At 35.3% G+C, this 567,319-nt stretch overlaps 17 protein-coding genes and 2 long non-coding RNA genes across 31 annotated transcripts; 10 read left to right on the forward strand and 9 right to left on the reverse strand.

The window, feature by feature from the left end:
- Positions 1–22,182: 22,182 nt before the first annotated feature.
- Positions 22,183–219,681, forward strand: LOC111514018 (homeotic protein spalt-major). 4 transcript variants are annotated; one of them, XM_074171135.1, is made up of 9 exons: positions 22,183–22,631; positions 191,168–193,986; positions 195,473–195,746; positions 203,550–203,683; positions 208,380–208,529; positions 208,587–208,887; positions 215,186–215,337; positions 216,917–217,090; positions 217,839–219,681. In XM_074171135.1, exons 1-9 carry the CDS (start codon positions 22,526–22,528, stop codon positions 218,094–218,096), a joined length of 4,368 nt encoding a protein of 1,455 aa, XP_074027236.1. In that variant the 5' UTR covers positions 22,183–22,525; the 3' UTR covers positions 218,097–219,681. The 4 variants fall into 4 exon arrangements, 3 of the variants coding, with proteins under 3 accessions (XP_074027236.1, XP_074027237.1, XP_074027238.1); XR_012464528.1 differs by lacking the exon at positions 217,839–219,681 and having other exon boundaries at positions 215,241–215,337; positions 216,917–217,057; XM_074171136.1 differs by lacking the exon at positions 208,380–208,529.
- LOC141480741 (uncharacterized) lies at positions 122,922–183,064 on the reverse strand. The gene is made up of 2 exons (XR_012464529.1): positions 182,849–183,064; positions 122,922–123,192 (listed from the first exon to the last, which is right to left on the reverse strand). It is a non-coding gene; the product is annotated as an uncharacterized lncRNA (long non-coding RNA).
- Positions 219,682–221,056: 1,375 nt separating the features above from the next.
- LOC111514019 (uncharacterized) lies at positions 221,057–229,515 on the reverse strand. The gene is made up of 6 exons (XM_023170248.2): positions 229,050–229,515; positions 225,736–225,940; positions 222,997–223,116; positions 222,076–222,158; positions 221,853–221,992; positions 221,057–221,317 (listed from the first exon to the last, which is right to left on the reverse strand). Exons 1-6 carry the CDS (start codon positions 229,104–229,106, stop codon positions 221,200–221,202), a joined length of 723 nt encoding a protein of 240 aa, XP_023026016.2. The 5' UTR covers positions 229,107–229,515; the 3' UTR covers positions 221,057–221,199.
- Positions 229,516–234,914: 5,399 nt separating this feature from the next.
- On the forward strand, positions 234,915–327,753 carry Rab3GAP1 (RAB3 GTPase activating protein subunit 1). Its single transcript, XM_074171138.1, has 4 exons — positions 234,915–236,244; positions 238,880–239,073; positions 325,282–325,978; positions 327,054–327,753. The coding sequence occupies exons 1-4, from the start codon at positions 234,976–234,978 to the stop codon at positions 327,633–327,635; spliced, it is 2,742 nt and encodes a 913-aa protein (XP_074027239.1). The 5' UTR covers positions 234,915–234,975; the 3' UTR covers positions 327,636–327,753.
- Positions 240,332–320,024, reverse strand: haf (leucine-rich repeat and fibronectin type-III domain-containing protein hattifattener). The gene is made up of 7 exons (XM_074171139.1): positions 319,818–320,024; positions 276,079–276,367; positions 256,012–257,088; positions 255,259–255,954; positions 249,554–249,910; positions 246,834–247,056; positions 240,332–243,650 (listed from the first exon to the last, which is right to left on the reverse strand). The coding sequence occupies exons 3-7, from the start codon at positions 257,083–257,085 to the stop codon at positions 243,367–243,369; spliced, it is 2,634 nt and encodes an 877-aa protein (XP_074027240.1). The 5' UTR covers positions 257,086–257,088; positions 276,079–276,367; positions 319,818–320,024; the 3' UTR covers positions 240,332–243,366.
- LOC141480742 (uncharacterized) lies at positions 270,174–272,486 on the forward strand. Its single transcript, XM_074171140.1, has 2 exons — positions 270,174–270,606; positions 271,712–272,486. The coding sequence occupies exons 1-2, from the start codon at positions 270,423–270,425 to the stop codon at positions 272,347–272,349; spliced, it is 822 nt and encodes a 273-aa protein (XP_074027241.1). The 5' UTR covers positions 270,174–270,422; the 3' UTR covers positions 272,350–272,486.
- A 3,967-nt stretch (positions 327,754–331,720) lies between the features above and the next one.
- ome (dipeptidyl peptidase 4 omega) lies at positions 331,721–393,728 on the forward strand. 2 transcript variants are annotated; one of them, XM_074171142.1, is made up of 14 exons: positions 331,721–331,918; positions 361,798–362,014; positions 375,911–376,005; positions 376,070–376,144; positions 376,584–376,827; positions 380,300–380,469; positions 382,211–382,305; positions 382,358–382,487; positions 384,380–384,609; positions 386,450–386,857; positions 387,030–387,224; positions 390,404–390,564; positions 390,615–390,826; positions 392,022–393,728. In XM_074171142.1, exons 1-14 carry the CDS (start codon positions 331,799–331,801, stop codon positions 392,121–392,123), a joined length of 2,454 nt encoding a protein of 817 aa, XP_074027243.1. In that variant the 5' UTR covers positions 331,721–331,798; the 3' UTR covers positions 392,124–393,728. The 2 variants fall into 2 exon arrangements, with proteins under 2 accessions (XP_074027243.1, XP_074027244.1); XM_074171143.1 differs by lacking the exon at positions 331,721–331,918 and adding an exon at positions 341,239–341,479.
- Positions 393,729–394,862: 1,134 nt separating this feature from the next.
- LOC111508962 (lysine-specific demethylase 6A-like) lies at positions 394,863–398,322 on the reverse strand. 3 transcript variants are annotated; one of them, XM_074171144.1, is made up of 2 exons: positions 398,130–398,322; positions 394,863–396,999 (listed from the first exon to the last, which is right to left on the reverse strand). In XM_074171144.1, the coding sequence occupies exon 2, from the start codon at positions 396,981–396,983 to the stop codon at positions 394,932–394,934; it is 2,052 nt and encodes a 683-aa protein (XP_074027245.1). In that variant the 5' UTR covers positions 396,984–396,999; positions 398,130–398,322; the 3' UTR covers positions 394,863–394,931. The 3 variants fall into 3 exon arrangements, with proteins under 3 accessions (XP_074027245.1, XP_074027247.1, XP_074027246.1); XM_074171146.1 differs by lacking the exon at positions 398,130–398,322 and adding an exon at positions 397,701–398,082; XM_074171145.1 differs by lacking the exon at positions 398,130–398,322 and adding an exon at positions 397,603–398,082.
- A 416-nt stretch (positions 398,323–398,738) lies between these two features.
- On the forward strand, positions 398,739–413,544 carry LOC111508960 (uncharacterized protein C05D11.1). 2 transcript variants are annotated; one of them, XM_074171141.1, is made up of 13 exons: positions 398,739–398,858; positions 399,476–399,717; positions 400,137–400,346; positions 400,402–400,524; positions 401,072–401,329; positions 403,784–404,050; positions 405,100–405,525; positions 407,550–407,967; positions 412,011–412,254; positions 412,314–412,497; positions 412,818–413,119; positions 413,176–413,328; positions 413,380–413,544. In XM_074171141.1, the coding sequence occupies exons 1-13, from the start codon at positions 398,792–398,794 to the stop codon at positions 413,438–413,440; spliced, it is 2,955 nt and encodes a 984-aa protein (XP_074027242.1). In that variant the 5' UTR covers positions 398,739–398,791; the 3' UTR covers positions 413,441–413,544. The 2 variants fall into 2 exon arrangements, with proteins under 2 accessions (XP_074027242.1, XP_023020385.2); XM_023164617.2 differs by lacking the exon at positions 398,739–398,858 and adding an exon at positions 398,865–399,176.
- Positions 413,545–427,586: 14,042 nt separating this feature from the next.
- On the forward strand, positions 427,587–451,726 carry Fatp1 (Fatty acid transport protein 1). Of its 2 annotated transcripts, none has more exons than XM_023164623.2 (10): positions 427,587–427,798; positions 435,242–435,558; positions 439,971–440,121; positions 441,043–441,280; positions 443,908–444,145; positions 447,104–447,305; positions 448,882–449,074; positions 449,216–449,564; positions 450,013–450,257; positions 450,892–451,726. In XM_023164623.2, the coding sequence occupies exons 1-10, from the start codon at positions 427,751–427,753 to the stop codon at positions 451,047–451,049; spliced, it is 2,139 nt and encodes a 712-aa protein (XP_023020391.2). In that variant the 5' UTR covers positions 427,587–427,750; the 3' UTR covers positions 451,050–451,726. The 2 variants fall into 2 exon arrangements, with proteins under 2 accessions (XP_023020391.2, XP_074027249.1); XM_074171148.1 differs by lacking the exon at positions 427,587–427,798 and adding an exon at positions 433,304–433,384.
- A 239-nt stretch (positions 451,727–451,965) lies between these two features.
- eIF2A (eukaryotic translation initiation factor 2A) lies at positions 451,966–462,809 on the reverse strand. Its single transcript, XM_074171149.1, has 10 exons — positions 462,553–462,809; positions 462,352–462,496; positions 462,052–462,270; positions 461,794–461,997; positions 460,723–460,934; positions 460,416–460,661; positions 456,275–456,459; positions 456,042–456,213; positions 452,304–452,485; positions 451,966–452,207 (listed from the first exon to the last, which is right to left on the reverse strand). The coding sequence occupies exons 1-10, from the start codon at positions 462,572–462,574 to the stop codon at positions 452,082–452,084; spliced, it is 1,713 nt and encodes a 570-aa protein (XP_074027250.1). The 5' UTR covers positions 462,575–462,809; the 3' UTR covers positions 451,966–452,081.
- Positions 462,810–463,255: 446 nt separating this feature from the next.
- LOC111508964 (S-formylglutathione hydrolase) lies at positions 463,256–465,476 on the forward strand. 3 transcript variants are annotated; one of them, XM_074171152.1, is made up of 5 exons: positions 463,256–463,277; positions 463,810–464,015; positions 464,198–464,437; positions 464,951–465,173; positions 465,223–465,476. In XM_074171152.1, exons 1-5 carry the CDS (start codon positions 463,266–463,268, stop codon positions 465,409–465,411), a joined length of 870 nt encoding a protein of 289 aa, XP_074027253.1. In that variant the 5' UTR covers positions 463,256–463,265; the 3' UTR covers positions 465,412–465,476. The 3 variants fall into 3 exon arrangements, with proteins under 3 accessions (XP_074027253.1, XP_074027254.1, XP_074027252.1); XM_074171153.1 differs by lacking the exon at positions 463,256–463,277 and adding an exon at positions 463,310–463,564; XM_074171151.1 differs by lacking the exon at positions 463,256–463,277 and adding an exon at positions 463,645–463,759.
- Positions 465,477–465,648: 172 nt separating this feature from the next.
- Positions 465,649–479,478, reverse strand: rho-7 (rhomboid family intramembrane serine protease rho-7). Of its 2 annotated transcripts, XM_023164619.2 has the most exons (7): positions 479,308–479,478; positions 479,046–479,250; positions 475,972–476,359; positions 475,792–475,916; positions 466,003–466,104; positions 465,849–465,946; positions 465,649–465,791 (listed from the first exon to the last, which is right to left on the reverse strand). In XM_023164619.2, exons 1-7 carry the CDS (start codon positions 479,343–479,345, stop codon positions 465,701–465,703), a joined length of 1,047 nt encoding a protein of 348 aa, XP_023020387.2. In that variant the 5' UTR covers positions 479,346–479,478; the 3' UTR covers positions 465,649–465,700. The 2 variants fall into 2 exon arrangements, with proteins under 2 accessions (XP_023020387.2, XP_074027251.1); XM_074171150.1 differs by lacking the exon at positions 479,308–479,478 and having other exon boundaries at positions 475,972–476,352; positions 479,046–479,185.
- On the reverse strand, positions 466,111–472,494 carry LOC141480743 (uncharacterized). 2 transcript variants are annotated; one of them, XR_012464530.1, is made up of 3 exons: positions 471,863–472,494; positions 467,157–468,897; positions 466,111–467,095 (listed from the first exon to the last, which is right to left on the reverse strand). It is a non-coding gene; the product is annotated as an uncharacterized lncRNA (long non-coding RNA). The 2 variants fall into 2 exon arrangements; XR_012464531.1 differs by having other exon boundaries at positions 466,111–467,112.
- A 619-nt stretch (positions 479,479–480,097) lies between the features above and the next one.
- Positions 480,098–481,663, forward strand: LOC111508956 (microfibrillar-associated protein 1-like). The gene has a single exon (XM_074171154.1). The coding sequence runs from the start codon at positions 480,293–480,295 to the stop codon at positions 481,604–481,606; it is 1,314 nt and encodes a 437-aa protein (XP_074027255.1). The 5' UTR covers positions 480,098–480,292; the 3' UTR covers positions 481,607–481,663.
- Positions 481,664–484,381: 2,718 nt separating this feature from the next.
- On the forward strand, positions 484,382–486,164 carry LOC141480746 (microfibrillar-associated protein 1-like). Its single transcript, XM_074171158.1, has one exon. It carries the CDS (start codon positions 484,638–484,640, stop codon positions 485,961–485,963), a length of 1,326 nt encoding a protein of 441 aa, XP_074027259.1. The 5' UTR covers positions 484,382–484,637; the 3' UTR covers positions 485,964–486,164.
- A 2,713-nt stretch (positions 486,165–488,877) lies between these two features.
- Positions 488,878–502,132, reverse strand: dre4 (SPT16 homolog, facilitates chromatin remodeling subunit dre4). The gene is made up of 7 exons (XM_074171155.1): positions 500,639–502,132; positions 499,735–500,120; positions 499,271–499,580; positions 496,119–496,413; positions 492,480–492,796; positions 489,568–489,833; positions 488,878–489,468 (listed from the first exon to the last, which is right to left on the reverse strand). The coding sequence occupies exons 1-7, from the start codon at positions 502,006–502,008 to the stop codon at positions 489,032–489,034; spliced, it is 3,381 nt and encodes a 1,126-aa protein (XP_074027256.1). The 5' UTR covers positions 502,009–502,132; the 3' UTR covers positions 488,878–489,031.
- A 2,600-nt stretch (positions 502,133–504,732) lies between these two features.
- Snx21 (Sorting nexin 21) lies at positions 504,733–506,230 on the reverse strand. Its single transcript, XM_023164614.2, has 3 exons — positions 506,075–506,230; positions 505,542–505,990; positions 504,733–505,206 (listed from the first exon to the last, which is right to left on the reverse strand). The coding sequence occupies exons 1-3, from the start codon at positions 506,088–506,090 to the stop codon at positions 504,886–504,888; spliced, it is 786 nt and encodes a 261-aa protein (XP_023020382.2). The 5' UTR covers positions 506,091–506,230; the 3' UTR covers positions 504,733–504,885.
- Positions 506,231–508,413: 2,183 nt separating this feature from the next.
- On the forward strand, positions 508,414–510,628 carry LOC111508955 (mitochondrial nicotinamide adenine dinucleotide transporter SLC25A51). Its single transcript, XM_023164611.2, has 3 exons — positions 508,414–508,630; positions 508,684–508,820; positions 508,875–510,628. The coding sequence occupies exons 2-3, from the start codon at positions 508,698–508,700 to the stop codon at positions 509,595–509,597; spliced, it is 846 nt and encodes a 281-aa protein (XP_023020379.1). The 5' UTR covers positions 508,414–508,630; positions 508,684–508,697; the 3' UTR covers positions 509,598–510,628.
- Positions 510,629–567,319: the final 56,691 nt, after the last annotated feature.

The raw sequence follows: 567,319 nt of genomic DNA on the forward strand, positions 1-567,319 counted from the left end.
CTAACAAAACCTACCAGCTACCAGAACTAACCTTCCAATTTTTCTCTTCTCTACTTCCATCCACCGGTCCCGTCTGTTACGGCAAATCCTCGACATTTTACGAGCACCTCTGCCACTAAAAAGCAGCTCTGCTCTTTCAAACAGTCAATATTTATTGAAGAACATTAAGGTGGTCACCTTCATAGTGTCCATTCTTACACGTGAGGGAGCATTCCTCGTCTCTAGATTCGCACAAAATAAATAATTCATGGGGGGATGGTCGAGTGTGATATGAAAACTAGTTGTTCGGCATTTGTTTTTCGAGCCATTGTAGCGAAGAGTTATGTCGAGTATCAACACTGGAAGATCTCTAAACACACGTGTTTCAGATCGTCATAACAGCCAGATATGACGACGTCGGTTGGGCAAAAAGTTTTCCTTGTGCGAACATCGCCGCCTCTCCGGACTTGCATTCCCCGAATGTAGATATATGGCAGATGTATGGGACGCTTGTCTTATTTATGAGATTCTGGTCATCGAAATGGTACGCCGGGCACGAGAATGTTTGCGCTCAATCAAGGTTTGGAAGTGCAAATCGGGGAATGGAAATGTTAAGAACGCCTCGGCGTTTCAATCAGTTATTATTCCATGACCAAAGAAGACGCTGAAAAAAACATTTACTAACGATAGTTCCAATAAATACACTAAGAACTGATTCCCTGCATATCGGTACACTGAAACTACAAAATATCTTGTTGATATTGAAAGAATACCTTGATATCACCCATTTGACAACTGTGTATTATAGTTTAGTTCAGTCCCAACTTTCATACGGCATAATAGGATGGGGAGGAGTAAATGACACACACTTAAATTGCCTCAATATTGTACAAAGAAAAATTCTTAAAATCATCTTGGGCAAAGGAAGGATGTATCCAAGCGATAATTTATACAAAGAAAGTGGCATTTTCGATGTTAGACAACTCTATTGCCAAAAAATGTTGCAGAAAATATATAAAAATGAAATTAAAATAACACGCTCGGATCACCCATACAATACTAGGAGACAAAAACATAGTGTTGTGGTTCCGAAATGTATCAAAACAGTGGGACAGAGACACTGCAGCTATCTGGGTCCAAAAACTTGGGATTTACTACCTAAAACCATAAAAACTAGTCAAAACTACGTTAAGTTTAAGAAACAAGTGAAAAATTGGCTAAATAGTTATGACAGAGATATATTCCAAAAAATTATTTTACTGTAAAAAGTGCAAAAATTCAAACCTGTTATAATTCATAAGTTTTAACAAATTGTTTGTCATATTCAAAAGACAATGACATATATCTCTAATAAGAATCTAGATATGACTTTTTACCGACTGTGATATTTATCTCATGTGATACCTTGCATAAAACTGTTAACCATCTATTGGTGATATTTAGATAATTTGTAATGTGATATATGTATATTATGTTTCACTGAGACTTCAAACCGATCGTGTTATCACTTGATCTGGATGCGACGCTTTTACCGACTCGACTGTGATATATATCATGTAATATCTTGCATGAAACTGACAACCAATCATTGTGATATTTTAAATATTGTATTATGTGCTACATGAATGTTTTTTTTGTCATTTTTTTGAATCTTTTCTAGATGCTATATCACGCACAAGGAGCAATCTTGCGATTGTTTCTTCAGTGATGCCATTGTTTATTTATGCATCTCTCAAGCACTACTGATATACTCAATATTGTAATTTTTTGATAAATTAACATTATTATTATTATTATTATAATAACCATTCGTCAGTGTCGATTCACTTACTAACCTCTTTCACACATTCACGAACGTTGAAACATATTCAGTAATCATGAATGATAATATTGAAAAAAAAAGCAATAAATAATGGAAAAAATCGTGTTAGCTGTGAAACGTGGCGACGCATGCCTTGACGACGGGTCGCCATGCGCAAGCGACTGTGCGATTCTCTTCCTGCTGGTTCAGCGTTACGCTTTCTCTCGCCACACTGAGTTTGGATACACGGATATAGTGTATACAGTTGTGTTCATTACAGTATAAATAACCTGTGTTTTACTGAATGAATCATTTTTGAACAGCACTTCATTTCCATCGTAAGGCTAGTATACTAGCAGCAAGAGTAAAATATCTAAGTTATATAAAAAAAAGAACGCTAATTTTGCAAGAATTTTACACAAAGCTTCACCCTTTCTATAGACTTTTCGAATGATCTATGGATTTTTTTACACCCAAACTGATTTATAAGATGAATAAACTGATAGATATAATTCATTTAACATAGTTTACCATGAGATTATTTTTAGGTATTGCAGTACATTTGCTGTATATTCATTTTTCTGCTCTGGTGGTCGAGAAGAACTACATCAGGCTAATTAGCTTGTATGAGCCTGAGGGTGGGGAACTAATAGTTCCAATAAATTCGGCACTTTTCGTTCCCCACGGCGTAGGGTAACACCGGTGTCTCGTCAATACCGTAAGAGTGCCGTAGATTGAAATATAGCACTCTAAGGGTCGCGTTTTGTCAATGGATATAGGCCGAGACCGCATATGCTGGACATGCTGATAGCAAGTGCATTAGGGTCTCGGGCGCCTCGTGGCAGGCCCTGCACCTTGTGTCAGGAACCTCTTTACCCATCACGCGACTGCGGTAGACTAAGGTGTTGAAGATACCATCCTGGCAAGCCATGATGAACCCCTCAATTTCCAACTTCAGCCCAATCGACCTGAGGAAAGCAAAAGTCAGGCGCTTTGATAAGCTAAGGTCTCCAATGTAATTTAAGAAAATCCCATGCATTGGTTTATTCTTGTGTTTCCGCAGAAGCGAGGTGATCTCTGCAGTTATTATCTGAGCTTATTCTAAACGGCTTTAACTCGGTGACAGAGTTGTGGTCACCTCGTTCAATGTCGAAAACTAAGCCGAGTTCATCAGCTGTTCGGGCAGCTGCCCTGAAGAGAAATGCTCCAATTCCTGCTCTCTCATGGTCACGGACCATGCAGAGAAGGGGATCCGAACTCCTGACGACTTTACTAGCTGTATCCAGTACCATTCTGTCATGTAGACACTCCAAACTCAAAAGTACACGGCATCCCTTTTGTCGGGGGAAGTACAACCGTGGAACGGAAGATTTGGGATGCAAACTCCTATAAAGATGCATCATTTTTCGGGTCTTTACGTCGAATTGATACAGCTCTTCCCGAGTCCCCTTCACTACTCAAAACGAATAGAGTAAGATTGGAACTGCAGGCATATTTGTTGCAGCAACTTTGTTCTCCCCCGACAGTTCCGATGACCAGATCTGTCAAAGTTTGTGCTGATACTTGCCGCGGAAAGAGTTCTTCACTGCTGTTACCTCTTGTGAGTTGCGTTGTTCCACTCCGCGGTGAGTATACGTCTCTCCGGCATCCAGATGGTGTAGGATGCTTCCGTCTACCCATTAAAGACCATAATTATTATTTTTATCCTTTCGTCCTTGAATGATACATCAAATCTCGTCTCCAACACCAGTAGTGACACTTAAAAATTCTTACGAGTGCGGTCTGCTTATCCGCTGGCGACAAAACATCTAATATATTTATTGAGGCTGTCAGCAGTATTTGCAGCAACCAGTGGCAAGTACTGCGGACATGACTTTTTACCGGGTCGCGGATGCATCATAACACATGTCGCCACTCACCAGAGCGGAGCGCGTCGTGAATAACAAACGAACATCTAGAACGGGGCTCTAGATCCAGTAGCGAAATGCGTGGATTGTCTGTCTACGAGGAAGAAGAAGGCGATGATATACGGGGTCACAACAAATCATTGTACGTACGCTTCATCATTTAGTTTTACGTAGGGTACAAACTTTGATAGGACCTCGCTATTTTATGTCTCTCTTGTCCAATTGTAGCACTCGATGTTCTGACCAAAAGTGTCTAGAGCCCACCTCAATCGTATGACTATTTTTCGAGATACGGGGTGCTAAACTTGAGGTGTGTCCACCACTTTTTATAACATATTTTAAATACGGTACTCATCTTAGTTATTGCAGCTGAATATTAAATAATAAATTATTTTTATTAGCCAATCACCCCGGTAGCTGGTCGGGTTGACCAGCTACCGGGTGACCGGTGTTTTGTTCACTACAAATGATTATGGATACAAGATACCAAGGCGTTCAGAGGGTTGAAATGAATATCGCAATGTTCACAGATTTTATTCAAACTGCTGCACATAAAATTCAATGGTGATCGTAGCATAACATTTGTGCGTGATGCTTCGCAATAAAATTTCAGATTGTGTCGACCTTCACTTTTTGGTACTAAGAAATTGATCTCGGGTTAAAGAACCGTGCTGTCAATATTGTTGTTGAGTAATTTATGCAGGAATTTTATACCAAAGATAACTCTCCTATTTTCCAAAGAAGTCATCAAATCCTGTCAACAATATGTTATGATCGATGCCTCTCGTGGGGTATTGACCATCAACTTTAAGATATAAGTATTTTAGGAACTTCCTTTGTACGCTCTCAATTGATGTTTTTTGGTAGTCGGATGTTGGATGTCTTCATGAAGTAATTTTCCAAATCCCACTTCGATACCTCTCTCTACTTATCAGTGCAACTTTTGGTATGTTTCAGTATACACGAGCTGTTTCTGTTCATCATTTCATCTTATTCTTTTCATAAAATTTCTACAAACTTTGTTTGAAATATATATCATGAAAATACAACATAGTAGCTTCACCAACAGTGTCAGCGGAGATGAAATCGTGAGGTTTAGTTTATGAAATTACTATGGATTTTCATCAAGTAACGGCTGAATCAATTAGAACATCTTATTCTTATTTAAATAACTTTTCTTTCAGATCCACTTCCCAATCTTCGTACCCTGCATCTTTGGCCACGTGACCATAGATGCATAACATTACCATGATGAAGCCACAATGTCTGGTCACCCCTCCATTTATTTTTGTGAATGCATCTGGCAAACATTAGTGCTACCAACTTTTTTTCTCCTCACTTTTTCTAGGTGTTGGCTTCAGGTCAACCTGAGGTCTAGTACCACAGGAGTTTCTATTGACCTTAAAGTATAAGAGCTTCCCCTTATACTCCTCCCTTCCCATTCGATATTCTAAGGGTAACAACCCCTCTAGCTAGTGAACTACAATAATCAAAATCACTAATTTGTTTGTAGTGTCCAACTTGGAAATTAACTTGACCTCTCTGTTGGATTTTTCATGTACTGAAAGAAATTTATGGAGGGTATGAAGTTCTCAAGCTAATACTTTGTTTAATGAAGTGCGCATGTGTTCATATATGTATATATTACTGCATAATATCTCTTATATATAATGTCAAATACTAATCAAATACTAGCCTAACGATAGACTCTCCTGAGGACGAACCGATTTTGGTTGAGTGGAAGAACAATTTCTATCAAAGTTTCAATACAGAGTTTGTAATATTTTTGTTCTCAGTACGCCAATTTAATTGTTTTTTACTGATATATCTTGACTTGGGACCCGCTTTGGTTCCGCACGGGTGCAATGCTGGTACTGAATATAAATCCACCCACTGGAAATTCAAGGCCAAGAAGAAACAGAGGTGAAAAGATAATTTAGTATTATGGACGCGCATTTTTTCCCCGCAGCTGGTACCCTAGTTGGAATATTTAAAAATTATCTCCCTATTGCACATCTTGAACATAAAATGAACCTTTATACAACATTTCGGCCTCCAAAAATATAGCGGTACAGAGAAACAGTGATGCAGAGGTAATTTTCATATGTAAACGCATCCCCTTTATCTCCAATGAGGGGGGCTCAGTTGGATATTTGAAAACCCTTTCTTATTGCGCATGTTCAACATAAAACGAACCTACATATAAAATTTTAGCCGGCGAAAATATAGCGGTATGGAAAAACAGTGATGGACAGTTACTTTGTTTTATGAACTCCCCTTTTTTCTCCGCGGCTGGCTCCCCAGTTGAAATATTTGAGTGTATTTACTTGTCGCACAGCTACAACATGAAACGAACCTACACACAAAATTTCAGCCTCCAAGAAAGAAAGAAACTGTGATGAGAAGGTAATTTTTATACGGTGCATTTCTTCAATGTCCCCCCCCTTTATTTTTTGAAAGGGTACACTCAAAAAAATTCAATTTGGGATAATGAAATTAATGCATGAATACTTTATTTTGAAGTAAAACTGACAGATGAAACTTTCAAGATGGCGACTGGGCGCCGTCTGGAAAAAAAAATTAAATGGTAAGGGGAGGTCTTGTGACAAATCATTTTGAAGCTCATGACAAACACTTTACAACCCTGGGATATGAAGTCGATATCTTCACTTACTTTGAAATAGCGGATCAGTCAATAATTTCCTGAAGACAAACACATCAATATCGATATTTCTGAAAATATTCGTTTTTATCTGCCATATGGCAATTCCAACAAACCAATAAGGTATGTTGAGTTATTTTTTGTTTATAAAAACGACAAAAAATGTCAGTACCACAATAAATATCATTGTTCAGTTAGAATCTTGGGACTTCGTATATCTCAACAACATAGAGTTTGACACCAAATTTTCCAAATTATACTCCTTGTTCCTCAATCTATTTGACAAAGCAGTTCCACCTGTTTTACGAAAAATCAGCAACACCCACCTTCCTAAAGGCAAACCCTGGGTCAACAAGGAAATTATCAATGAAAGTATACTTCTTCGTGATGTTTTCAATCTGAACAGAAATTAATGTGATAAAATCGTTAATGTGCAGTACAAAATTATGTTGAAGAATCATAGAAAAAAATTGACCATTCAAAAAAAAAGTATTTCAGTAACAAATTTCTAGAAGCTGATAACAAATCTAAAGTTGCCTGGAATATAATTAAACAGAATACAACATCCAATAATATGAGCAATTGTTTTCTGAATTATTTTGTAACTGATGATGGAGCTCGAGTTCATGGTGGTCCTGTTATTCCTCAAGTCTTTAATGATCATTTCATTGACTCTGTAAATTCTCTAATCAATGATTCTGAACCTGCTGGTGAACATCATCACGATATAAAAACAAACTCTTTATTTCGTCAACCTTTAGACGAAACTGAACTTCTTGATATCATCAAGTCCATATCGTCTAAGAACTCTTGTGTCATTGATGAATTACCAGGTGGAGTATTGTTGTATATTGGTGAACTAATCATTGAACCACTTACATACCTACTTAATCTCTCTTTCCTTGAGGGTTCATTTCCCTCGTGTCTCAAACATGCTATTGTAGTTTCTGTTCACAAGAAAAATGATAAGCACTTAATCTCCAACTACAGAGGTATTGCATTGCTGTCTTCATTTTCAAAAATTTTCGACAGACTTGTATCCTTCTGTAAAAAGTATAACCTACTCGCTAAGAGCCGATATGGATTCCAATCTAGTTTATCCACCCAAGATGCTACTCTTTCTCTGGTCAATCATGTTTTATCCAAATTTGAAAATGGCGAAAAATCGATCAGTATTCTATTTGATTCGTTACGTGCATTTGATACAATCAACCATCATCTTCTCCTCGATAAACTTTATGATACTGGAATATAGATACTGTGATCTGGCTGGCAGATCACAATCTGTTAAGGTTAGGCTCAAATCTGGAATATATCATTCTGAAAATCGTAACAGATTAACAGGTGTTCCCCAAGGTAGTGTACTGGGTCCTGCCCTCTTTCTCTTATTCGTCAACGACATCTCTAATATTAATCAACAACATTGTACTGTACAGTTTGCTGATGATACGTCCCTTCTTGTGAAGGGTTATCTGACCAGGCTGATATTGCAGTTGCTAATATGCATAATTACTGCGCCAGAAACGGCCTCGTAATAAATAGCAATAAATCTAATACCATTGTTTTCTCGCTTAGAGAAATGGACTGCAGTATATTGGTTAGAGGTAATACTAAATCTATTGTGCAGAAAAAATCAGTAAAATTCTTAGGGTTGAACATTGACTCCCAATTATCCTGGAATGATCATATTGACTCTATTTCTATAAAATTATCCAAGCATTGTTCCGTTATTTGGAATTTCAGAAATTCTGTTCCCATAAATATTTTATTGAGCTACTACTCTGCCTATGTTCACTCAAGTCTAAATTATTGCTTAGTCTGTTACGGTAACAGCAGCAATTTGGATGATCTGCTGATTGCTCAATAAAAAGATACTGAGAACCGTGTGTTTTGTAAAATATGGTGATTCTTGTAAGCAGTTATTTACTGAGTTACAAATTTTAACTGTGATATCCATGTATATTTTAAATTGTGTCACTTACATTAAGAATCATCACCATGAGTTTCAGCAAAGGGATACTATCCGCATAGCTGCTGGTCACACTCTCAGGCAAAATTATACTCTGATAGTTCCTGTACACAAATCAACATCTGTATTAAACGGACCTCATGTTATGTCTATAAAAATATTTAATAAACTTGCAACATTCATTAAGAAAATTTTAAATCCCATCAATTTCAAAAATAGCGTTTGAAATATTCCCTACAAAAATTCCTTTTATTCACTTGATGAATATTTTCAAACTGATCTGGCTGCTTGACATCACGACTGTTTGCTTGTTACTATTCTACTGTTTATACTATGTTTGTTTTTTTAATTATTTTATATTATTATCTCCTACATCTACTATTGATTTATTTTGTTTATGTATGTTCCATTTTTTATCACTTGATATTTTTCAACTCCAATCTTTACTGTGTATATGACGATTTCCATGCTTGTAAGAAAGTCTCAGAAAAAATAAAGTATTCTATTAGTACTCATCTTAGACCTAAGAAGCACCTATATACCAAATTTCAGCTTCCTAGGACTCACCAGTACGGAGAAAAGAGACGAATGACCGAATGTTAAGTGTGTAATTTTCACATTTATAAAAAGGCAAAATCCCTTCGACGCGAAGTCTCTTCTATACTGTCTTTCAGATGAAAGCAGGGCTGTCATCATCAAGAAGTGCAGCCTATTAGCGGGCCCATTCGGTAAAACGATCGCTTATACGCACTCTTGACAGTTTGATTACGACTAGCGAATCGACCGCTTCACTTGTTACATCCATGTGTACGACTCGAAGCCACTTACTCTAACGACTTGGCCACGGGGACGATGCCGATGCCGAGAATTGTTTTTAGAACAAGATCAAGGACGGATGCGACCCACGGATGCGAATTTCCTTCGAGTCTGTGTCTCGTTGGACCAGGAGAACTGACCGTACGCATTTTGTTGTTGGCACGCGGTCGTGGAGAATAACTTTCACTGCAATTCGAGTTTTTGTCCTTTAATTCTATTAATTCTATACGTTTATTGGATGTTTTTGAACATGATGATGATGATGATGGAATCTTCATTCCAGATTTGATTCACCGATGACTCATCAGGGTGAATAGACCTCTGAAGAAGCCAGCCACTCGTGCTGACGAAACGTTAGGATGCAGTTCTGAACAACGACGGCCCTCAAACGCGAACGAAGATCGTAACACTGATTTTTGGATATTTTCATTACTATCATAAACCACATAACCTCCAATATCTTAGAATTAAAAGTCTCGACTGTCTCGAGTATTATGAATTATATGGAGCAAACTACAGTGGAAATGGAAGATAGTTCATGGAAGGGAATTATAGTCAACTAAACCTCGTACGAATAGTGAGTTCATACCATTTCTGGTATTAGCTCTATCCACATGAAAATTGTTTGCACTTCTAGTACAGTATTCGTGGACCTTATGATTAAACTTGATGAACTGTTTGAAATACGTTGGTATCAAACCTTTGACAATTTTAGGAATGAAGATCATTGCTAAGAAAGTCAACCTTTTGGTTACTGATTGCCACTGTAAATTCTCTAACATATGGGTATTGTGGTATATCTATTACATTTTAGGATTTATCTCATCCCACCATTTTGAAATTTCTGAAGAGAAGCTTTACTGTTTTTGTCTAATAGAAATAGTATTGTAGATCAATAATCAAAATGTGGTTTAATGATACTATTAAAAACGGTCAATCTTGCTTTCAAAGTTATCGGAGCAACTATTCTTGAGAAGAAAAAGAGTTTTTCAGAATTTTTTTTATGGATTAATATAAAGTGCTCCTAGTATGTTGAATTTTCATTCGATACAACCCCAAGGTACTTAAATTGTTTCACAATTTCTATTTCTTTTTTTTTATAATTAAAGTTATGTTATTTTTATCTATATTTTTTGTTCTATTGTAATTAGAAATGTTCATAGCTTTTGTGTATTGTACATTTGGTTTCAACTTATTACCTTTCAAGTATTTTTCAAGGTTAATTAAATTATCATTCATTTTTTGAACAGAGGTCTTCACACAATAACCACTAACCGCCAACAGAGTATCATGTGCATGAAGAATAATATATTCACAATAAACAGAGCAGTTGATGTCATTTATGTATAGTATAAATAGTACTGATCCAATTAGACTACCTTGTGGGACACCTATATTTATCTGTCTTGCAGTAGAAAAATGGGTATTTATTTTCACAATCTGTTTTCTGTCAGTCAGGTAGCTTTCCAACCATTTCAAAGCAGTTGATTTAATTCCATATGTTTTTGAATTCTGCACTGGAACACCTCTATCTATTGTTTCAAATGGTGGTTTCGGATCAATGAACACTGCCACGATGTAATTTCCTTTAATAATCAATTGGTTCTAACTAGTAACTATCAGTTGTAAAGCTGTTTCACAAGAATGTTTACTATGAAAACCTGACGTTGCTAATAATAATAGCGCTCATGAGCAATGTCGGAGGACAGTGGGACGCACATGGGGTGTTTCACCCCGTGTGGTCACCTGGATCTATACTGCAATAATAAGACCTGTGTTAACGTACGGAGCCATTGCATGGGGACCTAAATTTCTACAAGCAACGAATATACCATATGGTATATTCTTAGAATATATCCCCACGGTATATTTTGGAATATTCTATACAATGGAATTTTGAATTATCTTATAATAACGTATTCAAATGATTCAATATTATTAAAAACAAAAATATTTGAAGATCTTAATCGAATGCATAACCTAATATATATAACCCTGATAGTGTTAACCAGTTTTTGAACTCAACGCGAAGATTCTGGATGAATTGCTCCAACAGCAACTGTTGGAAACGACAAAAAAATTTGAATGGGCCAATAAATGAACCAATTGCATCAATAAATTGGTTAATTCTCATCCTATTTGTCTTTTTGTATTTGAAATTATTTAATTACAAAGCGAAAAATCCTGGAAACAGAGAAATGGGGAAGTGAAGAATTGGAGTAAACGTTTCTCATTGGTCAATTGAAGTGTAGCGCGCGACAGTCGAATAAGCTCTGTAAAAGCGGCTGTCCCTTAATGCATGGTACATTTGCGTTAAATTCGACATTTGATTCAACATGGCGGTTGACGTGGCAGGTTCGCATGTGTAATGCATGGTGTGTTGGTGTTATTATCAAAGTATAATTCTGTCACGTTCAGTGTACCATTTATAATTTGGGGTTGTCCAATTTGCAGTACAGCGAATAGCTTGATTTTGGATCTTCAAACAGAAGAGTTGCATATATTCAGTCTTCAAGAAAAGTAAGTAAAATGCAATAGTATCGATAGTAAAGTCATGGTGATTAACCTACTATACCTCATTTTAGGTTCGAGGAGAGTTGGTGTCTGGGATTTGTTGGTTTCACTAAGTACATGTTTGAACTAGAGTGATTTCAGCTGTGTATCTTCAATAGAGAAAAGTAAGTGAATGACACATTCTTTTGTATCATTTGTTTTCATAATTTTTATCACTCGTTTTCAAGATAGTATCAATTTGCCCAAAAGGAAACAGAGTGGTACCTGGTACAGGCAGGTGCGCCAAGGAACTGAAAACGTAATGAGTACTTTTCAACAAAACAATGCAAGTTGCTCTCCAAGTCATAAAATGTTGTAAATGTTCATGAGTAACCTATGCGAAAAATATCTATTTGATTTTTATTCCAGTTTTATTGTGCCACTTTCAAATAGTGATAATGAACGTTAATGTACATTTTGTTCCAGGTATTACTATTGAAACACTGGCTGATGCATTGTTGGACAAATATAAGGAAAACTATTCTGGTGAGCAAAGTTTGGATAACTTTAAGTAAGTGAAATTCATTGAAGAACTCATCATACCACTCATTTCAAATACTTCATTTGTGGGTTCATTTTTTTAAGTGAGAAACCTAACCTAACCTATTTCTTGATGTAATACACTTTTTCTTTTTCAATGAAATGATATATTTATTATTTTTTAATAAGTGCTGATGAATTCACAGAGTTGTTATTTTAGTATATTTTTTAGTATACATTTGTTTGAGAGTAGGAACATCCTAATTTGAATACATTTGTAATATTTGTAATATGACAGTATTCAGGAATATTTTATTCAGTGAATAAATATTTTGAATTAGATTTTTTATTTTTAATATTGGTTGAAACGTCAAATATTTCAGTGTATATTGTTTTTGAAATATATTTGTTTATGAATATTATGTGTTTTATTACTTGTGTGAATCTTGTATCAAAATGCAATATATACATGCCTAATAGCGGTTACTCGTCACATTCTTGGAATATTCCAAATATTCCTAGAATATTCATAAAATATATTTAAAGAATATTCTATGGTGTTTCCCTATTGTATATTCCTACAATAAACTAAGAATATCCTGAATATTTTATGAATATTCCTCAGGTTCTATTCCTGGAATATTCTTAATAGAATATACCTTACATATTCTAAGAATATTATAAGATATTCCAAGAATATTCCCAAAGAATATTCTTAAAATATATCAAAGGTTCGCCAGGAGCACTTCCAGGGAATATTCTCCAGAAGATATATATATATATATATATATATATATATATATATATATATATATATATATATATATATATATATATATATATATCCATGGCATATTCATAGCATAATACAATATCCTTAAATGTATATTCATGAAATATACCTGGAATATCTATTGCTATGTGGGGAAAAGAGATGGGATGGAATCAAAGGACGCAATAGTACCAGGATCACTCTGGGCGATCCTGGGAAGCTGGCGCCGAAGAAATATCTGGCGATGACCAGGAAAAATCTACGTATAACAGTAGGATGTGTGAACAGGAAGATGAGACTGTCAGGCATGTCCTATGCGAGTTATGTCCTACCGGAGTTATCGTCAATAAGAGAGTGTGTGTTCGGCGAGTCTTGGCCTACACCTGCCGATATAAAGGAGATGTCTCCCAGTTACCTGTCCACCTTCCTGGAAAGGACAGGATGGACCCAGGCTGACCTAGGAGGACAATTCCTCGGGAGGATGTACAATAGGTGACATATGACCTAAGTGCTGTAGGCCTACATTCACCCCCCCTTCTCTACTGATACAGAGATAAAGAACCTTAGCGGTTGATGCAACTTTCTTTAAATGAAAAAAAAACCTTGTTTTTGCTGTAGTTTATGAAAAGAATTATGACATTGAAACGGACAAAACAATGAAACGAGCCAATACTATCATCACGAACAAAACAACCATATCCTCCGTTCCAACCGTTACTTTTACCATTCTTCTATTACTTCTGCCTCCAAATAATCGTATCGCAATAACACCCAATCCAAATATGAAACTCGAATAAACGAACCCTTCCGCATCCCCTGGCATGGAACTAGCTCCCTGAGGACCCCGGGGGTCTGCATTGTACGAGCTTTGGAATCGTCACGGTCACACTTTCATGTTTACATAGCTATAAACGAGTGTTCAATATGCCCTTCGATGGTCAACATGTATTATGTAGTATCGATCACTTTCTTACTGTTTATACCGGCGTGAATAGGGTGGTGTCCGTTTTCCGGGATGAAAACTACGATGTACCTATTTACTCCATAAATTTTTGAATGAGAAGGAACTCGCAACTCCGTGGAAAGCGAATGGATGTCAGTTTAGACAAACAAGAAAAAGTAGTATTCTGTCGTAGTTCAACGCGGGAAATTACAAGGGGTATACCCCAAGGAACAGTAATGGGGCTAGTACTGTTCGTTGTGTATGCATAATTTGATATGCCGATGACACGGCAATTATATTTACAAAAAGTATATTATACGACTGAAATAATATACGGTTATGGATTGATAATAATCTACTCACTAGAACAAAACTAGATTTATGACATTCTTCTTCTCCGTCATGGAACAGCTTCTTAGCAGAAACATGGAAATTCATACTCAGGCTTTTTAAGAATACTTGCACTATTCCTGTTCAATTATTGTTACTGATGATTCAATCATTTTTAGTGATTTTTCCATGATGATTTTAAGAGTGGTGAGGGATTAACTTCTTGTTGGTCTTTCAATAGGAATTTCGATTGTTTATGTTCATTGATTTACATCTTGTTGAAGCTACATCTGTCAAATTAGTTGTCAATCATTCAGTCTGCCAAATCACCATGGACGAATATAACATTCAACAGTATGTGCATTTGAAAACATTGTTTTGTCAAAATAATGATGATAATAATGATAAATAGTCTTTATTTTACGTGGCAGAGCAAAGCGCTATTCTTCCACTCAACCACGTATGAAAAAAAAGGAACATTACAAAAAATGAATGGCAATTTCAGGACAATAATTAAATGAAATACAGATGTTTATGTTTGGATCACTGTTGGCTGAGCAATTCAGTTTTAAGTTTACTTTTAAATAGCGGTAGTGATGAATTTTTCAAAGATACACTGAATGAATTATACATTGTTACAGCATGATACGTGAAGGATTGTTCATTAGTGCAGTTATGATTCGGAATGTCAAAATTATTATTAAATCTAAGGTTTCTTGAGAGTATCTGATGTCTGTGAAGGAGGTTATTTACCAAATAAGTGGGTTGTTGAGTTTTCATCAGTTTGTGAATGAAACACGCGAAATGCAATTCTCTTCTGTTTTCCATTTTCAACCAATTTAGCTACAAGAGCCACACGAAAGCTGGCGCGAGTTACAGAATCTTGTTCAGTATTCGCTTTAGTAAACAAAGATTGCTGTGATTTGAGTCCGCGTCTCAAAGCTTCAAATTTTTCCTTCCGCAAACTTCCTGTATACTTGGAGTAACTTTGAAGATGTTTCGATTCATAGTGTCGTTTAATGTTTTAGTCTCTGAGAACAGCTATGGTTTCATTACAAATTAAACATAGCGCCTTATTACTGGACTCGATCACAAAATATTGAAAGTTCCATTTTTCTTGGAACATTCTGCATTCACTGTCGATATTTCGCTTCTTTTCCATACTAACAAATCACACATAAAAACAATAGTCAAATTAAAATACTCAATACAAAATAGACGGATGTTACTTTATTTCACAATAGACAGTTTCGCTTCCTTCGCCTTTCCTACGCAGACTAACTCGCAGTTGCGCCGCTAGCCTTTTTATATGCAATTAATACTGCCATCTCGAGGTGATCAGAATACACTAGCTAGAACCAGAACTTTCTCGAACCAACGCGGTAATTCCAAATATTTAATTACGCCTAATGCCACCTCACGGGTAGCTGAAAAAAATAGTACTCGCCACTAGATGTCGTTAAGTGTCACAATACACAATAATAATTGAAATGCAAAAAAAGCGTAAGTTTGCTTAGATCACGCATTTTGCGACTATCCTAGTCTAGAAATATACTTAAGGGCAGAAATTGGCCCTTGGAACAAACTGAAAAAATCATGATGACCCGAAGGCTTCAAAGTTTGGAAACCCCTTTATTAGACGATGGAAGTCCGAACTAGTGAAATTCCTTATGAAACATTGTCAATCACCTTCAAACAAACGTAATCCGGTAGAATTCATTTTTATGAAGTTGACTATCATGTTAATATCATCCATATTGATTTGATGGAATTTAAAAGTTAAATTTTCTTGAAATTGCGTTGTTTTGTAGAAGTTAAGAAGAGTATCCGGAGGTTCTGTTGCAATTTGAGTGACCAAAGTAATAAAGTGATTGTTTATTTCATACAGTTCTAAAAAATACTAGTAGATTACTGCGTGCTCTACAGGGATCATTCAGCGAAAACAACATTACAACAAAACAACGTAAATTCTCAAGAAATTCGTCACCAAAAAGTCCCCTACTATATCGACATCTCGTATAATAACCTCCGTCGAGCATACTCCCGTGACACAACAATGAGGGATTTTAATACTGCTCCCTCTGCAAGTTTTCCAATAAATCTGTCAAATCGGACAGCGAGACTGGATGCAAATGCGGGCGTATGATATTTGGATATCTTAGCATTTCTCCATTCTTTCGGCGGGCTTGTCTCGCGACAGATGGACGTTCTACGCGAATAAATGACCATCGGCATGCTCAAAGGTCGGACGGGCATCTCGATGACAGATACATAATATGCTTATGGAAATATTAATATCGCATCGAGAACATAAAAGAAGCATAAATCCGAGTTATCTATGACGTGTCCTCGATGCGCAACTGTTGCCAGACAGAGGCAGGGGCTTTGGCATCTGTGAATAATTGTGGATGATTTTATGGTGGTCGCGAAGGCATTGATTCAGAGTGAGAAAGGTAGAAATAAGATTTCCTACTAACTGAAATAGTGGTGAATGTCATAAGACTAGCGCTATACTATGTGTTAGGCCCGATACTCTTCAGCCCATCTAGTAGTTTACAAAACCGCAACACGTGTTTCGCACGTGTATTGACCCAAAATGTTAGTGATAATCGTGATCGAGTTGATGTGATATATACTGATTCTGCTAAAGCATTTGATCGACTTGGTCACATGATCCTTCTACAAAAACTCCATCAATTTGGTTTCCATATTTCAGCAGTACTTTTCATTAAATCCTACTTACTTCAACACGATTAGTTTGTATCTTATAAAGGTTATGATTCTTTTTATTGCAATCCTTCATTTGGAGTACCTCAGGGGTCGAATCTCGGACCACTTCTGTTCTTATTATTTATTAATGACCTCAGTATTTATGCCGATTGTAATAAGTTATCTTTTGCAGATGATTTAAAAATATATTTGCGTGCCGAAACTATCGAAGACTGTAATACATTGCAACGACAGTTAGAAAATATACAGACTTGGTGTGAAGTTAACAGACTATAACTCAATGCATCCAAATGTAAAATAGTGTCTTATGGTAGGAAAATGTCAGTCATCGAGTACAATTATCGAGTAGATACCATTTCACTGTCACGAAGTAACTCAATTAAAGATCTTGGTGTGTATTTTGATCAAAATTTGTCTTTTTCCAATCACATTAGATTGAAAGTAAGTGAAGCGTTATGAGTTTATGGCTTCATAGTTCACAATTGTAGATCTTTTTCAAACATATCTGCTCTATTTACTCTATATGTGGCCTTTGTAAGATCAAAATTAAAATATGGCTCTGTTCTATGGTCTCCATTCTACAATTGCTATAATAGATTACTTGAAAAAGTTCAACGTCGTTTCCCAAAGTCTATTTACTTCCAATCTTATATTATTTATCCTGTCTTATTAGTCAGTGGGATATGCTTGCAGATTGGCATAGCCCACTGACTAATAAGAAAGTTTTTCTTCCTTATTCAGAGGAATTGGGCAAACTACGGATATGCAGTTGGTTAGTACCTCGTCCACTAGATGGAGTGACATTTCGTGATGTTTTTTTTTCTTTCGTGTAATTCAATGTTTATATGAAAGTAGCTGTTTCAGGAGGAAATTCTTTCAGTTTGTGTCTGAAAGTTACTTCTTTACATGATCTACACATCCATGTATAGAGTTACTTATTTTCAAATTGATTACTTTTTTCCTTTCTCAGGAAGATTCCCTCATTCTTTTTTTTTATCAACATGGAGTAGTAGAAAGCCAAAAACTTTCTTTACCATAAAAATACAGATTCACATTAAATAAAAGTTCAAGTTAAAAGTATTCATTTAAAGAGAATAAACATTTCTCAACCAGGTATCCTTTGAGTTTTTTTTTAAGTACATTCATATTGTAAGCTTTTGATGGAGGAAGGTTAGTTGTTGAAAATCTTTGAGCCGATTCGAGCTGGAGCTTTATAGGAAATATTGCGTTTAGAGAGTGGTAATCGTAAATCATCCTTACGACGTGTATTGTATTCGTGGACATCGTTATTTATGGAAAACAAATCGTTTATATTTGAAAACTATTTGAAATCTATTTTCATTTACAATTTGTTAACGGCTCTTCGTATATTGTTTGTTTACTTTTTTCTCATATTCGTTAATACTGGTGTTATAGTCGAAGTAACCTTTATTGTGAATAATTGAAGCTATCGGCATCACAAAGGCGAAAAAAATCATTACAGAGAAATAATGCCGCTGCGAACTAGTCCACCGACTGAAGAATTGGCGGTTCGTATTGGATAATTTTTACTAACCGGGTTTTATGATTGGCTGAAAAGTCATAAAAATAAATTTAAAGTCATGTTACGGTGACGAAAAGAATGTGATAATGAGTATCGCCGTTGTATCGTCAATGTTCAGTTCAGAAACTGATCGCGATTTGAGTGTTGAAATTTGATATTGGTGCAGTTATAATTACTTAAAATTTTTGTTATTTGTTTAAAATGTGGCGTTCTTGGACAAGTACTAATAGTAATAACGAGTGTGATAACAACGCAGACTTTTTCCTGTGTAGTGATTCCAATAACGATGGTGAAAAGTGCAAAAAAGAGAAACCAGTGAAAAAGATTCGGATGCATTTGAATATTGAAACATAGAGAGTATGTTTCAATGAATATGAATCTATATTTCAAGTTTGGTTTCGAGGGAAACAAACTATTACAAGCAACATCAGATTTGATCGAAATTCCTTTCTCAACTGTACGTAAAGTAGTAAAAACAAACCTTATGAACGCAAGACGAGATGTGAAACGGGATTACCAAAACCTTTAGATGTTCATCTAATAAAATCATGAAGAAAAAATAACATATGCTGTTACAAAAGCTATGAGATTCCTACTACTGAAATCATAAGGAAGAAATTGAATACTTTCGGCCATAACGTGAGCTGCTGTAACAAAATTCTTCAAAATTGGATTAAATTAACTAGGATTTAGGTTTAAAAAAATAAACAAACGTCAAGCGGTTATGGAAAGCAGAAGAATAGTGGAATTGCGTGACAAATACTTAGAACAAATAACTAAATATAGACAAGAACAACACCAAATTTTCTATTTGGACAAAACTTAGTATGACATTCACGACACAGTTACGAAAGGGTGAACTGATGGTTCGAGGATGTGTACGCCTAACAAACCTGCAAACAAAGGATCGTGACTAATCATTGTGCATTCCAAATTCTTTGAAATTATGTGGAAAAAACTTGAGGACTGCAATGTATACTATCATCAGAACATGGAAGGTAATATTTTTAAGGAGTGGTTTGACAACACATTGATCCCAAATCTGGATGTGAATAGTGTAATAGTTCCTGATAACGCTTCCTATAATTCGCGACAGCTCATCAAAGTACCGAATAAAAATTCGAGGAAAGATGAAATACAAAGTTTTTTAACGGATAACATTTTGTATTCTGAAGATTACTATACCACAGAGGATACAGAGGATACAAAACTAATGCTTTCGATTCATTCATGGTGTTCTTAGGCGTTTGCCTATCACCCATAGATTAAAAGAAGTTGGATGGTTGAGTATGAAATTACGTAGAGAACTACACTGTTTCATTTTATATCATAAAATCATTGAGACCAAGGCACCATTTTACTTGTATAGGAAAATCGTATTTCGTACTGATGTTCATAATTTGAACATCCGTTCCGAGGGAACTATAACTCCACCCGTCCATAAAACTTCTATGTTTGAGCGTAGCTTTTCTTATAATATTTCAAAAGTATATAATGTCATACCGAAGGAACTGAAAAATATGAAGATTATGACATTTCGAAAACATATCAGAGAAGCCTCAAAATCCCCTACTGGTTGAAACCCCTGTCTCTCTGTCTCTCTCTCTCTCTCTCTCCCACTGGATTGAAATGTATGATTTTTTTTATATGTTTTTTTTTTCTCTGTTATTTTGAACATGCATGGTTTTTGTTCTAGATAATACTTACGGTCACTGATTAGAATATGGAACTCTTGTAAATGGTTGAGACTTTTTAGTGTTCTAGTTATATATGTGTATATGGGTATATATGTGTGTATATATATGTATATATATATATATGTATATATATATATATATATATATATATATATATATATATATATATATATATATATATATATATATATATATATATATATATATATATATATGTCGAAATTTCACAAAACATTAATTTGGAAGGATTGACAGATAGTTGACATGACATATGTCAGTGGTTCTAGTGATAAAAGCTGTTACCAACTTTGACTTGTAAAGAATTATTTTTGGAAATTTCTACCTGTGCAGCTTTTTTTAACGTGAATGTAGGATAATAACATTTGGATTAAAGTATGAAGTACATTATTCTATTAATGCTAGATTGGGTGAATTCATTGAAACATTGTTATATGGATTTTTATCTAACGTCAAAAGATAGGAATACATCTCACTAAGAAGATTAATATCTGTTTTTTTGTTGATGCAATTTTTATTTTCAGCAATGAAGGCCATTTCAAGAAAGGACCTTTTTGTTAGATGTGTTTCACTAGCTAAGACCTTAGAGGTATCAAAATTCATATGGTGGTCAAACTTATTGACATGTTCAGCTAGAGCACATCTTTCAGGATGGTGTCTACAATCGCTTTTGTGAGAAGTTATTCTGGAACTTAAAGTTCTTGACGTTTGACCAACATAGATTTTGTTGCACGATTGACATGGAATACTATATATTACATTTATTCGAGAAGTAATGAGGGGTTTATCTTTAACTCTGGTGTGTAAAGTTCTAATCGTGAGAACTGCTTTGGTGGCTATTTCAATATTAGGCAATTCATTGAAAATTCTAGAGAGTTTGGGGTGATCTCCTTAATGAAGGGTAAAGTACTATAAAAAACTGGAGTTGGAGCAATGTATTTATATAAGTATATATATATATATATATATATATATATATATATATATATATATATATATATATATATATATATATATATATATATTTTTATATTTCTTTTTTGTTCTCTCTTTTCACTGATGTATCTGCTGCTGAATAAAGATTATTATTATTTTTATTAAATACCAACTAGGGCATATACCAAAGTATATGGCCTTGAGAGTATTGCTGAAAAGTATGGACACGCTATACTGAGACTTCCCTCCTATTTTTGTGTTTTAAATCCCATCGAGATGATATGGGAAAAATTGAAACAAAGCATCAGGCGTAAAAATAATTTTTCAATATTTGATAAGGAGGTAATAGAGCTAGTTGAAGAAAAAGTGACTAATATTACCGAAGAAGACTGACAGAAAATGATTAAAAAAGTAATTTTAGTTGAAAAAGACTATATGGAGATTGGAAACTTCCATATTAATGGTGGAAATGAATTCATTATTGATTTAAATGACGACAGTGATAGTGAAACAGAGAATATGGAAGAGGAATTATCAGAAGCTTTCGAAGAAAGAGAGTGAAGTATTTATGAAGCGATCGATTCTATATACAAGTATATGAGTAAGTAGTATTGAGAAGTATTTCCAATCATCACTCTGTTATTTGAATCCCTACTTTCCCATTCATCTTTATAAACGAAGTATTTATTTTCTATATTATCTTTCTTTCATAGGTGAAATAAGGATATTTTTTAGATTTATTCGTCCCTGAATGAATATGCTTCAACTCGAAGAATTGTGATACTTGAACCAAAATCTCCGGCACTCGGAGTGCTAAACAGAAAAATCTCCCGAATAATCGGGCACCTCCTCCGCCAATTTGCGGTCAGTCCATCGGCGATAACCATCATCATCATCAAAAAATAATCGTCGATTTATGAATAGGCCTGAACCGTACGGCATCGGCGCATCGCCTCAATGACGGGATCCACCCCTCCCCGCACACAGGTATACTTCGAAGGCGGCGCTTACCGTGGCCGCCCGAGATAGTCACTTAGTCAAATGCCGATCGCTGAGTCGGACGATCGTCGATCCACCGCCGTCAATTGTCACGACGTCTGTCGCCCCAGCCACCTGGACAGGACGAATTTCGAAAGTCGTGCTTATCATCTGCGAGAGTTGTCGTTATCACCGCGCAAGGCGTGCGACGGCGATCTCTGCCGAAGACCGACGAGGGTGAGACGGACGCACCGCCCTTATCTGATCCCCCTCCACGGACGTAGGCGCTCGTTAGACAGCACCGCGACGCCGACGAGATCGTACGCTACCTGCACCAATCATAACTGATAACATGAGTGCGGCAAGTTAGTGTTGATTTTTTTTGTTGTGGACAGTGACTGTGCTGTGATTATGTCGCGAAGGAAGCAGGCTAGGCCGAGCAGGCTCCTGGAGGACGAAGACGCTCCTGCTGCTGCTGCTGCTGCGACGGGGTTTCCTGCTGCTGCGACCGCTAATGGTAAGTCAGCAGACTTACCATCTATTCCGTGCTGTGATCGAACAGATTCAGGCTCGTGACTGGGCGGGAATTCATCAAAAACCAGACCTTGCTTGGGGAATTCATCAATCAATTGTCGGGCAAAATTGGCTGAAGTTCATGTACAGGGCAGCCCAAAGGAAGACATCCAAACATTTTTTTCCAGATAGGACTCCTCAAGGCCTATCACAAGCTCCCCTTCTATGAATTTTTTCAATGTTCCTATGAGAATTTTCTCCGGATTGGCCTAAATGTTTTTCCATTTTCTTCAAGAGTTTTTTTCGTTCTTCTATTCGTGTTCTTTCATGTTTGAAGGAAACAATTTTCTAAACTTACAGTAAGTTAAAACAAGTTTCAGCGTTATTAAAGTGTCCACATTCGAACAAAGCAATTTTCAACTTCAAATTGAAAATCTTGAAAAAAATTGTCTTTATTGCCTCAATTTTGAAAACTGCGGAACCCTAAGCTTTCAAAATGAAACAAAAATACTGATAATTGATTAGCTGTCGTTCGCTGGAATTGACATTGAAGATTACAGAGAAAGAGATTTGTCGAGATAATTATTTGATTTTGAAATTTTATCATTGACTATTTTGATTTTGATTGTGACTTGAAATTAATCAGACGAATTATCGATAATGTGGGGGTTGAAACATCAAAAACTTTTGCTGTCTTTAGGAGAGTGGGTCGTATTTTAATAATCTCAACATATTTTCTAAGATATTTTTCCTCAGTTCCTAGGTACTTGCGAAGAACGACAGCTTTCTAAGCAGGAATACGATGAAAATCAAAGAAAAGGAAAAAACATGTTATGATATGAAATAATCGAATGGAATTTTGTGTTCGTTTTTTTTATACTTGTCATTGAAACTGAAAATCAAATTTGGAAATTCTATGGTAGTTCAATTGAATCTTTGCTCACATAATTCGTATCATCTGATGAATTAGCTTCGAGAATGGAAAAATAATTTCACAAGCAAAAATTCACCCCTCTTGCATACAATTTTTTCATATCGGAATATCTATTCTTAAAGATTTTCGTTTCACAGTTGAAAATTTTATTTTGTTTTATTCGAACATGAATTTCTCAATATCGATGGAAATTTTTGTGGCCTACTATTATTTATACGGTTCATAGAACAAAAAAACTACTGAAATAAACTCCTGTCGATAAAGATTGAAAGTTATTTAAGCCTATTCGGTCGAAAATTCTCATAGAAATAAGAAACGAAAACTTAAGTTATTCGTATAACTAACGTGGATGTGATTCTTCTGAAAAAAATTGGTTGTATTCCTTTGGGCCACCCTGTATATATATTTAGAAATAGGATAATGGGTTTTCAGTCAAATACAGCTCCATAAAATAATTAAACTAGCAAGTGAATTGAGTAATTGCTATTTTATAAACAATGATTATTGGATACAAATTTGACAGTGCTGTTCTATGCCAAACCTCCAAACTTATCCTAGGTACCTTTATAATATCATCTTAAAACTAACCTTAATTACAAGATAATTCGTAGAAATAAATTATTTGATTACAAACTATGAAAGTCAAAAATTCTGGAGTTGTGATAATTTTTTCTTTTTCCATTACAAATCTGATACTTTGTCAAAAAAAATAGAATCATAGAACGAAACAATTTACTTTCTTTTAATAAATTTCGAAAACTCTTTTCCAGAAAAATTCCTCAGTAAAATTATTTTCCCCACAAATAGTAGAACAAAACAGACACGTGATGATATAAGACAGTTTTCCTTAATCAAAGTAATTGGAAATTTAAAATCACGACCAAAAGATTCTACACCAGATTTCAAAAGATACAAATGTTGCTAAGTTTTTGGGAAAAAGAGGTTTCGTTTCTCCATTTCTCCATCTTTATACAAAATCTTCCAGAATATAGTCTGGTAAAATAATCTCTCACAAAAATGTTATAAAAGTGAATAAAAATTCCTCCGCAATCACGCAACATTTTTTTGAAACAGTGTACAAAGCAGATTTGATTAAACGAAAATTTTGCATTCAGAATAAAAAACATCCAAGGAGATTTCTCTGGAGCTGATGGAAATCAATGGAAATCCAAGTTGCATCGATAAAAAACAAATGTTGAACATTTCAGTGCGTTTCAGTTAGGTATTGGGTAAATACCAATTTTGTTGACCCGTATTAGATTGAAATAAAATCACGTTGTGTCACTAATCAGTTGGAGAAATTATGAAAAATATCGGATATGTTATCCGATATAAAATATCATTTACTCAATTTATTCATTTTAGAACCTTTCAACTATATTCAATACAAATATTTATATTACTTACTGTAAACATAAAGAATGGAGTTATTTGAAACTGCATCTGACTGAATTTATGTTTTTCCACTTACCAACTTCAGTCGTTATTCTTGAAACTATATGAATCTCTATAAATTATATTTATTCAGAATTTGAACGAAACACTTTAATGCTGATGTACAGTAATTGAAATTTTTTTCCCGAAATCTACAAAAGCAAGCTCATTTAAAACTCCCTGAACAGATGTACTAAATTAAACAATTACAAGAATGACTTTCAAAAATAGAAATGTAAGCATCAATGATTATTTATTTCTATTAATTGCACGATTAGGGGTATAAAAAGGATGAATCCAAAAAATATCCTCATTTTACGTATGGAAGATAGTGAGTAAACAATATATAAACGCTAAGTGCATTATTCTAGCAACGAATATGAGAAAAATTCAGAAAACAATATACCAGAAACCGATAACTAATTATAAATAAAAATAGATTTCATATAGTTTTCAAATTTAAGTAAAGGTAACCTCAGTTTTTCAATATCATTGCAATAACCATTGAAGGATCTGGCTATTCTGCAAAAAGGAATGTATTTACCTGAATTGATTTTTCTAAATGGGGTTGTAAAGAAATTATGGTTTCGCAAGTCTCCACAAGTTGTAGTTATTCAATGAAATTTTTGTTATCAACTTTGGAGAATCGACACGATTACTGAATATTCTGTGAAAAACATTTGACATTTTTCTCCTGTATGTAACAGATACCAGGGAATATTTTTTTAAAACTGAACGGAGGTTTGCATTGATTATAGAAATATCTGTTTTCCGGGGTAATTATTTGACAAATTTAATTTAAACACTTGCTCTGTTGGAAAATCGTATACTGTGGAGTCCAAACGACACATGCAAAGTTCAAACGACCATATATATAAGAGTAATATAGATTTAGCAGAGTTTTTGCGTTTCAGAAATGCCTTGTATTTCTGATAATGAATCCCAATAAACGATTACACATATTAACAGTTTCAACTATGTGAGATTTAAAAATAATTTTGAATTTCATAATTATGAAACAGACAAAAGGCAAAATGTTGTATTTTGATTCATGAATGAGCTTATAAATAATGCTTTGACCAATCATCGAAATTCAAGAACAATCAACTCCTGCAGGACGCTCCCGCTACGGCGGATTTTCCTGCTGCTAGCGGTAAGTCATCTGACTTACCATCTCTTTCGTGCTTTGATAAAACAGAGTTATGCTCACGATTAGGCGGGGATTTATCAAAAACCAGATGTAATGTAATACGCGAGATGACAGATAACATTCATATTACCGACAAATTCTACCAAGCCACCTGGGCAAGTTTTCTTCGGGTGGCATTAGTGTCTCTCGAAGAGGCATTATGGCGAACGTAATTAAATTAATGTCCAGTTCGAAGATTATCTTTTGCAAAAGACCGAAAATGTCAACTGAATTCGGCTGTAGGTTCAGGGATTTATCAATGAATCACTGCGGTCGATTTGAGTTTGACGAAAATTGGGTAGATTCAAAAACAAACACGATTTTTTGGAACCGTCATCTGCTCTTGATACGGAAAAATATCCTGCTGATGAGGGAAACAAAAATATTTTCATATATAGTCAGGAAAACATCGGAAAAACACAGACATGTTTGAAACTCACCAAGTGAAAGAATATATATTGAAAAATGAAAGTGCATCAGTATTGAATAGATGAATGGACAATAATTTGATTTTTATAATAATAATCAAAATTGCGGAATGAAATTTGTTATTGTGATGAAACAAAAAAGCTTCAGTTTTATGTTTCTTATTTATTCATTTCCATTTGGATTTGTTTACCATTCATCTAGGCTTTTTATATAGTATGAACTATTTTGAAAACCGTGTCAATTAATGAGACAATAAAAAGCAGTTGGACTAACATGCAATAGACGTATTCAATAAAAAAACGTTGCAGTCGAAAACTGAATTTGTGAAATAAAATTACATAAATTCAAATTACGTGATTTATATTCCAAATTCAATGTCATTTTTCATTATCAGAGTGTACTGAATGCTGAGTAGCTTGATGATATTGTTGGCATTGATTTGAGTTGTGGAATGAAAAAGACAAATCATCTAACTAATATAGCTCTAGAGATGTGTGGGTTTATGATATATGAATAAAGGGTGTATATTTCAAAACTCAGGATCATATTATTTTTCATTTTTTACTTCTTTGATTGACGTCTTGCTTATTTTGTGGTAATTTATGTTCACTGAGGATACACTATAAAAACACACTTTTGTCTATTTTCCAATCTAGTTTTATATTTGTTAAAACCATCGAGGAAAATAGACAAAAGTGTGTTTTTATAGTGGATCCTCAGTGATAATTTTTGATACTTTCCAAAACAGTAACATCAACCTGAACGAATATTCATAGTAGCAGTTAGTAAATGTATTGTTAAAAAGTTCTAACTTGTGGAGTTAATTCACTTCATTGGTAATCAGTTCTTCGAAATGAACCAATTACAAAAGTAACAAGTAAATGTTACAAAAAAGTGGTAAATATTCTTTCAAATTTGTTTCAAGCTGAAACCTTGAATTTCTGATAGATTTGAGATACTCGACAGGTGTGAATCAGGTAAAAGTAAAAGTTTTTCAGTAATGGTATTAATGTGTTGACTGTCTCGAGAAATATTTCATTCAACACATATCTGAGTGAAATTCCATGTTACGAATCTAAAGTAAATGGAACTTCAAAAGCCAGTCTCTATATACATACACAGTAGGTTTAATGGACTGACGCCTATCAGAAAACAACTACTCCCCTGGCTAATACCACGAAGGGCGTTGGATTATATCCGACAGGCATGTTACGAAAAAAAAAAATGGTATAATCAATCTAATTTTTTTTCAATAGAATTTATTGAGATCAAGCATATGACGAGGATATTGATAACAGAGTTTTCAAATTGAGAATTCTTTTCATTTTGCAAATGGATAATACGACGTTTTGAATGAAATATTTTACTGATATTACCAGAATTTTCCATGCAAACTGGAAAAATATTGGAAAATGCTCCTACATCTACTTCGACAACATGTAACAATTGCAAAGTGATGAAAATACGAAAATGTTATTCGCAGAAAAAAATCTGAAGACTGTTCATAAGAAAATTTTTTGCAGAATATTTCTATAATCGATGGAATACTATAATAGTATATTTTCATACATACATAACATGAGCTAGAAGAAATTATTCATGTGTCAAAGTAATTCTAGAAATCATTCAAAAATAATTAAATTGGTAGGAGAAATTGTAAAAATGGAAATATATGAAAAAGTTGGCAGAAAACATGAGCTGGAAGAAATTATTCACCTGTCAGCATAATTCTAGAAATCATTCAAAAATAACTCCACTAAACTCAATTATTTATCGTGACTGTTGGTTGTAATTTAGCTAACGACATAACCTCAAATTCACAAAACGGCTCTAAATTTGTGTTAGAGGAGTGTTAAATTAACGTCTCTCCCATCATCGTTCCATATGTCTTCCTTAACGCAAACCGCATTTTGCGATGATCAAATTCATAACCGAGGAGCAGTTGCTTTAGACAATTTCACGTTTTTCTCTGCCTCCATCGATCATATTCACCTGCAGTGGAAAAAAGTAAAGAATGCCACCGAGGTCGTCCACCTATTACCGAGGAAACATTAAAAATAAGAGCTATAATAAACTCACAGTAATTGAACGATATGAGTGACATAACCTTCCGACGGAACTGAGTGAAACCCACATCACGATCTTTTTCACAAGTGAATTATAAATATTATTGGCCTATAAATTGTGCGTAATTTGTTGTTATTACGGCAATTTCACGGAGTTTATTTGTGACGCGGACTCCGAAGAATTTGGAAAATTGAAATTCCTCATCGGCTGTCCGGTTCAAAAGGACCGACGCGATGGTGAGAAGAACCCGATGGAGCTTCAGCGCTGTAGACAATATGATTGATGAAAACCACTCAGACAGATATTTTTCTTCTGTATTTATCCCTATTATTTAGCATATTTCATTGGTTCCGAAAGGTGGCAGTCCTTTTTCGATTGTTATGCAGATATTCAACTATTCTTCGACAATGTCATCCAAAGGCAGTTGCAGATAGAGCAGATTGCCAGGGGCAACAAAGTTAAGGGGTCACAACCAAAAGTGGTTTTTATTTATCTGCTGCAAAAGCAGCACAATACCAGACCTTTCTTCGTATCGCTTCTCGCAAGTGACGCATGACTTCTAGATAATACTCTTTATTGACCGTACGACCATGTGGAAGAACTCCTGATGCACTAAGACTTCGTTACAGCTCCCTACTAAAATTATATTTAACCTCTACGTTAAATTATTCAGAGAGTTACTATTTGATACAGATATTTTATCATTCCACGCCCTCAATTTATGTTCTCTCTTAAATATTGTTTTACAACAAAATTCCTTTCAGTTCAATAATGAATATTTTTCACAGAATTCCGGTCTAGCTATGGGTAGTAGCAGAGATTTTCATAGCTGATTCAGAACATAACCTCTAAGCTTTTCCTTTATACAATCAGATATTGTTTTGGTACTTTTTGACGGTAATTATCAAGAAGTGAGCCTTCTTACAGACAACTCTCTTCCTTTTTTAGATTTATTGATCAACATTGATGTTTCCAAACTTGAATTTTCAATTTATAGAAAACCGTTTTCTTCTTGCAGCTTTTAATTCATTAGTCCATAGACAAATAGGTCATAATGACGGTTTTCCTGCTCATCTAATCATTAGAATCTATAACAAACACAGAACTAAATGTCTTAATCGTGGTTCAATCTCTACTAATACCTCCAATAAATATTGTTCCATTTTCTTTTTAGGTAAAGTTTCACATGATATTTCAAATATTCTCAGACGTTATTGTAATGATATTAATGTTTTATTTTATACTATGAATCCTATTTCCAAATTGTTAGTCAAAACTAAAGATAAAGTACCAATTTCTCACAAATCAGGCATTTACAGAATTTCGTGTTCACAACCAAGTTGTTCTGCTCAGTATGTCGGACAAAGTGGTAGAAAAATTAAAACAAGAGGTCTTGAACATGTTGAATTAATTGACTATTTTAGAAACCTACACTTACATGATTATAACACTAAAAGTTAATTCTCTAACCACATTCTTAATTACAACCATGGTTTTGATATTGACTCTGATCTAGATATTTTAAATGTCTGCCTAAAAGGAACCTTACGTAATTTACTAGAAATTTTTAAAATTAATTCTGCTATTAATAACCCCAATGTTATATCTCTTAACTTGACTTGACTGCCAAAAGTTTTTCAATTCTAATAGTTTCAAGTAAGTTTCTCCTTTCTTAATCTTCCATAAACCCTCATCTTTATAACAAGATGGCACGTATCGATGGTATGTGATCTGTTTTCTCAGAACACCAGTCGATTTGTATGGGTTGTCTCTCCTCTTGTTATGTTCCGTGTTTGTGGATCTCTAGTCACTGTTCCATGTCATCTCTAGTTTATTTCATGATATAATTTTGACAGTTGATTCTCCTTTCTCATTCAATTGATTTCTGATATTTTTTTTATAAGTCGTTTTCATGTACCGGTTGATTGTTTTGATGTTAATGAGTGGGTATCAAGACACCCATAGTTCAATTATTGAGAAATATGATGTGATAAATTTTTCCATTCTCTACCATAAAAAATAAAATAAAAAAAATCATTATTAATAATATGTCATTATGACCATTCTTTTCATTTACAACACGTGATAATTCGTTTTCTTTTCCATTATAAAATATAAAACAATTTCTTCTCCAGGTAAGTTCTTTATATTACAACTATTGTTACATTGTTCTTCCTTTTATTGTAGAAGTTTAAATATTAGCTGATGATGAACCTATATATGTTCAAAACATGTTCTAATTGATGGTTTTACCGCACTAACTTCTGATGGTGACATTAAATTGTGGGGACGACTTTGAGTTTCATTCCTCACAAATTATATTTAAGAAAATGTAACAAATGCAGTGCAAAATTTGGACATAGTTTTCAGTAAATTAAAGTTATTCGGCTAACAGAATCCCTGAGACAAGATACTTTCAGTACCAAAAGATATCTATCGAAAAACAACTATATTCTGACTTAATACCTTGACGGTTATTAGATTACAACTGAAAAAGCTTTAGGCAAGATAACCCACATATTAGCATCAGTGCCAGTTTCAAGTCGTAGGAATTCAGATAACTTAAAACACCTGTTAGGTGTTTTAAAATCTACATGAGAACATATTTCATAATATTTTATCGATAGTGCACGTCCAACATCAACTTCTGTCTCCGTTGAGATACGGAGAGAAATGAAACCATATTCAAGTGTTCCCAATACCAGTTTCTACTATTAATTTCTAGATAAAAGTAAATTCGTCTAATTAACTTTCAAAAATAAACATTCCAAACCATTTCCTAATGGCCAATTTAATCACATTTTATTTTCAATGCGTGATGTTAACGTTTCTGTTTATTTCATTTATTAAATAAACAAATTTCTCTGAAATACATGTTTACACGGGTTCGGTAACCTGGATTTCGTTCTCTATAACCTGGGTTAAGTTTCTGTTCGAGCTTTGTGGCGAGTGGGGTCAATCAAAGAAAGTGACAGTTGCAATTTGTAGATAATATTTGTTTTTGCTATGAATATCAGTATAGAAGTGTGAAATTACCGATGAATTCAACGAAGATTCATTTACCAGCAGAATGCATAACCAACTTTTTATTTTCTACCGGTGAATACTTCAATATTCGTCATATCGAGCGCTCCTCCTTTGCTTTGTGTCACATCGAATTCGAATCGAAATAATGTGGGCGATGTAAAGAAAACCTGTTCTCTTACACCGCATCTTTAATGGACACCAGTAAATCTGTCATTTTTATTAGATAAAATACTGACTGTCGGGCTGATAATGCTTCCATGTCAACAACGGAGGAAACATAAACAATGACAATTGTTGCTTGAAATTGTAACATCTGGGTTTGGAACTGTTATCAAACTGAACTTATTTTGCGAGGTTTTGAGTGGTAATGAATAACCCAGTTTTTCTCTAGCGGGGCCATAATATATCGAAAACTTTTTGAACATATCTGAGTACAAATTTGTTTCATTATATTTCGTTGAAAGTGAATTTAATTTTGATAAAACAAATTCAAAACATGATATAAAGAATCCAGATGAGTTGGGTACGAGTAGGCTTATTCACCAATGAAAAGGTTATACAGATTTGATCTGAATTGGAACTTCATAATGATTGTGCCTTGAGAATCAATTTTCACAATTTCTCTGCTAATTATTTGACCAACTGCTTCGGTTTTGTTCAAATTGAGAAATAAGTTATTTGCGGCAAATCCTTTTTCGCAAAAAAATAATTCATTCATGAATTCAAGTCATTCGTATACATGACAAACAGCACTGGGTCTAATATTGTTCCTTGAGGCACTCCAAAGTGAACGTTATTCGATAACCAAGCTGAGATCACATAATATTCCCAAACTGCCTGCCTTGTTTTAAGTCTTTTTTTAAACTTAGGTATATAGGCAGTTCGTCATATCCTGAACGTTTATAAATCAGTTTATTTATTATTTATTGCTCTTGATAAATGCCTTCTCCAGAATGTCCATATTTTTATGTGGCCACTCCAAAACTAGCAGGAAACATTTTTTATCTTTTTGGTTGAAATATTCACTTCTTCATTCAGCAGAAATTGAAATATGTATCAACAGGTTGATATCTTTAGCAGCTCCACAAATACCATCAAAATTGAACTGAGTTACATTATTTCCTAAAACATTTACTTTGAATATTCTATACTATTTCATCATTACATTGATTTATTTTTATACTATATATCATATTATTATTATTGTGCTATGTATATCTTTAGTTCAGTTTAAGATTTCACAAACTTTTTTTTTCATTTTTCTCCATGACAAATTTGTACTGTGATTTTTATCACTATATTATTGTATTGCGTTTTATATTGTATTATGTATTTATTGAATTTATCATCTTTAATTTAGTTAAGATTTTACAAATTATTTTTTATAACAAATTGTAATTGGGACTACCCGTTGAATAAATAAATAAATTTGGCAGTTTTCCAGATACGATTTGGGAAACGATTTCCAGAATAATTCGGGGTCATTCAGAAACTTTGATCAACCGAATTTTGGACTAAAAACATACATAAGCTCGCTTGCGAAGGAAAGGATGCTTTGTTTTGTTAAGAAATATATTTTATATCATGTCATCAACTCATAATCAAGAACGAATCTATGATTAGATGGAAAATATAAACCAACGTCTCCACTGAGTAGTATCGACTACTTTCCTAGCTAGTACCAAGAAGGACATTAGATTGATTACATCCGACGGACTTTCGCTTTGGGATATGAGTTTTCTTATTTTATGTTGGACCAGTAGCAGGAACAAATCAATAAATGGAATTAGGGGTTTTGTCCTCGTCTATTCGGGACAGATCTAACCTAGACGTTATTGCCAATCTAAAGAAATCAACTTGAAACGTTCAAGCCAGTTTCGAATATACCTACACAGTAGGATGAATGGACTGACGCCTATCAGAAAACAACTACTCTCCTGGCTAATACCACGAAGGGCGTTGGATTAAATCCGGCAGGCATCAGTGCAGGAAACTTCACAGAAAATTTCCTGCATATGCAGTTGGCAATACAACTAAAAGAGTCGACCTTCAATTTTGGAAACGGGCACACTTGCAGACCGGATTCGGGCTCATTAGCCACTCATCAGTGCAAGATAGTGGCCATCATCTACCTAAAGTTGGAGCGAAACAACAAAATGTTGTACTGGTTTTCGAGCCGTCTGTATATATGCGTATTGCATTTGTAGTATCTGACTCAGTGTTCTGTTTTATTTGTATTTTGTAGGGTTCATTAAATACAAACCTGGGTTCAATTGCATTCCTGGTTGCCTGCAGCAGAGAAAATAACGCGTAAAGAAAATCACAGAAGTTTGGTGATTTTTGAACAATTGTCCAAGAAAGGCGAATAAAAATATTGAAGATACAGTGCATGATGTACTACTATTGACGTACTAATACTCCACTGTGGAATTTTCTCCAAATAGTTTACAAAACACCTGTTTCAATATACAATAGCTTGGAACAATATCATGTTACTGGTGTATCGAGTATTGGCCAATATCATTTAGGTGTTAGGGTTTTTCCTTAATTTTCTCTTATTATTAGATATATTAGATATCTAGTTGGTTTCAGACGTCAGATTTAGTAACATTCCGTAAACTAGTATGAATTTTATCATCTCAGTATCATAGCTCAAAAACAATACGATGAAAACGAACTCCCTTTGAGCCATCAGTCATTTTCGTAGACCACCAATCCTCTCAAATAACTCAAGAAGAAAAAACGGCCAGCGAGGAATATTGTGTAGATAACAAAAAACGCAGGCGACTAGATCAAACCTGCCGCGTTTCAATTATGAACGTCAATATATCCAGAAATTGACAACAAATTATGGTCCTTTGTATGAGACCGATCGTTCATCATCAATTAAACAAGACGGCCACTTTTTATCAGACTCAAGGCATAAGCGGTTATGATATGATGCGAGCTACACGAGTAGCTGTCAAGCTGGCATTCTCACGAAGTCCTGGAGGTTTTTTGTGCACAGGTTTAGCATTTTCGGCTGTTATTAATATTGTTCAGGAGGCATTTCTGGAAATGAGACTAGATAGAGTTTCATTTTTACACATATTGATTGGTAACTATTGAGGTTTTAACGAAGTTGAATGTTCAATGAATTTAAAATGAATGAACTATGAAGTTGAGGCTCAATATTTCATATGCAAATTTCATTGACCGGGAAACCTACTGCTGAGGTTAGAAGTTTTGACAAAAAACATTTTCTAGTCGCAGCTAACATTTACTGGCTGATATCCACCTACAGATCAACAACGATATAACTGTTTTTATTAACACACTTTTATCAGCTTCACTTGTATATTTGTTCCTTACCGACTCCTTTGAACTCGATTTGGACTAACTTTAAACGGACAGATTTGTTTTGAACTCTCATTATCCTGAACAGGATCGCCAGGATTAAAAAATTCCGATTGGTCCGTTGGCCGAGTGGGTTAATGCGCAAGTCGTAATCGGCGCGAAGCAACGGCCTCACCAGGCATAAGGTCGAATCCTGTCCATGACTGGAAACAAATATTCGTTTTTTGTCAACAATTTCCGGGATTCGTGTCTTTCTAGGGTGGGAGCCGTTTTCCCGTTACCTGTTACTACCATGATATACATAAAATCCACCATCGACAGTTGATAAGGCAGACATTTAAATCACCTCAATACTCTAAAATTACCACAATTATCCAAGTAAACTTGGGTACGATCTAAGGAATCATAACACCTCAATAAGACACACATTAAAATAACTTCGAGGAGATTGTCATATGACTAAAAAAACACGCTTTATTAGCAACACAAACTAAAAAATGAAATATAATTAGAAACTAATTTAAGATTGTGTTCAACATCAATAATAAGTTCTATGACTTGATGTAACTAATAACTTTTGATAAGACTGAAATCAGAATAAATCTATTCACAAAAAATCACTTTTGTTGTGAAAGAGCATGGGGTGATAAATATCCATTGTTATAAATACTTGATTAGAAGCTGTTCGCCAGATTGGAGCCCATACATAAAAAAGAATCCTACACCGAGCCATCGGTAGACTAACACAAGTAGTGCAAATTACATGGACCTGACAAAGGCATTTGACTACATTTCACATGACATTTAACTCGAAAAACTTCAATATTATAATATTCACGAAGAATGTGTCAATTTGATAAATTCTTACCTAGAGAACTGAGTCCAGTTCATTCTCTTCCAAAACAAAAAATCTTCTCTATTCAATGTATAATATGGTGTCCCTCAAGGATCTGTTTTAGGACCGTTGTGTTTACGAATGACCTGCTCTATTCATCTCCACTGTCAAGAACAACTCAATTATACAAATTTTGACCTAATTTTAGTGACAATCAGACTTTTAGTGTAACTTTTCATCTCCTTTTCCAAGCTTTTTTGTACCTATTATTTTTGTGATTGTTTAGGTACAACTTAAAGTGACTTGTGTAAACACTGTTGTGTTCAAGCACCAGTGAAGAATTTGAATAATAAAAATGTAATTTGAAGCATCCTACGCTTTTTTGCAACATTTTTTATTATTTATATATTTTAATTTTTAGTTTGTGTTACTATCAAAGCGGGTTTTTTTTGTTTTCTCAGACTACTATTTATCTTTTTATTTTTTTACCTATTTCGTCCTCTTCAAAGTAGTCTTCCTCAGATAGCAATTTGGTTTTCATCTCCTCAATCGTCGCAAAACGCCGTCCTTTCGTGAGTCTTTTCAATCTTGGTAACAGGAAAAAGTCGCAGGGGGCAAACATAGCCCGCGGAATTTCAACCCTCACCTTATTTTTACAACAATCCACCAATGCCATTCAATCAATTCACCAATTCAACTCCAGAAATTTCATCAAAATTTTAATTACTCCACTGGCTTCAGCGGGTTTCGAAAAAATTATAAGTAAATGAAAGTAAAGCATATGCCTGTCTCATTTTCCATGATAACCTCCTGTCAGCTCGATTCGTTCAATCCAGTATCTTCCGCGGTAATGATCTCTTCCTCATTCTTTCTAGTCGCTCACCACCCATCCATTTCTTCAGATTTGGAAACAAAAAATTGTCGTGGGTGAGAACTCTAGAGAATATGTTGGATGAGGTAGCAGTTTATAGTCCAATTTATAAGTTTTTGCCATCGCAACCATTTATGTGTGCACCTGTTCTTGTTGAAACACTTTTTTTGGTCGAAGCAGTCGATTTTGCTTCGGATTTGCTTATGATCCTACCCTTCTCAAGAAAATCAATGTGAATGACACTGCATGTATCTCAAAAAACCACGGCCATGGCCTTGTTGGATGACATACCCAATTTGGTCTTCTTTGGTGCATGTTCACTCTTTCATACTCACTATTGCGTTTGCTCTTTGATATCCGTTGCATTGTGATGGATCCATGTTTTGTCCACGATTACAAAACTACGCAAACACCCCTTCAAAGTGGTAACACAGTTGAACTTATGGTGGAGTATCAGCAAACGCTTCACCCTTCTTGCGAATAGCTTTTTCATGTTCAAATATCCATGTATCCGGTCTGTTGAGATGCCTACACCCTCAGCCATCCCATGTACTCTGTTTCTTCGATCTTCCAATATTATTCCATGAATGTTGTGGCTATTTTTGGGCAACCTGAACATTTAGCATCACGTGTGCTGTTACACCTACAACCGAATTCGGTAAACCAATTTTCAACCATTGAAATTGATGGTGCAGAAATTCCGTAGTATTTATCAAGTCTTTATTTGGTTTCAGAGATGATTTTTTACTTATGGAGCACACGAAATTCACTTTTTCCTGGTTTCAATGGCTGTCAAACACAAACTGAAGCACACAGCTTGCTTAAAATTTGACAGAATCATATTATAAGATGGCAGTTGGTGGAAGCAGTGTAGCATTTAAAGTTACTGCGCGGGAAATTCAAAAAGTCACTGACTCATAAAACAGCTCTCGTATATTTTAATACACTACAGCTAAATTACGAGGCAAATGTACATAGTTATCGCTGACTGTCCATCAAAAATATCAAAGATTCTTCAAATAATCGAACAGAGGATGTCAGTTTCACTTGCGTACAACATCAATTCATCAAATCGAAAAGAATTCGTTCAGAGATCAAGCTAGTAACATTAAAATTCACAAAATTCAATTCAGCCCCATCGACTAAATGAATCGTGATGGAAATCCGCGTTATCTCTACCGGAATGAGGGATGTGCCCTGTCTGTGATTATTCCGACCATCCCGGGTCGCAAAAATCAAATTTCAAAGCTGCCAACCAACCGGTTGATTATTATTGCATATGCACAACGGGCCTGACCAGAAACGGGTACGGTATCAAAGGCGGCCTCGGCTCGTTTACCCCTTTTAAAAGCCCGTTTCTTTCGCTTGGCCTACCTCCGCAGACACCCCGTTTAATGAGATTATTATATGGAAGGGGTGGCTGCAAAATGGCGACTCGAACCCTTTATTAATTCGAACAAATTAAAACACGGACACCGTGATATTAATCTGGAATTTCGTTTGATAAGCTTTAACGATCTTATTGAGCGGTTGGCTGCCTGGGGAATGTTGTAGCTATTTCGATGGAGATGAACTTGATTAAAACGCAACAGTAGATGAAATATTGCGACTTGGAGGACGTGAAGAATTGTTTTGAATGTCTTTCCAAGATTGAGGTTTCAGAGCACTACATGTTTCAAATCTTTGAGAAATAAATACAGGATGTTCCTCAATGACATGTTGATAGTCTTTAAAAATATTGATAAAAAATCTCTATTTTCGACTATCCATCTATCTATAAACTTCATTTTCCTTCAAAAAATGTTTTTATTTGAAAATTGGCCTCCTGTGGCTTTCACGATATTCAGATCTTTTTTGGATTTGTATGTGAGATAAACTTCTGTGTTATATCTTTCCTTCATTTTCCCTAATTATAAATCCATATCCTCGAAAATTTCCAGATATAACAAGAGGTTGAAATTTCCAAATATTTTGTACTTTTCTTATACCCCTCGTATATTTATTACTCCATTTTGCAACACGGATGCCATGTCTGTTATTTTTCGAGTTATAATCCTTCTAAGACTTCCAAATTTTTACACGACATTCTTGGCTAGGCACTTTTACTTACTGAAAATAGATTTCCAATACTACTGTATGTTTCCATATTTCATACCTTTTAAGGAATATTTGATCTTCCAGAGATATAAAGGGTCTTCAAAGTTATTTCACGAGTATCTTCTATTCACACTATTTATTGATAATTACCTCAAATTGAATATTCATAAATGTTCTGTTGAATCAGATTGTAAAATATTTTGTAACGACTGAACCTGAATTTGATACTGAAAATGAAAATATCGATAGATGTACAGAGATAAACAACTTGGACATTTTTTTTATCATGAACTGTCACATTTTCAAAAGATTATTTCGCCAGCTAACAGATAATGCTAATTGTTGGTAAAACAAAGACATCAAAACAATATTACCAATATTTCGTGAATAATGACCAGTTTATCAATCTTTCGGTACGCGACACAAAAATGACAATGTGACAAAATCATACAATTTCTAGTCCAGTCATTTTAGGGGGTTTGCCTAGGAAAGTGGACATACCCAGCTGTAAATTTGTATATACTGTGTATTTTGGCATCATAAAAGTATTCTCAAAATTCACATATGATTCGACGGCCGCAACTTCAAAAATTGGGGGTGAAAAGTCAAAAAAACCGACTTTTTGCACGTTTTTTGCCAATATCTCGTTTCCAATGGGTTTTATGCTAATTGTATTAATCATCAATATTGTAGAGAATCAAATTCTCTACAACTTTTATTTCAAATATTTTTTCATACGCAGAATCGTTTTCGAGATAGAGGACAGCGCGAGCGCAGATTAAATATTATTTGGAATCAACTGATTGTCCCGATCGAAACCAGCTTATTCAAGGTTTATAAATTATTACTTAATAAATAATTATAAATAATTTTCATTTTTTATTAAGGCCATCAATAATGAGCGTTGCATTATTTTCATCGATATTAAACTTGATAAGTGACACATTGTCATACAGTGACGATTTCGTGGTTTTCCTCATACCATCATTATCAAATAGCGATGTTGGATACGGATTTATAAAAGTTATAAAAGAATTTCAGAGTTTAGAAATTTTAAACAAGATTCACTAAATTATTTTCTACTTAAAATGTAATTACCGTAAAAGAGAATACAATTAAAATGTAATTAAAGTATATCCCTAAATGACTTTTTGAAATACAGGAATGAATTGCATTATTGAATTCATAGATCGGTTCATTCATGAAAAAAATATTTAAATATAATATATTCGTTATTAAAAAATTAAAATCATTAATAATTATTTATTTATAAATTATTAATAAACCTTAAATGAGCTGATTTCGATCGGGACAACCAGTTGATTTCAAATAATATTTAATCTGCGCTCGCGCTGCCCTCTATCTCAAAAATGAGTCGACGTATGAAAAAATGTTTGAAACAAAAGTTGTAGAGAATTTAATTCTCTACAATATTGATAATAAATACAATTAGCATAAAACCCATAAAACGAGATATTCTCAAAAAACGTGCAAAAAGTCGGTTTTTTTTACTTTTGACCCCCAATTTTTAAAGTTGCGGACGTCGAATCATATGTGAATTTTGAAAATACTTTTATGATGCCAAAATACAAAGTTCATACAAATTTACAGCTGGGTATGTCAACTTTCCGAAATACAGGCCTAAATCGACCTAAAATGACTGGACAATTCTAGTTTTTATTCTTGTAACATGTGGTTTCGACAACTGCATAGGTGAAAAAACTTAATTGAACCCATTAAGACATAAAAAGTCATTGCAGTAGATCAGTTCCCAAAATGCAGTCGTAAATCAAATTTTACCAAACCGCCACCTGCTGCTGCAAATGTCACACCGAAAAATCTATAACCATCTACCAGAAACATTGTACTCTCTCCAATATTTATTAGTTTACTGACCTGACGTGTATCATACCGTGACGAATTCCAACCCAGCCGAAAATGTTTGTTTTTGTTGCATCCTATACCTTCGTCGAGAACCACAGAAAGTCGAGTAACGCTTTCCAAAAAAGTGATTCGATAAAAAGGAAATCACGCTCCATCGGGTACCGATATTCTCTAATAAATTTGTCACTCCGCAAAGCATAACCGAGAATCGGTACTTAGCGTTCAACAAAAGGATTTATGCTTATTAATAGAAACAATAAAATTTCGAATCGATTTCGTCTTGCGGCATATTATTCTATATTTTTTTGAGATCGTTAGTCATGAGTTAATGGGAATTTCCTTTGCGTTGTGTTGTAATCGTTCGAAAGTTGTGGTGGGAGACAGAGGCGTACTCAGCGCTCGAGTGTATCAGAAATTTCCTTGAAAAATTATGGACCTATGCCCCACAGGATTGAAAGTGGAAACGGCATAAGAATAAATAAAGAAGCTTGAAGAGAAATGCATTTTTCACAAAACTATTGAAATTGTTTTTGTTCAAACGATATATGTGATACCATTTCCTTTCCAGACTTTCCTGCACAATACAGACTATAGAAAAAAAACAAGAACCTGAACCACATCACCTTCACATCTCATAAAACTTTTTTGACACATTTTTTTGGCAATATTTTTTCAATGAACATTTTATATAACTATGTATTTGTTTTGTGGTGAGATTTTTCCATTTGATGATGATATATTTTCAGTATCCTATTAGAATCTTCATTTTTTCTTTGAATTTTCAAGTGTTAAATGTTAGGAATCACACGTTAAAAGGTTAGACCTCGTTAGTCCTTAGCTCGCACAAGTTTCTCAACTTCTGAGGGTTGTCGTTCGTATGGGGGCGACAGCTGATTAACGGAAAAACAGATTTGAACAGAACAGAAATGCACTTTGCCTCAACTCTTCGGAATTCAGAGTTTTCAATCAAAAAAATTTTGAAAAAATTTGTTTTAGATGAACACCCAGGGTATCAATTATGGGGATGGAGGTTTCTAAGGATCTCGGGTGCTATCAAAAAAATACAATCGCAGAGTTTTAGTGACTATAGTATGATAAATATGAGTAAGATAAGTTGACAAAATTACTTTTTCGTGTCTATCATTTTTCGAATGGCGACAAAATCAACATGCAATAGTATCGTTGGAAACAGAATAATTGGGCTAATATTGTTCAGATCAGTTAACAGGGGTTAGGTACTTAGGTTTTCTTCAAAATAAAATCGAGGATCATCTTAGTAATCTGCCTTTAGCAGATTTACGGCAATAGCAGAAAGGATCTTGATTACTTTATAGAGCATTTTACATCCTGAGACGAGTACGAGGAAGATCGCTAGAACTCTGGATATTTGTCATCAAATTGTTTGGCGTATTTTGGTTGATTTTTTGTTATACCCATACCATATTTCAAGAGTGCAGGCATTACTCCCCAGAGATTTTCCACAGCGTGTGAACTTCAGTCACACGCAGTTTGAGACACAAATTTTGTTCACAGACGAAGCAAATTTTTCTCGGAATGCCATTCAAAATTTCCATAACAATCTTGTGTGGGCTGAAGAAAATCCCCATGCAATAACCGAAACCCATTTCCAACACCAATTTTCGGTTAATGTATGGGCAGGAATTATAGGTGATCATCTAATAGGCCCATTTTTTCTACCAGGACGCCTTGATGGTCGTTCTTATTTACACTTTCTCGAAGAAGACTTACCTGGGTTATTGGAAGATGTGCCACTTGCGTTAAGGAATCGAATATGGTACATGCACGATGGCGCCCCTGCTCATTTCAGTGTAATTGTCCGAAGCCATTTAAATACAGTTTATCCTAATCGTTGGATAGGTCGCGGAGGACCTCAGCAATGGCCAGCAAGATCCCCCGATCTCAACAGTTTATATTTTTTTTTATGGGGTCACCCTAAAACTCTTGTGTATAAAACTCCCGTTAAAACTTTAGAAGATTTAAGAGAGCGAATAGTTGCCTCGTGTGAAACTATACGAAATACGCCGGGAATATTTGAACGGGTGCGTAATTCCATGCGTAGAAGGGCGGAAACATGCATACTAAGTGCAGGTGGCCACTTCCAACAATTTTTATAATCAGTTTTGGTATTATTACTAATTAACAAATTTGTGCTATTCGTTTAGACTTACTGTCACAAAATAAAATAAAACTCGTTTTTGTTTAAAATTAATTTTTTGCAGATTGTTTTCAAATATCATTAGGGAATTGGTAATGCGTAATGAAGCAATTTTTAGGTTCTCATTCATTTTAGAATTGATCTAATTTTTTAATTTGCATGCGTCGGACAAAGAAATACCAGAAGATCAAATTTTCTCAAAAATAAATGAGGATTTTAAAAAAGATTTTATTTTGAAAAGAAAGCATTGGCGTAGTACTTTTTTCCCAAAAAAATATTCACTGTTTGAAAAAATACAAATTTGTGTACATCAGAAAATGCGCCTTGAGGCATGGAACATATGTACCAACTATGCCAAAGATGTCTACAAAATTATCTCAGTTATTATTAAAAAACTGATTATTTTTGAAAACTTTGCCACCCTGTATCTCAAAAGTTAAGGCGTTTAGGACATACGTCCATAGGACGTTTTTTCCTTAAAATGGGTCTAAGAATTACCTCCTTAAATATTAGCATGTGTTTAAGGAACACCCTGTATAAAAACATCTCGCACAAATGTTCTAGAGAAATCTCCGATCCATACCATGTGTAAAGTGACAAATTCTGTTAGCGATAATTTAGATATATTTAGAATATTGTCAAATATAAAATCCCCCTAAAATAATTGTTTTGTCTCCTATAATAAATATTAAATGTGAAGTCTTTATAGTCACTTGTTTGTGATGTATTTATTATACTCTGTTATTTCCTGCTCTGTAATTGGGCTATGTCCTGTGGAGTATTGTATTACAAATAAATAAACTTTCAAACTACAATATTCTTCAGTAGAAGTATTTATGTGTACTTGTATTTACTTTATTCAGTCAATGAATTGTATCGTACCCTTTGGCACTGTACATACATTTTAATGCATTGTTTTATCACCCCTCACGTGCAAGAGTATTATTATTATTATTATATATTCCAACGAAAAAAAGTTATACACTTTCTGGCTCACCTCTGATACACGAATAAACTTTGAAAAAAAAAAACGTGAAAACTAATGAAAACTGTCCCCCAATCGAAAACATAGAGAGTCCTTTTAAAACAGCATCAACGTCCAGGCATTGCGAAACGTCAAAATATTTAGACTTGCGAATCTAAACAGGCCAGCCATGTATTATTGCCTTTTCATGCAAATACATGCACCTGGCCAGCCAAATAAACACAGTCCTCAAAGCCAACTACCTTTCCGAATCAATAGGAATAGACACGGCTGATTTGTGGCATAGTATTTACTAGGAAACCATTCATTCAGCAGTGCACTAGCACCAACAAAACAAGTTTAGTGGGTTTGAGACTCATATCCATAAAGTCGCGACCCGCCTGCATATTAAACGCAAAACTTTATCATTCTTTGAAAGAGAGCTGCAATAAATTCGTTGGCAAAACACAAAACCGAGCCGCAAAAAGCATAATCGGATACTGCAATATTTCTTTTTAACACGTAGACCTCTTAACGTTAATAAAATTAATAACTCCGATGAAATCTTAATATACTTTTTTGTGTTTTTCTTTCCTACACAATCTCACAGACGTTAATAATAGTCTCAGTCACACGAATTTATTGTCAGGAAAGAGTGTTGAGATGTTCTTCTCGCTTTATACAAGGTGATCACTTCCATCTAGTTTTTAGCTCCAGTATATCAGTTTCAAGTAATTATTTTACTCTGCCGCAGATTTCTCAACTGTCCTTTTGAACACCGAAACATTTTTTCTGGATCATCACTTGTGATTGGCTTGTTTTTCCTGTTAGGGTTATCAGAGATGCCATACTTTGAACAACAAGCGGTCTTGCTTAAATTGAAAACGTCGAAGAGTATTTTTGGGGAAGATTGTTTATGGATTTCTACTGCTCCCTCTTGTTACAAAAAAGTGTGGGAATCTTCTGAAGAAAGGAAGGAAGCAATCAGTTTTAAAACAAGTAACTCTATACATGTGTAGATCATGCAAACAAGTTACTTTCAGACACAACCTGGAAGAAAAAGCCCACCACAAACAGCTTCTTTTATATAAACATTCAAATACACGAAACAAATACTTTTATATGAACACTGAATTATACAAAAAAACGTTTTTCTACGGATGCCATACAATGTGCCACTACTCTCATTTCTTTCATACGTTCAAAACGAAAGATTTCTCACGAAGTGAGAAATATCCGTCATTAGAGTGAGAAATAATTTCTCACTGTTATCACGATAACCCAAGTCAGTTATGAATTGTTACATGCCTGATTGATATGACACGTTCTCCATGTTGACAACGCTACGCCGACGATTCGCGTGCAATATCCAAGTAGCCCATTGTCGTCGTTTCCATAACAATAACACCGAAGCACTGCATAAATATTGCTGTCAACTTACCCAACGAAAATAGTTTTATTGTTGATTATTTAAGTATATAGTATAGTATAGTTCAGATTTATTGAATATTGAATATAATGGAATACGAAGATTCAGAGTTGGAAAATACACCTCCAGAAATTGTTCGGAAAGCATAGATATTTGCTATTTGCCAAGCACATCCTGTAGTTTAGTCAATTTGGCCTGAATTTACCAATATTTCTCACACTTATCCTAGCAAATTCAAAAATAATGTGAATTTTAATTCTTTCGGTAAGTTTACGACATCATCATCCACAGCTACATAGAAATTGGTGGAGTTTGTTTCTTTTTTCATCCTGACAAAGTGCCAATCTTTAGTGTCGATACCTTTATTTTGATGTTGCAGACGTAACAGTATGGCATCGACCGGATCAGGGATAGAAAGCTGTGAATTTTTCGGAGAAGGTAATCGCTCCGGCTCAGTAACAAAAATATCACGATAGTAGAGCAGGTACTGCATTATTTAGCCAGTCTGCACTTTTCTGATCGTTACAGTCTACAACAAGGGTACCTCTCTGTCTAAGACAATTCAGAAACTGAAGGACAAACCCATCTAGAGGTAGTTCATCAACAATTTTGATTAACTACGTCTATAAATTATCTATCTGGTCGAAATCCAATACTTTCCAAGGATACTGCTTGTGTAGAACAACCATTTGAATCGCTGTTTTTCCAGGCCGCATCAGTCTGAATTGAGCACCTTCCCAAGGTGATGAAGTTTGAACAGACTTTTTCAGCCATGCTATGCTCTCTTGATTATTACAATCGATCACTAGAGCACTTTTTTTCTTGAAACACTTCAGAGGATACTGACTTGAAACTGCCATCATGAAAGTTGCGCCAGCTTTTTTCTTTTGTTTCCTTTTTTTGTTCTGCTGGTTAGTCGGTGGAGTACTGACATCTACAGAATTATTGGTTTTTCCTTGTCTCTCACGCATAAATGTTGGCTACCTTGGCCTCTTTCTTGGGGCCTTATTATTGAACCTTTTTGGTAGCTGTTTCCAATTTGAGGAGTTATGCTGATGTAAGTACTTTTCTGGTTTGACCAAAAGCCTCCCTGAAAAGATGTCGATGGTCATCGTCGTTTTAATCAGGCTGGAGCCTTGCTCCCTTACCCTTTGGGATGGTTTTCGTCAGAGGGACAAATGGGTCATGACTGATTCTTGATGGTGGCATGAAAGTCCTCAGACATCCATACCGTCCTTCGCGGTGTACCCCTACCTGGCTGAGGTGAGATGGATGAAGATATTATTCATCTGTTAACGGAGGACATAGAGGCCTCATTCGACAGAGTGTCGGGGGCTTCTATATCGAGAGGGGTCGTCTACAGCGTAATCTATAGCTTCCCTGACTAACGGATTGTCGTGAGTTTCAACGTAATCTAAAACTCGCCGATTCCTCGACTGGATGGACTGCTGAATGGAAGGCAGCTTCAAATCTCTGCGGATGGCTTCATTCCGCAAGAACCACGGAGCATTCACAATCATCCGTAGAATTTTATTTTGTATGGTCTCCAAGATGGAGATTGTCGACGCCGTTTGTCCCCAAAACGCCTGAAGCGTACATGATGACAGACTTGAACATCGTGTTATAGATCGTGATTTTATTCTTTAGGCTCAGCTTGGATTTTCTATTGATCAAAGGGTACAGGCTTGCCACCCGACCTTGGATCTTTGCCTTCACGCTTAACAGGTGCGTGTTCCAGGTGAGCCTACGGTCTATAAGAAGACCTAGGTACTTGACCCGCGTTTGCCTGTTAATCTCCCTTCCAGAGATTCTTACTTTTATAGCCGGAGAAGCTATCGTTCTTCCCATGGTTGTTGCCTGAGTTTTTTCCGGATTCAATCGGATTTTCCACTCGAGGTACCAGCGCTCGAGGTCGCCTAATGCACGATCCCGAGCTCTCGACCCATGGAAGATGAGAGGAGAGCCGTGTCATCGGCGTAGAGAGATGCCTTCACATGCTCGGACCTCGGAAGGTCGCTGGTGTAAAGGGAGTAAAGCGTGGGAGAGAGCACGGCCCCCTGTGGTACTCCAGTAAGGATCTCTCTGTTGTCAGACAGAGAGCCCTCTACTCTAACCTGCAATGTTCTGTCTTTCAGGAAAGACCCAATCCACCGGATCAGGCCCCGAGGCAGGTCGAACGCGATTAATTTGTGTAGAAGGCCTTCATGCCAAACACGGTCGAAAGCCTTCGAAATGTCTAATAAGACTAGGTGAACTTTTTTATTCCTGTTTAGCTCCGCGATGGTATTTTCGACCAGTCTCAGAGCCTGCAACTCAGTGGACTGAAAAGATGTGTTTGTTCTGTTTTATTGGTAATTGTAACTCATGTTGACTCCCACGAGTAGCTAGGGAAATAAAATGTCCGCCCCTGCAGAGCCCCGCGTGCAGAAGTAGGGGCTAACCTACAATGAAATACCCTGGTATTTCAAGGGTACACGATAACTTTCATTTTAGCATGGGGATTTTTTATCGAGGTTTGCATAAAATTTTCTATCATCAGCAAAGAGGGAGACGTTGATTTGTAAATGACTTACGAAATTGCTAACACATATATTGAAAGGGAGTAGGCCAATTGCTGATCCCCAGGGAACACCACTTACTGCTGGGTATGGTTTCGAAAGTAGCTCATCTATTACACTGAGTTTTACTCTACTCTTAATGATACTAGCATGGAATGCCATGTGCATAGATAGAGGGAGCATTGGTTTTGGCGTGGAAAAACTGTTTTCATTAGATTCACTTTCCCAAGGCCTAATTTGGTATTCAGTTCTCCCGCCCCGTATACCGCTAGTATATTACAATAATCGTTCGGAATATTGACAAGTTCGTTCCGAGAATGTAACATGTCTTCGAGACATGAGCGACAAGTTTGAATAAGTGTCAGTCGTCGGTGACGATGTGCGGCTGCACGGCTGCGAGTTGCCTTCCTAATATTAGTATTCCGAGGAGTTACATAGGGTATAACATACGGGCCCACCTGCGTCGGGCATTCGCCGTTAGTATCATATCGCGCCAGACGTCCTAATTACTTGTTTCACTTGTCATACGCGGTAGACGCAGTCATTTGTCGCGGACGCGACGTTTACTCATCCTTTTATTAATTAATATCGCGGGTATCCATCACGCGAGGCTCATTAACTGCGAAAGGACCGATTTACAACTCTTCTAGTAGTTATTCAGGCACTTCAACTTTTCTGCGTGCCGATTTATCACGGAGACTTCTTTTGACATTATTCTTCACAACGGTGCCGCTCATGTTGTGTTATTTTTATACGAGGGTTGCTTTTAATGCAACTGTAAGTTTCAGGAATCTGAATCTACGAAATGAAATTTCGCAAACCAAGACACTCTGGTTAGTTTTATTTCATTACCAAGAGAGTTATATTTCACTTATTACTCAGTATGATTCAATAGCTTTCGACTGTATCTCTCATGATATTCTTCCAGCATTATTATGCATTATTATTAAGGATTCCTTTGAGTTGAAATACATTCAAGGGTTCAGTCCTGGGGCCATGTAAGAATTATGGGGGAAGACAATTAAAAAACAATTTTCATCCACTTCCATATAAATGTTCGTGAGTTTCTGATAGATACATAGATAGATTCATTGAAGTTTTCGAATTGAAAATATGAAAAGTCAGTAAGGTATAAATATATAACTGAAATACAACAAAAGATAACAACATTTATGAACACAGGTTTATAAATTCGTGGGAGTACATTTTAGTGTAACTCAATATTGAAAAAAAGAGAAAAAAAAAAAATAAGTGTCACAGATATAAACGTATTTGTCTAAAATATATAGATATCAAAATATAATTGAAATGAATATATATTCTCGCATATATCATGTCTACATTTGTTAGGATTATAAAAATTATGATGGCTAATACCAATATATATCCTTCTTCTACGTTTGTTTGAAGGTGATTGACAATGTTTCATGATGAATTTCACTAGTTCGGACTTTTATTGTCTACTATATAAAATGATTTGAAATCCCTGAAACAACTAAAAAAGAAGAATTGAAAATGATTAGCTGAAAATAACAATTATATTAGGCCTTTTCTCAACAAGGATTCCTCAATTCCCGTGAGCGGGCGGGAACTCATGTTGATGACGTTGGTGGCTTCATAGTTATTCTGTTTTCGGTCTGTATTTGAGCATTGTTTCCTCACTAACTTCCCCCACTTTCTGTTGTGGGTATTTTCCATATCTTGGCGGATCTTTAAACGCGGACTGCGATTCCAAGAATTGCATTTACCAGATACCCTGTGAGTGCGGAAAATCCTATATTGGTGAAACTAAGAGGCTATTGAATGTTCGCATTGCCGAGCACAAGAAACACACACAGCGAGGGGAAACCAGCAAATCAGGAATAGCAGACCATGTTTGGACCCATCAACACAACATCGAGTGGTCCCAAGCTGAGATCTTGCACAGAGAGAAACATTGGTTTAGGAGAAAATTCAAGGAAGCCGCATACATGTTGTCTAACAACGTATTCAGCCAAGCCAGCGTAGAAATACGCAACATATGGAAAACCATCATCAAGCGAAAAATGGCCAACTCCCGCCAAAACGGTCATCTCCCACGAAACCAGTGAAGCGGAAAATGGAAAGCGGGGATAAGTGAAAGTACTCGAACGACCTATAAATAGTCATCTCTCGGAGGAATCAGTCTAGTCATCACCCGAAGACGATTGTAGATACTAACAATCGAAACGTCGTGAACTGACGTGACTTGGAATCTCTCCATTTTTTATTTTTACTTTCTTTTTTCATTTCTTTATTTTTATTTATTCAATTGTTCTATTTTTACTTGTATTTTATTTATTTCACTATTATTTCATTTCAGGTTTATTTTGGTTAATATAATTGTTATTTTCAGCTAATCATTTTCAATTCTTCTTTTTTAGTTGTTTCAGGGATTTCAAATCATTTTATATAGTAGACAATGGAAGTCCGAACTAATGAAATTTATCCTTCTTCTGTTTTCTGCAATCGTCATGAAGTTGCCACAAAAAATTCTTGCATCGAATACGGTTCCATGTCTGCCTTCTTCTCTGATTGTCAGTGGTAAATGATTGTATAGTTTGATGGCCATATAACGTGGATCTCTTTCTGTATTTCTTAGTCTATGTTTAGGAAAAACAAGGTGAATGTTTTTATGAATAATGAATTTATCTTTGTTGTCATAAACGAAAATAACACAAACATAAATATAGATCCCATATAAAGTGAGTAACCTATTACTTTTAAAAATTCCGCGACAGGAGTCTGTTATGTTCATGTATACATGTATACATGCATACTCTTTATTATACGTTTTTGCATGATGGAAATGCGTTTCAAGTTAGTGCTTCCACCCCAGAACATAACGTCGTATTTGAGGAAAGAATATACGGTTCCATAGTATGCTGTTTTTAGTGCAGCATTATTCAAGTGACTTCTCAAAATTCTAATTGCATAACATTTGCTAGCCAGTTTTTTTGCAAGATGCTCAATATGTACGTCAAAGTTTGATTTTTCATCTAGATAGACCCCTAAAATGTTTGTACATGATGAAAAATTCAACTTTCCAGAGCCCATGTTCACATACTCTGAAATAATGATGGAAGTATTAACTGTTCTGAAAACTGTACAATCAGTTTTGGCTGTATTCAAAAGAAGTTCATTTTGAATGAAACATGTTGAGGATGTAGAAACAACATTCAATACATCACTTTCCAAATTCATATGGCAGTCAAGAGGTAAAACAAGATTGGAATCAACAGCATAACTGACAGGTTTGGTGCTAGTATCAGTACGAATTCTCAATGTGAACTTGCTGTAAATATCTTTGGTAGCAGCACCAACTCAGCATATACTCAAGAGTATATTTATATATGAAGTAATACAAATTAAGAAATGACGAAAGAACAACAACAAAAATTAATTGTCGCTCCGGGGCGACTTGATTGATTCCACTGGCGCATATGCGGTTTCATCTACAGGAAAACCCGGAAAAACCTGCAGCACCACATTATCTGAAGATATTGATCTGCCAATGTCCTCTCTTTCATAGAATGAAATGCAGGGTGTCTCCAGAGGCTCCAATTAATTAAAGATATCACCAGATATCAACGTTAGAGCAACAATGACTGCATGACGATTATAATAGTGGTCTGCTAGATTGAATTGTTCATCTATTTCAAACGTAAGCACCAAACGTATGAGTTTGGTGCTTCCGTCAGAGGTTCAGTCATGTTTGAGGATCATCATTGGTATTATTAGATTGACTGGTGCCCAAGCTACGCTTGTTGTCTCACTCTAAAGGAACACCCAGGTACCATAGCGACATATTTTACTGAATACATTTCAGCACAAAATACTCTTCTCGGAAATCAGGACGCAGACCTACATCTTACTGAAATGGATCATCAGAACAATGGCTATTTTATCGGAAATTAATTTAACTGTTTTGTTTCACATTTCTGGAAAAAGTTAACCCAGTGCTCTCCTCAACATTAAACTAGTTTGTAGAATACCAGGATCACAAATTAGTATAATGACAAAACTGTACAATTCTGGAAAATCTCCTCAACTATATAATCTGCACTATTACAGGCAGGAGTAAAAACTCCTCATGCTGACAACACATACCGAAAAACAAATAGATTAATCTATTCAACACTAAACCATTCTCAGCCATGCTCTGTATGTAAGTTTGAATATCAGACTGTAGAAACTCATATAGTGGTTGCATTAATAATGATAGGAATTTATAAAAAAGGTTTAATAATAACTTGATTACTTGTCATTTTATACACCACAGTTCTTGGTGGAAATGAGTAAGTTTCAAGGTTGAAATGAAGTTCTCTTACCCCCCTCGTAACATCGACGTCAGTGCTTCTGCTCGAACATATTCCGAATATTTATGAGTTCTCCCGAACAGTCAAATAGGATTCCATAGTTTTTAATAGTTACATTTGGTTTATATCTCTCTGAAATTATGGTTGGAAGTTACAAGGTGTATGACAAGATGCATACCTGGATAAATGTTTCTTCTAAAAATAAAGTATTTATTTGGGTAAAACAGATCCACAGAACATGTGTGGTGGTGAATGTTTGTTGATAAAAATGTTTTGATTTGTTCTGTTATTTCCAATAGGTTTGAGTTAGAGAGTTCTGATGGATATGTTAACATTTAATGCCAGCTTCAACGGAATGTCGAGCAACAGCCAGGTATGATGACATTTTGATTGAAGTATGGTGGGTAATTTTGAATGAAAGCCGGAGTTTCCCAAATATTGAATTTTATTGGCTGTGTTGCCTGATTTATGTGATTTAAGTAATTTCAAATTTTCTTCAATTACATTTTTTCCGTTAATCAGCTACGTACCCCTACGAACGACAACCCTCAGAAGTCGAAACTTGTGCGAGGAAGAATACATTTCCTAAGTTTTCATCGGCCTCTATTTCATATAGGTATCTAACATATAAGTGACTTGACAATATTATGAATTATGTTTGAAATATGTGCATATGTTTAAAATATGTTTTTTCGTTAACCAGCCGTCGCACCCCTACGAACGACAACCCTCAGAAGTCGAAACTTGTTTTCTAATACTTTGAAATTTCAGATACTTTGAATTTTTTACTGAACAATTACTGTTGATGAATGTTTGATCAGTATTTTTTTCAATACTGGGAAAATATTTCGAAAATTGAATAGAACTAGCCAATACTTGATGAAAATCCATATTAAAAGTAATTAGTACAGTTTATTGTAATATTTTCACTATAGTTTTAAAATATTCAATTATTTTTTCGGTGAATGGTAGTATTTTTTCGTTCCTCCATTATTTTTTCGACTATCTTCTAAAAAAGATATAATTGGAGATTCAATAGGAAAAATTGAGTCATTTTTCATCACATGTATCTCAATAACAAACTCATGAAGGAAATTTTTTTTTTGCAAAACAAACATCGATTTTACGCCGTTGTAAAATCAATAGAATATCTGAGATAGCGGCATAAAATCAATAAGTGTGTATTTGAATATTACTGGAGCTTTTTTCCAACACCAAACCTTTGTTTTAACACCTCGACACGTGTTTCGATCACCAAGTGATCATCTTCAAGAGTATAGATATTTTTTGCAGTTTCTGAAACATTGAAATCTGCGGAGTATGAATCTTCCATCATCTGTTCTAGCAAAAAAACCTTTCATTCTTGTTGATTCACCAACCACATTCGATCGTCGAATATCTACTTGGAATGGGCGTTTGTTATTTGACGACAGTCCAACAGAAACTCATTACTCTGAAACAACACGAAATGGAATAATAAAACAAACTTCATTCTCTTCCATACGCAAAGTGTGGTCTATTATTTATTTAAATTTCCCATATTTGTTTGAACGGGGTGTTCAATATTTATTTGAATTGAAATGATTTGTATACTGAAGTCTCTCCAACGTCTATTTTCGATATCAAAGGCAACAAAAATTGAAGCAAAGGCGTAGGTGTCAGTATTTTCTAAGAGGTGATTCAAAAGAAAATAAAACCTCTCGATTTTTGTGAACATACTTGAAAGTAGTTTTTTTTGTGAAGGTTCACTAGAATAATAGAAAGAATAAGACAGGATGAAAACATTTGTTTTCTCATACGTTCATTATAGTTTGATAAAAGTTATTGTATTTTTGAAAATTTATAATTAATCTGATTACTTTGTTTATTTCCCAACAGTTTCCTATTCATAGAGCAAAAATTACCAATTCAATAATACACATTATAACACTATTTCATTCAGATACAAAAGGAAATGAATTTCGTATAAAAAAATGAAATAAAAATGTTCTAAAAATCATTAATAATCATCCACAACTGACAATTGTGCACAAGATTTATTTTTCATCTCGCATCTGCACATCAAATTAGCTGGTGATTTTAACAATAAATTGGTTGGAGCTCTTTTGCATAAAAAAGTTATATTATTTCTAGATGTTGATCTTGGTACAAGAAAATCTATTGCAGAAAGTAATTCCGGAGAATTAATTTTTAAGGACCCATATCCTAACTTTGACTTCACTAAGCTTAAATAAAGGGAAGTAAGTGATGAAATATTCTTGAAATTCCTACAATTTCTGACAATAAAACTGTAAGAGCGATAGGCAGAATTAACAACAAAATTAATGTAATTATTAAAAGTAAGTTGATGATCAAAATGGATACCTAGATTCGTGATAGTGTTAGTTCTATATAAGATTGTTTCATTGATACTATATTAAAATTGTATTGAATATGCTGGTAAATGATACAAATTTGGATTTGGAAATACTTGAATTGGGACGGTTTTTGTGGCACAGTCATTCAAAGTGTTCAACTACAACCTATTACAGCTATCTTTATCAATAAGAGAGGTTTATGACTTCAGAACATCTGCAAATAATAATCTATGTGTTGCTTAAATCATTAATGAAGGGTCAAAGAAGTAATGGTTCAAGAGTAGTTCCTTGAGGAACTCCATTTCAAAAGATGAATATAGATTTGATAGAAACCCATACCAGAAAGTTCATGAATGCGAATCGCATGACTTTTTTTATCGTGGAATAAAAACAGTTTTTTTTAAATATTGTTTATAACTTTTTCGAAACAAAACATATTCATATTTTTAATATTGACAGGAAGGGCATTATTTAATTTAAAATCATAGCAGTTTTTTTGTAATTTCATCAGCCTGAAACGTTGAGGTCTAATAAAATTGCTGTTACGTGTATCATGATTGTGTAAACTGGATTGCTTGGAAAACAAGGGGGCCTTTTTATGAATATCTAATAGACTTGAGTAAACATACAAAGAAGGCACCGACATAATTGCATGAGTGATAAATGATTCACGGCAAGAATCCCTGAAATCGAATCCACCAAGAATTCTCAGAGCTTTTTTCTGTTATATAAAAATGCATTGGGCATCACTAGAATTTCCCTAAAGTAGAATACCGTAATACCGTGATTTTTCCTTATTCATCATGAGTTTGTTGACACTGATACAGTGCTCCGCTTTGTCTTGTATTTCCATAGACTTATCAACAAGAGCTGAATAATTCATAGAAGAGTATATCAAGGATATATCGTCAGCAAATAGTACACTGTGACATGGCTTCATATAGTTGTAAAAATCATTGATGTAAATAACGAACAAAAGCGGGCCCAAAACCGATCCCTGCGGTACACCTAGGTCAATCGGCCTCAGCTCAGAAAATTCATTGTTATAAAAAACTCTCTGGAAACGATTATTCAGGTAAATTTTAATCAAATCCAAAGGAGTACCCCTTACACCATAAGTGTAAGGGGTACTCCCCTTACACTTATGGTGTAAGGGGAGTGCCCCTTACACGAGTAAAATGCTGTGTGAAACACAGTCAAAGGCCTTTGACAGGTCCAATAGTGTGATCCTCAAAACCTTCATGGTCTCGAGTCCCTCAACTATGCCTCTGACAACACTCATAGTAGCATCGGTGGTATGGAACAAGATCAATATTTTGTATAGTTTGTATAGCATCACCACCTCTTGATTCAACAATCATAACAAGGTCGAAACATTCTATAGTCTGACTGAAGTAGCTGATATCTCCCCAAAGAGGGAGGGCAATATCCTTTCTCGTTCCCAGAGGACGCCTATGGAACCCCTTCGAATCGATTTCTGTCAATGTGTCACAAGCAAAACAAAGTGAACACGCTAAGCGTATGCATTGTATAATTTACATAACCTTTTCATCCAAAGTGGCTTAAAAGGTATATTTTCTTTTATAGGGTAAACACACAAATGAAAAAGGTTTCATCGAGCATATGCGTTGAAAGAGGTTTTTCGTTCAGATTATAATGTTTTGTCTCGCGCCTTATTTTTAGATCCGGAATTGACTGAAAGATGTAGACAATGGAGTGTGCTAGCTCTAAATGCTTCTTTTAACAAATATGAGAGTCCGCGGCTAAAAATACTACTTAGTCGACTGCTTCGATGTAAATTATGTGTGAATGCGTTAGTGTCGGTTTTGCTCATAATCTTTTTTTTGAAATACTAATCAAGATTTATGAGTTTGAATTGTTGTCACGCAAATCGAGCAGTAGCTATTTATGTGTTGTGTCATATGATGGATGAGTTGCTTCTGAACTTTTCTTATTATCACCAACTGGAGCATGTGAAATCATATTCTTTGACAATATTTTGTAATTTCACAATTGAGAGTAACTGACCGAAAATTATTAGCTTTTCAAGTTTATTGGTAAATTTTCGTTATGTGGACACCCGGCGATTTTGAAAAAATGTTTGACTGTACTTACGTATTTTGATGCGTAGATTACGAATCCGAAAGAAAAAAGCGGCGCTCTCCCTTATTTAAAAAGTTACGGCCCTTCAAAGTTCAGAAAAGGGCAACTTTTCAGCCTTCTTTTTCACTAAATAAACTATTTAAAAACACAAGCATTTATTCACTAGGTCACCTTTACACCTTATTCCTCCTTCTTTAACACTTTTCACTTCAATAATCAACATTTTTCTTATAAAAAACTTAATTTAAAAACGAATACTTCTCCTGGTGACATTATTCTATTTTTAGTTTAGTTACTAGTGACATTTCAGAAAAAAGCGGTTGGTATTTGCCCCGTCGCCTACTATTTCAAATTCGTAATACACCACCAAAAACCAATTTACGATCTAAAGAATGAAGGTAAAAAACATTTGAATTACTTCAGGAATATGGACTACATCCATATCATTAACCTTAAAAACGTAAAATACAGTGATATGTAACCAAAAAGCAGCTCCGTACATTTTTTAACATTTTTATAAGAAAAATGTTGATTATTGAAGTGAAAAGTGTTAAATAAGGAGGAATAAGGTGTAAAGGTGACCTAGTGAATAAATGCTTGTGTTTTTAAATAGTTTATTTAGTGAAAAAGAAGGCTGAAAAGTTTCCATTTTCTTAAGTTTGAAGGGCCGTAACTTTTTAAATACGGGAGAGCGCCGCTTTTTTCTTTCGGATTCGTAATCTACGCATCAAAATACGTAACTACAGTCAAACATTTTTTCAAAATCGCCGGGTATCCACATAACGAAAATTTACCAGTTTATTTTTTAACTACAACTTGAAATTTCCAGCCGGTGATTTTTTAACCGGTTGGATTTTAGAAAATTGAAAGAAGAGCACAAAAAATTTGCAAAAGTGAATGAAATAATAATTTGGGGATATTAATGAATACCTGTATTTTACTCCTTGAAGACAATTTCATGTAAATATTGCTCGCAGCTACACCATAGATGCTCCATCTATGAGCTGTAATTCTGAAAATTTTTTTCCCGCATTTCGGCAGCTGTTCCAGGGCTGCAATTGTGGCAAGTATCAGTGAATTTGAGAAACTTATAAATTCGTATATGAAAAAAATTAGACATTAATGCTACATTCAGAAATTTTTTCAATGTATGACAGTATGCTTTAGACTTGACATGTCCTTTTATGACAATCAAATAATGACATGATACAATTCTATCGAGATAAAAAAGAAGCATGAAAAAAATATGTATGTGCAAGAGGAAATACTATCAGAACAAAATGTTTAGCCCAGAGAGTAAACAGGGTCAAAAAAAATAAATGTGGAAAACTGTGAGTGAAAAATATCCTCAAAAAATGTACATTAGACATAAATTGATAGGGGATGAATCCATTATAGCTAAAGAATTCGGCGAACATTATTCATCTGAAGTGCCAAATAGTTTGAAACAGTATTTTAAAGATGTCAACCTTCCGGGGACTATTGATCTTGTCAACAATTTGAATAGTTTTTATTTCAACCCTGTTGTTCAATCGGAAGTTTACAATGTTATTCTTGGACTCAAAAATAAAAATTCCACTGGCATGGACTGTCTCTCGACAAAAATAATCAAAGCCATTTTTGAGTATATCATCAACAAATCTGTGGAAGACGACATTTTCCCAGATATTTTGAAAGTAGGAAAAATTGTTCTTCTCTTGAAAAGAAATGATCCCGAAACATTATGTAATTAACAAATGTCAAAATGAATTTTGCCCCGGTAGATCGCGACGGAAAGTGCGACTACAGGCTTACTTGTAAAATTTCTATAGAGGAATTGACAAAGGAAAGTTTGTGGCCGCACTCTTCTTCGATTCATCAAAGGCTTATGATTCTATAAACTTCAATATACTGGCCAAGAAAATCAGTGCAATTGAAATTCGAGGTAAATTTCTATCTTGGAATATGTCTTACATGAAATTTCGAAAGATGTACGTAGAATGGGATAATGTAAACTCGAATACTTATGATTTGAAGTTGGACTTCCACAAGGCTCAGTCTTAGGACCATTAATGTTTTTACTATACATAAATGATTTACTACATCATATCGGCACTACTTCGATAGTTCTTCTTGCCGTTGATACTTCTATTTCCGCAGAAGACGACAGTCCTTTGGAACCTCGAGAAAAATTGAATGTAATAAGTCAAAATTCATCAAAGTGGTGCCAAAGAAATAGACTCATGATCAATGCAGAAAAAACAGTATTGGTACAGTTTTCTTCAAAAAAATCTGTTGAACATCCCATACACGTTATTATAAATAACACGAATATATACCCTTCATTTTCCGCGAAGTTTTTAGGAGTTCACATCGACCACTCATTGAACTGGCAATTTCAAGTCGACTACGTGAGTAGAAGACTCAATAGCCAGTTTCTATGCCTTGATGCAGCTTAAAAAAATACTAAGTGAAGAACAACTGTTAGATATTTACTATGCTCTTGTGAATTCTGTTCTATCTTATGTGGTCTTATGGCGAGACGCAACAAATATTAACAGGGTCTTTGTTGCTCAGAAACGAATAATTTGTACACTTCACAATCTACGTCATACTGATTCATGTAGACCTGTTTTCAAGCAAAGGAAGATATTAACAGTATACCTTCTCTATATTTATAACTGTCTGCTCTTTGTGAAAAAACGCGAACTCGAATAGAAACTAACTCCCTATATTATAATTACGCAACAAGGAACGGGAATTTAATCAAACTACAACAACATCGTACAAAATTATTCGAAAAGACGCCTTCTCTAGCAGTTTCCAACTATTTCAATTGCCTATCTTCCGGTTTAAAAATTGTAGCATCAATTTTAGTATTTAAACGGAGAATCAGAGAATATATCGTAGATGGTTGTTTTTACAATATTAATGAATATTTGGAATATCCACATTCGCCAATCAACAATTAATATAATTCTGGCATTACCTATTTCAGATATTATGTACATGTATAAACACTTTTGATTGTTTTTTTTAAACAAGCACTCTCATGTGTTAAATGTATGCATTTTGTAATACTGTTGTACTAATGTTCATATACATTTCATGTTTTTTACCATTGACGACTTCTATATCATTGTGAAGTAATCATTTCAAGGAATAAAGATATTGTATTGCATATTGTATATTATATTATATTGATGTGCATCCACAGCCGATGTCCTGGAATTCAAATGGAAAAGCGGGACAAGAGTGGTGTGGTCAGCAAAGCAATATATTGGATTTTTGATTTTTTTTTCAATAAGTTGTTGATATACATCAAAAATAGGATTGGAGACAATATGGATCCCTGGGAAACACCAGCGTTGATGGTAGGAGTATTCTCTGAACATTTTTATACTGTTATTACCCTTCTCTCTGGTTTAAACATTGTTTGCCCGTTTATTATCATTGATTTTATATCACATTTGAAATATATATCAACAGGAAATGTGTTATTAGATCTGCACCCGATAATATAGTTACATTGAGGTTATATATGCGACGTATGTTGTACCATTAAATCCAAGCAGACTGTATAAGTTTATTAATTGGAAATTATGGCCTATTTCACGGTGCGTGGAAAAGTAAAACGCGCTGAAAAGAATTATTAACGGCTTGTCCTGCGTCGTTCATTAATGTACAATAAAAATCAGACCTGACGTTATGGATATCAGTGGCAATAAATAATACGGCTATTATCATTCAGATAAAAACAGCGACATTTTAAAGTTAAATGGCCATTGAAACAAAAGTTACAAAACTTGACAAGTTTTTACACAACGTAATTTCGGTGGGCAGCGGATATTGTTCATTATCCGAATTTGAATAACTTGATAAAAATAACTGGTTGTAGGGCTTTCCGATAAAAATGTGTATTTCGTAGCGCGCTACTTTTCATAATTCATATATTTCTATTCAAAACATGTCATTGTGACTGCTTTAATATATTCAACTCATTTCAAGTATATACGCATCAAACGTCGTAAATTATATTAATTTTGTCAGTTTACACATATTTTCGATTAAGGTTATGGCGTAAACCGCATTCGAAATTTATGAATTTACGAAACATCAACGAAGAACAGCTGCTTTGCGAACCCAGTTTTGTTCACCCTCAAGAGATTAGTCGCAAATGTGTTCATAATATTGAATAAATATTCCGATTCCGGGGGCAAGTCTCTTTGTGTCGGGGATTAATTTTTTGTTCAATTCCAAATCAAATTGTTACATTCGGTTATACGGTAAAATATAACGGATGTTTTGACATGGAGAAAATGGTGTTCATCCTAGAGAAGTTTTGTTTCACATTCTTCATTAATGTTTTCTATATTGACATTGTTCAGTTTGTCAACATATATTAAGTTGTTTCAAAAGATTTGTCCGTTTTTTGTAGCTTCATATAGAAAACAGTCAGTACAAATTAAAGACAAAATAAGCACTCAACAAACAGTCACATGTGGAGTACCTCAAGGTACCGTCTTAGGACCCATTCTCTTCACTATTTATGTGAGTAAACTATTTACCCTGAAGTGTGGAGAAGAAATCTACCGCTTTGCTGATGATACAGTTGTGTTAAACAAAGATGATTTGGAAAGGTTTTGAAATGGTTCGACCAGAATTACCTATGACAAGACCAAGTTTATGCCATTTGCCATTTACCAAACAATTTACCTCAGTATTAAACGATTTTAATTCAAAGGAATGATACAGTTGAACTTATTCATTCCACAATTAGATTTGAACATTTGGGAATAATATCGTTAATACTCTAAAGAGCATGCTCCCAAAATTCAAATATTTGGTGAAAATTTTTAATACTCACCAAATGAAGGTTCTGTACCACGCATTAATAGAATCAAGTTTACAATATGATATACTGGGGTGGGGAGGCATAGCTGATATCCACCTGAAAAAAATTGAAATTTTGCAAAAAAGATTCCTTAAAATAATATTCAAGAGACCGTATAGGTTTCCTACAGACGAATTAAATAGGGTGTAACTAAATAAGTGTAAAACATTCAAGGAGGTCATTCCTCATCGAAAAAAAGATAGGATCTTGTATATAAAGAAATTTCATTGGAGCATCCCTTGTTAAGATACAGCTCCTTAAAGGGGGTACATGAAATTTGTATAACAATTTTTTTCACGAGCAAGAAAAAAGTTACAATATTGAAATTGACCTGACGTTTTGTACTACCAACAAGACACTAAGCCAGAAATTCATTTGGTTTACCCCACGGTTGTAAGGGGTGGAAAACGCAACCCCTAAAATTTATTTCCAATGTAACTTTTTGTTTACCGTTTATAAATTTATTTCCGATAGCCTGTGTCATTCTAAGCAGAAAATGTCTCTTGGGTTTTTTGCCCAAAATAAACCAGTTCGCATCAAAAAAATATTTTAGGAGCAACAACAAAGATACATATGTCATATATATGTCAGATATGTCATGTCGCTGGAATGGGGAATGTTCCTCCTGACGAAAATCAATTAGTTTTCATGAAAGAGCTCTAAAACAACGCATTTTGAACTTATCATTTCAACCTTTTTCTTTAAAAATTATTTTAATACTCAAAAAAGAATGAAAGAATGAAATAATGCATTCAACATTTAAAGGGATTCGTTTCTATTTCACCATTTGGCAACATCGGTTATAGCTAATAAAGGACAATGAATCTGTTACCTGTATGAGACAAACAAAGATGACATATTTCAGAGGCATGCTGTTCTGCTTACTTATGTTTCGAGTTCCGAGACATTCTGTGCACCTAACCTATCTTCCTCTATATAAATAAATAACAAAACAACTGTTGTTTATGTGGCTTGTGGAGCTGGTATTGAACTAAAATTTATATTTTGCCTTAATGGTAGATTTATTAAGATAATTTTCCCTTTTTAAAGTACAATATCTATGTACGTATAAACTATTTCAACTTGATATATTATATGCAAGGTGAAATATTTTTAGGAATGGCAGGTAAAGTTCTAGGCGCTGTTGTCAATATGTGAATTAAAAACAAATCCCTTTAAAAATTAAAACCCAACATTTGAAACATTAATTTAAACACTTTTCGAAGTGAATATAAAATAATACATGGACAGATAGATTTCTCGCCTCTATTGTCTCAAATCTTGTGTTGTCTATTCAGAAATATAAGGAATTTCATGACGAATCAACAACTACTTTCTTTATATCAATCACAGGTTACATCCAGGCTGAGATATGGCATATGCATATGGGGTAACTCTACATTGTCATCTGAAGTATTCATAGTACAGAAACGGATTTTGCGAATACTGGCTGGAGTTAACAGCACTTTTTCTTGTAGGAGTTTATTTAGGCAGTTCAGGGATATGCCTCTTACAAGTCTTTATATTTTTGAATTACCTTTATATACTTTTGAAAATAAAGATAAGTATCTACTGAACTCAAATGTCCATAAGGTGAATACGAGGCAAAAATCAAATTTTCATATTCAAAAGTTCAAAATTTCATCAGACTCGCCATCTGTGATGGGGAAAATAATTTTTAATAAGCTGCCAAAATACATAAAGGGGGCACGCTCCGTTGAGGAATTCAGTAGAGAATTGAGAAGGTTTTGAATTCAAGAATGTTTTTATAATTTGGCCGAGTTTTTTCTTTTTCAATTTATAACGATTGTAAATGTATTTTTACGATTGATAATTTTTTACTTATGACCTGTTGTTACTTATGATCTAATTTATGTATACTTATTTTATTAATAATTTATATGTATTAATTTATATACACATATATGTACATTTATAGTGCGTGTGCTCATGATTTTATGTGTGAAATTTGACGATTCCTATACATGTATATGCCTAATGGAAAATAAAGATTATTATTATTATTTTTTTATATTATTTTTATTATTATAAATGTTATTCAGTGTATCGCGTATTTCATCTAGATACTGTAGCACATTTCATATTCCGGTTTCCAACACACTGCATCATTTTCTTTTTCCCATAACTACTATATCTTACAAGAGCGGGAGTTCTTTCAACAACAGGTCATTCGACCAATTATGTTTTAGCGATAGAAATACCAACAGCACTGGATCAAAGGCGGTGTTGCTTTAATATGTGTCCTTGACTATTAGATGAAATAACTATTTATTTATGTAATATGAAGATGTATTCATTCAAAGTAACTATATCTAGAAGTGTTAATAAAGTTCCTAGTGTAGATGTATTTTTTCTAACGTTCACGCAACTCAAAAAAGAGCTCCTGGATTCCATCCACAAAAGAGCCACTAACATCACTTGCGACCTTGTTAGTCTGGAACATCGAATAAAGGTTGCAGATTTGTTTCTCTTCTATAGATACTTTCACGGGAAGTGTTCAAGTAACTTGGCACATTTGATTCCACCAAGAGCGGTAAATATCACAAATACTCGACGGACTGTGGCTGTTAACCGTTTTGAAAATCAACTCAGTACACCCCGAACTTCACTGTTTGAGAACTCTTTCATTTTAATCATTCAATTTATTCTCCAGCGCATTAATGATTTTTCTGTGGTGCTTATCTCCTTAAAAAACTATGTTCCCTTCGCTAAAGACCACTAGTCACTCCCTTATGTCCCATCCACGGAACCTAATGCCCTAAAAGCTGGTGACATATGCATCGTGACAAGATAGTTCCTGATAAGATCTCCTGATCCGGAGTGCAGCTGGCTATTGTGTTATCCCAAATTTAAAGTAACATTAAATATATCAGATATAGACCATTTATTATGGCTTATGGGAAGTCCCTCCGTTCTCTTCGAGCTTAAAATATGACGTACCCGTAGATGACTAATTGGTTTTTCATTCGGTGCCGAAGTTTGGATGCAGATGGTGTTTGTTTATGATTAATTGTGTGTGATATTCGATAGCGCGGGTGATTTGATGGTTGTGTATTATGTTAATTTGTCTTTGTGGGAGGAAGATGGATTTTCGGCTGGTGCTGGTGCTTTTCCGAAGGAAACAAAATTCTGCCGCGATTTTAACTCACATTCAATTTGTTTTGATTATTTCTCTGAAGTGCATTTTTTAAATAAGGTTTTCATCAACTCACTATCACCTTATAAGGTCAAAATAATTTTTATCATTGATTTTCTATTGCACTACAGCATGGAAGGCAAAAAAATATTATTTTTTTTTTTATAAACACTGATCCACATTCTATAGATACACAGTGTTGCAGTTTTAGTCTCAAGAATTTTGGAGAAAAGGCTCCTTGAAGGTTTTGTTTCACGCAACAATATAGTTTTTCTTTGTCGTCTTGGTATAATAAGAAAATATTAGTGTGCCGGTTTCCTAGTTATTTTTGGAATGATTTTTGCTACACTGAGTCATATTAACTATTCATAACGTCTGGCTTTATCTTAACTACCCTGTATATAACAGTTTCTTACCAGAAGATATTTACTTGGGTAAATACAATTTCAAACCATGATTGCTCTATTTGCCCCTTCGGCATCGAACTGCAGTGACAACAGTTATATATACTATATCGCTTCCCAAAACCAATATTGTATGTATACAGGCATCATTTGAGAAGGATAATATTCGACAGAGTTCAGAATCGGACTCGAAATGAATGGTCTCCTAATAAACAATTGTTTTTATGTATGTACAGTTTAAATATCAAAATTTCTTGACAATTCAAACTAGAGTTCATTTAAATAAATCAGTTTTAGTTGACAGAATAAACCAGAAGTATCAACATATTTTATAAAGAACAGCAATATGTACTATCAACACCATAAAAACAAACACATTAAATTGTAGAAGAGGTCAGAAAGTACGTGTAGTCGATCATGTAATGTATTAATTTTGTGAAATAATATAATATTATGACGTGTGTATAAATACAGTGTTGTTTATTTTAATGCTGATATATTTCTAATGAGCCACAAAGATAATTTTCTGCTCTACACTGCAGTTTTGAACTTCTCCTCTTGGATGCTATTCTATTTCACACAATAAAGACCATTATTATTATTATTCAAACGAATTTTTATTGAAATCATCAACAGAAAACTATCATAGACATGGTTGTGACAGTAAACTCCATTTTGCAGTCAATGCAGACTCTTGCACAAATTCTCAATGAAAATACATATGCCAAACGTCAATACTGGTGAAAGCTCGAATTATATCGCACAATAGTGATTGTAGACTTTTCATAGCGACCGTGTAAGGTCACACTTCAAACCCCATGAAAATTTTAGCCAATACTCCAATAATATCCACATAACTATGATTCAGTGAAATGTCTAGACCATATATTGAGAATGAGACAAGAGTTTCAATTTTTCCATATTATATATAACTTAGTCACACAAATTTATGAACACTTAGATTAAAAACGACCAGGCCTGGGAGTATTTATCAATTTGGCCAAGTTCTTCGATACCACAAGTCATGAAAAATTACTGTCGAAATTAAATAATCTTGCTATCAGAGGTCTGGCAAATGATCTAATCAGAAACTACTTCAATGAAAAAGTACAAATGGTTAAAATTGACGGTGTACTGAGCGACCCTTTGGAAATTAAATACGGAGTTCCCCAGGGCACTGTTTTAGGGCCAATCCTATTTATATTATGTTTGAATGATATGTTATCCATTGATATTTCTGGAAAAGTGGACTCATATCATATCATATCATATGTATCAATTTGTAAATGTACAAAATACTGGTTGAGTGGAAGAGTAGCGTAAGCTAAACTCCGCCAGTATAAATAAAGATTTTTTTTTTTTCACCGTAGTGTGCGCTGGTCAGGCCCTATCCCCCGAAGCCCCGATACATTCGGGAGGGCGCGCCAGCATAATCAACCAATGACCACTCCCCACACCGTGGGGTAAGTGATCATTGGGTCCGAGAATCATGTGCCCTGAGCAAACGCAGTTAGCCAAGAATGACAGCCTTCTGCATCTGTGCGGCTAAGATTTCTGCCTTAGTGCGGCAAGCCGGTATGACTTTGAGATTCGAGAGTAGAGAAGACATCATTCCACCAAGGACTCCAATAATCAGAACGATCATCTTGACAGAGTGATCTGGATAGAGTCTGCGGAGTTCGAAGAGAAAATTTCGATATTTCATTCGTTTTTCCTCCTCTTTTCTGACGATATTCGTCTCGCCAGGAGCTGAAAACTCCACGACAAATATCGTTTTGGTCTGGTGGTCGAGAAGGACTACATCAGGCTTATTAGCTTGTATGAGCCTGAGGGTGGGGAACGAATAGTTCCAATAATTTCGGCATTTCTAGTTCCCCACAACGAATTCAATATCCCCGGAGCGTAGGGCAACACTGGTGTCTCATCAATACCGTAAGAGTGCCGTAGATGGTAATATAGCACTCTTAGAGCCGCGTTATGTCGATGGATATAGGCCGAGACCGCATATGCGGTTATTATTATTATTATTATATGCTGATGATACAGTACTAAAAATTCATGGAACAACCTGGGAAGATCTGGTAATATATCATACAAAAAATGATATTGACACTATAGTAAAGTGTCTTGATGATAGTTTACTGACAATAAATATTGATAAAGCATCTTACATTTCATTTTGTAGTAACAGTCATGATTTTCCCAATGCACAAAACATCAATATGCATTTAATTAGCAGAAATAAAAACATATCATCATGTACACGTTTAGATTTTATATTCAATGTGTCTATTTTGTTGCATACTAAAAATATAATTCATCACTTTTAGGAAAAAATTATATCGATATTGTTAATACTATTCAAAAATATAAGCACTGAAATGTTTTGCCCGAGTAACTCAAAATACATTATATCTTCAAAGAAAAGAGTTTCCATATTGATGTTTCGCAGACAAGTGTTCCAAAGTTTCACAAAGTGAATCATCAATACCTATGTTTCCTCTGATAAAAATTCAATAATAAGCCTCGTTTTAACAAATATCTCCTTGTATCTATATCAATCGCCATTTTTTTTCAATCGTATGTTTTTATAAATACATGTAATTTGGTGATTAATAAACTACTACTACTACTACATATTTTCAGCATATCGTTAATGAATTGATTTGTACTCTGATTATAAAAGAACAGATGTTTAGAATATTGAAACAAAGAGTTTTTGTTATTGAATATTTGTATGAAAAAATATTTCATCCAGCTGGCGCGCTTTCATGAATTGCAAACACTCTTACATAACAATTTTTATTCATTTCGTGAGTAATATACTTTGATCTACATAAAAACAATCTAGTTAATATGTAGTTATATATACCCGTCAACTCTAGAAATACAGTTTTTTGAGAAAACAGTTTTGATAATAAACTAATATCTTTGTTGTTGAAACTGAAAAATATCGCTAAATCAATGCAGGGCCAAAATATTTCTTACATGAACATTCCCTTCAAAATACAAAAATTCTGCCAACCCTCTCTTAATCAAAAGTCTCCATTCCTCCCAGTCAAACGTCGAACATAAAATAGCTGGATGAATGCAAACTTTTTTCAATATATCTCCCATCATCTACTATAACATGTTTACATTAGTGCAATGTCATCAAACCAGACAAAAAAGAATTCTATATCGAGGCCCATTCAAGCTCTTCGTTCCGTGAAATCGACCGTGTATGGGGGCTGGGGCCCTTGCACCACATTAGGCGCTTGTCATATTGTTTACATTATCTCCATATTGTAGTTCTACCGGTCCGATAAAGATGTCACAGTTGCCCCTCTAAGTCCTTTCAGCGCCGATAAAAAATCATTCGAGGGGCTAATTTTCAATGTAGAGCAGATTTGCTAGAGGAGAATTCAATTATGTCTTACGTTGCCGCAGGATTAGTTTGAATTTTGGGTTGATGGGGAACATTTGGTAGATTATTGAAACACGTAACCTAAATATACAGGGTTCTTTTACAAATTCTTGTCTTGAATTCACCTTCGATTTATTCAGCATAGATTTATAATTGTTTTTGCATCAGAAGTATCCGCTGCAATGTATTATAACTTCCTTCCGAATTCCAAAATTCTTTCTCCAGAAACAACTGAATGGGACCATGTACAATGATTTTGTATTCACCCTGTATATCTCAGGAAAGATTTGCACCACGAAAATTTCATTTCTTTACGTATCGAAGAAGCCAAGAAGGGTAATATCCCGGGGCACCTTTTTATAAAAATTCCTCCTATGGCAATTTCCAACCCTTCTTCCACTAAGGGTGCATATTATGCCGTCAGACATCCAGGGGCGTTTTGTAATAAAATATCATATTTACCAAGTTAACATTGGTTCGCCACCTCATAGCGACGCACCGACCGTCGCGACGCTCGCAGAGGCGTCTCGACGACGTCACTTTCTGTTAACCGCCGAATCGAAAGCAGTACGTTTTAATTTAATGGACCCGCCGAACCGGAATTCTACACTGACTTTGGTGGTCGCTTTTCGGAATTAGTAAACTAAATGGAGACGATAGAATACTAATTCGGGCGCTGGGCCTTTTTTAAAAAAATGCTTCACTCGAATGGGGAAGCTGAAATGTGATTTAGTCGTTGACAGAAGTTGAAGTTGAATACAGGGTGTTGCGTCGAGAGCCTGTGAATCACTCAAAAAATTGGTGGGTAGTTATTCCAAAATCTTTGTTGATAATGTTTATTACAACCAACTATTTATCTAAAGTAGTAACAAAAAACCACAAAATTGGTGTTGCTCAAAAATAACAAAGTTCCAGCTGAATGAAAAGGAAATTTATCTGAAAAAACTTTTAGGTTGAGTACCTATTTCTTATTTCCTTATTTCCTGAAATATTCTCAAATGAAATTTGAAGGACTTTCTGTTAGATAAATGTCAGTATTCACTTTGAGAATACTTTTAGGTTTACATTTTTATTGTAATAAAGGACGATTCCTATACTGATTATTGTCAGTCTCTTGGGCAAATAAATGTATTTTATTTTTTTATTTATTTTATTCTCAGCTTAATGCATTGATATGAGAACATAACATCAATTCTCAGATCGAAGCAATTGCATTTCCTGAATGACGATAAATTCCAACAAGAAAATTTGTTGGAGGGTACAATTATAGAAGACATGGTGGTGGAATATACAGGGTGTGAAAGCCATATGGAATAAATCCATTATTTCGGTTACTGTACATATTAAAAAAAATCCCGAAACACGTCAAATGTAAATTATTATTTGACATTTTCAACATAAAAATGCCATCCCTACCTTCAACCCCCTTAAAATGACAGGTACGACCCCCAATTTTTTAAATAGATAGATAGATAGATAGATAGATAGATTTTATTCAACTACTTTACAATATGTTTGTTTGTAGCACTTCAAAAAAGAAAGTCCAATAATTTTTTTTTACATAAAATTTGACAGCAAATACAGTAAAAACAGGAATTCAAGAATTGAGTTACAATATAAATTATCACAGCAGAGATGCGGCAATGCGTTTGGCTCGGCAATGCGCAATGTAATCCTCAACAGTGTAAAAACAATATTTCAGGAGATACTTTTAAGTATTTTTCGAAGGCATTAATACTCAATTTTTTTCTATTTGATGGCAATGTGTTAAAAAGCTCAAAGTTCAGTGAGTTCGACTGTGAAATATTTAGTCGAAAGCGGCTGCTTCGGATAACATGAGCATTGTGAGTGTTGTAGCTGTGTACATCCGAATTTCTCGGCAACACCGACTGACTTCTATGAATTTCAATTAAAGTGTGAAATAAAAACAAACATGGTAAAGACATACTTTTCAATTTTTTTTTAAAAATCTTGACAGTGATCTCTGAAACCAATTCCGGCAAGTACCCTTATTGCCTTCTTCTGCATTTTAAAAATTGTTATCACATGGGTGGAATTACCCCAGAGAATAGAGCCATAGCTAATGTGCGAGTGAAACAGTGAAAAATACGTGGTTTTAAGAGTTGTAAAATTAGTTATTGTTTTCAATTGTCATAAAATGAATAAGGAACTAGATAGTTTTTTAACTAATTGATCAATATGTGTCTGCCAGTTTAGTATGTGGTCCAGCACTAATCCAAGCAGTTTTACGCTTATTGTTTCATGATTAACAGTTGAATGGTTATTTGCTGATATTTGCATTATTTGTGTTTTATTATTATTCAATTCTAATTTGTTTGCTGCAAACCATTCCTTTGCCTTATTAGTAGCACAAGTCAGTGAAGCATCCAAGTTTACGTTGTCTTCCTCAGAAATAATAAACGTTGAGTCGTCTGCAAAGAGAACTGACCTATAAGGTGACATAAAGCAGCTGAGGTTATTAATATAAATGATAAAAAGGAGGGGGGCCAAAACCGAACCTTGGGGTATCCCATGACTAACAATCTGACAGTCCGATGTTTTACCGTTCGCATTGTTTTCTATTGATTTTAAATGAAGAGAAAATGGGTGAAAAACTAGAGGCAAGATTGCTGCGCCCTTTCACAGAAACTTCTGTCAACTATTGACAGGAGAAACTTGGCTAAATCTGTGAAATATCTATGGGAGACATCCTAGAATAGAAAACTTCTTCATGAGAGTGTGTGTGTACCATTATTTTCCATATATAAGTGAGGAAATGTTCAAATTTACAAACATTCAGGTATAAACTTCTGATCTGTATAGATTCTCCTTCGTCCACACATCAAAATCGATTCCACGTGTCTCGAACATACGTGCAATGATGATGAGTTGGTATTCATGATGAAATTCGTCGATAAACGATTCCTATGTTATGGCTATTCAAAAAACCCGCAATGTTTGTTTCTACGATAATTAATAGTACCATCACCTCTGTGCGATGGAAATTAATTCGTACATAAATTTTTATTAGAAACTGAGGGAACTTTTTACGAACGTCTGTTCGGAATTTATAATGAGTCGATGTCATTCTGTCGCGTATGAACATAGGACAATTATTAAACTGAATTTGTCGTTGTGATTCCAATCACATACTCGGAAAGCGCATGATTATCGGAATACGGGTATCGATAACATAGTTCCCATCGGAAGAATGGTATCACCCAGTGGGTTGGCCAGAATTTCATTGATTTATTCTGCTAGGTACATCGTAACGGTCTTAGTGATATAGTAATAGTAATAATGATTATAATCTTTGTCGAAATGGTTTAGACTTTCGCGGCTGAGGTTATCAGTGTCACTGTTTTTCGAGTTTGAAAGCCGTGGATTTTTGGAATTTCTTCCTGACGTTTCGCTGGCACGAGTGGCTAGCTTCTTCAGAGGTTTAACCAACATGGCTGTCCGATGACAAACGCTTATTGTTTCATGATTAACAGTTGAATGGTTATTTGCTGATATTTGCATTATTTGTGTTTTATTATTATTCAATTCTAATTTGTTTGCTGCAAACCATTCCTTTGCCTTATTAGTAGCACAAGTCAGTGAAGCATCCAAGTTTACGTTGTCTTCCTCAGAAATAATAAACGTTGAGTCGTCTGCAAAGAGAACTGACCTATAAGGTGACATAAAGCAGCTGAGGTTATTAATATAAATGATAAAAAGGAGGGGGGCCAAAACCGAACCTTGGGGTATCCCATGACTAACAATCTGACAGTCCGATGTTTTACCGTTCGCATTGTTTTCTATTGAAAAGATAAGAACTAATAAGTTTCGACGGAATTCCTCTATCACCATAATAGTTTAGTTTTTCCAAGATAATGTCATGTGACACACAGTCAAAAGCTTTCGAAAGATTGCACAGCATTATAGCCGTACGATTGCCTTTTTCAAGTGATTTTACAACGTTACCGACAACATTAAGAACTGCCTGTACTGTTGAGCGAGAGTTTCAGAATAGGAAGTATAGGCTTGTGATATATTGTTTGAAAGGTCTCTTCATTCTCTATTCAAAAATGTTGTCGCTTTCAAGTTACCGAAATTCGATAAAATACACTCAAAACCATAGCAATGTTCTTTTTAGATGGCATCCGTTGAAAAACTGTAAATAATTTCCGTGGCAACGTTAGTTCAAAACTCCTTGTCAACTTGACAACAGTAGTTGTCAATATTTCAATTTAAGTTCAAAGTTCGTCAACTTCAAGTCTGACAAATGGTTAGATTACCAGAAATGCATAAAATAACAGTTTTTCAAATGATTGGTTACGGAGATAAAACCTGAACACAACAGGTTCGCCTATTTCATGAGAAATTTCCTAATTTACCGCCTATACCTCAAGGAACAATAAGCAAAACAGAGAAGTAGTTTCGCGAGCTTGGTCATGTGGGGCAGATAAAGAAAGCAGCTGCCAATGCAATGAATTATGAACTCATATTAGATGTGACCCTTGAGTTTGAGGAAAACCCACATACATGGAGTAGACAGGCATCCACTACATTCAATGAGAGAGAGAGAGAGAGAGAGAGAGAGAGAGAGAGAGAGAGAGACTATACTTTATTGTCATAATATTGATCTTGTGGACAAAGTTTCACTTCATTTATAATGCAATTGTATGTGACAACAGAGTGCATTTATTTTCACTCATACACAAAATCAGTCGTACAGGATACTGGTGAATATCACATCGATAGTAAACATATTGAAAGAAAATAAAATGCATTCCTATCAAATGATACCTACTCAGGAGCTCATGAAAGAAGATTTTAATAAAAGAACTTATTTTGGTGAGCAAATGATGGACATGTTGGATAACAATATCATCCAATCAGCGGCAATACCTTGACCTTGACACAACATTTCTCAATCGGTGGATAGGGAGAGGAGGATCGATTGAATGGCCAGCGCTATCACCTGATCTTTCATCATTGGATTTTTTTTTATGGGGATATGTAAAGAGCAATATGTACAAAACTAAAAGCCTCCTTCCGATATGAATGACTTAAAAAAACGAATAACTCTTGCGATTAGGTCGGTCACGCCTGATATGTAAAATAATGTTAGAAGACAGTTTTATTTGAGATTAGAATGTTGTCAAGACGTTCGCTCGCGGTGAACATTTTGAACATCGGTGAACGTTTTCGAGTGTATTTTATCGAATTTCGGTAACCACATTATTTCAATTTATTTTACCTTAATTGTTGCAATAAACTTGAAACGATCACATTTGTTAATAAAACGTTGGAGAATGTCAAATTATAATTCACATTTGACGTGTTTCGAGATTTTTCCTGAATATTAACCGTTACCGAAATAATGAATTTATTCCATTTGGCTTTTTTCACACTGTATGAACAGGGTAAGTAAACGACTAAACTAGTATTTTTCAACAATAGCCGACCTACTTGATGCGACTAGATGCATGACATGTACGTCGCGTATTCCTTTTGATTTCAATGAAATTGCAGTACGTAGAGTCATGTTTCGATTCGAATGTGAACTGTCCCATTATATTAATAAGTTTCGAAGTAATCGGTTGTACTCAAACACATCATTCAAACGAATTGACTTTGTAGAAATCCTCAAATGTAGCGATATTATGTCTAGAATGAAGGGTTTGAGTGGGAATCTTGGAAGTGCTCCTCCACAACAAAGTTGCAAACGAAACATCGATTGTTTTTCCTAAACAATAATGCTCAAATCAAGAGCAACGTCAATAATTCGCTAATATACCTAACATATGCTTCTCATATTTCTTCAAATAAATGGGGGAACAAGCACCTCTCAACAGAAAGTGAATGATATTTATTTCAAATTTCATCTCGTGCCTTCTGAACCAATTCAGAGATTTAATAAGATACCATATGGCCGTTTACACCCGTCTTGGTTTACAAAATCAAGCTTTCACAAACTTTGAGCAATCAACATCCCCCTATTCTATAGATAAACTGATCGAAACCAAACGCAGACTATACCTACAAAATAAGTATCAGAAAATTAAATACTTTGAAATGAAAGAATAGAATTGTAAATTTAAAAAAATATGCAGAAGCAAGTTGTTCAAGAATAAAATTGTTTGGCAATCTCGAATTAAAATTGATTTTGCTTCAAAACATTCAAAACATTTTAAAAACCGTCAGCTTAGGGGATACTGTTATTCGTATGAAAATCGTTTTTCATTTAATAACCACTTCAGTAACTCACAATAAAACTTTTGTAGAGCAATTCAATTTTTTGTAATCACCACGTAGAAAATTGTTCTTAGAGCAGTTGTTTTTTTCTAATACGTCCGTCCCTGTTTGACTTCTGTAGGTAAAAGATTCAAATGAAACTAAACAAACCAACTTCACCAAATTAAAACCTCAAAATGAAAAATCTCACGATAACATCGTTATATACAAAAATTAGGAGATAAATGGTTTTCAAAATTATGCATTTTAATGATTGTAACTAAAGAACAAATGCTGTTTTTGGAAAAATTATTGACAAGGGAAAGGTTAAACCTTATTTTTCGAAATAGTATCCAGATATGCAAAATATAAATAATTTTTGACTTCATGAGTAACAACATCTTATATATCTCAACGTGCCCAATGTTAAGGGAAAAAATACTTAACTTTTACAAAATATATACTCATATATACACATTTACACGCATATATACACATAGACATATACTTAGTGATATAAGTGATACTTTAAATATGTAGAGTATATATTGTTCGAATTGCTGGTTTTTGCATGGTGAAGATAGAATTAGAATCAAGAGAAGAGCCCCAAAAACGTGTTAGTTCTGATGGCAGAGGTAACTCCACTAATTTTTTTGTTGGATATGATCAACCGGTCCCCAAAATTTCGAAGTGTTCGAATTATTTATTGATGCAGCTTTCACGAATATTTCAATATTTTGGTTTGTTTCTCATAGTTGCGGAACCTTGAGGAACCCCTCTTCCTACATTTCCTTGCATTTCTTAAACACGTTCTGAATTGGTGAAATTGGTAATTTCATTATTAGGTTCATGGGTATGGATCTAGGTGGAGTAATTATTCAACATTTTGGCGCCAAAATACTCGGATAGTTGAGAAGTTTTGATTTAATTAGTGGTTCACTTCAATCGTCATCAATATCGGTTCAATAGGAACCGACAGAATAAAAAAAAACTTCACGCAAAAATAGTAACTGCAATCTATTGAGTTTTGCACATAGATATGTCGCACCTTCTGAAAAATTGTAGTTATACTGTAGCTTTCCAATGAAATTTTAAATTTCCCTGTACACATGGAGGTTTTCTCTCCACTTGAGCCTAGCAAGACTTTGCGATCGATCAGTAGAATACCAATTCAGAATTATATCGGTCAATAAAAGTCAGAATTTCTCATTTTTCATCTCATAACACAGATTTTCCAAATGAAAGTCTTCAACCATTTCAAAATCCACTCTCCATTCGCTTCCTCTTATATCAGAAGAACTCAACAAATAATTATCTTGTCTTGATATTGCTTTAGGGGCAACACGAAGTTGGTAATATGGTTTATTTACTTGATGTATAAGTATCTGTATCTGTATCTTTCAGTTGTGTCGGCACTGAAACAATATGTAACATTGAGTATCATCAAAGGTATTTTGTATAACTTTGGCGGAAAATACACGTTGCAGGGGCTATAGACACTTTCTATAATTCATGTTTTTGAATGTTCTAACATTTTTGGAGTGAACTTTATGCAAAAAAAAGGAAAAAGAGTTTTTTAATGAATTTGAAGTATCATCCTGACGAGTTGAAAAAAACTTTTGTCTGGTTTCTTACATCTGATCACTTTTTCTCCGATTCTCATGACCTAATTCTCAACAGAAATATCCCCCAGTCGATTTCGGTCCTCGTCTATATCTTCATATATCCAATGGAGCGGAACCCATTGCAACTCGAGTCTCTTGGAAATTTTGATTAAAATTATCAGAAGCAATCATAAAAGGAACAGTTGCCGCTCGAGATTGGATGACATTCACACAAATAAATATATAACGGGTTTGTTGAAGTATGAAATATATATTCACTGTTCCGGTTGATTTCGATCGTCGGAAGTTATCAGGGAGATTCACGAGAAATTTAATGGGTTTTTCTTCAAAAAACTAATGAAATGAACGAATTTGGAAATCAATATATTTCGTGGTTAAGAGCAGAGGTTAACAGAAAATATGTCAACTCATTTGAGTTCTATACTCATTTTGTTCAGTGAATGTCCGTTATGAAAGTATATATGTGTGAAGTGCTTCATTCACGCCGGTATCCAGGCCGGAGTGGAATAGCAACGTGAAGGGAACCATGTGTGTGAAAAAAGAAATCAAAGGGTTTTCCGAAGAGGGAGGCAAACTTGAAAAATTTCATGATTTTAAATGAAGAGAAAATGGGTGAAAAACTAGAGGCAAGATTGCTGCGCCCTTTCACAGAAACTTCTGTCAACTATTGACAGGAGAAACTTGGCTAAATCTGTGAAATATCTATGGGAGACATCCTAGAATAGAAAACTTCTTCATGAGAGTGTGTGTGTACCATTATTTTCCATATATAAGTGAGGAAATGTTCAAATTTACAAACATTCAGGTATAAACTTCTGATCTGTATAGATTCTCCTTCGTCCACACATCAAAATCGATTCCACGTGTCTCGAACATACGTGCAATGATGATGAGTTGGTATTCATGATGAAATTCGTCGATAAACGATTCCTATGTTATGGCTATTCAAAAAACCCGCAATGTTTGTTTCTACGATAATTAATAGTACCATCACCTCTGTGCGATGGAAATTAATTCGTACATAAATTTTTATTAGAAACTGAGGGAACTTTTTACGAACGTCTGTTCGGAATTTATAATGAGTCGATGTCATTCTGTCGCGTATGAACATAGGACAATTATTAAACTGAATTTGTCGTTGTGATTCCAATCACATACTCGGAAAGCGCATGATTATCGGAATACGGGTATCGATAACATAGTTCCCATCGGAAGAATGGTATCACCCAGTGGGTTGGCCAGAATTTCATTGATTTATTCTGCTAGGTACATCGTAACGGTCTTAGTGATATAGTAATAGTAATAATGATTATAATCTTTGTCGAAATGGTTTAGACTTTCGCGGCTGAGGTTATCAGTGTCACTGTTTTTCGAGTTTGAAAGCCGTGGATTTTTGGAATTTCTTCCTGACGTTTCGCTGGCACGAGTGGCTAGCTTCTTCAGAGGTTTAACCAACATGGCTGTCCGATGACAAACTTTTTGGCTTCCTAAAGCGTATTTATGCCTTGTCAGGTAATCAGTTATATTTGTACCTGGACTTGTACCTGTACTTGTACCTGGACTTGTACCTGGACTTATACCTGGACTTGTACCTGGGCTTGTACCTGTACTTGAACCTGAAACATTAATAATCTTGCCACCTGTCGTCATTTTGTTCGTTATTCTTGAATTCCTTAAAATGGGGTTCCATTCAATTGAGGTTCACCACTTCTTCTTTTCTGTTGAAATTCTCCGTGTGTTTATGGATCTCTATTGCTTCTTGTACCAGTCGGCTATGGTGTCCCTGGTTGGGGGTAATTAGTTCTGTGTTTTCAAACAAAATTATGTGGTCTCCTTCACTAAGTGAAGGTTCAAGTACAGGTTCAAGTACAGGTACAAGTACAGGTACAAGTCCACGTACAAATACAACTGATTACCTGACAAGGCATAAATACGCTTTACGAAGCCAAAAAATTTGTCATCGGACAACAAGTCATGATGGTTAAACCTCTGAACAAACTAGCCACTCAAGCCAGCGAAACGTCAGGAAGAAATTCCAAAAATCCACGGCTTTCAAACTTGAAAAACAGTGACACTGATAATAATCCTTATTCATTCCTTCCAGATCACATATAACATGAAATAGAATACTTCACGGATAGTGACATGATGGGCACATTAAAAATCAAAAAAATTGATATACCATTACGTAACAGATCTCTTCATTCCGCATCAAGAAACTATTTGTTACTGTAATCACCATTTTCTACACCAAAACTACCTATAATAATACACTCATATCTCATAATGTGTTTCATAATGAGATCCATAATGAAATAGATTTTTTAACGATACATATTTTTAATCAGTAGAAACCCTATGACGTTTGTCATAGATTTCTATCTAACTGTTTCATTTGTCAAAATCACTAAGCATTTTTTTTATTAAAACAACGATAAAAATAAAATAAAAACAACAATAAAAATTAATTGGTGCTCCGGGGCGACTTCATTGATTTCAGTGGCGCATTTGCTTTTTCAGCTGCAGGAAAACCCGGAAAAACCTGCAGCACCACATTATCTGAAGATCTTGATCTAACAATGTCGTCTCTCTCATAAAACAAAATGTAGGGTGTCTCTAGAGGCTCCAATAAATTCAATGCATCGCCAGAACACTTCGTGACACGACTATCGTCAAACTTAAACCAGTCCGTTTCTTCTTTGACCAAGGCGTAATAATGACCACATTCAACGCCAGAACCACAGTGAACAATGACTGCATGAATATTATAATAGTGGTCTGTTAGGTCGAAATGTTCATCTATTTCGAACCTTCCAAAGAGTTTCTTGCTTCCGTTAGAGGTTGAGTCTTGTTTGAAAATCATCAGTGTTATTATTAGATTGACTGGAGCCTCAGCTATAATTGTTTCCTTATAACAGTGAGTTAGTTTGGCGCATGTTTGACAATATAGTCGATCATCATCTGTTAAAAATTCCATTTTCAGATGATTTAACAATAAGCTTTGCACGGACTGGTTATTAGTCGTATTAGGAAAAGCTAGATGAAGTTCCAGAAATTCACATAAGTTTTCAGTACTTCTTGAACATTTACCACAAAGTAAACAAGCATTAAATTTTCATAGAATATAGCTGAACTTCCATAATTATATTATCAAAATGTGTGATATCAGCGATATAAAAGAATTACTATTCCACTCCTCCATACATCCGTATCTGTATCTGTAGAGTAATTGGGGTGAGTGTAGGCCTACAACACTGTGTTTTGATCTCATGAAATTTGATGAATTGGAAACAATCTCAATGATATTATCAGTGATTTCATGTCAGTTTGGCCAAGTTTCCAACTATATCATAGATTCTCTACAAATTTTTGGGAATTGCATATACTTCAAGGTGAAATATGCAACTTCGGCTTGTTTCAATTTTGATATGTCGAAGAGTTATTTTTTAGGGCCTGAACTTGAAGTTATAATTTTCAAGTTTATCATATATTTCTAGCATAGATATTTTTAAATAATAATTTCTTTTTCAGGTAAGTCCACATCTACTCTTTAAAGTGGTTGGTAAGTCTGCCAAATTATTTCACTGCCCTAATCGAAAATAAAAAATATTTAAATTCAAACCGAGTTGTGGCCTGTTTATGAAATTATAACATTCTTATTCTTTGAAAGACATTTTCTTGTAGAGAACTCAATACTTCCTAATGTTTTCATAGGTATACAACTATCCACAATTTTTCTTCAGTGGTCAACGTTTCAAAAAACATAATTTTCTGTTTTCAAAACCTAAACAACCTAAAATTCACTATAAAAATTTCGCCTCAATTTGACATACGTCAGAAGAATTAAATGTCCGGATGGCATATGCGATAGTTTACATGAATAAATATAGTAGATGCTTTTGAGAATTCAGGTTCATATTTTCGTTTTCAACCTCTCTCCTTAGTAAGGGCAACCAGGTACGATCCATTTTCCCAGAGCTACTCGAAATATTAATTGTTTTATTAAGTTCTACTGCTGAACGTTGTCTGGTGATATGTTATTTGACAATTCTCAAACAATGTTAATTATCTACAAGCGAACGTCCTCAACATTCATCCCCTGTACATCAGGATACAATTCCAATAACCAAAAAACGGATTGCATAAAAGTACCCCTGTGCATTTCATTGTTTGCTCATCTTTGGCATTCCATATTTCATTTCTATGGCTCATCCCTGATCCCCTGACAAAAAGCCTTCATTGCGGCTTTGTCATCTTTATTGTCGCAAAATATCGAGTTTGCTGAGGAACAGTTGACAAAACGAATGAAACCAACAAGGCGTAACGGGGTTGTATACTCGAGGACGTATAGATTTCGTACTTACATAAGATTTCGAGGATGCTCCTATTTACAAATGATAAAATCTCAATGGGACAAAGCCGGTGTGTACTTAAGATGCGTTTTGGAATTATTAGTGTCATTCGAGCTTTTGTTGATGAGCCGCATCTACGAGGGGTATCGGATTTCTAGAGGCTCATGTCAATTCGACCGGATAATTGTCGATCCTATTAGAAAAAGACAAACAGGTGTGGCGTCTATGTGTGTAATACAATCAACAACTTTGTCTAAGAAGTAGCGGAAATTGGTCAATAAATCACAAAATGTGTATCATTTGTTGAAGTTTATTGTATTAACTTTAATACGCCAACCATCAGAATATTTTTCAATTGCATTTTTTGGAATCGACTGCTGTATAGTCGAAGTAACCGATATAGTAATTCTTAAAGCTATCGGCGAACTCAAAGGCCAAAAATCTAATACAAAGAAATGAGAGTTCGTTCGTTTTGGAAAATTTTTACTAACCGTGTTTTATGATTGGCTGAAGAGTCATAAAATTAAATATGATGTCATGTTACGGTTACCAATAGACTGTGAGTATGGTTAGAAGAGTCGTGTTGTCAATGTTCAGTTCAGGAAGTGATCGCGATTTGAGTGTTGAAATTCGATATTGGTGAAGTTATAATTACTTAAAATTGTTCTTATTTGTTCAAAATGTGGCGTCCTTGGACAAGTACTAATAGTAATAACGAGTGTGATAAAAACGCAGACTTTTTCCCGTGTAGTGATTCTAATAGCGCTGGTGAACAATGCGAAAAAGAGATACCAGTGAATACGATTTTGATGATTTGGATATTGAAACACATAGAGTATGTTTCAATGAATATAAGAATCAACATCTCAAGTTTGGTTCCGAGGGAAAAAAACAATTACAAGCAACATCAGATTTGACCGAAACTGTACGTAAAATAGTCAAAAACAAACCTTATGAACGCAAGACGCGATTTAATGCGGGATTACCAAAATGTTTAGATTACCACCTAATAAAATTATTAAAAAAACAATAAACGACTGTAACAAAAGCAATGAGATTCCTACAATTGAAATCATAAGGAAGAAATTGAACACTTCCGGCCATAACGTGAGCTGCTGTGACAAAACTCTTCAGAATTGGATAAAGGATTTAGATTCAAAATAATAAACAAACGTCAAGCAGTTATGGAAAGCAGAAGAATAGTGGAATTGCGTAACAAATACTTAGAACAAATAACTAAATATAGACAAGAACAACGGCAAATTTTCTATTCGGACGAAACTTGGTATGACACTCACGACACAGTTACGAAAGAGTGGACTGATGGTTCGAGAATGTGTACGCCTAGCATGCCTCCAAACAAGGGATCGCGACTAATCATTGTGCATCGCGGAGGAAGTGAAGAATGGGTTCCGAATTCTTTGAAATTATGTGGGAAAAAACTGCAATGTTGACTATCATAAGAACATGGAAGCTAATAATTTGAGGAATGGTTTGAAAACACATTTATCCCAAATTTGGATGCGAGTGTCATAGTTCTCGACAACGCTTCCTATCAGTCGCGACAGCTCATCAAAGTACCGAATGAACATTCGAGGAAAGATGAAATACAAAGGTTTTTAATGGATAACAGTTTTGAAGATACCTATACCTACCAAAAACCAACTACTTGAAGTTTTATAGACAAAAACATTTGAAAAAGTGTATGCCCTTAAGAGTATTGCTGAAAAGTATGGACACACCATTTTAAGACTACCCCCTATTTTTGTGTTTTCAATCCCATTGAGTAGATTTGGAGAAAATTGAAACAAAGCATCAGACGTAAAAATAATTTTACAAAATTTGGTAGCAAGGTGATAGAGCTAGTTAAAGAAGAAGTATCTTCTTTAACTAGGTAATATTACCGAAGAAGACTGGCAGAAAAGCATAAAAAAAGTAAGTTTAGTTGAAAAAGAGATTGGGCACTTCTATATCAATGGTGAAAATGAATTCATTATTGATTTAAATGACGACAGTGATAGTGAAACGGAGAATATGGAAGAGGAATTATCAAAAGCTCTCGAAGAAAGTTAGTGAACTGTTTTTGAAACGATCGATTGTTTATATATGTCTGTAAGTAGTTAGGTTAGGTAAGGTCACAAGTGAGTTGGTCTATTCAACCCTCCACCGCAATCTGCAAGGGTTTATTGTGGTTCACACCTGTTCAAGTGCGAGTAAGTTTTATTCAGAAGTATTTTCAAGAGTTCAAGAGTTGTGTCACTCTGTTATTTGAATCCCTACTTTCCCACTCATCTATATAAACGAAATATTGTTATGGTGATTCTTATATTATCAGAAATGATTATGGAATAACAAAATCAGTTAGCTTCCTAACTATTTTATTACAGGAGAACTGCTGGAAGGTACGCTGCACTATATCGTTTACTTGGACTATACTAGCTGCGATTTCTCTTTTATGTCACCTTCCGATGGAAAACGGGTGTCTCGAAGTTTTGGAAAAAAATTCGAGCAGAGCCATATCAGGTGAATACGGTGGCTGTTCCATAAGCCTTGTTGAGTTTTTGGCCATAAATTCATTCAAATGACAGCCTTTTGGGATGGTGCAAAATTTATGAGTTTTCTTCTCACATATCTGGTCGTTCTCAACTTCTGGAGAGAATTCCGAGTGCACCGCATTGCGGTTATATACAAAAACCTTCACTCGTAATATTTCTGCCATTTTTTAAAGAAAATTAAAGGGTTCTAATGAGCCAATTTTAGTTATACTTTTTAAATGTATAATGAATTACTCTGTTCTATTCAACTTCACCGACTCGAATTATCTGTGAAGGCCAAATGAATCAAGATTAAAATATCCGTTTCATTCAAAGAAATCCTCGTCTACTCTCGACCTAAAAATCATTATTCAATCGCAGAGAAGGAATATCAAGGAATTATCAAGATGAGATAACTGGAAATGCGTTTATTGAATTGAAAAGTTTCATCAAACAGAAATATATAATTTCGGGGAATTCATTCCAGATTTTCCGTTTCAAGCCGATTTGATCTTAATGCAATTTACACAGTTTCATTAAAGCCTGAAGAGATTCTTTCGCAAATATACTTATCATTGATTGATCTCGATTCGCGGATTGCCTTCACAGGAAAAATGGATGTAAACTCTTATGATCATCGATTCCTCATGAAAATATCTCCTCTCTCTTCAACCCTTACGAAATGGAAACTGCCTTCCCAAAATCATCAATGTTTTCATATTGTTTGCTTATTATTATTGGGAATTCAGGTATTTTGCCAAATACATGCTAGTCGATGCCAGATTAAAATGGTATGTGATAATAATAGAAATAATGAAAGACTGGGCAAGTTGAAATCTCTGTTTTTGAATATTTAAAATTCTGTCGATGATGCATTTTTCGATTTTTTATTATTTTCATATAATCAAGAACAGTGAAGAAATCCGGGTATTCTTTTATGATTTCGAAAAATCCAACTTGACTCATCTTAACAAATATTAATTTAACTATTGTGTTTTATGTTCAATTCATGTATGAGTACAGACAATATAGAACGTCCTGTAATTTTATTTATTTTTCTAATCTGATAGCTATCTATATAGGCATATGAAAAATCCCAAATACTTTACCAAAAAACCAAAACAAATATGGTAATGGCTAAGCTCTAGAAAATTAGATGATACAATTTATTTCATCCTGAAATTGATAGAAATAAGTAGAAAAAACCGAAAGCACCGTATCCGTTCAAAAGGAATTACGAATATATTCCTCATAAATTATTTTTCATTTTTTTTATTACTTGACTCAAAGTTCTGGAAAGCTACCGAAAATATTCAACGAAAGTCATTTTTGTGGAGGAAAAATCAGTTTTTTATCGACCTTTTTTGGGTATTTATTACCTTCCACAATCTGAAAAATATAAAAATTATAATGGAGAACTTTATACAAGTGTAGAAGGGCAAACTTTTTAGTTTACCCCGAAAAATCTTCTAATTATCAGTAACTTGTCGTATTTAACAATTTTGCCTATCAAAAAAATTATTAAGATTTTTCTTTGTGAAAAATACTTTGATTTTTACGCAGTAACTTATCGGGGTAAACTTAAAAGTTTGCCCTTTTACACTTGTATAAAGTTTTCCATTATAATTTTTATATTCTTCAGATTGTGGAAGGTAGCAAACACCCAAAAAAGGTCTACCGAAATTATTATTACTCTTTGTTTTCATTGTCAACTCTACATGAGAAATAAATACTGTCAAAAATTCATGTATAAGTATGCAAAGTATCTATTGAAATGTTCTATTTTAGAATCACTCTTTAAAAATAAAATCGGTCTGAAGAATATTTGAGTTGCAATGGAACTAAACTCGTGTTTAGATGAATTGGAAATTCATCCATAATTTCCTGAATTTATGTTGAGCATGAGAATAACAAAAACAAATATTGTGGACAAAGAGGACTCAGTAAATTATTGCTGATTAGGCATAGCGTTCAACAATGCCTTATTATTTCAACGATTCATTAACTTGAGGGATATGATAGCGATAAATCTAGCGTGCTTGAGAATATAAAACAGAAAGTTAGTGGAAACTAGCTGCAAAGCACACTGTTCTGCTCAATAATATTGCTTACAGTCACGAAATTATCTTGTTCTATAACGCCTCTTTATTGGCCCCCAAGTTTATTTATACACGAATTCTAACAGCATATTTGAAGCATTGAGGTTTTTTTAACGTTCCTATGAAAATCTTCAAAAAAAACTTATTTTTAGCTGTTCATAATGATAATAGAAAATGTCTGGTCAGTACTTGACCAGTTCACGAAAAATTAAAAGAAATATACTTTTTGTATATACAGTATGACCCATTTTTAATGGACACACGCCCCTAAAATTTGAAGTTGTAAATCGATTTTAATAATTACCAGAATAAAGTACTGAAAAGTCTACCTTGGGACAAAATTTGAAATTTTTATAAAAGTTTCAGGACATAGGTACTACGATATTTTTTCTTACTCGAAAATCGGGATTTTTCATTAACGATTTTTTTATTAAAAAAACACTACGCCACTGGATTCAGAGTGCCTCTACATAAGTGTGACCAAAATTTCATGAAAAAATATTCATTATTAACAACTCGACAACTCAAAAATTCGAAAACTCACACAGCTAACAGTCACAATATATTTTTTTTATGATTTCAACAATAAAGTGCCGCCAGATGAGAAAAAAACAAATAGCGTAAATATTTTTAATGAAAATAACGGAATTACATTAACACAATTCAACTAACAATGAAGCAAACAATTTTAATAAACGTAGCTAATAACTAATTATTGAAATGTTTCGATTCAGTGCAACAATTAATTCTAACTCATATTCTAGTATCCTCTACTAATCCACCACGTATTTCGATACATGTGTCGTAGCGCTTACGAATGTTTCTGATTACGTTCCTTAGTTCTTGAGGGCTAATATCTGCACATACCTGTCGAATTCTTGCACAAAGTTCATTTCTATCTCTTGAGCGGTTTTTGTAAACCTTTTATGTGAGAAGTCCCTAGAGAAAAAAGTCCAAAACTGTAAGGTCTGGAGATCTAGGTGGCCACTCTATAAACGGACTACCACGGCCTATCCATCGGTTTGGAAAATGTTCGTTGAGCCATTGCCTCACAACTCTGGCATAATGAACTGAACAACCATCTAACTGGACAATTGAATTTGATCGTTCACTGATTGGCAGCTCGTGAATAGCATCCCAAAACTCTGTGATTAAAAATTCTAGAAACCTCTGCGCATTAATGTTTTCCTCAAAAAAGAAAGAACCAATAATTCGTTCGTTCAATATCCCACATCAGACGTTGATTTTTTGGGAATACTGGCTTTTACAGTTTATTACCAGTTAGGATTATCCGCTGCCCAATAGCGACAATTTTGTAATGACACTACTCCATTTGTAGTGAAAGTGACTTCGTCGGTATATAATATATTTTTTAGGAAATTTCTATTGTTTAAATATTCCCCTTGGGCCCAAAAACAATATTCCAGGCGTCTTGCTTCGTCGCCTTTTTGAAGTGTGTGTAAAAATGTTGGCTCGAAAGGTTAAATATTCTTCGTCTTGAGACATTTCCGAATAGTTTCTCGTGGAATATTCAAATCTAAAGTGGCATTCCTTATACTGGCATTAGGATTATTTCCGAAATAATCTAAAATGATTTGATTATTCCTGTCACTCCTGTTTCGTCTTTGTACAGGATTACTTTTTTTACATCATTTTTGATACTGCACCAGTTTCATTGAATATTTCATTTATTTTATTTACCGTACCCCAGCTAATACGAGGACGATCTGGATGTCTCTCATTAAATACTCTATAAACCTCTCTAGCACTTCTAACGTCATCTCCCGAAAGACGTACAATTTCAATTTTCTCTCTTACGCTCAATCTTGCAGCCATGACACAAAATAATTCGAAGAAGGTGAATATTGTTGACAATAGTACACTTAAATCTTCCACAAGTGTCAAACTGGAATATCATTTCCATGGCAACTAAGATTTAAATTGAAATATTAGGTTTTAGTTTTAGTTAATTTGCGTGAAAACTTGAATGTAATTTCGTTATTTTCATTAAAAATATTTACGCTATTTGTTTTTTTATATGGCGGCACTTGTTGTTGAAATTATTAAAAAAATATTCTCATGGCTATATTTGTTGATATAGGGTGTTTTTTGTAACTGTTGGCTGTGTGAGTTTTCGAATTTTTGAGTTGTCATAATTTTGTTAATAATGAATATTTTCCCATGAAATTTTGGTCACACCTGTTTAGAGGCACTCTGAATCCAGTGGCGTAGTGATTTTTTCAATAAAAAAACCCTATTTTCAACTAAGAAAAAATATCGTAGTATGCCCTGAAACTTTAATAAACGTTTCAAATTTTGTCCCAAGGTAGACTTTTTAGTACTTGACATTTAAAAAAAAATTATTAAAATCGGCTTACAACTTCAAATTTTAGGGGGGTGTTTCCATTAAAAATGGATTTTTATAAATGAATTTACAAATTCTGGAAAATAAAAAATATTCGGAAGTTTGATAGTCGAAGAATTCTAATCATCAAACAAAGAGTCCATGTAAAGAGACTTCTCAAAGTCTTTACGTTATCGAGGAGCTCATTATATGCATTCAGGTCTTTGTAAAAAACGAATTTTGGGACGTTTATGTCATAACTCCTGATGTAAAAAAATTATTTACTATTTTTATATTGCAGTTGTAGTGTATTTAAGTAGTGTATCTCTTGATTTCATTTTATAAGCGGAACTGAGAGCTCAAGAAATAAATAATAATAAACCATCATTTCGAAAAATTCAACCTAAATCTTTCAAGGCTTATAATTCATATAGGTTGGAATCATTTTTATGTAGTACTTTTTGTAATGTAATGATTTTATGTAATGATAGTTCTCCTGCTTGAATATTGCATCAAAGACGAGCCTTTGTTCACTGTCGACCACAAGGCTCCATTCTGAAATAGCAGTCCCAATAAAATATATTTTCTTTTATTTTTAGCATCAGGTTTATAATTTTATAATCTCGTTTGCGATTCTCGACCTTTTTTGAATGCCAGTCAATTAGCGAAGAATAAGAACAGAGCAAGCATTTTATGGTCCGAATATGATAATTCGGGACCTTGAAATACCACCAACTACAATATTTTGATAAATAAGGTACACGCATCCATGACAGGTAGCTTAATAGGTCCACCAATGGCAACATCTAATGGAGAGTCAGGGGCGGACCGAGACCATAATTATAACTATTCGATAGTCAAGTAATTGACTTATTTGACGAGAGGAATAACCCCCATACTACTCGAAACTGTCAAAATAATCATTCTCTATGCAAGAAGTCATCACTTTCAATTGTCATTTCTTCATCTATTCAAAAACTGAAAGCATTTTTCTTTATATAAGACGAAATGCATTACTTTTATCTTCAGTCCAAGAAATCCACTGAAATCCAAGTAATCCACGTGTTAGGAAACACACGTGAAAGGGTAAGACCACGTTAATCCTTAGCTCGCACAAGTTTCGACTTCTGTGGGTTGTCGTTAGTAGGGTTGCGACAGTTGGTTAACGGAAAAACAGATTTTAAACAGATTTAAACAGAATCTATAATACCGATGAGGTAGAAATATGCGACCTTGATGGACACCTAGAGAGAGCTCATTATGTGGAATACTTAGACAATGAGAATACACAGACTTATCCAAGCCTTTCGGCAAGGTCAAAAAGTCAAGTCCTCTCTTAGATTGACTGAATATTCATGCATTCAACTGTATACGGTTCCTCAAAATCTATGTTCAAATGCCTAAAGAAGTAGATGTTCCTCTGTTACCTCTGTTATTCAACATTATCATAAATAATATCCATCTTTCATGTGGTCACTCTAAGTTTCTGTAATTTGCTGACAACTTGAAGTGAGAACACGGTGTACCAAAATTCTCTAACCGATAAATTTTTTATTGAATTGGTAGATCGCTCTGCCGTTATTCACATGGATATAAATGTTGCAAAATTATTTGCTACTTGCTTACCTACTAAATTGATAACTCTCGTATTCGAAAAGTCCCGAGGGAAGTCCCGACTCTCAAAATTAAAGGTGTATATTTGGATTCTTAGCCCATATTTCAAATATCGTTTTAAAAATCCTCACAATATTGAGATATTATTCTTCTCATTAGTCAGACCTCATTTCTGTCTATAGTTGTCTCCAATTCATAAAAAGGTATATCAAAAAATTGAGAGTATACATCAACTTCAAAAATTGGCAAAATGAATTTAACTACGGAAGTTTGAGAAGAAACAAATTCCAAAATATATAAAATCATGCACTATCTTTACTCGTATCCTAAGTTCATCAATAATATATATAATATGTATGTTCCACAAAGACAAAGGCGTTAGATGAATTCCTTTCATATTTCTCATTTAAGATTTGATTCAGCATGTTGACGGATTCATTCTTTGAGGAGCTGGACTTTTTTTGCGAATATCAAGGACTTTGGATTTATATTGAATATTATCTTGTCTCAGTTAAGAGAATGTGATATGCTGTTAGTAATTGATTCAATAGCTGTATATTTCAAGTGAATGCGTGTATAATAATGGACAGAAAAGTCATTTGCCCCACCCTTCTATTTTGAATGACATGATGTTCGGTGAACATTTCAGATAGTCGACAGTAAACATGGTTCCAAAAGTTTCTAAGTCCACCCCTGTCAAATACATCATCATTGTAGCTGCATTTTTCGTTCAATGCATACAATCTGTGTATTCCATCTTGGAAGAAATTCTGTTATGGCGAACGGTAATGTCACAACTCAATTTGAATCGGATATTGGAAAAATATAGTCATTACTTGATTTCTTTCGCAATTTTGTTTTAACAAGTAATATATTTTATGACAGGTAAATACCGTGAATGTTCTTGCTCAACAAATTGTGTATTTATCTCAGGGAATTTACATTTAAACTCGCCTAATATGAAAGTTTTATTGCTCGTTCGTTCCATTTTTGCTAAATATTTTCTACAAACGAGGCAGTTGACGTACACATGTAGAAACGGAATATTATTGGTTTCATTAGCGATGACGTCTGCCGGTGAAAATGTTATCAAAAGAAGAACATAACATTAATAATAACATCACATAAGGATGAAGTTACATCCTGATAATGAACAATTTCAGCAAAGCTTTCACTTCATTCTGTATTATACAGGGCTTTTCATGATGAGCGTTAATTAGCCGTTTCTGACAAACCATTCAACGGATCAACCTGAAAATTTCACAGTATGCATAAATCAATATGACCTACACGCCTAAAATATTTCAGACGAAGCGGCGTTGTCGCTTCTACTATAAAGTAGCGGCTTCTTTGATTTTTCAAATGGAACACCCCATATATAATATCACATTATGATTCATTATCACTTTGTCAACAAATTCATATACTATTTCCCTATACCTATCTATTACCGTTTAGAGGATATAAATTAATTTCGATATTTTTTTTACCAAACATGAACTTTTATAAATGCTGATAATCTTGAACTCTCTTGCACTAAAACGATCAAATTTTAAATGGAGTGGAGTGATACTATGAGGATCTTCACTCCGAGTCATAATTTCATTTGCCTCATACAGGGTCTTCAAAAAATGCAGATACTTTGATCTCATGAAAAAATGAGTGGAACTCAATTTTTTCAAATGGAACACCCTGTATATTTCAACATTTTTGAGCTCTACATCCAATTTTAGATTAACTTGGTTTAGATAATACTATTTCTATTTTGAACCGTTTTCGAGATAAACTGTTTCAAACGGAAACTGACGTGGTTTTTAGTAGAAGCGTCAACGCTGATTCGTCTAAAATATTACAGGCGTGTAGGTTATATTGACTTATGCATACTGTGGAATTTTCAGGTTAATCCGTTGAATAGTTTGCCAGAAACGGCTAATTAATGCTCATCATGGAAAGCCCTGTATTATAACGGTATTCTTTGATTCAAATCCCTCACATACCCACATAGTTCGATCCTTAGGCCTATCCTGAACTTAATTCACACTTTCGAATGGTCAACTGTTTATGTTTTTTGTCCCTAATGTTTATGCATTATGAAGGAAACAATCATTATAGGGGATTTGTGTCACGTTGTTCATGTTTCGAAAAATCATGCCTTGGATGTCGATACTTCCAAATGTTCTATGATAGAATTTTGAAAAAGGGTAACAGGGTGGAAAATGGATGACCCCAACATGAAAGCGGATGACACTGTGTTGACAGTCGTGAATAAGGCGAAAAATTCAGGGATGTTCATCAATGACAAGTTCAAATTCAAAATGAAATGTTCATTTTCAAGTATTTGATACTATTCACCTTCAACTAATGAGGCGTAGTCTATCACTGTTTTTTTTAACATAAATGAGCAAAAAAGAATCCAAAGAGTTCAAAATTTTTGTTGGAGATTTTCGTCCGACATTAAAAAAGATCAACAAATTCTCGGACACTTGAAAAATGTCTGACAGGCGCATAACATTTCACAAAACTAATATTATGTACAAAACTATCCATATTTTCAGGCAAAAATATTTTTAGCTCTTTTCATATTCAAACTGATATCTGAGTCTCAACTCTATATTTGAAAAAATATTGTGTATGCTATGTTATCGCGATTATTACTATTATATTCTTTTTGATGTTTTGTAAGTTGCAAGAGTGAAAATTGACTCTGTCCAATCTCGCACTCTATCGACCAACTTGAGTTCATTCATATTTTTATTAAAAACATATTTTTGTTATTATTATTATTGATTTATTAGGCATTTCAGTGTAGTTAACACATGGAGAAGCTTTTGAATTATTGTTTGGATTATTTGGACAGTCAATGGTTTTCGAATGTTGACGTTTCGCCTTACTTCAGATAACCTTATCAAGATGTCACTGAATCTGTTTCTTCATGAGGTGCAGATATCATTTTTTACTGTCGCTACCAATAATTTGATTATTGACAATGTTTTATTCTTTTTTGTGGTTTTTCCACATTTTTAAAGCAATAGTTTGATGATAATAACAAGTAGTAGGTAGCTGATTCTGAACCAATACGAAATTGATAGCTTGGGGGTTTTTCCAATTTACGTCTTAGTCAAATATAACAGGTAACTTATTTCAGCAGATACAGAACGGTCCAAGAACTGTTCCCTGGGTCACTCTTTTTCATTATGCCTCCGATTGTTGAATAACTTTCTATGAAAACTTTCTGAACCCAACATTTTCATCGAATGCTTTGGAAAGACCCACGAAAAAACAGCGAACGTCTCTCATATCATCATCGACCCTATAAAAAAATGTTCATTTCCATTTCACCCCTGATCCGACAAAAGTTCGTCACATTGGAATATCATTTGTTAGTATAATAAGCATAAACAATGCCGTAGAAGAAGAGAGACACGCCATAAATTGTATAAAAATCTTCGTTCTTATTCGGATTTGTTGAGTAAACAGAAAGGCAGTTATGAATGTCATTTCCTGTGGCCTGTCATAAAAACTGTGAAATATTTTCCAGCATTCGCTTATCATTTGGTCGGGAAGAGATCGCGTGTTGCGGTTAAACCGTTTCCGCTGGCGGGTTTTTGAGCGTTTTAATAGAATTCGACCCGTATTTGTATTATTCCTTGAGTTATGGACAAAAAAATCGCCTGGCGCCGAATTGAAAAGAAGCGTGCCAATCCGCATTCTCAACATCGCTCATCTGTTCGCAGTTCGCTCGAATAACAAGTTAAATAAAGGGTATGACGAATTTTGGATCGCAGGAAGTGAATAAGAAATGGAGAAAAGCGAATCAAACATTCTGTCAGTCCATTATGTCATTGAAGGTATAATTTTGCAGCACCAAAAAGTTGACCCCCTATCGAGGGTTTCTTTCAACTTAGGGGTTGATTACAGCCCTTTCAGTGATGAAAAATGGCTCATTGGAAATGAGCCCGGAAATAAATATACTAATCTAAAGAAATGAACTTTAAACGTTCAATCCAGTCTCGGATATACCTACACGGTAGGTTGAATGGACTGACGCCTATCTGAAAACAACTTCTCCCCTGGCTAATACCACGAAAGCCGTTGGATTATATCCGGCAGGTGTCAGTGCAGGAATTTTCACAGAAAATTTCGTGCACATGCAATGGAGAATGTTCCTCAATTTGGGTTATTACAGCAAATGCAAGTTTGAACAAAATGAAGTTGAGTTTAATTCATGAGTTTTTCAAATTCACTTCGATAAGTATTCAGATTGATGTTTCAAATGTTGGGTTTTAATTTTTAAAGGGATTTGTTTCTAATTCACATAATGGCAACAGCGTCTATATCAAGTTGAAATGAGTTATACCTACCTAGATATTCTACTTTAAAAAAGAAAAATTATCTTTATAAATCAACAATTCAGGCAAAATATATATTATAGTTCAAAACCACCTCCACCAGCCACATAAACGACAGTTGTTTTGTTATTTATTTATATAGAGGAAGATAGGTTAGGTGCACAAAATTTCATATGTCACAGACTGTCTCGGAACTCGGAACATAGGTAAACAGAGCAGCACGCCTCTGAAATATGTCATCTTTGTCTCATACAGGTAACAGATTCATTGTCCTTTATTAGCTATAACCGATGTTGCCAAATGGTGGAATAGAAACGAATCCCTTTAAATGTTGAATGCATTATTCCATTTCTTTTTAAGTATTTAAATAATTTTTTGAAGAAAAAGGTTGAAATGATAAGTTTAAAATGCGTTATTTTAGAGTTCTTTTATGAAAACTGCTTGATTTTCGTCAGGAGCTACATTCCCCATTGGCAATACAACTGAAAGAATCGACCTTCAATTTTGCAACGGGCACACTTGCAGACCAGTTACTGCCAGTTTTCAAGCATAGCTTAGTAACTAATAAGAAAGTTTTTCTTCCTCATTCAAAGGAATCGGGCAAATTTCGGATATGCAGTTGGTTATTATCTCGTCCACTAGATGGAGTGACAGTTTGTTGTTCGCTCTGAAAGAATTCCGATTTTCAATTTTGGAATTAAGGTCGATGATGGCCACTATCTTGCACTGATGAGTGGCTAATGAGCCCGAAACCGGTCTGCAAGTGTGCCGTTCCAAAATTGAAGGTCGACTTTTTCAGCTGTATTGCCAATTGCATATGTAGGAAATTTTCTGTGAAGATTCCTGCACTGACGCCTATCGGATATAATCCAACGCCCTTCCTGGTATTAGCCAGGGGAGTAGTTGTTTTCTGATAGGCGTCAGTCCATTCAACTTACTGTGTAGGTATATTCGAGACTGGCTTGAACGTTTAAAGTTCATTTCTTTAGATTTGTTTTCTGCCAGTTTTCAAGCATAGCCCACTGACTAATAAGAAAAAAAAATAAATATACTGATTGATTCTTAGCAACCTCTGTTCTGCCATGTTTTTCTCAAATTCCATATACTTTTCGACTGATTCGCGGATAAAAGTGTCAATATTTCAACCAGTAATGCAATATTTTCAGATGGCTTTTGCCTCTATCTCATATCTGGCGTAAATATCGGAAAAAAGGTCATGAAGTTACGAACTCCATCCATTTTTCAGACCTGAAACTATTTCTAGTCATGAACCTAGCACGATTTCCATCAAGAATAGCTGTTTATTTTTAATGTAATACTAATTTCGATGCTTGTAATGACAAAAACCAATGCAGTTCTGCTATCTTCTTTGAAAAGTACAAGTGATGAATGATTTACATTCCATGCTGCGGAACAAAAGATGCATTAATATTACAGCACAGTTGTTGGAAAGCTGGAATCCATCTAATGGACAAGTTAACTGTGAACAAGTAACCAAACTGGTATCCAAATAAACAGGATCCGTTGTGAATGAAAATCCCAAACGAAATAATGAAAAATGGAGCTGTACAAGCTGCTGTCCTGAACGACGTTAGTATTAATGCTACGTTGAGTATCAAGCAATCATAAGCCGTGAGAGCTACAATTTTATGGTAGTTTGAATGCCACTCACAAAATCACCGGCAAAAATATTGAAAAACAGAGGATCAATCACAAATTCCTGGGAAACAACAAGTTGTTGTCAATTATTCAATTTCTTTGAATAATTTTGCCTCTTCAGTTGTCTTGTAGTGTAGCTTTCTTAACAAAGCGTTCTCCAGACTTCAAATATCAGGATATGAAGATATGTATTATTTGACATCAGTACGAGAAAAAACTCTTCAAAATTGTTACAAATGAGCAAGTCTTCACAATGTCATGGCGAAGTTACGGTTTTAAAGTTATTGTTTCATTTGAAGTACTCATTTATTGCCTCTTCAGATTTGGAGAGGTGGCAAATGTATGCAATTTTTTTCATTATAATGATAATTTACAATTTTTTCTGACATTTGATCCAACTGCATAATTAAACCCAAAACACAGCTAAGAGAGTTATATCTATGAAATGTTTACGTGTATCTCTTACTGCACGACAGATCGCCATTACTACGGACTGATTAGCTTAATTTGTAATTGGATTCCGGAATTAAACCACTCTGTGCATGACTGAGTTCGTTCAAAGCGCTATCTAGGGACACTTTGTATAACATGAGAACTGCTGATTCAGCAATTTTACCTGGAATCGCTATATTGGGTTGGGCCAAAGGTGGGTTTATTTTCCAATAATCGACACAGCAAAATCCATCAGCAATTTGAAAAAACTTGATTCACTTTGTTTCCTAATACAAAGTAATCTTTGTACGTACAGTTTGAAGCATATCTAATTAATCATCCAATTGATTGATCACTTTTTATATATTTTTGTTTTTTTATGGAACCTGTATCATTTGAATTGTGACGTGATAGTTCGACCAAAACTGTGGAACAAGGATTAATTGATCAAACCGAATTCAAACCCGTTTTGAATTAATCAAAGTCACAAATAACATATTCCTCAATATCAAGTTCGTGCATTTTGTTAAATTCACTGTAACAAAGTCAACGAGTTTGCTGCTCAATTTATTACCGAAACTTGATACTGTCTACGTTGATGTCTCAATTGGAATCGGTTTGGAACTAGTTTTTGAAAATGGTGATATATTATTTTTGGGTTATTTTTAAAAAACACTGTTAGAAAAATATCAATATCAGATCGTAAGATCTTTGGTCGTAATATACTAGTTTTCAAGTAAGCTCTAGGCTTTCCATAACTTCGAAAGTTTCGAAATTATCTACAGTTCTGGAGGAAAAAAATTACAAAAATCTGAGTGAAAGAATCCCTCAAAATTTCTGAACTCCACAATCATCATTCTAAATTATACAAAATTCTTACTAAATCAACATTAATTGATGAATTAATCTAGTCATTGAACACTATTAGTTATTCCAATGAACTTTCTTTTCACTTATAGAGATCAAAAACGAATTTATAGAAATTGTAAGGACCATTAGCAATTTTGTGGATCCAAAAATAAAATATATATTCAGTCACTATGTTAAAATCCACCCCGTATATCCATGAACAAAAATGATTTCGTGAGATTTTCACTGAACAGTTCATGAAAAGACAACACGTTTCACTATACAATTGCATCTTCAGCCGTCTTCGATAGTAAATTACTCATTTCTATTGCTACTTTACATCCATATCATTACTAGTGATTTTATGGTCGGTAATTATTATGTTACGAGGGATGACTGAATGAAAAATGACTGTAATTTTTTATAACGTGATTGATTTTTGATGAAAATTTTCGGTATTTGTGTTAAAACGAGTCGACTGCGGTTCGTCACCGAACTAGGAACTATTCATAGCCGATACTCGTGTAGTTAATTACTTAATGGAAAGCAGTGAAAGCACTTTTCCATATGGAAAATATCCCAATCGGAATCGGGCTCGACATAGTTTTTCCGTTAAATATTCATTTAGCCGCAACGAATTTTCGGTTTGCAGTCCGGCAGATCGATAATATCCATTTTACAGTTGTAAATTTCGCATGATATTTCATTCGGTATGAAGAATGAATTGACGTTATTGCGAATGCATGTCAAACATGTGTTAATTTCATTTTATTACCATGATTTATAGGTCTATAAAACCAAATTTGCGTACAGGCGCTATTGCTTCATGTACGTCGATTATGTGTGCAAAAATCGAGCATTCAGAGTAGGAAGCGTTATGGCCCTGTAAGTGAAAACTAGGAAAATAGTCTTTGTTGTATATTTTCGTTTCCAGATGGGCATATTCACACCTAGTTTCCATAATTGTTACTTCAACCCCTTAGCAAAGGCAGCTTTCTGTATAGACCTTCACTAATGTTGTTGTTTCTTCAATTTTCGTATTTCGGATGACCAAAAAATCAATGTGAGTTAAATCGGGTGATATTGGTGGTCATTTCTTTGCACCTCTCAGCCCAACTGATTCACTAAGAAACGTTCCGTAAAAAAGTAAGGTACAGGTGATGGGAAACGACCAACGCTACTATGAAAAAAATCCGATATATCAGCAAAACGGGGCTGAAACACAGCTCAAGACATCATCCTTTTTCATAATTTCTGCAACATTCGATGTTATTCTCCAACAGGTTTAAGTGAGTATTCCCATTTTAATTTTACGATAAGAAAAATGTACCGTTTCATCAGTTCGGACTTCCATTGTATAATATAATATAAATTGATTTGAAATTCCTGAAAGAATCTGTGAAAAATTAAAAAGATTAACCAAAAAAATAACAACTTTAATGAAGAAAAAAGTGAAATTACAAAGAAATAAGATACAAGCAACAACCAAACAATATAAAATTAAATTAATAATACAAGCTGAAAATAAAAAAATTAAAAATATTATTACCAAAAAATGAAAATTAAAAGATTCCAAACCAAGTTACGTCACGACGTTTCGATTGTTAGTATCCACAATCGTCTTCGGGTGATAACTGGACTTATTCCTCCGAGATCTGACTATTTATAGGTCATTCGAGTGCTTTCATCTATCTCCTCATCCTTCTCTCCGCTTCTTTGGTTTTAGTGGGAGATGACCGTTTGGTGGGAGTTGGTTGTTTTTCGCTCGATTAGAGGTTTCCATATGCTACGTATCTCTTGGCAAGCTTGGTTAAATGCGTTGTTGGACAACATATACGCGGCTTCTTTGAATTTTCTCCCAAACCAGTGTTCCTCCTTGTGGATGATTTCAGCTTGAGTCCACTTGATGTTATGTTGATGAGTCCAAACATGCTATTCTATTCCGAATTTGCTGGTTTCTCCTCGCTGTGTGTGTTTCTTGTGCTCAGCAATGCGAACTTTCAATGGCCTCTTAGTTTCACCGATGCATGATTCTCCGCACTCGCAGGGTTTCCGGTAAATGCAATTCTTGGAATCGCAGTCCGCGTTTGGTGGCCTGGTTTTCGTGAGGCTGCTACGGATAGTGTTACCGGATCTGAAGTAGGTCCTGATGTTATACTTGGACCCAAACCTTCTTATCCTTTCCGATAATCCTCTGATGTAAGGAAGTACAAGTACTGGTTGTGGCGGCTTCTATTCCTTGTGGAGCTCTTGCTGTCTTCTAGCTGAAGCCTGTTCTACCATCACTCTGGAGTAACCATTCCGTTGAAGGTCATTTTTGATGATGCCTAGTTCCATTTCGGGACCTTCCTTTGTTAACAGAGCCCGAAAGCATGGTTTAGTAGAGTCTCCTGGTTCAGATACTGTCCTGTGTGAGTGGGTTTTCGATATACAGGTGTTTTGCATCCAGTGTCGGTCCTCTTCACCAATACGTTTAAGAAAGGCACTTCGTTGTGGACTTCCTTCTCCATTGTGAAAGTGATGGAAGGCCTTACGTTGTTGATGTGCTTCAGGAAAGTGTCTAGTTCTGCATTCCCATGGTTCCATATTATGAAGGTGTCGTCTACGTATCTCAACCACACTCGGGGCTTCTTGTGGGCTTCTTCAGTGGACACAGTTTCAAACCACCTTCAAACAAAAAAGTGCCAGTTCTATGCTCACCAAAATATCTATCTGAACGTATGATTTCTGAGGAGATTGAATAGTAGATACCTAAATTCATATCGAACTAGTAACGACATTGAGAAACGATGAAATTTGAGAAGCAAACATTTAAAACGGGATTGGGAGTTTTTTATTATTGTTTCGGATATCATTACACAAAATTATATAGGACTTTCCTTCAATCCTTTATTGATTTCATATGGTTGCTGATTCATTATATTTGTATGTGCAGTGATCTGCTATACTCTCGTTACATCAGATAGTTTTGAGGTACTCAATAGTAACTTTTACTTCCTCTTTGCTCAAAAAATTTCAATGTTCTGTTTTTTATTTGTCACCGAAGCAGTTTTCCGAAATGGTCCTACTAATCGAAGATGTAACCACGTGTCTTTCTGCATGCAGTTTACTGATCAAAGTTACCGTTGCTCTTGCAAAGATTGTTTGTGAAATATATTCAATAGTTTCCACTCTCTCCAGAATAGAATAAACCGTTTGTCATCCAATGAAAAGAAAAGGAAATACAGATATAATGAACTATTCTCGCCAACCATTTTCCTGGAGAGAAAGTCCAATTTCAATTGATGTTTGTTGGTTTAAAAACAACAAGTACTGGACCTACAAGCAAAAACCTACTTGTAGGTCCAGTAAAATCTTGAAATTCAATTACTTGCTGTGGCGTAGTTCAAAATCAAGAAACAAAGCGCCAAATAAAGTCAATGTCCTCCCAAAAACAATATCACATAAAAATATAGGGGTTGATACTACTCCTGCTAAGGAGATGTGCCTCCAAAAAGTATAGGTTTTTCTTTTTTACATACAAAGCTTTAAACGTTACCGGCCTGTATTTGATGGGCCACCCTGTATACTCAGATCGCAGGCTTGGATTATCCGCCTCTTTGAACCGCCAGCCGCAGTCATTTGCTCGCCTTTCTAGAGCAAATCCTTCTACCGTAACGACGTGATTTTTTCCTTAAAGGCATACTGCTTGCTGACTTGTTGTGAACATAAACCCTTCTATGATCGAAATTGATTACCATTCGAATGGCTGATCATGTCGTTCATTTTTATTGGTCGAATCGAGGAAATTACAATTCGCTCACTAATGGATCCATGGCTATTTGGTTCGCATGAAATTTGGCTCGAATTAGAAATTACCTTGAAATAATGTATTGTTAATCATACAGATGACAACCCAGTTTAACTATGGGGGTTTACATCAATAATGATAATAATCGTCATTTCCATAGACTTGAAAATACAAGTAATAGAGTTGTCAATTGAATTATATAATAATAATAGTAGTAGTGATAAAGTTTATTCATTCTGCCAATTTAAATGATTTATTAAAGACTAGTACTATGTTGCTGTATCGCTGCTGTTTCAATGTTTTGACATAATCAGAATCAACGAACTCAGGCGTGCGCAGCGTTATAGAACAGTGCTTTAAAAAATTGTTCTACAGCGCCATCTAGTGGCGTGTTACAGAAAAATTGATAGCCTAAATACCTTCTCTATGAAAAATTACTTATACATGTCAAGTTTCATCACGATTGGTTGAGCGATGTAGAAGTTTATCACTTACCAACAACCAACCAACCAACCAACAAACATCCATTTTTATATATTAGATTCATGTATGAATAAACAAAAAATCACAGAAGCTCTAAACGTGCTTGTTAGTGATAAAATAATACTAGAGAGAATATCGAGTGTGCATGATACAAATCAAAAATGGAACAATTCGTGGACACAACACTCCAAAAAAGGGGCAAACCGTGGACACGTGTTTCTGACTATTGGCCTCATCAGGGCGGTGCAGCCAAGTGTAAAGATGGGCAACATATGTTGCCCATGAAAGCAGGAAACAACACATACGCACGGAGTCAACAACAGGAGCCAACGGCACATTTGTGGAGTGTTATGTCCACGAATTGTTTCATTTTTGATTTGTATCATGCACACTCGATAAAATCTCTATCTGTATTTATATCCTGAACCCAGATATCACGAGGTAGCTATAGCTGCCTACGTGGTCATGTTAGATGTAGCCTTGGAATTCTAGGTCTTCTAACTGGAACCACAAATGTGCGGTTGGCTCCTGTTGTTGACTCCGTGCGTTTGTATTGTTTCCTACTTTCGGCAAAGAAGTGTGGCCCATCTTTAGACTTGGCTGCACCGCGCTGATGAGGCCAATAGCCAGAAACACGTGTCCTATATAAGGTTACATACTAGCGAGTATTGAATGAGAGGAGAGATGAAAGAGTATTAAAAAGTATTCATCATTCGAGTCGACCAACAATGACGCGAAAATTTTTCCGGGGTTCTTTATGTATGAAAGATTTCAGTATTTTTTAAAGCGATGTGGATTCATAATCCATTTGATTTAATGTGTAGGGGTGTTGTATATTTCTGGGATATTAGTTTTTGCATTTGTGGTGTGGTGTGGTTGATTTCGTTGACGTGTATCATATTCATGTGTAGGTAATTCAAATCTTTGTTTTTGGTGGTAATACATATTTATTTTCAGGAAAAAGAGTTGGTAGACGTCAAATACATGACATCCCGCCTATAGATAATTTTTGAAAACCGTCTTTGAAGGACTGCTATAGGATATAAATGAGTTTTTAGGGCACCACCCCATGCTGATAAGTCATATCGAAGATGGCTCTCTACAAGGGCCATAATACAGTGTTTTTACTTGCTTTAGTGGTAGTGAAGATGCCAGGACTTTAAACTTGTGAAGAATAAATCTCAACATGGGCATAGAGACTGGATATGAATGTTCTACTTCAGATGCCTATCTATGTGTACTCCCAAATATTTGATAACGAACTGTTCTGTTGGAGTGTTAACTGTATTTTTTTCGAAGTTAGGGGAAGTTGTCCTATTGCAGCAAAATGGTAGGAAGTGTGTTTCATCAACAATAATTATGAGTAATTTATGATTCAGCCCTTGCCAGATTATATGAAAGTCTGATGCAACTATGTCCCTTTGTAAAAAATGGCTGTATCATCAGCGAAACCTAGGATATCTCCCCTAGCCTTCATTAAAAACATACCGTTCACGTAAATATGAAAGATAAGCGGTCCCAGAATTGTCCCTTGAGGTAGTCCATACTGAATAGTGCTGGAATTGCTGCAGTTGTCGTCTATCTACACGAAATGCTGTCTGTACTGTAGATGAGATTTGAATAATTTCAAACTATTACTTCTGACACCAATGAGTTGTAGTGTTTCAAGCAGTCCACGAAAACACATAAGCATGGTTTACTTTCCTCCATGGACTCAGATACCTTTTGAATTAATTTTAATATGGCATCTTCAGTTGATTTTTGTTTTCTGATACTCATATGTCATATAAAAATATTTCCAACAGTTAGGATAGCTCTCAAAGCTCAACGCCAAACTTGTACACGTTGTTCACGTTATACCTATACCTGCACGTATGAATAAAACATACTGTATATTGATCTGCCCTGAAACGTTCATGTCCGTAAACTGAAAATTATAAACCTGGTGCGAATATCGCTTTTGCCGTCACAATGGGGTTGTATATCAACTATTTTTAGCGCTCTTATGTGTAGACTAATGTACCGGCATTAACGGCATTAAGTAATAGTCTTCTATGTTCCTAACTCATCAATTACTAGATATAGAAAGCAGTGCATTTATCTGTTCTGGATCTAGAAACCCCGCTCCTAAAATGCCCGCATTTTATTACCCTTGATTTTATCTGATATTCAGTTCAGCGTGGGTTATTTTTGACGTAATGAATAAATCTTTTTCTCTAATTAATGTCTATTTCCAGAATATACTGTTTTTATAATTAGAATCGGAGGGACTTTGTCGAAATGTATTTTTGTTTGTTTTTGGTGCGACATGAGAATATTTTTCTGTTAGTGCATCAATTTCTTCAGGTGTTTTGTCGATTTTATTGAACGACGATTGAAATATACAGGGTTGTTTGATGAACCTGTACAATACTTGATGGAAACGAATTAAAAAAACTTCGTGTCAGAAATGACGGAGTTGAAGTTGCAGTTTTAGGACATGTACAAATGGATAATCGACAATCCATCAGACACGTAGATAGAGCGTCTGGTGTATCAGCTACTATTGTTTTTCGGATTTCATCATTTCAAAATAAGGCTAGTTCAGGAATTAAACGAAGATGATCCTGATCGTCGACTTCACTTTTGTGAGATGTTCAGTGAGAAATTGACCTATAACCCGAACCTATTATGCAATACAGAGGTAATAGAGGGACAAAAAACCTTTCAAATGATGTATCACTCGACCCCCTATGCCACTGAAAAAAATAGGGATGTTAGTCCACCTAGCGATATAAATTGACGTGTTCTTTGAAATTTTCGATCACACGTCTGTTTGTGACTTACAGGGGGGCGAGTTTTCGTTGGACCGCCCTGTATATGAATAGATATATAAAAATTGAAGTCGTCAACAAAAAAATAATGACGTTTACAAATCTCCAGCTGGTCAAATCCATGTTCAAAGTTTTTTGTGAATTCATAACCAGTCTAAGAAGTCTAGTCATGCCCGATCGTTTAGCCGTAGTAAATGACGCTGGAGGAATATCAAGTTGTCAATTTGTTTTGTGCATCTCGTCTATGTTCTTTCGCGAATATAACATCATTAAAATAATCCGGGACGTCAAGACTGCTTTTAAGATACTAATGAAGTCAGCAGATGCCTCGATGTTCTTAAAATGATGACAGTTGACGATAAATTATAGACGCGTCTCAGAAATCGATACATGAAATAACTGAAAATTCCTCTTCTTCTGCTCACTTGCTCGAGATAAACTGGTTGTAATCCTCGGACCGTATAATCGTTGTTATTAATAGCATACCGATGTCTTTTAGTGTGAGTTTGTGATATATCGCTAGATAATGGAGAACTATGTTCAGTTTTGAAGTAGCTGTTAAATGTTGCAAATTTGTTCAAAATCATATTTCTTCTTCCCTCAACTATTCAATTATTTCTGCTAAATATTGCAAATGATTGTAAAAACGTCAATTTCATATGTTTGGATGTCAAATAACATGCATAATCAGCTTTTGATATACCTTGTATCTCTAGGTTTCGCTGATCCCAAAAACTCAACTCATTCATTGTGCTACAAATTGTATCGTTCACGCATTTACTTTGTCTTCTGAAATTATTATAGTCGTGTTTTCGGCATACATGTTTATATGAGCATTTATGATAAACTGAAGCCAATTATCTACATACAACAAATGAAGGTGGCCCCAAAACCGATTTTTGTGGCAGCCCCAGTGGAAATTCATTGGGTCTTTAAACGGGAACCTTCGATCTCCGACAATTGAAACGGTCATCTTGTTGAAGTTACATCTGTCTGCTGTCTGTGGGAGTGTGCAAGAGAATCTGAGACAGTTGATTTCGCGTCGCTCTTAATAACTCAGCTTTTCGGAGACCACAACTTGGCGAATTTGGCGTCGTGACTTGGGCCTGCACTCGTACAGAAGTCAAAAGACCTAGGAACTGAAGGTAAAACCCATTCATGGAATGGGTATTTGCTGAATGGGCTTTGGAGCAATTAGCAACTGACGCTAATTTTCATCGAAAAATCATCTTCATCTTCTTCTTCCGAATACTACTACATTAATATACAATTGATCGCTTCAACAACAACTTTCTTCGAAAGCTTCTGATAATTCCTCTTCCATATTCTATGTTTCACTATCACTGTCGTTCCCCAAATCAACTGATGGGATTGAAAACACAAAAGTAGGGGGGAAATTTCAGTATGGTGTGTCCATACTTTTCAGCAATACTCTCAAGGGCATACACTTTTTCAAATGTTTTTGTCTGTAAAACTTCAAGTAGTTTGTTTTTGGTATAGTTATCTTCAAAATACAAATAGATATCCATAAAAAAAACTTTCTATTTCATCTTTCCTCGAATTTTCATTCGATACTTTGATGAGCTGTCGCCAATGAAATGAAGCGTTGTCAAGAACTATTCGCCTCCAAATTGGGGATGAATATGTTTTCAAACCATTCCTCAAAAATACTAGCTTTCATGCTAGTATTTTTCATATGATAATCAACATTACAGTCCTCAAGATTTTTCCAACCAATTTCAAAGAATTCGGAACCCATCCTTTACTTGCTCCGCAATGCACAATGATTAGTCGCGATCCTTTGTTTGCAGGCATGTTAGACGTACACATTCTCGAACCATCAGTCCACCCTTTCGTAACTGTGACGTGAGTGTCATACCAAGTTTTGTCCAAATAGAAAATTTGCCGTTGTTCTTGTCTATATTTATAATCCAAATCTGATTTAAATAAACTAAAGCTACAAATAACTCCAGAATTTCACAAATATCTTCTTAGCAGTGTTGTAACATCCGCTTCTGAAAATTAATTCCAGAAGGAAAATAAACCGGCATCCCAAAAACTCTTTTTCCTGTCCAGCAGAAGTTAAATATTTATTTGGAAAATATTATCTTCCAACTTCGCATGTGTAATAACTGTATTTGAATGAACAACATAATTAAAACGTGAAAATAATCAAACATATTATGACACATAATCCCGTTATTTACTGCCATCAAAACAAACAGTGGCTATTATTAGAAGTTATTATAAAAACTGAAACAGATTTGAATTGGACGTTACGAACGAATCCATTTCAGAGGGGAAAATTATATATTTAATTATCGAAATTTGTTGGTTTTTGATTCTAAATCATTGCTTATGCTCATTGGATTTCTGTAATGCTTGTGTTTTGTCCTTAAAAAAATAACACATGGACTGAAGAGTCATGGACCTAAGAAGAAACGCATTTTTTTTTCCAAAATTGATTTTATTCATCACCGTATCCTCCATCAAGAGTCACAGAAAATCAGTGGTTCAACAATCCAAATTACAAGACTGATAACCTTGAAAATTTCAAATTAACCTCATTACCAATTCCTTACGTTGCTATTAACAACTCAAGTAATGTTACCCCTATCTCATAAATAACGAAAATCTGTATCTTAATGATATTCATCAAGATACAGGCAGTAAATTCGATATGAGCACATTGCTGAGTGGTGTTGGAAAAAATCACATGTTAATCTACATCGAACTTGTTCACAATCCGTTGATCCCTGCAAAGTATATTTTCCGTTGAAACCAATTAAAACAAATATTTTAATTTTATTACAATGGCAGTGTGAAGAAACAAGCTGTATATGTTTTGGTCTGTTAATTCCCATTTCATTAATTGAAATGTTTGCCGTATTTGAAAAGCGTTTTCTCTCGTTCGAGGATCATCCCATATTTGTTAGTGGCAGGAAACTGAAAAATTTGCATTAGATGGAAAAGAAAGAGCTTTGCCGTCTGCGAACCATTTTTGTGTAAACACTTTATTTGAATTAGCACGATTAATTAGTGTAGAGCTGTTGATTGCGTCAACTGTGAGAGTCGTAAACATGTTCGTTGGTCAACACTTCGATTAGTACGGGTTTTTCGATTAGTAGTGCTAGGTTTGGAAAACAAGAATTTCAGAACAGTTGGTTTTTTGATATGCTGTCATTCTTGCTCTTTCGAATAGAACCCGGACCCGGACAATTTTTTATTGTCAGGCATGTTTATTGGTTTTAATTATGTGCCATACGCGAGTTTTTATTTTTTTTAAATAAAAAATTAAAAGTATTTTTGAATGTCTGTAATTTTTATATTATGTTCTTTGAACATAAAATGATCTAAAATTAATTTGCCAGACGTTAATTCGACTGTCTTACATCAAATTATTTTTCCTGTGACATACCTAATTAATTTATCTTCCACTGAAGGGAAATTTTCAAGTATAATAAAAGTGGGTAAAGTTGTTCCCATCCGTAAAAAGAGAAATCGTGACATCATCTCTAACTATAGACCAATAACGATACCATCTATATTTTCAAAAATTTTAGAATAGTTATTTTTAGACCGCCTCTCATGTTTTCTTGATTCTAAGAGAAAAATCTCGGAAAATCAGCTTCAGACCGAGAAAAGCAACCACATCTGCAGTATAACCCTTCTATAGCGAAAAAACGCGCCCTATTTATGCTGGCAACTGCCCTGTTGGGATATTTCGTGATCTCAGCAGGACATTTGAATGTGTGGATCATAATATTTTGATAAATACCATTATGGTGTAAAAGATAATTACATGGATCACACGCTTTTTACAAAATCTCAAACAGTATGTATGTTTGAGAAATGAACAATGCAATGAATTTAGGGTTACAGATTCTACATTAGCTTATATCAACGTATGTGTTCCACAGGGTTCTATAATAGGTCCTGTGTTATTTCTACTATATATTATTAATATTGAAAAACCATGTGAAAATGTTCATGTTACAATCTATGCAGATGATATCTCTGTACTTGTGTCAGATCATTCTGATGAAATGCTCGGAACCGTCAAAAAATTTGTACAAAACCCGATCTCACTGTAAATGATGAACCAGTTTCCAAATCTGCCACCCATATCAAGTTTTTAGGCATGTGCATTGATGTACATCTCGACTGGAAAGTACATTGTTCGGGTCTGATATCAGCGCTTCATTCGCAGTGCTATCTTCAGAAAAATTTGAGAACGGTACTTTCGCATTCTCAATTGCTGATGGTATATTACGGGCAAGTGGAGAGTCGTATGCGCTATGGTGTTTGTTTCTGGGGATGGTCAACGACGTCTCAGGAAGTTTTCATCGCACAAAAAAAAACCATCAGGTGCATCATGAATGTGCCTAGTACCGAGAGCTGTAAAAGCTTCTTCAGCAAATATGTATATATAAATCCTTTATTTAGTCAAAGACTAATAAATTATACATACAAGTGATTAACAATTTTAAAGAAATCGATACAATCTATAATATAAAATCTTAACACTTCCATCGTAATATATTTCTCTATATTTTCAAGAATAGAGATAGTCCAAGTGAATACTCGTTCTCAAAATCACTTTCATATACCAATTTGTAAAAATAGAGTACATTTCTGCTCTCCTGCTAATGATGGCTTACGTGCATTTTATAAATTGCCAAGTGAATTGAAAAACTGCTCTTCGTTATTGACTTTCAAAAAGTAACTGACAAAATCACTTGTTACAAGATGTTTTTATTCAACAGATGAATCATTTTCAGAAGATATCTCATAAGAATATTGTCAATAATGTTTCTGTTATATTTAACATTTTTATATGTTTTTATATATTTTCAACGGCGAGTCTTTGTATTCCAAAGCTCTAAATGTGATATTGTTAAATCTACCTTGTATGTTTCTCCTAGACTTGAATATTCCAATTCAATATTCTGTCTCTTGGGAAATAAATCATTATTATTATTATCATCAACACTTTTTCTTTCCGTGTCTAAAATAAATGCTATTTATTTGAGCCTATAGAACTCCATATTTTGAATCCAACGTACTTTGGTGTTCTGTAGATTGCCGATATGTTATTTTCAACACTAGTGAAACACTACTATTATTTTCATGTTTCAGACTTGGGTTTAGGTTTATTATTGCAAAATAAAAATGTATAGAAGTATTATACATGACTATCTCCTGAATCAAATAAATACTACTACTGCTACTAGCACTAAAGGTCTTGAATCAGCGTTTTGGAACTTAGCAATGACTTTATCGATGTTAATTTTTAATCCTCGAAAAAGTTATGTATTATGTATTCAACATATTTATCGGCATACCTAACAACTGTTGACTGTCAGTGTCAAAATCGGTATAATTTCCTTATAAATAACAACCCAAACTGCGAGTCATCACATAAATTAAAAGTGCTGGTTAACGTAGAATTTGTGGCTCCGGGTCCGCTTTAATTTCATTAAATTTCCAAAGTATCAATATCCGAACAGGTGTTCCCTCCGGAAACGTTCGCGGGGGAGGAGAGGATGCCAGTATTTGTAAGTATTCAAATGAAGTGTCTGCCCTGGCAGCTGATATTCTCTTTCGTTTAGACAGGTGACAATTGAATATTGTTCTAATGCACGGGCAGAAAGATGGGCAATCATTCTTCTTGGAAGTGTAACCGATACCGGGAATGTGCAGCTTATCAGTTGTATAAACTAATTAGCACACGTTATTGAATGAGAAAACAATATTTCAAACCGAGTGTCCCAACAGCTGACTTTGGCTTGTTCCTCATTCTGTTTTGTTCTGATATGGTCCGTTCGTATTAGTCAAAATTAGGTAAATATCTCGGAATTTGAGATATCCAGCTATGTGATCAAAAACTTTAGTACTGAAGATGTTTATCATACCCTAAAAAAGTTAAAGCCCAAATTTGCTGCGAGACCTGTTCCTGCTGAGGCACATCATCGTGCCTCAGCTCTGGTTAAACCAATAACAACTGTGATCAATATAAGCCTGAAAACATCAACTGTACCATCAATATGGAAAATGTTGAAAGTCTGCCCAATTTTCAAAAAAGGAGATAAAAGTGAGATGAAAAATTACAGACCAATTTCTATCAATGCAACTTTTGTGAAGTGTTTGAGATGATTCTTCAGTGACAATCTACTGTAATGTTAGCAACATTATCAGCCCAAATCAACACGGTTTCATAAAAAGACTCAACCATCACCAATCTTGTAACTATCACTCAATGTATTGCGGAGGGTATTGATTGTCACTCTGAGACTGATGTAAACACTGACTTTTTTAAAGCGTTCGACAGACTTGACCATAGTATTCTGCTCAACTAGCTCTCTTCAAATCGTATTTTTACATCCATGAGAAGTACGTCCAACTCAATGGCGTCAAGTCTGTCGAATATGTAGCAACATCTGGTGTACCACAAGGATCAAATCTAGGACCCCTACTGTTCAATATGTTCATTAATGATATAGGAGCTGATATTGATGTCAATTTCCTTTTACACACAGATGACTTGAAACTCTATCACAATATAAAATGTTCTGATGATAATGAACGTCTCGCCCTGAATTTAAATCGTGTCGCTACATGGTATAGGAAGAATAATATATCTCTCAACATATCTAAATGTAATCTAATCCACTGAAAACGAATCTGACATTACACAACTACGTCATAAACAATCAAGTTCTGGAGCATCCTCACATTCAATTATCTAGGTGATACTTTTGATTAATTCCTCTCTTTCAATAAACATATTGGCATTACTCTGACAGCTGCTTATCGCATGTAGAGATTCTCAATTAGAAATACAAAAGATTTCGAAAAAGCTTCAACATTGAAATTACTTTGTTTCGCTTTTGTTCGATCTAGGCTGGAATATGCATCTGTTGTGTGGAGTCCCTACTACTATTAGGTTCATATAAATGAACTATACTAAAACCAATAATGATTGAGAGTAGAAGTAAGCCCAGTTGACAGCAAATCGGGGGCGTGCTTATTAATTTTTCAGAGGGTTAAGTATGAAAGAAAAATTCTTAGTACAATTATATAAAATATTCATACACATTTTTTATTTATTTCATTAAAACTTTGCAATATCGTAATTTACCTAATCGTTGTAGTCATTAGGTGGGCCTTATGAAAACGGAGTAATAATCGTGGTAATTATAGTAGGTACCAAATAAATTAACAATATTAATAAAAAACACAATATATAACTTTTTTTCGCTATTGGCTTGCAGCAATTGATAAGTGAACTCTTTATAACTATTCTCAAGCTTTCGAGTAACTTAAACTCATCGTCAGGGGTACTAGAAAATAAAAATTACAAATTTTTGATAATAGAATATAATATAAATGTAAATGTACAAATTTTCGTCTAATCTTCAACCTCAGATTCGTCACTGTTGCTACCGCTATCATCAGAATGAATTATGATTGGTTCAATATTGGGTTCAATACGGTTGTCTACGTCCCACATTTTTTGCTTCTCTTTTAAAACATGCTGCATGCATTTCTTCCAGTCTTCTGCAGAAACAGTTCGAATAGCTTCTTGTAGGTAATGTTGCACGTCCACTAATTTAAATGCTCTGTTTTCTCGTGCCACATATCCTTTTACTTGCGCCCACATTAATTCTATTGGGTTTAATTCGCAGTGGTATGGTGGTAACCTTAAAACTGTAATTCCACGACTTAACGGCATTTCATCCACTGCGAATTTTTTATATTTGTCTGTGTGCAATTTTCTTAGCTGAAGTAGTTCTGCCTTGAATTGCTGCTTTTTTCCATGATTGTTTCGGTAATGGTTCTAAATGCCGACTATGGTATGGGGCATTGTCTATGACGATGACAGACCCAGGTTCCACAAGTTGAATGATGCCTTCAAACCATTTTTCAAACACCTCCGCATTCATCTTTTCATGATAGTCGCCTGTTTTCTTAGATTTAAATATTAATTCACCATTTGGTAAAAATCCACTGTCGCTTCCTATATGCGTAACTATCAGACGACTACCTTTTCCAGATGGCTGTTTTGACCCAACTGACAAACCTTCAATAAAGGCTTATCGTGCACTAATATATTACCATCCTGCCATACTTTTTTTGACCGTATGTCCTTGGTTAACCCATGTCTCGTCCATGAAGTACAATTTTTTTTGAGCTTCCGAAATTCGTCAATTTTTCTTAGATAGTTTCTTCTCCATGCTATTATTTCTTGACGTTCAATGAGAATGCTTTTCCTGTCAACTTTTCCGTACGTAAATTTCATTTCGTGTACAAGTTTCCTAAAAGTTTTTTACCCATTTTTGGGACCAATTCATGATCGCTAAGTGCCTCCAGAACTGTTTGTAGGGTGGGCAGCTCATTTCTGAAAAATAAACTGTGAATAGTTCTGCGTATACTGGTTTTGCCTTCTTCATCAACTGTGATTTTTTTTCGTCCACTACTAGTTTTTGACGTTTGTACGTCCCCATGAATTTCTGCTTCTCTCAGTATTTTGTAAATCGATGATTTTGGTACACCGGTATAATCAGAGCACATATCAACTAATTTATCTTTTGTAATTGTGGAACTTAATGATGTAGAAATGCCCGGTTGGTTATTCGGAGGTACACACGTAGAATTACAGCACATATGCACAAAGTCATCTTTTGGTGGCTGATGATCTCTTTCAAGACAGTGAAATACTCGCAGTACAATTTGTTTTTCTCTTACTGACCGAGACTCCGACCGTTTTACCTTTTTCGACGTGGAAGGCCCGACCATGTCTCGCATTTTTAGAGTAGTTTGAGAACGGTGTAGAAATATAATTATGTAACGCTTAAACACTTATTAGCACTATTATTTTCACCAATTGTTATCACAACACGTCGATTGCTGACTAACTTAACTGTAAAACGTACAATTCACGCTGTATAATTCACAAACCAATGATACGCTCATGGCTGCAAGTACATTAGTGAGGACTGCAACGATGAGATGGAAGTTACGGTAAAGTGACAAAGACAGAAATATCGTTGCGTACAGCGTTGCCACTAGTTGTAATAAATATCTAACACTATACAGAAAATAATGAATTTTAACTGATCAGTAATCAGGAAATGTATAAGTATTACTCATTACAAGCTCATTACTGATTTTTGTCATAAATAATACCTTTTAATCGTACTAGTATTGTGTATTATCTATAATTTGCCACAACCTACAACTCTACTGCTTACTATATTTTGATTCTGCTATAAACTGGTAACGTAAAATTTAGATATGACAACGCGCTTTACTCTCAATCATTATTGGTTTTACTATAGAAGCCCTACAGAGGCGCTTCGTAAAATATATGTCTTTCAAACTTGAAGACCCGTATCCTACTGTAGGAATACCCTATTAATTGCTTGTAACTCGCAATTTTTGTAGTCTCGAGATAAGGCGTAACTATTATTAATTTATTTTTCTATTCAAGGTTATAAACAATATCATTACCTGCTCTCAATTGTTACAGATGTTGAATTTTTGAGTTCGTAGACGGTCATCTAGGAATAGTGTCACCTTTGATCTCAACATTCCACGAACAAATATAATGAAGAAAATCCCCAATTGATACAATGTGCGATACCTCTAATTCTGCTAGTCGTGTCCTAAATATATTCAACTGCCAGATTATACAAATCAAAAGAAATTTCTTAGCTGACAGTTCTGTTTTTAATTTTTTTTAATAGGTTCAAAAATGATATTATGTAAGTGTATATTTGTAAGTGCCATTGTTTCTCCTTAGTCAATAATTGGGTTCATCCTGTAGAATAGTGCATGAAATAAATAAATAAATAAATAAATGAACTGATATGGACTTGTCTATCGACATCCTAAAAGTTCGAGCATCATATAAGGTCAGCCGGTAGTCCCGGTCAAAAACACACCATATAAAGTTCAATAATTATTGATACATGCTAACTGATAAATATTGCAAATTTCACCACCAAACAAGCCAGAGATGATGTGGATGTACTAATTATTGAAACCGCAATTGAAGAATTGAAACCTGAGAAAACTGCAGTTTTAATAGGAAAAGATATTGATTTATTTGTCATTTTAATTGGCCGTATACTATCTCATCAACAAAACGTTTTCCTTGAAAAATTCGGCAAAAGGAATGTAGCGATATAATCTTTCAAAAGTTTTGATAAATATCATCGTTCAAAAAAACACATTTTGTTCCTGCACGCACTAAGAAGTTGTGATACGACTTCTGCCCTTTTCAAAGACAGAAAATTGACAACGAGTATTTGAGGAACTGCCAAATTTGAATCGACTTGCAGAAGCATTTGAAGAAGAAAAGTGTCCGGTTCGAAGATGACATCTGAGAACTGAATTCAAAACTTGTTGGTAGTCTATGCTCCAAAATCTGTGGCCAATATCGATAATTTTCATTGTGTACAATACGTCAAGTCTACAAAAGTGAATAAACCTGTGCAGTTATCAAATATTCCACCAACAAGTGCAGCAGCTCACCAACATTTCAATTATGTCTATAACCAAGTTCAAACTTGGTTAGAGTATGTTTGGAACCCCAGGCATGGGGTTGGACAATGCGTTACGAATTCCTGGAACCTATTACGACAATTTAAGCAACTGCTCCAGAGGAATTGCCCTACACACTATTCTGCAACTGCAAGAGTGGTTGTGGTTCAAGATGTGAATGCAGGAAGTCGGGGTTACTGTGCTCTTTAGCTTGTAGCCAGTGTAATGGGCAAACTTGTCTCTATGCTCAACCACATCAGAGCGATATCAATGAAGACAGAACGTTTGACCCCGAAATCATGGAACCTGGACACAAATGTCTTTGAAGACAGTAAATATGAGGATTTTGAAATACTACAGTAGTTGGCAGATGAAAATCAAGAAGAAGAAGATAATTACAACTGTCATTTGGAGTTCTTGTAGTTTTTATAATTTTTTTCATTCCAACAGTCATGAATGTATCCAGTAATTTTCATTACTACACCAAAGTTACCAAACAGTGCTTCACAAATAAATGTATGGACTATTTTTTAATAAAAACATCACTTAAGACTCTCTTTCTTTCTATTTTGCTTATCTATTGAAGAAGTTATTAATATAAATTACATTAGAATTGAAATCTGATTATTTAGTATTTTCCTTAACAATTATCTGTAAGTACACAGACAGGTAAGTATTATTGAATAAAGTCAACAGTGAATATGCATAAAACTCACGGAAAATATGACAATCTGTTACATATAAGAAATATGCATGAATTTTGACCAGCTAATTTATACATTTCATTCGAAAAATCCATCGAAGGCATTGAAGACATCTTGGTTATAAATTTCAATACCATCCTCCCTGCGTATTCAGTTGTATTTTTAGTTGTGTAGAAATCGAAAGTGATACCTTGAAACTGTTTAAGTTGATGAGGATGAACGCCAAGTGGTCCGCGCGTGAGTTTATGGCTTGAACCAACAGTTTCTAGTGATCGTTTCTGTATCAAGAATATTGAGATGTACCCCAACACTGTGTACCAAATAATAAGATAAGTGGCCCGCGCGTGAGTTTATGGCTTGAACCAACAGTTTCTAGTGATCGTTTCTGTATCAAAAATATTGAGATGTACCCCAACACTGTGTACCAAATAATAAGATTCTACGGAATCGAGCGTAAATTTTCTGTTGTATTCCTGCTACGAATGTACTTTTGTACGTATCGTTGTTGAATAAACTTATATCATCCACTACAGCAACTTTGTGGATCTCCAGTTTCTCTTCTCTTCATCTTTCTCCCTCTCTCTATTCTCAATAATTCAATCAATCTTGGGAAGTAGGTTCTTTACATTAGTCCCACGGTCTCCAATACGAGCATAAATACTGACTTCGTGATTTGCATTTCAAGAAAAAATAGAGAAACAAATTGCGATTCCGTGCTTCTGAATATCCGCAGGAAAATATTCGAATGGTTCTTCGATTACCATCGTCATTAGAAAATTGATTTGATTGGCAAAGGGTTCATTTTGATACTTTGTCATAGATAATTTCAGTTCCTCTTGCAAACAGTTATTCGTTTTGTAGAAACTTTAAAGTCATTTCATCCTGTGTTTGCATGAATTGGTAACCACCTGTCATCGTGCAATAATCATTCTGAAGTAGGAGTTACTCAGGGTTCGGTCCCAGATCCTTTTACTCTTTATCAAAGATATTGCGAAGATCTGTAAAGGCTGAATTTTTGTTTACGCTGATGACAAATCAGTTATTGTATCAGATAGATGTGAATTATGTATACGTCAGACATGTAATAAAATTTCCTCTAATAGATCTGGGATTCGTTAATATGACACAAGGATAAAAAAGCAACTGAGTATACCCTTTTCTAGGTTAAGTCCAAAGTGAGTGGATCTATTCGACCCTCCACTGCAACCCGCAAGGGTTTATTGGGCGCTCGACCAAATAAACTCAGCTTCTTAACGAAGCCGATTAGTTTGTATGATGAGTGGTGTTTCAGGTCAAATGGTAAGAGTACGGCTGTGCCGAACTCTAAAAACCTGATTAGGTCCCCAGCGGGGCAGGCACAAAGTATATGCTCTGCTGTTCCATTATTAATGAGATAGTCTGATAGTCATAGTGCAAGATTTCCACCTCGATACCCGCGACAACCTTCCCATATGAGGGTTTTGCACGTCAGCTACACCTGACGATGTCTTAGATTCGACTGTGCAGGGCTTTTTTGGTGAATCATCATTTGAGCGCAAACGTTTGCTACCCTGCTCATAGGGGGGTTTGTTCCTCCATCTGAGACAGATTCTGCGTACGCCACTCAAGAATTTGGTGCAAGTCGTCTCCTCAAGAGACGACTCAGTCGTTTCCTGGCTGGACCACCAAACCTTTATTTAGGTTCAGATATGGTTCCGTAGAGAAAGCAGATATGCTCAGCGTCATTCATCCTCTCAACAGGGATACACACACCTTAGGATTAAGCCATCGTTGGGATGCCATTCAGTTAGGGAATAACATAACCACAAGTGATTCTGTCATTCCCGTATCCAGTGGGGCTACGCCAAAAACAGCATTCACAATGGTTCAGGCAGTGAAAGATGAACAAGGATAGCCAACACGCCACCCTTCTAGGGGTCAGATAACTGAAGAATGTCCTAGTTCTTTGGTTCCTTTATTATTTGACAAGTTATCAGACTATGTAAGAAAAACTTGAAGCTCAACACTATATTTTTAAATCCACTGCAATTCGTCTGTTATTTACATGTTATACAATTAACCGAGTTTTATCATATATTATTTATTGTTCACTTCTACTGTTTACCATTACCATAAATGAAAGACTACTCAGGCACTATAATGAGTATCTACTTGTAAATTTACTGTGTTTTGTCTGTTATACAGGGTGTAACATAAGTACGTTTAAATATTCAAGTGACGTATTCCTGAGACAATTTTGAAAAAGAAAGTCTATATGAATTTGTCTATGTGAATTTGCTCAATGGCTTCAAAGAAAAGTCGAACAATATCCGCAAATTTTATCGAAAATCCTCTTCACAAATGAGGCTAATTTTTCAAGAAATGGTATCATGAACTTCCATAACAACCACTTCTTTGCGGAAGATAACCCACATGCGATAACGCAAACTCATTTCCAAGACAGATTATCTTTCAATGTATGGGTAGGCATGATTGAGGATTATTTAATTGGGCCCTATTTTTTTTCTTTTGCGTTTGAATGGAGATGCTTACCTACATTTTTTGGAACACGAGCTTCCCCAATTTATGAAATATGTTCCCGTTGGTCTCCGAAATCACTCTTGGTTTATGCACGATGGAGTTCCTGCTCATTTTAGTGTGATAGCAAGAAATTTTTTAGACGTAGCATATCACCAACGATGGATAGGAAGACGAGGCACTGAGCATTGGCCCCCGAGGTCACCGGACCTCAATCCCGTCGATTTTGTCTTTTGGCGACACCTAAAATCACTAGTTTATGCTAGCTCCATTGAAAACAAAGAAATGTTGAAAGATCGCATCATATCTTGCTGCGAAACAAAAAGAAACACTCCGGGCATTTTTCAACGGGTGCGGATTTCTTTGATGAGGAGAGCAGAAGCTTGTATTAGTGTTGGAGTCCGTCACTTTGAACAGTTGTTGTGATAGTTGTTTCGTTCAATTTTTATATGTTTATTTTCCTAATAAATAACATAGTCCTTCCCCGAATTGTTTTTTTACAAACTCCGAAATGTAGCACTTTCTAATTGAATAATTGAACCTGACACATTTTTTTAATTTGGATTGAATAAGCAGTTTGATAATGCTCAGTTTAGAAGAAGTCTGTACGGGTGAAACACCTGTATGGTTTACCTGTATGGTATATCTATGTAGCATAAATAGCGTTAGCTTCTCGTTAGTTTCTAGTATTAATCTTCCTCTTGAAGATGATCACTTGGTGATCGAAACACGTGTCGCGGTGTTAAAAATAACGATTTGGTGTTGGGAAAAAACTCCGGTAATATTTATCATGTACTGTTTACTGTTTTTCTTTACCTTACATATCGATGCTGTTTTAAGAACGTACGATTGTTGTAAATCAGTTGATGTACTCTTTCATATGTTGAAAAAAACGTGGCCACCCTATAACCATCCCCCAAATGGCCATCCCCAACATTGTCGTCACTCAAATACGTGGACAGCAAGTCCTTTGTTTCCAAATTACCATTTGGAATGCACCATACCTCTGCCTGAGCAACATATGTCGGACATCGTAGGTTCACTGATCGAATTAACTGTCTCATTAAGCAGAATCAATAATGCTCGCCGAGGCCCTTTTTATGACAAATGTCAAACGAGCCATGTGGCGCGCACTAAAATCGCCTCGTGACAATAAAAAATATTTTACAGTTGTCGAACACCACAATGATATCGCTTGTTTTCTGTCATAATATTTACGCGCGTTCAGATTTGATAACTTGTAGTGAAAAGACTCGTGAAAAGCTACAGTGGAAACGGGCAATAAACACACTTCATTAACTGCTTATTTATTTATTCGACATATTAAAATATAACGAATCGATGTTGTTTTATAATCTCCGAGGATTTGTGAAGTATGGTCGCCATATGCTGACGTTTGCAGTGAAGATGAGATTATTTTCATGTTTCCGCTATTAAAAAGCGAGTCATTCGAATAGTTGTGAGGTGGAGAATCAAAAAATAGTGAATGTATCCAGTCACACGACCTTTGGCCTTCTAATAAATCATATGTAGAGATTGACACCATTAAGTTAATGCTCATGAGAGTTTTCAGTAGTTTTGTCTGCAATGTCTTGCAGTGTGATCCAGCAAATATGCAATTTTAAGGTCCCTCAAGGGTCAGTTCTTAGGCCATTATTGTTTTCAACATTTTGGAACTACAGGTGGTTGACAAACCGACTTTGCATGTTCACAGATAAGAATAAAAAATTATGGTTTATTTTATTTATAGTTACTAAGCTTATTGAAACTATCAAGAACAAAATACTATTGAAAAACAATCGAAATTCAGTCTTTGAGTGAAGTATAATTTCCTCCTCAATCTAAATAAAGACTTGAATGAATAAAATATTTGTACTAATTTGAATAGGACGTTAACGTTGATTTTCCTATGACCTACTCTAGTTTCAATCGCAATATTACGGTTTGGTACGAAAACTACCACTTTAGAACTCAAAATTTCAAGAAAGAGTCGAAATTTTGATTTTGATTTCGAGATTTCAACTTTAATCTCGATGGTTCGAAATTATGACTTTAATTTTCGAAATTTCGATTTAAAACTCGAAATTACTAATTAGAAATCCGAAATTTCAACTTTGCATTCGAAATTTTGACCTAAATTTTGAAATTACGACTTTCAATTCTGAATTTCGTCTTAAATCTTGAAATCGCGATATTACGACTTTGAAATCGATATTTCGACTTTTATCTCGATTTATTGACCTCAAATTCAAAATTTTTTCTTTAATCTCGAAATTACGACTTGGAACTCGAAATTTCGACTTAAATTTCGAAATTACGACTTTCAATTCTGATTTTTTTTTTCAATCTCGATATAAAAAATTTTAAATCTATATTTCGACAATAAACTTGAAATTTCGACTTTAATCTCAAAATCTTTAGTCTCGATATTGTGACTTTGAAATCGAAATTATGACATTCAATTCTAAATTTTGAAATTATGACTTTGAAATCGACTTTGAGCTCGGAGCTCAGAATCAAATATCGAAATTACGACTCTGAATTCTGAATTTTGTCTTTAATTTCGAAATTACGACTTTGAAATCGAAATTTCGACTTGGAACTCGAACTCGATTTCGACTTCAATCTGAAAATCTTATTTTCAATCTCGATATTATGACTTTAAAATCAATATTTTGACTTCGAAATCAAAATTTCGACTTTGAACTCGAAATTTCCACTCAAATATGGAAATTACGACTTTCAATTGTAAATTTCGTCTTCAATCTCAATTTTTAAACTTTGAAATCAAAATTTTGCCTTTAAACTCGAAACGTTGACTCAAATATCGAAATTACGACTCAAAATCCCGTCTTTAATCTCGATATTACGACCTTGAAATCGAAATTTCGACCCAAATATCGAAATTACGACTTTCAGTTCTAAATTTCGTCTTCACTCTCGATATCACGTCTTTGAAATCGAAATTCTGCTTTTGTACTCAAAATTTCGACTTCATTATCGAAAATACGCCTTTAGATTCTGAATTTCGTCTTTAATCTCGATATTACGACTTTGAAATCTATATCTGTACTTTGAAATTGAAATTCTGACTATTTTTTCATAATGTCGTCTTCAGTCTCGATATTATGACCTTGAAATCGAAATTTCGACCCAAATATCGAAATTACGACTTTCAATTCTGAATTTCGTCTTCAATCTCGATATTACGACATTGAAATCGAAATTTTGCTTTTGAACTCAAAATTTTGACTTTAATATCGAAATTACGACTTTTAGATTTTAAATTTCATCTTTAATCTCGAAATTACGATTGTGAAATCGAAATTTCGACATTGAACTCGAAATGTTGACTTGAATATCGAAATAACGACTTCAGATTCTAAATTTCGTCTTTAATCTCGAAATTTCGAGTTTGAAATCGAAATTTTGACTTGGAACTCGAAATTTTTACTTGAATGTCAAAGTCTCGTCTTTAATCTCCATATTACACAAAACTTTGAAATCGATATTCCGACTTTTATCTCGAAATTACCACTTTGAATTCAAAATCTCAACGTCCATCTCGAAATTACGACTCTGAACCCGAAATTTCGAATTTGAAGTCGTAATTTCGACTTTACTCCCGATAATTTGACTTTTATTTCGAAATTACGACTTTTAATTTGAAATTACGACCTTAAATTCGAAAGTACGACTTTAAATTCGAAATTTCGACCTTAACTAGAAATTTCGAGTTTGAAGTCGAAATTTCATGAAGGAATTTAAAATTCAGTGACATGAAAAAATTGGGTGGGTACTTTTTCCCACTCTCTCACACCAACCAGATTGGCATCATCAAAAGATAATCTAGCTTGAACAATTATTTCTTCTATCATCTGATTATCTCTCACTCTATCCCACACACAGATAATATGCGAGCATTGACACAGTCTCTATCAAGAAATCCTTCAAAAATAATCGCTAACCATTACAGGAAGGTCACTGCCACGTATCACCGTTTATTTCTGATTTCGGGTGAACTGCTACCTGTTTCAGAATCGGAATACATCAAGAAATTTGCATGAGGATGGAAGGAACAATAGTATAATAACCTAGTGAAAAGATCAAAATCAATAAGATGGTCTGAAAAGGGCCGAGAGCCAGTCTCACGACGTGAACTCTGCGATATTCAGATCCAGAAGGTTTAAAACATATACTAATTGGACGTACGTCAGTTATAAGGCTGCATACAACTTTTTATGTCTTCTATTCTGATTCATATTGTATCAAATAAATAACGTTGAGCATTTTGTTGATTTCATGCTGTCGTGGACTTTCGATAAAACTGTACTGACAGCGAGAAACCATTCAGAGAACTGGGATAGCTATCAAACATTTCTGTAATGGTATTGACGTTCATCTCAGCTTCGAAATAGTTGCAGCAATTGTGAAAAACGACGTATTTGGTGATATTTCAGAAAATCTGTTTATGATTTTGAATTCTGAGATTATTATTTCTGTGAGGTAGTTTGAAAAATACAATTCTGAGATGAACAAACAGTTGAAAATGAAGGACTGTCACTTACGGTGTACCACAGGGTTCGGTGCTTGGGCCCTTATTATTTACTATATATACAAATAGTTTTATGGCATTACCATCTGATGGTAAACTCATCAGTTTTGCAGATGATATGGCAATAATCTACAAGGGAAAAACATGGACAGATTTAAAAACGACAACCGTACAAGTTGTTCAAATACAATAAACTACCAGTCAATACTCAAAAAACATATTATTTGCCTTTCACATCTTACCCAAATCACCTTTCAAAGTTGGGAACCCTAGACATTGGAGACAACTCTCGTATAGAGAAAAAATCACTTGACATATTCAGGAATAATAATTGATACACATGAGATCGAGCAGGTGAAAAATAAATTAAGAGGTCTACTCACGAAATTCAAGTATTTAATGGAATTCTTGAATATGAAAAACTTAAAAAAACTGTACTATGCACTTGTGCAATCTAAGGTTTCTTACCGAATCTTAGGTTGGGGAGGTGTAACAGAAAATATTATACATAATTTGAGTATCATACAAAAATGGATTCTGAGAATAATTTTGAAGAAGAACATAAGATATCCCAGTGACAAGCTATTAGCAGAGACCAATGTTCTTGATACAAGACAAATATTCTGTATATTCAAATGTATATCCGTAAAAATATAATTCCAACTGGAATTTTCAAACCAGTGGACCAACCTTCCATGATGATTTGTCTTCTACTTTTGGAAGACGGTATTACCCTCATTGACCAACAAAAAAAATGTATTTACCCAGTGTTGTGGCTCTCTTGTTTTCTCGTGAACAGTTTCTTCTCCATTCTACAATCTCTGATTCTTCTATTAACATGCTCTTTCTATCTTGTTTTCTAAAAGTGAAGTTCGGCTCTTGTAATATCTTCCATAATGTAGTTCTCCTTATATCAGGAAAAAAACTGTCTTCACGAATAACTGACAAAACTTTATTCAATGTAGGTATTTCGTTATTTATGAAAAACGAGTGTACTGTTTTTCTAACAAGATTCTTGACTTCTTCGCTGTACTGCTGTAGTCTCTCTCATTTCTGGACATACTTTAGTTAATAATTTGAAGAGAGTTGAGTATTCCATCAATATTTATCTCATTGTTTCGGAAATCAATTTCCGCCACCGTCATCAGAATTAGGAAATCAACTATCTCGTTCGTTTCTTTTTTCAAAATTTGTATTCCATCTTCTAATCTGTAGGATATATGTCAAAGGAGATTTAGAATATTAAATATGTGAGAGAATGAACATCGAGATGAGATCATAAATAGCTATGATCAAAGTTATCAAAACGCGTATTGTAATTCTGTAGCGACCTTCCAGTGCCAACAATATTTGAAAACAAATTATTGGAAGCCAAATGAAATAAACACCCACGAAATTTTGTTTATTGATTCCTCAGAATTCAATTCTGATTCCATCTTTGCCAATCCGAAAGGAGCGTAACAATTTTTTTGTGGGAAAACTTATTTAATTGAATTGTGTCTCCAAGCGGGACATTTCGGTTTCAGAAATCGCAAATTCGTGACATTAATATCAAGATCTGGAAATGGGATTCGTGAATATCGACTCTGTATGTCCCGGAGATTATATCACACGTCAGGATATCGAATTTATGGCATCCATATTATATGGGCACCTGTACAATAGCGGTAGCTTACGGAAGATATTGATTGTTATTGAAAGGGAATTCAATGACGTCTAATATATATTGACAGTTTCACGATAACTTTAAGATCATGTGTACTCATTCAAACATTACGTTCCACTGAAGTCTTCAGTGCATATTTTTGTTATTGAATAAACTAACCTAAGGATTGTCAAGGTATCACCTTTCAACGTGTGATTCCTAGCAAATATGAGTTCTTTACAAGAGAATGGGGGTCTTTGTAGCTTTCTGTAACTCCTTTTTTCAGTATGATAGTGATGATATACGATTCAAAGTGCAATAACACCGTTTCAAAATAAGCTAGATTTTGTAACTGATTGTTTCACAAAAACATCCACCACTCAAAACTTTGATAAAGTGATATACACCACTTTCATTCTAACCAGTTCAAATATTCAAAAGAGGTGTGAAATTAATGAAGTAGAGAACAATTATGAGTCTAATTCTGTACAGATATGAAATTTTTTGAAACTGATATGATTCTCATAAGGACAACCTAATGAAAATCATCTACACAACAGATCAAAAAAAAATTCAAAAGTATATTTTGAGACCGTTTATCTATTTGTTAGTACTGAATGATTAAAAAATATAATAACCACATAGCGTACACCTTTTTCTGAGTTTTTCAATGATTTTACCCTAGTGAGATAACCGTTTATATGTATTTGAACATTGTCATATGTATTTTTTCCAAATATTGAGAAAAGAATGTTGAACCATCAAGATAGATAGCAACTTCAGTGTTATTGTTTTGAAACGATTCATAGGACTCCTTTAAAGTAATAATGAAAACCAGTAGATGCAATGAAGTGACATGGATGTGGAACATCCATGTCACTTCATTGATATATTCGTCTCCATTATCAATTCAAAGTACAAGTGTCTCGTTTGGCAATCGATACAAAATTATTACATTATTCCTAAAATCAAACATTGAGAGTTGTAGACATTTTCTCGAGAAAAGCACGTTCAAAGTGTTTGGGAAGATTATGAACATTGAAGTAGTCATGATTATTGCAGGCATGATGAATCCTTAGAAGTTTTTAAAACAGTCAGTAGACTGAATTGCATGTACTCTTAATACAGTGTTCTTCTTCATTTGTAAGGCTGTTTCAAAATATACACAAAAAAAAATTAATGGCTCAATAAATGTTCGAATTGAAGTCCATCCATTTCGAGACATTTTTGAACTCGGTTTTTTATATTATTTATTGCCTTTAATACACGTATTTGCTGCATTGTTGCGAAATCATTCAAAATACTCAATCTGGAGTCTTTCACATTTTCTATCTCTCTGCCAGCGTAAATCCTATTTTTCAATGTCTCCCATAGAAAATAGTCCAAAATATTAAGATCTGGTGATCTTGCAGGCCATCTTATTGGCCCATTATTTGTCTCGAAATGGAAGGACTCCAATTCGAACATTTATTGCGCCATTAATTTTTTCATGTATATGAATTACTTCATTTCAATTTTCATTGCAATTATGCTGTTCGTTTCGGATGATATAATTGCTATCATTTCTTTTTCTGCTCATAAAAATACATATAATATAATTTTGTTTGTAGATATGTTTCAGATAATCATAAATGATTTTCTTATTCGAAGTTAATTGTAGAAAACGCTCAGAGCAATGGAAATATGAAAAAATATGAATAGGTACCTAAAAATGAAAAAAACAACTCTCTAAAAACTCTACGGTACATAGGGAGACGTGAAAATTGCTATTGCGTTTTTATTCAACTCAGTCAACCAATTTCCAGGGCCGTAATTTAAAAGGGAATAATTCACCCAAATATAATCAAATATTACCGAAGCATCCGGAAATATAAATTAAAATTTAATTTCTCAGTATAAAGTGAACGTCTACGATCTAAAAACTACAACAAAAAATACAGCTTCGTATTTAAAAATTCAAAGTCCCAAGTCAGATGACACCCTATATAAAAGATTCATGAACATATTCTGATAGCTCACATCAAGTGCCAACAACAAAACGTGGACAGATTTTCAATATGTCTGCGAATAAAAAAGATATAGGCAAAAAAATAATTTGTGATTTTTGGTTTTTCATGTATATCTCCGGAACCAAAAGAGCTATATTTGATTTTTTCACATCATTGAATAGGTCTCTAAAATAGGCAACTTTGCCATAATTTAACCGACACTTTATCTATTATCGTTCACGAGATCCCCATGTACAGAAACGAATTTTAATAGCCCTGTATATAATATAGTACAATTTCTTTTAGAATAAAGTTTTTATTTTTGTTTCAGGTAAGTGACTTGGGCTATAATCTTGATAACTTCCCCGATAAGATTAACCGTAAGTTAATGGTAAGTTACAGTTTTTTTTTCAATTTTCTCAGAGATTTCCTCATTCGTTATTTTCAGCTACTCGAAAGGATGTGTGAGGAAATCAATTTTATAGAATTCACTTCCACTTGATTCGTGATCATTGATCACTTTCTATGATCATTTTTCAGTCTAGTCGATTAGCTAAAACCTTTCAGGCTGCACATTTTTTATTCTTTCCCCTAAAAATATAACGTGTAATTTGTAATTCCGTCGAAAACATTCAAATATACTGAAAAATCTAAGCCATTTGCCAGCTTTGCATTTGACAGTTAGAACCTCCGATTCACGGTTGTGCAGTGTTGCCAATTGTCTCACCACGGATAGTAACTCAAGATGACTGTGATATTGCCTCACCCTCGTATCTATCTATGATATGTCAAAAATGTCCAGCTACTGAAGATACATCTTTCTACAGTTACTCAAATATCATTAATGAAATTCAGCTTTTATAGTATAGGTACAGTTACAGTTTATTAAAGTTTGGGGTTTGAGCCAAAATTTTTCACACTTTTGCTACTTATTATCTGCCAAAGGGCTGGCCTTTCATGGGCTTTTGCATTCTTAGGCCTGATGCTCGATATATTTTGAAAAAGATATGGCTGTTTCGAAACTATTTGCCGGGATTGTGAGCCGTGATCTGCAAGTTATAATTCCTGACGTTTCGTTTAACAGAGCAGGCATAAAAATATGCAGAACATAGTCAAAAACTAAAAAAATGGCCTTGGCACATTCGTGGAAAAGCAAGTTCTTTGAACAAAACATTTTATTGAAAACGATGCAGGTGACTTTTGCAATTGAGACATTTATGCGTAATGGTAACAATAAAAAAGACACTCTAAACCGAAAGTAAATCCGTTTCACATAACCCATTAGTTTTTCAACTGAGAAAAGTGAAACTTGTGAACTGCAGGAACATAAAACTCGAACCCTTTCGTCTTTTGTATCGCACTAATTTCAATTTTACACCTGTTTCTTATGGCGACCTAACTTTTATTGCCATTCGCTGTGCTCTTTTGTTGGTTTTTTCGTGTTATTCAAGGGTTGGGGAATTCGAAACATGAAAATGTACTCCTTTTCCTCGCTACACAAAAGGGTTGTAAATTGTGAACGTCAAGTTTTTGTATGAACCGAATTGGAGCAATTCTTCGTGGCTACAGGAAACTATTAATATTCATGTCGGGAGTTCTGGTCGAATTCTTTGCTTTAGAATAATTGTTTGAAGAATTTCCAGTTTGAGAATTCGAGGAACGAGGTGCGAATTATACAGGAAGGGTAAAAATGATGACTATTGTTATGAAATATTTATTACATACAAATAATTCTTCTATTCGGATGTTTCAAAAAATATTTCATCAATTTTAGTAACCATAATTCTGCGTTTTGAAACAACCTGTATATATTTTCAAAGTTTGTGGAATGTAAAATATAAAAAATATTTTGTAATCCAGTATCAACGAAACAATATTAGAAAAGTTGATTTCTGAAAATTATTTTCGAAGAAAACATGATATATTTGAAAACTAAAACTCTTATATATCACCAGTTATTTAAAAATTTATAACTGCGAGTCTCTCATGTAGCAAATATATACACAGTATTTCTATATTGTCATGAGTTATAGTTCTTGTTTCAAATTAATTTGAATCGAAAATGAAAAAACAAGAATTATTTGGTGTATGCCAAACACAGGATAGGCAAATTGATGGAACTGTTTTCCATATTCTCATAATTTCGATGTCACCCTCGAAATTTTCATAAACTTATGAAATCTACAAATTATCACTCAAAGGCCAAAAAATCTGTCCAACAATGAAAATTTCTTTAAAAATGTTCGAACACCACTATCACACTGTATAATTGCATCACCATCATTTCAAATATCGATTATGTCATACTGAGTTTTGTAAATACTGCCTGAATCTAATGACGTAGCAGTGATTTAATGAATTTTCTGAACATTCATTTGATTTTTTTAATTGTAATTCTTTAAATAATTGGAAAGCTTCAACATCTTAAGCGATCATCAGTATGGCATTCGGAAACAACAGGTGACCTTCTATCATACGTCTTCGGGTGATGACTGGACTGATTCCTCCGAGAGATGACTATTTTATAGGTCGTTGAAATACTTTCACTTTCTCTACTTTCCATTTTCCGCTTCACTGATTCCGTGAGAGATGACCGTTTTGGCGGGAGTTGGTCATTTTTCGTTTGATGATGGGTTTCCATATGTTTCGTATGTATGCGGCTTCCTTAAATTTTCTCCTGAACCAATGTTCCTCTCTGTGCAAGATCTCAGCTTGGGACCACTCGATGTTGTGTTGATGGGTCCAAACATGGTCTGCTATTCCTGATTTGCTGGTTTCTCCTCGCTGTGTATGCTTCTTGTGCTCGGCAATGCGAACATTCAATGGCCTCTTAGTTTCACCAATATAGGATTTTCCGCACTCACAGGGTATCCGGTAAATGCAATTCTTGGAATCGCAGTTCGCGTTTGGGGGCCTGGTTTTCGTGAGGCTGCTACGGATAGTGTTACCAGATCTGAAACAGGTTCTAATGTTGTACTTGGAACCAATTCTTCTTATCCTCTCCGATAATCCTCTGATGTAGGGAAGTGCAAGCACTGGTTGTGACGGCTTCTCTTCCTTGCGAGGCTCCTGCTGTCTTTTAGCCAAAGTCTTTTCTACCACCGCTTTGGAGTATCCATTCCGCTGAAGATCATTTTTGATGATGTCTAGTTCCTTCTCGAGACCTTCCTTTGTATTACAGAGCCCAAAAGCACGGTCTAATAGAGTCTTGATGATTCCTCTTTTTGTCGATTGATGGTGGTTGGATTCGTGGTTCAGATACTGTCCCGTATGAGTGGGTTTTCGGTATACAGATGTTTCCCACTTAGTGTCGGTCCTCTTTACCAAAACGTCTAAGAATGGCAATTCATTGTGGATTTCCTTCTCCATTGTGAAAGTGATGGAAGGTCTCACGCTGTTGATGTGTTTCAGAAAGGCGTCTAGTTCAGTATTCCCATGGTTCCATATTATGAAGGTGTCGTCAACATATCTCAACCAGACTCGAGGTTTCTTGTGGGCTTCTTCAATGGCCAGAGTTTCAAACCACTCCATATATATGTTGGCTATGACTGGTGAAAGTGGCGATCCCATTGACAGTCCCTCATCTTGTGTAAAGAATCCTTCCTTCAGTTGGAAATAACAGTTTCGTACACAGCATCCTAGTAATTCCATAATTACTTCTATAGGTAGATTCGTTCTCTCTTTCAGGTTCCCGTCTTCGGATAGCTTTCTCTGTATGATTTGGAGTGCTTCTTCGACCGGAACGTTGGTGTAAAGGCTTTCCACGTCGAAACTAATTAGTTGATCTTCCTGTGTAACCTCAATTGACCCTAGTAGTTCGACAAAATGCCTTGAATTCTTCACAAAAGACGATGTTTTCCCTTGTAATGGTTGTATTAAGGGAAGTAAAAATCTAGACAAGTTTTGAGTAGTTTTGTTTATTTCAATTCTCCTTAAACCACATCAATATGCCTGTGCTACACAACTCAATTCACCAGCTTTCCAGTGTCCATCCAGAAATCACGCGTTCCACAATCAAGGAATATAATCCTCTTTATCTCAATGTCTTTTGTAGACTGGTAACAGTGCCACCGTCTATCTGATAGTTTCACTAATTAGCAGGGAATGGTTTGCTGAGTACACTGCGTTAGAAAAACGTTTACCAAGAATTGCAGATCTTATTAAACCGCTCGTCTGTAATGCCTTATTTGTAGCAGATTAAAAGTTTGTAATTGTAAATGCTTCTAATTGATTCAGACAATCCCGCAAGTGAATTGCAAGATAATGCAATCAGCTTGCTTTGTTCGGGCTCTCGTTGCTAACTATATCATTATTTTTATGGTGGAGGTATTTTGAAATGACCTTTATGGTCCGACCAGTGCTTGATATCAATAATAATAATGATAATATTCGCGGTAGCAATCCAACCAGGGAGAAGCAATGAAAATGTATAGCGGCTAGAGCTATAAACATCGAGGAACTCGTGTAGCTAACACCGTGTTGGTACAGTAAGTGGAGAAATTATTCACACAAAAATACATATACAATACAATAGTCAGGTACGATTGAAATACAATTTAATACATTGACTACGAAAAGCACTGAACTCTATTTTTTCTGGGTTTTTTTCTGCTGTTGGACTTATTGTTCTCTTCGACCAAAACTAGTCATTATAATTGACGAAAATAATCTATTAAGCTGGGAAAGTAGCATACAAAACCAAGATCGGTTTATCAACGAACATGAAACAAAACTCTGTATACTGGACTTGATGTGACTACAAAAGTTTATAAACTATATACAGTGGTGAATTACAAAGTAATTGTGTCTTTCAGTCCGTTTGTCGTTCGTATCAGTTACAGGTACACATCATTTTGATTTTTTCGGTATTATCTCAGAGGTTATTTTTTTTCACATTTTCATAAAAGTGACGATATTCAGAAGCCTCTGGACTAACATCATTACTAGTGTAATACATTTGTAATGACCACCACAGTGGTCATATACGAGTAAATTACAATTTAGATTCCGAAATCCAGGAAAACAATATCATTGTTTTCGAAAAACTGCAGTACTTCATATATTTTCAAAACTATTTTAAATTTGGCAATAAACTTCATGATTTCCAAATTTTTTAAACACAGGTTTGACATAATTTGTGCAGGAAAATGCTTGAAAAGATCATGTACGAAAAAGAAATGACTCAACAATATTCAAATTATTATACTTCACTCTGTAATAATGAATGTTTTCTTATGTGATGAATTTTATATTCAACGTTTTGTTTTTGATATCCCTACGTAAGCAATTTCTCTCCAAAATATCATTTGGGCTGTATAAATTGACAGTCAAGTTCATTCTATAATGTATTCGAAAACACGCCGATATTCATTGATACATAAATTAAATAGTGTCATGTTGAACAAAATAATGAGAGACAATTTTTTCCGAATATGTCAATGAAACATAATGAGCTATATATTGGTCAAACCGGCAGAACATCCAGGAATAGCATCCAGGAACATCATATGAGCTATGAAAATAAGAAAACAAGTTGGCAACAAATCAAAGCATAATTTAGAAGATCCAACGGAGATTTTGAAGTTTTACATTTAGAAAATGAAGGTTTGAAGCTGAATCATTCGGAAACATTGGTAATTATTAAACTTAAAAGTTTTCTTAACTCCGATTGAATATTAATTATATTTTGCAAAATAGATGACTTATGATACGCCTGCATTCAATTTCAGAAAATCGTAAGTTCTGTTCATGTTCAATTGAATTATACGGATTACAGGGTCTGTAATGGATCCTTGGAGACCACCATGAGTGACAGTTAATGAATATCTTCTGATATCAGTCATATGACCATACTTCTTACAAGCCCTATAAATAAAGGTTCTGGTATTTTTTAATGAATAATTCAGTGTTGAAGAAATTTGAAACTTGACTTCTTTCTTTCTGTTCACATCTCTATCAGTATAGGTACGACGAATAATCAACACATCGCATACAAAGTTCACGAAGGTAATAATGAATGAAAGTAATAAAAGCACCTGTAACCAAGTATATCCGAAACCTCGTAAATCCCGCATTGACAAGGTAAATACCACTAAAAGACACCATAAATATCCAAAATAAATCGAACCATTTGATATATGTTTTAATTAGAGGAGAGATCTCCTGGGCAAGGCCGTCTGTATTATTATATCAAAAAGATGTGACCGTATTAGTGATTGGGAGGGTATACATGGCAAGTATATGAGCTATAAAATTTGCCGCGCCTTGATATGCCCTCATGTTTGATAGATTAAAATGTTCCAGTCGCTTCGGAGGTAGATAATACTTTTATGAGGACAGTGGCAGTCACTTCCAATCAAATTACGTTTCTGCAAATAATCGAATGGTCACAATCGATAGCTGAACCTACAAAAGTACTGGGGTCAAGAACTATTTTCATTATATTGAATGGGGTATATTTTTAGAAGGGATTATTTTTTGGCTTTCTCCCTTCCTTCGAAAGTTTCCTACACTTTTTGTATAAAGATGGAGAAGTAGAAAGCCAGAACCTATTTTTAATAAATAATGCAGGCGACAAATAATCGTCTTTAGCGATCAGTTACGTTAAACACTAATTTAATGAAAGGTTTCAAAAGGATATCTTTTGCAAACAGAGTACTCCACTACTACTACAAATTATTAATATTGACGAGCATTTGTGTATGGCATTTTAAAAATATAATACTGCAATTGCCCCCATAGCTAAGTGCATAATGGGATATCTACTTGAAATTCTTGCTAAAATTCTTATAAAAATGTTAAAAAATGTACGGAGCTGCTTTTTGCTTAAATATCACTGTATTTTACGTTTTTAAAGTTAATGATATGTTGGTACGACTGATGCAGTCAATATTCCTGAAGTAATTCAAATGTTTTTTGTCTTCATTCTTTAGCTCGTGAGTTGGTTTTTGGCACTTTTCTTAAAATTACAACAAATGTACTGAGCTTTTTTCTTCGGTATTTTCATAATCCGCTTTCTATTGCATCTATACCATAAAGTGTCATAATTTAATTTGCACTCTTCATTGCAATTAGTACAACGTATTGTTGCTGCAAACACTCCTACTTGAACCAAATATAGAATTAAATTATTTCTTACTTTCACTAAATTATGAATTTCGTTCAAATTCATTTTGTATTTTTCTCTCACGTCAAACTAAAAATTCAAATCTAACCTAACCTAACCTAACCTAACTTTGTGAAAAAATCCATTATATTTGTTATATTTCACCATGGGCATATGACATATATAAATGTCAAGAAAATGTTAATTAACTTGCTAATCCATATACATTTATATCTGATCATGAAGAATTCCGGAAGGCTGTAAAATATTTATTTCTGAATTACGCTTACCACACACACACGAAATCAATGAAGACAATCTGTAAATATTGAAACTTCAGCATTACTGTTGTTGATCTGTAAATTCAACTAGTTCAGTTTGATGATGAGTTTCAAGATGCAACTGTATTCCACCTTTAAAAATTTCCGTAATTGTTATTGTCAATAATTTTTTCTATTTATATAAGAATGACCCAACTTTGTCAGAAAAAAAACTGTTTATTGGACAATGACTCTCTGACTATCTCACTTCGAATGTATTTATTGATTAAAATTCTACAGACTCCCTCGTTATCAACTAGAAGATGATCAGCCATTTCTAGTTCAATCTCAATATTTTCATCGATATTCATTTGAATAAAATTTTGTGCTGCACGCCTCTGAATCCTTTCAGTGGTCAATTTTCGCACCCACGTGAGTGAACTTGATAGTTCCCCGGGAATTATTGCATGTGTGAAATCGGGCACTTATAAATGACATATCTAATTTCATACACGCTAAAACACTAAATGCAGACACACAAACATGAGTTTCATACCGTTCCCCTGAGAGGAAACGCGACAGCCTCAACCTGAGTTCCGTTGTTAATAGCTCACGACGCGACGTTTTGGACTTGACATGACATTTTGCGGTCCTTCTAAACAAAGTAAAGTTGGATACTTTTCCATTTTCTGTTATCAAATTGATATAATCTTCCAATAATTGTTCTACTGGTATCCTCTGAGTATATATTTTTTGAGTCGGAATAAAAATATTCAGGAGTCTGTGACTTTATCGTATCTCAGAGATAAAATCAAGGGATGTTAAATCTGGTGGTATTGCATGCTATGAAATAAGTTCCTCCCGATCTTTTGACACATTTTCTGATTGATTTTGCCGTTACTTTATGAAGATCCATAGTAATTTCATAAACTTCACCTAACGATTTGATCGCCACAAAGTTTGTGAAACTTTCAAGAAATAAATATCAACTGGTTTGTTTGAAGGTGATTGACAATGTTTCGTGATGAATTTCACTAGTTCGGACTTCCATTGTCTACTATATAAAATGATTTGAAATCCCTGAAACAAGTAAAAAGGAATAATTAAAAAAAGAATAGCTGAAGATAACAATTATATTAAGCAAACAATAAACCTGAAATGAAATGATAGTGAAATAACCTACAAGTAAAAATATAATAATTGAATATCCCGAAGACGATTGTAGATACCAACAATCGAAACGTTGTGAACTAACGTGACTTGGAATCTCTACACTTTTTTATTATTTTCTTTTTTCATTCCCTCAATTTTTATTTATTCAATTATTATATTTTTACTTGTAGGTTATTTCACTATCATTTCATCTCAGGTTTATTGTTTGCTTAATATAATTGTTATCTTCAGCTATTCTTTTTTAAATTATTCCTTTTTACTTGTTTCAGGGATTTCAAATCATTTTATATAGTAGACAATGGAAGTCCGAACTAGTGAAATATCAACTGGTTCTCAAAATCTACAGAACTGTATATGCTCGAATTTGCCAATTTTTTGAATTAAAAACACGCTATTTTTCAAATATCAGTTGAGAATGCTCTTGAAAATTGAACTTTGGAAAAACCTTGATAAAATGCACATTGATGTTTAGTTTGTATAATTGAAGAATAATCATAAATTTGTAAATAATCTCAGCAATTCATAATAAATTTCCCAACATAACTACCCATTCTTTCTGCGTTTTCCGTTTAAGCTTTGAAACATTGTTTAGTATCCCAATAGCCGGAAATGTCATTTTTGAAAACAAAAAATCAACAGTTCTTATAGTGTTCCACAAGGTTTTGTCCTAGGCCCACTCTTATTCTCAATTTACATCGATGATTGAACCTGTGTCAGAATCCAAGGTGATTTGACTTCATTTCCTAATTATATCAAAATGTTATTGCATACATTAAGTAATCATGAATTATGAAACTATGCAGCTACTAAAAGTAGCATCAGATTATTGTGGACTCAAATCTGTTGAGCCTCAATTCTTCTGAAACCAAAATTTGAGTCCTATCGCTACCAAATCTCAGAGGTACATCTATGAAATATCCTTCTTAATAGTCTGTTCTATGCAGTTACCTTGGAATAATCATTGATGATAAATTCGGTAAATACATGAATATTCCATAATCCAAGGTCACTTAGGTGTTAGAGTTTGGATCCTCAGTAGTAACCATGGTTTTATTACTCACTTTTGGCGACCCATCCCCAATATGCCAATTGTTTTTGATATGGGCCTATTATTTCTCTAACAAAATTTCTACATTTGTTATTTTTGAAATATGAGCTTTACTTGAGAATGATAATGATAGTTACTGTGTTTTATTTTCGATACTCTGTTTTTATATTTGTTACTAACACATAAATTCATTTGCGACATGTATTAACCCATTTCCTCCAATGTATTATTTGACAATGAAGTGAATTTTGAATCGAATTGAAACACAAACACGGTATGAGTGGCGTAAAACTCTGGTTCAAGAGGTCTAGAAGTTTTACTAAAAGTGCAATACGCATATATACAGACGGCTCAAAAACCAAAGAAGGCTCAGGTTGTGGAGTATACTTCAGATCACTGAGCCTCAAGAACAAGTGAGGAATGAAAAAAAAACCAGCGTGGTCCAAACAGAACTAGCTGGTATCTAAATGGCCGTAGAAGAAATAACCAGGAAAGGAATTTCTGGCGAAAACATAACAATCTGCACTGATAGCAGACAAGCCCTATTAGCTTGGATGAGACAATGTGTTACCTCAGGGCTAGTACTAGAGTGCCACCAAGATTTAGCCAAAGCTTCGGTAGATAATAGTAGGATTTCTGTCTGACCACTGTCAACTAAGGAAACACCTCCACAATATGGGGCTAGTGGACACACCTCTATGCAGGATGTGTGAACAGAAAGATGATATTATCAGGCATGTCTTATGCGAATGTCCGAGTCAATAAGAGACTGTATGTTTGGAGAGTCTTGTCCTGCACCTGCCGATATAAAGTAGATGTCTCCCAGAGACCTGTCCACCATCCTGAAAAGGACAGGATGGACGATGACCTAGGAGGAGAACTCCTTGGGAGGATGTAAATAAAAATCTGATCTATGAAGTCACCCTCAAAAATCCCAAAATTTGTTAAAGTAACACATGTGGCGTACCACAAGTACCCTTCTTCGCTCCCAAGTCGCATCGCACGACCTTCAAAAAGAGAGAATAGTGCTCGAAACACTTTCGATCTGGCTGCGTTAATTACTCGCAATAAATATGCAGTAAAACATGAAGAAGATTGACGTGCGGCACATAATTCGCCATAAAAACGAAGAAAGAGCACCTCTGAATATCGCGATCGAAGCGCATTCGTCACACTAAAGGGTGCAATCTATATGCAAATGACAGCAGCATGTCATTGACTGCTGGTTAAGAGGTTAAGTTGGCAACGATAATCGCCGACCGAGTCGCTCGTAAGAAACAATTGAAAATACTCCATTTGGACCGTGCCGAATCGGCGGTTTACGACCGACCTAATGAGACGATTTGCTGCTACCATCTGGGAATGGAGGGTAATGGGTTCGGTACTCTCGGCTGGAACCATTACCTGCCCGTATTACCATTAACGATGTACTTGTGAATTTCGAGATCTCGGTAGTGTCTGCATATTGTTCACAAAAAGATTTCGATGATGGAACAATTTCTATAAATATATTTCAGTTCATTCATAGTTTTTGCACATCATTGCACCACTAGATAAGCCTGGATTATCCCAAGGTGGTTTCAGAAGTGAAAGACATACTTGGTTGAGTTATTGCAAGGTCTGGAATTGAAATTTTCATTCAATTATGGTTTCTGCACATACTTCTTTCATAATTCTAACATCAGTTCAGCTTAGATTATCATTAGGTGGCTTCAGAAGTGGAACGCACACTTGGTTCAAATATTAACCGGTCTAAAGTCATAATTTTGATTCAATCATGATTTTTGCACATTATTATTTCCTTATTCACCAATTAGTTCAGCCTGGATTATCTCAAGTATTACTCACACTTGGTTGAGTTATTTCAAGGTCTCGAGTTATAATTTCGGTTGTCATAGATTTTGCACATCATTCTTCAATAATTCACCCTCATTAGTCTGGATCATTCCATGGTAGTTTCAGAAGTGGAAGTCACACTTGTTTTGTTATTTTGGTTCAGTCATGGTTTTTGCACGTCATTGCACCACTAGATTATCCTGGATTCTCCCGAAGTGGTTTCATAAGTGAAATACACACTTGGTTGAGTTATTGCAAGGTCTGGAATTGTAATTTTCATTCAATTAAGGTTTCTGCACATAATTCTTTCATAATTTTATCATCAGTTCAGCTTGGATTACCTTAGGTGGTTTCAGAGGTGGAACGCATATGACTTTTTGCACATTTTTCTTTCATAATTCACCCATTAGTTCAGCCTGGATTATGCTAAGTATAAGTCACACTTGGTTGAGTTATTTGGAGGTCTCAAGTTATAATTTTGGTCAGTCATAGATTTTGCATATCATTATTTAATAATTTATCCTTTAGACTAGCCTGTATATTCCCGAGGTGTTTTTATAAGTGGAAAACCACACATTATTGAGTTATTTGTAGGATTCAAGTTATAATTTTGGTTCAGTTATGGTTTTTGCACATCATTCTTCCATAATCCACCCGTTAGTTCAGCCTGGATTATCCTGAGGCGATTTCAGAAGCGAAAATCACACTTGGTCCAAATATTGAATGGTTTTTAGTCATAATCTTGATTCAATTTGATTCAATTATGGTTTTTGCACATTATTCGTTCATAATTCACCCATCAGATCAGCCTGGATTATCTCAAGGCCGTTTCAGGAGTGAAAGACATACTTTGTTGAGTTATTTGAAAGTTTCAAGTTATTATTTTGGTTCAGTAATGGTTTTTGCACATCATTATTTCATAATATCACTATTAGATTAGCCTGGATCACCCTGAGGCGGTTCCTGAAGTGAATGGCACACTTGATTGAGTTATTTAAACGTCTCAAGTTATAATTTTGACACTATCAGGGTTTTGGCACATCATTCTTTTTTAATTCACCCATAAGATTAGCCTGAATCAACACGAGATGTTTTCAAATGGGAAATCTTACTTGGTACTTATTGACAAGTCTCAACTTGGTTGGTTCAGTCATGGTTTTTGCACATCATTCTTCCGTAATTCACCCATTAGATTAGCCCGGATCATTCCAATGAACAAGGATCATTTATTTTTGTTTTTGACACTCCACTTGATCTGTCTGCTCAAAGTGAAAACGTTGTTAAACAAAATATTAGACATATGCTTTATATGGCATTGTATTGAAAATTTTCATGTATCATAGATTTGATGTTTGACGAAGAAATATGTTTAAACCTCAACATTTAATCATCTATAATAACGAAGGCATTCCGAAGTTTCATCAATAACCGAGAATTGCCCTGTAAGTAGCGAAATAGGACAACTTAATACAATAACAATGACCCACACGGGGTCAGCTTCCTCACGTTCATTACCCGTAACTAAAATCTAATCTTTTGTGCGAAAATCGGGGGTGGCCAAGGGCACGTGCGTCCGATGTCCATCTAGGTAGGCCTCGGACACATGTCGGCCAGCTGCACTTTCGTCGCCCACGCGCGACCTTTTCAATCAAGTTCTCCTTGCCGGCTAATTTACTTCCACTTCAGCGAACTACCCCGAATATTTCACACATCTGGGTGTAATATTTTCGCAGGGAATTATCATTCTCGGGTGAATAGTTCTCCGATTTCGTGCCGCATGCCACGAAAACGGCTCCGCTAATTGCCAACGGCCGAAACGTTTGGTTTGGCGCATGCTAAACGGCTCGAATAGGCTCTTAAATCCTTTGGGCTAGACCGTAAACTTGAACGTCAACAGGTTCAATAGTTTTCAGGCAACGTACTCTGTAATCTCTGCATTTTGTCCATTTCCTTGAAGTTTGCAATAGTTTTTTTTTAAAAGACATCAAACGAATCCTGCCAAAGCAAACAGCATTCGTTTCTCCACTTTTCGAAAAACTTGATTTCTTCTGTATCTGTCTGTCCGGTACAAATGTTGCATTCCACCTCATTTATATGTGATAAAGTTTGTAAAAAAAAGTATTTATTCAATCGTAACATCTAGAAATAGTTCTTTTCTATGATATTCAAATATCATAGGATCTTTCAGTCAGTTCATTGTTAAAATTCAGCATTTTTATATTGAACTGAGTGCAAAACAACCACTCTCTCTCATCGTCTTCTAACGAGCATCTACTGGCAGGACTATAACGAAATTCGAAAGTCTCTTCCTACATTCAACTGATTGTTTATGAAGAGCATTACTTCCAAAAACTACCTGATAACGAGTGTTTTTTTTAATGTTCTATCTTTCATTATCCTTCGTTTGAAGGTGATTGAAAATGTTTTTTGACGAATTTTATTAGTTCGGAATTCCATTGTCTGATATTATATAAAATGATTTGAAATCCCTTAAAGAACTAAAAGAGACGAATTAAAAATTAAAGAAAAAGAATAAAAAAGGATAGCTGAAAAAAAAACAATTATATCAAGCAAAAACCCTGAAATGAAATAATACTGAAATAAAATAATACTGCACTTATCTCTGCTTTCCTTTTTCCGTTTCACTGGTTTAGTGGAAGACGACCGTTTGGCGGAAGTTGGCCATTTTTCGCCTGATTATAGGTTTCCATATGTTGTGTATCTCTACGCTAGCTTGGCTGAATACATTGTTGGATAACATGTATGCGGCTTCTTTGAGTTTCCTCCTAAACTAATGTTCCTCTTTGTGTATGATTCCAGCTTGGAACCAATCGATGTTTTGTTGATGGGTCCAAACATTCTCTGCTATTCCTGATTTGCTGGTTTCCCCTCCCGGTGTGTGTTTCTTGCAATCTTGGAATCTCAGTTTTCGTTTGGTGGCCTAGTTTTCGTAAGGCTGCTACGGATACTGTTTCCGGATCTGAAGCAGGTTCTGATGTTGTACTTGGATCCCATTCTTCGTATATTTTCCAATAATCCTCTGATGTAGGGAAGTGCAAGACTGGTTGTGACGGCTACTCTTCCTTTCGGGGCTCCTGCTGTCTTCTAGCCAAAGTCTGTTCCACCATTGCTTTGGAGTAGCCATTTCGTTGAAGATCATTGTTGATGATGTCTAGTTCCTTCTCGAGACCTTCCTTCGTATTACAAAGTCCGAAAGCACGGTCTAATAGAGTTTTGATGATTCCTCTTTTAGTTGATTGATGGTGGTTGGATTCGTAGTTCAGATATTGTCCTGTGCGAGTGGGTTTTCGGTTTACAGATGTTTCCCACTTAGTATCGGTCCTCTTCACCAATACTTCTGAGAATGGCAATTCGTTGTAGGCTTCTTTCTCCATTGTGAAAGTGATGGAAGGTCTTACGCTATTGATGTGTTTCAAGAAGGCGTCTAGTTCAGTATTCCCATGGTTCCATATTATGAAGGTGTCATCAACGTATCTCAACCAGACACGAGGTTTCTTGTAGGCTTTTTTTCTCATCATCCTATTGTTTCAGAACGATGGCTGACTCACAAAATATACAGATATTATATAGAGTGTTTCGATACGCGCTTCCTATCTATTTTAAACAAAACACACTGTGTGAGATATCAAATTTTTTTACCCATTTGGACGACCTATTGATGCCATTATTTGGGGAATATAACATTGTTTGAACGTCACGGCTTCTCTAGGTAGAGAGCATCTGAAACATCCAATTTTTCATGACTCCGGCGCTTTAGTTAGTGGCTTATTCGCATATGCCTGCGACTCAAGAAAATCTCACAAGAAAAAGTCTAGCGGGGTCAAATCGAGTGATTTAGTTGAAGCTACATGTCGTTGTTGTCCAGATCATCTATTTCAGGTCAAAAGAAGTTGGTAATAATCGACCTATAGTGCTCGCCGTTGACAGTGATAGCCTCGTCAATGTAATTCTCAAAGAAATATGCACCTATGATGCCGCCAGCCCAAAATCCACATTAAACATGCACGATGCATTGGGTGCTCTCGTACCTCATGTGGATTGGTACCGTCCCAAATTCGACAATTTCGTCCGTTCGCGTGCCTATTCTCATCCAGAAATGGGCCTCATCGCCCATAAATTAAGGTCTGTTACTAACTGCTTCAGAGCCCATTCAGCAAACACGTCGTCATCTATTGTCGTTTACCTAAAATTCCTGGTGTCAGATGAATTTTGTACGGGTGCAGCGATGGATGCTATCAACTGTCAAATTTCTGAAGTCCCTGTTGGTAAACCCTGTATATTGTTACAGCCATCACATCCCAAGTAATCGAAAATTATTCAACAAGGTTCTCAATTCAACAAGACGATTCAGTTCGATTGCAAGTCCTTCTCCGGTAATTTTCATCGAATGTCCTTCTCGCTGGCAGTAGCCGTACACGCAGTTGTGTGTCCGCCGTGTACGCCTCGTACAAATAGGTGATGCCTAGCGTTATCTGGTCGCGGCGAGCAAGGATTTATTTATCAGCTAGAAGAGTATGCTGCTCTATGCCGAGGCACGCTATCGCGACTTGTTAAATGCGGACATTACAATGCGGAGGATCGTTATCCCGCACCGTTCCATCGATACCACCGATTCTACATCAACATTATTGCTGAATCGTGAAGAGTCGCGTTGTGTCCGCTGCCCACGCGGTCGGCTCGCTCGGCCGGTGTCGCTTGTCGCTTTTTTCATTACGCTCGATTTCAAATTTTGACCGGTGGTGGCGAGAAATTGACAACGAATCCTTGCGGTTGCACCAAATGGAGGAAGTTGAAAAACTGTTAATAATGGTCCGTAATATTACAATTTCACTACTCATAGTATTGCAGCCAGTTGAATTTTGTTTTACCGTGAAAAGTAATCACTGAGTAGTACTAGCTAATCTCTTCTCAGAGTATATTCCTTCGCAATTACGAAATGTTACCTGTTCTAGATTAGTAAGCTAATAAAAGCTATTAAAAGCAATGATGACTTGACATCAAGTGATTTTAAATGCTTAGATGCTTCTTCTGTCATCAACACCATATTTGCAAAAAAAACAATTACACTCAGGCACCCTGAAGAGGGAAGGCTGCAATATCATAACTAACTCGTCTCTGAAGTAGTAGGATGCCTTCTACTCCGAAAGAAATCCATCAATGTTTTCGAAATCCCACAGCTAAAACATATCGTTAACCACAAATCTATAAAGAAGGGGTGAAACAGTTGAAAAATATCAAATGGCACGCAGGAGTTGTCTATTGAAAACCTAATGAATTATCTGTAATCCCATTTTATGGAGGATTTCCCACTTGAACAAATGATATCTGATCTAACGTATTCTAAACATATCTGATCTGTAATAAACCAGGCAAATGTCAATATTCCACTATCGTACATACAAGGACATTTCAGAATCTGCCTCTACTTCACTTCTACGTAAAGGTCATTATGATTCATATGAATGCCATTCGGCTTCAGTAATGAACCAGCAACATTTCAAATATTGATGGGAGCAATCTATAAGCCATAAAGTCCAAAATGGCGATGATTCTTCTGCAAGAATGCCTAAGAACCTAAAAGACATGAAATTATTTCTGTTACTCAATTTACAAAAAACTTTTCTGTTAACAACTGATATTGAAGCCGTGTTATCACAAGATTCAACAATCAACTAGGCTGTAGATACACTCAATTCTACAGAATTGACATATCCAAAATTGAAGTGTGAATTATTGGTATTAGTTCAGACAAAAACAACATTTTGACACAATTCAGATACACTGCCTTCAAATTTACTTCTAGTTTCCATTAACTAGGAAGATATTTCTAAAAATTGCGTATACGTTGAAGAAAGTTATTACGAATTTGCAAAAATGCCTTTTGGGCTCAAGAAAGCTAAACCAACCTTCCAAATGGAAATGGGATTGCCTGATTCCATTAGAAACCTTTTCCAGAAAAGAAAATTTTACTTCAGTTGACCTTTTAGTATTGGATAACATGATTCTATCATAAATGAAGGAATATCTTCACTAATATTGGCAAAAAGACATATAACCTATTTTTTTCACATCATGAGAAGCTTTCACAAATCTCTATGTTTTTGAGCACAGTAATAACAATTCATTCAACAGAACAACTCAAATCATATTCGAGGAATACGCATTTCCAACTTCCCTACCACGAATCTACTTTTCCCAGTCGTCACCCCATATGACCGACACCCCAGGGAGTTACCTTGCGAATATGGGGTTGAGTTCTTGACCTACACCGCCGCAACATCATCTCCAACACGTTGTATAAATAGCATCAAGTTGGCTCGAATATATCGCTTACCTGGTTATTTTTAAATCGCCAAACTTTGTAGAAACACAAGTCGCGTGTCCTTGACCGATACATTGTGATCTTTCTATCGCCGATAGAAGGCGGTTTGTTTTCATCCTGCCAAGAGCATCGATAGTAGATTCATTAGTCAGTGCCATGACTTTTCCTGTGCTTCAGAGACGAACAGGTTGCTAGTGATAGTGGGAAAAGTTGTGATAACAGCAAATAACTACTACATTGGAGGAGACATCACACTTAGCACAGTTTGCTTATTGATATTATCGACATAAATGAAAGTAAAACATGTGTGAAACTGAATAATTCTGAAACTGGAACATTTATAATGAATTACTCAATTTGCACATCGTTAGAATTTTCAAAATCGTATGTCAATTGGTATATAATTTGATATCATACTTGGGAGACTGAATTTTCATGAGAAATGTGATAGAAACGGACGGTATTTGACGAAAATCCATAACCTATTCAGAAAAACTTCATCGCGAGATTTCCACTGAAAAGTTTCATAAAAATGCAACACATGTTTTGCTATACAACAGCTTCATCTCCTCCTTCTTTCAGATGATATCTACGTGTGTCCACTTCGACTTCTTCAATGTTAATATATTGTTTCAATATCCAAGGAAACAGAACGAACTGAATTGATGAATGGTAGATTTTTCAAATAGTATTTACTCTTTCAATTTCTTCTCTCAGACAATGTCAAATTAAGCTAGTTTTTTTCTGAAAAATGTGCCCCTCGCCGATCATATTTGAAGGTTTACCTAAAGCAGTTTTTCTATTACTTCTTTAAGTCTCTAAATATGAATATGTTGAAGGATGTAGTCCGTGTAGACAAATCATCGTCTATTTTGAATTCCCAGTAGGATAATATCCAATTTCTGTTTGATAAGTTGATTTGGCACTTTTGAGTCCAAAAGGTTTTCTTGCAAAGTGGTATTCTTCAAACAGGCAGTTTTTAGAAAGTTCTTTCTAGTTGATGGTGAATAGAAGTAGATCTGATGCTAGCATATCTAAATTCTATGCAAAAATTTTTCTAAACCACTGCCAATATTTCACATTCCAAGACAGTTTGGAAACGCAACAAAATAGTAGCTAATAAATTCCAACTCTTTTTTTGAAATGTTGTTATATTCCGACTTTCAATTTCAATTTATTTATTCAATTCAGGTAATTGGAAATACATTTTTACATTTTCATTTTGTTCAATATTTTTTATATTTTGTTTAATATTATTCCTTCAGTGATAGTTTCAGTTAGGCAACTTAATGCATATCTTCTGAAAGTTATTTTTTGAAGGATCATATTCCTATTCTAACAATATATCGTGGAGCAGAGATACGATGAGTTGTTCATAGAATGTGTCCAATTTACTTGTTTTATACACATCTCAGGCTTTCATAATGCTTGGATATGAGAGGAGTGGAACAATTGATAAAATAATGTTGCTGTTTGAAACATTGAACACCTCTGGGTGTTCGGGAATTTTGTAGCAAAAATTTTTGACAATTCGTTTGAGACCACATTATGCAACGATGAATGTAAAGAGATCTTACATTGAATATTTGTGTTTCTCTATACAAAATATTGGTAGAGTAGTTTCTGTTTTTCTTCAGAACTATGTTTGAAATTGTGTTTTGTGCACTTTGTAAAGTTTGATTGTTGAATTAAAAATGACTCCCCAAGAGAGAATGCAGTATCTTATAAATGATTCTAACATAAAAGTATAAAGTATTAGAAGTATAAAGGGTTATTACATTTTTTGTTTAATATATCTCGAAGAGTGTAGAGTCTATTTATGAGTAATCTCACCCTTTTTGTGACATAAGTAATATGTTCGTGCCATCTACGGTAATTGTCAATAAGGACTCCAAGGTATTTGATAGAATCAGTTCCATATGCCAGAATGCCATATATTTAGTTTTCTATATGTTCAGGCTTAACAGATGATGCCGTTTTCAGCAGTATGGTAAGCTTGGTGCCAAGATTTCTCTGTAAAAACTAAAACCGTATCATCAGCATAGCAAACAAGATGTCCTTGAAAATCTTGAATCCTAGCTAAGTTGTTGATGAACACTAGGAACAGTATTGGACCCAGTACTGTCCCCTGTGGCACACCAACAGTGATATTAAGTGATTCACGTACTGCATCTCCAACTTTAACTTTCTGCGATCTGTTGGAGAGATAATTTACTATCAGATCCAGTGCCTGTCCTCTTATACCGTAGTTCTGGAGTTTCTCAATTAGTACATTATGTGATATTGTATCAAAGGCCTTCGCTATATCTAAAAATATTGCTAGGCATTTGGAAGATCTATCCATGTCGGTAATAATTTCATGAAGGAGGTCATTCATAAAAATTTCGATACTGGAATTTTCAATAAATCCAAATTGTCTATCGTTAATAATGTTATTTTTCTCAAAAAATGAGATTAGTCTTTTTTTAAAAGATTGTTCAGATAGTTTTGCAAAATTATTAATTTGAGATCTTGGTCTGTAATTATGTAGTAAACTAGGGTTACCTGATTTGAAAATAGGTGTAACTATGGACTCTTTCCATTGCTGTGGAATACTACCTTTGAATACAAAATTCTGTTGAAGTTCACCGTTGAATTTGCAAATTCCGACTGAATATTCGTAATTTGGTGAATTTTATTTTCTAGAAAATGTGCAACCTCTCTAACTCTTTCTACTACAGCATTGTATTGTACTGATGCAATAAATAGAATCGTCAAAAATATGTTTTGTACCTCTAATATAAAAGTTTGGATTAGGTAACTACTCTCATGATATTTCTACACTTTCCGTTTTTCTTATGGATAGTTATTTTCTCTTATTCTATTATAGTTTGAACAGCAAACGGGTAGACGCCCAATTTTCCGAATAAATTATTATTAGTGATAGTGGCGAATTTGTCTAGCTCAGGATGTTTGTTTTCAACAAATATTATGATCAACTATGAGGTGAGGGTAAGCACTCATAAAAATTCTGTTTCCAGTTTCGATCAATACAGCCACTTAGCGGTACAATCCTCTAGAGCGAGTAAATCGCGAAGTTTACGATAAAACCGCACGAAACAGAAGAATGTTACAGATCCTTTATCAGCAGGCATCGCCTTCAACGCTCTGGGACCTGCTCGTATCAAGCGCTCATCAGATAAAGACAATGGAAGACTACTCCTCGCCGTCCGCATAAATATCGAGACGTTCGCTAAGGTGTCAGATCTGCTTCGAATAAAAAATCTGACTGATGATATGTTCACGACGGACAAGACCCAATATGTAGCCGGGGATATATGGGAGTTGTACATCGTTACTCCACGTATCTACTTACAACCTGCTGCTGCACCTCGTATTTCAATTTTAATTAAGCGAATTCGATCATTAACCCGAGTGGTTTTGTTGATGAGGCAGCGCCGATTACCTTGAGGCTAGACCTACCAAGGCCTTCTGAGTATTTAGATGTTCAGTCTAGTTGCGTTGTATGGGGAGAGCCAAAGAAATTTTCTCGAATGAGAAAAATAATTGGAGAAATGAAACTGTATGGAAATTCATGTATTAAGTTGAGAAGGAAATATACTCACTTGACCTTCAAACCTTTCCAAGTCTCACCTCAAAACTATTATACAGTGTGACCCATTTTTAATGGAAACACCCCCCTAAAATTTGAAGTACTGAAAGTACTGTCAAGTACTGAAAGGTCTACCTTGGGACAAAATTTGAAATGTTTATTAAAGTTTCAGGGCATACTACGATATTTTTTCTTAGTCGAAAATCAGGATTTTTTTATTAGCGATTTTTTTTATTGAAAAAATCACTACGCCACTGGATCCAGAGTGTCTCTAAACAGGTGTGACGAAAATTTCATGGAAAAATATTCATTATTATGACAACTCAAAAATTCGAAAACTCACACAGCTAACAGTTACAAAAAACACCCTATATCAACAGATATAGCCATGAGAATATTTTTTTATGATTTCAACAATAAAGTGCCGCCAGATAAAAAGAAACAAATAGCGTAAATATTTTTAATGAAAATAACAGAATTACATTCACACAATTCAACTAACAATGAAGCAAAAAATTTTATTAAACGTAACTAATAACTAATTATTGAAATGTTTCGATTCAGTGCAACAATTAATTCTAACTCATATTCTAGTAGCCTCTACTAATCCACCACGTATTTCGATACATGTGTCGTAGCGCTTACGAATGTTTCCGATTACGTTCTTTAGTTCTTGAGGGCTAATATCTGCACATACCTGTCGAATTCTTGCACAAAGTTCATTTCTATCTCTTGAGCGGTTTTTGTAAACCTTTTGTGTGAGAAAAAAGTCCAAAACTGTGAGGTCTGGAGATCTGGGTGGCCACTCTATAAACGGACTACCACGGCCTATCCATCGGTTTGGAAAATGTTCATTAAGCCATTGCCTCACAGCTCTGGCATAATGAACTGAACACCCATCTAACTGGACAATAAAATTTGATCGTTCATTGATTGGCAGCTCGTGAATAGCATCCCGAAACTCTGTGTTTGAAAATTCTAGAAACCTCTGCGCATTAATGTTTTCCTCAAAATAGAAAAGACCAATAATTCGTTCGTTCAATATCCCACACCAGACGTTGATTTTTTGGGAATACTGGCTTTTACAGTTTATTACCCTGTTAGGATTATCCGCTGCTAAATAGCGACAATTCTGTGATGACACTACTCTATTTGTAGTGAAAGTGGCTTCGTCGGTATATAAAATATTTTTTAGGAAATTTCTATTGTTCAAATATTTCCCTTGGGACCATAAACAATATTCCAGGCGTCTTGCTTCGTCGCCTTCTTGAAGTGTGTGTAAAAATTTTGGCTTGAAAGGTTTAATTTTCTTCGCCTTGAGACATCTCCGAATAGTTTCTCGTGGAATATTCAAATCTAAAGTGGCATTCCTTATACTGGCATTAGGATTATTTCCGAAATAATCTAAAATGATTTGATCATTCCTGTCATTCCTGTTTCGTCTTTGTACAGGATTACTTTTTAACATCATTTTTGATACTGCACCAGTTTCATTGAATATTTTATTAATTTCATTTACCGTACCGCAGCTAATACGAGGACGATCTGGATGTCTCTCATTAAATACTCTACAAACCTCTCTAGCACTTCTAACGTCATCTCCCGAAAGGCGTACAATTTCAATTTTCTCTCTTACGCTCAATCTTGCAGCCATGACACAAAATAATTTGAAGAACTGTAAGGTGAATATTGTTGACAATAGTACACTTAGATCTTTCACAAGTGTCAAACTGTTATATCATTTCCATGGTAACTAAGATTTAAATTTTTTATTAAAATTTATTTATTTATTATTTAAATTGAAATATTAGGTCTTAGTTTTAGTTAATTTGCGTGAAAACTTGATTGTAATTCCGTTATTTTCATTAAAAATATTTATGCTCTTTTTTTTTCATCTGGCGGCACTTCATTGTTGAAATCATAAACAGAATATTCTCATGCCTTTATCTGTTGATATAGAGTGTTTTTTGTGACTGTTAGCTGTGTGAGTTTTCGAATTTTTGAGTTGTCATAACTTTGTTAATAATGAATATTTTTTCATGAAATTTTGGTCACACCTGTTAAGAGGTACTCTGAATCCAGTGGCGTAGTGATTTTTTCAATAACCAAGCTGGTTCTCAGAGCATTGGCATTTCAAACTTACCTTTTTCAAGGACAAAACACAATCATCACAAGAAAATCCTTGAGGCCTGCTGAGAGCGGTGTCTGTGCGGAAATGGCGATTCACATTGGATTTAAATCGCTGGAGACTGAATCCATTTGGAGAAGCGTCCTCAGTTTATTTCACCACGTTACATAATGAAATGTTTGTGGTAAGTCGAAAAATAGTATGAAAATAATTTGTCAAACAATCAAAATATCATAAAAACAAACGAGAAACACAAATACAAAAATATAAAAACAAAAATTGAGTATGTATGTTGACATTATAAACATGTAAAATGATTCACGTATTCTTCAACAGAATAGAAGCAAAAACTCAAAAAAATTCAGACGTCGTATCACAGCCAGTTATTGCGTGTTAAAAATAGTACATGAATATTTTTAGTTAAATTACAACTTCAGAGATGTATATACGTGGCATACTTTTACAACTTTTTGTCGTATCTCAGAAACGGTTGCTCTAAGAAAAAAAAGTTTCGATACATTATTTGTACAGAATTCTATGATCTTTAAATTTTATTTTATGATAAAACTTACCATTTTCCTGAAAATCGCGAAAAACCCATTTTTTCGAGATTTTTGACCTTTGACCTCGAATACATTTTTTCCAGGCATCGCAATCATTCGGAATTTTAAAATCTTATTTTTTAACTATGTTTTGAACAATTACACGCATTTGCAGCTTGTTGTAAATTTATGTACCTTCACTCTTATTTTTGTCTAATTTGACCGGACTAATAGTTTCATCTTTCTCAAGTTTTTCTATATTTCTTGTTATTTTCTTCTGTCAGTTTTATTTTTAGGTTACGTTAGGTTAGGTTATCTTTTTAAATTAATAATTGAAAATTATTAATTTTTGTTAAAGTGAAATATATTTTAACATTTGTTGCAATTCTATAAAGCATATTTTAAATTTTCAAAACTTCATCGTATGTAATATTTTTTAAAAATTGATAACCCCAGCCAATCATTAAAATATAGTTCTCATATTGACACTTATTTAATGGCATAAATGCGAGCCAAGCCGGCAAGCGAAACCGCGAATAAAAGCTAGTTCTCTTATATTGGGTCTCTAGAAAATAACAAAAAAGAAAATATTTCGAACTATTGGGTCCAGCTTCGATCTCCACCACATTTGATAGCTCTCATATTGGAAAGCAATCAACTATCTTGTAATGAACAGACTCAATACGACGTCAATGTATTTCATCGAATATATACCATTCCGCTGGAATAAATAATTATCCATTTAATTGGAATCCAACAAAGTCGTCGTTGACATCATTGAAGAAATTACATAAAACAAACCCATTGAAACATTCCCGGGATTATCTGTCGACTGCATCTGTGGAAACGTTCTCGAAATACAAAAAAATCGATCGATAAAATCTCGCATTAACATGCGCGGTCAAGTGGAGTTACAACCAGTTAATGAACTGTTATGAAAGCTAGAAACAAATGAACGGTGACGAAAATTTTCCAATTGGTACCTTCATCGGTTTTATGGTACGAAGACGGTGATTGTTTGAAAGTCGGAGAAACGTTTTGACAGCTGACAAAAGTTTTCATGGCTTGCCTATACAGTGAGTGCATTTCTTTAATGTTCCCCCTCTTTTATTTTTTTGAACGGGTCAACTAAAAAAATTGAAATTTGTAATAGTGAAATTATTGCATAAATACTTCATTTTGAAGAGAAATTGACAGATGAAACTTTTAAGATGGCGGCTTGTGGCACATGTTTTTGAAGCTTTTGACAAATGCTTCACAACCCTAAAATATGAAGTCAATATCTTCAACTACTACAAAATGGCGGAACTTTCAATAATTACCTGTAACCAATAAATAGAGGTCTTACACTATGATTTCCCAATATTCCTGCAGAAACGTTAATTTTTTCTGGATATTGGGTATGGGTTCCCAGGAAAACATGAGGGTTGATGTCACTACAATAACGGCAATATTTTCTGTGGACATTGCCGTTTAAAATAATGTATATTAGTCACTAAAACAAATTTTGTGGAGATAGGTAAGATTCCCTGCAATGGTTTCCGTCATGATTTCGCAGAATTCTGTTCTTCGATCAGGGTCATCTTTAGTTATTTGGTGTACCATTTCAATTTTGTATGGATACCTTTTCCTCTTCAAAAGTCTCCACACAGTAGAAGGAGACATTGCGGAACGTTAAATGTTCCGCCATTTTGTACAAGGTGGAGATAATGACTTCATATTATAGGATTGTGAAGTATTCATCAGGAGCTTCAAAATGATGGTCATAAGACCCCCTCTCCATTAAATGTTTTTCCCAGATGGCCCCCAGTAGCCATCTTGAAAGTTTTATCTGTCAATTTCACTTCCAAATGAAGTATTCATTTATTATTTTTACTATCACAAATTTCAATGTTTTGAGTTGATCCGTTCAAAAAATAAAAAGGAGGGGGTATTAGAGAAACGCTGCTGCTAGGCTACTTATGAGTATAATATAAGTTTTAATAATAATGTTTACTTTCACAAAATTCGACTGAACTATGTTTTTTGAATTCACTTCGATGAGATAAAATTTGTTTCTGTCTCATGAGCAATGTTTATGTCATATGCTAAGTTTTTTAAATGTTGTAACAGTGCCTGACGTGCCATAAATTTACATTGCATTTAAAATGGTCGATAAATGTCTCCCACTATGTTCAAAATCATTGATATAAAACTATTTGATATCTCCAGCCGTTTCGGAGATATTGCATCTGAAAGTTTTTTATAAAATGCCAGAAAAGGATTTTCCTATTTACCGATTCAGCTCCAAGTCTAATAGCATTTTCTACGTCACTATTTCACCGACTGGTGTAAATTTCGAGTCAGTGTCTTATTTGCTACGTGAGATAATGGGGAAAATCCCAACGCACACGACAGGATTTTTTACAAAAATGTCATTTTTCGCTTCTGTTCATTTTTTCCACGGCAATTAGTAGTCTACATCATTAAGTTCAGTCATTGGAATAGTCTACCAAATAATACAATCAATCCACCCATATATGGCCTCCAGAGATTTCAAATTAGATTTAAGAAATTTTCATCTGAAACTCAGTGATCTATTTTATTATTAATCTTATCATACCATGCCTTGATTACAGTAGAACGGATTATTTTATAATAATGCTATTATAAAACCGCAACGATTTTTTGAGGTTAAGTGGAAGAGCAGTCAATAACGATTTACCGTTATAAAAATTGAACTTCGCCTTTTGTTTCCAACTTATTCATATTTTTGTCCATACGTTCATCAACTGTTGAACCTTATTAGTTGTAAACAATAAAGACATTTATTATTATTATTATTATAATTATCACATTACTAACAACTACAATCCACTATCATTCACCTAGAAAAATTGCCTCTGCAATCGAATCCACTCGGAAGAAATCGATCTGCGGCAATAACGACGAGTCCCCGTAGCGCAGCATTGCAACTATATGTATATTAACTTGACACAACTACTTTATGTGAGCGGTCAATGAAGAATGCGATTTCTCATTGGCTTGCTCTTCGAGTTATGATGAGGTGAGATTGGTTATACCTGGGTGAAGCACCGCCTCCTCAGGTTATGCATGTCCCGGTTATAACTTGCTTTATTATCTTACCTTTTAGGTATACCGAGCGTAGTTGACGTTATACGCGGAATACGCATTGGCGAATTGTTTCGCGAGGCTTCCTTGCAAGGGTTTTTCTTTTCAAGACGTGTTTTATATTTTCAGTGCAGTTGAAAGCTGAGAATTGTTAGTCAATGTTGAATATAAAACATTGGAATAACGTCTCTACTTGTTTGGTTGTGGTCAAAATCAATTTCAAACGAATATTCAATCAAAGCAATATCAGAAACCTGTTGTTGACTTGAACTGAACTGAGTATACTTCAGGGTCCAAAAAAAAATAATTTATTATTGACAAAGCTTATTAGAAAAATATGGTATGTATAGCACTTGAAAGAATGAAAGAAAAAGAAAAATTTTAAAACACAAATATCCAGAAACACAATTTGAACAAAAATAAGTTCACATGAAAAAAGCGATTTATTTTCAACAGGAGTACCCAGTTACAGGAAATAGTATTATTACAGAGTATATGTGAAATAAATATTAAAAATAATGCAATATAGAAATGTATAAAAGTAAATGCTAAAACAAAGTATATATAAAATATTCGTATATTTACGTAGAACTCCAAAAGAGTAATGAAGAACTGAGTATATGACATAAAAAGTTACAAATCATGCAATGTAGCAGCACTGACACTAATGTTATTTATAGTATTATTAAAAGTGATTGTCGATACATGATACCAAGGCGTTCAGAGAGTCAAAATGAATATCGCAATGTTCACAGATTTTATTGGAGCTACTGCACATAAAATTCAGTGGTGATCGTAGCATTACATTTGTGCGTGATGCTTCGCAATAGAATTTCAGATTGTGTCGACCTCCACTTCTTATTGGTACTAAGAAATTGATCTATGGTAAAAGAACCGTACTGTCAATATTGTTGTTTAGTAATTTATGTAGGAATTTGGTACCAAGGATAACTCTCCTATTTTCCAAAGAAGTCACATCAAATCGTGTCAACAAAATGTTATGATCGATGTATCTCGTGGGGTATTTATTATCCATCAACTTTTAGATATAAGTATTTTAGGAACTTCTTCTGCACGCTTTCAATTGATGTTTTTTCGTAGTCGTAAACTGGATTCAATAACACAGAGCCATACTCTAACTTAGATCTGGCATATGCAAAATCTAGCAATTTTGAAGTTTTTGCCATTTCTGTAAATGAATCCAAACATCCTATTTGCATCAGCAGTCATATTACTTATATGTGTTGTAAATGTTAATTTACTGTCGTATGTTATACCAAGATATTTTATCTCATGTACTCGGTTGATTGTTGTATTGTTGATTGAATAATCGTACGTTAAATTTCGTTTTTTTTTTGTTGTAAATAATATTATTTTACATTTGGATAGGTTCAGTTGTAGACGATTATTATTACACCAAATTTTGATCCAAAGGTCCAAGATTAGAACCTTGTGGTACCCCAAATGTAACTACGTACTGAGCCGATTCGAAAGATTCATATTCGACGAATTGTTTTGTTTTCTGTTAACTAGATATGATTCAATTAGAGTAAGCAGTTGGTTATAGAGTTGGTTATAGAGAAATAACTTTTTGGAAATGGGAGTACATAACATTTTGCACACATATCTCGAAGAGTTTAGAAAAGTTACATAAAATTGAAATTGCCCTGTAGTTTGTGATAGGTATAGCTAAAGTCGCCTTTTTTTAATATCGGACAGATTGTAGCCGTTTTCCACTGCTCAGGGAAGGCACAAGTTGATAAAATTAAGTTGAATATGCCTATTAGAGGTATAGAGAGAACGTCCATGCAGTTAAGTAGATCAAATATAACAATATAAAATAAGATTGAACGTATGAGTTTGACAAAGTTTGTTGGAAAAATAGTTTGTACGATGTTCATTTTTGTCCATTTATATTATGTCTTCTTCGAAAGTAGTCCCCATCAGATACGATACATTTGAGCCAGCGTTAGCTCAATAGTCGCTAGTCGCCATCCTTCCATGGGTCTCTCCAATCTTAGTAGCACGAAAAAGTCGCCTGAGGCAAAATCTGGTGAATACGGTGGCTGTGGAAAAATACCAACAAGCAATGCCAAGGGAGCAGGTTGATAATCGTGATGCAAAAGCCATTAATTGTTTTTCCACCATACAGGACCATACCGGACGTTATTTTCGTATTGCTTCTCGCAAGCAGCACATAATTTCAAGATAATACTTCTTATTGGCCGTGTGACCATGCAGCAAAAACTCCTGAAGCACTTCGCCACAGTGATCGAAGAAAGCAGTGAGCAAAACCTTGACCTTTGATCGAACTTGGCATGTATTTTAGTCTTGGCTCTCCTACACTCCTCCATTGGGATGATTGGACTTTGGTTTAGATGTCATAACCATGTACCCATGATTGGTCACCAGTTATAACGGTATCCATATGATTTAATGGGTTCAGAAGGTCAGACTGTCAACCAGGCTTACTATTTGTCAGTTTTGGCAACACTGCGAGAACGAGTTCGTAAGAAACGGCCCGCGCTGTGAAAGAACTACTCGTGGATTTTACACCGGGATAACGCACCTGCCCATAACGCACTCCAGTGCTCAAACAAGCGCCGTACTCGCCAGATTTGGCACCATGCGATTTTTTTTGTTTCCGGAGATAAAGTCTGCTTCGAAAGGGACTCGATTTTAGTCGATGGAAAGGGTAAAGCTGAAAACGACAGAGCTGCTAAAGGCCCTCACCAAAAAAAACTTCCAGCACTGTTTCGATCAATAGAAAAAACGTATGGACAGGTGTAGCGTGGGAAGGGGAGTATATTGAAGGGGAGCATTAGAATGTAGAATAATTTTTTTATAATAAAACCCTTTTTCGTAACCAGTCTCGTTAATTAATAGCCGGTCCTCGTACATTCGAAACGAGTGTAGGTATCAACTTGAAAAAACTACCTAATGAAGGTACATAGCCCGGGAAATTTAAACATTTTCCTGATTTTTTAAACAGCCCACTGTAGTTATCATAAACAAATAGCAAAATTAATTAAACATACTGTAGCCGAAACAAGATAAAAATAACTTAGATATATAATTCGGTAACGATAAAAATACGGAAAACCAGTTTGGAACTTAAATTGTATGTCTTGCATGGAGTTTTAATTTGTGAATAATGGAAAAAAAACAAAACATACAGAAGTACTTATATCTCAAGAGTTTCATGGACAACAAATGAATACGAGTATACAGCAGACATTAGATTTCGAACAAAAATGTTACTGCTTACAAAAAATTATAACTCTTCACAGTGCATTAGGAAGAAAAAATTCAAAAATTCAATTGAAAATAGTAGTAGTAGTAGTAAAAGGTAAAGAAAGGATAATAATCTTATCCGGTTTGTTTGAAGGTGATTGACAATGTTTCGTGATGAATTTCACTAGTTCGGACTTCCATTGTCTATTATATAAAATGATTTGAAATCCCTGAAACAAGTAAAAAAGAATGATTAAAAAAGAATAGTTGAAAATAACAATTATATTAAGCAACAATAAACCTGAAATGAAATGATAGTAAAATAACCTACAAGTAAAATTATAATAATTGAATAAATAAATAAAAATTAAAGGAATGCAAAAAAGAAAATAATAAAAATAAAAAAGTGTAGAGATTCCAAGTCACGTTAGTTCACGACGTTTCGATTGTTGGTATCTACAATCGTCTTCGGGTGATGACTGGACTGATTCCTCCGAGAGATGACTATTTTATAGGTCGTTGAAATACTTTCACTTTCTCTACTTTCCATTTTCCGCTTCACTGATTCCGTGAGAGATGACCGATTTGGCGGGAGTTGGTCATTTCTCGTTTGATGATGGGTTTCCATATGTTTCGTATATCTACGCTGGCCTGACTGAATACGTTGTTGGACAACATGTATGCGGCTTCCTTAAATTTTCTCCTGAACCAATGTTCCTCTCTGTGCAAGATCTCAGCTTGGGACCACTCGATGTTGTGTTGATGGGTCCAAACATGGTCTGCTATTCCTGATTTGCTGGTTTCTCCTCGCTGTGTGTGCTTCTTGTGCTCGGCAATGCGAATATTCAATGGCCTCTTAGTTTCACCAATATAGGATTTTCCGCACTCACAGGGTATCCGGTAAATGCAATTCTTGGAATCGCAGTCCGCGTTTGGGGGCCTGGTTTTCGTGAGGCTGCTACGGATAGTGTTACCGGATCTGAAACAGGTTCTAATGTTGTACTTGGAACCAATTCTTCTTATCCTCTCCGATAATCCTCTAATGTAGGGAAGTGCAAGCACTGGTTGTGACGGCTTCTCTTCCTTGCGAGGCTCCTGCTGTCTTTTGGCCAAAGTCTTTTCTACCATCGCTTTGGAGTATCCATTCCGCTGAAGATCATTTTTGATGATGTCTAGTTCCTTCTCGAGACCTTCCTTTGTATTACAAAGCCCAAAAGCACGGTCTAATAGAGTCTTGATGATTCCTCTTTTTGTCGATTGATGGTGGTTGGATTCGTGGTTCAGATACTGTCCCGTATGAGTGGGTTTTCGGTATACAGATGTTTCCCACTTAGTGTCGGTCCTCTTCACCAAAACGTCTAAGAATGGCAATTCATTGTGGATTTCCTTCTCCATTGTGAAAGTGATGGAAGGTCTCACGCTGTTGATGTGTTTCAGAAAGGCGTCTAGTTCAGTATTCCCATGGTTCCATATTATGAAGGTGTCGTCAACATATCTCAACCAGACTCGGGGTTTCTTGTGGGCTTCTTCAATGGCCAGAGTTTCAAACCACTCCATATATATGTTGGCTATGACTGGTGAAAGTGGCGATCCCATTGGCAGTCCCTCATCTTGTGTAAAGAATTCGTCCTTCAGTTGGAAATAACAGTTTCGCACACAGCATCCTAGTAATTCCATAATTACTTCTATAGGTAGATTCGTTCTCTCTTTCAGGTTCCCGTCTTCGGATAGCTTTCTCTGTATGATTTGGAGTGCTTCTTCGACCGGAACGTTGGTGTAAAGGCTTTCCACGTCGAAACTAATTAGTTGATCTTCCTGTGTGACTTCAATTGACCCTAGTAGTTCGACAAAATGTCTTGAATTCTTCACAAAAGACGATGTTTTCCCTTGTAATGGTTGTATTAAGGGAAGTAAAAATCTAGACAAGTTTTGAGTAGCCGAATCTCTGGAGCTGATGATCGGTCTAAGCGGAACGTCCTTCTTGTGGATTTTGGGTAGACCATACAAGTGAGGGGGCTTACTGTGGTGCGGTGTTAGGCATGATCTTTCCTTGTCCGAAAAATAGACTTGGTGTTTTTTCAAAATCTGGTACAACTTCCTTTCGATTGATGCAGTTGGGTCCCGTACGATCTTTGTGTATCGTCCCTTCTGCAGAACCTCTTCGATCTTCTGTTCGTAGAGAACGGTATCCATTACCACAGTAGCGTTTCCTTTATCTGCAGGTAGGATCTTAATGGTGTTGTCTCTACGTAGGCCGTTCAGAGCTCTACGTTCTTCCTTGCTGATGTTAGATGTTGGAACTGGTTCTCGATCCAACTGTTCTCTAATTTTCCATCTGAACTCTTCTGCCTCGGTCTGGTCAATGAGGGAACTGGTGGATTCCACTGCAGTAATTATCTCCAAAGTGGGCACAGATGTTGGCGTAATGGCAAAATTCAGGCCTTTCCTCAACAAGGATTCCTCTATTCCCGTGAGCGGGCGGGAACTCATGTTGATGACGTTGGTGGCTTCATGGTTGTCCTGTTTTGGGTCTGTATTTGGGCATTGTTTCCTCACTAATTTCCCCCACTTTCTGTTGTGGGTATTCTCCATGTCTTGGCGGATCTTCAAGCACGTCCTTTCAATCTTGGCAAAGATTGGTCCATGATCATCTTCCAATGTCTCTCTTCTTATTTCTTCGAATCGTTCTGTGGCATCCTGCAGCAAAGTTGACCTCTTCCAACGGTGATAATTGATTTGAGACCTTATCAGTGCTCGGCTGGCGCGTTCCAATATGCGTTTAGCTCTCTCTCCTGGGATTGGCGATTTCAGTAGAAAACCTTTGGGGATGATGTTATTGTCTCTGGCTCTGCACAGAAAACTGAGGTGAGTTTCTTCCTTTGTAAGCTTGACCATAGTCTTCTCATATCCTCGGAATAAGTCGCTGGTTCCGGGTCCGTACCGGGTATTCAACGTTTGTTTGAAGGTGATTGACAATGTTTCGTGATGAATTTCACTAGTTCGGACTTCCATTGTCTATTATATAAAATGATTTGAAATCCCTGAAACAAGTAAAAAAGAATGATTAAAAAAGAATAGTTGAAAATAACAATTATATTAAGCAACAATAAACCTGAAATGAAATGATAGTAAAATAACCTACAAGTAAAAATATAATAATTGAATAAATAAATAAAAATTAAAGGAATGCAAAAAAGAAAATAATAAAAATAAAAAAGTGTAGAGATTCCAAGTCACGTTAGTTCACGACGTTTCGATTGTTGGTATCTACAATCGTCTTCGGGTGATGACTGGACTGATTCCTCCGAGAGATGACTATTTTATAGGTCGTTGAAATACTTTCACTTTCTCTACTTTCCATTTTCCGCTTCACTGATTCCGTGAGAGATGACCGATTTGGCGGGAGTTGGTCATTTCTCGTTTGATGATGGGTTTCCATATGTTTCGTATATCTACGCTGGCCTGACTGAATACGTTGTTGGACAACATGTATGCGGCTTCCTTAAATTTTCTCCTGAACCAATGTTCCTCTCTGTGCAAGATCTCAGCTTGGGACCACTCGATGTTGTGTTGATGGGTCCAAACATGGTCTGCTATTCCTGATTTGCTGGTTTCTCCTCGCTGTGTGTGCTTCTTGTGCTCGGCAATGCGAATATTCAATGGCCTCTTAGTTTCACCAATATAGGATTTTCCGCACTCACAGGGTATCCGGTAAATGCAATTCTTGGAATCGCAGTCCGCGTTTGGGGGCCTGGTTTTCGTGAGGCTGCTACGGATAGTGTTACCGGATCTGAAACAGGTTCTAATGTTGTACTTGGAACCAATTCTTCTTATCCTCTCCGATAATCCTCTAATGTAGGGAAGTGCAAGCACTGGTTGTGACGGCTTCTCTTCCTTGCGAGGCTCCTGCTGTCTTTTGGCCAAAGTCTTTTCTACCATCGCTTTGGAGTATCCATTCCGCTGAAGATCATTTTTGATGATGTCTAGTTCCTTCTCGAGACCTTCCTTTGTATTACAAAGCCCAAAAGCACGGTCTAATAGAGTCTTGATGATTCCTCTTTTTGTCGATTGATGGTGGTTGGATTCGTGGTTCAGATACTGTCCCGTATGAGTGGGTTTTCGGTATACAGATGTTTCCCACTTAGTGTCAATCACCTTCAAACAAACGTTGAATACCCGGTACGGACCCGGAACCAGCGACTTATTCCGAGGATATGAGAAGACTATGGTCAAGCTTACAAAGGAAGAAACTCACCTCAGTTTTCTGTGCAGAGCCAGAGACAATAACATCATCCCCAAAGGTTTTCTACTGAAATCGCCAATCCCAGGAGAGAGAGCTAAACGCATATTGGAACGCGCCAGCCGAGCACTGATAAGGTCTCAAATCAATTATCACCGTTGGAAGAGGTCAACTTTGCTGCAGGATGCCACAGAACGATTCGAAGAAATAAGAAGAGAGACATTGGAAGATGATCATGGACCAATCTTTGCCAAGATTGAAAGGACGTGCTTGAAGATCCGCCAAGACATGGAGAATACCCACAACAGAAAGTGGGGGAAATTAGTGAGGAAACAATGCCCAAATACAGACCCAAAACAGGACAACCATGAAGCCACCAACGTCATCAACATGAGTTCCCGCCCGCTCACGGGAATAGAGGAATCCTTGTTGAGGAAAGGCCTGAATTTTGCCATTACGCCAACATCTGTGCCCACTTTGGAGATAATTACTGCAGTGGAATCCACCAGTTCCCTCATTGACCAGACCGAGGCAGAAGAGTTCAGATGGAAAATTAGAGAACAGTTGGATCGAGAACCAGTTCCAACATCTAACATCAGCAAGGAAGAACGTAGAGCTCTGAACGGCCTACGTAGAGACAACACCATTAAGATCCTACCTGCAGATAAAGGAAACGCTACTGTGGTAATGGATACCGTTCTCTACGAACAGAAGATCGAAGAGGTTCTGCAGAAGGGACGATACACAAAGATCGTACGGGACCCAACTGCATCAATCGAAAGGAAGTTGTACCAGATTTTGAAAAAACACCAAGTCTATTTTTCGGACAAGGAAAGATCATGCCTAACACCGCACCACAGTAAGCCCCCTCACTTGTATGGTCTACCCAAAATCCACAAGAAGGACGTTCCGCTTAGACCGATCATCAGCTCCAGAGATTCGGCTACTCAAAACTTGTCTAGATTTTTACTTCCCTTAATACAACCATTACAAGGGAAAACATCGTCTTTTGTGAAGAATTCAAGACATTTTGTCGAACTACTAGGGTCAATTGAAGTCACACAGGAAGATCAACTAATTAGTTTCGACGTGGAAAGCCTTTACACCAACGTTCCGGTCGAAGAAGCACTCCAAATCATACAGAGAAAGCTATCCGAAGACGGGAACCTGAAAGAGAGAACGAATCTACCTATAGAAGTAATTATGGAATTACTAGGATGCTGTGTGCGAAACTGTTATTTCCAACTGAAGGACGAATTCTTTACACAAGATGAGGGACTGCCAATGGGATCGCCACTTTCACCAGTCATAGCCAACATATATATGGAGTGGTTTGAAACTCTGGCCATTGAAGAAGCCCACAAGAAACCCCGAGTCTGGTTGAGATATGTTGACGACACCTTCATAATATGGAACCATGGGAATACTGAACTAGACGCCTTTCTGAAACACATCAACAGCGTGAGACCTTCCATCACTTTCACAATGGAGAAGGAAATCCACAATGAATTGCCATTCTTAGACGTTTTGGTGAAGAGGACCGACACTAAGTGGGAAACATCTGTATACCGAAAACCCACTCATACGGGACAGTATCTGAACCACGAATCCAACCACCATCAATCGACAAAAAGAGGAATCATCAAGACTCTATTAGACCGTGCTTTTGGGCTTTGTAATACAAAGGAAGGTCTCGAGAAGGAACTAGACATCATCAAAAATGATCTTCAGCGGAATGGATACTCCAAAGCGATGGTAGAAAAGACTTTGGCCAAAAGACAGCAGGAGCCTCGCAAGGAAGAGAAGCCGTCACAACCAGTGCTTGCACTTCCCTACATTAGAGGATTATCGGAGAGGATAAGAAGAATTGGTTCCAAGTACAACATTAGAACCTGTTTCAGATCCGGTAACACTATCCGTAGCAGCCTCACGAAAACCAGGCCCCCAAACGCGGACTGCGATTCCAAGAATTGCATTTACCGGATACCCTGTGAGTGCGGAAAATCCTATATTGGTGAAACTAAGAGGCCATTGAATATTCGCATTGCCGAGCACAAGAAGCACACACAGCGAGGAGAAACCAGCAAATCAGGAATAGCAGACCATGTTTGGACCCATCAACACAACATCGAGTGGTCCCAAGCTGAGATCTTGCACAGAGAGGAACATTGGTTCAGGAGAAAATTTAAGGAAGCCGCATACATGTTGTCCAACAACGTATTCAGTCAGGCCAGCGTAGATATACGAAACATATGGAAACCCATCATCAAACGAGAAATGACCAACTCCCGCCAAATCGGTCATCTCTCACGGAATCAGTGAAGCGGAAAATGGAAAGTAGAGAAAGTGAAAGTATTTCAACGACCTATAAAATAGTCATCTCTCGGAGGAATCAGTCCAGTCATCACCCGAAGACGATTGTAGATACCAACAATCGAAACGTCGTGAACTAACGTGACTTGGAATCTCTACACTTTTTTATTTTTATTATTTTCTTTTTTGCATTCCTTTAATTTTTATTTATTTATTCAATTATTATATTTTTACTTGTAGGTTATTTTACTATCATTTCATTTCAGGTTTATTGTTGCTTAATATAATTGTTATTTTCAACTATTCTTTTTTAATCATTCTTTTTTACTTGTTTCAGGGATTTCAAATCATTTTATATAATAGACAATGGAAGTCCGAACTAGTGAAATTCAATCTTATCCGGTATATTACTTATTAATCAAAAACAATGTACTTATATACTGGAACATATCTTAATCATTTTGTTATCCTGTTTTATTGAGCGACCGAAGAAGGTCCTCGAACTTCCAAAGAAACGGAACGATTATTATTTTATGAGAGTTATAACTATTAGTGGAAGACAACTTGTTTTCATTCACCGGGCCATAAAATCTATATCCAAACCAGTGAAAATAAATTATTCGAAATTATTATTCTTCCCAAGCACGCTGATCTTGATTTATGATATTTTATTATTTTGTTGGTTAGTATCAGTATCGTGGGATTCCAAAACGATGGATTCTGGGAAAACTTTATATGATGCACGAGTTTCGAAGTGAGGCGTCCAAAAAGGGAAGTTGAAAATAATACTTTCATCATACAGTCACTACAGGAAAACTAAGATAGGTACCTTCCACGAATAGAAAATATTATAACCTTTCCCATAAATGGAATAGAAAACAATAGTATTTTCTTCTGAAAAAGTTCACTGAAAACGTTGCAAAAAATAATATTTGTTACTCAGACTGAAACATACTTTATAACTGAAACTTAATATTTCGAAAATTTGTTCAATCAATGACCTATTTATTTTGTAGAAATTCTATTTGAATTGAAGGGGTTATATTTTTTAGGAGTGATTAATTTTTGTGAAAAAAGTTTTTGGCTTTCTACTACGGAATAAGCTTATTCCGTGACATTGAAAAATCTTAATTGAAGTGTGTGTATTTTCTATAATGTTATCCAATTTGGTACTAAAGAGCCTTGGGGCAAGTGTCTTAAGGCGAAACATCGGTGTATACCAGTGAGGATGACAGTGTTCCATGTAAGTGCAAATTGTTACCATTCATTTAAAGTAGAACTCATGTGAATGATATCTGATTTTTATTCCACAACGAATATTTGAAATACAAACTGAGTAGAGAAAAGTATCTTCTGTATAATTCAGTGTTCATATAGAAGTATTTGTTTCGAAAGAATTTTTTCTTTCGTATAATTCAATGTTTATATGAAAGTAGCTGTTTCAGGAGGACTTTCTTTCAGTTTGTGTCTGAAAGTTACTTCTTTGCATGATCTACACATCCATGTATAGAGTTGCTTTCTTCCTTTCTTTGGAAGACTACCTCATTCTTCTTTTTTTTGTATCAAGATGGAGTAGTAGAAAGCCAAAAATGTTTTTTCTAATTTCTACTAGGTAGTTTAGGTATCATTTGTTGCTACCGGTTTCGGTTTATTAGACCATTTTGAAAAATCAGTAGAAATTAGAGAAAAGTTATTTTCTTCATTCTATATTCAATTTCGAAAATCAATATATGAATTATTCTAAAAGTAATGTGCAAAATACCATATCCTTCATTTAGAATTTTAGAAAGTCAGAGACATGTTCCCAGATTGTAAGCAATGTCTCAGAATATACACTATTTTAATGATATTTTGAACCCAAACAGTGTTAATTTTTTTTTGTATTGGCCTAAGGCAATTGTAAATGTTGTAACCTGAAGAGTTTTCTTGAATTTTTCACACCTCATTCGTTTCTATGCCCATGAACGGTCGGTCGGTCGATAGCCAAGCGGTTCGGCATGGGTGCTTTGTTCACTCACTCGAATTGACTGCCGTGTTGGTCGGTGGTTCAAGCCCTAGTCTGAACGATCGATCTTCACTTGCTATCGTCCAACCCGTGTTAGGAATCACACGTTAAAAGGTAAGACCTCGTTAATCCTTAGCTCGCACAAGTTTCGACTTCTGAGGGTTGTCGTTCGTAGGGGTGCGACAGCTGGTTAACGGAAAAACAGATTTTGAACAAATTTTTTGAACATCTTTTTTGGTTAGTGAGTTTGATCTCTTATGTATTCTAACCAAGACATATAAAATTAATTAATCACCCGAAGACGATTGTAGATACTAACAATCGAAACGTCGTGAACTAACGTGATTAATATAATTGTTATTTTCAGCTATTCATTTTCAATTCTTCTTTTTTAGTTGTTTCAGGGATTGCAAATCATTTTATATAGTAGACAATGGAGGTGCGAACTAGTGAAATTCATATAAAATTAACTTCGTCGTACTCAATACCGGCAGATTTAATTTAAAAGGCAACATAAAAACATTTGAAAAGTTTTATAAAAATTATTGTACATATTGTAGTTCCTAGCTAATTTATGCAGGACCTGCAGACTATGATGATATTGATATTGTATTAACACGAAACAGCCTGTAATGGAAATATATCTCTTTACAAATGATACATCATTTTTATTATTATTGTTTTTGCATTCCTTCAAAAATAATCAAATACGACTGCGAAAACACCAAAAGATGGATACATACCATCGTGACTAATGCTATTCGATTTCCATTCCTTATTTGGCGTAGCCATTGTTATCGACCGCGTTACATTTATATTTACACAAGAACATTGCTTTGTTATAGGGAATTTATTAGATTATTCAAATAAAATACAACACACCGGACTCTGCACTGGGGTAAAATATATTTTGTCCACCACAATTGTGATTATTTCAGGTAGAATCGCCCGGAATCTTCAGGTGGTGGACATGATTTATTTTACAAAAGTAATTTTATTATTTTTCTTTCTTAAAAGAATGAGACTGTCAAATTTGTTATGTTTAAAACGCACCTCACAGGCTAATAACATTAATACATAGATACGTACTCTGTAGATATACGACGTTTTGAAGTTTTGGAAATTCTAATTCGGAAACGAGAAATCTTTGATTTCATCAACGTTTTGGGAATTCATAAAAGAGAAAAGAATGAACTTTCAGTACATTATTCAGTATGAAAACGCTACTGTTTTAGCGAAACATGTCGTGTCATCAAAAGTGACATTTTTAATGGTTGTCAAAAGTATTAAAAGATTATATTAACAAAGTAGTGTATTAAAAATATTTTTAACAAGATTTTTTTTCGACCAAATAGCCAAAACATAATTATTCAATTTTCAAGGATGTACATACAATATATATGGATACAATTCAATTCTGTTACAAATGTATTATATACATCAATTACATTATTATTATTATTTACGAAAAGTACAATTAGAACAACTACTGATATCAATACTTAGCGATGTTGACGAGCCTTGTAATATATTTGAACTATCTGAGTTGACAATTTCATGGGCATTATCATTTAATTCTTGAAGTGAAGAGGATGATGCTGTAGGTAATGCTGGAGCTAGCTGTTGGGATTATTCTTTCAGCAATAGCATTTTGATATGAAACAGATTGATCGGTGTAACCCTCAGCTACAGTTGTAGATTTCCATCCTCCGTGCTTCTTAATATCCGTTATATTTGCTCCTGATTCTGCTAGCAAAGAAGCAGAAGACCTTCTGAAACAGTGACCTGTATATTCCTTTGGTTCCAGGAGGTTCAGAAACTCAGCAATGGTAGAGGGCATTTTCCCAAACGTGTTTATACCAACTGGGTTGACACTCCATTTATAATTTGAGTATTTCAGAAAAAAGTTGATAATTGATAACAGAAGGGCGTAATGCAAGGCATGTATTGAAATAGTCAATGTTTTTTCCAACAATGCAAAAGAACAAGCTATTTTCGTTTTTTTATTTGAAATTTGAACAATCAATGATGTACCCATTAATTTAATGGGCCTATAACTTTCATTTTTCCGTTTCAAGAATGCTATCACTTCGAAATATTTGCTTGTGTTAACACCATTTTTAACAAGCCCACTTTATCATTGAAATGAAATTGAAAATAATATGAAAATATAGTTAACTGACAAGAGATGTCAACATGTGTTTTTATAGAAATATTAATTTAATCTATTTTATTATGAAAACAGGGCATTTGTACAAAAAATGTATGTTTGCTTGTATGCTTGTTCGTTTTCTCTCATAAAATAAAACCGTACTTTTAACACTCATATCATAAATAATTATTTCAAAACTAAAGTTTGTGGAAAACAAACCGTTAAGTGTGAAGTTTGAAAATGTCCGTATAGGACGAACGTGTAGTAAAAAACATAGAAAGTTTTCAATTCACTTTTCTTCAGAAAAACCTACTCTATGTGTATTTAAACTATCAAATGTGAAATAGTTGTGAAAAGCAAGAGGATTTTCAACGAAAAAATCTGGTTTTGAAACGAACTGACCATTTTTCGAGACGGAAGAATCCTCGGTTTTTTAAGGTGTTCTCAACTGAAACCAACCCTGTGGAAATGTGTTGTCGGATGATCTGAGTTATATGGCAAGTACCTGGCAGCATACAACTAAGCAAGGCCTTTCAATATGCAAGAAAAATAAATCTCCGGGTCTCTGCTCTCTGCCTCAGCATCCTTTTATAATTAGTGGTTTTTAAACAATGCCCATATCTTTTCTCCTTCTCTCTTTAATCTGTGCAACGCCATGCTGGGGCAGTTGTCGCCATACTTTTGTTTTAATTTAATAGTCTGGTATTTTTACATTTTATTTTCGCTTGTTGAGTTTTTCCTCGGACCGCGCTTTTTAATGATGGCTTGTACAGTTCATGATATTATGTACCTATTGGGCAAATTTACGCACTAGCAACTTCTTTGCACATACAGTGCTTTTCTTTAATGCCCCCCCCTTTTTATTTTTTGAACCGGTCAACTCAAAAAATTGAAATTTGAGATAATGAAATTAATGCATAAGTGAAATTGACAGATGAACCTTTCAATTTGGCGCCATCTGGGACAAAAATTAAATAGAAAGGGGGTCTTGTGATACATCATTTTGAAGCTCCTGAGGAATATGGCGTGCAAAACCTCACTTCTTGTAACTGGTGCTAAGAAAAAGGAGTTTTTTGATTTGGGAATACCTCGAAGAAAGTTCATTGCATGGTGATTCGTCTGCGGTAAAGAATTTATTATTTCTTCTGCAATACCACTAAAGTGAAAGTTGAATTGATCAGGACTTATATAGTCCGTTCATAATTTGTTGATAGCTCACTGCAAGTTTGACCCTCATTAGAGAACTGAAATACAGAGAGGACAGCTAATATGATATAATAACAAAAACCAAACTAAAACTGGCAGTTTAAGATGTTTTCGACTAACCCACCTTGTATCTGAAGAAATACAATACAGCTATAAAACTTTTTTTCCGATTATGTAGGTATTTTGAGTGGAAATGAGTGACCAGTGTCGTAGAGTATATGATTAAAACATTAGTTACTTTAAATAAATAAATATATTAATATTCTTAAACTGTAGGTACTGTAAACTGTATTTTTATTTTAAAAAAATTTCTTTATTTCATTCAAAAATAATAAGTTACTTGCAATTTGTAAAAGATACATTTATTTAATTAATACCTATTTTTAAATGATATAAACTACGATTACTTACAAAACTATTCAAATTCAAAATAAACAGGATCATCTTCGGAATCTGAGTCGTCTTGCAGGTTAATAATTAGCGGTTGTGTCTCTACAGTCGCATCAATTATATTGTCAAGATCCCACATTTTTTGTTCTTCTTCTATTGCATGTCTTACTGCATCTCGCCAATTTTGTTCTGTAATATGTTGTAAAGACTCGTATAACAATTCACGTACAGCTTGTATTTTATATGACGTATTTTTTCTAGCCACATAGCTTTTCATTTGTGCCCAAATGAGTTCAATTGGATTTAATTCGCAGTGGTAGGGTGGAAGTCTAAGGACTGTGATGTTTCGTCTTTCCGCCATTTTGTCAACTACGTATTTCTTGAACTTAGATTTGTGTTGCCGGGCAATTTTTAAAAGTTCTGCTTTAACCATTCCATCTTCGTAAGGCAGGGACTTATTCCGCAGCCAGTCAATGATATCCTGTTTCTTCCACGCAGTCGTTGGAAGTCTTTCAACTAGTCGTGAATGATAAGGTGCATTATCTAATACTATAATTGAGTTTGGTAGTATATGTTCAATCATCTGCTCAAAATACTCTTCGAAAACATCAGCAGTCATCTCCTCGTGATAGTCTTTTGTGCTTTTGGATTCAAATTCCAACAAACCATGCTTAGCAAATCCTTTTTCACTGCCAATGTGAGAAACTATTAATCTACTGCCTTTACCAGAGGGTGGGGAAATACCAGTAGACCAACCTTCCATAAAGGCTTGCCTGGAGCTTGATATATTTTTATCTGTCCAAATTTTTGTGAGAGTATGACCTGCGTTTACCCACGTTTCGTCCTGATAGTAAATTGGCCTTCCTTCAGCCCGAAATGTTCGTATAGATCTTAGATACTTTCTTCTCCAACATATTATCTCTTCCCGGTCAATCAAAAGTGATTTTCGGTCTGATTTCTCCCACCGGAAATTTAATTCTTTTAAAACTTGCCACAATTCGGTTCGTCCGACATGAGGCAAATCCTGGTCGTCTCTAACTTCTTGTAAAATTTTGTTTAAGTTGGGTATTTCTTTTTTGTAAAAAAATTCGTGAATTTTCCTTCGAATACCATTTTTGGCAAATTCATCAATTTCAATAGGTTTTCTCCCCCTCTTTAAGTATTCGTTTGTATTTGGGTTAGCTATACCTTTTTTTTTCTCCACACAGTAGAAGGAGACGCCTCACAAACATTCACGACGGAATAAGTAGACTGTTTAGAATTTACTGCCATCTTTTTTGTTATGTACACTATCGGTAGTTGTGAATTTGGACACAAATTCTCTCAAATATTTTCTACAAATAGGACGATTCAGAAACCGTTCATTGGAAAACCTTTCGGTCTCGTGAAAGTTACGCGTCGCAACGTAAATAAAACAATTTTTTCTTTTATTGGACGACAATTGACCATTTTAGAGATTGTTGACGTGGTACCTTCCTACTTGTAAAACCGGAAACTAAATGAAAATATTCTAATTGAACAATGATGTTCATTGTCGTACTTGTACATTTTTTCTCGTTTTTATATAAAAAAAAAATAACACAACAAACGTATCGGGTTGTTGGAATTGCCATATGGCAAATAAAAAGGAATATTTCTAGAAATATAGATATTATTGTGTTTGTCTTCAGGAAATTATTGAATGTTCCGCCATTTTGTAGTAGGTGAACATATTAACTTCATATTCTAGGGTTGTGAAGTATTCATCAGGAGCTTCAAAATGATGTGTAACAAGACCCCCCTTTCCATTTTCTTTTCCAGATGACGCCCAGTCGCCATCTTGAAAATTTCATCTGTCAATTTCACTTCAAAATAAAGTATTCATGCATTGATTTCATTATCCCAAATTCCTATTTTGTGAGTTGGCCCGTTCAAGAATGAAAGGAAGGGGGACATTAAAGAAATGCACTGCATAAAAGAACATTAATTTTGTTGTTATATTGTTTCTTGAATAATTTATAGTACATTTTCATCATCCATCGCACGTACAATTTAGTTGGTAAGCTTCAAAAAATCGTACAATAATTTGCGAGTTCATAATCTCAGCCGAAACGTTTACATTCAAAAAATAAGGTGAATTTAAAATTTTCTCAAAAAATATTCATTTGTTCCATCAATTTCTATTACCTCCCCTTCTTACGGTGTTGCTGCTTGGCCAAGTGGCTTGTACCACTTGCATAAACATTTTTCTGGCTAGGAGTACAATCACCATATGCCACTGTCATCATTCCAAGTGTTTTTCAACACTTAATTCCATTCTTTACACAAAACGTGATGCAAAGTCTTTGATTCATTTTTTAATAGCAGAAAATCGCATAACAAGGAAAAAGTTCTAACTTTCATACCTCTCACCAACAAACTAAACATGCTAAGCGGCTGAAACTGTAAACATATATTCGAGACGGGTATACCAACATAGAGAAAATGAAAAATTGCTAATCGAATATACCTACGTAGCCCGCAAAATTTAATTTGCGGACTACGTACTTCTTGGACATATGTTTCATTAGTTATTTTATATAAAAGTTCATTTTGTCTGCGTTTTTCTACTATTTTGACCTTCGCCAAACAATCTTTCATTGTAAACGATGTAAAATGTTACCTATTTGCTTTTAAGTTGGATATATTAACCACAATTAAAACGACAGCATTCAATTTACTGAATGATTAATTGAGCTGGACATGTTAATATGCAAATTGAATATGCACCGATAACATACAACATAGAGTTGTTTGTGAAAAAAATGACTAGGTATATCTAAATGAATAAGCAAACATTCCATATCCACCTCCAAGATTATAACGCTCAATATTTCAGGCTACCATCTTATCTGCTTAATTGCTTTCCAATAGCAACACGGCGTCCAATCGAATATGGAAAACAAAGTGAATCAATGGGAATTGAAATATTGACCTTGAAGAACCAGTCTCTGTCTCGTTTATAAAACGGAAGGTTTGGGGAAATAAATGAAAACATGTCTCCTCATTAAAACAAACAGTGCTGCGGTGGGTCACAGCCGTTTTATTGTGCTAGGCCGACTTATTTTTAATCCGGGATTTATTTTCGTAGCGACAACGTACTTTCGGGGGTTTCGAGAAATCTCTTTCGGGTGTTATGAGTGACGTGACTAGTTTTGGAAAGAGCAGTTTTAACATTTTTCTCAAATGAAATTTCTTGTGCACTGAGAAAACGGTTAATATGCTATCAAAAGTTTTCAATAATATTCCACAAATATCTGGTTCAAATATGGCTGAAATGATATGATTTAAATGAAATAAATCTATAAATTGATAATGAAAACATTGAAATTGTATCATGTATCAAATATCTTGAATTCCAGTTAGATTTTTAAAAAGATTTTTTAAAAAAAGATTTTTCGCTGCATGGCAGGGGTGTCTAGCTCTCGTTCATGTAGACTTGTAGACAATTGTTTCCAAACTTAGGTATATCGACAACACCATGTGTTTATATATATATATATATATATATATATATATATATATATATATATATATATATATATATATATATATATATATAGGGCTTTTCATGATGAGCGTTAATTAGCCGTTTCTGACAAACTATTCAACGGATCAACCTGAAAATTTCACAGTATAATCAATATGACCTACACGCATAAAATATTTTAGACGAAGCGGCGTTGTTGCTTCTACTATAAAGTAGCGGCTTCTTTGAATTTTCAAATGAAACACCCCGTATATAATATCATATTATGATTCATTATCACTTTGTCAACAAATTCATATACTATTTCCCTATACCTATCTATTACCGTTTAGAAGATATAAATTAATTTCGGTATTTTTTTTACCAAACATGAACTTTTATAATGCTGATAATCTTGAACTCTCTTGCACTAAAACGATCAAATTTGAAATGGAGTGGAGTGATACTATGAGGATCTTCACTCCGAGTCATATTTTCATTTGCCTCATACAGGGTCTTCAAAAAATGCAGATACTTTGATCTCATGACAAAATGAGTGGAACTCAATGTTTTCAAATGGAACACCCTGTATATTTCAACATTTTTGAGCTCTACATCCAATTTTAGAATAACTTTGTTCAGATAATACTATTTCTATTTTGAACCGTTTTCGAGATGAACTGTTTCAAACGGAAACTGACGTAGTTTTCTTGCTCGTTTTTTTGAATTCATCACTTATTTTGGATATTCAACTTTTTTTTTTATACTTAGTAATATTTCTTTTTGATCCATTTTTTTAACTGTCTCAGATCAGTCAATTTGAAATTGGTATGTACCTACCTTAGGAAAAGTTACAATTTGTATACATTGAGGTATTGGTCTCTAACGTACAACAGTACACATTAATATTTTTTAATAGTGTGCTTCAGAAAAATAAATAAACCAATCATTTAACGTCAGACTTTCGTTGGTGGTTTTGACTGATTGTGAGAGCTACCAATTATAATAGAATAATGTCAAGATTAGGTTACAGTAATGAAGATTTCTTGAATTTAATAATAATTTATGGTGAGTGCAATAGAATTGCAAGTAGAACATGCCGAGTATTTCATGAAAGATATCCACAACTTCCGAATCCGAATAATAATGTGATAAATCGACTATTAAAAAACTGTAGGTTGGATGGAACCTTCCGTCCAAAAATCATTCGTAAGAAGACTAAAGTGGATGATGATGACAATGGTATAACAGTTTTGGGATACTTTCATGCATTTCCAAATGCTTCTCTGCACGAGGCTGAAAGGGAGATAGGTATACCCTACGTGACAATTTGTCGAATTCCTAATAAGCATAAATGGCATCCCTATAAGTTCTACTGTGTCCAACATTTGAAAGAGACCGATTTACCTCGTAGAGTGGAATTCTTTGAATGGTTACTTGTCAAGACTCAAGAGGATGAACATTTCCTTGACAATATCATATGGACAGATGAGGCCAAGTTCACAAAAAATGGAGTGTTCAATAGACACAACAGTCATTATTGGGCGCCAGAAAATCCCCATGTTGTCCGCCAAAGGGATTTTCAAGAAAGATGGCAATTCAATGTATTTTGTGCCATAAAGAATGGGTCAATTTTTTATATCGAGTTTTATGATGATAATTGAAGGAATGGAATTCAAATGATTTTAAATAATAGACCAGGAAGAGAACGTGTAGGGTACCAAATGGATGGTGCTTCACCCCATAATTCTCATTCAGTCAGCGAAGCTTCAACCGAAATCTTCGAAGACAGATGGATTGGTAATAATAGAGCTTTTTGTTGGCCTCCTAGAACACCAGATGGCAATCCATTAGATTATTTCGTGTGGGGTTCCATTAAAAATATGGTTTACTCTACTCCAATAACAACAATGGAAAATATGAAATCGAGAGTTACAACTGCTTTCAATAGTTTGACTCCAGACTTGATCAAAAGTGCTACACATGACAATCTTTTGAAGAGATTATATGTTTGTTTAAGTAGAGGTGGAGATGTGTTTGAACATATTCTGAAATACACTGACGATTAAATTAACTCATTAATATATGGGTTTATTATTTTCAGTTCGTGTTTCAGCGTTAATAAAACTATTGTTTGAAGAGAAGTTGCATTCGATGGTTGAGGAGTATTTTAATAATTATTTTTTCATTATATTATCTGTGACTAATTGAGAAACATCAAACGAAATCTGTTTTATAAAAATGAGTGATGAACAAGGAAACCATGTCAATTTCCGTTTGAAACAGTTTATCTCGAAAATGGTTCAAAATAGAAATAGTATTATTTGAACGAAGTTAATCTAAAATTGGATGTACAGCTCAAAAATGTTGAAATATACAGGGTGTTCCATTTGAAAAAATTGAGTTCCACTCATTTTTTCATGAGATCAAAGTATCTGCATTTTTTGAAGACCCTGTATGAGGCAAATAAAAATATGACTCGGAGTGAAGATCCTTATAGTATCACTCCACTCCATTTTAAATTTGATCGTTTTAGTGCAAGAGAGTTCAAGATTATCAGCATTTATAAAAGTTCATGTTTGGTAAAAAAAATATCGAAATTAATTTATATCTTGTAAACGGTAATAGATAGGTATAGGGAAATACTATATGAATTTTTTGACAAAGTGATAATAAATCATAATATGATATTATATACGGGGTGTTCCATTTGAAAAATCAAAGAAACCGCTACTTTATAGTAGAAGCGACAACGCCGCTTCGTCTAAAATATTTTAGGCGTATAGGTCATATTGACTTATGCATACTGTGGAATTTTCAGGGTGATCCGTTGAATAGTTTGCCAGAAACGGCTAATTAACGCTCATCATGAAAAGCCCTGTATATATGAAGCATGTATGTATGTTTTCCGAAACAAAAATAAATTCACACTTAATGATAACGTGCACAATTATCATACGAGAAAGGCATGGGAGCTAGATCATTCAATAACCTTCCACCTCAAATAAAAGGAAAGAAAAGTTTACATGTCTTCAAAATTATTGAAACAGTTTCTGTTGGAAAACTGTTACTATTCAGTTGCTGACTATCCCAATGAACGTATGTATTTTTACATATTTTTATTGGTGTAGTGTTATAACAACTTTCAATGCTATTTTTAGGATTGTCAATTAAGAAAGAATGAAGGAGTTTCATGAAGGACCTATAGAAGCTGAGGCACGTCCTTGGATTTCCACAAAGCCCTGTTCGCTAGGAATAATTTTCAGTCACAGAATTCTCGCTCATCGTCCGCCGAGTTTGAGGTAGACTACGTATTTCCTTTCTTCAATTTCACCGCAACAAATTGTCCCCAGAACTTCTTTTGTGCCACTTGAATGCGACGCAATGTAATGTGAGATGTTTATCCTTACCTGGCCGCGTAGGCAACTCTCCAAGCTCATAATGCGGGCCGATATCAAGACAAACAACATCTATATTTATGTCATTGTAATGTCATCGTCGGATGCATTGTGTCCTAAATATGGACCGGATTATATGCTTCATTGGCGTGGCATATCGGTGAAATGAATGGGCTCCTTGCGGATCACTAGGTGCAAGTGTCCTTTGGAATGTATACCTGTCGTCTTTGTCAAAACACTCGGTTTTCTTTTTGAGCAATTATCCGTATTTGTGCGCAATGAATTTTCGAACGATTTAAACTGGTCTTGAAATGTCTTTTCGAATTCAAGAAACACTGTATGTCCTACTATGTTACTGTAGTACACTAGAATTATCTTCTAGTGAAATAATGTCAGTTCCATGTTTGGCTAAAGCTGATTCGTCGGTGTGTCCGGGTCGATAATGTCTCTTGTGTTCAAAGAGACAGATACCTACACTCCTTTTCGTGGTTCCAATAGAGACCTACCCACAGCTACAAGGAATCCAGTATATGCAGGGTGTTGCTGAAGGTCCTCTGGGGTTCTTAAGTGATATTACACTTCGTCTGATAGTTTTTGTTGGCCTAGATGTTGGTTTCACGTCGTGTTTCTCTAAGAACCAGCCTAGCTATGGCTCCAATTCTCCTTTGCTGTACCCATTTCCTGTGAAAACATTTTCAAGGAGATTGAGTTCCTCAGGTAGACTCTCAGGTTCGCAGATTTGTCGTGCTCTCTCAACTAACGTTTCAATCACCACTCTCTCTTGTTGTGGCTAGTGGTTAGAGTTTTTGTTCAGGTATCTGCCTGTGTATGTTGGTTTCCGGTACACTTTGTGACCCAATGCACCATTTCCACGTCTAATCACAAGAACATTCAAGAAGGCTATAGCGTTCCTTGGGCTTCCCGTTCCTTTGCGAATTAGAGTTTTGGGTCAAGAGAGTTTAGATATAATAGAAAATCGTTTAGTATATCTCCAACATAACAATATGACTTCTTGGCCGCTTGTTCTAAGGCCCATTTTTCGAGAATTTCCATGAAAAAGTATGCCACCGCTGGACATTACGGTTCCATCTGTTTGTTCGTAAAAACATCCTACTAGAAATAAGTTTATGAAAAACAATGGGCTGGGAATACCTTGCTAGTTAGACGTATCGTGTCCTTGATTGGAACCATCATGTATAAGGAGACCAAGTTAGGTTAGTTTAGGTCCAAAGTGAGCGGGTCTATTCGACCCTCCACCGCAACCCGCAAGGGTTTATTGGGGCTCACACCGATTCACACTCAACCAAATAAACCCAGCTGCTCAACGAGGCCGATTAGTTTTGTATGGTGAGTGGTCTTTTAGGTCAGATGGTAAGAGAACGGCTCTGTCGAACTCTAAAAACCATAGTCAAGGTGCAAGATTCCCACCTTGATACCCGCGACAACCTTTCCATATGAGGGTTTTTGCACGTCAGCTACAGCTGAAGCTGCTGAATCCCATCCAGCAGCTTCAGGTTATGCTGCTGGATCCCATCCGCCTGAATAGAGACGCGAATATCACTTGCAACCTTGATAGTCTGGAACATCGATATTATCACGGGAAGTGTTCAAGGGACTTGGTATATTTGAGGATCCAGAGAAGTGATTTCGAATCGGGGTGCAGTAACCAGGTTCACTTCAATGCCACAAATACCCAGGCATCGGTTTTCTTCAAGAATATAAATGTCTCCGAACCGGATATAATAATATCAAGTCAGACAATTCCGCTTTCAGTTGCGATAAGTTTGTTGGGGGTTAAAATGGACACCAAAATGGCACAATCATGTCGCTGGAATTGCAGAGACTGCTTCTCAAAAGCTTGGGACGCTGTTCCGAACCAGAAAACTGGTCACACCTCAGCAACTATTGATGCTTCATAAAGCTCAGATCAGACCTTCTTTGGATCATTGTTCTCATGTATGGACCTCTGCCCCCAGGTTGGAGACTTGTCTCTCTTCTATACAGATACTTTCACGGGAGGTGTTCGAGTGACTGGGCCCTTTTGATTCCACCGAGAGCGGTACATATCAGAAAATCAAGTAGTGAATTTATTAAATTTGGAGTGCCTCACGGATCTATACTTGGACCCTTATTATTTTGCATATACACTTGTGATCTAGTTTCTGTTTTAAAACATTGCAATTCACATATGTATGCGGATGACACTCAACTATATCTATAATTTAACCCTAATGACGTTGCTACTGCTAATCAAAAATTGAATGAAGATCTAACTCGTCTTATTTCAGCATCTGAAGCCCATAACCTCAAAATTAATTCAAACAAAACTAATCTGCTTGTTTTTGGTACTAATCGTAGCTTGGTGGAAAGACATATCGATATTGTTATTGGTGATACAGCCACGAACGTAGCAAAAAATTTAGGTATCGAAATGGACGTGAATTTAAAGTTTACAAAATATGTCACAAAATGTGTTCAAAGAAGTAACATGAGTTTAAAAATGCTTTATCGTCATCGTCATTTATTATCAATAAGTTTGAAAATAAAATTAACGAATGCGCTTGTGTTGAGTCATTTTGCATATTGTGATGTTGTGTATGGTTCATGCCTGGATAAAAAAGACATTTTAAGAATTGAGAGACTTCAAAAATCATGTCTTATGTATATATATGGTATTAGAAAATATGACAGAATTTCATATAAACTTAAGAAAAACCAATTGGTTAACTACGGAAAATAGACGTGTTTCACACTCGGCTACCCTCTTTCATAAAATATTGATTAACAAATGTCCATCATATTTGTATAACAAAATAAGATTTCGTAGCGATGTACACACTCTAACTTTGAGGTTTGAAAGGTTACTTTCTCCTCCGCCCCATCGAACCACTCTATATCGACGATCCTTCAGTTATAATACATATAGTTTGTATAAGAATGTTCCACAAAAATATAAAGTTAGTAAAGTTTCTTCATTTAAGTGCTGTTACAAAAAATATCTCATCGCTGCTCAATCAGAAAGCCATTGGTTTCATAAATTTTATACTTCTGAAAAATGTTCAGTAATAACATTTAACATGTTTTCTCTCCCTCTTCCCTCTGTCTCCCTCCTCTTTTTTTTTCTCTTCTTTTTTCTTTGTTTTTTCTCTTGTTTAGTTTTCTTTTCTTCAAGTCTAGAACTTAGATCAACAGTACCCTTCCGATAAATATGAATATTTATTGTATTTATATGTAATAAGGAACTATGAATAAATATTATTATTATTATTCTTATTAATAAATACGCGACGGACTGTGGCTGTACATCGTTTTGAGGTTCAACTCAGTTCACTTCGAAGTTCACTCTTCAATCACTATTTCATTTGGAGAACTGCGTTTATTTGGAATAAACTCTCAGAGAAAGTTTTTCCGAATGGATTTAATCTGCAGCGATTCAAATCCAAAGTTAGTCGCTACTTTCGCACAAGCACGGCTCTTAGAGAGCATTAAGGATTTTTCTGTGGTGCTTGTGTTTTGTCCTTAAAAGAAAGAGTTGAGGGTTTTACAACTTGTTCCTCTACAAGCAAATTTGACGTAACTTTGGGTTTTTGTTAGTAATTCTCTCCCTGGCTCCTTTTCCCTGCATATTGTCCACATTAAACTCCTTTGTCCCCATCTATGAGTCCATAATCCTCCGAGCAATTTCCAGCCGACGTCGTCACAAAAGCATATCCGTGTAGAACAATCCGGAAAGAGATTGAAAGGCATACCCTTCGATTGTCCGTGCGTCATTTCATTACAGAGAGACACCCTCTCGATACCAGCATATTGGGTCATCTTTGACTTCGGATCGTAAATCATCGAATTGCGGGGGAGTAATTCCGTTTAATAGATCTAGCAGGCGCGGTCACTTGCACAACTGTCACATAACGATTGTCGATTATTTTAAACCGTTATCGGTTTGATTGTAGAGATGAGGGTCCCCTCTGAACATCTGCTACTCTGATGCGCATTACCTGGATAATTTCATGGAGTAATTTTAAATACATATATCATTGGATGTACGTCGATCCATTGTCAAAGCTGGTTTCAATTTAGGCAATAAAATTATTGAAACTTTTGGGCAACATATGGTTTATACATAAAAATACTTTCACATTTCCGCATTTCGTTCATAGTTGTTTTTCGTCATCAACATTTTCTATATTATTATATTATCATATGGTTATTGACTTGTGATTTGTTTATGAGAAACAAGTTCTTCTACTTATCATTCACCTTCTAGTTCTCATGCAACTTTTTTAGTACATTTCGAGGATGTTTGCGAGAAGCTTGTGTCATTTAACAATCGTTTTATTCCGGTAGGTGATTTTATTTTAAACTTATTAGAAGAAAATTTCTATACAGAAAAAATCAAGAATATTTTCACAACCTATGGTATAAATCAAACATTAACTGAGCCTACTAGAAAGACACTAGATACGCAGTCATTAATAGATTTGGTTTTGACTAATAACGATAATATAGTTTGAAATGTTCATTTAATGCCAAAAATCACTGACCACTCGATTATTTCTATCAATTTCTTCTTTAGTCAATCTAACAAAGAAAGCTCAATAAGAAGATACAGAAATCTTTTTGAGAATAATTTGAGTATAACTAAGAGTAAGCTTGTAATTAGTCTTTAAACTCTATAGATGTTGATTTACTTTATGAAGAATTTCTCGAAAAATGTTAAAATATTGTCAATAGTGTTTCTCCTATACAAATAAGTAAGTTCAAAAACAATATTCCTTGGTTTGATACTGCAGTTTCTACCAAAATTAAAAAACGGGATGGAGCTTAAAAAAAATTGGTGACTACGGTGGGAGTGAAAATTTAAAAATAACCAGATGGGAAAATTTCAACAAAATTGAGAAACGATGTAGTTAACTCATTGAAAATAAAGAAAGTTCAGTATTATCATAACAAAATAGACAGATACAAGAATAATTCTCATTTGATGTGGAAAACCTTAAAAACCCTAACCTAATCCAATTTGAAAATAAAGGAGTAGTAAGTACTAAAATGGTGAACCTGACATGGCCAAAACTTTCAACCTATACTTTGTGAACAGTATCCAACATATAGTCCAAGGTATTGAGAATTCCGAACCATGGTTCAATTTGGATAATAATTTATATTTGCCCTTCAGCACCTTCAGATTGATTACCTTAAGAGATTTGAATGATATAATTGGGTCATTAGATACTAAATGGACTATCCATGAAATCTTGAATACTTGTTAAAGCAAGTATTTGAAACAGCTGGTCATGCAATCCTCAATTTATTCAATACATCGCTCCAGAATGGTCAATTGCTTGAATTACCATTATTAATAAGTACCATTATAACCATACCTAAAGTTACAAACACTATAAAAGCAAGTGAATTTAGACCTATTAATATCTTACCGCCAATAGAGAAGGTTTTAGAAATAGCAGTATATAATCAATTATTAGAGTTTATTGACTAAAATCAAATCATGTTTATCAATCAATCTGGTTTTCGAAAAAAACATTCTTGTGAAACATCACTACAGTTATCATTAACTAAATCTACTAATGAAACAGATTGAGGTAAATATGTTGTAGCTGTCTGTTTAGATTTCAAAATGGCCTCTGAAACGATTGATAGAAGTATTTTGCTTCAGAAGCTGAGAAGATATGGGATTGAAGGAATGGTTTATGAATGGATAAGTAATTATCCATTAGGAAACAGAGAGTACGTGTGAACGATTATTTCCCTTCATATATAACAAATCACACTGGAGTGCCACAAGGTAATGTGCTTGGTCCCCTATTATTCATTCTATATCTGAATGATATTCAATTATTCACAGACTGTGAGTTCATCAACTTATTTGCAGATGATATCTTATTGGCCTGTACTGGAGTAAATTTAGAAGAAACTGTTGGCAGAATGAATAAAGTTCTAGAGAAAGTAGGAAAATATCATCTGAAAATCAATAAAATGAAATTTACCTTAAAAAAAAAACAGAAGCAATGATAAATACTACTAAATTCAAATATAATCAAATAAATACAAACAACATAAATATAAAAATTGAAGATGAACGTATAGAAATAGTAACAACAATAGTGAAGTATTTGGGATTTCAACTTGATAGTTGCTTATCAATCGTCGACCACTTCAAATATTGTGAAAAAAAAAAATTGCAAAAAAATTATATTTTTTCTCAACAGATACAAAAATTATGGTAAATAAATGAATAATTTGATTCAGATCAATCATGTAGCCAGTTAATTTTATTTATTTTTTTTTACTCTGAAGGAAGTTAGTATTGCTATTATTATTATTATAACCTAACAATTAGATAAAATGTGGTTGTGAATACCAAGCTTCTAATTCTTTAAAAAAGTAAATATTTTTTGAACCAATAGTTTGATCAGTGGAAGTAAGAAATGTTCTATTGAAATTGGCATCTAGATGCCTATAAATAAACATATTAATTTTATGAATAACGATGATGGATCAATACCTGATAGTATACTATATAGCTTGTTAAAATAATATTATAATTATTAGATTTACCTGACTATCACATAAGGAGACATTGTGAAATTAAATTAAGACACTTGACACGCAGGTACCTAGAAGTATAAAATAATGGTATAAATAAGGATAACTTTGTAAATAGGATTGGTTTGATCTCCCTCGTGAAGATGATCACTTGGTGATCGAAACACGTGTCGAGGTGTTAAAATAAGGGTTTGGTGTTGGGAAAAAACTCCAGTAATAGGTATTAACTACTACACTAAAGTTTCCAAACATTGCATCACAAAAACTATTTATTATCTATTATTATTAATACCACTTCACCATCTTCATACAAAAATTGTGTGAATCTTCCAAAGAAAAAAAGGAAGCAATCCATTTCCACAATCAATTGCATGAAGATAAAGAAGTTGAAAGCCAAAACTTTTCTTTCCCAAAAAGCGGTCACTCCTAAAAATATAATGCTTTGAATTCGGTTAGAAATCGGTTTTTTATAGAGTTAAGAGCAGGGTTTATATATCATTTCATGATTGTCACGTGAAAAAAAATTATAAAAAGTGTCCATAAATCAGAATTATCCGATTAGAAATTACTTCCTGGTCTGAAATTTTCTTATTTACAACGTGAACGAACGTACCTATACTCGACAAAAAAAACATTTAAATCAGCTAACTCTGAATACAAAATTTCATTGAGATACGTATTTCTGATAAAAGCAACTAAAATAGGTTCACCATAATTCACCATTCCACTACTTCCTGTATGTACATAAAATATGAAATTACTGTTCTATTCTTGTTACCCGGCGCGTAAACAAAAAATCGTAATTTTCAGTCGCGTGCTCTTAATGGGGTGAAAAAAACACCTAAAAAGCACCCCTTACAATAATAGCGGAGTAATTTAACTGAGGAAGCGTATTTTAAATATTAGCCAGAAAGGCACATATGACAACAGGCTGTTTTCAGCTTTGTGGAAACGGAAGCAGATCTCTCGACTCGTGCTCCGTTTTAGCCCATTTGTCTGTCACACAACCCCTCTCGATAAACATATTTATATGATCCCATTTCGGGTAAAAATCCACGTGCTCAGACATTAGGCATAGCCTTCTATTTATGACGACTGGTTAAATTACCTTGACATCAACAAAGCCTATGCGTCGCCCGAAATAGCTACGCATTTCTGGGTTCACTCGTTTTTCACTAAACGGGGGAATTTCAGGATATCGTTTAATCTCTGGAAGCTGGAATTCATCTCGTGTGATGCTACGAGAGTCGAAACAGAAGTTGGGTAGTCTTCAAAAATACGTAACTGCTTGAAAAAGTTTGATTCAATAGGCTGTGTCGGAAAAAAAAATATTCAATGACATTGTTGATATGCTCAAAAGACCAATCCTTCAAATCGTCCCTCTTCTCCTACATAATCAATTACTACAGCAGATACTTTCTTTCGGATTGAATGTACAATTCATTTATCACCTTACTGTCAAAAATGAACTCTGGGTATACAAAAAAAAGTGGGAGTCTTCCAAAGAAACGAATAAAGCAATTGATTTCAGAATAAACTCAGTTTGTGTCTGAAAGTTACTTCTTTGCCACGGTTTTTGATGTCCAAACATTTGCACCTCTCTACAGTTTGTACAGTTCAACAACGTATCTTCCGCAGGGCTCGATTTTGGGACCAATCCTTTCCGTGTTATTTGTTAATGACGTTTCTCGGTATATCGGATATTCTAAATTTCTCCTATATGCCGATGATCTCAAGCTATTTAGAAGAATCGAAAGCGAAAAACATTCTGATATGCTTCAAGATGATCTCAATGATCTACCTACTTACTTTTCAGTATCTGACGTATGTCTCAACGAAGCTGAATGCAAAATAATGAGTTTAACATGAAAGAAGTCGCCTACTATCCAGGACTTCTTTAAACATACCAATTTACAGAGAATCAATGAGATGAAAGATCTCATGATCATGTTTACTGGTGTGTTCAGTTTCTCTCGGCACACTGAATACTTAGTATCTGAACGTTATAGAAAATTGAGCTTTGTCTTAAGATCTAGCCGTGAATTCAATCACGATACTTGTTTGTTACTCTTTAACTCCATTGTTCGTTCTAAGCTGAAATATGGTTGTGTCATTTGTGTCATTTTTATATTCTGATACTATAGAAAAAGCCCAGAAACGATTATTAAGAACACTCTTTTTCAGAAAACACAATGTCTGGCCTTTATTTATATCGTATTCTATTACAAGAATTTAATATGCAACCATTGAAAGACCGCCGTGAGTCCTCGGAAATGATTTTTGTTTTTAACATTCTTAGAAAACTGAAAGTACCTGAAATTCTCTATACTATTGATTTTATTGTACCTGACGTCAGAATGAGAAGAAGAGACAATCTATTTCGTGTCTCAAACAATTTGTCTCCTCTTCAACAATGTCTCAAAACAGTTAACAAAATGGCGAGGAACTGTGAACTGGATATATTCAGTATTACAGAGAGACAACTCCTTTGAATGCTCAAATGTGTCTGATTCTTTTTACGGTTATTTTATTATTTATTGTTTTATATTGTAATATTTTATATCGATTTCAACTGTATCAATGGTAGGTACTCAATGAATATTATTTGTAAGGAACCTTAAAAAAAACTGTACATCATGTAACTGGAAACCATTCTGTTTGTTGTTCAGTATGAATGAATTTCTATTCTCTATGGACAGATTTTCGAAGTAGATCAATCAACTGAAACATTTTGTTGTTTTCCTTAAAAAATTATTTGAAACAATTCGAAAATGTAGTTAGTTATACTTCAAGAACATACTTTCAACCCAATAAAAGTAATGTTTCTGCTGGTCGCTTCATCACCCAGTTTCTATTATACGGATTATATTTTCGCACCTTCGCTATTTTCTCTAGAATTCTAAATACATATTCAGAAATAAACAGGTAACTTGCTCATTGATGTACAAGGCCGTATTCGCCTCATTTGGAATAGAACTAATAGTTTATTCAGAATATATGCTTTTGACATCATTATCTACAGAAAAAATATCCGAAAATTTTTTATTTGCAATATTGCTCCATTTCGAAGTTAAAGATTGAAATTTTCGCCAACATATCTATTCAAAAACATCATAGGACAATGTTTGTAGAAAGTCTCATCTTCTACATGGCTACATTTATGAATTTCACCAGAATTTTTTTTCATTTCTATATATTTCAGTGAACATTTTGAAGGAAAGAGCCTAAACATTTGTATTTACGTATTAACGCTCCTCAACATGTTAACCTAACCTCAAAAATCCAATGTACTGCAAATTCTTATGAATATATTAATGAATATTCTTTACTTTTTGAGGCAACTTGAAGACACCCTAAATGAACATGACACATGGAATAAAAGAGCTTCTGTAACACAAACATGAGGAGATCTATGCAGTCTCATGTATAAGTACTTCATCAGAAATTACTGTAATTAAATATAGGTAGTTTAAAAAACTAAAAAACACGATTTTAAAGAACATCGAACTAAAAAGTTAATTTTTTTTAAATTAAGATTAAAACAATCACTTTTTAGTTTGATGTTTTTTTAAATCGTGTTTTTTAGTCTTTTTAAACTATATTAATTTTATCTAAACTTTGACCGTATATTTGTTTGAAGGTGGTTGACAATGTTTCGTTTTATTTCATGTTCGTACTTCCATTGTCTAATATAATATAAATTGATTTGAAATCCCTGAAAAAAATAGAAATATTAACCGGAAATAACAATTTTATTAAACAAAAACTGAAATTACAAGGAAATAACATACAAGCTACAACCAAAAAATTAAAAATTCAAATATTAATGAAAGCTGAAAATTAAAAAATATTATTAACAAAAAATGAAAAATTAAATTAAAAGATTCCAAACCAAGTTACGTCACGTAACGTTACGTTACATACATGACGTAACTTGGTTTGGAATCTTTTAATTTCATTTTTCATTTTTTGTTAATAATATTTTTTAATTTTCAGCTTTTATTATTACTTCAATTTTTTATTATTTGGTTGTAACTTGTATGTTATTTCCTTGTGATTTCAGTTTTTGTTCAATAAAATTGTTATTTTCGGTTATTATTTTTATTTTTTTCAGGGATTTCAAATCAATTTATATTATTTTAGACAATGGAAGTTCGAACTGATGAAATACGACCGTATATTGTTTAGCAAAATAACCATTGACATTTTTTGATTCCGGAGAGGGGGCCTGTAAAGTGAGTTCGAATTATATCAAAGAGGTTATGTACAGCGCCATCTGCCCGCGAATAGATATCCAGCTTGAGAGTTACAAACAAACATACATACATACATACAGGTGAAGCCAATAAAAGCGTGTTAAAAACGATTACAAGGTGGATATTAGTGACTCATTTTTTTTTAAATGACAACAAAAACTGGATTTTGAGACAAGTCTTTTAAAAAAAGAAAATAAGCAATAGGTGTGTTTTACTATATAATAGCTTTTTCAGACGAGTTCGGTTGAAAGAGTTATTGCATCGGAAAATACGTGACGGTGTTTTGTAAACAGATCAGTGAAAATCTCACCAAAGTGTTACTTTGTTATCACATATTTTCATCAAGTATTGGCCAGTTCTGCCACACAGAGTTATCCCGATTACAGAGTCGAAATCACTTTCTACTCCATTTTCAGTGCCTCCTCCTATAATTTCAAAGCAGGTAACTTCCAAATTTCAATTTAAATTTCTTTGAAAATATTGAAATGACCTCCACATTCAAAGAACTACTTGCGTAGTCTTTCATTCTTTCCGGCAAAGTTCTACTGGTTTGACCGATATAAAGTTTTAGACAATAGATAGTTGTCATGAAACAAATAATATCTGCTTACGTCTTACAGATGATGACGCTTGGTAGACTGTTTTAATGTTCCAGGAAAAGTATAACGCCTCTCGTAGGTATATGTTCGAAAATCACTTAGTTGATTGCTGACTTCAAAATACCGTATTCCACCATGAACATGAACATGGCGATTTAAAATCTTCGAGTCGATGATTTTTCGATAAACTTCTGTTCATGTACCTGTTACACATTTGAATATTTACAATCGAGGAACAACAATGTAAATGAACGATTCATAGTGGGTGTACCGAGCTTGCATGTACCGTATCGGGATAATTTTGCACGCGTTTGCCCTCAGCAGTGTTTCGTTCTTTACTTCACCAGATGGACGTCAGGTTATTGTTTCTGAGGAATTTGGGTGCAGCCGAAGCCTGATTTCTTACTGATGATTAGGTAGAATTTTTGAATATGCTAATTGCCGTGTACAGCTTGAATACAGGGGCGTGACGAGAGGTGAAAATGGTTCAGATATTGTGCTATCCTAACTTCATAATTATCAACAGTAACAAATCAAAATATAGGAGTCGTTGTGTCTTCAATGAAATAGCAGAAGAGAAATACCCCTTTGAGGTATAAAAAGAGGGTTGTAGACAATATGGCTCTCTGGGGAACACCAGCGAGAGCATGTTCATAAAAATTTGGATTCATGTTCTATCTCTCCCTTACCTACTTGAAATTGACCGTATGGTAAGTTTTTTCCTAATACCTTTTGACTAATAAACGTAAAATGAAATCAAAACTGAAAAGATATGTGAACCAAAATTATAGCAATCTGAAAACCATATACGAACTCGAATAGTGAGAAATACGAAATACAATAAATAACCATATTGTCTCTTCCTCACAATCAATTAAACTTTGTTTTTTCCTTCTTTCTACTCATCACACAATATGTGAATAATAATGTAATCCAGGTTGATGACCTCAACACAATCATTGCTTAGGTAGCTCAGCATGGGCTCACAATTTCCAGTTTTGGTTAGTTCTTTCCTTTTTTTCTTCCTGTTCTTCGTCTCACTACCAAGTTATGTAGTTTGAATTCATATTGTAGATTATGCTTACCTGAATAAAATTTACTTACTTATTCGCAAGTATAAATGTAATTTCTTAACCAAACAACATAAGTTTTGAAGCGGTTTCTCACGATTAACTTAAAAAGACGGTATATAGTTTCCCGAAAAAATAATTCTCAGTGAATTGAAAGTCAATGAAAAAATAAAAAGTATGATTTCTTTTATGGTGCCTACTGTCTGTAAATTCAATACAAACGAAATGATGAATAGCTTGTTGAAATCCTATTCATCAACCGCCATCATGTTTTGCAACAAAACCATTCCATAAACTTTAGGTCATTGAAATTACTTAAATATATCAAGAACAACAGGCATCTATATGTCTATGAGGGCTTAGAAATAAGTCTTGTAATTTACCCTAGAAGTTTGACCAGTTTGAAGAACTCCATTTAAAAAAAAGACCTTGAAACGAAACTGGATTGAAAAATTATTTCACAAAAATGAAACTCCGGCAATAAATTACGAAATAGTCCTTAAAACAACATATTTCAGTAATAAAATAATTATTCTTGATAGGAATTCAAGAAAAACTGTTTTTATTATAATTTCATTGAATTTTTTGTACTGTTTTTTGGATTCAAATACTCTAAGTTCAATCAGGAATTGAAATTGAACTCCTTTTGAGTGAAGAAACTGATAACCCAGCATGTCAAAAGTAGGTATACTTTGTCTTTAGAATCAACAATAGTTACTTTTGCCATATATGGCATTGATTTTAAACTTATAACTGATTAACGGAAAAACAGATTTTAAACAGATTTATAATCTTGATAATGGATGACATTTTTTCTGAGCTCAACAGAAACACAGATTTCTTACTGAAATGAGCGTCGAGAATAGTGTTCCAATCCTGTTGTGTGGAAAAATATTTCATTGGGTTTATCATGAGCCAGAAATGCTGATTCTAACTCCAAAACTTGAACAGCCCAATATAATACCGCATGCAATATCGAACGCAATGTAGGTATTCCGTGAATTCAATTTTATACAAAGCAATTCGTATTTAGAAGAAGCGGTCGACGACTTATTTCAACCGAATAAAACATCGAGCTCGCTATTGCAATCGATTGGCCTCGTATTTCTCTGTTGCGGCTTCGAAACGTTCAAAATAGATCGGGATCGAACTCCGGCAGGGTTATATTTTCTGTGCCAAGTTCTTCAACCCATATAGCGTTGGGAAATCATCAAATTGGAGTTGATTCACTTTTTTTTCAAATACGCCAACGTTAGATCGAATCTTTCCAAGGGATGTCCGTTGTAAGTTGTGGTATTAGCCAGGAAAGTAGATGTTTTCTGGCAGAATTGGTAGATTCCAGCAATTTCGGATGTGCGATGTAAATTATTATTCATAAAAGCACAATATCTTCACAAGTTAGATGTAGCAACTAAAAACTATCTGTTTTTGGCAAAAACCTAACTGTATAATAGTAGAACAAAGCCTAGAGGAGAACTTACCTGTTACGTGAATTTCGATCGAGGAATTCCTGATGTAGGTACTGATTTCCATAGAATTTTCATTCTAGGCCTAGGACTGATGTTTCCAAAATCAGATGATGAACGACAGTAGTATCGAATTTTCCGAATTTTCAACTTTTGAATGTAGGTATCCAGGCAGTTCACTAGGAGATTTTCACTATGAAAGGCTTTTATTAAACTGAGACACATTTTTCCATATAAAATAGGTTTTTGTTCAGGAATAAACACATTTTTTCGTTGCCATATTCTTGTTGTTAACAATTTCAATATGTTACCTTATTTAATAATAATGAAATTTAAACTCTGGTAAAATTGCAAGTTACACAGGAATATGTTTGAAATCTTCTTTTTCCGCACTTATTTACCCCCTTTTCTGCCTACGTCCCTGAGGGTCACACTGTACACTTTTCATATTAAATTGCCGCGAATATAATATCGTTATTCTTCCATTTCCGCGAAACTGGATAACACCGCCGATGTGAAGGGTTTCGATGCAATAAAGAAACTCGATATCGAAGCCCTTAATGCGATTGAAACTTCCTGCCGTACATAGTATAAATGAAATATGATTATAATGTCGCTGTCTGACACTGAGAATGAAAACTGTCAAATGATTTGCCAGAGAAGCGTCTGCAGATAGCAGTCTCTAGGCTTGAATACATCGCGATATTATTGAGAGAAGAGATTTCACAAAGTCGTCATAGAACAAGATAGTAACGCTTCATCAGGAAATAGCATATGAAACTCGTCACTTATTATAAACTACCTATAGTTTCATAATATACTATTATATGACTGGTTTTAGAATATTTGTCCATGAATTTTAATCTTCAATAGCATTCCAATCCAATTGTTTTCAAGATTTTTGTTTATGAATTGCAATTTTTATGGCATTCAACAACATTCAAATTGAAAAATAAACATTTCTTGACATTTTTCAATAAATTGCCATACTGACAAACGTTTTTTTGATGCCAACGATAAAAACGTAAGTTTTTAAGTTCGTAATTCACATGAATAACAGCTCTTCGTTGTACATCAGTAAACGATATTTTCACTCCATACAATAGAAAACTCATCATGAACTCATTTCATTTGTTATTTTTCTGTAACAGTTTGACATTTGACAGTGATATCCAGCTAGAATTTTGTAACAGACTAATTGAAATTTAACAAATTACAAATTTTTCTACCTCATTAGTGTGCCCATGTTATTGATATTGATTTATAGTCAACATTCAGCTCTTTCATGTGGAAAAACCATAAAAGCAATCTCTAATCAAAAACCGAGCCACAAATTAACCTTCAAATCGTATCTATCCCCTTTCATCTATAATCATTTCGGTCTTTCAAAACACCTCCACTTCCCATAAAATCCCCTTGACTCGCGCTACGAAAGAAACAAAACGTCTACGCAGGAAAAAGTGACAGCTCGTTACGTTCAGCGTCATTTTAATAAATTACATCGGATTCGAGTAAAACACGAATCGATATCAATTAATTCGACATGATAGTTTCGAAGTAGCGTATCAAATTCAACCGGTTAGCAATAACGAGGCTTCTCGGCCTTCAATAAGTAATAAGTATAAGCACGAACAATCAATACCAGTCTAGAGTACGGCGCACCAATGTATCCACTTGTCTGAACAAAGAAGCATCGAATGTACTCCTCCGTTATGCGTTATGATATGGAATATGGGCGTATCAAGGGCGGAGATTACAACGACGTTCAACAAGTGTGTTTTATTTATGAAATTAGACACCGCCCAGCTGTCATAACCGAGACCCTGGCTGGCTCTTGCCCGACACTTTATCATCTCCGCGCCTGCTCTCAGCTCCCTCCCCACCACTTTCATATTTCGCTTAATAATATCTCGACCTATGCCACTCGCTCCGCTCCCTCGCCCGACAGTTATTACACGCGATGTACTCGGCAGAGCAGACGTACCTGCTCTTGCGTTTCTTTTCTCAGTTGGCTCACGATAGTGTTTTGTTCGCAGATGGCCGTGGTTCCGACGCACCGCAGGACTTGCCGGAGGTGCTCATGTGTCAGCGGTGCCGAGAGCAGTTCACCGAGGCCCAGGACTACGTCGCGCACAAGGCAGAGTGCGACAAGAAGGCTATCAAGCACGGCGATCCCGCGCATTCCGACCCCGAGGACATGGTTGTGTCAGAGGAAGACGACGACGAGGACGAAACAAGCGGTAAGAGCATAGAGCGCTTGCGTAAGCACCGTCAGGACGCCGCGAACAACAACAATAGCGATAATTCCGCGGACGAAAACGGACAGAGAATGGGATTTCCGTTTCCCGTTCCCGCCGCCCCTGGACACGTCACTCTGGAAGCGCTGCAGAACACCAAAGTCGCCGTGGCTCAGTTCGCGGCTACCGCCATGGCCAACAACACCGACAACGAGGTTGCTTTACAAGAATTGGCAGTGCTGCAGTCTACTCTCTTCACCCTGCAACACCAGCAAGTGTTACAGCTGCAACTCATCAATCAGCTCCAGCACCAGCTACAAATCGACAGAACGAAAGAGGACGAGGAAGTTTGTCCCAACTCGCCGCCTCCATCGGAGAACGAGGCGGAGATCACTCCAGTGGAATCTTCTCCTGTGGCCCAGGTCACTCAAGAATCTCGGGAACCAACTCCAGTGCCGTTACCACCACCGGCAGTTCAGCCTATCGCGCCGCCAGTGGCAGAGCCTGAAGTCTCCGTGCCCCAGTGTCTACCCCCGCAGATACCGCCCCCAATGTGCTCCATATCCTCCTCGTTAGCGTCGACTATAATCACGCACAACGATGAGCAACTCTGCGAAGAACCCAATACCCTGGAAATGCTCCAGAAACGGGCACAAGAAGTATTGGACAATGCGAGCCAGGGCTTGCTGGCAACTAATTTGGCAGACGAGCTTGCGTTTAGGAAAAGCAAAGGCTCCATGTCGCCTTACGACTCCAAAGGGCGCAACGAACCATTTTTCAAACACCGCTGCAGGTACTGTGGAAAAGTCTTTGGGTCAGACTCTGCCCTACAAATACATATCCGTTCTCACACCGGGGAGCGCCCCTACAAATGCAACGTCTGCGGTAGCCGGTTTACCACGAAAGGAAACCTCAAGGTGCATTTCCAGAGACACAGCCAGAAATTCCCGCATATCAAAATGAATCCTAACCCGGTACCAGAGCATTTAGACAAGTATCATCCCCCGTTGCTGGCACAGCTCGGACAGCAGTCATCTCTGTCGCCAGTAGGGCCTCAGCATGGACCTCATCTAGGGTTTCCGGGAGGGCATCCTTTTCCGCCATCGCCTCTACCGCTGTTTAGACCTGCAGGTCCGCCTCCACCAGAATTAATCAACAGCAGGCTCCAAGCGTCGCCGCATAGGCTACTGGACCCTACGTCCAGACTATTCCCTGCACACCATCCTCTGTTCCTCAAGCGGGAGGAGCAGGAAATCCCAGCGGATCTCAGCAAACCACAAAGATCTCCAACACCTGTTGAGGACAAGAGCCAACTGGAGCAAGAAGTTGGCGAGAAGAGAGAAAGGCTCGACTCCACTGGAGAGCAAGCAGCTGCGATAAATACTCCCCAACTGACGCCAAAGCAGGAGCCTATTTTGACTGACAACGAGACTGAGATCGAGCAGGAGAGGTATCCCTCGCCGATACCCTACGACGACTGCAGCAACAGTAGCAAGTACAGCAACGAGGACCTCTCGGAGCACAGAAGCCCAGTTGAAGAGGCCGGCGAAAACATGCAGGATGAGCCCGAGAACCTGTCGAACAGAAGTAACTCCATGACAGTTCCTTTGAGTATATCGACAGGACAGAGACTGCCGGCCAATTTTTCTTTCGCTAACGCTTCGTCGCCTCCAAGCAGCACATCCTCTGGCAGCCTAGGACCTTTCCCCAGCACTCATTTGCCAGACATCACGAAGGATCCTTCGATATACACTAATCTTTTGCCGAGACCCGGCAGCAACGACAACTCCTGGGAGAGCCTCATTGAAGTCACCAAAACCTCCGAGACTAGCAAACTGCAGCAGCTAGTGGACAATATAGAGCACAAGCTGTCGGACCCGAACCAGTGCGTGATTTGTCATCGAGTGCTTTCTTGCAAGAGCGCCTTGCAAATGCACTATAGAACCCATACAGGGGAGCGACCGTTCAAGTGTAAGATTTGTGGGAGAGCTTTTACGACAAAAGGGAATTTAAAAACGCACATGGGCGTGCACAGGGCGAAGCCACCAATGAGGGTGCTCCACCAATGTCCAGTGTGTCACAAGAAGTTCACAAACGCTTTGGTGCTTCAGCAACACATTCGCCTACACACGGGCGAACCCACTGATCTCACTCCGGAACAAATCCAAGCAGCGGAAATCAAGGACTTTCCTTCTCCAGGTGGATTTCCGAGTCTGTCCAATTCCATGCATCCGTTTCTCGGTCAGGGATTCTCCGTTCCGGGTCTTTCGCCTTTGGGGCACTCCGGCATGAACATGAACAGGGATATCAAGTCTGAGCACGGTAGTATGGACGATGACGATGATGATGACGATGATATGATGTCAACGTCGGAACACCAGAATATGCCCCCTTTCTCTAGCTCCCCCCCAGAGATGCACAGCAGGTCTATGCCTCCAGTGAGCACAATGGCGTCCCAGTTTGGCATGGGGGGTTTGAGCTGCTCCGCTGAAGATCTTTGTTCCAACAGGACGACTCCTCCTCCTATGCAGAACGGGGAGAAGTCGCCTAGTCAGTCAGGGGTCACTAGCCCTGGAAGTTCGGAGTTGCGACCATCACCAAATCAGACACCAGTCCAGGTAAGAATTTTCTCTAATCTTCCATTCCTCCAGCACTTAGGTTATATTTTTGTTCCGTTAAACCTTGGGTCTAGTTCAGTAGTTTTCATTCGTTAGTTGGAAAAAACATACAGCAGTCTTTAAAGTTTTGTCACGCCTTAAAACTTATATTGAATCCCCAACTTCTTAGCCTGATTGTCAACTCTTGAGATAGTTTGTATATTTTTCAATATATTAGATGTTCTTGAAAACATATTCTTATGATTTTTGCTTTCTAAAACATTTCAAAAAGTTTTTTAACAGTTTAGTTATGTGAAACTGAGTTAAAAAAGTTACTGAATTTAGAAAGTTACTTGAATATACATATACATGAAAGCAATAATTAGTTTCCATAGTTTCAAAGATTTGTAATTTCCACGTTAAATCTAAATAAAAAGTTGGTGCGTCCAGATACTCTGGATGCATCTCTCAATTTTATACTTTTCACGAGCTGCTTATCATTAAAAAATATTATTTCATTCTAAATCAGTATTATAATTTCTCTTACTTTCATATTGTTTTCATTTGTAACAGTTTCTTCTAAATCTCCGTGTCTGCTGTTGTAAGAATCTTATTTTCACACTAATTTCCCAGCATCATTTTTCACTCATAAATGTTCACTGTTCTTGTCCTCCGTTTTTTAAGGCCATCAGTTGGTTGCTTTTGATGTTGTAAAGGGTACTGCTAATATTGGTACCAACAGTTTTTCAGACCTTGTTTTAGTAACCTTACCTACCATTTGGTATTTTTGCACTATCTCTAAAATATAGTAAACAAATTGCAGTAAGATTTTGTTTCCTGAGATTTTCAAATTGATTTCTTTGGGATGTTTGGATTATCGTCACATCCGTCACTTTTCATTGTAAAATACCTAACCATTGCGAAAAGCATCAGGATCTTTGATTTTCAGTTGGAAGAAAAGAGTCTATTGACGTTCACTTTCTGTGGAAATACTGTAGTACAAAGACTAAAAATACCTTTGAGGCAATGAATATTGAAGAATTTCAAAACATTTTTTTTGTGGCCATAACATAACATAACATAAAAGCTAGCCCATTTATCTATATTGTGGACAATTGTGTATTGAAAATTATGAAAACTTATGGGAGCAAAGAATTTAGTGTTTTATTCTAATAATGATTCCAAGAAAACTATCAAAGAAACCAGCCAATCAATTGAAATTTTCAAAGTCTTTTTCCTCCAATCAGATTTAGTTCCATATCATCCCTTAAATTTTTTTCAAGAAACGAAATCAACCAGCCGTAGTCCACAATCTAACATTCCAAGAAAATCTCAAGAAGTAATCCTTCCTTCCTTTCCTTGGAAGATTCCCTCATCCTTGTTTTTTGTATCAAGATGGAGTAGTAGAAAGCCAAAAACTTTCTTTCCCAATAATATTTTCAGATTGATGTAAACAAATTCACACAATTTTCTTTCAATTATTATCTTGGACAAATTCCTTTTCCAGATTCCTCGACCTCCATCTTCACAGCAAGCCAGCAGTCCTACTCCTTCGGATAACTCGATGGGAGCATTAGATTTAACGCCAAGAAGTCAGCCTTCCATAACGAGTCCGGGGCCTACCAACCCCAATGGCCATCTCTTTCCCTCGTTTGGGCTTTTGTCTTCTGGCGGACAGTCGCCGTTGATGTCCTCAGCTTTGTCATCGCTGACGTCTTCTGTTCTCACTTCGACTTCGTTCAGTCCATTGAGGCTGGCAGTTGGTCCAATTGGAAGTTTGGGTAAGTTCTGATTTGTATATGTTGAGAAACAGACTGGGAAAGATTGAAACGTTAGATTCACAAAATACAAAATATTACTAAGTATTACTTGTTAGTTTTTCAATGTCTATACATCAATATGTATTTTCGATACTTTACAATACTGTACAACACTAAACGTCACAAATATTTTCAATACTTTTTGATATACAGTGTTGTGAAGTTGTGAACCGATTTTAATATTTTTTTTTGAAATGTCAAGTACTAAAAGGTCTACCTTGGGACAAAATTTTAAATGTTTATTAAAGTTTCAGTGCATACTACGATATTTTTTCTTAGTCGAAAATAGGAATTTTTTATTAGCGATTTTTTTATTGGAAAAATCACTACGCCACTGGATTTAGAGTGCCTCTAAACAGGTGTGACCAAAATTTCATGATAAAATATTCATTATTAACAAAGTTATGACAACTCAAAAATTCGAAAAATTCGAAATTCGAGAATATTTTTTTTATGATTTCAACAATAAAGTGCCGCCAGATGAAAAAAACAAATAGCGTGAATACTTTTAATGAAAATAACGGAATTACATTCAAGTTTTCACGCAAATTAACTAAAACTAAGACCTAATATTTCAATTTAAATCTTAGTTGCCATGGAAATGATATTACAGTTTGACAATTGTGAAAGATTTAAGTGTACTATTGTCAACAATATTCACCTTACAATTCTTCGAATTATTTTGTGTCATGGCGGCAAGATTGAGCGTAAGAGAGAAAATTGAAATTGTACGCCTTTCGGGAGATGACGTTAGAAGTGCTAGAGAGGTTTGTAGAGTATTTAATGAGAGACATACAGATCGTCCTCGTATTAGCTGCGGTACGGTAAATAAAATAAATAAAATATTCAATGACACTGGTGCAGTATCAAAAATGATGTTGAAAAGTGAGACGAAACAGGAATGACAGGAATGATCAAATCATTTTAGATTATTTCGGAAATAATCTTAATGCCAGTATAAGGAATGCCACTTTAAATTTGAATATTCCACGAGAAACTATTCGGAGATGTCTCAAGGCGAAGAATATTAAACTTTTCAAGCCAAAAATTTTACACACACTTCAAGAAGGCGACGAAGCAAGACGCCTGGAATATTGTTTATGGGCCCAAGGGGAATATTTAAACAATAGAAATTTCCTAAAAAATATTTTATATACCGACGAAACCACTTTCACTACAAATGGAGTAGTGTCATCACAGAATTGTCGCTATTGGGCAGCGGATAATCCTAACTGGGTAATAAACTGTAAAAGCCAGTACTCCCAACAAATCAACGTCTGGTGTGAGATATTGAACGAACGAATTTTTTTGAGGAAAACATCAATGCGCAGAGGTTTCTAGAATTTTTAAACACAGAGTTTTGGGATGCTATTCACGAGCTGCCAATCAATGAACGATCAAATTTAATTGTCCAGTTAGATGGGTGTTCAGTTCATTATGCCAGAGCTGTGAGGTAATGGCTTAACGAACATTTTCCAAACCGGTGGATAAGCCGTGGTAGTCCGTTTATAGAGTGGCCACCCAGATCTCCAGACCTCACAGTTTTGGACTTTTTTCTCTGGGGACTTCTCACACAAAAGGTTTACAAAAACCGCTCAAGAGATAGAAATGAACTTTGTGCAAGAATTCGACAGGTATGTGCAGATATTAGCCCTCAAGAACTAAGAAACGTAATCAGAAACATTCGTAAGCGCTACGACACATGTATCGAAATACGTGGTGGATTAGTAAAGGCTACTAGAATATGAGTTAGAATCAATTGTTGTCTGAAAAGAATCATTTCAATAATTAGCTATTATTTACGTCTATTAAAATTTTTTGCTTCATTGTTAGTTGAATTGTGTGAATGTAATTCCGTTGTTTTCATTAAAAATATTTACGCGATTTGTTTTTTCTCATCTGGCGGCTCTTTATTGTTGAAATCATTAAAAAAATGATATATTGTGACTGTTAGCTGTGTGAGTTTTCAAATTTTTGAGTTGTCATAACTTTGTTAATAATGAATATTTTTTCATGAAATTTTGGTCACACCTGTTTAGAGGCACTCTAAATCCAGTGGCGTAGTGATTTTTCCAATAAAAAAATCGCTAATAAAAAATCTCAATTTTCGACTAAGAAAAAATATCGTAGTATGCCCTGAAACTTTAATAAACATTCCAAATTTGGCCCCAAGGTAGACCTTTTTAGTACTTGACATTTAAAAAAAAATTATTAAAATCGATTTACAACTTCAAATTTTAGGAGGGTGTTTCCATTAAAAATGGGTCACTTTGTATGTAAAAGTATTTTGAATACTTTATGATGTATCCAATGTAGTTTATATTTAGATCATTTCTTCATTCATTATTATCTAATGGATTTCAAAATCAGCAGAAACAAATCTTAAACTTTAAATAAGTCCCACAACGACTTTTTTCTTATTGATTGATTCATAGATTTGTTGAACAAATTTGAGTGTTGCTGTTTCCGTTGAATGATTTTTTCGAAAGCCATAATTTCACAATTTGTATTACTTTCTTTTTCTATTCGTTTCTATAATTGAAAATTTCAATAAAAAATAGAATAAACAATAATTTATTATTCCAAAAATACATGAATAGAAAATAACTCCCGTATATATTATTTTTATAAATATTAAGTATTTGAAACTGATCCCAATTCTTCTAGGTATCATTTTCATAAATGTCTCGAGATATGTGATATCTATAACACCAATTTGGGATAAACATTCAGTTATAATCCCTAAAATATATAAATAGAAAATTACTCATGTAGATATTATTTCCATAAATGTCATTTGAAAATGATCACAATTTTTCTAGGTATTATTTTCATAAAAAACATCAATTTTGAAAGAACATTCATTTATAATCCCAAATATAAATGAATAGAAAATATCCCCTGTAGATATTATTTTTATAAATGTCATATTTTTTCTAGGTTCTTCAAGGTATTGTTTTCATACATATCAACAGATAAGTTATATTTCCTAAAACCTCAGTTTAGTATGAAAATTAAGTTATTATACCAAAAACTTATGAATAGAAAATACCTCCCGTAGATATTATTATATTATGTTTTTTCAAAAACAACACCTCACGATTTGATCTACACAAACTTTATTTGAAAAAATATAATAACAACATGTTTCGCTAGCACAGTAGCTTTCTCAATTGATTATATATATGTCATTTCAAACTAATCTTTAGATCTCCTATTTCCCAAATGATCTTAAAGAACAATTAATTCAGGACAGTCTCAACCTCCTACACAGTAGGTTAATGGACTGACACCTATCAGAAAACAACTACTCGCCTGGCTAATACCACGAAGGGCGTTGGATTATATCCGACAGGTGTCAGTGCAGGATTCTTCACTGAAGTTATTCCTGCATATGATTTCCGATATTTGAAAATCGAATTCCTTCAGAGTATCATTCTTCGAATTAGGCTAAAGCAGACAATAAACAACAGGTTTGTCATCGCCTCAACCGCATATCCGAATTTTGCCCATAATTATTTGCACGGTTTCATTCTTAATCACCCCCGAATGATTATGAATTCATGGTATTTCATTAATTTGTTTCACGAATGTAAAAATAGAGATATCCGGTATGATAATCATGAAAGTCCCTGTTATGCAAAATAAATTGAAATATACTGAATACTTTTTCATTTGATTAATGTTTCTTCAAATCCTCGAAGCAGTTTTGGTATGTCCTTGAGCTTTCTCAGTGATTCGGTTTCTATCTCCTCAATGGTCGCAAAACGTCCTTTCATAGGTCTCTTCAATCTTGTAAACAGAAAAAAGTCGTAGAAAGGCAAATCTGGTGGATATGGTGGCTGATGTATGCCCAAAAAATCACGAGCAAGCAATGACGAGTGAGCAGGAGTTCCCTTCAAAAAACTTTCACTAAAAAATACTCCAAAACTCCTGAATTTTTTACTCAATCCCTGAATCACTCTATATGATAATATTGTTTTGCTTCCCAAATATGTTCTTATGATGTACTGTTTAGAACCTTTGGTGTAATAATGAATATTATTGGAGTTCTTTCCCACCACCAAACCGTTATTTCTAACAGCTATTTATGCTGAAAATGTTAAAAATAACGATTTGCTGTTGGGAAAAAACTCCAGTAATATCCAATATATGTTAGTGATATTTTCTTTCCACTGTATAAAAAACGCGTCACAGATTCGACCTACCCCAGAGCCAAACACTTTGTTTACGTTCAACAAACTGAATTCTTTGGTTTTTAACTGTCATCGTCCAAAAGTGATTTGTTGACACGCGATAAATTATTTAGAAATATTCTCTGCGAATTCAAAACAAAAATAAACGATGCATCCAAACAACATCAGGCTGTTATATTTCGAACAACTGTCCCAGAAAAAAAATATCCTTAATGGACCTATCTTTATGACCCGCATTTCACTAAACAACATTTATTCCGATGACTGGCCATAACATAAAGAACCTCGACCATATATACAGTGCTCGCCAAAAAGTTTTGCAACGTATGGAAAAATGTTTCGTTGTTGATTTCATGAAAATTTGTGTTTTAACTAAAATTGTTCAAGTTTAAGAGGAAGATTGAACTTCCTCTTGAAGATGATCACTTGGTGATCGAAACACGTATCGAGGTGTTAAAAATAACCATTTGGTGTTGGGAAAAAACTCCAGTAATATTCATTCTCACAAATGATTTATTCATGTTATGTTTAGTTTGCTCAACAAAAACCAATAATTATGGAATAATTCAATTAAGCAGTTTCAAAGAAAATATTCAAAAATATTTACAGTTTTGAATTGAGTGGAAGTAGAAGGAGTATAAATCAGCTAACAACAGAAGTCAGCATATCCAACAAAGAAAGGAAATTAAAAAAATAACTCTTTTTTTTCAGTATAGATATCTCCAGTCATAAATTTCACTTTTCTCCTGGTCATAAATAATATGTTTTAACGTCATATCAATATATCCTCCGTATACGTTAAAAAAAATTAATTTGACTAAGGTTTAATGAAAGAGCAAGTTATGATTGCGTTACTCAAATGACAAGATCAAAACCTGAATTATATCTTTTGACAAACATGTTTCGGATATCCTTTAGTTTTTTTTTTCGTCTTTATAGAAAATTTATTTTTTACCTTAAACTGAGTAACATGAAACTCAACATTGAAAATAATTTCAACCTCAAGTCCAGATGACTTCTTCCTCTTTTGATTTTGTTCACTAACCTGAGGTGGTGCAACTACTTTTTCCTCATCTTCATACTCTTCATCGTCATCTTCTGATTCTTCTTCCTTGTCATCCTGATGACGAAGAAGAAAGATTTGTCTATCAATACAAATTTATTTGAATTCAGTAATAAAGCCTTCGAAGTTTTAGATAATAAAACTCAATTAGACGTTGCTTTCACTGATTTTCTTAAAGCTTTTGATCAGGTTCGTCATGATATTCTGATAGAAAAGCTTAGTAAATATGGAATTTCAAGAAACTTTCTAGAACTAACGAAAAATTATCTTCAAAATCGGGTTTTCATTGTCAAACATAATGGAAAAATTTCAAATAAATTTCCAGCTAGGTCAGGTATACCACAAGGATCAAATCTAGGTCCACTTTTATTCATAATTTCCATCAATGATTTACCATCAACCCTGAAATACTTGGACTGTCTTCTTTTTGCTGATGATTTGAAACTCTTTAAATCAGTGAAAACACTCCGAGACTGTACATATCTGCAAAGGGATATAAATAACATCTTAGATTGGAGTTTGAAGAATAAATTATACTTCAATCTCAATAAATGTTCAGTCATCTCAATAACTCGCATAAAGGAGCCAATCATATTTAGTTATGAGACTGATGGTGTGGTTCTTGAAAGAAAAACTGATACTAAAGATCTTGGATTGAGGTATAATACACAATTCTCATTTGCTGATCATATACGAGATATTATGAAATCTGGTAGTCGAATGTTGGGTTTTGTAATCAGACAAACTTCTTCATTCTCTAATATAGACATTATTAAATTACTTTATTTTTCGTTAGTAAGACCGAAATTGGAGTTTGCTTCTATTATTTGGATTGCGGAGTACGAAACCTATATGAAAGAACTAGAGAAAATTCAGAACAAATTCTTGAGGTATCTATTTTTTAAGCGACATCACAGGTGGCCAAACTATAACTCAACAAAGTCTTTGGACCTACGACATGAATTTAAAATATTATCTTTAGAACAGCGACGCCAATTATCAGCAATGATATTCATGCATGAACTCTTGAATAACAACATTGATTCTTCAGAAATTCTCAGTATGTTACCATTTCACGTACCTCCTCGTCGCACCCGATTTTCGCTCATGTTCAATATTCCAACCGTAAGTACCGCAACGAAAGCACCACTAATATCCTTACTAAAGTTAGTCAATAGTTTAAATATATCAATAGATCTTGATTGGACACTTTCCCAATCAGCATTCCGCCAAAAAATTTTAGAAAATATGTTAAATTTACCTATTTAAGCAGTATTTCCCTCTACAATTCTGGTACATATTTTATTATTTTTATATATTCATAAGTATTTCAAGGATTATATGAACTTTAATTTTTTATCCATGTAATTAGGCTGTAATAGCTTGTGTGGATAATTAATAAATAAATAAATCCTCCTCCTTGTTGGACTATAACATTTGAGTTTTCATTCTTGACTCACTTCTTTGTTGACCACCACTTCTTCAGTTGCGGTATTGGCAGCAGCCTTTTTTCTCCGTTGGCGTCTCTTAGATACTTTCCCTTTGGCGTTGCGCTGTTTCTATGGAGGTGGGGGCGGTTGCTCTCCCGTTGCTATCCTCTGTTGTCTCCTCAAACATTTCATTCTGCGCAGAGCGCTTTTCGAGGGCTCTGACCTCAGCTGGATCAGCTTTAGTTTAGCTTGGATGTTCCTGTCAACTTCCTTTTGCTCTTGAGCAGTTTTCTGTTTCTAAAGGGTCTGAACTTTCTTAGGCGTCTGCACATTTTCCAATTTAGGCTTCTTCGGCGATTCCTTTTTGCCGCCGAAGCTTTTCCTTATATTGGAGATTTTAGGTTCTACGTCAGTCATTTTTAAAATTTACTTTTGAAAGCCGCTATTCAAAAACGTGAATTATCTGTATTATTCATGATAGAATCAATAAAATTAAAAAGATTAGCTGAAAAATAACAATTATACTATTATATTAAGCGAAAAAAAACTGGAATTATAATGAAATAAAATACAAGCAACAATTGATAGTTGAACAGTTAATAAGAAACGCCTAATATAATTGTTGTTTTACAGCTAATCTTTTTAATTTTAACGTTTTATATCATACTAGGCAGAGATTTTGCTGTATCGCTGCTGTTTCAATGTTTTGACTGAATCAGAATCAACGAACTTAGGCTTGCGCAGCGTTTTAGACGATTACTTTCAAAAAAAATGTTCCATAGCGCCATCTAGTGGTGTCTAGTAGTCTCTATGAAAAATTACTTATACATGTCAAGTTTCATCACGATCGGTTGAGTAAGTTTATCACTTACCAACCAACAAACATCCATTTTTATATATATGATTAGACAATGGAAGTCTGAACTAATGAAATGCACCATGAAATCATGCCAGCCACATTCAAACAAACCAGTTATCATTATTATTACATTAGGGTTGCATTCTTCTCGTCTAGCTTCGTATATTGAACCCCGGTGTAAACGACCTGTTCGCTGACTCTGTTTTGTTTTCACAGGCCGCGGCAACACCACCTGCAACCTCTGCTTCAAGACCTTCGCCTGCCATTCAGCTCTCGAAATCCACTACAGGAGTCACACCAAAGAGCGCCCCTTCAAGTGCACCGTTTGCGACAGGGGATTCTCCACGAAGGTACGTGTCATATCTGATGCATGTGATTGAATCGTCCCGCCTATTTTTATCCGCACAATAGAGCTGGCGACATCTCGAATTAACCGTTGGCTACTGGCCAACCGTGAGTTATGTCGAATGTCTAAGTGGTCTATTTCGGAGCGGGATCTTTTTTCGAGTCGAAGACCATTTTTTGGAATGTCATAATTCTTGACTTCGATGCCTTTTTGGTTTGACAGATATTCGGGGTATGGGCGGTGATGGAAATACAAGAGAGCAAAAATTACATTCCAACAGGGGAAGTTCTATACTCAAGATATTGATGTGTTCAATATGCGACTTTGCCATCTTTATTTGCAAAGATTTTTAGCCACCTACCACAATGTTTTCCAATTTTTCGACAAAAAATCACGATATATTCAGAAACCTATTTGTCGACTTCATTACTTCATTATCTGGCTCGCTCAAATTATCCAAACTTTTGGCAAGCATTTGGTACAGAACTTCCTTCATTTTCGTTACTCCATTTACGCATTAGTTTCTTCATCTGTCAACATACCACCTTTTAAACCATTTCAAATTCATGCAAACTTTTGGCAAGCATTTGGTCAAGAACTTCCTTTATTTTCGTTACTGAAGAAATACATTACGTATTAGTTTCTTCATCTGTCAACATACCACCTATTAGACTATTCAAATTCATCCATTTGGTGCAGAACTTCCTTCATTTTTGTTACTGAAGAAATACATCACGTATCAGTTTATTTTTCTGTTAACATACCATCTTTTAAACCATTTCAAATTCATCCAAACTTTTGCCATTCTTCATCTGTCAACATACCATCTTCTAGACCATTTCAAATCTTTGCAAACTTTTGGCAAGCATTTGGTACAGAACTTCCTTCATTTTCGTTACTTCATTTACGTATTAGTTTCTTCATCTGTCAACATACCACCTTTTAAACCATTTCAAATCTATCCAAACTTTTGGCAAGCATTTGGTACAGAACTTCCTTTATTTTCGTTACTGAAAAAATACATTACGTATCAGTTTCTCCTTCTGTCAACATACCACCTTTTAAACCATATCAAATTCATTCAAACTCTTGTCAAGCATTTGATACAGAACTTCCTTCATTTTCGTTACTGAAGAAATACATTACGTATCACTTTCTTCTCCCGTCAACATACCACTTTTTGGCGTAATTCCAATGACATTGACTAAAGTTTCCCAAGTTTCTGACAAGAATCTTGAGGAACACTTCTAAATGCATCACCTGGACCAGAACTGCAACACTCTCCTCAATACAGAAAGTACTGATGGTATGCGTATTTTTATTTTTCTGCCTATCCTGTATTCTTCAACTTTCTTCTGGAGTAACTGTCCAGAATTGTTTTTGATTGTTCCATATCTTGATATTTCCAGTATTAAGTCTTTCCATGATTCATTTTTGTAATCATTCCAGCATTGTGGTTAACTATCTCCACAATTTCTTTTTCAGTCCCACACATCGGCACTCAACAGTCTGCTCTGTGGAGCAGATTAGTGAGCAGTACGTTTCCATAGTTCAGTCTACTTGAGAGATGCTAAATGAAGCTACCAATCTTTTGCTTTGCCAACGTATCAAATATTTCATTGCAATCCACTCCGCTTTATTATGTCGTAACTCTTTGGCACTCTTTTCAGAGCTGACAAAACGCGAGTTCAGCTCTTTATAGACTTCTGGTGTGAACTTTCTGATTTAGTTTTGAATACATGTCCTTCAAGAAATACCGACCCTCGACAAAATAATGGAAGCTTTGAAAGAAGTTCAAAGCATGTCTCCAATAATAGTCGGAAAGAAATTATGGAAAACTTTAAAGCAATCACATTTCAACTGGGAAAAACAATACAGGAAATTGCTCTCAATCTAAAATTATTTGCTGGAGAAAGCAATACCTAAGGCAGGTAAGAGAGTTTCGACGTCAGAATATAAAGATGTATTATCAAGCGGAAGTTTACGCTATTGAATTGTGTACAGAGAGATTGGAAGAATCCAAACTCATACACAAGTCAATAAAAATATTCCGCCCGCTGGAGCGGAATCAGGTTTTTGGAGTTCCGCAGAATCGCACTTTTACCATCTGACCTGAAAGACCGCTCACCATACAAACTAATAGGCTTCGTTAAGAAGCTGGGTTCATTTGTCCGAGTGTGAATAGGTCACAATAAACCCTTACGGGTTGCGGTGGAGGTTCGAATAGACACACTCATTTTGGAACTAACCTAACCTAACCTACAGGAGAAAGAGAACAAACAGAAGACCTGCACACAGCTTTGGAGAAATTGATTGAAACGATGATTTCGGTGTGGTATTGGTTGTATTTGTACAGACTCAGCCGGACTATCACTGTAGACAAAATATCTCAATACGTCAAGACTGCTTAAAAGATGCAGAGACTATAATAAAGAAATTGACCACTAGTGAAAACCCAAATGAATGAGTACTTCGACCAAGCCACTGAAGATGACTGCCGCAGTTGCAGTCGAAACGTTTGGAGATTGTAACCAAAGAACACCACGGCAAAATCCGGAAACTCACCAAAACATCAAATGCTTCATGTTTGCAGTAAACGAACGCTTTAAAGATGTGGTTTACAACCAGTCTACATGGCCCAGACGCATGACTTTTGAACGATTTGATTTTCAAAAATATCATCGATACCAAAAACATCAGGATTTTCAAATACTGACAACACTTCCTTTGTTAAAGGAAAGAAAATTAGTCCCATTCATCACAATCTTCAATAAATGACCACAGACACTTAAATTGTTACAGAGTCTGAAAAAATTCAAAACAGGTGTCAAAGAGATTCTGATCAAGTAAGAACCTCATTCACTCCAAGAATATCTAGATAGTTTTCAAACCTTTATGTGCGAATTGTGTGACGTCGTTTCATTTTATTTTTTTTTTAAATGTAGAGTATTCTCTGAAATATATTACTGTTATTATTGTTTGAATGTGGTTGACAATGTTTCGTGGTGTATTTCATCAGTTCGGACTTCCATTATCTAATATAATATAAATTGATTTGAAATCCCTAAAAAAAATCAAAAAGATTAACCGAAAATAACTATTTCATTAGACAAAAAACTGTAATTACAAAGAAATAACATACAAGCAACAACCCAACTTATACTTGTACTTCCCTACATCAGAGGATTATCGGAAAGGATAAGAAGGATTGGGTCCAAGTATAACATCAGGACCTGCTTCAGATCTGGAAACTCTATCCGCAGCAGCCTCACGAAAACCAGGCCACCAAACGCGGACTGCGATTCCAAGAATTGCATTTACCGGATACCCTGCGAGTGCGGAGAATCATACATCGGTGAAACTAAGAGGCCATTGAAAGTTCGCATTGCTGAGCACAAGAAACACACACAGCGAGGAGAAACCAGCGAATCCGGAATAGCAGAGCATGTTTGGACTCATCAACATAACATCAAGTGTGCTCAAGCTGAAATCATCCACAAAGAGGAGCACTGATTTAGGAGAACATTCAAAGAAGCCGCGTTTAAGTTGTCCAACAACGCATTTAGTCAAGCTAGCGCAGAGATACGTAACATATGGAAACTTCTAATCAAGCGGAAAATGACCAACTCCCGCCAAACGGTCATCTCCCGCTAAAAACTAATAAAGCGGAGAGAGGGAAGAGGGGATAGGTGAAAGCACTCGAATGACCTATAAATAGTCAGATCTCGGAGGAATAAGTCCAGTTTTCACTCGAAGATGATTGTGGATACTAACAATCGAAACGTCGTGATATAACTTGGTTTGGAATCTTTTAAATTTTCATTTTTCATTTTTGTTAATGATATTTTTTTATTTTTTCAGCTTTTATTATCATTTCGATTTTTTATTTTTTTCTGGCTGTTTCTTGTATGTTATTTCTTTGTAATTACAGTTTTTTGTTTAATAAAATTGTTTATTTCGGTTAATCTTTTTGATTTTTTTTTCAGGGATTTCAAATCAATTTATATTATATTGGACAATGGAAGTACGAACTGATGAAATACACTGTTATTATTATTTTTTTTACCGAAGTTTGCGCTGGTCAGGCCTATCCCACGAAGCTCTGATACATTCGGCTCTGTAGTCAACAAGATGGCACAGAAACGATACGTCATTATTCTGCGTCTGTCCCCTCATCATTGCGATATCTTCTCAAACAACCATACCTATTCATTATTATGAAACTATTTCGAATCAAAATGTTATAACAATATTGATTTTGTGTAAATGAACAAGCATAGTTATTAGTTTTAAGATGTATTTTTATTAGATACCCATACGTACGCCATTGCAGGTAGAAAACGACCCGAACGTTCATGAAATAATTTGTTCGGGACTAATTTGCGATACAAAAAAGGGTGGACCGGTAAAGTATCATTAACCCGCTGTAAGCGTTTGGCAGTTATAGTTAGCATTTATCACTCTTTGCTATCAATAAACAGGGCATACAAAACCTCAGTCCTTTCAACGCAAAACCATTGAAGACAATTGAGGATCAAGAATTATGACAAGCAACTTGTTACTTCAATTGTCAATATCTTTCAAGCGTGGCTCCCCGTTTGTATCCCGACTCCTGCCAACCCCTGTAGTTGACCCGATCTAAACCGCTTTTATTACAAAAAATTTCCTCTACCCATAGTTGACATGTGTGTGTATTTCAGGACGGTTGTGTGTGCACGCAGAGGCGTATCCAGGACGAAGTGGAACCTTGGAGGGCGCGAAAACGAAAGGCTGCCCTTCGCAAGTCCATTCCCTCCGTATTTCCCTTACCGATGACGCCTGGATACGCCTCAAGTTGGATGCAATCGGCGGTAAGCTCCGCCAAAAAATCTGGCATATAAAAACCGTTCAACTCTCTCTTGTTGCAGGGTAACATGAAGCAGCACATGCTGACGCACAAGATCCGCGACATGCCCCAGCACATGTTCGATAACAAGCCCCCCTCGCTGAGCGGGGATGATTCCACTCCGTTGCCGCCTAGTCTGCCACAGAGGGAGGCCTCCAGCTGCGAGGGGGAGGCTCAGCAGATGCCTCAGCAGCTGGCGCAGCCCGCGCAGGTTCTCCCTTCTGCGCAGCCTCCACCGCAGCAGCCGAAGCCGGATCTGGAACCGCAACCAATCAAAAGAGAACCGACAGAGACTGAACTGCCAATGGCAAAGCGTCCCCCAAGTGAGTTTCTTTCGCCAGGTTTATTTTTTTGCGAAAAAATCAATCGTTCAGCGAGTTAATTGGCACAGAGAATGAACATTTTCCGAACTTCATTCAATAATTTCTGGTATGAAATGCATAAGGAACACATTTGGACCAACGTTGTTCATCATATTCATTATTTGATTTCTTAAAGATGTTGAAAATCGTTAAGGATTTCTAAAATTGAATCTAGATGGCATAGTGTCTGTAGGTTTTGATGTGGATTTTGAAATGAGTCTAGATATCGTTATGATTATTTTCCCAAATCATAAAGCTGATAATAAAACTTAAGGCTAGGACATTTTCATAGTTTTTTTACAGCGATTCTTCCCAAAGAAGATGAATCTGACAGCCACGAAATCAACATCTAGATGTAATTTTTCTTGAATCATACGTGACTTTTGGAATCAAATATTCAAATATGATTGTGACTAAATATTTAAACTTTGCATAAATGCTTCTACAGGTTCAAGTTGATATTATGATTATGACAGTGACTAAACTCTAACTCTACTGATTATGAAAATCAAATAAAACCCACCAGTACAATATGAATGTACACAAGAGACCGAAATGAATGATCCTTTAATTCAAATTCCACCTTGAAAAACAACAATTTATATATGATATTCAGAAATCTCGATATATTTATCGAAATTCATTGGTAACTAGGGTTGCCTTTTATATTTCGGGATTAAAGAACAAAAACAAATATTAATAATCGAAAATCACTGTAATGTTTTTCAAAATATTCCCCATGAAGATCTATACACTTTTGCATGCCTTTGAACCGATTGTCGAAGCACTTTTGCCACTCTGATTGAGGTATCTCCAAAACATGCATTCTGAAAGCAGCAACCGCTTCTTAAGGTGTCGAAAAACGTTGACCTCTCAGTTTGTTTTCTACGTGCGGGAATAAAGAAAAGTTATTCGGTGCCAAGTCAGGACTATACGGCGGATGACTCATCAAATCGATGTTTTGGTTGCTCAAAAATGCAGTTGTTTGAGCCGATGTGTGAGAGCTCGCATTGTCGTGGTGAAGAGTGATCCGTCTTCGGCGGTTGGTTTTCCAGATTTCTTGGAAGACAACTGGCAAACAAATGGTTGTGTACCACTCAGAATTGACTGATCTGCGTTGTTCTAGTATGGTTGCGACATCTTCAGTTTTTCCTAAAAAACAGGCGACCATTTGCTTGGAAGTGCTTCGTAACAACTTTTGTTGGATTTGGCTCATCGTGAAACACCCATACAGTCGACTGCTGTTTACTTTCGGGCTCATACGCGTAAATCCACGATTCATCACCTGCCACGATATCATAGACGTGTTTCGAAGCACCGCGATCGTATTTTTTGGGCATTTCTTTTGACCTATCGACACGAGCTTTTTTTGAGCGATTGACAAATTGTGTGGGATCCAACGCGAACACATTTTTTGACAGTCAAATGTTTATGCAATATTGAATGTATGCTGGTCCCACTAATGCTTAAGGTTGTCTCAATCTCACGATAGGTCACATGACAATCTTGCAATATCAGTTCGCGCACAGCATCAACGGTTTCCGGAACAGCAACTGATTTTGGACGACTTTCACGAAATTCGTCTTGGAGTGAATTACGAACACGATTGAATTCACCATACCATCGATAAACACTGGTCCTTAAAGGAGCTTCATCGCCAAAAATTGAATTAAGTTCATCCATGCACTGTTGCTGAGTTAATCCACGTCGAAAATTGTGAAAAATATTCGCACGAAAATGTTCACGATTTAATTCCATTTTTGGGCCGAGATGAATCTTTTGAGTTACTGTAAACAACATAAATAGCGCGCGTATTTGTAAATTGTAAATGTATTTGTAAATGTTCTGAGTACGTATAATCTCAAAAATGTCCAACTTTACGATTGAGCTGTCAGTGGCCAGATTGCAACACTAAGGTTGCCAAATCCCGAAACATAAAAGGCAACCTATCGTATAATATGAAATTTTCAATTTGAATGAAAACTTTCTTTTGAATAGCAGCAATTTCATTGAAATAGAGAAGAATATACGACGTACTCTGCGGTCTCATGTCAAGGCACGATAGATTTTAACAATGAAATCATATTTGGGAAAGAAAGTTTTTGGCTTTCCACCACTCCATCTTGATACAAAAAAAGGGATGAGGGAATCTTCCAAAGAAAGGAAGAAAGTAATCAATTTGAAAATAAGTAACTCTATACATGGATGCGTAGATCATGCAAAGAAGTAACTTTCAGACACAAACTGAAAGAAATTCCTCCTGAAACAACTACTTTCATTTAAACATTGAATTACACGAAAGAAAAAATTCTTTCGAAACAAATACTTCTATATGAACACTGAATTATACAGAAGATACTTTTCTCTACTCAGTTTGTGTTTCAAATATTCGTTGTGGAATAAAAATCAGATATCATTCACATGAGTTCTACTTTAAATGAATGGTAACAATTTGCACTTACATGGAACACTGTCATCCTCACTGGTATACATCGATGTTTCGCCTTAAGACACTTGCCCTGAGGCTCTTCAGTACCAAATTGGATAACATTATAGAAAATACACACACTTCATTCATGAATTATGATTTTTAATGTCAAAAACGTTCTTTCCCAAAAATTAATCACTCCTAAAAATATAACCCCTTCAATTGAAATCACATTATCATCCACAATCGAAAACATACAAAACAAAAGTATCTATAGAATAAACAACTCCGAATAATTTTTTTTGGTATGATATTTTTGTGATATGAGAATAAGATCTGTTGAATTTTCAAAGCATCAAAACAAAGAAGGATTAGTTGGTTCATTACCTCGTTCTTGCTTTTTCATAAGTTTACCAATAGATACATTGTATTCTTGCTTCCTTTCTTTCCTGAAAAAATACTAAAGAATGCACGTTCTAATCTGAAACACAAGTCATGAGAATTCTGCCAAACTCTATATTCAATACTTCCATTTCACCATCATTTTCATTATATCATAACATTCGTTGTTCACCTGAATTGTATACGTATACGATGGTATGTCAGACCTGCGATCAAATCGTCTCTCGTCTCTCATTATAAAATCTGATCGCGATTCAACATTAATAATAGTAAATGAATCCGTCCAATATGCATTCGAGCTATTTGTGTCACTCTCTGTGCCAAATATCTGATTTACTGAACTGTGTTTCATCACATTTTTATTTAGAGTTCGTTCATTATCATGTGTACGAAAATTGATACTGATTGAAAGCTGGTGGAAGTAAATAAAAGTTTAGTGTTTCGGCTCAATGCAGTTCTGGTCTCATATTTGGTTAAAACCAGAAGATGTCAACTTTTGTCTTCATTTATTTTTAAACACTATTTTCTTATGGAAGTCAATAATTCATTATAGCTGAAAAATGATGGCAAATACATTCAAGATATGAATCAGGCTAAACTGAGACAGCATAGTTCTGGTTGTAGTTTTTAGTTGCCTTCTTCAAAGTTGGAACTGTTTTATTTCTCTTGTATCAACTCATATTCAGTTTTTATCAAATCGAATTGAGACTTACCCAATTCAACTAAATTTCTACCGCAATTGATACTGGCCTCCAGAAACTTCAGGTCCTTGGAGAGCCTCTGTCTTGTATATATTTATCCTGGCAGGATTGATACTATGAGTTTCCTGAATATCAAATGGAGAGATCGACTTCCTAGATATGCTTTGGCAGCTGACGTTCATATTGGGTTTCTCATTCTTTCCAACAGATCGTTCATGTATGGGGATATAGATCCCCGAGGAACACAATGGATGATCTAATAGACGATACTTGTGAAAGCTGAAAGACTTGAACGAAAAACATTATATATGGCGGAATTATCAGATGATAATTATAACAAGTTCAACATAGAGAAAGGGGCTTGACATAAGCCTTTTCAAATCGATCGTGGACACCAAGTGGACAGAGATATTACCTCCACAAATTCTTGGTGGAAAGATACAATTATAGGTGGAGATCAAATAACTAGGCTTGACAAAAGAACTCAGACAGATCTGGAGCAAGCATTCAGACAGGATTAGAAGGAAAGGCTAAGGTCGTACAGCTGTTGACCAGAAGCATTTATGGAAAAACATAGAGGTTGAAACCAGATATGTTTTATAGGTGCTTGAACCCATAGTAACATAGTCTTCTTTAGTTCGATGGGCAAAGAAGAAACAAGCGACAGCTATCAATAAACTGAGCAGGGTGCAAATAACTTGATTTCAACGGAATGGCAAAGGATATCAACATTATTAAAACTTGGCTACCAGACCTCAGTTGCTCCCCAGGTGGAACTGAGCAAGCAATATTGATTTGTGACCCCAACAGCCAGACTGCACAGACCAATCACAGACAATGAGAAAACTGATGATTGTGTTGTAAAGATCATCAAGTTCATATACGAGTTAGCTGTGAGGACACCAGAATATACGATGAGGGGTTAGATCAGACACACAAATAATGAGTATGGAAACACTATGGAAAAACATTTCAAAGGGACCGTTTGAGAAAAAAATGGATTGCTTTGACATTAATTTATTATGAATAATCATAATATCAGTAATAATCATTTGGAGGACATCTGAACAAATTAGGAATGCTTAACGGTAATCCGAGCTACAGGCAATGTAGCTGGGATTGCCGTTGTAATTGTTAAGCACTGGATTGATGGGCAACCCAAATTATGTCTATAGAAAAATATGATGAACAACCGACAGAGGATATATATATAACCTAGTACATGAAACAAGATTGTTCAATTAAGTGTCATGAAAGGAAGGAATTAAAAAAAGCACAAATCAGATCAAAAAACTAAGCATTTCACCATTTTCCTCCAAAACTATTTGGGAACTTGGCAGGTGTTTTTGTAGAACCTCCACAACATCTATCTTGGTCGCTATCTCGGTCGCTCTGATTAATGATAGAATATGTAAGAAGAGCTATCGCTGTTGAAAGAAGTAGAATTACCTCCATCGAAGAGATATTACCAAAATCGAAATGATAATAGCTCAGAAGCATTTTTTATTCCTAATTCCTCCTCAAAGAGGTTAATTGTTGCAATGCAATAAGTTGAAGCAGAGCTCAAAAACAAATCATTCGTGATCAAGACAAAACAACGCTCTTTTGACTGCCGTTGGTCTATTAGTGGTGCCAACACTACTGATGAGACAAAGCTAGCTGCCAAAGCTAGCTACCAAAGCTAGCTACCAAAATCGAAATGATAATAGCTCAGAAGCATTTTTTATTCCTAATTCCTCCTCAAAGAGGTTAATTGTTGCAATGCAATAAGTTGAAGCAGAGCTCAAGAACAAATCATTCGTGATTCAAGACAAAACAACGCTCTTTTGACTGGCCGTTGGTCTATTAGTGGTGCCAGCACTACTGATGAGACAAAGCTAGCTGCCAAAGCTAGCTACCAAAGCTAGCTACCAAAATCGAAATGATAATAGCTCAGAAGCATTTTTTATTCCTAATTCCTCCTCAAAGAGGTTAATTGTTGCAATGCAATAAGTTGAAGCAGAGCTCAAGAACAAATCATTCGTGATCAAGACAAAACAACGCTCTTTTGACTGCCGTTGGTCTATTAGTGGTGCCAACACTACTGAGGAGACAAAGCTAGCTGCCAAAGCTAGCTACCAAAGCTAGCTACCAAAATCGAAATGATAATAGCTCAGAAGCATTTTTTATTCCTAATTCCTCCTCAAAGAGGTTAATTGTTGCAATGCAATAAGTTGAAGCAGAGCTCAAGAACAAATCATTCGTGATCAAGACAAAACAACGCTCTTTTGACTGCCGTTGGTCTATTAGTGGTGCCAGCACTACTGATGAGACAAAGCTAGCTGCTGGTGTTGAATGACGAATGCTCTATTTTTAGACTCTGGTGTCAATCAACCAATTAGATCTATGATTGTATCAAAGTTTCATAAATAATGTACTGTGTATATCCATCCACATATCAAGTTTTACATTCATGTTCATTATTTATAATTTTATATCGAAGCTTCAGTAGTTACCATTGAGATGGTAGCTATGAATTGAAGGCTACTACAGACATGATTTTTGTTTCCACTCTTTCAATCAGTACATCAAAAAAGTAACTCTGGATAAACCCCATATCATTCAATTGTCTCTCATTCTGTACATAATAAATCGTCAAGCGCAGCAATACTTTTAACAATATTGTCGCTTGCACTAACTTAGCTACAGGTTGTGGGCTAATGCGTGCGTATGTGTGTGTGTTTTGCAGGCTTACAATCAAGTAAGCATTTGTGCCACGTGTGCAATAAGAACTTCTCCTCCAGCTCGGCCTTGCAGATCCACATGAGGACCCACACGGGGGACAAGCCATTCCGGTGCACCGTCTGTCAGAAGGCCTTCACGACTAAGGGCAACCTCAAGGTACGTTTGTAGGGCCCGTCGCCGCTTCGCTTCACTAACGCTGTAATTAATTTTATGTGAGGGATTGCCGTGCGCTATGCATCGCTTGAGTGTAGTAGTTATTCTGGTGTAAATACACCGAAACCTTCATATTTTCGTAAAATTCGCTAAAAAACCGAACGAAATCAATAACAGCATGAAAATATAAATGGGGAAAGAAGAGAATGTGCTTTTTACGGAAAAAATAAAGGTGATCCAAGCTACGGGAAAATAGTTTATCATGATTTACACCAAAAGTAAACTTTCTATTGAGGAAACTTGATAAAAAAATTTGTAGGAAGTTCTACAACTTTTGTATGAACCTATTTTTCACTTAACACGAAACTCTTTTACAAAAATAATTTGCTTTTGACGATATTTGGTAGATACTCAAATTTTTGTTTCCCTGTCATGCTATGATTACTTCAAATCAAAATATGGAATTGTATTTCAATATTGAAACTAAAATATTACCTTATATTCGACCTAAAATATGCATGTTGGGAAAACTGTTTTCAGTATCAACATTCCACCAGTATACAAAAAATGTCATTCAACAGGTTAGAACATGTCAGAACTAATAATCCGTTGAGTATATCTCCTGTTCTGATGTTTTTTATAACAAAATATCAGCACTACTATACATACTTACCCATAGATGGATTAACAAATACCTAACCACCTAAAAGTCAAAATGTTCTCATCTATTTATTATATTTTCCATACGCTACTGCAAGAGACAGATTGAGGCAAAAACGTCAGTCATATCAGAGAATTTAGTGCCTACTATTGAAATTATAGTATAGTCAAATCGTTTATTTTCAACATAAAATTACAACTTTTAAATGAGTCATACACAGCCGAAAGTTCAGTTAAACTAGGTGATTTATCTTTTGAAGTAATAGTTCACTTATCTTCTTCTTTCTTTTTATTTATTGGCCTCAGCAACCACGACTATACGGCCATAGTTGACGTGTACTCCAACCATTGGTTTTGATACGTCAACTGTCAATCTTGAGTCATTTGTCAGTTCTGAGACATTAATAGTCGAACGTTCCTCAAAATTCAACAAAATGTTGGTAATGATAATAGTACTTATTGAAATCAATTTAAAAAGTATTGACATTTTTACAAAACTCGATTGAACAAACCTTCACCTCTATTTTTTTATTTCAATTTGGGAAAGTCGGGGCAATGGATGTTAATTTTTTTGTGAGATTTTTTCCTGCAAAATATAAATTACATTGAACATATTTGTAGCTCAGTCTAAAGAAGCGCATAATTACTTGCAACGGGTAAATATTCCAGGATGTTGAGATCAGGTGTTCGAGGTGGACACTTTATAAGATCATGGTATTTACGTTTGATACAGGTTAAAACCCAATGGATAATATCGGATTTTGTAGAATGCCTTCTTCATCATCAGAATGTAACCTTTCAGGAGTCTTTAATTTAATGCTCACTCTATAAGCCAAATGCAATTCGCACGTCAATCTCATCTAGTAGTTCATAGAACGGCCAGTGTTGTTTTGGGATGTTTTTAATATATTTTTCTCTGCAGGTACATATGGGAACACATATGTGGAGCAACGGGGCGTCCCGTCGAGGACGTCGAATGTCTCTCGATCTGCCCCCCATTCCCATGACCCCCAAGGATTCCGAATTTCTACAACGGAGACCCGATCTCTTCTACCCGTACCTTCCGGCTCCATTCCTTAATGGAATGCAACAAAAGGTAAGGAAAACATAGAGTTTCGCTTAAATTGTTAGTCAATTAGCTCAAAGAACAATTGGAAATTAGGTATCCATTCATCAATCAGCACTAATAGGCAGTTCCACAGGGAATAGTACTAGGGCCCTACCCTTCAATATATTATCAGTTTTAGAAAAGCCGAGGATGGTTCAGTTATTTTTGTTGCTGCTATTAGAATGTTGTTGCTATTAGAAAAATCAATAGATAAATAGATGGGAATCTATTCATATTCTGCTATAGAGGAGGTTATTGATTTTTAGAAAAACGATGTAACTAATTTTTAAATAATATTAGTTGTCAGTTGTTAATAGTATAAAGGTCAGCAATTTAAGTTTCCCTCCAAAATGTGACCTGAATATATATCATAATATATCACTCCTTCTTCCACAGTTTCTCTATTTCTGATGTGATTGCAAAGTATCAATTGTGAAAGTGACGAAGACGAGAAAAATGTTATTATTAAGTCTAGGTTATGTAGAAAAAAACACTGGGGACATCAAAATTGTGCAAAAGTAGTAGATATTTTTGGACCGAAAAAAAAACTTGAGGTTATGTTATTATTTAGGATTCATCAAAAGAGGGTCAATTTTCTATAGTTTGTATTTATTTCTGTAGTCATAAATAATATATAAAACTTATTTTTTGCTGCTTATGTCTTGTAACTTGTGCATTGTGTCACGGCCTTAATGATTTATTGAAATCAACACTAACGCCATCTATCAATTTACAGCTGAACGAGATATCCATGGTCCAGACAAACCAGAACGGTCTGTCTACTGCCGGCAAGTACGGCGGCCTCCTAGGCTTCGGCTACCCACCACCAGAGGCTCTACGATCTCAGGCGAATTCTCCCGAACGCGGCGAGAGACCGCCAAGTCACGAACCCGACACCCGCGGTCTGTGGGACCTGCATTTCGAGAGGAAGAGCGCTGCAGACGCCTCCAGGGAAGACCTCCTGCCAGCCACAAGGGAAGGCTTGGCCGCCTGAGAGTCGCAGCACGGCTGCGATGTTCCTATTTACTAGTCTAAGAACGGCAAGGTGTTTCGCCCATGTCGGAATTTAAGCCACGGGAGGTGGGTGTCGCGGAAGGGTGAAAGGCGTTTTTCACTCTCCAGGAGGAATATGTTTCATATCCTCGCTTGAAGCTCATTGAAAATTATATTCATAGTAAAGGCCAGTACAAAGGTCAGCGTGAACGTATTATTTTTTGAATGAATATGTAGTTATCTACAGATCTAAAAATTACTTTCTGACTTTTTTGTTGAACTTGTCATAAAATATCAAAATATTGTATTGTGATTTTTTAAAGATATACCGGTTTGTCAGAATTATTCATTTATTTGCATCAATGTCTGTCACCAGTTTTTCAAAAAATCACGTTTATATTTCAATTTTACTGGCAATACTGATGAATTTTTATGATGATCTCAGAAAGATCAATTGTGATCTTTGAATATACGTATTAATGTCAATATGTTTGAAAATACATGGAAACAACTGAAAAAAAATTACAGTTTGAGTATGCTACCATTAATTTTCAGTTCTTACAACGGCGCCTCAACCCATGTATTTCAAATCTAATCTGTAACTAATCCAAATTCTCGAGGAAATTTCAACTGTTTTCCGAACTTCTCGAAACACCTTGTATAGAACGGATCGGGGCAATGATGCATACTGTGATAAAGCAGCCGTCAGCTGCATAAGCTGCAAGAAGCTGCAGTGTAATTAAAATTATTTAAACAAACTTTTATCGATAGGACCCTGTATTATATAGTAGAGTGTACGAAATCTGTACGAAATGTATGATAATGGTGAATACTCTGATAGTTGCGTTCTAGTTTACGTTTTATATATCATATCTCAATAAATATAATCAAAATCGTTTAATATTCAATTTCTCCAAGATGAATTCTCAAAATCATATATTTTGTATGTTCGTTTTGATGTGTTGATATCTTGTGTCCAATGGACGCCGCGGCGATGCCAGTATTTAGCTTTACACCCTGTATATACGACTAGGTAATGAAGGATCACTGTACTGTTATAGATGTTGTCCATTTTTATTTAGCATGTAAATAATTCACTGTGTACCATAAGACTGTTTTTCTTTCCTCGATGTATGCTTATTCTGTCCGTCTGTCCCAGTACAAACTACCCTCGTACACAGGGTCTGTCAAAAATCGTGGCTCTTTCACACCCAAAACAAATTGTACATATATATTTATAGCTGTGTGTGTGTTGGGTGTTTTTTAATATCCCTTGTATATCAAAAAATGCTTTTTTTCACAAAAAGCAAACATTTCCAGTACTTACTTTTGACCCTGTATACGAAGAGCTGAGAATCACTAGACCCCGCGTGGTCCCCACATACGTATCTTGACTTCAAAAGACAGAATATTATTTTAAAGTAAGAAATATTGTGTAAATGTAAGTAATTTGGAAGTTTTTTTTTATTATCAATGTACAAATAATTTTAACTGGTCACGTTTATCGAAACTATGTCTGTATTTATAAATCCGTGCAGCCAGTTAACTCTGTTTAATTATAAAATATAAATATTTATCACATACGACTCGATTGGTTTATTTACGATAACCTTCCTGGTTTTCAGTCATCCGGAATTCTGGAATTGAATAATCAACTCATCTGAAAGAAATACTATTCTCTGAATTTAAATCGAAAATAGTTGTGGAAATTACTAGCTCTGGAAAATAACGCCTGTGGGATATAATTCAATATACGGCGAGGTATTAGCAGGGGAAATCTTAGTTTTGTGACAGACATTTCTGAGAGCCTACTGTATAGGTAGTTGGAGCCGTAATGAGGACAGCCTCTGTTTTATCTGGTACTATATCTAGCCATGAGCTATATTTGCTGTATTAGCCAGATTTTCTTCACCTTCGGCAACCACGACAACATCAATGTCATCTGCGAACTCCTGTTGATTGTTGCATTTCAAGTAGATCATCATAGAGCACATTCCATAATATAAGTTATGTAGGATCCTGGTGCTCCGATATTCTATCTCTTACTAATAACTTCAACCATAATCTTGATTGTAATTTCATTCAGGTAAGAACTCTACTACAAGCTTGATTTTGAATTCGTTTGAATTTTTTTTTATTTGCCTGGCAGAACTCTTCACAGTTGGAATATTCTCTGCTTTGTGATTATCAAAATTCCTAATTAAATTACCACTACGTGTTCTACATGTAAAGCCAGGCACAGAAAAGGGACTCTTCAAAATTTCATTTTTCACACACAGAATCGGTTTGAGTTCAGAACCCAGGCAATGTTACAACATTCACACAGAGGGCGCCTACCGATCCTAGCGAACGTGGGTAAATACCCTTGTTTGTACCTCACTTCACGGTAATCATCATGACCGAATAAAAGAAGAAGAATACTTGACATAGTCACAGTTCACCTAACCGTGAAATAGAAAATATGAACAAAAACAATTAATATGGAATTCAAATAGCTGTCAGAATTTTTCCAACCTGAATAAAATCAAGATGAATTCCGCCTGTCAGAATTTTGGCTGTGATTTGTGGAGCACAGCAGTGGAATGCTCAGAGGAATCCTACATCTGAGAAAATAATTTGTTTGTTACTATCTACAACTCAACATTGACAAAAAAAGGTTTTCTTCATGTTCAGATTGCTCCAGTTTAAAATGAATAGTGGAAAAATTAAATGTTACAATATTATGAACACACCTAAGGCAGGTATTTATGACTTATTCCCACACATAGCTCGAAGTGTTTTCGATAAGGAAGTCAAGGATTAAGAGCAAATAGAACAGAATATGATTACTGAAAAATGATGAAGAAATTCTAATGTTGAGGAAAATAGAAATAATTTATTGGGCTAGATATTCTTTAGTTACTAAAAACTGATTGCTAAAGTAAAAGGTGAAGTACATAGTCAAAACATTGTAGAATAATAAACGGTTTCATAATACTATATTTCAAAAAATCAACTGTTTCAAGAAAGTAAATTCAAATAGAAATCCAGAATATCGAATAATAATTAAATAAAGGTGACATATTCAACCAAATGAACATTGATTCATATTTTTCCCACCTAATTCACTGAAATGAACTAAGTTTGTTGAGTTGTACCATGAGATACTGGAAGAATCCCATAATTGCAAATGAGAAGCTCAAAGGAAACCATCCCGCCCTTATCCATGCCCAGAATGTCAATCTGAAAAAAAGTCACATTATCAGTACCTAATCATGCAGTGTTTAAATGCATAAAATTTGTTCATATCGACAGATTTGATCTGCTTGAAAGGGGATGAAACTGTTTCCATCAACATTCAACTGCCATGTTGCAAAAAGAAAGATAGGTTCATTTCCAACCCTCTTTTTAAGCGCGTCATGAAGCTACGATGGTGAACTCTACATAGTTTACAAAATCGTGACACGTGTTCCATTATCTATCTTGTGAAATATAAATATGCACAAAAACCATATCACAAAGTATTATTTGAATGAGTTATATTAGATTTCAATCAAGTATCGTTCAAGTGTAATATAAAAAATACTCTTTGATTTATAAGTTTAAAATTCACACAAAAATTGAGCAACATTCAACATGAACGCGTCTAAGGAAGCCATTGTAGCGAAACACGTGGAGCGGTTTTGTAAACTGCTCATTAAAAACGTCACAATAAATTGTTATTTGAATCCATTGCAGGAATTTCAATCCATTGGTGATGCAGAAGGATATTACATACTCATAATTTTTTGATGGTTCAGAGAAGGGTACTGTTTCAATTATTCCTACTTCAGAAATGTAAACATTGCTAAGTAGCTTATCGTTGACGTCCGTTTTCATATGCTCAATTTTGTGAACAATTTCTTCTCCTTTGAGTACCTGAAAATGAGAATAGTTTTAGAAAAAGAAACAGTTCCTAGAAAAAGTTCTAGAAATTACCACATCTAGATTGTTCTTTATACCTTTCCAAAAATGACGTTTTTTCCATCTAACCACGGGGTAGCCATAGTAGTAATGAAAAATTGACAACCATTTGTGTTTGGCCCTGAGAAACCAGAAACAGTTTTATATTCATTATTTTTTTTGGAAAAAGTGAATTCGAAAAATGTTTAAGAAGAATAGAACACACAATGTAAATAGTATTTACAGTAAAGACATGCACGCCCGAAGAAGCCTATGTATGGCGAAACACGTGTTGCGTTTTTGTAAAACTATTTAGTAAAATATCTCGCAATAAAGTGTTTTTAAATACGTTATTTACATGAATGGTGGGCACTTGTTTTTGCCTTTCATGAAAATCTATTGACTGAGTTTTTTTCTGCATTTAGATGCAATGAATTCATGCAGAACCAGTCATAGAGTTCAGAAAGAACTTCACGTATCATCCGCATACAATATCTAATGTGTGGATGGGTTCGCTCCAAACAATGTCATTTATATATAATAGGAACAATATTGGGCCCACTACTGATCCTTGAGGAACAACTACACTGGTGTCAAGATTATTCGAATTACAGGTGGTCACTGTTTTCTCAGTTACCTCTGGAATACTAATGTAGTGACAACGTGAGTGCTGATAAAATTTAATCCATTCCAGGGCAAGTCTTTTAACAACAATTTTGATTAAACTAGTTATGAGGGTGGTATGGTTGATGCAGTCAGAAGCACCGCAGAGATCACAAAAGATCCTTACCAAGTCAGTCAGAAAGGAGTGGATGGAACTGCTTGTAGATTTGTTTTTTGGAATTCATGCGGGTTGTCGATCATTGAATAGCTTCAAGAGAGAATTCAGCCTCCTTGAATAGGCATTTTCAAATATTTAATATTTAATTTAATTTAATTATGGGACTTAAGTTAACAGTGTTTCAAATCAATACTCCTACCTTTATTTGCCATAACCAGAAGTCCAGGGGAGTCGTGTTTGATAGTAAAATTCTCATCTTTGAAGTAATCTCCATAAATACTGACGGATCCAGTTCCGTCATTGTTAACAATGTCACCTCCTGAAAATACACCATTAGAATAATCAATGTCCACATTTCGTGTTACAGAATAAAGATACAGCAGTTTATACTGAATTTCCTCTCGTCAATAGATCTTCAGATATTCTAATAATCAATATTGCTCCAGATGTACTCAGGATCCAATACCAGACAGCGCTATTTCAAACCACAGGGGTCTCATCAGTGGTGCTAGGCGGTACCACTCAACTGTCCCAAAAAAGACAAGATAATGGAGTCTCCTCCAACGAAAACTCCATCTAAGAGATCGACAAAAGGCTAAATCATCAAATATCAAAGATAGACAATCCTCCACACGGTGATCACTTGCGGCTGGATCACACGTATATCTAGTTCCCGTGGATTGGGCTGCCTATCAGGCACGTCCCCAGGTGGCGGATGGGGGAACGGTCAGGGGGCTGGAGGCCCTGTCCGGGAAGCCAATGTGGTCCGGACGTGGTCGCCGAACTCCTGGTCAGTGGCAGAAGTAAGTAGGTGAGGGAAACTAAAACTCCCCAAAAGCCTTTGCAAAACATGGCACCCAAGCTAAGGTGTAAGTAATCGTGCCGACAGCTGAATGACACACATGAATTAAACAACAGAAAAAACAAAAACCAATCCCGAGGCTAAGACGGTGGCTGGGGATGAACAGAAATGTCCACCCTAATCTACCGCTTAGAATGAGGCTGGACATAGCATATCACCTCCAACAGCAAGGATAATTCTTGCGGCGAGCGCCAAGAGCTCCACCTTGAACAAAGGCAAGAAACCGGCTGCCCCTGCAGCAAAGCTTCCACACTTGTGCACCTCCACGGAGGGAACCCCAAGAAGGTTGAAGACACTGCGCAACGACAGTAATATCGCTGCACCCTCCAAAACCTTCGCGGAGCTCACGTTTGCCAAAGAGAGTGTGTGTCGGCAAGTCTTGGCCTACACCTGCCAACATAAAGGAGATGTGTCCTAGTGACCTAGGAGAATAACTCCTCTGGAGGATGTACAATGGGTCACATGTGGCCTCTCTACTCTACAGATACCAGAGAGAAGTATATCTAGTTGCCTTACAACGAAAGCTACAGTAGAAGACATAAGATGAATTTTGTTCGGCGGTCGATTTCAGAGCTTCGAATTTGCTACTGACTGCCTTGCGGAGCCTCGATTATCATTAATCAACAAATGAAGGAAACACTATGACAAAAAATATGTAGATATATATGATCTGGTAAAGTCGCAATCGAGTGTATAATGTGCATGCCGCTAAAATTCAGAAATGTATACCAGTACAATTAAGAGAGTTTATATGGTATGGGAGCTCTCTATCTCCCATCAATGAATAAAGCTTCGGTATCAGAAGCGCGTGCTCTCGAAAATAAAATGGCTGCAAGTTTCGTCCTCTAGTAGATACTGTTGTGACAAATCTGAAGCCACCCCTGACCGATATGTCGGCCAGCGAACAAACACATGACATCACCGCAAAAGGAATGCAGTCGGCAACCGCCGGTTAAACTCTAGTTGAGTACCGAAACTACTACAGAATTCTAGAACGATCGTTACCGATATACAAGGCCGGCTTCTCGTCCCAAGAGGGCAGTTGAGTTCAAAAAGTGAATCGAGCGGTTAAACAACAACAATTCAAATAGTGGAAATAAATTAAGTGTTAAGTGTTGTGAATAAATTAGTTTGTGATAGTGAAATAATGTTAGAAATAAATTTGTTTAAGACAGTTAATTCTTTAATTTGTTACAACTGGTGTCAGAAGTGGGATTTGTGAAATAAATATGTGGGCGCCCGGTGGACAATCTTTGTATTGCGGTGTAATTGACTATAAAACTTATTTGTTCGCGCAGAGAGACTAGTGAAGTCATGTGTTTGTTCGCTGGCCGACATATCGATCAGGGGCTGCTTCAGATTTGTTACAATACTATAAGAGAACATTCCAAAACACCACGCATCATTTTGGAATGTTGTGAAATGTTCAGAAAGAGCTGAAACGTTTGCCTAACATCAGGAAACATTCCAAATCAGTGTAGAATGTGAGGCATGCTTTTGAAGATATGTGGGCTGAACGTTTGTAGAATAGTCCGGAATACTCTAGATTATTTGACAGCAATCCATAATATTCCAAAATATTCCGGCAACCCGAAAAGTTCTAAAATGTTGTAGAATGTTTGGGAATAGTCGAATTTGCATCATATTTTGTGTCAAAATGGAGTTGAGTACTCAAAAACACTTGAAATGTTGACAGTGGCATATGGTGATTGTATGGCCCAGTACATCAAGAACCAATGAAAATGTTAAGACATTTAGGAAAATCACAATGGAGGATATTGGCATATTGTTTGGCTCATGTCATGTGATTTTTTCGTAAATTTTTGCCATGAAGCGTGTCACAGAGAAGTTCGTTCCAAAATTGCTCAATTTTGACCCAAAAAACTGTCACATGAGCATCGCTCAGGAATTGTTGAGTGACGTCAACGGTGATCCAGATTTGCTCAAGAGGGGCATAGCTGGTCATAGCTATATGGTTTTGACTTAGTGTATTTGTCATTACGTTTTCTCGTAACACAACTTCTAGAAGAGCTAGAATAAATGTGAATACTACTATATATGTAAAAAGCTTCCCACCTTGGATCATCACTCTTGATATGGCCGTATGAAACTTGGTGCCCACATATGATCTTCCACTGATTCCTTTCAGAGCTATGGTTTTGAAGTTCTCACATGTATCTGGTGCTACTTCTCCAAACAACCCCAGTATGATCCTTCCCAGCATTTGGTTATCTTTTCGAACATCAAAGTATATTCGATCTGTGACTTTGTATTCAGAAGACTGAAAAATTTTGATTTTTGATGAGTTTTGAAAAAAAATTACAGAAAAAACTGGTAGGCAGCAAATGCTTATACAAATGCAGAAAAAATATTCACTAAAAATGGATATTCGAGAAAAATAAGTAAGAAAAAGAAATGGGAACAGAAGCTGTGAAAATGGCGGAACGAAATTCAAATTGTCTGGTGATTTCGATAAGAGGGAATAGAAAAAATGGAAGGTATTATAAAGGTTAAAGAAGTATGTGGCAGACATACATAGCCGCTTTTTAATCTATTGTTGACAGATTAATTTGCAGGTAGTTGTTCCACTAGTTAATTACCAAAAAATCAATCAGGATAATCATAATTTAACAAACAAAGTCCACATCGGACCAAAAAACTTTAGGTAAATAAACAGCTAACCCTTGTCTTTAGATATATGATGGAATCGGCCGATACTTGATGAAAATCCATAACTAACGTATTCCAAAAACACTTTATTGTGAGATTTTCACTAAATTGTTTTACAAAAACGCAACACGTGTTTCGCCATACAATGGCTTCATCTGGCGTGTCTTTCAACTAATTCTACACATTCAATACTAAATATATATATAGTTTATGGAGTACCTGAAATCAAAGTACCTGTAAACGAAGTACCTGAATTTTAAGTAGCTGATATTTTACCTGAGTTTCTAACAAATTAAATTACCTGCACTTATGTTCCATTTTCACATTTGAAAAAATATATTCAGTAACGGAGAGTTATTGAGTTCTAATTGATCATTCAGTAAATTACCCGAATTCCTGAATCTATTGATTTCTAAACATTCTAGAAGATTAAGTTTCAAACTCTTTTCTTCTAAATGTAACACCTCGTACTCATGATTGAACTCATGTCCTTCTGCTAAAAAATGGTTTGCAAATGTGGAATTGGTCTTTCTATTTACAAAACTACTCCTATGTTCTTTAATTCGTTGGAAAGATGTTCTTCCTGTTTAGCCAATATACAGTTTTGGACAAGAGCCACAAGTCAGCTTATATACTCCTGATCTATCCGACACCAAAGTTTTGTCCTTATTGTTTTTGTCTTTAGATTCAGTATCAATTTGCTTTTCCTGAAGATGCTAACCTTGTTCACGAAACGCGCGTCGAGTGCAAAAATATCAGTTTGGTGTTAGGGTAATTGATCTCTAGAAAAAGTTTTCAAAAATCGGTTTGCAAAACCACTCACTACCTCACCTAACCCTACGAACACACGGCACTTATAAAGAAATATTGTGAAACGGACAAAAAATTAGTATTCAGCCAGTCCAGCTAGCCGAGGCTTCATTCCTCAACTACATTTGATAGCACATTTACTAACTATCTGGGCGACTAGGGGCCACAGGCAAGAAATGTTTATGACTGTACTCTTATTTTTATTGCCGTTCCAATTGGGAATGAATAGACTACACTCCCCGTGATTTTAAACTAGTTGAAGCAACATCAAAACTTCACTTCTATGGGAAACGAAGGTTTTGACTTTCCACTTCTCCATCTTCACACAAAAAATTTTGTAATCTTCCACATAACGGAAGAAAGCAAATAATTCCAAAAAAAAAACTCTTTACAAAGATGTATAAGACCAAAGATGTAAATTTCAAACACAAACAGTAAACAACTACTTTGATATGAACTTTTAATTACACCATTTCGTTTTCCATATTTCTCTCACGACATATTGATTTAAAATACAAATGGAAATGACAATGAGAGAAATAATATCGAACAATATGGGAGTACCTCAAGGCTCTGTCCTAGATCTTGTTCTACCCATCAAAATTGGAGGAACAGTTGACCAAATTTCTGGCTGGTTTTCAGCAAAAATAAAAAACTGACTAAAGATGAAAAGAATAAGTGCAGCATTTCATGATTGAAGCAATCACTGGATCTGCTTTTTTCAAGTAGTTTGAACTAGATGAGAATTAATCATCTCACCGGAAGTACGATATTAGTAGGTTTTGTATGGGATAATTCGGAAGTGCTTATTCTCCGTCTCAATATAAGAGGTGTAGTTTATGAAATCAATATCAGATGTCTATTCAATAATGAGAAATACGTCATACGTATCAACAGATTACGTCAAGATATGTTGATAGGTTGATACGTTAAGAATAGTACTTCGACCACGCCATTGAAGATGACTGCCGCAGTTGTAGTTGAAACGTTTCGAGATTGTAATCTTCCTCTTGATGATGTTCACTTGGTGATTGAAACACGTGTCGAGGTCTTGAAAATAACGGTTTGGTGTTGGGATAAACAACAAGGCATTGATCTAATAATAATAGCAAATGAATAGTAACAGCTGGCAATGGTGATATGAATAAGTATTTAAGATACTAGAAGTCCATTTAATATCCACATATGGTTCAAACAGTACGTCTATAAAGTTTATGTTGTCAAAAGTTTTAGTCCAATATTTGTCACTTCGTTGTACAATTTATCGCCAAATTGAGCCCCTCAGCGCTCAAAAATAAATATCCATCGGCTGTTGAAACTGGTGTCCTATTGATATCCATAGAATATTCAGTGGACATTCCTTGTTCAGTGTCAAAGGCCATCCACTGAATATCCATAAAGTCCATTTCGGATGTTCAATTGACATCCAATGGATGTCCATTTGTTTTCTTGGTTGTCCTAAAATGATTAGTTCCTATCTTCAACATGCTTGACCGGTTCATCATAACTTGACTTTCTAAAAGGACAATTGAATACATAATGGAGTTCAAAAAAATTGCTGAGCGGTAAATCCACCCGCTGTTTTGTCCCACATTCATACCGCGAAGCAGGCGTTTATGATAATAGGCGTATGAAACAATCAACATACAGAAAGAGCCGCCTCATTGAAAATCGCCAAGAAAAATCGCTTGCTTTTTTCTCCTGCCCGACGCGTTTGACATTAGCATTTATATTAGCATCTATTTTTATTTCTAAATACATTCTGCCATCTAAATATAACTACATCATTTGCTTTTGTTTCGAACAGCAATTAATCTTGATAATTGGAAATTAAATTTATAGGGCTGCCTCACCATAATTTCGAACATAAAACTGGTCGTATAACTATAATGCAAATGCGTTTTACTTACCGAGGCCCAGCAAGTCATCAGAAGTGTTGCAAGAACCCACGAATACATTTCTTCCATTGAAAATACAACGACGATTAACTGAGGAGGCCAGTTCTACTATTTTTCGCATTGATTTTCCCAGGACACTAATTAAATTAGAGCACAGGGTGATATCGAGTGCAACAGGATGTTCACGAACTAGTGAGGTTTCACTTGATCTTGGAATTTGATCATTTAACAGTTGAGCTAACATAGAAACAAGTTTTTTTGAAGTGGAAGTAAGTTCCAGATCTACCTCCTCTTCACTTTTTTCTAGAGAAAGAGGCTAGATGGACGGCATAAAGACTTGTTCACTTTGCACAAATCAATTTAATGCAGAGTGCAACACTCTGTTGGTTGACACTGGAAGTCACAGCATTCTGGGAATGACCTCTGGTTTTATGTCTTCAACTGTCAACTACGAACTGCCTTATAAAGTACTATTCCCGAGTAGAGAGGACTGGATCCAAAATCAAATCAAATCAAAATATACTTTAATGTCCAAGAATAACAATTCTCATGACAAAGCATACAGTCACCATGATAAATAACATCACAAATATACAGTTAGCAAGGAGATCATAAATACACATAAATTCACACTTACAATAAACGGACATAATTGCATATACAAAAGCAACAAGATTTACACCACTAAGCCAAATAACATTGAACAACAAAACTACTATGTGTCAATTAAATGAATAAAGTAACATGCCGGAAAAACAAAAAGAAAAAATGTTTAGATTTTGTACATGAAATTACAAGGACTACCTCTAAATATATGAAGAATTAGGCATACGTTATATGACCGCCGCCAAAGATAGAGATCTCAGCAAAAAGAATCCTGAAAGTATTCTTCCAGGGTATAGTAGACCCTCCCAACTATGAGCATTTTTACAGATTTTCTGAACTTGACTTCGCTTTTGATGACACGCAAGGTTAGGGGAAGGTGATTGAAAATTTTCTTGCCCTCAAAAATTAGAGAGTTGCGAATTAAGGTTGAGGATGGAATTGGAAGCGAGATCAAGTGAGAGGAGCCAGTGTTATAGGTTGACTCAGAAGTAATTATAGCTTGGTATTTCTTGTGCATGAGGCAAGCCATTTCCAAAGTGTAGATACAAACCAATGTCAGAACTCCATGTTGCATAAACAAGGGACGACAGGATTCATGGTAATCAGAACTACATAGGTATCTAATTGCCCTTTTTTGGAGAGAGAATACTCTTTGAAATAAATAATGAGCACAAGCGCCCCAGAAGCAGATTCCATAACGAAGATGAGATTCTATTAGTGCGTAGTATACGTTCTTCGCTATACCCAAATTCAACTCATTAGCAACGACACGAACCGCAAAGCAACCTGAAGCTAATCGATTGCTTAGTTTTGTGATATGGTTACCAAACTTCAATTTATTATCAATCAGAAGTCCCAGAAGTTTATTATCCGTAGAAATGGAGATTTGTTCCTTGTCCAAATAAACATCATCTAAGTCGCCCTTGAATGTTATGATATTTGTTTTGCTTATATTGAAAGTTAGAAAATTGGAATCACACCAATTCTTAACTTTTTCTATATCTATGCTGATGTGGTAGTTAAGCTCTGAAGAGCTTTTGTTGTGCCATAGAATCGATGTATCATCTGCAAAAATAGTAATTTCACCATTGATATCTAAGTTGGCGAGGTCGTTAATATAAATGAGAAATAGAGTCGGGCCCAAAACTGATCTTTAAGGAAGGGAGAAGGAAATATTAAGAGCAGATAGTTGTTGGTTCACAGATGGATTAAAAACACCTTTCAAATCTGATGTAGGTGTTTTTAGTCACAGACCCAAGACAGAGATCAACCTGCCTAGGAACCTATGCGACTCTATTTCTAACGAAAATTTACGCTATTGAATTGGAAGAATCCAACCTCATACACAAGTCAATAAAAATGCTTAAGTCATAAAGACTATATGTCGTGTCTTACCAGGAAAGGAAGGATGGTGTAGGAAGTAAGGTTGAATCTGGTTTGTTCAAGTGAATTCACAAGGCACCCGCAAACTACTTTTAATCGGCGGTCATTCAAGTTCAATATAGTCTGCGAGGATCCCGCATTTTGAAAGTTGAATTGAAGAAACACTAAAACGACTTACCGAAATATTTTTCAGTTCCGATCCGTCATAGCGCCCCGTCCGAATAATTAAATCAAAAACAAACGCAGTCGTACAGTAACGAAGACCAACTGGAGGCTAGCCTCCTCTAACGCTATAATTTTTGCAACTAAAATTACAAATCGGGACGTATGTCCCTGGCTGGATCGGTCTCGCGGAGTTTGTGTTTTTAAAGCGGTCAGAGGTTGGGCCCCCTTGCAACGTATCAACGTATGGCATTTATTATTTAGGGTTGATGGTTTCTTCGTTATTCGTTCGTGGGCGGTGCGTTTGAGGTTTGTTGATGCAGGATACAGTGTGGTACGTACTACGTAGTGAGTGATAGTTTTTTTTTCGGGAATATTATGTATTGATATTAAAAATTAATGATAAAATAATGATACTCAAGCATTTTTAGAAAAAATGCGATGAATAGCCTCAAATTTTATGGGTAGGCTAAGCCTCCCTTGCCTCCTCTGACGAGCCGCCGCTGGAACAACGTCTCAATTGGTAGCAAGTTGCCAAAAAAAACTCTCCTCGATAGGAAGACTCAACAAATTGTCTCTGGTCTGGATTCCTGGCCATACTGGCTTGGAAGGCAACGAAGCTGCCGACACCCTTGCAAATAAGAGTGCTGCAAACAGCTTCATCGGACCAGAACCTGTCATTGGCATCGCTTTGGGCTTTGCCAAACCAACTTTGAACACCTGGATGGCAAAAAGATTTATGGATTTCTGGCAGAATCTTCCAGGATTGGCTCACTCCAAATTCGTTTATTCATCATTCGAAGCTTGATACCAAAACAGATGTTGGACTACAGTAGGCCTGACAGGCCTTCTTACAGGTCACCATCATATGCACTATCATATGCACTATCACTATCATATGCAGAGAATGATGAAACAGCAGAGCATATACTTTGTGCCTGCCCCGCTGGGGACCGAATCAGGTTTTTAGAGTTCGGCAGAGCCGTACTCTTACCATCTTACCTGAAAGATCACTCACCAGTCAAACTAATCAGCTTCGTTAAGAAAGCTGGGTTTATTTAGTCGAGGGTGAATAGATGTGAGCCACAATAAACCCTTATGGGTTGCGGTGGAGGGTCAAATGGACTCACTCGCTTTAGAACTAACCTACGTTGGAGAATGCGCGACGAGAGCGTTACGAAAAATGTGATCGAGCAAGGCGAACGGAAGTTGAGTGGGAGGTATAAGTTAGTGAAGATACAACGAGAGTTACGTTTTGTATATTACTGTAGGTGCAAGAGAGAGAGGTGCGAGCACATATTTACGGTCGTCTAGGCTATGAAGAATTAGGAGGAAACTATCATACGTTGCCACTAATTTTAGCAGGAGGTTTCAATGTTAATTTCGCGTCCGGAGATGGACAACTTTCGATAAACTTTCTACAAGATGAATTAGAACTACAAATGAATGATTTTCATTCGTAAACATAATATATGTATCTTATTTCTCATACCATAAGTATATTGTCTCGGTCTTACAGTCAACCACAGTAATCACTGTCGTATTCGTTAATGAAAATAAAAAATAAAAATAAAAAATCTATTCATAAATGTTAATTTATCAATGAAAACCTATAATAAATTTGAATATTTGTAGAAAATTCATATATGTGTTAATACATGTGTTTATATTATACATATTTTATTCAATATAGTCGTCTTTGAGGGCGATTCAACGATTATACCGGTCATACAACTTTTCGATATCATTTTTATAGTACGATATGTGTTTAGGCCCAAAGTATGCTTCAGTTTCGACGAGTACCTCGTAATCGGAGCTGAATTGCTTTTTAGCTAGCGTTATGTTGAGGCCTGGGTACAGAAAAAAGTCGCTGGTGCCAGGTCTGGAAAGTACGGTGGATGCGGAAGCAATTTGAAGCCCAATTCATGCAATTTTGTCATTGGTTTGTGTCACGTACATTCTATTAATGAAAAAGCAATTTTTTTTCTTCTAATGGGGCCGTTTTTCCGCGATTTCGTCTTTCAAACTCTCCAATAACGCAATGTAATAGTCGCTGTTTATGGTTTTTCCCTTTTCAAGATAGCTGATGAATATTATACCGTGCGCATCGCAAAATACTGTATATTTCATTATTGAAAAAGAAATATGTATTACTTTAAGGAAAGTTAACAGACGCATGAAGTCATCAATAATATTGCAAAAATCATCAACACGATTCCAATGTTTACGCCCTTAGGCAGATATCAAAGTAGGCATTATTAAAAACATCCAGACTTGCTGAGACGTGATTGAACCAAAGTTCAATTAAATTAAATTTCGAGGAAATCTCAAAAGAATCTTCATACCTTTAGGTTGGACTTTCAAGGTCGTACGCTTTTATTGGAACTTTCTCCGCATTATTTAAATTTTTATGTCAGAATTTTTAAAAATGTAGATCGAAAAAATTTGGTAGTTATCAATTTCCTAAGATAGACATTTTTTACTTATTTTTATTATTTTTTATTTATTCTTTGAAGTGTTCAGAAATCTCTGTTGTTCATTGTTTTAGAAACAAAATTTTAAAAATCATATGTCAAAAAATTTAGTGATCAACTTGCCTCCGATTGTTTCTCCTAGAGACGCTCCTATTAAAGCTACAATATTTTTGGTGGATTAAAAAAAAATAATTTTTAAAATTGTCGATAACAAATTCTTTAGTAGAATAACATTCCTGCAGAAATTTCGGAGAATACATAAATCTTTGAGAAGTTGGTATTTCTTCCATTGTAAAATTGTGTTTTCTTCGACTATATTTCTGTTTGAAATCCATATGTCAGGTAAATAATATAAACTTCATTGATGCTATACAAATGGAGTTGAAGAAGTTTGCCTAACAAAAAAAGACTTTTGTCCTGAGAAACATGTTGCATACGAACCATAACCCACCTACCTAGTTTAGAATCACTTCCTCCAAGAAACAACAGGTCATAAATTTAGATTTTCTCCTTTGCATTATTCACATTCAATTCGTTTTATTATCGTTACTTCACCTGATATGTTTCAATGTCCTCCTTGTTCTCTGGTTTTGATGCCTCCAGATTTTTGCTTGGAGATAATTGAACAATTAAGCATCAGCAATAGATGTATGAGAAATGAGGCAATACAGCAGTTATCTATTTTATTATAAAGTCCTGAGCATAATTCACTAAAAAACTAAAGTAGGTACAGTGAAAAATGTTATAATTTTTCAGTTTCATCCAGCTTTCTGGAATGAGGAATCAATTGATTATTCTAACCTGATAAATTTAAGTGCCAGAAAAGTGTGAAAACAGTACTGCACTTCTTTTCGAATGATGAAACAAATTAAGAAAAAAAAACAAATTCACAGATTCTTTTGAATATTGGTATATGCTGTGCCATCTAATAGTCAAATTTTTAACTACCTCTAGTGATACAAGCAACCATCCTAAATGTCGTGCTTTCAATACTTTTGTCAATAATAGATGGCACTACAAAGTTTTTGTTCAAGATTTGAAATAAAGCCACTGCAACATTACTTCCTTATTAGTTATATAATAAATATCATTGTTCCTCATTTTGTTATATATTGTCATTATTGGCGGCAGTTTAAAATAATGAAACTCACGCTGTCACCTGTTGTATAAATTATGAAACAGAAAGTTTGTCATGAATTCCAGTTAATTTACAGTTGTCGCTTTTATCCCGACAGAAGGCATTTGATTTCAAGCGACAAAAACATAAACAGCTGTTTTTGTTTCTCAGTTGTCAATTGTGAAATCAAACAAAAATGAACGAGGAAATAGACGAAAGCGATTTTTACCATCAAGATTTCACCACAGCCTCGCAATGGGAAATATTTATGGCGCGTATGGAGGAAATTATAAACCAATGGAAACATGAAGATTCTAAAACTGATGCCCCAAAAGAAACTCCGAATACATGGACCATTAGATCCCAAAAACTGCGATTCGTAGATGTTGAGTTTTGTCTTCTCTCAATCAGGAAATCTTTAGAAACTACAGAAAACTCAGAAAGCTCGGAAAGACATACAGAAGACAGTGAAAAACCACCGGAATTGTCTTCGGCCTTCAAGCATGATTTCGAATTGTACCACGAAAGCTTGGATTTTGAACACTCCTGTCTGCATACCTGGTACGGCGTGAATGACTATATAGTATTGGCTCCCAGAACTGTCGAAATAACCTGCCCGAGCAAAATAAAAATCCTAGTGAGCTCCGCTTATATTGTAGCCAACAATTTGAAGTGTGCTAAACCAATATTCGTACAAATCAGAGAAAAGTGGCAGAGGTGTTACCTGGGTGTATACGAGAACGAAGAATTTAGGATCAATTATGAAATGGCGCACCTGAAGATCATGCCGTTTCGTTCCAGATATCTCGGAGGGTTGATGCAGATGTTCAAGGAGAAATTAATGCCGCCTATGGGTTGGCACAGTCTTGTGTCTCTACAACATACTTATGCTCTTCAGGATTTCGGGAGATTTTACTGGAAGCAGGACCAGATGTCAGGTGACACATTCGATATCGAAACAGTTTTCATCTTACCTTTTGGAGTAACTGTTGATCCGGTGAATACTTTGTTTCTCAAAACAACTTGGAACCATCGGTCTTCGAGAAGTCTTGTGGATGAAGAAAACCATACCCATTTCGTAGCCACGAGTGCGGACAAATGGTCCTGCATGGTCAAAATGACTAAAGAACCAACTTGCCTCCTGGAGGGTGCCCTCTGCGAGTTCTTGCATATCCTTGGTAATCATTCCACCGTTTACAATGTCTTGGGAGATTTTGTGACACCGCCCACTGTAGAGAATAACCCCCTCGATGTTTTAACGGAGCCTGCCATACCAACTATTTCTGCTTTACTCACACGGGCTGCTAGACGATCTTTGTCAAAAAATAAACGAAGCAGTCCTCCTATTTCAGAGTCGGTTCTTGTGTCGTTACTGTACTTTTTATTTCCTGATGCTGATGAAAACTCCAATTTTCCATATAATATTGAAGAAGATAAAGAGTTGTCTGAAGGAAATCTCTCACATGTGAGTACATAACTGACATTCTTCTAGAGTAGAGTAGAGTACTTCATTTGACTATTTTGCATTTATGGCAAGTACAGAAACACTACAAAATAAGTAGAATTGGAATTTCTGGTTAATCACCTTCCACCAGAAAAAATAATGTATTCTGTTATGGTGTGGTGAAGAGTTTTTCAGTAGATGAAGGTAGAAAGTATAGGTTAATTAAAAGCATAAATGTAAAATAAATTTAATGAATTTCACATGTTGAAGATACCGCTGTCGATTGTGTTGGAGAAAAATTTATACAGATAGATAGATGATCTTTATTATTTAAAATGATAGATTACAATTTATAGTGTCAATACAATAACTCCTATAGTATACACTCATTAAAAAAAGGAACATCATAAAATATGAGCTGAAAATGAAGAAAACATTAACACAATATTGAATTGAAATATATCTGCTAATGTCCTAGAAATATAAACACTAAAATATAGGCAAAAACTTTCTCTTCAATACTGTAGAGGCTTCTTCTCGCCAGGAGACTTTCTCAATTGCTTTTGGTCTTTGAAAACAGTTATTCAGTTATACAATTGCTCCATTACTGTAGAAACAGGTAGTGGAAGAAAAATGTTCTTATCTTGATGAGTATTCTTTAGTTTGTTAATATTCTCAAATTCCTTCCCATATTTATGAAACGGCTTGAATGTTTCCAAAAGTATTGTTTCAAAAAAATGTCAGTATTTTATTATTTTTTAGGATTGGTCCACATGAATCTAGAAAATGTTGTAGTGCATCTTACCTCTTATAGACTAACTCATTTGAGTTCATAAGAGGTTTGAAATAACAAATCCTAATACTTTAATAGGTCATCAAAAATATTTGTTATTATTCAGGACCATGACATACAGTGTTACCAACGTCATGGATACAAGTTTACTTTATTGCCTACTTTTCTCAGGGCCCATGTTTCAAAAAATGTCAGGATCTTATTAATTTCAAAGATTGGTCCACCTGAATCTTAGATTTGTTGTCTTTCTCATCCTGTTTTGGACTAACTCATTTAAATTCATAATAGATTTGATTTAACAAAACCCAATACTTCAGAAGGCCATCATAAACTTATTTGTTATTATTCAGGACAATGACATACAGTGTTACCAACGTCATGGATACAAGTTTACTTTAATACCTACTTTTCTCAGGGCCCATGTTTCAAAAAATGTCAGGATCTTATTAATTTCAAAGATTGGTCCACCTGAATCTTAGATTTGTTGTCTTTCTCATCCTGTTTTGGACTAACTCATTTAAACTCATAAGAGATTTGATTTAACAAAACCCAATACTTCAGAAGGCCATCATAAACTTATTTGTTATTATTCAGGACAATGACATACAGTGTCACCAACGTCATGGATACAAGTTTACTTTAAAACCTACTTTTCTCAGGACTCATCTTTCAAAAAATGTCGGGATCTATTTATTTTTGAAGATTGGTTAACCTGAATCTTAGATTTTTAGTATTTCTCATCCTCTTTTAGACTAACTCATTGACCTTCACAAGAGACTTGATTTAACAAACTCAATATTTTGGAAGGCCATCATATACTATTTGTTATTATTCGGGACAGTGACATGCAGTTTTACCAACGTCATGGATACAAGTTTACTTTAATACCTACTTTTCTCAGGACTCGTCTTTCAGAAAATGTCGGGATCTCTTAATTTTTGAAGATTGGTTAACCTGAATCTTAGATTTGTAGTCTTTCTCATCCTCTTTTAGACTAACTCGTTGACCTTCATAAGAGATTTGATTTAACAAAACTCAATACTTCAGAAGGCCATCATAAACTTATTTGTTATTATTCAGGACAATGACATGCAGTGTTACCAACGTCATGGATACAAGTTTACTTTAATACCTATTTTTCTCAGGACTCGTCTGTCAAAAAATGACGGGATCTATTTATTTTTGAAGATTGGTTAACCTGAATCTTAGATTTTTAGTCTTTCTCATCCTCTTTTAGACTAACTCATTGACCTTCATAAGAGATTTGATTTAACAAAACTCAATACTTTGGAAGGCCATCATAAACTATTTGTTATTATTCGAGACAGTGACATGCAGTTTTACCAACGTCATAGATACAAGTTTACTTTAATACCTACTTTTCTCAGGGCTCGTGTTTCAAATAATTCATGAGAGATTTGATGTAACAAAACCCAATACTTTTATGTACACAGGATATATTTCATCATTACTGTAGTAACCATGATTCATTTCATGCAAAATGATATTTGATTGAATAATGGATTTGGATGTTTTGCCGATTATGTATTTTTCTGCAGTTAGAACCTCTGTGAATTTTTCCAAAATTTTTGTTGCTGTCATTTTTCCAAAGAAACATTCGCCATATCTTTATTATTGTTTTATTAAAGTGGATCATCAGTAATACCAGTAACAAATTTCTTGGCCTAACAATCACATTTATACCTTACTCTTATTTTGTTAATACCATGAGAAATACCTTTATGGCTACTGCTACCAATGGTGGTAATATTTGCTTCTTGTGCTTGTAATACATCTGATACATACTCCGTCTTAGTTCATCTCCCCACCGTCACTATAAAATGGCATCGTTTTTTTTTTCAGAAAATATTCCAGAACCTTGAAGAAGAGTTCAAAAGCTTCAAAACGTGCGGAAAAGACTCTCTAATCTGGCGACTGTCGATTGTTTTGACACACTCCCTCCAATCTCTTGGAGGCCTAAAAGCGTTCGCCCATATTTGGTATGAATTTGTTCAGGAAATGCGATATCGATGGGACAAATGTATGCCAATACCAGGGTGAGTGAAAGAATATATGTACTTTTTTGTGATTTTTTTTGCATGAGGCATATGTTCGAAAAGGATGAATGTCTAGTCCAAATCCAAAAGTGCAATTGCTCAGTTATTGAATAATATCTGTGATAGCTTAGACAAGGGTAATGAAACTTTGGTATTGCTGTCTTCCTTCTTTTGGAGGAACCCTGCACGTTTTTGTATAAACATGGAGCAGTCAAAACCAAGCAGCTCATTTTCTAAAAACTCTTCGAATAATTTACCCCTTCCAGTTCAACTCTGGTGTTTTTCTAAAACTCAGCAAGGCTTTTCATACTTCTTCATAAACTAGAAATTAAGGAGAATATCCTGGTGATAATTTGAGACAATATCTAAATGAGTATAGAAACTTCACTGTTCAATTGGTGCTCCACAGAGATCCATATTTGGCCCGCTTTTGTTTGTAATATATGTCAGTGATTTTGTACAACATGTATGCTGATTTTACTTTGCTAATTAGGAACAACCAGCACGGTCAAGTCAACAAGAATAAAACCTATGGAGGTTTTACCAACGCAATAAATTCAAGAGAATTGAAACTTTCTCTTTTCTTCATTATGATTTCCTACCACGTAGTAAGGGCTACATCCATCAATTTATTGGAGTGAATTCAATCCTTTCTCTTTGTAATATTAATTTAGATATTCAAAATCCATATATTTCATACTTGTTTGTAATATCTAATAGACCAATTGGTTTATAGAAAAATTAGGACTAGTATAAAGTACCCCGAAGTCAATTGGAATGGCATAAAAACTAAATAGATACCGAACGTCGGCAATTTCTTTGTATGGCATGGGCGGCGTGAGCCTAATACGAAGACTAATCATTATTTTCATGTGGGAGGGTTATATGGTATTTTCTAGTAAATGTATCAGATTGAAGGCTTCGGATTGAATTCTTATAGACTATACTGATTCAATTTTTTCAAATTATTATGGATCTTCATCAAGTAACAGCCAAATCAATCAGAAAACTGATTAAATTTATTGGAAAATAAATTTAAGAGGGTTTGGAAGTCAATTTTATAACTTGCACATAGGCTTGCTTTAAAACAAAGACTTCGTTACTTATTTTTGGATCCTCATCATGATATGATTTTTCAAAAATATACGAGTGTTACGAATTTTATTAGTATATATACATAAAATTGTTCAAATCGTTAATAAATTATTCAACGTTGACACCGAAAAATTAATCATTGTAATAGAAAACAAAAACAAAATTTGACAGATTGATTTTTATTTCCAAGTAGTCATTTCAGTATAAAAATATTTACAAATGTCTTATAGGAATAAATATTTACTCTAATGTGCGAGATTAACAATATACTGCAATTTTTTTCAAAAAATATATTTAATTATTCATCTATTATCATCTATAATAATGTAATATACTGTGTGATCACAGATACCTAAAGACAAATATGTACAGAACTGTTGAGTCTTTGAACAAACTTTTCTTACATCTAAATTCAGCTAGATCAATTGGCCACATGTTTAATATATTTTGAGCCACGTTGAAATGATCATATTTGATTTCCTACATATCAGATTTTCGGAAAAATGGCCCCTAATTGAGCATTTCCAACTAAAGTAGAGAAAATCTGACATCATTAAAGAGCAATGTGATTACATAGACCAATTGCTAGACCTCAATTCCACCCAGAAAGGGAGGATACTCCTACGCTAGGATACTCAGGTATTCGAAATCAGAAATATTTATCAAAGTCTTGAATTAATCAGAAAGTTGGTTCTTCCACCGGTGTTTTGCCAGAACATTCACATTGAGGTATGTGAAAAGATGAACAATTGCTTTAATTTTCATTGAAATTACCATCAAAAAATTCATTCATCATTCTACAGGAAAGTTCTCAAAAGCTTTTTTCTTGAGATATACAACTGAGAAAATTTTTGGTGAGGCAGATTCCCCACCAAAAGAGAGTACAACGTAACAACGTAAAAATTTGAGTCCACTGGTTCAATAAATGATCGACCAACACCCTTACGTCGATGAAACGCAAGATCTGCCGAAAACATCGCCGCTGTTTGTGAGAGTGTGCAGGAAAATCCGAAGCAGTCGATTTCGTGTCGCTCTCAAAAACTTGGTCTTTCGTAGACCACAACTTGGCGAATTTTGCGTCGTGACTTGGGCCTGCACGCGTACAAAATTCAACTGACCCAGGAACTGAAGGTAAACGACCATAGGCAAAGACTTATCCTCTCTGGGCTCTGGAGCAGTTGGTCACTGACTCTAATTTTCATCGTAAAATCGTCTTCAACGATGAGGCCCATTTCTGGATGAATGCGTACGCGAACAAACAGAATTACCGAGTGAGACCCTTTATTATTCTATTGTGGTCTTATAGCTTGATTTATGAATGAACGCCGAATAATGATCAATGAATATAAGATTTCTCGTTTTTATGCTTGAGGTTCCATGTCTACAACTGCAATATACATTATCAAAACATCCGCTGTTGCTTGGGAATTGATATTCAACAGCTTCCCTCAAAAGAACCGACTTTCTGGAAACTCTGAGAAAAACTCTTTCATCAGAGTCCGATTTGTAACCTTTTCCGACTCCAAAAGTAATGGGCTTGTTTCATGATTTTTGGTTTTACAGTTCACTTGGTAGTAATTTCAAATTGAAAAATAGTGTACTTTGTTTCAGCTCTCTAAATAGCGTTGTTTTCCCGTAATTAATTATTAAAAATCGGATTTTCTAGGCCCATGACGTCACAGGCCCAGTCCCGCTTCTTGTTCGATGAACCAATAGGAACAATACAAATAATGAACATTGCCAAATTGTAAAATCACGGAGGGTATAAACAGTTTCTGATTTATACGTTATACAAAGTGACATCACACTCACTTCTGACGACTAAATCTAAGAAGAAAGTGTAAGAAATGCATTGGAAAGGAGAATTAATTATACATGGGACCATGAGATCCAAATAACATAAAACTCAATAAAAACATTATTTTTGAAATATTTCCGGCAGTAGACATTTTCAGTGTCGTTGCTTTTCGAGTTTGAAAGCCGTGGGTTTTGGGAATTTCTTCCTGACGTTTCGCTGGCGCGAGTGGCTAGCTTCTTCAGAGGTTTAACCATCATGGCTTGCTGTCCGATGACTACCCTTTTAGGCTTCCTAAGGGTATTTATGCCTTTTCAGGTAATCAGTTGTATTTGTACCTTGACTTGTACCTGTATTCGTACCTGCGCTTGAACCTGGAACATTAACAATCTTGCTGCCTGTTGTCCTGTTCGTTATTCTCGAATTCTTTAGAATGGGGTTCCATATTTAATTGAGGTTCACCGCTTCTTCTGTTCTGTTAAAATTATCTGTGTGTTTGTGGATGTCTATTGCCTCCCGTACCAGTCGGCTATGGTATCCGTGGTTGGTATCCCTAATTGCCCCCAACCAGGGGGCAATTAGGGATACCAATTGCCCCCAAACAGGGGGCAATTAGAGTTACCACAGCTTTCAAACTCGAAAAGCAACGACACTGAAAACCTCAGCCGTGAAAGTCCAAACCATTTTGTCAGTAGACATTTTCTGTTGATATCACAGAAATTTTAATAATGGAAGTGTATATGAATCCGTTAACGTTTAAATTCATGAAAAAACTCTCCATATGAAATAAAATGTACTCCAAAATCATGATTCTAAATAGAATTCAACGAGCTATATTTTTAAATAGTTCTTGAAGGCTCATGAACCCCAATAAAACAAATCAATTATGCATTCATGCCACCCACCAAAAATAAGAAAGTCAGCGTTATATATTAGCCATACTCCCACCCAGTCAGCTATCTCTCTTGAATGTATGAGCCAATGTACTCTCTCTAATGTTTCATACCTTCGTATTTTTGGTAAAATAATTGACACTTGGCAACACCGCTGTAGACGCGATCAATTTTATTGGACAACAGACACGCGGCAAATTTAAACTCTTGCTTCTCGAATTTTCCCTTTTTCTGCAAATATAAAGAGGTATTGGGACAGATTAGGCTCGATAAGTATAATATACCTCCAACTCGATCAGTCTATAAGCAAACCAGTATCATTTTCAATAGCATGAAACAAGTCCATTGATGAATGATCCCACTACGTTTTAATCTATCTAAAATTGGCCTAGTACCATAGTTTCACATCACTCTTCAATGCTTTAAGCTTCTACTAACAACTTCACCAAATCCTAGTGATTCCGCACACACTCATCAAAACAAAAACCTCTTCCCCATCCTCAGAAACTTCTACAGAGGCACTAAACCGTTCCTGGTCGTCGGATTCCTCGCCATGTATATGTCCATGTCGTGATCCGTCCAGTTGTCGGAATTGTCGCAGTAATTGTTTAGGGTGTGGGTAGACCCAGCGGTGCTGTATCTGCTGCTGGGTCGCTGGTGATCTCGCGATCTTGACCTGGGCCTCGAGCGCCTGCTCGAGGACATGACGGAGTGAGGGGGCGGCACGTGGTGGGGCGCTCTAGCGGGCATCCTGTCGGGCGACAGGGCTAGGGATTGACGGGACTGGCGAAGATCTGAAAGAAGTATTCATTTATTTGGATGTAGTGTCATGAGCTGAGTCACTATAAGCAAAATGTCAAGCTCAACAGAAAAATCTCTAAAAACCTACATTAGTTTGAGTCCGTGCGCGACTTGTTTTATGTTTATGCAAGAATGTGTTTACAACAGGTTTTTATTCTTTCTTCTGCCATAAATCTGCTACACAATTTCAGACAAGCTCAGGAAATAACAAGGCGAAATCAAGCTTGTGGGCGAAGTTGCAGTTTGGGTTGAATGAAAATCAAGCTTGTAGTAGAGGTTCTAACCAATTCTAATTGAAATCAAGTTTCTGATTGAAGAAATTAAATTGGTAAGAAATTAAAACCAAAATTGTTTCCCAAAAGCAAAGACAGTCCTTGAACATCTGGCTAGAATATCGGAGCACCTAGATCCTCTATATAACTGATGATTGCCGGAATCCTGGATCCCATATCGGAGGAGTAGAAAAAAATCGTTGATTCCTTGATGGTTCTTGGAAATAGGATTACGATCAGTAGTTTCAATGCATTAAGCCTTGGGGTAAGACCCTATATTTTGTCACGGATCAGATTGATAATCATTCCTATCGAGGAGACGGATGAGAAGTACGTAACATTTAGTATTTTTTGGAATAGTTGACGCTCTGATACTAGTATTGTTTTCCATTGAAACAAGCAGGGAAAACTCCTGACGTGTTTCAACAGGTTGCAATGCATATTTCATCAGTTCGGACTTCCATTGTCTAATATAATATAAATTGATTTGAAATCCTTGAAAAAATTAAAAAGATTAACCGACAATAACAATTTTATTAAACAAAAAAACTGAGATTACAAAGAAATAACATACAAGCAACAACCATACAACATACAAGCGAGAACCAGTTCCAACTTCTAACGTCAGCAATGAAGAACGAAGAGCCCTGAACGGGCTACGTAGAGACAACACCATCAAGATCTTACCTGCAGATAAAGGAAACGCTACTGTTGTGATGGATACTGATCTCTACGAACAGAAGATCGAAGAGGTGCTTCAGAAAGGAAAATACACGAAGATCGTAAGAGACTCTACTGCATCAATTGAAAGGAAGTTGTACCAGACTTTGAAGAAACACCAAGTCTATTTTTCGGGAAAAGAAAGATCATCGCTAACACTGCACCACAGTAAGCCCCCTCACTTGTATGGACTGAAAAGGATGTTTCGCTCAGACCGATCATTAGCTCCAGAGATTCAGCCACTCAGAACTTGTCCAGATTTTTATTATCAATAATTAAACCATTGCAAGGTAAAACATCATCTTTTGTGAAAAATTCAAGGCATTTCGTTGTACAACTAGGGAAAATCGAAGTCAAAGAACAGGATCAACTGATCAGTTTCGACGTGGAAAACCTCTACACCAACGTTCCTGGCGAAGAAGCACTTCAAATCATACTGAAGAAGCTATCTGAAGATGGGGACCTGAAAGATAGGACAAACTTACCGATACAAGTAATCATGGAATTACTAGGATGCTGTGTATGAAACTGCTACTTCCAACTGAAGGACGAATTCTTTACGCAAGATGAGGGACTGCCAATGGGATCGCCACTTTCACCGGTTATAGCTAATATATATATGGAGTGGTTTGAAACTCTGGCCATTGAAGAAGCCCACGAGAAGTCCCGAGTCTGGTTGAGATACGTAGACGACACCTTCATAATATGGAACCATGGGAATGCAGAACTAGACACTTTCCTGAAGCACATCAACAACGTAAGTCCTTCTATCACTTTCACAATGGAGAAGGAAGTCCACAACGAATTGCCTTTCTCAGACGTATTGGTGAAAAAAACCCACTCACACAGGACTGTATCTCAACCAGAAATCCAACCACTATCAATCGACTAAGAGAGGAATCATCAAGACTCTACTAGACCGTGCCTTCGGGCTCTGTAATACAAAGGAAGGTCTCAAAAAGGAACTAGGCAAGATCAAAAATGACCTCCAACGGAATGGTTACTTCAGAGTGATGGTACCAGGCTTTAGCTAGAAGACAGCAAGAGCTCCACAAGGAAGAGAAGCCGTCACAACCAGTACTTGTACTTCCCTACATCAGAGGATTATCGGAAAGTATGAGAAGGTTTGGATCCAAGTATAACACCAGGACCTCCTTCAGATCTGGGAACACTATCCGTAGCAGCCTCACGAAAACCAGGCCACCAAACGCGGACTACGATTCCAAGAATTGCATTTACCGGATACCCTGCGAGGGCGGGGAATCATACATTGGTGAAACTAAAAGGCTATTGAAAGTTCGCATTGCTGAGCACAAGAAACACACAGCGAGAAGAAACCTGCAAATCTGGAATAGCAGAGCATGTTTGGACTCATCAACATAATATCAAGTGGGCTCAAGCTGAAATCATCCACAAAGAGGAACACTGGTTTAGGAGAAAATTCTAAGAAGCCGCGTATATGTTGCCCAACAACGCATTTTGTCAAGCTAGCGTAGAGATGCGTAACATATGGAAACCTCTAATCAAGCGAAAAAACAACTAACTCCCGCCAAACGGTCATCTCCCGCTAAAACCAATGAAGCGGAGGGAGGGAAGAGGGGATAGGTGAAAGCACTCGAATGACCGATAAATAGTCGAATCTCGGAAGAATAAGTCCAGTTGTCACCCGAAGACGATTGTGGATACTAACAATCGAAACGTCGTATAGTAAGTTGGTTTGGAATCTTTTAATTTTTATTTTTCACTTTTTAATTTTTTAATTTTCAGTTTTTATTTATATTTTAATTTTGATTTTTTTATTGTTGCTTGTATGTTATTTCTTTGTAATTTAAGTTTTTTCGTCTAATAAAATAGTTATTTTCGATTAATCTTTTTTTTTTCAGAGATTTCACATCAATTTATATTATATTAGACAATGAGAGTCCGCTCTGATGAAATACGCCACGAAACATTGTCAACCACCTTCAAACAAAGGTTGTAATGCATTTTCTCATGAACTTGCTGCTTTTGAGAACTCTTCCAATGTAATTCTTCCACCACTATCATAGCCTATAATGAATGAACATACACCAAAACTGGATTCTCTCCAACTCATTTGTCCATAAGGATTTTTTGAATCTAAATTCGGTGAACGAAGTGTTTTCCGGTTATTCTGGTGTTGATATCGTTCATATAAAAACTCACCTTGTCTAGATGCCAGAAGGTTATTCGGGAAAGCAGCTGAAGTCAGATATCTTCCAGATTGATTAGAGAAGCTATGCTGTGATTGTCCGTCTGCCACGGAACGTGGTTTGTTGCCTTTTGCTCCGAAACCTGTTCGCATTTCGTCCAAAGATGGAGGTTGATCCACCGTATACATCCTGGGTCTCTGACTGTGGGCGCTATAGGCAGATACTTGGTCCCAGTCCTTTGAAAATATAAAATTATCACGGAATAATGAGTAGGCGAGATTTGAACTTTAATGTTCATAGATGCGGAAACATACATAGAAAATCCCAGAAAAAAAATAGTTCTTGGAAACAAAGAAACCAAAAAATGATTCAGTGTTTTCAATTTATTATATTTGTCCAAAAAGAAAGTTCGTGTTTAGTATCAAACATGTCCAGGAAGAGTGTAAATCAGCTTGGTCCTGATGAAAGGTATTTTTAAAATTGCTCAAGATCAGTTTATCTTCAACATACTCTTCTTTCAAAGAGGTGAAAATGAAATAGAACTGAGAGAGGTTTAAATGTATAAATGTGTTTGAACACCTCTGGGACAGTAAAAACAACTCCAATGACATGGCATTGTGATGAGAGCAGATGTGCCTAATTGGGTGACATACATTCATATAGATTTTGCAAGGATTGGATGAATCTTCTTTTGAAATTATTCAACGGTGAATCGAATACTAGGTGAGTGAAGTTTTATTAAACAAAAATCCTAATCTCTCATGTTCTCATTCATCATATTAGTACTTGATTTTATCTGTATCTGTAGAGTAGTATCCTCCTCCCGAGGAGTTGTCCTCTTAGGCCATCTCCATCCTGTCTTTTCCAGGAAGATGGACAGGTTACTGAGAGACATCCCCTTTATATCGGCAGGTGTAGGCCAAGACTCGCCGAACACACACTCTATTATTGATAATAACTTCGGGCACTCGCATAGGACATGCCTGACAGTTTCATCTTCCTGTTCACACATCCTGCATAGAGGTGTGACCACTAGCCCTATATTATGGAGGTGTTTCCTTAGTTGACAGTGACCAGTCAGAAATCCTTCTGTTAGATTTTTCCCGGTCATCGCCAAATATTTCTTTGGCGCAGCTTCTCAGAGTCGCCCAAGGTGAACCTGGCAAGATTGCATTTCACAAATCTACTATCCGAGAATGTTTATAAGTCAGACCTTGTCCAACGAAGGCTTCCCAATGATTCGAATCATGAGGATTTTTTTTGGACTGCATAAAGGACTATTTTTTATATTCATGACAGAATACTTTGTTAGGTTCTTCACGCTCCCAGATCTCATGACCAACCTTTCCACGTCTGGTTTGGTATACCTAATCAGGTAAACCTAAGACGATTTATTATTTGAACTTGAAGATTCATTTGATGAGTTTGTGAAGTGAGCTTGGTTCTCATCCCGATAGTTTTTGTTCTTATTCTCAGATGGAAATTCAAGTAATGACACCGCCAACGCGGGGCAGGGGGGGCAGTTGCCCCCCCTAGAGATCAAATGTAGCTAGTCGCAAAGCGACCAGAGTGCGAGCAATTGACTTCCTCACCTAGTGATAAATATTGCATCGCATGACAACGTAAATAAGTTTACAAGGTTTAATGTATATTGTAGAAAGTTTCGAAATATTCAGAATAACATTATCCGTTTTTAAAATCGCCGCCATTATCATCAGATTTGCCATTAAACAGTGTAAAAATATGTAGGTAGGAGGTAAGTATGGTGTGCGTGTGTTGTGTGCAACGGTAGTTTTGTATAATTTGTATGCGGCATACCCAAAGTAGAAGTTATTGTTACGAACATACAATTTTAATCGGTTTTGTGGACAATGCCATCTGTAAGCGTAAGCCTACAGTTGAATAAATCGACTACAATCCTTGTAAAACCTAGTATTGCTACTCGGCGCTAGATGGCGTCTGTTCAATGAACTCTCTGGAATTTGGTAGCAGTTTCTAGACCGGGTAGAATGTTACAGTTGTTGATGTCCTAAAAGAAACAAATTCCTTCTTTCCCGAAACGGAAAAAACATTGAAAATGTTGATCGATTTACCATGCACGACCTATACAGTTGAGCGATCCTTTAGCAGCCTCAGAAGACTGAAAAGATGGCTAAGAAGCACCATGGCAGAAGATCGCCTTAATGGTCTGGCAATGATGAGTGTACAAACAGCTGTAATAAATAAAAAGCGAAAAAGTTTTAATGATAAAGTGGTTGAAAGTTTTGCAGAAAATCCCCGCAGGTTATGTTTTAATTAAATATTATTTTTGTTAAAATAAATAATTATTACTGTGTTTAAAAGTTTGATTTAGTTATTGTGCTGTCGAGGGCTTGTGAAGTTTTAAACGTTGATATCAGAACCGTTCTTATTACAATCGTCAACGAGGCAAAGACTTTCAAAATGTAACGCTTCATGCTTTCGACTGTACCAGGCGTTCATTATTTTCATCCTCCATAGTATTGCCCCATTGCCCCCCTTAGTTGAAGCTGGCGACGCCCTTGGATTCAAGTCAATGTGGAAATTTTCGTGGTGAATATTTTTTCCCGATTTGTAAAGCTTCACCATGTAAAATCAAGGGAGCTGTCAACAGTTTTCTCTATTGACAGAGTCCTTCACATTCAGTAGCGGACCAATAGATCCCAATAGTCATGATTTTTCATGAAATGGAACTCAAAAAATATCATTCCTTACCTTACTGGTGTTGAAGGCATTCAGAGCAGCCAAAGAAGACAGCGGCTCTCCTGGACTGGCAGGCAGACCGGTGCAGCAGTTGACTGGCAATCCCGCAATCGGCATGCCGTGCTTCATCCCGAGTTTCTGTTGGTGCATCTCGTGCAGCTTCCTGGTGCGCCTCCTGGAGGCGGCTATGAAGACGATGACGGCGACGACGATGGTGCCGCAGATCGCCGCGCTGGCCGCTATCGTGATCTTGTCCATGTTGGACGAGACCGAAGAGACGGTGCGGACTTCGCGGCATTGCGTGAAAGGCACCGTTTCCGGAGTGACGTTGATTTCCTCCAGGGAGACAACGCACACTATGATGCATTCCTGAAACGAACGAATGGTCTGTGTAAGTTTAGGGTAGTAATGAAAATAATATATTGTTTTCCCTAGAGATTGTCAGTTGGACAGCTATGATGATAGAAATTCTCTTCGCAGAACACAATTGAGCCTTTTTGATTTTTTTTACTTTTTTTTATACCTTGGGAGCTGTCTGACTTGTTCCTTTGTCCAAGTGTCCAGAAAACATGGCAGCGTCTTGGGCTTATTGCGTTTATTCTACCATCTAATCATGACATCCATTCCATCAGTCTCGTTCCCTGTACTAGTTTGTACAGGTTCCGTGTTAGATGTTCGTCATATTCTTCTGGGCGTAATTTTGTACGTCCATATATTGCCTGCCTCCTGTGATTCAGTGCCTCACATTCGCATAAGATGTGTAGAGCTGTTTCTATCCCTTCGTTGCATAATCTGCAGCTGAGGTCTCTGTTGTACAGCCCTATTTTATTCAGGTGTCCTCTAAGCGGACAATGACCGGTTAGTAACCCTGTAATTATTCTTAGCCGATCCCTACTATATTGAAGTAGTTCTTCGGTTCTTTCCTCGAACGGTTCTCTAATGAAGGATCTACTGTGTTTGTTGCCAGGTTCTTTTGTCCAGTACTCTGTGTGATTCTTATTGGTCCATGTCCTAATCTGGTTTCGTACCAATGATTCTGGTACCCCCAGAGCTGGTTCAGGACCTATATATGAAGTGTGATTATTCATCAGCTTCATCATTACCTGTGATTCCTGAATGCCCTGGCACCCAGTACAAAGTTAATGTGTTTCTGTTTGCAAGTTCATTCAGTTCTTCATGGCATTCCCAGACCAGTTTTGATGTCAGAGCCTCTAGTGCGCCTTTGCTGTCTGTAAAAATATTGATCCGCTTATTTCTTTGCGGTCTCAATTTAATAAGCCTTGCACACGGCAAGATAGCTACACTTCCGCCTGAAAGACGGATGTGTGTAGTCCTAGCGGATAGCTGTAGTTTATATTTATAACCGCTCGGTATATTCCAGCTCCCGTTCCATGTTTGGTCCTCAATCCATCTGTATACCAGGTGTTTTTTCCAAACATGTTTTCGAGATGACTAATGGTCTTCCACTCTTCACGCTTATGATTTTGACCGTGAAGTTTGTGTTGAAGGTGTACTTCGGAGTCATGTAGTCCGTGCACATATTCAATATGTGCTCCTCCACATGTTCCTAAATTTCTGTTAGATCCGATTTTTTGTAGTTCGGTGAGTTTTCCAGTCTGAATTGGTCCATCCTGGCCTCCCCCATTATCACAAAGTGTATAGGAGGTAGATTCAGGAGTGTCTCTAATGCAGCTGTAGGGGTAGTTCTCATTGCTTCCGTCATTCCCAAACATGCAAGTCTTTGCACCTTGCCTAGTTTGTTGATGGCGGCGCCTGCTTGATCTTTGGCCACCAGACCAGAGATGCGTATGTTATCAAGGGTTTAACCATCATCGTGTATAGCCAATATACCATGTCTGGTTTTAGCCCCCATGTTTTTCCATAGGTGCGTCTGGCGAGCATCAGTGCTACTTTCGCTTTCCTCTTTATCCTGTCCAAGTGTTGATTCCAGGTCAGTTTGGAATCTAGGATTACTCCCAGATATTTAACCTCCCCCAACACTTGTATTTCTTCAATTCGAAGTTTTATAGGTCCGAGACCCTCCGTTTTAGTCCTCTTGGTGAATGCTACTATGGTCGATTTGGATGGGCTTATGTTAAGCCCTTCTTCCTCGGTCCATCTTGTTATAATATTCAGGGCCTGCTACATGCATCCCTTTACTACATTATTGTATTTACCCTGGACTGAGATGACTAAGTCGTCTGCATAGCCCAGTGCTTTATACCCATTATGGTCCAAGAGACATAGTAGCTCGTCCATTACAAGGTTCCATAACAGAGGGGATAGAACCCCCCCCGGGGGCAGCCCCTTTGCTATCCGTGCCACGACTGTTTCCCACATAATGGTTGTATATACCAATCTTCCCCTAAGCATGCAGTCTATCCACCTACAGCTTGTCTTGTCGATCCCTCTTCTCCTCGACATGTTTTTCACTTACTTGACTACTGACTCACTTAGAGCCCTTACATCATCGCCTCAAGGCGCTCTAAAAGCGGTGCCTGTGCGAAAGTAACGAATCATTGGATTTGAATCGCTGGAGATCAAATTGGACTACACATTTACTACATTTGGACTGCATCGTTTGGATTCCTTTGTTGGACTTCAATGTTTCGGCTACATTTCGATATTGTTTGGACTACATTTCGTCATTGTTTGGACTACATATTCACCACATTTGGCCAGGACTACATGTTTTCATATGTCGAAGATTCTTAGTGAATCAACCGTCAGAACTATTTTCAGTACTATTTTCAGAAGATCAACTTTATAACCCCGATCTCAGAACAGTAAAGTTGCTGCTACTAAGAATAAACATATATCCAGTTCCTCAAAAAAAAAAAAAAAAACAGAATAATGTTGGTTCGGACAACATTTTTTTATTAGTTCGGTTTGGACTACATTGCTGTGGACTACATTGCTGTGGACCACATTGCTGTGGACTACATTGCTGTGGACTACATAGTTTGGATTCCATTGTTTGGACTTCAATGTTTGAACGACATTTCGACATTGTTTGGACTACATATTTACTATGTTTGGTTAGAACATCTTTTCATATGTCGTGAATCAGAAGAAAAATATTATTTTGTAAAGTCAGTACTATTTTCAGAAATATTCAACTCTATAACCCCGATCTCGGAACGGTCAATTTTTATTGGTGACATAAATTCATTATATAAATGCTCAAAACGCTGTTAATCAGAATTAACATATATCCAGTTCTCCCAAAAAAACAGAATGATGTTGGTTCGAACAACATTTTTTTCATGTGTTCGGTTTGGACTACATTGCTGTAGACTACATGGTTTGGATTCCATTTGGACTACATTTCGACATTGTTTGGACTACATATTCACTACATTTGGTTAGGACATGTTTTTATTTGTCGAAGACTCAATGAAACGAAAAAGAAATATATTTTGTAAAGTCAGTACTATTTTCAGAAATATTTCACTCTATAACCCCGATCTCAAAAAAATTTAGTTTAATCATGATATCTAATCAGTAAATTAACACTTATCTACAACGCCGCTAATAGAGTTGAATATATATTTAATGGGGATGGTTCCTCCTATCGAAAATCAAGTAGTTTTCATAAAAGAGCTCTAAAACAACGCATTTTAAACTTATCATTTCAACCTTTTTCTTAAAAAATTATTTAAATACTTAAAAAAGAGAAATGAAATAATGCATTCAACATTTAAAGGGATTCGTTTCTATTTCACCATTTGGCAACATCGGTTATAGCTGATAAAGGACAATGAATCTTTTACCTGTATGAGACAAACAAAGATGACATATTTCAGAGGCGTGCTGTTGTGCTGTTCTGTTTACTTATGTTCCGAGTTCCGAGACATTCTGTGACATATGACATTTTGTGCACCTAACCTATCTTCCTCTATATAAATAAATAACAAAACAACTGTTGTTTATGTGGCTTGTGGAGGTGGTATTGAACTATAATTTATATTTTGCCTTAATTGTTGATTTATAAAGATAATTTCCTTTTTTTAAAGTAAAATATCTAGGTACGTATAAATTATTTCAATTATTTCTAGGCGCTGTTGCCAATATATGAATTAGAAACAAATCCATTTAAAAATGAAAACCCAACATTTGAAACATCAATTTGAATACTTTTCGAAGTGAATTTGAAAAACTCATGAATTGAACTCAATTTTATTTTGTTCAAACTTGCATTTGGTGTAATAACCCAAATGGAGGAACATTCCCCATTCTTTGAAAAACGAAAAAAAAATTGTTCGGGCAACATTTCTTCCTGTGTTTGGTTTGGACTACATTGCCTTGGGCTCCATCATATGGACTATATTGTTTGGACTACATTTCGACATTGTTTGTACTACATATTCACTACATTTGGTTAGATAACACGTCATATGTCGAAGACTCTCAGTGAATAGAAAGAAAAATATTATTTTGTAAAGTCAGTACTATTTTCAGAAATATTTCACTCTATAGCCCCTATCTCAAAAAATGAAGTTTAATAATGATGACATCGATTCAATCAATTAATACCTCTAATAGGATTTAACATATATTTCGATTCTTTGATAAACGAAGAAAAATTTGTTTTGGACAACATTTTTTATGTGTTTGGTTTGGGCTACATTGCCTTGGACTACATCGTTTGAATTACATTGTTTGGACTATATTGTTTGGGCTACATATTCACTACATTTGGTTAGTGAATTGAAAAAAATGTAAAGTTAGTATAATTTTCAGACCCCGATCTCATCAATATAAAGTTTCAACGTGATGACATCGATACATTAAATTAACACTTATAACGATGCTAATAAAACATACCGAAAAACGAGACAAATTTTGGTTTGGACTACATTTTTTTCTATGTTAATGACTCTCAAAGGTTTTAAATTTATCCAACTTCAAAACACCAGTATTTTAATGACATTATGTTCTGAATGTTCTCACCAGTTTATTCAAATTGTAATTCTATAAACTATTTAATAAAATATTCCAGGAAACTGTTCAAAGACCGACTCAACCCATTCATTTGAAATAGTTTCGCAAATAGAAACCTCACATATCCCCAGGCTAGAATGCAGATTGTGTAATACCATTTTCACCTGCATTCGGTGAAATGTTGGGCGAATCGCTATAGGAAACGTTTTGCAAGGTAGATAAAACCGCTAATATCAGTGAATTAACCGCGATACAAATAAGAAACTGTTACCTGACAGTACCTGTACTTTCAGTACGACCACAATTAAAGAGCGATCTCCCCACGCAAACAAACGAATACACGCACGCTAATGCTCGCCTTCCAAGCTTTCGATGGCATTGAAATCTGGAGCATAACGCCGCAGGCACGACGGCAATCGACCTCGACGGACGTCTTCTAGCATCCTCCTCGTTTCGCTTTCTCAGGCAAAGTACCAGTAAATCTAATGTACAATGATTTTCTAATTGAGTATACCTGTCAAAAAGGTGTGAGATTTCGTTTCATCATTAGTAAATAGTTTAGATGGGCTAACGTCATAAGTTAACACACTAATATCAAATTCATGTAATTATTAGTCAACACTAACCTTCAAATGACACGTGTACAAATTTCACAGCTCTCGGGTTATAAGTTCGTGTGATAGATACATAGAACCATCTTCAGACGAGTTTTCTGAAAGGCTAAACCTCTTGTAGCCATGTTTCCAACAACAATAATATGAAAATTATCTCACCTGCGATGGCACGTTCTTGATCTTGAACTCCCTCTCGCTGGCTTCTAACGGGGGCCCTTGCTTGAAACTCTTGTCTCCAAAAAGCCTGTAAACCACCCTGAACCCAAGGATGTTCGCCGTCTCCGATCCCCACTGGATAATCACCGAATTATCCTGCCTGAAGGCGTTCCTCACCAACACCTCCCTGGTGTCGTCGGCCTTGTTCCTCTGAGGAAAACCAATCACCATGGATGGTTTCTGACTGTTCTTCCACGCTGGAAGCGCTGCTTTCGTTTTCGGCTTCGTAGTAGCTGCTTTGACTGTTGTTGACGTGCTGGTGGAAGTCACTTTAGTCGTTGTGGATGATACCGATGTTGTAGTGGTCACCGTGGAACTCTTGGAAGACGGCACTCTGGTTGTTGTAGATGGTTTCTGGTTAGGGGCCACTAAGTCGTCCAGATCTGCGTTCACTACTGTGGCGACACCGACGGGTTGCTTGTTGGAGGCGTCGGCGGCTGGTTCCACGCTGGCGATAGTGGTTGTTGTGGTGGTGGAGGTGCTAGTGGATGGCGATGTTTCTTTCTGCGTACATGACAACTCCTCTGGTTGGATGCTGTAGAAACCTCGATCGCGGAATCTGGGGGGACTCCCGCAGAATTGGGGGTTGCGTTCTCTGCTCGTTACTTGCAGGTCGCCGTTTTTTATCCAGTTTATAACCTAGAAATAGAAATGGTTGAATTGTAATGGAAGAGGAAATGCTGATGGATAACTTACCCACGCCAATCGACAGTCGCAGTGCATAAACCTCCCTCCGAGACTGAGTCCCCTCAGAGTGCTATTCAGATGCGACAACGCTTCGAAGGGTATGGTCGCCAAGGGATTACCATCCAGAGCTAGGAGAGTAATCGAGGGATTCCCCCGAAACGCGTCGACCGGCAGCTCAGTCAACAAATTGAAACCAATGTCCAGTACTCTGAGCTCTGACAGAGCACTAAGAGCTGCCGTGGGAAAGTCCGGGAGCAGGTTATTCAGCAGACTGAGCGAGCTTAACGTTTTCTTCACCCCCTCAAATGCATTGGCATTGAGGGTTTGGATGAGATTTCTCTCCAAGTTCAAGGCAGTCAACGAGCTCAGCCCTTGGAAAGTAGCGTCCTCGTTTTTCCCCGGCAGTTCTCTCAAACTATTCTGCGACAGGTCCAAAAAGGCCAGGGTCCTCATTCCCTGGACTGCTTTCGGTACATCCTTCTGTTTCGTACCTTTGAGGTTCAGGTTCTTCAAGCAGCCCTCCAGGCCCCGCAAAGACCCGTCTTCGAGCGTGACGTTATTGTCGGAAAGTTTGAGGGTGGCCAGTTTCCCCAAGGTCTCGAACGCCCCCGCCGGCACCGAACTGATTCTGTTGTGGGAGAGGTCCAACAGAGCTAGAGTCGCCAGTCTCCTGAGGCTGTTCACAGGCACCTCGTTGAGCTCGTTGTCCTGCAGGTTGAGGTTCTTCAGGGTGCGCTCTTGCCCTGCGAAGGCGTCATCGTGAACTTTTTTTATCTTGCAGCCGGAGAGCTGGACATTCTGCACGTGGAGGTTGACTAAGATGTTGTTTCGGAGTTCCCCAACAGTCGAGTTGTTTACGTAGAGAAGGTCCAGAGGGGTGGATGTCGCGTATTTGTTCAAGGCGCCCAGGAGGGTTTGCCAGTTTACGATGTCGCATTGTACGGATAGTTCGTGTCCTAGGTTGTAGGAGCAGATGCAGGCCGAGAGAAGTTCTGGGATTTCTCGCTGCCAAGGGCACTGGGCTGCGGTAAGGGAGAGCAGCGCTGCTGACAGCAGCAGGCTGGTGATGGATCGGTTCTTCATCACCTGAAATGAAAATAAAATGATATCAGTATTGATGAGAAATAAATAGCATTCATGAAGAATACTTTAACAATGAATGCGAGTTTTCATTTGAGGTATGTGGAGTCACGCTTTTCAACAAAATTATGAAGGAATCATTCAACGTAGATGAAAATGTGTGATGAAATTCAAGTGCACAAACCTAATATACAGTGCGTACATAAATAGTGCCCCACCCAGTCTTGACTTTTGAACGGAACAAGTTATAAAGGTCTGACGAAAATAACGTGAAAAAGTAGTAGTTTCATAATAGTTGTATGGATCAAACGAATGATATACAGTGCTAGTCAAAAGTCCCCTCCCCCCCTCGTATCTTTTGAACGGGTATACTTATAATAATGAAATTTGGAAGGTGGAAATAAACGGATGTAGGCTTCTTAACTGGTCATAACAGGTGACGCAATAGTCATAAATGACGTCACAAGGCCACTGTGACCAAAAATTTTAAATGGGACCCTATGGCAAGTGACAGCTCGTTTGAAAGGTATTGAAAATACCTATTCAGTCATACCAATTTTGTTTGGGTTTCGGCTGATTTTGATTGATAAATTGAAGAAATACGAAAATTATAGTTTCGCATTTAATTAATAAAGCGGAAATTGCATCCTATTGCTAAACTCTTGTCGTACTCGTCCCCGTGTGTCAGCGGAAATTGCCCTACATTCTTCAACAATTCGTTGTTTCAGAATGGCAATACTGTCAGGTGCTGTAGCGTAAACCTTAGATTTCAAGTACCCCCATAGAAAAAAATCTAATGGTGTAAGGTCCGGTGACCGAGCTGGCCATTCGATCGAACCTCGTCGTCCAATCCATCTACCACGATATTCTTCATCTAGGTAACGTCTTACTGCACCGTAATAGTGTGCAGGAGCACCATCTTGTTGAAACGTTATTTCCAAGTTGTCGAATTCATCTGGATTATCTTCTAGAATTTCAAGAATTAACGCCTCAATATCAGTTTGTAACATCTCCAGATACAATTCACCGGTTAAGTTAGCATTGAGAAAAAGAGGCCCAACTATGTGGTTTCCCAAAATACCTGCCCAAACATTTACTTTTTCTGGAAATTGAGTATGTTTTTCACGAAAGATGTGAGGATTTGTGTCACTCCAATACCTCACATTTTGAGTGTTAACATTTCCATTGAGAAAGAAAGTACTTTCGTCACTAAAACAAATTGTCTGTATGTAGCCTGGTTGTTGGTTCATTTTATCGGACATAGTTTCACAGAATTTTAGTCTTCGGTCGGGGTCATCATCTGAAAGTTGGTGCACCATTTTTAATTTGTATGGATGAAATTTGTTTTTAGCCAATACCCTATGTACTGTCCTTTGACTGACTTCACAGATAGACGCAACTTGGGCTGTGGAAGAAGTAGGGTTCACTACCATTTCTCCAAGTATGTCAATTTTTTTGTCATCACTAATTGTTGGTCGACCAGATCGTTTGGCATCTTGAACACTACCTGATGCTTCAAACTTCCGAAGAAGCTCCCTCAAATAAACCCTCGATATAGGGCGATCGTGGTACCTCTCATTAAACAGTCGTTCCGCTGCATGGAAATTGTTTCTACATTCACCAATTATTAAGATAGCTGCTACTTTGTCGGCTACAGTACGTACCATTTTGCCTATGTAAACACTTAAACGTCTCGTTAAACAATAGCTTAGGTAAATTTTCAAGGTATAAACACTTTTGACAAGTAGATAATTCAAACACGTCAACCTTTTTGACAATGAACCAGAGGCGTACTTTAAAATCTTTATTAATTAAATGCAAAACAATAATTTTCGTATTTCTTCAATTTATCAATCAAAATCAGCCGAAACCCAAACAAAATTGGTATGACTGAATAGGTATTTTCAATACCTTTCAAACGAGCTGTCACTTGCCAGAGGGTCCCATTTAAAATTTTTGGTCACAGTGGCCTTGTGACGTCATTTATGACTATTGCGTCACCTGTTATGACCAGTTAAGAAGCCTACATCCGTTTATTTCCACCCTCCAAATTTCATTATTATAAGTATACCCGTTCCAAAGATACGAGGGGGGGAGGGGACTTTTGACTAGCACTGTATATTATAGTTTGGGATGAAATGTATTCTAAAGTCAGTTCATTTCATTAAATGTCACCATGAGTCTTCAGAGGAAATGGGTACACTGAATGAGAATTCGGGAGGGTCATATGACCCAAAAGAGAGAGCGCCAAAGTAACCCCAGCTAGGCTGGTAATATAAGCTAGGTTTAAGGAAAAAATATATGAAATAAAATAAAAAAATCGTAAAAATAATGAATTACAATCTTTTTACAGTCTTTTTAAATGTTTCCAAAGGAGAATTAAAAAATTATAAATATTCATTGTATGTATTTGCAAGTCTCAAAATTCTACCTATTCTACGGCCATAGTTGGTGCGACAAAAGAGTACTTTGAAGATTTCCGAATTTCTTGTTCTTGGATTCACATTTAAAGTTAAAAGTTCCACAAGTTCCGGGGAATTAATGCTACCATTGATTATTTCATGAATTAGTGTATAAGGTCTGCTTCTAATCTTCTATGAGCCAGAGTATTCGAGTTAAGAATGTCCAATATAATTTTATAGTCATATTCACCAATATGATATCCCAGTTTATATGCAGAGTACCTTAAAAACTTATTTTGAACACTTTCAAGCATATCAATATCCACATGATATGGAGGGCACCAAATTGTGGAATTGTATTCGATTATTGATCTAACAATTGAACAATATATGATTTTTATTGAAGTGAGAGATAATTCATTTGCAGATCTGAGAATGAAACCTAACATTTTTAACGCTTTAGAAGAAATATTTGCAATATGGGGTTTAAATGACATTTTTGAGTCTAGAGTGATTCCTAAATCTCTGATTGTGTTTGTTGTTTTCAGTTCTGATTGATTGATTTTGTATGGCCAGTTAATAGGATTTTCGTTTCGGAAAAAAGTAAATTTTTGACATTCGTCTATATTTAATTGCAGTAGATTCATATCACACCAGCGAACAAAGTTAGATAAATCGTACTGCAATAATTTTGTATCAGTTGAGTCATGAATAACTTTAAACATCTTCAGGTCATCAGCAAACAAAAGAAATTCACTATGAAGAATAGCATCTTTCAAGTCATTGACAAATAAGTTGAAAAGCAATGGCCCTAAATGAGAACCCTGTTGTACACCCGATGAAACTGTGATTGAGGAAGATTGAGTTACCATATTTTACAAATTGTACTCTGCAGGCTAGATAATTTTCAATCCATTTCAGAATGTTTTCTTGAATACCCAAAGCGTTTAGTTTATGCAACAACAAATTGTGGTTTACTCGGTCAAATGCCTTTGAAAAATCTGTGCAAATAAAATCCACCTGGTGTCTATTTTCGAAGGCGTTTATTATACGGTGTTGATAAATTAGCAGATTTGTGCTGGTAGATCTACCACTACTGAATCCATGTTGTTGATTAATGATTATATGTCTACAATTCCATGTTAGTTTTTTTGTAATTAGGCTGTCTAACAATTTGGGTAATTTTGATTGATTACAGACTGCTCGATAATTTTTTATATCATTATGTGATCCACTTTTATAAATAGGTTTCAAAAAACTGTTTTTCCAATAATCTGGAAAGATCGACGATTTCAAGGAAATATTGAATGTCATATGAATTGGTTTGACCAGGGTAAAAATACATTTCAGGCCAATATTTAGTGAAACCAATATTTAGTTCAACATAAACAAACAAACAACAAAGTCCAAGGTCAGCTAATGACCCCAGAGAACCTATAGCAACGTTTTGCGACAATTGAGGAGATAAAAACCGAATTACTGAGAGAACTTGCTTCCATTATTTTGTTTGCGGAGTACAAAACCAAGAGAATATTCAGAATAAATTTTTAAAGCATTTATTTTTCAAGCGATATCACAAGTGGCCAAACTATAACCCAAAGAGGTCTTTGGATCTACGACATAAATTCAAAATATCATCTTTAGAACGGCAACGCCAATTATCTTCAATGATATTCAGTTACAAACTCTTGAATGACAACATATTCCGTGATTTATTTTATTACGAACGATGAACGTTTCACCCTTTATTTCAATTGTAAGTTGAATATATGTTATACTAGTACTATGTTGCTGTATCGCTGCTGTTCCAATGTTATGACAGAATCAGAATCAATGAACTTAGGCGTGTGCAGCGTTATAGATTTTATTGTTCTTCAGAATACAGAAAACATTCAGGTCAAATTTTTCTTGAAAACCCATTTCTTTTGTAATATGAGGATTATGATCAGCCCAAAGATGTTTATTCCTTCTATTGAAAATACCATCCCTCGTAAATTTTGATTCGTCGCTCCAAATCATTTTTGACAAAAATTTCCGATCTTCCTGTGTATGAATCAAAAGGGATTCACAAAAATGCATTCTACTTTCGAAGTCTTCTGCTTTTAGAGCTTGAACTTCGGTAAATTTATACGGATGCATTCCGTGATTTTTCAAAATTCGTTGTACTGAAGCATGTAATACACCTAAATCTTTTTCTGCACTGCGAATGGAAGCTTCTGGATATGCATAAAAATATGCCAAAACGTTAACAGTATTGTCCTTATTTGAAGTAACAGGTTTTGGTAATGTTGAAGGCGCTTTTAACATGGAGCCATAGTCAAGGAAATTATTTTGTAATCTTATAAACTTCCTCTCGTTCATTGGTGTTGATTCAGGATACATTTGGTTGAATTTTCTACAAGTTCTGGCAATGATTTGATCACACTGTCCGTGTATAATAAATAATTTCATAAGAACTTCGTTTGAATAATAAATATTTGCATTCATTTTTGGCGATTTTTTGAAACACCGTCAATAACCATTTATCAATTACTTATAAAAGTCAACAAACTGTCATAAGCTTGATATTTCCACGGCTACTTAGAAATCAAATTCTTTAAAAATTATTTTTTGTACAACTGTTATTGAAAATCTCTTTGATAGAAGAAACACTTCAATCAGAACACCTACCAAAAAATCATTTAGAAATGTTCACACATGCAGTTCGTGCTATTGGTAATATTAAATCCCTGTGAAGTTACTGACGATGACGAAGTAGTATTCAGTCCAACTGTAGAAAGTCCTTCATGACTAACCAATAATCCTCCTTAAAATAACGTGAGTTGGCGTATGTAGTTGTAACATATGCCTGGTAATCCAAAGATCGTGTGTTCAAATCCCATGGACCCTATAATTTTTTTTATTATCAGCAGTAACGTTATACAAAAAAATTTGTATGTACATTTGTTAGAAGTGATTTTATTTTGCTCGTGACTTTGCTCCACTTGCTGACGCTCGTTTTGCAATAATCCCCACTCACAAAATAAAATGCCACTTTCAACACTTGTAGGTAAAACGTGAATAACTATTTTTCCACAAAAACGGTTTTATTAAGAAAACTTGACGATTTAGGTATAGGGACATGTATATCATCTTGAAGCATTTTTCACCATCTTTCAATTTATCGAGTAATAAACAGGGGGTTTCATTTGAAAAAATGAACTTTCGACTACTTTTATGCACAATGGAAATAATAGTAATTTTAGCACGCCTTGTATGATATGGAGTCGATTTCTTGGTGTTATTTGAATATTTCGAGTTTGTCCAAACTATCATCAAAGTATTAACTTTTCATGAATTGAGAGTACCTACTGATGTACTTCAATTTCAATTAAGGCTATGTTTTGGACCATATATATTTAGCACAATTTATTTTTTATCTCGAAAACAGATAGAGATAGGTATAGGACACTATCAACAAAAAAGTATTAAAGTACTAGAGAGATTCCAAAAATGTATTAATATACGGGGTGTTCCATTTAAAAAAATATAATTGCTAGGACTTTTTGATAGAAGTAACAACGCCGCAATGCTGAAAATATTTTAGATCGATAGAACAGGTAAGGAAATGTGAGAGGTGAAATTTTCAGAAAAATAATGCTTTGCGTTTTCCAGAAACGTCTAACCTACCATCGACCGTGCGTCACGCTGTATATTAATAAATCTTGACTGGATTCTTTCCCAATCAGTATTCCGCAAAAAAAAATGGAGCATATGTAAGACTTACCTATTCAAGTATTATTTCCTGTTCAGTTCTGGTAATTATTATGTTATTTTACTCCATATTTTTATACATATATCAAAGATTATATGAACTTCTATTTTTTTTATCCATGTGATTAGGCTGTACTAGTTTTTATGGATCATAAATAAATAAATAAATTATATCTGAGGGGGATTACTTTAGAGGGGACAATATAGAAATTGATGAATAAATTTATATTTTTCGAGACCTCGTATTTCAGCAATACCAATTGAGCAACCAGCAATAGATAAAACCACCCGTCCTACGGACGATAAAATTCTGAGGTCTTGCATTACTAACATCATGTGGATTTGAAGATCGTAATTAAAAGTTATTTACATTTGAGCAAATCGTTCATTCCACTAATCTTGCAGAAAATATTTCTACCAGTGAAGCATAACATTGTGGCGACAACCAATTCTGTTACATGATACTTCACTTTTTTCCTTCTCGGAGGAACTTCAAGCGACCCAAGCGATATTTATTTACAAATCGTCAAATGAATTTAATGACATTACGCCAATTTTTGAGGTAGATGAACCGTTTTCTCTAATTGATCAAAGTGGCACGGCTATTCCGGTTTAATGGTTCCCAATTTGTCGGTCGATATGATGTAATTCGCGGATTGAAAGGAATAAATTTCCGTCACGCGTCTTCCATAGCGACTCCATTTGCCGTTAGACGATGCCTTATCTGCGATTAGTACCGCTACTGCTAGTAGTACTTTTGATATATATTATGTAGTTCAGTGGTCTCTGTCTGTATGATCTTCCACCTGTTCTTGTTCGACTTTAATAATGGGACGATTTATGTATACGGGTAATAAAGTGTTTAGCTTTTGCAGTTACTGGTTGATTAAGAAGTTTTGTCCACTTTGATGTCATGTGTTTTTTAGCTCCATATCTCAATAAATATTTATTATAATTTATATTATACAATTCAGTTCATTTATTTTATTACCTGTATGTTATTGTGATTTCTTCTCGAATAACTGTGAATATCCGAGTTTTTCTTGATGTTTTTAATGTTGTTATGAACGTATACTAATATTTTCAATAAATAAATTCCCAGTACAGTAAGTATTTTATTTTCTTTAAAGATTGATCTACACGATTTTCGATAATCTAGATTGAAAATCAGTCGTATAATTCTCTATTGATTAATGAATACACGACTACATTCCGTTGCTTGTCCCCATGGTGGGACAACAATAAACAACCAAAATGGCGGAAACTGATGTACAGCTGGTAAAAGCTGGCTCTTTTATCAGTGATTCAAATTTAAAAAAAAGCAGTTCAAGTGCTGCCAATCAAAAAGCACCGCGATCGTATTTTTTGAGCATTTCCTTCCAATCGACACGAGCTTCTTTTTGAGCGATTGACAAATTGTGTGGGATCCAACTCGAACAAATTTTTTTGACAGTCAAATTTTTATGCAATATTGCATGTATGCTGGTCCCACTAATGCTTACGGTTGTCTCAATCTCACGATAGTTCACATGACGAACGTGCAATATCAGTTCAAGCACAGCATCAATGGTTTTCGTTTCTCTAACCGTCCCTCGTAACCGTCGTCCACGTGCGGCCGAGATCATCAAAAAACCTATTTCGCTAAACTGACCAAACTCATGATTTCAATGCTGGGATATTGATGTGCCCTTTACCTACATCCTGGGCGGTTTTCAGCTATGTGACAAATATATCTGACTTTGCGTCTTTTTAAAACGCGTCGATGAATTCTGTTTATACAAACAGTCTCTCGGTCTTGCCATGATGTTACATTGTATGAGACACAGAACCGGCGTTAGAAAAAATTATGAGTTAAAGAAATCTGTCTGTTTCCGAAGTTAGGATGTATATTAACATACATGGCTTTTACTAGGCATCACAACGCTTTGGTTCAATTTGAATTTGTAGAGGAAAATTAGCAAAAAATTGATCGCTTGATGATATCAAATAGTAATGAGCTCTAAAGAGGCATCAGGAGATGATCTATACTACTATCACTGTAGTATCAACTTTTACGTCTTCATAAAATTAATTGACCAAGAAAGAATAATAGCATGAAGTTTTCTAACACTATTACATTTAGTAGGTAATAATCTGGGATTCGATATTGCAAATCGTATTGGATAACAATTCAAATTGTTCGGCAATTGCAGCGGAACGCCAAACTGTAACATCCGTGGGAAAATATATAATTATGTGAAAATTAAAGATATGGAACATACCGAAGAAATCAGCATTTCTGCTAATAACGTGTTAAGTATATATGCTGTTTCACAATTGTCACAGTTTCGCCACAAGTACTTCTGAAGAATTACTCAATGGGAAATTTTTTGAATGGTTTTTCTAGTTTGTTTTTGCGGGATGAAGAAACACGGCATGTCATTGTTGTGCTCAGTAGTTTTTCTGCATCTCCTAAATGCGAAATCAACTCCTGAATGCGAAATACAGATTGGTCACCTATTGAAGAATTTGATGAAGTTGAAGATGCTCATTCTGAATTTTATACAATGTTTTTTCAGATCATGTTTCTGTTTTGAACAAAAAATTCGCAAACATCCTTCATGGTGAGAACTATTTCTGAACTTATTAAGAAAAAAATGCATTTCAAACGAATTATAAAACCTTACATAGTCAAATCAAACGTAGACACTGCTCGCGCTGCCGTCATCCAAACAATGAAGATCCGACTAAGTTTTAGTCTTTCGTCAACTCTAAAAAAACATGTCTGGACTTCGGCCAATATGACTTACCCTAACCCTAACAACCTTGGATCTTCCAATGAATTTAATAATTACGCGAATATTTGTCATAACAACTAACGCTGAAAATAAAACAATAAATGCATCAGAGAGACTCAAGAGCAAATTGACTGACTTAGACAACATACAGCTTGGAAAATCTTACTGTGTCTGTGAATATTGGATGCGCAGTGTATCAACTGGCGGAGTGGGGCGAGAGCTCATCAACATCGAGGAAGTCGTGTAGTGAATTCGTGTTAATGCAGTAAGTGGAGAAATTATTCTGTGTGGTCAACTGTGAGTCATTTGCTGTCTCCTAAAGTACCTTTGAACAGTAAACTGTTTTCAGTTTTCAGTGAACAAAGGAGATAAATTGTAAACAGCGTATTCAGATTTACGCAACCGGAAGCAACGGCAGATAGAATAAGGATTCCTCTTGCGAAGGTGAGAAGCATTTGTCGAACAATCTCAAACTGTTTTTTTTATTTTTTGTCCAAACTAGCCATGGTATGTTCTAATCGTTTCTGAAAGCTATGTACATACAACTTATGGAGTCAGTGACATGGTCTAACCGACGGTCTTGGCGAGTTCTTTACGTTTATGGTGTCGGTTAATTATTCTGGTAAGATTTATGGTCTTCTAGATTGATGGTTATTTGTAAATTTGCATTCTTCTTGTTTGATTTTCAATGGTGGCTATTAGAAGCGTTGATTTTTATCACTTGTTGGGTATTCAAAGATTGAGGATTGTCGTAGTTCAATTGTTCTTCTCTTATGGAATATACAGAATTCCCCCAAACCATTTTTTCTTTCTTATTGATATAAAGATATACCGTACAGTTTTCCAAAGTCTTCTTGAAAATAGTTTTCCTTCATGAAAGAGGGTTTTCTAAAAACGAGACATTTGATTTAACTGAGCCTTCTGATATCATTTGAATATTCCTGAACTTACTTCAAAGAATGCCGTGTCAATGTATAACGAGATCACATCAAAGCTCAAAAATATGTCTCTAGGACCTAACCTCACATATTTTCGATGAAGTGTTCCGAGCCTTCAACACGATGGTTCCGAGTCTTCAACACGATGGTTCTGAGTCTTCAAAACGATGGTTCCGATGAAGGACACGATACGACTAAGCGGAGAAGCATTCACAACTAGTCCACGTGGACTGTACTTGGCGGTTCGTATTGAATAATTTTTACTAATCGAGATTTATAATTGGCTGAAGTGTCATAAAATTAAATTTGAAGTCATGTTACGGTGACGAATAGAAATCGTGAATGCGGGGATGGTTATCGCCGTCGTGTTCAGCTCAGCAACTGATGCCGATTTGAGTGTTGAAATTCGATATTGGCGCAGTTATAATTACTTACAATAGTCAAAAACAAACCTTATGATGTGATACAGGATTACCAAAACCTTTAGATGTTCATCTAATAAAATCATTGAGAAAAATAATATTCGACTGTTACAAAAACAATGAGATTCTTACAACTGACATGTCAGAATTTCTATCGCAGTAGTAGACGAAACGTCAGGTATAAAAACCTGCAGATCACGGTAAAAAGACCAGAAATTAGCTTATTAGACACCACTAGCGAAATGTTACAAAACATAATGAATCAATGAGGACCTACAATGATCCTAATGTGATTTCTACTTTTATTGTTCAAAATGAGGTAAAGGATATCATTATAATTAATATTAAGTAATTTCTGGCGTATTGAGATTTGGTGAATTACATTTATTGTTGATAGATCATCCGTCGCTGTGTTTTGATCAACTGAATATAGAACTCTCATTTACAATCGAATGTTGCAAGTGTTTATTAATTATAGCAGGTTTTTCGTAACGAATTCCTTTCGCAATAGTTGTCTATTGAAATATTTCTATGAGAAAGGATTCGATCGTGTAGGTTGATGTATCGACGTAGTTTGATTGTTTCGAAATATAGGTGCGAGAAAAATATGTAACAGAAAATTATTAAGACACGCAGATGTCACGAACTAGATGATAAAACTGGTTTTTGGAATGTTCACGTTCTATTTTTTGTGGTTATCCTTCTCGACGGGTTGTCGACTACTTTGAATATTTTTTTAATCGTGTAAATCATGCAAATAAACAAAACTGTCCGTTACTGGAGTGTTCATGAATGAGAGAATCAGAGAGACATAACCGACAATTTATCTTTAGAAGAAAATCTATTACATTTTCAACAGGAAGGGGCACCATCTCATTATGAAGTCCCAGTTAGACAATGGTTAGATAATAATTCTGCTAATCAATGGATTTAAGAAAGAAGTCCCATTGAATGGCCTCCCAGACCCACGGACCTATCTCCTCTTGATTTATTTTTTTGGGGCAACCTGAAATCCGTTGTTTTTAAGACGCAACTTGACTCATTAGACCAACTGAAGGAAAGATTGATCCAAGAGTGCCGAGCTATTTACATAGACACATTTGCCAGTGTACGTCAAGAGTTTGAAAATCGACTTTATTATTGTCTTGAAAAGAATGGAAATTATTTTGAACATTTCTTAAATCAATAATAGGAAATACAATTTAAAGTTTGCTCTTGGAATCACACGTTAAAAGGTAAGACCTCGTTAGTCCTTAGCTCGCACAAGTTTCGACTTCTGAGGGTTGTCGTTCGTAGGGGTGCAACAGCTGGTTAACGGAAAAATAGGTTTCAAACAAATAATTATTTATCAAGAGCTTTTAGATGAGTTATCACAATGAACGATTCGTTCTGGCCAGTCTTTCCTTAACTACACAGTAATTTCATGGACTGGCATCTATTAGAAAATAACTACTCCCCTGGCTAATGTTACGAAGGGCGTAGGATTATATATGTCAGGTGTCAGTGCAGAATTCTTCAATGAAGTTACTCCTGCATATGCTATTAGCAACACGACTGCCGCAATAAATTTTCAATTATTGTAACGGGCACACTTGCAGACCAGTTTCGGACTATTTGGCCTCTCGTCAGTGCAGTGTCCTCGTCTACAGGTAGAGGGGGCGATGACAAATATGTTTCTTGTCATTCGCTTCAGCTTTGTTCCAGGTATGATAGATACTCTGCAGAATTTTATTTTTAATTATGGGTATTAGCCAAGAGAGTAGTCCATGATCCTTCTGTGCAGACAAGGGATGACTGGCCTTAACGAATTGTTCATTTAGATAATTTGTTGAATTTAGTACAAAACTACTGATAAGGTAATATTGCTAAAGATCTGTCCTAGCCATTGTCCAGAATGTGACTTTCACACATCACATCATAGGTTGAAGTCTAAGCCACTGATCAATTACGTTTCTGATGCAGTGTTTTTTTATTTCCAAATATTGCGAGTACGTTGTATTTTTTTTATAAGTATGCTCAGGTATATGTGTTTGCATATATTGACACGTATGCCCGTATTTCATTTATTTTACACATACACTGCGGTCCATATGTATGGAATAAATTCATTTTTTGCGTTATTATGTACTATGTGAAAAAAACCTGAAACAGGTCGATTTTTATTCTTAAATTGACAATTTACAGTATGAAAATATTATCGCCCTCCAGCACCCCTTTTGAGTTATAAGCACCCCCTCGAAAATTTTAAATAGCAAAGGGGGTCGTGTGGCACCTTGTTGGAAAGGGATTTCAGTCCTCTGTTCAGCAATTTGAAGTTTTTTTAGTTTGATGCTATCATAATTGAGAAAATCGATTTTTAGGATGTGAAATTTTGATAATGTCTTTAGGTATCACAAAACTTTACGTAGAATGAAGATAATAATGCCACATAATATTTAGAATGTATTTTTCAATGTACTTTACAATTAAAGTAAATTTTCAAAATGACCACCATCAACTTTTTGACAATAACCGAGGCGATTTTGGAATTCTCGTACAACATTTTGTATGACCTCGGCGGTTATTTTGTTAATTTCTTCCGTTATCCTAACTTTTAAATCAGCAATTCTGTTTGGTCTATTAAAATATACTTCAGATTTCAAATAACCCCATAAGAAGTAATCGAGAGGAGTCAAATCGGGGGATCTAGCCGGCCATTCGATCGTGCCACGTCTTCCAATCCACCTATTGGGAAAAACCTCGTTTAAATAATTTCTAACTGTACGTGCAAAATGCGGTGGAGCTCCGTATTGTTGGTAGTAAATGGCCGTTTTCACACTAGCCGACACACCACCGACACGATATCGGCCCGACATCGGCCCGACAACACTGGAGTAAACATAGCATTTAATACAAGGGAGCGCTTTCAGACTAGACGAAATGTCGGCGTCGGGTCGGTATCGGTGCCGCCATGTCGGCGGGCACCACCTGCCCCACTACTATCGGCCCGATAATTTAGCCACCGGTTGTTAGTTGTTTGTTCGTTCTTCGTTCTGAAGTGTTTTTAAAATGAGTGTATTTAAGTATGACATAGTAACTCTGATTGAATTAGTCGAATCAAAGCCTTGTTTATGGGATAAAAGTGATGAGGGAAACAAAAATAAAATTCTTCGTCAAAGGAGCTGGAAGGAAATATTTGAATACCTAGAAGATGGATATGACACATTAAATACGGAAGAAAAGAAAAAAGTCGGTAAGTACGTACAATTTTTAATGTACCTTTTTAGTTTAGTACATTATGTACATTGTTGGTTAAGAATCCTATTAGTTCATAATAGCCTTAGATTTTTGATAACTGCCAAGGTAACTTGCCTTCATCACTCACAAAATAGTTGGCAAAAGTTGTGCGAACACCTCTCCCGGTTTTTCCTGTTTCCTTCGTCTTCCTGGTTAGGTTTTGGAATTGAGTTCCTGGAACTATCATTTCGTCATCATGTCCTCCCACGTCTCTCGACCGAACTATATTGTGTAAAACCACACAAGCTTTGACAATATTTTTGGAAAACTGTTTAGAAACATTTAAAGGTCTATGGAAGATCCTCCATTTGTTGCTGAGGATGCCAAATGCACACTCAACATACCTGCGAGCTCGGTGTAGTCTGTAATTGAAAACACGTTGCTTAACACTCATATTATTACTTGAAAACTCCTTCAAGATGTGTTCGTGAATAGCAAACGCACTGTCACCAAGAAAAACATGTGGCACTTTTATATCTTTTGGGGGAAGACCCTTCGACGGAGGAATGTCTAGTTCTCCAAGACTTAACTTTCTCCAAAATTCTGTACATTGTAGAATGGAAGAGTCACAATCCTTACCATATGCACCGATATCAACATAGACAAACTTGTAGTTAGCATCTACAATAGCTAACAGTACTATGGAATAAAACTTTTTATAGTTAAAATGCACTGATCCAGCATGAGGAAAATTTTGTATCCGAATGTGCTTGCCGTCTATCGCGCCTAGGCACATTGGAAAATTTGCTTTTCTTTTAAACTCGTCTGCGACTTCTTCCCAGTCTTGCCGTTTCATTTCTTTTAGGTATTCGCCACAAAATATGTCCCATATTTTACTGCATACAATATTAATTATATTGCTTAATGTAGAAATGCCAATCCTAAATGTGTAATGCAAATCTGTCAATGTGTTTCCTGATGCCAGATACCTGTAACAATAAATGTAACTATAATACAGGTATAAATACGGTAAATTATTACAGAACTAGTTGTTACCCGCAGCTTGAAAAACAAAACAGTTGTTTGATAAGCATAACACTACAAAATGATTCTTGTTTCAGGCGATGTCATAATGAAGAAATGGGAAAACATAAGGGATGCTTTCATACGTTCTCAAAAGACAAAAAGTGGACAAGCTGCAAAAAAGAGTTATATGTACGCCGAACACTTGCAATACCTACTGAAATCAATCCAAAAAGATGACACCATAAACAACTTGACTCAGGCTGTGCAACCAGAAGATGAAAGTGATACACAAATTCAACCTCTATCTCCCTCAGAAACCGAGGTAAATGATCATGCGATTCTTCCAAATGATTCACAAGTAATATGTGCTAACGTATCTATTAACCAAAAGAAGAAAGTAAATAGACCTCCTGGAAAAAACTTGAAAAGACGGGAACCTGACTTCATTGAGCAAGAAATTCTATCTGAAATTAAAAAGCCTGCACATGTACCTACTGATCACGAGTTAATGCTGCTCTCGTTTAAGCCATACATACGTGACTTTAACGAATCTGAATTACTTGATCTTCATATGGAATTTCTGGGGGCTATTAAATCTATAAAAGACAAACGATCACGTCCAAGCTCAGCTGCTCTTTCCACTTTTAACTATCCAAGCACCCACGACTTTGTTTCATCTGGTAATTCCGTCTACCTCCGAAATGATGAAATGGGAAGTTCTGCTTGGCCTTAAACCTAAGCTGATACTCAAATATTGATATTACCATAGATTAAGAAATACAGTACCATTGTAGCAATGTAATAAGTATAGGTAACTTTTTTTGGGAATTTTTGTAATCTGAAAGCATAAATTAAGTTTTCATCAAATAAGATGTTGAACTAATATTTACAATCCACTTACCTTAATGTTACTGACAACATTTCTTCAGGTGGTATTGCCATTCGGAATTTGGTGTCTTCTTTCTTGATAGAATCACGCAAGTTCACAACTAAGTAATCAAATGTAGCATTACTCATTCGGAAAAAATTAAAAAACTTTTTTTCCTCCGAAGCTAATTTCTCAAATAGAGTGTAGAATGCGCCTTCTACATACCGAACTTTAATGATCGGGTGGACCCAATACTTCCTCATGTATTTCCGCCTCTTAGATCTTAAATGCAACAAATATAACAAATACAAACGTCTGTCAGCCATTTTTTCACGTTTATAAAACACAGAGCTGCTACGTCGAATTACTGCCACCGACTGTCTGTCTGATGTGAAAGCACATCCGATTTTATCAGGTCGGCATCAAATCGGGTAGGTGTCGGGTCGGTGTCGGGTCGGGGTCGTGTCGGCTAGTGTGAAAACGGCCAATAGTTCGATTTATCTCAGGAAAATGTATTTGTAATGTAGGCACTAAAAAGTTTATTAAAAAATCCAGATAAACCTCACCATTAACAGTGCCCTCAAAAAAATAAGGGCCAATAATTTTATTGTTATTGATACCAGCCCAAACGTTAACTTTTTTAGGATATTGAGTGTGAGTCGCACACATCCAGTGAGGATTTTCTCTGCTCCAATATCTACAGTTATGTCTGTTAACTGTTTCGTTTAAATGAAACGTCGCTTCATCAGAAAACACTATTTTCTTTATGAACTGCAAATCTGCGTGTATTCTGTCCATCATCAATTCACAGAATTTAACTCATTTAACTCCTGAACCAACTGAACTTTGTAAGGATGGTATTTTTCTTTATGCAAAACTCTCAAAATAGATGATTTACTTATATCATTATCGGCGGCAAGTTCTCTAGTTGTCTTATGCGGATTTTCCTCAATCTCTAGAAGTACATCTAACTTTTTTTCATCAGTAAATTTAACATTTCTACCTGGTTTTCCAATATTTTTTACATGTCCAGTTTCACGAAACTTTTTTTCAATTTTGTTAACTGTAGACTGCGACACGTGTTGACCACGTTATTTATTATTACAAATTTCACAAACAAGCCATACTTAAATTTAATACTGACGTCTTTTAGTAACTTTAAATACCTAAATGACAGCAGCCTACTAGATTCAGATAAATTGTTTATTTGGCTTTTTGTCTAATATTTTAGTATCTTCAAAGATTTTTTCCAGGATTCAAGGTTAGTAAGGAGCGTGTTACAGGGATGGTCTGTTTAATAGATCAAGTTATTGTCAAGAAGTGAATAATGGTGGTCATTTTGAACATTTAATTTTATTGTAAACATTAATTTCATCAGTTATGATTGCACCAATTTCAAAAAACTTTATATTGCTGAACAGAGGACTGAAAACCCTTTCCAACAAGGTGCCACACGACCCCCTTTGCTATTTGAAATTTTCGAGCGGGTACTTATAATTCAGAAGGGGTGCTGGAGGGGGGGTAATATTTTCATACTGTAAATTGTCAATTTAAGAATAAAAATCGACCTATTCCAGGTTTTTTTCACAAGTACATAATAACGCTAAAAATTAATTTATTCCATACATATGGACCGCACCGTATATTTGTTTGTGTTCTATTTTTTCCTATGCCCACATACAGGTTGCGTATATGTTTTCAATATTTCTATGCTGGTTGTCAGAGGTCAGGTTTAAAAACAGACCATTTTCTCATGTTTGTTTTTGTTTGACGAATAAAAACCATTATTATTAATATTGTTATTATTAACATTCTATTAATATTGTAAAGACTAAGTTTCGTCTCAATTATTTAGAGGAAACACAAATATAGCAGTCGGGAAAAAAAGTTTTGCAAACCTATTTCATTGTATTTAAATTTTTATTTCAAGGGAAACTTAAAACTACTCTATAGTTTTTTAATAAGTGGGAAGCTACTTCGATTGAAAAATTGAACAATGATATGTTTGAGACGGAGTCACAATAAATTATAATAATTATCAACACACATTGTTGTAAATAGAATCTCAAAAGCAATTCAATCGGTCTTTAGTATGTTAATGAAATCTTCAAGGTTATGTTAACCTGAGCGTACGGCATTTTTCACTTTGTTTTTGAATGAGTAGGCGTGTTCGGCGGGCTCCAACGCTAAACAGGTGAATACCATTCATTTTTTTAAATATACAGGGTGGGCCATCGAAAACTTAACATGCAAATCCGAAAAAACGCTCAGACAGGTCGATTTTTATTGGGAGGGGGGCAGTTTTTTTCCCCATTTATAGCGCCGTCACTTCAACCCCGGAGCAGAGGGGTGAACAAATTTTGTTTTTAACATTTGCTTCAGTGATATATGTTCTTTTTTTCTGAATTGCACAGTTAATCGCCATAATTGTCGCCATGGGGCTGATTCAAATCCTCACATTTTTCATGAAGTGCATACTCAACGTACACAAAAATTAAATGTATGGGCTGGAATTTTTGGTGACCTTATTGTTGGCCCATTGTTTGTAGAAGGCAATTTAACCGGATAAATGTATCTGGAGCTTCTGGAAGATACTATTAATCCCCTTCTCACTGATATTATTGAAAATGACCACAATTATCGGGAGGATCTGTTAATATTTCAACAAGATGGGGCTCCTCCGCACTATGCTCTGACTGTTCGGCATTATTCAAATCAGACTTTTATGGATCACTGGATTGGGAGGCGGGGCACTATCGAATGGCCACCACGATCACCAGACCTTTCGCCGTTAGATTTCCATCTGTGGGGTCATATACTCCTGCTGCATCACTCGAAGATTAACGGCAACGAATCACAAATGAATGTCGCCAAAACACTCCAGACATGCTCCACAATGTTCGAGAACGTTTCCAGCAGAATCTCTATCATTGCATGGAAGCTGGAGGTACCCATTTTGGGCATATGCTAACATGAGAATAAAGTACGTAACTTCAACTCTGAATTCAATATTGTTCTTCCAAATTTAAAAAAATGTAAACCGTTGTTTAGAGAATCCGAAGATATTTCAAACGATGTGCGACTCGCCCCCAGTTCCATATTAAAATTCCAAGGGTTATTCACCCCTCTGCTCCGGGGTTGAAGTGACGACGCTGTAAATGGGGAAAAAAAACTGTCTTCCTCCCAATGAAAATCGACCTGTCTGAGAGTTTTTTAGGATTTGCAAGTAGTACCCAAAACCTCCATGTCAAGTTGTTGATGGCCCACCCTGTATGAGATTATATTCACAGAGTGGTAAGTTAAACATCAAATAATCGATTGTGAAAGACTATAATAAATTATGTCGAACTTTTGAGTCCATTGAAAAACATGATTTATAAATTTGTTTGGGGGCTTCAAAGCTCTTCGCTTGATCCTCGATTCACTTCAAATGAGAACAGATGACAGTCAAGTTTTGAAACTGTCACCGCAAACAGCTGATTAAACAGGGCACAAAACCTATCCTTGGTAACACTGTCCCAAATTTCAGGCATAGACGCCGTGCTATACCCTCAAATATGAAGATTATCAAAAAATTAACAACGAGGTACTCACCGATCAACTACAGAAGAAGCTCTTAACCATAATCCAATCAGCGTTTTTAACATTCACCATCCCACTTTGCACTATCACGACTATTATTACACCGAAAGGTCATAAGTGTGCACTTTTTTCTTCTTCCTCGTCTTGGATGCGTCCTCCGGTTCGTCTCCGGGTCACACGACGGTGCTCGCACGTCTTCTTCGCCGTGAAGAAGAGCCGACTCCGTGTAGCTTCGGGTGCTAGGCGTGAACTGCTGGTCGCGAGGTCGGCATCGGCGGCTTTAGTCGCCTACGATGGTTATCTGAAAGAGAGGGAAGATTGTTAGTGTTGGAACAGCGCAATGAGTTGAGGGTTACGAATTCTACATTAGCAGATATCAACATAGGTGTTCCACAGGGTTCAATTTTGGGCCTTGTGTTATTTCTGCTACACAGGCCATTTTTTGCATCATGTGGCAATTCTACACCGTAACAGATACGAAGACGATTAAATGGGAAAAATGGTAACTGTCATCGGCAACCATACGATGATCGAAGAAAATTTACGGGGACTCTCGCCCTTCTCGAGTTGTACGGGGAAAACCAATAATGCTGTTTTTCGTTTTTTTCGAATGGAATTGTTATTTCGAAGAATATCAAAAAATTGAAAAGGAAATTGTACTATGACGATGTAATAATAAATATTCGATAAAATAAATTGATGGATGTAGCCGTTACTACGTGGTAGGAAATCATAATGAAGAAAAGAGAAATTCAACTTTCTATGTTGTCTACCACTCTTATTTGTATTTATTTTTATTTGTATTTGTAACTAACGTTACTGCAGTTTCGTCCTATAAGGACATTTTCAATTAATCACGAAATTACATATAAAAGGTTTGTCAAAACGAGTCTTATTATTGAATTTTTATCAGAGAAAACATAGCAAGCAAGAGTCCAAACAGGGTGGGTCACTTTCAGAAGGGGTGTATTTTAGGGTGATTCCCTCAGTCCCCTTCTATTCTGCATCTCACTATTCCCATTATCCGTTGCGCTCAGAAACACTCGAGGGTATAACTGTGGCACCCCCGGAAACCGGAGGCACATCTGTTTATATGGATGATCTTAAACTTTATGCCTCTGGAGAGAAGGATCTCCATCAGTCCATGAGGGTGGTGGAAGAGTACACGCATGCTATCGGTATGAAATTCGGTATAGACAATTGTGCAATGGTCCATCTCGAAAGAGGACGATGCGGGGACTACGGAGAGTATGTGCAGCTCGTAGATGGAAGCATCCTACACCATATGGATGCCGGAGAGACGTATACTTACCTCAGGGTGGAACAACGCCACTCACAAGAGGTAGCAGCAGTGAAAAACTTTCTCCGCGGCAAGTATCAGCACAAACTTCGACAGATCTGGTTATCGGAACTGTCGGGGAAGAACAAAGTTGCTGCAACAAATACAGAGTGGTCCAACGAAAAGTATGCACCTTGCTTTTCTCCTTTTTTTATAACTTAACGCAAAAATGCTCGGACAGGTCAATTCTGCTTTTGAAGGGGACACATTTTAGATGTATTTTTCTACCTGTGCCTTCAACCCCCTAGCGAGGGTGAGTAACAACCCTAAAATTTTAAATGGAAAGTGGGGTCGAGTGATATATCATTTAAAAGGGCACAAAATTATCTTTCCAATGATACCTAATTTGTTGTATTTCACTCAAACATGTAGGTATTATGAAGAAAAACAACTACAATCCAGTACTTTTAAATGTGTAATTGACTTAGTAGAATCCTACTTCAGCAAGTGCTGAAAATGTGACCCATTTGCTTCCATACAATAATACATATTTTGTTCAAATCTATTCCTAACATTCTGTAGCAAATCAGGTGTTATACTTCTGCACTCTGCTGTAATTCGTTGGCGAAGATCTTCTATGGACTCGGGCTGCGTAGCAAAACATTAATTTTTCAAGTGTCCCCAAAGGAAATAGTCTAAAGGCGATAAATCAGGTGACCTGGCAGGCCATTCGATGGGGCCTCTCCTTCCAATCCACCGTCCAGGAAACCGGTCATCTAAATACTCTATTACTGGAGCAACATAATGAGGAGGTGCTCCATCTTGCTGGAAATGAAGCCGATCATCATTATGATTTTGGTCATTTTCAATTATTTCTGTTATGAGAGGATCAATTGTATCTTCAAGCATGTTCAGGTAGACCTCACTAGTTAAATTCCCAGGAATAAAAAGTGGCCCTACGATATGACTACCTAATATGCCACACCAGACATTGATTTTTTGAGGGTGTGGGTTACTGTCATCCCAGTAACGGCAATTATGCCTATTCACAGCTCCATTGAAAAAAATGTACTCTCATCGGAAAAACACGTGTTGAATGATAGGTGCGGATCATCAATTAGTAGCTGGCTCAGTTGTTCACAAAATTGCAGCCTTCTATCAGGATCATCTTCATTGAGTTCCTGTACTAATTTAATTTTGTACAGATGAAATTTATAGGCTTTTAATATCCGTATTATGGACGAACGGGAGACACCTGAGGCTGCAGCAAGCTGACGGGTACTTTGAGTATGATCCAATTCAACATGTCCCAAAACAGCGACTTCCACTGCTTCATTTCTGATCGATTTCCGTGGCTGGTGTTTCACATTACAGACAGATCCGGTATCGACAAACTTTTGGACTAACTTGGCAACGTACGAATCATTCACATTTTTCCCGGGATGACTGTTATTAAAGAGGCGAGCAGTAAGTCTAGCACAACTATTATGTTAATAATAAAGTTTAACAATTTCAACTTGTTCAGGAATGGAATAAACCATTTTTACAGTAATGTTGAAATCATTTCAAAAGCAACCTAACTGAATCAATGAACTTTTGCTTAAATTCTTTTTGTACACTTATCTGCTGTTGTTATTTGAACCAAAAAACGCACCACAGAAATTGAGGAATGTAGTAATGATAAAAATGCCGTTTTTTTTCCGCATTTTCATTAACACCAAAAATATCGAGTAAATGTTCTTGCTTTTTTTATAACTATAAGTAAATACAACAAATTAGGTATCACTGGAAAGAGAATTTTGTGCTCTTTCAAATGATATATCACTCGACTCCACTTTTCATTGAAAATTTTAGGGTTGTTACTTACCCTTGCTAGGGGGTTGAAGGCACAGGTAGAAAAATACATCTAAAATGTGTCCCCCTCAAAAGCAAAATTGACCTGTCCGAGCATTTTTGCGTTAAGTTACAAAAAAAGAAGGAAAGCAAGGTGCATACTTTTCGTTGGACCACTCGATATGCTTGCCGTTCCAATCTTACTCTACTCGTTTGGAGTAGTGAAGTGGACTCGGGAGGAGCTGTATCAACTCGACGTAAAGACCCGAAAAATGATGCATCTCTTTAAGAGTTTGCATCCCAAATCGTCCGTTCCACGGTCGTACTTCCCTCGACAACAAGAAGGCCGTGGACTTTTGAGTTTGGAGTGTCTACATGACAGAATGGTACTGGATACAGCCTGTAAAGTCGTCAGGAGTTCGGATCCCCTTCTCTGCATGGTCCGTGACCATGAGAGAGCAGGAATTGGAGCATTTCTCCTTAGGGCAGCTGCCTGAGCAGCTGATGAACTCGGTATAGTTTTCGACACTGAACGAGGTGACCACAACTCTGTCACCAAGTTGGAACCTGTTGAGCAAAAAGCTCAGATAAAAGGCGCAGAGATACCTTAGAGATTTGTGACATGAAGGTTAACAATTCATTTTCGGTGATCAATGTCAGTTCAAGAAATGATGTGATAGAATCATTCACGTTATTACTGTAAAATTGTTCCAAATTTGGGTTAACCTTATTACACCGTTGTTGCGAAGCAATAAAAAAATCATTCATGTTGTTAGGATCATATAAATGGGAGGGAAGATTCAATATAGGTTTTTCATTGTGAATATTGAGTTATAAACCTGAAAACATTATGTTTAAATAATGAACTTTTTTCAAGTAGGTTGATCATGATCAGTTTCAATATTTCAACTTGACATTATACAATAATATTTTTACCCAGCCTTCCGAATACTCACATAAAATTCAAATAAATAGTTCCAAAAGACGTATTTGCATAAATTAATATTAAATCAAATGTCTCGTGAATTGGTAGAGTTGTTGAATAGTTTGAAAAAAAAAATTTAAACAATTCAATACGTTGGCATTGAACGGTGTTTTTCAATTTGATTCGTTTAACCGAATCGAATCGAAATAATATGAACGAATTTCTTTAGTCTCATTTCTCTTCATTGCTTACTTTTGTTTTTCATTAATACTGACTTCGATGACGAATGAAGAAAAATTCGATGGGAATAGTGTTACAATTGAAAGTACCCTTTTTTCTCTCGAGAAAGTCTGCCGAAGGAATAAATTGCTGAATAATTAGAATAATGACAATTCAGTGAGTGGATTTCATTGTATCGGGTTTGAAGAATTCGGAATTAGTTGTCGAATCATTTGAATAAAAAATGCTGTGTGAAACGGATTTGTCCGTTTACATTTTATGGTGACCATGAATTATCGCAGTGAAATTCATTAAACTCATTAGTAAGTTAAGCAGTTCAACAAATATAAGTAGTCAATACTGTATTCATCTCGTACACAAATATTATTGGTGATGAGTTCATTTTTCATAAACCGTTTTATGGTTTCCACTCCTTCAGTGACATATAAAAAAATCTAAAAGTATCAATAGAAACATTTGAATTAACTATTTCTCGTATAACTACAACTTGGGTTGCAAATTTTTCACGAATTGCAATAAAATATTTCTTATATAATTCATGGACGTATAAAAGATAGGTCAGATTTGAATCTTACAGAAGTTTTGCGTTAGGTAGAAACAAGTGGTTCATTTGTGGATGATCCACTAATTTTCATCAGAACTTTGACTTGTTGTTTTTCCATCATTCTTTGAAAGTTTGCCACTCTTTAAATAGAAAACAAAAAATGTTTTCATTTCGAAACAGTTTTTCATAAACGTAATTCGTATGACTGCGTTCAAAGTAAACTAATTGAATTGATCGTCGAAGTTCTGCCTCGTCCACCATACTCCCCAGAGCTCTAGCCAACCGACTAGCATATTTTCAAGCACTTCGATAACTTTCTCACCGGTTGAACCTTCGCCAATCAGGTCCAGACAGAAACGGCCTTCGTCGACTTTATCGAATCCTGAGCACAACCTAATGAAAATGTTATTTGTGAAATTATTCGAACAGAATACCACAAGACCAGCATTATAAAACCACGAGTCGATGTTAAAAAAAATTGACGTTAATCTGATCCAGTGGTATTCGTAAAGAGTATTTTCTAAAATATTCCCAGCTAAATTGTCGATATAAGAGACGAGTTGAATCAATTTTTTTTTAATAATTATTCATTATTCATAAATTTCGTTCGCTCCAAATGCCTGTTCATAATTTGTTATGAGCTATATAGGTTATGAACTATATATATATATATATATATATATATATATATATATATATATATATATATATATATATATATATATATATACAAAAACTTCAAAAACTCTTCATAAACTTTCTTGGAAAGCTTCTGATAATTCCTCTTCCATATTATCTGTTTCACTATCACTGTCGTCATTTGAATCAATAATGAATTTATTTCCACCATTAATATGTTCAATCACCATATAGTCTTTTTCAACTAAAATTACTTTTTTAATTTTTTTCTGCCAGTCTTCTTCGGTAATATTAGATACTTCTTCTTCAACTAGCTCTATTACCTTCTTATCAAATTTTGGAAAATTATTTTTACGCCTGATGCTGATGCAATTTTCCCCAAATAACTCGATGGGATCGAAAACACAAAAATAGGAGGGAAGCCTCAGTATGGTGTGTCCATACTTTTCAGCAATAATCTCAAGGGCATACACTTTTCCAAATGTTTTGGTCTGTAAAACTTCAAGTAGTTGGTTTTTGGTATAGTTATCTGCAAAATATAAATTGTTATCCATTAACAAACTTTGTATTTCATCTTTTCTCGAGTTTTTATTCGGTAGTTTGATGAGCTGTCGCGAATGATAGAAAGCGTTGTCAAGAACTATTACACTATTCGCATCCAAATTTGGGATCAATGTGTTTTCAAACCATTCTTCGAAAATATTACCTTCCATGTTCTTATGATAGTCAACATTGCAGTCTTCGAGTTTTTTTCCACATAATTTCAAAGAATTCGGAACCCATCCTTCACTTCCTCCGCAATGCACAATGATTATTCGCGATCCTGAGTTTGCTGGCATGTTAGGCGTACACATTCTCGAACCATCAGTCCATCCTTTCGTAACAGTGTCGTGAGTGTCGTACCAAGTTTCGGCCAAATAAAAAATTTGTCGTTGTTCTTGTCTATATTTAGTTATTTGTTCTAAGAATTTGTTACGCAATTCCACTATTCTTCTGCTTTCCATAACTGCTTGACGGTTTGTTTATTATTTCAAATCGAAATCCTAGTTTCTTTATCCAATTCTGAAGAGTTTTGTTACAGCAGCTCCCGTTATGGCCGGAAGTATTCAATTTCTTCCTTATGATTTCAGTTTTAGAAATCTCATTGCTTTTGTAACAGTCGTATATCCTTTTTTTCAATGATTTTGTTAGATGAACATCTAAAGGTTTTGGTAATCTCGTATCACATCGCGTCTTGCCTTCATAAGGTTTGTTTCTTTTTTTTTTGTCTATTTTACGTACAATTGAGAAAGGAGTTTCGGTAAAATCTGATGTTTCCCTCGAAACCAAACTTGATATGTAGATTCTTTTATACATTGAAACATATTCTCTGTGTTTCAATATTCAAATGAATCCTCTTGAACTTTCATGATATTCTACTTATGAGTTTGTGAGTTATTGTGCTAAGAGTTATACTACTTTTGTTATTTTCAAACCACAAAAACAGCATGATAATTCATTAAATATTTTATAACGACGTAAAAGTGGAAAAAAAGAAAATGTTTTTTCTTAAAAACTCATCTCTCCCAGAAAATATTCCTTTTTCAATATTCTTCTATATTTTCACTGTTATTAGAATGACTCGTTTATGAAATCGTTAAGTGAACAAGGGTCAGATGGACATTATTACCTCTCAGATAATAACAATTACGTAAATCATCTCATCGGCTATATTGTGGGATAATTTCTCCACAACTTGCATTGTAGACAAGTTTCAGTAGTTTTATCAGATTCCTAGTTCTGTTAATACTGTTATTAACAAAGCGTGCGGTAATAAATCGTGGGAAATTACAATATAGGTTGCACTGAAGAAACAATCGAAATTTTGTTTAATTATATAATTTGCATCTTGAATCATTTGCACGAAATTCTAGGGTATTTCAAAAGTATGCAAGATTTTTTTCGTAATACATACAAAAATCCCAGTTGTATGTATACACATGCAAATTTCATCCTGTTCAGTAAATCGACTTACCCTTTTTGCAGCCAGTACATCAAGCATTACATTACCTGACACCGTAATGTTGTTGTTTTCCAAAGACCGACGGCCATCAAACCCGAAAAACTGTGACACTGAAAACCTCGGCTGTGAAAGCCTTAACCATTTTCCCAGCACGGGAATTAGTATGATCTGCGTAGGCTACCATGTGAAAATTAGTGAGGCTTTGGAGGCAGTTTATCGAATTATAGGCATATACTAAAAGTAATAAGAGTCCTAGTATGGAACCTCGAGGAACGCTTGACCTAGTGGTGACTGGTTGACTGGTTATTTATGGCTACTATTTAGGTTCTTCCCAGCGACTTACGAATGTTATCGAGAGAAACCTATTAATAAATGGAGTTTTCATCCACCGGCAATTAGAAACGTACTGTATGAACGAACAACAACAAAAACATGTGCTAAATGAAATCAAACCAATATATACTGCGAATTTCCACTTCTTGATAGGTTTGCCATCATCACATTGGCGAAAGAGCAACACAACAGCGCGATCTCTATCCTACGTAATTCAGCTAGCAATAGCAAGAAAATTAATAAATATGCGAGTTACAATATCCGGCTCGAAGGATCAAACTTGTCGCGAATATATTAATAATATGTTTGAATGGACTATATTCAATGAGAAGTTTTTGGTTCATTGTGTATATAAATCGATATGACAATTCCGGGGTGAAAAATATGGCCAACCAGTCTGTAGGTGACACTAAGAAGTGCACAGAAATTCATTAGATCACATAAATGTTCAAGTTTATTGTGCCTAAGAGTGAAAGGATGGTTGACACGGAGAAAGAATGGTGGAACGTGGAGCAGGAAAGCACCCGCCCTCGTAAGAAGAAAGAGGAGAGAGGCTCGGAGCTCAAGAGACAAGGAAGATAGAAGAAGCAAGGCTGATTTCAGAAGAGAAAGGAATAAGTATGAAAAAATGGCAGGGAATGCAAGAAATACTTGGTTGAGGGATACAGTGAAGCGGATCCAGGATGAAAATCCATTGGACCCTCTCTATCGACTCCTCAATAATGTCCAATGTCGCAATGGAGGATGGAACTTCACCGAGGGGAAGGAAGACATCAGTGGGTTTCTGCTAAACATGTACTTCCCCAAGGACGGTCGCTTGAGCGTCACACCGACCAGGCAATGGTTGGGGCAGAGAGGACAAGAGGAATGGGAAGAGTATCAGCCGGCTTTTTCGATTGGGGAGCTACGCGCAGTAGTGAAGCAGCTTCTTGACGGAAAGGCGATTGATGTGGATAGGGTCCCATGAATTTTTTCGAAAGGTGACGGAATGGAAGGGCGAATGTATGGTGAAACTTTTCAACGCCTGTTCGGGAAGAAGGCATTTCCCGAGAGTGTGGAAGCGAACAAAGGTTGTATGGAAACCATAAAAGGACGGAAATCCCCGGCCTATCAGCTTGCTGACGGGTATAAGACGGATATTAGACAGGCTTTTCGATGGTAGGATTCAAGTCTGGTGCGAAAGGGAATTGAAATTCTCTCCTAACCATTTTGGTCCAGAGGAGGAATGGTTACCGTAATGGCTGTAGAAAAAATGGTGAAGAAGATAAGAGATAATAAAAGAGAAAGGAGACATAGTTTGGTTGTGACGTTGGACCTGTCAAATGTCTTCAATACCGCGTTGGCACTATCAGTTGAGGGGTGTAAAACAGGAAATGCGGGAAAATGTAGACAAACCATGTATGGGCTGTGGGGTAGGTTTTGAAACGGTGAACAGGACTCTAGTCTGGGACTGACACTATGGCATGGTTTCAGCAAATCAGTACCTCCTATCTAAAAGTTGTTCAAAACTCGCTGCTCAATTTAAAACTTCTGCCTTTCGTTCTTTTGAAAGGAAAACTAGTACACTTTTTCCAATGCAGGTCTCTTAAAATTGCTTCCCTTTCTATTTGAAGGATATTATTCGTTGACACTTACCTGAAACATTGGAATGCAGCAAATAAAAGTTAACGGGAACTTATGACCTCATCGTCACCATCTGCATTTCGTATTCTACGCGGTTGACACACGATAACAATAATAATAGTCATAACAGCTTCGCCGTCCATTCTCTCCATTGAACTATCAGTATTGGAAAAGCAAGTGGAAAACGTGACTGGGTAAGGTCAAGGTTCGAAGTCGTGTGTTTCGCATTGCAGACAACAGAACGTTGCAGGTTTTATGCGAGGAGGCTCGAGAAATATCTATTTGTGCAATGCCCACGAGCAGGTTTACCTTGAGAGATTCTTTTCTTCGGATGTGGTTGATAAACAGTTAGCGAGGAATTTCACGTAATGAACGGCCAGCCTCTGTACGACCTACTAAGATCGTTGAATATTGCTGCAATTTGTCGGTTGTGTGATCAAAGGTGTATATTGTAATTGGCATTTTGGAACAGAATGCCATCAAGGTGCATACACGATTTGATACGTTTCATATAAATTTTTTGAATACATTGAATCACTCGTGATGCATCCGAATGCTCTGCCACAATTTTATGTGATCTCATTAAGGCATTCGGATAACTATGGCATAAGGGACAAACCACTAAGTTGGATATCGAGTTTTTATTAGATAGAAAACAAGTATTATCACTGAAACGCTGCACCATAAACAATGTTTGTAGGCTTACCACAGGAATCAATGATAAGCCCAGTCTTCTTGATCATTTACCTCAGCGGTATAGTTAATATCACTAATGGCTATGTCAAATATTCGAAACTCACCTACCCGGTGACTGAATACGTCGAATGTAGGACGAAATATGGATCGGAAATTATGAAAGTACTCAACAGACTCAAATACAGTGTCACACATAAAGTCCGCATCAAATGGGATTTTTTTTGTTCATCTCTTCAAGCAACTTTTGATATCTCCATTAGGTTGTGCTTTAAAAATGATGCCAAATGACATGCATATGACCGATCAAGTGATTTTTCTTCTCTGTCCAATTTGACATTTTTTACAAAAAATGTTCAGAAAACCAGTTATTGCTCGAAATTTCGAAAATCGGTAAAGAGAAAAGATGATTGTTTTTTCATTTTTCACCCATATACCAATTTTTAGCTATCTAGTACAAATTTAGTTTTTTTACAGTTTTCCGACAATTTGACATTTGCCGATTTCTCAAATTTAGCCAAACCTCAACAAGTTAGTGCTTTATGCCTAACTTATCTTTCCAACGCATTTTTATTACCAATTGCAATTCTAAATAAAACTTATTTCGCAAAAATTTAAAACACCAAAAAAATTATGCCAAAAATGATGCAAAGTTGATACAGTTTTTAAAAACAGATAAATATTTCACTTTATTTCTACTTTTTGCGAAATAGCTTGATACATAAGCATAATTAAAAAACAATATCAATGAAAAGTCAATAATTTATTCTTTACTGCACTTTTCGAACAGTCAAACTTTGATTCACTAATTACGAAAAATTACAACGAAATTAAACTAAGAGTACTGTGGAAACAATTGAAGTGAACTGAATAAGCAAAATATTTTATTGTCATATGACATTTGTTGAATAACTCAAAATAGTGTTTTTCAGTTTTAGATTCAAAATAGTTTAATCGTTGTCTAGTGTGTTGTTAAAAATGCTGAATCTTCAAGAGAAAATTGAAATCGTTTTAATATGCGGCGAGAATACCGGTCACCGACAAGTAGCTGATATTTTCAATGCCAGACATCCTGCAAGAAATATTCATCAGTCAACAGTTAGTAGGATAATAGCTAAGTTTAAATCTACTGGCTCGGTTGAGAGTAATTCGAAAAACTAAATTTGTACTAGAGAGCTAAAAATTAGTATATGGGTAAAAATGAAATAACAATCATCTTTTCTCTTTACCGATTTTCGAAATTTCGAGCAATAACTGCTTTTCTGAACATTTTTTGGAAAAAATGTCAAATTGGACAGGGAAGAAAAATCACTTGATCGGTCATATGCATGTCATTTGCCATCATTTTTAAAGCACAACCTAATGGAGATATCAAAAGTTGCTTGAAGATATGAACAAAAAAAAATCCCATTTGATGCGGACTTTATGTGTGACACTGTATATTCAAAAGAAAGTTCAATACACTTGACTTATCAATCACATATCAATGACAGTAACTTGACAACTTGTTAGAGAGAATACAATGTGTACAAAAAAAGTTTAACAAATTCAGAAAAAACTATCTGCGACAGACTATGTCGCATATAATCCTAAAAATTACACAGGCCCATATCATTCGACGTTATTTGCTGATAATGGTGGAAATATCACAAATTTGAAGATATCAAGGTGATACATTGCCAACCAGCTTCAGTGAGAGCCACAAAACTTTTTTCCCAAAATTATTAGGTAGCTGGCGTCAAGCAAATAGATCGTGTTAATTTGGATTTCAGATCGTCATCCTCACCATGACTTCCGGTGGAAACCGACCGCTCTTATCTTCAAACAAAGCCTACAAAACAGTTTAATCAAATGTCTGAAAGGTAAACAGTAGTAGTCTAGTTCACTAAACTATTTCACATACTTTCAATTCGCCTCCATCGAAAATAATTATTATTCGAAACGTAATTTCACACAGAGTAATTTTTCGATTTGAGCCAACAACAATCTTAGTTAAACTGAGATTTTAAGAGTTATAAACAATTCAGTTTGAAGAAGAAAGAGGTATTCGTTTTTTGAAAATTATGTTATTGAAAAAAATCCTTCAAGAGCGGAAAATTTGCTGAGAATAAAAAATCCGTGCACAAACAGCTTGGCCGATTCAGTCACGTCAACAAAACAAAGTTAACCCGTTAAATATGATTATTGAAGAATGAAAAAATTAGATACTTGGTGAAAAGTTGAATGAACAATACTGAACTTCCAGAAGAATCTCTCAATTAGGCTGAAAATTTACATAGCTTAATAACGTGGCAGGAGATCATCAAGAAAAATGCACTGTTCATGAGAAAATTAATTTTTTTTTTGAATCTGATAACTAGATAATAAAATAATGATTTTGAAAAATCGTTTTCCAAGAATTTTCTCTTATTTACTGTACTTATTTTTGTCAGTAAATATTATTATTGAAGAACCTTTTTTTTTTCAAAAAAATTTTTATAAACCAATTAATTTTCACACCTTATTTTTGTGCATAGTAAAAAATCATGTGTTTTCTTGGAATGAAGAATATTGTAATTAAAAATAGAAAAACCATTTTTTAATTATTTTTTATTATTCTACAAATATAAAGTGTGGAAATTTATTTGTTTATAACGAATTGTTTTTCGAATAATCAAATGAAGAATTAGTTTTTTCAAAATATAAGAGAGCACTTGTTTTGAAAAATGCTACTTCAGTGTTGTTTATATTTACGGGAAATAGTAAACAGTTTATAAATAAAGTCTATTTTTTCATTCATTAATTGATTATCAGATTCCCAAAAAAATTGATAAACAATGCATTTATCTATAACAAAAATAGAACGAAAAGTTTAAAAAATGCCTATTAATGTAGCTTTTATCAAAAAACCAACCATTTGCAGCATTAGAAACAACAAATTTCTCAATGAATTATTTATGCTATTATTTTTCAAACCTTCAACTTGTAGAAAATTATTAACAAGACCATAATTCTGATATGTACCGCTCTTGGTGGACTCAACTGTGCCAAATCACTTGAACACCTCCAATGAAAGCAGAGAGACAAATTAAACGGTGGTATCAAACGATGCCATATTTTCTTCCATGATTGTAGATTTAAACTGCACTAAAGCGCGTGCTCGACTGAACCATGTGCACAGTCTACACTACAGTCTACACTTCGAGTCGCGCGCCACGTCGCATCGCGCCTTCAGTTAAAAGCGCGCGTCGCATTTGTGCACAGAGATGGAAACGCGCGACTGAAAACGCGCGGTGGAAACGCGTGACTGAAAACGCGCGATACAATTCTCTCATATGTGCGTAAATTCAATATTCGCGCTTCAGTTTCGGGAGGCGGATAATTCTTTAGAAAGCTTCAGGTTCTTTATAAATCATGCATATTTGGAATCCCTGCAATAATGACTAAATTGTATGTATCTTCTTGAGTTATTTTATCACTAAGGATGAAATTACAAATCGAATGAAGGCGAACTCAAATTATTTTAAATGGCGCTTGTGAACCAGACTATAGTAGACAATCACGACCAAGATTATTCGTTTACTTTCCACTCAACGTGGGTCCGTAAATTACAGGCACGTCCGTCGAATCCTGTCTTCCAAGAATTCTTACTTGTACGTCGAGTATATTGCCCTCTTCGTACACCACGATTTTCCATCATCATCTCGTCTGATCGTTCGTTCTTCATACAGGGAGCAAGTTTTCAGATCTAGATGGGCGGTTTATTGAACTCTTTTTACGTGCATGATATTCGAGAAATCGCAGCGCACAAACAAAATGAAAAGAAAGTAATTACGTTGAAAGTGAGAAACAAAAAGTTGATACGCCGTTGCACTTTGAAGAAACCCGTGTATATGGTAATGAGATATTGTTTCGATGATGAATTCATTGGAACGACATGTTTCAATTTTGAGCATCAGCTTTCTACTGAGGGACAGAATGGCCACATATTTTTATTAGGTTTTTTTTGAAAAATCCGGCTGTAATCTCAAAATTTTGAAATCAAAATCGAAATTTCGGGATTACAGTCGAAATTTCAAGTCTCAAGTCAAAATTTCGAAATTAAAGTCGCAATTTCGAATATTATCTCCTTATTTGCGAAGAAGAACCCAAATAGTAATAATAAACAACACCACCACTCACCATCAAGTCGGACGTTCCGCAAGGTTCCATACTGGGACCCTTATTATTTGTAGTATATGCCAGTGACTTGATAAACTACCTCCACATCCTCACTAATTTTCATAGCCTACGCAGATGATGCTAATTTCCTTGTTGGGGATCGAAATTAATTAAACCTCACAAAAAAATACGCTGGCATTGGTTTTTTTCAAAAAGATAATGTCTCCGAACCGGATATAATAATGTCAGGATAGACAATTCCGCTTTCTATTTCAATAAGTTTGTTGGGGGTTAAAATGGACACCAATATATATTGGCACAATCATGTCGCTGGAATTGCAAGAGCTGCTTCTCAAAAACACTGGAACACTGTTCCGAACCAGAAAACTGTACACACCTGACCAACTTTAGATGCTTTATAAAGCCCAGATGAGACCTTCTTTGGAGTATTGTTCTCATGTATGAAGCTCCGCCGCCATCCGCCATCCATGTTTTATAGGTATATTTCACTTGTACTGATTTAAAAAGATAGCATCTTTTGTGATGTCATACACGATATTCCACTTGAAAAACTGTCCAGATACGAAATCTTTCGTTTTTCTCTGAAATTGATATCAAGTTTAACAATAATCGTTAATAATATATTCAACCGAATGATAATTTTTCCGATAAGGTCGACTTTGAAATTGGTGTTCCTCAGGGCTCAGTCCTTGGCCCCTTTTCATTTTTGTATTGTATTGTATTGGCGGACTTGATTTACCAACATCATTCGCGCTATACCCAAATGATAAGTCCTAAGCTGTCTCGAGTGAAGATCAATTTGTGCTGAAAGATAATTATGAATTATCTATAACAAACATGAATCAATGGTTTGGCGCTAATTGTGTGTATATGAATCCAGAAAAAACACAATGTTTCTCGTGTAGGATACAGTTAGGTTAGGTTAGGTCAAAAGTGAGTGGGTCTCTTCGATCCTCCACCGCAACCCGCAAGGGTTTATTGTGGCTCACACCTGTTCTCACTCGATCATATTAACCCAGCTTCTAAACGAAGCGGATGAGTTTGTATCGTGAGTGGTCTTTTAGGTCAGATGGTAAAGGTACGGCTCTGCCGAACTCTAAAATACCTGATTCGGTCCCCAGCGGGTCAGGTAGTCGGATAGTCAAGGTGCAACATTCCTACCTTGATACCCGCCACAACCTTCCCATATTAGGGTTTTTGTACGTCAGCTACACCTGACGATGCCTTAGATTCAACCGTGCAGGGCTTTTTTGCCTCTGGTTTTGGTGAATCATCATTTTAGCGCAAACGTTAGCTAACCTGCTCATGGGGAGACAGATTCTGCGTACGTGCTCAAAAATTTGGTGCAAGGCGGTTTCATAAGGTGCCCCGAATTTGAGGAGACGACTCAGTGGGGTACAGATATGCTCCTCAAACAATTCTATGCCCAGGCATCTAGTAAAATTTGCTTCTGGGGTTTATTTTCTTCAGGGAAAGATTGATTTTGCCCTAAAAAGGTATTCAGATATGTGTTGGGACTCAAAAATAGACAGACATGTGGGAATACATTCAAAGATCTATGGATTTTAAGGAATATCAAAAAGTTCAGGGTTATACCAGACCTTCATAATGTGAATACTAGACAGGAAGATATACTAGAAGTACCTTCTTGTCGAACAAATGATTATTTTTCATTTGTCATGTTATGTTTTCATTTGTTCATTTGCGAATGTGTTCATGTTTGTATGTGTGTTATTTACTCAATTCTTCAGCTTTAAGAAACAAGAACTGATGTGAGAAGTGACAATTCCTATACAATATTGTGTTGCCTCGAAGGAAATAAAGATTATTATTCTTTTAACTGAACACTGGCTCAAAAACTATATACCAAACTATAACGTTATTTCGAAATATAGTAGAAAAACAGCAACTCATGGCGGAACTTTGATATTGGGAAAAACCTCTTTAAATGATAAATTACATTTTACCAATATCACCAAATTTGATTATATACTACAAGAAAAAGCATTCGAATTTTCCATAAGTTTCAGTAAGAAAACCAATTTACAAGCATTTACAGGTCACCGTTATTAGACCCTCATATTCTTATAAACGAATTGGAGTCAATTTTGAACGATTTTCCTATGAAATGCAAAATAATATTAACAGGTGATTTCAATATCAATTTCAATGATAAAGAGAGTTATATCACACAGTTACTAATTAACCTCTTGACTGCTTTTGATTTGACAGTGCATATGCAGTAACTTAGATTCAAATCAAGTCACATGTTCGACTGTATCTGCAGGTCTTTCTGACCATGAGGCTGTTTCCTGCACAATAGGTAACATTGATTCAAAATGCAAAAGTGAAAAATATAAATATGGTAAGCTATATACTTTATCCAACTATGATAGGTTCTATTTGAAATGTCAGCAAACGAATTGGGAATCACCTACAACATTAAAAGAAATATTTCAAGTTTTCTACAATAAACTTCTTGAAATCTTCAATTATACTTTTCCAATTCGAAAGATTAAAAACAAACATAGGAAACAATGGCTCACAAAAGGATTAAAGAATTCTGCAAGAAATATGAGATATCTGCATTATATCAGAAAATATACAAATACAGATTCTTTCCATAACTACTACAATATGTACAGATCAGTATATCGAAAGTTGATAAAGTTAGCAAAGGAAAATTATTATAAAAATCGCATTGACAGTTCCACCAACAAATCAAAGGAGAGTTGGAAGATAGTAAATGATCTTGTAGGAAAAAAACCCAAAAAGAAAGTAGATTTGGAGTTGAATCCGAACACATTGAATGAGTATTATACTTCAGTTTCAGATGAATTGACCAAAATATACCCGTAGCTTACGATCCACTAATAAATCTAGCAAACTTCAATGGTAATGAAAACCTAATCTTGTATGACACTAATATTGATGAATTGAAAGAAACTTCACATACAATTGAAAATAAAACCGCAACAGGATTTGATGACATTTCTGTTAGGATCTTTGAAAATCTTCCAGATAAATGGATCCTTCAAAGAAGGCATATTTCCACAGTTTTTCAAAACATCAATTGTCATACCGATCTATAAAGGAGGTGAAGTGAGCTCTCCTAGGAATTTTAGGCCCATTTCACTCATTCCTACGTTAGCCAAAATCATCGAAAGACTCGTTAAGAAGAGAATGTTTGACTTTTTGCAGGCGTGTAATATATTGAGCATCAAACAGTTTGAATTTCAGTGCAATAAGAACACAAATGATACAATGATGTGATTTATCGAAAGCTTTTGACTGTGTGAATCATGAGATACTGCTGCGAAAGCTTCACCATTACGGATTTAGAAATAAGGCACATTCATGGTTTTCGACATATTTATGTGGCCGCACACAAGTAGTAAAAACAAAAACAATGTCAAGCTTACGTAATATACAATGTGGTGTTCCGCAAGGATCAGTCTTAGGTCCAATTTTGTTTTTACTATATGTCAATGACTTGACGATGCTTGACATTTCAGGAAGTTTCACACTATTTGCCGATGATACCATCATACTATGGCATAAAGATAAGGAAGCCGATCTTCAAAAGGTCATCAATTCAGATATAATAAAGGTTAAAGAGTGGTGCGACTCAAACCGTTTATCATTCAATATATTAAAAACGAAGATAGTGTCCTTCAAATGCGTAGTATCTGATATTTCTATCAACCACCAGATCATTGAAAACAGTGTGTTTTCTAAATTTTTAAGACTATACATTCACAACGGTCTCAAATTTAATGAACATGTCAAAAACCGGAATGAAAAATAGTCCTCTGGTTGTTATGCTGTAAAAATTGCTGCAAACGAACTAGGTTATACAATCGCAAAGTCAGTATACTACTCCTTGATAGAGTCACATTTGCGATATGGTATCCCATTCTGAGGAGTGTGCAGTGGAAATGTTCTTCAAAGTGTTTTTGTTTTACAAAAAAGAGCCCTGAGATACCTCTGTAAATTAAAATTTCGCGATTCATGTAGAGTTCACTTCAAGCAACATAACCTTTTCACGGTAGTGTGTATATTTATACTTGAAACAGTGTGTCTCATTTATGAACATAAACAAAATTCCATTACAGATAGTAGATATGCCACCCGCCAAAGTAACCATATCAAACTTTCTTTACCATATTCCACTCTAGTTAAGGACTCCATTTTATATAACGGCTGCAAGATGTACAACCACCTTCTAAATTATATCAAAAATATACAGTCCAACACTGGCTTCAGAAAAGCTGTAAAAAGAGTTCTGTCCGATAGAACCTATTATAGTTTGGAAGAATATTATGCGGATATAATAGACTAATAATAAATATACCAAAACTTTACATTTTGATATCATATACCTATTATTGTTTGTTATACTTTAAATTTCAAATGAGTGACTGATTGCTTTTCAATAATTCAATTTTATAAAGTAGTGACAACGTATACTATGTATACTAAGTAAATAATTATTTAAATGTTATTCATTTAATTTATTTTATTTATACAGGCTTTGTCAACAAGATGTTATTCTTTGATAATAAAGCATATTTTGATTAATTGATCGATTCAAATGTAATGTGTCCTCGTATTGAAAATCTTCAGCCGTTCTACTTTTCAAGCTGATGAAGCAGCGTAAACTGATATACGAGTAACTCAAATAGGTCTATGGTCTCGGTTTGGCTGTGGAATAACTCAAAACATAAAAATGTCTGTCAGACACACCTAGAAACCGTGACTTTCAGCATGCAGCATACCTTCTTCGTCAAAAATCCAAGGCAGCACCTCGTTATGGTACTTCTTCCGAAAGCACTAATCATCGGTAACGGATGATTGATGCTGGCAGGAATTAGACCATTACGGGAATATTTGATTAATGGCGGCATGGCGTTTTAAAAGATATGGAGGCACCACTAGAATATAGAGCGATAAAATACTTTGAATAATTCTTGGATCTGGGTGAATTTTAACTGAAGCGAAAGTTTCGATTTTCATTGACCTAGTCGTGGTAGCGTTGATTATTTATAAGTAATCGCTGCCTAAGAGAATTCATTGTGTACGTTTCAATCGTATACAACGTAGTATTTATTTTTCTTTTACTGCTTAATTTCAGAAAGGGTCCAGTAGGCCCTTCGCACGATCGCTCCGACAAAACACAAGCACTAGAGGAACATCCTTGAGGCGCTCTGAGAGCGGTGCCGGTGTTCTCCAAATGAAAGAGTTCTTAAACAGTGAATTTCGAGGTGTACTGAGTTGAACCTCAAAACGATGAGCAGCCACAGTAAAGGCACGCTCGAAGAAGCCATTGTATGGCGAAACACGTGTTGCGTTTTTGTAAAATCGTTTACTGAAAATCTCACAATATAGTCTAATCAACAAGTTCAAAAACATGAAAAATAGAGATAAAGGTCCTAAAAATATGAGCGATAGCTCATTCGATTCGGAATCACCTCTAGAAAAATGTTTTTGAAGGATTTTGGTGCAGGTAAACAAAATGAGAAAAAAAAAATGATATTTAGTTTTTTGTTAATAACTCAAAAAATATTAATATTTAAGCAATTTTGAAAAAATCTCGTTGATGAGGAGGAAATTTCCCATAAAAAAGTCCTGACTCACGAAACTCTATCTCCATTATTTATAATTTTAATTTGACGTTGAAAATATTTTCAACGTCAAATTAAAATTATAAATAATGGAGATAGAGTTTCGAAAGTCGGGACTTTTTTATCAGAAATTTCCTCCTCTTCAACAAGCAACATTTTTTGAGTTATTGACGAAAAACTAAATACCATTTTTTTTAATCTTATTTTGTTAACAATTGCAATTTTTTACCTGCACCAAAATCTTTCAAAAACATTCTTCTAGAGGTGATTCCGAATCGAATGAGCTATCGCTCATATTTTTAGGACCTTTATCTCTATTTTTCATGTTTTGAACTTGTTGATTAGACTAATAAAGAGTTTTTTGAATACATTAGTTATGGATTTTCATCAAGTATCTTCCAATTCCATCATATAATTCATCATCAATTTCAATACATATTTAGCTGAAAAAAATTGAACAATCAGTTCAGTTTTTTTCTATATTTGACTTGAATGAATTCTAATAACGAATAGGATACGGATACAACAATCTTCTATACAAATCAATAATTAACGATTCTCTTAATTATTTATCGGGATAATTACGATCATAAAGATTCCTGAGAAATGTATAACAAGGGCAACAACGAAACGGAACAAAAATGAGAACGAAGAAATTCAACGATACGGTGAAATTCTTGATTGTGCGAATGTAATCGCTTCTGTACATGTGACGATCGTCCAACTACTTTGTGATTTATAGTTTCGTATGGATGACGGAAGACTACGTTTTTAAAACTACCAAGAAAGATTGTCTTTGTCAAATTTTTCGTAATTGAATGAATATTTGTCACTCGAAATCAATATAAATAATTGTTTTCACACATAAGGTTTTTGGTGAGTGTGGAATCTAACCACTTGTGTTTACTAGCATTAAGATGAAAGGAAATTGGTTCCAAATCTCATCACAGATGTGATGAACAGAGGTGTTTGTCTGGAATGGTTAGAATCATTTATTAGATGTCGTTCTCAGTATGTGAGTCTGAAATATCATCAAAATAATATAATTCGTAATGTTACATCTGCCAATATCGATATTAATATAGGTGTTCCACAAGGTTCTTTTTTGGGCCCAGTTCTTTTCATTTTGTACATAATTGAAATCTCAAAGTGCTTTCCGGATATTGAGATGACTATTTATGCAGACGATACTTCTCTACTGATTTCCAACAGAAATCAAATAGAAATCTGTGAAACTGCTCTGTGCCAACTAACTTCTTGGTTCAATCAAATCACTATTTATTTTAATGCAGACAAAACTAACCTTGTGAAATTCCATAGTCATCAGAGGGAATTGGTTGATGTAGATATACTTTTAAATAACACACCTCTGCCTATAAATGACAGCTGTAAATTCTTAGGACTATTCGTTGACTCACATTTAGATTGGAAAGAACATTGCAAGGTCCTGATTTCCAAACTTTCATCTCTCCACTATATGTTCAGAAATCTCAAAGTTGTTTTGACACAGCAACAATTAATAAACTTATACTATGCACAAGTGGAAAGTCGACTGAGGTATGGTATTTGCCTATGGGGAGACTCTACACTGTCGAATAACGTCCTCGTATCACAGAAAAAATTCATTAGGTGTATTGCTGGAGTGTAAAAAGACTATTCTTGTCGAGAAATCTTCAAAAGATTTGAAATTCTGACCTGTACAGGCCTCTACGTATTTGAAGTCTGTATTTTTGTGTTCAAAAATAGGGATTTTTTCTCATAAATAACGATTTCCACGAATACAAGACACGTCGTAAGGATGATTTACGATTACCAATATTTCCTACAAAGCTCCAGCTCGAATCGGCGCAAGATTTTCAACAACTTACCTTCCTCCATTAAAAGCTTAAAACATGAACGTACTTTTAAAAAAAACTCAAAGAATACCTGGTTGAGAAATGTCTATACTCTTTAAATTAATACTTTCAACTTGAATTTTTATTTAATGTGAATCTGTATTTTTATTAAGTCAATATTCTGTGTATTATGTATATGTGAACATGTCTTGATTGATTTGATTTGAGTGAGTTATCATACCAATGTGAGTTATCATACATATCAAACACTATTAAAAATGTATAATCCGAATATATTGCCAAAAACCTTTTTTGGCACGTCATTAGAAGATGGAAGAAACAATACTGGACCTAATACCGATCCCCAAGGAACACCCATGCAACGCCTCACTTGTAAAGACCCACTGACCGTCATGTATTTATATGGCGAAACTATAAGCGAATTTATCGACCATTATTACAATTTCTAATTGTATATCTGTTCGACTAAAAACAATTATCTGAGCAAAAGGAAACACAATATAAACACACTGACTCGAAGCAGTGCAATGATACAACACCAATACGATATTTTCACCAACTTAATTTGTTTTTTACGTAACTATTTCATCGTTCCGTTTCTTCATCAAATGTTTATCGAATTTGCCAATCGAGTCATTAACGCATTCCATATCTTCTGATGAACCTGTTTTTTGCCGCTCCAATATATCATCAAAGAAAACTGATTATTACGATTATTTTTTAAGGAGTTGTGAAACTAATTTTATTGAAAAAAAAAGGGTGTGTTGCTTGAACAAAGTCGTCGAGTCGATTTTTCAAATTTCAAATTTTATTGGATCCATTCTTCTATATACATATATTTGCGAAGATTAAAGAAACTGAATATACAGGGTATAACATAAGTACGTTGAAATATTTAAGTGACGTATGCCTGTCCGCTTCGTTTCGGAGATTGAAAGTTGGAACTGAATTCTTTTGTTCGTTTTTTTAATAATAATTTTTACAAAAAATAGTCTAGTTCACATGTACTTTTTTTGTAACATTTTTCAGCCCTGTCCAAAAATTACGATCACGATCTGTATTTTTGCCTAGCAAGTTTAAGGAAAGGTCCGAAAACGCGCCGATAAAAATTACAAAAGTTATAAACAATCAAGTGAAAAAAATGGGGCTTTAGTTTTTTCTCAATATCTCGGAAAATTTTCAAAATTTTGGAAATTTGAAAAAAGAATGAATTTGAGTAAAAAAGTCCCGAGTCCCGAAACTGTATCTCGATTATTTATAATTTTTATAGAGCCCTGAAAATAGAGCCAAAAGCGGGTAGTCTGGCTTCCGCGCGCCTTTCGTCACTCTGACATAAAAACAAAAAAAAATTATTTAAACATATTAAATGTAAATACTAAGGAATGAAAAAATTCATGTAATGTTGGGATACATCAATAAACAATAATCCGCAGTCAAAAAATTTTTATCCCAATTTTAACGTTAATTATAAATTTGTTGATTGATAACTTTTTCTGAATTGAAAGTTAATATAGAAATCCTTATAATTATTAAACTAAAACCTTGTCATTTTTTTCCTTTGGTGAAGTTATCTTTAATAGGCAAAAAAATAGATTACCGTTGCGAAAATTAAAAAAAAATTGTTATTTTCTATTTTTTTATTGACAATTGAAAATTATAATTTTATAAAAAATACATTACAATTTTTTTTCTATTGTTTAAATGTCTCATGGCTAAAAACTAATTAATAATTTTTTTTAATTTTTTACAGCTATTGTTAATAAATTTATTATAAACAAATACATTGTTTATAAGCAATTCGAATTTTTTTTTGCATTATGTTGATGGAAAAAAAATCATAATTTTTAGAAAAAAAATAGTTTCTTAAAAAAATTTCTTTGTTGCTAAAAAATGCGTTTGTTAATTAACAATCGTTTTTTGCAACTAAATATTAAAATTAAGGAACCGTTTTTTTTTAAATCATAAATTCTATTGTTCTTTAAGGTTTTAAAAAAACTTTTTTTTATTCTTTTTTTAATTGTTCATTTAAAAAAAATTGTTATAAACAATTTTTTTTAATACTTCGTTCTATAATAAAAGTAACTATGTGTTTTTTTAATTTATTCTATTTTTTATAAAATAAAATAAAGTTAAATATATATAAAATTAATATAATATAAAATTTTCCGAGATATTAAGAAAAAAGTAAAGCCCCATTTTTTTCACTTAATTGTTTATAACTTTTGTAATTTTTATCGGCGCGTTTTCGGACCTTTCCTTGAACTTTCTAGGCAAAAATACAAATCGAGTGACACCTTGGTCGTATTTTGGACAGGGCTGAAAAATTTTACAAAAAAAAGTATATGTGAACTAGACTAGATGAAAAATGACGTTTTTTGTTGTCATTTGCTTTTCTTAAATGAAAATTACATTTTTATTAGAATTTTTGCTATTGAAAACAAACCAAAACGCATTTTCTGTATGATGAAAAGCGTTTTTTTCTTAAATTTCTCGTCGTCGAACCTAACCCAACAAGTTACCAACCTGACCTTGTCCAACCCAACGCCCAAGTCCATCCACCCCAAATGAGCTAATCCAACAAATCAACCCAATCTCAAAGTCCACCCCTAATTGGCCCAACCCAACTAAGGAGTGAAAAATTTTTGAATCCGAAAAATCCGGAAAAACACTTTTTCCGACTAATTGGACCCTCAGCAATCGTTTGCAATACCATGCCGAAACAGAGAATAGATTTACTCTTACCGAAAATAAAAAAAAAACGTAATCGTGTGAAAAATCCCGTCCACCCAATCGACCCGTGATTCCGTGTAAGCGAAAACAATTCCAGCTATTCCGGTCGACGAATTCCTAACCTCAAATCAAAAGTATAACTCAAAAGTGGGTTAGGAAGGGCATGCGCGGTCCGAATAAAAAACAGGTGAACGTCTCAATAGTCGCAAACGCTGATTAGTATTCGGTAAGATTCTCTCCGCTGGCCCCAGGTTAGTGACCTGTGCCCATAGGCGGGGACCGACCAACAGCGATCTTCTTTGACTGACACGAATCGCCTTGAAAAATATTTGTGATATGATTCATTCATGAGTTTGATGACAATGTATCGTTTTTTTCTTGTGTGTGTGTAGGGTTTGTTGGGATACTAAATTTGCATAAAAAAGAGGTTATCTTTCTCATATTGAGGTTCACTTTCAACCACGAAGCCAATTATCAATTAATCTTCAATTATTTCGGTATCAGTTTAAAAAAAAATATGTTGAAATCTGTTTTTCCGTTAACCAGCCCGACGACAACCCTCAGAAACTTATGCGAACTAAGGATTAACGAAGTATCAACCATTTTCGTTGAATCGTTAAAAAATAAATGACTAAATCCACTGAATTGTATTTGACGTGAATCATAGATGGCTTGCAATTGTTTCAAAACACTGATATGGCATCTTATTCAACGTCCACTCAAATTTTGGCCCCCCTATTTGAATACATTTTGAAGTGGTCGACTTACACTAATCCAAGACGAGGATTTGAGGACCCTGGTAGAGACTAACCATCACAAATGGTGCATGAGATGGAGGAAGAACTGGGCGTCAGTTCCCATGCGCTTTTTGATGGTTTGAAACGTACTGAAGAGGTCAAAATGTTTGAAAAGTGGGTGCCCCACGATTTGAATGATCGACAGAAATTATCACATTTCAGGTCTGTTCTTCTTTGCTTTTGCGCAACCAAAACCATCAGTTCTTGGATCAGATCCTCACGCGCGGTGAAAAGTGGATCCTCTACGACAACAGAAGACGTTTGGACACAAAAGAGGTCCGATCCTGCTCGACGACAACGCCCATCCGCACGTTTCACAAATCACCGTCTGAAAATCAAACGAATTGTGCTTCTAAGTTCTGCCTCATCCACTATATTCCCTCACACCTATCGCCAACCGAATATCATCTTCTCAAGAACTTCGGCAACGTTCTTACGGTAGAACCTTTGGCAATCAGGATAAGACAAAAACGGCCTTCGTCGATTTCATCGAATCCCAAGCACACAATTTTCATGCTGACTGAATAAATCGCACCTGCGTTATGTTGGCAACAGTTATAAATTTTGTGGAAGATAAGTTGATGAAAATTCATTTTCACAGAGCCCTGAAGAAGTCAATTAAGTTCGAAACATTGGCAATAACATAATTGGTTTTTTAGAAAAAGTTAATCCTGTTACCCAACTAACCCTTCTTGAAAAATAATGTTTTTGATATTGATATCTATTACTTTTAGTAATAGATATCAATTTACAATCAATTTATCAAAAACCTATTTCATGAAGTTTTTTTTATAAGGGGACAAAAACTAAATAAGTCTAAAGTACAGCATTGTTCACATTATGAGAGATTTATTTAGATTGACCCGATTGTTACTTTACAAAAATAGGGAAAAAATCAAAATCATCATATAATAATAATAATAACATTTATTATGCATAAAAATGCATTTATACATAAAAGAAAAAGGGTAAGCCAAAGGTTATCTTCCACCCCTCTTAAAAATTATACAGTGAGTGTAAAAAAATAATTATAAAAATACTTATTTACTATCATTACAATGAAAAAATAGTAGATCATATAGTTGCTAATAACTCTTGATATTCTTAACATCATTTTGGTCAATTCAACTCATTGTACTACCATACATTGAATTTCAAATTTTTTAAATTAGCACTGAGCAGTGAGCATCTGTGATTTTATTTCATTCTCAAATTGATGAATATTATGATTTAAAAGGGATAAAATTTCATTCTGATAAAAAGGGGCTACATGAGAAAAACATCCTTGAAATTTGGAAGTACGGTGCCTAGGTATGTTGAATATGTATGTCAGAATGCCTGCTTAATAAACTATATAAATAACTAGGTGTTTTAGTTTGAAGCAACTTGACCAAAAATAAATTTATCAAATATTGGACTCATTTTTAACATAAATGGTGTGACATGTTCATCATTTTGTATACGTAACGTAACTTTTGCTTGTTATATTGCGGCAAAAAATTGTAATACACCGAACAATACTCGATATGGGGGTAAATAAGAGTTTTAACTAACCTGAGTTTCATTTCTTCTGATAACTGATACTTGAATTTATATAGCGATTTGAGTCTGAAAAATGATACTTTGAAAATGTTTGTCACATGGTCATAGAAAGACAAAGAGCTATCAATGGTTACGCCAAGATTTTTAGCACCCAGTCCATGTCTGCGTTATCGAGAGTGAGCCTAAAGTTACACTGATTTTCTACTATTTGTCTTTCAGACCCTACGCATGAGGCCAAAGTTTTATTCGGATTGCGTTTATATTGGCCACGCAACTTTCTGTATCGGTGTTATGAGAGAAGACAAATATAACTGTATATCATCTGCGTATAGATGTACTTGACAATGTGATAAGAAAGCGGGGTAATCAAAAATAAACACTGAAAACATCAAGGGTCATAAAATACTTCCCTGCGGTACACCTGAGATTGTTTCTTTTAGGGATGACCATGAGTAATCATCCAGTGTGACCCTCTGTGATCGGCCTGTGAGATAGCTGGTCATCCATTTAAGAGAAATGTCATCGAATCCTATAAACTTGAGCTTGCTGATGAGTAAATCGAAATTAACTAAATCGAAAACTTTACTTTGATCAAGCAGTACTAAAATGGTGACTTTTGATTGATCTCTGAATCTCGCAAGATCGTCGATTACTTTCAAGAGGGCAGCCTGTGTTCCGTGTTTTTTGCTGAACTCAGCAAGCTTTTTCTTCAAGAAAAGCTCTCATTTGACGGGAAACATTTTTCTCGAATATTTTAGAGAATGAGGGCAGAATGCTGCTAGGGCGTAGGTCACTGAACGTGGTAGGTGCATTCTTTTTCGGAATTGGAATTATATTAGCAACCTTCTAAACATCTGGAAAGATACCCTGTCTGAAGGACTAGTTGAAAATATGTTTAACTTCATCAATACAGTGTGGTATCAGCAGCTGAAAATTTGCAATTGTACTTTGAAAAACATTTTCGAAGCATTTTTCGAGAAATAACAACCATTTGGGAATTCTTTTGTAGGGAAAAATAAAATTTGACAGATAATGAGAAACATGTGAATACATTTTTTTTGGATCTTTTTCCATCTCGTTAGAAGCAGAGATTGTTGCCAAGGTTAAATTCGAAAAACTGAAGTGTTACCAATAAAAGAAAATATATCAGAATAAATAAAAGTGGCTTTCAAAGGCAAAAGAAGCTATATCAATATTCCTACGTAATTCAGTAGAATTACGTTGTCGGATACACAATATTCAATATAGCGAAAAACAATTTTTTTATATTGAAATATCTCAAAAACCTGAACATACTAATTCAACAGAATTCGAATTCGAGCTAGAGTTTACTGCTTTGTAAAGTAGGAAGTAACAGATTGAAATTGCATTGCAAAATCAAAGTCTAAATGAAAGATTAAACTGAAAACTCCGGCTTAGAATAAATCCAATACAAGCACTAGCACTAATGTCCACAAATGCAGTACTATTTTCAACGCACGTTTCACAAACCAAGTTGACATCCTTAGGAGATGAAGTCTAAATAGTTTGTGAAAGGTGATGACTACAATGTATCCCTTCATTATTGAGAAACTGGGTATCGTACCTCTTGCAGAGGTACGATATGAATAATGCGATTCGTGTATTCAATAATAATGTTCAATTCATGTTCTGAAACATTATAGAATGTTTGCCTTGAGCTCACATAAAAACATAATAATAATAATGGCATTTAACGAACCATTGAAATGAAAACATGAGTCTGCATCCTGCATTTTCTTGATGAATTAATTGCTGTTTATTGTCGCTTTCACTTGACATCCGTAAAAACACCGTTAATGGTAAATGAATATTGAATCGTTTACGCTTGGAATTGTATTTCAATCAAAATCTAGAGCTGCTACAGACTTCGCTTTTCGAAATATACCGTTTTCTAAACTAATTAATCGCTGCTTGGAAAGTTGTAATCAAAAAAATTAATAGACAGTTTTCTGAACTTCATGAATAAAACAAATCGTATTAACAATATTAGCTTAGTGACTTCAAATGAGAAGTTTTTTTTCATATATTAAGAGGATTCAAATGCTGTTTTAAAACACTGAAATAAAGATTTGGACAAAATACATCGTCTGAAAAAATGTTGGTTGGGTAACAGGATCAATTTTTTCTCGAAAAAATCAATGGTTTTTATGCCGACGTTTCGAATTTAATAAAAATTTTCTTCAGGACTATGTGAAAATGAATTTTCATCAACATATCTCCCAGAAAACTTATAACTGTCGCCAACATAACGCAAGTCGATTGATTCAGTCAGTATAAAAATTGCTTGCTCGGAATTCGATGAAGTCGACGAAAGCCGTTTTTATCTGATCCTAATTGGCAAAGGTTCTACCTAAGAACGTTGTCAAAGTGCTTGAATAGATGATATTCGGTTGGCGAGAGGTCTGGGAAGTATGGTAGGTGAGGTAGAACTTTGACGCTCAATTCGTTCCATTTTCGGTCTGTGTTTTGGGGAACATGCGGACGGGCGTCGTCGTGGAGCAGGTCGAACGAGAAAAAACTCACCTTTCTCAATCCCCCACTTAGAATCAACAAAAAAATCAATTATGTATGACAGCAAAAAGATATATAACAATTTGCCGCCCTGTTTGAGAGAAATCTCCATACACCATATTTTACGAAAAAAGATCAGAAAAATACCTTTGCATGAATCCTATTATACCCTACAGGAGTTTTACGATAATGCTAACTTTCTTGTATTGTGATAAATTGTTGTATGTACTGGAATACTATTTACACATTTAATTATACACATTTTCTCTTTAGATTATAATAAGGTACGTTAATGCTCACTTTTTGTGTTGTGAACATTTTTGTATTTGTCAACTTGTGTTATGTAGAATACTTTTTGTCAAGATGAATTTCTCTAGTTCGGACTTCCATTATCTAATATATGAAATTATTTGAAATCTCTAAGACACCTAAAAGAGAAGAATTAACACACAGAAAGATCAACTAACTAGTTTCGACGTGGAAAGCCTTCACACCAACGTTCTGGTCGAAGAAGCACTCCAAATCATACAGAGAAAGCTATCCAAAGACGGGAACCTGAAAGAGAGAACGAATCTACCTATAGAAGTAATTATGGAATTACTAGGATGCTGTGTACGAAACTGTTATTTCCAACTGAAAGAGGAATTCTTTACACCAGATGAGGGACTGTCAATGGGATCGCCACTTTCACCAGTCATAGCCAACATATATATGGAGTGGTTTGAAACTTTGGCCATTGAAGAAGCCCACAAGAAACCTCGAGTCTGGTTGAGATATGTTGACGACACCTTCATAATATGGAACCATGGAAATACTGAACTAGACGCCTTCCTGAAACACATCAACAGCATGAGACCTTCCATCAATTTCACAATGGAGAAGGAAATCCACAACGAATTGCCATTCTTAGACGTTTTGGTGAAGAGGACTAAGTGGGAAACATCAGTAGATATACCGAAAGCTCACTCACACGGGACAGTATCTGAACCAGAAATCCAATCACCATTAATCGATTAATAGAGGAATCATCAAGACTCTATTAGATCATGCTTTCGGGCCCTGTAATACGAAGGAAGGTCTCGAGAAGGAACTAGACGTCATCAAAAATGATTTTCAACGGAATGGCTACTCCAAAGCGATGGTAGAGAAGACTTTGGCTAAAAGACAGCAGGAAGGAAGAGAAGCCGTCACAATCAGTGCTTCCACTTCCCTACATCAGAGGATTATCGGAGAGGATAAGATGAATTGGTTCCGAATACAACATAAGAACCTGCTTCAGATCCGGTAACACTATCCGTAGCAGTCTCACGAAAACCAGGCCACCAAACGCGGACTGCGATTCCAAGAATTGCATTTACCGGATACCCTGTGAGTGCGGAAAATCCTATATTGGTGAAACTAAGAGGCAATTGAATGTTCGCATTGCCAAGCACAAGAAACACACACATCGAGGGGAAAATAGCAAATCAGGAATAGCAGATCATATTTGGACCCATCAACACAACATCGAGTGATCCCAAGCTGAGATCATGCACAGAGAGGAACATTGATTTAGGAGAAAATTCAAGGAAGCCGCATACATTTTGTCCAACAACGTATTCAGCTAAGCTAGCGTAGAGATACGCAACGTATGGAAACCCATCATCAAGCGAATGGAAAGCGGGGATAAGTGAAAGTACTCGAACGACCCATAAATAGTCATCTCTCGGAGGAATCAGTCCAGTCATCACCCGAAGACGATTGTAGATACCAACAATCGAAACGTCGTGAACTAACGTGGCTTGGAATCTCTCAACTTTGTATTTTCATTTTCTTTTTTCATTTCTTTATTTTTATTTAATTTTTGTTCAATTGTTCTATTTTTACATGTATTTTATTTCACTGTTATTTCATTTCAGGTTTTGCTTAATATAATTTTTATTTTCAGCTATTCTTTAATTCTTCTCTTTTAATTCTTCTCTTTCAGGTGTCTCAGGGATTTCAAATCATTTTATATATTAGACAATGGAAGTCCGAACTAGTCAAATTCATCATAAAACACTGTCAATCACCTTCAAACAAACTTTTTGTCAAATTAAATTATGTACCCACTTTAGCTTATAGAAAGCTTTGTTAATGAGAATATCTTTTCTTGGACTATTGATTGATTAATTGATTGGTTGATTGTGTGTAAACAACTCATGGATTCTGAATCACGATAATGAACCTCCTTACTCGTTACTGCTTGTTTGTAATTTTTCGACCAAAAACAAAACCGTAATCGTGTATCAGCCACCGTATTAACCAGATTTGGTCCCCTGCGAATTTTTTCTGTTCCCAAGATTGAAGATACCCATGAAATGACGGCGTTTTGCGGTGATTGAGGAGATGAAAGCCAAATCGCTGAGGGAGCTCAAGTACAAGGAGCTCGAAACTGTTCTGGAATGTTCCATAATGTTCTGGGATGTTACGAGATGTTTTTGAACGTTCCAGACCATCGTTGAACATTCGACAACATTTGAGGATGTTTGGAAATATTCTGGACTGTTTTGGAATGCTTTCGAATACTCCTAAAAGTTCTATACTGTTCTAGAACTTTCTAGAGGGCGAATCGCCCTTCAGATACAAACAGAAACCTTCTTCATGAACAAGCTGATGTGATATTATGAAGGAAAAATGTGAATTTACATGTAATTAATAAGCTTATCGTGTATTTTTCAATAATCATCCGAGTATGAGTGTGTCACGAGTACCAAAGTAAGTGGTTTTCTGTAATGATTCGTGTATCTGCAATGGCGGACAGTTATTTTTACTGTATGGTTGGGCATATCGCACTTCTCAGACTGGCATTGTATGAACCGTCATCAATTTATCATCGAGTACTGTATATTTTCTGTTCCGTTCCTCGGCCAGGCTAACCAAATGGCGTTTAGAATAATTTCAGTACCAGATCGAAGTAATTCGGCTTGATTTTGACACATGGACGGCCAGATGAGAATTGGCAGATGTGTAGTCGATTAAAAAAAAACAATACACTTGGAAAACAAAGTGAAACATGAAAAAATTTGTTGATCCAACAACATTTCGTAAATTTCATCTCTGATCAGAGAATCAGTCTAGTAATATCTTCAATAATGGATATCAGTGACATTTCATTATGAAATTTTCACTGAACAGCTTACTGACCATGCTTGATCAGTATGAACATGGCTGGGGAATTATTGCATAGTGAAACACGTGTTGGGGCTTTGTAAACTCTTCAACAAAAATATCATGATAAATCTTCATCAAGTATGGGTCATTTCCATCACATATATTAAGTAATAAAACTGCAATTCAAGAGAAAAGTCATATATTTCCACTTTTCCACTTCCACGTGTTTCGCTAAATAATAGCGTAAATAATATTCAAAACGGAAAAATGTCTTTTCAAAAATGTATTTATTTCACAAAAGTACAATGAGAGACGACTTTCTCTTGCTGTTCTCATGGAAACATGATCCTACCGACTGCGCCAGGGCAATATACACGGAGCAAAAAATCTCTTTAAAAATATATATATTTCATAATAGTAGAATGTACCTACAAGTACAAGTTGAAATGATGTGCATCGCCTCGCAAGTCCAGATGAGGGTTTCTTGGAAAAGCGCTGTCAGCAGATCGCGTTTCCATGAGAAGAGCAAACGGTGAGAACAGTCGTTTCATAATTACTGCCTTCGCAAGTTAAAAAATGACGGGCTAATTTTAATCTGGAAGGAGGGAGGATTTATGGAACGACCGCTCCCACGGTTTGCTGTTCTTATGGAAACAAGATCCTACCGACTGCGCCAGTTGAATACACGGAACGGAAAATTGTCTTTTCGAAAATGTATCTATTTCATAAAAGTATAATGTACAAGTACAAGTTTATTACTAATTCTAGTGATGGTCAAATCTAGAAAACTGTATTCACTTTCATCTCAGTCGTGAATTCAATCGAAGGGTGGATGGAATTAACAAATTCGATATACTTACCCAGCTGCCGACCTATACTAGTAAAACAGACTAAGATATCATCTGTTTCAAAAATCAACAACATTGACATATGTCACATTTCAAAACTCCTCCAACATCTGTTAGGAATCACACGTTGAAAGGTATGACCTCCTTAGTCCTTAGCTCGCAGAAGTGTCGACTTCTGAGGGTTGTCGTTCGTAGGGGTGCGACACCTGGTTAACGGAAAAACAGAAACAGAACAGACAGAGTTCTTTGGAGTAAGTTTGAAAATAAATCGAATCGAAGAAAAAACTGCAATTTACATTTGATTTTTTTAAATCTGAAGATTTCTGTACGAACTCTAGATCTTCCTTGACAAGCAGAATTATTGAATACGCCAAGTTACTGATGAATAGAACATTTTTCGTTGTGAGTAATACTTATCGGGGTGATACAAAAAGTTTGCCATTTCTATAGCCATAAACAGTTTTTTGAAAGGTAAAAAAGAGCGAGAGAAAACTTTGATTTCCTTATCAAAAAATTACTTTCGATCATTACGATAATGTTGTAATTAATAAATCAAAAACAAAAGCTGCAGTAAATTCTAAATTGCAGGAACAAGTTGGAGAAACGAAAAATCACATGAAGTATTCGATTAAACGGAAAAATTGGTCGATACTGAAAAAAATTAAATGCAATTGAGACGATAATATTTCAAGTGCCTGAGAAAGAAACGACAATTCTAGTGGTTCATGAATTATTTTATTCAGTAACGGCGGCTTCTTGATACGGACCTGTTGCGGTACCAAAGTGGGTCAACATATCAGCTCAATTACCTAACTCGTGTCGCTTTTTCTTCTCATTTTTACATTCAATATATTACCTTTCCGTCAGGTACGTTTAATAAGGAATACGCACTTGTAACCAAATCATGAGACCAATTATTTCCTACACCTGTGGATTCATTATCAAATTAGTTTCGTATCATTAATGCTTGCTAGTTCGTCTAATTGCTTTCTCAATTTTTCCGAGAAGAAAGTGTAAATTTACACGACTTTCGACAAAGTTTTAGCGAATCTCTGCTGCGGATAGTCTCATTTTTTGTCCAGTTTTTACATGCAACAGCATGTAAGAACCCTTTAAATTTTACTACAAAACTTAACTACAAAGATGTTTTATCTTGTTACAGAACTATTACAAATTTCATGCACATTGAAATAGTCTTAATTCACCATAAATGAGCCAATTGTTCTTTGTGAATTTTTTTGTTTGATAACTCAACTCATGTCGTGTTGCTTCCAACGTAATCTCTCATTTATTATGTGCATACACCGTTTTGTGCTTTATTTAAATGTACTGGAGACAATCGTTATTTTTTAACCATTCTTCCATAAAATTTTTTTTTGTTCAATGTTTGGAATAAATACTACATTTTTCACTTTTAAACCGGCAACTCAATTATGTATACCTATGGCATGGGTACTTGAAGATGATTCATTACTCCGCTGCTAGAGGAAATAACAATTATAATTGGAGGTGTTGGAAATCGATTAGTCTCATTAATATTGGGAACCCCAAATAAAACGTTATCCCAAATAAATAATATAAGATTATAATTTCCTTCCCTCTTTACTTTTATTCTGAATTATAAGTAGAATTGTTGAAAGAGGTATTGGAACACACTGAACGGTATATCACCTTCTATATCCTCTTATGTTGCCCAAAGCTGTTTTTCTGTAGATTTAGCTATTTTTACCCTTCATCTAGTTGGAATTTCTTCTATTTTAGATGCTATCAATTTTATTACAACAGTAATGAATATACTAGTATTTTTGTTTCTGGTGTATTATGGTGTATCCAAGTTTCATCTACAGTAATTATTCGGCGCAAATAATGTGAGTTACGAGGTTGCCTTTTATATTTCGGGATTAGAGAACAAAAACAAATATTGATCATCAAAAATATTCAAAATATTCCCCATGAAGGTCTATACACTTTTGCATGCAATATTTTTAATGAAAATAACGGAATCACATTCAAGTTTTCACGCAAATTAACTAAAACTAAGACCTAATATTTCAATTTAAATCTTAGTTACCATGGAAATGATATTACAGTTTGACACTTGTGAAAGATTTAAGTGTACTATTGTCAACAATATTCACCCTACAGTTCTTCGAATTATTTTGTGTCATGGCTGCAAGATTGAGCGTAAGAGAGAAAATTGAAATTGTACGCCTTTCGGGAGATGACTTTAGAAGTGCTAGAGAGGTTTGTAGAGTATTTAATGAGAGACATCCAGATCGTCCTCGTATTAGCTGCGGTACGGTAAATAAAATAAATAAAATATTCAATGAAACTGGTGCAGTATCAAAAATGATGTTAAAAAGTAATCCTGTACCAAGACGAAACAGGAATGACAGGAATGATCAAATCATTTTAGATTATTTCGGAATTAATCCTAATGCCAGTATAAGGAATGCCACTTTAGATTTGAATATTCCACGAGAAACTATTCGGAGATGTCTCAAGGCGAAGAATATTAAACTTTTCAAGCCAAAATTTTTACACACACTTCAAGAAGGCGACGAAGCAAGACGCCTGGAATATTGTTTATGGGCCCAAAGGGAATATTTAAACAATAGAAATTTCCTAAAAAATATTTTGTAATGAACGATCAAATTTAATTGTCCAGTTAGATGGGTGTTCAGTTCCTTATGCCAGAGCTGTGAGGCAATGGCTTAACGAACATTTTCCAAACCGATGGATAGACCGTGGTAGTCCGTTTATAGAGTGGCCACCCAGATCTCCAGACCTCACAGTTTTGGACTTTTTTCCCTGGGGACTTCTCACACAAAAGGTTTACAAAAACCGCTCAAGAGATAGAAATGAATTTTGTGCAAGAATTCGACAGGTATGTGCAGATATTAGCCCACAAGAACTAAGGAACGTAATCAGAAACATTCGTAAGCGCTACGACACATGTATCGAAATACGTGGTGGATTAGCAGAGGCTACTAGAATATGAGTTAGAATTAATTGTTGCACTGAATCGAAACATTTCAATAATTAGTTATTAGTTACGTTTATTAAAATTTTTTGCTTCATTGTTAGTTGAATTGTGTGAATGTAATTCCGTTATTTTCATTAAAAATATTTACGCTATTTGTTTTTTTTTCATCTGGCGACACTTTATTGTTGAAATCATAAAAAAATATATATATTGTGACTGTTAGCTGTGTGAGTTTTCGAATTTTTGAGTTGTCATAACTTTGTTAATAATGAATATTTTTCCATGAAATTTTGATCATACCTATTTAGAGGCACTCTGAATCCAGTGGCGTAGTGTTTTTTCAATAAAAAAATCGGTAATAAAAAATTCCGATTTTCGACTAAGAAAAAAATATCGTAGTATGCCCTGAAACTTTAATAAACATTTCAAATTTTGTCCCAAAGAAGACCTTTTAGTACTTGATATTTAAAAAAAAAATTATTAAAATCGATTTACAACTTCAAATTTTAGGGGGATGTTTCCATTAAAAATGGTTCACACTCTATATATGTATTTTATTTTCCATGTGACGTATCCTATATCATTTTGTGATCTTGAAGGATTCAATAAACATTATTATTATTATTATTATTTTAATTGATCGCAAAAGTGAATGCTTCATTTTTCGACCCAACACTTATTTTGATTTGCAATAATTTCACATATTATTAGTCAAGAAAGAAGAAAAAAGGATCGTTTGGAACCCTAGGTGTAATTTATGCTATAATAGCTTATTTTCATGATTCAAATTAATTCATCTCATTAACATTAGTAATGCCCACTCGGCTTTAATTGACTCCCAATTTACGGTATTTCGGTTAAATAGGACGTAACAGGTTTTAATCTGAGAATGCTACTCACTTCTAAACCCATTGTATACTTTTTCTTCGGGTCAAATAAACAGGTAATCAATTTTGGTGCTGTTATTTTGGAATATAATTAGTATGAAGATTTTTAATATGGGAAGATTTGTGTAATAAGTTTTGGTAATTCGTAGCTTTTGATCGCTATCGCAGTAGCCTTGAACGTGCCGAAACCCGGTCAGTATCACTAATTTATTTATAAAGTCTACCGTTTGATTTCAGTCGAATTTTACTCTTCTCTGAACTACAAAAATAAGTCAAGGGGTGAAACATACCCTCCATCATGATCAAAAAACAGTATGGGAGCTCACAAGTTTTTCTTGAACTCGCGCAGGGTTTTTATTATTATCGTTCACGCAGCTATAATTTTATGTTGGTGCTTTCAAAAACTAAAATTATTTGGAAATAATTATTATTTTCTTTTATGTACGTATCTTTCCTCTATACAATCTTCATATATAAATATATATATATATATATATATATATATATATATATATATATATATATATATATATATATATAACCAACAAAACGTGGCAGATACTAAACTGGACATATAACGTCAATGGTTAGCAGTTTCTTTCAATGAGATATTTTTTCAATTGCCTTTTGAATATGCAGATATTCATTGAGTCCTTAATAGAAACATCTAGCTTATTATATAGTTTGGGTCCAAGGTATAGGTGACTCTTCTGATAGAGAGAGGTTCGGTGAGGATTCGCTATCAGCAACCCTCTAGGTGTAGTTGCGTACGGGTGGTCTTGTTGGTTTGCCCTTAATTTTTCTCTATTGTTATAAACGTAGAGACACATCTCATATATAATCAGACAATGGTTGCATAATACAGATTCAGGAGAACCTCTCTTCCACAATGATTGGACATAAATCTCAGTGCATAACAGTTCTTTCGTAGTTTATCACATAGTGAATCTATGTGAGGATTTCAACTGAGCTTATGATCTAGAATTAGACCTAGCATTTCTGTTTCTAGGTTGCATGTCACCTCTAATTGGCTATCTTCAGTTTCGGTGGTGTTCTGCATTGAGAATTTCAGTAATGCTGTTTTGCTGATATTTAGTGCTAAATGATTTTCATCAGCTCATTTCATTATTTTCTCATATATGAATTCTGTTGTTTCTGCAAGTGCTAATGTATTACAATCAGTGACCAGAACATTTGTATCGTCTGCATATGCAACTATATGTACCTTCGAAAGACTATTTAGGTATTGTATCAAGTCCTTCGCATAAATAAGAAAAAGAAGTGGTCCGAGTATAGACCCCTGTGGAACTCCTTGCTTGCAGGCCAAGGACTGACTATGAACACCTTGGATTATCACTGTTTGTGACCTGTTTCCTAGATAGGACCACATCCAATCTTGGGCAACTCCACGAACTCCATGGCGATGCATTTTCTGGATTAGTACCTAGTGATCAACACAGTCAAATAAATAACAAACCACTAATTTATAGTTTGTTATCTAAGGCTGCTACTACGTGTTCTATGAAATCATATAAAGCTGTTTCCGTGCTTTTATTTTGCATGAAACCATGTTGGTTTGTCGAAAGTAGTTCATTTTTGAAGAAAAATTATAGTAACTGATTTTTAACATTCATTTCGTATAACTTGGATATACTAGAGAGAAGACTTACTCTTCTATAGTTCTCATAGCTATTTGAGTCTCTTTTTTTGAAGATTGGGGTAACGATTGCAAATTTTAATTTCTCAGGGAATATTCCTCGTTCCGTGGAAAGATTTATCAGATAGGTCAGGGGGTAGACTATTTCTTCCATGAATTTTTTCAAAAGATTGTTTGAGATCTGATCATACCCGCTAGCATTATCAATCGAGTCCCAGACACTTTGCTGTCTGGATAGCAACTGCATGACTAACCTCTGTGAAGTATGTTGCATAAATGTCTTATGGATATCATTCGATATTGAGAGTGGTAGTAGCTGGGAAAGTAGTTGTTTTCCGTGTAAGGAAGAAAACTCCAACGAGGAGTTGGACAAACTACAGATATGCGGTTGGTTACCTCGTTCACAGCATATGCAGGAATCACTTAAGTGAAGAACCCTGCACTGACATCTGGATGTAATCTGGATGTAATCCAACGCCCTTCGTGGTATCAGCCAAGGGAGTAGGAGGGAGGAAGATTGGAAGAAACGCTGACACAAGTGTATTATATGTGAGGGGGCAAAATAGAAATTGATGAATAAATAAATATTTTTTGAGAAAAATGAAAATTCACCTTGTTTTTTTAACAGATTTCGTAAGTATATCTCCTCGATACAGTCTACAAAGCTATTTTGATTTCTAAAATTTAACGTAATGGAAAGAAGCTGGCTTCATCAGGAAAAGATATATTAAGTGCAGATCATTCGAGTTAGTGACAGTCAAAATTGACAGGTTGGTACAAACATCTAAAATAATAACTCTCCATATAAAATAATCCTTTCTGACAGTATCCATTGTTATTCTCCGCACATCTATCTTGCATCAATTTGTTATTATAATGGACACACCTATTTCGAAAGTTTATTTGTGTCAATGCAAATGGTGAAGATGCTCCATCTGATTTCGTAACGGATATTGTTCACAGGAATGTTTACAAATTGCCATTGGCATCAAAGAATTGTTTTATTCGCAAAATCTAGGCTGGGTTCAGTTTAGAACTCGGTAAATTCACTGACGACTTTACGAAAGTGGGTTGTAAATTTGACCGTGATTTTTGAAATCAAAGCAATTTGTTTTACCGGTTCGAAGGAAGAAACTTCTAAAGAAACCTTAAGACAGAGCGAAAGGGTTGCTTTTAATATTTTGTGGGAAACTATCTTTCACAGATTCTGACGTCAAATGTGTGTTTTTATATACTGGAATCTAAAAAATCAATAAAACTTGGCTTAATATATTTTCAGCAGCTTCTCACTGCAAATCGTCTCGATGATTGACAAAATTTATTTATTTATTTATTTTATTTATTTATTTCATACACTATTCTACAGGATGTACGCAATTACAGAATAGGAAGTAACAGTGGCATTTACAAATATGTACTTATGTACTTACTCATGTACTTATGTATAATATGTGAATCTATATATGTATAAAAAAATAATACAGAACTGTCAGTTAGCTAAGAAATGTCTTTCGATTTGTATAATCTGACAATTGAATATATCTAGGACGTGACTAACAGAATTGGAGGTATCGCACATTGTATACATTGTAGATTTTTTCATTATATTTGTATGCGGAGTGTTGAGATAAAATGTGACACTATTCCTAGATGACCATCTAGGAACCCAAAAATTCAACATATGTAACAGTTGAGAGCAGGTGATGGTATTGTTTATGACCTTGAATAAAAAAAAAATGAATAATATTTACGCCTTACCTCGGGACTACAAAAATTGCGAGTTACAACCAATTAATAGGGTATTCCTACAGTAGTATACAAGCCTTCAAGTTTAAAAGACATATATTTCAGGGAGCACCTCTGTAGGGCTTCTAGTTGATTTATATGACCCTGATAGTAGGGACTCCACAAGACAGATGCATATTCCAGCCTAGACCGAACTGAAGTGAAATAAAGTAATTTCAATGTTGAAGCTTTTTCAAAGTCTTTTGTATTTCTAACTAAGAATCCATACATGCTTTAAGCTGCTATTAGAGTAGTATCAATATGTTTATTGAAAGAGAGGGATGAATCAAAAGTAACACCTAGATCAGTGAGTGTATCAGGACGCTCCAGAACTTGATTATTTATGACGTAGTTGTGTAAATTCAAGTTCGTTTTCAGTGAGTAAGACATTACATTACATTTGGATATGTTGAGATATAGATTATTCTTCCGACATCATGTAGCAACGCGATTTAAATTCAGGGCGAGACGTTCGCAATCATTAGAAAAAGGAAATCAACATCAATCCCTGCTCCGATATCATTAATATTGAACAGTAGGGGTCCTAGATTTGCTCCTTGTGGTACACCACATGATTTGGACTTCGAATTGCTTCTGCATCCACCGTATTCTCCAGATCTAACCCCCAGCGACTTTTTCCTGTTCTCAGACCTTAAGAGAATGCTTGCAGGAAGAAAATCCAGAGCCGATGAAGTAATAACATTTTTAGTCGCTCATTCATTTGATTGAAATCGCTCCTGATGGGTAAAGTTCTCGAAACCCTCCTTCCAGACTATCATAATGAACAGGTGAATGCAAATCACCAATTCTCCATCTCAAAAATGTTGGAGAAAAATATTCATATATTTAATTTAGCGTTTTATCTACCATGTCATAATACTATTGCATGAATAATCATTAACATATGTTCATTCAAGTATGAGTAATCTTCTAAATATGTCGACACGTTTTAGAACAGCAGGTACCTACGCCATACGAAATACACCGCTATAACGGTCATTTCTATAAGTTCGTCCTTGGGTATGGTGGAACACCGTTTCTTATAAATGAGTTTAATAGTCGCGAATCGATGATATTTATGTCTACAATCAAAAGCAATGTGTTTCGGATCAGATTTTATTGACATAGTTACAAACTCGAAGCTATTTTTTCTCTGTTGGACGTTCATCTCTGTAATGAAGATATCCTTTTTATAGCTTTTTGTTCATATTCTAAAAATTTGGAAGGTACTGTCAATATTTTCATACCTTTCTCTGAAAATAAAACCTTCCATCATCAGTTTCTTTCATGAAACCAAAGGAAATATTGAAAAAGCAATTTTCAGTCTTAAATATTGAAAAATAATGATGAGAAGTTGAGAGGGGAAGACTAATTTCGTCCGCACTGTATAAAATGTTTAACTACGGGCCCTGAGAAATGCCGAAAACTTGTTGAAATTCAAGAAAATCGTGAAAATAGTTTTTCTCAAATTTGAGCTAGATGGGTTCCTTAGTGATTTCGTAGAGATTTTAAGTAGTTTTTTTAGTTGCTTCAGAACAACAGAAAGTGAAGATAGCAATTTGATTTCGAGTCAATACCTTTTCACTGGAAAAATTCAGTTTTGAAAATGCTTGTTGTCAATTGTAAGCTAGATGGGTTCCTTAATAATTTCATAGTAATAGTAATAGAATTATTAGATAAAAATAGAGTGAACCCAGTTATGAAAAGAGAAATCATTGACCTTCTGTCGTTATATCTCAAACAAAATTATTTTCAATTCAACAACAATATGTATTTCTCTTCAAAAGTCTCTCACTTGCGGAAATTTTCATGGATAACCTAGATAAGTCGATTTGTAAACATCCTTTGATTGGGAATTTCTTGTATTGGCATAGGTATGTGGATGGCGTTTTGGTATGTTTTACAGGTACTGAAAACATTAAATTCACTATTGAAGTAGAAGCAGACAATTAAATCAATTTCTTGGACTGAACAATTAGTAAAATGAAAAACAACACAAAGTAGCAGCTTATAATAAGCATGATTCACAGATTAGTCAATGTTCCTTTTTCAATAGATATTTTCAATAAAGAACCTAATATCGTCAAGCAAATTGCAGTAATCAATGGGTTTAAAGCTGAATTAATAAACAAAACACCTTCCAAAAAGTCTACGGAAAAGCGATTCGAGAAGTTTTTCCTATTGATAAGGTAGATAATCAAAGTTATAGAGCTTCAGCGTATTTTTGACAAACAACGGAAAAAGTGGCTTCATTTTTGAGATAAGAAGATATTAAAATCGCATATAGAACAAGTAATTCGTTGGGAAATTTAGTTAAATATGATAAAGACAAAACATCCAAATCCGAGAAATCAGGAGTATATAAATTAAACTGTGTCCTAAGGTATATATTGGTCAACTTGGCAAAACATTTAGGAATTGAATCCAGGAACACCCTATGAGCTATGTAAATAAGAAAACAAGTTCAACATATTCAAATCAGCTTTTAGAAGAAATTCATATTTTTCAAATAAATTTTGTGGAGATCTAATCGTGAGTTATAATTTATGAAATTACTATGAATCTTCATCAAGTAACGGCTGAATCAATCAGAAAATTTCGTAGAGGTTTTTAGGAGTTTTTTTTAGTTGCTTCAGAACAACTGAAAGTGAAGTTAGCAATTTAATTTCAAGTCCATACCTTTCCATTGAAAAAATTCTACTAGATATTCTCAATTTGAAACTCAGATTTATCTCTGTCATAGTTCCTGTACCAAAAAATCGAGCTTTGACAACATAGACATAAATAAAAAAAGGAATCTCGATAGTATTTATTTTGTTAATTGTGAAATGGTGCAGAAGGGATGAAAAAACAATCATTAACTTCACAAATTCAACCCGATATTTTGAATAATAATAACCATTATTACCTATATTTCATTTTCCATTTGACAGGTTGAAAATTTTAACGACCGTCACACCCAATTCATGTCATACATATTTTTAAACACTATTCTCAGTAACATTCGTTTCGAAAACGATATTCCTTCTATAACATTGTTGGTTGTAACATATCCTTGAGTCATTGAAATTCTTGGAACTGACCAACGCAACATCTTACTCACCTTCCGATAGATTTTCGTAAAACAAACAGAATACCAAAGCCGCAAAAACACCAAAGTTCGTTCCGCGTTCCTCGCGGTATCGATGACCCCAAAAAAAGTCGCGTCCAAAAAAAATCGATTGCCGCACTTGCCGTATCGAACGATACCTTGTATTACCACATCTCACCACTTCTTGCCGTTAACTGGTGCACCGCGACCGGAGAGAGAGCTTCTTTTGGTATGCGGGCCGTCCGCACCTGCCTGGGGGCTTAGAAGAAGCTGGACCTGCCCGACGGTGCTGCTTGATGATCTTCACCAGGAGTTGGTGGGGTTGAAACCGAAGGGATGAAGGAAAACGTCTGTCACAGTGATATGTTGCAGAAGTAATTTTCGATACAGCGACTACATGATTGAAATAATACTTAATGAAAGGGGAATCAGAGCATTACTAGTAGCTAGTCTTACAATTCCTAGAGAACGTTTGAATGTGTAGCGAATTTTTTTTTAAATTACCTCTTCAATTAGCAGCAGATTATAAGAGCTGGTGATGTCATTGGTATCTGTGTATCCACTAGCCCCATATTTTGCAGTTGTTTCCTTAGTTGACAGTGACCAGTCAGAAATCCTACTGTTAAGCGTAGATTTTTCCTGGTCATCGCCAGATATTTCTTCGACGCCAGCTTCCCGAGGCTAAATATTGGTGGCACTCTAGTACTAGCCCGGAGGTAACACGTTAATGTGCAAGGCTAATAAGGCTTGTCTGCTGTTGGTACAGATTGTTATATTTTTACCAGAAATTCTTCTTCTGCTTATTTTTTTGTGGCGATTGAGATATCAGCCAGTTCTGTTTGGACCACGCTGGTATTTTCCCCATTCTCCACTTAATCCTTAGGCTTAGTGATCTTGAGTACACTCCAAATCCTTAGCTTTCTTTGTTTTTTGAGTCGTCTGTATATATGCGTATTGCATTTGTAGCATCTGACTCTGTATTCTGTTTCACTTGTATTTTGTAGGGTTTATTGAACACAAACCTGAGTTCAATTGCATCACTGGTTGCCTGCAGCAGAGGTTGCGCAGTAAGCGCTTCTCACCATAGGCCCAGCGTCAATTCCTACTGATGCCATTGGTAAAATAGAACTATTGAATGTAGGGTGTCGCAAGGAACCGTACTCGGCCCTATCTTGTTTAATATCTACGTAAACGATCTGGTTTCAATAGAAAAAGATAATAATGGCTAGCATTCGCTGGTGACACAGCACCATTACACAAAGCCGATACATGGGATGTATTGAAAATAGTTGCAAAAGAAGGCGTTTCAAACAATGACCAAACTACAGATTACTTACGTTGAACATGAGAAAACGAAATATTTACTCTTCCCATGTAACTCCTCATTACCCCTACTACCCACACTCCCAAACTTCTACTGTCTCCCCTGCAAATAAAATTATCTAGTTGGGATTGATTATAAAACCACATATGAAAGGAGACCTACACTTTTCTTACCTGATAGGAAGTATCCTATATAAGTTCAGTAAGATGAAAGATGTTATAGTGATAATAGTACGTAGTACAATTAAAACAGACCAAGAAGAAAAAAACGTTCAGTATAAAGGTGAATGAGCGAAGTGTCATCGACCAAAGCTGTTTTTAACTCAATCTGGAGCATAAATCAGACTGAATTTGATCGACGGCATGGGTTAGGTTGGCTTTGAGTACCGCTATGGTTTATGGCTGATTCGCATGCACTCACGACTCGAGAAAACCCTACAAGAAAAAGTCTAACAGGGTCAATACGTCCGATCTCGGTGGACATATCACATCACCTCCACGTGAAATAGCGCCATCCGGTTGGAACCACATCATCCAATTGAAGCCTAAAGAAGTTGGTACTCTTGGATCTATAGTGCTCGCCTTTGACAGTGATGGCTTGACCAACATCATTCCTAAAGAAATATGGATCGATGACGCCGCCAGCCCAAAATCCACACCAAACAGTGACTTTTTGGGATGCATTGGACGCTCTTGGAACTCATTTGGATTGGTATCGTCCTAAATTCGGTGGACATTTCACATCACCTCCACGTGAAATAACGCCATCCTGTTGGAACCACATCATCCAATTCAAGCCTAAAGAAGTTGGTATTCTTGGATCTATAGTGCTCGCCTTTGACAGTGATGGCTTGACCAACGTCATTCCTAAAGAAATATGGATCGATGACGCCGCCAGCCCAAAATCCACAGCAAACAGTGACGTCCAATGCAGGATGCATTGGACGTTTTTGGATCTCATGTGGATTGGTATCGTCCTAAATTCGACAATTTTGTTTGTTGACGTACCCATTTATCCCACACGTCGTTGTCTATGGTCGTTTACCTCCAGTTAGTGGGGCAATTGAATTTTATACGGGTGCAGGCCTAAGTCACGACGCAAAATTCGCCAAGTTGTGGTCTGCGAAAAGTCGAGTTCTTGTGTGCGACTGCCTCGGATTCTCCTGCACACCCTCACAGTGTAAAATGGGATAAGCGCACGGTACGTTGCTCGAACAGTGCAGTAGACCTAACCCCACTTCAAGCAGACTGTGACTTAATCGCACCAGTCAGGATACCTCTCAGCTCGTCAGCCAGAGTACACCGTCACATGGTGTCAGCGAGGTGGTGAGCCAATCAGATGTAGTGTCCAGCCAACCAGCGCTTCGGTAAGTACCGAGCGGGAGATTTGAATGGGTTCGGCCACTTCAGCGAGACGCTTTCACACCAGCTAGACACCTAGCTAGAGTACACAGTTACGTGGTGTTAGCTAGGTGGTGAGCCAATCAGACGTAATGTCTAGCTAACCTGCGCTTTTTGGTTACCCACGCGGGAGAGAGATGGAGATGGCATCGAACTGATCCGTTTCAAAGATAACGAACGTAGCCAAGCAGCCAGTGACGTCATCACACCAGTCAGGTTGCCTCTTAGCTCGCCCAGGCAACCAGAGTGCACCAAATTGTCACCCAGCTAGCTGGGCTGGGTGGTGAACCAGTCAGAGTGTACCAAACTGTCATGCAGCTCGTTAGCAGCTCGAACCCATTTTGATAAAACAATTTCATTATTAACACGTGTTATTGAATGTTACATTCACCTATGGGGATTTTGCAAAACAAACTAAATAAATGACAACTGATTTGACAGATATAGCTTCAACAAGATGGCCGTTATCAATTGTCAACGTTCTGAAGTTCCTCTTGGAAGACCCTTGGAAGGGGTTCCCAGAGTCCAAAGTGACATTACTATGAATTTATTTCTATTGAAAATTCGCTTTCATTAGCAATTGGATATCGTTCCGCTTCATTAGCGGTCATTACAACATATATTGAAATTTGTTCGTTCTTCTGAGCGCATCTCCAAATGTCAGTTATTTGCCTTGGCAAGTAAATTAATCTTTCCGATTACTTTAAACTATACTTTCGCCTTTCTGTTTCCCGTATCACTTAATTCGTCGCCATTATCGTTTTTGCAGTGATATGCGTTATTAAGTCCTCGTAACAATGCATAATCCGTTATTAAATCTTTTGTGAGTGTGGGAATCGGTTTTCAAATCAGAATAACTGGAAACGTTGAGAATTCTAATTCAATTTTCGCTCTAGTTGGTTATTGTCCTAGCCACGCACATGCCAAGAAACTTCTCGCAGTTCATTGACAACCTTTCATAGTCGAAAGAAGTTATGATTGGTAGCCACGCAATCTTGCGGGTTGGTTACGAACTGAAGATAGAGAGATTGAAGTCTCACTTGGATTATTTCGATATTTATATATGTAATTTTGATGCGTATCTTGGTCTGGAAGAGTTGTGGTGTGTTCGATAGGTTAGGTTAGGTCATAAATTACGACCTCTGGAAATAAAGGTAATTTGATGATCCGAATAAATATCAGATTCGAAGAAGTCATAAGTTAATGAGACATGCAAATTGGTCTATGATTATTTATCTGATAAATAAGTCGATTCATTATTCAATGCGATTCAATTATGTACTCAATGATAATAAGATTCTGGATCTCAGCCTAAACAACAAAAATAAAGAATCCCATTTGTTTGAAGGTGATTGACAATGTTTCATGATGAATTTCACTAGTTTGGACTTCCATTGTCTACTATTTAAAATGATTTGAAATCCCTGAAACAACTGTACAAGAAGAATTAAAAATGAATAGCTGAAAATAACAATTATATTAATCAAAATAAACCTGAAATGAGATAATATTGAAATAAAATACAAGTAAAATTAGAACAATTGAATAAATAAAAAATAAAGAAATAAAAAAAGAAAATAAAAATAAAAAGTGGAGAGATTCCTAGTCACGTTAGTTCACGACGTTTCGATTGTTAGTATCTACAATCGTCTTCGGGTGATCACCCGAATCTTCTTGCAGAGATACGGCAATGTCCAATTTTTGATCTTCGACTAAAACATGTGGCCGGCTACTTCTGGACAAGTCCTTCACTGTACCATGTTCTTCAAATTTGTGTAAGATCTTACTCACAGTAGCCTGGGGAATGTGATTTTCCGGATATTTTGCATTTGACTGCGCAATCTATCCCCACATCCCTACAAAATCAAGACTTCGATACGGTGCCTCTCTAACAATACCATTTTTGTTTTGCAAATTAAAAAAGAACACTTTGAACGTACCCAATTAATAAACTAAACATACATACAATTTAAATTTCACCCAGAAATGCCACAATTTTAAAACTGACTCAAGACAATAGTTCTTATCAGGGCATTCATTTTGGTACAAAAAATGCAACAATCTTTTTCTCTTTATGGGATACACTGGTCAACAATTGCTTGGGATGGAACTGATTTAATGTGTAAGTTTTTGTTGAAAAAATAAAGTCCACAGAATGTTAATGCTACATTACGTTATCAGTTTTACACATAAATCAATAAAATTTGTTGTGGTGCCTGGCCCGGTTGGTCTTTAGAAAGTAGGTACCGGTGATCCTTAGCAATTGTTGAATAATGTACATCATCACCACTTATTTCGTTTTTGCAACGTTAATTCACCCGTAGATAGCACTAAGTAGGTATTTCTAACTTTTTTGGTTTTCAAAGAGTTTTTTCCCATTTCGTGGTAACCGCATGAGTAAAAAAAATAAAGGGTATGGTCAGATTCCATTTTTTACGAACTTTTCAATGAGCCCATACACGACATAGGTTTGCATTTAAAAATATTTCATTTTATTGCAAAAAATGCGTACAAAGTGAAATCAACTGACGTGTTTCAGCGTTTTTTTCCTAAAATACTGATCAAAAAGATATTAATTTTATTCCGCGCACCCCTGTATAATATGTAAAGGAAATATCATTTTCTACAGCTTATCATTCAACTCCGGCTTTTCGAAACTAACAACAAATACAGCAGTGTAATACGTAAATCTATTAGTCATCAAAAGTATATAACAAAATTCTACTATCTTTATTGTAATACGTTATTTCAGATTAGCCCCAGGCTTTCCAGATCTGCGCACATGCCTCCTGAACCAGAAGTTGCAAATGCTGAACAGTTCGATCGAGAGAAAACTCTCCAGAGACAACAGTCGTCCGTCCACCTACGACTCAGCAGAAGAATCTTCTACTGACGACGAAGAGTTCTTCGATTGTTCAGAAAAACCGGCCGAAGAAACCAAAAGAAAAGTCAAGCATTCTCTTTGGAACCAACCGGCAGGGCGTCTCACCAAGTTCGGCGATCTGAAATTGCTCAAAACTGGCGATTCCCTGTACATACCCGTCACCCAGGACCCGGTGCTGAAAACGGAGGATCAGCTCGAAGAAGACACCGACATCCTGCTCAAGCTGGGCTCAGACGCCGAAGCGAGCGAGCTCAGAGCTAGGATCATGAGCGCTTCGCTTCTCTCCGACATGGAGTCCTTCAAAGCGGCTAATCCGGGGTCCGTCCTGGAGGACTTTATCAGGTGGTACTCCCCCAGAGATTGGATCGAGGAGGAGGAGTTGGACGAGTGGGGTCAGAAGAAGGGGAGTCTTAGTCCCAGGATGATGATCGAAGAAAATAATATATGGGTGCAGATGTGGAAATCGGCGAAACCCGTACCCGCCAGCAGGCAGAAGAGGTTGTTCGATGACACGAGAGAGGCGGAGAAAGTTTTGCAGTTTCTGGAGTTGCGGAATATCTCTCAGGTATTTTCGACTTTTTTCATTTATTAGATACCTACTCAAATGTTTGCCCAAAAATTCACACCAAACTGTGACTTTGGAAGTGCATAGCTGCGATCGAGCAACGTTATCGCGGTTTGAAAGATAACGATTCGAGCGTATATACGTAACCGTCACATACTTGACTAACTGCGCCACGAAAGCGCTACATAAAAAGCGTTACGCGAAAAAACGTTACGCGAAAGCGCTACACAAAAAACATACGAAAAAACGTTAAGCAAGTACTTGCAGGCAACCTGGCTGGTGTCCCAGAATCGGTGTTGTTGATCTACTTCCCAAATTCGACAATTTTGCTCGTTCACGTGCCCATTCCTCCATAAATGGGCCTCATCGCTGAAGATGAGATGATTTGAAAATTAGGGTCAGTTACCAACTGCTCTAGAGCCCATTCAGCGACCACACATCGTTGTCTATGGTCGCATACCTTCAGTTCCTGGATCAGTTGAATTTTATACGGGTGCAGGCCGAAGTTACGACGCAAAATTCGCCTCGGATTCTCCTGCACACTCTCACAGACAGAGGCGATGCTTTCGGCAGATTTTGCATTTCGTTGACGTGAGAGTGTTGGTAGATCATTTACTGATCCGGTAGACTCATATGTATCCACCACATTCCGAATAATCCTGTTGGTAGTACTATTATGGCGAGAATGGGAGAAGCGCATGGGCATAGTGATTGGGCAATACAAACTGAATAAATAACAACTAATTTGACAGATGTAGCTTCAACAAGATGGCCGTAATAACTAGTTTAATAGAAATAAATATACTTAGCACATTTTCTGTCTGTTTTCGTATCTGATGACAAGTTCAATAATGCCTTGTCATTCAATTAACAATTTCTCTCAAAGCGTCATTCAGGTCAGTAAATTCAACATTTTCTCGCCACAATTTACTCCAATATGTATTTCAAAATGTAATATATCAACTGTTAATTATGAAATTATTAATTAAGACCGTTCCACATTCAACTAACTGCTCGGCAGAGTTTGATATCCCCATTCCGCTCGAATTTTAATTGAAATTCGTTTTCATTCCAGGTGGCAGAGCTGATCATTCCAACCCTTTCCCATGCCGCCATCTATCGCCTGGTAGACGAATGCAAGTTTATTACATCGGAGCTTTCAGAATCATCCATAGACCTGCTCTCGCTAGCGCGACAGGGGGCGAGACTATCGCGAGATGTGAAACTCCAACCGAATCGTTTCGAATCTTTCATCAAGGAGGTGTCAGCACTCGAACTGCTCGTCTCCCAAGTGAACTCTATCCGATACAAAATCGACCCTACTAGCACCGGCGACGAATCATTGAAGATAGCGAATCTGGTTGTAGGCAGAGAAATCAGCATCGAAGGGAAGAAGGACTCTCCAGTGGGAAGCCGGCTAGTCGGTATGTTTATAGATGCCGGTTTAGTTGAGAAGGTAGTACCGGATGAAAGTTCCTTCAACAAGGTTGAGAGACTAATATTCCCGCCTCCTTTGGAGAGAGACTTTGTCTTGAGCACCGAGCTTTGTAGGCCTGCAAGGTATTCTGCGTCCTGCCCCCAATATCTGAGAGGCATCTCTAGCGATAACGAGAACAGACTGGTGGGGGCGTTCTCCGAAGACATCGTATTTTTTTGAAGGGGTTCCGCCTCGGGGGTTGTGTGAAAGATGTAGATTTTATGGAAGTTTCATTGTTGTTTTTCTAATTTGAATGTTGGGCGGTATTGCTCTTAATGATTAAATTTTTTACCAGCTGTTTTAGATTTTAATTCAATGTGGAGTGTAATTTCAGTACGGACATACACCTTTGAACTGGACAAAATTTACGTGAAAAGGCTTCGTTTTCACTACTTTTCGAAAATAAACACAATTAGACTTGTCACCGAAAAGGTGCTACCATTTTTTTTTCAAATGTAAAGAGGCGTCCTGTGATGTACCGTTTAATTGGCTTCCCAACACTGTTTCATTTTTACAAATCGGTTCAATCGATCCTGAGTTATCAACAGTTTTATATTCATTCGCAAAACAAATACCGATTTTAAAAAGATATTGGCTTCAGAATACTCAAGTTAGTCTCAGTCAAAAATGATAGATAATTTTTGCTCTGGTTGAATTCAGTAAATGAGTGATAGCTGCGTTATACCTCGGCCAATTCAGCCGATTATATTTCGATGCATGATCTAAGAATAAACCTAGAATTTTTTTAGACTTCTCCCTTTCAGTTCCAACCCAATTTTTGAACTCATTAGATTTGCCAGGCAAGCCATTGCGTGCCTGGCAGGTAGGATCGCCCGCTCCGTGATTTGAATACACCTCGGCTGTGCAACGGCACGCGATTTGTCATTAAAACATTAATGAAAAACATTGTCGAAGGCAGCATTTTAAATGACAAGTTCCGGGGTGAAAATACATCCCGGCCCGCCAGTGTCATCAATCGGGCCCGCGACAGCCAATGATTTACTGTCATCAATCTGGCCCGCGACAGCCAATGATTACCTAATTGTTGTTACTATTGCTGTGATAAGTTCAAGAAGAAAACACAGAATGATAATTACTTGGTTTTATTTACTTGCAAGGTAAAACTTAACGACAGAAATGATGACAAAGAAAACTTAACTTGAGTATCTAAGTTTAAGCATAATAATAACTAACAAATAATTGAAGTGACTCACAGTAAAACGAAAACACTAATGAGATTTATGTAATTGTGACTTTCCACCGACAATACTTTGTAGTTGTGGATCAATTTTACTTGTACCAATTATCAAAAGAGATTTTAGATACTCATCGGTTAATTGAGATCTGTAAACATTATTTGTGTACTTCATCTTGGAAAACATTTTCTTACACAAGTAAGTAGTACCAAAAACAGAAAACAACCCACGAGCAAATTTATGCAAATTATCAAATTGTTCCAGTGGAAGAGTCTTATATAAAATTCCAACAAAGATGAATTTTGATATTTGTTCTTAAACATATCACTGCGCCGTAAATCAATAATTTCCATTTGGACTTCCGGAGCCAGGGTTTCAATGTCAGAATCAAAAGGATTTTGAAAAAGCTTAATTTCATTCGCAAATGACATCAAAATCTGAAAAACGAGTATCAAAATTTATCTTCAAAGCACTCAAAGTTTCGATTGCAAAATTGACGAGAAATTCAGTCTCTGTAGTGTGGCTGAATATTTCACATGTTTCAAAATGTGTGAAACATTTTTTACGTAATTGCGATTGAAATAGTATTATTTTCTGCTTGTATAAATCAGGAAGAAGCTGATTTTCTCCTTGCAATCTCAAATTCAGTTCGTTCATATGATTTGTCATCATATGATTTGACAAATCATAGTTCATATGATTTGTCAAATCATATGAACTATGAATATGAACTAACTAACTTCCACATCCGTTCACTATTTTCTAAATCGGCAAAAGGGCGCTGCTTCTCATTTAAAAAAAATTCGATCTCTGCTCGAAGTTCAAAAAAGTGCTTAAGGACTTTTCCGCAACTAAGCCAGCGTACGGCAGTATGATATGGTGAATCATTTTCTCCAATCTGTTGAATAAACTCGCGAAATTGCGGTGATTCAGCCCAGTGGATCTGATGAAGTGAACAACTGATATGACTGGTTTTAGAACTTCAGACATATCCAAACATTTTCCGCACAAGGACTTTATTTCACAATATACAGTTTCGCTTCCTTCGCCTTTCCTTTTCCACAAACCGATTTGAATCGAATTTACAAGAAAGATTTGAATGAAATTTGGCAAAATCAATTCAATGAATCTCGGACAGGCAAAAACTTCAAACAGCTCTTCCCAAAGATTATTGGAAAGAGATGGTTTGAACAAGAGAGCGACAGAAAATACATAAATACAATAAACCGTTTACGATCAAATCACGCTATCTGCCCAGCTTACAAATTCAAAATTGGATTAACAGATAATCCTCTATGCTCATGTGGACGTTATGGCGATCTCAATCACATCATATTGTAGTGTTCGCACTACATCCACAGTATAAATACCCTTTACTCTGAATTCAAATTTCATAATATCTTTTTTCCAATAAACTTAAATTGTATGTTAACTTCAAACAACAGAAATATATACAAATCATTATACAATCATCTAATAAGATGCAAAATTAAAGTATGAATGATCGATTGTAAATATAGTTATAGTACTACTAACAATATATTCAAATGTAAACAGAAATTGAATCGTATTATGTACAAACGCATTGAAAAAAAAAATCTATATAAAATTAAAAAAAAAATTAACAAAAAAATAATAAGAGAACCAAAAATATAAAACAAATCAAGAAAAAACACTTATTTGAAAAGAAAAAAATACGAAAAAAATCAAAATGCAAATACAAAAAGAAAAGAATGAAAAAAATACAAAAACAAGCAGAAATGAAAATTCAAAAAGCAAAAAACGAGAAAAAAATCTATGTTTGAGCTACTACTCAATGTTACTTTCAAATAGTTTTTTATTAAAACAGTCTGGCTAATTGGTTCTCCCAAAGCCAAAAATTTTTTAAACCACACACACACATTCGCCTTTCCTACGCAGACTAACTCGCAGTTGCGCCGCTAGCTTTTTTTATGCAATTATTACTGCCATCTCGAGGTGATCGGAATATGCTAGCTAGAACCAGAACTTTCTCGAACCAACGCGGTAATTCCAAATATTTAATTACCTCTAATGCCACCTAGCGGGTAGCTGAAAATGATAGTACATAGTACCACTACTCGTCATTAGATGTCGTTAAGTGTAACAATACACAATAATAATTGAAATGCAAAAAAAGCGTGAGTTTGCTTAGGTCACGCACTTTGCGACTATCCTAGTCTAGAAATATAGTTAAGGGCAGAAATTGGCCCTTGGAACAAACTGAAAAAATCATTATGGTCCGAAGGCTTCAAAGTTTGGAGACCCCTGTTCTAACTGAACAATAATTTATGTTCATTGTCGTACTGACATTTGTTGACGTTTTTTTATAAACAAACAATAACTTAACAAACCTAATCGTGTCGTTGGAATTGCCATATGGCAGATAAAAAGGAATATTTCTAGAAATATCGATATTAATGTGTTTGTCTTCAGGAAATCATTAAATGTTCCGCCATTTTGTAGTAGGTGAAGATATTGACTTCATATTCTAGGGTTGTGAAGTATTCGTCAGGAGCTTCAAAATGATGTGTCCCAAAGACCCCCCTTTCCATTTAATTTTTTTCCCAAATGGCGCCCAGTCGCCATCTTGAAAGTTTCATCTGTCAATTTCTCTTCAAAATAAAGTATTCATGCATTAATTTCAGTATCCCAAATTTCAATTTTTCCAGTTGAACCGTTCAAAAAATAAAAGTGTGGGGGACATTAAAGAAATGCACTGTATATATTTTACATTTGGGGTATTTTTCAACTGGAGATATCTATGTTCATTTTCAATGAGTATGTTACTAATTTGCACAGTCACCTTTTTTTCACTTCAACCGTATCTATTTCTTCAAGTTATTTTCAAAAAGCGGAATATTTTAGTCTGCTAATTACCATTGAACCCACCGATTGCATGTAATTATGATGGAAACTAAGATAGTCCGACCTGAAGTCTATAGTTAACAACCAAGCATTATCATTTCATAAAACCACAGAGAAAGTTGAACACGCTCGCGCATCATATCATGCCAGTTCCGCAGTGGTTTTGTATTGAAAAAGGCATCTATTCTCTATTCTCGGTCCGAGTCGAAAGTAAAAGGAAGCTGAATTATTAATATTTCTTGTTAAAATCTTGCTCTCGGAATGCCTGGAGTGTTCAGCAAGAAAACCTTCCGTGACTACAAATACGTGAAAATATCGAAGGAAGCCGAGTTTTTCAGTTCGGTGCCGGATTCAAACGGAATCGACAATCCCGATGTCAGGGTAAGGTGAAAAATTACTATTACGTGTTGTTTGATTGAATCTACTGGTATGGTGAAAATCTGTTATTTTAAGAAGGAAGTTGTCTAACTATAAACAAGCTTGGGGAACTGGCTAGATCGAGGGGAATAAACATCCGGTGATAAGGCTCAATATGTTTTTCAATTTTCAACAGAAATATTGCTTTCATCAGTATATTACTCCTTCCGAATTGACAATCATTTTGGGCACTTGGACATGTTCCATTTGGACCTTTTTGAAATCCTAGAAAATGTCTATATGCTTTTTAGCGCTTGTATATTTTTGACTTTTATCTGTCCGTGAAAAAATGCAATATACATCACTATGCAGACGACACGCAGTTATATTTCTCTTTTTCGCCAGGCGAGTCTACATCTGCTCTGTCGCATATTAATAACGATCTCCAAGCCATCTTTGACATTTCTACTGCCCATAAGCTCAAGCTCAATTCAGACAAATCCGCAATAATGATGTTCGGAGCTAAGAAGAACAGAGAGCTCACCAACTCTACCTTTCAAGTTCGCATCGAAAACGATATACTTCCCTCCGTGGACGAGATAAAAAATTTAGGATTGTGGTTTGATCTGGATCTCCGCTTTACTAAACATGTCAGCTATCTGAACCAATCTTCTTATAACGTTCTCAGACAGCTTTTTCCTAATCGTGATTTGCTCAACACAAACTTAAAACTCAGACTATGCGAGTCTCTGATTATGTCAAAAATTTCCTATTGCGATAGTATTTATGGACCTGCTTTGAAACAATCGGATACTCTCCGACTACAGCGTATTCAGAATAGCTGTCTACGTTTCTCGTTCTGTATTCGGAAATATGACCATATATCCCCAGCAATGCAAGAATCAGGATGGTTAAATGTTGGGAAACTTAGAACTCTACACCTTCTTACCAACACACATAAAGTTTTGATAACTCGACAACCTGATTACCTACTGAAGAAGCTTGAAACATTATCTACGATTAACAGCTTTACTACAAGGAACAATTCAGTTCTAGTCATCCCCAAACACAAATCTTCCATCTTCACCCGCTGCTTCTCATATAATGCACCCAAATATTACAATCAACTACCCTGCGAAGTTCGATCATACACCATCGTAAACTTTAAAAAAAGACTGAAGACTTATTTATCTCATTAGCCTCTTGCCCGTTCCCGACCTTGGCATTTCTAAAATGAATTTTCTAAAGTAAAGCAGTAACTAAAATTTTTTGTTATTGTTAACTCGACTTGTCTTCATATTATTTATCTATAGTTTCTCCCAGGTTGAGTTGAAAAACAGCCTTGGCTGATACTCCGCCTATTCACCATATACTGGAAGTTTTTTTTTCTTTGTTTTTGTTATTGTTCCTGTGTTCTGTTCTATTTTATTTTTGTCTATTCCATTTGTATTTTTATGGTGAATAAAGACGTATTGTTATTATTATTATTATTATATAATTTGATTTTATCTCAATTCGTTCGTCTTGGGAGGAAACACTTTACTGATCACATAAAGACCACCCATATAGAACCATGATAATTCCAATAACACTCTCATATTGACGAATTTACATTTATTTCACTTGATATTAATGCCTCTCCACCTAAAACCCAAACTACCCTTGTCCTTGTATGGAGGTAGTTTACTCTCGTGAATTGTCGAAATATGCTGATCAAAGCATTTCCATTAGTATTTGGATCAAACCATATATTTTCATCTTTCTTCTTATGTTATTATTGCCAACCATTAGAAAAGTTGAATCTACCCCTTTCGAACGACAGTTATCTCGTGATTTTTGACAATATATCAGACAAAGACCTCCCATTCGGAATATTTTGATCAATAACAATTTAATCTCTCTTGACGTGCTATCGTGGTCACCCAAGACAAAAATTGAATCTATCCTTTTCGTGTATTGGGTTAGATTAGTTTAATTTCAAGGCTGTTTCAAAAGTTCTAAACGGTTTTATGTGTTTCCTTTTAACTTTAATATATCAGTGGATGCTCATTTAGAGGACTAGATCCTCCGGGAGAAGGAAATATTAAGAGCCAATAGTTGTTGGTTCACAGATCGATTAAAATCATCTTCCAGTTCTGGTGCAGGTGTTTTCACTCGCAGACCCAGGACAGAGATATCAACTTGCCTAGGAACCTATGCGACTGTTTTTCAAGCGGAAATTTACGCTCTTGAATTTTGTGCGGATAGATTGGAAAAATCCAACCTCATGCACAAGTCAATAAAAATATTCTCAGACAGTAAATCGGCTTTGGAAGCTCTTGGCTCCCGCCAAGCAACGTCTAAATTGGTAGCAAATTGCCAAAATTGACTCTCCTAGATAGGAAGACTTAACATATTGTCTGACTTGAAGAAAGTTTTTTAGTTACTCGAAGAAAGTTTATTAGTTGATTATGTGATGTGGTTTTCAAATCTCAGATCATTATCTATGATAATTTCAAAATTTTAACAAATTCAGTACTTCATTAATAATTGATGAAACTTTCATTTTGAATTCAATGGCACAATATATAACAACAAAGAAGATCTCGTACTGGGTAATTCTCTAAGCTCCATCTTTGCTGACAGTTTCATGGACATCTACGAAATATCTATGAAAGAACTATGTATTCTTTGGTATAGGGATGTTGACACAGGAACACAACGACAATTACAGTCATTTTCTCAACACATTCTCCATAATTCCATTGACGAAAACATCGAATATACAATAGAACTAGAGACCAATAATCCGATAAACTTTATAGACATCACAATTCGCCACAATTTATCACAGAATCTATTGTAAAAATTGTATGATTATCATTATAGATAATTTCATTGAGAGATATTGGAAAGTTAATAATACTGCCCTGAACAGATATCGAATTAGTTTTCCCGAAGTTCAAACATAACAAATTACCATCGCACCAATCCTTGATACTCATAATACCTAAAGATATGATTTTGTCTAATTCTGAGGTATATTAACTCACAGTAATAACAATGCCACAGTATATTTCCCCTACATTCAACGATGTTTTTTTTAAGGCCTGAACGTAAGTAGCGATTCACATTGGATTTGAATCGCAGATGAAAGAGTTTTTAAACATGTGATGTGTACCGCTCTTGGTGGAATCAAATGTGCCAAGTCACTTGAACACCTTCCGTGAAAGTATCTATAGAAGAGTGACAAATCTCCAATCTTTCGTCGATGTTCTAGGCCCTAGGCTATCAAGGTTGCAATTGATGTTCGCGTCTCCAATCAGGCGGATGGCTCTTTTCTGGTGGAGGCAGAGCTCCATAGATAAGAACAATACTCCCACGAAGGTCTGGTTTGAACTTTCAAAGCATCAAAACTTGCTGAGGTGTATATGTATAGTAGGGAGGGTGAGTGTAGACCCACAGCACTCAGGCCACATTTGACCCATTGTAAGTCCTCCCGAGGAGTTGTCCTCCTAGGGTCCTAGGTCATCGTCCATTCTGTCCTTTCCAGGAAGGTGGACAGCTCACTACGAAACATCTCCTTCATATTGGCAGGTGTAGGCCTTGAATCGCCGAACACACACACTCTCGCTGGCAACCTTGAGGAATCTCACGGCGCCCTCCGCGAAGGTTTTGGAAGGTGCAGCGACGTTACTTTCGTTGCACGGCTTCTTCAACCTTCCTGGGGTTTCCCTACTGGAGGTGTTCAAGTGAGGAGGCTTTCCTGCAGGTTCAGGCGCCCGCCGCAGGAAGTGCCCTTGCTGTTGGAGGTGGAGTAGGGGAGGAGAAGGGTGCACTTATAGTTGCTGCCGCTCCTACCTCTTTCGCTCTCTCTCTCTCCTTTTGGACTCAGCGCCGCAATTTCAAGCGGTAGATTGGGGTGGACATTTCTGTCCAGCCTTGGGATCAGTTTTTGTTGTGTCTGTTTTGTTTGTTTCATATATGTGTGTTCGCCCGAGTAGCAAGGAAAGAGTTGGTCACCTCTGGCAGAGCGTAGCATTACCAGAGGAAGGCTGATAACAATGAGGTTTCACCCGGTTTCCCAAGGAGATCGTTTTGTAACCGCATATTACCCTGCGGGCATTCAGCTGTCGGCACGATTTCTTACACCTTAACTTGGGTAGGCTGGTCTACGGTGAAATGTTTCGCAAAGGCTTTTGGGGAGTTTTGGTTCCCCTCACCATACCTATTTCTGCCACTGATCAGGAGTCGCCTGATAGGTAGCCCAACCCATGAAGTTGCTGAGGTGTGTACTGTTTTCTGGTTCGTAACAGTGTTCCAAGCTTTTGAGAAGCGGCCTTTGCATTTCCAGCGACATGATTTTGCCAAGACGAACAGAAAGCGAATTCGGAGAACAGAATTGAACCTCACTACTTCCACCCCAACTCGAAATTACTTCTAGGTCCTTATTGAAATAAGCAACCTCTTGCTGCCGGTGAAGATGTACATCCGCAGCCAATGTCCTGGAATACAAATGAAATGACGATACATGTGTGCTATCGTCAGCAAAGCAATTTATCGGATCCTTGCTTTTTTCCAATAAGTCGTTGATATACAATAAAAAGAGGGTTGAAGACAATATGGATCCCTGGGGAACACCAGCGTTGATGGTGACAGTATTCGTGAGATATCCATCGACGGCCACTTGCATGGAACGTTTTTTCAGGAAGCTGAAGAGCCATACACAAAAATGATGCGATCAGCCATAACTTCAAAGTTTGGCCAGCAAACCCTCATGCCACACACGGTCAAAGGCTTTAGAAATATCCAGCACTATAGTTCTTGACTCTCCATAGTTCTCGATTCCAAATATGAGTGACATACGATAAAAGGTTGATCTTTGTTTCCGAAAGCCATATTGATGATCGCTCAAGATGTTGAAGCCTTCCAAATATTTGAGAATATGGTGGTTCACGACTGTCTCCATGATTTTTGATATCACTGATAACAAAGCGACTGGTCTATAGTCATTTGGAAGATTTTTCTCGCCCTTCAGATCATGTATAAACATGAAGAAAGATGACGGAACCAAAAATAAAATCCTGTGGGACTTCACTGTTTATATGAGCTGCCATTGATAATAGCAGGGGAGTCCACGATGCAAAATGAGGATTTACTCGAGCGTCATTGAGACATATTAGGTTGCAAAACTCAGAAGATAAGAAGAACAAAATGTTATATAATATATACCTTTTCATCGTGGGGGAAGCGGCTGTAGATGTTTAAATATGTAAAAAATACTGTTGCATGGACATACCCGAGCGCGTCAGATATTGATAGCATCAATATCCTACGTATTTTTTAATAATGTTGGTATGTTAATCTGATCGTTTGCATGATGTGGGTGGTTGTATGTGAGAGTTGAAAGTGAAAAGAAAAAAAATTCAATCGAGCGCGTCAGATTTTTTGAGGGAGTGTTAAGTGCAACAAATAAAAAGCTCTCATTCAATAATCTGACGATTTCGATCTGACGCAACCTTGCGGCCATTATTATGATGTGCTAAAAATAATCGCCATTTTGTAATACTCAAGCGCATCAGATTAAGATGTATATGGTTCATCTTTTATATATTTTCTTAATTTTTTTTAATTCATTGTACCTAATTAATTGAAAAGTTCAGGAAATAAGCATGCAAATTAATGAGTGTATGTTTTTTTAGTAGAATACTCGTATTTGTGAGAAAATAATTTTTAAAAAATGCTCAAAAAATTTTAATTTTCTATAATCAATTGATTAATTAATGAAGAAAAGAGAAATGGAAATTTCTATGTTTTTTACCACCTTTAATTGTAACTAACGTTACTACGGTTTCGTCCTATATGGACATTTTCAAACTTATACAATATATATTGCAGTAACGTTAGTTACAAATAAAAGTGGTAAAAAATATAGAAAGTTCAATTTCTTTTTTCTTCATTATGATTTCCTACCACGAAGTAACGGCTACATCCATCAATTAATTGATCAATTAATCATCATCTTCATCTACATCACGAACGAGTCTCTGTGATCAGCTGTGATGGCGTCATGGCAACGGAATTCAGAGTGGGGACGGAGTGAGAGAGTAATAGATAGATAAAAAGTGAATACAGAATAGAGAAATAAAAACTCGGAGAGGAAAATATAGGTGTCACACAGCTGCACGCATTAAACTTTATCGACAAAGTTTGTTATTTCGGCTTGCAGAAATCGTCAGATTATATATTTTTCGTTATCCTTGAATTATTTCCTTCAAAATAAAAAAATATTAGCTACGCTCGAGAATGTCGAAATGACGTTATTTTTTTACATCTTTGCTGCCCTCCCCTTTCTTCGCGTCACTGTCAAATTGTCAGATTACTGGAATATACACTTTTTAGCAGGTAATTAACTCACCCTACCTTAATCTGACACGCTCGAGAATTTCTGATGATCAATTTTTTTACTAATCTGATGCTTTATTCCTCACAGGCGGCCTTATATATGGGGCTCATATTTGATGAAGGTACTTTACCGGGTACCAGGTACCCCCCTGTATATTAATCTGCCGCGCTTTATCAATCCCGAAATCCCCGCTTGGGCTCCCCTATTATAATAAAATTGCGTTTTGACAATTTGACTTTTACCAGTAAGATATGACTTATGATCAGTGCCGTATTCCATGATCTACACCAGCCCAGACCAGGGGTCTCCAAACTACGGCCCGCGGGCCAAATCCGGCCCGCCAGTGTCATCAATCCGGCTCGGGACAGCAAATGATTTACTGTTATCAATCTGGCCCGCGACAGCCAATGATTACCAAATTGTTATTACTATTGCTGTGATAAGTTGAAGAAGAAAACAGAATGATAATTACTCGATTTTATTTACTTGCAAGGTAAAACTTAACGACAGAAAGAAAACTTAAGTATCTAAGTTTGAGCATATTAATAACCAACAAATAATTGAAATGAATCCCAGTAAAACAAAAACACTAATGAGATTTATGTAATTGTGATTTTCCACTGGCAATACTTTGTAGTTGTGGATCAATTTTACTTGTACCAATTATCAAAAGAGGTTTAAGATACTCATCGGTTAATTGAGATCTGTAAACATTCTTTGTGTACTTCATCTTGGAAAACGTTTTCTCACACAAGTAAGTAGTACCAAAAACAGAAAACAACACACGAGCAAATTTATGCAAATTATCAAAATGTTCCAGTGGAAGACTCTTATATAAAATTCCAACAAAGATGAATTTTGATATTTGTTCTTAAGCATATCACTGCGCCGTTAATCAATAATTTCCATTTGGACTTCCGGAGCCAGGGTTTCAATGTCAGAATCCAAAGGATTTTGAAAAAGCTTAATTTCATTCGCAATAACATCAAAATCTGAAAAACGAGTATCAAAATTTATCTTCAAAGCACTCAAAGTTTTGATTGCAAAATTGACGGGAAATTCAGTCTCTGTAGTGTCGCTGAATGTTTCAAAATGTGTGGAACATTTTTTACGTAATTGCGATTGAAATAGTATTATTTTCTGCATGAAGGATTTGATATTGGTGTATAAATCAGGGAGAAGCTGATTTTCTCCTTGCAATCTCAAATTCAGTTCGTTCATATGATTTGTCAAATCGACATAGAAGGCTAACTTCCACATCCATTCACTATTTTCTAAGTCGGTAAAAGGGCGCTGCTTCTCATTTAAAAAAATTTCGATCTCTGCTCGAAGTTCAAAAAAGCGCTTAAGGATTTTTCCGCAACTAAGCCAGCGTACGGCAATATGATATGGTAAATCACTTTCTCCAATCTGTTGAATAAACTCGCGGAATTGGTGATTCAGCCCAGTGGATCTGATGAAGTTAACAACTGATATGACTGGTTTTAGAACTTCAGACATATCCAAACCTTTTCCGCACAAGGACTGTTGATAAATGGTACAATGTAAGACTAATGATTTTGAACCACCATCATTTTCTACAGCCTTTGACACAAGTGCAACCACTCCTTTATTTTTACCATACATATTTTTGCCTCCATCAGTTGATATAGATTTCAAATTTCTCCATCAAAGGTTCTTTTTATTATTGACATTTTCAACTCCCTTAAAAATATCTGCCCCAGTTGTCGTGCCGTGAATACTATCAATATCAAGAAGTTCTTCATACACTCCATAGCTTTTATCTACTCCGCGAATAAAAATCAACACCTGAGCAGTATCTGACACATCCTTTTCGGGGCACATTTCTTCGGCTACTGCAATCAAGCATTCTTTTATCATTTCTTCATCGGTGAATGGTTTGCCACGTTTTCCGATTTCAAGAGCCACACGAAAGCTGGCGCGAGTGGCAGACTCTTGTTCAGTATTCGCTTTGGTAAACAAAGATTGCTGCGATTTGAGTCCGCGTTTCAAAGCTTCAAATTTTTCCTTCCGCAAACTTCCTGTATACTTGGAGTAACTTTGAAGATGTTTCGATTCATAGTGTCGTTTAATGTTATAGTCTTTGAGAACAGCTATGGTTTCATTACAAATTTAACATAGCGCCTTATTACTGGACTCAATCACAAAATACTGAAAGTTCCATTTTTCTTGGAACGTTTTGCATTCACTGTCGATTTTTCGCTTCTTTTCTATACGAACAAATCACACATACAAACAGTAAGTCAAATCAAAATACTTTTATTGACGGCTGTTACTTTATTTCACAATAGACAATTTCGCTTCCTTCGCCTTTCCTACGCAGACTAACTCGCAGTTGCGCCGCTAGCCTTTTTATATGCAATTATTACTGCCATCTCGAGGTGATCGGAATAATTACGCCTAATGCCACCTAGCGGGTAGCTGAAAAAGATAGTACATAGTACCACTACTCGCCACTAGATGTCGTTAAGTGTCACAAAACACAATAATAATTGAAATGCAAAAAAAGCGTAAGTGTGCTTAGGTCACGCACTTTGCGACTATCCTAGTCTAGAAATATATTAAAGGGCAGAAATTGGCCCTTGGAACAAACTGAAAAAATCATTATGGCCCGAAGGCTTCAAAGTTTGGAGACCCCTGATCTGCACAATCGAATACTCTGGTTAAATCGCAGAACACTGCTGCAGGTAAATTACGATTGTTGTTACAAACGTAACTAAGGAAAATATGGTCTCATGGTATTAATAGGTAGGAATTTCCAAGATAGCAAAAATAACGCACATATGCAGCGAAAAACAAAGAGATCGATCGTGAGAGCATCTTTATCAAGGAACATCAGGATGAAAAACAAATGCGTGTACTGCAAAACGACTAGGTTTACCTTGGAAAGTAGTGAACTCCCCACCTGAAACGCGCAAAACGTTGTTGTACGCTCCGCTTTTTATTCTCACTCTCGCATCATTCAGAGTTTGAATTCGTGGCACAGTGCGGCTGAATAACTGGCCGTTGTTTGTTTACCGTCGATATTTTCGGAATCTAGTGGGCCACCGGTTCGCGTGGAGATGAAGTTTTGAGGGAGTTTTCGAACAGAAGAGCAACTTCCAGCGCCAACCATGACGGGGAACAGTGGCAGTGCCGCCAACGGAAATTCCAATTTTGAGATTGCCCAGAGCAATCAGGTAATTTTAGTTTATGTTTGCTTCAACGGGATATTCGAGTTTGTGTTTTGAAGAAGGTCATTTCAATATTGTACTGTTATTTACGGTTGATCGACATTTGGATGAATGCGATGAAAATGAGGTAAATAGGGAATTCGAAACTTTCACACATGTCTGCTGTTTGCAGTCGTTTTTCCCCTTTTTTGTGTTCTTCTCGGAAATACCTGGTGTTTGAACATGTTGAAAGTGATTTCTTTTATATTTTTGTAATTTATTCTAATAAACTTATTTCAATATTTGTTTTGAACATGTTTCCAAATTTTTTATGAAGGATACGAATTTTCTACAACCGCCACAACTTCAATTGAAAATGTAATTCATTAAATTCTGTTTCTGTCTTTTTAAAGACGTTATTTCCAATTTAATTTGAATTTATTGAAATTCCGAGTTTTATTTATTTTAACACCTCGAGATGTGTTTCGATCACCAAGTGATCCTTTATTTAGGTATATATTTTTACAGACCTACTGGTCTGATTACATAGATAAATATACATTTATATAATATTACAAATAATTTATATTAATTCACTAGAGATAAACATGAAAAATAAAAGTGAAAATGAAAGTAAAAGTGAACTTAACGCTATGATTTTTAACAATATTAGTTTTAATTTAACAAATACGAAAAACTCATTTTAGTAATAATTATAATCAGTTAGCATTAAGACGATAAATTGATACTTTGTTAGATCATAATTTTTGTAAACATATTTTGAGTTATTAACCAATCCAGATTAATGAGTGTGTTATAATAATCAAACAGTTCAATATTTTTTGGGAAAGAAAGTTTTTGGCTTTCTACTACTCCATCTTGATACAAAAAAATAAGTATGAGGGAATCTTCCAAGGAAAGGAAGGAAATAATCAATTCTGAATTAAGTAACACTATACATGGATGTGTAGATCATGCAAAGAAGTAACTTTCAGACACAAACTGAAAGAAAGTCCTCCTGAAACAGCTACTTTCATATAAACGTTGAATTACACGAAAGAAAAAAATTCTTTCGAAACAAAAACTTCTATATGAACACTGAATTATACAGAAGATACTTTTCTCTACTCAGTTTGTATTCCAAACATTCGTTGTGGAATAAAAATCAGATATCATTCACATGAATGAATAGTAATAAATTGCACTTACATGGAACACTGTCACCCTCACTGGTATATATAGTAGAAATCCAAAAACTTTCTTTCCCAAAAAATTAATCACTCCTGAAAATATAACCCCTTTAATACAAATAAGATTCCTCTTGGTTGGGATTAAATCAAATAGGTGAATGAATGTCATTACGATGTCATCGATGACATAAACAGATCAAGCTTATTCTGCGACATTACAAAACGTAATTCATGAATGAATTTTGTGTATTTTCTATAATGTTATCCAATTTGGTACTGAAGAGCCTTGGGGCGAGTGTCTTATGGCGAAACATCGATGTATACCAGTGAGGATGACAGTGTTCCAAGTAAGTGCAATTTGTTACCATTCATTTAAAGTAGAACTCATGTGAATGATATCTGATTTTGATTCCACAACGAATGTTTGAAATACAAACTGAGCGGAGAAAAGTATCTTCTGTATAATTCAGTGTTCATATAGAAGTATTTGTTTCGAAAGAATTTTTTTCTTTCGCGTAATTCAATGTTTATATGAAAGTAGCTGTTTCAGGAGGACTTTCTTTCAGTTTGTGTCTGAAAGTTACTTCTCTGCATGATCTACACATCCATGTAAAGAGTTACTTATTTTCAAATTGATTACTTCCTTCCTTTCTTTGGAAGATTCCCTCATCCCCTTTTTTTGTATCAAGATAGTAAAAAGCCAAAAACTTTCTTTCTCAAAAAATTAATCACTTCTAAAAATATAACCCCTTTCAGTTTGATCTTTCTCTTGAAATTGATCACTTGGTGATCGAAACACGTGTCGAGGTGTTAAAAAAACAATTTGGTGTTGGGATAAAACTCCAGTAATATTTAAATATTTTTGAGTCGGACATTTTATGAAATCGAAGTTCAGTGTCAAAATACAAATGATTTTCAAAAGATATTAAGTCTAGTTTATTAATGAATTTATGAAATATGTCCACTTCAAACACGAAATTTGTTAAATTCCGACTATGAACTTGATTTTTAACGATTTATGGCCCTCTATGCCTTCGTATTCTTTTGTATACTTTCTTCATTCATTTTTCAAAAGACAATATTTGTTGTATAACTGTTTGTTGGTGTTTTTCTGCTTATATCCCTCCACAATCTTATCTGAATCAACGCAAACGATTCGTGCACCATAACGGTATCAGAGGAGTACCACAAGGTTCAAGTTTGAGTCCATTATTATTTTTGATTTTCATCAACAATCTTTGTGGATCATTGAATTGGAATAGGTTTGCAGATGATCTGAAGCTTCTTCATACAACCGTTAAATTTGTAAACGGTTGTACTGAATTAGAAAATCAACTGAACCTAATTCACAATTGTTGTGAACAAAATTACTTGCCACTCAATGTCGACAAATGTAAGATGATTACTTTAAGTAGAAATCGTTCAAAAGAAAAACTGTCAATATTGCAATAATAACACTAGTCAACGAATAAGAAAAAAAAATGCGACTAATATTATAATGGCTATACATGAGAGTTTCCATCAAGTAAATATTTAGAGTTATAGTCATTTTTATTTTATACAAAAATTTTCACATATTGTAGGGAAATATAAAATCAAAACAAAAAAAACAATATATCCCGAGGATAACAGACTTTATCCACAATACACATGAAAAAACATTTAAATGAAGTCTTTTGTACCTTTTGGCAAATGTTAACTTTCGTTTATATGTTTCATCGTATTCCCTCACAAGGAACCAACCACAATCCCCCATTATTGCTGCATCCCAGCTGCCTTAGTAACGTTGCTCCATTTGTCAGTATGTCTTGGTGGAACGTTTTTCCTTGTTTGTCACTGACAGCAACCAAATTTTCTAGGAAAAAATTCAAATGGGAGTCCAAAAAATAGATTTTGAGAGATATGCGCGGCCCATTCTGCAGTAGTTTTCAAGTAGTTCTTCTACAAGTATTTCGTAATTTTCTACTTTCTTGTTCCCTAAAAACTCCGAAACAATTCTTTTGAAAGAACTCCACGCAGCTGACTCAACATTAGTTAATTTTTGATCAAACTGTTGATCACTTAGTAGTTTTCTAATTCGTGGTCCAACAAATATACCTTCCTTGAGCTTTGCATCACTTAATTTTGGAAAAACGTGTTTAAGATATATAAACGCATCACTTTCTTTGTCTAATGCTTTTACAAAATGTTTCATTAACCCCAGTTCAATGTATAATGGAGGTAACAAAACATTTTTGGGATTAACAAGAGTTATATTCTTCACGTTAGCTTAACCTGGAATATATTTATCTCTCCAAGGCCATTTTTTTACTTGATAATGACTCTGTGTTGCCATACTGTTGCAAAGGCAAATAAAACAGCAAAACTTCGTAAATCCGCCCTGAAGACCTAGTAATAGTCCTATGGCTTTTAGGTCAAGCTGCTACTTTTATAGCGGACCTAGTAATAGTCCTATGGCTTTTAGGTCAAGCTGCTACTTTTATAGCGGTTCCGTATTTCTGGTATTTTCTGGAAACTTCGAGTAGTGAAAGTTCTAGAAGCGGCGTTACAAGTCTCACATACAGCGGAAGCAGATTCGAATACTGGGCAGAGCCGCTGTGTTGCCAGATTTAAAACAATTTCCTCAATTCAGGGGAAAAGCAAATTTGGAATGTCGTGTTCATTAATTTTTTGTGAAATATATCATAACTCAAGAATCTTACATGTTAGGAAATTTTTGCTACCGTTTTCGCATTTAGGGACTGTAAACTAGTGTAATCATTCTCAGAACAAAATTATATCTATCAAGATTTGAGACTTCATTTTGATATTTTACGGATTGGCCGATACTTGATGAAAATCCATAACGTATTCAAGAAACTCTTCGTTGTTAGAATTCCACTAAACAGAGTTACAAAAACGCAACACGTGTGTCGCTATACAATAGCCTTTAAGGCGTTTAGCGAAACACGTGTTGCGTTTTTGTAACACTGTTTAGTGAACATCTCACAATAAAATGATTCTTGAATAGTTCATTTTGATTCTTTTATTCATTATATCAACCAAAAAATTCCCCCAGCTTACCGCGAATATGGTTCATTGCAGCAATTTTGATAATACTCATGATGAAGACCACCACTGTAGGAAGTTTGATTTCAAACAACTTTGTTGATTACAATTTCTCTCGAGAAATTGAAAATAATCGAGTTGTTTAATTAACAAAAAATCATCCCCTCTTTTCGAGTATAAATTGAAAATTATCGATTGTAGGAAAAAATCGATGATGACCAAAATTATAGGAAATGAAATTTTCAACAATTTTTGTAATAACTGTTTTTCCTGGTACCCTGAATCTCATACCCCAGGAATTTAAATTTAGACTAGCTGTACCCCTCCCCCCAATAGAATTTCGAAAGACAATGCCCCTTCATCGAGTTAATTCGACCGAGCTAATCAGTCATTGTTTTAAATACATACCTAAAGGTGCAGTGTTATTCAGGTGACTACTTATCATAATTTTTGACCTAAAAGTATAATTGTCTACTTATTTATCATGAGTTGTGTATGTCATTTGTTCATTAACAAATGATTAAAATAATTGCTATAAAAATGAATGTTCCTACTTATGTTCTGTTCGAAGGGTGGTAAGATTTATAAAATGAAAATCCTATGGCTGGGATTTAATCAAAGCGAATGAATGTCATTACTTACTGTCATAGTTCAAGTTGTTTCTTACACTTCAAAAAAGTGACCACTTTACTACTTTAAAAAAATTACCTAAACCTCTACCTAAGGTACCTGTTCAAATATGATCACCTGAAGCATATTACTTCACATCTACATCAATAATAATTCTTTCTCGGTTTTTAAGTTCAATAATGGTGATCTATTCAAATCCAGTTGGTCATTCATTAGATTGTTTGAATTTTTAAGTTTATTAATTTCGTTTGCTACCAAATGATTATGTTTGAAACCTTTATTTTCTATGTGCAAAGTTTCGAACTCTTCGTTAAAGATATGATTTTCTTATAGAAGATGATTTGCATATGTTGAATTTGTTTTCTTATTTACATAGCTCGTATGATGTTCCTGGATTCGATTCCTAAATGTTCTGCCAGTTTGACCAATATATACCTTAGGACACGTTCCACACTTGAATTTATATACTCCTGATTTCCCGAATTTGAATGTTTTGTCTTTATTATTTTTAACTAACTTTCCCAACGTATAACTTGTTCTATATGCAATTTTAATATCTTCTTACCTCAAAAATGAAGCCACTTTTTTGGCTGTTTGTCCAAAATACGTTGAAGCTCTATAATTTTGATTATCTACCTTATCAATAGGAAAAACTTCTCGCTTTTGCGTAAACTTTCTTGGCAAGTATTTTGTTTATTGATTCGGCTTTAAACCCATTGTTAACCGCAATTTGCTTGATGATATTATGTTCTTCATTGAAATTATCTATTGAAAGAGGAGCATTGACTAATCTGTGAATCATGCTATTATAAGCTGCTACTTTGTGTTGATAAGGATGGGTAGAATTGTATCCGTATAGGACGGTTTGTGATTAATTGAAATTTATGATCATCTCATTGTTTACAAATATTACTAAAAAGAATACACGTACATACCAAAAAAAATTAATAACAACTGAGGAAAATTCAGCTTTTTAAAAAGTCATTATAATATCTACTATTTTTTTACTGAAATCAATGTAAAGAAGTAATAATAACTTGATAATATTCACTCAAACTAAAGTATGTTTGGAACTATGGATTTTTATTTTAAAATATCTACCTAAAGACAACACAAAATAAAATGCGACCTTAACATTCATAGCTAATCATTACGTGAAATAAAACCAACGCAATTACAACCACGCCGCCTGAAATATCAATTTGATTTGTATGGTGTATATGTCTGAATAGCTTTCCAATTTTATGTGATCATTATTTCAAACGGTAAAAGGACTAAAGCACAGATTAAGTACACTAAAGTAAGCAATACTTAAAATAGACATGACATCACGGGCTTTTTCTTGGCGTATAAAAGGAAAACAATATATATTGTAGATTATTTCGAAAATTTCGAAAGGATTTGGCAGCCTTTTTGTTGAATATTTCCGTCAATTGGTGGAAACCGCAGCAATTGAATCCGTTCGGTAGTTATCAAGTTTATCGCATTAAATAGAACAACATAAAAAGGATTACTCAAGAATATGCGAAAAATGGTAAACTCTACTAAATTATTCACTAACACATCTTATATCTCTACGAATGTTGCGTTATGTAGAAACTAAACTTATTGACTATATTACTTATATTATTAATTTATCTATTTCTGCTTGTACCTTCCCTGCGGCTTGGAAGCGAGCTAACGTGATTCCCATACCAAAGCGTATTAATCCCACTGAATTCAGTTACCTCAGGCCAATAAGCATACTCCCGATTCTATCTAAGCTGTTTGAGCTAATCTTGAAAGATCAAATATGTCATTTCGTTGAAACAAATAATATTATAACTTCTGTTCAATCTGGTTTCCGAGAATCTCATAGCACCACTACAGCTTTACTAAATATCACCGATGACATTCTCACTTCAATTGATAAAGGCCAACTAGTTTACCTGATTCTACTTGACTATAGTAAGGCGTTCGATACTATTGATCGTAATGTTTTGTGTGATAAACTTCTATACTACGGTTTTTCTCAGGAAGCTAGTGGGCTTATTCGTAACTATTTATCGGAACGATCTCAGTCTGTAGTAGTCGGTTCATTGAAGTCAGATGCCCAAATAGTGAATTACGGAGTGCCTCAAGGATCAATCTTGGGACCTATTCTTTTTTCCATCAATATCTCGGATTTTCATGAGTGTCTGAAGTTTTGTACTATCCACCACTATGCCGATGATACTCAATTATACCTAGACTTTACGAGCAATTCAATCCTTTCAGCAACTTCTCAAATTGAAGAAGACTTAACATCTTTATATAATATCTCAACCGCACATAATCTCACACTAAACTCTTCGAAATCAGTAGCTATGCTTCTCGGAACGAAATCAAAACGTGAACAGCTAACACAAAATTTTCAAATCAGGTTAGCAGGTGTGCCGTTAACCTTTGTAAGTGAAATCAAAAACCTAGGAATTTGGTTTGATGTTGACCTAAGATTTACCAAGCACGTCAGCTATCTCTGTCAGAGCTCGTTCAATATTCTGAGACAGCTGTATCCTAGTCGTGATTTGCTGTCTACTAAAATGAAACTTGAGTTGTGCGAATCGCTGGTGATATCTAAATTATCATATTGCGACAGTATTTATGGTCCAGCACAGGCTGATGCAGCACATCAGCACAGGCTGATGCAGCTAAACTACAAAAAATTCAAAATTCCTGTTTACGTTTTTCTCATGGATTTAAAGAAACAGGATGGCTCAAATTTGATAACTGTCGAAAATTCCATTTACTTACCTTGACACACAAAGTTATAACGTCTGGCAAACCTACATATCTCCTCAATAAACAGAACTAAAATTCTGCAATTAAATTCTATAACACTCTTCCCAAGGAGTTTTGGAACTTCTCTTTATACAATTTCAAGAAGAAATTGAAAATCTTACTTCAGTCACTATAGAGTTGCTTTTAAGACGGACCTGTATATGATTATTGTTTACGCTAGGGTTATAAATGAATCTTAATAAGTGTTTACTAAGGTGAAAATATTTTACAAGAATTAAGGCACATATTTATATTTATATTTAGAATTAAATTATTACTTTTTTTATATTTAAATTATTATTTAAAAATTTAATTTTTATTTGATTTGTACTTTTATATTTTATACTCACACGAGTATAAATTGTTCTGGAAATAAGTATTTTTGATTTTATAAACGCTAATACTCAAATTTTACTTTTATATTTTTCTATGATTCACTTATATTTTTATAGTCTTCTATGATTCACCTATATTTTTCTTTTTTTTTTTTTCGCTAGGTTAAGTTGAAAAGCAGCCTAGGCTGATACTTCACCTTTTCATTGACCCTTAATTATTTTTCTAAATTTTTGTATTCCATTTTTTATATTATGTTGATGAATAAAGACGATTATTATTATTATTATTATAACGGTGTCCTGATGAATACGTTTTATATGGAGAAACTTGCGGCGTGCAAAATATTTGTTCTTATGTATGGGAAGAATGGTTTTTATTATATTGAATTTTATAAAGACGTGCTAGTTGTAATACTTGTCTCTTCCTACACGATGGAAATGTAATCACAAAAAATCTGTCCTATAAACCTATATTGAGCATATGGTAGTAATGGAATTGTCTAAATATAACCGCCAATTAATTCAACTCCGAAAAAAAAAGTGAGAATTCACCTTGACGGAAAACGTCGCTGACATATAAGTAGACGTTTCCACTTCCATGGTCGCTAATAACTATGATTTATTCCCTCGTGAATCAAATTCTGAACTACTGGAGTAGTGATTTTAATTAGGTGATTTTCCATTTCAAATTATATAAGTTAATTATGGACATTTTATTTGAGCTGGAAAAATTCTTGGTTCCTTTGCAATTATGTTCACCGCAACGTACAATGTAGCAGTTGTTAAAAGGAAATATTTTCGTTTTTTTATGATTTTTGCGTTCAACGTCAAACTATTCGTCTTTCCTGTAATTAAAACGAGTCTGAAAACTGTATTGAGGAAAGATGCATAGTCCTGCTGTTGAATGACTAAACTGCAAGACTAACCTTTATGAGGGATCTTGCATAAATATGTATCAGATATAATTCAATGTCCAGCGTGGTATTAGCCGGGAAAGTAGTTGTTTTCCTACTGTGTAGGTTCTGCGTTTCTGTTGTTTAGGTCAATTAGCCTGATCCTTGTATTGTTATTTTGTCTTCTATCTGTTGTAGAAGTAGAACTGGATCCAAAAAAATGAATCCAAAACAAGCCCTGCTACCAAATACCAGAACCGAAACACTTTTTTTCGACGCACGTTTGACCAAACAAGTTGGCGTCTTCATATAAAGTAAACTAACTCCTAACTCTAAACCGCACCTATTTATATTTAAACTTTTGAAAAGCTGAGCATCGAAGAAGATTTCAAAATTGCTTGCCAACCCTAACCTTCAAAAGACACGTGCACAAATTTCACAGCTGTCGGACTATTAGTTTGTGGGATAGAACATTTTGAGTGAAGCCAATTTTGTTGGTTTGGAGAAAATGGATAAAATGGAAAAAAATACTGTTGAAGCCAAGACTTGATAAACATTTTTCGGGCTTTGGACTGGGAAAATCAACCGTTGAGAAACGGTTACCAACGAAGACATCAAAGAAGTCCACAAAATAATTTTGGATGACTGCAAAGTGAAGTTCATCGAGATAGTTGAGGCTCTGAAGATATCAAAGAAATGTGTTGGACATCGTGCACGAATATTTGGGTATTTGAAAGCTCTGTTAAAAAAACGATTCTAAGCAGTGTTTTAGACTGTTCCACCATGAAAAACCTGAATTTATGCGTCGATATGTGTCAATTGATAAAACTTAAAGTGAAGTAGAGTACATAATGAATAAATTACACGAGTAGCAGGTCGAATTTAAGAGATATAACAAGTTAGGCAGTAACAGTGCACATATAAATGTAGAGATAATAATTATGGGCAACGATTATGAGCATTGCATTTTTATATTATTAGAAACAATGGGCTAGTGAATTGAATTGAGTTCATGTATTTTCCTATTGAATAGAAGCAATGTTCAGTCAATATTTTTTTCTTAAAACGATACTGAACTGAACTTTGTCAGGCCTTCACTAAGTTTATTGTACAAATTGGGAGAGTTGGAGGAAGATATTTTCAGTCGGAACCTGTTTGGCCTCACCTGTCTATTATTTCGGCTGGAATAGTTGAGGAAGTCCGAGTTCAACTTTACATTTGCCCTATTTCTGTGAAATTCAATAAGGGTTTGATGTATATAGATGCAAGGAAGTGGCATTATTAGGTTTTTGATGAAAAGTGGTCGTACCGAGTACCTTCGATTATTCTCAATGCTCTCTTTTGCAACTTGAATACTCTTGATGCCTGATTGGAGTTTTCCCATAAAATGGTACCGTAGCTTATATGCGAATGAAATTCCACCATATTTTTCAATTTACGCAGCAAGAATAGTTGGCTAGACAGTTTATTGCAAAGATGGTTTATGTGACTATTCCAATTCATTTCATCATCGAGAGTTATCCTCAGAAGTTCAACACTGGATTCATTTGAAATGTTTTTATTAGAGGAGAATATGATGTGCTGGGTCTTATCACTGTTCATTTTAAGTTTATTTGTCGTAAACTATAGTTCGGCTTTAGATGCAGTAATCGCCATTTGTTCATTGAGTACAAATGGACTATAGTGCGAATTGATTAACGAAGTGTCATCAGCAAAAGCAATACACATGCCCGGAAGCAAGTGCTGGAATATGCCATTGATATAAATGGTGAACAGCACAGCTCCAACATTTCCCACCAGAACCAAACCGATCGTTATCTTAGTGAACTGCTCATGGTGAACAGACTCCAAAGCATACAGAGACGCAACAGTCAGCTGGCAAGGTTATGGTATCACTATTTTGGGATGCGCATGGCATAATATTCATCGACCATCTTGAAAAGGGTAAAATCATCAGCAGCGACTATTACATAGCGTTATTGGAGCGTTCGAAGGACAAAATTGTGGAAAAACGGTCCCTTTTGAAGAAAAAGAAAGTGCGATTTCATCAAGTCGATGCACCGTGTCACAAAGCAACGAAAACGATGGTAAACTGCTTTAAATTGCTTCCGCATCCACCGTATATTCCAGATCTGGCCACCAGAGACTTTTTTCTATTCGAAGAGAATGCTCATTGGAAAGGCAATGAAGAGGTAATCGTCGAAACTAAGGCCCACTTTGAGGCTAAAGGCAAATGGTGCTATAAAAGTGGTAGCGAAAAGTTTTATAGCCGCTCTAATAGTATCGCCACGAAGGAAACTATATTGAAGAAGGAAATCGAATTTTTTGAAGAAAAAGTGTTTTTCTATGTAATATACAGTTTTTCTCTCATTTATTTCAAACAATGCAAGTCCGAACCTGTAACATTTTGAAACATTATTCCCAAACGAATGTTTTCGAACCCCATCGAATTTTGTCACATTGTATTCTGCAACTCAAGTGAAAGCTACCGTAAAAACCGTTTCATTTACATACTACCTTGACCATACGTTCTGTGGATTTGGATTAATTGATATTTAAACTATGCAAAATGATACAGCGCCTGCATACAAATGAATTGCGCTCGATTTCGGTTGATACAGAGAATACTCTGTGCTTTCTAAAATTATACAATAATCCTTGTAGAAGTCAGTGTTTCGTAAACCCGATTGATTTTTGGTTGCTTGTGAGGTGCTGAGAAGTTAATGGCCTCTACCATATTCGACTTTATGCCACAACTTTTGACTTCTTCAGGAAACCACCAGTATTTTCATTTTTCTTTTATTGTTAGCTGATAACCGTTGAGTGTGTACACTTCATGAAGGTGTCCGGCCAAGTGAACAACGTAAAGTCAGACCTCAAAGAAATGGTGTTCTTCAGGGATCCGTTTTAGGTCTACTATTGTTCTTGATCTACATCAATGACCTATGCAGTCTAATGAAACCAGCAGGATGTATCTTGTTTGCAGATGATACAACTTTAATGTGCTCTAGTAAAGACTTAACTTGCTTACAACTACTGATGGAGGATAACAAAACATTAGCTTACAATTGGTTTGCTGCCAACAAACTTACCTTGAATAAAGATAAAACTCAAAATATAATCGTATATTCCAATCGCAATATTCTCCAATCTAAACGTGTTTAGGATTCACTATTGATCCTAGATTGAGCTGGTCTGATCATATTAAAGCTATGTTCAGCAAACTCTCTACTGTTTTGTTCGTTTTGAGGCGACTGAATGATGTGTTCATCTTGATGACGCTGAAAAGAGCCTACTACGGATTATTTCACTCAGTTATTTCTTATGGTATTCTCATTTGGGTCATTCAATTAACTCGATAAGTGTGTTTAGCTGCCAGAAAAAGACCATAAGAATTCTAGCTGAAGCAGCTTACAAAGATCATTGTCGCCCTCTTTTTATTCAACTCGGCATTATGCCACTTCCAACACTGTATGTCTATAAAGTGTTACTGAAGATTCATGAAAATGTTGACAAATTTGAAAGACATGATGAAAATCATGCATATGAAACGAGGTCCACAAGTTTATTGAGCCTGCCTAGACATAATCTGACTAACAGTCAAAGAAATTCACTGAACGTAAATCTTTGTAATCATCTTCATTCACCTGAAGTCACTCAACCTCACAAAATTTAAATTTATTATCAAAAGATTTCTCCTCCAACACTGTTTCTTTAACATTGAGGAATATATTGAAATGGCGGGATCTTTAACTTACGAAAGTCCTCATTTAAATCATCATACCTACATTTTAATTTTAGCGACATATCTCAAAGATTTTATATTTACGATTTTATTTCTACTTATATTCTTTACTTATATTTATGGTAGATGGATTTTATCTCTGATCAAGGATTTCTGTATTTGTGACTTGCCATAAATGTACAAGTATGTGAAATGGTCAAATAAAGTACTCCACTCTACTCTATCTTGACGTCACATGGTCACCACGGAACGGGCACCAAACTTCTTGAAACGAAAAAGCACATCGAGATGTGAAGAGATGAATTACGTTATTAGTTCGGAGAGCAACTCTGGGCAACTGATGAGATTACTAGAGATAGCAAACAAATAAGTTCAATATCTGTTGAGTGTTACTGAAAATTAAATCATGAAGATTTTATATTCACCCAAGTGTCCTTTAAAAAAAACACGTGTTATGGAGAAGCCTCACTGATGTATGAGGAGATATCCTGAAGTTATTCAGTCAAGAGCAGAAAGAACAAGAAGGAAGAGGGACGAAAGAAGGCCCTAGAGAGAAGGTTGGAACACTTAAAAAAACAATAAATGGAAAGAAAACAATAAATGAGAGAGTAAAAGGACGACTTTCTGAAAAATCTTTCACAAGAAGAACTGAGAATGTATGAGTGAGTGAAATGGGTTGTTAGTCTGGCAGTTGAATGAAATCAGGCCTTGTCTGAACAGGAAAATGACAGTAAAGATCCAACAAATACAATATTTGAGGTTAGAAATGAAGTTGGAAAATTTCGAAGTCAAGGATAAACCTTGTTCAGAAAAAAATCGTCAAACCGTCTATATAAGTTTGGTGAGTCATCAGAAAAAACTAGATTTTCCAAAAAAGTGTTGCTATTACAGCAGATAGACTGTTGGAAACGACCTAGGCCTCACGAAAAACCTACGTTAAAATCATCCAACAAATGAAAAGAAAGACTAAGATGCTCGTATAACGAGACAGATATAAGTAGCTATTTCGCAGACGATGAGATTGAACATTTATTCTGGTATTGAAATAACTAGTTCAGATTTCTCCGAAGAAAGAAGGAATCCAACCACAAACATTAGAAGAAAGAACCAGAGAACAAGAGAACGAAAAAAAAGTTGAACTCTCGAGATAATACTACGTATTACCAACGACTAGATGAAAAAGCGACTAAGAAGGAAACCCAGTGACACAAGGTTCAGATGAGAAAATGCAGTGTGGTTATACTACATGGATCAATAAGTCCCGAGACTAACCCAGAGATGGCGCTCTTAGTAAACCAGTAACCACGTCTTTCTAGAGTACTAACCTTTGCTTGAAACGTGTCGAAATTTTAAGTCGATCGGACCAGAAACAGCTGAGTTATCGAGGTTAGAGTAAAGTCGTTTTGTAGTTTCTTTAAAAAATGGAAAAAACCGAGTTTCGTGTTCTGATAAAACATTGTTTTTAATGGGTAAAAACACCGTGCAAGCGAAAGAATGGATTGAAAAATGTTACCCGGACTCTTGTCCATCAAAAGCAACGATTTGTCGGTGGTTTGCCGAGTTTAAACGTGGTCGTACCGACACAAATGACGCAGAACGCTCGGGTAGACCTGTGGAAGCTGTTACACAGGAAAATGTGAGTGAAGTGACAAAAATTGTAATGAAAGATCGTAAAGTGAAGCTCCGTGAGATTGCTGAGATGACACAGATATCATATGGAAGTGTATTTACTATCCTTCATGAAAAATTGAGCATGAAAAAGGTTTTTTCTAAGTGGGTGCCGCGATTGCTTTCGATGGAACAAAAACAGCAACGAGTCGATGATTCAGAAAGCTGTTTATCGCTATTTACTCGCAACAAAAAAGATGTCTTGCGTCGTTACGTGACCATGGACGAAACATGGATACATCACTACACTCCAGAGTCAAAGCGGCAGTCATCTGAGTGGCGCACAGCTGGCGAAAGCCGTCCGAAACGTCCGAAAACGCAGCAGTCAGCTGGCAAAGTGATGGCGTCAGTTTTTTGGGATGCGCATGGCGTGATTTTCATTGACTACCTCGAAAAAGGTAAATCGATCAACAGTGATTATTATATTGACTTACTGGTACGTTTGAAGGAGGAAATCGCAAAAAAACGACCGCACATGCAGAGAAAAAAAATCCTTTTTCACCAAGACAATGCACCTTGCCACAGGTCGATGAAAACAATGGCAAAATTAAACGAATTGGGCTTTGATCTGCTTCCCCACCCCCCATACTCACCAGATTTAGCCCCCAGTGACTACTGGTTCTTTGCTGATCTTAAAAAAATGCTCCAGGGAAAAAGATTTGGCTCAAATGAGGAGGTCATCGCTGAAACTGAAACTTATTTTGAAGCGAAAGATACATTTTTTTATAAACATGGTATTGGAAAATTAGAAAAGCGTTGGAACCATTGTATCACCCTAAAAGGAGATTATGTTGATGAATAAAAAAAAATTTTGTAAAAAAAATGTTGTTTTCATTGTTAGTCTCGGGACTTATTGATCCATGTGTTACCAATGCCTGAGGAAAGGGGGAATCAAAAAGGTGTTGAACATGTTTCACTATCCCGTAACCTGGAAGATAAATGACTTGGTTTATCGCATTCAGGTCCTTGGACCAAACCATTGGTCGTATTTTCCCGGTACTTGAAAATAATAATAGTATGAAACACCTGAAAATCGCACAATAATCTTAAAGGCAATCTTGATCAAAACTAGGAAATAACGGTATTCACTTTTATTTTATCAAAATATGGACTAGTATGTTCAACTAATTCACGAATTATTTCGCCCACTGCCACAGTTCAAAATGTGTTTAAACTATCATGTCCTGCAATTCTTTTGTTAGATAAACACATTGTTCACTGCATTATTTATATTCAGCGGCTCTGGAGGCTGAATTAGACCTAATAAAATACAAAGAGTGCTACATTATTAAAAGAAGACACCACAGGTGGTACAACAAGTTCTAGCAGTAAACTTGAAGAAAGGGACTATTGCGTATGGACTTTTTTGCAATCAAAATGTTTCAAGAAGAACAGAAAATTCGTACATATACACGTAGTGGTCATGATTTGGCAGGGATTTGAAGAATTCATTCATTCATTTGAGTGTAGAAACATAAGTAGCTATTTTATTCCCTCAGAATTTGACCAAAGTGAAGGTTCAGGACCAAAAGGGATCTCTCCAATGCTTTTTTCAGTTTCACTTAGTATAGATGAAGTTACATGAAGCCTATCTACAAGCCTTGGGACAGAGTGGTTTCTATGGACACTTATCCGGCACAAAATCAGGCAAAAGGATAACATTCAAATTTATATAACAGTAAAATACAGTCCGCGTACTTCGATACTCAACATTATTTTGTGCCTCCTAACTGGATACTCGTGTTTTTGGTTTGAACGCTGTTTTTTGCAAATTGAAGCGGTACTTTTGCTTACAGATAACACAAAAAAGTGGTGTTTTCGTTATCAAATTTCTCTCACTCATATTTTAGTATGGAACTCACGAATAGATTTATTGAGTTGCTCTATAACTAGTTTGGAAAGCACAAATCATTTCTGTGGCAGAACCCAAGTTTTAAAATTCACCACATCACTTTCAGCTCAGGAGTACCGCAAGGAAGTCATTCAGGGCCATTCCTTTTGAATATTTTCGTCAATGAAATCAAGGCGAAAATTAGTCTTTCTGAAGCATTGATGTTTGATCATGACTCCAGTATAGGCTGTGATAATATTCAGAACATTTCATCTTTTGATATTAATGAGTCTTAAAGTCACAACACTGTCTCCATGTTGAATATGCCTCTTAAAAAATTCGTTCTATGACTGCTAAATTCTAAAATCAATTGTCCATGTCTTCTTTCTCAATATAGTAGTTGGATCTGATATTTGTTCTAATTAGGAGTAAACCGTGAATGAATAAATAAATAAATAAACAAATGAAATACGTTAGTTAGTTGAGCATTTCATGCATATCATAATCATCTTAGGAGTTATCATGAAATTGAAACTATCGGGCGACAAAATAATTTCAAGCGGCCTCACACAATAATTGCAATTGTTTTACGTAGTGAATCAGTTTGAGATCAAAGTCGAATTTTTGTTTTGTGTTAGATGTGGTAAAAGTACTAAAATCTAGCTTCGAATTTTGTTTGTCACTTTGTATTTTGACATTGAGAAAATTTCCCATCTATAGTTCATTTGAATAATTCCACCAGGATTTCAAAATGCATTAGATATTCGCGATAGGAAAAACATGTTTGGACTTGCAAATAATGATATGATCGCACTCAACACTGTAATTGAAAAAAGAAACAACAGCTCGTGAGACTAAGTATATTCATCAACTATAATTGTTTTCTGCGAACACCAAATTGATTTATAGTTAATCGTGTGTATTAAAGTTTTCAAGCAGTGGTTTTGTTTTAATTTGAAAACTTGCGGTATAGAATAGATGAAATACGTGGTACACATATGGATTTATCGATATTAAACATACAAAACATACTAATTTACCAAGAAATGTAGCAGTCCACAAGGTCATCATCTTAGTCATCGGTTTTTACATTCACTCCTTCAACGTGAAAACCCGATATTTGGAAAAAAATTAAGGACGACTCAATCGTGTGTCAATGATACACTCTGCCACTTGCAAAGAGTTTTTAGGGGATGAACAAGCTCACAAGACCTGAAAGTTTTATCGATGAATTTCTATTTTTTAAACGAAAACTATTTGGGTCGAGTGGTATTCGTAAAGATTATTTTCTATATATCCTCAGCTGATTGCATCGATATAAGAACAAAATATCAATTCTCAAATAAAATCAATTTTATCACTTGAATAGCGAGAACAGCAAAAACATTATTCGAAAGTACAAATGTTAAAAACATAATATTCGAATTTATGAACAGAGTACGTAAATGACTAAACTCGCATTTTTCAACAATGGGATTTCATTGTTAAAATCTATCGTGCCTTGACACGTTATACGAACAATTGACGAAGTATTCCCAGCTGATATAACCGCCCTCTCCAATCAACTTATATCCAGTGGGGTGTTGTTTTTCACGAACAAGCAGATGCTACCGCAATGGACAGTCTATTAAGTCCGGGGGTGGCGAACTTTTTCATGGATAATTTCGAACAATGCAAACTTCCGTGGAACCTTATCGTTGGCTACTTTATGTTGGTGAATCCAAAAATCCAATTCACAATGGAACAAGAACCCCCAAGGGACTATAGCCTTCTTGGATGTTCATGTGGACAGACTTGAAAACTTCAACCACCAGCCACGATAATCCGGTCAATCTAGACATTGGAAGATACATGAATTTACAACAAGCTGCAAACGCGTGTAATTGTTCAAAACATAGTTGAAAACAAGATTTTAAAATTCCGAATGATTGCGATACCTGAAAAAAATTTATTCGAGGTCAACATTTCGAAAAAAATTTGTTTTTCGCGATTTTCAGGAAAACGGTAAGTTTTATCATAAAATAATCTCAGATAAAAATTGTAGATCATAAAATTCTCTACAAAAAATGTATCAGTACTTTTTTCTTAGAGCCACCGTTTCTGAGATACGACGAGTCAAAAAGTTGTAATCGTCATTATATGCACACGTTTCCACGCCAGCGCGTTTTTTTTAACGTGGTTTCCCCAGTAAGCCTATTCCACATGTCTGTTGTGATTCTGTCAAATCGAAAACTTGCATAATAAAATATATTAGGAAGGGTTATAAAAGCGATTGAAATTAAAAAATGTAAAAATTTATTCATCTGGGTCATAACCTTCAAATACTTCTTCTTGTCGTTCTTCTTCTTGGATTTCTTCTTCTTCTTGATCTTCTTCTTCGTCTTGATGTTTATCCTGGGTATTAGTAAACTGCGTCAAGAGTGATGTATCCGCATGTTTCCTCGTTGGTATCAAATGAATCCTCCACTATTGGTGATTCAGCATTAGAACATGACTGGCCTTGACAATGTACACATGCCAGAGAACACAACAGTCCAACTTTTTCACAACCACATTTAGCGCTGCATCCCTTTTTACAGTTGCAAAAAATTGTGTTCTGCAGTTTTTCCGGCGCAGGTGGGAGTAAAGTCTGAATAGGTTCTAATGCATTGTCGACCAACTTCTAACCCCAGTCTTTTGGGTCTAGCTGATAACCAAGCCACACTTGAACTTGGTAAAATACCCGGAAAAGATGTTGATGAGCAGCAACTGAGGTTGAAGGAAGACAAGCTAATTGCACCTGTTTCTTATTTTTAGTGTTTTTTACAAAACATGCATATATATACTTATCCAAGCAGCTTTGTACATAGAAAGAAGAAACTGAATCCCGTTGGTGATAATTTCTTGTTGAGTCGAATTACTTTTTTTGAAAACTTCAGCACATTGAACTAAATCTTGTTTTTCAAACATTTTAAAGACTGTTGCTTTACCCCTCCTGTAAAATGCAGAGCGTCGTATTACAGCCAGTTATTGCGTGTAAAAATAGTACATGATTTTGACTCTTTGCAAAAGTAGATAAACTTTTTGATGAATATATTTCGGTTTGACTTTGAGCTTTTCCTGGCTTTAGAAAGAAAATAGTTTTCTCAGGCGGAGTTCGAGCAGTAAGAAGTACGAGTAAGTCTACATCTTCACCAACAACAATAGTTGTATTTGTCAAATTAAATTGCTCTATAGCTGTTTCAATAGTCAGTACGTCGGCATCGTTATTAGCCTGTTCAACCAATATATTTTCGCCAATAAACTTATCCTTCAACATTGAAATGAACCGAGAATACCGATTACAACTTTTACAACTTTTTGACTCGTGTTTTAAACAAATACACGCATTTGCAGCTTGTTGTAAATTTATGTACCTTCACTCTTATTTTTTAGTCTAATTTGACCGGACTACGACAAAAGAGAGGAGTAATTGGAACGTTGATTGAGCGAGCATGGCGTATCTGGTATATGTCGAGTAAGAAGGGTAAGTGTAGACTCACAGCACTTAGGCCACATGTGACCCATTTTACATCCTCCCGAGGAGTTGTCCTCCTAGGTCATCGTCCATCCTGTCCTTTCCAGGAAGGTGGACAGGTCACTGGGAGACATCTCCTTTATATTGGCAGGTGTAGGCCAAGACTCGCCGAACTCACACTCTCTTTGGAAGGTTTTGGAAGGTGCAGCGATATTACTGTCGTTGCGCGGCTTCTTCAACCTTCTTGGGGTTCCCTCCGTGGAGGTGCACAAGTGAGGGAGCTTTCCTGCAGGCGCAGCCGGTTCCTTGGCTTTATTCGAAGCGGAGCTCTTGGCTCCCGCCGCAGGAAGTGCCTTTGCTGTTGGAGGTGATCTGCTATTTCCAGCCTCATTTCAAGCGGTAGATTGGGGTGGACATTTCTGTTCATCCCCAGCCACCGCCTTGAATTGAGGTGAACACTTCTGTCCAGCCTTGGGATTGGTTTTCGCTTTTGTTGTTTCTGTTTTTGTGTTGTTTCATTCATGTGTGTTCCCACGAGTAGCAAGGGTAGGCACCTTAGCTAGGGTAGGCTGGTCCACGAAGGCATGTTTTACAAAGGCTTTTGGGAGGTTTCAGTTCCCCTCACCCTACCTATTTCTGCCACGTTCAATCTGCATTTTTGACCCAACATATAAACTCAGTTTTATGAAAATGCTCCTTATCTCTTGTAGGACCTGATCACATCGAAGCGGAAAAATAGAAAAAGGAAATGGTTGCTTATTGGAGTTACCGTAGTGTTAGCTGTCATTATATTATTGGCGGCGATCATCATAGTAGCTACGAGAAAGAAGAACTCAAAAGTCGGACCAACAGCAGCTTCATTGACACTGGATGATTTTCTGCATGGGAAATTTCTTACAAAGGGTTTCAATGGCACTTGGACATCCAGTAAGTATTTACTTTTCATTGTTTCTACCTGTGCTTTTTTCAAAATCGCTTATGCTTTCGACAGCTCTGAGGGATTTTGCTTCGATTTATAAGATAATAATAATGAATGGTCTTTATTTTTATCTTGGCCGAGTTAAGATTACGCTATTCTACCACTCAACCAAGAATATTTTTATACATGAGTGTATTAATAGTGATACAGTAGCATAACTTAAAACCAGTACCTAATCTAGGTTTTAATATCATGTGACAAAAGTATGCAGAGGCAAATTAATTTGAAAAAAACATGATGTAAAATGCATTAGATAATTAATTTAGGTTTAATTTAATTTGATTCAATTCAGGTACATTCATTGTTCACCGAAAAGGATGGCTTTCGTTTTATTTTTAAACGCAGAAAAAGATAGTGATTTCAATTCTTCAGGATATGAGATGTACTCGGCTACAGCGCTATAAGAGAAAGAACGTTAAAAAAATAGAGAGTGACGCGGGAGGGTAAGCATATTGATGTTACGAAAGTAGATGAACAACACCGATTCTGGACCACTTGGAAGTGGGGGAAACGTCATCGAAATCGACGCAGGATGAAACGAGTATCGTAGCGATTTAAGCGTGGAACTCCGCCCCCTTGGTACTAGAGTGGTACTGGTGACGTGGAGTAATTTTGGAGTAGAGGTAATCTGGACATTAGTTTCTCAATAACTTATGAACGAAGCATACAAGGTGATGTTTCCTTCTATTTAACATTTTCAGCCACCCAAGATTGTTTGAAAATGTTGTTACATGATCTCTTCATTTCAGCGAGAATATTAATCGGACACAGGCATTCTGAACTTTTTGGATCCTGGAAGAAGTTTCTTGATCAAGGCACGGGCCATAGACAATATCACCGTAGTTGAAAATTGATAAAATAGGTGTATCACATAGTTGAATTTTCAGATGTTTGGTCAAGTGGTGTCTGTGCGGGTATAGATGTTTTATGATGCACTGTTTGGAACCTTTGGTGTAGTAATTAATATTACTGGAGTTTTTTCCCCAACACCAAAACGTTATTTTTAACACCTCGACACGTGTTTCGATCACCAAGTGATCATCTTCAAAGAGGAAGATTGAAACTAGAAACTAATGCGAGCTAACCCTATTTATGCTATAAAGGTAACCCATACATGTAAACCATCCAGGCGTACCAACCATACAGGTATACCAACCTAAATTAATTTTACAATTTTGCCTTATCTATGGTTTACCTGTATGGGTTACCTTTATAGCATAAATAGGGTTAGCTCACATTAGTTTCTAGTTTTAATCTTCCTCTTTGAAGATGATCACTTGGTCATCGAAACACGTGTCGAGGTGTTAAAAATAACGATTTGTTGTTTGTGATTATTGATAAAAATTGAGGAATTATCTATGGCCCTACTCCGGTCTCTCTTATTACCAAAAATTATGGCTGATGATTTATTTGGGTTGATGTTCAAACAGTGATTTCTTGATATGTCCAATAGGTCATCTATATCATTATTCAAAAAGTGTTCAACGGATAAAGATTCATCGATTTTTTTGTTTTTGAAAAAAAAAGAGACTGAAAAAAGTTGGTCTGAAATATAAAATCACAAAGGTGAAACAGTAACCGACTTGTACCATTTACAACTAGACCGTACGAAATATTACTTGGAAATTCGATAAATGATTTTTTAATTTTTTCAAAGACAAAACACAAGCACTACAGGAAAGTCCTTGAGGCGCTTTAAGAGCGGTGTCTGTGATTCACATTGGATTTGAATAGCTGGAGATTAAATCCAGTTCTCAAAATGAAAGAATTTTCAAACAGTGAAGTTCGAGGTGTACTGAGTTGAACCTATTAACGATGAGCAGCCACAGGCCGTCGCGTATTTCTGATATGTACCGCTCTTGGTGGAATCAACTGTGCCAAGTCACTTGAACACCTCCCGTGGAAGTATCTATAGAAGAGAGACAAATATCCAGCTGTTCCAGACTATCAAGGTTGCAAGTGATGTTCGCGTCTCCAATCAAGCGGATGGCTCTTTTCTGGATAGAATCCAGCAGCTTCAGGATATGCAATTATCATTACCCATTCAAAGAATTCTAGGTTTAATTTGGAATCCTGATGAAGACAAGTTTGGTTTTTCAATAAAATGGAATGAAGATGACTTTCAGAACTTGACCAAAGCACCTGTTACAAAAAGAGATGTCTTAAGAACAGTGATGACTATCTTTGATCCATTTGGTTTCTCGAGCACCTTTACAATCATGGCAAGAATTCTGCTCCAGGATATTTGGCAAAATAAAATGGGCTAGGATGATAATCTCACTGAAAAAATTAAAAAATTGACTAATTTAACCATTCCCAGATGTTACGTTTCGAGTGTATTCGATGCTCAAGAAATACAGCTACATGTCTTCTGTGGTGCTAGTGCTCAGCCTTACGCTTCTGTTGCTTATTTCCGTATCACCAAAAAAAAAAATTTCTGAAACATGTTTCGTAATAGCGAAGTCCAGAGTTACACCAATAAAACAACAGATATCCATCCCTAGGCTAGAACTTCAAGTTGCAGTTTTAGGGAGCGGATTCGCAGTGACCAATAAGAACACCACAGTATCATAATCAACAAAATGTTCTATTGGACAGCCTATTATAGGCTGGATCAGATCAAAATCCACAATTTTTAAACCTTTTGTGGCACACAGGGTGTCTGAAATTATAGAAACCACTGATGTTGGTTGGAATTGGGTACCAACGAAAGAAAATGTTGCCATTTTGCAAAAATAAAAGAGCAAAACCAGAACTACCAGAGATGGCACCATTACCTCATTTGTTCGACCTTTCACCATAGTCGGAATGGACTGTTTTAGGCCTATGAATGTTTCTGTTGGCCGAAAACATGAAAAAAGATACGGAGTACTGTTTACATGCATGAGGATCGTGCAGTTCATCTTGAAATGGCATACTCTTTGAGTACAGATTCGGCAATGATGGTCGTAGAGGGTGTCCCAAAAGGTATTTTCCGATAATGGCACGAACCTGAGGCGAGCATCAAGTGAACTTAAGAGAGTCTTAAAAGATTTGGACTCTCGCCACTGCCAGTAGGCAAGAGTTTTGGAAGCGACAGCTTGCTCGCAATTTTTGTTGAACCAAGGTTTGTCGTTAGAAGTTCGTTTCATTGAAAAAGGAATATATGCAACCATGGATGATAGAATAACTTCCGTGACTTCAGAAACAAATAGATCCTCCCACTCAGCAGATCTGCAATGCCAAACTTTGCGTGGCAATTCACTCAACACTGAAATAAGTTTGTGATCAGAAGAGGAGACCTTACGGTGACTGTGTATATTTCTGGATTGGTTGTTAGATATAGATCCAGAAGACTAGCATATTCCCCATCACGGTCATGATTCCTGGTTGGCTCATTCATAATCTGAGTAAGTCCGCTGCTTATTGAAAGAGCCTCAGCTTCGCGACCTTGTTCGTCATTGATATTTGAAAATTTGAGCCAGGTTCAATGAATGACAACTGATTTGACAAATATAGCTTCAACAAGATGACCATTTTCAATTGTCAAAGATCGGAACCCTGTCGGAAGATCCTATGTATGTATAGAAGGAATTTCAAAGCCAAACAATATATAAACCAACGAGAACTATCAGAAAATCTATTTTATATATAATAATTCAAAAAATTATGGATCAAACATGTTTGTAAAACTTTTTTTACAATTACTAATTCTATCAATTCACATCGGTTTCTATATTCTATAGTTCTCCCTGAATGTTCAATCCAGCAAGCTGATTCTTTTGCTATTTGTAAGCCGGTAGGCCACCTACGACTGACGAATTACATTTTTGAAAATTTTCCGGAGTACCGATCATAATTGGCTCTCGCGGAATGCAATTCCAGTATGGAAATTGACTTGTGCATCTCACTAACGGCTCTAATTCGAATGCCAGCAACACAAATTACTAACGAGTCCGAAAATAACCTCGGGGTCACTGTTTTGTTCAACTAACCAGCCGAAATTGCATAATTCGTAACAAATTCAATTAGACTAGTCTCTAGTTTCATAATAGACTTCCTTTTGTTGCAGTAATTAGGATGATGTTCAGCCTGTTCTTTTCCTGCATACCGCTGTTTTTTTTCTACGGATTTATTATTTTTCAGCTTGCTTGAATAGGAATTTTTAGAGTTCATTATCACAAGCCATTTCGGAACTTTTCCCTGGCTAAGTGTTTTTTCAACTCCGTTAATGCATGACCATGGTTCTGGAGTCTCTAAGCTAATGAGTGATTTTTTGCTGGCATCTTTTGGCAACACTGTTTTTGACAGATCATGCGTGAATCGTGTCATTGTCAAAGTTATTCAGTTTGGTCTATAATTCAACCATGGAGAATGGTTTTGAGTACACCCGGCGATTTTTATAAAATGTTTGAGTGTACTTACGTATTTTGATGCGTAGATTACGAATCCGAAAGAAAAAAGCGGCGCTCTCCCTTATTTACAAAGTTACGGCCCTTCAAAGTTCAGAAAAGGGCGAATTTTCAGCCTTTTTTTCACAAAATAAACTATTTAAAAACACAGGTATTTATTCACTAGATCACCTTTACTCCTCATTCCTCCTTCTTCGACACTTTTCACTTCAATAATCAACATTTTTCCAATAAACATATTAAAAAATGTACGGAGCTGCTTTTTGGTTACATACCTCTGTATTTTACGTTTTTAAGGTTAATGGCATGGTAAGTACGACTGATAGTCAATATTCCTGAAGTAATTCAAATGTTTTTTTCCTTCATTCTTTATATCGTTAATTGGTTTTTGGTGGTGTATTACGAATTTGAAATAGTAGGCGACGGCAAATACCAACCGCTTTTTTCTGAAATGTGACTAGTAACTAACCTAGGAATAGAAGAATGTCACCAGGAGAAGCATTCGTTTTTAAGTTAAGTTTTTTATTAAAAAAATGTTGATTATTGATGTGAAAAGTGTGAAAGAAGGAGAAATAAGGTGTAAAGGTGTTTTTAAATAGTTTATTTTGTGAAAAAAAAGCTGAAAAGTCGACCTTTTCTGAACTTTGAAGAGCCGTAACTTTGTAAATAAGGGAGAGCGCCGCTTTTTTTCTTTTGGATTCGTAATCTACGCATCAAAATACGTAAGTACACGCAAAATTTTTTCAAAATCGCCGGGTGTCCTCAAAACAGTTATATGTAATATTTCTCAATCTACAAGAGCTGTTGAAAATGACTACCCCGCCCCCCGTTTCTGAACACCCAGCAATTATTCGATTTCTCAAATCTTCCACTGTAGTAGTATAAACTGATGACTTTAGGTGGTCCCATTGGAAATAATCCAGGGGGTTTAAGTCCGGTGATCAAGCTGGCCACAAGTGAGTTCCGACCAATCCAGCGATCTCCGTATGTTACCATCAAAAACTCTCGAGCCAATATGCTAAAAAGCGCTGATGCACCATCGTGCATAAACCACATTGCATTTCTTATAACCAATGATACATCCTCCAGAAACGGAGGTAGCGTGTGTTCCAAATAGTTGCCGTATACCTCGCCCAGACTGTTGTTGGAGCAACATGCCCAAGATTTTCAAATCACTGCACACTTACCAACCGTGTTCTTTATAATTTGATTTGCAAAAAGAATCAATTCCAGGATAGGTTTCCTTGAAGTGTACGGAATGACCGACAGGAATGGAACCATAGAAACCGCCATTGTGAAGCAGAACTGCTTTAAGGCGTCTTTTTGAAACAAATATGGGTCATGAGCTGTCAAATATATCTATAAAATCTTCAATATTGGTACAATAAACCGTCTCGTCCTCTTGGGCAACGTGGGGTACAGGGCGTTTCATTTAGAAAGTACGTATAGTTATAGCCTGTATACATTCTGAAACAAGTATGAAAATGAAATTGTATCTATCCAATTATGACTTCAAATTAACCCAAAAACCCCTTTTTCATAATACAATCTCTCGTTTTGCGAAATAACCTGACGTTGTGGAATTTTTTGAGTATTTTTTCAGTTTTCAGAACACCTCAATACAAAGAAATCAGTTGAAAATATCCAGACAGCTTTTTTTGCTGCAGACTTGTGTTTTTTATATTACATTTTCAACGTATCGTCTAAATCACCTGTTCGTGGAGTTTAAACATCAAAATTAGATTTAACGTGGTATTATTTCCAAGTTGACTGCCTGATTTAAAATTTTGATTCATTTCTACGGCAGTTCCGGAAAAACACTGAAATGTAAACCCATTCACGTTTTTTACCACTGGAATTGTCGAATTCTTGGGTTGCTAAATCAGGCGATCCATCAAAGTATCAGCTAGATCTAAGCGTCTATGCATAATATGTATAAAAAAAAACTTGTTTACTTACTATGCTGCTTGCGTGAGGTTCGTGTCAAATATTCGTTTTACGGACCCCATATCGGCCTTATAATATCCGGTGGAATTTTGTTTTCACCGTGACGAAAACCACCACAAAATTGAGTGCTAACACTGAAAGGTTTTTAAAGTGAACCGCCCATAAAGCAAAATGATTCATACCATGCCACTTCCTGTTTGTTTATGATCGTAGTGATGGAGATCAGGAGAATTTTCTTTTGAGTTTACTCGAGATACAAAGAATATCCCTGATGTGGTTGATTGGTCCCCCTCCCCAATGTAAAACATTTCGTCAAAAACGTTTGACCTACAGTACACTTGATAAAAGGTTTGTTCTGGTTCTCTCTCTCTCTCTTTCTCTAATTATATGGACGTTGCTTCCCACTCGGACGCATTTGTCCAGGCTCCTCCTATCAAATTGACATCAATTTGACAGAAGCTTCGTCGGGAGGGGCGCAGCTGTCTTGCTCGAAACAATGCTGCCACCCCTTTTTTGTCACACTTTTTACAATAAAAAAAACCAATGTGTTTTTAAATGTCGCCTTCTAATCAGGAGACATTTTGATTTACTCTACGAAATTCAAGTTCTAGGACGTCAGGATCATGCGCAGTTGATATAGAGCGTTTTGCAAAATGACCCTGAACTGTTTTTAACTGTCCCGAATCCTTCTTGCTCTCGAGGCTGAACTGTTGAGAACTGTTCCCGTTGCTCATGCGCATTCGTGTGGAAATTTGTTTGGGTTATTTGCTAGGATGTTTTTTTTATTTATTTGATTTGAATAATTGATGATTGAGGGTAGATAACATTTGAACTGACTATAGGGATACGCTACATAACAAAATGGACATGATTAAAAACCTAAAGAAATAACGAAGAGATCCAATACATTCTACTATTTGGGACTTCCATTGTCTAATGATTCTAATTTGATTCGGAATCTATGAAAAAACAAATGAAATTAGAATGAATATCTAAAATATCGGTGAATATTCTAAATCTAATATCTAAAATATTCGTTTTGAGGGCACCCGGCGATTTTGAAAAAACTTTTGAGTGTACTTACGTATTTTGATGCGTAGATTACGAATCCGAAAGAAAAAAGCGGCGCTCTTCCTTATTTACGAAGTTACAGCCCTTCAAAGTTTAGAAAAGGGCAACTTTTCAGCCTTCTTTTTCACAAAATAAACTATTTAATAACGCAAGCATTTATTCACTTGGTCACCTTTACACCTTATTCCTCCTTCCTTGATACTTTTCACTTCAACAATCAACATTTTTCCAATAAAAATGTTAGAAAATGTACGGAGCTGCCTTTTGGTTATATATATATCTCTGTATTTTACGTTTTTAAGGTTAATGGCATAGTTGGTATGACTGATGCTGTCAATATTTCTAAAGTAATTCAAATGTTTTTTGCCTTCATTCTTTGTGTTTTTCTAATCACTCATGTCAAACTAAAAATCCAAATCTACGAATTAGAAATAGTAGGCGGTGGCAAATACCAACCATTTTTTCTGAAATGTCATTAGGAACTAACCTAGAAATAAAGGAATGTCACCAGAAGAAGCATTCGTTTTTAAATTAGTTTTTTCATAAGGAAAATGTTGATTGTTGAATTGAAAAGTTTCAATTAAGAAGGAATAAGGTGTAAAGGTGGCCTAGTGAATAAATGCTTGTGTTTTCAAATAGTTTATCTTGTGAAAATGAAGGCTGAAAAGTTGCTCTTTCCTGAACTTCGAAGTAGGTACACTCAAAAATTTTTTCAAAATCGCCAGGTGCCCTCAAAACGAATATTTACCCCTTGGTGTAGTGAATAATATTACTGGAGTTTTTCCCAACACCAGGAGGAAGATAAAAACTGATCTTCCTCTTGAAGATCAGTTTCCTCTTGAAGATCAGTTTGGTGATCGAAACACGTGTCGAGGTGTTGAAATAACGGTTTGATTACTCCAAAGTGATGGTGGAATAGAATTTGGCTAGAAGACAGCAAGAACCTTGCAAGGGAGAGAAGCCGTCACAACCAGTGCTTGCCCTTCCCTACATCAGAGGATTTTCGGAAAGGGTAAGAATAATTGTGTCCAAATACCTGCTTCAGATCCGGATACACCATTCGTAGTGGTCTCACCAGGCCACCAAACGCGGATTGCGAATCCAAGAATTGCAGCGTCGGATACCCTGTGAGTGCGCAAATCCTATATCGGTAAAACTAAGAGGCCATTGGAAATCCGCATTGCCGAGCACAAGAGAAACACACAGCGAGAAGAAACCAGCAAATCGGTATAAGGAGGAAAATTAGTAGAAACTTCATGATATATCTATATAATCAGTACTATTCCATATCTCCAGAACCAGTGAATGATGAATAAACGGCCTCTGAAGATGCGTCCAACCACAGTAGGTGCATACATCATGTCAGTTACTGTGTGTTGTCATGGAAAAGCCGACCGAATTTTTTTCTACGTCAATTTATTTACATTCCAAAGATAAAACCCTGCCAAATTACATTATCTTTTTCCTCTCTGTTCGTTAATACTTTTACAGGCGTTAAATTCCTTAAACGAACCGTAAGATTCACACGGGTCGGAAGCCGAATCAAATCGTGAATGGTTTGTATTCATTTGCGATGCTATACGCAATTAGTTCTCCTGGCCGGTAAGTGGAGGGCTTGATATATTACCTCAAATCGCTACCGAATCGCTTGGATAGGATCCAAATGGGTTCATCTGAATAATCGTATACACTAAATTCGTCCAAGGATAGGCTTCGGATCGATTGAGGCGTAATAATATAGTTGATATACGGAAATAGTAGTAACACTATATTGATGTGTGAGACATTTACAAGTTCCGGAACAAAAATAGAATTAATATTGTGTGAAATACTATCTCCACCCAACGAGAGCTTGAAAACGGAGTCCCTCAAGGATCAACACTTAGTGTCACCCTTGTCTCGATAGCAATCAACAATATCATTGAAAACATCAACCCAATGGTAGGAAAAAGCTTCTATGTTGATGATATGACAATTTTTTTTTCTTCCTCATCAATACAAAAAATAGAAGACACGCTTCAAGACACTATCGATAAATTGGAAAATAATGCAAACCGTCTTGGTTCAAATTCTCTACCAATAAGACTAAGTGTATCCACTTCTGTCGTCTACACAATATTCACAATGACCCAAAGCTGAAATTACAAAACCAGTACATTGAATGTGTTGAAACAATCAAATTTCTTGGTTTGATTCTAGACAGAAAACTGCATTGGAAATCTCACATCAATGACTTAGCCGTAAGATGCAAAAAAGCTCTGAATCCTGTGAAATGAAATGAAACCGATTGAAAGCAACTTAGATTGTTCTGTATTCAACAAAGAGGGAATCAACCCAGAGGTGATCAGGGCTGAATTCAAAAGAATAATTGAAACATACCCGAATAGCCATATAGTGTACAGGGATGGATCGAAGACTGAGCAAGGAACTGGTAGTGCTTTCGCATGTTTGGGATCAACCCACTTCTGGACCTTACCGAATCAAGCGAGTGTTTTCATGGACTTATGCAATTTTCATTCATACATCCTTTGCACAGACTCGCTGAGTTCTATTCAAGCAATTGAAAACTCTTTCAGTAAACATCCGCTGGTTCAAAGAATCTTAACACTGATGAGTTGTCTCCAGTCCAAAGGAAAATCGATCGTATTTGTTTGGGTTCCTAGTCATATAGGAATTGACGGTAATGAAAAAGCTGACACTGTCCAAATGACACAAAAAAATTCATAAAAAACTCAATACTCAACACATGGCAACACGAATGGACAAACAACGATTCAAAATTGAAAGATATCAAACCTGATATTGCAGCCATGAGACTTCCACAAGGGCTAACGAGAAGAGAACAAGTCATAATAACACGACTTAGGATAGGACATACGAACTTAACATCCTCTTATATACTGAGGAGACAAAGACCACCATCCTGCGAAAATTACCAAACTTTGATGACGGTTAAACACCTTCTCTTAGAATGCCACCAATATGAAGCCGATCGACAACGATATAACTTACCGGATATCAGAACTTGCCTCGGTACCAAAACTATAAGAAATGTTCTGAACTTTCTGAAAGCAACAGACCTTTTTAACAAAATATAACAGATATTTTATACTACAAAATGGCTAATGACCTCAGCAGTCGATGCCAAAATAATAATAAAAAAAAATATTGTGTGAAAGCTATTTTATGGGTTTCTTGTCGTGGTCTGCACGTTTTCATGTCTGATGTTTCGTCTACTACTGCGGAAGACACTATCAGTGCCCGAGTTGTTGCTCGAATTGTTGTTCCCGTTGTTCCCAACCAACGTTTTTAATCACCCCAATCTTTGATTGAGAGAGCATGTTGTATCTGTCAACCTGAGGGTCTTCTTGAGGAACTCAATCACCCAAAAAATGCCTCCAAAAGAATGGATATAGCTAAAACAAATTCGAGAGGGCCATACGAACGGATTCCTGTAAGCTGGGGGTCGATCTACATTGGAACCACGAGACGGGTACCTATATTGTTGAAACTGTCGCTTCTTGATCCTTCAAAAGACATATAATGATAATAATAAAAATAGTAATTTATTAAATCACTGTGGTATAATATATACATATGGTACGTCAATTAAATCAAACCATTTACCCTTAGTACCTAGTTACATTGAAGTATAACAAAAGTGTGTGAACCTATAAAAACGATATGTAGTAAAAACACAAAAGAATTAAAATATAAACATACTTACAAAAGCAACTGTCAGTAAGATATATCTTACATTATAATAATAAAATTAATAGTAATTTATTTTCGTCAATGGGTACAATATGTACATATGGCAGGTTAATTGAAAACAAAAAGCTATTATAACTATTCATCGCGCTAAAAACGGCTTGAAATGCAATTAAACAAATCGTTGACGAAAATCACAAAGTATAATAGTCCAAGAATAGATCTTTGGGGTATTCAGTGTGTCATTGCTTTGGAATATAACTCAAAATTATCATGGTAAACGGCCCGATAACTATTCAACAAATTTGATTCAATCACAACACAACAAAGTTTTTGTTTCGGGGTTGAAATTAGATGATTTTAATGTATTTCCACGTGTTAAAACCGAAAGTGACCATAAAAATTATATATTAGCTCTTGTTTTCAAGATATAGTATCATTATATTATATATATATATGTATATTGAGTTTTCAACAAATGAAATATTTCATCACCAACAGTTGGTACACATGTTTGTTTACATAACACCCCTCTCATCAGCTGTTCTTAAGTAGTAAACATAACCTATGTGAGTTTGTCAATTGTAGGCACGTGGTTGCTATTGAAATTATCGTGTGAAGTTAATTTTTAAATTAATTTAAGTGCTGATCTGAAATGCCTCGAAAGTGTGTGAATTCTGTCGATAGCTTTTGCTATAGATGTGGTGAAATAACATTTAAGGCTCAGAAACGTAAAATGACACCTATCGTTGAGACAGCCTATGAACATTATTTTGGTGTGAAAGTTGGGGACCAAGATAAATCATGGGCTCCTCATATATGTTGTAATTCTTGTTCCGTCATATTGCGAGAGTGGCTGAAAAATAAAAACCGGGCAATGGCTTTTGCAGTACCTATGGTTTGGCGTGAGCCTACCAATCATACAGACGACTGTTATTTCTGCTTAACTCCTCCCATTAAGCAAGGTTTATCTATGAAGAAAAGAGGAACGGTTAAATACCCTAATCTCCCATCTGCTCTTCGGCCTGTACCACACTCAGACAATTTGCCAGTCCCTTCTCCACCCCAAAACTATGAAATTTTAGAGGAAGGTGATGAAGACTGTTTAGAAGGAGCAACCCATCCTTCTCATCCTATGACCCTGATTTTGAGGTAAGCGATAGGTCTAGTGATTCGCACAGAATTAGTCAAGCAGAGTTGAGTGACCTTATAAGAGATCTTCGCTTGTCTAAGGAAAAGGCTGAGCTGTTAGGGTCAAGACTACAACAGTGGAATCTTCTAAAACATGATGTGAAAATATTTCAGTACAGACAGCGTCAAAAATATTTGCTTCCTTTTTTTGAGAAAAAAGAAAACCTCGTAGTTTGTTCTGATGTTAATGGTTTGATGGACTGCTTGAATTTGGATCACACTCCATCTGAATGGAGACTGTTTATAGACTCTTCAAAACTAAGCTTAAAAGCTGTACTTCTGCATAATGGAAATCAGCTACCCTCTATTCCTATAGGTCATGCAGTTCACATGAAGGAAACGTATATAAATATGAAAACACTTCTCCAATCAATCAAATATGAACAACACAAGTGGCACATCTGTGGTGATCTGAAAGTCATTGCTATACTCCTAGGAATGCAATTAGGGTTCACCAAGTACTGTTGTTTTTTGTATCTGTGGGACAGTCGGGATAGAAAATCTCACTATAAAAAAATGAACTGGCCTACACGAGACCTAAACCCTAATGAGAAAAATGTAGTTTACGAGCCTCTTGTAGATCCTAAGGATGTTCTCCTTCCCCCATTACATATTAAGTTGGGACTAATGAAAAACTTTGTGAAGGCCATGGACCAGGAAGGACAAGCTTTTAAGTACTTGAGAGCAAAGTTTCCCAGGTTGAGTGATGCTAAAGTCAAGGAAGGCATCTTTATTGGGCCTCAAATCCGTGAAATCGTAAATGATCCTGCTTTTGACATGATTTTAACAGGAAATGAAAAAAGAGCCTGGGAAGCCTTTAAGGGGGTTGTACATGGGTTTTTAGGTAACAAAAGAGATGATAACTTCACATCATTGGTTAAAGAGCTTCTTCAAGCTTACCACCAACTTGGATGCAACATGTCCTTAAAAATTCATTTTCTTCACTCTCATCTTAATTTCTTCCCACAAAACTGTGGAGCTGTGAGTGACGAACATGGAGAAAGATTCCATCAAGACATTGCCTTAATGGAACAGAGATATCAGGGCCGTTGGAATGAAGCAATGCTTGCAGACTACTGCTGGTCTGTGTGTAGGGATGCTCCAGAAGTGTTTTATAAAAGACAAGCTAAACGACAGCGATCTTACAATGAATTGGATGGACTTAATTGAAATTTGGTGGTACAAACTTCTTTTATTTGTCAAAACACTAAGAATAATGTTTTTTTTTATTAATTTTGTACTTAAAATATTCTAAAAGAAACATAACAATATTGTTTTATGTACTTTCACTTTTCACGTATAGTATAACTACTCTTTAAGATTAAGTACTGTGTATCTGAAAAACCAGAGCTAATAAAAATTTTTCATTGTTATTTTCGTTTTTATCACCCCAAAATTAGTAGGAATTGACTAATTTAGTGTAGGAAACATTCAAAAAATATTTTTTTGTTGTGTTGTGAAGTGAAAGTATACCATCTGTTCGTCAATTGAAAAATCACCTCCACTGCATTCCTTCATTTATTTTTTTTTTAGGTGACGATTTGATATATTCCGATTCAAATGGCAATATTGTTCTTCTCAATCTCCAGAATAAAACGTCCACAGTTCTCATAGACTCATTGGATAACGTTAGTATTAGCTTCATCAAAACGGTTATCTTCATAACAGGTATTAAAATATTTATTTTTGCAGCTCTCTCTCGTGTCCTTCGATTTTCAATTGTCTGCCGATGGATTATATTTACTCGTGGCTTCGAATTATCAGAAGGTAAGATTTGGTAAATAAAGATAAAACATTTTTATAGATATCATCCTCGTGTATATACGAGGGCTGATCAAAAAATAGAATGATTGTAACATTCAATAAATTTCAAATAAGTTTCATTATATATATATATATATATATATATATATATATATATATATATATATATATATATATATATATATAGTACACAACGAATAGTACACAACGGATGAACACCCGGGGAAAAACAACACATCATATATATATATATATATATATATATATATATATATATATATATATATATATATATATATATATATATATATATATATATGCACATGCTTTCACATATAAATTATCCTCTCTGAGAATTATTCCCTCCCAAAATTGAGAAATCCCCTCCCCCTAAATTGAGATCTAACTTCGTCTTTGTGACAATTATTGTTTTTTTTCTCAGTTGTATCGGCACAGTTTTCTAGCACTCTACACCATAATAGAATTGAATTCGGGAGAAAGGCAGGTGCTAAATCCTGAAAAAAGGCCGATCCAGTTGGCGGTTTGGGCTCCAGTTGGCAATGCTCTAGTCTACGTTTCGGAAAACAATATTTTCTATAAAAGTTCAGCCAAGGAAAGAGGTGCCATTGCCATCACCTCCACAGTCGGATATGTCTCAAACGGAGTTCCTGATTGGGTGAACGAAGGTAAAAAAAACCTATTTTACACGCTTTATACAGTGTCACACATAAAGTCCGCATCAAATGGGATTTTTTTTGTTCATCTCTTCAAGCAACTTTTGATATCTTCATTAGGTTGTGCTTTAAGAATGATGCCAAATGACATGCATATGACCGACCAAGTGATTTTTCTTCCCTGTCCAATTTGACATTTTTTCCAAAAAATGTTCAGAAAAGCAGTTATTGCTCGAAATTTCGAAAATCGGTAAAGAGAAAAGATTATTGTTTTTTTATTTTTTACCCATATACTAATTGTTAGCTCTCTAGTACAAATTTAGTTTTTTTACAGTTTTTCGAAAATTTGACATTTGCCGATTTCTCAAATTTAGCCAAACCTCAACAAAGTTAGTGCTTTATGCCCAACCTATCTTTCCAACGCATTTTTATTACCAATTGCAATTCTAAATACAACTTATTTCGCAAAAATTTAAAACACCAGAAAAAATTATGCCAAAAATGATGCAAAGTTGATACAGTTTTTAAAAATAGATAAATATTTCACTTTATTTCTACTTTTTGCGAAATAGCTTGATACATAAGCATAATTAAAATACAATATCAATGAAAAGTCAATAATTTATTCTTTACTGCACTTTTCAAACAGTTAAACTTTGATTTACTAATTACGAAAAATTACAACGCAATTAAACTAAGGGAAGGAATTATACGAAAGTAATTTCACATTTACTAAATATCTTTTATGAGGTATGAATGAACAAAATTACTTCAGAAATCAATTTAGATTTTGTTGCAACCGTAAAAAATTCTAACAAACATCTGTTAAAATAAAATTATAATTTAAATTAAGAACACTTAATCAAATCGAAACATGCCTAAACCATGTAAATACCAATAGAAATACAAAATAAAAAGTCACATTTCGGTGTGCCTTCCACCACGTTCAATGCAATCAATTGTCCTTTTTAAAACATCTTTAACTGCATTCTTTATACTACGGGGTTTCGTGCTTACAACACATTCTCGAATAACTGCCTCTAAATGGTTTATATTTCGAAAAGGTCTTTGCTTATACACCTTTTGTTTTAAGTAACCCCACAAGAAGAAATCTAATGGGGTTATATCAGGAGATCTAGGCGGCCAAAAGTGTTCCATATTGCGACTGATTACTTTGCCCCTAAATATTTCCAAAAGACGCTTTTTAACCACCCTTGTAGTATGAATAGGTGCACCATCACACTGATACCACACAACATTTCTTACTTGAAGGGGCATATTATCCAAAACTTCAGATAGTTCGGTATTCACAAAGTATAGGTAGTCCGCAGAATTTAAATTATGTCTAAAAAAGTATGGTTCTATAATTTGATCGTTTAATATCACCATACATTCGTCTTAAACGAATATTGATCTCGACATTCGATTACGAAATGTGGGTTTTCTTTTGCCCACCACCTGCAGTTTTGCGAGCTCACAACGCCATTTGAAGAGAAGGTCGCTTCATCTGTCCATAAAATTTGATAAGGAAAATGATAATTTTCTTCTTTTTCCCCTAGAAACCAAAAAGAAAAATACAAGCGCATATCGAAGTCCCTTTCTTTTAATGTATTGATAAATTTCGGTTTATAAGGCGTAAATTTATTTTTGTGTAAAATACGTCGTACACTCTCTCGGTTAACATCTGTTCTATCTGCAATATCTTGAATACTTGTTTTTTTATGTTCTAAGATATCCAAACATATTTCAAATTCCACTTCCTCAGTATGTCTAGAAGGCTGATGTGCTTTTCTAATATTACTCTCAACCGAGCCAGTAGATTTAAACTAAGCTATTATCCTACTAACTGTTGACTGATGAATATTCCTTGCAGGATGTCTGGCATTGAAAATATCAGCTACTTGTCGGTGACCGGTATTCTCGCCGCATTTTCAACAACACACTAGACAACGAATAAACTATTTTAAATCTAAAACTGATAAACACTATTTTGAGTTATTCAACAAATGTCATATGACAATAAAATATTTTGCTTATTCAGTTCAGTTCAATTGTTTCCACAGTACCCTTAGTTTAATTTCGTTGTAATTTTTCGTAATTAGTAAATCAAAGTTTAACTGTTTGAAAAGTGCAGTAAAGAATATATTATTGACTTTTCATTGATATCGTTTTTTAATTATGCTTATGTATCAAGATATTTCGCAAAAAGTAGAAATAAAGTGAAATATTTATCTGTTTTCAAAAACTGTATCAACTTCGCATCATTTTTGGCATAATTTTTTCTGGTGTTTTAAATTTTTGCGAAATAAGTTGTATTTAGAATTGCAATTGGTAATAAAAATGCATTGGAAAGATAAGTTAGGCATAAAGCACTAACTTTGTTGAGGTTTGGCTAAATTTGAGAAATCGGCAAATGTCAAATTTTTTAAAAACTGTAAAAAAACTAAATTTGTACTAGAGAGCTAAAAATTAGTATATGGGTAAAAAATTTAAAAACAATCATCTTTACCGATTTTCGAAAATTCGAGCAACAACTGCTTTTCTGAACATTTTTTGGAAAAAATGTCAAATTGGACAGGGAAGAAAAATCACTTGATCGATCATATGCATGTCATTTGGCATCATTTTTAAAGCACAACCTAATGGAGATATCAAAAGTTGCTTGAAGAGATGAACAAAAAAAAATCCCATTTGATGCGGACTTTATGTGTGACACTGTATAAGCTTTACCTGTATGTATGTATGTTTGTTTGTTTGTTTGTAACTCTCAAGCTCGGAATCTGCATTTGACAGAATTATCGACATTATTGTGTAACAGTACCAATTTGTTCCACAAGGTAAAATCATTCGTAAAAGCCGGAAAAACAATTTCCAAGTACCCGTAGGTCCCTTTCTCCTTTTTGTTTGTAAACTTTTGGGCCGTGAGATTACAGAGTTAAACTATTGTTGTTTACTTCCATTAAATTAATAGACAGTACCTTTCCAATCGTTATTGAAAGGCGTTGGATTATATCTGACAGGCGTCAGTGCAGGAATCTTCACAGAAAATGTCCTGCATATGCAGTTGTATTGCCAATTGCATATGCAGGAAATTTTCTGTGAAGATTCCTGCACTGACGCCTGTCGGATATAATTCAACGCCCTTCTTGGTATTAGCCCGGGGAATATTTGTTTTCTGATAGGTGTTAGTCCATTAAACCTACTGTTTAGGTATATCGAGACTGGCTTGAACGTCTGAAGTTCATTTGCTTTAGATTTGTTAACTGCCAGTTTTGAAGCATAGCCCACTGACTAATAAGAAAGACTTTTTTTATATTTTACTTTCCATTGAAAGTGTTTCTATTTCTGCGGCCTCCCTATGAAGTTCTGAATAGTAGATCTGAGTTTAATGGAGCCCTTAGGTCCCTTCTATGAGAGATGCTTTGCTACTGCTGATTTATTTATTCTGATGCAGAGTCTACAATACTACAATTGATGTTTTCAGAGGAAGTGTTCAGTTCCAACAAGGCATTGTGGTTTTCACCCGATGGTAGAAAACTAGCATACGGAAGATTCAATGACACAGAAGTCCCACTAATGATAATACCTGTATACGGGGAGCCAGGTAAACTGTCATCCCAATATCCCAGGGCGAATGTCATCAAATATCCAAAGGTAAGACATCAAAATTATACTTTATTTAATGAATCGAAGAGGTTTTGTATTAAAGTGTATAATATATTAAAATTCTTGCAAAGCGCTTTCGACTTTTGTCATCATCAGTGCTCACCTGAAAGTAAGTGATCTAGTTGAAAAGGGAATTTAGTGAAATTGAAGTTGTGAAATTTTAAGGTTAAAAAATTTTGGAAAATTGTTTGAGATTACTTACTTGTCAGGCAACAGGAAGTATCATGATAAGTGAATTGTACATTGTAATATTTAAAATTATATAAAATAAAATAGGCTTATAGCCAAAAAATACATTTTTTGGATTCAGGCCATGTGGTTCAGTCAAAGTATTTTATGAAGAAGGACAACTTGAGACAGAATGTGTCAAGTGTCATGTTAAAATAATGGTACCAACTTGAGGAGTGGTCCATTATGGGTTTGATTGAATATGTAGAGGAAAAATATTGAATAAATTATATTAATAAACTGTGATTAATTAATAATTCATAATCCTCTTATGAAGGGGAAGGAAATCTCTGTTCAAGTTTACTTGAGTATTTAGACAATGATCATTGTTGGAAAGTTCTTTAGAAATCTCCAACTCTTCAAACAAGTCAAGTCTAAGGAAATTTTTATTATCTATTTTATGTAATATTTTGGAATTTCTATTGGGACTAAAGTTGTGGTTGTGAAATTTTATGTGATGGCCAAAAGCAGATTTATCAGGTTTTTTTATATGTTCATTAATACGAGTGAAAAGAGGTCTACAGGTTCTACCAATGTAAGATGCCGAACAATCAGAACAGTTAAGCTTGTAGACTCCGCTACAGTTCAATTTGTTGATTTTATCTTTAGAATTTACTAAAAAGTTACTTAAGTTGTTTTGAGATTTAAAGGAAATTTTTGTACCAGGTATGGTATTTTCTATAAATTTGGAAATATCAGTACACATATTTTGATCAAAATACGGTAAGGAAAAATATCTCACAGAAGGTGAATTAACCAAGGTGGTGGAGTTAAAGGCCAATCTTCTATCTGATCTGAGTTTAAATTTACTGATTAATTTGTGAATGATATATGGTTGATAACCATTGTTGACAGCAATCTGTTTTAAAGTATTTAATTCTAAATTAAAATTGGAGGGAGATAAGGGAGTGTTCAAAATTCAAAGTGTTAAAATTTCACAACTTCAATTTCACTAAATTCCCTTTTCAACTAGATCACTTACTTTCAGGTGAGCACTGATGATGACAAAAGTCGAAAGCGCTTTGCAAGAATTTTAATATATTATACACTTTAATACAAAACCTCTTCGATTCATTAATTGAAATAAGTGTATTCAGCTTTTCCAAATCCTTTTATACTTTATTTGTTTCCAACGTTAGCTCAAAGTAAACACCGCTAAACGTATTACCAGTTCTTATTTGATTCGTTCGATATTGGTTATAAACTAAGTCGTGTCTACCTACAACGAGTTATTATTATTTCATTGCAGACCTTTCGGTGATTCCTGTGATGACTTAGCAATAAACCGTTCATCTAGTTTTTTTGGGTTCGCTTATCTCAGCTGACAAGGGTCCCCACGACGATGTGTTACAAAAAAATATTTTTTCAAAATTAATCGTAGTTGAAAATGTTCCGGTTATTGCAGAAACCTAGTATTTACCTAAACATTCCTCTTGTAATTTACTGAATAAATCAGAATAAATGTAGAGAATGCTTCACTAACACCATTTGCACTTTTCAGTGTGGTGCCAAAAACCCAACGGTCAGTTTTCACTTCGTTGACCTCGCCAAACCTGAGAGAGAATTTTACCTCGAAGTGCCAAATAATGTTAAAGGGTAAGTAAAGGATAACTTCATCCAGATAAAATTATATCATGTTCATTTTCAGGGAGGAGATCTTATCTGCAGTAGAATGGGCTACAAATGATATTTTGACGGCCATTTGGATGAACAGAGTTCAAAATCGAGCTTCGATAGTAGCTTATGATACATCCCAAGATTCTGTTTCTTCTACAATAGTAAGTTAGTATAAATACAATGTAGTTTTTAATACTCAACAATTATGGACCTAAAATGGAGCTTTGAGGTACACCAGGTTTAGTACTCAATTATTCATAAATTTTCAAGAAGATAGCCTTGCTTGGTAGCTTTTATATTATCTACAATGTGGAACAGATCAGTGGTATAACTGTACTTATTACGAAATCCAGACTTTGTCAAAGACAGCTGGTTCCAGTATTCATTTATATAGCACGTTCTACCATTTTAAAAATCTTTGATAATATGCTGATTTCTCCAAGTCTCCAGAAATTCGCAACGTGGGTGAAATAAGGCACAATGTGTTCACACGACATTTTTTTCGAGCGCATATTAAACCCCTCAGCACTTGTTTCATTACTTTTGAAGTCACGTATGTTTTTTTATTAAAAGCTTTTATTTAAATTGACTTGTATGTATGTTAACAAATCTTGCAAGTTTAATTTGACCCACTTCCCAGTATCCGATTGACCTGAAATTTTGCATGCTGATCCAGAACCGTTGAAAATGCATGTTTATCATTAACGTGACCTGATGCTGCTGCCAGGATCGGCTCCGTACGAGAGATCTCCTGAGCGGTAAATAGCAGGGACACGAAATTTTGTATTCGCATTCGTTTATGATAGGCAGTTGGTAGGTCCACCATGAAATAGATGCCACATCCAGGGTTGGCTTCAATAAGAAAAATATACGATCAATACGAAAGTCCATATATGGAACGGAGAGTCCTTCAACAAAAAAACTTAAGGAACGGGGAAAACTATTATTAGGATAAACTATATTCTATAGAAGTAGGTAGGTACCTACTCCTCCGGCATACCTCATAGAAGAATTGGCTTGTTATATTTCTTAGTCTATTCATTTCATTGATAGCGTCATTATTACATGGCCGAGTCCCAGTTAATTTCGAACAGTGTAATTCTTCTATCAGGAGGCCTTCTATTGATGTGACCCTACTTAAAGCCACGCACGCTTGGCCAGCAACGAACAACTTTGAACCCAAGTATACAACAGCGTGGTCAACCGTACTACCCCGCATTTTGTGAACTGTACAAGCCCAGCATAAAACAATTGGCAACATTCTACGTTCAGCTGTACCATGGCTGAATTTAGCTGGAAATTGCACAGATTTCGGTTGAATAACGTGGATCCCATCTTTGCCGAAGTCGATACGGACTGATGGAATGTCCGTGTCATACGTTTGTGCTCTCCGGAAACAGGGCCATATAATTTCTATTACATGATATCATCCTCCACGTTTTCCTGCTCAGCTTCTTCATTCAACACTTCAAAAGCATGTTGCTCATCTGACTGAATATGTAAAGATTTCTTCTAGGCATCGCGACAAGCTTTTATTATAATTTCAATTCTGTAAAGTCATAAATGAATGTGGTTAATGTGATTGAAAATTTTATTTTTACATAAGTACAAATAAATCTGAACCCAAGTTTAGACTCAATACAGCAATTAGATTTATGAAAATTGATCAGATGTCAGGAATCGACTTTATAAAAAATAATTAAATTCACCAGCGTTTGTCAATTCTTCTGGAATGTCATTTTTACGACCAAGGAGTACCTTAGAGTTTTCCAGAAACTTCCGCATTTCATGATCCTCGGCAATTGTTTAATAGGGCTTTTTCTCAAACTTGTCTTCCGCTCTCTAGTTCTCAAAGAACAAAATCCACCATTTTTCTCCTCTTCAATTGTTGTACGCATTCGAAGAAACTAAAAGTGTTTCTACAGCTTCAAAGGCATCGGAAATGCTTTTAGTAATATTGGTTATTTCAAAAGTTTTGTCAGTCTTAATGTCATGTGTTTTTGTGGCTATAAAACACTCCAAACGCATTTTCAAACATTTTGGTTACTTCCAGATAAAAAATTTGGTAGCTTCTGACGGTTGGCTAGAGTTATTCACGCCTCCAATATTCTCCAAGGACGGATCCAAGTTGGTCATGATCCTTTCCCAGGACCAAGGTGGAAATTCTGGGTACAGACACGTAGTTATGTTGAATGTAGTGGAAAATGCTCAGGACCAGCCACTCACGAAAGGAAAATTTGTTGTAACGAGCATTTTAGCTTGGGACCATGAAGAAAATTTAATGTGAGTCACAATTAGATTTTGATTTTATTTTCATTAAAGTTTGTAAACAATACGTAACTTGAAGATTCATGGATATTCAATAATTTTTTTCTGTCTTAAAGACATTGATTCCACTTAATAAGAAACTGAGAAGAAAGGGGCAACCGTGAGCACAAGCATACTCCGACTTCGGAGTATGCTTATGGAGTTGTTTCCTGGATCTGTCTGCAGGTGGCGCAATGGACATCCCACTGAATCAACTGCAGAGAGATTCCATGACTAGCTCGAATTATATTGGTTTGGTCGTGACACTCAGACGGTTGACACCGTTCTGATGATGGGGCAAACACTCCGAAACTGGTCTATCGGTTGGTACAAAATATACATACAATATCTATTCTAGTTCTATCATATTGAAGGTACAAAATGACAATCACAAAACGGTATTTCTTTATAATTTTAAGAGTAGATGGGTTACTAAAGTAATTAGTAAGAAGATAATATTCACCTTTTGATTGAATTTACAATTTGACTGTCTAATTTTCTTTATCCCACCATTATTTTGTCGTAGCAGACTTTCTCTCTCTAACAACGAAAATCATCAAAAGTGTCATTGCCTCTCTTTGAAATCAAAACTCATTGTTAGATTTTACATCAACTATTATTTTTGTGCTATCACCAGATATATTTTGCAACTATATCAACTTCATAAGGCTTTCGAAAAAGCTTGAATTCGGCTTCCTGCACGAAGAGGAAGTCTTTGTTTGCATCTCAGATGGTATCTTTTTCTTGTTCTGAGGTAGGATTGTAAATTAAACAACTCGAGTTTAAAGAATAACTGTAATGAAACAAATAAAACAATACAAAATATATAAAAAAAATATAAAAAAATTATTACAATTTGAAAAGGAACTAAATATAAATATATCCATGAATCCATACCGAATAATATTATATGAAAAATAGTGTCGGTTCACAATCGAAACTAGTCAATTAAAAATACGTGTAGATAGAAATTATTAGAATTTGTATATTTAAAATGTTTTCATCTGAAAACGTGACTTGGAATCTCTCAACTTTTTATTTTTATTTTCTTTTTTCATTTCTTTATTTTTGTTCAATTGTTCCATTTTACTTGTATTTTATTTTACTATTATTTCATTTCAGGTTTATTTTGCTTAATATAATTGTTATTTTTAGCTATTCATTTTTAATTCTTCCTTTTCTTTAGTTGTTTCAGGGATTTCAAATCATTTTATATAGTAGACAATGGAAGTCCGAACTAGTGAAATTCATCATGAAACATTGTCAATCACCTTCAAACAATCATTAACTATGTTTGGAAAGAAGCCATCAAATTAACAAAATAAATATGAGATGGCATACATACTTGTATGAGAAGGCATACCCTGTCATCTCGTCCATACGACTAGTATGCCATCCCAGACACAAATACAGGAAGATCCTTTTCCTGACTTATATTTTAGTAGCTTTCTTTCAACGACACCATAATATAGCATATACTTATTAAGCCAACAAAAAACATAATACGTATTGAGACTTACCTTAATTTCAAATAACAATCAATTAGGAGGCAACTTCTAATCAGTTCATAAAAACTTTTATGACACAAATATCGAATGACTAGTCCACTGCCGCCAAAACGAATCTGGCGCATGGCTTTTGCACACTGTTGCCAAATGCTCAAGCATTGATGATAATTTTCGATCAGAACAGCGCCAAATTTAAATAGGTTCAGATAAAACACTATATATACGTGCCTTGTGGTACGGGGAAACATCATTCACATAAACGTTGGTAATCAGAATATCATTATTAATCCTTTTTTATTATTTTCCAGATACTATTTAGCGAACACAGAGTCAGACTGGACCGTCCAGCATCTCTACGCAGTTTCTGCAGAAACGAAAAACGTAACTTGCTTCACCTGCGACTTGAAATCTGAGCACAACTCAACCACTGCCTGTTCGTACAACACTGCCGAATTCAGCAAAAACTCTTCGTATTACGTTCTGACCTGCGCAGGCCCAGACGTGCCGCAGGTGAAAGTTTTTTCCAAAAACGGCAACGAAGTAATGCAATGGAGCAACAACGAAGAACTAGCAAATTACTTGAAAGAGAGGCAGACGGCTAGTTTGAAAAAAATGACGTTCGACATAGCTGATGGATTGAAGGCCAAAGTTTTGTTGAGGTTGCCACCGAATATGGACATGAGCGGACAGACCAAATACCCCATGCTCGTTAACGTGTGAGTGCATTCCGTGGATTTATAAAAATATACACCGCATGCATTGTGGGTCGAAAATGGACCCTTGGGGAATTCCCGAAATGTTTTCTTCACGAATGATAATTTGAAAAATCTTGTCCATATACTCATTATTTTGTCTGTCTTTTTCCAACTGATTGAGATTTTTTTGCAGCTATGGTGGTCCGGACACTTACCAGGTCATCGACAAGTTTGTTCTAGATTGGGGTAGCTACCTTGCTGCGAATAAAAGTATAATATATGCCGCTATAGATGGTAGGGGTTCTGGTTTGAAAGGTGACAGAACTATGTTCGCAGGCTACAGAAAACTGGGAACAGTCGAAATTGTGGACCAAATCAACGTCACAAGGTGCGTAGACCGTTTTTCTATCCTGACTTCAAACTTTCGTTTCCATGTGAAGATATGAAATTTACAAAATACTAGTCTGAATGTTAGTTAATTAATATCTTAATTTGCAAGCAGATGTATCTTAAGACTAATAGTTAGTAGAGTGTGTAGGACTGGAGTTTTTTATTTCTTATATGAATGAGACTTGATGGAGTGGAGTAATAAGTGGATGAAAATTGATAAGAGTTATAAATTAAATCAACATCTTCTGTATTCATCAAAAAGTCTTTCGTATCATGACTACAAGGGACTCAGTAAGAGAAAGGACTGTATTTCATCAGTTCGGACTACCATTGTCTAATATAATATAAATTGATTTGAAAACCCTGAAAAAAACAATTAGAAAATTAATGAGATTAACCGAAAATAACAATTTTATTAAACAAAAAACTGAAATTACAAAGAAATAACATACAAGCAACAACCAAACAAATAAAAAAATGAAATAATAATAAAAGCTGAAAAATGAAAATTAAAAATTATTATTAACAAGAAATGAAAAATTAAAATTAAAAGATTTCAAACCAAGTTATGTCACGACGTTTCGATTGTTAGTATCCACAATCGTCTTCGGGTGATAACTGGACTTATTCCTCCGAGATCTGACTATTTAAAGGTCGCTTGAGTGCTTTCACCTATCTCCTCTTGACTTTCTCTGCTTCATTGGTTTTTAGCGGGAGATGACCGTTTGGCGGGAGATGACCGTTTGGCGGGAGATGACCGTTTTTCCCTTGATTAGAGGTTTCCATATGTTACTTATCTCTACGCTAGCTCGACTAAATGCGTTGTTGGACAAAATATACGCGGCTTCTTTGAATTTTCTCCTAAATCAGTGTTTCTCTTTGTGTATGATTTCAGCTTGAGCCCACTTGATATGTTGATGAGTCCAAACATGCTCTGCTATTCCGGATTTGCTGGTTTCTCCTCGCTGTGTGTGTTTCTTGTGCTCAGCAATGCGAACTTTCAATGGCCTCTTAGTTTCACCGATGTATGATTCTCCGCATTCGCTGGATACCCGGTAAATGCAATTCTTGGAATCGCAGTCCGCGTTTGGTGGCTTGGTTTTTGTGAGACTGCTACGGATAGTGTTCCCAGATCTGAAGCAGGTCCTGATGTTGTACTTGCACCCAATCCTTCTTATCCTTTCCGATAATCCTCTGATGTAGGGGAAGTACAAGTACTGGTTGTGGCGGCTTCTCTTCCTTGTGGAGTTCTTGCTGTCTTCTAGCTAAGGCCTGTTCTACCATCACTCTGGAGTAACCATTCCGTTGTAGGTCATTTTTGATAATGCCTAGTTCCTTTTTGAGACCTTCCTTTGTATTACAGAGCCCAAAAGCACGGTCTAGTAGAGTCTTGATGATTCCTCTCTTAGTCGATTGATGGTGGTTGGATTTCTGGTTCAGATACTGTCCTGTGTGAGTGGGATTTCGATATACAGATGTTTCCCATTTCGTGTCGGTCCTCTTTACCAATACGTCTAAGAAAGGCAATTCGTTGTGGACTTCCTTCTCCATTGAGAATGTGGTGGAAGGACTTACGTTGTTGATGTGCTTCAGGAAAGTGTCTAGTTCTGCATTCCCATGGTTCCATATTATAAAGGTGTATATATATATATATATATATATATATATATATATATATATATATATATATATATATTGGCTATAACAGGTGAAAGTGGCGATCCCATTGGCAGTCCCTCATCTTGCGTAAAGAATTAGTCCTTCTTTTGAAAGTAGCAGTTTCGTACACAGCATCCTAGTAACTCTATGATTACTTGTATCGGTAACATTGTTCTATCTTATTAATTTTTTAATTATTTTTTTCAAGGTTTTCAAATCAGTTTATATTATATTAGGCAATGGAAGTCCGAGCTGATGAAATACACCACGAAACATTGTCAACCACCTTCAAACAAAAAAGAAAGGACTATGCCACAAAATCAACTCATTGAGAAAATGATGGTTTTAAAATGAATATGGCATACTTCCAAAGATTCCTGACGTTTCATTGACGCGAGTTGCTAGCTTCCTCAGAAGCTAGAGTTACCCACATAGCAATAGATATTCCAGGTATATTTCATGAATATACATTTAGGGATATTGTATTATGCTATGGCATATTGTATTATGCCATGGATATATATATATCTTCTGGAGAATATTCCCTGGAAGTGCTCCTGGCGAACTTTTGATATATTTTAAGAATATTCCTTGGGAATATTCTTGGAATATCTTATAATATTCTTGGAATATGTAAGGTATATTCTATTTAGAATATTCCAGGAATAGAACCCGAAGAATATTCATAAAATATTCAGGATATTCTTAGTTTATTGTAGGAATATACAATAGGGAAACACCATAGAATATTCTTTAAATATATTTTATGAATATTCTAGGAATATTTGGAATATTCCAAGAATGTGACGAGTAAACGCTATTAGGCATGTATATATTGCATTTTGATGCAAGATTCACACAGGAAATAAAACACATAATATTCATAAACAAATATATTTTAAAAACAATATACACTGAAATATTTGACGTTTCAACCAATATTAAAAATAAAAAATCTAATTCAAAATATTTATTCACTGAATAGAATATTCCTGAATACTGTCATATTACAAATATTAGAAATGTATTCAAATTAGGATGTTCCTACTCTCAAACAAATGTATACTAAAATAACAACTCTGTGAATTTATCAGCACTTCCAACGTATATAATCCAAGAATATTCTATGAATATTTGGAATATATACGTTCGTTTTATGATATACAGGGAATATTCCATGACTATCTGGTGCTGTGTGGGTAATATCTCCGATGACTGGATTTTACGGCAGCATAAACGCATATTTAAGTTGACTCCTAAGGTAGTTTGGTGTGTTAATACCTGTAGCTGGCTTAGGTTAATTACGTAAAGAGTGTTTATGTTGATTCAGGTAGTCTGGTGTGATAATACCTGTACCTAGATTTGGTAAATTACCAATAACATTCGATGGCCCTTTTTCACCTGCCGTCATACTGTTTCCTATTCTTAAACTTCTGGATATTCGAGATATTCGAGAATGTTGTTCTCTCCTTCACCTAAGATTATTTTTTAATTTAAGTAATTGGTTGCTCTGTTCAGATTGATCCAGAAATCGCTTCCATACGTCGATTCATCTAGAACCGCCATTTGGGGATGGAGTTATGGAGGCTACGCGGCTGGAATGGCTCTGGCAACCGACACCGAAGGGGTCTTCAAATGCGCAATTTCCGTGTCTCCAGTAACCGACTGGGCCCTATACGGTACTGACACAACTATTTTGAAAACAGAATAATTGCCCGATTCTTTCCAGATTCTGTATACACTGAACGGTTCATGGGTCTCCCGACGGCAGATGATAACCTGAAGGGCTATGAAGAAGGCCAGCTTCTCAAAAAGTACGAAGGGTTGCGGGACAAGGAGTACTTCCTGATCCACGGTACTCATGATGACAATGTCCATTACCAGCAGTCGATGATGTGGGCCAAAGTACTCGAACAGAATGACATTCTCTTTAGGCAACAGGTAATTACATTTCTGGTAATGAACTGTCAATAACAAGTCTCTGTCACTTGTCATTTTTCACCTTTTCCTCATTCTTGACCAATTTTAGTCTCTCCTCAGTCCTCATCTCTTAATTTTGAAACAGAAGTAAGTAGTTGTTGTGATGAATCCACTGTCCACTCTCGTAACTTTAGACATAAAACTCCCAACATCAACTTATACACGAAAAAAATTTCGATGGTTCATGAACACGAAAAATAAACATTACTAAAAATGTGGTAATTACTCAACTAGCAATTTGCAAATAGCAAAATTTTGAACGTTTACTTGTCTTATCTTGTCATGATGGTAAACAAGTATAATTTTATTAACATAAAGTTTACATTTATTACCCATTTTTGAAACTTTTCTAATAATTTGTAGATCAGTTTTACCTACTACTTTCACAGTTGTCAAAGATTTTGAATATGGTTATTTGAACTCTCTTGTCCAGAGAACTAATTGTCACATTAGGAGTTCCCCAAGGCACATTCCTGGATCCTTTGATTTTTGTAATATTTTTCAATGATCTTCAAAAACACCTTAAAAACTGTCATATTACTCTGTTGGCAGATACTACCACAATAACTTTAATGAAGCCTTAATTAGAGTCGGAAAAATTATTGATAAATTTACGTGATGGTAATTGACTAATTCTAAATGAATATCAGTGGAATTCTATTACAAATCAAATAACATTCCTGATGAAATTGATACTAAGGAAATAGCAATGTCTCATTGAGTAAAAAATCTTGAAAATGTATTGGTTTGAAACATTGAATTGAGAATTACATAATGATATTGTCTGCAAGAAAATGAATACATCATTTTTTCCATCAAGTAAATGAAAAAGTGAGCAAACAAGTAGTCTCTTGAGCACATAATTTGGATTAGCATATTAAATATATTATCTAGGAGGTGCGGTTGAGATTTCAACAGAATTATATATATATATATATATATATATATATATATATATATATATATATATATATATATATATATATATATATATATATATATATATGATAATTAGGACTTATCTTCTTTATGAACCATAGTGATAACTGCAAGCCAGTTTTCATGAAAGAAAATTTGTTTTGTGTCCCTAACTTCATTATCCGTAATAGAACATCTAGTGAGAAAACTCAATCTACAATTCTCTTTACTTTTTCAGAGCTACCCCGATGAAGACCACAGTCTTGGCTTAGTCCGTCCACATCTTTACCACTCCTTGGAGAATTTCCTAGATGAATGTTTTCTAGAGAAAGGAGATTAAATATTTGAAAATGATTTTCGTCCGATATCTGGAGCAAATAGAATTGGAAATTAAAATATGCTCCAGCCTTAAGACTGAATTTTTTCCTAAATAAAATCGATTTTTCAGAAAATTAAGAGATTCTTGACTTTCATCATGTGTAACTATGACAAAGTAAATAATATTCACCTAAACAAAAAAGCTACGAATTTCACATCACTATTAATCGTGTAATAAATTTTATACTGTAGCGTGAAATGCAAAATTTCGATTTACTCATTCAACGTGTTGCCAGATTATTAAGCCTTCAAATGATTATAAAATTACGAACACAGAACACCATTGAGCTCATATTATGCTGAACACACTCGTTCTCACCTTGACATGAATGCACAATAGCAAAGCTTACAGAACTATAACTTAAGTTATAGTTCTGTGGCAAAGATATATACATATTGACATTTGACAGTACACAACTACAAATTGTTTTGTGAACATGTGACCTTATGAAATATATGAAAATTTCTTTCGCTTACCTTTTGCATAAAAGTGGAACCTCTTCTCGGACCAAATATGTTGAAGATAACTGATAATCAAACTTGATCTCCATTGGACATCTATTCCAGACACCACAGTAATATTCACAAAACTTTTGAAAGATGAGGAAACAGTTATTGTACCTAGTGTTGTGAATAATGCCATGGCTTCATATAAATATTGTATGCACATTGAATGGGTTTGAAAGAGTGTAATTAAAATTGGCACAGAGCACCGAACACTGAGTAAATTCTACAAATATTTGTTTTGAATATCGTCAGAAAATTGAGAGTACTTAAAGAGACTATTTTGAACAGAATGTGTAGCATTTCTAAATTTTTTAGAGAACAAAAAGGCAACTATAAAACTAAGATTTAGGTGACAAAACAAGATGATGATTATGATTCGAATTATAATATAAAATTTACATAGGAATGTAGGCTCTCATGGCTAGCGTCAATGTTGTGGATGGTTTCCGGGTTTTGCCGTGGTCTTCTTTGGTTATGATTTCCAAACGTTTCGACTGCAACTGCGGCAGCCATCTTCAGTGGCGTGATCGAAGTACTCTTCCTGACATATCAACTGAAACTGTCACTGAAGATGACTGTCGCCGTTGCAATCGAAACGTTTGGAAATCATAACCCAAGAAGACCACGGCAAAACCCAAAAACCATTTAAAACTATCTGTACAGTTTTAATTTTATAGTGTTATCTCATAGATGACAAAAATATCTGGGGACGTGATAAGTTCAAATATTTGTAAAATATACTGCATGTATAGTATGAAAATATTGCCCAGTTAAATATTAAGTCATGTCTGTGACAAAGCTTGTTTTTGTTGTTCATCAAGTATTTTAAATATTCATGTTGCACATCAAACATGATGTGAAATTGTTTTAATATTTCTCAGTATAGATATATGTGTATATATAAACTTCGTAATATCAGGCAGAGACAACCAACAGGGTAAACTATTAAATGCATCTCAGAAATAAATGTACATATTGTAAAATATTTATTTGATGTTTCAGTATCATATGTACAATATGCGAGAATTTTATTGTTTTTTAATAAAAGTTTTTTAAACAATCAAGCTTTCTTTTCTCACAAAAATTTACCACAAAATATTCTATTATAACCTCAAATTTCGTTTTTCCGACTTTGTAGGTAAGTGTGTTTAGATAGCCATACCTACAAAGTCGAAGGTTCACATGAGAGGCAAGGGGTAAGGTGTTTTTCACCTGAACTTGGGCATGTCATATGCACCTCTTCAACTTTGTAGGTACATGTGGCAGATAGCCATCATTATATATTTGAGGAAAATTAGTTTTTTTTATGAATTTTTGACTTTTCACTTCTTCATCATCCATTTCCTGTGTGCATTTGTCAATATTCAGATATATTTCTACTACTATACGTAGAATTAATAAAATGTGTTATGTTATTTAATGAATTGATGGATTAAGCCGTCACTACTTGGTAGAGAAGACCATGAAAAATGAGAATCAAAACTTTCTATGTTTTTATACCACTTGTATTTGTAACTACTGAAAATTTCAACAATGTACACCCATATATACACAGTCGGTAATTACAGACGCTTCTTAATACATTTATGTTAATGAATTTCCAAGAATTCCAAATAATTGAGTTTCCACGCTTGCCTGCATAAATCCTTTTCGAAATACTTTCACATGAACATCAAATTATACAAAAGAAAAAAGGACTTTCAAAACAGCTTAACTTAATATGAACATTCAATTATACAAAAATAACCTATATATTTTCTAATAAATTCACTGGGGCCTACAACTTACAAAAAAAGATTGCAGAAGGATTTAGTATAGTGGAGCATCATTTTTCAAAAATAAATATACTGCAATAAAGTTTTTCAATATTGATTACTATATACTTTCAATTGAAATACAAATCACTAAATAAATTACATTTTCAATAAAATTATCCTTTCTAGGGTACAACTGAGCCACCTCCATTATACATCAATCCAAATGTGATGTGTTCTGAGTAAACCAGATCAGTCTAGATTGATACATTCAGGCAATTCAAGGTTCCTAAATCATTGATAACTTCACCAAGAATGCATTCGTTGAAACAGCACCCTTGCAGAACATTATAAATATCTTGGTTCCTAACATAACCTAAGAAAGGTAAAAAACTTAAAAAGCTCAACTTCAACAATCCTGTTAATGAGTTAACCTCAAATTGCAACAATTTATCAGAGCTGTAATGCTGTTTTTTCATTCATCTTCACAATAATTTTGTTCAAACTTCCTACCCCGTACTAGAGACATTCGAGTCGCTCTGCATCTTCGGCTTGGGATCAATATTAGAAGGAGAAAAAGGTCCTGAAGACAGCGTGCTCATAGCAGGGTTGCCAGCACTCGCAGAGTTTGAGCTGACAGCGCCCTCTTTAACATCCATATCTGAGGATCCAAACTGCTTCAGCAAGTTTTCAGCAAAAGTAGTAGCCAAATCTTTCTGCGCAAACAGATCCTTGAGATCCTCTTCCAATGTCTCATCCAGATGAGGATTTGCCGAAGCCATGAAGCTTCTAGGCTCCACCACGGGGTTAGGCTGCACCATTTTTTCGGTCTTGATGGAACTCGTTGGAGACAAATTCCGAAATTGACCACTGAAGGCAGCCGGAGTTACAGGTGATCTGATGAGCCGTTTCGCTACGTTTGCCTGATCCTGGTTTTGCTGCATCATCCTATACTGATGCTGCAGGTGCTGCATCATGCTCCTCTGTGCTGGATTCAAGGAGTCCACGTTCTGCTGAAACTGATTCAGCAAGTGTATCTGCTGGGGAGTCAAGTTGTATGGAGGTTGCGGCACGACAGGTTTCTGTTCGGGTTCCGTTTTGATCCGCCTTGCTGTAACAGCCTCATTGGGAGAGGGATATGGTGGTGGTGGTCCCTGGGGAGCAACAGCGGGGTAGGTTTTCTGGAATGTCTGCGAAGCAGCACTTCTACTAGGCTGAGTAGAGCTTTGTTGCCTGGAGGACATCTCCGCTGATATGGGTAAGTTCCAGGCCTCCTCAATAGAGAGCAATTGTCTTCTTTGAGATGTGACGCTCGGTAGTGGGGCATTCGACAGGTGAGTTTTCAGAAAACTAATTCGCTGTGCCAGATTTGGGTTCAAGCCCTGGAAATTTATCTTCGGTAACTTTGACGGTGTGTTGGGGTCTTCAACATTCTTGTTGTTCGAAGAGCCTCGGCTGGAGTTCATGTAGCAAGCATAGGCATCTCTAGCTTGGAAAGAGTTTTCGTACAGTATTCCCAAATTCGCCCAGGCAGCAGAATGGCACTTGTCTAGCTGCACGGCGCAAATGTAGGCTTGCAGGGCGTCCATAGGCTGGTTTTGCTGTTGGTAGAGCACGCCGATACTGCACCAAGTGTCAGCATTTCCCTCTGACTTTTCCACCGAGTTCCTGTAAGCAATAAAGGCGTCGTGGACTTTGCCTACACTCGCGTAGCACCTGCCCAGCAGATACAGGGTCTGTCCGGAGAACTGGTCTGCCTCATTGGCCCTTTGAAGGCAGTGGATCGCCAGCGGTATTCTTTGACTTTTCTCTCCAAGAGACTCTTGGCAGTGGTACAGCCAGCCTAGCTGACGGAAAATATCCGCCCTTAACGACTGGGTGACGGTTTTGTCTTTGAGCAGGGCCTCGTATTTTTCCTTCGCCATTTTTACTTTGCCTTGCACTTCATACAGGTGAGCTACGTGGAATTTCATTACATTCTTCGAAGCTGTGCTGGGGCTGTTGTCCACTAAGGCTAACTGTAAATGTTTGAGGGCTAATTCATACTCCTGCTTGACCTTGAACATTATCCCCAGTCGCAGGTTGACCTCGTTAGCTCTTTGAAATCCCGGGGAAACATAAAGAAGCTGTTGAAAGGCCTTGATGGCGAAATTGAATGCGTTGTAGTGGAAGTACACTAGCCCCAACCCGTACAGGAAGCTGGTGTCTTGCCAGTGGTTTTCTGCCTGCGTTCTGTAAAACATTTGATAGGCCGACAAAGCCTTTCTGTACTCTTCCAATAACAAGTGGAAATGACCAAGCTTGACCCAAGTTTTTGGGTCAATGCTGATGTTTTTCGCAGATTCGTTTTCGTTGGACTTTTGCTGGGTTCTCGCTTGAACAACCATCATTTGAAGGTATCTTACAGCCTTTCGTATTAGCGCCTTTTTGGCTGCATTTTCCGGTTGATTCAGCAACAAAAACCCGTACTGACGACTGTCCAGTTCTGACAAGACTTGGAGTTCTTGAGCCGTCATCTGACTGTAATCAGAATCCTCTTTTTCGGCGGTTGTTTTACTCATCACAGAAAATTTGGCCCTGTGAAATAAAAATACATATGAGACAGTTGAAATATCGATTGAATGCAATTAATTCACGAGAAATTGAATATTGAAAACAAAAAAGATGATAATTCCGACGTTGGTCCTTCGAGCCGGATCTGCTCAACTATAAATCATTCCAGTTTTTCCTCAAATAAAAAATACATCAGATAATATCATAAATTTTTTATTATCGGAACTCTTTTCGTGCAATAACAGTCAACAAAACCAGCCTTCAGATATAAACTTATAGAAAGTGCAATAAAAACATTTTAACAAAAAACCAACTTATCATTTACTATATTCTGAGAGTTTTACACTTTTCTACTTTCTCTTAGTTGAATGGTGAGTTGGATTAAAAAAAACGTCAGTATTGAACTTCAAAATGTAATACAGTTAGGCAATATATAATTCAAACATAAATCGGAGTCCAAATTTGGCAAATTAATTATTGTTGACAATTTACATTGTTAAAATGTTGTTTTTGGGGAGTTTCCATGGTTTAAATTTTTTGACACTATACAAATAGTTGTTTTCACAACTACTGACTGTGCACATTTCAGAATTCAAAGTAAACAAACTTTTTCACCTCAATTCTAACCTCAAATTGGAAATAGCTGTAAGTATACAATATTCATCAGACTAGAGTATTCAAATCACTAAATATCGAAGTAAGAATGTTGAATATAAAATATTTACAGAACAATCAATTAAGTTTCGACGAATTTTATGATTTCATTAAATAAACACAATTCTTCCTTGTCCGGTTGTTCGGAAGCATAGCCACGTGGTTACTGATTCAATCTTCATTACTTCATCAATTTATTTCCGATTCACAAATTAATTATGTATGTGTAATCTTTCGTTGCCCCAAGTTCACATCGAAATTTCACAAACTGCTTTAAGAGTTCAAAATTTTTGATCAAGGAACAGGTTTTTGCCCTTCCACTCAATCAATCAACATTTTTCGAATTTGTGAAAGAACCTGAATAATTCCAATACATTTTTGACGTCTTAAGTCAAGGAAATTATTTCATCTTTTTTATTATTATAAGACAGTAACAGGCATAGTAGCCACGGCCAGATATGGCACTTGTTTAGTTTTTCACTTTTTCAGGTAAGAATTACCTTTTTGACTGATGAATTGAACACTGTTGTATTTCACACTAGCTCTGCACAACACTGTTAAGTTAGATGTTGAATACTTTTAACAAAATTGTCACAAGTATAACACAAACAAAATACCGATATCTATGACAAACTTTCTTGACATGAGAAACTAGATAGAGATAGAGAACCTAAAGTGTCGAATCAAAATCATGACAAGTGAGATGGGAGAATGGGACTTGACAGAAGACAGTGTTACCACCGTTGTCGACGTCAAAAGAAATTGAATATATTTCTAACACTACTGAATAGAATATTTTGGTATTTTTGTGAGAAAACGTATCTTAAGCTAAAAGTTTGATGCCATATTGATACTATAGAAATAACAATAAAGTTGTTCTAATTTAATGTCACAAATAAACTTGCTTCCTGATGATTCCCAAAAGTCCTTGGAGATTCAATGGTACCAAAAGAAGGTCCTGATATGAAACCACTGTTCCTTTTTTTTGAAAAGATTTAAGTAGATTCTTGGCACTCATTTACATTAATAGAAAATTGATCATTGCTTTTAAAATATACAAAATGTTACTAACACTCGCCCAAAAATTGTATAATGAAAATTCCGTAGCTTCGTAGTAATTGTTTTTTATTTGGTTTTACTTCTGTCTTCTCTTTATATTGTAATGTATTGTTCTATGTTTCCAGTTGGTTGTCTCTGTTTCCAGTTACGTCGCCGGTTGCCGGTCACAGGTGCCGCTTAATTTTTTAATAGAAATTCAGAAATCGAAGAGGTGGTTGTTGGTTTAGTAAAGTACCACAAAGTACGAAGTGAATTCATCCAAACGTTGTTTTCTCGGTACTTTACTGACTCCTGATCGTTTGCAATACATTTGATTATGCCACCGGTTGATAAAACTCCCAGTGCGAATATGGAAAATTTTGAACTTCTTTATGCTCTCCAAGCTTACGGCAGGATTCCAGTGTCGGAATATATATCCAAAAAGACTGGTTTGACCGTAGTTATAGCTGAAATTGAAGGGCCGGTAGTCAATGGATACTTTTGCTTAGGTTGTGCATTATATTTTTCAAATTGTGACATGATTCGACATGTTTAACTATATAAGAACATATCAATTATAGTCTTGTTATCAATTGGGTGGTAGATGCAGTAAGCAACCTAAAGGATAAGGATTTTTCAGGAACTGACTGTATTTGTACTGAAATCAATCTGTTACTTCAAGAAAGTTGTCTCAATGTAAATGAAGGCTCCCATTGATTCACATTGTGACAAAGTTCTAGAACTAATAAGTTTGATGTATTATCATTTCAAATGTACCTAATTTTTTATGAAGTATTCCCACTTTTAGCTACTGAAGCCTTTGATGACGATGGCTTACCTCACACCTTGGAACACCTTATATTTTTGGGCAGTGAGGATTATCCCTTTAAGGGTGTTTTGGATCTTTTAGCCAACCGATGCCTGGCATCTGGTACGAATGCTTGGACTGACATTGACCATACTTGTTACACGATGGAGACAGCTGGAAGCGAGGGATTCCTAACCCTGATGCCTATATTCTTGGAACACATTTTGTACCCTGTTCTCACTGTAAGTTATAGGGGCTTACTCTTACCTTAATACATTTAGTAACACTTCCTTTTTGAATTGGACCTCAGTTGAAAATTTCAACTTCACCATCTCGGATTTTGATGAAATCTTGCACAGACATACATTTTATATAGACTTGTTTTTTATCAACCTGTTATCAAGTACAGTATAGTACTGTCTTTGGGGTATATAACCTTCCAAAATCTAAAAAATGAAGCTAAATCAATAGAGAAACTGCTGGAGTGTAATGAAGGGTAAACTGAAAAGCTTCAATATGCCTTGGTTTGTGTTTAGCTTTACAATATCTTTATTAGGTGTGTTCATGAGATGTTGAGTTTCATCAAAATCTGAACTGGTAAGGCTTGTTGAGTGTGTTAATAAGACGTAGAATGACCAATAATTGAGAATTGTATTCAAAGGAGGAAGGTTTCATTACCGAAGTTCATCACATAACTTCGGAAGGTACTGACGCAGGAGTGGTTTATTGCGAAATGCAGGGTAGAGAGAACTCTGCTGAATCCCGAATGCACTTGAATATTGCTAGGAATATCTATCCAGGGAAATGTGGGTACTCTTCCGAAACAGGAGGTATAATGAAGAATTTGAGAGAATCAACAAGTAATATCAAAGTAAGCAAAAATTCCAAAATATTCATTTCAAAAGTTGAATTATTATGTATTTTAGGTGAAAAATTACCACAAGGAATTCTACAGGCCAGAAAATTTAAAAATAATAATTACTGGTCAAGTAAGTCCTCATGAAGTATTCAAGTCACTGGAGAAGTTGGAAGAGAAAATCGTTTCCAGGGTATGTTGCAAATCTGTTCTCACTGACAAAGTATAATTATACTTTGAAAACAGATGATTATAATCATCTGTTTTCTCGTGTTTCGCTTCGTGTTCTATGTTTTTTATCCTCATAAGGATTATTTTCATTACGTTTCGGCATTGTCTCATTTGTCATCTTCTGATGATGTCTGGAGTCTAGTTGTAAAACATGAGAAAGGATGAAAAGTATCAATATTTGTTGCAAGTACATTAAGTTGGCAGTTGGCAGCAATGTATTGATATTAGACTTGTTTGGTTCTCACTTGACTACGTAATATCTTTCGGACGATGTAATTTTAGTTTATTAGCTGATTGCTAATAAAACACGATGTAGCTTTGTGGTACATCTTTCAATGACCAACTGCACTAGTAGAACGTCAACTGAGGAATGGGTGAACCAATACAAGTCCAATATCAATACAACACGGTGAACTGTTGCCAACTCAACATACTTGTATACAATTATTGATACCTTGTATTACTTTATTAAGAACAAATGTTGTTATTTGCTATTACACGTCATCTAGGGAAATGCAAAGCCTTTCGAACGGCCATGGCAGAATCCAGTCCCTCCACTTACTGAGGGTTCAAAGGAATTGGTGATAAAATATCCAACAGATGAAGAAACTAACGGATTATACTGCATTGCTTATAGAGGAGCTTCCTGTGTCAAAGATATATATTCAGTCACAGCCACAATTCTTTTGCTGAAATATCTAACGGAATTTTCTGTATCTCCTCTGCCAAAAGCGCTGGTGGAAATTGAGGATCCCTACGCTAGTAAAGTAAGTCGAGTAATATTATGAAATAGTCAATATTGGTTCAACCAACATTGAAAAGAATAATGGACTCCCATGTTACTGTTTGAAATGCATAGATAGGCTTTAACTTTTCTATAGTGTGACATGTTTGCATATCGTTTAATGAGATCAGGTTTTGTTAGTGGTAGACTTATTTAAATCACAAGATGAAATTGAAGTGTGTTTAATAACTGTTTATAAAAGCCTTCAAGTCTTTGATTAAATATCTTCCTCAAACGTGTACATACTGAATAAATTGTACATGATTAATGCTTTATATATCTATATTTTAATTTGAATTATTGGTCCTTGTTCCTACTCAATGACTAATAATTTCACGTATTCATTAAATGTACATATAATGAACTGATTAGCAATTTCCACATTAGGAAACCGATTCGACAAAAGGGAAAGAATTTAATTCCATTTGGTCAGCAAGTAAATTTTCAGAATCATTTTCAAGTGCTCCAAAAGATTGAGTCCAAACTTCTCTCTTCTAAATATAACACATCATAGTCATACTTGAACTCATTTCCTTCTGCTGAAAGATGGTTTGCAAATGTGGATCTTTCCATTAAAGAAACTACTAATATGCTCTTTATTTCTTTGGGAAAAAATTCTCCCCGCTTGGCCAATATATAGTTTTGGGCAAGAAGCACAAGTCGACTTATATACTCTATATCGGTTTTGTTTTTAGTATTTTTTTTTCTGTGAGTCGCGTTGTAAAATTCGTTGAAAAAAACGGTGATGTTATTGGCCATATCTATCTTGTTTATAATTATAATTCTTTTCTGTAAGTCACGTTGCAGAATACATAAAAAACACTGATGTTATTGGCCATATTTGTCTTGTTTTCAATATTTATTTTTTCTGTAAATCACGTTGCAAAATTATTAAAAAAAAAACTGATGTTATTGTTTTAATATTTATTTTTATTCTGTAAGTCACGTTGCAAAATTCATAAAAAACAGTGATGATATTGCTTATATTTGTCTTGTTTTCAATATTTACTTTTCCGTAAGTCACGTTGCAAAATTCATAAAAAACAGATATGTTATTGGCCATATCTGTCCAGTTTTTAATATTTATTTTTTTCTGTAAGTCACGTTGCAAAATTCATTTTAAAAAAACAGTGATGTTATTGGCCATATTTGTCTTGTTTTCATTATTTATTTTTTCTGTAAGTCACGTTGCAAAATTATTTTTAAAAAAACTGATGTTATTGTTTTTAATATTTATTTTTATTCTGTAAGTCACGTTGCAAAATTCATAAAATTCATAAAAAACAGTAATGTTATTGGCTATATTTGTCTTGTTTTCATTATTTATTTTTCCGTAAGTCACGTTGCAAAATTCATAAAAACAGGTATGTTATTGGCCATATCTGTTCAGTTTTTAATATTTATTTTTTTCTGTAAGTCACGTTGCAAAATTAATTTAAAAGAAACTGATGTTATTGTTTTTAATATTTATTTTTATTCTGTAAGTTACGTTGCAAAATTCATAAAAAACAGTGATGTTATTGGCCATATTTGTCTTGTTTTTAATATTTATTTTTTTCCGTAAGTCACGTTGAAAATTCTTCAAAAAAACTGATGTTATTGTTTTCAATATTTATTTTCATTCTGTAAGTCACGTTTCAAAATTCATAAAAAACAGATATGTTATTGGCCATATCTGTCCAGTTTTTAATATTTATTTTTTTCTGTAAGTCACGTTGCAAAACTTTTCAAAAAAACTGATGTTATTGTTTTTAATATTTATTTTTATTCTGTAAGTCACGTTGCAAAATTCATAAAAAACAGTGATGTTATTGGCCATATCTGTCTAGTTTTAAATATTTATTTTTTCTGTAAGTCACGTTGCAAAATTAATTTGAAAAATAGTGATGTTATTGATCATGTCTGTCTTGTTTTTAATATTTATTTTTTTCTGTAAGCCACATTGCAAAATTGTTGTTACTGGCTGGTTTGTCTTTATTGTTTTTGATAAATTTGATCTTGAAATAACAATATTTCGTGTTATTTCAAATGGAACACTCGGTATTGTTTCACATTTTATTATTACCACTAGGAATTCCGTGTCTGAAAATGATGTGATATAATAATATGGTACACTGAAAAGAGAATCATGAGTTTTAGAAACTCATCCTAATCGGGAGTGGATCAAATTCATGCATTCACATTGTTGAGGTTAAGTCACAAAACTCCAAGTATTTTTTAGTGATATTTAGTGGTTATTCTTGATCATCGTCAGTTTTGATGAACTATATCAAAAATTAATTTTCATAAACTCCTATATTACTGTGATTATTTTTTCCTGAAATCTTATTTGAATAATTTTTTTTTCAATTATTTTTTCCTTAAAAAATTTACCTTTTATCATATCAAATTTTCAAGGGCTACTCCACCTCTCTAAAGTATCGAGTTCAAATTTTAGGTATCGTACAATGTGAGCGAAAACTCCGAGACATGCCTTTACATAGCTCTCGAAGATGTTCCTATCGGTAAATTGCCGGAGGTGGGTTCCAAGCTGAGGGAAATTTTGAAGAAAATTCTCGAGGATAAGTCAATCGATCTGGAACAGTTACGTAGCATAATCAACAAGTTCAAACTGGAGAGTTTGAGTAATCTCGAAAACAGCCCTCATCAAACGATCGCATTCATGATAATTGGGCACATGCTGTACGGATCAACTGAGCAGGACGTAAGTGGTAGCTGTAAGAAGAATTAATTAATATGATAGAGGCAACCGATACTTGATGAAAGTCCATTATAACTTATTGACAATACACAATACTAGTGTATACATAATACTAGTGTATACATAATACTAGAAAAATGAGACGCCTGACAATGCTATTGTAATGGGAAATACGTGATGCGCTAGAGTATACACAATATTCAGGCGTCGCAATACTCTAGTATTGTGTATACTCTAGTGCGACACATGTTTAGATATATAACTATAAATAGCTAATAGCATTTCAAACGTGACATTACACGAAACTAGAGTATACATAATACCAGAGTATTGTGAAGCCTGAAAATGCTATTGTACTGGGAAACACGTGTCGTGCTAGAGTATACAGAATACTCAGGCGTCACAATACTCTAGTATTGCGTATACTCTAGCGCGACATGTGTTTTGATATATATAGTATCTTCAAGCGTGACATTACACGAAACTAGAGTATACATAATAATAGAGTATTGTGAAGCCTGAAAATGCTATGGTACTGGGAAACACGTGTTGCGCTAGAGTATACACAATACTAGAGTATTATGACGCCTGACTATTGTGTAAAACTAGCGCGACACGTGTTTCCCAGTACAATAGCATTTTCAGGCTTCACAAAACTAGAGTATACACAATACTCATTTGTTTTCTGATTTCTGTAATCATGTCTACGATGTTGAGAATCATTTTTTAGACTCTCAAAGTATATTTAATCAGCTATTTTTTTTAGTTTCAGTTATGGTTTATCTTTATTTTTGTTGCTATGTACGTACACACTTATAGTTTTGAAATATTGTTATTTTGCCTACTATAAACATGCATGTTTCTTTTGAGTTGAGCCTAAGCACAAAGTACGATAATCAAAACTTTAAAACGATATTTCAAACATATTTCACAGCAAATGAGCCATGGGCCGAGATATACAGACATCTACAGGCTTATTTAAGAGCAATTTTGCATTCCAGCTCACTTTGTTTTGAGTTGAATGTAATGAAAATCTGTTTCATAAATTTCAGTTGCAACAAAGAATAAACCCTCTCACTGATTTGACCAAACTGCTTAAAGAGCCTCAGTCATTTTGGCTGGACATTCTTCGGAAGTACCTCGTAGAAAACGAATACGTTGCGATTCAGTGCGTCCCAAGCAAGGAGGAACAGCAAAAGATGGCTAAGGAGGAGAAGGAGAGAGTGGAAAATCAGATATCGTCGCTGACTGAGGAGGGTTTACAGAAGAAGGGAGAATTATTGGAAAGAGCTATCGAATTCAACGATCGCGAACCTCCTGTGGAAATGCTGACTTCCGTGGCGATCCCCAGCTTTGGTTCGATAAGGTTCCATAATATCGAGAGGTTCAGGAGTGATTTGGGGAAGAACAGCAGATTGGATTTGTCGGAAACTCCAGTGTTCACGTATTTCGACCATCTGAAGACCAGTTTTGTATATGTGAGTCATCTTCTATGCTGATTATGTTGACAGCTAGATAGATATTAAGCTTGTTTCAAATGGTTTTGTCCATTTTAATTTTCTACTCTATACATCAATGCTCTACTCGAAAAGCAATTTGTAAATAGGATTTGTAGCATTTGTTAATAGAAACTATACTCAGATTTGCAACTGGAACTGTCTTCACTGAGAAAAAATATAGGTATCTCAATAATCCTATAAATTTGAATAAAGCGAGGTAGAAAAAGTATACCTCACGTTTGCACGGCATCTTAGAGAAGGATTTATAACAATCGTCGTAACTAAAACCACCATTTTTGCCTGCGGAATCGCCATTTTAGGTTTTTTTAAGGCTAAGCAGTTAGCTTCATCAAACCGAGTTTGTTGAGTTGAAAATGTAACAAATCAATAATACAATTGTAAGAAGATAGTTACAGAAAAAAGTATTTTTACCATCACAAAAAAGTTTCTTCAAAGTTTTTCATTTCATAGAAAAAATAAGTTCAATGGGGAATGTTCCTAAATTTGGATTGTTACAGCAAATGCAAGTTTGAACAAAATAAAGTTGAGTTTATTGAGGCAAAATATAAATTATACTTCAATACCACTTCCACAAGCCACATAAACAACAGTTGTTTTGTTATTTATTCATATAGAGGAAGATAGGTTAGGTGCACAAAATGTCATATGTCACAGAATGTCTCGGAACTCGGAAGGAAAGTAAACAGATCAGCACGCCTTTGAAATATGTCATCTTTGTTTGTCTTATACATGTAACAGATTCGTCGTCCTTTATTAGCTATAACCTTTGTCGCCGCATGGTGAAATAGAAACGAATCCCTTTAAATGTTGAATGCCTCATTTCATTACTCTTTTTTAAGTATTTAAATAATTTTTTGAAGAAAAAGGTTGAAATGATAAGTTTAAAATGCGTTGTTTCAGAGCTCTTTTATGAAAACTACTTGATTTTCTTCAGGAGGAACATTCCCCATAGCTCATATGCCAAATTTACGAACAGTTCGTCAAATGTGTTGTGTTGGCAACAGTGTTAGTCAGGGGCGGGTTTTATGAAGGTTAAGGTGTATTTACCCTATGTTATATTAGAAAAATCAATCCACCCTTTGTCTATGGATTGCACCATAATAATAAAGTATTGCATCAGCCACTACCCAGGAAACGACTCAGCATATTCAGCACATTTCCAAGGCTTTTCTAGAATATTCGAAGGAACGCAGATCTTCATCAGCAGTTCCTTATACTATAAATATGGGAGAACAAGAGGACGCCGCATTCTTGACTAACTTCACGACTATCGATGTTCATCGAATCTTGAATCACATTTTGTAAACTCTCTTTATTGTATTCAAATTTGTGTTCAATAAAGTTTATTTTAAAAAATAAATTCAGTGAAAACCAGTGAAACAATTGGCGCAGTCGGTAGGATCTTGGAAAACGCCGATAATCAAACAGCGGTAGTCTCCAGGCTTTCGACAAGAAGAACAACAAGCACCAACCTCAGTAGACAGGACAGTCTCTTCGACATCAAGAAAACCACATAACAACTATATCCGTGTAAATACTTCATCGATTGTGAATGAAGGAATCCTGGTTGTTACAACAATGTATGTTATATGCTCGTGTTAACGTTATCTATTACAGCTAATTACAGACTTATAAAAAAAAATATTTTTCCAGGGTAGATGGCTCCTGTTGCAATTCTGACTCTTGGGTATTTTTGTATTATTTTCTCGTCTAGTGGACACAGATCAGTGGTGAGCTTGTTCAAAAGGATAAGTAATCTCCAACAGAAAATTTGAAAGTTTGTGGTCTGTAGAATTGTTGAACTTGATCGTCACATAAACACATACACAGTATAAAAATTATTATTAGCAACATAATTTTGGCTGGAGAATCCAAACCAAATTTGTTTTCCTTGAGAGTGGCCGAGATAATTGGAGTGCTGCTGTATTATTATTATTAAGTGTCTTATGGATAATAAATATGTACATCAATCAAATATCTAGATGTTCGCCGTGCTGGACACGTCCAGCATCCCCTCCGAACTGAGGACCTACCTCCCCTTGCTTCTGGAATCCCTTCTGGAACTCCCCCTCGAACGCGATGGACAGATAATCCCATACGAAGCCGTCGTCGCACAGTTGAACGACGATACCGTCAACAGCTCCACCTCCATCGGCCTGCAGAGGAGCAACTTTTTCTCTTGCGGCAACTATTCGACGACTGCCACCGTAATCCTCCAAGTGGAGGCGGCCAAATACGAAATCGGACTGAGGTGGTTGAAGGAGCTGCTGTACAAGACGATCTTCACGGCGGAGCGGTTGAAGGTGATTGCGATGAAGCTGAACAACACCGTGTCACAGTACAAGCGTAACGGACGAAGTGTCGTTTCTTATGCCATGAAGGGAATGAGGTATTCGGAAGGTGAGATATTTATTTGTTGGGTTGCTTGCTGTCTCTGTTGAAAATTTAAGTGATGGAATGTCTTTATTTGAAGTGCTTGATTTTAACCGTTATAAAGGCCAAGGCAAGGCCAGAATAATTGCCAATTCATGAAATCTAAGTGGTCAGATGAATATGCATCAAAAATAGTCTTTTTGCATTTCTTTGTCCATCCTAAGTTGACATTTATGATCTGATTTGACTATAATATTCAGGTTTTGAACTCACTTTTCAGAAAAAAAAGTTGGTGCATGTTCCAAATCTATACCAAGTGTACCTGAAATGGCTTTATGACAAACACCATACAGGATAGGCCAAAAAATATAAAGTTCGTTTGAAAGTAAAGTACCCTTATAACAAAAATTTTAGAAATATGTTGAAGAGAAAAGTTGCTTAGAATTAAAAGTTATGTTCAGATACGAAGTCATGGCCTGCCATTCGAATTTTTTTTCTTTTGAAAAATTTTGAATTACCCCCGTATTATACATACACACATCGGAAAAGTCTAGGGATATTTTTAAAACTGGCAATATTTTTTTTTAGATCGTTTTAGGGAAAAAAAAGTTGACGGGTGAGTATTAAACGAATGTAACTTACAAAATTTATTAAATGGTCAAAAATACTGAGTGCGCATATAAGCAAAACTAAAAAAAAATATGGCTCTTCTTTGGCACCCAAAAAAATCATAATACAAAAAAAATTGGAATCAGTACAAAGTATGGCCTCCACGCTGGTTTATTACATCTATCGTGCATCGACAAAATGAGATTGTCAATGTCTTGTTGAGGTACATTTGCCCATTCAGCGATTAAAAGCTCTCTCAATTGAAACGTTGTGTGAATGTTCCCCATATGCGGAGTAATTCTTCGTTGAAGCATGTCCCACACATGCTCGATGGGATTCAGGTCCGGTGATTGTGCTGGCCATGGCAATACATCAACTCCTTCGTTGGTGAGCCAGTCAGTCACTAGACGCGCGACATGTGGACGAGCATTATCGTGCATTAGGTGGAAGTTTTCACCAACAGCACCAGCAAACGGACGGACGATAGGTAGAAGAATGGTGTCGAGGTACTGTCGAGCTGTGAGAGAGCGATTTGGAAAAACGATGTCGGTTCTGCCGCTGATCATGATTCTGCCCCATAGCATTACTGTACCACCTCTGTATGTGTGGACTTCCTGGACGTGTCTCAAACGTTCATTATTTCCAGGTCGTCTCCACAGTCTTACTCGACGAGAATCTGGATTCGTCTGTAAACAAAACTGTGGCCCAATCATTTGCATCCCAGTTTTGATGTTCTTGACACCACTCTAATCTTCTACCGCGATTGCCTCTCGACAAAGATGGACATCTAAGTGGCCTTCTGTTGTGGAGATCTGCTTCATGCAGTCGATTTCTGACAGTATCACGACCAATGGATACCTGGTGCGTCTGCTGCAACACGTTAACCAACTCAGGTGCTGTGATTGTCGGTTGTCTTCTTGCGGTTAAGACCAAAAATCGGTCTTAAACTGCAGTTGTAGCGCGTCCTCGCCCTGGATGTTGTTCGGCTGGACTGCCAGTTTCACGGAAACGCCGCCACAATCGACTGATAACACTTTGGGAGACCTCCAAACGAAGAGCTACATCATTTTGTCGCATGCCACCTTGAAGAAGCCCTACAGCTCTATTCATCTCAGCCGATGGTAAGTGATGGCGTTCCATGTTAAAGCACAATATTTCCAGTTTAATTACTGAGCAAGAACTGCATAGAATGTAGAAACACGACACTTTCAGATTATTCATTTTAGCCGAAAACCTACAGTTTGTAAAAAACTTGATAAAAGATTAGTTACCGTTTTTGCAGGCTTTGTTCAACCCATAGAAATCTACAGGGTGGTCGAGTGTACCAATTTAATCGAAATTAAACGACCTCATGCATTTATTTTTATAATATTTAGTATGTTATAAAAATATCTCTAGACTTTTCCGATGTGTGTATTTTTACTATTTTGATTTAATATGAAGTAGCCACAATCAAATCAGTTTGGAGTATTTTTTATCAAATTAAAGTGTATTTGTAAAATTTACTTGAATTTGTATTATTTTAGGTGACCGCAAACTTCATGTTTGTTGCAATGATATTTAACAGAACTCTAGAATAAAACAAATACTCTTTTTAACGAGGCAAATACTTTACTATCTAAATGTTCATATGAATAAACTGTCAATAAAAGTATAAAATTTCTTTTATTCTGACAACAATGTCTCAACTAGAACAGATATTATTAAAAAACAATCCAAAATCTATCGCGGATAAACATGAACAAAAAACACATACGCCCTAAAACATTACTGTAGTTTGATAGTGTAGCTTCTTAAAACTTGCCTGTAAAACGTTTTGATTTTTGTCCTTAATTAAAAATGCCTCGCCCAGTATTATTAACGTTAACTGAAAAGGCAGAATTAGTTTTAATCTGTGGTGATGGTTATAAAACAATGCGCTAAGCTGCAAATATTTTCAACGAGCGGCATCCATACAAACAAATTTGCTATTCCAGTGTAAGTAGAATTTTAAAGAATTTCAAACAGACAGCTCACTAGAATATAAACATAATACAGAGCGTACGAAACCTGTATACACAGAAGAAAACCAGCTTGACGTACTTCAAGCAGTAGTAGAAAATCCTAGAAGGACCACCCAAGAAATCAGTGATTATACCGGCATAAAAAATCCTCTGTGAAGCGTATTCTCAAGAAACATAAATACCATGCTTACAAATCTTTCCATGTGGATTCAGAGTGAAATAGAAGAACAACGAAATTTTCAACGATGTATTCTGGTTTGGAGATGAATCTACTTTTACAACAAATGGGGTTCTATCACCACAAAATTGCAGATGGTGATCAGATGTCAACCCAAATTTTATTATTGACAACAAAAATCAAAACTATCAGAAAACAAACGTTTGGTTTGGTATATTAAATGATAAATTACTAGGTCCGTTTTTTTTTCGCGAGAATTTGAATGGTGACAGGTACTTGAACTTTTTGGAAACTGAAACAGGAGAGTTTTTGGATGATATGGTATTAGAAGAACGGCAAAAGTTATGGTTCCAACATGACGGATGACCTGCCCATTCTACTAGAAATGTTTCTCAGTGGCTGAATAGGACATTTCTTAATAAATGGTTAGGACGAAATACCGATCCTCGATGGCCTCCTCGTTCTCCAGACCTCACACCTCTAGATTATTTGTTATGGGGATACTTAAAATAAAAAGTCTACAGAGATCGCCCCTTTAATAATGTTGATGAGCCTGAAACTGCAATACGAGTTCATTGCAGAAATATTCCCGCTAATGTGTTGCGATCTACATTAAACGAATTTTATGAGCGAACAATTAGATGCATCGAAAGAGAAGCTGGACATACAGAGACGCTTCGATAATTTTTATTGTGAGCACCTGTTGAGTTGTTAAGTTACCTACTGTATTTTTCTGTACTATCGCTTATTGGTTCTTTTTTGTTCATGGCTATCCGCGATAGATTTTGACAGTTTATTCATATGAACATTATACTTAGTAAAGTATTTGCCTCGTTAAAAAGAGTATTTGTTTTTTCTAGAGTTCTGTTAAATATCGTTGCAACAAACATGAAGTTACGGGGGTAATTCAAAATTTTCCAAACGAAAAAAAAATCGAATAGCAGGCCATGACTTCGTATCTGAACATAACTTTTAATTCCAAGCAACTTTTCTCTTCAACATATTTCTATATTTTTTGAAATAAGGGTACTTTACTCTTGAACGAACTTTATATTTTTTGGCCTATCCTGTATGGTGTTTGTCATAAAGCCATTTCAGGTACACTTGGTATAGTTTTGGAACTTGCACCAACTTTTATCAAGAAAAAATTTTTCTCAGAAATCGATAATAAAAAGTTTCCCATTTGTTGCACACTTAGTGGACCACATTAAATAGCTTTGGGTGCTTCTAAATATATAAGAAAAGAGGTCTAATATATTCATAATATATCAATATTCCAGATAGCAATATCATGAAAAATGGTGTTTTGCAACAAAGCAAATTCTTAACCGAAGTTATCAGGAAGTTAGACGGCGAAGGTTCTAAAGACATTGTGGCAGACATAGAGAAAGTAAGGAAAATCATAACCAGCCCCTCAAACTTGGTCCTATACATTGCTGGTAACTTGGACATTCTGTCAAACACCTCTAAACCTCTAGAAGCTTTCCTTCCTCCAGAAATTGAAGTGACCGAGAAACAGCAGAAGTATGACCTCGTATACATAAAATGTATATAACTATTTCGATTTCTTTCACCGTTTTCAGACTGAAAGTTACCCCGGACTACAAACTTCTGAAAGACTTAGATGACTCTGAGAATGGGTGCATCATCGGTATGGGCTGTTTGGAGTCTTCGTTCTTTATTCAGACCACAAAAAGCATTTCCTCCTACACTGATCCGGATTTACCAGCCTTAATGCTTTACTTGCAGTACCTCATTCAGGCAGAGGTAAGAAGAATGTCAGTTATTAGTATATGTACTCGTTCTAAATTGAAAAGGGAATATTTTTGGGAGGGATTAGATTTTTGGCTTTCTACTTCTCCACCATTAAACAAAAAGTTTTGAAAACATCCAAACAAAGGTCGAAAATAAGCAATTAATGAAAAACTTATTCTATACTTATTTCATACATCATTTTGAAACAACACCATCCCACTCCTGACTCCACTCCGGACCCCACACCTGACACCATATGTAGATACCTAAAAACTAGCTGAAAATCGTCGTTAAATCACAAACTATTTAGTTTAACGTTACTGGTGTTCCAGGGTCCTATGTGGAAGCAAATAAGGGGCAAAGGGTATTCGTACGGCTACACAATGGTAACTAAAGTCAGCGAAGGCTTACTGTACTTGATTTTCTCTAAGGCAACTAATGTCGTCGGAGCTTACAAGGAAACCAAAGACATAATCTCAAAACAGTTGAAGCTTAAGGAATGGGACAAAACTCTGCTGGAATCCGCGAGGAGTTCTATTATTTTCGAAATAATAGACGAAGAGAAGACCATTGGAAGTGTGGTTACTCTGTCTTTCACGTCATATTTCGATGGGGTCGATTATAAGTTCAACAGGTGAGTCGAGACGATGATTTGAATGAAATGTTCGGTGACTTATTGATGTTTTCAAGGGCTCTTTTGGAGTCGATAGATAAAGTAACTATTGAAGATCTGAATAGAGTTGGAGAGAAGTATGTGGCTCCGCTATTTGATCCTAAGAAGGTGAAGACTGCTGTGGTAACCGATCCTGCTAAGTCGGAGGAGATTGCTGCCGGTTTTAAAAAGTAAAACGCTATAATAATACCATAAGAGTGGTACTAATTTGTATGTTTCAGGCTTGATTTGGAATTGACTGTTTATCCTTCGTTGGAGGAAAGTTTTTTAAATAAAATTTGAAGGCTGCTAAGAAAGGGGAAAGTCTGATTTTGCTTCACATCCTATACTTAGGCTTTGTTAATCACCGATGTATTTTTCTATGTTAATAAAACTGTTAACACCCACATACTGTGTTTTGAGATTCGCTGTGTTTTCACTGGGTTGGCTCGACATGGAGATTTCAAAATGGTTATTTTGGCGAGGAGAAAGTTCCGATTTTTGAAAGAGTGAATTCGAGTTGTAGCAGTCATCATTGTAAAATTTTGTCACGATCATCATCATGTGACCTAAAAATCCCTTTTAGTTTATATTGAATTACAAAAGTCGTTTAGGATTATTTTCCGAAGTGATTATCAAGCTGTGCCTATTTTCCATCAACCAATTGTCCTCCCTACGAACGACAATCCTCAAAAGTCGAAACTTGTTCGAGCTAAGGATTAACGAGGTCTTATCTTCAAAAGTACAATTCCTAGCACGGGTTGGACGATAAGCAGCGAGAGTCCATCGTCTGGCCGTAGGGCTCGAATCACCGTTTCACATAGCGGTCGATAGAATGAAGTACTCACGCCAACCTTACTAGCTACCGTTCCAGGTTCAGGTGCTGCAGAATTCAATAACTCGCAGGCAATGTTTTTTACCGAGAATGATGTCGATAAAATTGTGAGAAAACACCTTTGTTTATTTTCACCTATACACCGAGAACTAAATACTGTAAACAGAGAAAAATAGGTTGTATCGACGCTTCTTTACCATCTTGTTGATTGTGGGACCTAACTGCTATGTATTTCGAAAATTCAAACATTTAATGTTATCTGAATACTGTTTAACAATACAACATTCATAAGAACTATTTTTTTAATATAAAAAATTCCCTACAAAACTTAGAAATCACTAACTATGATTTTCAGACTAATTTAATTTTTTTTTTGTTTATGATCATAAAAATTTGTTATTTCACATTGTGAGTAGGTATCATCAGGGCCGTCGCCATGGAGGGGAGCCTCCCCCCCTGCTTTTTCGACTTGGGAAATAATAATAATATCGTTTATTTATCTTACTGACCGAGACTCCGACCGTTTTACCTTTTTCGACGTGGAAGGCCCGACCATGTCTCCCATTTTTTGAGTAGTTTGAGAACGGTGTAGAAATATAAATATGTAACACTTATTAGCACTATTATTTTCACCAATTGTTATCACAACACGTCCCTTGCTGACTAACTTAACTGTAAAACGTACAATTCACGCTGTATAATTCACAAACCAATGATACGCTCATGGCTGCAAGTACATTAGTGAGGACTGCAACGATGAGATGGAAGTTACGGTAAAGTGACAAAGACAGAAATATCGTTGCGTACAGCGTTGCCACTATAGTTGTAATAAATATCTAACACTATACAGAAAATAATGAATTTTAACTGATCAGTAATCAGGAAATGTATAAGTATTACTCATTACAAGCTCATTATTGATTTTTGTCATAAATAATACCTTTTAATCGTACTAGTATTGTGTATTATCTATAATTTGCCACAACCTACAACTCTACTGCTGTAACGTAAAATTTAGATATGACAACGCGCTTTACTCTCAATCATTATTGGTTTTACTATATATTATATGTATTGTATTTCTGATGGATATAATTATTATATATTATTATAATGTTATTATAATCTTCAGTAATAAAAATGACTATCTCTATTGAATTATTTTTTGCTGACCATCCTGAAAAAATCGTCTTTCATATAAGAAATCTGAAAGTCTATTTTGTGAAAGATTCATGATATGCAATAATTTATGGGTTTTTAATCTTTCACAGATCCGATTATAACTTTTTCCAGGACAAATTAACTTTGGCCCTTCTACAATTATTCTGTTACAATACATTATTTTTTGGTCTGTTCAATTTTGAAAGCCCAGAGAATATACATTTGAGGATACATTTTTCAATATTCTTCGTGAGAGGGAGCATATAATACACTATCGCCCTCCGTTCAGGTCAGTATCATCATCCGTCAGTTACTCAACGTGTTACTCCTAATTGACGTAACATTGACATACTAATAGAATCTCAAACTTGCCGATGACTGTCACATCCAACGAACCTGGATTAACCAATTCAATTATTTTTAGTTTGATCGCCATGTATAGTTCTTAAGGTAACATTATGTTGAGGTTATGTAAATATATTCGCTGTCGTATTCGGCTTGAAATTCCAAACGGGAATTAATGATGGTATATCCTCATCATTGACGATTGTCTAGTCTATTAGGCTACACGTGAGGAGAATTTATTGTCGATTGTTATGCATCGTTCGAAATTATTGATATGGGTAATTAGGATATAGGAACGACTTGACACAGAGGCCCTCTGGTAACGATGGTGATAAGCTGATAAGTAATCACGATTAATGTATGTATTGTCTATTTTAGTCTCGTGAGTGCAGGAACAAGGTTTCACCTTTAAAAAAACTGCTTACCATTGTTTCACCAAAGTTTAATTTTGTTTTCACGCCTTATGACACTCGCAGGAGTAAATTCGGTTTCAGACTAACAATTTTCTTCTCGAAATAAATCAAAGATTTTATTGTAACGAATTAAGGAATTAACTGTCTTAATCAAATTTATTTTTAACAATATTTCACTATCACAACTATTTTATATACAACACTTAGTAACGAACGCTTAATTTATCTTCACAATTAGATTCCTTTCCTTAAACGCACGATTCGCTTTCTAAGTACAGACTACTCCTCGGGACGGAGAGCGACCTTTTTATATCGTCAACGAACGTTCCGGATTTCTCTGCGGAATTCGGGACCCATCCACACCTTTCCCGCTGGTTCGCGATCAGACATGCGTTTGCTGACTGGGACATCGGTCAGGGCCGGCTTCAGATTCATTACACTGTATACTATAATGGAGGTACATCACTTGCCATTGGAAATGAGGTCTGCAAATCTTAACAATCTTCAATTTAAAAGAGCCGTGAACACTAGTTTAAGCCTATGCACATTTTAGAATATCTGTCAAATTCTTATAAAAATTGACAAGAGTCCCCTCTTGTCGAGTCCTTTTCGTCGAGAGAAACGATATTCTTGTCAAGAGACTAATCTCCTTTCGACTTAGTCGAGACAAGACGAGAGAAGGTATTCCTTGTCTTCCAATGAAATGTTAATTTTTTATTAATTTTTATATATTTTTTCATTGTATTGATACTTAATCATAACCTTTTGTATTGTATCTTTGTGAATAAATTTTTATCTATACATTTATAGTTTCTTAGATTTTGTCAATGAGATGATAATCTTCAGACAATAAAGAATACTTTGATTTTTGTCTTTCATTGAAAGGTTTATTTTTCATTAATTTTTATATATTTTTTCATTGTATTGATACTTAATCATAACCTTTTGTATTGTATCTTTGTGAACAAATTTTTATCTATACATTTATAGATTTTATAGACTTTGTCAATGAGATGATAATCTTCAGACAATAAAGAATACTTTGATTTTTGTCTTTTAATGAAATGTTTATTTTTTATTAATTTTTATATATTTTTTCATTGTATTGATACTTAATCATGCAACGCTAGAAAAGTACTGAAAATATGCTTTTTACGTAAATTTTGTCCGACCTTGATGTCTTTTCCCATTCAAAAGTTAAAAGGGGAGACTTTTAACGTTCGTACTGTATATAATGACAAATAACTCGACGTTTTAAGTGTATTTTCTTTATATGTGGGGTTGAAAAAACCTGTTAGATCATGTTTAGAGTAATGTAGAATTTTTTGTTTTCTTGTAGAGCTATGTCATGTGAAATTTAATTAGTTTTTCAAGAGGTTATAAGAAAAAAAATCGAGTTATTTGCATAACCTTTTGTATTGTATCTTTGTGAATAAATTTTTATCTATACATTTATAGTTTCTTAGATTTTGTCAATGAGATGATAATCTTCAGACAATAAAGAATACTTTGATTTTTGTCTTTTATTGAAATGTTTATTTTTCATTAATTTTTATATATTTTTTCATTGTATTGATACTTAATCATAACCTTTTGTATTGTATCTTTGTGAACAAATTTTTATCTATACATTTATAGATTTTATAGACTTTGTCAATGAGATGATAATCTTCAGACAATAAAGAATACTTTGATTTTTGTCTTTTAATGAAATGTTAATTTTTTATTAATTTTTATATATTTTTTCATATATGATACTTAATCATAACCTTTTGTACTGTATCTTTGTGAACAAATGTTTATCTATACATTTATAGTTTCATAGACTTTGTCAATGAGATGATAATCTTCAGACAATAAAGAATACTTTGATTTTTGTCTTTTAATGAAATGTTTATTTTTTATTAATTTTTTTTATTGTATTGATACTTAATCATAACCTTTTGTATTGTATCTTTATGAACAAATTTTTATCTATACATTTATAGTTTGATAGACTTTGTCAATAAGATGATAATCTTCAAACAATAAATAATACTTTGATTTTTGTAGACAATTCAATTCAATTATTTTTAGATGATTTTATCATGGAAGGCGGAATAACTCGATTTTTTTTCTTATAACCTCTTGAAAAACTAATTAAATTTCACATGACATAGCTATGACATAGAAAACAAAAAATTCTGCATTACTCTAAACATGATCTAACAGGTTTTTTCAACCCCACATATAAAGAAAATAGACTTAAAACGTTGAGTTATTTGTCATTATATACAGTACGAACGTTAAAAGTCGCCCCTTTTAACTTTTGAATGGGAAAAGACATCAAGGTCGGACAAAATTTACGTAAAAAGCATCATTTTCAGTACTTTTTCAGCGTTGCATCACTCACCGCCGAGAGGGTGCTACCACTTATCCACTCAAACATCTAGAAGAGTCATATCAGGTGATCTAGTGGGCCATTCTGAGCCACGTATGCCTATATCTACCAAAACCAAAAAGAGTTTTCAACTGATGTTGACTTTCTACAAGACAAAATACATCTTCAGTGCGGACGACTAGTTCGATGTATAAAACAAAAACGAAATTGGCTCCAAGACAGACCCCTGGAGGACACCCAAAGAAATAGATTGTTATATTGTTTTCTTGACAATAAACTCATCAATCGTGTGCAACTCTGTGATGACATTTGGCAGAAGCAGATCATGTTGTACGCAGTCGAGTGCGAAATGTTTGAATTGCATTTAGGGGAGGTCCAAAGCCGAGACTTTGAACTCGCTTCCTAGATTTGACAAGTCAAGCTGTAGTAACAATTTGATTGTGAGACAATCACAATTTTTTGTGAAAATGTCATAGCAAATTGTTATTGAATATTTTTATTATCAACTCTGTATGCAAAATTCAATAGATATATATTTGTCCAATACTGACGTCAAAAGCTTTCTGTACCTTATTCTGTACCATTCGCGACCAGTTTTTCAAGGTCTTCTGATGGATTCGTGTAAGGTAATTACAATTAAAACGAATGTTTACCTCTTTGATTACTTCAAACATGAAGAGAATTATATCCATCATGAAAAAAAAATGGAATTTTTTAATAATTGATGATATCAAATTCCAACTGTGGAAGAAATCAGGGAAAAAATTGTTTTACACTTTCTAATAATTCACAATGATGAAAAATTTGATCTTGAAAATATCTGCAAAATGATATTGATTGATTGATTGATGATATTGGCAAATTACTCAATATTATCGATAGTTTCGATTTTCTTATTGAGGTTACATTTGGATTCTAATATGAATTTTGATTGATTAGCTTCAGCAAAATTATAGAAGTTGTTTAGGATTTATGTAAATTAATAAACTCATTATTGTTTTTTTGTTAGCATTTTTAACTAAATCAATGTTTTTCTTCATTCCTAAAAAAAAATTGTCGACTCCAGTATCTAAAGCTAATGTTGCTAACTCAACTCGGTCTTGGAAATTCAAATCAGTGGTATGTTATAGATTCACACCACTGTTGTAAACTGCGCACAAAATTTGCCCCCTGCTCCATATATGGACAATCACATTGTTCTGCTTGAAAGTTTACAATGTGCAACATATGTTCGTTCTAATGATAAATTGACAGTATATTCAAAATCGCTTACTCAAGTAGCATCCACTATCTAAGGAACGAAGTTACTCCATTTCCTAGCTCGTCAGCGCAACAAGTAGCGTTCACGGTGTAGGAAATGTAAATATGCGCGTATACCATGCACCTGGCGGAAGAGTTTATATCTGTGCCACCAAAAGATCCATGGGTACAAGACTGAATGAACAACAGAAACAGAAAGATCGGCAGTAGTGGAACACACGTTTAGTAACGGAGATCATACGATACTGTTTGAAGATGTGAAACTACTTGCACCCGATCATGGTTACCACAGTCGGCTTGTACGGGAAGCCACAGAAATCCATAAACATACAGAAAACTAGAACAGAATAGAAGAGGCGATAACGATGGTATGGGATTCGGAATCCCATACTAAAAGATGATAAGGTTGCAGCAGCGCAACTCAATGTAATAGGTAATTACACTTTGGTCAAAGATGCTAAGGTGTTAGCAGTGCAACGCTATTTAACAGGTAATAACACTTTGGACAAAGATGCTAAGGTGGCAGGAGTGCAACGCTATTTAACAGGTAATAACACTTTGGACAAAGATGCTAAGGTGGCAGCAGTGCAACGCAATGTAACAGGTAATGACACTTTGGACAAAGATGCTACGGTGGCAGCAGTGCAACACAATGTAACAGGTAATGATACTTTGGACAAAGATGCTAAGGTGGCAGCAGTGCAACGCAATGTAACAGGTAATGACACTTTGGACAAAGATGCTACGGTGGCAGCAGTGCAACACAATGTAACAGGTAATGATACTTTGGACAAAGATGCTATGGTGGCAGCAGTGCAACGCAATGTAACAGGTAATAACACTTTGGACAAAATGCTAAGGTGGCAGCAGTGCAACGCAATGTAACAGGTAATACCACTTTGGACAAAGATGCTGAGGTGGCAGCAGTGCAACGCAATGTAACAGGTAATAACACTTCGGCCAATAACAACACACCAACTAGAAAGGCAGGCTACCTGTGTCAACATAAATACAGCTTACGAACTAGCAATCAGGAAAAATTGTAAATTTGTAAAAAGGGAGTGAAATATTGAGATCATGAAAAATACTGAAAAAACCTGACAGAAATATTAGAATGAGTCAGTTAATATAGAAATAATGTAAAAATGAGTTAATTGTCAAACAAAAGTAAAATGAATTGAAATAATGTAGATAAATAATAAAAAAAGCAAAAAATACAAAATAAAAAAATGAGAAAGATTTCAAACCATATTACTTCACGACGTTTTGATTTTTGGTATCTGAAATTGTCTTCAGGTATTTTTAATAATTCCATTTTAATTATTTTTTTCTCCCATTGAGTTCAAACCTTTTACCACCTATTCAGGCTTATTGAAATGTATGTCTGTATTCCATATTTAACCTAGTACCTGAATACTAACCAAAAGCTGTCTGAAAAAAATTTTGCAAGTGTCTTTGCAATAGTGAAATTTTTAATGTCGAATTAATTACATTCTACTCTATTCTGTTCGACTAGCCCTGTATAATTTCCGTAGGAAACGTGAAATCGCAGCAAAAACAGTTTCCGCCCCCTAATTACTATAGCTCGCGATGAATTAACGTAACGAATAAAAAAAAACAATGGAATAACGACCTGCAATGTAAAGTGCGCTGACATTATTTTTTATAATGTTTATAGAAAGTGACCAACTCGCTATACGATGTCTTCACCTACTTATCCGACTCAGAAAGCATAAACCGAGAGTTTCTAATGCCGCTTGATTTACCTTATCTAATAATTGATATTAAATTTGCTTTGATTCAGTCTCTGAAAGCAGAAATCTGAGCGATTAAATGGCGGTTCGGAGGCAATCAGCTTGGGCGATTTTATCAATTGAAATTCACAATAATTTATATTCAAAAGTATAGGAGGCTCTTGAAAACTTATTACAGTGTCTTTCTGTTTCTCCATAATATTTAAACGCTGTGGGTATATTTTATTTGCCACAGATTATAATTATTAGCATTTTGTGAAAAGAACATATAAAGCAGACATATAAAACAGAAAATTTTGTGGGATACCTACTTGGGAGATGATTTACTTTTATAATATATAATTTTCAATGAAAACCTAAGGCAATATGTAACGATCAATGACATCAATTCTCAGAAGAAACAGGCCATAATAGGAGTTCCTCAAGGCTCTGTAGTGGGTCTCATATTATTTTCTTTTATTTATTTATTTACGTCACTGCCTATTTTCACAATATGATTAACTAATTGACACATATGTACTATAACTATCAGCTAGATGTGAGGAAAAAGTATATGTTACGGACATTTTGATAAGTCCGGGCACTATTAATAATAGCCGGTCTGTATTCATAATGCCCGACTCAATTGGGCAATGTGATTAAAACAGCATGAATAATCACTTTTCCCGGCCATTATGAATAATGCCCACCTTAACTTGGGCAAAGTAATAAAATAGGTGAACTGTAGTGTTTTTGTTTATTAAATGAAAAAAAACTTACAAAATTTTCATGAAACGTTAACAAAAAATAAACTATTGAACATAGTATTAAAAAGCAGGCGGAAGGAAACAATAAAAACACTCCGACTTGTTCAACTATCAGCAAGAAACTGCTTTATTAGAAAAGGAACGGGAATACAAAGTAACTGCTACATATGCTACTAGAGGGCGCGACAACTAACATCTTTTATTTTTAAGCTAATATCAACACCCCCACTAGGTTAAACAATAAAAATCATTCTATTCCAAGAGTCTTCAGAAACTTATAATGCTTAACAGAAGGTAAAGCCTTAGTCAAGATGTCAGCCACCATTTCATTTGTTTGAATGTACACAACATTTATAAATTTGTTAGTAACAACATCTCTGATGTAATGGTGTCGTACATCTATATGCTTTGTTCTTTTGTGATATACAGGATTATTACACAATTTAATTGCGCTTTGATTGTCGCAGTATAACTGAACACAATTAAATGAGCCTTTAATTTCACCTAACAAGTTCCTCAGATAAACGGCTTCTTTCGATGCCTCAGACAAGGCCATATATTCGGCTTCCGTCGTTGAGAGTGCTACAGTTTTTTGTTTGGTGCTTTCCCAGGAAATAACACACTCGGAATATTTAAAACAGAAACCAGTATAAGACCTCCTGTCAACTGTGCTGCTACCCCAGTCAGAGTCTACAAAACCCAGTAATTGACCAGAACCCTTTTTATACTTAAGACAAAAATTTCTGGTTTTCTGCAAATATTTTAAAACTCTTTTTGCGGATTTCCAATGACTAACATCAAAGCAACTATTGTACTGACTAAGATAGCTGACTGAGTAAGAAATATCAGGTCTCGTCATTACGGCGAGATACATTAATCCACCAATGAGCTGCCTATATGGTAACAATGAATTACAGTTTTTGTCACCCTTATTTAAGCTTAAACCATTTTCCATAGGAGTATCAATAGGTTTACAGTCAATCATGTTGAATCGAGTCAATAGTGAATCAATGTATTTACTTTGATCTAGGGTTATAACTTTGTTTTTCTTATCAATGCACACACTTACTCCCAAAATATGTTTGGCCTGACCTAAGTCTTTTAGTTTAAAATGGTCTGCCAATTTCTCTTTCAAATCCGTACTTTCGGCTATGTTGTTTGAGAAAATTAAAAAATCGTCAACGTATAGTGCAATCACAGTAAGAAAACTATTGACATGCTTTATAAAAACGCAAGGTTCAAGAGCTGATTCACTATAGCCTAGACACAACAATATATCCTCGACTTTTTTATACCAGACACGTGACGCTTGTTTTAAGCCATAAAGGGCACGTTTTAACCTTAAAACTTTGCCTTCATATCCTGATTTGATAAAACCCTCAGGTTGTCTCATATATACAACTTCGTCTAAGTGTCCGTGTAAAAAGGCCGTAGTTACATCTAAGTGACTTACGTCTAGACCTAAATCTACAGACAATGCCATTAGTAACCTAAGTGTAGAATACCTAACTACCGGTGAGAAGGTTTCACCATAGTCCACTCCTTCTCTTTGAGTAAAACCTTTCGCCACTAATCTAGCACGATAGCTTTTATTATTTTCAGTATCACATTTTATTTTATATACCCACTTGCACTCAACCAATGTACCGTTCGATGGTAGGTCGACAACTTCCCACGATTCATTTTCCACCAGGTTGTTCATCTCTTCCTGCATGGCCTTTTGCCACTCGTCTTTGTCGTTTCTACCCATAGCCTGTGAGTATGTGGTTGGGAACTCCTCAAAACAGATGTTGCTATCTGCAGCGCTCAGATAAGTAACATAATCCTCAAATTTCTTTTCTTTTCTTTCTCTTCCAGATCTTCTTACTTCTGTTCGAGTTTCAACATCATCAGCATTGTTTGGAATATAGTCTGGATCTAAATCGTCCAAGTCAGTGAACGAACTGCCTTCACTAATATTCTCAACAGCTGGATTGTAATCTAAATCCCCCACTGCTTCTGACATTTCAACAACTTCTTCATAGTTTACTACTTCTGATGTATTTTCAAATCTTTTACTTGTATAGTCTTCATAAACTATGACATCTCTACTGGTTGTTATGTCATCAATGTCTGGGTTATAGACTCTATAACCTTTGATATTCTCTGAATAGCCAACAAGTATGTGTCTTTTTGCCTTTTTTTTAAATTTTGTACGCTTGTCCTTAGGTATATGCACCATACAGGAACTTCCAAAAATTTTGAGCTTTGACAGGTCTGGTTTTTGTCCTACCCAAATTTCATATGGTGTTTTTCCATCAATACCACTTGCTACACAACGATTTCTTAGATAACTAGCAGTGTTGACTGCTTCTGCCCAGAAACGTTTTTCTAAGCCAGCATCAAACAGTAGGCATCTTGCTTTTTCTATAAGGGTTCGATTATGGCGCTCAGCAACCCCATTTTGTTCTGGCGTGTAGGCATTGGTCATTTGGTGTATTATTCCTTCGGTTTTTAAAAATGTCTTAAACTCATTTGAACAAAATTCACCACCTTGATCTGTGCGGAATACTTTTATTTTTTTGCTTTTCTGTTTTTCTGCCATAGCTTTAAATTCTTTAAACTTAGAAAAAGCTTGACTTTTAGACTTTAAGAAATACACAAATGACATGCGACTACAGTCATCGACTAAAAGTAGAAAATACCTAGAGCCGCCAATGGACACATTTTCCATGGGACCACAGATGTCACCATGTATTATGTCTAATAAGTTCAGACTAAGCTTACTTGTATTTGAAAAAGGTAATCTTGTTTGTTTGCCCTCACAGCAAACTATGCAGTTAGATTTATCTATGTTTACCTTCTCTTTTAGTGATAATCCATTCACACAATCCTTCATTTTGTACATATCTTGGCTGTTGATGTGAGCTAATCGTCTGTGCCACGTTTCAGGGGATATGGCCAATAAGCATTGTTCTATCTTCAAGTTTAGTTTATAAACGCCGTCTACTAAGCTTGCTGTAGCTATCTGTACACCAGAGCTATTAACAATCGAACATCCTTCGTGGGTGAATATAACTCTGTTACCTTTAGCAATAATCTCACTTACTGATATGAGGTTTGTGGTTAGTTTTGGTATGCACAAAACTTCTTCAACTTCTATTTCATGAGATTTTCCATTACAATCTGTGACAATATTCAAACTCCCAGAGAATTTTACTGGTAAAATTTCTTCGTTTGCCACTAAAATTTCTTTTACAGTTGCTTCTGAACAGTCATGCAGCCAACTTTCATTAGGAGTCATATGTTTACTGGCTCCGGAGTCTAGGTAAAAATCGTTTTTATTATATTTGCCACTAAGAAATACTGCACTAAAGGCATTTCTTTGTGATGAATTTGATTTTTCCGGACAATGAGACATGTAATGCCCAGTTTTCTTGCACTTAAAACAAATAATTTCGGTTAAATCCTTTTGTTTTTGTTTTTGATATTTGTCGTTTTGACTTTGACAACTGTCTGACGATTTTCTGTTAAATGTCTTTGCCTTGCCATCTCTTGGTTGTGTCGTAAAGTTTCGCTTAGCTACGAAAGCGTTTCCACTTTTGCCTCTGGTGGTGCCATCTGTGCACATGTCTAATAACTTTGTTTTAATTGAATCGGTAGTAATCTTCATACCTGAATGCTCCACTGCCATGATCATGGGTGCAAACCTTTCTGGGAGACCGGCCAAAAGCAGAGAACCGATCCATTCCTCGTCGATGTTGAAACCTGTCCTTTTCAATTTCTGAGACGTTTCAACGACTTGGTTGACGTAGCTTTCCATGTTTTCACAGCTTTCCAAACGAAGGGATATTAACGTACGCAGGAGCCCGATTTTTCTGACAAAACCAGTGTCTTCATAGAGGTTTTTAATTTTTAACCAGACGTCCTTTGCGGTAGCGGCATCTTTAACGTGCATATATAAAGAGGGATCAATGGTAAGGATGAGTTTTGCCTTCGCTTTCGCGATTAAAACTGTGTCCGTCTCGGTCCCATCAATACATTTGGTCAAGCCCTCCAAGACAAAGATGTTTTCCAGTGCAAAACTCCACTCGTCGAAGTTCTCGCGACCGAGTAGTTTTGGACAACTGTTTAAATAGTTGATCGACATTTCACTTTACTGAATGAACAAACTGCGGTAACACTTGTTTCAATGTTTTTATTTACACGTGGTGTTCTGGGCACATAACCTATTAAAAAGCAGGCGGAAGGAAACAATAAAAACACTCCGACTTGTTCAACTATCAGCAAGAAACTGCTTTATTAGAAAAGGAACGGGAATACAAAGTAACTGCTACATATGCTACTAGAGGGCGCGACAACTAACATCTTTTATTTTTAAGCTAATATCAACACATAGTAGTTGAAAAATAAATAGCTAAACATGTAATAACATCAGTAGTTACGTACTTTTATTTTGATAAAAATATTACTTAAGAACAGTAGTTTAAAAATACAAATGAAATGAAAAAAAACACTTTTGTCTAAATACCACTGGTAGATTTTATTTATACGACCGGTTACGGGTATTGACCCATTATCGAGTATAAAACTGAAATCTGAAGTTTGAAATATCGTTTATATTAGACTTTCTATGCTGCAAGGACAGGTATTTGAGAGACAGGTAGTTGGGCGAACCAAGATGCCAACTTTTAAAATTCCACGCTGAAAATTCTAGGGGATGTTAAACTCTTAAATTCAAGAGAGTAGACCTACATAAATCGAGTTGCTCGTTTAGGGGTATAAGTTTATGGTTTTTAATTGATTTGTTGATTTCCATGGCCTCCAACAAATTCATGTTTCTTCCTTTATTACATATGTGTAGGATTTTGAGGTTATCTTTATTTATCTTGTGGTATGATTCTTGAAGATGTTCGTACATTGCAGATTTTTTGTCCAAACAGAAGTGTCCACGCAGGCTGTAGTGTTTTTGAAGCGATCGATTGTATATATATATATATATATATATATATATATATATATATATATATATATATATATATATATATATATATATATATATATATATATATATATGTGAGTAAGTAGTATATATATGATGAATATATATATATATATATATATATATATATATATATATATATAAGAATCGTATCCCACTGTGTAATATTCATTTCTACGGTGTTAGTGAAACACGTTTAGAAATAAAAAAATGTTCAACTGTTCAATTATCGTCAATGATAGTGTTATTAATTTTTATAAAAATAATCAGCTCGCAAAACTAGTTTCACAATATTGACAACCAGAAATGGTCTTGGGAATGCTAAATAAAGAATAATTCATCAAAATCCTCAACAATGCTTTACCTGGATTTTTTTTCTACGGACAGTGAACGTGAGAACTTCTATTTACCAAAATAGTTTTGTTATCTGCAGCAACTTGTAAACAAGAAAGTTGCTAATTTTTTAAAATCATTTTTGGTAATTATCGTGTACTGGCAATGAACAATCCATTCTAAGCAAGCATGTCGATAACAAGTAGGAGGGAAACCACCGGGACCGGCAAGTTTGAAGTCTTGCAGTCGCTCGCCTCGCAAAACTTCTCCGGCCACCATAAGGCATGTTGCAGAAAAAGTGCTAATAACTGCATCCGTTTATTTTTGTGAAAGTTGCGAGTGCACCACAATCGTTCATGTTCTATTTCTCTTGAGATTGATCGTTATGTGTTTGTAGTGAGTGCAATGGCAAGTGCGAAAATGACCGCCAAAGACCAGAATACTAATGGGAAGGTAAACTATGGCAGGATATCAGTTGTTTGCGATCTATTTGCGTCAGGTTTCCTTGCTTGTACGTGCAAAGTGTTCCACTGTTTCGTATTGTAACGGAAAATAGTGTCACGGTGGAAAATAACCGAATGTTTGATATAGCCTGTTTTGGGTGATTTTTTTCTATTTTCTACCTGAAAATCTGACACGAAATAAAAATAAAATTCGCGATAAATATTCGTTTTGAGGGCACCCGGCGATTTTGAAAAAATATTTGAGTGTACTTACGTATTTTGATGCGTATATTACGAATCCGAAAGAAAAAAGCGGAGCTCTCCCTTATTTACAAAGTTGCGGCCCTTCAAAGTTCAGAAAAAGGCAACAATATAGGTATCACACAGCTGCACGCATTAAACTTTATCGACGAATTTTTGTTATTTCGGCTTGCGGAAATCGTCAGATTATATATTTTTCGTTATCCTTGAATAATTTCCTTCAAAAAAAAAATTAGCTACGCTCGAGAATGTCGAAATGACTTTATTTTTTACAACTTTGCTGCCTCCCCTTTCTCTACGTCACTCTCAAATTGTCAGATTACTGGAATATACACTGTTTAACAGGTAATTAACTCACCCTACCTTAATCTGACGCGCTCGAGAATTTCTGATGATCAATTTCTTTTACTAATCTGATCCTTTATCCCTCACAGGCGGCCTTATATATGGGGCTCATATTTGGTGGAGGTACTCAACCGGGTACAAGGTATCCCCCTGTATATTGAGCTGCCACGCTTCTCATTTTCAGCCCATCAAAAGTATGTTATTTGTCCAGATTTCGTTTTGCTATTAGGACTTCTGTGGATCGAACAAAGTATTCAAACATATCAATATTAACAAAATGGTTTAGACTTTCACGGCTGAGGTTTTTATTGCCACTGTTTTTCGAGTTTGAAAGCCGTGAATTTTTAAAATTTCTTCCTGACGTTTCGCTAGCGCGAGTGGCTAGCTTCTTCAGAGGTTTAACCATCATGGCCAGCATCATGGACAGCAATCCATGATGGTAAAATATCTGAAGAAGCTAGCCACTCGCACCAGCGAAACGTCAGAAAGAAATTCCAAAAATCCACGGCTATCAAACTCGAAAAACAGTGACAATATCAATATTACTACGAAAATCAAGCGAGTAACCATTATTCACAAACAAATATCTAGTATGATTATTCAAATATTGAACATTGATCTGATCTATGATGACTTCTGCTTCAAAACTCATCTGATTAGATCAATTAATCAACTCGTGTCAATTCCTTCTAATACTCGTTCGTATCACCGAAACGTATTCGCCTCTAAAGAATAACAATAATTAGTTTGTTATTTGGATGTGGCTGACAATATTGTTTGTTCAGTGTTCGAGGTTAATGTTTGGACATCATAAATTAATTCGACCATAAGAGACTCTTCCAAGAAATCATTCGATATTTAGGAACTTTGGCTTTCACGGTACGAATAAAGGGAAAATTTGAGCTGGCAGGACGTGATCGAATGGAATTTGTTGTGCCAAAAGTTTCGTCTGCTACTGAGGCAGACATCCTTAGTGGTATATGCGTTGAAAGCAAGGACGTCTGCCGCAGTTGCAGACGAAACGGTTGTTCTCTCTAGTTATATACTATTTTGTAAATTTTGTAAATCAATTCAAATGGCTCTGCAATTTTAGATAAATTGTTATAACGGAAGATAGGTGTATCTCAAAAATTCACATTCATGGGTTTATCTAGAAAAATACTACCATTCAATTTATGTGGAGTGACAAAAAGTTGTTCCAGATGCCCGTTCTGAGAGTTATTACACGCTTTATATTAGCTTCACCTGTATGTATGTATGTATGTTTGTAACTCTCAACATTGTCCTCTCAAGCTTGGGATCTGTATTGACAAAATTATCGACATTATTGCTTGATCTATTCGCGGGCAGGTGGCACTGCAAGTAACCGCTTTGATATTTCTTGATCTATTCGCGGGCAAATGGCGCTGTTCGCAACTTCCTTGATAGGTTGTTCAAAAGAAAATCAAAATAAAAAATGGATTTTAAGAATTATATGTGTTAGCGAAATTTTGTACTACAGATGAAATATTTAGATATTTAAATATTTTCAATAACCCGTGATTCAGTACAGAAAAATGTTTTGAACGAAACGAAAGATACATTTTAAAATCTAATTCGATTAATTGAAAGCAAACCAGAATATGGATTTTAAACAATGAAAACGTCATCGTAAAATGTACACCTAAATAAATATAGTTTAAAAAACTAAAAAACACGCTTTTATAACATATGAAACAAAAAAGTAAAAAATATATATTAGATAATATTTCAATATTAAATTCTACAAAAAGGATTTGAAGCTTTATATCTTCTATAAATTATCTGCGAGCGCTTTCGACAGTTGGTAGTACTGTCATCTTCTAGGCACCCTTCAAACTGAAGGGTGCCAGAAGTTAATATTGGACATAGCTTTCAAGAAAGTGGCAAACCATAGACACGTGTCCAATATTAACTTCTGTTTCTATATCAAGACACTCAATAACTTTCATATTTGTATATACAGTGTGACCCATTTTTAATGGAAACACCCCCCTAAAATTTGAAGTTGTTTGAAGTTTTAATAATTTTTTTTTAAAGTCAAGTACTAAAAGGTCTACCTTGGGACAAAATTTGAAATGTTTATTAAAGTTTCAGGGCATACTACGATATTTTTTCTTAGTCGAAAATCGGGATTTTTATTAGCGATTTTTTTATTGAAAAAATCACCACCCACTGGATTCAGAGTGCCTCTAAATAGGTGTGACCAAAATTTCATGAAAAAATATTCATTATTAACAAAGTTATGACAACTCAAAAGTTCGAAAACTCACACAGCTAACAGTCACAATATATCATTTTTTTATGATTTCAACAATAAAGTGCCGCCAGATGAGAAAAAACAAATAGCGTAAATATTTTTAATGAAAATAACGGAATTACATTCACACAATTCAACTAACAATGAAGAAAAACATTTTAATAAACGTAACTAATAACTAATTATTGAAATGTTTCGATTCAGTGCAACAATTGATTCTAACTCATATTCTAGTAGCCTCTACTAATCCACCACGTATTTCGATACATGTGTCGTAGCGCTTACGAATGTTTCTGATGATGTTCCTTAGTTTTTGTGGGCTAATATCTGCACATACCTGTAGAATTCTTGCACAAATGTCATTTCTATATCTTAAGCGGTTTTTGTAAACCTTTTTTGTGAGAAGTCCCCAGAGAAAAAAGTCCAAAACTGTGAGGTCTGGAGATCTGGGTGGCCACTCTATAAACGGACTACCACGGCCTATCCATCGGTTTGGAAAATGTTCGTTAAGTCATTGCCTCACAGCTCTGGCATAATGAACTGAACACCCATCTAACTGAACAATTAAATTTGATCGTTCGTTGATTGGCAGCTCGTGAATAGCATCCCAAAACTCTGTGTTTAAAAATTCTAGAAACCTCTGCGCATTAATGTTTTCCTCAAAAAAGAAAGGACCAATAATTCGTTCGTTCAATATCCCACACCAGACGTTGATTTTTTGGGAATACTGGCTTTTACAGTTTATTACCCAGTTAGGATTATCCGCTGCCCAATAGCGACAATTCTGTGATAATACTACTCCATTTATAGTGAAAGTGGCTTCGTCGGTATATAAAATATTTTTTAGAAAATTTCTATTGTTTAAATATTCTCCTTGGGCCCATAAACAATATTCCAGGCGTCTTGCTTCGTCGCCTTCTTGAAGTGTGTGTAAAAATTTTGGCTTGAAAGGTTTAATATTCTTTGCCTTGAGACATCTCCGAATAGTTTATCGTGGAATATTCAAATCTAAAGTGGCATTCCTTATACTGGCATTAGGATTATTTTCGAAATAATCTAAAATGATTTGATCATTCCTGTCATTCCTGTTTCGTCAATTTTCCCTCTTACGCTCAATCTTACAGCCATGACACAAAATAATTCGAAGAACTGTAAGGTGAATATTGTTGACAATAGTACACTTAAATCAATCTGGAAGTGACATTCAGACCACATGCCAGGTTATCTGATTTCCTTTTCAATGCCAAAGATAAAGTGGACAAGTTGGAGAAATCTGTAGTTTATAAACGTAAGTATCCGGAGTGTAACAGTGTTTATGTGGAACAATGTGGTCAAAATTTGCAAAATTCAGGTACTCAATCAAGCTAAGTACCATTACTACAGTAGTGTTACAAGGGCTAATGTAATCAATCATTGTTAGTTTAATGTATAAGTTTGGAAATGTCCTTATTGAACGAAACTGCAGTAACGTTAGTTACAAATAAAAGTGGTAAAAAACAGAAAATTTAAATTCTCTTTTCTTATTTTTTTCCATAAAATTGGGTTTTATTATGCAATATAGTCGCCGCTGATTATAGCGGTCATAGAATTTTTCGATACCGTTTTTATAGTACGATTTGTCTTCATCGGAGCAGGAAAAGGTCGCTGAGGGACAGATCTGGAGTATACGGTGGATGCCTAAGCAATTCAAAGCCCAATTATGCAATTTTGCCATCGTTTTCATTGATTTGTGACACGGCCCTGAGGCAACGAAAGAGGGGAGGCCCATTAATTGATAATGATATATCGATAACAATGTTATCATGTTTGTGCAAGTATTCCTAGTGAAAATTGAAAAAAATGTTTCGGAGAAAAAACGTAAAAGTTGCCGACCCGTCGAAATTTAGATATTTTTTATCCTTATTGTGGTGGCCCTTCTCCTGTGGAGGCTTCGGGGCAGTAGCCCCGCCTGCCCTCCCCTAAATCCGGCCCTGGTGACAGCAGCAGTTTTAGTTACAGAAACCTTCACGAGATTTTTCAAAACTACTTTTTTATATGTCTCGCAGAAAGACATCAAAACCAGTTATCAGTTTAATCTAGTTGAAATCTTCTTTTGTTACAGATTCTCATTTGAAATGAGTTGAAATAATTCAATCGCCTTCCAACACATAAAACATAGAAGTCAAATTGGTATTAGTAAAAAGTCAAATTTATTTTATATTAGGTAGGTAGGTACTCTTTAAATCGTGCAAACAAACACCATCCATCTAATTTTATTTAACATTATCTTTAATCTCTTTCATAATTTCAAACAGTCGACAACAATACTCTCTTCAAATGTTTCCTTTGGTATTTTTTTTCATTCCAACACACATTACGCTATTAAAAATGTTTCAAGTTTTTGTTGAAAAAAGAAAACATCCGTATTTTTGCGAACGTTTCATCTCTGTTATTACCTACTTTTTGGTTTGTTCGGATGACAAATTTGCATCCCAAAAACTTGTATTTAGGTACAGTCCAAAACAGATGGTTCATCATTAGTTTCTACATTACAAATGTTACCTCATTCATAGTAAGTTTTGAATGTATGAATGTTCAATTGTATGCACAATTTAAAAAAATTATTCAAATTACCGACTTGAATTTGAATAATCACATGCTTACCCCATGTATCATACCTCATTGAATTGTGTTGATAATTGTGCACGATATTTATTCTCCTACTTAACGCCTGTAAGTCAGAGTAACTCTTATATTGAATTTACAAAATGGTAAGAGCTATCAAAACGATACTTGATATACAAATAATTGACCTAATTTCTATAGAGTGCTGTGTGCTTGCTACACAAACGAGTTTATGAGGCTATATACCAACCTTTGCGTTAGGCAACCAATCGTATGCTCGCTACATTAGAATTGTCGTTAGTCCAGTCAAAATATACATATCAGTTTACAAATATTTCGATAGATCTGAAAATTAGTACACTGTTTATCATTTTTTGTATTGTAAGTATTATCTTGAAAATAGGCCAGATGAAATTTGCAAACATGCAATTGTCTGTAAAAGAGGTAGTAACTTGGCGCTTTTGTTTAACAAGGTATTCCTGGTAGGTACAAGGTAGTACAAGAGATAATAATGATAATAAAGGTCTTTTATTAATTTTCAGTTATATTCATACTTGTCAACTAAAAAAGTAAAAGGGCGAGATTCGGTATGGTAATCGGCACCGACAGATATATACTGCAATCTGTTCTTCCACCTAACCCAAAACAGACTACTAAATGACAAATCAGAACGAACCCAAAAAAATTGAATACTTTTATACGCACCTACGTTACGTCACTAAATTAATAATTCTCAGATCTAACTGGAGATGGAGAGTGGGAAAAATGAAAAGAATTTTAAAAATAAAAATAGAACTTACTATCTAATCTAACAAATGGCAGAAAATTAAACATCTGCACATGATAAATCAAGACAGAAATGGCTCTTTCATTACCAAACAAGTGTAAATTAAACTGAAATGATACTATAAGATAGATAGTTGGACATTTAATTCTCAAAAGATACAAAATAATGATTATGAAGGAACTGCATTGAATTATTCATGGGAAAAATATGATTTTGATTGTCTTTGACACAATATGAGATCAAGGCTGGCCTTGATATATTGTACAGTACATATTGGTACACAAAATAATCCAACTTTTTTGTAGTCACAGTCCGCTAATGTCGTAAAACATGAACTTGACAGGATACACCGCATTATCATGATAGATCCTCTTGTTTTCACTTATATAAAACATCTGATGATGTATACCGGGTGGCAACCGAAATTAACTGAAAGTCTATACCAGTTCAACTCAAAATTAATCTAAGTCAAGAATTTCAGATAAAACCTTGCATATATTTAAGGCCATTTGATAGGACATAAAATTATTTATTCAACGATATATCACAAGTGACCATTTCCATTCGCTATGACATCGTAGAAGTTATTTTCCCCACTTTCAATATAACGGCATAATTATGGCATGTATGAAAATATTGCCATGTATTCTGCCAATTCATGATCTACAACTTCCATTTGATCTATTTTTACGATAACTCTTCAACTTATATTTATGATTTTTGACCTTAAATAAGTAAAAAAGGTAAAATTGGAACCTCTGGCGTGAAATGAATCCAAACACAAGCACTTTTACCTATAACCAGAAATGAAATACTCTTCTCGACGCGATCACCAACCAAATTAGCGTCTTAAACCGGTTAACGGAAAAAACATATTTAAGAAGTTGAAGAACGTTTTCTTCACCTCCTTGCATTTTTGGTGACTGAAAAAAATGCTTGTTTTGGATACTTATAATTATGTTCAGGACCTCTAATAATTATTTATCCGTTATATGCAAATAGTTGCAAATTTACCACTTTTTTTACTTATTTTGACTGGACTACTACAGCGATACTCTGTCACTGAATGGCTTTGCGTTAGGCAACCAAACGTACACTTCCGGTATAACATAGCTCTGTTACGAGTGTTGCTGACCTCCTCACAACAATATAACCTAAAAACTCTCCAATTTCTCCAGGCATCCATCGTTCGCGATTCAGTGGACGTAGAAACAGGTAAACGACCCATCGAAGTAATCGACCTACCTGGTAAACGGAAAACCGCCGCAACGCCCAGAAGAGCATCCAAAGTTAGACCAGTACGTGTCTTGCTACGACGATTCGTGGCCATGGCAGTGGTATTGGCGATCTTAGCGGGCCTTGGGGCCGTTATAGGCTTTTATTTGGGGTGGATTTTTCTGTTGCAGCTGGTAATTGTCTGTCTGGTGGCCTACTTAGCGGCCGGGAAGTGGCGGTGGTGCTATGTGGCCTTGAGGACGCTGCCCAGGGATGTACGGTGAGTTTGTTGTTTTTGTAGGTTACTGTTCGGGGTCAAGGATATGACGTTAGTTTTCGGTGAGCTTCGATTTAACGGGGCATGGTCGAGGCAAAAACGATAAGTAATATGTAACAGTTTTCATAGGAACCTTGTTACATCCGACCAAAGTCGCAACGTATAGAGGGCGAGCCATAATTATTCAAATCTCGCTTCTCCTTTTTGTGATATTGGTTGGTACGATTGATCTGATTTTGTTCTTTTACAGGGTCATTCCTTATTGTTTTGGTGCAATAGGAAGATAATGATACTTTATTTGAAGAAATGTACTGAAAAGTTACTTGAACATAAAAACTTGTACGACAATATACAACTTGTGCGGAGACGAAAACATTAGAATTGGAAAAAAATACATGCAAGGGCACAAATTTATAAACTTATACTTTAACAAAAATTACCCAAAACCATATAAATCATGCAAATTCTTAGTTTCTTCACTTTTATTCAACGTCTAGACTCCCAGAAGATACTTTTTAAAATTATTTCATCTGAAGAAGTGATTCGTGTGCACCTGATAAATTTTGGAATTTTATTCTAATTTCAGGAAACTCGGCAATAAGTGATTGAAAAGGGATAGAAAACGGTGCGACGATATGGAAAAAGTTGTGTTAAATTAAAAAATATGTGAATTGCAATCGTTTATTGCCTTTGAAAGAAGGTAAAATATGACGTCATACAAACTTTGACAGGTTATATCTCGAAAACTGATTGAGTCCGACAAAAAATTAAAAGTGTTCTGAATTCCTATCATCCCTGAAAAAAATCGCGAAAATTCGTGAGTATCCCATAAAGTATAATACAGCCCCCATGATGTGTTGAAATTTACTGTAATTTGCCGAAAATCGATAACGTATTCAAGAAACACGCAACACGTGTTTCGCCATACAATGACTACTTCAGGCGTTTCTATGCTAACTCAAATTTACATATTCAATGCTTTGTATATATTTTACAATTTGAAGTAGCTGAATATCAAGTATCAGGTAATGTTGAAAAAAGTTTACCTGAGTTTGGGAATAAATCGAATAACATAAGAAAATAAGAGAAAGTATACAAACTTTTTTAAATAAATGAAATTACCTGAGCGTATGTATCAGTTAATTACTAGTTTTCACATTTAGAAAAATATTCAGTTACGGGGAGTTATTTAATGCTATTCAGCCAGTTGGTAAGTGACCAGAATGCTCAAATCTATATATTTCTAAGCATTCTAAAAGATACAGTTTTAAATTTTTCTTTTGTAATTGTAAAACGTCAATGAATGATTGTTTTCAAATGTTGAACCGGTCTGCTTATTCAATGAACTATTTATATGCTCTTTAATTCTTTGGGAAAAGGTTCTCTCCGTTTGGCCAATATAAAGTTTTGGGCAATAGCCACAAGTTAACATATACTTTACTCCTGATTTATTCGACACTGAAGTTTTGTCTTTGTTGTTATGCCAATTTCATGACATAAAAATGTTCAGTTGGCCTGTTTTGGCCCCGGATTCACCGTGATATGTGTAATACTATAAAACAGCTCAAAAAACTGGTAAAAAATTAGGTTAGGATGAAAGTATACAAAATAACACGATTACTGCTAACATCAAAAGTACAAAAATTCTGATTTATCGTCATTCAGGTGAAACAGTAAATATATGAAATGTTCCACGCTTTCTATCAAGACAACCCAATCAATTTTTTCGGATAGGTACTTTATTTGTATATCACCTAGTATAGTTCCACTAACGTATTAATATTACACGTCACATACTTCATTGTCGTCAGGAACTAGTTAAGTCGAGGTGGAATATAATAGATATCATCCATTTCTTTGAACTTTGGTCTGGTATACATTTACGACGGAAGATTTGTTATTACTGAATATCAACTTATGCGATAGAAAAGTTTTGTGGTATTCGGCAGAAATAAGGAATAGTACAGTCGGGTCATCCTTTCGCGGTGTCTAGTTTCATTAATTTTGTCGTTTCAACCGTTCAACACGATGTTTGTAGCATCTTCCGGAGAAGAAAGACTGGAACACAAATTTCCAATTGAAAACAATTTCTAGAGCATTATTAGTAACCGTCTCAGTTTTGCAAAAATTGTCATCTCTTCATCAGATGAAACAAAATTTCATTAGACACAATGACAGTAAGTAAAAATTATGTATTTGTTCAAAGAACCCCTATTAATGCATTACAAAACATGCATTTATTGTATTATTATGAGCGAGATTAATGATATTATGGTAAAATTAAACTACAAAGTACAAGCCACCTTGATATCTTGAACGCCAATCAGAGCGAATGGGGAATGTTCCTCAATTTGGGTTATTACAGCAAATGCAAGTTTGAACAAAATAAAGTTGAGTCATGTTAGAGTAAACAAACGAATGTGACATCTTGCAAAATACAACAGTAATACTCAACGCCAGTTTTTTTTTTGATTTTCTTTACTACTCAACATTGTTTACTGTGGTTGTCTTCTTATTGTGTTGTTAAATCGATAGTGAAATAACGTCCAGCCGTGGAACGAGGATTTAGATAGGCAAACAGCGGTCATGTGCTTAGAATTGAATTGATTTTTATTAGTTCGGACTTCCATTGTCTAATATGATTGAGGACATTGAGGAAAAGGAGACATCATCGCTAACACCGCCCAACAGTAACTCCCTCAACTATATACTACCCAAAAACCACAAGAAGGGTGTTCCGCTTAGGCCAATCTTTAGTTCCAGAAATTCAGCTACTGAAAACTTGTCCAGATTTTTACTTTCAATTATACAACCACTACAAGAAAAAACTTCATCTTTTGTGAAGAATTCAAGTCATTGTCGGATTACTAGAGGCAATCGCAGTCATGGAGCAATATCAATTAATCAGTTTCGACGTGGAAAGCCGTTACACCAACGTTCCTGTAGAAGAAGCACTTCAAATCATACAGATGAAGCTATCCGAAGACAAGGATCTGGAAAATACAACTAACTTACCTATAGAACTAATCATGGACTCACTAGGATGCTGTGTACAGAACTGCTATTTCCAACTGAAGAACGAATTCTTCACGTGAAATGAGGAACTGCCAATGGGATCGCCACTTTCACCAGTCATAGCCAATGTATATATGGAGTGGTTTGAAACTCTGGCCATTGAGGAAGCCCACAAGAAGTCTCAAGTCTGATTGAGATGTTGACGACACCTTCATAGTCTGGAACCATGGAAATACAGAACTAGACACGTTTCTGAAGCATGTCAAGAGCGTGAAACCTTCTATTGCTTCCACAATGGAGAGGAAATCCACAATGAATTGCCATTCTTAGGCGTATTGGTGAAGAGGGCCAACATTAAGTGGGAAACATCTGTATACTGAAAACCCACTCACATGGGATATTATCTGAATCATGAACCCAATCACCATCAATGTAATAAAAGAGGAATCATCAATAATCCAGTGGATATTGCTTTCGGGCTCTGCAATACGAAGGAAGATCTCAAGAAAGAACTAGGCATCATCAAAAAATATCTCAACGGAACGTTAACTCCAAAGTGATGGTGGAACAGGCCTTAGCTAGAAGACAGCAACTCGACAAGGAAGAGAAGCCGCCACAACCAGTACTTGTACTTCCCTACATCAGAGGATTATCGGTAAGGATAAAAAGCATTAGGTCCAAGTATAACATCAGGACCTGCTTCAGATCTGGGAACACTATCCGTAGCAGCCTCACGAAAACTAGGCCACCAAACGCGAACTCTAATTTAGTTGTAAGGATTCAGTTTTAGTAATTTCCGGATTTTTCCGGTATGAAAAAAAGTGTTTGCATTTAGATAATACAGGATATTTCTATCATCAATTTCAGAGAGCGATACCTTGTGATATGTACAGGATGTTGATGGTCAAAGTGAAAGGTATATTTCGGAAAATACTGACAATGAAAATTTCATATATTGATCACAGATTATGTCGTTATTTCATAACGTCAAAAATGCAAATTTTCTTTTTGAGTTTTTGCGAGAAATAACCGTTCTACCATTTTATTGCGAAATGTTCTTCTCCAAAAATTTTTCAGCAACGTTGGCGTTAAGATTCACTCAAGTAATAACACTTAATAGATAATTTCCTGAACTTCTAAAAGAGGCGCCTATCCAACTGTAGAATTTGGAGCGAAACATTTGAAAACTTACCAGCACTGAGTGTTTTCATTCATAAATAAACTTGTGTGTGACTTGGTTCGTTTCCGTTAGCAACCCTGTAAATAAAACTAATAATTTGACGTAAACTATTTTATTGGTTTGTTATTTGATTAGATGCATGTATTGTCAGACTTTTGTAACCTTATCCCCGACATTAAGTAATAACCATATCACATATCATTTCCTCTGTTTGTTCCAGGGGTCTTATCGGATTCATCAAGCTTATTATTCAAATGAAAACTTTACACAGGCGAAATTTAACGATTGGCGACGTTTTCCGACAAAACGTAAAAAAACACCCCGACAAACCTTGCATTCTCTTCGAAGATCAAGTTTGGACTTTTGCTCAGGTAATAACGTAAAAACCAGCATCAAGGTGAGCTGGTGTTTTGATAAAAAAAAAAGATACACGGCAAACTGCAATATGGTCAATGTATCTTTCCACAGGCATCTTCAATGAAAAGACGTGGCTACTGATCCGACCCCGGGTTAATTTCATCAAATTCGTCAGTACTTTAAACCTGTTGAATGTATCAAGTTCGGACTTCCATTATCTAAACATGTATTAACAGATTGGAAATCTAAGAAAGAGCAAATGAAAATTAATGAAGTGAAGAGGATCTACAAAATATGGAAAACATCTGTATACCGAAAACCAACTGGCACGGGACAGTATCTGACTCACGAATCCAACCGTTACCGATCTACGAAGAGAGGAATCATCAAGGCACTATTGATTGTGCATTTAGGGTCTATCACGAGTCATCGGACATTAACTCGAGATGTATGAACCTCTGAAGAAGCAGCGGAACGTCAGGAAGAAATTCCAAAAATCGACGGCTTTCAAACCGGAATGAAAATCGTGACACTGAAAACTGGTGGTGCTCTTCTTAGTATTTCAAATCTGTACAACTTTTTAGACAATGGAAGTCCGAACCTGTGTCAATCGTCAAGAAACATTGTTAGCCACTTTCAGAAAACTATTTGTGTAGTAGGCAGTAGCAACTTGACAATGAAACATTATTAAACTGTCAAACGATGCATGGTGATACGTCATCAGTTGCCGAATCGTTTCTATAGCCATCTCTCTTCAATGTATCGAGTGTAAGGTAGCGCCCAAATAAGAGCTCTCCCTTATTGAATGCAAACATTGACTGTCTTGTCTTTGTTTGTCACTTATAGAAGAAGAGGATGACATACAAGATAATGTACTTTAACGCGTTGGGTATTGATGTCGTGTAATGCCTTCTTTGCATCCCGTTTTGTTCCAGGTTGAAGAATACAGCAATAAGATAGCCAACACTTTCAAGAGCCACGGCTACAAAAAAGGTGATAAGGTTGCTCTGTTTCTAGAAAACAAACCCGAGTTCGTTTGTATATGGCTGGGACTTTCCAAGCTAGGGGTTATCACGCCTTTGATCAACACCAACTTAAGACTGATTTCATTGATGCATTCCATCACTGTGGCCAAATGCCAAGCTATCATCTTCGGAACTGAATTATCAGAAGGTAACTTGTTGATTGAATTGCATTACATATTGGGAGGTGTCCAAAAGTGCGGCATTTGTGTAAAAAATTGTCAAATTCGCAAAATTGTACAACAAATAATTGAGTGCATTGAAATATTCGGTGGCCATTTTGATGATTGTAGTTTTTAGGTTATTTTTTGTCATTTATTCGACCGAAAGCAAGGGTCTTTGAGTTATTTGATAGATAATTATTTAAATAAGCCTGACCTTTCAAAGTATTTCTCTGTTATTCCTCAAAAACACTCAACTCATTAATCATGGTCTGAAAAGTTTCCGAAGTCAATATGCAGATGGCGGCACTTATAAATCAAAGCTAGTGAATTTTATTGTTGTCTGTTGACGGTTACTCACCAAAGTTTCAGCCATTTTGGACGCGCAGTTGTTATGTAACAGTCGTTTTAGTGAATTGATGTGAGTTTGAGTTGAAATGGACAAAATTGAGTATCGAGTTGGATTATGTGTATGGAAACTCTGCATCAGCATTTATTACAGTGAAATTTTGGGCAGCTGAATTTAAAGTTGACTGTAAGACGACAAAAACTGTAACTAACGACGAAAACATTGTCAAAGTTTACCAAATGGCACTAGACGACCGCTTAATTAAAGTGAGACATAGCACAGGTTATGAACTTGTCAAAAGAATCTGTTTGTCACATATTGAATCAACATCTAGGCATGAGAAAACTGTCCACGCGTTGGGTGCCGCGTTTGCTCATGTTAGACCAAAAACGAGTTCAGATGGACATTTCCAACACTCTATTGGCGCAGTTTAGGTGCAATAAAACCGAGTTTCGACGACGATTAATAAATGTACAGCTTGTCAAGTCTAGAAAGATACTTGAGAACTATCTCTCTCGCTCTCATAGTCTGCCAACGAACGTACATCTAGTAGGCGGGACTATAACGAAATTCAAAAGGCTCTTCTTGCATTTGATAAGCTGTAGATGAAACATTATATGCCTGAAACAAAAATACAGTCCAAACAGTGGAAAGCAAAGAGGAACCAGCTCCAAAAATAGCAAAAACTGTGTTTTCAGCTGGAAGAGTGATGGCGACTGTTCTTTGGGATAATCATAGAGTTATTTCAATACAATATCTTCAAAAAAGAAAAACCATCACAAGATGATAATATGCGTTATTACGTGACACCTCACTCACCACTTCTATACTATAACAATTTTCAATTGAAGGTGATTCATTAGCAACGTCGCACTTGAAGTGACCAACGGATAATCCTCTTACCAACTCTGCAGAGGCGTACCAAAATAATATTTTTATTTATTTAAACGCATAGATAATTACGTAAAAATTGTTATAGTAGGTGGCGCTACCTGGTGTCAATGGTAAAACAGATTACATTTTCTTATTGTGCCTAATACAGTACTTCAAAAAAGCAGAAAAATTTCCAAATTAATCATTATGTTCCTTTTATATAGAAAGAGGACTACAAAGCAAAGAAATAATTACCTATGTTATGCTTATGAAGTTTCAGAATTCATTGACTCGTCCGAAGAGGAATCCCCAGTCACACTTAAATCTATTATTATTTGGTTGAAAACTGTGCCTACCATCCCGTCCAATCTCCACATTTTCTCTTCTTCCGTGATCACATGTGCTACAGCATTAGCTCAATCTTCTTTCCGTATCCGTTCCATTGCGAGTTCTAATAAACGTTGGACATCAGAAATTTTATATGTCACGTTTTCACGAGCTATGTAACCCTTAATTTGAGCCCAGATTAATTCTATCGGGTTTAACTCGCAATGGGAAGGAGGAAGTCTCAAAATGGTGATGCCTTCAGCAAAAGCTATTGTATTTTTGGGAAAGAAAGTTTTTGGTTTTCTACTACTCCATCTGATACAAAAAAAAGGAATGAGAGAATCTTCCAAAGAAAGGAAGAAAGTAATCAATTTGAGAATAAGTAACTCTATACATGAATGTGTAGATCATGCAAAGAAGTAACTTTCAGACACAAACTGAAAGAAAGACCTCCTGAAACAGCTACTTTCATATAAACATTGAATTACACGAAAGAAAAAAATTCTTTCGAAACAAAAACTTCTATATGAACACTGAATTATACAGAAGATACTTTTCTCTACTCAGTTTGTATTTCAAACATTTGTTGTGGAATAAGAATCAGATATCATGCACATGAGTTCTACTTTGAATGAATGGTAATAAATGGTACTCACATGGAACACTGTCACCCTCACTGGTATACACCGATGTTTCGCCTTAAGACACTTGACCCAAGGCTCTTCAGTACCAAATTGGATAACATTATAGAAAATATTTTCTATAACTACTGGACTAGACAAGTTACCTTTAATTGAAAATTGTTATACTATAGCTTCAAGTGACTTCTTTTTGTTTGTTCATTCAACAATTATTGTTGAAAACTTTTCAGACCAATCACGTATGTTATGTGTACAGCCGGTTACTATATGTAACATTCTTACAAGACAAAATGTTACGTTCGTGCAATGTATCTGTAACGTTTCACACCATTGTTCTATATATTACATACTTGTAGCATTATTGAAACGATTATCAGTGATGACTTGATTATGAAAAAGGTTTTAATCAATGTGTGTTCATTTTCAGCCGTCTCAGAAATTCTCGACAAAATCGAATCAAAGGTGGCATTATACGAGATAAGTTGTAACAACAACCAAACCAACACTACCGACCAAAAGTTCCACAATTTAGATAGGCTATTGAAAGACGCCCCCTCCACTCCTCCCCAAATAACAGACAAATTAGGACACCATGATTGCATCGTGTACATTTACACTTCCGGTACGACTGGACTTCCGAAAGCCGCGGTTATAACAGCGGCAAGGTACGTGTACAGGACATACGCTTATACATGAAAAAAAATTGGTTAGAGTAGAAAGACCGACGACGCTAATTCAAGGGGAAGGGGTCGCCTTTTTCACATATGAACGTCATTTGACAAGTGAATTGAAAAAGTTATCCAGCATACCACGTGGTTGTCGATCACAGAACTAAAAAATTAAGTTTCAGATCTGTTTTCAGTATACGAACAATAAACAACAGAAATCAAAAACAACAAGAATGGGTGAATAATAGTACATAGCATATCTAGAACACGGACAAACGCCATGGAATTACAAAAAAAGTCAATGTAAATTTGACGTTCGTTTGTTGAAACGGCGACTTTTGTATCTGCTATATTATCAACTCGGAACGATGTGTTTACATTCCGTCAAGAAAGTACCAGGAATTGATCATTCAAAAAATCCGCGTGAAGGGATTGTCGAAATTATTTTTGTTGCTAGGTTAGCACAATCTCTAATTTTGCGCGGAGTCTAAGCGACATCTCTCATTAAGTTTCTTCACAATACTCAAACGTGTTTTGCAATTTTTACAATAGATAAGAATATCAAAAGAATTTGTCTTAAATTTTGCATTGCAAATTGAATTTCGTGTGCCGAAGCGCTGAAAATAATTGCAAAAGACTTACGGTGAATCGACTTAATCAAGAATGCGTGCGTATGAGTGGTACAGTGCATTCAAAAGCGGTCGAGATGTAGTGGGAGATTTGCCTCGCTTTGGTCGGCCATCAAGATTCGCAACGGAACTTCACATCGCTAAATAAAAGAAATGATGACTGCAAGTCGTCGTTCAAGGTCAAGAGCGATAGACGCTGAAGTTTCACGAATCAGTTCGTACCATTTCGAATGATTCTTTAGTCTTGAAACGTGTTGCTGCTCGACTTGTGGCAAAAGACGTGAATTTTCTTCAGAAACTCAATCTCGAAAAGGCCTTTGAAGATATGTTAGAACGAGTCGATTCCGACCCCACATGTAACTGGTAATGAGACACGAAATTCATACACGAATTTTATATACAAACCAGTCGACAAGCTTTGGAAGCCGTCTTCCAACTGAGCCATATGTGGCGCTTGAAAGAGCTAATTCGTCGAAAAAGATCAGATGTGTGGAAAGAAAACTCATGAATTTTGCACCACTACAACGCACTATCTTACGACTTGGCCAAGGGGATCGGCGGTGCGAACAACGAAGCGGGGAGCGAGGCGATCATTCGCGCGACACCGTTTGCAGGCCACGGGCAGTCACGTTCGCCGTCGCGACCAATAGTCCGACAGCGAAATGTCTTTATTGAAATTATCTCGATATTGCTTAGAAAGTAATAGTTTTTTGGTTCAAGGCCTAATATTTGGAAGAGTACATGATTTGAATTAGAACCGGGTTATAGATGGAGAATTCTACAAGAAATACGAGAAATACAGATTATATCCAGAAAAATGTTTTGAGTATACCAGAATGAGTACCTATTGAAACCTTCGATTATATTCTTATGAATATTCAACCAGAATTGGAGAAAAAAGTTATTGCGAATAGAATTTTAAGTGCCGCTAATTGTTTTTGACAATAACTATCTTTGCCCATAATATTAACAGCTAATTAAATGTTACTCGGTATATTATTATTTCATGAAATGAAAACACTTTCAGATATTTATGTTATTTATTGCAAAAATCTAAATTATATGACAGTAATTTTTTGTACAACTAAAACAAAAAACAAATTCTAACTTGTAATTGACGGTAGAATGAATAATGAATTTCTAACTTTTTGATCAGTCTTTTATTCATTTTGAAAGTCTCGGTGTTCATTTTTCGCGGCGAAAACAAATAAACTCGTTTGATCACTGCACTATTCGCCGCGACTACCGCTCGACTCCGTGCTCATGCATTTGTTTTGCTCGCCGGCTGCGCCGCAAGTCGTCTACGCGATTCGCTCGCTACATGTCGCCGTTGCGCGTGGCTTCATAAGTACCTTTCTATGCGTTTGTTTCAGTCGCTAGACGCTTCGCCGTTCGCACCGCGCGAATATTCGCATCGACGAGTGTCCCGTGGCCAGGCTGTTACAAGGCTATTATTATGAACGAATTTCTGGCCAAAACTCAAATTACCACTTCGAGACCCCCGTTTTCAGTCGATGTATTACATAAAGGGGAATCAAAATTCGACTACTGAAGTCGATTCCAAAGAATATGTTGATGATCGAGTTGGTCGCTGGCTTGGGTGTATTATTACGGAAAGGAGCTTCTTTGACATTGACCAATTCCCGGTACTTATGTGGCATAGCATTATATTGAAGAATCGCTGAAAATATTTACAAGACCACATTCGCCTCGCATCTACTCATAAAGGATCACCAGATCAGATAGTTCCAATAATGCACCATCACCAATTGCACTTCTCTATCAAATACACCGGTGTGGCGTACGAGTCGTGCAATTTTAAACCCTGAGGTACATGATACAAATCCTGAAAACAATAATTTTATGAATACACTGACTCATTACTTGATGGAAATTATTAACACTATCCATGATAATATAATTTTACATTGTTTACATTAAATTTCATTTAATTCCCGTTTTGCTACACGATAAATGATGGTTCTGGAAAACCAGGTAGATTCTAAAAAAAACAATTACAATAGAATATTACCTTATTTTAGTATCATCAACAATTCTTCCGAGTGTAGCACTGATTTCTGTATAAATAATGTTGATTAATAATAGATGAGCTAATGCGAGGCGGCTGTGGTCTCTAGACGCTAGTAAAATATTCGATTTATACTTGGTAAGTTCATTCAGCGATGTTTAGTGTGCATTATTAGTCAACCAATATTTAACAAATTTGTTTCAAAGGCTCAATTAGCGAATTCTCTGGTGAATGCGCTTTAGACATCGCCGAATATACTTACTCGGTATTATTTGTAATGTAACTATTGTTTTTCAGATACATGTTTATTGCGGCCGCTATTCACCATTTAGCTAATTTTACCAACTCAGATATTTTTTACACTCCCCTGCCGCTGTATCACACTGCAGGCGGCTGTATGACAGTAGGCCAAATGTTATTATATGGATCAACTATAGTAATAAGAAAAAAGTTTTCTGCGTCAGGGTATTTCGCTGATTGTCGCAAATACAAATGCACGGTTAGTAGGTTCTTTTATTATTTTATCTGAATTGTTATCGTTTTAGTATTATTTATCACATTTTTTAAATTTTCTATTTTTAGTTCTCATATGTTTAAAAAATGGTAGCACATATCGAGAATCATTCTTCAGAGTCATAAGTTTATGGAAACGCAAGTTTCTAAATCCACAAAATGGAACATAAAACTGAACTGCAGCACTTGTCACATTTCTGCTTGATTCCTTTCTCCCTAGTATTGCAGGTCTTAAACCTCCCTTCTTTAAATGTATGTAAATAACGAAATAACCACGAGAACTGACCTCACACCCCTCCGCGCCCTCTCGCGTAGTTTGCACTCATCAGCAAATGTGACATTGATTCCCGTAAGTGTTGCCAACATCGTTTTTCGACTGAAACTCCTCTGACATTTTCTGGTCCGTTTATGAAAAAAGTCAATACGAAACAGTTTTTATTATTCATTTCGAGTGTTTTGGGGCGGTAGTGATCGATATTCGTAATTATATGAAATTTTATAATGAAAACATCAATAATTAGGCTAACATGTCAAGAAGAAGAAGAATGGCTTTCCGTTGTGGAAGAAATGCGTGTTTCTTTTCATTTTGTTGATTTCGCAAAGTTCAATACATTCATCCATCTGTGTTTTTAGTTCAAAAAGGTCCAAATTTGAATTTTGGATACCGTTATATGCATTGAATCAGTTTTCAAATTCTTTTAAATACAAATGTTGAACCATTTTAACACTGGAAGTATATCAACAATATTTAATGATAAACTACCAAAAAAATATATAATCATATCAAATACACCATTCTTATAGGGGTGTTTGACACTTGACATTTGATGGCCAGTCTACAGAAGCCAAATAATTGACGTTTCAATACCAAATTTCATATAATTATGAATATTGGCCGCTATATATATAAAAAAAAATGTTTAGTGTAAGTCTTTAGTGTTCCTGCCTTTTAAGATCTTTCAAAGTTCTCAAGAAGGAACACTTGTTAGGTAATTCACACACATTCAATGGGAATTTATTAAAAACGTCCACATAATGTGGCAGATAATCCATTATTTGTACGTACTGTCATTAAATGAAAATTATTTCTAACCTGTATATAAGAGGGGTCCAAGGGCGGATCCCTGCGGTACGCGACAGTTATTTGTTACACATAAGGTTTCAACGATATTGGAGAATGAGCAGAGGCTTGAACTTTGCTAAGTACTGAAATTATGTTACCAAATTTTAAAAATGTCATTGAACTATGCTATAAAAGAATATACACTTGCTTATATGTGAATATGAAGGTGAATTAAAAGAATACATTTAGATATCATCTTTTGTTTATGAGAGAAAGAAAATAAGTCAGTACTCATTTGGAATGCTTAAAAATATATAAGGCCAAAAATTCAAAACAACTGGGCGAACATCTTATAATGAAACAATTTATTGTGAGAAAATTTAAAATCTTGTAACATTTAAAAATTTCAATCAATCCATTATGAATTTCATAAAGTATTGAATAATTGAGAATACCGAAAATATATTGCAACCTAGTTGATTGATGTCTTTGATTCTAGGCCGCACAATACATTGGAGAAATGTGTAGGTATATTTTGGCAACACCTCCGAAAGACACAGATACAGATCATAATTTGCGGGTGATATTCGGCAATGGATTGAGACCTCAGATTTGGACCGAGTTCGTCGATAGATTCAACATATCGAACGTGAGAGAATTCTATGGAGCTACGGAAGGAAATGCTAATATAGGTGAGAAATACACAGTATGTCATCTCAAATTTTCACTTTGGAATTATCCGGCTCGAAGGACCAAGATCTCCGAGATATGTTGATTCGCACTATTTGAGCTGATGAAACCTCAGGAAATGTAATAGATTTGTTGATTTTCAGTTAACATCGATAATACCGTCGGATCGATAGGCTTCGTCTCCAGAATAATCCCTTCCGTCTACCCAATTTCCATTATAAAAGTGGATCCCTATACGGGCGAACCTGTAAGGGACGCCAAAGGACTGTGCATGCCCTGCAAGCCGAATGAACCGGGAGTTTTCATCGGGAAAATCATTCCTAACAATCCTTCCAGAGCGTTTTTAGGTTATGTCGACGAGGAGGCTTCGAAAAAGAAGATAGTTCATGACGTCTTCAATCACGGCGATTCAGCCTTTTTGTCGGGAGACATATTGGTAGCGGATGAGTTAGGAAATTTGTTCTTCAAGGATCGGACGGGAGATACGTTTAGGTAAGAAGAGCTTCCTACTCAGATTGTTATTCGTAGGTGTGGGTTTGAAGACGAGGGATATTCATTATAACAGATTCAAATAGTTTTTCCTTATAATAAAATAATTTCAACCCACATTCAGTTGGTCCCTCTGTGAGCAAAATCTTTAGATTTGTGCAAGCTAAGAAAAAGGAGAAGTTTTATATATCTTGGTCACTTTTGAGGACATTAATGGCTACCCAAAGTTGTTGGATTTAAGTTTGGAGAGTTAATTTTAAAATGTCAGGTTTTCGCCGCTCATTTACACTTTCTTGGTTACAAGAATGTTCATTATAGTTCCTGTTCCGTCTATGGAAGTAATCTAACTTCAAAATCATTCGCTTTGAATTCTCCAGAAGATTGTCACTACTAAAATAAATTGTGTACGAAATGGGTCGAATATTTTGATTTGATTTGTGGACATTTGTAGATGGAAAGGAGAAAACGTATCAACGTCTGAAGTTGAGGCAGTTATAAGCAATTTAGTGGATTACAAAGATGTCGTGGTTTACGGAGTTGAGATCAGGGGCCAGGAAGGTCGCGCTGGAATGGCGGCCATATTGGATCCGGAAGAAAGCATCGATTTGAAGAAATTAGTCGATGGCTTGAAGAAAACAGTACCGACGTACGCTAGGCCCATTTTCGTGAGGATCCTCAGAAAAATTGATTTGACAGGTACAATATTGTATTTTCTACATTGTTTATTTTTGAGTCGTCGAAAAATTTGTTAGAACTAAGCCATATTTTTTCGATGATATTCCAAACATACTTTTGTATCAACGTCATCACACAGAATCGCAAAAAAAATTTGCTTTTAAAAATATTTCATTCTTACAAACGACAACGTAACCTTCTATAATCATTTATTTATGTTTAAAATTGAAATATAGAAAGATTGTTTATTATTACCATTGATATTGGGAAAGCACATACACCTAACTAAAAATATCATAGATAGATAGAATATGTTTGTCTGGCAAAACTAATGACAGTACCCCCTCGCATCGCTCATTCATTCGAAACATCCTTTGGTCATTGACAAACTGATTGCAATGACTTCAAACAAATTGAAATAACTTCACGCCAAAATATGGTTTCTTTTGTATCTTCAATAAACAGTTAATTGGTATTACCGGTCGATTATCTCTGGCAGCTGAGGCCATAAAAAGGAAAAAAAGAAGATCACCAAACTCAAAGATTTCTTCTTTTCCGATTATAAGGCCACGGTCGCCAGAAATCTGTGGCAATAATTTAGTCTCTTAAATAACAAATTCATAATTGTTTTCACTTATTTTTCAATTTTTTATAGGTACATATAAAATGAAGAAGAACGACTTGCAAAATGAAGGCTTCGACCCATCAAAAATCAGTGATAATATTTATTACTTAAGTAGCTCTACAGGCATTTACGAAAAACTCTCTCCACAAATTTATAATGATATTAATAATGGAACTGTTAGGGTATGATAACATTCATTTATTTGTTAATGCTTTGCTCTTTGTGCAACTGTGATTCTAAAAAAACTGGGCTGGTTTTGTCGATTAGGATCGTAATGGGAATCTGCTACATTTCTTTTCCTAAGAAGGCATTCGAATTTTTATATTAGTCTACGACTATTCTCTCGAATATATAGGGTGAATAATTGTGAAATCCTGACGGTGTCAGATTTGGTTTATATAATCGAAGACGGTAGGTAATTCAGTTTGGAAAGAAACCTTTAGATTAAAGGGAGCTTTTTTATTCACTCATTTGTAAAATGAATTTAGAGATCTAGAAATTTTTATGAAACATTTTATTTCGATAGATTTTAGGTGTATTTCCTTGATCTGCTGTGTCAGTGATGCAAAAGAAAGTTTTTATGTAATTATCTAAGACTGCCAAAAATGATACCATCGAGAATCTTGAAAATTTGTTGCACCCACCGTTACTGTTGACTGTGTATACACTTGTTTTTTGTTGAATCTCATAGTGTCAACAGATTGAATGTTGAATCTGAAGAATGGATGTTTTTTCCATGATATTGTACAAATTTATATTACATATTTTTATATGCAGTTTTAAGGCATTAGCAACTCTTTTTTGTCATATGGTTGTGTTCTTTTATAGCTATTGTTTTCCATAAATATATTATTGTTTTCTCCAGTGTGTTTGTGTGTATTTCAAATGTTCCACGAAATCCAAAACAAAAAAAAAGTTTTTATTTCTAGGGTTTTCCACAAATATTTTTGAAAAAAATTGAAAACTGTTTTTTTAGCAACTTAATGATATACATTCACCTTATCTAATAACAATTTATTTTCCCAAGAAACATACAATGTTTATAACAGGAGAATAATTAAAAAAACTAGCTATAATATAGTAATCACAAAGAAAAAACTCATATCGTCTTTAATTTTTTTAATAGAATAATCTATTGGACATAACACAACTTTTTTTTGTTAAAATATACCTTTCAAATAAAGTAAAAATGTAAATTGAAAATAAGTTAGTGAAAAAAATCACACTGAAAGAGCTTCCAGCTCCTCCAAAAGGTCTGCTTCTGCTTTGATTTTCTCGAGCTGATTGATTTCCAAAGTTTTTCCCTGGGCTTGCTGCGCTTTGAGTTTCTCTATTGCATCCAGTTTCTGAAAATAATACAATAAGAAGAATGAATACTTTACTAAGACATTTTTTATGAAGGAATAAACGTTTTTTGAGGTTAAGAAAGCTTCAAATAATACCTTTTTAATATTCTTCTTCTTTTTGTCCAGATCCGGATCACCAGTTAAACTAATTTTAACATTACTAATAACAGGTGGTGGTTTCGGCAGCTCCGAGATCTCTTCCTCTATCTTCTTTGCTTTTTTTGCCTCTCGTTTTTTCTTCTGCTTCAGTGCTGCCTTGGATGGAACCGGGTCTTTACCTGAATAAAATATTTAAATAAATCTCAAATGATGCAGAAGAATCCAGAAAAACGAATCCAATTATAGTCTATTTCAAAAGAGTGTAGAGTAATAAAATCTCATTAAGTATTCAAAAGCGCTACAGGGTGATCCGTCAATAAATTCTGTCACTTCCCTAGTCCGCATTGCAAAATTATGTCGTTTCATAAAGAGCAGGTAGGTATCACCCTGTTTTAAGGGATTTGTTCATTGTTATCGACGGATAAATACTGAGCCAGAGGCGCGCTAGTGGGATAATTGCCAAAAGAATATGCATTCATAAAAATTATATTAAAGGAAATAAAAATTTAATACAGCAGAACAGTGTTATTGAAAAAATATAAAATGTAACAATAAAATATATACGAACCGAAATCGGGAAATACTCACAAACACACACGAACGAACTTTACGTATTGAAACACTTGTGGGGACTTTAAATCAATTTATTCACAAAAACGACAAGAACTTTACTGGATACGTTATTACAATTTGACACTTGAACAATACTAAAACTGTGAACTTCCCTTAACGTTTAACAACACTCTATTTATACCCTAATTGAATGTTCTAGAGATTACTAGGTACAATTTTCGAGAACCTTCCGAGAAAATAATTATTCAGACTACCCTTAATTCTAAACCCTAACCTAAGCAAAAGTGTCACTGTCACTGATACACTGGTCTCTGTCCAGATTGCTTATCCCGCTACAGTATATTTACAATTCAATTAAATTATTCTACATCAGTATAGTCTTCATCCGAAGAACTGTCATCATCCCCTGGTGTTATAATTATAGGGTCAACCACCTGATCGACCAAGTTGTCCAGTTCCCACATTTTATCTTCCTCTTTTAAAACATGCTGGATTGCTTTTTGCCAGTTTTCTGATGTGATTTCCATAATGGCTTGATCAAACAATACCTTGACATCTTTCATTTTAAATGTGGTATTGTGCCTTGCAACATATCCTTTAACTTGTGCCCATATAAGTTCTATAGGATTTAATTCGCAATGAAATGGCGGTAGGCGCAGCACAGTTACTTTATACTTTTCTGCTACATCTTCTACGGCATATTTCATGAAGCGAGATTTATGTTGTTTTACTATGGCTAGTAGTTCCTTCTTTACTGAATTCGTCTCAAACTGAATACCTTTATTTGACAGCCAGTTAATAATTTCTTGCTTTCTCCAAGCTGAAGTTGGTACCTTCTCTAAGCGCCTTGAATGGTAGCTTGCATTATCCATAACCACGACCGAATCAGCTGAAAGAAATTTTAACATTTCCCCGAAGTAGTCTTCGAAGACATCCGAATTCATGTCCTCATGATAATCTCCCGTCCGGCACGACTCAAAGCTTAACAAACCTTCTTTTAAAAATCCGTCTTCGCTTCCAATGTGAGCAATTATAAGCCTCTTCCCTTTTCCCGAAGGCACTTTAATAACCGTCGAAAGGCCTTCTATGAAAGCTTGGCGAGAACTTGTTATATTTTTATCTTGCCACATTTTTTTGACTATATAACCTTCGTTTATCCACGTCTCATCAAGATAAAAAATTTTCTTTTGCTCTCTGCGGTACTGCTTTATAGTTGTCAAATATTTTCGTCTCCAGCAAACAATTTCATCACTTTCCAGTAATAGTGCCTTTCGATTGTGCTTTTCCCAGGCAAAATTCATACTTTTTAAAGTTTTCCATAAAAGTTTTCTGGATATCAAAGGAATATCGTTATCTTGGCTTATCTCGATAAATATTTTTTCAAGAGTGGGTATTTCCTTTCTAAAATAAAACGAATGAACTTTTCTTCGAATGTCACATTTGGTGTCTTCATCTAAGATTTTTATTGGTCTTCCTGATTTTCTCTTGCATGGACTTACCTGGCCTGATATCTTTCTTTCTCGCAATAATTTAAAAATCGTGGACTGTCCAATTCCAGTCATTCGGGCACATCGCTCAACACTTTCTTGCACAGACAAACTAGGGTGATCGTGTTTTATGCAATCATATACATTTAAAATTATAACTTTTTCGCAAACAGATAGCGGAGAATTTTTTACACTTCTTTTCTTTGGAGTAAATGTCCCCATTTTATAACTTTTTCACTATTTCTATATCACAATATCACTGTACGTTTAATTGGTGTAGTAACAATTACTATTATAACTCGAATGTTTAAGACACCATTACAATATATTTAAACCCTTTTTCTTAATTACCTGGGTTTAATAGGTATTGCATGATTGGTGGGCAGGGTCAAAAAGGGATTATTATAATGACATGGCACCTCGGAACTAAGTGTTAACCCTTTTTTGAGAAATCATGCTCAAGTATATGAACCCAAATTGCATATTAAATAAGTTTACAAGAACCACTAAAATCAATCTTAATCTTTTTTTAAGAAATTTTACTTACCTAAATACATGTAGGTACTTAGTTTTAGACCAAATTACTTCCCAAAAATGGCCTTTTATTATTATCTATGTCTGTAATTTTTAATTTACTTTAATTATTAAGTTTAATAATCCTAAGATTTGCTTACGCCCATGGACGACAACGAAATTCAGGCAAATTTTATGACACTTCATGATTTATTACTCTACACTCTTTTGAAATAGACTATAAATACATGAATTTTCCCCTACTCTCGTATTTATGTCAACTTCATCTGTCAAAAATTACTGTCCTGTGGTTTGTACAAACGTCTAGAGACAGATAATATCTTGGGCTGATTAACTCATTGACAGTTCTGACAGATTAATTTAAACTTCTGAATATTTTCTCATGAATACAGTCATGTGTATTCAAGGAAGAATTATAATGTTATAGTTACACAACTTTATCAATAAATTTGGAAATTACCGTTGAAAATTGGAAAACAAAATGAAATGTTATGAAATCATTGATGAATATAGAAATTTAAAACTGATTTTTTTAAACTTATTGATTTAAAAAAAGTAACTAGGTATTAAATAACCAATAATTATAAATTAATGAATTGCTCACTGAAGTACATTTAGCAGTGATGATTTTTTATAAATGGATTTGCATAACAGAAAACTAAAAAAAAATGTAATTTCGAATAAAAATTTCAACAAATCCATTTCCCCACTTTTCTAGAAGGATCTGCTAGAAAACAACATTCCCGGCTAATACCACGGCGAACAATGAATTGCATATCTGTCCTTGACAGTCCTAAGATGAATGCAAGTCTTGGTTGCACCATATCCAGGTTTAGTAACAAAGAAATATTTTCTTTGTTTTTCCACCAAAAAAAAACATTTAATGAGAAAACAACTGATTTTATCAAAAGTAATGCCTTATTTATATATCTCTGATGAAAATATAATAAAAAGTTGATTAACATGGGCAGACATAAAAATGTTGAACTCAATCAAAATTATTCCTAATTTTTTTTGTTAATTTTTATTTTCATATATGAATTGTGTCTCCCTTATAAATATCGAAGATGACTTCAGAAATACCCTCTACGATAATAAACTCCAATTTCTAAACCATCTCCCTATCAATACAACTTCTTACCGGACTTTTGAGGATTTTCTTCATCGTCATCTAGACTGAACTTCACTGCAGGTCTGTTACGTGCGGACGGAGGCCTGTAAGCTTGAGTCGAAGCTTGTGGCTGACTAGGTGCGATGCCTTCCACTTTTTTCATCACCAACTTGGGTTCCGGGAAAGTTAGCTTTGGGAAATTCTGGAAAAGAGATACAACACTGAAAACATATGCACATTTGAACACAAGAGACGGTATTCACCTGCCAAGTGACATCGTAGAGTTCTTCCTGCTGTGCCCAGGGCTTCTCAAACAGAAGCGCAGAGGAGTAATGCCAAATTTTGTATCCGTTACCTATCCTTAACCTAGGCGCAGTGGTGGCGGTTAAGAAGTGCTCCCCGTCTGCCGCCCATTGGAGCAAAGTAGTGTCCGGAGCATCACAATTGGCTAAACAAAGAAAAAGTTATTTATAGTTTTCTTGTAAAAGGTATTGACATTCACACCTTCAGTATGCTACTTTTGTCTTGGAGTAATGAAGCTCAGACACACATAGTTATTAAATCAAATCAAAATATGCTTTATTACCCAAGATATAAACATCTTATTGGCAAAGTCTAGTAAAGTAAAACATGTATAAGGAACAATTAACAAATATAAACTATAAAATAATGCTTAAACACCGGAGCAGAGTATATGGACAGAACAATATTAAGTCCAGCTGAACAGCTACAAATATAAGTACATGCATTTATGAATATTAAGTAAACGTAAATATATAATTCTACATAATGAACATTGATAGCCATTTTGTGTTGGTTTCAATAACTTATTTACACAAAGCTACATATCAATTATTCGATAGAGCCTTGGTAGAATTCGTCCACACTATAATAGGGCCTCCCAACAAGGTATTCTTTCACTTTCTCTCTGAATTTCTTTTCATTATACATTCGCCTTAAATTAATGGGAAGGTGGTTAAATAACTTCTTGCTATTGAAAATAATAGAATTTTGTGTAAGGGCTAGAGAAGGTGTGGGAAGGGAAACAGAGTAAGACTGACGTGTACTATAAGTTGCGGTGTTCCCAAATTGATTTTTATATTTTTTGTGGATAAGACACACTGTTTCCAAAATGAAAAGACATACTAAGGTCAGAAATAGTTAAACTACTGATTTTACAAAAGTCGATGGTCAATGATCACTCTCAATTAGAGCAAGTTAGGATTTTTGTTTTTCGTTTTGAAAGTATTGAATATGAGACAGAGAGAGGAATAACGATGAAACATTCAGGTCTCTTGATTTATTAGGGTTTTTCGGAAGCTACATTATTAGATAGGTAGCTATATTTATTTGATCATGTCATGTATAAAATACATTTATGACAAGTCAGAAAAACAAATAGGTGCAAGGTACAAAGTTTTCTATGAAATGAACAGTAAAAATTTGTAACAAGTTTACAGGGTACATTATAACATATTCAAATTAAGTGTGGAAGTTTGGCGAGCATCTTCCTTGCGTCAAAAGTGTGTCTACGCACATATTCTAAATATTCTGAAGTGGAATAAACACAGTTATTTTTAAATATTTTTTATAACTTTTTTTAAACGAAACATATTCATATTTTTAATATTGGCAGGAAGTGCATTATACAATTTAAAATCATAGGAGTTTTTTTGTGATTTCATCAGCCTGAAACGTTGAGATCTAATAAAATTACTGTTAAGTGTATCATAATTGTGTGAACTGGATTGCTTAGGAAACAAGGGGACCCTTTTCAATATCTAATAGGCTTGAGGACACATACAAAGAAGGCACCGAAATAATTTCATGAGTGATGAATGATTCACGGCAAGAATCCCTAAAACCGATTCCAGCAAGAATTTTCAGAGCTTTTTTCTATACTATAAAAATGCATTGGGCATCACTAGAATTTCTCCAAAGTAGAATACCGTAAGAAATGTGAGACTGTATGAGCGAGCAAAATACTATTTTCAACGTAGTGAAATTTGTTATTGGTTTCAGCTGTCTAAGTAAAAATAAGGCACTCAATAGCTTAATTTTCAAACTTGAAATGTGAATTGACCAATTTAGCCTATTGTCCAGAGTAAAACCCAATCATTTGACACACTGGAATTCAGGTATTGGCAGAGCCATAGAAAATCATGTTTTGTGATTTTTCCTTTTTCATCATGAGTTTGCTCAGTGCTCCGCTTTTTTTGTTTTTCCATAGACTTATCAACAGGAGCTGAATAATTCATAGAAGAGTATATCAAGGATGTATTGTATTGTATTTATTTATTATTTATTAAGTAGGCAAGCCTAATATACAAAAAAAGAAAAATTACAAATTCATAAATATCTAACGACATTAACTATGTAAATATAGTAACATTTTAAAGTACCTTTCAAGGAAAACCAAATATACATACATATCTATAGATTATTAGGTTAGTTCACATTAAAAAATTTAAAAAAATTAAAAATATAATGAGCTGTCACTAATATACTTCTTTAATGATGACTTAAATTGGTTTATTGAATTAGATTCTTTTACAAATTGTGGTAGTTTATTAAATTCGTTTAAGCCTTTATGAAATATACTATTCATTCCAAATTTAGTGTTAGTTTTATTGATGTAAAAATTGTTATTTCTTCTCGTATTGTAATCATGAACTTCATTATTTCTCAATAAGAATTTTTGAAAGTAATTGGGTAGCAATCCTTTATGCAGCTTAAATATAAAGATCATAGTCATATATAATATACGTTCTTCAACTGAAAACCAGTTTAGACACTATAACATCGATTTAATTGCTGAGTAACGGCTACATCCCAATATTAATCGCATGCCCCGATTTTGAAGCTTTTGCAATTGCGCTATTTTATTTTTACTAAGTAGAAAAAGTAATGTTGTACAATAATCAAAATGAGGTTGTATTAGGCTTTTAAAAATAGTCAACCTATCATCAGCAAATAGTACACTGTGACATGGCTTCATATAGTTGTAGAAATCATTGATGTAAATAACGAACAAAAGCGGGCTCAAAACCGATCCCTGCGGTACACCTAGGTCAATCAACCTCTGCTCACAAAATGTATTCAATCAATCAATCAATCAAATATACTTTATTGTCTGAAAAACTACATCTTGTAGACAAAGTCATAAATAAGATACAAAAAGCTACGTAAAAAACATAAACAGTTTAAACAAAATACAATAAACACAAGCTAAAAATGTGAAATACACTGAGATATTCAGCTGGAAATAACAAGACAGAAATGAAAGTTAAGATTCAAGTGAATCGTCAAGATACTCCTGAACTGAATAATAGGCCCTATCAACAAGTAGCATTTTAACTGCTTTTTTGAATTTGTTAAGCACCAAAATTTCTTTAATTCGAGCCGGTAAGTGGTTAAACAGTTTGATCCCGTTGAATATAATGGAATCCCTAACAAGGGAGCTCGCAGGGATAGGCAGATCTATGTTACTATTGTGGCAGCTACTGTTAAAATACCGTGAGCTATGAAAAGAGGCTTGCATGGATCCCTAGGAGCTGCTTTGCACATATATCGGACAGCCCTTTTTTGGAGCACAAAAATCATTTGAAATAAATCTCTAGAACAGACTTCCCAGAAGGCAATTCCATATTTAATATGGGGATCTATTAAAGCGAAATAAGCTGTTCTTGAATGGGAGTAGCCTAGTTCTATTGTTATAAAAAACTCTCTGGAAACGATTATTCAGGTAAGAGAGTGTTTTATAACAATACATTTTCTGAGCTGAGACCGGTGGACCTAGGTGTACCGCAAGGATCGGTTTTGGGTCCGCTTTTGTTCGTTATTTACATTAATGATTTCTACATCTATATAAAGCTATGTCACACTGTAATATTTGCTGATGATACATCCTTGATATATTCTTCTATGAATTATTCAGCTATTGTTATAAGTCTACGAAAATACAATAAAAAAACTTAATTGAGAAAAATATATTCACCATACAACATCTGTTCAAAAAATAAGATCGAGAAGATATGTTACACAAAATAGAAAATGATGAATCAATAAATATTTGAGAAAAATGAAAATTCACCTTATTTTTTTAACTGAGCTAGTATATATAGTATATTGTCCTGTACGTGGATTTATGTGTTGGGCAGTAAACTTTTCTTTTGAATGTAATGTGAAAACAAGAGAGTTGTAATATGACTTCTGTTCAATTTTGGATCTGTCCTTCATAAAAAAGATCAACACTAAAAAAATAATTCTTACAAATGTAAGACAATATTAATAATCACTTTTCAATTTGTCACAATGATTGATCTCACAACACTTTCGTCTGATTAGCATTAAAATCCGAGGAAGAGACAATGTGATGATTGTTACACAACAAATCTCACTCACCAATTTTCTTCTTGTTCACGGCATCCCATATTTCTATCTGCCCCCGTAAGTTCCCAAATCCAGCCAGCAACAGAATATTCCCATGCGGGTTGTAGTATATAGAATTTTTCGGACCTGATCCACATTCAAAAATAGGCTCGCATTTCAAATTGAAAATCGTTGCTTTGGCAGGCATGAATCCATACACAACGCAAAACTCCTGATTTTTCGGAGACCAGCTGACACTATATATCGGTCCCTCCTTACCTAAAGCGATAATGAAGTGTTTGAATACAAAAAATTAACAGAAGAATTGATGTAAACTCACTCAAAGTGATCATCATGGTCTGTCCGGTCAAGCTGATGAAATATAAACCTTGTTTTCCATAGTAGGAACCGCCAGATTTATCAACTTCCGTGGATGTTAGAAGAAGGGCGTTGTTGCCTTTGGAATTCCACATAAAGTCAACTTTGTCAGCTTGGAAGAAACTTTTGTTTGCTATAGCCTGGTTCCCTTCGAAATCAGGATATTTAAATAACCTTCAAAAAGATAGAGAAAAAATTAAAAATGACTTTCGTTTTTCAAACTTGAGTGAAATTTCAATTGGTAGGACACAAATCCTCTTCTGAAATATACTTGATTTTGATATTTTTGAAACTTGATAACTTTTTCAAAATTTTCCTTTGTATTCATTCAAAGCGTGTGGAAAATTTGATGTGATTGTCTGAAATAAATAATTTGAACAATGGGGAATGTTCCTCCTGATGAAAATCAAGTAGTTTTCATAAAAGAGCTCTAAAACAACGCATTTTAAACTTATCATTTCAACCTTTTTCTTTAAAAAATTATTTAAATACTTAAAAAAAGATGAATTAAATAATGCATTCAACATTTGTAGGGATTCGTTTCTATTTCACCATTTGGCAACATAGGTTATAGCTAATAAAGAACAATGAATCAGTTACCTGTATGAGACAAACAAAGATGACATATTTCAGAGACGTGCTGTTCTGTTTACTTATGTTTCCGAGACATTCTGTGACATATGACATTTTGTGCACCCAACATATCTTCCTCTATATAAATAATAACAAAACAACTGTTGTTTATGTGGCTTGTGGAGGTGGTATTGAACTATAATTTATATTTTGCCTCAATTGTTGATTTATAAAGATAATTTTCCCTTTATTAAAGTAGAATATCTAGGTACGTATAAATTATTTCGACTTGCTGTTACCAATATGTGAATCAATTTGAATACTTTTCGAAGTGAATTTGAAAAACTCATGAATTGACCTCAACTTTATTTTGTTCAAACTTGCATTTGCTGTAATAACCCAAATTGAGTAACATTCCCCATTATGTAAGAAAATAAAAATTAACAAAAATGGGCATTACCTTCCAAAAGATGGTTGACCAGGGCTTCCTGGAGTGTGACAGAGAAGAAAATATGTACCGACGTTGGGTGACAAAGAGTAGGAAGCAACCTTGTAACAATTTATCCTAGCAACAATCCTCTCGAAGTTGAGGTCTTCATAAAACACTACATCTGTATTCACCATTCGAGAAAATAATTTTTCGTCAGCGCTGAATTGAGGTTCCCTGCAAAGAAACAAGGCATTATTTGAATCTGATAATTTCAACCGATAGGCTTACCAATTTCCTTGCTTCTTATGCACAAATCTCCTCACAAGCTCTCCGTTTTCCGATTTGTAGATATTCAGGTTGGGGCTACCCTGTGGGTTGGCACTGTTCACAGTAAATGGTTCCCAACACATTAAAAAGGTACTTTTGGGTGAGAATGCCAAATTGTAAGCTTTAACATCTTCAATAGTTGCTACGTCCTGCCAAGACACTGTTTGTACAATTTTTAACCTGAAAAAAACTTATTAATGAATCCCCATTGATTTCAAGTGTATTCATTCATTCCATATATCCTTTGTGGATGTAACTCACGTTTTCCCACTCACGTAGGCAAGGTACTGCCCGTCGGGGCTGAACAACATAGTGCGGCATGACTTGCTTTTAAAAGGCTCAAATTCCTGAACTTTTCCGAAATTGGGTGGTCCCTGAGACAGTTCAATGCCCGAAGAACTGCGAGCTGAAAGTATACGTTGAAAATTAGGATATCATCGATTCATATTTTCAAATAATTACCTGCAAGTGGAATAGTTGTCATAGTGGAGGTTATGTTTTTTTACACACGTGAACGACACGAATAATTTCTATAGTACTGACATACCAGCTGGTAAGTATGTTTTGATGGTTCTTATGAACTACGACTAGCTAGAATAGGCATGGGTCTGCACTCTGCGAGCCATTATGAATGAAAATAACCCATTACAACAGCAAACTACTTCCACTATTTTCACTTTCTCAGAAAAAAAACCAGGATGACAAACCTCAAGAGTGACAAACTGCTCTTCTTGTCATTCATGCAACAGTTATCTTAAACCATAGAGATGTTTTGTTTAAAATTAAGTTCTAACATTATTCGTAGTTTTAGTACGACGTTACTTCACTATTTAGTGGAACATCAGAATAACAGATCAGAATAAATGAATTTATAACAATTTGATATTGATATTATATTTGAGAGTTTGCAATGAATTTGAGATCAAGAGTAGCCAACATTATAATATAAAATACCTCCTCTTTTTCGAGAGAAATGCAAAATACGATCTACTATAACAAAGCGGGTTATAAAAAAATCATTGGCTATTCCAAAGTATACTTACGTCCTTCGTCTGTCTTTAGACACTGTTAATGGTTGTGTTTTGTTGGCATCCAGATTAAATCATTCCCTATCACTGCTCTGGCTGCTCGATGTATGTTAATTGAGTAAGGAGTACGAATAATTTTTAGCAGGAATGGCAGCTCAGGCAAAGGATTAAGTGAAGTTCAAATTATTTATTTGAAAAAATACTACGATTTACTTTTCCTTCGGAGAAAATAAAAAAATATAATAAACAAAATATCTTGATTTTTATCTAGCATTTTTAATAGTCGAATTGAATAGTTTCTCATTTGATACTGACACGTTCGACCTTAATCTTTCCCCTTAACCTATGAACTTTTTTCGCAAATCAGTATAAAGGAAAGAGTTTTAATAATTTCTGAATTCAGAATACTTTTCCGTGGTATAACGAAAGAGTACTTCTCTTACAAGGTGAGTTTTCAAAATAAATCCGAAATAAACAAAATGTATCAGCATCGATTTGCTTAAATCTTGATTTCAATATTCAAAATATTTAGAGGCATTTCCAAAATGAACTCATTCTAGTCCAGTTCAGATGAAAGTGGCATAATCCATCGTCAACAGAAAGCTATAATGAGACTATTTATATCGCTTTTCTTAAAAAATGTAAAGATACCCATTAAGGTAAAAGCAGTATCATATCACATTTTTTACAGATGGCTCTAACAGAAGTATCTTCGAACAAATCATTCGGAGGAGTCCAAAAAGTTTTCTCCCACGACTCTAAGGAGCTTGGGTGTACAATGAAATTTGGTGTCTATCTACCTCCTCAGGCCGAGGAAAAAAAACTACCAGTAATTTACTGGTTGTCAGGTCTTACGTGCACCGAGGCAAATTTCATCGAGAAGTCAGGAGCACAAAGGTAACATGATTATGATTTAATAATAATAATATTAAATATAATCTTATTTTGGGAAGCAACCATTAAAAAATGCTTTTCTCTATTTCGTAGAAACCTTATCCCAAACTGTTTAAATTTATAGTTTTTTTTGATCAATTTTCATTCATTTTGTATATATTTGACATGAATCGATTGCTTGAAAGGTATGCAGCAGAGTATGGAGTTATAATCGTGAACCCAGACACCTCCCCAAGAGGCCTAAATATCCCTGGAGACTCTGAAAGCTATGACTTTGGTGTAGGAGCTGGATTCTACCTAAACGCAACCCAGGAACCGTGGAAAAAAAACTACAGGATGTTCAGTTACGTCACTTCCGAGCTTCCCAAAATTGTGAATGACAATTTTCCAGTTGCCGTGGGGCAGCAATCCATCATGGGGCACAGGTTAGTTGCAAAATTCCACGAAACATTTTTTTGTTCGAAGAAATGTTCATATTGGAATACAAAATCTAACATTGGCTCAAAATATTTCTCAAACACATTCAAGGTGGGTAATAATCAATCCCTTTCCTTATCCAGCAAACAACTTTTATCCAGTAATGTCTCCTCCAACAAATAATTTCATAATTTTTGATGAGTGATTTTCTGTTTTGTTTTCCCAGCTGAAATTGAATTTCTTTATAATTTTCCACAATTTCTTTCTTTCATTGGAGACATACTTTGTTCTTCAAGGTCACCATTATTAATTAATGAACTGTTCTTAACAGTTTTCACTCCTCAACTGACTCATATACAGCCACTTGAAAATTATTCATCAGTCAGCTGCTTAAGATAATAGACTATATAATAGTACAGAACAGTGCCTGATTTGCCAATTGTTCAATGAATTGTCTACTCTACTCCTGTTACAACCAAAAGCGAGTGGGTTGCTTGTATCTAGAAGGTTCATGATTTCAGTATGGGAGGTCACGGAGCTCTAGTATGTTCTCTGAAGAACCCTGGAATGTTCAAATCCGTATCGACATTCTCGGCTATATCGAACCCTTCGCAATGTCCCTGGGGAATCAAGGCCTTCACGGGGTATTTGGGGCCCAAGGAGACCGGATCTTGGAGCGAATGGGATGCCACAGAGTTGGTAAAGAAATATAATGGGCCTCCACTTGAACTGCTGTTAGATCAGGTAAGTAAAAGGTGTCTCGTTGAAATCAGATACTCAGTGAAGTTTTCAGGGTTTGGCAGACAATTTCTTGGAGAAGAAGGAACTTTTACCAGAGAACCTGCTGGAAGCTTGTAAATCCGCAGGTGTGTCGGCTATTTTGAAGAAGAGAGAGGGCTACAATCACAGCTACTTTTACATTGCGACCTTCATTGGCGAACATATAAAATACCATTCTGAGCATCTGACAAGCAAACTGTAATAAAATATTGTTATCTGTTTCTTGATTTATATACCCCACTGAAAAATAAAGGCAATGACACTTTACCCCCTCTTGACTCTGGATAACTTGGTTTGAGTTTTCTATCAACCCATAGATGGCGCTTGGTTTGATAACTTGGTTTGAGTTTTCTATCAACCCATAGATGGCGCTCTAGAAGGAGTCACCACCATGTTATTGTCATTCAATGCTACCGTAAATATTCAATAAAACAATATCTAGACTTCATTAATCTATAATTGGATATAAGTCACTGGAAATTAGTTTCGAATCATTTGATGGCCCCTCTGATGTCGTGCCAGTAGCGTAGCACAGGCTCACGCTTCTGCCAAAGATGCTGGTTGCCCCACATGGCCCAAAATCTGCAACAAAAATACCGCCAATTGAAGTGGCCACATTACAACCGAATCTTCACTTACATTCCACAAGCTGCTCCCCCCAAATGGGCGGCGTGATCAAAAAATTTCCACCCTAACAGGACACCGGCCGTGTCGAGTCCGATAATGAATTTTATTGCCTTGAAAAGAGATGTTTAAAGACCAACATAGGATAAAAAGAAGAGAGGTTACTTACTGCTCCTGCTGAGAAGGTGAAGATCGGTAGAAATATTATACCCAGACGAGTGTCGGGGTACTGGGTGCATACGTATCCCAAAATGGCCATGATAGCTCCCGACTGAAACAATACAATGGCTATACAAAAGGTGACTACCAAAAGTCTGGAGTTTTTTTTTGAGTAATTATTGCTTCAAAGTTTGCTAACGGGAATTATTTTGTGTTTATTATACAGGGTGTTCCTTAATAATATGCGAATGATAGGTTGCTATATAAACTATAATCCCAAAGTGTTTCGTTAAGAAAATACGAGGTGTTAAAAGCTTTAAGAACAAAATGGAAATTATTCAATATTTTCAAAACCATTAGGGATATTTTAGTGATAGTATTAATTACAATTGATGAATGTTTATAGAAACAGAAATAGATATCCTAATATACATAAATATTATACAAATATATCAGTTATTGAACAGAATTACAAAAAAACTGAAATATATAAGACCCTATACAATGGAATATATTGGGTAAAACATAGCAGTAGTAGATGATGAAGAGATTAATAGAGAGAATAATGATGAACCACTCCATTGGAATAGTATTGTGCCTGTAAATATTGAGATAAGGAGCGTTTGAAGAGTTGAAGGGTGTTACTTTGTTTAATTTCATTAGGAAGCTTGTTACAGTACAAGAGTTCTCTGTGAAAAATAGAATTCATTGTTCTTGCAAGGTTAGTTCGTGGGACAACCAAGTCATCCATTCCTCGTATATCGTATTTGTGTATCTGATGGTTATATGTAATAAACTCATTGAAGTAATGTGGTGCTTTTCCAGTGAGTATTTTGAATATGAATATCATAGAAAAATATTGTAATCTATCTTTTACTGTCATCCAATTCAGAATATTAATCATTGAAAATATAGAAGTATATTTATGGCATTTTAATAACAAGCGCATTCCTCTGTTTTGTAATTTTTGTAGAGTATATATATATATATACATCCGTCTATCATTTCTGCGTCTTTACATGAAGGTGGTGATTCTGCGTCCATATGAGTATACAGGATTCTGTAATGATAGATGTGAAGTTCAGGCTTTTTCCAACAGATAGCTACAAAGTATATTAAACTAACTTCAAAATTAAAAGAGTTTACTACATATTTATATCATACCACCATTTCTGAATCCGTACATAATGAAACCGATTCGGCTTCCTTGTATATTTCAAATTCCGACATATTAATCAACCTTTTTTGCGTCCTCAAGTATTTTATTTTTCAATCTGTAATCATTTCTGCGTCCTGCAGTGTTGCCACTTCTAGTCAAGGAGAATAGAGTGGAAGGGGTATATATCCAGAATACCAGTATATGCATACAGAAGTGGTGCTGATTTGATTTGTACCTCTGGGACACTAATTGTATACAGTATGGACGTAAAAAGTTCTTGAATGTTGCTAGTTGGGACTTCCATTCCATTCACAGTGAAAAAATAAGACAAAAAAATATATAGACACAATAATCTGAAAATTAAAAAGGAAAAATTAAAAGATTTCAAACCAAGTTATTTGACGACGTTTCGATTGTTAGTATCCACAATCGTCTTCGGGTGTTGACGTCATTACCCAAAGTAACTTGGTTTGAAGTAAGTTGGTTCGAAATCTTTCAATTTTTAGCTTATTTTCATAGATTTATAAATTTTTCTTATTTTTTACTGTGATTTTTTTTCTGTTTTTTGTTTGTTTTTATTATCACGTTTTATTGTTAATTGTAATTGATATCTTAGCTTTTGTAATACCCGTAATTGATTTATTTTAATTTTCATGCTACAATTAATTTGTTTCCCAACAGCATTGATGTCGAACCTGTTAACACCATATTAGACAGTGGAAGTCCGAACTAGCAACATTCACCACGAATCGATAGATTCATGGTGAATGTAATGAGATATCATTACAACATGATGCAATGCCAATCAAATGAAGAGAATAAAAAAAGAGATATGGTGTGACAGGAGACTTTATATTAGTAAACTGAAAAATCAAAAAGAAACTTTATTTATTTACATCAATATTGACTAAAACATCAAAACAAAAAAGTAAAAGGAACTTTATTCATTGACATCAATATTGACTAAAACATCAAAACAAAAAAGTAAAAGTCCAAATTAAATATTCTTTTTGTATACATTTTGGATGAATACTTTGATTTTTGCCCAAGACTTATTTTCCAGCAATTCAGGATATTTGCTTATCAGATTTTCACATTCGTGTCGTCTGGGAGGTTTCTTCATATTGATGTGATTCTGAAAGAATTTTGTAACAACTTTTTTTTGTTGATTTGTCCAAGGTACTAGCAATCGCTTTTTGAAATTATTTGCATTTTTGTTCACTGTGGGAATTGATTCTCTTATATTTTGTTGCGATGCTTCAATGTCTTCGTCTAGAGTATTGGCTGAATCATTTATGCCCTCAGTAATTTCCAAATTATTTTTCATGTCATAATTTTCTGCATCTTCTTCTTCCAGAATGTCATCATCCATCTTCAAATCTATTTCATCTAAAGTTTTTCCTTTGTAGTTTCCTGCTTCCCCTCTTTCCATTAGCATCAACAACTTGGCAATTTTTGCAGTCTGATATACATTTTGAGTTGAAATGGATTGTTTGTCAGAATTTTGAATAAAACAAAGAGATTTTGGACTATTCATTTTACTCACTCGAAATGCATAACTTTCAGTCCGACATCCCATGGTTTCATTTTCATCACAGTCCTAATCAGAATCTGGTAGATAAGTTGGGTCATCATCACTGTCAGATGAAAACAAACAACTCTTTACGGAGTTATTTTCTGAATGTATTTTCAATGGAATTGATAAAATTTGTGTATCTTGTATAGTACTGGAACATGCAGGAAAACCTAGAAAAAATTAGAAAATAAAATTAATATAAATTCGATTATCTTCTTCGAAAATGTTAATATTAATATCAAAATCGCCTGAAGCCGAACAAATAAAATGGAATACACTTTTTTTTAAACATTTGAAATAACAAATTTTGAGAAGTTACTCAGGACTAAGTAAAAAAAGATCTGAACTTATTTTTAGTTTTCATTTTATTTAATGAAAAATAGTATTGACGGAAAGTACAGCTAGACAAGCGACAAACTACTTTAAAAAAAATAATATTCGAAAAATTTTCATGTTTCAAAATGAGATTGAAACAGTTCGAAAATTTTAATTTTGTTTGAAGAGAAAATTGAAAGCATGGTTTAGCTACATTTGACTTAGAAACTAATAAAGATCAGCAAAAAAATGTGTTGGAAATTTGTTGGCGATTTTCAACATGAAAAATATGAACAAAATTAACTCACATAGTAATTAATAAAATTCTTGAGAGTGGTATTAATTTTTGTTTATATATACTACCACAGTTGTGAAGAAAATTTGAAGCATATTTCTTGTGAATCTTGTGAATAACGGAAATTAGCATAACTGAAAGAATTAATATCCATTTCTGAGATAATGAGAAAATATATTAACTTTTGAGTCAGATATTTCCGTATCATTATGGTACTTAGTAGAAAAACTAATTCTTGATCTTCTTCAATTATATCTATAAAATTGAAAATTTTCGTCTACACTAAAAATTGCTATATAGTGAGAAAAATCAGGTTTTCCATCTAAATCAAAAAAAGGGGATCTGTACTATCACTAACCCAGTTATACAAATAAAAATGAACAGCATGGGGATATTAGAAACGGTAAGTATTACGGTGTCGATTGAATTAAAGGAAAGTGGCGCATTTATGTGCCTAATAATATGCCATTCAGGAAGTGTCAATATTATGAGTAGTTTCGGAGATATCCGAGAATAGCCAAAATTTGAGAATTTCGTTTTTATTTTCTCCTAGATTTATTTTCGGAAGAAATGTAAAACAAATAGCACTTTGTCAAGACCACTTTTTGAGGACTCCACGATAACATAAGCAGAATTTTTCTTCGACGTTTCGTCTTGTAGAAAACATCATCAACTTTATATTTTCATATGGGCCTAACCTAAAGTATACCCTGTATACGACTCCATTTTTCATTTTGAATGTAGCAACATATCACACAATATGATTTCATGACCATTTTTCGCGCAAAATGAAAAGTGATTACTTAACCTGCTTTTCTTCAATTTTAAATAGTATGCGCTGGGAAAAGTGACACTCAATGTTATATTGTCATAATAATACTGTTGTTTGGTAGAATTGTTGACATATTGCCGTTCCTAATTTTACATCTCGCTACCTACCTAATTCACCAACAATGGCATTTTTAATAAGCGTTTCGATTTTACCATGTGGGTTGAGAATCTCGGTACGAATGTAATTGGGCCTTTCATCTACCAAAACGATTCAACAAAAGAGCGGAACATGAATTTGTTAGTGAAGGATTTGGAAGACGCTTACATAATTTGCCTTTAGGGGTTACTCACAGCTGCTGGTTTCAACAAGGTGGTGATTAAGCACATAACGCTAGAATTGCTTGTGATTATTTGAACTGCCCAGGACAGTGAATTTGTTCTCATAGTGACACAATGGCCTGCAATGTCCCCCGACCTAACCCCACTAGACTTTTTTTTCCGGAGATATACCAAAAATCAAATGTTCTCTCATAATTTTCAAAATGAAGAAGATTTGCTAAGATTGGTTACTGCGGCCTTTAACAATATGTAAACTCAAGCTTTAAATTCGTCTGTGAGACGAGCGTACTTGTGCTCAGAAAATAACGACGGGTTATTTGAACCCTTGTTATGAATTTCTGTTTATTTTTTTGTAATACATAAGAGCTCCTAATTATTACATTACAATTACATTTCATAAAGTAAACTTTTGAAATTGCGACTCATCTTTATATTCAGCAACGCAAAAATTCCTGCAAGTGGTAAGTTAAATTTTATTTTGAATAAGACTAATCAATTTACTTCGAGTATCAAAATATGACATTTTTTCCAGCGCGTAACTACTATCTAAAATTGAGGAAAAGCAGATTAAGTAATCACTCCTCATTTGGCGTGAGAAATGGTCATGAAATCATATTATGTAATACATTGCTGTATCCACGATGGAGTACAATACAGGCTATACTTTGGTTTAGTTGATGATGTTTTCTACAAGACGAAACGTCACAGAAAAATTCTGCTTACGTTCTGCCTAAAAAGTGTTCATGGCAAAGTGCTATTTGTTTTGAATTTGAAAAAAAAAACGAAATTCACAAATTTTGGTTTTTCTCGGATATCTCCGAAATCACTCGAAATATTAAAATTTCCCAAATGACATATTATTAGGCACATGAATGCGCTACTTTTCTCTAATTCAATCGACCCCATATCACTTACCGTTTCCGATATCCCCATGCTGTTTATTCTTATCTCGGACACAGTGTATTCTTGAGTCAAGTAGTGGAAAAACTCATCAAATTAGGTCACTCTAAATATCGTAAAATTCTAATCTTAAAGGCTGCAGCATGCAAGTGCTTGTACCTTGATCACTAACAAAATCGATTATTTGTGAAAAAAAATATCTCTTGAAATTTTAGTCGAACAAAACTGTTTGAAGAAATGCAATTATTTTGAAAATCGTTACTAACAGATTACAGAGGTAGCAGTGCAGTGTGAGCAGTGCAAAAGCCCATGACATCGTTCTTGCCGAGAACTCGCGCTGTGACCTCTTGTAGAAAAAAATTGACATTAAAAATGTTTTTTCATTCCGAGGTAATATTCGAAACAATTTATCGTCATTCACCTATTGCACTCATAATATGCACTGTAATATGAAAAGTACACAAATTGTAAGGAAACACCAAACTCATTACTATTATCTAACACTCATTTCTTACCTTCAGGAAGAATATTATTTTTCTCTGGTAATTTTATAGACTCAGTTTCAGAATTGAGGCACATTTGGAGTATTCTGCTGGACCGTGCACTGGAATTCATTGCTCTCAAATTTTCCATATTGAACAACACAACACATATCATTTGTCACGGAACGAACAACTACCCAATTCTCATGAATTTTGGACATTCCCATAGAATACACGGAATATACAATGTTGTCAGATTTGCGGAGTTTCAATCGTCTGCGACATGTCGCAAAAATATACAACAAGATATACTTGTGTCGACGCGAACACCCCCTAGCGAAGAAAGACATGAACCACTTTCGGGAACTGGCTGTACATTCAACAACCTTTTTTGCGTCCTGACGTAACCATCATTCAGACCAAACTCGGGGTTTCCGACAATTTATGGCGCGAAAATATGAATCACCAGATTAACTATTACTGAATACTTTTTCGTGCACTCGCTTTATTGATATTATGACGACACCATAACAGAAAAACCTTTCGGCGTCCGTATACGGACGTAGAAAGGTGGAGGACGCTGGATCATATGTAAATATACAATGTATGGACGCAAAAAGAATAGCGGGATGTATATATATATATATATATATATATATATATATATATATATATATATATATATATATATATATATATATATATATATATATATATATATATATATATATATATGAATATGAAGAGATAAACGATTATCCACCATGAAACCTAAGTATTTGAATTCACTTACAAACTCTATTACATCAATCAATAGTGATCAATAGTGTTCACAATTTCTTGTAAGCTATCAATAAAATAATTGTTAAATGATTCTCCAATATCTAGATTATTTTTATGAATGACTGACTGAACATTTATTTTGAAATAAATACCATCAGTAAACGTATTACTATTAGTTTTTGGACTTACAAGCTGTTTGAGTGTTTTCCACATAATCTTCGGATTTGACCTATTTTCATCAATTTTATCATAATAGTGTTTTTTTTCTTTGAGTTTCAGTAAATTCACACATTTATTTCGAAGAAATTTATAGTGGTTCCAATTTTCTTCAGTTCTATTATTTTTGAACATCTTCTAAGCCCAACCTCTTTTGTCACAATGTATTTTAACCTCGTTGTCATACCATAGTACACTATTTGACTTCAAAGTGTATGATATTTCTGGTGCAATTGATTGAACAACTGACTCACACTGACTTTTGGAGTCTTCATAAAATATATCTACTTCAACACAGCTCAACAAAAAGTTACATGATATCAAACTCAAATTAATCCTGTCCATATTACAATAATTGAGGTTTCTGTATGTTTTTGTGATATTTTGTGCTATATATTTATTGCAATTACTCAAATTGACTGTTATTAATAAATGATCAGTTAACTTTGGGAAATCATGAACGATAGTATTAACATCAAAATTGGTAAGTACGTAGTCAACAATGGTGTTGCTATATTTAGCACACCTGGTTATTTGAGTTACAGTTTGTTCAATTCCAAGCATGTTCAACATATTTTTCATTTTTGTGTAATAAATTCATTACTAAGGAAATTCAAGTTGAAGTCTCCAGCAAGAACACATTTATATTTGAACAAAGTTTCACACATATTTTCAAAATCACTCAGAAATACAGAATGACTGGAATTTAGCGAGTGGTAAAGACAGCCAATTATGTAAATTTGTTCATTGCTCTGGTTTATTGCTTCCACAAAACATTTTTATAGTAGTACCTAAAACTAATCACATTCATTTTTTTAATTTCGTTTGGAATACTGTTGTACATGTAGCCAATTTGGTAACTGAAGGACCGTTTAAAGAATTCATGATGGTGAATTGGTGATGTTAAAATACCTTTAAATCGAATATTGATTGTATGAACATCGGTTCGAAATGAAATTTTTTCATATAAGTAAATCGGAATCTTTGTTATGATTATTCTGTGAAATAAACACTGCATGCAACCGCCTACGCATTGCCATATTTAACCAACCCGTTTCAACCAATTTATTGGAACCCCATGAATGAGACGTAAACATGAATTCTGAATCTTTTGGATTTTTTGCTCATATGCTTTCGTTAAGCAGGGATCGTACACTGAATCAGCAAAATTCAGGGTAGACAAAACTAAACTATTACTTAACATTATTTTTGTTGTTTTTGTTAGAAAATTTCTATTTCCATAAGTAATCTTAAGAATTCCATAAGCCTTTTGAATAAGTTTTTTCACGTGTGTTTCGAATCTTAAATTACTTTCGAGAATAAGTCGCTTGATCTACAATGGACAGGTCTTTGTCAAGTATTTTTATTTTCATTTCAATCTTCTCCCTGACATTTTTTGGCCCAAATATCAAAACATTTGACTTTCTTGAGTTGTTAACTAGACAATGATCAGTTGCAGTTTCAACTAAATTATTGATGTCTTTATTAACTTGTGCACAAGCCTTATCAACGTCTTCAGGTTTGTATTATGTTTATTGTGTTTTACACACTATGGACGTCTTCCTTGTTACTGTGTACTATTTTGTGAAAGAAATTTTATACTTTTTAACGAGAGAAGTTAATAAATATTATTATTATTATTATTATTATAAAGAGATATAGATCTGTGTGTCGTCTTCGTATAAATGAGAAGAACAATGTCCAAGGGAGTTAACGAGCTGGCTAGTATAAATAGAAAAGAGTAGTGGGCCTAGGATTGAACCTTGTGGCACTCCCGACTTCAATTATTGAAAATTCGACTTATTGGCTGCTACTGTCACACTCTGATATCTTCCCCTCAAATAATTATTGAAGAATTCAACACTATCTGCAGATATTCCTATATGATGCAAAATTGACATTAGTATGTCATAGTTTATAGTGTCAAATGCCCTACTAAAATCAATAAGTATCAGGGCTGTACATAAACCTTTATCTGAAGCTGAGAGAAAATGTAGCAAGGCGGTAGTACAACTATGTCCTCTTCTATATCCAAATCGTGTCGGTGGTAAAATAGATTTTTCATGCAGGTAATTCGTCAGCTGATGATTAACAATTATTTCCAGCACTTTTGACATCGTGGGTAAAATGCTTATTGCACGAAGGTACTTCAGTTCTTGAAGATTAGTAGTTTTTGGTAGTGGTAATATCAGAGCCTTCTTCCAATTTGAAGGAAAAACATTATTGGTGAGACAGTAATTGATGATATGGGTGAAATAAGGAAGAATTATTGGACAGCATAGAAGAATCATTTTGATATTCAAACCATCATATCCAATTGCATTGGTTTTCATTTGACAAAGAATTTGGGATACCAAAGACTGGTCAACTGGGGATAGTTTAAAGTTGGAGTCATAAAGTACATTAGTATTATATTGGGATATAATATCAACTGATGAAGAGATATTAGGTAAGGTATTAACAAAAAAATTATTGATTTCGTTTAAATTTTGGAAATGAGGTGGAATATCAGCTTTAGCCTCCATGGGTAGAACTTTATTATTTTTTAATATGTTCCAGCATTGTTTATTGTTAGATACACTGAGCTTCGAGTTAAAAAAGACTTTTTTCCCTCAAAATAGCTTTAGAGGTGGAGTTTTGCAGTTCCTTATAAAATATCCAGTGGTGGTACAGGAGGCTTTGTAATTCTACGTGTCTTAAAAGGGGCATGTATATTCATACCCATGCGCCAGAGTTATAGAAAATTGGACGTTTCAGATGCTTTCCATCCAGGGTACATGTGGCGGACATTTGAACGATATAATGGCATCGATAGGTCTTTCAAACGAATAAAAAACTCCGATATCTCGCACACACTTTGCTTTCTTCAAATTCAAAGATAGAAAGACTATACTTTTATAAATTGGTACGAGACTTCAAATAACTCCTTTAAATAAATTATCTATTATTATAAATCCACTCACAGCTCCCAACGATAATCCAGGCTGTTTTGTAACGATCTTATAGAGATAGCTCGTGAAACTGGAGATAACACCAGCACTCAGATACAACGCTAAAAACTGCTCCATTCCTAAACTATGTACAGCGCCTTAAAAAGAGTTCAATTAATTGAATGTGTAGGAAATCCATCGCCAAATCATTACCAGTACTAAAACTGTGAAGGACATACATGTTTGCCAACAGATGTAACCCAGAATAGTGACTGAAGGTAGACAACAGCATCGGCAAGCAGACGCTCCGGCTTGCAGGATTGGAGCAAAAATATTCCATCATGACAGGTTGGAATCTGGGGACCCTCCAAGCTGCGAATACTAGAATGTTGAGGGCACAAATCGGCACGAAAACTCGTTCTCCGGGCGTGAGCCGGTTCCACCAGGCTTTCACTTCTTTCGTTATGAAATTTGATGCCTGTACGCCATAATCAGCTTGTCTCTTGAAAAACTTCATTGGTTTTCTGAGCATGCTGACAGCGTGCGACCTCATATTTTCGTACTCCCATATCGCGGCGCCGAGATAGCAAGATCCTGAAAACTGGATTCGTTTATTATTGATACACAAAAATAATACGTTCCAAGTTGATAAATCATCGATGGAGTATAAAATTTCGGGTATTTACATAAACTCCAGTGCTAGAATAACAAAGAAAATATTTATAGACTGACATAACATAAAATAAATATTAATTAATATCAGTACATTAATTTGACTATTATGATAGAAAAAAATATGTAAGCCAAAATAAACCTCAAATTGTCAGAAATAATTATTTTGAAAAATGTTTATAGTAGCAAGTATTTTACTGTAATCTCTTATTGACTGAAGTATGAACCTGCCTTCCTATCTTTTACTATACCTATGAAACTCCTGTATTTGGCAAAAAATCACATTTAATTTCAATTTCCTACTTTGGATTTTGTAACATAATTTTGAACACTCAATTCTGAAAATGTCTCGCAAAGAATTTAAGCCAATTATTTCATTTACTTCTTTAGTAGATGTTCTACAAGGAAGTCGGTACAACAATTTTGGAGCTTTTTCATGTGTAGCAGGAATCCTGTTGGAATTATTCAAAATGCACATTTCCCAAATCCCAAACAATTTATATGACTCAATATGTGTGCATCGGTCAAATGTCAAGATATTTATTTTAATTCGTTTGTAACAACATACTATTTTCGATTTGTATTCTGCTTTTGTTATGTAAACGCAAAAAATTAATTTTTTTTTACAAAGGACCAACAAAAAGTTATTCAGTCACCATTGTTGAATTTATCAAAAATGTAACATTTATAAATTACCTGTTGTCCTAGAATTAACATTGTATTGCAATTTATTTTCAAAATCTGTTTTGTCAGAATAAATTATTTACCTCTGGAGTTTTGGCATTGAATGCCAATTATTTAGCATATTTATAAAATTAACTGTTTTCCTAGAAATAATATTGTATGACAATTTATTTTCAAAATATACCTGTTTTGTCAGAATTAATCATTTATCTACTCAAGTTTTGGTATTGAATGCCAATTATTTTGCATATTTATAAATTATCTGTTTTCCCAGAAATAATATTGTAGGGCAATTTATTTTCAAAATATACCTGTTTTGTCAGAATTATTAATTTATATACTAAAGTTTTGGCATTAAATGCCAATATTCAGCACATTTATAAATCATCTGTTTTTTTAGAAATAATATTGTACAGCAATTTATTTTCAAAATCTACATGGTTTGTCAGAAATGACAATCTAATCTAATTGAGTTTTGTAATTATTGTTATATAAAAGACATTGTTGAATAGTTTAATGTACCAGTTAGATAGGGAAATAAAAGCACCTAAAGGCTGGTTTCCAACCCAAAAGAGGTTAGATTTCAATCTTGCTGAAGTGCCTAGCAGCTGGATTGAGGACCGTTTCCTTAAGAAACGGGGGTGGAAGGAAAGGGTCGCCAGGTCCAAACCTGCGGAATTGATTCCATAAAGAGGGAGCTTGCGACCTGGGCACACAACGCGGGAGGGGGCATGGGGGTAGTTTAATGTACCTGTAGCTACTGTGTAGCAAAACACATCTTAAATAAAATTCATAATATAGATACTAGATACTCATTAGGACAACAAGAGGATTGTTCCGAATTCTTGGGGTTCTTGTTGAATACTCTTCGTGAGCAAAACAATAGCAAAATCAATACTCCTGACCGCTCTGGACTGAATGATTCTGTACAACCCATCTCGTCTTGTGTTTGTAAATCTTTTGCTGGAAAAATCCTCACTGGTTTACTTTGTGGTAAATGTTCAAGAAGTACCGAAAACTTATGTGAATTTCTGGAACTTCATCTAGCTTTTCCTAATACGACTAATAACCAGTCCGTGCAAAGCTTATTGTTAAATCATCTGAAAATGGAATTTTTAACAGGTGATGATCGACTGTATTGTCAATGAATCATTAATTATTTCAGTTTAGATGGAAATATACCAGTTTCAAGTGATACATTTATTGAATTATGTAAAGTTTCTGTTAAGACTTGATATCTTGTCTGATTAAGCCATCACAAATAGAACACTTACCTTCAAGTCATCAATACATTCTAATATTCCATTTTCATTAGTTGAATGTAACAAAAAGTTGAAGAGGAAAATTTAAATTTAGGAACATTATAATAGGAAATTAACTCGTTAGCATAAAAAGTATCCTAAGGCAACAAAATGTTGTTCATCAGTATGAACACACTCGAAGAAGCTAATGTTAAGCATGATCGGCTTGAATCAATCATTATAGCTTTTTTCTTTGCATTTTTTTATTATAAGTTACGTATGCGATATACGAAAATACTTTTTTAAAAGACTTTATTTTGGACAAATACAACGTTACAGTTCAGGCGAAGTAACAAGAATGAATGATTATTAAATTAACAATAATTTATAAGTTACGTTTTGTCGACTTAGCATGTAGTCGTATCTGGAACAGCGGATGTAACTCTATCCCTGAGTGATGCTCGGTCAGCGAACTCAGGTACATAACTTATAATACTGACAGGATTCTTTGATAGATTATATATTTTTGATAAAGTTCATACCTTTTTTTTTTTAATATCATCCAATATGATTTGATCAATCCACGAAAGATACTTTCGATTTTTTTGAGTAATATTCAACACGTCATTTTTTAATTCAGTGGGTAATATATTCTATATGTATAATCACTGTCAGCCTTAGCTTACTTACTGCGACTGTGAATAGAAAAGGTTTGACTAGATTTCCTGCCTGAAGATTTCCACAGTCAGCACCTACATTTGTAAATGGTGTTGCTAGACTTTCTGGGTTTACATTTGGTTTCTCTTTGTGTATCCTGCCTTTTCTAAAACATCTCGTAGTTCTTGATGTATCTGGCTGGAAAAACGATTTACGGAGAAATACATTTTCCTTCAGGCTAGAAATTTAAAAGAGACTGCAATTTTTCCAAAATTTATAGGTTATTACTAAATACCATATTTCTGAAACTTTAAACATGCGACTCAAAACCATTCTTTAATAATTTCATTTATTTTTAACATATATTAAAAAGTAGAAATGAATTAATTTTAATTTTACTAGGTATTCATTATTTACGTATTTTTTATCAAAATATAAAACACATACTTCAAACAGTGAAAGAAAAATGACAGATCTGTCATGCGACACTGGACACTGACATTTAGTCTACTGACTAACGATGGGTAGTGAAACGAATGAAATAAGATTAGTGCAACAAAACGTACCTTCATTAAATCTATATTTTTCTATCTAGAAAATCATCAGGAACAAGAGCATATGAACCATTGGAAGTTACTCTTCGAAAGAACGAATGTTAATGATGAAAATTATGTACCGACACCTTATAATGACTTGTTGCAAAATGAATACAGAGAAAATGGTCTGAACACATACTTTGTAGTAGGATGTCGCAGTTATTCAGAGCAGCTCCTTTTTTAAAACTCAGTTTCACATATACAAATTGATTAAATCGGTGTTTTTACAAATTTTCACACAAGCCGAATTTCCAAGCTTTGCTATTATTTATTATCACAAATAAACACATGAAATGTCATACATCAATAATAATCAATGGCAAAAATAATATTTGTGGATTATAACTATTTGACCCTAATAACCAAAGTACTACATGATCAATTTACCATCAATGACGTCACGGAGACCTCTAGCTTCAGGTATCTCTAAATGAGAAGTCGGCAGTCCGCCTCATATCGAAATCTCTCACATCTTATAAACCGAAAACCCGAAAACTAAAGTTATCTTGATTACTTTGCTTGTGAGCACGTCATCTGTTATATCGTATATTGTAACTCGCAGAAAAGCATTCACGAAGTTGAAAGTGTTTGTAGTGATTTTTGAGGAGTAAGAACCCTGTTACCATTTGTTGAATTTGCTGAAAAAATTCAACCCTACATACACAACCCAACAATTACTTCAAGATGATGAATTCTGGTTTTAATTACTCCATTCAAAGCACAGCTGGAGCTGTTCCAGTAAGAAACGAAAAAGGCGAAAGTTCCATGCTGAAAGTCAAAGTTCATCGGTACATTTCTGGTAAAAAACCTGATTATGCTCATTACGACATCGAAAGTGATGAGGACGACTTTGTGGGACGGATGAAACACGCATCACGTCCATCACTAGAGCCGCCTAAAAGAGATGATAACCACGAAGATTTTACCGATCGACGTTTAAGAAGATTGAAAATCGCTGAAGTTGACACAAAGGTACGCTGTGCCAAAAGGAGACATATTGTGGAAGGCGAAGTACTAGATGCGTCGGAAGATGAAGAAGGTGACAAAATACATTTGCCGGGGAAAAAACATACTCTGGAAGCTTCGCCAGACGCTGATGAATCAGAAGCCGAACTGAGCGACAGTGAAATTGAAAAGAAGAGAGAAATGATGAAGCAGAGGATGCTGAACAAACAAGAGGAAGAGTTTATGGCTAAAGAAGAAGACAAAGATGAATCAGATTCTTCAGAATCTGAGGAATATACAGACTCTGAGGAAGAGACGAGGCCAAGACTGAAACCTGTGTTCATCAGAAAAAAAGACAGGATTACTACCATTGAAAAGGAACATGAGCTTGAGAAAAAACGAGAGGAGGAATCTCAGCGAAAGGCCGAAGAGAGGAGAAAAGAAACTTTACGCATAGTGGAACAAACCATTCGTAAGGAACAGCAGTTACGAAATAAGGAAACAAATGAACCAGATTTAAATGACGTTTGCACAGACGACGAGAACTACGAGGTGGTATATGAAGCATGGAAGTTACGAGAGTTGAAACGAGTGAAAAGGGATCGGGAAGAAAAGGAGGAACGAGAAAGAGAGAAAATGGAAATAGAGAAATTGAGGACCATGTCTGAAGAGGAGCGACATATTCAGCTTCGACTCGTGCCCAAAACCGTTACAAACAAGGCAGCCAAGGGCAAATATAAGTATTTGCAGAAATATTACCACAGAGGCGCGTTTTACTTGGATAAGGAGGACGAGGTCTACAAGAGGGACTTCGCACAAGCCACACTCGAGGATCATTTTGATAAGACCATCCTTCCTAAAGTTATGCAGGTTAAGAACTTTGGACGATCAGGACGGACGAAGTACACTCATTTAGTGGATCAAGACACTACACAGTTCGACTCTCCTTGGTCAACTGAGAACGCCCAAAACCAGAAATTCCATTCTCAGCAAGCTGGTGGCGTGAAACCTTTCTTTGAGAAACCGTCGTGGAATAAAAGAAAATTGCAGTGAGTATCTTCATTGATGATCAGATGGAAGATGCTGTCAACAGACAGATGGCGTTAACCGGTGTCTCCAAATTTTTTGTTCTTATTATTATTTCATGTATAGTTAATATAAATGGTTTATGAAATTGATGGATATTGTGTATCAAAACAGTGTGGTTTTATCACCTAATAAGTACTTGTTGCGGCATGTTTAGAGAAGATATCAGCCGGAACACATACTTTGCAATAGGATGTCGCAATTATTCAGAGAAGTTTCTTTATCAACTCTCACTTTTACCATGGACAAGAACATGATTTTCAAGCCCCCGGAATCTTTTTCTGATGGAAATATAGCAGTTTCAACTTTTCACTATGATAAATCTTCAACACAGAACACCCTCACAGTGAACTTCTTTGTCAGATGACTTAAAGGCGAGTTCATATTAGAACGATTGCGATAATATTTTTGCGGTTCCGTAAATTTGGCCCAATTGTCAAAATACCCTGTTCATGTTGAAGCGGGCAATACCTATGGATTTTATTGTTGAATTTTAAATTTTATTACATGAACCTGAATAATGACATACGACCACCGTATCAAGTTTTGTTTAATAGGAGCGTGTCTTCAAACCACTTATCTTAACGTTACTGCCAACTTAAGTGCAAGAACGAGGTTTTTTTTGCAAAATGAGTTTTCTTTAATGAGGGGCCAATCAAATTCAATAATTTATTGAATAATGGGAGAGTCAGCCTGAAATAGTTGAAATATTTCACTGGATCACTAATTCTCATTTCAGCCACAAGGTTGTGATATTCTCCATATTTTCTCCTGTTTGAAAATATTTCTCACACCATAACGACGGGGTTTTCTCAATGAAACTTTATGCTGACGTATGCTGTATGCTGACGACAGTCAGATAAAATAGCAATATAACCTTATTGTATGTTGACGTATAAAATTTTGCTGAAATCGCAAAAAAATTCAATTTTTTCAACTTTTTTACGATAAACCCGACGCCATTTTGAATCACACTATCCAAGCGATGTTCGTTCCAACATGAACTAGCCCTAAGAGTTAATAATTGTGTAGCGTCTAGCGACAGTTGCAATTGACTCCCGTTTTTTGAAAACGGATACTCCTAATACCTTTGTAGTTAGGGTATTCTGTGCCTCTGTTATAATATATTTACATCTCATTTTCTGTTTCAAAATTCTTCCGCAGTAATTGCGATAGTTTTATGAATGCGCACAGGGGCATGCATTTTTTATGTTTCCTTCTCTAAACTCGGATTTATGTTTTTCTTACATTCAACTCGAAAATAATGTCTATCAACTGAGAATAATGTGAATTGCGAATAAAATTACATTGGGATGAGGTATACTGAAGGAATCGTCCAAATTCAAAGTCCAAGTAACGGGAGCCAAGTTCCAACTATCGCGAGACACTCACGGATATCTCTGATACCAAATATATTTTATTTCACCGCTGAAAAAATAGTAAACACTCAACATACTTGTTATGCACTGTTTGGAACCTTTGGTGCAGTGATGAATATTACTGGAGTTTTATTTCAACAGCAAACCGTTGTTTTAACACTTCGACACGTGTTTCCATCACCAAGTGAGTGAAGATTAAATTTCTCTTCCTCTTGGAGATGATCCCTTGGTGATCAAAACACGTGTCGAGGTGTTAAAATGACGGTTTGGTGTTGGGATAAAACTCCATTAATATTCACTGTCAACACAGAAACCTGAATCCTCAACATCAAATTTCACCGAATGAGTGTCTGTTCTCTATGACATTAGACATTAGGGTACTCTGATAATACTCTATTATAGACTATTTCCCTAATTTACCGATACATCCGATGGAATAATCTTTGGACGATTCATAACCAAAGCACTTTTTATTGGTTGAAGCAATTCATGCGAATTTTTTTGTTGAATCAAGAACTCCCCAAATGTCAAACATCATCTTGACGTCAATTTCTATTGGGAAAGATTCTCATGACTCAAAAATAAGCCTAGAAAAAAAGTGGTAATATATTCAGTTAAAACTAATGATGAGCATAATCGGTACCAATTTGAAATGATATGGCCTGTCTTGCAAAAACTGGGATCAAAATATTTCTCTGAATTCATTATTTCGAAAAATATGTTCCTACACGTAAATTTTTGCATTCCTTTTGATGTCATTATAAAGAATTTTTAATCATTTTTTTGTAGTTGAAATACTTGAGTTTATCCATCCATTCATTTTTTCATTGTGCATTACATAAGATATGCAAAAAACAGGTAGCAAACAAGCAGATCCATCAAAATCATGTTAAATGTCAATTCGGAGTAAATATTTTATAATTTTGCATTTGATTCTTCCTCTTCTTCTAATGATTCCGATGATCAGATAACCTATATGGCATTTCAATTTAAAATTATCTCATCACGAAACAAGGCAGTAATCATTACTACCAAACTCTGTAGTCTAAATAATGGAGTCTAGAAGGATTAGTGACGTAAATCTAGTAGGGTGTCACCCAAAAAATAAGAATAAAGACTGTAGAACGATATAAAAATCAGATGTCCAAGAATTTATATTATTAACCATTATAAACAAACGCCAAAAAAATAATCAATGAATCACCATAATAACTAAATTATCATTCAGAATAGTATTACAAAATTATTTTCTTTCGATGACGTCACGGAGTACTTGCGGCTCTGGTACTTATAATAAAAAGTTGGCAGTCCGTCTCATGTCCTAATCTCTCCTATCTTATAATTGAAAACTAACCTTAATTTACTACCTTTGCCTGTGAACATGTCAGCTGTCATATCGTAGATAGAACTCGCAGTTGTTGTATTGTTTTTTACATATTTTTGTAGGCATACAAAAATACAGGAAAATAATCATTGACACAAATATAATTGTTATAACAACAATCTAAGAAGCTACACGTATTTGAAGTGAATTCTAAAAGTGAGAACACTAAACCCATTTGTTGAGTTTGCAAAAAAGAAATTCAACCCTACATCCACATCCTAACAATAACTTCAAGATGATGAATCCTCAGTCCAATTACTCCATTCAAAGCACAGCTGGAGCTGTTCCAGTGAGAAACGAGAAAGGTGAAAGTTCTATGCAGAAAGTTAAAGTTCATCGGTATGTTTCTGGTAAAAAACCTGACTATGCCCACGATGACAGCGAAAGTGAAGAAGACGACTTTGTGGAACGGATAAAACATGTATCAGGTCCATCACCAGAACCGCCTAAAAGTGATGAAGACCAGGAAGATTTCAATGACCCGCGTTTGAGAAGATTAAAAATCGCTGAAGTTGACACAGAGGTACGCCCTGAAAGACGGAGGCATATTGTGGAAGGCGAAGTACTAGATTCGTCAGAAGATGAAGAAGAAGGTGACAAAATACATTTGCCGGAGAATAAACATACTCTGGAAGCTGCACCAGACGATGATGAGTCAGAAGCCGAACTCAGCGACAGTGAAATTGAAAAGAAGAGAGAAATGATGAAGCAGAGGATGCTGAACAAACAAGAGGAAGAGTTTATGGCTAAAGAAGAAGAAAAAGATGAGTCAGACTCTGAGGATTCTTCAGAATATGAGGAATATACAGACTCTGAGGAAGAAACAGGACCAAGGCTGAAACCTGTGTTCATCAGAAAAAAAGACAGGATTACTACCATTGAAAAGGAACATGAACTTGAGAAAAAACGAGAGGAGGAATCTCAGCGAAAGGCTGAAGAGAGGAGAAAAGAAACTTTACGCCTAGTGGAGGAAACCATTCGTAAGGAACAGCAGTTCCGAAATAAGGAAACAAATGAACCAAATTTAAATGACGTTTGCACAGACGACGAGAACGACGAGGTGGTATACGAAGCATGGAAGTTACGAGAGTTGAAACGAGTGAAAAGGGATCGGGAAGAAAAGGAGGAACGAGAAAGAGAGAAAATGGAAATAGAAAAATTGAGGACCATGTCTGAAGAGGAGCGACGTATTCAGCTTCGACTCATGCCCAAAACCGTTACAAACAAGGCAGCCAAGGGCAAATATAAGTATTTGCAGAAATATTACCACAGAGGAGCGTTTTACTTGGATAAGGAGGACGAAGTCTACAAGAGGGACTTCGCACAAGCCACACTCGAGGATCATTTTGATAAGACCATCCTTCCTAAAGTTATGCAGGTCAAGAACTTTGGAAGGTCAGGACGGACAAAGTACACTCATTTAGTGGATCAAGACACTACACAGTTCGATTCTCCTTGGTCAACTGAGAACGCCCAGAACCAGAAATTCCATTCTCAGCAAGCTGGCGGCGTAAAACCTGTCTTTGAGAAACCTTCGTGGAAAAAAAGAAAAATGCAGTGAGTACGTTTATTGATAATGTTTCGTGATCAGAGTGTGGGTAAGAGTCAAGCACGACTGCACCTCAAAACCTAGTACGTGACGTGATAAAAGATATTGTCAAAAGACAGATGGAAATAATCATTACCTTCAAATTTTTTATGTATAATATTTATATAATATTTAATATAAATGATATATGTAATAAATATCAAAGCATGTGTTCTTATTGTTTTCTATAATGAATTTTATATGGGTAGTTGTGCTGTGAAACTGGAACTAAATATTTCTGTTAGTAAAGAATTGAATTATCATTATAATGTAAATATTATTCGTTTTAAATCTATTCGGAGCTACTAAGTGAATTCCATCTTGGCTAGCATTAAAAGGTATCTTGAAACCAATAAATAGAAAATAACTAAAATCCATGATAGTCACTAATAGACCGGAATAGTAAATATTCTAACACAACATATGTAAACATAATATACAAAAATTGATGTATGAAATACTTTGAAATGAATACCTATAAATAAAATTGTCAGTAAGTACACCTACATTAAAGTTCAAAAATAAAATACAGATATGTACAGCAGTTACAAAACACACAGCAGTTTGAGATTGATAGCCATTGAGAAAAAAATATCTTAAAATTTGTATTACTATAGTAATGTATCAACTGCTGCTAAAATTGCATTTTAATTATTCTGCCACATTTTGACTAGTGTGTATCAATTATCTACTAAATGAATTTGAATATTAAATATAACTAGTCAACTGCAGACGTTGCGAAATAAAGGCATGAGAATTATTCTAAAATGTTATAGATACAGGCCAATAAATGCACCACGACACTTCTATCAATAACCCATGATCTTTTTAGAGTTGTAGATGATGAGAATTTGACCTGTTTATTACTTCTGGATTATATCTTACTCAAAGAGTTCTGGATGGAGTTGTATGGGATGCTCTACCGATATCAAAGGAAGTGCTACAAGGATCTGGTCTTGGGCCATTGCTTTTTAGCTTGTATATCTGTGATTTTCATCTGTTTATGAAAAAATGCTATATACATCTCTATGCAGACGACACGCAGTTATATTTTTCTTTTCTGCCTCGTCTCCACTCTATTTACTTTAAACACAAGGAATTTCAGTTTTTCAGTACAGAATTGCATCATACCAATTATGCTCAAAATAGTCCTATTTAGAGGTGTGCAAAGTGTTTATTCATTATGGCGGGTTTGGATATTATTGAATCATTGCAGGATTTTGAAAATATCTCGAAAAAACTGGAATGATTATGAATTGTAAGTGTATTTGTTACTTTTTAAAAACCTCAATATTTATTGTGTGTATGCATATTTTACTAAATATTGTATAAACTGGTGGATTTCCATTAATAAATGTATATATTAAAAATTTGAATTTCAAAAACTAGGTTAAGATACCTTTTTATTTTCTGTCACGGTAAATTTTATTTGCAATGCATATATTCAGTGCTGCTCCAAGGCAAAAAAATTTTGTATGAAAATGACAGATGAAAATGTATGATTTTCGCTATAATTGTATAGCATCAATGGTCGCCAACACTGTCATCAGAATAATTGACATGTGACAGCTTCCCGCATGATACAAATATGGAATAAAGCGATTAGCGCATGCGCAGACACTCCATCGTTTGTTAAATATGAATGTTTTGAAGTGGTTATTGCAAATATATTGATTTGATTACTATTTGCATTAATATCAATTGAAAATTATGCATTCACTAATCTAGCTTTAGCTTATATTATGTATCAAATCAAATGACAACACAAAGATTCCTAAAACAAAAATCAAGAGGGGTGAGGTGAATTGACATTTGACTGATATGAAAATTGAGTGCTCTGTGATCGTGATCTATGACTTCTTCGATAGACGGACACGCCTATCATATTGAGACGGAACACAGAGATAGACAGATTGAAACCTTTGCTGCTCTTGTGGCGGTCTTTGTCTCGAGAACTGTGCTTGTTCGGAGAGAAATGCTTACTAGCCGAGGGTTGTTTACTCGAATTCTTGTTGCTCGAATTGGATTTTCCTCTATTCTTGTCTTTAGAACTGGAGTGATTTTTGTGCCTATTTTTAGAGAACGCGTATTTCTCATCGTCGCCCGTGGCTTTATAATAAATTATTATTTATTATAAAGCCTTACATAAATAAAAATCTAGTAGGTCGTAGAAAAACTGGCCTTATTTCCATAATAATTAATAATAAATCAGATTTCCTGTAGGTACTATTTGAACAGAATACATTTTCACCTGAAATGATTTATTTTATAAATATATAATATCCCTTAGACCAGCCGCCACTGTTTTATAGTCCAACTTACTTCCCGTAAACAAAGTTATGCTGTCTTCAATGTAACGATGGAAAAGGCCTCTCTATTGTCTTTTGTTACTCTGAGAGAGAACTAAAAATGGTCTTGTATCATCAAATAACGTTCGGGTCCGCATTATATTCTTTCTAATTATATCGAAAACACACAAGGGCCACAAAAAAATCACTATTATTTTTCCAGATTCATAGTGAATTCCCAGTTAAAAACTTTTAATGAACGTATTGTGCGAATAAAAGTTTACATGCGCGGTAATTGCTGTCTACAGACGCTTCCCAACAGCTGCCATTCACAAAACAAAAACATTCATCTTCTTAATTTATTAACCTCAGCCCTTGCCGCCATACGTCCAAGGGGGTGATCTAACAGGAAAAGGGTCAAGAAAACAGGCCGACTTCAAACAAAGCTCAGGCCACACGAGCACGTGTATGTCTTAGCCAAAATTGTGTAGTGTAGTGTCTTAGCCAAAATTGTGTAGGGTAGTGTCTTAGCCAAAATTGTGTAGTGTTTCAGTTTCACTTCAAAAGTACATGTACGTGTGTAAATAAAATCACCTGTGACAAATTCTTCACAGTTTAATACCAGATTCTTAAGTAAAGACAATACATACTGCTTAAAAAATATATATCAAAACATACACTGTACACACAGGGAGTGAAAAATATCAGAAACTTAAAGTAACAGCGCGTTAATCATAACAATTAACTACATATCTACTTTTTGGATTTCTTTGAATGATGTCGATCCTTACTATCATCCCTACTGCGCTTCTTGTGAGAGCTAGAATGGGAACTCCTACTCCTGTCCTTGTCGGAACTTCTGTCAAGGGAACTCTTGGACGACTTGTGCTTGGAGGAAGAGTGCCGGTCTCTGTCTCGGTCACTGCTGCTCTTGTGGCGGTCTTTGTCTTTGTCTCGAGAACTGTGCTTGTTCGGAGAGGAATGCTTGCTAGACGAAGACTGTTTACTCGAACTCTTGTGGCTCGAGTTGGACTTTCCTCTATCCTTGTCTTTAGAACTGGAGGAACTTTTGTGCCTATTTTTGGAGGAAGCGTATTTATCATCGTCGCCCGTATACGCGCGTTCTCTGTCTTCTTCCGCGGCCTCCCTTTCTAAGTCCGACCAGTCTTTACCAGATTCTTCCTCAGAACCTGAAACGAATGACAATATATAATATAAGAAAACCCAATAGCATTAACGGTAGTGTAAGCGGTCCCGAAAAGGTACCTTGAGAAACACCCCAGACTCACCTAAATCTTCCTCTGACCCGCTATCATCCTCGGTGTCCCCCTCAGAGTATTCGGAGTCTTCCTCGCTCCATTCGGAGCCCTCTTCGCCTGCATCCGAAGGCTGGTAGGCCTCGTCTTCTTCCTCGGAATCCTCTTCTTGTGCATCTTCTTCGTCCGATTCGGGATCCAAGAAAGTCCAGCCACCGCTGTCGAAGAATCCTTCCGGATCGTCCGTTATGGTTTTCATGATTTTTACCCAGTTCAAGGACTGCACACCTTCCGAATACCTGGAACGAACAGGAATCAAGAGTTTGAGGTTGCAAAAAGTTATGAGGAGGTGAAGTGTAATTGTGTTTCCATTTGTATTATGAGTACATATTCAAGTATTCAACTTTTTGTTTAAATTTCAAGAAGTTTTAACTAACGAACATTTTTTAATGATAATAATCTTTATTGAAATAGGAAACCTACCACTAGCACAATGAAATTGTGCTAGTGTTATTACTACAAAAAACAATGTATGGAATAAAAATTTTAAATTTAAACAATTTGAGATTCTAAAAATGTACACATCTTCAAATCAAGACTGAAGCAACTTCTGTCAAAGAACTGCTACAGTATTGATGACTTTTATTTGTAATCCAATACTATATGCGTGTATAGGAAAGAATTATTTATTATTATATTTATGTGGTATACATCTGTGTATGTTGTATATATGTATGTATGTATGTATATATATATATATATATATATATATATATATATATATATATATATATATATTTCTTTTTTCACACATTAATTTTATAACTTTGTGACATTATCTATTTCGTATAATTTTATTTCTTTTCAATATTGAACATTGACGTTTTCCTATTTTTCATTTGTACTTCTGATCCTGTGATTATACAAAAAAATCTGAGTAAATAAAGAGATTATTATGATTATTATTATTTAAATTAGCATGTATCCAGACAATGAATATTACATATGAAGATTTCAGTATCATATGTTGAGTAACATTTAAATAGATAATGAATTATAGGTACATATATACATTAAATTATTATTAATAAAAATATAGTTTTTTCGATACTTTATTATGCATATACTCAAAGTGATTGTCAAAATTTAAAAACATTTCCTGTTGAAAACCAAGGTATTTGACTGATGACACAACTTCAATTTTTTCGATATTGAAATTGAGGTTTAAACCGTTGATATCTAGAGAACTGTATTTATATTTCGTGGTGAATATCATTGCATTTGTTTTTGTTACGTTTAACTTTAATTTGTTAGTGCGTAAATACTCATTTACCGTTTCTAAAATCCTGTCCATTTTATGAATAGCTCTATCTAAATTCATATACTGATTTTTTACAACTTATTCTGGTTTTTGAATACCACATTTTTATAAAAAGTCTCTCTGTTAGACAAGAAACACTTTGGGGTGTCTAAAAGCCCACCTTATAAAAAAAAACTGCTATAACATCAATCAATTCTTCAATAATTCTTCATCCTAGCCAGGCAGCTATTTCTTTACCTTCCTACCTATCCTTTTATATGTAAATGACTGTAAATGTTTTTAAATTTGTATTGTTTTATAATTATTATGTTTTACACCCTTTGGACGTCTTTCTTGTTTCTGTGTACCATTTTTTAAAATAAATTTTAATATTTTTGGGAAAGAAAGTTTATGGAAAAGTTTGGAGTAGTAGAAAGCCAAAAACTTTCTTTCCCAAAAATTAATCACTCCTAAAAATATAAACCCTTCAATTCAAATTTTAATACTTTTTAACGAGAGAAGTAACTAGATATTATTATTATTATTGTGATTTTTTGAGGCAAATAAATATCTATGTATAAATGTTTTTATTTACATGATGAATGAATATACATCTGGTTTTTTATTTATTTATATTTATTATTCATTTATTTTTTTATTTATTCAATTTCTATACAATATATTAACCTTAGAAAGTTAACAATTCCAGTATCTATACATCTAATAAGTCAACCTACATAGAGAAATGAAGAAACCAGAAATCAAACTTTCTATGAAGAAAAGAGAAATTAAACTTTCTATGTTTTTACCATTTTTATTTGTAACTAACGTTACTGCAGTTTTGTCCTATACGGACATTTTCAAACTTATACAATAAACAAAAACAATTTTATTTTCAAACTTATACAAAAATATAGTATAAGTTTAAAAATGTCCGTATAGGATGAAACTGCTGTAACGTTAGTTACAAATAAAAGTGATAAAAAACATAGAAAGTTTAATTTCTCTCTTCTTCATTATGATTTCCTACCACGTAGTAACAGCTACATCCATCAATTTACATAGAGAAAATTAAAATAAAATTGTGATAAAAAAAGTCTTATAAATCTATACCACGTACAGTATATCCAAGAATGCTCTGAGACGTGAAAAAAAAACAATATTGGTCCCAGGCATTCGATAGAATTCTGGACAAAGGAGAATGTTTTCCATAATTACGCCTATGAAAGTCGAGACTGAAAGTTTGGTTGTTACGTGTCCTCTTCTGTGGTACATGCAGATTGACTTGACAGAGAAGAGTTGTGCAATTAATTTCATTGTTCAACAGTTTATGTAGGAATATTATGTCTGCATGTGCCCGTCTTGTACTGAGTTTGAGCAATCCAATAGTAGAGCGAATTACTTCTATCCGGCATGTTCATTTTGTAGGCAACATATCTAAGAAATTTATTCTGAACTTTCTCAATATCATAACTGTGTTTGAAGTAAGTCGGAGACCAGATATAAGTGCAATACTCAATCACTGATCAGTGCAAAGTATAGTATTTCAATAGAAATAACTAAGAGGTAATTTGGAATTATTGAAATATTGTCAAGTGTTGGTGGGTTCGTGAAAAATTGAGTCGATATTTAAAAAAAAACTCACCTGATATCACAAGAATTCAACCACTCCTTGACGTGGTCTAGCATATTCATCGGAATGGCGTTAACCATGGAAGTTTTCCTGTGGTAATCCTTAAAAACGAACACCATATCGAAATTCTTCAAATGGAACTGGACACGTTCGAAATGTACCAACTCCACGTCTTCCAGAGTAATGACGAATGGAGGCCATTCGGTAAGGTTTACCAAACAACCAGAGGTGGGTTGAAGGAGAACTGTGGAACGGAACGGGGCTCCAGGAAAACCAAGTTCTCGGAAGGGTGTGTCGAATTCAATTTCTTGTTTTGTCATAGACTCCACCTAAAATAATAACAAAATTCAATTGGTTTCAACTGAGCGATGCTCATGCGACGGTTTTTTTGGTTCTCATGAATTTTGCCAAAGTTATCAGAGGAGTATTTAATTGTTGTATTGTCAAAAAATAATTTAACTAATCCCTTCATAGGTAAATTTTTCAAAGAGTTAATGTATATTAATTTTTGATTTAATTTTAATTTTTTTTTATTTGATTTATTCATTTAAGAAGGACAATCCTAATTTACAAAAAATAAAATAGTTAACATACCTATTTTACAATAAATATAACTTATAATAAATGTAAGTATGAAGATATATAATAAATTTGAGTATCAATATACATATACACACATATATACACATACACACAATCACACATATATATATATATATATATATATATATATATATATATATATATATATATATATATACACGCACATATATATACATACACATATATAAAGTTAAATACAGTATAGTGTGGATATGTGTATGTGTGGGTTTAGTTTACAGTTATAATAAACTTACCCACGTATGTTGGAGTCAGTTCATGTATCATTTTATAGATATAGATCATAGTTAAGTACGTTAGTCTTGGCTCCACAATAAATAACTGTAAAGTTTCCAGCATCAATGATATAGGATTTGACCTACTACATCGCAATACTATTCTCATTGCTCGATTTTGTAGCTTTTGTAATTGGGATATTTTATTCAGATCAAAGCAGTATAGTAATGTAGGGCAATATTCAAAATGAGGATACACTACAAAAACACACTTTTGTCTATTTTCCACTATATTTCTTTATTGTTGACCGGTTTCGGCTATTATACCATTTTCAAAACTAACTGATTACATTTAAATCCGAGTAATTTATACCTATATTATTATATTATTATACCTATATTATTATAGGAATAATATAGGTATAAATTAATCGGATTTAAATGTAATCAGTTAGTTTTGAAAATGGTATAATAGCCGAAACCGGTCAACAATAAAGAAATATAGTGGAAAATAGACAAAAGTGTGTTTATGTAGTGTATCCTCAGTGAACATGAATTTCCACAAAATAAACAAGTCGTCAATCGAAGAAATTCAAAATGAGGTTGAATGATAGTTTTATACACAGTTATTCTGGAATTCAGACTCAAGTTTTGGGACACTCTAGTTTGGGACACTCTAGAATATAGTTTTTTCAAGATTTTTTTTATATATTCAAAGTGGCTACTAAATAATAAATGATTATCCAACATAAATCCCAGATATTCAAATTCCTTCACAATTTCAATTTTTTCATTGTTTATTTCTATGTTAATGTTACTACTATTTATTGGTTTATATTTATATGGGGTAGTAATCATCATTGCCTTACTTTTACTTACATTTACCTTCAATTTATTCATTTTCAAATATTTATCCATATTTTTCAGCACATCATTTATTTTGATCACTGCTCTATCTACATTCCCATCACTTACTGATATCAGAGTATCATCTGCAAATACACACATCGGAAAAGTCTAGGGATATTTTTAAAAATGGCAATAATTTTTTTTAGATCGCTTTAGGGAAAAAAAGTTGACGGGTGATTATTAAACGAATGAAACTTACAACAAAATTTATTAAATGGTCAAAAATACTGAGTGCGCATATAAGCAAAACTAAAAAAAAATATGGCTCTTCTTTGGCACCCCGAAAAAAAATCATAATACAAAAAAAATTGGAATCAGTACAAAGTATGGCCTCCACGCTGGTTTATTACGGCCCTACATCTATCGTGCATCGACAAAATGAGATTGTCAATGTCTTGTTGAGGTACATTTGCCCATTCAGCGATTAAAAGCTCTCTCAATTGAAACGTTGTGTGAATGTTCCCCATTTGCGGAGTAATTCTTCATTGAAGCAAGTCCCACACATGCTCGATGGGATTCAGGTCCGGTGATTGTGCTGGCCATGGCAATACATCAACTCCTTCGTTGGTGAGCCAGTCAGTCACTAGACACGCGACATGTGGACGAGCATTATCGTGCATTAGGTGGAAGTTTTCACCAACAGCACCAGCAAACGGACGGACGATAGGTAGAAGAATGGTGTCGAGGTACTGTCGAGCTGTGAGGGAGCGATTTGGAAAAACGAGATCGGTTCTGCCGCCGATCATGATTCCACCCCATAGCATTACTGTACCACCTCTGTATGTGTGGACTTCCTGGACGTGTCTCAAACGTTCATTATTTCCAGGTCGTCTCCACAGTCTTACTCGACGAGAATCTGGATGAAATCCAAATCTGGATTCGTCTGTAAACAAAACTGTGGCCCAATCATTTGCATCCCAGTTTTGATGTTCGTGACACCACTCTAATCTTCTACCGCTATTACCTCTCGACAAAGGTGGACATCTAAGTGGCCTTCTGTTGTGGAGATCTGCTTCATGCAGTCGATTTCTGACAGTATCACGACCAATGGTTACCTGGTGCCTCTGCTGCAACACGTTAACCAACTCAGGTGCTGTGATTGTCGGTTGTCTTCTTGCGGTTAAGACCAAAAATTGGTCTTGAACTGCAGTTGTAGCGCGTCCTCGCCCTGGATGTTGTTCGGCTGGACTGCCAGTTTCACGGAAACGCCGCCACAATCGACTGATAACACTTTGGGAGACCCCCAAACGAAGAGCTACATCATTTTGTCACATGCCACCTTGAAGAAGCCCTACAGCTCTATTCATCTCAGCCAATGGTAAGTGATGGCGTTCCATGTTAAAGCACAATATTTCCAGTTTAATTGCTGAGCAAGAACTGCATAGAATGTACAAACTCGACACTTTCAGATTATTCATTTTAGCCAAAAACCTACAGTTTGTAAAAAACTTGATAAAAGATTAGTTACCGTTTTTGCAGGCTTTGTTCAACCCATAGAAATCTACAGGGTGGTCGAGTGTACCAATTTAATCGAAACTAAACGACCTCATGCATTTATTTTTATATTTAGTATGTTATAAAAATATCCCTATACTTTTCTGATGTGTGTATATGAATGTAGTCACATTCAACATATTTTTCCATATCATTAATATACATTAAAAACAATAGAGGGCCCAAAATAGTACCCTGAGGAACACCATGATTTACTGTAATAGCTGACGTCATTAAAAAATAAAAGGTGCTCCAAAATTGGTTCCTCGGGGTATCTACACTTAAAAAGATTAATAAACTATCTATCTAATCTATCCCAAAATTCATTTTTCTTATAGAACTTTTTTGTACAGACATAATAATGATATCAATGTGCCCAAGCGTAAAGTTTCGTTGCCTCAAGTGTACTCACCTTTTCACAGAAACTCTTGAAGGCTGTTTTCAATTTGTGCCTGAGCTCTCTTTCGGACTGCTCCGCCGCCAAGTCGTCTCTGTCGTGCATGTGCTGGTGTTTGCCCAAATCTGTCGTGATCTCTCCCACCTCAGTGTAAAACTGAACGTCGACGTGCTTCTTCTTTCCGAACATGATGGCATGCTTCAAATGAAAATGCAACAGAATGATCATCTCCCCTTCGCAAGGTTGGAAGAAGGCATTCTTGATGTTGTTGTACAGGATGTCGACCTTGTCGCCTCTCACGGAGGTGTATCTGATGATAATAATAATTTGTTAATCATTTCGACATGATTAGTAATAATAATTATTATTATGAAGAAAACATAATTGAAACTTTCTTTGTTTGTTACCACTTTTATTTGTAGCTAACGTTACTGCAGTTTCTTCCTATAAGGACACTTTCAAACTTATACATAAGTTTGTATTACAATAAAAAAAAAGGTTTCTATTCAAACAAAAACAACACATTTCATAATATAATACTGCATTCATTTTTGAAAATAACCCACATTCTTTTGAAACACCAGATCGAATATCAATCTTATCATCCATTTCTCAGGAAAATTCCCAGGCTATATTATGTTTAAACTGATCTGGGAGTAGCTTTCGCAAAATAAACATTCATCCAATCAAATCTACCTCGTTCACAGGTAGATGGGGCCACTCAATGTGGATAAATCACAACAGAAATTCCTTCTACCGAATGACTTGATGAACCCACCCTGTTCCTACGGATTATTTATCTGAAATGTTTGTTTCATTCATTTTGCTCAAGTACTATTAATTTATTAGAGATTTTTTGAATAGTTGGCAAAAATAAACAGAATTTTAATAATTGTCAAATATAAAAACCACGTCTTGTCATTCAAAGTATTTTCATTCAAAAAACTATTGAAACCAAAGGCAATTTCAAAACCAAAACTAACCGGAGTCAGAAACACACCCAGACCTATTTAAAAATAATTTGTTACATGGGCAACAACTGCTAAATTTGTCAATAACTGAACATATTTCTGTAGAAAACTCGTGCTCAATTTTTGCAAGAGTGATTGTAATATTATCAACAAAATTTGGTATGTGGCAAGTCAATAATAAAAAAAAAAACAAGAACTGGCTCCAAGACAGAACCCTGAGGATACCATGTTTCACACCATAAGAAACCGATGTAATTCCATTGCATTTGACCACCAAACTATGATTTCCTATATAACACTTTGCAAACTTATTAAAAAAAACGTTTGGTGTTATAGGACATGCATTGTTGCATTTTATAAATACATCTTTGAGCCCTGGCAGATTCATGAAGGAGCTCAAGACCAGTGTACTTGTGCCAATTCAGAAAATACCTAACACAAATAAATCCTGGGAATTTAGACCAATCAACACTTTGCCTTGTATTGAAAAAATATTAGAACTCGCAGTTTATAATCAACTCATTGAATATCTATAAAATAATGATATTTTACTAAAATATCAGTCAGGTTTCAGAAAACCTCATTCATGTGAGTCTGCATTACAAGTCACAATAAATGGAAAGAATCAATAGATAAGGGACATTAATTATATCATAGCCGTATTTTTAGATCTTAAAAGAGCTTTTGAGATAATTGATCGCCACATATTACCAAATAAACTGCAAAGTATTGGTATCAGGGAAACTGTTTTGTTATGGCTGACTGATTATTTATCACAACACAAACAGGTAACCAAAATGAAAGATTCAGTGTCATCATCTCGCGATGATGTTTTCGGGGTACCTCAGGGGAGTGTTTTGGGACCTATATTATTTTTAATCTACCTGAATGAAAACGATACCATCCACGATTGTGATTTCATGAACCTTTTTGCAGACGAAACTTTGTTATCAATTTCAGGAGATAATATAGAAACACTAGCTGATCAAATGAATATTGAACTAAAAAATGTTGTCAAGTACATGAATCGCAATAAACTAAAACTCAACACCTCCAAAACAAAATATACGATCTTATCAACTGGTTATAAGCTATCACGCATCAACAATCTCAACATAAGATTACAAATTGCAGGTGATGTAATAGAGTTCGTAAGTGAATTCAAATACTTAGGTTTCATGGTGGATAATCGTTTATTTCTTCATGCTCATTTTGATTATAAATATAGAAAAATTACTAAAAAAATATATTTTTTCTCAAGAATTTCATCTCAGCTTTCAATGTACGCAAAAATTACATTATATAATTGTATAAACCAACCCCATTTTGATTATTGTGCTAGTCTTTTATACTCATTTGACCAAAATAAGGTATCGGCTTTACAAAAGTAATAGAATCGTTGAATGAGGATTATTTTACAAATAGATAGGTATTCCAGTATATCAAACATGTTAAGTACATTGCAGTGGCTGTCTGTTTCCCAGAGACTGTACGAGTTAGCAAATATTCATTTTCAAACTAACACATAATTTGCTTCCAACTTATTTTGAAGAATTCTGTGTATATAAATCTCAAATTCATAACCACTTAACAAGAGTGAGTAGCTCCCAAAAATTTCACTTTCCTTGAACTAATTTGACTATTACGATGAAGTCTTTATTTCATAAAGGTTTGAATGAGTATAGCAAACTACCACTTTCGTTGAAAGATTCAATAAATGTTTTCCAATTCAAAAAAAAACTATGAACTATATAAAATCTCATCCCTGATTTTTTTTCTGTTTTGTAATATATTTGTTATGATTATCCTCATGTTGAAACCATTATGGAATCATTGAAAAATGCGTTTCTTTTTTTTTTCTTCTATCATATCATTTTTGTTATTTATGTGTCATTTATTTATATATTTTTAAAATAATATACCTATATTAGGATGTCCTAAAGAAATCAATAAATATATTAATACTTTATCCAAAACAACACATTATTGACAAATCTCTTTTCTACTGATTTTTTCATTAAGAGGTCGGAAGAAACTTTACCAAACGCTCTTGTCAGGTCCAAAATAATCAAAAGAACCAGGTTATCATTATCGACATGTGCATAAGATACATATTCAATAGATTTATTCTCCCTAAATCCATGTTGTTTATCGCAGAATAGGTCATTTTGTCATTATAGTACAAAATCATCCTACCTGAAACCATTTGAATGGGCCTCCAGGGAGCCAGTCATACGTTTCGACACAATGTTAGGCCTGATGTAGAGATCCTTCAGCTTGGGATTACCCTTGTTCTGGGACAGAACCAAGGTGTCCTGCTTGACCAAGTCTTCCTTTTCCTTTTCTTCCGCTTCCCTCGTTTTGAATTTCCTTTGAACTTCTTTGATGAGGCGGAAAGCGGTGTTCAAATTGGAAGAGGGGGCCGTTACTTCTCCGGGTACTTTCGTGTTCAAGCTTCTGTAGGTCACTTCCTTGACGAAGGTCGCTTCTGGTTGAGACCAGTTTCCTAAGAGAAAAAGTGTGAAAAAATGTATGGATGGAGAAAAACCGTTGTTGAAAGAATACAGATATCAAGTGGTGTTCAGCACTTGATATCTGTCTAAAAAAATTATTATTTCAAGGAAAATTCCAAAAACCTCAAGATAAAATTGCATTCTTACCTCCCTCTCCCTTTCCCATAGCAGATCCTGGATGGAAAAAGTTAATACGCAGGTAAGTGTAATCCCCTTCCACAGACTGGGAAATATTCTTGATGGTAGAAATATGGAAAGGCACAGCAATTCCGTACACAGGTAAAATCACAGTCTCATACTTTTGGTCTACATACAACTTCAGCTCCTTGACTTCAGGTACTTTCGGCAGTTGGTTCACACTTTTATATGACACCGTATTCTTCCTAACTTTTTCCTTATCCTTTCCACCGGACTGCTTCGCCAAACGTTCTTTCGCCTTCTCGTTCAACAACGTAGCCAATTCCTTCTGATGCTCCTTGCGCTTTTCTTCTGTACTATGCTCTGTGCGTAGTTTTGAATCTAACACTGCAGACCTGTTAGCATTAGTAAAAGAAAATCGATTACTGCCACTTTTAACTCTCAAGTATATAACCACATATATAACCACAAAAAAAAAATAGATTTCACAATTTTAACTAATTTAAACTACTTGCATATATTATTTGTCACTGTTCTTGCATCTTTTTATTATGTCTACTTAACTTCTAATAACATGTATATATACACTAACTATAGATAAGCACAATTGCTTTATGTTCGGTTCTGACTAGTCTGATAAAGTTTTATGCTGTATGTACCACATGTATAAAATCTTTTAATGATGAATAAATTTCTATTCTATTCTATTCTATAGCATAAGTACTGAAACTGTGATTTTTTTAAACGAAATATTTTGTATAGTATTTCAATTTGATGTTCTGAAAACAGTTGCTTTCATATTCAACAGCAGTATTTTATGTGCACTTATTGATGAAGCACGTGTAATGATTAATTGCCCCAATTGCAACTTGGAGCAGCATTTTTCAACAGAAAAGTAAAGATAAATGATTACCTCTTGCCCCTGCCGAGGACTTCAGTCTTCTTTGGAGTGTTTTCCTTTTCCTCATCATCCTCCTCCTCCTCTGAATCATCTTTGAGGAAGATACCGATGTTTTTCATTTTCTTCTTAGATACTGTCAGCACAGAAGCAGGTTGGTCTTCGTTCACTATAACGGTGTCACCTATGAAGAGGGCGTACACTTTACCTTCTTTCTCGGAGGCTTCCTTGTTCTGCAAGTTACCGAAGCCTATGTTGAGATTGAATACCATGCCCTTCTTGGCTTTCGCGGTACTTTTAGGCCCAATCATCAATGAGCTCTCTTTGAATTCAATACCCATTGCAAAACCAAAGTTCTTTGTCACATGCTCCACGAGTTCTGGCTTTTCTTTCTTTATGTATCCGAAGCCTGCTTCGTATACGTCCGAAAGTTTGACGCCATTCTGGAGCTTTTTGAGTACTTCCTCCTCGACGTTGAGGAGAAAATTGTAATTATTTTGAATTGTCTCGGTGGGATTTACGAGCAGAGTTCTAACGATATTGGAGCAGTAGGATTTGTACCTAGCTCCCAGTGAACATATTATTGCACCAAAGTGCAGATTGTTTTTATCACTTACAACACTGAATTTCAAACTGTAATTACCTCCGGATTGAATTATAGCCGGGTAGCACATGTCTACTTGGTTAATGTCTATACCCGATACATACTTCTTATCGTTGATTGCAGACTCCACACCTTCCGCCAGCTTGCTGTGTTTTACCTTCTTTTCCGAATCAATAATCTCCATTATCTGATCCTTCAGGTATTTCGTGAACACATCAACTGTGACCATGCAGGCTTTCTTGATGGTGATAATCTCGGAGTCTTCCTTGGGGCTCATGAGGTAGCCCATCTGCGAGCTCATATCGATGTTCTCGAACTCATTCTTCTTGAGGGCAGCTTTCCAACTCTCTACCAAAGGCCCTGTATAGTTTTCTTTGGCAAATACGCCTATAGTTTTACCATTCTTGCTCTCCTTTATGGCTTTGCATAATATTTCGAATTTGGCTGCATCGCTGTCTTTGTCCCTCACGAGGAGACCCAGCTGTACGTGAGATTCGTCTTTGGAGTCGGCTTGGCGAAGAAAGTCGATTTTCTTCTTGCTGGCTAGGAAATAGGTTTTTTTCTCGGTAAAGACCATGATAGTGTCGGTGAGTTCGTAGCCCAAAAGCCATGTTTGCAAGGCGCCGGATTTACTGTAGACGATTTCGTCGTCTTTTCCGACGGAGGTGACCAGTGCATCCATTTTAGAAAATCCATTTTCGCCTTCGGAATTTTGCCATGCGTTGTATAACTTTTTTAATCGGCGATGAAAAGTTTCTTTATCTAAATTTAAATTTGCCATTTTCCGACACTTCGACACTACCAACAATCAGCCATTTAACAAAACCACTGCTTTAACTTTACGGCTTTACTGCTTTGCTCAATTTATGAAGAAAAAGAAGCGCGTAAAAAACATAGACATGGTAAAGAAGCATGAACATTGACTTTCTTTCATGTAACTTCTCTTCTTCTTCTCTTAATGGGGTATTTCAAATTTCAAGGTTTACAAAAATATATATTGATTAATTATTTTAAATTAAAACACTATGTATTGAGGGATTTTCCTATATCGATACTAACATATATTTATAGGGTTGAAAAATTAGTAGTGAGATCAATAAAATTTAAGGGTTTGAAAAAAAGGAAAAAAATGAGTACAGTAGTCACAGTAATGAAGTTACAGGAGGGTGAAATCAAGTCTTTTACAAAAAATTGAATATTTATAACAATGAAGATACAATGAGTAGGGATAGTGTTGATACCGAGGTCCAGGACTTCTATGCAAGCATAGAAATGAATAATGAGAATCTGTTTAAAAAATCTGTTTACAATCGAAGTATTATTGTTTGTTATAGGGATAAAGGACCATTCATAGTTATTGTAGAATCTACATCAGAATGCCTCACACCAACAAACTAAACGGCTGAAACTGCAAGGTCGGATCCAGGTTTGGCGCCAAGGGGTGGTCACATAGTCGTGGTCAAGTTGAAGAAGTTATAATTAGATGTTGATAATAATGAAAACAAGTAAAAAGTAGGTATTTTATTAATAAATGTAAGCACTGTAGGTATTTAAAAATACCTACCTATATTTAAATGACAAAATCATGCCTGAAATGTGACGTGACATATGAAAGCTGGCGACTGTGGTGATGGCGCGGTGAAATTCAAATTTTCGATGCCTTCGTTCCCGAATAATGCGTTTGCCATCAAACAAAGTATTATATTGACATAATTAAATTTTGAAAGAACTCAAATAAACTCGATATTGTAACAAAAAATATATAAAAACATTATGTTAAACAATTTCAATTAGCGGTCCACTTTGGTCCTGGGCCCAGTCCAGGGGGCTGGGTCATTATTCCCCCTTGGATCCGCCCTTGTGAAACTGTGTTCGAGACGATTGTAACAACTTAAAGAAATCGATAATCTAATGTACGTAGCTCGTGAAATTTGAATAGTCACCTTACTTTTTGAACAGACCTCGTATACATCACGCACAAGCTTCATAGCAAAGTTTCTCAAACTTATTTTGTCTACCGCCCACTTCTAGAAATAATTATTTTCAAGCGCCCCCCAATTTTTTTACTTTACTACATCTTAAGAATCACAATCGCAGTCATTATTTTAATAATTGAATTATGTGTGTCATGTAAAAATAAGACTTTCTCATTAGGAAAACTTTTATTTATGTTATTAAAACAAACATTTCCATTTGGATTTTAAAAGTAATCTAATGTGAAGGATGAGTTTGATGATTTTTTACAAGTTTGTTAATATCAGGCTCGAATTTACTCAAAAACAGCCGTAAGTCGTCGCCGCGTTCAGTGATCTGCAACTGATTTCATTTTTCAGTTAGCAACGTTGCCACAGCGCTAAATCTACGTTCACACTAATACGATGATGGGAATGCTATCAAAAATCTATGAACGATGGACCACAATCCAGAGTACCATGGCTTTTGTAGCCAAAATTCTTGGTATCCATTTTTGAATTTTATTTCCTCGTTCTTTATCAGTTCTTCTTCCAGCTGGGATGATTCTGCTGTGTTGACATTTGAAAAAGGATCCAACACCCAGTCCGGTATTTATAATTTTAAAATATCCTGTAATCGTTCTGCGAACTCACTGTGGAGGTTCTCCAAATGTTGGCAGTAAACAAGCAAGTCGTCGTTGTTAAATGATACGGCTGACAAATTACGGAAATTGCGAAACTCACGTCTGCCGATATTATTCTTGTATAAGAGCAATTTGGCTACAAAAGCAGCAATGACATTTTTTGTTTTAATCAAATTCAAGTCGTCACCCTGAAGTTGGAGATTGACATCATTAAATAATTTAAGCCAAGTACGCAATATCATTCTTTGAAGTGATGAGGTTGTAGTACAATTCTTTGTTTTCCAAGAATTCTATTACAGAGTCAAATAGATTGTAAAATCGAGTCGGGCAGTTACCTCTTGATAACCAACGCACTTTTGTGTGAAATAGCAATCGGATGAAATCTTCATCATTAGCAACACAAAGCTGATTAAATAATCTGTCATTTACAGATCTGTTTCGGATTTTATTGACTGCTTTGATGATATATTGCAGTGACTGAGAGACAGGAAATAGTTAGTGTCTAGTCCACTAGATGACGTTACACGAGGAAACGCGCGTTGAGCATAAAGTTTGTGTTAAAAGCAAAAAAACATGTTTAAATTAGCCATCGCCCCCCTAAACCGCTTCGACGCCCCCCCAATCTTCTCTGTGCCCTTTACTCCCCCACTATAGGCCTCCAGCGCCCACAAGTGGGGGTTATCGCCACTTTAGAAAGACTACTTTATAGTTAGTGAACGTATTATGTATATTTCCAAAACTCATGTTCATGAGTCTTCTTTATTCTATGGATATGCTTTATTTTTTCCGAAAAAAAAAACGTTAATTTTTACAGGTATTTTAAGAGATTTGTGGACGATTGGAAAATGGTGTCTTTATAGTTGAAACTTCTGAAATCCAACATTTATATTTTAGTAAAAAAAAAAAAACTACAGGAGTATAAAATATATTTCATAAACTAAAATACATAAATAGCTTTTTCAGTTCAAAATAAATAATGGATAGAGAGTAAATTTCAGTATTTCTATCACAATTAAACTACCCTAGAACATGAAAAATATCACAATTACAAGGAATCTGTCACTAGCCGAATATCTTTTGTGCAACTTTGTTCACAACAGCCAAGAGAGAAGTGTTTTCTGTAGACTTGACTCCTTGTTTATGAAGCTGTGATAATCTCCTTTCTACCTCTTCTGTTGTCTTGTCATTTTGAGTCCAGACGATGACGCAAGTTTGCAGAAGGGGCACATATAATTCAAGCAAGTCGCTATCGCTAACTCCTTCAAATCGGTGGAAGGCAAGATCTGCCCACTTCAATGAATTTGGCATTGTCGGGATGAGTACACTGCAAGCCAACAATCTGACTAGAGCCAATAATACTGCAGGAGACCTGTCCATGTAGACCTGAAATTTTCATGTGGAGATAAGTTTACAACTACCAAATATTGGCGAGGGGTTATGAAAGGCCATGTATCCTCTAAATTCTACGACTCCCAATCTATTTATTTTATTCCAAAATTCCACAACTCGAAAACACTACGTTTTATACAGGGTCATCTGTTTTACATCAACTTACTTTGATAGTAAAGTATATTATTGCAGAAATTTTGATAACCAACATTCAGTGGAAAAGTTATTAACTACTAATCGTTTGAATAGTTGAACTCTACTCCATAGCAACTAATGAGAATGTTTGTTTCAATTTTTGGGAAGAACGTTAACACATTTCAATTCCTCACCTTATTCAGCAATCTCAAATTATTTTCCAGAATAGGATATGCTAACTCATGATCTTTTTTATCCAATAATTCCTTGACCTGTTTCAATTCGATGTCTTGAAGGAAATGAAGCAATGCGTTGGAGTTGCGTAATTGACTAGCGTCGGCTACATAATTCATGAATGACTGGAACTCTGTACTTCTAGAAGAAATCAATTCATTGTCGAAATTTCCTAGCAGCACCTTTTTTGGAAATGGAATATCAATCATCAGCTGCGGTTGCTCTTTCTTCAAAGCCATGTACAGATCGAAAAAGTGGGTGTAACGTCTTTCCAGGATCGAAGGACTGGGATCATCATTCCCAGAAATGAATCTTGCTTGTAAGGTGTACAAGACATATCTCTTCTCCTCAATTTCATCTATTATCCTGGTTGATATAATTTCAAATGTAAGACCCTGTCTTTCATTACCTTGAATAAAAAAAACATTTTTTTTATTTTTTACACGTCACTCAATAAGGCAACAACAAAATATTATATTTACCATATACTCACCCATAATCTGTGTCATCCTGCTTATTCATACTAAAAACCCCGACAACTTTAATGATGCAAATTCTTTGTTTATAAGTATGATGTAGATTATGGACACATTTTACTTTGAATTTAAAGTGGTGCCAACAGTGTAAACTCAAAATTGAATTCGTCACATCATCGTAGGATTGGCAATCATGCAAGTCATTAACAGGTCCGCCCCATAGCGGATCTGTGGGGCCTGTGATCAGGTCCGCCCCACAGATCAGGTTCAGTATTATATATTAAGTGTTTAACGCGCTTTTTATTAGAACAAATGATGGGCATATAATATAGAAATATGTTCCAAATATGGACGTATACTTATCGTTTTTATATTTCAGTGCTGTGGTGTTACATTTTGAATTGTATAAACTCATGTTAAAAGGTATGATTTTTGTGATATTATAAATAAAATTGTTATTATTCGAAACATGTAAATCGTTTTCATCTATCACATAACGATACATTATTTTGAAGAGAAATGAGCTGATGAATAATTTATACTGAACAGGAATTTTTCCCAATCTCATTAAAACGGTTAAAGTCATTCCGATATATAATAAAGGGGATCCGAATAACATGACACATTTCCGACCGATCACCAGTACTATCTGTTTTCTCTAAGATATTTGAATATGCATATTTGAACAGACTGAACGTTTATTTGAACGAGAACAACATTATATCTGAAAACAAATATGGTTTTCAGAGTTCAAAGTCGAACGTCTTGAATTCAATTAGCGGAGGCAAGTGTCTTATTGGCGTCTGTTGTGACCTCAGTATGGCATTCGACTGTATTGTAAAATTCCATAATATTGACATAAAAAGAAGTTTTCTGAACTGGCTGAAAACGTTTATCTCAATACGGAAGCAATATGTTATATAGTATCCCTAAGGTTAATAATAACGCGAAAAAGTTATATACATCCAATTTTGTGGATATTACTGTTGGTGTACCACAGGGCTCAGGACTTAGCCCTATACTTTTTTCAATGTATGTGAATAATATGGAATCCATCTCTATATATGCTCATTTCACACTATATGCATATGCATCACTGGTTATATCACATAAAATAGATCAATATGTACAAACGAAAGGTAACTTAATCCTGCTAAAAATATCCTATATTTTAATTATAACAAAACACACTCAATGATATTTCATGCAAGACGAAAAGAAATAGCCGGTTTGAACTTGAAAATTGAAGAAGATGAAATTTCTCCGTGCTCTACGGTGAAGTTTCTAAGTGCATACTTGGATGAGTTTCTCAGCTGGAAAACTCATTGTGAAACAATTATATCAAAACTTTTGTTATGTTCTAGACCATGGTATTACTCTCTGTACCATGCCTGTATATATTATTCGAATGACATGTTTTAATATAGATCTTTATTTAAAAAAAAATAGGTAACCCTAATATACATATATATCCCAATTAAATCAACGGTGTATATATACAACATTAGACAAACACAAAAAAAGAAATACAATGCAACAATAATATACGAAAATCACAATTTTAAAAATAGAATTAATAGAATTAGTAGAATTACAAAAATTACAAGAATTGCTTTCATTACGATATCTATTTCATCTTAATAAGTTCTTTCAATTGTTTTTTAAACAAATTCAACGATGATGATGTTTTAATGAAGTCTGGTAGTTTATTAAATTCTTGGAAACCTTTGAAAAATAAAGAGTTCATAGTACTGCGATAAGCAGTGCTGCTAATGTGAATGTCATTTTTACCCCGAGTGTTATAAGTGTGAATGTCTCTATTCAATATTATTAATGTATGAAAGTAAGCAGTATGACAACCGCACTTGTTTCATAAGAAATTAAAATGTGCATTCTATTAATACTAGCTGTAAGACTTTTATATGCCTTAAGATAAAAATTCTCTGATTTACATGTCCTTCAACGTAATACGGTTCAAAATATACAATTTGCTCCCCCTTGAACTGAAAAACTAGTACAATCCACAGCTTCAAAATTACACTTAAGTCTTTCTTAATACTATTACTCCCTTCAGAAAATTATTGAATTATTATAGAAAAAGATTCAATGAATCCGTTGCTGCTTTATTTTTAAGCCCTTTCATAATTAATCCTACACAGTGTCTTTTTTTCGTCTTACAGGATAATAAAACTATTATTTCTATGTATTATACTTCGAAGAAAAGAGGAAAGAAAAAGTGTCCACTCTTCAATTGCCAGTCCATATTATGACGTCACTGAATGAAGTTTACGAATTCTATGCTCAGCTCAGCTGCTCAGCTGTCAGCTTATGACTTTTCTATTTTTTCAATGTGGTAACTGTCAAATATTTGACAGTTGACCAATTGAAAATATGGAGATTTGTTTGTTTATAGATTTTGTAAAGGAATTGAGAAAATGGATATAAGTACCAGTAACAGATAAGATGGAGTTGCAGCTATGTCCATATGTGTGTTCAAGTTCAGTCTCCACAGATTTATCAAAATTTATTTGATGAAATAATGTAAATATTAGTTAAATACGAAACCAAATGTGGTAAGTATCCTTCAATCAGGAAAAATAATTATATAATTTTGAAATGATTTTAGATATTCCCCCAAAAATGAACAGTTCTGATTTGGCCCTCCCAAGTGGAATAAACTGGAAAGAGTTTGCCTGCGGATGGGGGGCAGCATTTATAAACGTAACAGTAACCTATCCTATAAATAAACTGATTTTTCGACAGGTATCTATATATCATTCCGAATGTTTTCGAAATCTCAAAACACTTTCTTAACAGATGCTTCATGGAGTCAAGGTCGGGCAAGCATTTTCGCAGCTAAGAAGCGAAGGTTTGTTTTATCTATACCGAGGAATGCTGCCTCCTCTCTGCCAAAAAACTTGTTCGCTGTCCATAATGTTTGGTGTATATGAAGAAGTGAGAAGGCCTCTTCTGGAAATTGGTTTCAATGAGTATACTGCTAAAGCCTTAGGAGCTTTAGTTTCGGGAACAACAGAGGCGATTTTAATGCCTTTTGAGCGAATTCAGACCCTTCTCGCCGATGCCAAATACCACAAAGACTTGAAAAACACTCTGCACGCCTTCCAGGTTGTACGGAGCTACGGATTCGGGGAGTATTACCGAGGGTTGACTCCTATATTATTGCGAAACGGACCGTCCAACGTCGGATTTTTCATAGTGAGGGATGAGGTTCAGAGGCGGATGCCGAGATACGAAAACGAATTTGTTCGAAGTTTGACTGAATTTATGTGTGGGGCTATGATCGGTGTGGTGTTGTCTAGTATTTGCTATCCTCTAAACGTCTTGAAAATTGCGATGCAGAGTAAAGTTGGGGGGGCTTACGAAAATCCGTTTGTGGTTTTACTTAGGATATACAGGGAAAGGGGAGGGAAAATTCGTTACATTTATCACGGTGTTCAAACTAATTGTACCAGGGCTTTCTTGAGCTGGGGGGTAATGAATACAGCTTATGAACATTTGAAAGAGGTGGTTTATGCCTAACGCATCAACTTTGACAATATATTGCAGGAAAATCAGATTTGTGATTGGTTCGAATGGAACAGGAAAAAGAATAGCCAAATATGCGAAATTGTTTGTGTCTTTCAGTACCAATAGAGGCAACTCAGACAACAATGAATATCCAATTCGGGTCAGTCCATTATGGTGGTCCAAAATGGTGGCTTCCGGACATGAATTGGATATCCAGTGGATATTCATTGGATGTCTGACAGAATATCTAAAAAAAATGCCATAAGCAGTAACTAAGAAATAACTGACACTCGAAAACACTTCTCCTATACACCAGAACTGCAACACTTTTCTCAAGTTCATTTCCTAATGTTGGCAACTTGTGTTGGTGTAACAAGCATAAAGGTGTTGCAGTATGGTGTGTGGAAGCAGCGTTTTGCTTTGAATTCCACGCCAATATATATAATTTTTTTTAAAGCAAATATTGGCCAGAAATTCATCCACAACAGGCATTTTGTAAAGGATCAAAAGGTATATATTGGCACTGATTGAATCGTTTACGTGCCGATGGCAATCTAATTGCGAAAATAGTCAACTTTTATTTTTCTATTTACGTGTTATTTCGTCATTTACAATATTTTTAATGTTCCTATCAGAGTATTGTAACTTTATAGCTTTTATTTATTTTCTCGATGATGAACTGAAGGTTTGAATGAATTTTATTGAACGGTGAAGTTTGACATTCAATGTCTAATGTGAATATTTGAATTCTGAAAGCAGAAAAATCTAGGATCCAAGTTTTCAGATTCAAAATACTATAAAAGGAACTCTTAGAAATATGCGATTGAAGCTGATAACTTCATTCAGTGAATTGTTATGCTATATGATTTTTGAGCTCATCATTCATTAATAAAGGAGATGTACAATAGTTTGTGCTCTGTATGGGATTATATTCGCTGGATTGCAGGAAATATATTTTCATTATCTGTTAGTTTGTGTAGAACACCTCTGTTTTTAATGAATTGTGTGCTGTGGGATTTTAAAAATAAAGTAATCTGTTGAAAGTTGTTTTTTAATTCTTACAAATGTCTTGTAAACACTTAACCTTGGAGATTACGAATACAGTGAGTAAAACAGTGACATTTGATCGAACTTGACGTTCTTTTTCAGTCTTGACTCTCTTGGACTTTTCCATTGGGATGATTGGTCTTTGGTTTCGATGTCGCTTTCTTTTTCCAGAAGGCGTATCAATCCGATAGACCAGCTTTCCAAAAATGCTTGACATGAACTTGTAATGTTTTTGTCTTGCCACATCTTTCCAAAGGTATAATCCTTCGGTGAGGTAGGTTTCGTCCACATAATAAATCTGTTTATTCTCACGTCAAAACTATCTTATCTGCCTCAGTTATTGTTTCCTCCAGCAAATAACTCCAGCATTTTTGATCGAGAGCAGTTTTTTGTTTTGTTTTTCCCAGCTGAAATTTAATTCCCTTTGAAGATTTCCAAAATTTCTTATCATCATTCGATGCATACTTTGATCATAGTAAAAACCAACCATCAGTAAGTCCACTCCCACTACTTTCATTCATTAATTCACAAAGTTCTTGGTGACCTCGAAACGAAGTGCGGAGCCAATTTCGTCCTTACTATAGGCGTGCGCTCATATAAAAACGAAATTTAAGGATATTGTAGACGATTTTGTGGTAAGTTACTCATTATAACCAACTAAAAACAATAATAACAGCGAATAAACTAAACTTAATATCAATTTCCGACCGTTTATTATAACTAATCCGATGCCCGTGGGATCGTCGAATTCTTCGATCCTACAGCACCAAACGCGTTGGATGAGAATCTCATCCTAAGAGCGGTTGAAGGTCCCCGGAAATCCGGGCGGATCACGTGGTAAGAGAGTCTACTTTGTTGCATTATTCTGTGCTTAGATCTTCTTTTAAGGCTACTATATTATTTTGTCGAGGGTCGGTATTTTGTTCTCGAAATAAAAAGAATGTATGTTCTGTTCTTCTAATTGCAAGTTTGTAGTTTTCGTCAACGGGCACAGTTTTTCTTCCTGAAGATGGTTTTGATTATTTTACAGCTTCGTTTTATTCTCTCTTGAATTTATTTGTCGATGATTTTGAAACTCCCGTAATTTGCCAACACATTTCCTTGTGATGTTCTGTTTGGAACCTTTGGTGTAGTAATGCATATTACTGGAGTTTTTACCCAACACCAAATCGTTATTTTTAACACCTTGACACGTGTTTCGATCACCAAGTGATCATCTTCAAGAAGAAGATTAAACTGGAAACTTCGCGAAACTAAAGCTATTTATGCTATACAGATATATCACACAGGTAAACCATACAGGAATACCACACATACAAGTATACCACCCGAAATAAATTTTACAATTAGCCTTATCTATTATTTTACAATATGTTCTTATGTAATGTTTGAATGTTATGGCTATATATATAAAACAATTTTCAGCTATATCAAAAACGAATTTCACAATATTGCCTATCTAAATATATTTTTACAATGTGTCCTTATGTAGTAATCAGTAAACCCAATAATATTAATTATTTTAACAAGCTATATAGTATGCTCTTTGGTATAGGTCCGTCATCGTTATTCATAATATTATTGTGTTTACTTATTTCTACACTCTCATAGGCATCTAGTTGCCTGTTGTTGTTAACCTGTCTAACTAATCTCAATGAACTGAAGTCTATGGAATGGTTTTGTTGCAAAATATGATGGGCGACTGCTGATATTTCAGGTCTTCCATATTTTAAGTGTGCTGTGTTCCTTATATCTCACTTCAATAGATCTTTTTGTCTGTCCATGATATTTTGCATCGCAGTCCTTACATTCAATTTCGTAAATTCCAGACTTTTCCGAATTCTCGACTTTGTCTTTTGGACTTCCCAAAAGGCTCTGTAGTGTATGCCTTGTTTTAAAAACCACCTTCATATCTAGTTCCTTGAAAATCTTTCCAAAGTTCTTCGTGGTATGGAACTGAGATGTATTTATCTTGGTTTTTGTCCTTTCAGAGTATGAACAGCATTGCATATAAGTATGAGGTAGTTGTCATAGAAGTAATTTCTCAAGTCGTCCTCTTCCTCTTCGTGTAAACAATATACTGCCGACACGATACATTTTTTCTGTAGAGAAATCTCTCGGGGACTCACTTTAATTTAACGGTTTATAAGTTGGAATTAAATTGGAAGGGGATTGATGTCGCGGGCAAAGGGTGAAGGGAGAAGTCACGCGAGACTCGTGTGTATGCTAAACGGTCATGGTTGCTGGCCCTGTTTAATAAAAACCAACCGACAGAAAAATACGAATGAAAGAATGCTGTAAAATCGGGTTTATTGCCTCATTTCTGCTACTCTTCGAAATCACAATGTGACAGTGGTTGAACATCAGAGGTGGGGGTGAAAAATAATCCGTAGGGTGTCTGAAAATAATACCGACACAATAACTTTGTCCAAAACAAGCATTTCTCCCAATTCCTAACCCTTCATATCTCATAAGATATAATTTCACTTTTAGCTGAACTGTGCCCTGTACATCAATGACGTTTTGGGTATAAATTACCGTGAACTTTTCTCGTGAAAGTCCCCTCTGATTTTTGAGGAAGTTGTGAATTCTGATAGATAGATACATAGATATTTATTTTCTCCTTCATTGCCACTATTGCATGGATTAGGTAAGTCAGAAATACATAAAATGATGAAATGTAAAATGTATAAGGTATATATACTAAACACATCTTCCATACTTCCATAGACATGGATTGTGAACGTCAACAAGGATCAACGTGAGGAGTTGAGCACATTTCGTCACTTCTTCCTTCTTAGCGATCTCGGTTGCTTTCAAATAAGTTAAAAACCTCTGCTTCCAGAACCTCCACTTTTCGACAAGGTTTAATCGGTGACCCTCGAGACAGTTGACAGTTGGCACTTAGGCATTTTATAGCGTACTTATTACAGAAGTGATGGATATGAAGGTAAATGATGGGCTATTTGGAGTAGGATTTTTGTCAACTATGGCATAGTTGTTATGCCATACTTTGCTATTTCCAGACTTTCGAGAGCGCCTACAGTCATCAACAGTTTTAATTCATTCCATGGCCGTTCTCCAAGGTGTATTTAGCAATACTATACTTTCGGAAATATCCGCGTTGTCTTTGAAACGAATTTAAAAGCTCATTAAGTCTGACCGATATACTTTTAGCCGCACTCCTCACATCTTGTTTCATATTTTCCCGACCTATCATTTTACAACAGTTTTGTGATCAAGGTTACCTGCTACGATCTGTCGAAGTAAACAAGCATTTTTGAGGGCTACTTTCTACTTCAGATTCAGTTCTAGTTCAACTTTAGTTCAACAACAATATTTTCTTCGGTATTGTATCTATCTTTATTCAAGGGAAACGTATCAAGCAAGAAACTTTGTTTCCGCCATTTTGTGTTGTGGACAATGCTGTAACCTGTTAGGAATATATTGAGTTCTGGTATTTTTCCTACCTATAGACATCAAATTCTAGACCCTGGTTGCGTCTACTCACCAGAAGCCGTCTAAGAATGGTATCTCCTCGTTGTTGTCAATTTCTTGTAACCTAAATATTCCGGGATCTGTTGTTGAAAGTCGAAACAAAGTCCACTACAGTGTCAGAGGTTTATACATCCTGAGTTAATCTCCGATGACTGGATATTACTTTACTGAGTAAAGCGTTGTTGACTCAGGTAGTCAGGTGTGATAATACCTGTACCTCCTGTACCTGTGATAATACATTGTATTTCACATTCTTCACATTCAATTATCAGTTCCTAACCATTTGTTGTGGATTATACATACTTACTGTTCAGCCACGACTATCTACTTCGAGTATACTCGAACCTCAAAACATTTTCTCACCCTTTCAAAAATTAAATATGCGGTAAATTTTCCAAAAATGTTAAAAAATGTACGGAGCTGCTTTTTGGTTACATATCACTGTATTTTACGTTTTTAAGGTTAATGATATGGTTGGTACGACTGATGCAGTCCATATTCCTGAAGTAATTCAAATGTTTTTTACCTTCATTCTTTAGATCGTAAATTGGTTTTTGGTGGTGTATTACGAATTTGAAATAGTAGACGACGGCAAATACCAACCGCTTTTTTCTGAAATGTCACTAGTAACTAACCTAAAAATAGAATAATGTCACCAGGAGAAGCATTCGTTTTTAAATTAAGTTTTTTATAAGAAAAATGTTGATTATTGAAGTGAAAAGTGTTAAAGAAGGAGGAATAAGGTGTAAAGGTGACCTAGTGAATAAATGCTTGTGTTTTTACATAGTTTATTTAGTGAAAAAGAAGGCTGAAAAGTTGCCCTTTTCTGAACTTTGAAGGGCCGTAACTTTTTAAATAAGGGAGAGCGCCGCTTTTTTCTTTCGGATTCGTAATCTACGCATCAAAATACGTAAGTACAGTCAAAATTTTTTTCAAAATCGCCGGGTGTCCAGATAACGAAAATTTACCGAATTTTGTTGTACAATTCTTTCTATATATTTTGGAAGATACTTAATCGGTTTGTTCAGCTTTTTTGAGAAGTCCATATTTGCAAATAACAAGGGGTAGTTTAATCATCAACCATTTGTTTTTCCGAGATACCACAGAAAGTAAATTTGATATTTCAAATACCTAGTAACTTTCGAAATCATCTTGAAATCCCGCACCAAGTTTAAAAAAATCTGTTTATTTCTGACCGGGATATTATAAGCTTATATCGTCATAGTTACGCTATCAATAAAGAGGGTCATAACTCCCTTGGGACATTATAGATTTTATAATTCCCTCTACCTTTCACAAGTAAAAATAAATAGAAATGAAAACTGAACCATATTTTATTTATTCACGTCATTACAAATAATAAATGTACAATTTTGAAATGTTCCCTGAAAATTACTTCCGCCACTGGAAACAATTTCTTCTTTTGTATGGCTGGAACTTCTGTTCTTGATAACATCTTTAGGAGATAAAACAGCAGACTCTTACTCTTCCGTTTCAAAAAAGCCTGTAGTTCATTGAACTTGGTGATATCTCGTTTCTCATATATAGTCACCATCGATTTTAGCATTGACCATTTAGTCCATAAAGAATTCGGACTATACGTTTCTGACTGAAACGAATAAACACAATTACTACCAAATCTACCGAAAAACATAGAAAATTCCTTACCAGTTCTTGAACATATGCCAGAAATACAGTTTCAGTGACATCTTTTGGCATAACATTTTCCGTGTCAGCCAGTCCAGATATATCTTGTATTCTTTTTGGTATACGGCTTCACTTTTCGATGGAATCAATGATTCTCTTGCTTGTTCAGCTTTTTTCAAAATATCCTCCATTATATTTGGGGTAGAAAACACGTTTTCACCGCAAACACAGCTTGATAACAAAGTTCTGTTTATAAACAAGTAACATAGCAACAACCTAGCAACAAGAAAACTCTACTATAATCAACGGTACCTGATTCAAATATACCGGGAAGGTAATGAATTGGTACATTTTTCCGTTTCAAAAATGAACAAAATTTTATTGAAATCGGTCAGAAATAAAATTATCTATGTACCACGGGAATTAATGAGCCTTAATAACCTCAGGCAATTGCTGTCCCTCGAGCCAGAGGCCCTCGGGACGCAAACTTTGCCATCGGTAATTAAGGCCCTCCTAATTCCCTTAATACATAAATAACTATTATCTGTTTAAAATCTGTTTTTCCGTTAATCAGCTGTCATGTGGACAGTTTGCACGTGGACATTATTTCTATTGTTTCAATGGAATATTTCTCTGTGAATAGCAATAATGCACGTTATTCCGACTAGCATTGGTCTTCTTTCCCTTTAAACAACGATAATATGAAATTTAATTTTGCAGTTCTTACCTCTCAAAAATTTGAGTGCTGCCTACAGGTATCTGTTATTCGAATGTATGCGGTCTTTAAGACAACGCTTCAGCTAGTCGGCGATAGATGGCGAAAGCAAGTTCGATTCGGTATTTCTGAGGTTCCAGATAAATATAAAACTTTTGGTCTACGAAACAAAATATGAAATTTTGTCTCTTTTGACCAAACAAGATTGAATAATAAATAATAAAAACTTCAGATAAATTTCCAAATGTGTTTATAAATGGAAATGTATGTTAATGCCTACTCTAATTACATTGTACAATGTACATTGTACACTGTTTCAAATGAATGAAAAATGTTTGATATACCTACAAACATAGATGGAAGTAAAATCTTTGGACAAATTATGACTGTTCGATTGCGATTTCGATTTTAAACTCAAAATTATGCCTTTGAACTCCCAATTTCAAAGTCGTAATATCCAAAAAACAAATAATAAACTGCGTTTCAGTAAGAACAATATCTACCATTTCTATTGTCAGAGTTGACATATCTCAAAATAGAATGAACAGAGTTATATTAAAAATGTGACATTTGTAGGAAAGAATTAGTCACCTTTTTGTGAAATATGTTCAATTCGTATTGTTGAACCTTGAAGTTGAGAGTTGCAATATAACTAAGCCCCACTTTCTTTTCGAAATCAGAATTTCAAAGGCTATTTTCTCACCTAGGATACTTATTCGTTTCTGCGTAGTCATTAAATTCCAAAAAAACATTTCTAAAGCACATGTAATAGAACAGAATCATGCAACAGCTCGGTAATCAAAGTGATTGTTTGAGAACCCCTGGGAATTCACAACTACAATTATATTGCCCATCCCCCAATAACTAATCTTTCTTTCGTGAGATTATTAAAACTGAAACCCATTAGTGAAATAGATTGAGTTTATTAAGAAATTGGTTCATCAGTTTGAACGCCCATAAAAGTTTCCACTGAAAGCCAGTCCACATTTGATATAGGTACATGAGAAAAATAAAAAATTCATTGGTATTTTCATGGAATATAGTGGAGAAATATGTAGAAATAATATCATCTATATTCAAATGTACCTGATTCTAATTTTATTTTGTGTTATAAGTAATTGTAGACTTCATTTTCAGGATTTTTAGTAATAAAATCTGACGTAAGAGTAATTGAGAAATAAATGTCTTAGACTGTCGTTGCCATTTTACTTTGGATTCCGAACTGAGCTCCGGAAAGAATAATGTGCCATGAATTTGGACAAAAATTAGAAGGATCATTTAGGTCGTCACCGTTTTTTTACAACAAAACAAACAGTACTGTTTCAAAACGTATATTTATTGTTGAAAAGGGTATACAGGGCTTTTCATGATGAGCGTTAATTAGCCGTTTCTGGCAAACTATTCAACGGATCAACCTGAAAATTCCACAGTATCCATAAGTCAATATGACCTACACGTCTAAAATATTTTAGATGAAGCGGCGTTGTCGCTTCTACTATAAAGTAGCGGCTTCTTTGATTTTTCAAATGGAACACCCCGTATATAATATCATATTATGATTCATTATCACTTTGTCAACAAATTCATATACTATTTTCCTATACCTATCTATTACCGTTTAAAAGATATAAATTAATTTTGATATTTTTTTTTACCAAACATGAACTTTTATAAATGCTGATAATCTTGAAATCTCTTTCACTAAAACGATCAAATTTGAAATCGAGTGGAGTGATACTATGAGGATCTTCACTCCGAGTCATATTTTCATTTGCCTCATACAGGGTCTTCAAAAAATGCAGATACTTTGATCTCATGAAAAAATGACTGGAACTCAATTTTTTCAAATGGAACACCCTGTATATTTCAACATTTTTGAGCTCTACATACAATTTTAGATTAACTTTGTTCAGATAATACTATTTCTATTTTGAACCGTTTTCGAGATAAACTGTTTCAAACGAAAATTGACATGGTTTCCTTGTTCATCACTCATTTTTGTAAAACATATTCCGTTTGATGTTTCTCAATTAGTCACAGATAATACAATTAAAAGATAATTATTAAAATACTCCTCAACCATAGAATGAAACTTCTCTTCAAACAATAGTTTTATTAACGCTGAAACACGAACTGAAAATGATAAACCCATAAATTAATGAGTTAATTTGATCGTCAGTGTATTTCAGAATATGTTCAAACACATCTCCACCTCTACTTAAACGAACATGTAATCTCTTCAAAAGATTGTCATGTGTAGCGCTTCTGATCAAGTCTGGAGTCAAACTATTGAAAGCAGTTGTAACTCTCGATTTCATATCTTCCATTGTTGTTATTAGAGTAGAATAAACCATATTTAATGAAACCCCACACGAAATAATTTAATGGATTGCCTTCTGGTGTTCTAGGAGGCCAACGAAAAGATCCGTTATTACCAATCCATTTGTCTTCGAAGATTTCGGTTAAAGCTTCGCTGACTGAATGAGAATTATGGGGTGGCGCACCATCCATTTGATACCGTACACGTTCTCTTCCTGGTCTATTATTTAAAATCATTTGAATTCCATTCCTCAGTAAATCTTCATATTTTGATGCATTCAAATTATCATCATAAAACTCGATATAAAAAATTGTCTCATTCTTTATGGCACAAAATACATTGAATTGCCATCTTTCTTGAAAACCTCTTTAGCGGACAACATGGGGATTTTCTGGCGCCCAATAATGACTGTTGTGTCTATTGAAAACTCCATTTTTTGTGAACTTGGCCTCATCTGACCATATGATATTGTCAAAAAAATGTTCATCCTCTTGAGTCTTGACAAGTAACCATTCAAAGAATTCCACTCTACGAGGTAAATCAGTCTCTTTCAAATGTTGGACACAGTAGAACTTATAGGGATGCCATTTATGCTTATTAAGAATTCAACAAATTGTCACGTAGGGTATACCTATCTCCCTTTCAGTCTCGTGCAGAGAAGCATTTGGAAATGCATGAAAGTATCCCAAAACTGTTATACCATTGTCATCACCATCCACTTTAGTCTTCTTACGAATGATTTTTGGACGGAAGGTTCCATTCAACCTACAGTTATTTAGTAGTCGATTTATCACATTATTATTCGGCTTCGGAAGTTGTAGATATCTTTCATGAAATACTCGGTATGTTCTACTTGCAATTCTATTGCACTCACCATAAATTATTAATAAATTCAAGAAATCTTCATTACTGTAACCTAATCTTTATATTATTCTATTATAATTGGTAGCTATCACAATCAGTCAAAACCACCAACGACGTCTGAAGTTAAATAATTGGTTTATTTATTTTTCCAAAGCACACTATAAAAAATATTAATGTGTACTGTTGTACGTTAGAGACCAATACCTCAATGTATACAAATTGTAACTTTTTCTAAGGTAGGTACATACCAATTTCGAATTGACTGATCTGAGACAGTTAAAAAACTGAATCAAAAAGAAATATTACTAAGTATAAAAAAAAATGTTGAATATTCAAAATAAGTGATGAATTCAAAAAAACGAGCGAGAAAACCACGTCAGTTTCCGTTTTAAACAGTTTATTTCGAAAACGGTTCAAAAAAGAAATAGTATTATCTGAACAAAGTTAATCTAAAATTGGATGTAGAGCTCAAAAATGTTGAAATATACAGGGTGTTCCATTTGAACAAATTAAGTTCCACTCATTTTTACATGAGATCAAAGTATCTGCATTTTTTGAAGACTCTGTATGAGGCAAATGAAAATATGACTCGGAGTGAAAATCCTCATAGTATCACTCCACTCCATTTCAAATTTGATCGTTTTAGTGCAAGAGAGTTCAAGATTATCAGCATTTATGAAAGTTCATGTTTGGTAAAAAAAATATCGAAATTAATTTATATCTTCTAAACGGTAATAGATAGGTATAGGGAAATAGTAAATGAATTTGTTGACAAAATGATAATGAATCATAATATGATATTATATACGGGGTGTTCCATTTGAAAAATCAAAGAAGCCGCTACTTTATAGTAGAAGCGACAACGCCGCTTCGTCTGAAATATTTTAGGCGTGTAGGTCATATTGACTTATGCATACTGTGGAATTTTCAGGTTGATCCTGAAGAAGTAGTTTTCTAGTTTTTCATATGTATGTGACGATCTTCCAAAGAAAGAAAGGAAGTAATCAATTTCAAAAAAGGTAACTTTATACATAGATGTATAGATCATGCAAAGAAGTACCTTTCAGACTCAAACTGGATGAAAAAATCTTTCGAAACAGCTACTTAATGGATATAGAATTATCCAAAATCACTTCTTCATATACTGTCAGATTTTCGATGAGAAAAGTCATCAAATTCTACTGATTTTGCAAGCTTTTAACTTCATCTAGAAGGAATTTTCCTAAGAATTCCTCATTCATGATTTTCATTGTCAGATCGACATTATTCCTAGACTTTTACCATCAACGCTGTTGTTCCCCAGGAATCAATATTGTCTCCAACCCTCTTTTTATTGTATATGTGGCTGCTCATCGTTTTGAGGTTCAACTGAGAACGTTTTTCTAAATGAATTTATTGTCCAACGATTCAAATCCAACGTGATTACTGGAATTTTTCCAATGAAAAGTTGATAAAAGTTTTGAAGGACTGATTTGCAGAGTATTTTTATAGGTCTACAGAGTGTATTGCACAATAAAATATTTTGACTTTCAAATTCCGTTTGCTTTCATAGTAGGAAGATATTCATGACTATTTATTCATTTTTTTTGCCCAGAAACGCAAAACTTCATTGTTATTATTATTTCTTACTCCATTATTAACTTTAAATATGTTTGTATAGGTCTCCTCTATAAAAAAATATGTATTTTATTGCCGCAAACTATCAGTATTCTTATTGGCGAGGCCTATCTTCTATTTAACTCTTCTCTTCCGTAATTCGTTGTAAATTGCACTGCTAGCGTGGTGGGGGTTGTAATTCGTAGGTGATTACCTCCCATAATTACGCATTATTCTGTTCACAAAAAATCCACAGGAAATATACAAGACCATTTGTCTTATCAGCATGTATCTTAATTTGTTTGTGCTTAACTCTGAAAACACACTGTGTAGAAGGTGCAATTATAAAATGTCACCGTTTTTTAGATAGCGATACGTATCGTGATAGTTTGTTCTGTAATTATGATGGCTACTTTTCAAGGCAGAGCCGGCTTCAGGACGATTTATTTCATGTAAATTCAGGGGTACTTTGTAACCACGAAGAAGCCGAGTCACTCGTATCGGCGAAACATTCAGAAAGTCACTCAAAAGTCAACAATCCCAGAAACGACGAATCTGATCGCGAAAAAGTCTTGAGATTTAACTCAACGATGATGACTGATTAATTTGAGAAGTTTGACAAATAAATTTTCATTTTTCAAAAATATTTGCTTGTAGTTGATTCTCTAAATCTGAATTGATATAAAGAATGTTGATTCAATTTTTCATGTTTTTTTGTAATTGATGAATTTAAAAACTATTTACATATGCAAATTTAACAATTAATTCGTTTATAAAAAGCTACGGGTACCAAGAGGTGTATTTTATTAGAAAAAAAAGGGGATCTCAACGGAAATCGCTATAATTTAACCCAGAGAACAAAATTCACCTAGATGAAAATTCTTGCTTGACATTCTTTGTAGTAAAATTTTCCCCTCTCAATAATTTTTGTTTATCAACATTATTTATTGTGTATGGTTATTATAAATATATAATATTACAATGATTATTCGTTTTGTAGATGAATAAATGTTTCTTGCTGGTTTTTTAATGAAGCTTTACCAATAGAGAATCTACTACAGTATAATAGAGGGCAAACCCCGAAAAGGTTTCACAAATTTTGCCTACAAATTGAATGACATACGGAACTCTCTCTAACTTTTATTTACCCCACATAATTACTAGTTAGAACTACCTGTTAATGTATATACTCAATCATAATTACCCAGAGCGTACATTACAAAATCAAAATTATAGAACTTAAACATATTTTGGAGAAACAACAGAAAAGGTGGCATCATTTTTGAATAAAATTGCATATAGAACAGGGAAAGTTAGTTAAAAATAATAAAGACAAAACATACACATTCGAGAAACCAGGAGAATATAAATCAAATTGTGGAACTTGTTCAAAAGTATACATTGGTCAATCCGGCAGAACATTTAAGAATCGCATCCAGGAACATCATATGAGCTATGTAAATAAGTAAACATATTCAACTCATGTTTTAGAAGAAAATCAGAACTTTATAACGGATATTTCCAAATTTTGCACGAAATTCATTACTGCTTTTCATATTGGGAAATAACTTGCGGCGATATATATAATAGAACTGCGAATTATCTCAAATAAAACAGTTTTGGAAAGATAATCTCTATCAAATGAAGTATCACAAGACCCACTATTATCAGAAAATATGTTTAGCCCCTTTCAGAAAGAAGTGAAACAATATTATTGGCTTTTTGTCAGAAAAGTACAAGAAATGATGCTTTCTTTTGTAAATTTTGTCCAATTTTGTGCCGATCAAAAGAAGAGCAAGGAGATTTTTTACTTCCGCATTGTATAACATGAATATGAATTCTGGAATGATTTCAGATATTCTGGTGACGTATCTATAAACTTTATGTTCCTAAGGTTGATACATATTATTATCATTTCTTATTCCCATCAATACACTCATTTACACCAGATATACCGGAAATGATTTCAGAACGTCTAAGCCGGTCCTGCACTACAAATGCGTCTATTTTGTGGAAACCACGATTACATGAAAATGGGAAAATGTAACTTTAATTAATGTGCAGGCTTCACAATAACATTTTTATAATTTTTTGATAAAATTAATAATAAGTCACGTAATTGCCTAATAATGTTTATTGTTGTGTGTGCAACTTCACAAAAACACGACAAACCTATCATTTTCATTTGATTCCAGTCGAAGATTAAAACAATTTGTCCGAGAGATAAGATCCGGATTAATTTTTTGATGTGAATAACGGGAACTAACCTATTTTTTTAGACATGACGATCACGAAAGAGGTTTTGTATATGTGTGCAGTTTGTTAGGTAGAAGATTCAGCTGATACAGAAAAATGACAGCCAAATATCAGAACATACTTATTTGTAAAAAATAGTGACAACAAATTTGTTTTTATTATATCAGAACTGAATAAATTTTTCATTAACTCCGTCTGATGAACATTCTCATCAAAATCAGTGAATAGTTGGAACCGAATTCAGTTTCAAGTAAATCGTCGTTCTTTCCGTGTATCAAAGTATGTGTATCATTAAAACTAATGCCTTTATTATAGTTTGAATATAATGCAAATAAAATTTGCTTGCTCTACTCTCGTCCATTTAATACACATTATAAAATATTTTTTTACGACACGATACCATGTACCAAAACTCTATCAGAAATCAAAATCAGTCTGAAGATTGTAGAGAGAAGAGAAACATACGAGGACTATTAAAAAATAAGGTGAATTTTCAATTTCCTTCAGAAACATTTATTTATTCGTCAATACACTTGTGCCAGATTTTTCCAATCCTTGGAGATTTTTTGATATGTCCTTGATTTCTTTCAGCAATTTGCAAAAAGCCATTATTTCATGGGTCTTCTCGAACTTCGAAACAGGAAAAAGTCGTAGGGAAGCAAATCTGGTGAAAGCAGTGACTGAAGCATGATATTTGGCGTGCTTTTTTGGTTTTGTCTCCAACGGTTCTCTCATTAGGACGAGTAAACTTTGGTTTTGATGTCATATCCATATAACCATAATTTGTCGTCAGTTATGACCCTTTTGAACAAATTTGGATCGTCGTTGACGTTATGTAACAAATCCTGAGCGATGCTTTTGCAACGTTTTTTTTTGGTCAAAATTCAGCTTTAAATAATAAAATAGGTGAATGAATGTCATTACGATGTCATCGATGACATAAGCAGATCAAGCTTATTCCGTGACATTCAAAATCGTAATTCATGAATGAAGTGTGTGTATTTTCTATAATGTTATCCAATTTGGTACTGAAGAGCTTTGGGGCAAGTGTCTTAAGGCGAAACATCGGTGTATACCAGTTAGGGTGACAGTGTTCCATGTGAGTACAATTTATTACCATTCATTCAAAGTAGAACTCATGTGAATGATATCTGATTCTTATTCCTCAACAAATGTTCGATATACAAACTGAATAGAGAAAAGTATCTTCTGTATAATTCAGTGTTCATATAGAAGAATTTGTTTCGAAAGAATTTTTTTCTTTCGTGTAATTCAATGTTTATATGAAAGTAGCTGTTTCAGGAGGACTTTCTTTCAGTTTGGGTCTGAAAGTTACTTCTTTGCATGATCTACACATCCATGTATAGAGTTACTTATTTTCAAATTGATTACTTCCTTCCTTTCTTTGGAAGATTCTCTCGTCCATTTTTTTGTATCAGATGGAGTAGTAGAAAGCCAAAAACTTTCTTTCCCAAAAACAAATAAAGGAGCTATTAACTAATAAAAGATATTATAGCGTAGAAGACGTTTTAGAAAGGGATACATTGTTATGATGATTATTGGTTTCACTGCATTTATTTTACCTTAGTTGAAGATTAATTGACTTTTATGTATATAGGGGAAAGGTGTACGAGATGATTCACTTAAGGGAGAATGATTGTAATTTAAATGATATTCGACTTATTGCAGATATAAATACATTTATCCGTAGTAAAATTATCTATTTAATTGTTGACATACTCAAAATATATATTTTATGATGTTATATTATAATACACACCATTTTTCAAAACGTTATAAAAGGACCATCTTGTACACTCCGGTGTCCAAGATGATCTCTGCGGTAGGAGCAAGATGATCCCAGGATCATGTCACCCCCCTCAATTCAAGATTGTCATAGGTTATGGAAGAATTACCTGAATAAAGTCATAATCAGGGTTTTCTATCTTGAATCAAGTCAGTCGGTCCCAATTATAATCAAATAAGGGAACAATCATCACATTGTATGAGATCTGTGGTTCAGTAAAGGTTCAACAAAATTATATAATCTTCTAAAGTAGGTAAATAACTCATCTTCTAAAACAGCTAATCTAGTAAAATAAATCTCACTACTCAAAATCAACATTGAGAAAATAAAAAAATAATGTCTGCATTATTTTTGACGAATACAAATGGAATTCAAAAAAATATTTCATACAATGGAATTCAAAAAAATATTTCATAGTGCTAAGCGCATCTTTCCTGGCGAGGGCGCAATAGTTTATTATTGGATAGAGAGGAAATTGTGTTATGGAGAGAAAATTAAATATTATAGGGAACAACAGAGAACAATTTATTATATGGATGAAACCTGGGTTAATGCTGGTCATACTACCCCTGAAGTATGGATCGATGAAACTGTGACCTAATCTAGGAGGGCCTTTCTAGATAGACTATCCACCGGATTGACAAATCCTTCAGGTAAACTTATATTTATATTAAGACCTGCCTCAATCTCAATATGTAAAAAGTAACCCTCGTATTGGTTTTATTTACTTACATACCTCTTCATAATTTCAGGTAAAGGAAAACGGCTTATTATTTGTCACAACGGCAATGAGAATGGGTTTGTTGCTGAAGGGCTGTGGTGTTTCGAGTCGAAGAAAACTGGAGATTATCACAAAGAAATGAACGGTGAATCTTTCGAACAGTGGTTTTTCAAAGTTCTACCCCATCTGGAGGATAATGCTGTGATTGTAATGGACAATGCACCTTATCATTCGCGACGGTTAGAGAAGATTCCGACAACGTCTTCAAAGAAGTTTGAAATCCAAAATTGGCTGCGATCAAAGAATATTAGCTCAATGCTAAGAGTACATCTACTAAAAATTGTCAGGAGCGCAAGCTTGAATACCAAAAATATATAGTCGATGAGATGGCAGCAGGCCAAAACAAAATTGTCCTTCGTCTGCCTCCATACCACTGCGAGCTCAATCCCATCGAGTTAATATGGGCGGATGTGAAGAATTTTGTAGCTCAGCATAACACCACGTTCAAATTTGCAGATCTCAAAGTACTTTTTGATGAGGCTTTGAGTCACAGCGGAGAAATGGGAGAAGTGTGTTCGGCATGTGATATCGGAAGTCGAGACAAAGATGTGGAAGCTTGATAACATAATAGAGGCACAAATCGAGCCTCTGATAATTCAGATTGGTGAGGATGACACTACTGATGAAGAGACAAATTCATCCAGTTGAATAACTTTGATTAATATTGCTTTTGATTTTACATAAAATAAAAATTATCAATAAAAAAATAATTACGTCTCTTTTCATAAAATGCTTGAGTGCGCTGTGAAAATCCAACGAAGATCTTTTTATATTACACATATTATCTGCATTCTTTCTGTTAAACTGCAAAATTTGTATATTTCACTCGTTATTTCAAAAAAGTTTTCCTAAGTATGATATAGCATTTGCGATCAACAAGATGTTGGTTCTGAATACGACGCTGGCCAATTCTTGGGATTTTCAATATCACGTGCCTAGGGCATGTCAATGTTTACATCCACTCTATCTTGGATTTGACTTAGCTTTATGTGGTTTCAACTGTTTCCATACTGTTAAACAATCAAAATAGGATAATATACAATGCTATGCATCAGCTTCGACACTAAAAGTCCTTAGAACACATTAAACACAGTCTTAAAGTCAACCTTACCTCAGATTAAAGTCACAAAATTTTTGTTTTCTTCCTCAAAAAAATTTAACTGTCGCTCAAGACGCCATTACGATTGACTGTGGCGGGGGAATATCGAGGACTATATTTTACCAATAAAAACAACTAGATGACACTACTAGTTTCGTTGCAATATAAAAGGATCATCTTTCCTCACTGGATTATCTCGTACATCTTTCCCCTATAGGTGTGTATGTATTTGTTTTTCATTTTCTATATATAGTTAAGTACCTGTCATAAGTGTCCGATTCATGTTTATACTGTGGATCATTATTATTTTTTATATATTATTTATTTCTTTTTATTTAATGTCTGATATGATGTGGATGATTGAAAAGACGAATAAAGTTATTATTATTATTTATGAACCATAAGAGTACGATTCAAAAAGATTATTTGCAAAACTGTTCTGAATAAACTATTGAATAGAGTAATTTGAATATGTTGCAAGTTAAAATGTGAATGGTTGATAAAAGCAAATTTTTAGGTTGCAATAACTCTCAGCCTCTGAAAATAATAAATGAAAGCAGACTTTTTTTTAACTTCATTTGAGTGCTTTGTATTCAAATCGCGATGGCTTCTCCAGAACCTTCTATGAAATAGCGTAAATAATGCCTTCGGTTGAAAACTGTGCAAGGGTGTTACTTTTGACACGAACACCAATAATTACTGGAGACCACATACGGTTGATGTGGCAACTTTTGTGTCAATCGTTTCCTTCCAAAACCGCAAATCTATCGCTATTTGGCATACTGCCAACGGAAACAAAGATTTGAATTGGTGTTTCTCGGTTTCTAACACATTGCCGAGGAAATTATCAATAATTGCCATGGCGGTAAACAGTTTCAAGAAATTCCTAAATTGGCTCGGCTTAACTGTAATGAATGGCAATAAAGAATTTGGTGAGGAGATCGAGTTGAAATAATCCAACACAAAACCGGCTGGACCGTTTTTCATGATTTCTAATTTGTCTCCGTCTGAAACAGCAGAAACTAGAAGAACATTTGAAGATCAGGTAACGACGGTCGGTTTGTTAGGTTATGGCACTTGCCATAATGTGTACAAATACAGTTGAGGTTATGACATACGTGATTATGCACGCATGGCTTATTGTCATGTCACAATAGACGTAAAGTCAGCAATATTTATCACAGTGTTATTTACAATGACGCGACGAGGGGATCCAATTTTCACAACGAAACCGTAATGCAATTGAACTGCGGAATATTGCAAATACATCCATTGTAGATGAAGAAGTAATCGCACGAGAGAAGCGCCGACCAGTCCTCAGGTATACTGTTTTTGCAGTAGATTTATTGTGGCTGTTGAGCTACTATTTCATTGTTTGAAATTTCAAATCCACTGATGACATCTTGATGAATCAATGTTCGGTACATTTTGTCGATTCACTGCTCTGCTGACCCAAATTTTGAACTGCGTTTACCCAAATTTCATCCAGGTGATAGAGTTTTCTATTATCTCTTCTGTAGGCTCTCATTTTCATTAAATATTGTCGTCTCTACAATAATATTTCTGGTTTCTCGAGTAACAAACTATTTCTATATCTATTTTTGAATTTGAAACTTAATTTTTTAAATAATTTGTGAAATGTTGACTTTTTGAAATTTGGTAGATCAGAATCATCGTTTACAACTTTTAGAACTGAATCTATTATTGTCATTTCGTTTCGAAAAAAAGTACTTTCCTTCTAATAGCGTTTAAATCAAAATCGTCTACTTTATCAATAATTTTCTTTCGTGAGGGATATGGTTTTGGAACCGAAAAAGAATGCTCATAACTCCATAGACACTTGAAGGACACACTCCACCGATGTTTTCTACTTTTCCCAATTTGATTTTTGTAAATGTTCATAATTACATTTTTTTCATTATTATTGAGGTGCAGTTTTTTTGGTATTTTATAGGTGGCAGGGGCACAAATTAGCAGTTTCTTCAGCCGTATCAGTTCTTGAAATTTCAAACATTTTTAACTTTAAAATACGCATCTATAGTTGTTTGGGTTACTTTCTTTGCTGGATGGATAAAGTACAGTTTGGGTGTTAACATAAATATCATTAGTGATACCAGGCAGGAGCATGATGGATCGTTCAATGTTTTTCGTTAGTAAGTATAACTCTACATTATCAGCAAAGATCTGACCAACTGACGCGGATACGTCGAGTTGACGCGGACGCCACTGATTCGTTGTTTATAAGGACATGTCTGAGGTGACGCCGTTTTCACCGGCAGCGTCTAATGACAGGGCCGGCTAATTGATGCAGAAATGGGAGCTGTAATTTTCACACCGCGCTCAGGTGCGCTGCTTTCAATTATTGTTTTGTGTCTCACGAACTCAATTTCTGTGCAACTGCTCATTTGCTAAAGAAATACCGCCCATTCCTAGATACACACACGCGGGGGCTTACCGGGGGGAGGGCCAAAGATCCTACCCGCGCTTGCAAGTTCGTTCATTTCGAACGAACAGAACAAATATTCAGCTCAGTTAAATTCCTTCATTACCTTTTTCGTCATAAAAATATGTAAGGTTCGTCAATATACAAATCGATAAAATTAGTTCATCCTTACAAATTATGCAATGGAGACACTACTCATAAATACAGGGTGTTAATTAGGTATGTACCATAAATTCAACAGACGATTCTTTAGGTAATTTTAAGACGAAATGTTCATATAAACATGGGTCCGGAAATCCTTCGTTCTCAAGATACAGAATAAAAAAAAAAGTTATTCGTAAATATCTTAAATATCCTTTACCTAATTTTGTTGTAATTTGCCAATGGTATTTATAACATTAAGGAGCTAATTTAACCCGGACGTGATTAAATTTATTAAGTCCAGTGGCGTCTCGAGCGGGATTTGAACGAATATTTTTGACTTAAGAATGTACGCCACTGACTTTTGTGCAATTTTCATTATTTTTTTGGATTGAGCAATTAGAAATACAACTTTCTTGTCTCTTGAATTTTTTTCGTATCTTGCTTAGTTTTTAGGAAAAAAAAGTCGACCTAATTGCATATCCCTGTATCTCACAAGGAATTATATGGGAAATTAAATGTTTCTTTTGGAAATTATCATTTTTACAATTTACAGGCCATAAATTTAAAAAAATATTATATGAAAACATAAGAATTGAATATAATGGTATTCAGGTCCTTTAGGTAAATTTGCCTGTATTTGTACTGCATCAGGTACTCTTCTTTGTGTTAGATCTTCTCTAGGAATGTCTATGGTTTTGTTTAATATATTGAATGTTAGATCTTGTTGTGTTTTGATTTGTACTTGTTCCTCGATAAGTGATTTATGACCGTTAAATTTATGGATGTTCAAGTTTTCCCAAATGTCGATGCGGTTTCCATTGTTGACTTGTTTTATGAGTTTTATGTTCTCTGGTGGAGGGAAATTATGTTTGTTTTGCATGGCGTGTGTTGCGAGGTTTGATTTATATACTTTTGGATTCATGTATGCCTTTTTGTGCTCATTGTACCTTTGGATTAGTTTTTTCTTGGTTTGGCCGATATATAATTTGTTGCAGTCTGAGCATTGTATACTGTATATCCCGTTTTGGTCTTTGTCTTCTTCTTTTTCATAGTTGTTTATTTTTTGTGTTATCTTCGTGTTCGGCTTGTATGTGATGTTGATGTTCAGTGGTTTGAAGATGTTTGTTAGTTGTTTGGTTTAAGTTTTGAGTTGTGTTCTTCCTCAATGTAGTTGCATTGAGGAAGAACACAACTCAAAACTTAACTACCTTTACATAACCATAGGATATAACTGTATATTGCTACAAATGGCAATATACAGGAAACATACACAAACAAGCTCCACCATACCCGCAAGTTCAAACCATCCACCATCACACAAAATGGCTGCCTATAACGCATGTTAAGGATACCATTCAGCAATGAAGCCCGAAACAAAGAACGGAAAATCATATACCAAATAGCGAACGAAAACGGATACACCCAAAAGACAATAGATAAATTAGAAAACAGAATCAAACAAAAAATACAGAACAAGGATCAAGCCACTTCAACAGACAAAACAACACAACGATGGACAGCATTTACGTACGTAGGACACCAAACCAAAAAACTAACAAACATCTTCAAACCACGAACATCAACATCACATACAATCCGAACACGAAGATAACACAAAAAATAAACAACTATGGAAAAGAAGAAGACAAAGGCCAAAACGGGATATACAGTATACAATGCTCAGACTGCAACAAATTCTATATCGGCCAAACCAAGAAAAAACTAATCCAAAGGTACAATGAGCACAAAAAGGCATACATAAATCCAATAGTATATAAATCAAACCTCGCAACACACGCCATACAAAACAAACATAATTTTCCCCCACCAGAGAACGTAAAACTCATAAAACAAGTCAACAAGGGAAACCGCATGGACCTTTGGGAAAACTTGATCATCCATAAATTCAACAGTTATAAATCACTTATCGAGGAGCAAGTACAAATCAAAACACAACAAGATCTCACATTCAATATATTAAACAAAACCATACACATTCCTAGAGAAGATCTAACACGAAGAAGAGTACCTGATGCAGTACAAATACAGGCAAATTTACCTAAAGTACCTGAAATACCTGAGTTAAGACGCTCTGACCGTATAAAGAGACAGACAACAGGATGACCAGTTCAGTTTGATGAGTGCCAGAAGATGACTACCAACTGTCGAAAGCGCTCCCAGATAATTAATAGAAGATATAAAGCTTCAAATCCTTTTTGTAGAATTTAATTTAATTTAATTCGTGAGGTTGCAGTCAATACCAAAGAGAAAACTCTTTGTTATATGTCAAGCTATCGGTATAATTCACACCTTCGTCAGGACAACTACAATAATAAGATTATATATCTTGTGAAAATATATAAATATGAAGAACTTACTAACGTGAGAATAAAATATAAAATGGTTCAAAACCAGATAGAAAAACATTAATAAATGACAGTTGATAAAAATTTTGGCTGACAATGTCAAGTGGGAAAATTCTGAATGATTCTCGAATTACCAGATCTTTTATTTTCTTTATCATATTTCAGTAGGTACGTGTAAATTTTGCTAAGACTATCAATATCAGTTCGTTTATTCATTGAATGTTCTTCGTTATTAATATGTATCATTTCCAAAAATTTTCTTTTAGTTGTATTGAAATTTTTATCAACTGTCATTTATTAATGTTTTTCTATCTGTTTTTGAACCATTTTATATTTTATTCTCACGTTAGTAAGTTCTCCATATTTATATATTTTTTATATATGATTTTTATATCATACCCACTCGATAAAATCTCTCTTTGTATTTATATCCTGGACCCGGATGTCACGCAGGTAGCTATAGCTGCCTACGTGGTCATGTTAGATGTAGCCTGGGAATTCTAGGTCTTCTAACTGGAACCACAAATGTGCGGTTGGCTTCTGTTGTTGACTCCGTGCATATGTGCTATTTCCTGCTTTCGGCAAACAAGTGTTGCCCATCTTTACACTTGGCTACACCGCGCTGATGAGGCCAATAGCCAGAAACACGTGTCCGCGGTTTGCCCCACTTTTGGAGTGTTGTGTCCACTAATTGTTATATATATATATATATATATATATATATATATATATATATATATATATATATATATATATATATATATATATACAGGGTCCTGCAACAGTGGCGCGGTGTTCCATATCTCTATATAGGAAGCAGATAGGAATCTAATTTTCTATAATATTACCTTATTGCTCGAGCTCGACAAAATAAAAATATTGGCGGTCACACAGGGTGTTCGATTTTTTCTGGGCGGATCCCAACTGTGTCTTTTTAAATGGCAACCTATATTTTTTATCGCTTTTTCGGTTTCTTCATAGAAAATAAAATAAAATTTATGTATATCTGCAGTTCGAAAATATTGACGGTTTTCGAGATATCTAGCATGACAGGTTTTTTTTTCCAATATTCGTCACTCAGAATATTTGAAATTATAAAGTGGTGCCAAGTCCAGTTGAAATTTTTTTTTGGTCGAATATTCTACATTGGTAACTCTCTCAAACGATATATCTGAAATCGACCTGTGATATACAGGGTATGAAAAACCGCTTGCCAAATATTGTAAATGAAAATTTGCAAAATCTTCCTTATATTAAATGGAACACCCTGTATATTATTGATCCATAAGAAGCGCCAACGAAACCTCTACAAATTTCATCAAGTATTCCCTATGGCTAAGTTCAATAGTTTTTCTTAAATGAGCATTTCTTTCGAAAAATGGTCATTTTTTTAAAGCGAAATCCATTTGACGACTGATAAGAATATACAAAAAATACCCTTTCCTTAAAATATCGCCCATTTCTAAAATTACCTGTTGCTAGATAAACAAGTTGCGAATTACACCACAAAATGGACTTTCTTGAATAGTTACAATAATTTCAAAAATCTCGGAATTTGTGCCATATTCTTTCGGTCTAAAACAACCTTTCAGCGAATGAAATATTTATTGGAAATCAAGTAGTCTGGCAAATGACAGAACAAAATATTTGGCTGCAAATGAATATTGAAATTTTTAGTCAATCGTGAAGTTGAACTGTCGGTATAATTTCATCAGAATGTTGTTATCAAAAAGTGATTTGATTGATATGATTTTCATATTAGGTGAATCAGACAGGAATTGTTTATTGGCAAGTAGAATTTATTCTCAACGGTATCCAGATAGAAGGCATCCAGATGAAAGATCTTTCCGAAAGGTCTTGGGACGATTCGTTGAAACTGGATCTATTAATTATTCCAAACATGAGCGCATCAAGCCAGCTACTAATGAAGATAATGAATTGCAAGTTCTTCTTGCTGTTGAAGAAGATCCTAGTAGGAGTCAACGACAAATTGGGGAAATAGTGGATATAAGTGAGAGATCAGTGCAACGAGTATTGAAGAAACATCGCTTGCATCCATACCACGTTCAGTTACATCAAGAACTACTGTATGCTGATTTCGAGAAAAGAGTGAGATTTTGCAATTGGGCCATGAACAAAATTCGTCGAAACGAATATTTTTTCAATAATATTTTATGGTCGGATGAATCGACATTCCATAAAAATGGATTTGTAAATCGACATAATTACCATTATTATGCGACAGAAAATCCTCACTTATTGAGACAGGTGGATTATCAACATAGGTGGTCGATAAATGTCTGGGGAGGCATCATTGGAGAATATGTAATTGGTCCATACTTTTTTGAGGGACATATGAATGGTGCAATGTATCTCAATTTCTTACGAAATGATTTACCAGGTTTGTTAGATGATATTCCTCTTGACCTCCGCAATAGAATGTGGTTACAACATGATGGTGCACCTGCTCACTATTCGGCAGAAGTGAGAGATCATCTAAATGAAGTATTTCCCAATAAATGGATAGGACGGAATGGGCCTGTACGGTGGCCCGCTAGATCACCAGATTTGACGAAACTAGATTTTTTCTTATGGAGATACATAAAAAATATGGTTTACGTTGAGCCACCAACTTCTCCCGAAAATATGCGACTTAGAATAACGAATGCTTTTCGCAGCATTACACCAGCTGTCTTGCGCAGGGTAGAACAGTCTTTCAAACATAGACTTCAGCTCTGCATTCAAGAAAATGGAAGACATGTTGAACATATTTTATAAAAGTTTCATTATCAACCTTAATTAAACTCTCCCTTTTGTAGTTTTGTAATTTGCCAGTTGACAAATTTGAATATCTAGAACTCAAGCTCTGAATGAATATAATAACATGAAAAAAATAGTTATTTATAATGTTTCTTTCTTTTAACTTGTTTGGTTTGATATTGCACGATTTATGAGTGAAATTCTGCATCCAATGAAAAAATAATTTTCCATTTAGCAAAAAGTGATAGGTACATACATTTATTTCGTTAAAAAATATTTGTTTGGACACCTTCTAATGTACAAAATTGAAACAAGATATCTTTCGTATATTTTTATCAGTCGTCAAATGGATTTCGCTTTGAAAAAATGACCATTTTTCGAAAGAAATGCTCATTTAAGAAAAACTATTGAACTTAGCCATAGGAAATACTTAATGAAATTTGTAGAGGTTTCGTTGGCGCTTCTTATGGATCAATAATATACAGGGTGTTCCATTTAACCTAAGGAAGATTTTGCAAATTTTCATTTACAATATTTGGCAAGCGGTTTTTCATACCCTGTATATCACAGGTCGATTTCAGATATATCGTTTGAGAGAGTTACCAATGTAGAATATTCGACCAAAAAAAAATTTCAACTGGACTTGGCACCACTTTATAATTTCAAATATTCTGAGTGACGAATATTGGAAAAAAAACCTGTCATGCTAGATATCTCGAAAACCGTCAATATTTTCGAAGTGCAGATATACATAAAGTTTATTTTATTTTCTATGAAGAAACCGAAAAAGCGATAAAAAATATAGGTTGCCATTTAAAAAGACACAGTTGGGATCCGCCCAGAAAAAATCGAACACCCTGTGTGACCGCCAATATTTTTATTTTGTCGAGCTCGAGCAATAAGGTAATATTATAGAAAATTAGATTCCTATCTGCTTCCTATATAGAGATATGGAACACCGCGCCACTGTTGCAGGACCCTGTATATAACAGCCCGAAACCAGTCTGCAAGTGTGTTCCAATAATTGAATTGAAAATCTATTGCGGCGGTTGTATCGCCAACAGCATATGCACCCAACACCCTTCGTGGTATCAGCCAGGGGAGTAGTTGTTTTATGTTAGGTATCAGTCCATTAACCTACAGTGTAGGTAATTTGAGACTGGCCTGGCCAGTCTCTGAGCCCACTCACTTTGTGAATCCTCTTCGCTAACAATGGCGGCTTTTCATCGAACAGCCGTTGAAACATGATATTAAAGTTAATGTCAGGAAACCAGTTAGCATTATCGTTGTTTATTACAGTCTTCCATTTCGGTCGATTTCTAAAAATGCAAGATAATGCAAAATACATACACACCCGTCTCGACAACGGGAAACGGTTTGTAGTAATTTAGATTGTGATACTAGGTAATTACATGAATCGGCATTTAATCATGGTACTTCTTGTTGAAATTCTGCGTTTTTAAATAACATGCCGCCATTAAGAGCAGAGCGTTTTATTCGTGGCGAATTTGTTCCACTTTAAAGGAAAACCTTGAAGGGATGCTTCTGTATAATGCACTCCAACCTGTGTAATATCGTCGTTAATAACAACAATTACAATTTCATTACCCACGAAAGTCCTTTGTCCTGACGGGTTCGACGTGTAATTTGCGTCTTCACGTCGACGCAATGGCGGCTGTTAATTACCACGTAAAAATCCTTTGCCACTAGTAAAGTACACCTCTGGACGAAATAAGATGCTAATTGCAGAGGTTTTTTCTAGACGCATCTGCTACATCCTTCCTTTCATGTAATTTCTAGCTTTTTATCGGATAGTTCGGAGTAATTTAATTATTGCATGCCTCCCGGGGTATCAAGTTTGATAACAATAGTTTGCATGTCGCCTATCTCTTTAATGTCTTGTACATCTAAACGCGAACATGAAGGGAATTGATAACTTTTGAGATACGAGGCGATATCGGTTACAAAATGAGAAGAGTTTTCGAGAATTAGTACCAAAAGGCGTACCCGTCTCGTACTTCTCGAACGAATCCAAAACCATCAAATTTGTTGTGAGACAGGCCAGAAGAAAGCCATTGCCAAAACTTCAATTCTCTAAGCTGGTGGTCACCTTTTTTTTATCGACGAAGAGATGACCCCTCATTGAAAATGACCTTCAGTTCCTTATCTAATGCCCCTTTGCTTTTGGAAATCGATTCACTTTCTCAGACACATGGATATATGTTTATTGTCGCAAGAATGTGAATATCATCTAGTTAACAAACATTTTGTTGATAATATCAGTACCTACTTGTATTAACATTTCTGAAAATCGACAAATACACACAAGAAACAGGTATTGTACGAGTATATATGATAATCTGACGGGCGGTCTCACTGACTTACTGTCTCACTGACGCACTATTTGACTGAGTGACTGATTCACTGACTAACTCACTGACCCACTGACTGACTAAATAATTGACTGACTGACCAACTCACTGACTTACTAATTGATTTAACGCACTGACTGACTCAACGACTGACTGGTTCACTGAATGACAGACTCACTGACTGACAGACGGACTCACTGACTGCCTGACTTACTGACCGATCTACAAGCTGACCCACTTATTGACTAACTGATTGACTCACTGATCAAGTAACTGCCTAACTGACTGATCAACTCACTGACTGACTAACCGAATGGCTCACTGACTGACTGACTCACTGGCCACTGAATGACTGATTTACTGACCGATGGACTCACTAACTGCATCACTCACTGACTGTCCGACCGACGGATTGACTCAGTGAATGACTCACTAACCTCTCACTGACTGATTCGTTGACTGACTCACTGACTGCTGAATTTTTTTAAAGAACAAAACACCAGCACTACAGGAAAATCCTATAGGCGTTGCCTATGCGAAAGTAGCGATTCATGTATGATGTAGGATGTGATATATGATTTTATGATGTATGATAATATAATATAATATAATATAATATAATATAATATAATATAATATAATATAATATAATATAATATAATATAATATAATATAATATAATATAATATAATATAATACACTTGATATAACATTATATAATTTCACAAAAATTAATCTCTCCTGAAAATTTACCCCTTGCCATTTAAACATGATTCCTATGGCTAGGGTTTTATGAATATATTAATATATATATATATATATATATATATATATATATATATATATATATATATATATATATATATATATATGTATATGATATTATGAATATATTTAGAAAAGCCAAAAAGTTTATTTGAAAAAATTTAGTAAATTTCGACAGTAAATTCGAAATTTAATAAAATTGCGAGTCCAAAATAGGAATTCTGTTGAATTTCGTGTTCGAAATTCGAATCTGAATAATATTTCGGAACTGAAGTAAAACTTTCCTAATAATCATTCAGTCGATCCTTCCAATCTGTGTTTTATGGAAATATGACTCGAATTGAAAATACATTCTTTGTGATATTTTCTGATTGACTGACTAGAGAAAACTTAAACAGCGTAGTTAAATTTACCGTGAAATAATGTCAATTGTTTCAGAACGTAAAAATGTTGGAACGCACAAAACAAATATTAAGAATACCAATGAAATAATTTACGATAACGTGCAAGATTACCTTTTTCCAAACTAACATTCTCATGGCAAAACATCTGTATACATATTATGATATAAACACAGTCTCGGCTTAACGACGCTTTTTATTACTCCATTCACTTTGATGATTCAGTATAATTAGCATATTGACCAACATATTCGTTTGATGTTGCTACATCATTTGTTATGAACTTCTGATAATGTCTTCATCATCCTGGCGTGAGAATAACCAAATCTAATTACAATCCTCGAATGAAAACTGACTGAGAAAAAGCATGGTAGGATTGGTATGAGTTCAAAAATAGAAGACAGACAAAGTAACTAGAATTTAATGAATGGTAGTTTATACAGACCGAAAATTTCATCTTTCTTTTTGAATTTCCCGCGCGGTAACTTGCAATGCAACACTTTTGCCGTCAGCTGTCATCTTTCAATAGACTACTGTCAAATTTTGAGCAAGCTGCGTCATTTATTTTGTGTTTGACAGCATTCGAATTAAGACTACGATGACGAAATTCCATAAAGTAGGTTATGAACTGCTACTTCATCCAGCATATTCTTCTAAATCTTAAAACATGGCTGGGTTAATGTATCAAGCTAATAAGACATTAGGTTGCAAAGTGAAACATTCATTTACCGAAAATAAGTCACTGACTTATCAAACAGCTTCATAATGTTCAGCTTCTTAGGGCTACAACCTACATTTAACTAATATATGTTGTCGAAACAAATATAAAAGGGGGTAAGTACAGTGGACCCCATTTTGGTTCTAATAACCCAGAAGAGCAGTATTTTATCATTGGCGTTTCACTGAAAATCGTAAAGTACCAAAAACACCTCGGTGTTATTGATAAGCCACAATCTTAAATGGAAAACACACATTGGAAAAACTATAAAAAAAGTCAAAGGTATATATTACATGATACTTGTTTCCTCGAGTATGCTGTGCTAGTTTGGAATCCTCACTTTGTGTCTGAGCAAACCCAAAGGCGTATCACGAAATTGTCCCCCCAAATCCGTGACTGTCATATACTCGCCGCCTTGAATTACTTGAATTAACTTCTTCATCCGATCGTCGATTGCGAGGTGTCTTATTAAAACACTCAAAAGCCTCATCAGACCAGTATTCAGTGAATTTGGACTTTCTTCGTGCAGAATAATGACCGACTCACTTTCTAACGGACCCACTGAATGACCGACTGGTTGACTCTTTGAATGACTGACTCGCTGACTGATCGACCGACTCACTGACCGACTGACTGAGTCACTGACCGACCGACCGGCTCACCCATCGACTGACTGACTCACAGACTGACTTACTGACCGACTCACTAACTGACTCACTGACCAACACACGGACTCACTGAATGACTGGTTGATTCACTGATTGCCTCACTGACTTACCGACCGAATGACTCCCGTACTAACTCACAGACTCACTAACTGACTGACAGAATCGCTTACTGACTCACTGACTCACCGACTGACAAACTTACTGACTCTCTGACTGACCGACTCAATAACTCACTGACTGACTCGCATACTCGTCAAACGACTCATCTATTGATCCACTGACATACTCACTGTCTGGCTCACTGAGTCACGCACTTACTCACTGATTGATTGGAGTTCATATTTTACTCTTTCAAACTTCTCCAATGTGGCAATTGGCAATACACAAGGTGAATTCATTAAAAACATTCAGAGTTGGAAGTTGGCAAATCAATGACATTATAAATTGTTCTTCCTCAAGAAACAGGGAACTATTAACTACAATATTGAACATTGTCATCCACACCTGCCATATGGCGAGCTGTGAGAAACAAAATATACGTTCATCAATCTCTAGATTCTAGATTGTATACCTTTTCTTTAATTATATTTCGAATTATGTACGCACGATATCTTGTGAAATGAGTTTACAGCAAACAGCAGGAAAAATGACATGAAAAAAATTGCGAAAATTACACAATCCTTAGGTATATACCATACCAGCAATCATAACCAGAATGTCGAAGATGTCAATCCTCCTACAATCTGTGGCGGTATGTCCATGGGCGCTCATAATATTTTTTTTAAGGGAATGAAAATGGTAAACACAAGATTAATATTTGAAAAAAAATCTTCGATCAGCTGCTTTTTCTTGACGACCTTCCTCAAAATTAAACATAAATTTATGGAAAATCCAGAACCCACGAAGGATTTTTACAATGCTCGTCCATCTGAACAAGTTTTTTGAATATTCGGTATCAAAGTTCAAAACTTTTGATATATTTTTGTAATAATGTAATTGTTGAGTTCAGCAATGATTTCGTGATTCAGTTAGGCACCACTGATGAAACTTGTGACGAGTCGAAACAGCGCTACCTAAAGTTGTTTTACGAATGTTTTGATTTTGGCTTCTGCAAGGTAACTGTAGTGGAAACAGTAGTGAAAAATAGAGGATGTCGTAGTGGGTGTCAATAGCTGGGCCAAAAATGGTGTAACTGTAACGGAAACATCCCTTAATCAGTTGAAATGAAACGTCACAAAACGCCGTCTTTTCATGGTTCTCTTCAATATTGGGAACGGGAAAAAGTCACAGAGGGTCAAATCTGGTGAATACGGTGACATTTGATCGATTTGACGTGCTTTTGTTGGCTTTCTTGGCTTTCCTGAGCTCTTCCATTGGAACAATTGGACTTTGGTTTCGACGTCATAACCATTATACCTATGATTTGTTACCAATTAGGACTCTTTGAAGCAAATCTAGATCGTCGTTGACGCCATTCAACAATTCCTGAGCGAGACACATGCGAAGTTTCTGCTTTGATCAAAGCGGCCATTGTTATTGAAGAGGATTCAATTTCGAATCTGGGACGAATCTACCATTTCCACGAACGGGGAATTTTTAATTTCACTGGAAATTGTAATTGGAAAGTCAACGGGGATCGATTCTGATGAAAAGTCGCAGTAATATCATAAAGGTGGAAAAAAAATTGGTTTTCCTTCTGCATTGTGATAGGGGTTTCGGTAACCTAATATTAGTGTCATTGCTTTTCGAGTTTGGAAGCCGTGGTTTTTTGGAATTTCTTCCCGACGTTTCGCTGGCGCGAGTGGCTAGCTTCTTCAGAGGTTTAACCATCATGGCTGTCCGATGAAACACTTTTTGGCTTCGTAAAGCGTGACAGGTAATCAGTTGTATTTGTACCTGTATGTGTACCTGCATTTGTACCTGTAATCGTACCTGCACTCGAACCTGGAACATTAACAATCTTGCTGCTTGTTGTCCTGTTCGTTATTCTCGAATTCCTTAAAATGGGGTTCCATATGTAACGATATATTCGTTACCGTCATTGGATTGTATTCATGACAGGATAAAATGTGACATCTATGAATTCCTTGTAACCGGTATTGGCAAGTGTTCCTCCTAGCATAAGCCATCTTTGGTTCACTAGTAGGTATTAGTAGGTAATAGGTAAGGAGAGAAGATGAAGGAGGAATTTTTAAAAAAGGGAGAAGTGTCTCGTAGAGTTGAGAAGGTAGAGCTCGATATCTTGGAGTTTATTTTTTTTTGGATGTGAAAGTAATGATGCTAATTCAGGAAAATCTGAATATTTCATGGTGATCACTGCGAATTTAAACCCAAGGCTATCTATTTTACATTCGTTGATGAATTGGGGTTTCCTCGGATGCAAGAATTAAAGTCCTGAGATTTTCTTACTGGCGATTTTGACGAGAAGTCCTAGAATTTATTTCCAATTGCTGATCACAGTGGGTGAAAATAAAAAAAAACTGTAAGTCACAATCCAAATTTTTGCTTCTTCGTTTGGGAAGCTTCACTCTGCCGCTGAATTCAGATTCGAGCAAGGGAGCTGTCTCTTGGTTGAACAAATCTCCGGTTCATAGATCGATATATAACCAATCTTTCCTCATTATCTATCTCTTTGTAGATTGTTTACAGACTTCAAGTGAATTGAGGTTATATTCCCATTTCCTAATTTAAATGATTTAGAGACATGCTCTATGCCATCACCCGAAGACGATTGTAGATACCAACAATCGAAACGTCGTGAACTAACGTGACTTGGAATCTCTACACTTTTTTTATTTTTTATTATTTTCTTTTTTCATTCCTTTAATTTTTATTCATTCAATTATTATATTTTTACTAGTAGGTTATTTCACTATCATTTCATTTCAGGTTTATTGTTGCTTAATATAATTGTTATTTTCAGCTATTCTTTTTTAATTATTCTTTTTTACTTGTTTCAGGGATTTCAAATCATTTTATATAGTAGACAATGGAAGTCCGAACTAGTGAAATTCATCTCGAAACATTGTCAAGCACCTTTAAACATGCTCTAAAGAGTTCGACGATGTCAGTCGGGAACACGTGGGCTAACTCCCTCAGAGAGTCTTCCAGTGGGATATTTATAAACAAAGACAGCTACTTTCATATAAACATTGAATTATACGAAAGAAAAAATTCTTCTTTTTTGTATCAAGATGGAGTAGTAGAAAGCCAAAAACTTTCCCAGAAATTAATCACTCCTAAAAAAATATAACCCCTCCAATTCAAATAAGATTCCTCTTTGCTGGGATTGAATCAAATAGGAGAATGAATGTCATTAAGATGTCATCGATGACATAAGCAAAACAAGCTTATTCCGTGACATTAAAAAATCGTAATTCATGAATGAAGTGTGTGTATTTTCTATAATGTTATTCAATTTGGTACTGAAGAGCCTTAGGGCAAATGTTTTAAGGCGAAACATCGATGTATACCAGTGAGGATGACAGTGTTCCATGTAAGTGCAATTTGTTACCATTCATTTGAAGTAGAACTCATGTGAATGATATCTGATTTTAATTCGAATATTTGAAATACAAACTGAGTAGAGAAAAGTATCTTCTGTATAATTCAGTGTTCATATAGAAGTATTTGTTTCGAAAGAATTTTTTCTTTCGAATAATTCAATGTTTATATGGAAGTAGCTGTTTCAGGAGGACTTTCTTCCAGTTTGTGTCTGAAAGTTACTTTTTTGCATGATCTACACATCCATGTATAGAGTTACTTCCTTCCTTTCTTTGGAAGACTCCCTCATCCTTCTTTTTTTGTATCAAGATGGAGTAATAGAAAGCCAAAAACTTTCTTTCCCAAAAATTAATCACTCCTAAAAAATATAACCCCTTCAATTGATAAATTAATATTGTATTCATGTATATGTGTATGTATGTATGTATATATGTATGTGTATTGTGTGTTTATAGGCAGATATAAACTGTAACATGTTTGTTAATAATATTAATATGTCTTGTTATTGGGATTTATTCCTGTTTAGACATTTAATTTTTTTTTGTGTCACAATTTTTCGGGATTGAAGGCAGTCGGTCTTTGAAATTTCTTCCTAACGTTTCGCTGGTGCTAGTGGCTAGCTTCTTCAGTGATTGATATACCCTGAGTTTTCATTTCCTATCGGAGATCGGGCATTTGAGAGATCATACTTTGCAGGAAAACTGGAACGTTTCGAATTTCCATCAAGAATGGACCAGCATCCACTATAAAACGTCTCTTCGTAATCTGACATAAAAGCGTGTTAAACATGTGTAAAGGTACCGAAACAGCATTCGATAAACAGAAATCTGGCCTTTGAAGTCGGTAGCTGTTTCGGTGGTGTCTCTAGATAACAGGTCGAAAGCTGCGGATGTGGTCGATCGCGGAGTCTGCTCCACCACTTCAAACAGACGAAAGACCAGACTGCATTATCTCACATGCGATAATTTCGGCTTAATAGGCCCGTACAGCTCACCTTAAACGCTTTGAACGTCGACATCTGGTTTTTAATCGACCCGTTTGTTCTCTTTATTACCCGCGCACAATTTATGGTGTCGCAGAGTCACACCGAGATGAATCGACTTCCTTCGATGGTTCTATAAATATACGTTGGATCTGGTCGGCGAGCATGACTTGTCGTTAACGAGTATTTAATTTGAGATGATCATAAGAAATATGATCTCTACAGGGTGTCAATTTGAAAATGAGGTAACTCTACGTCGGCGTAGAGGAGCCACATTCAAATTTCATTGTAAATCTCGCCTTTTTCCTAGAGATCTCGCCGTTTTCCTCGAGACATTGTGGTTTTTCTTGAGATCTCGACTTTTTTCTTGAAATTTCGGTTTTTTTCACGAGAGCACATCTTTTCCCCCGAGATTTCGCGGTTTTTCTCGAGATATCCACTTTTTCTAGAAATCTTGCATATTTTCCCAAAATTTCGCGTTTTTCCTTGGTACCTCACGGGTTTTTCCAAAATTTCGATTTTTTTCTCCACATCTCGCGATTTTTCTCAAGATCTTGCGTTATTTCTCGGGATATCAACTCTTTTTTGAGATCTCGAGTTATTCTTTTTTTCTGAAAATCTTTTCTTCTCAAAAATCTCTCATTTTTTTCGGTGTATCAATTTTTTTCCCGAAATCTTCCTTTTTTTCTCGACACCTCGATTTTTTCTCGTGTTTTCTCCGGGTATCAACTTTTTCTCGAAATCCTGTTTTTTCACGAGATCTTTCCTTTCTCCTCGAGATCTCACGGTTTTTCTTGAGATCTCCACTTTTTCTCGAAATCTTGCATATTTTCCCGAGATCTTGTGTTTTTCCTCAACACACTGGGGTTTTTCTCAAAGTCTCCATGTTGTTTCTCGTAATATCACGATTTTTCTCGAGATCTTTCGTGGTATCCACTTTTTTCTCGAGATCTTGCGATATTTCTCGCGATATCAAATTTTTTTTTCGAGATCTCAAGTTATTCTTTTTTTCTGAAAATCATTTTTTCTCAAAAATCTCTCGTTTTTTTAGGGTATCAACTTTTTTGACGAAATTTTGCCTTTTTTCTCAAGATCTCTACCTTTTTTTCGAAATATTACGTTTTTTCTCGAAATCTCGCGTATTTTCTTCAGGTATCAACTTTTTTCCCGAAATCTTGCATATTTTCCCAAAATTTCGTATTTTTTCTTGGTACCTCACGGTTTTTCTCGAAATTTAGATTTTTTTCTCCACATCTCGCGATTTTTCTCAAGATCTTGCGTTATTTCTCGGGATATCAACTCTTTTTCGAGATCTCGAGTTATTATTTTTTTTCTGAAATCCTTTTCTTCTAGAAAATATCTCATTTTTGTCATTGTATCAACTTTTTTCTCGAAATCTTCCTTTTTTTCACGAGACCTCGATTTTTTTTCTCGAAATATTGCGTTTTTTTCGAGATCTCGCGTGTTTTCTGCGGGTATCAACTTTTTCTCGAAATCTTGCATATTTTTCCAAAATTTCGCGTTTTTCCTTGGTACCTCACGGTTTTTCTCGAAATGTCGATTTTTTTTCACCACATCTCGCGATTTTTCTCAAGATCTTGCGTTATTTCTTGGGATATCAACTTTTTTTGGAGATCTCAAGTTATTATTTTTTTCTGAAAACCTTTTCTTCTGAAAAATCTCTCATTTTTGTCGGTGTATCAACTTTTTTCTCGAAATCTTCCTTTTTTTCTCGAGAACTCGGTTTTTTCTCTCGAAATATTGCGTTTTATTCGAGATCTCGCGTGTTTTCTCCGGGTATCAACTTCTTCTCGAAATCCTGTTTTTTCACGAGATCTTTCCTTTCTCCTCGAGATATCACGGTTTTTCTTGAGATCTCCACTTTTTCTCAAAATCTTGCATATTTTCCCGAGATCTCGTGTTTTTCCTCAACACACCGGGGTTTTTCTCAAAGTCTCGATTTTGTTTCTCGTAATATCACGATTTTTCTCGAGATCTTTCGTTAATTTTCAACATTTTTCTCGAAATCTCGAGTTATTCTTTATTCTCAAAAATCTCTAGTTTTTTCCGTGGTATCCACTTTTTTCTCGAGATCTTGCGTTATTTCTCGCGATATCAATTTTTTTTGGAGATCTCAAAGTTATTCTTTTTTTCTGAAAATCTTCTTTCTCAAAAATCTCTCGTTTTTTTAGGGTATCAACTTTTTTCACAAAATCTTGCCTTATTTTTCAAGATCTCGACCTTTTTCTCGAAATATTACGTTTTTTCTCGAAATCTCGCGTATTTCCTTTAGGTATTACCTTTTTTCTCGAAATCTTGTTTTTTTTCCATGAGATCTTTCCTTTCTTCTCGAAATGTCGCTGTTTTTCTTGACATCTCCACTATTTCTCGAAATTTTGTATAATTTTCCGAGATCTCGCGTTTTTCCTCAATACACCGGGTTTTTTTTTTCGAAATCTCGATTTTTTTCTCGTAATATCGCAATTTTTCTCGAGATCTTTCGATAATTTTTGGGATATCAACATTTTTCTCGAAATCTCGAGTTATTCTTTTTTTCTCAAAAATCTCTAGTTTTTTCCGTGGTATTCACTTTTTTCTCGAGATCTTGCGTTATTTCTCGCGATATCAATTTTTTTTGGAGATCTCAAAGTTATTCTTTTTTTCTGAAAATCTTTTTCCTCAAAAATCTCTCGTTTTTCTAGGGTATCAACTTTTTTCACAAAATCTTGCCTTATTTTTCAAGATCTTGACCTTTTTCTCGAAATATTACGTTTTTTCTCGAAATCTCGCGTATTTCCTTTAGGTATCACCTTTTTTCTCGAAATCTTGTTTTTTTTTCATGAGATTTTTCCTTTCTTCTCGAGATGTCGCTGTTTTTCTTGAAATCTCCACTATTTCTCGAAATTTTGTATAATTTTCCGAGATCTCGCGTTTTTCCTCAATACACCGGGGTTTTTTTTCGAAATCCCGATTTTTTTCTCGTAATATCGCGATTTTTCTCGAGAGCTTGCGTTATTCTCGAGATTTCAACTTTTTTCTCGAAATCTCGATTTTTTCCTTTCTTCAGAAAATCTTTTTATATCAAAATCTCTCGTTTCTCTCGTGGTATCAACTTTTTTCTCGAAATCTCGCTATTTTTCTCGAATTGATTCAGAAATCTCGCGTTTTTCTTGGCATATCAACTTCTTGATCGAGATAGTGATGATAATTATAATAATAATATGTCTTTATTCTTCATTTTTACAAAAATATTCAGTTGAAGAATAATATATAATTTATATAAATGATGAAGAGGCGGGGTGCAGCTTTATGAGCTGGTTTTCAACCAAAGACAATATTTCGAAGAAAAAGTTGAAGAGTTTTTCTGTAGGTCCCGACTTTTTTCTCGAAATTTCCCTTTTTTTCTCGAAATATCCACATTTTTCTCGAGATCTCGCGTGTTTTCTTGGGATTTCTTTATAGAAATCGCGCGGTTTTTCTGGGGATATCAGCTTTTTCCTCATCCATCGGCGTATCATTGCTAAAGGTTAGCATGGTCGAGCTCCATTTTATCAAGTTTGTAGACAGTTTGAAACATAATTGCTTTTCCCCCGGGCCCAGGAGAAATACATAATGGGAGTATAGCGGGTAGCGGAAAAGCTTGTTACTCTGTTAGATTGAATTAAAGAGAGCCGCGGTCCCTGTGGCGCTTTTACGAATCCAGGTAACTACTGTTGTCAGGACATATGTTAGATGTCATGCATGCGATCTTATGAAATGACTATCACCGGGAGTTAGATGGAGTGTTTTACTAATAATATTAATACTCGGCAATTCGTACATGGACGACATAAATTTTCGACTGCTTTTTTTACACAATTTTGAACAAGTTGTAAAAAATGTCCTCATTGAACTATTCTCAAATACACACATCGGAAAAGTCTAGGGATATTTTTAAAAATGACAATAATTTTTTTTTAGATCGCTTTAGGGAAAAAAAGTTGACGGGTGATTATTAAACGAATGTAACTTACAACAAAATTTATTAAATCGTCAAAAATACTGAGTGCGCATATAAGCAAAACTAAAAAAAAAATATGGCTCTTCTTTGGCACCCCGAAAAAAAATCATAATACAAAAAAAATTGGAATCAGTACAAAGTATGGCCTCCACGCTGGTTTATTACGGCCCTGCATCTATCGTGCATCGACAAAATGAGATTGTCAATGTCTTGTTGAGGTACATTTGCCCATTCAGCGATTAAAAGCTCTCTCAATTGAAACGTTGTGTGAATGTTCCCCATATGCGGAGTAATTCTTCGTTGAAGCATGTCCCACACATGCTCGATGGGATTCAGGTCCGGTGATTGTGCTGGCCATGGCAATACATCAACTCCTTCGTTGGTGAGCCAGTCAGTCACTAGACGCGCGACATGTGGACGAGCATTATCGTGCATTAGGTGGAAGTTTTCACCAACAGCACCAGCAAACGGACGGACGATAGGTAGAAGAATGGTGTCGAGGTACTGTCGATCTGTGAGGGAGCGATTTGGAAAAACGAGATCGGTTCTGCCGCCGATCATGATTCCGCCCCATAGCATTACTGTACCATCTCTGTATGTGTGGACTTCCTGGACGTGTCTCAAACGTTCATTATTTCCAGGTCGTCTCCACAGTCTTACTCGACGAGAATCTGGATGAAATCCAAATCTGGATTCGTCTGTAAACAAAACTGTGGCCCAATCATTTGCATCCCAGTTATGATGTTCTTGACACCACTCTAATCTTCTACCGCGATTGCCTCTCGACAAAGGTGGACATCTAAGTGGCCTTCTGTTGTGGAGATCTGCTTCATGCAGTCGATTTCTGACAGTATCACGACCAATGGTTACCTGGTGCGTCTGCTGCAACACGTTAACCAACTCAGGTGCTGTGATTGTCGGTTGTCTTCTTGCGGTTAAGACCAAAAATCGGTCTTGAACTGCAGTTGTAGCGCGTCCTCGCCCTGGATGTTGTTCGGCTGGACTGCCAGTTTCACGGAAACGCCGCCACAATCGACTGATAACACTTTGGGAGACCCCCAAACGAAGAGCTACATCATTTTGTCGCATGCCACCTTGAAGAAGCCCTACAGCTCTATTCATCTCAGCCAATGACAAGTGATGGCGTTTCACGTTAAAGCACAATATTTCCAGTTTAATTGCTGAGCAAGAACTGCATAGAATGTACAAACTCGACACTTTCAGATCATTCATTTTAGCCGAAAACCTACAGCTTGTAAAAAACTTGATAAAAGATTAGTTACCGTTTTTGTAGGCTTTGTTCAGCCCATAGAAATCTACAGGGTGGTCGAGTGTACCAATTTAATCGAAATTAAACGACCTCATGCATTTATTTTTATGATATTCAGTATGTTATAAAAATATCCCTAGACTTTTCCGACGTGTGTATAACAGGGTCTACCACATGATAAATATTTTACTGATTTCTGAAATTCACAGTTATCCTCTAAAATTTTAATATAGCCAAGTAAATGATTAGACATCTTAAGACCATTGGAATACACGAAGTCTTTGACTAGAGTAGAGGCTGGCATGGGTAATCTAAAGTTATTAGCTTAACGAAGGGCATGATTATTGGAGTAGCCGCTAAAATCAGTTTATGTTTGTTAATGAAACATACTGTTTCTAAAATAAAAATTCCAGAGACCGTCAAAATTTCATGTAGTTCAAACAAAGGTTTACAGGAGTCTCGACTTTTCAATTAATCAATCAATCAATATTTATTTCCACTTTTCGCCATGGCTTACATGTATTGGAATTGTCAATTGGCAGGTGAATTAGTACATTAAATTAGCAGTTTTATCCTTTTGTGAAATTTGATTTGAATGTTTTACTCGATTTGTGCCACAGCGATATATAACTAGTTCAAATGGTACAGTTCCTTTCTGATACAACTTATAAAAAAAAAGAACTACTTATTCAAGAAATTCAAAAAAACTAAATTGGATTGTGATTACAAAGAATACTCCAAGTTGCGCAAGGAAACCAAGTATCATATAGATAAATGTTACCTGCTATATCTATCTAATATAGAAAATATGATCCCTACTAACATCAAATATTTTTGGTCATTTTTCAATTCATTGAGGAAAGATAAAGGGTTACCTACTATTATGACATATAATGGGTTGAACTTTGACACCCTTAAAACTATTGCCGATGCTTTTGCGGTACATTTCAAATCTTGCTTTTCGATTCATTCACCTGTTCAAAATTATGTACCAGTCCATACCAATTACGATATTAACAAGTTATCTTTCCACACCTTTAGTGAAGTGGTAATTGAGAATAAATTGAAAAACCTAGATGTCTCAACATCCCCTTAAAATACTTTTTCAAAGATTATTTGATGCAGGGATTTTTCCAGGTGTTTGGAAAAAATCTTTCCTTTCTCCAGTATTCAAAAGTGGAAACAGAAATGATAATAAAAATTACAGGGGTATCTCGAAAATTTCTTGTATTCCCAAAGTATTTGAATCTTTAATTACGGATTAAATATTCAATAATTTCAAACACGTCATAATAGATGGACAACATGGATTCTACAAGTGAAGGTCTACTGCCACCAATTTGGCTGTCTATCAAAACTTCATCACAAATAAGCTTAAGCAAGGGTTCCAAGTTGATGTTATCTACCGGACTGGTTTTGTAAATTAGTATTTAATGTACTTCGAGTACTGATATGCCATATATCGCACATCAACATATTTCCTATATTCTGAAGTAAAATCATCATAGTAAAACCATATAAGTACAGATTTTTTTTTGAGGAAACTTGTTTTAACTCGGCACTGAGAGGGTTAAGAGGAAACTGTGATAATGTCCATTTTTATAAGAACCAAAGCTTATCTACCCACTGTGAGGTGTTTTCAGTACTACATTAAATAACTGTAAATGGAAATTGAGCGCCCAAAGCACTTCACAGTAATCCAACGCCGCCTAATTGAAAATATTATTAACGTTCAAGCAAACAAGCAGTAATGGCCTAGTAAATATGTAGCAAGTAATCCGACGTCCGGAAAAAAGACGTCTCGAGCGCTTCGCAAACTTTATAATATCTCCGAGATATCCCCGGACAATTAGGGCTCCTCCATCTTATCTTGGAGAGCCAATAAAAGAGGGAGATCCCGCACCAGCTCCGCGAATTGATGAACAAATTCCTATTAAATCTGCGGAGAACTTCTTTTTATATTGAATAACTTTTAAAACGATTCGGGAGTTGAGGACCCGCCATCTGGGCCTGGATTAACTTTACTGCTTCGGCCTTACGCGATATTGACCCCTCGTCTTCCCTCCCCAAGATCGGGGGCGAGGGAGCGCGTTAGGCTTAGGCCGTCACATTTTTATAACGAGGCCTAAAAGATGCGATTAATTTGTTTGCTCGGGGTTAATTTCAGGACAATTAGTGAGATATAGCGACACCCTATCCGGCTTTTGTCTGCGAGGATGACGGACGAGGGGATTTGTCAAAGGATGTGGGACATTCAATGACGGGTGCGGTTGATTTATAATGAATTAAAATGTGCACTCTTGGATTCGGTTCTTCGAGGGCCTAACAATTGACGTAACTCCGTGAGTTTGATAAGATAATCAAAAAATCAAACGTAGAATTTGTGAATTTGTAACGATTTGTGTATGTCGTCAGTGAACAGTCCGACCTTATAGTTGTACACCAGAGATGTTTTTATAGAGGTATTAAACAAACATGAATTTTTGAATTAACATAAAATTTACTTTATTCGAAAGATGATCTTCTTGCATTATAGTTTAAAAAATATGACTCTGGCAAATGACCGCCTCGGCTGGCTCGGACGTAGTCTAATCTGACGGTCCAATTTTCTATGACATTCTCCAACATTTACAATTGCGGGATTGGCTTTTGTAGCCAAAATTCTTGGTATCCATTCTGGAATTTTATTTTTATTTCCTCGTTCGTTATCAGTTCTATGAGTTCTTTTTCCAGCTGGGGTGATACTGCTGTGCTGACATTTGAAAAAGGATCCAACACCCAGTCCGGTATTTCCAATTTTTAAATGTCCTGGAATCGTTCTTCGAAATCACTGTGGAGGTTCTCCAAATGTTGGCAGTAAACAAGCAAGTCGTCGTTGTTGAAGGATACTGTTGACAAATTAGGAAAATTGCCAAACTCACGTCTGCCAATATTATTCTTGAATATTACTGGAGTTTTTTCCCAACACCAAATCGTTATTTTTACACCTCGACACGTGTTTCGATCACCAAGTGATCATCTTCAAGAGGATATCTTGACGACACGTGTTTTGATCACTTGGTGATCGAAACACGTGTCGAGGTGTAAAAATAACGATTTGGTGTTGGGAAAAAAGTCCAGTAATATTCATTACTACACCAAAGGTTCCAAACAGTACATCACAAATATTATTCTTGTATAAGAGCAATTTGGCTACAAAAGCAGCAATGACATTTTTTGTTTCAATCAAATTCAAATCGTCACCTTGAATAATTTATACAGATCTGTCAAGTAAGCAATATCATTCTTCGAAGTGATGAGGTTGTCGTGCAATTCTTTGTCTTTGTTTTCCAAGAACTCTATAACAGACTCAAACAGATTGTGAAATCGAGTCAGACAGGGTAACCAACGCAATTCTGTGTGAAATAGCGATAGGTTGAAATCTTCATCGTTAGCAACACAAAGCTGATTAAATAATCTGTCATTTAAAGAGCAGTTTCGGACTTTATTGACTGATTTTATGATATATTACAGTTATTGAGTGAGGCGACCAGTTAAATTTTTCGCAACCAAATGTTGCCTATGAGTGACGCAATGTACAGCGAGTACATCTGGAATTTTATTTTTTAAGTACGCTATGAAGCCTTTGTGATGTCCTGTCATAGCCGGAGCGCCATCCGTAGCAGCTGATATAATATTCTGCAGTGGAATTTCTTTCTCATCACAAAATTTTTCCAATGTATTATATATGGTTTTCCCTTTTGTATCCGTCTCTAAATTTAATAAATCTCACTTATGACAACAACAATGCTAGAGTTAATCGAGTTAATTTCTTTCACTAGTTCGGACTTCCATTGTCTACTATATAAAATGATTTGAAATCCCTGAAACAAGTAAAAAAAGAATAATTAAAAAAAGAATAGTTGAAAAAACAATTATATTAAGCAACAATAAACCTGAAATGAAATGATAGTGAAATAACCTACAAGTAAAAATATAATAATTGAATAAATAAAAATTAAAGGAATGAAAAAAGAAAATAATAAAAATAAAAAAGTGTAGAGATTCCAAGTCACGTTAGTTCACGACGTTTCGATTGTTGGTATCTACAATCGTCTTCGGGTGATGACTGGACTGATTCCTCCGAGAGATGACTATTTTATAGGCCGTTGAAATACTTTCACTTTCTCTACTTTCCATTTTCCGCTTCACTGATTCCGTGAGAGATGACCATTTTGGCGGGAGTTGGTCATTTTTCGTTTGATGACGGGTTTCCATATGTTTCGTATATCTACGCTGGCCTGGCTGAATACGTTGTTGGACAACATGTATGCGGCTTCCTTAAATTTTCTCCTGAACCAATGTTCCTCTCTGTGCAAGATCTCAGCTTGGGACCACTCGATGTTGTGTTGATGGGTCCAAACATGGTCTGCTATTCCTGATTTGCTGGTTTCTCCTCGCTGTGTGTGCTTCTTGTGCTCGGCAATGCGAACATTCAATGGCCTCTTAGTTTCACCAATATAGGATTTTCCGCACTCACAGGGTATCCGGTAAATGCAATTCTTGGAATCGCAGTCCGCGTTTGGGGGCCTGGTTTTCGTGAGGCTGCTACGGATAGTGTTACCGGATCTGAAACAGGTTCTGATGTTGTACTTGGAACCAATTTTTCTTATCCTCTCCGATAATCCTCTGATGTAGGGAAGTGCAAGCACTGGTTGTGACGGCTTCTCTTCCTTGCGAGGCTCCTGCTGTCTTTTAGCCAAAGTCTTTTCAACCATCGCTTTGGAGTATCCATTCCGCTGAAGATCATTTTTGATGATGTCTAGTTCCTTCTCGAGACCTTCCTTTGTATTACAGAGCCCAAAAGCACGGTCTGATAGAGTCTTGATGATTCCTCTTTTTGTCGATTGATGGTGGTTGGATTCGTGGTTCAGATACTGTCCCGTATGAGTGGGTTTTCGGTATACAGATGTTTCCCATTTAGTGTCGGTCCTCTTCACCAAAACGTCTAAGAATGGCAATTCATTGTGGATTTCCTTCTCCATTGTGAAAGTGATGGAAGGTCTCACGCTGTTGATGTGTTTCAGAAAGGCGTCTAGTTCAGGCTCTGTAATACAAAGGAAGGTCTCGAGAAGGAACTAGACATCATCAAAAATGATCTTCAGCGGAATGGATACTCCAAAGCGATGGTTGAAAAGACTTTGGCTAAAAGACAGCAGGAGCCTCGCAAGGAAGAGAAGCCGTCACAACCAGTGCTTGCACTTCCCTACATCAGAGGATTATCGGAGAGGATAAGAAGAATTGGTTCCAAGTACAACATCAGAACCTGTTTCAGATCCGGTAACACTATCCGTAGCAGCCTCACGAAAACCAGGCCCCCAAACGCGGACTGCGATTTCAAGAATTGCATATACCGGATACCCTGTGAGTGCGGAAAATCCTATATTGGTGAAACTAAGAGGCCATTGAATGTTCGCATTGCCGAGCACAAGAAGCACACACAGCGAGGAGAAACCAGCAAATCAGGAATAGCAGACCATGTTTGGACCCATCAACACAACATCGAGTGGCCCCAAGCTGAGATCTTGCACAGAGAGGAACATTGGTTCAGGAGAAAATTTAAGGAAGCCGCATACATGTTGTCCAACAACGTATTCAGCCAGGCCAGCGTAGATATACGAAACATATGGAAACCCGTCATCAAACGAAAAATGACCAACTCCCGCCAAAATGGTCATCTCTCACGGAATCAGTGAAGCGGAAAATGGAAAGTAGAGAAAGTGAAAGTATTTCAACGGCCTATAAAATAGTCATCTCTCGGAGGAATCAGTCCAGTCATCGCCCGAAGACGATTGTAGATACCAACAATCGAAACGTCGTGAACTAACGTGACTTGGAATCTCTACACTTTTTTATTTTTATTATTTTCTTTTCTCATTCCTTTAATTTTTATTTATTCAATTATTATATTTTTACTTGTAGGTTATTTCACTATCATTTCATTTCAGGTTTATTGTTGCTTAATATAATTGTTTTTTTTTCAACTATTCTTTTTTTTTAATTATTCTTTTTTTACTTGTTTCAGGGATTTCAAATCATTTTATATAGTAGACAATGGAAGTCCGAACTAGTGAAATTCATCACGAAACATTGTCAATCACCTTCAAACAAAGAGTTAATTTCTCTTATGAACGATTTTGTTGAGCGCAAATGATGAACGAAGTGCGCGATACGTATTACGTATTTCGTATATATATATTGAGTGTCTTGATATAGAAACAGAAGTTAATATCGGACATAGCACTCATGAAAGTGGCAAACCATAGACACGTGTTTCGGGCTTTTGGCCCATCATCAGTATGGTGCAGCCAAGTGTGAGGATGGGCAACACTTAGTTGGTGGCTCCATGCATTTGTATTTCTAACTTTTGGTAACCAAGTGTTGCCCGTCCTTATACACAGTATAGGTACACAATTGAAAGACTTATTTTGGATTGCGCCCAATACCAAAGACAAAATGTCAATAGACAGGTATCACGTAAAAAAAACATATAATGATAATAGTATAGCATATATTGCCCAACAGAAACGATTTACGAAGCAATTTTTGGAGGATATCAAATGCAATATAATTAGAAGTATGGTAACAGTGTTACAATATACAAAAGATGACATGGATACAACAAAAAAATGAAAACAAAAAAAAAGAGTACATCCATGATTGATTCCCAAATTGCTTATAAAATCAAAATCAGAATCAGAATTTCTTCGCTACCTTCTTCTCTGTACAAATCCTAAGGTTCAGCTGAGCAGTGTATTTACATCGAGAAAATTAATGCAGTCAAGCTGCTGGAAAATAATTCCATGAAAATCAAAAAATTAATAGATAATTACTGTTTGAAGGTGATCATGATGAATTTCACTAGTTCGGACTTCCATTATCTACTATATAAAATGATTTGAAATCCCTGAAACAACTAAAAAAGAAGAATTGAAAATGAATAGCTGAAAATAACAATTATATTAACCAAAATAAACCTGAAATGAAATAATAGTGAAATAAAATACAAGTAATAGAACAACTGAATAAATAAAAATAAAGAAATGAAAAAAGAAAATAAATATAAAGAGTGGAGAGATTCCAAGTCACGTTAGTTGACGACATTTCGATTGTTAGTGTCTACAATCGTCTTCGGGTGATGACTGGACTGATTCCTCCGAGAGATGGCTATTTATAGGTCGTTCGAGTACTTTCACTTATCCCCGCTTCACATTTTCCGCTTCACTGGTTCGGTGGGAGATAACCGTTTTGACGGGAGTTGGCCATTTTTCTCTTGATGATGGGTTTCCATATGTTGCGTATTTCTACGCTGGCTTGGCTGAATACGTTGTTGGACAACATGTATGCGGCTTCCTTGAATTTTCGTCTGAACCAATGTTCCTCTCTGTGCAAGATCTCAGCTTGGGACCACTCGATGTAGTGTTGATGCGTCCAAACATGGTCTGCTATTCCTGATTTGCTGGTTTCCCCTCGCTGTGTGTGTTTCTTGTGCTTGGCAATGCGAACATTCAATGGCCTCTTAGTTTCACCAATATAGGATTTTCCGCACTCACAGGGTATCCGGTAAATGCAATTCTTGGAATCGTAGTCCGCGTTTGGTGGCCTGGTTTTCGTGAGGCTGCTACGGATAGTGTTCCTGGATCTGAAGCAGGTTCTGATGTTGTACTTGGAACCAATTCTTCTTATCCTCTCCGATAATCCTCTGATGTAGGGAAGTGCAAGCACTGGTTGTGACGGCTTCTCTTCCTTGCGAGGCTCCTGCTGTCTTCTAGCCAAAGTCTCTTCTACCATCGCTTTGGAGTAGCCATTCCGTTGAAGATCATTTTTGATGATGTCTAGTTCCTTCTCGAGACCTTCCTTCGTATTACAGAGCCCAAAAGCACGGTCTGATAGAGTCTTGATGATTCCTCTTTTAGTCGATTGATGGTGGTTGGATTCGTGGTTCAGATACTGTCCCGTATGAGATAAGTACTATTTTGATCATTCCCATATTGATTTAAGAGCCACCGGTAGACAGGTGTTTCAGCCTATTTGGCATCGTCAGTACCGGGCGGGCGGTCCTCGATTGAGTGAATAACCAAGAAAAGTACTTGATGAAAACAACTGCGTAAACGCAAAGGAGACATAAGTGGAATTGATGTGACATCCAAGTCAACTTGCCAAGTTTTTTAGTTTATGCTTATGACTGGTAGATGTCGTCTGTTTTGTAGTTCACATGTAGTATGAATGAAATGTTAACAATGTAGAATAAAGAAGAAGAAGAAGAATAGGAAAGGTATAAATAGTATGCACGTTGATACGGATACTCGCATCTCTCGATTTTCTGCATCCTGCATCGACTATGTCTGTAGCAATATTGACAAGCAGAATGTTTCATGCACAGTTATTCCATCCGGATTGTCTGATCATGAAGCAGTGATATGTTCTATTCTGTTAAAATCAACAAAAAAACAAACCATACATAAGTATGGTAGATTGTTCAGTCGTTCAAACTATGATAGGTTCTAACAAAACTGCCTTGAAATAGACTGGGTGAGCATAGTCTCTGAATGTGACCCCTTTTATCATTCCACAGTGCATTGTCGTTTCCAGAACAAATAATTAAAAATAAGTGTAAAAAGTCATGGGTGACAAAAGGACTGAAAACATCCTCTAGAAACCTGCGCTCACTTTATTATATCAGAAAACTCACAAATCACTAAAATCGGTCTAGCTGAGAGAATATATTACGGCAACCGAATGGGGGAGTTGAAGAATAAAATTGAAGAAATTTGGTCAATTATTAGTGATATGAGAGGAAAAACAAAAAAAAACTCTGAACTCTCACTTAATCCTAATATAATACTGTTCTACTGTTCTATGGCTGAACAGTTGAGTAACACAATTCATGCTCCATATGATCCATTGATCAAAAAATATAAAAATTCATGATAGTCTTATTTTATATGATACTGACCTTAATGAATTGTTCAAAATACTTCATGACATTAAAAATAAAAACACGGCCGGATATAATGATATTTCCGTTAAGATTCTCTTGAATTTACCACTCAATGCTCTAGAAACTTTGGTCGCCCTCATTGATACCTCATTGAGAACTGGCTCATTTCCTTCTTCCCTGAAGACTTCCGTTGTCATTCCACTACATAAAGGTGGTGATTTAGATAATCCCTCCAATCTGCGTCATATTTCCTTAATATCAAAATATATTTCCTTAATAGCAAAATTTATTGAGAAATTATTTAAAGTACGTTTAGATGAATTCTTAAAACTGCACTGTATTATAAGCAAAAACCAGGTTGGGTTTCAGGAGGAAAAAGATAGAAATGATGCCATCTTCTTTTTTTATATGAAATTTACTCTGAAATAAAAGGCGTTTGATTGCGTTAATCATAAAATTTTATTAAAAAAACTTCATAAATATTGATGTAGAGGTGTAATGAACACTTGGTTCGAATCGTACCTTTCAGGTCGGAGTCAAATGGTGAGGACAACGGAACTCTCGGAGAACAGGGCCATTGAATCTGGTGTACCACAGGGTTCTGTATTAGGCCCTAATCTGTTTCTGTTATATATGAATGACATATCTATGATTAACATATCTGGTAGTTTCACTCTATTCGCGGATGATACTACAATATACAATACTACAATTATTTGTCAAAATCTTTTAATTTATTGCGATGAATAGCCTCAAATTTTATGGGGAGGCTAAGTCTCCCTTGCCTCCTCTGACGAGCCGCCGCTGCTAATAATGTTGAAATGCCAAACCAAACTGAACCTTTGGAATCTTTGGTGTAGGGATGAATATTACTGTAGTTTTTTCCCAACGCCAAACCTGAAAACACCTTGAAATTGAAAGAAAACAATTCAAAAACACATTAAAATAGTACCAAAAAGCACTGCTGTAATACAATACTGCCTGTTTTATACACAAATAACAAATATTATCAAGAAACACTAAAACGATTTACCGAAATATTTTTCAGTCCCGGTCCGTTACGGCATCCTGTCCGAATAATTAAATAAAAAACAAACGCAGTCGTGCACTAACGGAGACCAACTGGAGGCTAGCCTCCTCTAACGTAACAATTTTTGCAACCAAAATTAGAAATCGGGACGTATGTTGCTGGTTGAATCGGTCTCGCGGAGCTTGTGTTTTTCAAAACGGTCGGAGGCTTGGCTCCCTTGCAACGTATGGCATTTATTATTTCGGGTTGATGGTTTATTCGTTATTCGTTCATACGTAGTGAGTGAGAGTGTTTTTTCGGGCATATTCTATATATATATATATTAAAAATTATTGGTAAAGTAATGATATCCAAGCATTTTTAGAAAAAAATAATTATAATTATTTGTCAATAAATTTTAATTTATTGCGATGAATAGCCTCAAATTTTATGGGGAGGCTAAGCCTCCCCTGCCTCGTCTGACGAGCCGCCGCTGCTAATAATGTTGAAATGCCAAACCAAACTGAACCTTTGGAATCTTTGGTGAGGTAATGAATATTACTGGAGCTTTTTCCTAACGCCAAACCGTAACAAACCGTTTCCTGTTTTGTATGTAGGAGTTGTTTTCAGTGATTCGTGATCAGAGTTTGGAGTTGGTCGTCTACTGAACTTGATTTCGAAAATTTATACTGATGATCTGTTAAGATTTTCAAATAACTCTGTTGATTACCATCTTGGTTCAAGATTTTTGATAATATTGAAAATAGTCACTCGATTATTTCATTTTAATATCTCTTTCACTTCAGGACTATTTATAATTCCGATCTGTGAGTTGAACAATTATATAGTAACCCTACTCGTAAATATTTCTACATAATAAATCTTGATTTGGTTTTCGAGCTTCATCTGTCCCAAACTTTGTCCGACAAATTGCCAAAAAACACTCCACGAATGCTTTCCGTCCCTTCAGAGATACCTCGAAGATAAATATCCGTAATTGTGGGTTCCATATCTATTGTATGTGTCCCTGCATTGAGTTTCGGCGACATTAAAGTCCGAACTTGATTATTCGATTATTGTAGGTTGAAACCACAAGGATAATAACACATTCTGCAAATTTATAAAGTTATCCGGCACCTGCCGTAATATTAGAAATTAGGGGGAAGTAATATCCGAAAATGATATGTAATTAAATAAATATTAAAATAAAATGCTCGCCCGATAACGCAGGTAAGTGTATAGGGCCGAAAACTAGAAATTATAGGTGTGTATTGAAATGCCGTCGTTTTCGTCGGTCTTTGCGAAATGACCGGTTGCACAATGCAAATCAGTGGACTGTGTTGAGCGATCAGGGTTTTTTCAACAATTTTCGGAGAAAATGGTGGAGTTCAATAACTGGAGCATCTCTACATTTGGAGCTCTGGTTCCATCTAGTTGCCAACTTGCACTGATAGCTGCGGAAAATCTCATTCGGCGATCGATGTGGAAGCTTAGCTTTCAAAGACCACCGTGTGGAAACTTGTTGAATTGGCAAAATTTTAGTTATCCGTCGATCTAGCCCAACATCTTTGACCACACTTGAATTAGGTCGAAACATGCTTTGAATTTTAGGCTTTAGATTCCAAACACCAAGCACAAAAAACTAAACATGACACACAACATACATCTAAACAACAACACAACGCAAAACACTGAAAATAAAATGCAAAACACAAAACATAAAGTACAAAGAACAAAACACAAAAATAACACAAAACAATACCTCAAAGTTCATAATAGAATATCTAACATACACTGACATGTTGCGAGTGTTGAATATTTAATGTGTTCAGTGTTGAGTTCAGTTTTCAGTATTCATAATTCTATGTTCTGTGTTTTACGTTTTGTGTTTTCAAAATCCGACAGACAAGGCCACACACAAAAAACAACACAAAACAAAAAATCAACTCGACATATAAAGTAAAACATAAAATATAATGTGGAGAAGATTGAAATCACAAAACAAAACTTAAATCACAACATAATCAACAACACAGATAAAACAAAACTTAAAACACATGATAACACACAAAACATAACACAAAATGACTGTCCAGAGTGTTTTGTGTTGTGTTAAGTGTTTAGTGTAAGTTTAGGTAGTGTTTATTTTGTCGTTTTATTTGTACAAGATGCCGATTAAACGACAATTCAATGTAGGACAATTTGGACTAGTGACACTTCTAGACTGTTTGTGTTTTCATGACGTACAAAAGGAATTAACATAATGACTTTCCTTGTAGTATGGGCTATTTGATTAAACTTATCGAAAATCCTTTTTAAGTTATTTTTGACGACGATATCAAAGGCATTATGAAACATAATGGGGTAGTTAGTGGTGTTAGAATACTTGAGAATGGTGTAAAAACCGAAATATTGGTCGTATTAATAACAATACATTAAGAAAGTGGACATTAGACAAAGTATTTTATTTCTATATCTATATCATTTAATCGAAGATGAATCAATATCACAAATCACAAAATAATGGGGAATGATTATATCCCTTTATAGTCGATTCTTCTTTCTTTAAAAAAAGTAATTAACAAATTCACTGTGCTGCAGGTTATGAAGAAAGACAGATTTCTAATGAAGATTATTAAATATCATTGCAATCAGCATCAAACTTTAATTTCACTTTCTCTAAAATATTTGACGTGTGGAATATTTTGGAAATAACAAATCAAATTTATATACCTACAGACTGCGTGACATAAATTGATTTTTTTAATTAATTGGGACCAGTAGTTCATTTTATTCTGACGTGAAACAATTTTGATTTCCATATATATCGGAATTGAAAAACAATTTGTGCTTTGATTGATTTACATTAAAAAGGTATAGTTAACGAAAATGATGAGAATAATGATTCTAAGAATTTTGTACGAGAAGATTCAAATCATCAAGAGGAAGAGTTAATCTTCCTCTTGAAGATGATCACTTGGTGATCGAAACACGTGACGAGGTGTTAAAATAATGGTTTGGTGTCGGGAAAAAACTCCAGTAATATTCAAATTCCGAGTATGTGAACAAATATTTTTCAGAAATGAATTGTGTACTATTCGTCAATAACTGAAATATTGATAATGAGAATGAATATATTTTGAACAAAAGTAGTCAGCGAGAAGGGGTGACATTTCCAAAGGTTTTGTGGATGATTGTGGATGTGGATTGTGATTGTGGATTTTTTGTGGATGAAATTGAAATTTTTATCGACCTTCTTCATAATGTCGCAACTCAGTAGGTACTCGCTTGGCTATTAACGACAGGATTGTATTCGCTGTTTCACATGGGTGAATGAATGAATGGGCATTCATTCATCCAAATAATGAAAGAATAACTCATTTGAAAACTTGATTGAATATTTATTGTAATGAAATGGAAAAACTACTTTAAATAAACTCACACTCAAATGTTGATGAAAAAAAATACATTGAAACACCATTTACGTACGTAGGACACCAAACCAAAAAACTAACAAACATCTTCAAGCCATCGAACATCAACATCACATACAAGGCAAACATGAAAATAACGCAAAAAATAAACAGCTATGAAAAAGAAGAAGACAAAAACCAAAACGGGATATACAGTATACAATGCTCGGACTGCAACAAATTCTATATCGGCCAAACCAAGAAAAAACTGATCCAAAGGTACAATGAACACAAAAAGTCATACATAAACCCAATAGTATATAAATCAAATCTCGCAACACACGCCATACAAAACAAACATAACTTTCCCCCACCAGAGAACATAAAACTCATAAAACAAGTCAATAAGGGAAACCGCATGGACATTTGGGAAAACAAAACATCCATAAATTTAACAGTCAAAAATCACTTATCGAGGAACAAGTACAAATCAAAACACAACAGGACCTAACATTTAGTATATTAAACAAATCAATATACACTCATAGAAGCAATGAACCTGAAGAAGATTTAACACAAAGAATAATACCTGATGTAATCCAAATACAGGCAAATTTACCTAAAGCAACAGAAGTACCTGTATTGAGGCGTTCGGACCGTATTGGAAGACATACAATAGGGTAACACGTTCAGATAGAAGAGTGCCTAGAAGATGATAGCACGACCAGCTGTCGAAAGCGCTCGCAGATAATCAAATAGAAGTCATAGAGCTTCAAATTCTTTTTGTGACTCACATTAATAGAAAAATACTGAAAATGAAGGAAAAATCAGTTGCATCATATATATATATATATATATATATATATATATATATATATATATATATATATATATATATATATATATATATATAAATAGATAAGTACTCTTTGATCATTCCCATATTGATTTCAATTTAAGAGCCACCGGTATACAGCTGTTTCAGCCTAGAAACATGTGGATTCGTTTTCCGATGGCATTTCAGGTTAGCTTCCCAAATTTCTGCTACCGCAGTTGTCGGTTGATTGGTCAAACCACCAACACTGACATAAAAACTTGGCAAGTTGACTTGGGTGTCACACCAATAGGTGGTTCCACTTATGTTTCGCTTGCGTTTACGCAGCTATTTTTATCAAGTACTTTCTTGGTTTTTTCTCATTTTGTCTTCAATCGAGGACCGCCTGCCCGGTACTGACGATGCCCAATAGGCTGAAACAGCTGTATACCGGTGGCTCTTAAATTGAAATCAATATGGGAATGATCAAAGAGTACTTATCTATTTATTTTTTGATTTTCATGGAATTATTTTCCAGCAGCTTGACTGCATTAACCTTTCTAGATTTCATATATATATATATATATATATATATATATATATATATATATATATATATATATATATATATATATATATATATATATATATATATCTATATATATATATATATATATATATATATATATCTATATATATATATATATATATATATATCTATATATATATATATATATATATATATATATATATATATATATATCTATATATATATATATATATATATATATATATATATATAGATAGATTGTAGATGGCGTTGAAGAGGGCAGAGGAGGTTTGTTTTGTTCTTATCGAGTTTTTGTGCCACTTGGTTCTGGCATCTGATGCTATATACTCCTTGGTTTTCTAGAGAAATTCTCTCTTTCGGTCTGGGCAGCCAACTGGATATCGTTTTGTGCGGTTTGTAGGTTGTCCAACAGAATTGAGGGAGATAACAAAGGCTCTGCGACAAAATAGCTACGGACCAAAGATCATTCAAAAGGCCATCGACATACAAAGAAGAATCAAAAAAACATCCACTAGATCGACAGAAGACTCTCCACACGACAGACAATCTGTGACACTACCTTATGTCAAAGGTGTGACCGACAAAATCGGGAGAATACTAAGACGTAAAAACAGCATTAGTATTGAATCATATAGTGATCTTATTGGTATGAAAACTTTGAGATCATCTGCGAACATAAAAAAATCAGTATGATGGAATCATTCAACAATGTCGTTAATAAAGATATTGAATAACATAGGAGCGCAGTGAGAACCCTGAGGTACCCCTGATGGCACCTGAATTATAACCGATGTAACGCCTCCAACTCTAACTTGTTGGGTTCGATTACATAAGAAAATTTTGAGTCATGTTACAGCTGAGTCAGAAAATCCAAATATTTTAAATTTTTTCAATAAGATATTGTGGTCTACTCAATCAAAAGCTTTTGAAAAATCCGTATACACTGTATCCATTTGCCCTTTACTTTCCAAAACATCCAGTATTTTGTGTTAAAAAATCATAAAGTTGGTAATAGTAGATTTATATTGTGAGAATCCATGTTGATTATTTATTAAACGTTCCTTACAGTAAAATTTTAACTGATCACTAACTAATGAATCAAAAATTTTTGCAAGTGAAGACGGACTACAGATACTTCGATAATTTTCCACATTTTGTTCATCACCAGATTTAAAAATAGGCCGGATAAAGCTATGTTTCCACAGGTCAGGAAATGAACTGGAATCTAATGAGCACTTGAAAATAAGAAATATGGGATATGTTAAGGTACAGATACATTTTTTGAAAAATAACTCGGGAAAGCCATCAGGTCCACAATTCAGTTTGTCTTTGAGATTGAAAATTTTGTTGAAAATGTCTTCCACTGACACGTAGAAATCTGGTATATCATACTCAACTAATTCTGAAAAATTATTAACATCTATATCAGCAGAAGAAGAATAAACAGTAGTAAAAAAGTTTGCAAAACAATCTGCAATCTGCTTGCTGTTGGTTCCAATCTCAACCCCATATTTTACTGTGTCCGGTATTTCATTTGTAGCTATTTTATTATTAAAATAATTCCAGAAAGATTTCGGATTGGTATATATGGATTGATTGAGCTGATTCACATAATTTCTGAAGCAAGTCTCAGATAAGTTCTTGCATATTCTTCTAAGGTCTGAAAAAATTATATAGTCCCTATCATCACGAGAATTCAAGAAAGTTTTATGAGCCATTTTTTTTTCTTTTATAAGATATCTTAGATCTGCATTAAACCATTTAGGATATGTAGAAGTTTCAAACTTTTTTCGTGGAACAAACAACGACAAAAACATATTCAAAATATGGTAGAAAGATTATAATGCTTCATTTACATTCGAGAAATATAAACAGCTTTCCCAATCTATTCCTGCAAAATAATTATTTAAACCTGTATAATCAGCATTTCTAAAATCATTATAAAATTCACAGTATTCTAGAGTGTTTGAAGAAATTGGTACAGAAACATTGAATGTGTAACCAAATTTCATCACTATGTGATATAACTGTTAAACTTTTCTAGTCTGCAAATAAAAGTCTGCATGAGTCATTGAATTTTTTGAAACACACAGTTCCTACAATTTTTTCCTGATGGTCCAAAAGTTCATTCATTCTTTTGCAGTTGCCATAACATATAACACAATAGTTTGGTGTGGCGTAATTGGCGACAGGGCCAAAATTTCGGAGTTTCCAAATGACAAGACAATGCCAAGAAAGATTACTCAAAACAAAATCAATTCGATTATTCCATGATAGCTGAGTATCAATATAAAAATTGATAGTTGACCATAAGGAAGCCTCCTAATTGAATGGCACATTGATTTTCTTGACCTTATCTCACGCATCAACGTTGAAAATTCTTCGATGAAACTGTCATCCTTCATCCACCTCTTTTTCTCCGCTCCAAACACACGCTGATACTGTTCCGAGATAAGCCCTATTGATTTTGTGTGCCACGGCCAATCTATCAAACGCAGCACTAATCTGCATCTAGACTCGTACCCCATAATGGCATCTTAAAGTGGTTATTGTTGAGAGGCAGGCATTTTACCTGGCATATACATGTCACATGCCATCGACCGTTTATCTAAATGAAATCTCCGAGAGTTTTAATATGATAAATACCCCAAATGTGGGGCCCGCTCTCGCTTGAATGGGACCATCATGTATTGTCTGCCGGACTGGGATTCTGCCATATGTCAAAGTGAAGAGTGATCGGTCATCGCGGGGACCTCCCGGCCCACAAAAAATCACCGTTTGTTTTTTAAGTTTGTGGTCGATGCTGCGAAGTATTACCAGGATTGATCGCGCTCCTAAAGTGCGTGTAACATGATTGATGCAAGGAATTACGGTGTTGGGGATGCATTTTTTATCGTATAGGAGTCAACGGTTGGCCACCCCCC

This window comes from Leptinotarsa decemlineata, unplaced genomic scaffold (genome assembly GCF_025532065.1).
Source record: "Leptinotarsa decemlineata unplaced genomic scaffold, Ldec_3_MD MMD2_tig00000008_RagTag_RagTag, whole genome shotgun sequence".
Classification (NCBI taxonomy): Eukaryota; Metazoa; Arthropoda; class Insecta; order Coleoptera; family Chrysomelidae; genus Leptinotarsa; species Leptinotarsa decemlineata.

What these genes read in the sequence shown, in the direction of transcription:
- LOC111514018 (XM_074171135.1), top strand. Translation starts at nt 22,526, where the DNA reads ATGTCGCGAAGGAAGCAGGCTAGGCCGAGCAGGCTCCTGGAGGACGAA. An exon ending in ACAGGGGATTCTCCACGAAG is followed by an intron (nt 203,684 to 208,379) that starts GTACGTGTCATA and finishes TGTGTATTTCAG; the next exon opens with GACGGTTGTGTGTGCACGCA. An exon ending in AATGGCAAAGCGTCCCCCAA is followed by an intron (nt 208,888 to 215,185) that starts GTGAGTTTCTTT and finishes TGTGTTTTGCAG; the next exon opens with GCTTACAATCAAGTAAGCAT.
- LOC111514019 (XM_023170248.2), bottom strand. Translation starts at nt 229,106, where the DNA reads ATGGAAGAAATGTATTCGTGGGTTCTTGCAACACTTCTGATGACTTGC. An exon ending in TGATGACTTGCTGGGCCTCG is followed by an intron (nt 225,941 to 229,049) that starts GTAAGTAAAACG and finishes AAAATTTTTCAG; the next exon opens with TCTTCTGAATACAAAGTCAC. An exon ending in GAACCATCAAAAAATTATGA is followed by an intron (nt 221,318 to 221,852) that starts GTATGTAATATC and finishes ACTTTTTTTCAG; the next exon opens with ATTGACATTCTGGGCATGGA.
- Rab3GAP1 (XM_074171138.1), top strand. Translation starts at nt 234,976, where the DNA reads ATGAACGAGGAAATAGACGAAAGCGATTTTTACCATCAAGATTTCACC. An exon ending in CTGAAGGAAATCTCTCACAT is followed by an intron (nt 236,245 to 238,879) that starts GTGAGTACATAA and finishes TTTTTTTTTCAG; the next exon opens with AAAATATTCCAGAACCTTGA. An exon ending in AGTTGCGGAATATCTCTCAG is followed by an intron (nt 325,979 to 327,053) that starts GTATTTTCGACT and finishes TTTTCATTCCAG; the next exon opens with GTGGCAGAGCTGATCATTCC.
- haf (XM_074171139.1), bottom strand. Translation starts at nt 257,085, where the DNA reads ATGAAGAACCGATCCATCACCAGCCTGCTGCTGTCAGCAGCGCTGCTC. An exon ending in GCGACTGTCGATTGGCGTGG is followed by an intron (nt 255,955 to 256,011) that starts GTAAGTTATCCA and finishes TTCTATTTCTAG; the next exon opens with GTTATAAACTGGATAAAAAA. An exon ending in TCAAGAACGTGCCATCGCAG is followed by an intron (nt 249,911 to 255,258) that starts GTGAGATAATTT and finishes CGTTCGTTTCAG; the next exon opens with GAATGCATCATAGTGTGCGT.
- LOC141480742 (XM_074171140.1), top strand. Translation starts at nt 270,423, where the DNA reads ATGAGTGTATTTAAGTATGACATAGTAACTCTGATTGAATTAGTCGAA. An exon ending in GGAAGAAAAGAAAAAAGTCG is followed by an intron (nt 270,607 to 271,711) that starts GTAAGTACGTAC and finishes TTCTTGTTTCAG; the next exon opens with GCGATGTCATAATGAAGAAA.
- ome (XM_074171142.1), top strand. Translation starts at nt 331,799, where the DNA reads ATGCCTGGAGTGTTCAGCAAGAAAACCTTCCGTGACTACAAATACGTG. An exon ending in TCGACAATCCCGATGTCAGG is followed by an intron (nt 331,919 to 361,797) that starts GTAAGGTGAAAA and finishes TATCTCTTGTAG; the next exon opens with GACCTGATCACATCGAAGCG. An exon ending in TCCTGATTGGGTGAACGAAG is followed by an intron (nt 376,828 to 380,299) that starts GTAAAAAAAACC and finishes TGATGTTTTCAG; the next exon opens with AGGAAGTGTTCAGTTCCAAC.
- LOC111508962 (XM_074171144.1), bottom strand. Translation starts at nt 396,983, where the DNA reads ATGAGTAAAACAACCGCCGAAAAAGAGGATTCTGATTACAGTCAGATG.
- LOC111508960 (XM_023164617.2), top strand. Translation starts at nt 399,005, where the DNA reads ATGCCACCGGTTGATAAAACTCCCAGTGCGAATATGGAAAATTTTGAA. An exon ending in TTTTGTACCCTGTTCTCACT is followed by an intron (nt 399,718 to 400,136) that starts GTAAGTTATAGG and finishes TTGTATTCAAAG; the next exon opens with GAGGAAGGTTTCATTACCGA. An exon ending in ACGGATCAACTGAGCAGGAC is followed by an intron (nt 404,051 to 405,099) that starts GTAAGTGGTAGC and finishes CATAAATTTCAG; the next exon opens with TTGCAACAAAGAATAAACCC.
- Fatp1 (XM_074171148.1), top strand. Translation starts at nt 433,319, where the DNA reads ATGTATCATACCTCATTGAATTGTGTTGATAATTGTGCACGATATTTA. An exon ending in ACGCTGCCCAGGGATGTACG is followed by an intron (nt 435,559 to 439,970) that starts GTGAGTTTGTTG and finishes TGTTTGTTCCAG; the next exon opens with GGGTCTTATCGGATTCATCA. An exon ending in GCGGTTATAACAGCGGCAAG is followed by an intron (nt 444,146 to 447,103) that starts GTACGTGTACAG and finishes ATTGTTTTTCAG; the next exon opens with ATACATGTTTATTGCGGCCG.
- eIF2A (XM_074171149.1), bottom strand. Translation starts at nt 462,574, where the DNA reads ATGACAACTATTCCACTTGCAG. An exon ending in CATAAGAAGCAAGGAAATTG is followed by an intron (nt 461,998 to 462,051) that starts GTAAGCCTATCG and finishes GTTTCTTTGCAG; the next exon opens with GGAACCTCAATTCAGCGCTG. An exon ending in CGTGAACAAGAAGAAAATTG is followed by an intron (nt 456,460 to 460,415) that starts GTGAGTGAGATT and finishes TTCTTTGTTTAG; the next exon opens with CCAATTGTGATGCTCCGGAC.
- LOC111508964 (XM_074171151.1), top strand. Translation starts at nt 463,727, where the DNA reads ATGAGACTATTTATATCGCTTTTCTTAAAAAAT. An exon ending in GAGAAGTCAGGAGCACAAAG is followed by an intron (nt 464,016 to 464,197) that starts GTAACATGATTA and finishes ATTGCTTGAAAG; the next exon opens with GTATGCAGCAGAGTATGGAG. An exon ending in TTGAACTGCTGTTAGATCAG is followed by an intron (nt 465,174 to 465,222) that starts GTAAGTAAAAGG and finishes TGAAGTTTTCAG; the next exon opens with GGTTTGGCAGACAATTTCTT.
- rho-7 (XM_023164619.2), bottom strand. Translation starts at nt 479,345, where the DNA reads ATGGTTTTGAGTCGCATGTTTAAAGTTTCAGAAATATG. An exon ending in CTTTTCTATTCACAGTCGCA is followed by an intron (nt 476,360 to 479,045) that starts GTAAGTAAGCTA and finishes AAACGAATCCAG; the next exon opens with TTTTCAGGATCTTGCTATCT. An exon ending in CCTTCACAGTTTTAGTACTG is followed by an intron (nt 475,917 to 475,971) that starts GTAATGATTTGG and finishes ACTCTTTTTAAG; the next exon opens with GCGCTGTACATAGTTTAGGA.
- LOC111508956 (XM_074171154.1), top strand. Translation starts at nt 480,293, where the DNA reads ATGATGAATTCTGGTTTTAATTACTCCATTCAAAGCACAGCTGGAGCT.
- LOC141480746 (XM_074171158.1), top strand. Translation starts at nt 484,638, where the DNA reads ATGATGAATCCTCAGTCCAATTACTCCATTCAAAGCACAGCTGGAGCT.
- dre4 (XM_074171155.1), bottom strand. Translation starts at nt 502,008, where the DNA reads ATGGCAAATTTAAATTTAGATAAAGAAACTTTTCATCGCCGATTAAAA. An exon ending in GTCCTCGGCAGGGGCAAGAG is followed by an intron (nt 500,121 to 500,638) that starts GTAATCATTTAT and finishes TAATGCTAACAG; the next exon opens with GTCTGCAGTGTTAGATTCAA. An exon ending in CGGGTCAGAGGAAGATTTAG is followed by an intron (nt 489,469 to 489,567) that starts GTGAGTCTGGGG and finishes CATTCGTTTCAG; the next exon opens with GTTCTGAGGAAGAATCTGGT.
- Snx21 (XM_023164614.2), bottom strand. An exon ending in ATTTGAGATTGCTGAATAAG is followed by an intron (nt 505,207 to 505,541) that starts GTGAGGAATTGA and finishes TGAAAATTTCAG; the next exon opens with GTCTACATGGACAGGTCTCC.
- LOC111508955 (XM_023164611.2), top strand. Translation starts at nt 508,698, where the DNA reads ATGAACAGTTCTGATTTGGCCCTCCCAAGTGGAATAAACTGGAAAGAG. An exon ending in ATAAACTGATTTTTCGACAG is followed by an intron (nt 508,821 to 508,874) that starts GTATCTATATAT and finishes CTTTCTTAACAG; the next exon opens with ATGCTTCATGGAGTCAAGGT.